At 50.5% G+C, this 486,779-nt stretch overlaps 8 protein-coding genes and 2 long non-coding RNA genes across 23 annotated transcripts; 7 read left to right on the top strand and 3 right to left on the bottom strand.

The window, feature by feature from the left end:
* Window positions 1–25,056: 25,056 nt before the first annotated feature.
* On the top strand, window positions 25,057–27,680 carry XBP1 (X-box binding protein 1). 3 transcript variants are annotated; one of them, XM_090062204.1, is made up of 5 exons: window positions 25,057–25,252; window positions 25,335–25,410; window positions 25,511–25,621; window positions 26,149–26,315; window positions 27,344–27,680. In XM_090062204.1, the coding sequence occupies exons 1-5, from the start codon at window positions 25,125–25,127 to the stop codon at window positions 27,531–27,533; spliced, it is 672 nt and encodes a 223-aa protein (XP_089918330.1). In that variant the 5' UTR covers window positions 25,057–25,124; the 3' UTR covers window positions 27,534–27,680. The 3 variants fall into 3 exon arrangements, with proteins under 3 accessions (XP_089918330.1, XP_089918331.1, XP_089918329.1); XM_090062203.1 differs by having other exon boundaries at window positions 25,059–25,252; window positions 25,335–25,431; XM_090062205.1 differs by lacking the exon at window positions 25,511–25,621 and having other exon boundaries at window positions 25,335–25,431.
* A 695-nt stretch (window positions 27,681–28,375) lies between these two features.
* Window positions 28,376–46,250, bottom strand: CCDC117 (coiled-coil domain containing 117). Its single transcript, XM_090062202.1, has 5 exons — window positions 44,232–46,250; window positions 43,935–43,985; window positions 43,298–43,531; window positions 40,796–40,933; window positions 28,376–40,186 (listed from the first exon to the last, which is right to left on the bottom strand). Exons 1-5 carry the CDS (start codon window positions 44,453–44,455, stop codon window positions 39,931–39,933), a joined length of 903 nt encoding a protein of 300 aa, XP_089918328.1. The 5' UTR covers window positions 44,456–46,250; the 3' UTR covers window positions 28,376–39,930.
* Window positions 46,251–46,568: 318 nt separating this feature from the next.
* LOC149857939 (solute carrier family 2, facilitated glucose transporter member 11-like) lies at window positions 46,569–63,784 on the top strand. The gene is made up of 12 exons (XM_090062075.1): window positions 46,569–46,667; window positions 50,439–50,537; window positions 53,062–53,222; window positions 54,091–54,215; window positions 55,165–55,294; window positions 56,511–56,659; window positions 58,273–58,460; window positions 58,908–59,018; window positions 59,131–59,232; window positions 60,642–60,717; window positions 62,322–62,449; window positions 63,587–63,784. The coding sequence occupies exons 1-12, from the start codon at window positions 46,650–46,652 to the stop codon at window positions 63,782–63,784; spliced, it is 1,485 nt and encodes a 494-aa protein (XP_089918201.1). The 5' UTR covers window positions 46,569–46,649.
* An 85-nt stretch (window positions 63,785–63,869) lies between these two features.
* Window positions 63,870–67,920, bottom strand: HSCB (HscB mitochondrial iron-sulfur cluster cochaperone). Of its 2 annotated transcripts, XM_090062076.1 has the most exons (6): window positions 67,700–67,920; window positions 67,506–67,602; window positions 67,335–67,424; window positions 66,767–66,911; window positions 65,496–65,543; window positions 63,870–65,221 (listed from the first exon to the last, which is right to left on the bottom strand). In XM_090062076.1, the coding sequence occupies exons 1-6, from the start codon at window positions 67,918–67,920 to the stop codon at window positions 65,130–65,132; spliced, it is 693 nt and encodes a 230-aa protein (XP_089918202.1). In that variant the 3' UTR covers window positions 63,870–65,129. The 2 variants fall into 2 exon arrangements, with proteins under 2 accessions (XP_089918202.1, XP_089918204.1); XM_090062078.1 differs by lacking the exon at window positions 67,335–67,424 and having other exon boundaries at window positions 67,700–67,902.
* Window positions 67,892–88,559, top strand: CHEK2 (checkpoint kinase 2). Of its 2 annotated transcripts, none has more exons than XM_090062074.1 (15): window positions 67,892–68,022; window positions 68,266–68,502; window positions 69,763–69,887; window positions 70,175–70,322; window positions 71,154–71,244; window positions 73,592–73,700; window positions 75,129–75,182; window positions 76,374–76,435; window positions 78,165–78,264; window positions 78,939–79,025; window positions 80,229–80,392; window positions 80,610–80,725; window positions 81,640–81,725; window positions 86,090–86,170; window positions 88,324–88,559. In XM_090062074.1, exons 2-15 carry the CDS (start codon window positions 68,271–68,273, stop codon window positions 88,417–88,419), a joined length of 1,551 nt encoding a protein of 516 aa, XP_089918200.1. In that variant the 5' UTR covers window positions 67,892–68,022; window positions 68,266–68,270; the 3' UTR covers window positions 88,420–88,559. The 2 variants fall into 2 exon arrangements, with proteins under 2 accessions (XP_089918200.1, XP_089918199.1); XM_090062073.1 differs by having other exon boundaries at window positions 67,930–68,055.
* Window positions 79,522–90,417, bottom strand: LOC149857936 (uncharacterized). Of its 4 annotated transcripts, XR_016444079.1 has the most exons (5): window positions 89,849–90,417; window positions 88,579–89,011; window positions 82,856–83,066; window positions 81,943–82,019; window positions 79,522–79,940 (listed from the first exon to the last, which is right to left on the bottom strand). It is a non-coding gene; the product is annotated as an uncharacterized LOC149857936 (long non-coding RNA). The 4 variants fall into 4 exon arrangements; XR_016444078.1 differs by lacking the exon at window positions 81,943–82,019 and having other exon boundaries at window positions 89,849–90,414; XR_016444080.1 differs by lacking the exon at window positions 81,943–82,019 and having other exon boundaries at window positions 88,616–89,011; window positions 89,849–90,414.
* Window positions 90,418–90,507: 90 nt separating this feature from the next.
* Window positions 90,508–361,258, top strand: TTC28 (tetratricopeptide repeat domain 28). Of its 4 annotated transcripts, XM_090062067.1 has the most exons (23): window positions 90,508–90,653; window positions 110,043–110,321; window positions 279,963–280,110; window positions 282,463–282,735; window positions 283,888–284,018; window positions 318,302–318,809; window positions 328,099–329,440; window positions 330,115–330,638; window positions 331,763–331,872; window positions 332,013–332,142; window positions 332,365–332,583; window positions 335,929–336,094; window positions 340,326–340,466; window positions 343,026–343,170; window positions 349,104–349,283; window positions 350,458–351,178; window positions 351,638–351,762; window positions 352,285–352,516; window positions 352,680–352,756; window positions 353,690–353,713; window positions 354,409–354,538; window positions 354,837–354,944; window positions 355,717–361,258. In XM_090062067.1, the coding sequence occupies exons 1-23, from the start codon at window positions 90,582–90,584 to the stop codon at window positions 357,342–357,344; spliced, it is 7,413 nt and encodes a 2,470-aa protein (XP_089918193.1). In that variant the 5' UTR covers window positions 90,508–90,581; the 3' UTR covers window positions 357,345–361,258. The 4 variants fall into 4 exon arrangements, with proteins under 4 accessions (XP_089918193.1, XP_089918196.1, XP_089918194.1 ...); XM_090062070.1 differs by lacking the exons at window positions 90,508–90,653; window positions 110,043–110,321 and adding an exon at window positions 110,952–110,993; XM_090062068.1 differs by lacking the exons at window positions 90,508–90,653; window positions 110,043–110,321 and adding an exon at window positions 141,038–141,082.
* Window positions 361,259–363,071: 1,813 nt separating this feature from the next.
* On the top strand, window positions 363,072–413,834 carry PITPNB (phosphatidylinositol transfer protein beta). 2 transcript variants are annotated; one of them, XM_090062065.1, is made up of 12 exons: window positions 363,072–363,164; window positions 366,366–366,396; window positions 367,604–367,749; window positions 372,263–372,354; window positions 373,047–373,054; window positions 375,086–375,160; window positions 375,737–375,820; window positions 393,258–393,335; window positions 403,551–403,661; window positions 406,138–406,260; window positions 410,837–410,922; window positions 411,895–413,834. In XM_090062065.1, the coding sequence occupies exons 1-11, from the start codon at window positions 363,145–363,147 to the stop codon at window positions 410,882–410,884; spliced, it is 816 nt and encodes a 271-aa protein (XP_089918191.1). In that variant the 5' UTR covers window positions 363,072–363,144; the 3' UTR covers window positions 410,885–410,922; window positions 411,895–413,834. The 2 variants fall into 2 exon arrangements, with proteins under 2 accessions (XP_089918191.1, XP_089918190.1); XM_090062064.1 differs by lacking the exon at window positions 410,837–410,922.
* An 11,732-nt stretch (window positions 413,835–425,566) lies between these two features.
* LOC149857933 (uncharacterized) lies at window positions 425,567–430,788 on the top strand. The gene is made up of 3 exons (XR_016444340.1): window positions 425,567–428,147; window positions 429,663–429,826; window positions 430,665–430,788. It is a non-coding gene; the product is annotated as an uncharacterized LOC149857933 (long non-coding RNA).
* A 4,095-nt stretch (window positions 430,789–434,883) lies between these two features.
* On the top strand, window positions 434,884–477,031 carry MN1 (MN1 proto-oncogene, transcriptional regulator). Of its 3 annotated transcripts, none has more exons than XR_016444338.1 (3): window positions 434,884–438,290; window positions 454,293–465,684; window positions 471,198–471,312. XR_016444338.1 is itself a non-coding variant. In XM_090063902.1 (2 exons), exons 1-2 carry the CDS (start codon window positions 435,020–435,022, stop codon window positions 471,380–471,382), a joined length of 3,456 nt encoding a protein of 1,151 aa, XP_089920028.1. In that variant the 5' UTR covers window positions 434,884–435,019; the 3' UTR covers window positions 471,383–477,031. The 3 variants fall into 3 exon arrangements, 1 of the variants encoding a protein (XP_089920028.1); XR_016444339.1 differs by lacking the exon at window positions 471,198–471,312 and adding an exon at window positions 466,213–468,786; XM_090063902.1 differs by lacking the exon at window positions 454,293–465,684 and having other exon boundaries at window positions 471,198–477,031.
* The last annotated feature ends 9,748 nt before the right edge of the window (window positions 477,032–486,779 follow it).

Raw genomic sequence — 486,779 nt, 5'->3', positions numbered from 1 at the left:
GGTCACTTAGTCCAGAGAGGAGACGACTGGGAGCGGGGTGATAACAACCTTCAAATACTGACGGGCAATTCTGATAGAGAGGATGGAGGTGGGCTTTTTTACTGTGGCCACAGGGGAAGCGTAGGCTGGAGACTAGGAGGACGTGTCTGACAGCGAGGGCGATCAGTCATTGGACCGGGCTGCCCAGAACGTCTGTGGAACCTGCATCCTTTCGAGAGCAGGTTAGACAGAGACGTGGCTGGGATGGTCGGGCCCCGGATGATCCTACCTCGGGCTGGACTGATGTGACCTCTTGCGAGGTCCCTTCCTGCCCTACTTCCCCATGCTCCTGTGATCCTACGACGGTTTATGTGGGCTCCTGGCCCAGTCGTTGCACAGGCCGGGCAGCAATTAAGGGAAAGGGTCATCGTTTTAAAATATATTATTAGTGTGGAGCAGGTGGGAGGGGGCACTGCACAGTATGAGTTGTTGCTCACAAAATTAAAATGGCTTGGGCCAGGCCTCGATGCTGCCCTGCTAAGTCATACTATTGATGCCTTTTGGCACATGAGGCTTCCCTTGTTAATCTTTATGTTCAAGTCAATCTTTAAACAACCAGAGAGTACCCAGGTCTGGTGTGGCTCCACAGGAGTTTATTGTTCACTTGTTTTGCTTGTTCCAGTGTGTACGTCAGGAGGAGTAACCGCATTACCCATCCTGCTCCCCGAGGACAACTGTCATTCCCCTAAGCACCCAGCTTTCCCGGCCTTTACTTGACCTGTTTTTGCAGGATGGTTTTGATTTAGCAGCCTAGATCTGGATGTTCTCAGTGTTTGTGCATACTCCTTGCATCTATTTCAACTTTTACCTCATAGTATTGTTAAGAATGACAGTCTTCCACTAATATCACTTCATTTATGTTCTTGTCCGTCTCACAGTGGTCTTCCATTTCACTTACACTGGTAAAGAGTCACTGCCCTGTTTTATACCTCTTTGGCTTTCTAACGTTCTTTTATCATTAAAGAAAAGGAAGTTGCTTACCTGCGTTTCTGCTGCTTCGAAGATCTCACTTGCCCTGCTTCCTCTCCGAGCGCGGGGCTCTGCTACAGGCTGGCCTGTTGTGTCCAAAGCCTTGTCCAGCTCCGACCTAGAAAAGGCTTCAGATGCAGATGGCTACCAATGTCTCTGGAAAAGGCTGTCAGGCTGAGCCATTCTAACTGAGCAAGTACACCCCTACCATGCAAAGGCAAGCCACTGCTTCCTGCCCACTCAGGGGCTCAGTGAGGAGACTGCAGGGAGCAGCGTCTGCTTCTGCCCAAAAGTTAATGCCTCTGAAGACAAGGAGCAAAGAGGCAGAGGAGCTCTGGCCAGCCCCACACCAGGAAGCTGAGGTCCAGCACAGGAGAGGCCAGCCCCTGAGCTCTCACAAATGTTCGTGGCCCGCTAAGGCACAGGCAGACAGGCCAGCCTCAGCACCTAGTACAGAAGCCTCGTGTCGGTCTGCCAGGGCACGCCGTTTCAGCGCCTGCTGCACTCTGCGTTCCAAGCGTACGCGCTGCCCAAGGCGTTCACAGTCTAGAGTAGGACCGTCACAAACAAGAAACAGCGCGTGAGAATGTTCTCGCCTCCTGCCCGACTAAGGAGAAGCAGAAATCCAGACTCCTGGTCCCGGTCATAAATAAAGGTGCATACCACCCAGAGAAACTATACTGACTGAATCTTGGAGCTCTTGGGGACTAAGGAACTAGAAAGGGGTTTCCACAAACTCAGGAAGTCTCCGACCTTACAGAAACAGAGAGTCAGTATGTGGCAGTAACATAGAACCTGGAGAATCATATCAACCTCCCTAATACCCACCCACAGCAAGTGGTTGGAGAAAGACAGAGCAAGCAACTATAGCCAAGAAGTAGGCTGTATGTTCTTCAATGTGAGAAAAATACGAGGTTTATACAGGAAAATGTATTCCTTTTATTAGAAAAAGGGTAAACAGGATGGCATTCAGGGACTCACAGATGTTAAAGCCACAAGGGATCATATAGTTTGACCTCCTATAAAACCCAGGCTAGAAAATGCACGTTTGGAGCCAATATCTTGCCTTTGACCAACACCTTGCAGAAAAGCATCCAGTTTTAATTTTACACTATTTAACTTCCAGTCACTGGTTAACAACTTTTTTTTGTACTTGATGTTTTTTTCCCCTATGAAGGTCCTACCGTATAACCAAGTAATCTTTCAATAATCTTTCTGCTAACCTAAATAAATCAAGCTTTTGAAGTATTGTATGCGTCTCTCCAGAACCTGGGTCCTTGTGGCAGGAGTCACCGATGCTAAAGTAATACAACAGTATTGCTTAGACCCTGCAAGCTCAGGAGGCTTCCATTTGGGGGGGGAAATATTTTGCATGAGTCTGGTCCTCAAAGGGCAGCAGCTTACGAGCATGACTGGTAGCTATTGTGACTTATTTGTTATATTTCAATTGTTTTTATTAGTTTTAGCTTTGTTTGAATACCAAATCCCTAATAGTATTTCTCTGCTTTCTGCTGTAGCACAGAAAGGACACGTGTAATTGTTAAGACCACCAATGTCCGCTTCTCTTCATTTGTGTAAATAATGGTCAGCTTGTTAATAGCTATTTAGGAACCATGAAAGCCATGTGACCAAAACAAATTTCAAGTGCCAGAGACAGACAGAGTCTCTTCTTGTGAATGACACTGAACAGTTCACGTTAGAAAAAAAGGCTGGTTACTCTTTCATAAGAAAGTAAATTTTCCTGCCTGCTCATGCTGATCTTAGAAACAAATAGCTGTGATTAGCAGCAATGGGTATTAGGAAGGAAGAGCCAAAACTTGGCCTGACTAGAATGAGTGCATTCCAAAAAGTGTTTAAAATTGAAACCATGTGTGTGTACTAATGTCCAAAAACTGTCATAAAGAAAATAAAGGAAGTGCCATCCTGACTCACCCTCCAAGGGGTGAAGATCACTCACTGGTGCCGCACCCTTTCCACCATTATACTACTCTAAGGTGGACATAAGAAAATAAACCCCATTGCCTTTCCTAATATTGCTTTACTATAATGTGTCTAGAAATCAGGCAGCATCAAACTTGGAACTGGTCTCTCTTCTTTGCAGCATTTGTGACTTCCTCTATACACCTTGCTTCTCACATATATCCCAGACCTCAGGGCTACAAGTGCACCGTGACCCTACACTAACAGGAAGGCATTTAAAATCAGATGACTGGCAGTTCTCCCAAAGGCTCTCTCTAGAAGCAATGACTCCAGGAGGATGGAGACTGTATGTAGCCCAAGCAGCACATAAGTCAGAAGGGGCAGGGGCAGCCTATGAAGGATCTGATTATGGAGAAGGACAGTGATCCATCCAACCGAGTGCTTTCTGCCCCAAGGGTCTGCTGGGAGCAGATGGGACACCAGCCCTGCAGCGTGGAGCAAGGGTTGTAGTCACACGGAAGCCTAACTATCACTGATCATCCACTGTTGTCTATAATTTAATTTGGAAAAATGACCAGGCAAATGAAGATTGCACAGGCAGTTTTAATTCTGGTATTTCCTGCCTTTTGAAATGTAACTTTGCAACCTCAGTAATGTTCTTCTAACATTTTTTTTTGGTTGTTTGCTTGTCTTGTGTGTCTGTGTATGTGAGTGTTCATATGTGTATGTAATTAGATAGAATTTTCTGACTTGTGTGCCTTCTCTCCCTTCTTCTCTGTGCTCTGTGTTGCCTACATTGACTGCAGTGGATTTGTCTTCTGTCTACGGCACACTTGTGTACTTTAAGGCCATGTAAATAAATAAGGTGAATTTCCATTTGCCTCCTTTAAGAGCCAAGCAGTCGTAACTACCATTGATTCAAAATGCTAAGATCCTACATACCACTTTGAAAAAAATCTCACTAAGCAAAAAAGCAGCAAGCTGTATAATACAGAATGAAATACTGCCCATACCTTGTGTATCCTGGCCGATTGTGCTTCAGTATCCAAGAACTACGACAAGAGCAAAGTCTGAGCCTCAACCTAAAATTAAACCTGATAAAGCAGGAGGATGACAGTATTAGCATCATTTGAACAGTCATAGTGGTTGATAGCTATGTTAATAAGCTCATTCACATAATTTAGGCAGACAAGGTTCTTTGGGTGAATTTTTGTCTGCCTATGTCCTTAGACCAACACGGCTACAACCTACACCCCTTCACATAATTTAGGTGACCTACATTAGACGTATAAAAGACGGCATTTATAAAACCTTATTTTAAGAAACAAGGAGCAAAATAGGTCCATAGTGGTTAGTAAATAGAGCCGATTGGAAAAACTTTGGCAGAACTATACTCTACTAGAAAATGTATTTCTGCCAAAAATGCTTTGCAAAAATCAAGTTAATTTAAACAGAATGGAATTTTAGAACAAATCCAAAAAGAAGTTCTAAAAAGCCAAATGTCCTGGTATTTTGGTAAAAAATGTTTAATTTGTTGAATTATTTTGTGTACTACTATTATGCAAAATATAAAGAAATCAACACTGAAAAATGCATCAATCCTTTTGTAAGAAAACATTTGAGTTTTAACAAAACACACCATATATCCACAGCAATTCTTCATTTTTTTTCCTGAAGAGTTAAACATGTTGGCTATTCTCTAGTATCCGCAGGGTTTCTATAGTACCCACAGGGAAGGAGCTAAACATGTTTACTTTTTCATTCCAGTTTAAGATTGAGCCCAATTCTGAGATGTCAAAATCCTGTGTGAAACCAAACTTCTATGTACCACTCAGCAATATTCCTGCGTCACACCAAGGGCTCATCTTGGGTGCACTTGCAAGGCCAGAGGGCTCTGTAAACAAGTCACACCTCCCTGATCCTTTGACACCCACTCTCAGAGGAAATTAGAACAGCTGGGGCCTGCTGTAATTATCACTCTGGCTGGGACAAGGCCAGATCATTCTCACAGGCATCTAAACAGGATTTTATGCATCCAAGTCGCAAGAAGGGATCCAGATCAACTCCAGGCCAGCAGCTGCAAAACCACAGAGATGCCTAGGCTCATTAGACACCTCCATTTTGCCTGACAGTGTCCCTGGCCATCTCTGGTTTGGCACCCAGACCAACTATCCCAGTGCCTAAGTCCTGCCTAGGCTCCATTGCAATCCAGGTCAGAGTTGGGAGGTGGTTGAACTCCACCAAGCTCAACATTTGCAGAATGAGCTTGACACCCATTTGCTACTCACGGCATTACCTTCAGGACCGAGTACATAACCTCACAGTCACTCTCGCTGGGGGACACAGGTGAGGGAGCCCACGGTTTGCCCAACAGTCTGGTCTAAGCATTCACCAAGAGCTGAGTTCGAGACCCTCCTGAGTCTGAAGGGACTCATACCAGTATCTCTCATTTCCCAGGAGATATTCACCAGGCTATACAGCAGACTGGGTGAGGGAACCCACCACCCCGCTCATGGAAACAAAGCTACCTGTGAAGCCAAGAGGGCAAGATCTATGAGGCCAGAAAGATGGCAAGCAAGACGGAGCTTGATTCTCTGGCCAAATGAATTGGGGGCTGTTGAGAGGGGAGGAAACCTGGATTCCGCTGCCAGGCCACATTGTGCATTTTACATTAGACAGTCCCTGGTGGAAAACAGGAAGTTCCATGTCCTAAAGGGCCACAGTAGCCTGGGAGTAGCTCTGCCCTCCCCTCTCCAGTCCCACCCCAGCTGCACTGGTGTGAGCCAGGGAGAGAGTAGCTCCAGGAGCTAGCTCTACTGCTGCAGCCAGATGGACGCCAGCAGGAATTTCCTTTGCAACCAACACCCCAGTGGCCAGTTATGGCTAAACTCTGCCGCTTGGCAGAGCACTGCAGTGAACCGTGCAGAGCAGAGAATCCACAGCAAACGCATTTTTATGTAGCATCCATTATAACAGGGACTGGCAACCTTTTTCAAGCCCCAGCCTGGAACATACTCAGCCCCAGTCCAGCAAAGGCTGGGGGGCTTGGGCAGCACATCAGCAGCAGGGTCTGGTATTGTTATTGGTGTTTCCCTGCACGCTCACTGGAGCCACGCAGCTGGGAGCTCTGCTCTGGCTGGATGCTGCACCGTCACACCACAGCTTTGGGGAGGAAGAAGGGAGAAGTGGGAAGAAGCAGCAGCCCTGACACAGCTTCAGCTGCCCATTGCTGGCACCGCTCCTGGCTGCTCAGTCCCAGTGCAGGCATGGGCAGTGGCAAAACCCTGCAGCTCCACAGGCCACATACACTGCCAACCCCTTCATTACAACATTTGGCTATCAGCTGTATAGGAAGGACAGATGCAGTGCCATTAATATGGACACCTGCATGTGCTTACATGTGTGCGTGCATGCACGCATCCACCTCTGTGTAATAAGGCTGGTTCATGTGGGCTCCATCACACTGGAATTCCCCAACAAGTACATACTAAACTTAACTTTGCATTAGCAGTGTTCTCATTACATTTTCTTCTAAAAAAAGGGTCAAGAACAAGGCCAGGACAAAATGCATTTAATTTTAACAACAGCACTGGCTCCGAGAAATCAGGAACCCAAAATAGATCAGAGGTGAGGTTATATGATCAGGCATCAAAGAGAAAGACATTGCATGGGCCTGTATTTAAATATACACGTGTCATTAGCATTACTGTTTTATAGCTATTTATTTGCATTTAGAGTGGCATTTCCAGATAAGAACATAGGCAAATATAGAATAAATGTGCAGAACAGGATTGTTATATGTTGGTAGAATTTCTGTTTCTGGCTTGAATAGTTATAGATACTGATACCAGCACCTGGTACATCAGTGTTTCACTTTGCTAGTACACATGAAACCAAGGTATAAGAATTTTCCATATGTACATATAGAGAAACACAGTGCACAGTTGCACGCAGAGAGAACTTTAAGCTTTATTTGTCTAATGTATAAATAAGATGTATCAACCAAGAAATCTCTGCTTTACTATGGATGCTGTAAGAAACAGCACTATTCTGTGCAGAAAGCTATCAAAGCACATGCTGTCCGGAAACTTATTCAACAGTCTGCACTTATTTAGAACAGCGCATCCTTCTTTAATTAATGATACTTATATGGCACAGACTAGGCAAACTATCTTCATACTCTTCTAACTTCTGTTATTTATCTTTTTTCAAAGTTAGCAAACCATTTATCCCATTGAGAACAATGGAAACACCAAAAGTGTATATTTAACATACAAATATGCTGCATTTTTTCCAAAGACAAAATAAAGTATCTGAAATTTCTATGAAGCTTTAAGTATTCTTTCATGCTTAGATACTAGTATAAGTGTAGCTCTAATCACTTCAGTCTTTTGAGGAAAATTGACCTTAGATTGCCAGATGGTATTTATGACCTGATTCTTCTGCAGTAGAGAATAAAGTGAAAACAGCAATACTGCAGGAAGATGACATTTCAAATAGTAGCTGGCGCTGTAGCAAAGAAGAGAATGGAACACACTGTTGCCGCAAGGTTTTCTAATAAAGAGTATAATTTGTTATAAATAAACTATCCCTTCTGAGATCCCTGATAATTCTTAATAGAAATGCTACAGGAGGCAATACTATTTTAAATTCCCAGATTTTTGATACGTAGAGTACTTTCTAGACTCTGCAGAAGAAATTGATCTTTCATCCTATCATGGGGGGGAGTGTTCTAGACACCGCCTTACAATTGAACACGACACAATGGAAAAAATGGTTTCCTGCCCCAAGAAGAAAAGGGAAGATGTTGGCAAACTACCCTCTGCACTTGGATAAAAAACCTTCTAGATTTAAGGGCATCTGAAACTTCCATTTGCTTGTGGTTAACTGCAGTTATGCTGTTAAACCTTGAAGAGTTAGTCCATTTTTTCTTCAGAGGAAGCAGAAAAGTCTGGTACCAGAGGCTGCTCAGATGCAAGAGGTAACAAGGCGGGCAGCTCTTGATTTTTGGTTCTGGTCTACAAGATGGCATGTTCCAAATCATCGGGCACGTCTACACGAGACGCTTTACTGTGCAGCATACTAATTTGCTGCACTGGAAGGCGTCACCATCTGGATGTGCATGGCAATTAGGACATAATATACTAAATGACTCTGTTGCCAGGTAGTCCTGTCAGAAAAAAAGTGGTATCTGTAGCAAATTAGTGTGCTTAAATGTGTATGTGGACAGTGACGCCAGGATTAGTTTACTTTGGCTCAATTAAGCCACAGTATATTCAGTCGCATCAATTGCACGTATGGATGTGCCTATTAGCTAGCCAAGTGTCACTATAGTTCTGCAGAGAAAGCAGTGCCGAGCAGAGGGCTAGAGCGGGGCACTGATTGCACGGTGGCTCCGTGCTCCCTCTGCCGGCCAGCTGCCGGCTTCTCATTCTCTGCTCGTCAGTCCAGGAGTGCTCAGAGGCGACAGCCTCCCTGCTCCAGTGGCATAGAGATTGCTTCTCTTTTTCCTTTTATGATCTAGTGTTTGGCATAAGCTATTTGCACTGCCTCAGGAGTAGGGGGTGGTAAAATGGAAGGAACTCAAGGGCTCCCAACCAAATGTCTGGGTTGGGGGTGGTGAGTGACAAGACGGAGGGAGACGTATGGCTGTCTCTGATCACTTACAGGTAGAGCAACAATCTGCTATCAAGCCTTGAAAAGTTTTCCCACCAGAAGTGAATAGAAAACTTCCCACGACAATTCCCAAGTCTACGGCCATCAGCTTCTGTTGAGCCTAACGTTTTACTATATAAAAAAATGTTACAGCCACAACCCTGACAGTTGTACAGAAAGCCTTCCAAGTAGAAGTCTCTTTCTCCTTATTTACTTAGGCAGACTACACCAGTTTTACATGGATTTTTAGCCCATGATTTACAGTTCCTAAGTAAGTTCTTTATGGAGACAGGGAATGGGCTCCTAACCGTTCTTGGTATTACATCTATTATTACTAGACTGCTCTGTTATAGAAAACTTCTCAACATTACAGCACTCGCTCATTTCATCTATACACATATGAACCAGTACCCTCCCCAGTGAAACACAGCCACTTCTGGGTGCAACTTGGCAGTTCACCTGTGACACACCGATATTGCACGCTAGGAGAGAAAGAGAAGAATGTCATCACATTCAGTGGACTCTGAGAGGGAATTTAGACTTGAGAAAATGTAATTACCCAAGCTGTTGTGCAAGCACCTCACTCGGGCTAAGAACCTGACTTCGCTTAAAAATATGAGGGTCTCAGTTTTAAGATGCATTTAAAAACTCACCATATCAGAAGACACCATTTTCTAAGCCCCAGGAGCCATTTTAGGGTTCTGTCCAGAATGTGAGTACATTCCAGATGTGTGGCAACATACTTTTTAATGCATTTGTGCTGCAGCATCCTTCTTTCCAGCATCAGCAATTTAATAAGCAGAGAGTGGTTCCTCTGTAAAAAGCAAGTTCCCTGAATAAAAAACACAATAATCACCCTGGAAGCCTATATGAAACAGCCCTAAATTAAGTTCATGCAGTGCACCTACAGTCACCTATACCAAATAGCTGGTCCCCTTGTGCATAAAATGACTCTTAAGAAAGAATAAACAACAGCCTGAGTAGACAAGCAGGGAAAGCCTTCTAGCTGGGAGAAAGTCTCAGGAGGTTGTTTCCACATACACTGCAGATGGTTTATAATATTAGAGAGGCCTAAAGGGACATTAGAGCGATTGAAAATCAGAGTCCCGGTTTCAGTTGCTATGTGGGATACAGATTGGGACTCTTCTTGCCTGTTATTCAAGGACAAAATTGCCAGCTGACCTCTTGGGAAAGAAAAATGGACTTTGCTTTATGTCTTGAAGGTGCCACTCTGCCATAACTTCTGTCTAAATAGCAGAGAAGTCAGAGAGGCAACTGGCATGAACTCCATCAGCTCAATATTTAATGTCAATGACCGAAGCAGTCTAGGAAATGTAGCACATGCGACGGAAAGCTGTCCACAACACATGCATGTTTCATTGGCTCAGCAGTCAATATCTGTACCTATATGAACAAAGGAAATTGCAGATGTGAACTTCTCCATATGCAAGAAGTTAGGACTCCTTTTCTCTAGAAATACTTGTTCCTTTCTTCCATCCAGCCACGGAAAGGCCAGTTTTCCTCTTGGCCCTGTTAGCTTTCTTCTATTCCATCCCCCACACAATGTTCTGAAAGGAAAAGGCAGCTAGGGCAGATTTATGCTATCTAGGCAGATTAGTCAGGGCAGCCAGGTTACTCCTCCAATAGTTTTCTGCTAAATCTAGGCCACGCATAATTGCTCCTCATCCTTCTCCCTAGTTATCATTCAAAGTCAGTTCAAAGCACCTGTGTTAAGAGCCAATTTTCCCCTATCCCTCCCTCATCTTTGGTAGCCAGAGAAGCAGAGTCTGGATCTTTTCTACTGGATGACAAGCACACCTGGCCTGGCCGGAAGCAAGATTCTAACACAGCCGTACAGCAGAAATGTTCCCCATCCCAGCGTTTGTAATTTGTGTTTTTTATTAAATGACCCAGCATGAGGTGAATGGAGAGGAAGAACACTGTAGGAGGGGAAGTGTGACACTCAGCAGGGAAGCCAAGCCAGCTAAGTCTTTGAGCTCCCAATCGCACTAAACAAAAGGCTGAGAGAGCAGAGCACCCTGGCAAAAAAAGAAAAAAAAAGCCGTAAGAAGGGGACTTTACTAAGAGGATTAAAAAGGAAAGTTAACCCTCTCGATAAATAAGCCAGTCAAGGATCAAACATGGCACTGGACCACTGTTGTAAATGCTTGGTAAAGTGAACTCAACTTGCAAAGGTAGTTCAATTAACATAATACATGTGGCAAAGTGGGCCTCCCTGCCCAGCCACAGTGCTAGTTGCCCCACTTGCCTTTGGGCATGCCCCCTCCTGACTCGCCTGCCACGGCTTGTTCTTCATTAAGATGTTAATTAAGGCGGGAGGCTGCCCATTCTTGCCCCGATGCCAGGGGGCACTATCTGCGGCTCTGTACCTCCCCTACACTGCAGCCCATGCCTCGCAGATGGCATCCACTGATGTCTCTCTCACCAGCCCCACACTGGGCCCCAGAATCCTCCAATCAGGACCCCTCTGAGATCCCTCCACTCAGGCAGCCTACCCCGCCCCAGCCTCATTCAGGCTGCCTCACTCCCCAAAACCATTTCCCCACTTGGGCATGGATCCCCAGGACCTTCGGCCACACAGGCCCCGGCCTTGCCTCCAAGGCCAGTTGGGACCCCAGGCCCTCAGCTCTGGGCGTCCCTTGCAGTGGGTCCTGGCCCTTCTGACCGGTCTGGTCCTGGCCCCAGCACTCTCTCTGGGGTCTGCCCTCTGGGGGTTAACCCACCCGGCGGTGGGAGCTGGGGTAGCTCACGCCACGACAGGTACTCCAGCGTCTCACAGGGACTCTCACTGCCCCCTGGAGCAGCAGGACATTGTGCTCTCTCTCTCTGTATATATACACACATACACATACTGGGCTCTCAGCCCTCTGGTTCTCCCCCCCTCACTGGGGTTCCTCATCTCTGTCCCTCATTTGGGGCTCCACACCGCTCCCACGCTGAGGGCCATGGGGCTTTCCCCCCCAGTGGGCTCAGCCGTGCCTGGGCCCCTCTCTCCCTTCTTGGGGCCTCGTACCCCACAGGGCTCAGGCAGCTGCAGCCGCACCTGGTCCCAACTACCTCCGGTGTTACCAGACCCACCTGGAGGTGAGGGCTGGGGTTAAGGCGCCCCGACCCGCCTTTCACCAGGGTGATCGGTGGCCTGGCATTTCCGGGGGGGCTCCTGTGCCACTGGGAGCCCCACCAGGCCACCCACTGCTGGCTGGGGGCAGGTTTAGGTCATGCACAAGACCAGGAGCCCCCAAGCCATCCCCTACAGCTCCCCCATTGCCTCCAGGGTGTCACGTGGAGCTGTGCAGCCAGGCGATGTTGCTGCCCGGCCACCAGCAGCAAACTGCTCTGCTTACATAGGCAGCCCGGGATCAACGTGGCCATGGCAATCGGGCACCTGCCGGCTGCTCGGCCGAGGTCTTCAAGAACCTCGTTTACAGCCGGGCTGGCTCCATGCTCTTGAGATGTGCTGTATTCTCAAGAGAGGGTTTATCCTTCACGGCAACACTGTTATGCTACAGATGTTTCTGCCATGAGGAAGTCAAAAGTTCAAACATGAAAAATACGGGGCCAGGCCCAACTTCCCCAAGACAGGGGAGCTGCCTGTGTGTCCAGGTCTCCCCAGGTAAACAGTCAGTGCACCAGTCTGGACATCTGTGCAACATTCAGCTGAGGCCGAGTAAAAGCCACCTGATAGGAATGCCTCAGACCTGCGATGGATTCAGACAATGGCTGAGAGATGAAAGGCTGTGCGTTTTGCTATTATATTCCTTTCATCTTTTTAGGTAAGTGGCCTGTACTGCACATTCACTAGAGTCTATCATTTAATCCCTCGCACCTCAAGAAGCCTTACAGCAGCATGTCCCAGAAGTCTCTTCCACAAGGAAAAATACCAGCAGATTTGGTACGATGCAAGTTCTCCTGTCTCTCTTCCCACATGTGTTCAGCAGTTTTTCTCTCTTTGGCAAACCTCAAAGGATAGTTTCTGTAATTTAAAGCTGTTGCTACTCTGATTATTTGAGAGCCTGTTGTTAGGGTCCTGAACCTCCTCATTACCTGACAGAGTAAGTGCACATAAAAATACACGGCAGTTCCAGTCATAAGAATGATGAAGCCCAGAGTCTCAAGGTTTGAATTTGAAACCCCAATTTCAGATGCTTCTTAATTAACAGGAGTAATTTATTTATTATATTACTAAGGGGAAAGGACACAAAAATGCTCAGGCCACATAACCAGCAGAGGAGGACCTCAATATAGACACAAATGATCCTGCAAACATATCAGAAAACATAAAGATAAAGGAAAGACCCTTTAATTGACTGGGAGATTATTGAGACCAAGAACAGAGAGTTTGTACGGGGTAACATTTCTGTTTTCCTCACCATAAATGAATCACTGAGGGAAATGCAAGGCTGGAGGGGATCTCAATAGATTTGTTAATCTTTGCCTGCCACTCCCCGCAACAGGGTCAAGTACCTACAGCATCCCAGACAGATATGAGGGTTTCCGAACCAGAAAGATACAATGACTTTGTGAGAACTGAGAAAATAACAAAGTGGTAAGGAATGGGCACCATGGATTTGTCCAGGGCAAGTCATATCTACCCAACCTAATTTCCTTCTGTGACAAGGTGATGGGCTTTGTGGATGGGGGAAGAACAATGCATGGGATACTTAACTGTGGCAAAGCTTTTGCCTCAGTTTCCTGCAACCTTCTCAAAAGTAAGGTATGGAAATGCAGTCTGATTAACCTACCGTAAGGAGGAGTATAACTGAGTGGATAATCATGCTTGCACAGTAGTTATTGACAGCTCTGTGTTGAACTGGAAGAGGGGTCTCCAAGCTCTGTTCTTGGTTTGGCACTGTTGCAGTATCTTCACTCATAACTTGGCGGATGGAATTGACTGTAAACTTAGCAAACAACTGAATGACACCAAGCCAGGTGAAGTAACAAACCCTTTGCAGGAGAGAATTAGGATTCAAAATCATCTTGACACATCGGTCTGAAATAAGTGAAATGAAATTCAGGAAGGAGAAATGCAAACTACTATGCTTAGGGAAAAAAAACAAGGTACAATTTCAAAATGGGAAGCAACTGGCTAGGCTGCAGTACCGCAGAAAAAGACTTGGGGATCATAGTGGATTGTAAGCTAAATATGAGCCAACAGTGTAGCGTTGCTGCAAAAAGCTATTAGCATTTATGTTGTATTCAAAGATGCATCACATGCAAATAACACAATGTGGTTCTTCCACTCTTCAGCTCTGGCGAGGCCTCACCTGCAGGACTGTGTCCAGTGTTGAGCTAGAAAGCCATGGACAAATTGGCAAGAATCTAGAAAATATGTTGTGTGAAGAAAGCTTGGAGGAATTGGGATCATTTAATCTGGAGATGAGAAGGTTGAGGGGGGATCTGACAACAGTATTCAGATGCAAAAAGAACTGTTATGATAAGGACGGAGATAAAATGTTGTCTGTGTCCACAGGGGACAGGACAGGAAGTAGTAAGCTAAGATTACAGCAAGGCAGATAGATAGCAGGGAAAGCCTTCTAACCGGGAGAGTGGCTCAGCATTGGACCAGGTTCCCTAGAGAACTGTGGAAGCGCCACTCTTGGAAGTTTTCAAGAGGAAGTTAGACAGGTGACTTAGACAGGGATGGTCCTGTCTTGGGCAGGGGATTGAAGTGGATGACCTTCTAAGGTTCCTTCTGGTCCTATTTATTCTATGATTCTGGGATTCTTCAAAGCCCCCGAGGAGGGAGATTCCACAACAACTTAGGTAACTTCTTCCAATGTTTCACTGCCCTAATAGCACGTTACTGAAACTGGGTAAAAAGTGGTGAATTGTAATGTAATTCATGTCGTAAGCTGTAACATGAAACCAAGTTAATTTGCAACACAGATTTGGGTTGTATATTAGGAAAAGCTTTCTGAGGGATAAGAATCCCACTCTTAGTTCCCTGTAACAATAGATATGATTCAGAGTGCCATTTGGTCTTGGCGTGTAGTGTCCTACAGCTGCACTGTGAAGATTGTCCATGGCAGCCATGTACTTCGTGCTGCAGGATTTCAGTGTGCTTTTGCTCAACGAAAGGGACCAAAGAGTGAGGGGGAGACTGAGTAGACTGTAACTTAGGATGGATCAAGAAGCCAATTCCAAGAACCAATCAAGTGTTTAATGACTTGCAGTTCCTGAGGCAGCAAAAACAAAGTAATCCCTCGGCATCTGAAAATCGGTTTGCTTTGAAGACTCAAATACGGTGGTCTCCTTTTGCATGTTGCACTCTCTGGAAAGAGAAGATGCAGGTAGTTATCTCAGACTGCACCGGGAGAGACCAGCCACTAGATGTCCTTCTAACTTCAAAAAGCTCAGAGTAATTCAGTGCACACTGGTGAAGCTGCCTGCTCAGTTTAAACAGTCCATATGGCACTATGAAAACTAGAGCTGACTAATTAATGAAAAAGATCCACAGTAAATATTCGACAAAAAAGGCTCTACGCACGAGCCTATCATTTTGTCTTTCAGAACTGGAACTTATCTGTACAGGGGCTCACAGAAAACCAAGCATTATGGCCAAATGCTTGCTGAAAGCAAATTTGCAACTGGACAATTTTAAGGCTCTAAAGTTTTAATTCACACTGTATTAATTAAGCATATCACCAGACTTTTAAAAACTAATTAATTCAGATTTACACATAACAAAAAACATTTATCCAAGAATAAGTTTTGGGACTTACCGGCTGTTACTTAAAATCACACAACAGAAATAAACACATTAGTCCTACTTCTGTTTCTGATTCCAGCCAGTGGCTGGCTCCATGCTATATAATACCCTGAACTATACCTGATCCACTTCCCCTGCCCTTTAAGTCAAACACGCTTACAGTGACCAACACTGAATAGTCATATAGTTCTTTTAAAATTCTTTTTCTTATTAAGGATTCTGGTTAAAAGCCGTGCTCCCAAAAAAAAGGTAACAGACACAGAACCATAATATAAATTTAAGCAAAAATAACAAAAGTACAACTATAGCAATAACATAGGGCCAACCACTATAAAAGGATTGTTCCTACTCCTAATATTAATGTAATCAAATACACTGTTCAACATCTTCATCAGTGATTTGGACGAGGGGGTAAAAAGCACCCTGTTCAAATTTGCTGATGACACTAAGATGTGGGGGGACTTGGGTACATTGGAAGGATGCAACAGGCTACAATCAGACCTAGACAGGTTACAAGGGTGGGCGGACGAGAATAGGAAGGGATTCAACACAGACAAGTGCAAGGTGATGCACCTCGGGAGGAACAACCGGCACCATACCTACAGGCTGGGGAACTCCCCTCTTCTCAGCACAGAGGCGGAAAGGGATCTGGGGGTCATCATTGACTCCAAGATGAACATGGGCCGGCAGTGTGGGGAGGCAGTAAGGAAGGCCAACCGCACCTTGTCGTGCATCCACAGATGCATCTCGAGCAGGTCCAAAGAGGTGATCCTCCCCCTCTATGTGGCACTGGTCAGGCTGCAGCTGGAGTATTGCATCCAGTTCTGGGCGCCACACTTCAAGGGGGATGTCGACAGCATGGAGAGGGTCCAGAGGAGGCCACTCGCATGGTCGGGGCAGCAGGACAGGCCCTATGAGGACAGGCTGCGGGACCTGAACCTGTTCAGCCTCCACAAGAGAAGGCTGAGGGGGATCTAGTGGCCTGTTACAAATTAATCAGGGGGGATCAGCAGGCATTGGGGAAGTCACTGTTCCCCCGAGCACCGCCAGGAGTGACCAGGAGTAACGGTCACAAGCTGGCAGAGGGTAGGTTTAGGTTGGATATCAGGAGGCGCGACTTCATGGTCAGGGCGGCTAGGGTCTGGGACCAGCTTCCAAGAGAAGTGGTGCTGGCCCCTACCCTGGGGGTCTTTAAGAGGAGGTTGGATGAACATCTTGCTGGGGTCATTTGACCCCAGTACTCTTTCCTGCCATGGCAGGGGGTCGGACTAGATGATCTGCTCAGGTCCCTTCCGACTCTAGAAACTATGAAACTATGAAACAAATATGGTAATAAATCATATCATAAACCTATAAAAATGTTATGCGTATGTCCACAATTGACACAGTAAAAAAACAAATATAGTGATAACATTCATCAGTCATATCAACAGTTAAGGTTGTTTAGCTCTGATCGCTTCAGTATTCATATAGTTTAACTCTATGATCCTTGAGATCCCTTCCAACCCTGCAGCTCTATGATCTATTATGAATTTCTCACAAACTGTTTCTACAGTAATTTTGGAGGTAAGTATAGCTGTTAGGGCTCCTTTGCTTTAAACCTATGCAAGATGCTAAGGTTCTGAGCTGGGAGCATTTCACACCCACTTTGTATGACAGTATGTCATATTATGTGACATATTATGTGACACTTCCTCAGCTGCCTCAGTCTGATGAAGGGTGTCTGTGCCCAAAAGCTTGCTAAGAAGAATTTTTCCAACTATTTGAATCAGTCTAATAAAAGATATCAGATTTACCCAAAGAACCTTGTCTGCCTATGTCCTTAGACCAACATGGCTACAACTCACCCCCCTGGAACATATTAGATGAGACACTTTGTGTAGCATAAGGGGCACAGCAGAATGCTTGTGTTATGGCATGTCAGAAATATAAACTAAGTTTTAAAAGATACCAATGTGTATCTAACTTGTGTCTGGAGTGTGAGCTCCAAGGTACACAAGCGTGATGCAATTGGTAGGGCCCACACCTATATCACAGGCACAACTGGACCTCTTGCCAAGGAAGGAAGAGAAAACAGGGCAATAAATAAATGTGTGAAACCCTAGTTCTTGCAGGCAGATGCTGTTTCATTAACATGTACAACCTATGAAAGGAGAAACAAGATGTGTGTGTGAACATACAGCTCCACACAAAGGCAAACCAAACACAATGTGCACACATCCATTGTGCAGGCAGCACCCAGTGACTGTGCAGCCATGTACACAGGCACTGGTGCATGCACTCCACATATCTGCCCTTTTACACATTCTGCGGAGAACTTTACCATACCATCCAACTTGTCATTTGCCAGACTTTTCTCCACTCACTCCCACTCGCCAGGCCCCTCTTTACACACATACCTGAATTTAGGACACAGGTCAGCAAATACTAAACTTCTGAGTAACTTGGACTCTAATCGTGCTGCTGAGTTTGTAAGGGAGACCCGGCATCTGAGCTGAAGCCTACTGATTCAAATCTGCGCTGGAAAACAAGCCGTTGGCAGGATCAGTGCTTCTTTTTTTCTGCAAGTAACTTCTTTAAAGGCAATGGGATCATTTGCACAAGCAAATATAGGTGTGGTCCCAAGTTAAAGCCAGTGTGGTCTTTGTAGGGTCAACCCCAAGATACTTGTCCAGTACAAAATTGAAACTGAAGTTAGCACTGTTACTATTTGTGTTCCAGTAGCTCCCATAACGTGCTACTTGCTGAGATCACCTGAAGGAAGACCTTAGACGAAGGCTTCTAAGAGCTCCCTATCTAAAACAGCAAAATATGGAGGGTGGGAAAGGGTCTAAAATGTCCAGTCAAAGGACACACATTGTATGTCAGCTGTTCTAAGAATATTGCCATTATATACAGATCGTAATCATGATGCAGACAACTGTACGTGGTGCTACATTGGATTAAAATACGTGAATAAGGTGCTAGCCTCATGTTAGACAAGTGATACAAGAGTGTTTCCAAGGATCTGATCCCCCAATTGTTCATTACTCTACATTATGAAAATGTTCTGATTTCAGAATTAAAAAAAAAGAGAGACACCTGGGTTTTTTGGCTATAGCTAATAAATATATTTTACCACTTTGATGATAAAAATAAGTTATCTATCAAAATTGAAGTAAAAGAACGAAGAGAAATGGAATAACTTATCACATAAGGAAGGCACAAATAATGATGAGAATTGGCCCTTAAAAAAATCAGTATGTGCAGTATATGAAATTTGCCCATACATTCAATTCAGGTTTCTCTTACTCGTTGTACTTGTCACCCTGTCTTCTACTGTATGTAAGAAAAAACAGTTTGATCAGTTCATTTATATTTAATAAAAAGTTAGTAACGAAACTATTTCACTACTTTCCAAACTATTTCATTTTTACAGTAAAAGAGGTGCTATATTATAACAGAAGAGAAACCCTGACTAGAATAGCAGTGCTCTGCTAGCACTTCCCGAGGGGACGGGAGTGCTCAAGCCCAGAGCTGGCTGTAGCTCGCACATGGCAGTAACACGGACTGACGTACCAGCGGACACAAGGGGAACTGTAGCTTTCAGCTGTGGTTGCAAGTCCAGGAAAAGACTATGGTGGAGTCTAGGGTTTACCTCAGTCTTTTCCCTTGACTTAAAAGAACAAACTACCTTGTTTTCACTAGGATTGTCTCTGATGTTATCACATGGTGACCAGAGCAAAATCAGAACAGACCAAGAGCCGGATTTGATCTTTTTAAAGTCAACAGGCGCTGGGGTCCTCTTCCCAGAATACTGATGCAAATGGGAACCTTGTCGTGGACCTGTCTCTGGCAAGCGTTCCTCACTATCTGAGGCTCCAGTCAGAGAGCTAAACACGACTCCTCCCCCCAGCCCTGGCTCCTGCTTTGTGTAATTAGGGTAGGCGAGCTGCAGCTCTGCCTGCCCGTTTCTACAATGTGTCACCAAGACCCTGTGCAGCTGAAACTTAACAGCGACTGGAATGAAGCCATCACAAGCGATGCATCATAATTTTGTACCTCCTTGAGCGCACCGACTCACTTTCCCTGCGTTCCTCAGAGTGTGCTTTCAGCACAATGACATCCGGCACGAGGCCGAGATTTCCCTGCTGACACTCCCTGAGTTCTTGGCTTTTCTGCACTATTGTTTGCAAGGTGATAATTTGCAGTGAAATCTCCCTTGCTATTTCCTCAGATTCAGTCAGGTTCAGAGAATGCACATATGGAGGAATGTAAGTGGGGTTTTAGAAAAATACATCCTGTCACTCGGGCCTGTCTGGTGCTCTACCTAGAAAGAGAGCTTTCCAAAGTACGGAAAGTGAGTGGAGACATTTAGAAGCACAACCTGGCATTGTCCCAGGAAAACACTGGCTGTTGCCAATGGGAGGTAGGTCACCAAGCCTTCCTAGGCACACATATTTATCTGCCATATCATTTCCCAATAAAAGGTTCCTGCTCTGTACCAGGATATGTAAACAGGGAAATGTACTGGAACAAAGATTTCTGGGCACCTGGGATTGCAAAAATTGGCTGTTCTCCCAAAAGAACTGGTCCAACCTGCTAAGCAGTTGACTGAAAGCCAGGATACAGACTGAAAACTCCCTGGGACTGAGTCGCATTCGACTTAGACTCTCCAATGTCCCCTAAACTGGTCTGGATAAAGACAAAGTCCCTTCAAGTAAGTGATGGCAGCTTGACCTACACTATTTTGCCGAACGCAACACAGTGTGATCTCTTCCAACTGCTGAGAGCAGTTGCCATACGCTGGCTCCAAGAGACATTTTTGCCTATAATTTTCTACCCGTTTGAGTTCAAATGTCATTACTTACATTGGTTACAGAGAGGTGGGAAGACTGTCTCTCAGAAGATCATTCTACTCTCTGCTGAAGTTGCTCTATACCAGTGGGGGCCAACCTCTTCGGCAGGGGTACCACAAATTAGCCTGAAATGCTGCTCTGCTCCCTTTCCTCTGCCCAATCTGCTGCTCTACTTTCTTCTCCCTGCCCTGTCCTTCTGCCTGATCTGCTTGTGCTTTCTGCTTCCTGCCCGTTTTGTTCCTGTGCTTACCATCTCCTTCCTGATCTGCCACAGACCCCACACAGAGACTGTCCATGGCCCTTGAGGCACATGTGCCATAGTATGGCAACCCCTGCCTTGCCCCCATACCACATCTGATTACAATGCAGTTCCACTCTGTCATTTACATGGGAACTTAACCATATTTGTAAATGGTCCTAAGGAACTGGACCATGCAAATAAGCAGTCCTAGCAAGCCCCAAATCCTACATGTGCATGTCTCTTCACAGATCCACCTTTGTTCTCTAGTGGTACAGAATAAACTCTGACAAGGAAATCCAACCATTTAGCACACAGATCTGTTTACATGGCAAATGTTTGCAGTGCGTTCTGGTAAGCTCCCATATCAGACTGAAGTAGCATAAACACTATCTCTGGACCACACCTATTTCATTCATACAAATATATTTTTGAATTGGTGGCATAGGAGTATTGGGAGCTATGTCCCTCTACCTTGTATGTCTGTAGGCAGCTTGACATCCTTGAATGTCCAAGGAATAGCATGTTCTGCTCACTGAATACAGGGGGAGTTCAGTTTGCAACCTTACAGAGTACAAAGCCTCTTTCAGGAAAAGACTAGCAGAGCGAGAGAATATCCGTCAACTTCTTTAACACGTAAGACTGAAATTTCAGTGTTAAATGGGCTGTCCCTGTCTTTATAATCTGCATTCCAGGACCGATGGGATCTACTTTCTGCAGGGCAAAACATCAACACACACTTCCTCCAAAGTTTAATTCTACAACTTGTCTAACATATTTACCAATTATCTGGAAAAAGAGGAGAGGTGGCAAAATCTGCAAGGACATAAAATACTAATTAGTAAAGATCGACAAATTTCAGAGGACCTAGCACAAGTAGGTGAATGGGCCTTACAGCTGCATCCAAATGAGAGTGGCCATGCAGTATGAGGTGCCACAGACCCATCCAAGCATTTCCTGCACTGCTACCTTGCAGCATGGAAGGGGTTTTTTTGACCCCTGGACATTCAGGGATCAAAAATCCCGTGCAGGAAAAAAGCAGGGCAGTGCACATGGCGACAGCACATGCCGCCCAACACCGGAGCCTGGCCGGCCAGAGCTCTGCTCCAGAAGCCGGCCAGGGTCCAAGCTGTAGGAGCGATGTAACTGCAGCTTCCCCAGCCGCCAAGTAAGACTGCTAGGGCCAGCCACTGGGCTGGCCCCAGCCTCCCCTGCCCCACCCGGGGTAACCTGCTGCACACCAGGGGGCATGTGGCACAGGTGTTCCCTGGGAACAACCAGCAATGGCACTAGGCGTCCTGCTGCTAGTTTTCCCTGGGGAACCAAACATCCACACTTGCCTGGACATGGCCTACCATGGCAAATGAAGCAAAATGTTAGGATGCATCGAGAAAGGGGTGGAAAATAATAGTGGCAATGCTATAGATTCATGATGCAGTTCAGTGGGGTGTCCTCAACTTAGGTTGAGCCAGCAAGATGAGCTGTCTCACATGCTTTATATTAAGTACTTGAGCACTCCCCTGGATCGGGGCCAGCACCCAGAAGGGGAGCAAGCTTTCAGGACTGTGTTTACCAGTGCCTCTGGTTTCCTGCATGTTAAACAAGATGTAGCAGAAACAGAAGTTCAGGAAAGCATGATGAAAATAAAAGGGATAAATTCCTCTGGACACCATTTGATATGATTATGAGTTTAGTTTAGTGAAAAGATGAGCAAGGAGGCATTAAAGTATACAGAATAATGAATAGTATCAAAAGGGCAAATGAGGTACTCCTATTGCCCCTTTTTCCTAATATAAAAAGGGGACATTCAAGGAAATTAAAATGCAACCAATTTAGCATGATTTTCCATTACGTTCCACTGAAAGGCCTCCTGAGTTCTCCTCTGAGATATCTGGTTCTTGCCTTCTCTGAAGACAGGATACTGGAATGGATGGACTGCTGGTGTGATCTGGTGACCCATTTGTTTTTGTTTTCCCTTTCAATGTATGCTTGAAGAGAGATGTTCTGTGAATTGTGTCAACTGCCAGTAAATCTTTATTGCCCAATGTGAACAATTTATGTACGGTGATGAGCTGACAGAGCTTTGTAAACTCCTTAAAACTAGACGAACAGGATTCTGCTCGCAGGAGTTCGGTGCACTGGCAGGGTGACAGCCATACCCACAAGTGTTGCAAGACAAAGATGGCCAAAGCTTTCCCAGGGTCTGTCAATACCATTCTTTATTTTTCCCAGTACTATTAATCTCTAATACCAATACAAATCTAATCGCAGTCAAAGTAGTAACTGTATTACCACCCCAGCTCCAGGACACAATGTTTTGGCAGCTGTACAATTTAAAAATGCTGGGAGACCAGAAACCAAACAACTGAACCTCTGAAGAGATTAAAATGAAAACAAAGAAAATGAACCTTAAAGGCCTGAAACAACCTCTCCCCCAGCCAGAATAATGGCAAAGAAACTCCTTCTCTACCCCCTGGACAATTCAAACAGACCTGGTGATGCACATGCCTTTGAGCTAAGAGGCCTGTGCCCCTTTCCATATGATCTCAGACACCAGCGGGACAAACAAGCTCTTTCTGACTGTGCCGTTGAACTTGGTTGGGTTATAAGACTACCAGTCCTCCGTGCTCTTTTTCCCCACAGTCTGTTTCCACACTACCCATTTTTCTCTTCTTTCCCTTCCCCTTTCCTCCTCTCAGGCAGTTCAAATGTCACTTGTCCACTCCCTTCTCTGCCCCTGACATTACACAAACTAACCTTTGTTAAACAAACCACAGTTTCCTTTTGGTAAGCCAGCCACCTGGAACACAGCCAATAAGGCCGGTTTCCAGGGGAGCCAATGCTCTCCACACCACGTTGTATAAACGGCCTCTGAGCACGGCAGTGGCAAGAGTTATCAGCTGCACCTGCGCTCCTGCCACTGCTGGCACACGCACACTTGCCCGGGCACGTGCATTGGAGGCACAGTTATGCCAAAAGCTCTCCTGAATTGACAGATGGAGAGGTGCCGACCAGAAGCCAAGGAAAGGCTCTCTGGCTGCCGTCTCCTCTTCTGCCCGACTTCAGGCCCACGCAGCTAACGACGCGTCTCTGATGATAACCCTACTTACACCACACAGTTTGTATTTCGAAACCAGTTGCTTGAAAAACCACATTTAAGGAAGGAATGTGGAGCTAGAGAGTTTAGGAAAAATGGTGCAAGTCTGAATTAAACCTGAGCTCCCACAATACAACCTGTTTGGAGTGGGCAACTGTCAATTTAGGGCTGAGACCTTGCTGATCTTTCTTCTGATGTTTTCACGGCCTTGCAACATCCTCGTACAGTTATTAGACTTCACACACAGAGGTGGGTGGAAATTTGAGTCCTCAATTCACTCAGTTGCTGAATTCAGTAGCAAAGCTAGAAGCCGTTGACAAGATTAGAATCAAGAACATTGAGCTTGTGCGGTTTGTCTGGGGCAACAGCAAGGGGCTCGAGGAGGGGTGGAACAAAAGGACATTTTTGCACCTTGGTTCACTAACTAGTGTCAAATTCAGCACAAATAGAAGCCCTCACATGTTTTGACTTGGTTTGCTTTTCAGTATTCAGCCTCAAAAGTCTTTTTCTGTTCTTCTCACCCTGATTAGCTACGAATGGAAAAGAACTGAACAGCTCTGACAATTAGATCACCTCAGAAAGACTAAACCAACTCTTGACTCAAAGCCCGAGAGGCTTTGTGTTTACCCACTTCTGACGCTGCCCCGGATTCGGAGCTGCTCCAGCTCGCACTCGGCGCAGCTCAGGAGAGGTGTGCAAAGGCGGCTGGCTGCGCCCCCCCATGTCAGGGCCAAACAAGCGTCAAGACGACATGCAGGCTGAAGGCCTCAGGGGGCCGTGCGGGCAGCTGGGCACTCCCGGAGCGCAAGCGCAGCCTGGCTGGTCTCCTTTCCCCCGGACGCACCCGCACAGCCGCAGGAAGCGCCCTCGTGCCTGGCAGAGGTGAGGCGCCCTTCCCGGAAGGGAGCTCCCAGGCAGGAAGTCCAGCTGGTTTTCCAGCCGGGTCACACCGCACGTGCCCACGCCGCTACCTCACGTGTTCGACCCCGGGACCACTGCCCACAACCGGGGCCGGGCCACGCTCCCGCCCGCAAGGTGGCCCCCGCCTGCCCGGGAAGCGTTCCGCCAGGCGGTCGCACGGCGCAGGGCGCGCGGCCCCGGCTGGGGGGGTCGGCCCGCGTGAGCGAGCCAGGGCTGCGGAGGTCCCGCGCGGCGGCAAGCTTCCCACGCCGTGACATGGAGGGGCTATTGCGGCGGCTTCAGCCCGGCCGCGCGGGGCAGCAGCTGTGCGCGTCTGTCGGCCCAGTCGCCGTCTCGGCCCGACCGCCCCGCGCGGCACAAGCACATAAGCGCGGCCGCTCGGCCGCCGCCAGGGCCACGACGCGCCGCTCGCGCTCCGGTCTCCGCACATCCTGCGCGGCTCGTCCCCGGGAAGCGGCGCGGGGCGCGGCTGAGAGCGCGGAGCTCCACCCTGCGGCAGCAGCGCGCCCAGCCGCGAGCGGTGCCGGCGGCGACCACACCCCGTCTGACGCAACGCCGCCGGCCGGGCCAATCCGGGGCCGGGCCGGGGTGTCGTCACGCAGCCCGGCCAATGCGGCGGGGCCACGATACTAGAAATGGGGCGGCGGGCAGGGCGGGGCGGGGAGAGACGTCGGGCGCGGCCGCGGGGCGCCAGTGCGTTCCCGGCACGGCCCCGCCATGGTGGCGCTGCCCGGCCCAGCGCGCCTCCTACTGCTTCCCGGCCGGCCCGAGCCCCCAGCCTCCACCCCGGCCCGCAAGCGCCAGCGGCTCACGCACCTCTCGCCGGAGGAGAAGGCGCTGCGCAGGTGAGGGGCCGGGGCCGGGGCCGGGGGGAGGGGGCCGGGGCCGGGGCCGGGGCCGGGCTGACGCCACTGTCCGCTCGCGCAGGAAGCTGAAGAACCGTGTGGCGGCGCAGAGCGCCCGCGACAGGAAGAAGGCGCGGATGAGCGAGCTGGAGCAGCAGGTGCTGGAGCTCGAGGAGCAGGTGAGGCCGGGGCGGGGGTGAGGGGAGGCCGGGGCGGGGCGGGGCGGGGCGGGGCTGACCCGCTCCCGCTGTGTTGCAGAACCAGCGGCTGCTGCGGGAGAACCAGCGGCTGCGGGCCGAGACGCGCGGGCTGGCGCTGGAGAACCAGGAGCTGCGCTGCCGCCTGCAGCTGGACGAAGGGGAGGGCCAGGTGAGCCCCGCGCCCCCGGCCGCCGCCTGCCACGTGTCTCCCGGCCCGCCCCCGCCCTCCCCGGGAGTCGGGCCGTCTCACCTGCCCGACAAGGGGTGCTGGCTGCTGGCTTGGAAGAGAGGTGTGGGGCTGGTTCAAAGCCTCTGAGCATGGTGGCTCTCCCCCAAAAGCTGTCCTGGGCACCAATTGGTCTTCCCCATCCCTGCAAAGTAACACACAGTCTGTCTCCAGGAACTTGGACCCTGGGGAGTACACCAGCAGTCGGGGCTGGGGCCACCTTCCAAAAGGAGGTGGACCAGACAGGTGATGTGTCCAAGTGTTACTGAACAGTGGCTTTGCACCTGCTTCCTAAGCCTGGCCACTCAACCCCTGCAGTGCTCCTCTCCTCCCTGGCACTAGTGGGCTGGATTCAGGCAGCAGAAGGGCCTGGTGGGGAACTGCTCTCCCTGCAGTAAGGGTTGCAGCCCCTGCCCCCACCTCACAGGGCTGCACAGGTCTAATCAGGCTGGGTTTCTCTTCCTGTGCAGGTGGTGGTGGCAGAATCACAAGTGGATGAAACCAGGCTGGTGACCGGGTCGGCTGAGTCCGCAGCACTCAGACTACGTGCTCCTCTGCAGCAGGTGCAGGCCCAGCAGTCACCATTCCTGATGACCTCCACGTGGATTCTGATGGCATTGACTCTTCAGACTCTGAGGTGAACAGCTTGTGTCTTCAGCACCAGAGATTACTTGAACAGGAGCACTTGATTTTACAGCTCCATGTTTCTAGTGGCTGAGCCTGCTCTCAACTAGTCGGTACAGCTGTTTTTATTTCAAAGCTTTAGACAAAGGCAGTGGTAGCCCCTGTGAAGCTTGAGCAATGGCTGAAATACAAGCTGCATCTGGTCACTGTGTAGAAGCGACACTGCCTGCTGCACTCTACTTGTTTGTCTTGTGCAGTGCATTAAACCTGCTGTATTATCTATGTGATTTGCTGCAAAAGTACATAGCCAGTTCTGTAAAATCCTACCTGGCAGAATCAAAGCAGCTGCCCAGTGTTTTGACTTCAGATAAATTCAAGGACTTCTGGAAGTTCAAAGCAAAAAAAAACAACCAGCTTCAGAATTGAGGTTGACCATCTTAGTCCTGGCAAATACTTTTCAGTGTAGTTGCCTGAGTTTTGCTTCTGCAGGTGGCCTAATTGGAATGTAGGATTTTCCATTTTAATATGACCTAGCACAGGAGTAGGCAAAATGTGGCCAGGGGCCAGATGCAGCCTGCCCAGCCATTTTGTCCAGCTCATGGGGCCCCTTAAAAAAAACAAAAACAATTTCCCTGGACTGTCTGTTATGTGGCCCTTGATGGCTTGTCAAAACTCAATAAGCTGCCCTCTGCCCAAAATAATTGCATGCCCCTGACCTATCATCATGATAGGCAAACTGATCCTGGGTGGGGGGCAGGCCTGGAGGAGCTACTTTACTACAAGCTAGTAGTGCAGAAGACTGATATATTGGTAAACTCTGCTGAAGGGTTAATGACTAGAAAGCTCTGAATGTATTAAATCCATTGTGTAACAGCAGGTGTGACACATTTTATGCAGCCTGTAATTATTGAAAAGGTAGAAGGCTACTTATTAATGAATGTAAATGTAGTTGGGTAGGGGTACAGCTCGAGTGAGTTTTTTGGCTTGTACAGATATGGCAACTTGCAAGTTCGCTTTAAAGCAGTGGGTCTTGTTTTGCAGTCTGATCTCCTGCTGGGCATCCTGGACAGCCTGGACCCAGACATGTTCTTACAAGACTGTGACTCAGAGTCAGCCTGTATGGAAAAGCTGGAAGAAGATATTTATGGAGAGGAATCGGATCCCTTACCAGCTGCCCCCTCTCCCTCTCTGGGGTCCCCATCAGCAAAGCTGGAAGCCATTAATGAACTGATACGATTTGACCATGTGTACACCAAGGCCCAAGTCTTGGAGATTCCTGCTCAAACGATCAATCAAAGCAATCTGTTAGTGAAAATAGAGGAAGCATCTCTCTCCCCCTCAGATGGCAAGGATCCCCCTGACTTCCCAGCTACAGTGAAGGAGGAACCTGCAGATGACACCTTCCTGCCTGAGCTGGGTATCTTGCACCTGCTCTCACCTGATCATAGTCTTCAGCCCTCTAGTTGTCTACTGGATGCCTGTAGTGACTCTGGATATGAAGGCTCCCCTTCTCCCTTCAGTGACATGTCCTCTTCATTGGACACTGACCACACATGGGGGGACACTTTTGCCAGTGAACTCTTCCCCCAGCTGATCAGTGTGTGATCTCTTACTTAGTGTTATAGTTACTCCAGAGGAAGAAATGTCACCTGTGCAGGGGAGGAAATTTGTCCTTTTCTTAGTTGCAAGTAAATACTACCCTTCCCCCTTGAAAAAGGAAAAAAAAGTATTTTCACCAAACCAAGTATTGTTATGTTTGTGCCTACCTTGGATTCTCCTCCCCCCCGGGTACAACACTACCCTTTGCACCATTACATTTCCCCTGAAAAAGAAGCTCCAGGTCTACATGTAGGAGGGTAAGGGGAACATCAGGCTCACAGCTTTCTGCCTGTTTACCTGTCCTAACCAACTTGCCCTTTTTAGGCAAGCCCTTCCTTACTAAGCTAGCTCTTCACTTCACTGCTGAATAAGGGAAAGAAGCAAAGTCCTTATTTTAGCTGCATCAGTAGCCTACTGACTTGTGGAGGCTACTTCTCCCTGCATGTACAGATGACTGGATCAATACAGTTCTTAAAAAAAAAAAAAAAAAAAAATTGTACAGTTAACAGAAATTTACTGTGTAAATGCTTTAAGTTTTTGTTCTTCCTTTTGCTACTTAGTTTCAGGGAGTTGCTTTCTCCATTTACTTTTTTTTTTTTTTAAATATTATTTGTGCAATTAAAGTGCAATGCAATGTGATTCTGCATCTTTTTTTCTTAATGATTCAAAAGACTGGAAAGGGAAGTAATGACATAGCAGACTCTTGCTACCTCTAGGAAATGGGGAGAACAACATGTCTGTGTCTTTCATGCTGCACTCTTGCAGAATGGCTGCCTTTGCAGGTTATAGCCTGCAACATCTATTCAGTTGAGAGGTAGAGGTCTGAGCTATATATTCAAAGCAAGGCCTGAAAACAAATAGCTGGGAGCTGCCGAAAAGTGAAGCATTGCAATGCTTCAGGCTACTTGTTTACAGGGAGCCTATTGCAGTGGCTTACACTTAACAAACCACAACCATTAAGTTTCTGAAACAGGATAGACTCCAGTATGCCAATCAATGTAGTTACTAGAATTTTTTTTTTTTTTGGGGTACTCTCAATGGATGTTCCCTACAGGTCAGAAGTACTGATCCCATTGCCAGAACTCTGCTGTACCTCTTGTTGGGGAACCTGGCTAATCAGGTCTCTTCCTAAGTGGCTAATTGTGCCAGGGAAGAGTCCAGTTACTGTTATTGTACTGCATTTCACATTCTTCTACAAAAAAGCTATGCTGGAAAAAGCCTTGTAACTCAAACTACTATTCTGAAAGAAAGCATTAGCTGGAGGTTAGCTCAAGCACTGTAAACTCAGTAAACTAGTTTACTAAACTAGTTCTAAACTCAATATTTTCACAAAAAAGTGGTAGTTATGTTTTTTGTTCTAAACAACTACTTGACTGATGGGTATCCAGGTTGTGGGTTAGTATTGATAACCAACTCACAGGAGCACCCTTGATGATGGAGTGAATTGGTATGTATTCAATTTGTTGCTCCTTTCTATGGCTTTAAAAACAAATCATTTTAACACATTTGCACGTACCTCGAAGTTGCTACAACAGAAGATACTGAAATCACTAAATGACTAAGTTTAAGGTGGGCTGTTTCAGAAGTCTGACAGGCACCTCTCATCCCCAGGTTGGTAGTACTACCACTACAAAGAACATTGCGTTTAGTTCTAGTGTGTACACTTCAGCTGGAAAGCTGCCGAAGATGAGAATGATCTGGAATTTTAAACACCTATTTTATGGTAAGGAAATGAAGTTCAGTTTATTCATTTTAATCCAACAAAAGGCTAAGAAGCAACACTGCACAGTTGAAGTACATGCATGGGGAGATTTTTGAAGAGGGTTCTTAAAATATAATAGACACATGCAGAAAAAGAGCAAATGAAATGAAACAAAGATGAAATTAGAAAAACAAGCACATGAAGTTTCATTTTGGGGGAGAAAGGTAATCAGAGCAGTTTATCAAGAGATGTATTGGGTTAATAATCACTTGAAATTTTTATGTTAAATTAGAGGTTGAAGTAGAATCCTGGAAAATTAGGGTTGGAAGGGACCTCAGGAGGTCACATCTAGCCCAACCCTCTTCTCAAAGCAAGACCAGCCCCAACTACATTATCCCAGCCAAGGCTTTGTCAAGCTGGGTCTTAAAAATCTTCAAGGATGAAGAGTCCACCACCTCTCTGGATAAACTAGTCCAATGTTTTTCTACCCTTCTAGTGAGAGAATTTTTCCTAATATACGACCTAAACTTCCCTTGCTGCAACTTGAGACGGTTGCTCCTTGTTCTGTCATCTGCCACCACTGAGAACAGTCCAGCTCCTCTTTCCAACCCCCCTTCAGGTAGTTGAAGGCTGCTATTAAATCCCCTCTGTCTCCTCTCCTCTAGACTAAATAAACCCAGTTCTCAGTCTCTCCTCATGTGCCCCAGCCTCCTCACCATTTTTGTTGCTCTCCTGGTGTCTCTCCAACACGTCCACATTCTTTCTGCAGCAGGGGCCCACACCTGGTCACAGAACTCCAGATGTGGCCTCCCCAGTGCTGAATAGAGGGGAATGATCAATTCCCTTCACCTGCTGGCAATGCTCCTACCAGTGTAGCCCAGGATGCCATTGGCCTTCTTGGCAACACAGGCACACTGCTGGCTCTTATTCAGCTTCTTGTCCACTGTCACTCCCAGGTCCTTTTCTGCAGAGCTGCTGCCCACTCAGTTGGCCCCCAGCCTGCACCAGTACATGGGATTGTTTCATTCTAAGTACAGGACTTTGCACTTGTCCTTGTTGAACCTCATGAGATTTCTTTTGACCCAATCCTCTGTCTTGATCATTCTGAATCCTAGCCTTACCCTCCAGCATTTCTACTACTGCCCCCAGCATGCAAACTTGCTGAGGGTGCATTCATCCCATCTTCCAGGTCATTGATGAAAACACTGAACAAAACCCGCCCCAGAATCAACCCCTGGGGCACTACACTTGTGGCTGCCAACTAGACATTAAGCCACTGATTACTACTCTCTGAACCCAATGCTTCAGCCCATTTTGTATCCAACTTACAGTGCATTCATTCAGCCCGTACTTCCTTAGCTTGCCTATAACAATGCTGTGGGAGACTGTCTCAAAAGCAGTGCTAAAATCAAGCTACACCACATCGACTGGTCTCCCCGCAGCTGCAGATCCAGTCACTTCATCACAGAAGGCAGTCAGGTTGGTCAGGCATGACTTGCCCTTGGTGAATCCAGGTGGACTGCTCCTAAACACCTTTTTCTCCTCCAAGTGTTTCAAAATAGATTCTTTGAGGATCTACTCCAAGTAATGACAACACTCCCACTGAATTTAAATAGACAACCTTTTTCCTTGCATCTTCTACAGTCCCCGGGCTACAGACTAAACACATTTACATGGAGTAGTAGCCACTATCTGAAAGCAGCACCTGCGGAGCCTTCATAATTGCACATATTGTCCAAGAAAAGCTCACTAAGGACTTCCCACTACCCTTGTGGCTATGGTTTCCCTTCCTGCACAGATGTGTGCATGAGACATCTGGCCTCTAGACGGCAGCTTCAACTGAAATGTGAAACCTTGCAACTGATGTCACTGCCTTTCTGTTCAGTCATTCAATTAACCTTAAGGTTATTGTGGTGATGACAATAATTTACTTCTGGAAAAACACTGCACACCTGTGTACAGCTTCATCTCACTGTATCCACAGCATTCTTACAACGCAAGGTACAAAGAACTGGGGTAAAAAAATCTCTCTCTGCACTGTTATAACTTAGGGGCCCCAGCAAGAAGCACAGCACGTCTTAGTTCATTCTATTTGGGAGTTCTCACTGTTTCACTCATTTTCCTGCAGCTCTCCATTTAGGGTACAGATTGACTTGTGAGCACTATTCCCCTTTGCTTAAAATAGTTTAGGTTACTCAAGATGTTAGTTTGTTTAGTTTCACTTGTATAACGAGTTGGTAAATTAAAGATTTCCTATGCACCTGCAACTGACCAGTAAAAATTAGGCCGGTGTAAGCAGGCAGCTATTCAATCCAGCTTCAGATCCTACTTCTTCGGATGCCAGGGATCCGATCCGAAGCTCTGAATCGGTCTCTCGCTTAGATCCGGCTGAAGCGGCTCCGAAGCTTCAGAGCCCCCTCAGAGATCCGGCCATAGAGTATAGTGGGGAATCAATTAAATAGCTATAACATTGTTTTTTGTCCGATTTGGATGAAACTTGCAGGAGTGGTAGCTTCTGCTCAGAGCATAAAGCCTACCAAGTGTCAAGAAGATTGGTGCAGGGGGTTGGAGGGAACTGACAATGATTAGACACAATCAAGGAAGGATACAGTAGACTTCTTTAAACTCCTATAAGGAGTAACAGAATGACGAGGCACACGCCTGACATTTTATCAGGAGGCACCCACCTTACCTCTCTCTTCTCCAGGAACTGGATTTGCATTACTCCAATAAGACAGTATTAGTCAAAATCTCTACAAAGCAGCTAACAGAAGAAAGAAACCTACTTCTTCTCAGTTCTATTCAGTCCATTCAAGAAAGCAGTGCTCCCACTGTGAGAAATTTAAATAATTATCCCATTCTTTGTCAAGCAAATGACCCACTGATCTTATAATTCAAACCACAGTTATCTGCTGCAAACAAAACTAGACAACGTAGTAGTACAAGCACACAAAGCCTAAGCCAGTAGTCCATCAGAAGTAGAAGAACTGCCTTTCCTTCTGGGTAGCCAAGGCCAGAGCACAAGGCAGATAGCACAGGAAGGCAAACCAAACTCAGCAGAATTTGCAACATGAGTTTTGGACTTGACAAAAGCAGGGTTGGAAAAAAACAGGATTTCAACGTATTCCTGCAGATTAAATCCAGCAAGGAAAGATTTGTCTGTCTGCTAGCTGTTTTATATTGATTTTTTTCTTCCAACCAGTGTTCCTTTCAACTCTTTCTTTCTTTCCCATGCAAGGCCACTTCCAGAGCAATTTTCCTGAATCACTAACTGAAGAAGGAAGGAAGGAAGGTACTTTGTACTTTAAAAACAGCTATGAGACTTAGAACTGCCAGAATCACTAAACTAGTTAGTTGTTTGAACATTGTGATGTTTGAGATCTAAGGATGTAAGGCCTTCAATGACAGGACCGTGTCTGTGCCATGCCAACTGCAATAAATACTCAGTCCTGATGGTAACCTCTGCCTGTTCAATATAACATAATGGCAAGAGAAACTGGAAGATATCAAGTGGAATATCCTCAGCTGTAACAGCCCTTTTAAAAACCACACCTTTAACTACAGAAAATGTAAAACTTCAGTTCTTAGGCTATTAAATTTTAAATGCAAAGCTAATCATGTAGGCTGCATATCAAGAATGAGTTCCTTAGAATTATCTATTACATTAGAAAACAAGCAAGTAACTGAATCCATGACAGTTGAGCCATGTAAGCTTGAGTTAGATGCAACATTCATGGACATTCTGTGAAGAACATTCCCTACTGACAAGGAAAATAAAAGACTAAATGATCTAAAGTAACATGCACAAATACTATGCTGAAAGGTCATAAAAGAATCCCACAACTTTGGATAGGTCATGCTTGTACCCCTGCATATTTAGACCAACTTATTGTAGCATCTTATTTGCATGCATCTCTGCGTTACATAGTCCATAAGGTACACATCTACCATTCCTTCTGCCTAACTCTCGAGGAATCAGAACTTGTGGTAGAAGTGATATTTTTATTAGACCAACTAGATATTTGTAAAAAAATCTTTATTTGCAAGCTTGTGGATGCACACACCCTTCTTCAGGTATAGGAGAATTGCAAAGATTGCATGCTTTGCATTCCCTTTGCAATTCTCCTATGCCTGAAGAAGGGCAAGCGTGCTGGAAAACTTGCAAATATCTAGTTGGTCTAATAAAAGTTATCACCTCTACCACTAGTTCTGGTTCCTTTGGCCTGTAGACCAATATGGCTACAACCTGTAACTCCCTGGGACAGTAGTTATCAAGACTGACAAGTGCAGGGTGCTGCACTTAGGCAGTAGAAACCAGCAGCACACTTATATAATGGGAAACTCCCATTTTGAGAACACGGAGGCAGAAAGGGATCTTGGAGTCATTATTGACTCCGGGATGAACATGGGCCGACAACGCGAGGTCACGGTTGGCAGGGGTAACCGGACCTTGTCATGCATCTACAGATGCATCTCAAGTAGAGACGGGGAGGTGATCCTCCCCCTCTATGCGGCACTGGTCAGGCCACAGCTGAAGTACTGCGTCCAGTTCTGTGCATCCCATTTCAGGAGGGATGCGGACAACATTGAGAGGGTCCAGAGGAGGGCCACCCACATGATCCGGGGACAACAGGACAGACCCTACACTGAAAGACTGTGGGACCTAAACCTGTTCAGCCGTCACAAGAGATGGCTGAGGGGGGAGCTGGTGACTGTCTATAAACTCACTAGGGGGGACCAGAAGGGTTTGGGGAAGACACTGTTTCCCCTCGCGCCCCCCGGCATGACAAGGAACAATGGACACAAATTATTGGAGAGTAAGTTTAGATTAGACATCCGCAAGAACAACTTCACAGTCAGGGCGGCTAGGAGCTGGAACCAATTTCCAAGGGAAGTGGTGCTGAATCCTACCCTGGGGATCTTTAAGAAGAGGCTTGATACCTACCTGGCTAGACTCATTTGAGTCCAGTTTTTTTTTCCCGCCCAGGCAGGGGGGTCGGATTTGAAGATCTACAAGGTCCCTTCCGACCCTACTTGTATGATTCTACGATAACCTTTTTTGTACCAGGACCCATTTGTAAACACTGATGGCCAGTCCCGGCTCAGTACCCATCACTCCCAATGCACTGTGCCGGGGGTGGGAAAGGGAGGCCCTAAGCAGCCCCTTTCAGGCTGAAACTCTGGCAGCCTGCAAGGGGAAAATATCCCATGTTTTTCTCTTTTAAAAGGAGAATCCATTTTTAAAGTTTGTTCATGACCTGTTCACATACTCCTTTGACCCTCTTCCAGGTAGTGACACACAGGTTGAGAAACCCTGCTCTGGGAGGCATTATTGACAAACCAATGAAGTGTTGCTAACAGCAGCCCCTAGTGCCCAACTTGCAATACTGCATCATCCCGTGCTTAGAAGGGAGCTAGCTTCTGCCTGCATTTCCCAGAGGCTAAAACTCACAGCCTCCTTGATCTCATAAACAACTATTCAAATGTTAATCTCTCACTGAAAACACCACACATTTAAACCCTGATCTGTGAAATTGAGAAGACCATTCTATATACAATTCTACTGCATTTGGGACTCGGGCAGGAAACTTCTAAAAGAAAGGCTAGATGGAACTGCCCTGCTCCCCTCCTGCAGAGGCAGGTGGAGAAGCAGCTGTGCCTAGTTTGTTTTCTTTCTGCACCTCTTCTTGGTTTGAACCCACATTCTCCTCCCAGCAACAGTGGGTCTGCCCTATGCTCCTGTTTCTGGTAGGAGGATATGGGGTTGGACCAGAAAGGGCTGTGGCAAGAGCACATGCTCTAGTTGAAACCTTTTTACTGCCCATCCGGAGGGGTCAGGCTGGGTAAGAGCAGCCCTTTGCACTGCCCAGGTGAAGGGGTCAAGTGCAGGGACACCCAGAGCAAGCTCATTAGTTATGCCTCTGATCCTGCCTGATTTAGGTTTATCAGTAAACCCCAAGACAGGCAAAGAGAGGTGTGCAACAGGACCTTGGCTGAGAATCAGTGAGATAGCACAACAGTGGTTTTCAACTGCAGGTGCCACTACATTCAAAAATGTTTCAAAGGGCTCCGACTCTAAAAAGGCTGAGAACTGCCCTAGAGGTTGTGAATATATCAAATGTAATCAGTAAGCACTTAGTCAGTTTTTTGTTTAGTTCCATATGTCAAATACCTCAAATACAATGCTTCAAATCCATAACCTGACACCCCAATGACACTTCTACTACCATTTTTGAAATAACAAAAATTAAACACAAACTGGAAGGGACAGAGGGAAAAATATGACCATTTAAAGAAACATTTTAAGATCATTTTAATTATGATCTTATTCCAAATTTAAAAAAAAAACCATGTAATCTGGTGAAAATAAACAAATGTCAACATGCAACAGAATCTTATTTTTGAGGTAGGTAAAGGACAAAGCAATTCAAAAGCACTAGATCAACTTTTGAGTGGCTGGGCAAAAACATTCAGCTTATTTCAGATCTTTTCCTACCCTCATACATCTCCTAACTGAACTACAGGTAAGGGATTGCCTCAGTTGCTGGAAGTCTTGTCAAAAGAGAAGCCACTAACTGAGGGGAGACTAGCCAGTCTTGGACAGAAAGTGGGAAGGAAGGAAAAGGCTAAGGAGTAACAAAGCAACTTGTTAGTATGACAGGTAACCTTGCAGTAGGGTTACACCAGGAAGAGCTACAGAGCAGGTGCAATAGCAAGGACTGTGCCTCCCAAGTAAGTTAGTACCGAAGTAGTTTAAATTATGGCAGGGGAAAGGGTTTAAGCCTTTCCTGGATCTGGTGCAGCAGCAGTGGTACTATTCATGCCTGTAAGACGTAAGAAAAACTTGTGGATGGACAATGTTTTAACACAATCCAGTGGTTTGATCCAGTATAAGAAACACCATTCCTTTAGTCACACCTCAGGTTTTGCCATCTGTATATCAAAAATAGCTCTAACTGAGCTCACCTGCAGCTTGTTTAATCTTTAGAGAAGTGACTGGAGGTCCCTGAATAGACACAGGGTAAAAAACCATAATCAATTACTTTGTCTCATGTCCCGATAAAAGCTGGCTATTACGCAGGTGCACATTTTAAAGCTTTTTTTAGCCTGAGTTTTCTTGAGTTATTAAAAAAACAAAAACAAAACAATCAGAGCTAGGCTGGTTAGCTAACTCTTGGTGTCAGTTGAATTTCCAGCTCTTCTTCACTGTACTTTGAAGACAGTAAAGAAAAGCAATGGACAATGAGTCCGACGCACAGACAATATTTTACACTCATTTTTGTATATGAAAGCTTCTTTCAGGAGTAACTAAGTGCTTTCATCCTAGTTTCCAGTAAAAATGTTAGTCACCTAAAAAAAAAAAAAAGAGCATTAAAAATTTTATTGAAAACTAATATACAAATAGTAATTTGGTCCCAACAAGACATGCTGGAATCAGATTTTCCTATTTCAAAATAAAGCATCATCAAGGGTTTCCTTGATGCTGCACCATTTGTGCCATCTTATAACGTGCAGAATCAGCAGAAGTTCTTTAAGGAAGTGAACAAGAAATGCAACCATCATGAATGCACATCCTTTCAATTGCTCATTTACCCATGCCTTGGGTAATGAATAGTTAAAGCAGATTGTAGTTCAACAGCCCCACTTAATTTAGGCATGGAAGGCAGATCTCACTTTCCCTCATCAATTTAAGAAACAAATGCTTTTCTCTTTTTCAGAAACAAACAAGAACTCTGGAACTCAAACTAGATGCTTGCTACTTAAAGCTGAGCTGCTTTACATACAAGATCTCTCATCTTATGGTTTATGCCACTAAGGAATCCAAGATTTGACGAGCAGAGTAAATTAGTTCAGGGGGCTCTCTACAGCACCAGAGGATTTGAAGTAGACACATACATCTGAACAGCAACCTTTGGTACAAATGGGATATGCAAAGTTGTTAAAACCATAGAAAAAAAATCCCATTCATACTAAGCATATACAATGATTAGTCTGTCTGCAACTTAGATGAATAGCTCTGAATGAAAAAAACATAGCAAGTCTAAACAGGAAAAAAATACTGTTTGGATTTCATTGGCCTCCTAAGGTCCTTCACATTCATCTGCCATGGTTTTGCCATCTCTTCTCCATCAGGTTTGTTTTAGGCCAAACCCATTGTCTTAGCCCGGTCTCAGCCTTGAACCTTTTCCACAGCACTACAAGCTTGAAGAAGATACTTATTTGGGAGCTTCACAGCATCCTCTACCTGCACAGTAAATAATGCTTTCCCTCAAACTCCCTATGTTATATGCACTAGGCTTCTCAAACGCTGAACAATTTTAAGTGATTTCATAGGTTTAAGCAACACACAAGAAATTTTGCATATTACATGACAAAGAGGTTTTCAACCTCAAACATGAAATTAGATACAAGAATGGGAAAAAGGTGCACACATTTGTCCAGTACAGAAATCAGTTATTTCAGTGGCAAAATTTTACACCAGTTTCTAGCTTACTTCAATAATGATTCAAGTACCAGAACAATGTTAGTGTCACAAAAACTTTTGTTGATATAGGAAACAAAGTTCTTTTTCTTGGGCAAATACAGACAGCCAGAAAATGGAGTGGAGAGTTGAACAGACGTGGAGTTCCTCAACCAGCCTCCTTATGCCCAAGTCCAAAGGGTTCTCTTCTCAACAAAAAGCTACCACTACCAGCCAAAACAGTAGAAACATTGGCTTCAAAAGAAAAGCTCAATTTAAAAATGCATATTTTGACAAAAGTTATTGAACAGAAGAATGTCTAATCACAAAGGCTATCGAGTTGGTATGTAAGCAGAAACACATAGCCACTGCAATGAATCCAAAGCTCTGTCATGGAAAGAACTACTGTACCTGTTTCTTTCTAGTGCAAGGGAAGTCAAGGCAAATAGACTGGCATGGTGAGTAGGGTTCCCAACATATCCCACCTCCCCTGCTAGTATAAGGAAAATTTTCCTTCAGATATCTTCAAGGAACCCCAGGAATGGTAACAAACAATAAAAACTTATCTTCACTGACTAATGGAAGAGGGGATTTACTTCAGTATGATAAAAAGCTATTTTCTATTTGTAATGCATTCCAATATTGTATTAATGATTCCTTTCCTACAATACTGTTCAGTGGCATATTCTTCTTATGAAGTTCAGGTAATGCTACATGCGCCATCTGATTCCCCAAATAAACTCAGTATAATGCTGATTAATTATGTGTTCTTCTAGTTTAGATAAACCTTCACTTTTTGTTAAATTTAGAGCCAAATCTTTTTGCCTTGCCAATGTAAAGGAGCCCACACAGTTGAAATTTGGGATATTCTTGTATGGCAAGCAGGATTTGGCCTTTGCTGCAACAGCATTTATCAATAACTCAATTAAAGGTGCTTCTCTATATCCAATTTGCACTTTATTTTCCTCAGATTAAAAACCAAAGGTGCCAAGTCATTTAGCACCAGTCACCTCAGAAACATTATCCGAGGCCATGCCTGCTTTTCCAAATCCACTGCAAAGAGCAGCAGCTCTAGGTCAAAATCCAAACTCGTCTACTGAGAATATCCATCTTCTACACTTCTGTTTGGATAGATCAGAGAAAACCAAACTATTTTCTTCTTTTTAAACAGTTTTTTGGGCCAGTGAGCAAGTAAAATTAAATGGCCAACTTTTCAACTCGGTCACCAATTTTACTTCCTAGTAACAGCAAAAGCACAGGTTAGTAGTGTAGTTCTAACTTCTGTTTCCCTACCATGCTGCAGAACAGTAGTTTTCCAGGCTTGCATTTCAAGGTTGAGCTCAAGCCAGTCACAAATGAAGCAAAAAGTACAGAACTGCTTTTTCACAAAGGTGGCTTGTCTACCTCAGATTCAACTCAAAAGATACCTTCTGCTTTCAAAATATTTGTGCAATCCCAAACAAAGCTAGCACAGCAAGCAAAGCATACACCAAAATCTTAATGGCTCAGCAAGCATAAGGGGTGGGTTGATCCCCTATTACATTCAGTATCTGCTGTGTACTTCTCACCAAAGGCAACTACTAAAAGGACATTTCCCAATAAGCCAGTTGGAGAACTCCTTCCCTGTTCCAAAGTTCATGGGATTTCCTTGTAAAAATGTTATTGTTATTGGACTATAAAAGCTTCTCTTCCATTTCTTAGAGCTGTGACTGCCCAAATCCACATTCTTCTGATTGTTACCATAAAAACAACACAACCCAAATAATAACACTTCAGATCCACATCTCATACCAGAAGCGAAGAGAGAATGAAAACCAGCCACAAAAACCTTCAAAAATGTGCACATTTCAGTCTGCAATCTGGCTTTTACAATTCCATTTCCTCTTCTGCACACCCAGGGGCTCCCAAGCTAACATACAGATCTGGCGACATCACAGTCCGTTGTGCTTCAGAGAATGTTTCAGTCTGTGGGTGGAAGGCAGCTCCACATGCTGACTGCTTAGCCTGGCACCCTTCTGTTTCCTGATGCTTGAAGTTTTTAGCAACAGAAACAGACTTCAGTTTGTCTGTGAGGAATTCAGGGAGAGGTTTCCATAGCACCAGCTCCATTGAGGGACGGCTCCTAGAATGGATGGAGTCTTAGTTTAATCAAAATTCTTTCAGTTACAACTGTAAAATGGAGAGGACCCATTTCATTCTACATCAGCACAAATCTGTTTCTCAGAGCACACATACTAGTATTTCACCTGGTCTATTTGGTGGGGAGGAAGGGAAAAGATCACTCCCTTTCACAGATTCTCTCACAACATGTTTTTCCTGATATTAATCCCAATGTTTCCTCTTTCTTAATTTCATTGTATTGCTTCCACTCCTAATACCACAAAAAAGGAGGGGGAAAAAAAAGCTTTTCTCCCATGGTATCAAATATGACCACTATTGTTTACATCACAAGTTTCCCCTCAAGGCAGATTGTTTACATTAGGATATGGGGTAATGCAAGGAAGTTTATAGTTTAAATGGAAACTTTTTACTATAAATTGAAAATAAGTGTCCTATTTTTAACCAAATAAAAGATCCTGTTGCACAACACCAGCTGCATCACAGAGAAGATCAAAGGGTCTCATCACAAATACTTCTGGATGACAGTGAAACCAAGGCTTAATGACAGATGGGACTCCTTCTCATTTGCATGCCTTACCTACGAAGTACCAACATTTTCCCCACAACTTACATGGACTCTATTATTTTCTTTGTCAGGATTTCACCAAAATCCCTCTTCATCCCTTTTTTAAGGGTATCAGACAGGACAAGAGTGGGCAGATTGCTAGTATGTCCATCAGCATGAACATCATCATCTTCATCAATTATCCTAGAAATGGAGAGGAAAGGGGGAAATAAAGTATTGAGTACATAGCTATCAGTCATATCAGTCTTGAGTAAAGGTATTTCTATGCTGTACAGCATTGCACAACACTGCCATATCATAAAAGAGAAGTACTGAATACTATTCAGTGGTAAATCTAGTTCAATCACAAGATATCAAATGACTCTTAAAGTAGCAATTTCACTTTCTTAGCTCTTTATCATTCATGAAATCCTTCATATTCAGATTTCTTGCTAGAGATTGAAGTGGCACAATGCTTGATCATCTAGGACCCATTACAAAGACTTTTTTTTATGCAGAACATTTATATATATATATTTAGATATGATAATAAATGTGCATATAAGCAGATGTACATCAGCACAGCATGTGAGAATCTGGAAAGGGCAAAAGAACAGAATCTCCTAAAAAGTTCCTGAAAATTCAAAAAAACCTTCTATTAATAAGGCTGACACAAAGATGCCTTAACACCCATGGACAAAAACACTGAGTACCCTTAAACTTAGGCCACTGAGGATCAGAAAATTGTGTCTTTTGCGCACATGTTGCATTTTAACATTGTTAAATACAGTTTTCATAATGTTCAATTTTTCTGCAACATTTTGCAGAGGAACACTATTTGCACTTTGCTCTGACCATTAAAAAAAAACTTCACATGAACACAATTTTTCAAGTATCTGACATTTCCTTCTATCACAGGAGTTACAGTACTTTACAGGCTGAAGCTGACAGATGTGAACTGCTGGTATAGACCACACAAATCATGGAAAAGTCAAGTTTGTTTTCTGTATTTACTTCAAATGGTTTACTGCTTTAACTAACAACTTATTATCAGGTGCGACCTATTATCAGGCCATTCTATTAAGGGAAGTTTCACTATCATACCAGCCAGAGAGGAAGGATAAGCCAGAAGCTGACAGACTCCCCTGGGACTTGGGGAAACAAAGGTTACATTCTCACATCTTCCAGACTTCGTGTGTGACATTGGGCAAGTCATATTTCCCAAATTTCTCAGTTCTTCATCTGTAAAATGGGTTTAACAGCTCTACTGTACCTCACAGAAGCATCAGAAAGATAACTACACTAGAGACAGAGGTACTCACAATACAGCAATGGGGAGTCATACAAGAACTTAAAGAAGATAGTCTCAATGTCTTATTTCCTAAACATAAAGCATGTTTACATAAACACTACTGTTTATCACTGTGTTCGTCTTCCCTTTCTAATTAATATTTCTTAAATAAAGCCTGGGCAGATACACGGTTTTAGAATGCTTTGAAATACTGGCTGTTAAGATCACACACGTCTCAGGCCAAACTTCCACATAGAATCCCCGTAGAATTCAAGCAAAGATCAACGATGTACATAGCACATTCTCAGAGTGCTGCCCAGGCAGAAGTCAAACTCCTAAGCCATAGGTGCTGCTCAGACTCAATAATCACCAACTTATCCAAACAGCAGGCTGCCTGCAAACACTCTTGCTCAAAAAAGCACAAGTAATTTTCTCTCACAGCAATTTTGTTTAAGGCACATTGTAAATTTAGCTTCTATGCTGAATAACTTTGAAATGTAAATACTCCACAAGGACAGGGAGTGACTGACAAGTTTAATTCAATGCAGATAGGACGGCATCAATTCATGAATGATGAGAATTGTAGTTTGAGCCCCAGACATGCCAAAGTTTCAATAACCACAACATTTTGATGTCACATGATTTTGAGAAAGGTGCAGCATAGGTGATGCATGCCTCCCAAGGCTGGGGGCCAGGGCAACTGCCCACAGGAGGTAGCAGCGGTGTCAGGGGTGTGGTGGCGGCAGTGAGTGGGAACCGCACTGACATCAGTGGCAAGAGCGGGGGCTGGCTGCAAGCTGCCGCAGTGGTGTCAAACAGCAGGGAGGTCCCCCCTAGCAGCCAATCACCAACCAGAGGGGTCCCCCCACAGCTGGACATGGAGCCCAGAAGTGCCAGTGGCACTTCTCGGGGGGTGGGGGGGAACCAGCACTCCACCTGACCGCCTTGCCTGTCACCTAAGCTGACAGCACTCATTGGGGGGGGAAGGGGGGGCACCAGTGCTCTCAGGGGGTGTAAACTGATAACCCCCCTATTCTAGTAATCTCAAATTTGGATCACTAACACCACCCCAAAGATCCACGTGGCGTAAGTTTTCAGGATGATCTAAACTTGCATGTGTGTTTCAAAGCACTTGAGAAGTGAGCTACACAGAAAACTAGTCTCAAACTTGTAATGGTGCTGGCACTCCACTACAATAACCTAGCAGGTTGTAGTTTCTTTCAACATCATGAAAGGAAAAGCTAGGCAAACCCAGTCTACTCGATCCCTGCATTTACCTGTCCTCAATTTCCTGAAGCTTCCTGCGGGCAACCTCGTACTGCTGTTCCCCCATTGTCTGATCCATTTCTTCACAGGAAATTTCTAACATGCCAGCTTCAGGAAGGCTACCACCGCACTGACCTGCTAACTCCCCAGCTGCCTGCTGACCTGCACAGAGAATCCACTCTTCGGGGCTGGGAGTCAGAGGGCAATGCTCAGTCGCAGTCAGTCTCCTCTTCCTCACAGGACAGCTGAGATACAAACAAATTTATAGTTGGCAAAAGAATATTAGATATCATGCAGCAAAACAGTAAGATCATAGTCTGTCGCATCTGCACTTCTGCAGAGTTGGTAGACAGTGAAAGCAAAGTCTCTCTCAGACAGCACAAAAACATCGAGTCAAACTTCGAGCCTACACAGGTAGCAGCATCCTTACGTGAAGTTAATCACTGTATGTCCAGGCAGATTTTGATTGTGTACGCTGCAATTAACTCAGGGTGTTCTCTTCAGTTTAGGAAAAGATCCTGAAGAACGCCTCCCACCCAAGGCTTAACAAACCCAGCCCCGGCCCCGGAACACATCTCCTCCAGCCCCCCAAACCAAGACAAAGCAACTGAAAATAAAAACAGGTTTCAGAAAGCCAATTTAATTTACCCATCTGCTTCCTCCTCTAGTTTGTGTTTCTTTCCACAGCGAACAGGAGCTCTGCAAAGGAAAAAATGAACAGCTGGTGACTTCGTATTGCTCTGGATCTCTGCACAGAGACCAGAGTCAGGACAGGCGAGTCAGCTGTCCCGCAGCCACGTTCTCCTCCCGGGCAGGTTGGGTCCGCGACCGGGGAGCAGCTCTCGGGGGCTTCGTCCCACACCCGCGCCAAGCTCCACCCACCGCGAGGGGACGCGGCTCCGCCAGGACCAGCCGGTCGGCAACGCACGCTCCGCGGGCACTCACCGGGCGCGTGCTGCGGGCGCCGCCGCGGCCAGGTCCAGGCCCAGGCCCGCGCCGAAGCTGCCGACAGCCGCGAGGGAGGCGACGTCGAAGGCACCGCGCAAGGCCCCGCCGCCGGGGCTGGGGCAGGGGCCGGGGGGCGCCGCGGGCTGCAGGGCACCGTCCGGCCCCGCGGCGGGGGCCTGCGGGAACGCAGGGGCCGGTGCGGCCCGGCCCAGTGCGGCCATCGCGGCCCGGCCCCAAGCGCCACCGCCTCAGCCCCGCCGCCGCTCTTTCCAGGCCTTTCCCCGCGCTTGGACCGCGCGCCCGCAGGCATCATGGGAGCTGTAGTGCGAGGCTTGGCCTGGCCCGGCCCGGGGCATGACGGGAGTTGCAATTGCGAGGCCTCCTCGGGGCATGATGGGAGCTGCAAGTGCGAGGCCCGTCCCAGGGTATGATGGGAGCTGTAGTGCGAGGCTTGGTCCAGTTCCCCCCCCCCCCGGGGCATGACGGGAGCTGCAACTGCGAGGCCGGCCCGGGGCATGATGGGGGCTCAGTGCAGACAGTGAAAGTGTACGGGGTTGAACGCCTCAGTATTGTGGGTTAGTCTGAGCTGTAGGGATGAAAGTGAGGAACAACTGAGCTCGTGTTTGCCGCGGATTCCGAAAACGCAGCCACGGGTGTGGGGGTCAGGCCTCGGGAGGCGCTCGAACGGGGCACCCTGGCCCATGGCTGGCATGGCGTGTGTTCACTTCCTCTTCCGGCTGCCTCGAGGTCTCTGGGTTTTGTAGTCCACAGTTCCCGCCAGCAGTGAGTTTTTATGAGTTAGCAGGAGGACAGCTCTACACTGGGGGGAAGGTGGGTTTAACCCTGTTCCTGTCCCAGTCCCAGTCCAGGGTTTGGGCGGTGGGGCGGGCAGTCCTTACCATCCTCCCTCCCCCAACCCTTCTCTGGTGGAGCAGACCGCCCAGCCCTGGGCTGCAAAGCATGCTGGGATTTAACTCGACTAGGAAAGGGGTCTAGGGACAGAAGTTTCATAACTGATTTGAGTCAAACCAGCCTCAGTCTGATACTACATTCAACCAGGTTTATCTTAAATCTGTTTCGGCCATTTTGAAACTGGTTTATTTATATGCACTGAGCTCCTCTTCTTTTATAGATTTAAACCAGTTTATGTGCAATTTGTGCCCCTAGCTGCAGGCCTGGGGGTGGAGAACATCAGCAGGAGAATGTCAGCTTCCCCAACTGCTGTCAGCCAGGTTCAGATGGTGTTAGTACATGTAGCAAGCTGGTTTGTAGTTGTTTAGATGATGCCTATAGGTGAGACCACAGTCAAGGTGGACTCCTAAGTATTTGGGGTCAGGTTCATGGTTGACTGGTTTCCACAAAAGCAGATTCTTAGAAGGGCGTTCACCTGGGGTTTAGCGAGATTAAAAAAGCAATAAGCTGTTTTGCCCGGTGCTTGCAGATCCTTTTGTGTTCCTTGGCTGTCTGCTCTGTCTTGTGTCTCGCCTCCTGACCTTTCACATACACAGACTACTTCAAGAGTCTACAAAAAACTGCTTACGTTTCATTTATTACCAATTTTGAGGCACTTACTGACCCCGCCCCCCCCGGGGTCAGGCTTGAGCTGAGAAGACCATTTTGGAGTGCAGGAAAAGAACTAAATGATGAAAGGAAAAATGGATCCAGCAAAGGAATACAATTGACTTCATCAATACATTTTTTTTCATGGACTCCACATCTAATCCTTGTGGCTTTGCTTTACCAAGACGGTGCTAGACAACCTTGAACAGGGTTCATACTGGACCAGATAGATGTAACTACTGCATCAATGGAATTGTATTAAAGACCCCACATGTGATTGTAGCAAAATCCAAACTAAAGCACACATCACAGAGCATGTCCTAGTTATTTTAATGATTATATTGAAGACCTGCACCAGGCTACTGATGATCCCTTGCAATGGATGTCTAACTGTCAGTAGTCTTATCCCTTAGTGCCATTGTTTATAGATTGTTCATAGCTTTTCCTGTCGTTTGGTTGCTGTATTCCGTATGAATAAATACATATTATCCATCAGCATGGCTACGTTTCTTGATGACAACCAAATGAACCAAAGAAAATTACAAAGATTTCTGTTTGTATCTCTTTATCCCATATTTTGTAACCCTCAAGTGTTTACATAAGCTAGTAAGAATTCTCCTGCTTCAGAGCTGGAGTCTTTCGTCCAGATCTGGCACAGTGCTCTTGGGCAGCAAGTTAAATCCTAGTCAGATGAGAAACTTGCTGTTTCCTACTGGTGCCTAAAGGACCAGCAGATTAAAGGGTTTAGTCTGAAGACAAAGTCTTCTGGTTTCACACTGTTGTGAACTCCACTTCCACGTCTAATCAGTGGAATGCAGCAAAGAACCTATTAGGGGCTCCTCGGCAGCTGGAGATATGACACCAAATCACAAGGTAACTGTTCTTTTTCTTTTCTTATCGGCCAGAATCTTGTCTATAACTAACATGCAGCTAATGTGCATGTCTTCCTGAGTGACTGAAATGAAGGACTTGTTCACTGTTTAATATAAAAGCATTATTCAGAAAGCTCTGTGTTGCCTTACTCTTAAGGTACTGTGGCTTTGCAGGAGGTTGGAGGGTTGAACATTTCTATTGCAACAAAACTGCCAGTCAAAGGGACAAAGCCAAGAGTAGCAGAGCTGGGATAAGGAATCCAGGTTTTCCTACAGTGACGATAATAGTCATCAATAACAACTACATCTATTTCTGTGGCACCTCTCATCTTTGTACTATAGCTTATTAAAGTTTGCAAGGGAAATCTAATCCAGCCTAACAGTTACGAATGGAGTACCAGCCTCTGCTGAAAAGTCCTGATGGCCCCAGAAAGGTAAGCAGAACTATCCTTGCAGATAAAGATGCCTTCTGGGCATGGGCATGTTTCATGTACAAATTGAGGTTAAAGTTTCCAACAAAACTCCAAGTTGATTTATGTTTTTCTTGAAATCAGAAATTCAGAAAAAAAATAATTAGGATAAAAAGGAAATTGACTTTAGGCTCTTCACCCTCATAAACTGAGGGTTTTAAATGACATCTTCCTGATATTTTCTTCTTTTTTTTTTTTTCCCTATTCCCACCTTGAATTTCTACTGAGCACTTTTTTTTTTTTAAGTTAGGGACACTTTTATGACCTGATATAAGAATGCTCGTAAAATGGCACAGCTGAGGAGTTCCTAAAATAAGTAAAGTTTCTTGGTTTCTATGCAGAAGAACATAAACCTAGACTTGACTTGTAACAGGCAGAGTGATAAGCAGACAGAGGTGGGTAAGAGAGGACGGGCAATATCACAGTTACTTCACAGGGAACACGCGTACTGTAACGATTCTGTTGTTTAAATACTAGAACCCTTTAAACCACCTGGCGCATAAGTTTTGCTCTGATGTTCGGTTGTTCTTTTAATTTCTGAAAATACTCTCAAAGGAACCCGTCAAGTGGTCCTACTGTAGATTGCAATCATGATTGAATCCAAAATGTAATAGCATTAGTCAGAAAGAAGTAAAGCCATAGAGTTGTTTTTTTAGTTGTAAGTGTAAAATAACAATCCTTAGTTTTTTTCCATTTAGGTCTCAAAGAGCTTCACCAAGCATTATAATCTAATAACCACTACCACCATGACCCAAGATGTGATGACATGCAGTGGCTTCCTCAAGCCACACACAGAATTAGTGGCAGGCTAAGGACTAGAACCCACATATCCGGGCTCCTATTTCTATATCAGGCCCATTGGGCTGCTCTGCTACTCATAATAAGCATTGCTTTCATGAGAGCATAAGACAGCGATGCTGCATTGTTTGCAGGTTTTGGTTGGTGTAAATTATCATTCAGTGTTTGCTTCATACCAACTATGTATCGGCTCTTTGTGGCAGGCCTCGAACAGTGATCATGTGGTGCACGATAACAGAGAACTTGTGCCTTTAGAGTGACTGCAGTGTTTGAATATTCACGTGTTTAAAGACTTTGCATCCTCAGGAAGTGGGGGTAATGAAAGTATAGGAGTCAAAGTCAGTAACGGATTAATTCCACCAAGTGTTCAGGATTATTATTTTTAGCATTAATCATGAGTAAGAAATCATGAGGCTTGATCTGCAATAATGAGGTCTCTTGTCTGCTTTCACTGCAGTGCTGTGGAAGTTCATATGAGCCCATGTAGGTAACCTCCCCCTCTCCAGCACTCTTGGTGGTTGTTAAGGAATTGCATTTCTCCCAGCTGAGGAAACAGGGAGACTACACAAAGTTGTCTAGACGTTTTTTATGTGGAGAAATCATGTGATTGTTCTAAACCACTGGTCCTGAATGGTAAAGGAACGCAGGCACCCTGAAGTGTTGAGTGTGATTATATATGGAACTGCTTCATGTTCAGAGGCAAAGACAAAAACCAGGTGTCTTGTTTCTACCTCTCTTACTTAATGCAAAAAAAAATTCCCTGGGCCATTGCCTGGGTTGATCTTTTATGGCCTTGTGACCTGTTACATGTTTTTTCTTTAATGTGGTTAATAGATCCTATTTTTAAAAGGTGTTCAACATCGTTACATATGAGGAAGCATCTGATGAAGTGGGCTGTTGCCTATGAAAGTTCATGCCTCTCTAAACTAAGGTAGACAAGGTTCTTTGGGTGAATCTGATATCTTTTATTAGACCAACTTAAATAGTTGGGGGAAAACATTTCTTAGCAAGCTTTCGGGTTTAGAAACCCTTTGTCAGGCTGAGGAAGCACCTGAAGTTGCATCTAAACTAAAGTGCCACTCCGCCCTACTCTCTGCCTGAGCTCAGACTAACGCAGCTGGCCCTCTCTGATCATTATACATGTAAGAACTTAGATAAGCACCTGTTTCTGCAGAACCTGCCCTTGTGCTAGGTTCAGCAGTCAACATCACTGAACCAACTGAGCAAAACCAACGTTTTTTGTTTGCTGGTTTGTTTCCCCCACTAGAACCCAGTTTGTTGCTCCAGAGACTCATGACGCGTGCAGTATTTGGCATTATTTGTAACACAAGTGCAGGATTTGAGGCTATCCAAAGGCTGGAGTGTATAGTGGGAAACTGTGCTAGTCTCCCCAGCGTTGTCACTGAAATAGTTATTAATTGTCCTTACCATCACACCTACATGGGCTTTTCCACCTCGGGTAATGTGACACATCCAAGGGAAGCCTCCCTCGTAGTGTGCTGCAGTGAGGAGAGTTCAAACGCTGTCTGCAGCTCTAGCAACATGTTTCGATCCATCTGTCCAGAAAAAAGAAAGTCACCTTTGTTCTTTTTTTCTTTTTCTAAAAAGGTGCTAAATATTTTTCAAAACTCAAATATGGATAATGGCTGAATTGCTCCATGTGTCAGAATGGGGATGAGAAGGAATGATTAAAGGCCTGGAGCACTGTCTTATATTGAGCTCAGTTGAAGGAGCTTATCAAAGAGAAGGTTACAGAGTGACTTGATTGAAATCTATAAGGAGACCTACATGGGGGAAAAAAATTTTAGAGCAGAAGGCTCTTTAATGTAGCCGATAAACATACAATGAGATCTAGTGGCTGGAAGTTGGAGCAAGACAAAACTAAGACTGGAAATGAGGTTCACATTTTAAACAGTGAAGATAACTATTGATTGGATTCGCCACATAACCTACTTTAATAACATTTGGAATGGACGTAGTGCCCTCTACTTTACAGACAGTTAAACAGCAAGTTTCTTTTTGAGGGAGTAAATACTGTTATTCCCATTTTTCAGACGAGATGCTGCAGCTGAGAAATTAAGTAACTTGTTGAAATCAGACACTGAGTCCGCATCAGAGCCAGCCTGGGAATCCAGGAGGTCCTGGTCTCGCCCAAACGACTGCTTCACTTTAGCAGCACGGCTTGACTGCTCCTGGAAGTGGAAGTCATCAGTGCACTTCAGTGCAGTACCTGTGCACTGGTGACGCAGCCTGGGTTACATTTGGGAGCCTGTCCTTTTCCCCACCTCAGAAAGGCACTACTTCCCATACTCAAAAGCCAAAGGAAAATTATTTTCCACGGCAGGCCTTTGTGAAGTGTTTGTAGCTCTCTTAGTACATAACCTCAGAGTCCAGAACATGTGCCGGGTTAGTGTTTTGCTCTGATTTTCATTCGGGGAAATCGCGCTACTGTTCCAGGCCCTTGTGCTTCTCACGCCTCTCTTGTTCTTCCCTTCTTTCCATAGCTCCCCAGCTGGACTCTCTTTCTGACTGTTTGTGCTATAGGAATTGGAGGGACATTTCAGTATGGATACAATGTCTCCATTATCAATGCACCCACTCAGGTAAGTCACCTCTCATTATTCCCAATGTCCTGGTGCATTTTGGGCAACGTCCTGTCTCACTGAAACCAATGGCAATTTCATGTTGCCTTCCGTCAGAGCAGCATGAGGCCTTCAGCTTATCGTGACTCATGATGAGGACAGGGCACAAACTGAGCGAGACCCTGAGGATCGGGTGAGGTCCTAGAAGATTGGGAAATGGGAAACATGGAAAGTGGGAAAAATGGGAAATATAGTGCCCAAAAAAGGGAAAGCAAAAGCCCAAGGAGGTACAGACTGGTCAGTCTGACCTTGATATCTGGAAAGCTACTGATGAATATAATCATGCAATCAGCTTGTAAGCATCTAGAGGACAATGTGTGATAAATAACAAGCACCATGGATTTGTCAAGAGCAAGTAATGACAGACTTCTAGCAGAGAGAAGAGAGCAGGCGATGGGATATACCTTGGCAGAGTGGTATTTTATAGATTAACTGGTTCAAAGAGACATGAGGTCACACAGGCAACAACCGGTTTCATCAGATAGTACAACTTGGGTATTAAGTTAAGGAGCTGCAGTCTACATTGGGGTGCCAAATTGACTCAGCCCCCACAGCCCAGATCCGGACTGCAGAGAGCAGCATCTGGTCTGTGGGGTTGCCCACAGGGATGGAAGCTGTGTGGCAGCAGCACTGATTGCCTTGGCTCCTGCCACTTTTCTGGGGGCTGTGGCAATGAATGCTGCCACTGCTTGTCCAGCTGCCAAATTTCTGGCCCGGGGGAGCCCTGCAGGCACAAACGACTCTTCGAGAAGGATGTGAAGAAATTGAACGATTCCAGAGTTAGACGTCTAGATAACATGGTAGATGAAGAAAGGTTGGAAGAACTGGATGTATTTAGTCTAGAGAAGGGAAGATTGGGATTTGATGTGAGAAGTAAGGGGTTGGGTTTTTTTGTGGGGTTTTTTTGGTGATATCTTTTATTGGAGTGACTGAAATTGGGAGAGAGACTAGCAGTTGTCAGAAACAAAAACACCTTGTTATAAGGAGAAGACAACAAAGTCTTGTGTCTGTCCACAGGGGACAGGGCAAGAAGTGATGGATTGGAACTGCGGTGGGGGAGATGAAGGTTAGATAGTAGGAAGAGCTTTGAGCTCTCTAGCTGAGGGTGGTGAAGAGCTGGGGCAGATTACGTCCCGTGGTGGAAGCTCTGTCGCACTGAAGCTCTAAGTGCACATTCAACACTTTCTCTAGGATGGTCTAGACATACAGGGATGATGCTGCCTTAAGGGGATTGGATCAGCCCTGCATCTGCTTGGGATCCTCTAAGCTTATAGTAGAAAGTCCACAAAAAATCAGGACAGATTGATTCTGTAAAGTTTTGGATGGGAATTCATGCTGTCAGCTGAGTGTTTTCTAACTAATCTGTACAAAATTAATTTGTTGTAGCATTTCATGATTTTGCAGATGGTGAAAATAAGCTAACTGTGAAAGGAGAAGTCACATGCTGGAAACAGACTGGGAGTGAGATTTCAGGAAAGCAGACTGACTCTGCTCTTGGAAGCATTTGTAGGCTGGAACCAAACCCTTGATTCCCAAGGCACATGAATTCAGAAAGCCTGAAGGCAAAACCTGTACTGTCTTTCCATTAGCGTGGTTTTATTAGGGCCAGTGGCAAACACTGCAAGCAGCAGTAAAAGGCAGCTTAGAATTGCATTTTACTTCGACAAACTGATCAAGTGTATGGGATTGCAGTTTATAAACGCATGAAGGCTGTAAACACCAAGAATGGAGTGAGTGTATTTAAGGTGACATAAAAGAGCATTACTGAGAGTCATGGGATCAAATGCGAAAAAGGAAAAGGTACACTGAATATCAGGCTCAGATTCCTGACAGTCAAATTCATTGAGGTTGTGGAGCTGCCTTCAATGGGAAGTGTGGACACATTCAAAGCTGGATGGATAAAGGACTGAGAAGGAACAAGCCTGTATTGGCCCCTGGGCAGTTGAATTGTTTGTGAACTATTAGATATTGTTATCTTGAGAGTCTATTTTCTAGCCCTATGCCCAAAACTATTCCCCAGACTTGAATCGCAAACCTCACATGCAACTTTTAGGACTAATATTGCAAGAACTGGATGAATGCCACATGGTCATTGTCACATTTCCCTGAGCTTTACCTACAAATCAGTGGGATTATATTATGCATACACACCTTTGATTCTGAAGGCTTTCAAAGGTCTTTATGAGCAATATATAGAAGGATCATTTGCCAACCACTTAAATACAATCCCTTCTAAGATCAGGTATAACAGCAGCAATTCACAGCAGTTCCTTGGAAGTAAAGAGAATATATTCTGGCTACACTAGTGAGTCAGGATTCTGCTAACCAGTAAACTTTTTGTGTAAAATAATTCAGTCTGGATATATGGCTGATATTGAGATGTTCCCTCTTGCCATGTCAACTCTGAGAAGAGAACTTCAGAAGTTCTGGTAAGCAATCAGTTGTTTCTAATGATGATGTTTAAATTGCCACTCTGCACTTGCAGTATATACACCACTTCCTAAATGAGACTTGGAGGAGTCGTTACCAGATGGAACTTAATCCAGACTTCCTGACCTTCCTGTGGTCTGTCATTGCTTCCATATTTTCCCTTGGAGGTCTTTGTGGAGCTCACATTGGAGGCAGCATGGCAATTAGGCTGGGCAGGTAAGTTATACGCATCTGTGGAAAGTGGGTAGAAAATGGAAATTTAGCCAACTTCCTTTTCCTCCATTATCATTGCAAAATGAAGTAAAGAAAGAATTCTGAGAAAATGTACTTTATCTGAAGGACTCTTCAGTTACATAGCTAGAAACAGAAGTGAATATCGCTACCAAGGAATGGGGACGTGGTATTTCAGAGATGTGTCCTCCCAGCTAGCGTCCAGCTACATGAGCTTGGAAAAGAGCCTGAACTGAGTCCAGTTCCTCTTATCAAACATCTACTTGCAATTGAAGCTCTGCAGCTTATATAAAGTACAAGTGCACTCTATACACACGTGCAACCAGTAGCATAACCAAGGAAGGGGGACTGGGCAAGTCCTGGTCCTGACTTGAAGGTGAGGGGGAGAAAATAACAGCTGCTGTCACAGATGCAAAACCAGACCAGCAGTCAGAAGCTGCCACTGCCTCTGTGTGTCACAGCTGCCCTGAGCGCCCTGTTGCTTTGTTACATCTCTGCACACAACACAGATGTGACACGCATACTGATGAAAGCAGTACATTATACACATTAACACACACATGCTGCATAGCTTCTATACACTTCGCAGGTGTTCCATGTAGATACTGGATGCGAATAAATATACGTATTTCACATGCAGGGATACATGCATACATTGTTAGGGATTTCTTTAGCATATGAGCATCATATTAGAACTAAGTGGTGTTTTTATGTAAAGCAGGCACGTGTTGGGTATCCCAGTTTCCAGTGAGTAATGTATCTTTGAAATTTAATTTTTTCTTTATTATTATAAAGGTATTTTTAATATTTTAATATTTAATGTTTCTGTGACTCTTGTTATTTTTCCATTTAGAAAAGGAGCTCTTTTGGTGAACAATTTCATAGCAATACTGGCCTCCATTTTAATGGGGATTAGTTTTCCAACAGGATTGTTTGAGTTATTGGTTGTTGGCAGATTTTTGATTGGCATAAGTGCAGGTAAATGAATTTCTGTTCTTCACTTTAGTAATAATGCCACTTATCATAGTTTATTATTCTTATTGCTGATCCTTTAGGTAGTGGTGTAAATGCATATTTGCTTTACAGGCATGGAGACAAGTAAGGTTCCTAAAATCTAAACTGGAATTGAAACACTGCCAGATGAATGGAGAGATTTAGAATTACAAGACTCTTTTTTTTTTTTTTTTGTTTTTGCCCAGCTATAATTTTCTAACCAAGTTCCGTGTGTTAGCAAGCCTCTGTCGCTATTGTATTGGCTGAGTTGTAACAATAACTATCTTGGTAATAAGGGCATAGAGAGTGGCTTCTGCTCGGACACTTGGGCAGTGAGGACTGGTCAGAGTAGCACTGTGATGGAACTCCAGCTCACGAAGTTCAGCAATAGACTGGGCACAGACAAAGTAGCAGAGAGGACTGAGAAGGGGATAGAACAGGATGGGTAGATTTTCCAGTCATTGGGCAGAAAAGTATAAGAGGAAAAACCAAATGAGGCTGGATAGTTTTGAATGGCCGAAGAGTCTAATGTAGAAAAGATGTCAGGGGCAGCCGAACCATTCTTAGTTTTGCAGGGTAAACCGCTTATGTTTGTTCAATGAGTTGCTCTTTATGGCAGCAAAGAGCTTGACACTCTCCCCCCCCCAATTTTAAAGGTAAGAAAGTCTGAAGACCCTTCACATGCCATTTGAGGTTTTAGGACTAGATAGAGAAAGCATTTGGAAAGTGCTAAAAAGCTAATACAAGTTAATGTTCCACTTACAGGGTTTCATGTGCCTTTTGAAGCCACGGTCTAAGTAGAACATAGTCCTGGCAACAGGACAAAATGTCTCTGAGCACAGACCTGGAGTCTGCGCACAATGTCATTTACTGTAGTCAGAAGCTGAAAAGTCTTAATCTACAAACAGGAAAACACTTCCTCTCTTATTTATAGGTATTGGCCTCTGTGTACAGCCACTGTATCTTGGGGAAATTGCTCCAAAACATCTCCGAGGTACTCTGGCCATGGGCTCTTCCATATTTCTGACTGGAGGGATTCTGACAGGACAGATCATTGGCCTAAGGTTAGGAATACCATCTTTCATTGCCATGATATTATTTCTGAAGAGTAACCAAGCAGCGGTTATCTGCAGAGGTGCAAAGATCTCTCTGGAGAGGGAAAGGAGCAGAACACTGTTCTTTTCATCTTTCTATTCTCACAGATTGATCAGCTAAAAAATAAGGGCTTGCATCATGCATGAGTTCAGCTGAGTACCTCCATGTGGAAGCATTTTGTTTACTTGGGCCAGCCATAGCCTGTGCTGTAAATCAGACACTTCTCTTCATTGACCTAGTATTTTTTTACACAGGCCTTAGAGCTGTTGTGCAGAACAAAACAGATGAGGAAACCTGTAGTTTACAAGAGTGGGTCTGAGAACAAAGGAATATTAATTTATCTATTGCAGTACAACCACCGTCACTTGCACATTGTTTCCATGCAGGAAAGGTACCTGTTGATACCAAATATGCCAGAATGAAGCTTCTTTCATTAAGTCTACCAGAGGCTTCCATCTGTTATATCAGTTGCCTCTGGCTTCAGCAACAGTAACAGAACATCTGCTGCTTTTCACTTCTGGTGCCTACAGCCCTTCAGCTTCCTCATTATTTTCCTTTCTTCCCCGCCTCCTAACCTCCTCTTCCTCATTGCCCACTATAGGCATAGAATATCATCAGTGCCTACTTACACCACTATAGCGCAGCTTACTAGTGTCCGAGGGAGATGTGGCCGTGTTAGGTACTTTAGTTTTTTAACGTGTTTAAAGCAGCTACTAGTATTTGAAGCACAATTGCATTTAGCATTAAAAAACCTCATCACTTTGTGTGAAATGCATCCTACTACAGGCCCCAGGTATAACAGTTGGGATGAATTCCTGAAACTTAAGTGCACTCCATTACTCACACATGAATAAAGATGCTGTATTTAATGTTATTGGAAGATATTGGCTTGACTGACCTGCAGGCCGACAGCCCCTGTGTAGTGTCTGAATGGGTAGATCATAGGCAGCAGTAAAGCAGTTCTCCCTTGGTGATGGGGCTCAAATCTGTCTGGATGGGATCTGTTTTATGGGAGAGGAGGGAGTTGATTTTCCCCACCCGGTTCATTTGTGGCCTCTGCTGAAGCTGACAACAAATGGGCCTTATTTGCTACAGGCAGGCCTGTCACCTGGGATCAGTGCCCCCTTTTTAATGAGCTTCTGAAACAATGATCATCCAATAACAACCTTTTCTTTCTACGTCCAGAGAACTACTTGGTGGAGCAAGGTATTGGCCTTTGTTGCTGTCCAGCAGCTGTTTCCCTGCATTTGCCCAACTTCTGTTCCTCCCCTGGTTTCCTGAAAGCCCAAGGTATCTTCTGATTGACCGAGGTGATGAGATAAAGTGCACCACGGGTAAGTTTTATAGCCTTTGCAATTTCCCTATTGCTCTCAATCCACAGGATGAATATATTTGGCTGCTCTTTTTCTTCTCATCTTCATTTCCCTAGCACATCCCATGTCTTCTCGGTGAACCCTTAACCTTCCAGACACGTTCCTCTCCCAGCAGACTCAGAACCTGATGAAGCTACCTTGCTTGACATCACGCAGCTCCCCTGCCCCCTTCCTTCAGGCCGCTGTCTGGCCTCCCCAGGTTCCAGGCCAGTTCCTGGGTACTTCCATCCTGCACTGGATTGAGGCTAGAAATGTCTGCCTTCGAGTTCCAGCCCTGTATGAGGAAAACCACCTCTCCCTGGCTGTGCTCCCAAGCCCTGGGAGAGGGAAGGCTATTGGAACTGCTGCAGAAGGTAGAGCCCTCCATCTTCCTCTCAGAACAAACTTTTCAATAGGGGAAGAAGAGAGGAAGCAGACACTCCTCTCAGAGGAACGGGGGAGGCAAAGAGCTGAAAGACCAGTAGCTCAAGCTGTCTCTGTGCCCTTCTCCCCAACTGTATGCAGTGGCTGAGTCTTTTCTCTGCTTTATCCCACTTTCTTCCCTACAGCACTGTGCCTGGAAGGGGGTAGAAAAGACTGCTGTAGCTGTTTCCCATGGCCTGAGAGAAGGGAGTCAGGAACCCAGCCCTTGCAGAGCTAATGAATTATAAAGTTGTCTTTGGGGAAGCTGGAAACCCACACCATCAGGCAGCCAGCAAGACCTCCCATAGCAGGGAGATTGCTGGACATCATAAGTGCATAATAGGATGGGCACTGGGGAGTAAAAATAGCAAATGCAGATCAGTGATGCAAGAGGAAGATCTGTGAACTGAGGGATTTAACTCATGGAGTGGGGTGGGGGGAGTGAATTTGTGGGTTAGAAATACAGTAGCACCACTCAGATATTTGGTAAGTAGCACTGCCAGACTGGCTAGCAAGCTCCTCTTTACCCAGCAGTTGTTCCCATCCCAGTGCCAAGGATCTTTAGCAAATGGCCATTCCACAAACTGAAATAAAAATACTTGGGGCTTGTCTTGTGCCTTAAGGGTTAGTATGGGGAAAAGTGGTTACTGGTTCTTGTAGACGCCACATGATGCATTCCAGGCTGGTGTGTGGTCTTAATCAGTAGCTTAACCTTGAGGAATCCAGGGAAATTGATTTATGGTCTTTTGGAGATGAGCATGACCTTCAGTACAGAAGTTTCCACCTTGCTACTTTAACTCTTGATGGTGCCTGTATTTGCTTAATGAGCAATCTGTTCTGTTTACTGTAGTACACTCAGCATGTCCCACTGGCATAACAACAGGAACATGCATGTAACAAAAGATCTGACGTACGCAGTATTCGCCTTTCAGATACTTGGGACGGTTTGTTTTCGCTCGCACACGAACCTGGGAAAACCAAGTTTCACGTAGAGAAAACATTTTCAAATAGATTATGTTCACATGAGTTCTTCAGAGTGATATGCTTATTTCCTGAAAATCTCAGTGTTTCTTGCATCCTTACAAAAGTCGGGTCCCAAAGGGATGGGAGAGCAGGTGATTTTACAAAGTCTAGGGTCACTTTCAGATATCATTGTCCTTTTCTCTTTTTAGCTTTGAAGCGCTTTCATGGTCTTTTGCACTACCAAACAGAGATGGAAGATATACAGAGAGAAGAATTTGCCTTAAATGGTGAGAAGCCAAAGAAGCCCTGGCAACTGTTCACTGATCGCAGTGTGAAGTGGCAGCTCATCACGGTGATTGTGATGACTATGGGCCAGCAGCTCAGTGGGATAAATGCTGTAAGTGTGAAATCCCCACTGCTCAGGGTACAAAGTTTTTTCAGTTGTAATTCCTCTGTAACTGTGATCCTCGAGTATTTTTTAATCCTTTCTACCCAAAGTCAGCATAGTAATGTATCAGCTTTTTGGAGCTAAGAGTGCTATTAATGATTTTGGGCATATCTTTCATTAAAAATCTGCAAACTTCTCACACACTGCATAAATAATCCCAGTATTTCTACAAGGCATGCCTCTGATTGCTGAGCCTTTTTTTCCCTTCTCTCCTGCCCCCCTTTGAGCAACCACCTTTGGGTTTGGTTCTGTGCTCTGCATGTACCTTGTCTTTTCATGATTTGCATAAGTCACCATGTACAACTTACTCAAATGCTGGATAGTACAAGAAGTTGGCTTTCTGCTGCTGTCATTGCCCACTCAAATTGTCACAGCCCTGCTGACGTTTTCTTTCAGATTTATTTCTATGCAACTTATGTTTTTAAACAAGCTGGGATTCCTCAGGAAAAAATTCCATATGTGACCTTAGGTACTGGAGCTTGTGAATGCCTCACAGCCCTCACCTGTGTAAGTGATGCATTCTACTTTTGCCACTGGGCAATATTATTTTTAATGGTAGACAGAAACATGGCAAGCAATAAGTATGTTCTTAACAGAGAGGGTGCTATCTTGTCCACAGGGTTTACTGATTGACTACATGGGGAGAAGATTTCTTATCATTGGAGGATATGCTGTGATGACATTTTGGTGCATTGTGTTGACGTTCTCTCTGACATATCAGGTACAAAGGGATCTTGCTATGACACCGCCTCTGTTTGAGAAGTTGTGAGAGTAGGGGAGAGTGGAGATTTTCAATTGGAGATGAATATTTCTTAATAACCAGGGAAGCAGTAAGAGTTGCATACTTTAAACAACAAAGCAGGCAGGCTTTTGAAAATAATAATTTAAGGGGTCTCTGTTTATCTTCCTAAAATGAGTAATTGGATGCGATTGCCAGAGTGCCATGCCATCCAGCAGTTACACGGAAGACTGTTTTAAGGAATCTGAGGGCGTACACAAATGAGCATGGATGTGCAGTATGCAGTGCCACATGCCGCGCACACACGTGTTCCCTGCGCTACTAATTTGCAGGGGTGGGGCGGGGTTGACCCCAGGGTCAAAAAACCCCAAACCTAAAAAAAAAAACAAAAAAAAACCCAAACCAAAACAAAAAAACAGGGCTCTGCACATAGTTGCAGTGTGCGCTGCCCAAATAAATTTTGCCTGGAAATAAATTTCCCCCCAAAATACCCGAGAGTCCATTTTAGTGACTTTAGAACTCTTATGACAATATAGCTATAAAAATGATAAAAATCCCATCCAAATCAATTCATAAGAATCTCACATACTTGAAGGCAAAAATTTCAGTTAGGATAGACTCCATCTGAAGGATGGCCTGTGTTTTAACCCTGTGAAAAAAGGCCACCCCAGAAAAACAGCTTTATATAGTACAGCTCAGTTCTTGCACGTCTCTAATAAATATGGTGTTTCATCATCACACAAAACTTGACTGTTTTTGTAAATAAACACTATACTGTCATGATTAAAAAGCTTGCACATGATGGCTGAATGTCACCTAGAAAGCTAGTGAGTGGCCCATGGGACCATAGGATTCCACTGTAGGATAACCAGTAATAAAAATACAGGTGTTAAGGTAGCAATTAATGTAGAATTTTAACTTGATTTACGACCTCCATGGAAAAAACCCGACTCTAGTAATTATAAATAAATATTGCCAACAATGGGACTGCTACCCTTGTGAAACTGCCTGGTGTTACATTACTGCTTTCAAGATTACAGCGATAATACTAAAAAATTGACTCTTATCTATTAATGGTGATTGGTTGGCCTGTCCTGTTATAATTTACAGCAGAGTAAGGCTAAATGTAGCATTTAAAACTGTCTCTGCAATTTTATATAATTACAGTAAACAGGTAACACAAGCCACAGTGATGAACTTAAAAACACATTATGCATTCTGAGACACTAGTTTAATTGAAAGAAATTATTACTCTGATTCAGTGACCATATTTCTGTTGATTCAGAAGGTCATTTACAGGTTCAGCCCCTAAATACATTTGACTATTAAGCCAAATGTTAAGGTGTGATGATTGAAATCTGAATCACGTACTTTTCATGTTCTCTTTTCAGGAGCTGTACTCCTGGGTACCTTACTTGAGCCTGGCATCCATATTTGCCTTCATCCTGAGCTTTGGGTTGGGACCAGGTATTGCACATTAGAAAATATGTCTTTATAAATAGCCTGCAATACATCTCTTAAAAAAAGAAAAAGACAAGCCAATGCTACCTGTTGTGCAGGCAGATCTCCCCACATAAAAGATCACAGAATCAATGACTCGGAAGGGACTTACACAGATCATTGGGTCTGACCCCCTGCCGTGGGCAGGAAGGAGCACTGGGGGTGGGAGGGGTGATAAGACCCCAGCCAGGTGCCTGTCCAGTCTCCTCTTGAAGATCTCCAGGGAAGGTGAGAGCACCACCTCTCTGGGAAGCCTATTCCAGGCTCTGGCCACCCTTACCGTGAAGTAGTTCTTCCTAATATCCAACCTCAGCCTGTCCTCCCGCAGCTTGTGGCCATTGTTCCTGGTGACTCCAAGGGGGGCCCTGGTGAACAGGCTTTCCCCAAGTCCCTGCTGCTAGCCCCTGATAAGGCTGTAGGCAGCCACAAGATCCCCCCCTTAGTCTCCTCTTGCGGAGACTGAAGAGATTCAGGTCCCTCAGCTTCTCCTCATAGGGCTGGCCACGGAGGCCCCCAACCATACAAGTGGCCTCCTCTGGACCCTCTCCCGGTTCTCCACGTCCCTCTTGAAGTGCGGCGCCCAGAACTGGACACAGGACTCCAGCTGCGGCCTGACCAGTGTCGCATAGAGGGGGAGCAAGACCTCTCTGGACCTCTTAGTGATGGCCCTGTTGATGCAGGACAGGGTGCAGTTGGCTCTGCCTATTGCTTCGTCGCATTGGTGACTCTCATTCATCCTGGAGTCAATCCTGACTCCAAGATCCCTCTCTGCCTCTGTGCTGCCAAGAGGGGCAGCCCCTAACCTATAATTATAATGCTGGTTCCCCCTCCCCAGGTGCAGCACCCTGCACTTGTCCTTGTTGAACCGCATCCTGTTCAGATCCGCCCACTTCTCCAACCTATCCAGGTCTGCCTGGATGCGGTCCCTGCCTGCCGGTGTATTCACTTTACCCACAGCTTGGTGTCATCAGCGAACTTGAACAGGGTGCTCTCCATACCCTCGTCCAGGTTGCTAACGAAGATGTTGAACAGCACCAGCACAAGGACCGAGCCCTAGGGAACTCCGCTGCCCACACCCCCCCAGGTTGACATCAACCCATCCACTACCACCCTGAAGCTCTAGCTAAAATACATGTTCTCCTCTCACTAGAATGGCAGAGAGTACTGTAATAATCATTACAATGCATCCCTATGTTTAATGTACCCAAACCACATAGAAAGCAGAAATTAGGCTGATTGTTATATGGTTAAGGGCATATCACTCATGCTGAGTTGCACCTTTCTCCTTGGGCAGTTTCCATTGAATTCAACAGGACTTCTTTTCTAAAAGGGTACCACTTAACAGAAATAAAAGTATCAGCTGCTGGATCAAAGTATACAAGAGGAATCCCCTCAAAATACTGTTTTGTCTTTTTTAAACAAGAGCCTCTAGATTTTTTTAATGTAATGTTTAGGTCTGTTCATGGCCCACAGGTAAGCACCTCCTATTCTCCGCTGCCCTTTTGAAACATTCCCTGAAGATACAAACTGTGCATAGTAAATTGTTCTGTTTTTTTAATCAATCCCTCCAGGTGGTATAACAAATACCCTGACTGCTGAATTATTTACACAGTCTTCACGGCCCGCTGCTTACATGATAGGAGGATCCATTAGTTGGCTGAGTTTCTTCACAGTTGGAATGCTCTTTCCTTTTATAGTGGTATGTCTTCATTACCTATACTGTCTTCTCTTAGTTGTTGCACCAACACTCACTTGCCCTTTTCTCATGGACCTCACCAGACGCTGAAAATGGTTTTCCTTGTATAGTATTTACCACTTAGAGTTGAGTGCAAGCTCCCTTTTCACAGAGATTAGGCAGTCACTTTTACTAGGGCAAGTCATTTTAGATGTATACAAACATTAAAACCCACAAGGAGAGGTTGTTAAATAGCAATTAGTATGGCTGCATAGAAAGCACTAATTTCCAGGTGGTTTATTTTTTTCGGTGTGTGCGTGTGCCTGTGCCTTTCTCTCTCTATATATATGTATCCTAACAGCAGGTCTTGCTTAGCTTGTTAGGTCAAAAAGAGGCAACATCTGTAAACAAAGAGTTTACTATTTATTGATTTCACACCTTTAACTACCCACATTCAGTTGGGTACTACCACTTAAAATAGAAAGCTTCTTTGATCAAGAAACATTATTTTAGTGGATAAAACAGTATATTCCTAGCATCTGATGGCATAGCTTGTTACCTAAAAAAGCTCATGCCTCTGGTTCAGTTAGAGCAAGGTTGTGCCTTAGAGATTAGCTTTTGCCTATTTTAGTGAAGATAAAACAAGGTGACAATTTCTACTTCTGGTCTAATAATTCCAGTTGTCACTCTTGTTCCTGTGGAGTAAGTCAATGTACACAATGAACAGTTACTGCTGGAAATCTGAGTAAGAATCTCCACCAGAAATCAAGTTGTAGACAGACATTCTCAGAGTAGGGTTTTACATAGAAACCAGGGTAGAACTTATTTTATAATTTCCAAATAGATCAGCCACCTCCATTTGTCAGATGTGAGGAATACTATTGTAGAACAGTGAAGTCACTAAAGGTAAAAAAAACATTTATCACAGGTCAGCTGTATTGTACCTCGGTGATTATTTGCTTCTTCAAGAAGCTTGAACATTACTAATGTAAGAAATTACCAACCATAATACGTGTTGATAATATGGGCAACAAGGGGAGTTGACCTTTTTCTTTAATCTCAAGTTTGGCAACGTTAGATTAAGTGGAAAAGTGATACTGATTTTTTTTTTTTTTAAATTAATCTCAGCTATCCTGTGTGGGTTTTTTTTTTTTTTTCCAGAATGGATTGAAGCATTATTGCTTTATAGTATTCTTACTGGAATGCTCCTTCATCGCCAGTTTCATCTTCTTTGTTATACCCGAGACAAAGAACAAGTCTTTCCTGGAAATCAAGCGGGAATTTCAAAGGCTTAATTTTGGAAGCAAAAGGCAGGAAACCGAGCTGTGTGATAGAATACAGCTCCACAGTGAATTCTAGAGTGCATACTACACTTCCTGGCTGTAAGGCAGCCACTTTAATGAGAATGATATGCATGTGGTTTTATAAATTAGACAGCAAAACATAATGCTGAAATATTGTATTTATAGGCAGCTAGTTGTATCACTGGGTGAAATAGAATTCTAAGGCAGATAAAGCTTGCTGAAGTAGCATAAGAAACTAAAAAATGTATATACAATACTATATACAAAAAAGACAATTCAATAAAAATGTTTAAAGATATGGCTGTTGTCTTCATGAAAATAGGTCCTGGTGACCCGCCTCAGTCAATGTCTGGTTTTATTGGAAATTTTGCGGTACTTCCATTGGATTGTGTGGCCCAGCTTCACATTCTGAATATATTAGCTCCCAATGCAAAGTAATAGGAAGAGCTTGTTTTTGACCAGCACTGAACAAGGATGTGGCTGGAAGAATTAAAACAAAATACAGCCTCTATGCTGTGAGACTAGAACTGTGTGCATTACATAATGGCCACACCAAACATCTATTAATTGAAATACTCAATGAATAACATAATTTTTTTTCCAAATGCAGTGCCTGATAAGTCCTGGCCTATTTGATGTTCTTCCTACACAGCACTACTTTAAAGAGCAGAACATAGACGCATCCAATTTCTCCCACTAGAATGAAAGCAACAAGCAATCTGGGTACCTGAAGAACTAAATCATTTTTTAAAAAATCATTGCTCAAATGTATTAGGGGGATGGCATGTCTAAGGGTATTAGACAAATCCTCTAGATTTCTAGTTGAAATCAATCTAGTGTGTGTCAGCAAAATATAGCAGTTATCATCTTTCTGGTTGCATGGTAACCTTTGCGTAGCTCATCTGAATCTGTCTGGTTTCTGGTTAGTAAGAATCCATGCACATTTCTCTCATCCCCCTACATTTATTTTCTTCCAAGACAGGTGGAAGATAGCACACCTCACTTCTAGTACACCACCTGTTTTCTGAAAGAGCTTTGTGTTTCAGTTCTATGGCTGTCTAGTCAGCATTTTTACCTCAAGTCTAAATTAACCATTAGCACAACTTCTTAATTCCTTACAATCATCATTTATTTTCTCCACTGACTTTTCATTTCCTCACCTGTAAGCATCTACCATAGCTTATGCGCTACTGTTGAGTCTGGACTAGTTTTATGCCTCCTGCCAGTTTCTAACAGATGCTAGGGCAGGCACTGGATCTTTCATGCAGGCCTTCTGCCTGGAGACTTACAAGATGGCAGAAATCAAGAGGTACGCTATTTTGCTGTTTTTAATTACTGAATCAAAAAGTCACTTTTTAAATTAAGAGCTGTATCATCTCTCAGTCCTTAAGAATGTGATATCAAGATGGGATCTTCTTGCTCTTGACCTTGTCCTCCAAGTTTGCAAAATATTTCATTTTGGCTAGCAGCTTCTTGGCTTCTTGAAGATCATCTAAAATGAAATAAAACTAAAGTGTTCAGTGGGATGGGTCTTCAGTTTCAGCTTAGAAATGATTATTTTTCAGTTGCTGGGATGTATTATTAATGGGGCACCAAGACCTCTGTATAGGAGTCTTAGCTTAAAAAACAGGGAATTTCAACTCTGAGACAAGATGTTTCTCCACAGAACAGCGAATATGTTATGTAGCATACAACACATTTGGCAACAGCAAGTATGTTCTAGCATTTACAAAATAGCATAGTTTTAAATAGTAACTGACAGTTACCTCTTTCAAAAGCCTGGTTCACATCTGTGATCAGTTTTTCTTGCTTAGCTGTAAAATAAATGAACAAATAAACCTCATTTGCTGTTATCTTATTAGAAGCATCATTTATGCTTAGTTTGTTCAAAAACTGGTCAACAAGCAACTTCTAATGCTGAATGAAATCCAGTGAATGTCTTGCTGTCACAGACTATGACCACCAAGCCAGGCCAGACCAGACTTCCAAGGTTATCCGGTGCTGGCTCCTGCATCACACAGTACTGGTCTCCCAGTTGCTTTTCCAAAGGACATGCCTACCTGCTTCAAGGCAGCCCCATGCTGAGACATGTTGCTAGCTCCCAGGAGAAATGTGGTGCCAACTACACACCTCTAAGTGGCTGCCAACCTGCTGGGAGGCAGAGTCAGTTGTGCATACCCAAGTCATTACGCTGCTTCCAATTCAGAAATGGCACATGTGAAGCAGGAGCAGCATGTCTCAGGCTGGCACTGCCTGGAGCTATACAGACCTATTGCAACTGTTTTCTTTAAGCTCTTCTTGGCTCTTGGCTAGAGGAGGTTTTGGGGGTATTGTCAATGCAGAAGCCCATCTCTTTATAGGCAACAATACCTTTACATCATTTTTGAAAGGTTACACAACTCCTACTTCTTGTTGCCAAACTCATCAGAAGCCTTCCAACTAAACTTACAGAAAGTCAGAAGACACATTTCTTGTTAGTTATGAATCTATTCATGATAATGCAAGCACAGGATTTTACTGTCGGAAGTAATCTTGGCTCGATAAGTTCTATAGAAAAACATCTGCTTCAAAATGAAAGCGGTTACAACATGCTGTGGGCCCTGCTACATCAGAGCTGAAATAAGGTGCTTTTTAGTTTGCTTAATGTAAACACATTCTGTTCCTTGAGGGCAGATGAGATGTCCTGCATAACTTTCCAATTTGGCTGAAGAAAATGCAGTTGGCTTTGTACTTCAATGTCAGCTGCAGCTGCTCCCAAGCGCTTGTGTACCCTTCTCATGTATATTCATGGGACAGAGGAGAATCTGGAGGTACCTATGACGAATCTATGCCTATTTGTTTGATACTAATGTCCTTGGGCTCAGATGTCTCTTCTCCTGCTTACCCCTCCCCAAGATGTGTTTAGCCCAACTAGCCATGTTCTTTTAGTGCCCTCCATTCCCTTGATCATCCTGGAAGCCTTTCACACCTGTTCCGCTTTAAACTTATCTTTTTCCAGCACAAACTGTGGAAAAGTCTCCCATCATATAAAGTTTACCTGCAATTAAGCTTTCCAGCTCTTGTAAGCTAGCCTCATCTTCAGGATCTGCCAGCTTCTCGTTGATGTCCATGATTTCCGCGAGGAACTCCATGTCGGTGTTATCGTCTGTCCCCTCTGCCAGCTTCACACCATGCAGCTCCAGCTGGTGAAGGAGAGAGCAGCAGGCGCTTGCTCGCCATCAGTGGTTCCCTGCTCCGCTCCAGCGCCGGCCTTGCTCCAAAACACCACGTGTTGTAACGGGGCCGTTTAAGCCACTTGCTACCGACTCGTTTCATAAGCAGATGCTTGCTCGGTGCTGGCTGGGGGCTTCTGCCCCCACCCGGGTCTGATACATGGACGCGCCATGAAGGAGCAGGACCCTAGCCGCCCTGTCTGTTGGCATGGGAGTGCCGGGCCGGATGAAGCAGACCCCCAGCCCCACTGCTCTGTGGTCTCGTGAGTGGACACACATGGCTAACCGCCAGGAGCGCAAGGAGGAGCCCTGCGGGCATGGGGCTAGGACAAGGTAGGGCAGCGGCCCAGGGGGTGTGGCGGAGGGAGGGAGGCGGCCGAGCCTGGGGCTCACCAGGTAAAGGCCGCGGCTGAGGGGCCGCAGCAGGGTCTGGTAGGCCGCGTTCACTAGCGCCGAGTGCTGCTGCGACAGGTCCCGCTCTGCCTGCGGACACGACACGACACGGCCGTGGGTGCGGGCCCAGGGGCGGAGCCCGCCCGCCTCCCCACGCCCCTCGCCCCGCACCTGCGGGCGGCGGCTGAAGTAGTCGGGGTGCAGCGCGCGCTGCAGGCTCCGGAACCGCCGGCGCAGCCGCGACACGTCCAGGCCGAACGCGCGGGCGCTGTCGAGACACCGACACACACGGACGGAGAGAAGCAGCGGCGTGAGACCGACTGACCGACCACCACCACCACCCCTCCCCCGCCCCTCCCCCTCACCAGCCCATGAGGCGGAAGAAGTCGGCGCGCGGCTCGGGCGGCTGCAGCGCGCCGCAGGCCGGGGCCGGGCAGAAGCGGGGCCCGTCGGGTTCTGGGGCGGGGACGGGGCCGCCGCAGCTCCAGCAGGACGGAGCGGAGCCGCCGCAGCCCCGGGGAAGGGGAGCGGGCACGGCCCCCACCCCCATCGCGGCGCGGAGCCGCCCCCTCACCGCGGCCCACATGGCCCGGCTCGCCTTCGCCTCCCCTCCCGGCGGCCCCCGCGCGCCCTCTGTCCGCCCGCGCCGCGCATGCGCACTCGCCCGGCCCGGCCGCGCCGCTCGCAGGTGGGCTTCGTCGACCCCGCCCCGCCCCGCCGGGTAAGGGGAGGGATCGGGATCGGGGGGTGGGGCTCGTCGTCCCCCCCGCGACCCCTCAGCGCGGTGCCGAGCCCCTCCCCCCCCGCCCCGGCGCTGCGCGGGGCGGGGCGGGAGGAAGCAGCGCGTGGGTGCCCGCCGTGGCCCGAGGAGGTGCCGGGCCGAGCCGGGTGGCCTTTGCCCGCGTGTCACTTTCTGCCGCGTGTTTTACAGCCACGATGTCCCGGGAGACGGGCGGCGAGTCGCAGCCGTCGCAGGGCGGGACGGGCTCGTCGTCTGGCAGCTCGCAGGGCACCAGCCAGTCGTCCTCCAGCTCCGGCACGCTCAGCTCCCTGGACACGGTGCCCACGCAGGAGCTGCCCCCCATCCCCGAGGACCAGGAGCCGGAGGAGCCGGCCCCGCAGCCGTGGGGGCGTCTCTTCGCGCTGGGCAGGGGCTTCATCAACTACGGTAGGCCCCGTGCCGCCTGGGGAAGTCGTTACAGCAGAACGTTTTGCTTTGGCTTCAATTAACGCCCTGGTTCCGGGGAGGCCTGCTCCTAGCGTGTCCTTCGAGGTGGCTCCTGGCTGTAGGTGCCGGTCAAGCTGGAGCATGGGTCCCTCCTAGCTGGGACGGAGAAGGAGCGACCCGTCTCGTTTCTCCCCCCACGCCTGGCAGCTGCTGTGCAGCAGGGCACTCCAGCTCCCGAGACGTTCCTCAGTCTCCGGCTGCTGCGGGGTGGGAGATGGGGCGAGTTCGTTCGGCCGTTCCCAGCCTCCCCGCGGGGCCCGTGGATCCGGTGGCAGGACGCGGGTGGCCCCACGGGTGCCCAGAGCGCTTGCAGGCCGTCTCAGGCGGCTCCCGTCCATGGCAACTGGTGATGCTGTTACCGGTAGAGTCCTCCAAGAGGCGCAGAGAGACGGCGACATCTGGCAGGATTCGCACAGCGCTCCCTGCTCCAAGCCCTGGTTTCCTTTATCTTCCGGCTTGGACATGGAGGTTTGGAGACAGTTAAATCAGCTTTTATTAGACCAACTCCAATTTGAGCTGGTTTAATAAAAGTGATCAGATTGACCCAAAGACCCTCATTTGCCCATGTCCTTAGACCAACATGGCTACAACCTACACCCTTGGAGACAGATGCCAGGGATGCATCATGAAGCTAAAACAAATCCAGATCTGTCCCCTGTAGCTGTATGAAACCCCACCCAAGTAGGTAAAGTAGAGCCATCGTGATCGTTGCAGTAGCTGTGACTGTGACTGGGTTGATGGCATTACTCCGATGGATCGAGTTAAGCCTGTGTGCACAGATTGGGGCTTACAGACACCCCTGCTCGATTGCCAGAGCAAGACATTGGGTTTTTTTCTTCTCTTGCAGTTCTGCTTGTTACTGATCTTTAGTGCCATACACCAACTTCCTGGCTTTTTAGATGAGCTTATGGATTACACATGAAACTCTGTGAGTTTTCATGTTGCTTAGAAGTTTGGTTCTCCTTAAAGCAGGGTTCAGTGTAGTCTAAGCCAAGTTGCCCAGAGGAGAACGGGTCCACGCACTGCTGGACTTTGCTGCCCTCTCTCAGGGCTGTTACAATGTCAGGTTAGGCAGCTTCTGAACCATTCCGCTTTGCTATGTATTTCAAGTGCTACCATTCGGTATCATTTTGCTGTTCTAGGACAACTTACTGGTATTTTGTGGTCTCTTCCTTTCTCCTCTTCTTTTTCTGCTTCCAGACTGTGTGAATGATGAGTGTTGGTTTGGCAGAGACAAAAGCTGTGACTACAGCTTTTCTAGGATAGGGCTGTCCGAGACAGGTTTCTACCAGAACTACAGCAAGAAGCATTTCCGAATTTTCAAGGTAAGTGCTAAAAGGACCCATGGCCCCTCTCCTACTGCCTCTAAAGAAGGAATCCAGATTAACTGGTGGGGAGAGGAGGGGGAAACAAGGAAACCAACCCTCCCTAATCTGAGGTTTAAAAGCCTTACAGTGTAGACTCCTTTCATGGGTCACTTAGTCAAACAGGTTGTTCAGATCAGTTTTCCTTAGTTCATGAAATTACATATCATAATATTTTTTTAAATGTTCAGTACAGCTTCACAATAAAAGTCATCTTTTGTTATTGTTGCCTTTCTCCCTCTCTCTAGGAAACGGGACCACGAGACACCTATGTCGCCTACATAGAAGATCACAGTGTGAATGGAACCTTTGTAAATAAAGAGCTTATAGGAAGAGGGAAAAGGCTGCCACTGACTCACAATTCTGAAATTGCACTGTCTGTACAGAGTAACAAAGGTAAAATACAGCACCACACAACCAGAGGCATGACATGTTGATCTGGGAGGTCCTTCTGTTCTTATGTCCAGTGATTTTTAAATAGCTTCTGTATTACACACTGAGCTTCTCCCAAATGCTTTTAAAGTCCTGAATAAGAAGACAAGGGATGCAATGATATTTAATATTTGACCAGTGCTTTTTGTGTAAACAAATCTGCCTGAAATCCAGTACATGTCAAAGAAACAGGTTACAAGTAGCTGCAGATACTACACCTGATCTAGGGTGTTTCTACCAGTTTGTTTTTATAATTAAACTTAAAAAATGCTTTTCTTTCTAAGAAGCTATGTGACAGTCGTATCTAGGGGATATTGACTTGCAACTCAGGGCAGACAATGAAAATTATGTGTGAAATGCTTTCAAATGCACTAAGAAAACAAGCTGAAAAATTAGAGAAGTTGGTTTTTTTTTTTGGTTTTTTTTGTTTTTTTTTTCCCCTGAAAAGGCACCATCTATGTGTGATTCTTGGTCCTGGGATTTAGCTTTGAAACATAAGACTAACACTGCTTGCATTTTTACCTTAAGTGCAGTATTAATGGATTGTAAGGACTGGAATTTGTCATGCTGAATAGTTTGTTGAGGCAGTTTACTGGTTAAAGAAGTTATCTTTCAACAATGTGAACTGGCTGATATCAGTCTTGATGTCAGTTAAGCTGATACATGTTTTTCCTTTAACCCAAAGCACTTTCTTAGTTATATTGTTGAACAGTAACATTAGGAAGAGTAGTTTGTTTATTTTAACAAAGTTTTTGAAGTTAGTAACAGGAAAATGATCTCCACTCATCTTCCTAGTGTTTGTATTTTCTGATCTTATGGTGGATGATCAGTCGGGGTATCCCAGAGAATTCAAAGAGAAATATATCATGTCAAAAACTTTGGGAAGGTAAGCATCATACTTTCTGAAATATTTAGCATTTCTTTTCCTTTGATTCTGACTGGATTCTGCTGGAACTGTCACTAATGTGAATTGCTAGCTGCTCTTGTTTTAGTATTGTTTCAGTAACACAAGTATGAATGGAGTTTTGCGGGTTAATAAAAGACAAAGAGCCCAATTTTCAGCATATCACTGTCTCCTTTTCTCTGCTAGGGGTACACCACAGTTTACTGTCTTATGAACTAAAATGCTTTAATCTATCTGAAGTCATACGGGCTCACAGGTCATAATTTAATGACCTGTGGTATAAAGTTGGTTGTCTTAGGCCCGAAACTATGATGCTACGAGAGATTCTTTTCTGGTGGTTTTGTGGCACATAGAGAAAGTCTTCTTTGACTGTTCAGCTGGAATTCTCTTGCTGGAGGGGAGCTCTCAGCTAGCATAAGTAAGGAAATCCGTATCCTTCTTTTGCAAACTGTCTTCCCCCCCACCCCCAAGCAAAGGGGGCTTGTGAGCCTAGTAGAGACCACAAGTCGTTAGTGTAGCTCCCTAGTTGTCATTTACATCACGGATGAGAACAGGAGCAGGTGGAAAAGGTATTAATTTATATAGCACTTACTGGTAGCTAGCACAGGTTCTTATACGGTGGGGGTCAAACTAAATCACAACAGTTCTTCCTTGCTTTTTAATCTGCTAACGAATAATACATTGTGAGAACGGGGGAAGTGTTCCATAATAAGCTCAGCTCAAAGGAAGGGGTATCTCTCTGTGCAGGAATAGTATCTCCACCTAGGTCTGCTTTGCAGTGCTCGTATTAAGATGAAGATTGGATCGGGGTAATCTGGAAGTGGAGCAAAGCTGTGAAATGAACAGTGGCAGTAAAACAAGGTGGTTACTCAGATGATTGTTCTGGCTTTTTAAAAAGCTCTTTCCTTTGCTTTAATCATTCTTTTACATGCAAATGCTTATACTGAGTTGTCAAAAGGAGGAGCTTAGAATCTCGCAGCCTTGTTGCAGAAGTGTATTTTGAGGGGACTGTTAGAAAATCTTTAGGATTAGTGCTGTATAAAGTAATTGTTTAACTTTAAAGGATTGTTTTACTCCTTAATGCAAAGTCTTATGTTCAGTTACTTGGCTTAAAAGTTATTAGTCTTTAAAATGGAGGGGCGGGGGCAGACAGGGAAGAATTGGGTGGGTAAGGAGGGTGTTTTTTTTTTTTAATACCCAGGGCTGAAGGAGGAGGAATAATTCCTCTTTTAATAGTTGGGTGATAGCACTGGCAATAAATCTGAAATAAAATAGAGTTGTTCAACTATTCATTTCCTAGGCAATATGACTTTTGTCATCTTATTACAACCACAGCCTCTTAGAATAAGGGGTCCTTAGGTTGCTGGGATTGTGGCTGCCCTTTTGCTCCGTTTCAGCTCTGAATGATGAAAACTGTAAAAGTAGGATGCCTGATTTTTCTGGCTTAGGCCTGTTCTTTCCTTACACCATTTATGTCTGGGATTTGGCTCTGTTTGTCTCATTGGCTTGGGTACAGAACATACTTTTAATGGTGAAACCCCAGATTATGGCTTATGATCTCCCGAGGTCCCTTCCAGCCCTAATGTCTATGAAATAAAGAATCTGCTGGCTACTGTGTCACTTTGTATATTAACTGGGGGGAGGTCAAAATATGACCTTGCCCGATTCTCAAGAAAGAAGGATTAGCCTTTTTATATTTAATGTTTTTAAAATGGAAAAAGACATGTCTTCTGTAAAGACTTTGGAAGAAAGCCATACAGTGAAACCACAAATGTGGGTGGCCTACCTGAATTTCCAACTATATGATTGCTGCTATGTAAATATGTATTTATGGCCATATGTATTCCCCAGATTTGAACAGCCCTGTAGCGCAGAACCCAGACGTTGCATTACCTTTCTGCCATTACTCAGTGGACACAATGGGCCACATGTAGTGTGTATCGAATCAAAACTTAGTGGGTGTTAAGTCAAAACTTTTAATGTACATTTTAAATGTGTTTTTGGTTTTGGTTATGTTATCCATTGTAGGGCTGACATACCGCCAGTGCTTGTCCTCGGTATTCTCTTAATAGTTCACGGTTTGGGGTTTTGCTGCTCTTTTGATTCCTGTATTGAAATGTTGGTGACTGCCCTAATAACCATTGTTACAAAGCTTCTGTTGCCAGGATGTCCGACTGTTGAACACGTACCTCAGAGTGCTGTGATAGCCTGGTGTTTTTCAGAGGCTGGGAGACGATAGTTTTCATTCGGTCATTTACCAGTTTGTATTTTTTACGTGCATTTTGAAAAATGTTTGCAAGCATTAACATCATTATGTTTTTATATTTAGTGGTGCCTGTGGCGAAGTCAAACTGGCATTTGAAAAGGCCACGTGTAACAAAGTTGCTGTAAAGATAATCAATAAACGGAGATTTATGACAGCTGCTGTGAGAGAGGCAGTAAGTGCATTGTTTCTGAAGTCTTCTGCAATATTGTGGAAATGATAAATGTTGATTGTTTAAGCTTTGCTGGATTCTCATGCAGTAAAGTGAGTATTTGTGCATCATTTAATATGATAAAGTACAAATCCCTTTCCTTGCTAATTCTCTGGGATAGATGATTCTTTCACTTCCTCTTGGGACAGGCAGTAAGCTGTTTTAGAAACAAGACTGAAAAGTGTTGGGAGAAAAACTATGTCTTACTTAAAAATTATGAGGTACTCCAGTTAAGTTAAACATAAATAGTAACAAAAACCTGCCTATACATAAGCCACAGGAATAAGCATCCAGTCCTATCTGTTAGCCTCACATCTGTTTGGGAAATCGTTATATAAGAAAGAGGCTATGTATAGAAAGTGTAGGTCTGGTGGGGAACTGGCTAATGAGTTGCTACAGGTTATGGTTAAAGCAGAGCTCGGAGGCTGGAGAGAGGCTGCTTATGGAACTTCTGAATGAGACCAATCTCCATGTTCTCATTTAATGGAACTGGCACAGAACGTGGGTGCATGTGATGCAGTTTGTTGAGGACACAAAGCAGGAAGCGTTGCCAATACCGTGGATAGGGGATGGAGCTTCATACAGCAACCTAAGGATGGCGTTGTGGACTGGAGAAATAGAAATGAGATGGAATTGAATGGCATGAAGCATAAGGACGTTCACTTAGGTGCTAATACCAAGCATGATTCTTGTACAGTTGGGGTCTCATCTGTTGGAAATGAGAGGAAGAAGACCTGCATGTCTTAGCTGATGCAGAAAATAGTGTGAGCCATCAATGTGAGGTGGCTGTGAAATGGGCAAATTGAGTTCTAGGATGTACCAGGAGAGTTGTTTTCAGTAAAAATAACGACGTGTTAATACCGTTTTATAAAGCACAGGTCAGACATTGTCTGGAATGCTGTGTAGAATTTGGTAACCCCTGTTCAGAAAGATTAATTCGGAAGATGCAGAGAAAAACGAGTGGGATAATCGAGAGAAGTAGAAACGCGTCTTATGGGAGGGGATTTCTAAGAGCCTGGCGTGTTTGGCCTGGCAAAACAAAGGCTAACACGTGATGCTTGTTTGTTTAAATGTGTCAGGGGAGCACACACAAGGGGAAGATAAATTATTTGAGCTAAAGGACAATACTAGCACAAGAACCAATGGGTGTAAATTGACCCTGATTAAATTTTGGCCAGAAACTTAGGTACATTTTTTCAAGAGGAGTAATTGAAACCTGGAAGCGAACTAGTGTAATGGTGGAATGTGATCATCTTATGAATGGAATTACATGATGCGTTCACCTACAGTAGTAGGGGGTGAGATATGACACATCCAGAAGGTCTTTCCATATCCCACGTTCTGGAAAGAGCACCACTCTTATTCCCGCTGACATTTGAATTTTTTTTACAGGGTCCAGTGTTCAATGTCAATACAGAAATAGAGATTTTGAAGAAAATAAATCATGTGAGTGTACTCCTAAAAGCATATTTTTATGTGCATTCTGTTTTTCTTGATTGCTGGTTGTAACTTATGGCCCAAATAGAACCACTTAATTTGACATTGCCTCTCTTCCTGTGTACGTGCCAAATATTTAACTGACTCTTTTCAAGTCTGTTGTAGTTAAGGTTATCTGAAACAATTTCTGTTGTATAAAACACTTCCTTTCCATGGTCTCTCTGGGAACCACAGCTCGACAATAAGATCTTCCTTGACACACACTCCTCTGAATATTTTGGATGCCCTCACTTGTTGGCTAGCTTTGGCTTTGACACATTCTCCACTATTGATGATTGGACCTATTCAATCAGAACAGCCAGTCTAGGGATTCTCGTTCAGCAGCATTATCTGAAAGTTTATGGTGATTAAGGAAACTGGAACCTTTCGAAGTCTATTAGAGACATCAGGAATTTAAAATCAGACTAATGTAGTTACAGAACAATATACATAGACCTCCCGACCCCCTTTCTTGATTGCCTTTGGCAGAGTTGGGTGATATGAAACATTTTTCTTTTGTTTTCTTTTTTTTTAACTTTTCTTCCCTTTTGCTTCATAACAGCACAAGAGGAGGAGTCATTTACAGTGAATTAGTGTAACTGACTGTGCTTAGAGTATATTGGCTGAACTGCATGAAAGCTCAGAGTTAGTGTAAATTTAACGGGCCTTCTGATTGGGATTGAAATGCACTGAAAAATATGCTTTGGTGCAACTTCCATAGCACCTGTCCGCATTAAGCAGGCAGTCTCTGATGTTACATTCTCTAATACATTAATGCTGAAATCACTTGGAAATATTTTTTTTAAAAGAGGTGCAGTGTCCTTACGAATACATTGCATCACACTCTTCTGAAATGACTTGCTTATGGCATATTAGAGATTTAGAGATCAGGAGGCAATATTTTACAGTTAAGGTGGCCAGAATCTGGAACCAACTTCCTAGGAAAGTGGTCCTCACCCCTACCTTGGGCAAATTCAGAAAGAGGTCAGATGATCACCTGTCTGGGGTCTTGTGAACCCAGCATTCATTCCTGCCTGTAGCAGGGTGTCAGGCTAGATGATCTGATCAGGTCCCTCCTGACCCTAGTTACTATGAAACTATTACTGTATTACTAGTTTGTATGAAATCATTGTTTTGTTGGTTTTCTCTTTTTTTTATTAGCCCTGCTTAATCAAGATTAAAAACTTCTTTGAAGCAGAAGACTATTACATTATTTTGGAATTGTAAGTAGACTATTTGCATTTAGTTTGTGTTCCAGGGAAAATATTATACAGCAGTTTAAAGTTCAAGATCAGTTTCTTGACCTAGATTTGGAACTGGATGAGGAGCCAGAGATCATAGGAAATTAGGCCTGGAAGGGACCTCACAAAGTCATTTAGTCCAGTTGCTTGCTCAAGGCAAGATTATCCCTGACTAAATCATCCAGGCCAAGTCTCTGTCTAGCCTGCTCTTAAATTTCTAGCAATGGAGATTCCACAACTTTTTAGGTAGCCTGAGTCAATGCTTTACCACTTTCATAGTGAGAAAGTTCCTCCTAATCATTAACCTAAACTTCCTCTGCTGCAGCTTGAGTCCATTGCTCGTAGTCCTATGTCCTACAGCCAGAGAGAATAATCTATGTCCATCCTCTTTGTAATCGCCCCTCAGGTAATTGAAGACTGCTATCAAATCCCTTCTCAAGCTTTTCTTTTTCAGACTAAACCCTAGTTCTTTCAGCCTTTCCTCATAAGTCATGCTTCCTAGGCCTCTAATAATTTTTATCGCTCTGCTGGACTCAAAATCTGTACACAGTATTCCAAATGTGGCCTCACCGGTGCTGAGTAGGGTGGAGAATTGCTTCTCTTGATTTGCAAACAACATTCCAGTTGATACAGCCCAGTATACCATTGGCTTTTTTTGCAACAGGAGCACACTGTTGGGCTATATTCAGCTTAATAAACATATAGATTATTCAGCTACTGTGTCCCACAGGTCCTTCTCTGCAGTACTGCAGCCTAGCCGGTTGTTCCCCAGATGGTATTTGTATGTACAATTCTTCTATACCAAGAGCAGGACTTTGCATTTGTTCTTGTTGAATTTGATCTGGTTGATTGCGGGACATTTTTTCTAGTTTCTCCAGGTCATTTAAGATCCTTGGTCTATCCTCCAGACTGTCTTCAACTCCACCCAGCTTGGTGTCATCTGCAGTTTTGCCAAGTGTGCACTCAGTTCCATTATCCAAATCATTAAACAGTACTAGACCCAGGACAGACCTCTAGGTATCCCACTTGATTTCTTCTCACAACTAGACATTGAGTCATTGATGACTACCGTTGAGCATAATGATCCAGCCAGTTATGTATCTACCTAACAGTACTTCTGTCTAGTCTGTATTTCCTTAGCTTGTTAATGAGAGTGTTGTGGGAGACTGTGTCAAAAGCCTTACTAAAAGTTATGAAATGAACTAGTGGCCAGCCAGCTTGCATCTTTGTGACCTTCATTGTCAGTCCCAGGTAGGGCAGTGTGAAGATGATGAGTGTGGATGCTGTGGCTGGAGGGCTGTGAAAATGAGGGAGAGTCTCTTGGCTAGGCAGAAAGGATAGACATTATTTCTGTGGAGAGTGAGCAAGTAGAATGATGCATCTTAAAAGACTCCCAAGGCTCTGTGCCAGCCAGATGCTACTGATAGAAAGTGAGATCACCTCAAATAAGTTGTTTGCCTTCCTGCTAACACACCTTGTGCTTTCTTGGATTTTATTTGAAACCACCCAGGCACAGTTTCTTTTTTTCTAGTTGTATATAATAATTCATATCCATATAACAAAGATGCATTGGATGCATTTTAGAAACCAGGCTTACTATACTATTCATTTGGCTGTTTTTTGAATTAAGTGGCTCAGTCTTAGGTTGCCCAGTGAGGCAAACCAATGCTGAAGCTGGTGTTTAGACGGTTCTAATGTAAATCTGTTCCAGGATGGAAGGAGGAGAATTATATGACAGAGTGTCAAGACCAATCAAGATGAAAGAAGCTACCTGCAAGCTGTATTTTTATCAGATGCTGTTGGCTGTAAAGGTAGATAGTCCTGAATTCCACCAAGGAAAATATGGCTGGCTCAATTCCAACTGTACAATCAGTTAAGCTTCCTTCCTTCAATAAATGCTTGCTCGTACTAGTGTGGCAGTAAGTGAATGCTTCTCTATATCCATAAAATAGATGTAGGCTGCTGTCCCTTGGATGGTGTAGGGGAGAAGACTACTCTTATCCCAGGTTTCTTGAAGCCTGTCTGTGGCTTCTTAACTGCCAGTGTGAGGTGCAGTCAGTTGCTGTACTTCACAGGCTACTTTTGCAGACTCGGTCAGGGCAATGCATGTAAAGGAAGGGGTCTTGCACCTCCTTCCCCCCCAAAATAGTCACTGTTAACATAGGAGGGACAGAGAGAACCACAATTCTTTTGTCTTGTCACAGAGAATTTATTTTGCTAATACAGGAAAATATGTATGATATTTGCATGAACTGCAGGAATGGCATATCATGTTGGTTCCACTCATTCTACCTTTGGCAAGATTTCCAGTTGCTGCATAACAGCTCTTTTAAACACCTATGTGAGCCCTGTAGTTTTAATGCATGCAGTCTTCCAATGCCTCATTATTGTTGTTGAGAAATCTGGAAGTTCACATTTTGATACATGTGGTAGTCTGTTTTTTCTCTTCTTTTTTTGGTGTGTGCATTTATATATGTGTATGCAGTACCTTCATGACAATGGTATTATACACCGGGATCTCAAGCCAGAGAATGTGCTACTTTCATCTTCTGAAGAAATTTGCCTTATAAAGGTAAGGGAGAAATTTGTATTTCTGTTGCTTTTATTTTGTTGTTCTTTCATTAAAAATTGTGGAAAGTTTTCCAGCAGTAGTTCTTTAATATAGTTAAATTCCGACATGCGTGCAATTAATATGGGTTAATATGCAGTTCTGATACTTATTTCTATGTAACGTTGATGCTAAAAATTCAGGAAAGTGAGCGTAAGGCTCTTACACACATTAGAGATTTGTTTCCTCGTATATATTTTAATAAGTTAATTCACATAAGAATGAATAAAACATTTCACATTTTTGTTTGTTTATTTAGACTTGTATACTGTCCTACCCAGAAAGTCTCAGAACAGCTTGCAGTAGCAGACAAAACAATTAACATGATAAAAAACATCAACAGACTCCCCAGTTGACGCACTAAAACTTTAAATGCCACTGCATATGCCTGCCTGTTACCTGGAGCAGCAATTCCCCAGGCCATCCCAACCATGGCTCCCAGCCTCCATTCAAGTCTTGGTATACAAACCCTTTCTCCACCCACTCCCACTCCCCTGCCTCATACCCAGGGGAGACCCCGCTCACCTTCCCATCATCCTTGCCAAGCCCATACCCTGCCCTTCTTCAAGGGTCTGCAGCTATCCCCTAAAATGCATAGATCCCCTCCTGCCCTCACTAAGTACAACATAACGTTCAAAAAACTATAACAAGGTAACAACTGAAAGATGATTTATCGCTGCTGAAAGGCAAATAAGTCATCAATGTTGTCTTAACTGTAGAAATGTTGTCCATGACTATGGTTATCTGGGCTGCTTGATAACGAGCTCTGGTTTGACAGAGAGGCACAACAGTACATTTAGGGAATGGATAGTCTTTACCTAAGTAGCCTTCCCTAGGAAGCATAGGGTGACAATGTTACTGCTTCAGCTATTCCAGAGTCTGCAAATAAAAAAAAAAAAAATCAGTCTGACACTCAGACTAGTGCTAAACACACTTATGGCTCTCTCTGTTACATGCTTCTTCTCTGCCCCCCCCCAATACAAATCTGTTGCCCATCTGAGTCTTTCCACTAACGTATTCTGCTGGGTGGACCTTGGCATAGTCATGTACTAGAACAGTGTCTTGGGAATTAGAGCTGTAAATCCTCTCCTGACGCATGTTAACCTGCCTTGTGTACTCTACTGCAAGTCAGTTGTTTTTTAACACAGTGTTATCTCTGTGGGTAAGATTACAGATTTTGGACAATCCAAGATTCTTGGAGAAACCTCTCTTATGAAAACATTATGTGGCACGCCCACGTACCTTGCCCCTGAGGTTCTTAATTCCCTTGGGACTGAAGGGTACAGCTGTGCTGTGGACTGTTGGAGTTTAGGAGTTATTCTTTTTGTATGGTAAGAAAGTTTGTGGCTGACAGTTCTGTTGAGTGGTTGGTGATGGATGTGGAGGCTGATCTTTGGCCTTCATTTAAGTACATGTGCTATGTGTCAGCATGTCTCTCAAATTGTTGATCTTGGAAAGGATGCTTTGAAATACATGCCATCTAACAGGCAGTCTTAGTGGCTGGGACAAAACCTGTATTATCAACTTAACTTTTTCTTTTTTGTTTAGCTTATGTGGATATCCTCCCTTCAATGAACGTAATACTAAACTGTCTCTGAAAGAGCAGATTACTCAGGGAAAATACACATTTATTCCAAAGGAATGGAAGCATGTGTCTGATACAGGTATGGTTATGTTAAAATAGCTATAAAATTATTCATTCCATGGAAGTTTCTTGTCTCCTTTCTAACTATGGTATTTCACATGAAATGTTAATGTTTTTCTAGCAAGAACCTAAGAATAAAATAATGAACCTTTCTTTATGTTTTTCATGTCTGGTTCAATGCAATTTTGTGGTAAAAGCTCTAGAACAGATGGACATTAGCTAAGAGTACTTTTCTTGATTAACAGTGCTAAACATCACTCTGTCTTATATCACCTCTGTCTCCTCACAGTGTGTGTTGAGCAGTTTTTTTGCTAGGTGAACAAGAAGAAAGTAAGGGTCCTGATTACAATATCTTGAGGGAGGAATTTAATGTAAATACAGTAGGCACCTGTGCAGCCAACTGCAGGGACCATGTATGAGCAGTGACATATTTAATAAGAGGCTTTTCACAGGAAACTGGGTTGAAACTACAGAGTTTCAGGCACTGAATCATAACCAGGTCTCAACCTGACCTCCATGTAGGCAGGCTCACTTGCAGCCAAATAAATGCCCTAACTGCTTGATTTCCCCAGTGCAGTTGAATGAGGCTTTTAAAAGCATTTGCAATATTGTCAGTGGTCACGACAGTTAAGCCTTACTATGTCACTTCTGTCCAATACCATGGATAGTACAAGAGTGTTTCACTACCCGTGGACTATAGTGTGTATACCCAAGAACAGTCATATGAAGCATGCCGTTCATTCACCGTTAAAAGGCAGAAAGCATTTATGTGTTGCTTTAGGGGAATGTTGCTGCTATCTTATATCTGATGTGTTGCATTTAAAACTGTTGCTATGCAGAAGTACAGATCATTGTGATGAGCACTGTATCTCATTTATTTTAAAGTTATAGATTTGTTAGCTATGTGCTGATCAGCTTATTTCATTATTTTAGCTTTGGACCTTGTGAAGAAGCTGTTGGTTGTGGACCCAAATAAACGACTTACAACAGAAGAAGCCTTAGGGCATCCCTGGCTTCAGGTAGTAGTTGAGACATGTAGTTAGTACAGCCCATCAGTAACATTCTGGGATGGGGAAGCCTACTGATAATTGTAATGTGAATGATGAATGGTGTGAATGCTTCAGTTATGAAAAACCCATTCTGCACCAGATCCTTGTTTGAATTGGAGTATAGTGTGGAAGTGGTCCAGTGCTGCATGGCTATGTCACCTCACTGGCAGAAGACCAGCTGTCTTACCAGGGAGAGGCCAATATTTCTGCACCACGTTCTTCAGGTTTCACTTGAAGTCCTGTATATTTGTAGCTATGTCAGTCCTTTGAAAAGGAATAATAGGTTACTGATTCTCATTTTAAATTCCAGTTTTGTGCAGGTTATGTTATGGTAAGTAGTGCTAGCTGGGTTTTAAGGATCGTGATGCTTTTGTCTCATGGGAAAGGAGGCAATAAGAGATGCAAAGGCAAGTGGGTAACATGAAGACGGGGAGGTTTTGAGGTGTTTCAATGTGTAATCAAATAAGCTTGTGAAAATTCTGGTTCTGCTTCCCCTCTGGAGAAGGCTGTCCTTGTCACAATGCAGTTTGAGAGACTGGCTGACACACAGGTCAGAAAGAGTTTCAGAGAATATCAGAGCTGGAAAATCCAGGTGTCAGCCATCAACCTCAATTCAGGGTCAGGATTCAAACCCCATTCAATTCCCCCTCTCCTCCCCCGGGTTACTACCTATGTAATTTGTTTGCTGATGATGTACCACATGTTGCCCTGATGGTCAGTGTCCTAGATGTTCAGTTTTTGATGTCAGAGACTTGAGTATCACCATCAGAGGAGCCATCTGGGGTCCTGTGTCTGTGAGCAGGGAGGAGCTGCATGCCCCTGCACTCTCACTTTATTCTTAAATACTGTCTTTAAAAATGAGAAGATACCGACATGTGCCCTGCAGATAAAGCCTGTGACCCTCCAAAGTAAAGAATATCTTTTTACCTAGGAGGAACTTTCCACTATGAAACATTTCATCCTTCTACCCAAATGATTGTTTCTTGGAACTAAGTATTTTTAACTACTAAGTTTTCTAAATTAGTGTTGAAATCATTTCACCTGATGTTTAATTGAAAATTAAACCTATGACACTTGTAAATCAGATAGCTTGTTCATACCTTAGTCCTAGGAGAGTGCTACTCCGTGGAAGTTTTGCAGGGTCCACTGCTGTGAGTTCCCTGACTCTACTCAAGCAACTCCATTAACAAATGGATCCTTAGCCGAGAGAGTTTCAGTGGAGCACATGGCTGTGGCTACAAACCATTATTTATGCCCCTTAAATCTTCACTGTGCCTCCTTGAGTGAGTCGAGACTTGTCTGTCCGTGCACCTAAGAAAACAGCATAGGGTTTTAGGCACGGAAGAAGAAATGTTTATCTTGACTCGTGAATTCAAAGTCAGCCTTAAGCATGTCATGGAACATTGGAAAAGGAAGATGGGTGCTGGGTTCTGAGCTCTGTGACCAGACTCCATAAAAATAGGCTTAGCTGACTTTCCCCTCGAAACCTGCGCAGCACTTCAAAATCAGGTTAACCATGAACAACGTGTGCCCCCAGCGGCTGAGGGGTATGGCTGCGCAGGGGTCGGCAGCAGGAGCATAGCGGCAGTAAGCACAGAGCTCCCACAGATGCCACTGGTGCTGGCCAGAAGGGACTGACAGCCTGCAGACGCCACCGGTAGTGGGGTGGCAAGTGGTGACCATCCACAGGCACTGCCAACAGTGTTGGCAACACGTTTTTGTAGGGAGTGCACTGCCATGCTCAGGGGGTACACGCGTACCCGTGTGCACCCCCTCTATGTCACCCCTGGGGTTAACCCTGCCAGGATGGCATTGAAATAGCTTTTTCAGCAGTCTTTTGGGGTAAGACAAAGAGCCCCTTCCCGACTGGCAGGTTGATGTAGGAGTAGGCAACAATGTTGGCTGTCAGAAGAACCTGAATCCTCATCATGTCTCTTTCACTGCTTGGCTATGTGACCTTGTCCAGATCCCTACCTCTTTGTTTTCACTTTTTCATCTGTGAAAAGGGGTAACATGCACCCATCTGTCACTCTGGTGTTTCAGAGGGTCAGTTAATTTCTCTCCAGTGCTTCCAATATATAAAGCACTTCTGTAAGTGCTTACTACTATGGAATCCAGATCAAGCTGTGAGGCAGAAGGCTGGGAGCATAAATAGTCACTGCTCAAAGCTAGGCCAAAGGAAATAGCCAACCTTAAAATGGTTGTGGGCACAGTTCTTTTGGTGCTGCCTGGATGCCAGCAGCTGAAGGCCAGATTTCAGGTTTGGAAGACGGATGTTAGGCTGCACAAGAAGCTGAGCCAAAGTAAATCATCTGGGGAGGGCTCCTGCAGGAGGAATTGCTGGAACTGGAGGGCAGATTCTGATGTCTTAGCAGATGGAGTATGCTAAGCCAGCTGAGCTTCCTCGGTGCTTATTGCCTCAGGCCCTCAAGCTGCCCCTGGGCAGGCCTGGGGAAGGAATGGACGCACTAGCCATTAGCGGCTACACCAAAATGCAGCTTCTGCTATGGTCCTTCATGGCAAAATTCCTTTGGCCTTCTAATAAACTTGCTGTTCAACAAATGACCTTTTCTGTGCCTCTCCTTCAGGTGCTCTTGCAGCCAGGCCTGTGGCTACACTTCTAGGACCTACTGCAGCTTCCCAAACACCTCTGCTTGTCTTGCTTTGCTCCAGTTGTTTTCTCTTGCTGGTCTCACAGCACACCTTTGATTTGTGCAGCAGGTGGGAATGAAGTTGCAGAACCCAAGGACTTTGATAATGTTACCTGCTGCTCTGTGACTTGTGTCTGATGGGTAACTGCTTGGGTTGTTAAAGTGAAATTCCACTGCTGTGGCTATTGGTGTCAAATCTGACTCTTCATCTTCAAATCAATGTAATCTCAATCTTGATTCATTTTAGGGTAGCGGTACACATTTCATCACGGCTTTTTAGCACCAGCATTCTGACGCTGACTCACTGTATAATTATGGGCACCTCATTAAACCTATCTCTGTGGGACGGTATTTGTAATTCACCTGATAATTAATAACCAGGTGGAGATACTATGAGGAACAGTAGTATGTAATTTCAAATTATGCGTTTTGGTGGGGAAGGCAGAGAGCTGAAGTAGGCAAACAGAGAGATGGAGCTAGTGGATCTGAAAATGCATGTTTGGGCACGAAACCTTGATGGGGACAGAACATGGGGCTTAAGCAAAACCCTTTCTAATGGGAAACAGATACATTCTGTATGGGTGAAATGAGTCCTCAAGGCAGCTGTTTTGCTTTTTCTTGACTGTAATAACAGTCTTGATGTGAATAAGACCTGTGTGCTCCAGTTTGATCACAGTCAGAGCTGTTGGTTGATGCTGCAAACTTGGTTTTAGCCCTCCTGGTACCAGCCAAGTACTCAGTGAACCATAATCTGTGCAGAACAAAAAGGTGGGAGACTAGCAATAATATATTGTTCTACTTGTACCGTATGCAACCAGTGTCAGCCCAGATGTTTTACGGTTCTGGGGCAGAACCCACTGTCCTTTACAGACAACTGCACGTCCCTGTCTTATGAATGGTTACTTTTTCAGTCCTCACACATCTTGTTGTTGGAAATTTTTGTTTTGTTGTTGTGGCCTTGTGTTTAGGTTGTGTTGTCCTGGAACTTGTGGAATAACCCTTGCCTTGAGGGTAAAGTTTTCCACAAGATCAGCCACATTCTTGACCTACTTTTTGGATCTATACTGTTTCTAGTGTTTGCAAAGCCAGTACTGCATGGTTTCATTGTCACCTTGTATATTTTGGTTCAGGGAATGTTGGCTCCCTTTATCAGGGTCTCTTTGTTCCTCCAGAGCCCTGAAGATTACAGAACTCTGGTCTTTGGCTTCTTGGGTCTGGAACAAGCATGTCAGCCCCTTCCTCCCAATTTCCAGCGACTCAAAATGCACGGTGAACATTTTTGCCTGCCTTCGGCACATTTTCCTTTTGACCTGGCCTCACTTTCATTTGTTCATCACAGTCCTAGCCTACCTCACTCATACAGTCTTCTTTATTGTAGTAGTTCTTAAGCTCTGGGGTTTCTTTTAGTGCCTGTCTGTATTGCTGAAGATTGTATTTCCCTTCCAACCATACGTGAAAGAATATTGAGTAGGATTTCTTTAAGAGTTTCCCTGTGCCTTTTAACCTGTAAAAGCTGTTGCTTAGTGTACATGTCAATGCTGCCTGGACCTCAGGGGTGGGACCAGGAACCTGCTTGGAGGATCTTGTTGCACAGTGCTCTAGCCAGAGGAGCTTTGTGCCTTGATGCATCTTAATGGTATTTCCACATACTTCACTTGCTGAAATGTTTATTATTTTTCACAGGACGAGGCTGTGAAGGATACATTTAAACAGCTACAAAAGCAGATAGGGTTCTCTCTGGATTCTTCCCAGACATCAAAAGTGGTATGTAAAATGGATTGAGTTTGAATGAGACTGTTTATAAAAGGGAGGTAGAGTTTTGAAAATTGTGAGAAAAAGCCACTTCTGATGGCCAGAAAATCAATTACTGTATTTTGAAAATTACTGTGGGGGAACTTAAGTTCAAGCAAGTGTTAGAAAGCACTGCTGATTACCTGTAATAATCACCACACTGTTCATCCTGATGAGGATTTAGGCCTTAGCAAGGCACTTAGGCATGAGTTTAATACTAAGCACCTAAGTAGTTCCACAGACTTCAGTAGGATGGTTTACGTGTCTGGAATTAACCATATGCCTACATACGTTAACAGAGCAAGGCCTGAGCAACCCAGGTGCTTAAAATCCTTAGAATAACTTATGACATTAGTACAAGATTGGAAGTTGCATGCAGCATTGTTACTAGAAGATATCGAGTGGGAAAACTTAGAGCAGGGCTGACTGGGAAACTGCTTTTGAAGGGGAAAGAGGAGACAGAAAAAGGGCTATGGACAGCTGCCTGAGGCTGTCATATGCTACTGATGGACTGAGAGGGAGGCTGCTGCCAGTCATGTGCTTGAGACGGCAGTTTAAAGACCATTGCATCTTTAAGACGAGTAGCTATTTCTGCATTCCTGCTCTGGAACGCAGAAGGTGTTTTAAGCTATGTGTAATGTTGCTTATAGTTTCATAGTTGGTAGGCTCAGAAGGGACCTAAGCAGATCATCAAGTCTGATCCTCTGCCATGGGCAAGAAAGGATGCTGGGGTCAAACGACCCTGGCAAGGTGGCTCTCTAGCCCCCTTTTGAAGACCCCCAGGGTAGGGGCAAGTATCACTTCCCTTGGAAGCTGGTTCCAGCTCCTAGCTGCCCTGACTGTGAAGTAGGGCCTCCTGATGCCTAGTTTGAATCTACTCTCAGTCAACTTATAGCCATTGTTCCTTGTTACTCCCCGTAGCGCTCGGGGGAGCAAGGACTCTCCCATTGCCTGCTGGTCCTCCTTGGCAAGTTTATAGGCGGCCACCAGATCCCCTCTCAGCCTTCTCTTGTGGAGGCTGAACAGGTTCAGGTCCCATAGCCTCTCCTCGTAGGGCCTGCCCTGCTGCCCCCTGATCATGCGAGTGGCCCTCCTCTGGACCCTCTCCATGTTGTGTACATCCCTCCTGAAGTGCGACACCCAGAACTGGACACAGTACTCCAGCTGCGGGCTGCCCAGTGCCGCACAGAGGGGGAGGATCACCTCCTTGGACCTGCCTGAGATGCATCTGTGGATGCAGGACAAAGTGCAGTTGGCCTTCCTGACCATGTCCCCACATTGGTGGCCCATGTTAATCTTGGAATTGATAACAAGATCCTTTTCTGCCTCTGTGCTGACGAGAAGGGAGTACCCCAGCCTGTGGGTATGGTGCTGGTTTTTCCTCCCCAGGTGCAACACCTTGCACTTGTCAGTGTTGAAACGGATCCTGTTCTCATCTGCCCACCCCTGTAACCTGTCCACATCTAGTCCCTCTCTTCTAGCATGCCCACTTCTCCCCACATCATAGTGTCATCTGCAAACTTGAACAAGGTGCTTTTCACTCCCTGGTCCAAATTGCCAGTGAAGATATTGAACAGTGCAGGCCTGAGGACCGAGCCCTCACTGCCCACATCCCTCCAGGTCGAAAATGACCCGTCCACCACCACTCTCTGGGTGCGGCCCTACAACCAATTTGTGACCCATTTGACTGTGTTATCACTCTTTAAGTCAGAGAGACGTGACTTGTTGCAGTTTCTTGATTACATTTCCTTTGCATCATCCCACAACATACTCATCTGATTGGTGTCAATAAGGGAGAAACCGACACTTGGGGGGCTTTGGAACCAGGACAAGTAAGACTTTAAACAAATGTGATTCTTCCAAATGAAAAGCAGATGATTAAAAAAGGGAGAACTAGTTTTGGCCAATATGGGGAACTGCGGGCAGAATGATAAACTCTTCTAAGGATTGTTGAATTGGCAATGAAGAGGTGCAGGCTACGTTACATTTGCAGTAAATACATTCCCCACAAAATCTCAAGTTTTTCCAGCGGGCCTGGTACTTGGCCTCTGCCTTAATTTTGAATGCGTGCAAAAACTAATGGTTAGGTATTTGTAATTGATTTGTATAATCGTTCTTTTTTTCAGCCAACTACAATGAAAAAACGTCTCCATGACAAGGAAGAGGAGCCTGGATCTCCCAAGCGTGCTTTTCCTTCCACGTCATTTAAGAAACCAATGTGAAAAGAAAGGAAAGAAAGAGACTTTCTTTAATTGCTGCTTTCTCCTTTGAATAGTTTAGATTTTTATAAAAAGTATTTTTCTTAATAATGGAATAATGGATTTGAACTAATCATTGGTAAATAAAAATAACTTTGTAAAAATGGCATGATCTTTCCATACCGGGGAAACGCAGGCAAAGTATCACCAGCTCACAAACCTCTCTCGAGCAAAGGTGGTGAGGTCAGTTCCAGCAGTGTTGGCCCTCACCTGTAGACGGGATCTCTTTTGTTCCGGTTTCCTGTCCTTGGCATGGCATGGAGGTGAGAGTTTGCAGCTTCAGGAGGTGATCTCAGTCAAGTCAGTCTCAGTGCTTAGAGGTAAAATGGACATGCTAGTGTTGCTGAACTTTTGACCATTGATACTGTTTTCTAGTTGAGGTGTTGCCCATCCACCTGCAAGAACTTACTGTAAGGCTTTTCTCTTAACTGACACAGTCCTTCAAAGGATCCCAGAGCATTTGGTAGGCAGCTGCTCTTCTTCCCCCGCAAGATGCTGCTTGAAACGAGCTACAGCCATCAATCTGGTCACTTTTTATTCAGACCTCCAGTGGACACTAAGATAAAATACCACAATTAGATGGTAAATTGAGGTGTGGCATGGTCTTTGGTTCTGAAAACCATCCTGTATGCATTCAGATTTTGCAGAAACAAACAGGTTTGTGATTGCCATACCTTTGTAGTTGCTAGCTCCTTAGAAAGAACAGGAGTAAGAGGGGATGTGCTAACATATAAAATAATAAATGACACTGAGAAGGTAGTTATTAAGAAATTCTTAGTCGTGTAACAAAGAATGAAACAAGGCTAGCAAATTCAAGACTAATTAAAGGGAATACTTTTTCATTCCACATGTCAATTAGGATGTGGAGCTTATTACCAGATGTGTCAAGACCCAGAAAGTAGTAACCTTCAGAGAGGCATTGGGTGCTTCAGTAGAAAGTCTAGAGTTACAACAGTTACTGTAAACAGATTTGGAAGGAATGGAAATCTCATGAATTGGAATTTAAACTATAGTGCATTAGGGATTAAGATGAGATGTTCCTGGGGTGGGGCAGGTTGGCCTATGTCTGAGCATTGTGCGTCTGTGGTGCAGCAGTGCCCAGAAATGCTGTTCTCAACTCCGCCTGCCTGCTTGTCTTTCCTTGATATGGGCTTAGTCAGCGATGGATGAATTTGACCCAATAACGGTAACCTGGTGCTTCAGCCAGAGGGCCTGGAAGCTGCCGCCCCGTGGCGGAGCAGAGCAGCAGGCCACACCAGGCTCGGTTCCTAGCTCCTGTTGGCCACGCTGGCTCTGCGTTTGCATCCAGGTTCTAGTGGAGCGCTTGATTTCACACCCCTGGTGGGCGAGTTCCCAGCGATTGCCGGGCCCATCCTCTTTTTCTGCAACTTACTGTGTCACCTGTGTTTGCTGGCCGGTGGCACGTTGAGCTTGTCTCGAGCTGCTTTTATAACGCATGGCAGCACCGCCTGTTCTGGGAGCGTTTCCTCTGAGACCTTCTCCGGAGTCGGCCATTGTGGCCTCCCCCCAGCTGAGGAGAGCGGCCGCTCGCAGGCCGGGTCGAGGACAGAGGCGGTAGAAGTACGTGTATAACGGCCGGCGTCAGCGGGACAGCGCTGCGTCTTCGCGGGCTGTGACACGACGGGCTGCTGTAGCCGGTTTTGTGATGCCGGGCGGGTGGGCCGGGACCCCGTGCAGCGGGTCCTCAACGTTGTGGGCCCGGGGGCGAGCCCGTCCTTCCGTGTGGAGCGCGGGGTGCCTGGGCCGTGTCTACCCGGCACCGAGCTGTGAACGGGCAAGGGCGCCCGGCCCGTCGGGGCGGCTGTTTCTTGCTTGACGCGCTCGCCGCGGTCTCTTGTACCGGTGTCGCCGTCCCCCGGCCCGGCCCGGTCTCCTGTCGGCGTTGCCCGCGCTCCCCGCTCTCACGGACCTGCCTCCGCCGAGCGCGGGGGGGGCGGGCTGGGGCCGGGGGCGGGGCGGGGCGGGCGGGGGTCCCAGCCGGGCTGGAGCCGCCCCGGGGCGGGGCTGGGCCGGGGAGCGCGGAACATGGCGGCGGGGGCCGGGGCGGGCTGGGGCCGGGGGTCGGCGGCGCCGTGAGGAGGAGCGGCGGCGGCGGGGCCGGGCCCATGGAGCAGGCGGCGGCGGCGGCGGGCCGGGCGCGGAGGCGGCGGGCGCAGCGGGACGCGGAGCCCGCCCGGGTGAGTTTCGCGCAAGTTTGTGGCCGGGCGGCGGCGGGCAGAGGAGAGGCGCTGGGCGCGAGGGGTGAGGGGCCGGCACCCCGCACCGCCCCCGCGCGGCTCCCTGCAGGTGTCCGCCCGCCCGCAGAGCCCTGGTCCCGCCGCAGGACCGCAGCGTCCTCCTCCCTGCGCCGGGCCCTGGGCCTGCCGTCTCCCGCCGGGCCCGGCCCCGCTGCCAGCGACCGGCGGGTGCCGCCGTGCGCCGCGCGGCGAGGCGGGCTGCTCGACGGAGCCTCTTCCCTAGCCGGGAGCCTGGGGCCGGCTGGTCTCCCTCTCGGGGGCGGGCAGCGTGGGGGCCTCCTGCGCGCTGTTGCTTATCTGTTTGGTCCCCCAGCCATCGCCGTCTCACTTCGTCCTCGCTGTCTGCCCCTTCCCGCTGCGCCTCAGCCCGCCCCCTACCAGCGCCCACTCCTGAATGCCCAGGCCCAGGCCGCGGGGCAGGGCGGCCCCAAGCAGCCCCTTGCAGGCTGGAGCCCTGACACCTTCTCAGAGCACGTCTCCTCATACTTTTAAAGGGGAGTCTATGTTTAAAGCTTGCCCACGACCCTTTCATGTGCTTGTGCGACCCGGTGTGGGGTTCAGCCCATGGGCTGAGAAGCGCTCCCCTCGCAGCTGCAGGTCCCTCGTGCCAAACAGGAGTGGAGCCTGGAGGGTGCCCGTGGAGGAGGCGCTGTGCTGTGTAGTGGGGCACTGCAGGTGCGCCGGTGCCTGCTCAGGACCGTGGGCGGTCCGAACGGGGCAGTAGCGGTACTGCAGTGTGGGGGTTGTCAGCAGGAAACAAACATGGACTGTGAACCACAACCACAATGGTGCAAATGGCAGGTGCTGCTGGTGGAGCTTCCTCGTGTAATCCAGGCTGTGATCAAATTTTGGTAGCGTGGCCGCCTCCATCCACGACGCATTCTTGGGGGCACCAGCGCATGCAGGGCAGAGAGCCAAGTTGCTTGTTTATCACTTGGGGCATCATGCTCCTACTGGATCCCATTGGATCTCGCCCTGATGTTGGGGAGTGCTTTGGCAGGTACTACTAAAAATGCACAACTCCTACATGCCCACACTTTAGATTGCTGCGCTCCTGTATTTGCTGTCACCCCGTCAGAAAATCTGCTTCCCCCTCCTCTTCTTTGTTTCTCATCCTTCTCCATCTTGCCTTCTCTGTTTCTGTCTCTCTCATCTTCTTGCACCTTTCCTGTTGTTCCTTCTGTTGTAACATCCAGCTCTCCCCATTCAGAGGTTTCGCTCCCAGTTGCCCTTGTCGTTCCCTGCACAGGGGCGATCTGCGGGGGAACAGTTGAGAGATGCACGGAAGTGGCACTTTACAGCTGATCCTGTCGTGAGCTTTTTTAGGGGTGGTGGTACTCATGCTTCAGTCAGGTGCGGTCTGTCCGTGCATCTGGCCAGCACTGTGGGACTGGTTTCTACTTGGGTCACGTTTGAACGAGTGTCTCTACAGCCAGTAAGGATAGAACTTGTCACTAAAAAAAAAAGCTTAGATCTGGGTTGTTTTGGGGGCTTTGTAAATCCCCTGTGCAAGCCAGACATGTGCACTGTAGTTTTGACTTCTGTGCCCTAATGTTCCAGTATGTGCTTGCTGAATTTCAGCTGTTCTTATAGTGGAAGCGTTCTGCGTGCACAGAACTAAGTACAGTCGTGTGCGTTTTCTACCTGCCGACTGACTGCATCTGTTGGCATATCAGGGTTGGTCTGTTTTAAGTACATGTGCTGTGTCCATCCCCGGAGTAGGCAGGCATCTTTGGTACAAACGGTTGTGCCTGCTGAGCTTTTAATTTTAAACAGAAATGTATTCTAGTGCTTTTAAGTAAAAAATAAAGTTCTTAAGTATTGAGGGAATCTTGACATTTGTTTTCATTTAGTGTTAACTTTTAATTAAAAGGACACTGAACAGGACTTTTTGTATTTTATATTCCACTGTTTACGATGCTTTGAGCACTAGGGTAATATTTTCCCTACCGTGTTGTCATATTCTATCTTGCAAACAGATTTTACTTATTCTACTGTTGTTGGTGCTGAAGAGAGTTCTGTGCAAAGCAGAACCCTTCTGTCCCTTGAACTAGCACGCTGAGTGTGAAAAGTTTCGGTTTTTTTAGACTTTTTTTTTTATAGCGTTTAAGACTGGAAGGTACCATTAGATTAATGCTCTGACATGGCATCTCACAGGTCACTACGTTGCACCTGGTCGCATCTGTATGGCATCTGCTTGTCTTGGGTTAGGCAGAAGCCACATGGTCCTCGGGACATCAGATGGGTTAATGGCAAAGGCAGGGAACAGAGGAGACCAAAATGTTACCAGTGCTCGAGTTCCCCACAGTAGAAGGGAACTGCGTAAGTGGGGTTTGGCCTGACAACCCTCGTTCTTTGCTTCAGAGCAAAATGGAGGGGGGGGCGCTGAAATCTGAATATGTTGATTGTTGGACTGGGAGCATGCAAGCGAGACACTAAGATGACACTAAGATGTGAGGAGAAGTGGGCACACTAGAGGAGAGGGGCAGGCTGCAACTAGATGTGGACAGGTTACAGGGGTGGGCAGATGAGAACAGGATGGGATTCAACACTGACAAGTGCAGGGTGCTGCACCTGGGGAGGAAGAACCAGCACCATACCTACAGGCTGGGGAACTCCCTTCTTGTCAATGCAGAGGCAGAAAAGGATCTTGGCGTCATCATTGAATCATTGATGCCAAGATGAACATGGGCCGGCAGTGTGGGGACGTGGTCAGGCAGGCCAACCATACCTTGCCAGTTCTGGGCGCCGCACTTCAGGAGGGAAGTGGACAGCATGGAGAGGGTGCCGAGAAGGCCACTCGTGTGGTCAGGGGCAGCAGGGCAGGCCCTGAAAGGATAGGCGACGGGACCTGAACCTGTTTGGCCTCCGCAAGAGAAGGCTGGGAGGGGATCTGGTGGCTGTCTACAAACTTGCTAAGGGGGACCAGCAGGCAATGGGAGAGTCCCTGTTCCCCCGAGCACGACCGGGAGTAACAAAGAATAATGGCCACAGGTTGACTGAGAGTAGATTCAGGCTAGACATCAGGAGGCGCTACTTCATGGTCAGGGCGGCTAGGATCTGGAACCAGCTTCCAAGGGACGTGGTGCTGGCTTCTACCCTGGGGGTCTACAAAAGGAGGTTAGATGAACACCTTGCTGGGGTCGTCTGACCCCAGCGTTCTTTCCTGCCCATGGAAGGGGATCGGACTTGATGGTCTGCCCAGGTCCCTTCCAGTCCGACCAACTCTGAAACTATGAAGACGCATTAGGCCTGGAACCTGAGAAATAGGATTCTGTGCTATCTCAGAGCACTGGTTTCTTGTCCCCAGATGTTTTTTTGTAGCCAGTTTTGCATCAGGAAAAAAATCCTTCCTGACCCCCCAAAAGGCAGTTGTCTCAAGCTGTAAAGCATGAAATTTGAACTGTACACAGCAAGGCTGTGAGTCCTGTTGATGCTCTGAGAGCTGTGTAGAACTGGCTTTCTGTTCACTTCACGGTGGTTCATGAAGAGTGCAAGTGAGCAGGGGATTTATAGCGTATACATGTTTGTAGGAAACGATCTTTGCCCTAGAACAAGGGGCCCTTTTTAGTGGAACATCCTCATCTTGACGCGGGTTAGTGATAAAACAGAGCCTAACACCTGAGCCCCGCACTGTAGGGAGCTGTGGGAGATGGCAGTGTCCTGCACCTTTTCAGAGCTCGCGCTAGGACTCGAGCCTGTCGAGTACTTTTTTTTTACAGAGCTCAGGTTTGTTCATTTTCAATTGGTTTTCTTTTGGGGACTAAAATATTTTGCTAAAATATGTGCTATTTTACTAAAAGCAAATTCTCTGAATGTTGTGTTACATCACCCAAATCTTTATTGTTAACTCGATTTTAAGCAGCGAAATGGTTGTGTGTAAATTGCTGTTGAATTTGACGTGTCGGATCATTGTACATTGGGAGGTTAATAACCTAATCCTGTCACAGTCCATCCTGATTGGCTGAGGAGCCACATGAGCAGTCAGTTTTAAGAAGTCACAGGAATATAGAAGCCCCGAGCTGTATGTATTGAGTCATGCATTGTGTTAGAAAAGACATATTTATCATATACTATTGAAAAATTAACATTGTATATGAAGAGCCACAAGCAATCTTTGGAAGAGTTTCTTGTGTTTTGGGATTTGCAATCTTAAATATCCCCGTTCCTTTTGCATTTCTAAATGATTTCTATGAAATCTATGTGATATGTAGAAAGCTGGGCAATGAGAAAATTCCCTTTAGGAGCTGAAGTATAGTCTTACACATACCAACCTTGTGCTTGTAATTTATTAGCAGTAAAAAGCGAAATGCAGGATACAGAATAACATGCAGTACACTAATGTGGTGGTTGATGTTTTGCTCACTCTATGAAAACGAAAGCTTAGCCATTTCTACTGTTCAGAATCTCCAGAATTGTGGGCCCCATTGAGTGAGGTACTGTGCGGACTTGTAATAAGATACCCTGCTCTAAGGAGCTTCCAATCCAAAGTAGTGACAAAGGAGGAGCGACATTCTGAAGAATGGGAGAAGAAGAATTAGTTTGAAGAACACTGGGTGATTATGCACAACTTAGTAACTTCCATTTAAAATAACTGTCTTGGTTGTTAAAAGTTGTCTGATTGAAATGTGTTGTGAAGAGCAATTAGAAAAAACATTAAGTGTACAAAGTCAAGTAAAAGGCAATCGGGACTCATAGTAGAGATGTTATCTTTTATTAGACCAACAAGATTTTTACAAAAAAATTATTTAATTGCAAGTTTTCAGGCACAAACACCCTTCATCAGGCATTGGAGAAAAGACTGTAAAAGTTCTGGATAGAAATGAAAGTTCATATTTCATAGGATTTCACAGAGGAGTCAATAGATGGAAAACTCCTCTGGGCAGTCGGTTCATAGCTGGTATGAAGTCTCTCACCTCCTGTGAGGATCTGTGATGATGCAAATTACCTTGAAACAGCAGCAGGAGTGGAGTCTCAGGTTTCAGGTGGTCACAGTCACTTTCTGCTTGGGAAAATATGAAGATTTCATTAAAAAAGATCTGCTAAAATTCAATACTTTCCATGTGTTGGGTATTCTGGTTGTAGCTGTATTGGTCTAGAGGAAAAGACAATCAGGACTCATAGTAGAGATGATATCTACTACAAGTCGAGTAAAGTTTTTTTTTTCTATAATTTGCTGCGTATGTCTCAACCTTAGAACACGGAACTGATCTGTTTGATTTAACTTTTTAAAATCAATTATGGAAAAAGAAAACCTCTTCATTGTTAAATGAGATTTTCAATATAAACTCCCAGTTTCAGAATGCCTTCTTCCAAAGTAACACAGGCCTGTAATTTATGGGTAGGATCTCCAAATTTAGGTATTTTCCCTCTGATTTAGGTTATTTATATTTTTAGGTAAATTATAGTTCACATTTTAGATGTAAAAATAGATTGCCATGAGCATCTAAAAATCCCTCCTGTCTTATATAAGTACTCCTACCTCCAGATCCTGTGCATCAGGGAATAAACTTGCATGGAGCTTGTTGTTTCTTCTAGGTCTGAGGATCTTGTGCCTGCAATTCTCAAGACAGGAAAAATGGTAATTTTCAGATATTTTTGCACTTTTTTTGAAACACTGTCCTGTTCTTTTAGGGAAGCCTCTCTTTTTTGCCCTGGTGTGTTTTTTTTTTTTTTTTCCAGATAAAACTTTATTTTTACAGGAAATATAAATCCTGTGGATGCCCCATAGTCAAACTGAACAAGTAGTAGATTTTCTGTTGCGGGGAGAGAGACGTTTATAATGGCCACAACATAAATGCTCTGGTTGAAGTTCAGTACAGGTCATGCAAGTGCTCAGGACTAACAGAGATGGATAGGTCTTTCTTAATGCTTGTTCTGTTAAACCATGTATTGCTTCAGCAGCTTATCTCTTTGGGGAGGGCATCAAGAATTGTGTGGACCAGTTTAAGTGGCAGGTGCATACTGGGCGTCTTCCAGATGAGAAAAATAAGCTGAATGGTTTCAGACCTGCATGGTCAGTGAGGTCTGCCCTGTAACTGCGTCGTCTTCCTCCCCGGTCCTTGCAGTCACAGGGGAAGGAGTAATTTGGGCTGTTAGCTGGGGCTGCAACTAATGGAATCCTTTTACTTGTGGATAGTTTATGCTGTTGCAGATAACGGAGATGATTCTTTTGGACTGTGCTCATGTGCTCTCTGTATATTTTGTAAGTGTTTGATCAGAAGCAGTTCAGATTAAAGTGACTATTGGTGTGCACTTGAGCAGGTTCTGCAGCAGGTTGGGCAGCAGAACTGGGATCTTGCACTTCCAAAGGCTTTTCAGCTGCTGTTTCTGCAGAAATCCTATTCGGGTAGGGGAAGGGATGCGTGTGGCTTGGCAAGACTTGGCATCTGCTCCAAAATGCAGCACTAGCCATAAATAAAGTGTTGGCCGCAAGGAGCGTGGAGGTTATGGGGAGGGACTCGAGAGTCTTTGTTTATTCTTGGGCTCTCATCCTAGGCACTTTCTTTTAAAACACGTTAACGCTCCAGAATCTGGAACCGGAAAACACGAGGCTTTTATAACAGGAGAACTTTCCAGCCGAGGTGGAAAAATGAAGACATTGTTGGGCAAATCTAGTGCAGTTTGGTGAGAACTGCAAAATTTGAAATGTCGTGGAGTTATTCTTCAGAGAGTGAAACTCAATTATATGTTTGAGTTTTGGTAACCTATATTTAGAGTGAGTAAATGTCACTGTTCTGTTTTTCAATAACCTGGAATGCTACTTTTCCCTGTATGGCTTTTTCCTTTCATTTTTTGTAATATTTCAGTCAATATCCCTGGACTGTTTCACTAGATATGCAAATCCTACATGATATACTTAAGGTATTAAGTTCTCTTTTGTGAACATTATCAGGGGTTTAAAAGGGGGGTTTGACAGTCTTTCAGTTTAATGATGGACTTGTCACAAAGACTCAGTCTTCATAGGGCGTGTGTGTGGGGTGCGTGTGTGAGATGGACTCCAGTACAACTGTGCGTGAGACTGCTGGTGGGCTCTTCAGGCAAGTGATTCAGTTATTAAAGTTATTACCTGGATCCTGTACCATGTTGTTTCCCTTCTCATCTGCTTTTTGACCAATTACATTATATCTTGCCATTCATGCTGCGGATTTTATGAGAATCTGTTTCCTGTTTGAAGCTTTTGAAGACAGTATGCTCCTCTTACAAGCATAAAAGTCTGACTTTCAGCACACTTTGGTTTATTTTAATCGTCGCATGTTCAGTCTGCGTAAAATCCCAACTTTACAGTGCTTGACTTTGGAAGCTAAACATTCTTCTAACGTAATGTGTTTGTAACTTAAAAAAAAATAGAAGGATGAAAGCAGATCACATCACGTGTGATTAGTAGTCACAGTGACTCTTTAATTGGGGTCAGAGCCTGAATCTTCAGGATTTCTGCAGACAGAGACCTGGTTTTCCTGAAGGAAGGCTCAAGTACTTACCAAATTAAACCGGTTGGAAGTTGTGTGAGCTTCTGCCCAGCTGTTGCCTGGGGAAGGGAGAACTGGTGGCTGGCATGCAGTGCACGGTTCAGAGGAGACTGTGGGGAGCCTGAGCCACCCCCCACCATCTGCTCTGGACTTACTGCAGGTTGCTGCTCCCCTATTTTGTGCCCCAGCTTAATTTCGCATTGCCACTCCAGCCATGTTTGTTCTGGCAGCCGCTACTTTGGCTATGGCATGTTTTTTTCACTAATTTCATGTTTGTGGTCATAATTCTCCTAAGGAATACAGGTGAAAAGGGGAAGCGGTGGGTTCCCCTGCCAGATACCAAAGGCTTGTTATAGGCATGAGAGAGACAGAAGTTCTGGCAGCTGCAAGAATCCTCTCTGATGAGAAGTGGTGGGCAGTGTAAATATAGGGGATGCCACCGTCTTCCCCTGTAATCACTGCAAAGACTGCTAGCTGCAAATAGAAGAAACAGAATGGCCATGTAACGAATGCTTGCTCTGCATTGGTGCAGTACCTCTCATGGTTGTAATAATGCCCTCATACTCATGGTTTGGGTGCCAGAATGGCTACGCTTTTTTCTGTGGTTGTTTTGCATGTGAAATGACATTCTGCTGCCGTCAGTGTTTTGTTCTGACTCCCGATGCCTGAAGAAGGATGATTGCCCCTGGAAGCTTGCAAAAAAACTATTTCCCAACTATGCTGTTGGTCTGATCAACGATATCGCATCTACCCAAAGAACCTTGCCTGCCTCTTCTGACACCAGGCATTAAATTATAACAGACACCAGAAATTACCATTGTCAGTTCCTTTAGCACAATTCCAGTTTTTTGCTGCAATTTTATTGTTAGCTTTGTGAGGTTTTTAATGCAGAGCTCATGTTATATGGACTGAGAATTGGGCTGTCTGGATTCCCTTCCTAATTGTGTTAGTGACACTCTCCCCCCTCTTGGGGGAAAGCAGCAACTTTGTGCCTCAATTCTGTGTCTGTAAAATCTGCCTGCTGATACTCGTTTCCCTCACAGTAGGTACTATTGTGGGTATGGTTTATATTTTGATTTCTGAATGTCTTGAACTCCCCGAGGTTTTGCTTGATGAAGTCTGCAGTGTCCATGTTTCCTCAGCTGAGGGTTGGCAGTTTGCAGTGTTGAGCAACTCGATAACAGGTTAATAAGGATGCTCCCAAGCAGATTCTCCCCACAGTACTGAAAGCGTCTGACCTGCTTGTTGTCATTAGATGGAGGTGATGAAGATGAAAGTGCCATATGCTGTAAATTGTGCAAAGCTGAAGATGGCATCCTGAGAGCGTTCCCATTAAGCTTCGACTGAAATCTAGTTTTACAGCTGGGCAGAGCTCCCTGTTGCTGGAGACGGTTTTTACACTAACCAGCAGTCGTTTCCAAATGAAAGTGCCACTCTTTTGGATGTCTCTGGAGGTCTTTTTGATGTTGCTGCAGTTGGTGAGGAATTCCCCAGGTCTGGTGTCTGTGAGCCGTGGTCACTTTTTGGTGGTCCAGGAGGTGATGGAATGGGAGCTGTGTTAACCCCAAGTGTTCCTCTGGTTCCCCTGACATAAACCAGCAGGCTGAGCTGGTAACAAAGTGCAGAACCGTGGTCCTCCGTTCAGAGGATGGATGCTTTCTGATGTGAGAGAAACAGAAGTATTTTATTCGACGTGTATGCCCCTTGCAGTATCTGCATCGTATTAGCAGGTTGACTATTTTTGTTTTATTAACAAAATGGCCAGTGTCAGAGTAAAGGCAGGGTGCACTATGGCCAGGTCCCAGGAATCGGGCATCCCGGTGGTAGCAGTGGTTTTATGTCCTTGGTCCTCTGTGCATAGGCTGCACCATTACTTAAGCGCAGTCATCTCTGGAGAATACGTGCAGGCTTTCTGCTGAGGCTCAAGTCCAGTGGCTTTTATTCTCCTTGTCCTTCCCTGTTCATTCCTGGGCCTACTTGATTAGCTGTTACTGAATTTTATTCCAGACTACAAATTAGGTAGGTTTGCCCTCCTAACCCAGGGTGGAAATTGGCTGCATTTAATGAGCTAGAATGGATTAAGTCCTGAAGAGTGGATCTTATTGCAGTGGGTTAGGTCAGCAACGCTTTCATTTTAATGGATTTCTTAAAGAAAGCTAGTTTTGTGCTCTTTAAAACTTGAAATCCTTCTATATGCATTTGCTGCTTTACACTGTGACAATTTGTCTCATCTTTCTCATCTTGAACAAACAAACAAAAAGCCCTAAAGTGGCTTTTGAGAAGAAAGAATAGGTTTAAAATCATGAATGTTAAGGAGTATTTTCTAAAGGTGTGAGGATCAAACTAGGTCTGGCAAAAAGTTCTCTGTTTACCACCAGAGGACTGTCACTTGATGGTTGTGTGCACACAAGTGATGGAACAAAAGGCATCAGTGACCTGGGCTGGCTGTAAGAAGGAGCTGGACTGTGGGTCTAGAGTAGCAGACTATAAATCACCCAGAATTTGTAGCATTAGGTATGATGTGGTGATGGCTCAAGTGAAATCCAAGGTGTAGGTGTTCAGGTTCTGAAGGCCGGCTCTAAGCTGGTCCTAGAGGCAGAGGACGCTATCTAGATTTTATGAAAGAGGAAATTTATAATTTTCTATCAAGCGCTGCATTCTGTTGCGCTGATCTGATCCCTGAGTTTTGAATTGTTGCTATGAATTTCAGCTCTGACAGACACCTGAACTGGATTGCCAAATCTTCTTACTTGGGTAAGTAAGTTACATGGGCATTGCAAAATTATAATTAAATAACCAAAGTCACCCAGTTTTAGAGGCACTTTTTACAGAGGGCAGTTGAGGCCAAGAATTTAGTAAGATTTTAAAAGGGATCAGGCATTTAAATGGATTTTAAGAATCTTCCAAGTTGTTACAATGGATGATCGTGCTTCTTGGTGGTACAGTGACCCTCCTGTTTCAGATTTTAAGGTGAACCCTCTTTGTCAGAAACCACAGTGAGACCTCCTTTGAGGAGCAGATTATCTCACACTTGTCCGTGGTAGGACTGTTGCATCTTTCTCTGACGTAGCAGGCACTGGCTATTGTTGGAGACAGCGTAGTATGCTCGGTAAACCCCAGGTCTGACCAAGGATAACAATTCTTACATGCTCTTCCAGGTGGCATCCAAACCCCAAATTGTCACTTCCATGCTGAAAATCACTGGTCTAGTCAAATGACTTTTATGTAGGAGGTCAGGTGGTAACGTATCAGCTCACTAGCCTTGCCTCACTGCAGCTCACTTGTCCAGTGGTATGGTGCCACAATGGACTACAGTCCTGTTGAGACTGACACTGTTCAGTTTTCACTGCTTCTCTAGTTTTACACATTGGAAATGCACATAGCTGGTTGCTTTGTTTCCTGTATTGGAGTTGTAAGCACTGACTTTGAGATCATGCCTATGGTTTCTTCCTGTAAGTCAGTGATTTCCAAACTCTGACACATGTGCACCACCAGTTTAAAACGACACAACCTTAAGTACCAACAGCAAACTTTAGTCAGATAAAGTAATTGCAGTAAATCTGTTTAACGCTTACCACTGTCAGGTTGTCTGTGTATCACTGGTGGCACCTGTACCACAGGTTGTGAACTGCTGCTATAAGTCATTTCACTTGGTGTTCATTCTTAAATCCTTACCAGGGAGTTTTAGTTTTTGCAGAAGCTTGTCATGCAGAACTTCACGGCCATACATTTTCTGATGGTCTTAGATCTGTTATTGTTCATGTCCATAGGTGCTCCTGATGGGGGCTGCGGGTGGGGAGAAAACAGCCAATTTATAAGAACATTACAGGCTTCTGGCTGTAAATTGCATAGTACATTTGTATGAAATTCTTGGCTTCATACAGGATATCTTTATTGTATAAAGCACAATATATTTGTACTGAAGTTAGCAGATGAATTATAGGGGGGGTTTTTAGGGCTAGCTCCTCCGTGATTTTTCTTGGTAATTACACATATCCCATTTCTTATTAAAATGTTACATACATTGGTCTGTGCCTTTATAGAATAAGTCTTGCTGAAAAAGTGGTTTGGATTTTGAAACTAAGATGTGGACTCTTAACCACTCCAAGTCTAGTACTCCATTTTTTTTCTGGCAGCTTCCAGAAAACTGCTACATGTTGTACAATCAGGAGAGAGCTGGAATATGAGAAATGCAAGGCTGCCTGCAGGTTGGTTTTGTAGCTGCTAGGGACTAGATGGGACCTTACACATCCTTGAGTCTGTGTCTGCCAGCATCGTATCCAGCCCCCTGCACTTGGTCAGGAAAGACTGCTGGGATCAGACGACCCCAGCAGGATGGGCATCAAGGTGCGTCTTGTTTGGCTCTCAGAATAAGACTAATATAATACAGCAATTGCCATGGCTGCCCAACATCACATGCTTTACATGCTGCTCACGAGTTGGGCAAACCAATAGAGACATTTGCGTTCTAGTGGGGCATAGGGAGTAAGCAGCAGGTGTGGTGCGTGATGCCCAAGGAGCTGCTTCTCCACCAGCTCTTTCTTTACTCGGGGAAGATGACAGCAGGAGGTTGAGAGTCCAGTGCTGGCGTTTGGGTCTTTGCCTCGCCCAGCAGTCAGAGGGCTCCTCCCATAAACCCAGAGGTTTTCATAAATCCCTCGCAAGCAGCTCAAGTTCAAGCCAGCTATTACTTCCCTGGCTCCCAACAGCCCCAGCTTCCTCCCAGAACACATCCACAAATCCAGCTCCTCCTGTCTGTTCTTAGCTTTGTCCAGGCTTGCCAGTCTGTCGTGCTGTTCAGCATCCATCAGTTTGTCGGGACTGATTTGTTTGTGCAGCTCCATGTCCATCTTCTGTTACCTTTTGAGGTGAGGCATGTTGACCATAACCTGAGGTTTCTGGCCACACGCAAATTTACGGGTATTTGGGGGAACTCACTTTGTTGCATAAAATACCATGGGACAACTATGAGTTATTTGGGTTATTGCTGTCTGTGGGAGAAAGCGTGATTTCAGAATAAATTCTCTTTTTATAAACTTGATTGAAGCAGCAAAAGTTCATGCCGATAAATCTAAAGTTGTATTGCACAAGCATGCCATTTTCTGATGGTCAAAAACTGTGCTTGGTCTATGGTGCAGATACTCAAAGTGTTGGGATCTTGTGCTAACTGGCAATTGTGAACCATATTGTGACACCAAGCAACAATTATTGATTAACAGAAAAAAGAAAAGTTTGTTTCTGATAGCATTTTAGCTATCCTAAGTATCCTAAATATTGTCCCATGGAGAGAGATTTTTGATGCTCCAGCCATTTTCCCACGTCTTGGATAGATTTCCAAGAAAGTGAAGTTGTTTTCCCTAATGACAGCCAGGCTCTTGATCCAGGAAAATCTGTGTCAGAGGAACTTGTAATACTATTAATCCATTAAAACATGTTCCGTTTTAAAAAATGTTATTTCTTGCAGCACTGAAGGGTCAAGTTTGAGCTGAAGGAATGCTGTTGCCATCTCCTTTCTTGTCCCCCAACAAAGAAAAGCAGGAAGAAACGTTGATTACGTCATACTTGGAACTTTTACTCTTGAAAGCTTTATATTTAGGGGCAGCTCCAGTTACAGACTAAATCTAGGAAATATCCTGCAGAACATCCGCCCTGAGTGGTCCTGTGTTCACTTGTAACTTCCCTGCATTTCATTGCTTAAAAAACCCTTTTTTTTTTAGCTGAGTACAGTGTTTGTTTATAGGAGTGGTGATGTCCTGTTTTTTGGGATCTTCAAAAACATATGAAGCATTCCAGGGATACACAGCCTGCTAATGCTTGAATGCCATATTGGTTCATCTTGTAGCTCCCAGTTTGGCCTGGCATGCATGCTCATGACTGAACAAATGAGCACAGCACTAGGGCTAAGTTTACTTGCCAGATTTTAAAGGAAAGCTCAGCAGGTTACAAGCCTGGGGAAAGGGAAATGGAGAATTGTAAAGTGAAGGGAGGAGGGTGAGGGAGAGATGTCTGATACACCAGCTGCAGTGGCTGACACATTTTGTATATGCTAGACCTGAGGATCTGTGTACTGGAGCAGGAAAGACAGCAGCTCATGTCTTTATCAGACTTACCCTCCTTGACGAATATTGGACGAACTTCCCTCTCTTCACAGAGAGGAGAGAACCTATTGAGCAAAGGGCAGAGACTGCCAGATGAAGGGCTTGAGAGAAGTCTCTTTGTCTGGGAGACCAGCTGAATGAACTGACATGGGAAGGCGGAGGAGGCAAGTCCTGCTGGACTAAAGGTCTTGTTAAACTGAGACTCTGGCAAACAGAGATTGTAATGGGACATGTTTGACCACCATAAAGGAAGCATCGAGTGGCTTGTTAATATGAGTAAGGCTCTCCTCGCTCTGCAGACCAGGAGGACTTGTGCGTGCTGGGGAGAGTCACTTGTGTCCTTGCAGGATTAATCAGATCTGGGGAATTGAAGTAACATTTGTATTCTTAGTGTATTTTTTCCTTTTGTTTTGCAGAGTTAGGGATTTATGCAGGGCAGAGCAATGGGTAAGACAGGATAGCAGATGAAAGGCATGAGAAGGCTGTGTGCTCCCTTTAGAGTACTGCCATTCTGGGTACAATTTAAGAGTTACTTTATCCCATAGAGCAGGGCTATACAACCAGTGGCCCACAAGCCACTTGCAGCCTCTGAGCTCCCAGTTGAGGTGCTGCTCTCCCCTTTGCTCTCCAGTTGCTGCTGTTCAAGCCCCCAGGCTTTCCATCCCTCCTCTGGCTTCCCCTGCCTGCCCTCACCCCTGGGGCTGGATGGGATGGGTGGTCTGATGAGCAGAGGATACTGTGATGCAGCGGGAGTGGGGCCATGTGGTACTGCATGCGGTTCCATGGCATGCATCCCATGACGCTGCTGCAGGTCCGCAGGATGTGGCTGGGGGGCCGTGGTGCCCAGCCGCTTAGAAGCTGGACAGTCCTTCCATAGAGCACACGGAAAGCACCCTTTTTTCTTTATCGGGTGGCTGCCAGATATAGAGCCGTGATTAACAGCTGGTGAGTGTAATAGTAGTAAGGGGAACAATCTGTTTCAACAGTCATGGCTAGGCTGGTTCTGAGGAGGACCTTAAAAATCCTTTGGCTAAATGCATTTCAACTGTGGTTGGCTAAGCAGTCGCTTCAGGTAGAACTGCAGGGCAGTTGCACTTCTGTCTTTCAGAGCAGCACTTCATTCACTTCCTCACCTGCTGTTTGTCACTATGGCCAGGTGCTATTTCTAAGTCTGGACTCGTATGAAGGATGGGAACTTATTAAGAGCAAAAGGCATGAATGCTGCATGCATCGGGATGGTACTGATGTTAGCCCCAGAAATCGGGAAACATGTCTTAGCTGTATATGCACAGTATTCACACTTCTCTCTTGTAACAGATCCAGGCACAGAGCCCCACTGAAGTCAGTAGGTCTGTCTGTGGGTTTGAGTCCACGACTTGGGACCAGTTGCAGGACCTTGGCTTAAGGTTAAAACAGAGTGCTGCACATACATATCACAAGTTCTTCTTTTGTGGATGCAGATAATGAGGAGGTTTGGGTCTTATGCTTAGTCCCACCAGTACCACATCCAACCCCAACCAAATTCTGCATGACCTGATGAATGACATTTTCCAGCAAACAGTGAGGCATAGGTATTAAGATCTGCATTAGTAACAAACCACATAATGGGGACAACGTGGGATCTTACAGGGCACACAGAATGGTGGAAGACTTGTCCAATACAGCTACAAAGAGGAACATTTGACTTAGACCTGAAGGTAGGTCTAATATGGATATATTGATGGGGTTGTGCTGCCACAGATCTCCAGATTGAAATTTGTATGGTACAGATCTGTGTACGTTAGTAGCTATAATGCTACTAATAGAGGCATTATGTCTTACTGCCCATATGGTGCTTTCTATTAATGTAAAAGGGAGAACAAGTAGAGACTATACAGAACTTGTATTCTGCTTTCTCTGGGATCAAAGATGGTGAAAATTAGAGACCAAGAAGACTTCTTCCAGCGAAGTATTTATTAGAGCATCAGCCCCATTCCTGACTCATGGGGTAACTCTTTTTTCCCCATGGGGAAACTCTTTTTTCTCTACTGTAGCTTTCTTAAAATAGTTCTGGGTTGTGCTGTCTCTTGGTGAGGTGTCACAGCTGGAGATGCTAGTATAGACAGGCTGCCAGCATTTTAGCCACCCTCTTGGATGGACTTACTGGAACTTGGTGGCCTGCCTGTGGTAGCTTTCTTAGTTTTCAAACATCCTGTAACTGCACTGGTGGTAGCGGCATGGTGAGCAATGTGGAGAAAGCTATTGAATGCAGGCCCAGGCACTGAGACCTGTTGAAGATGAGTGACCTGCCCAGTCTTCCAGAGTTAATGATAGATCTAGGAACAGAGCCCATGTCTTGGCTTCTAAACCCACTTTCCCTTCTGTTCTGTCTCAGAAAAAGTCGAGCTCTGTCTGAACAGATATTTATAGGGAGTGCTCTGCTAATGCTTCATAATGATTCCTCATACTAGGCCTATTATACTTTGCTGCTTTCCACTGAGGGATCAAAGCTCTTTCTAAATATTATGCCTTTCAGCACTCTTGCGAGGTATGTAGCTGAGCAGTATACCGCTTTATAGAATATCTCCTTTATTACTTAATTTGTTAGAGTTGGACTTGGGTCTCCTTCCTAGTCATATGCTTCAGCAATAAGATAGCCCTTCTGCCATTCTACAAGGCACATAGATCTTGAGTTTTGGAGCAGTCTTGAAGTTATGTAGTTTTGTATGTCATTGCCATTATTTCAGCATGGGATTTTTGTTTTCTGCTTATCTTCAATACCTGAGAGCAGTTAGGCTTGAAGGCTAATACAACAAGAGTTTTAGATTATTTGGGAGCTATAAGCTGGTGACATCAATTTTTAGGAAAGGCAACAGTGACTCAGTGGTTTTGGAAGAGAAACTACTGTAAAAATTAGACTGATGTTCAGACAAATACAAGAAGTAAAATCTAGATTGGATTTTGGGTCTTCAACCATTTCTCCAGGTCTCTGAGTCTGCTTATTTCGTGTTTTGCTAACAGTACAAAGGTTTTCAGCAGTAATATTGGTCTTACTTCCTTTTTCCAGAGCTGCTGCATGTGGTATTCTCTAATGGCAAGCTGCAGCCCTTCTACTCAGCTGGTAGCAATTATCCCAGTCAAAGTTCTCTTCATTCAGTGTGGGTTGAGTGGGAGGGTTCCCTGCGTCTGGATCTGCAGGGCATGGGAAGTGAGCACTGTTTAAAGAACTTGGAAAGGAACTGCTGGTAGGTATTTCAGACAGAAGCTGCTCTATGGGCTCAAGAAAGCTTCCATGTCAAGGAATACGGTCCGGTGAAGAGGGTGTTTTAAGAGCTGTTTGTGGAATTGGTAGGCTTCTGTCAGGTGTGGGAATAGCAATCCTGACAATTTTCTTAGTTGTGCAAGGGTCCAGTCCCAAGTGATGTTCAGGGCTTTGATGAAATTGAGATCTGCTCACTGGGGTTTACAGTATCCCCATACAGGAATGCTTCCCTGGCTGGGGAAATGAGTGTAGTGCCCTATGGATGGCAGAGGAGGTAACTGCTGCTGTTTTGGGGTTAGTTAACTGTTGAATTGCAGCCTGGGGGAGGAAGGTTCCCGTTTGGGCACACGGCTAAATGTGCAGCCTAGTATGGTACTTGGAGGTTGGAGTGCCGTGCCTGTCCTCAGCCGCCCTCCCGGTTAAGTCCAACCTGTAAAGCAGCTCTTAGTCTCATGTGAGGACTTCTTCGCTCTGCAAGTGATGGGTGGTTGTCTTTCACAATGTGTGTGACTTTGTCATGTTTTTTGTCTTAAAATTCAGTCCAGTGCTGCTTTCCTGTCCTGGGGGGTTGGGTTATTGGCTAACAGGCAATACCTGCTGCGAAAACACAGCCGCTGCCATTCATCTGAATTCTGTTGCTTCAGAGTCTCCCTTGATGAGGCCTTCCAGAAAGAGTTGCTTGCTTTGGGAGTCCTGTCTGTATGCAAACCCTCGTTAGTAGACGTGTTCAGTTTCCCCACGGATTTATTTTGGTGTTAGTGATGATTTGGACCTCAGTAAAAAGCAGATCGGATTCTATCACCTAATTTTGTCCCAGGCAAAACAAGATTTCAGGACAAACTATGAATTATTAAAAAAAAAAAAAAAAAAAATCAAAATAAACCAAAGTCTGCTGAGGGTGAATTAAGGGTGGTGGCAGGAAACCAAGTATTCCCATGGTCTTGTACCTGCTGTTCTGTGACTTTGGATCTGTCTCCATAGTGGCAGCCCCAGGCAGTCAGTATTTCGATTAAATGCAGCTAATGCTACTATACAGAAAATAATCCATCCATGTCCATACCAGAGTTTGTTAATCTGTGTTTTGCTAATACGTACCTGCCAAAGCCTAAAATGCTTCTCTTTACTCTTTTAATGATGGGATTTGAAAATTCCCTCGGGGGCAAATGCTGTGGACTGCGTTGTGGGATGAGAAGTGATTGATATTTTGTTTTGCAGTTTTTGGGACAGTAAAGAGATGAAATTATGCTTTCATTTTATTTTATACTTGTTAATAATTAGCAAGGTTGGTCTGTCAGCTGCTCTGAACTTGTGATTTGAGTGATGACTTTCAGAATGTGTCTTAAAAACAAGGGTGCTTGGGGAGTTATTGCTGTGTCAGTCTGGAGTTGGGAACTCCTGCTTGCTTTGCACTTGAGGTGTTCAGCTCACGGACTCTGAACAGGGCTGTTGCAGGTTTGCTTCTGTTCCCTCCCATGTCATACCTTCATCATGCCAGGGGACTTGCATATTTTTCAAAAAAGCATCCAAGATTACTTGCTTACTGGTGAACATGTGCTCTGCCTCCCCCCATGTGGCCACCCTCAGCTGGATCAGGACTGTCCAGCTTCTGAATGGCTGAGGGCTGCATGTGGCACAAGTCTTTCAGCCTCAGGGGTAGGGGCAGGAAGCAGAAGCTGGAGAACAGGGGAGGAGCCTGGAGACCCCAGCAGCAGCCTCACAGCTGAATCAATGGGGAGGGGAGCGGTTGCCAGGTGTGAGTTGTTGGGCAGCCCTAGTTAAATTTCTCTTAGCACCAGTCCCTGTTTTGCTGGCATGTGCTCATTCATGTTGAGAGGTTGGACACATGATATTGTAAGTTCTTGCACAGATTCAGATAGGCGCATGTAATTGTTCTCTTTGTCACCTCTAGCTACTCAGTGCTTTCCGGAGTCCCACGCATGCCCTTGCTCCTACGCTCACTTCTCCCACCTGTTCATCTCTTGGAGGTGACTAGATTAAATGTGCTTGAAATGGTAGAATCAAAAGATCAAAGCCGCTCCCAGCCCTAGCTCATGGGGCAAAAGCAATAAGACAGACCAGCCTCTGTATCCAACAAGGTGTAAGGGGCTGCTGTTGCCAGCATCAGTCACATGGTGTAGTTGTATTTAAATACAAGTGGGATGAGCTTGTGGAGTGCAGCAAGTTACAAGGAGGGTTTAGCTCTTGCGCTTGGAGGAGGAAGCTAAGTTTTCTGGAAGTCCAGAGAACATTGCTTACCACTCATGCTGCCTGCAGAAAGGCTACTGTGGCCTTTTTCTTGCCACATCTGGTAAAAACAAGTTAAAACCTGATCAATTAAATAAACAATAAACTTTAAAAATTGAGAAAGGGCTTTTTATTGTGTGCTCATTTCAGATTGCTGTAGTAGTGATAGTTTTAATTTGTATTGCACAGTTTATACTGCTGTTAACATTTGAATATATAATTACTAAAAAGTGGGTAATAGTCAGGCCCTGAGGTTAATAACTTTTTCTGTCTACAGATTCCTTTCTTTGGCTCAAAACCTTTTGGAGGACGAAGCCCGGACAGCCCCATGTTGAGCAAGGCTGAATTTGTTGAGAAGGTTCGCCAAAGCAACCAGGCCTGTCATGATGGCGACTTTCACACAGCTATCATGCTGTACAATGAGGCCCTGGGAGTCGATCCGCAGAACTGCATCCTCTACAGTAACCGATCTGCAGCATACATGAAAATCCAGCAGTATGACAAGGCACTCGATGATGCAATCAAAGCACGACTTCTCAATCCTAAATGGCCCAAGGTAGGAAAGCCTTTTTTCTTCTGGGGGAGAGGAGCAGCGCCTGCAGGACTTCAAGGTTTGATTATTGCATTCTATTGAAGATGGTCTCGAATCATTTTCTACTCAGGGTGTATTTTTGCTGGGAATTCTGGAGAAAAGAAATCTTTCTCTGTGCTAAAAGCTGTTTGACTTTATATGAGTTTCCTGTTGAGAGTTAAAGCTATTTTCTATATAAACAGACTTTTGCCCATTTTTCCTGAGCTGCCTGGCACGGATTTTATTCCCTGATGCTTCTGAAGATTTTGGTCTTAGAACGTTAAACAAATGTCATGCATAGAGTGTGAAGATCAGACCTCTCTCCTGATGCTGACAGTAATAAACATTCAGCGGTAGCCAGAAGTATCCTGTTTGGAAAGCCTCGGGACGACACTGTGCTGGATGGAGATTATTCCTGGTAGCTTGTTCAGATATCAGGGATGCAAAAATATAAAGACCTTTGCTTAGATCTCTTTCCTCCTTTTTCATTTTTTTTTTATAGAACAGTTGTATTCTTTGGCATACCTTTTTGACAATTTTTGAAGACCCAGCATTCTTAAGACCTGGTAAAGCATAGAAAAGGCTTATCTTGGAAACAAATGCTCATCTATAAAAGAGGAACACCCAGAAATGGCAGTGTCTGATGGTGTTTTGAGGGTGGGTTTCTACTATGGTTGAGAGAATGATCTTCTGTCTCAGGAGATCTTTCCTCTGTTGACTTTGCTGAATCTCACCTTCAAAATCCCTTCTGTTTTGGCCATGAGCACTGAGATGTTTGCTTGTTTGTTTGTCTTCAGAATTAATTCCTAAGCTATGTGGGCACCGGGGGCAGACATAAAAATGTCTAGTGTCCATATATTTCCTTTCAAAACCTTTTATTTAAAAGTGCTCTTTCTAAAGCTGAACATTTATCCTTCTAAATGACCTTTCTTTATTTAAGCTTGTTCATCTGATGGTGTTGGCTAATTTTTCTGACTCCTTGAAGTACCTAATCTGCACAAAATAGTCTCGGTCTCAGGAAGAGGACATGTATATCTAAGTGAAGGAAGGAGAAGTTTCTTTTACTACCTCTCTAGACGTGCACTGAAGAGAGTTCTGCCTCTTCTGGGGGTGAAAGCTCAGACCTGGCAGAAAGCAGTGTTGTTCCTCGAGGCAAGGGTGGGTCATCACTCAGTAAGTGGTCTAGTGATTGTGACGCTACTCTTTCCGTGGCTCCTGAGATGTCCTGCTTACTAATTGAGGTATTCTGCTCTTTGTCCTAGCTCCCGCAGAAGCATGAGCTGCACCTTCTCAGCAAGTTTGGGGGCAGTGGAAGTAGGCTTCTTACAACTTTGCCCTCAAGTAGGAGGCTCATGTCTCAGACCCGTACTCTTGGGATCCTGGCCTCTAGCCTGCCTCTCACAACACTTGGGAAGAGGTCCTCAGCAGATGTTTAAAACTAGATTCTTGACTCAGGAAGGAGAGCCGGATGGTTATCTGTCTCTACCCCCGCACCCCCTGCTTCTTGGTAGGACAACTGCCCTTTTATTTTGCATGTTAATGTACATCCTCTTTTAGCCCCTGGAGCCATCCCTGGCAGACAACCCAGATTCCCACAGGCAAGTACAAACCTTCCCCAGGGTGAAAAGGTCTGGAGATGGCTTTGGAACAATGTTAGTGGAGACGCTCTCCAGGTCTGTCCAGCCACGATTCGTGGAAGGAGAGAACTGTCACGGCAGCTCTGACAGCAGTAAATGCAAGAGGCTTCCCTGCTGCTTGGAGTAGCCTGCCTGAATCTGTCCACCTTATTGCCTTTTCGTCTCATCCTTAATCTTATTTCAGCCCTCCTTTTCCCCCTTGTCTGTGCCTCCTAGTGGCTCTCTCTCACTGGTTTTATTGCTCAGCTCTTTAGTGTATTCTCCATATTATTTACCTCACTGGCTTGTGTAATTTATACCATGTACTGCATCTTACCTTAGCAAAGAGATTCCTGCTTTGGCAGGGACGTGCAGTAGAAACTTAAGTACCTAGGTATCTTCCCTCAATGCCTTGCATCTCCTTTTACTGAATTCTGTAGCGGATTTTGAAAGCGCGTGTCAAGTGATATGTAAGATACAGTGATATTTTATTCGGGTGCCTCCAAGTTTCCAGGTCTGTCAGTTCTTTGAATGTGGGGAGTCATGGAGTATAAAAGCAAGTACACTTTTGCATAGCTTTGTTTTTTTGCTTCCTAGAAATCTGGTAATGATTTAAAGCAGAGCATGCTTAAATGAATGATTATGAAAGGGCCTTAAGAATATTTATAAATGCCGATCAGAGGTAGTGTACACTGAAATCTTTAAAATAAGTTCCTGGAATAGACCTGTGCAATGAAGGGAATAGGAAGCTCGTTACAACTGTGGCAGCATAAAATGTGAGGTTCCTGCAGCCAAGCGAGGCAGTGTTTCATAGTAGCCGTGGCTTTGGATTGGAACGTGGGAGACTTACCCAAATCCTGGAGATGCCATTGATCTGCTCCCTCACCTTGGGTAGGTCATTTCTATTTCCTGTGCCTTTCTGGGGAAGGGTATTGCTTCCTGAAAAAAAGCTATAGACAAGCTTGGTGGTATTGTGTGGTAGTGCCTGTCCCTGCCTCACTAGACACCTCTGTAAAGTAACACAGCAGATCCAGATACTTTGCAGGGTCGGGTTCTGTACCTGCTTGTGAAGGTGCGGGTTTGTGAACAAACCAGGGGTGTCCATATAACCACATCAAACAGCTGTGCAGGACTGTTGATGACCTCTAGTGGATCAGAGAAACGGCACATCTGGAGTAGAAGTTGCCGCTGAAGAAGAGCTGAGTGGCTTGTATTTGATTTGGCAGCCTTCTGTGAACTAGGTGGATGGGAGCTACCTGGATACAGATGATCCAGGTTGTACTGTTGAGTGCTGTTTACAATGTGACATGCGTACCCGTTTGGAGAGAAGATTACAGCAAGAAATAAAGCAGCTGTGGGAGCTTCTGGAGTCTGCTTCCTGTGCACCGCCTGTCTGGGGTCCTCTTTTATTTCCTTTCTTTCTTCCCAGAGTGATGATGCCAGTTGGTCACTATGACCAGCCCCCACCTCTCAGCGATCCCTTCTGGAACTATATTGCTTGTTTAACTTTTTCTTTGACAAAGCAGTCAATTGAACATTGATTTAAACTTGTTTCTAGGATATAAATATCATTCTCTTTAAACAAACACCAGTGGAAAAGAATCCTCATTCTTTTGTGGCCCACCTTGGCAGCATGTTAGATACTGCCATGTCCCTGTAAACAGTCCTAATCAACTCGAGAAACAAAACCAAAATTGAGCCATTTAAGGACATTCCTAGTGTTCATTCTTAACTGTAGTTTATACTGGTATGTTTATATAGAAAACTACTTCCATTCTCAAGGCAGAAGCCCTAATATGCCAACAAGAGCTGGTATGAAAACAAACTTTAAAAAAACCCCCAAAACTGAAGCCAAGCCAAAAAACAAAAACAAAAAACATTTCCAGTTTTGGAGAATTTTGTTTTAGTGGAAACTTCCTCTTCGCTTTAAAGTTTTACTGATTTTTTCCTGCTTTACTGAAGTAATTGTTTTACATATCTGAACTGGAATTACCGAAGGCTTCCACATAATTCTGGTCTGTATTAATCATGAAGCCAGCTATCTTGGGTAACTGGAAGAATGACTTTTCTGCCTCTTCCCTCCATCCCACACCAGACTTCCCGACAGCTCATCCTTCCCCATGACGGAGCGCCAAAGAATCGCACCCTCTGCTGCTGGCTGATCCTAAAGTTGGTGTATCTGACATGGCAAAGACTCCCCATAGTTCACCACATGGATTTTAGCTTTCCATGGTAGAGTGCCCTGGATTTAACCGGCCCATCTTAGAGCCACAGAATAATGCCTTTCCGACTGGCTGGCAGCATCAACGCCCTGAAATTAGCCAAATTAAAAGAAGGCTTGAAAGTTTATATGGGTAACAAGAACATATACAGTGATAGTAGTTGGTGCTTGTAGACCCCGAAGGGGCAGCCGCCTTATGCCTCAGGCTTCATTTACTCTTGAAATACTAAAGACTAGAGTGAGGTCTAGTGGAGGTGCTGGCACCATCTCCCACTGTCTGATGCAGAGTCCCACAGGTGGGATCCTGTATAGCATTTTCTGTATGTCTTTTTGTTTCTGTACATGGATAATTAAGATTTTTAGTCTTCACTAAATTGAATATGCAGTGGTTGGGTGAACACAAAATAAGCTCCCTTTGAGTGTCCTTTTATTAGGTAAACAGTCAGCTTCATCAACAAAATTAATCTTGAGTGGACATTTCTTTTGGCAAGTAAATCCTTTATACTCACCTATGCATAAGTGTTTCACAGCCTGCCTAATTTGGAAATATCAGGTAAAATGTGCAAGGCAAGTAGTGAAACTTTAAGAAAAAGCCAGCTTTATTATCCATCCAGGTAGTCTTTCACTTTGCAGACAGAAAAGGCTGTTGTGTAATATTTTGCTTTTTAATATGTGGAGGTATTAATTCTGTCGCGTGTGCAGTATCAGTGGAAGGAAGGAAAGTGTCTTCAAGACGGATGTGTTAACCAGGCTCTAGGTGTAAATCTGCCCTGTCTTCAACCAAGCTTTACTCATCGGATTGCTAAAGCTAGCTGCTTTCAGCTGGCCGGTAAGAACAACTATCTTAGCCTCATTAACATAGGTCACTGCATAAGATAAACACTAATTATCTGTAATTACTTTGCTGCTGTGAGCAGGCTATTTACTTATGTGGACAGGATGCAAAGCTTGGGGGCTTTCTGGGCTGACCTGTATTTTGTATTTCCTCCCTGAGAGGAGGGGTGAAGTTTGCAGGCGAGGAGTGGGATTCTGGTGTTTGCAGTCTCTGGGGCTCTCGGGCTTCTCTCCCTCCTTTCTGAGAGAGGCACAGAGGAGCCTTTGTCTCTTTGTTACTTAGTGGAAGGGCACAAACACAAGTGAGTTCTCCCATTGCCCCCATCTGACTGACAGCTATTCTCTGCTCCGGGTGTGAAGTGAGAGCCCGTCTAGCCGTTAGGATTTTATTTTAACTTTTCCTCTTGTTGACTTATAACAAAATGACAGTTATTTTCTGATGGGAATTGCCCCCCCAGTATCAGTTTGCAAAAGGCCCATCTCGGGTGCTCCCATGGGAACAGAAGGTATGTGAGGGCAACGCTGGCGTCCTTTGACAAACGGCTTCTGGTTGCTATGAATGATACTGCAATGCACTCCACTTGCACGTAGCCTGGAAAAGGGCGTACTTTGCTGAACTACATAACACCATGCCTGTCCAGTCTCTTAGCTTATTGCTACACTTTAATAAGCTCTGTTTTGAGTCCCTAACCTCCTTAAGGACATAGCCTCTTCCAGCCCCACTGTCCACTTTGTCACTTAATTATACTTCCTTTTAATTGTGTCCCAAACAGTGACAGGGGAACAGCTGTCAATGAGCTGGTTTCAGAACCCTTGGAAATGACAGGAGTTAGGTTTACAGCTACGTACAACTATCTCCCCTCACTTCCAAAGTTTCTAATGATTTGGGGGCTGCAATTAGAAGCTGTGAAAATGAGGGAGCCAGTCAATGTCGGGTGCTGACACCACAGCAATGGCAGGGCTGTCATTGAGCACTGAGCAATGCATTAGCTACTGTAAATCTGGACAAGCGTATGCCCCAGGTAAGGCCATAGCCTTTGTACACTTAAGAGTCTGCAATCCAAGGGAAACTATTCAGAAAGCACAGCAAGGATGAGCTCGTGTTTGGATGGAAGCTTTCCTCGTCTGGGTCACAGTACTATAAGACATGTATTTGAATTTTTCATAGATAATGTTAACAATATGACTGTTTTGTCAAAGGGCAGCAAGGGAGAGGATAGTTTGGGGGTTAACTCGTTCAGTGTATTATGAAACCACAAGTTTTAGGTGAGATGTAATATAAAAAAGGCACAATAACTCTGACTGACTGTCATTAGGGTTGGCTTAAAAGATTGTCTGGTACCGTAGTCTCTGGTACACTACGGATGATGAGCTCCTGCTTTGTTGTGAGGCTTGCTGGCAAATGAGGTGGTCTGACGATATGGTTGTGTGCGCTATGATAAATACAGATATGGTAATGTTGCACGTGTCCTTATGACATCCTGTGTTGCCCCAAATAACCATTTTTACTCTAAATCTTTCCCCAGTACGTTTTGGTAGCATTTCTTTTTGTCTCTTGTGGGAGACAATTTAAAGAAATGTTCTCAAGCCATGTAATTATTAGAATTAGCCAGAAGGGGATGCTATGCGAGTTGGAGTGAGTATTGTGTTTTCTCAGGAAGTTAGTTTTTACGGCTACAGAGGCTGCTTTTTGTATCTGGAGGATACAAATCCAAGTCATGTCCAAACCTATTTTCTTTCTTATAAGAACATGGTTTGAACTGAAATTGGACTTTATTCCTCCCTTTCCTGTCGCTTCCCTCTTAGTAATGTGACTTGCTAATTCTTAAATCCTTATCTGAAATGGTTGCTGGGAATACAACCCCCCCCCCCCAAAACCTTGGGTATGTTTTTGGTATAATCAGCTCTTAAAGACGAGACTAGGAGTGTGAAATAAAGGTTCATATAAAGTGAAGAGAAGCCAGCTCTTATTTTAAAATGTATTTGTAATGTTAAAGCTTTCATACAGGTTCTTTTTTCAATTTAGGATGTTGAAGAGTTCATTTTAATTCTTATAGTTTTCTTATGAGACTATTGGCATAATCACTTTACCTGAAGCCTACAAATTCTGAGCAGAACTCCTGTATAACAGCATTGCTTTTTCTTTTTTCTTCCTTTATTGCCAAAGGTCACTAGCTTTGACTGCCTTCTCCAAATGAGCTCTTGTTGGGCTGTGTTCATTTCATTTCCATCCAGTCCTTCCTCCTTGTGAGAGTTATTTAAAAAAAAAAAAATCCCCAGGCTCACTAGTAAAAAAAAAAAACCAAAAAAAAAAACCAAAAAAAACAACAAAAAAACCAAACCTCTTTAGTGTTGGAAATCTGTGGCTGATGGCCTTACACTGTGGTCCAACAACATGGATTTTGTTTTTTCAGTTTGATTTTGTTCTAAGTTCTGATTTTAGGAGATTTACTGATGCAGGTTAACCTGCCAGCATATTTGTAGAAATAGTTCTGCTGTATCTGCTGTACTTTTAAACCCGAATTGCACTCACTGGGAAGGAGATTAATGTAAAAATAGTCCAATTAGAGTTACAGATTGGGATAATTCACTGTGAATATTTTATAATGTGTCTGTCCTGTATATCAGGATGGTGCATAACACTTGTAGTTGTAATCCAGGTCCCAGCGGTTAGTCTTAATTCCTACTATTTAAAAAAAAAAAAAAATGTTGTTAAGATCATATTGTTCTCTCAGTTTCCTGCTAAAGAGTTTCCTCTGTTTGTTTGACTCTCTAGAACCCTTTTGTTTCTGAATCCCAAGTCTCCTTTCAGGCTCAGGACCTGGGTGCTTTAAACTTCTTAAGTGTCAAGTAAAGGCATATTCAACAGGGTATTCTGATTGTCACCTGAACAGTCTCCTTTCTCAGTTCCTACTGATGTTTCTGTATTCTCAAATGCCACAGAAAGTATCCTGCAGTTAGGCGTAATGCTTCACTTGTACAGGCTTAGGCTCACATGCAGCTGTTAGTGACTTCCTTTGGACTTGCAAATGCATATATGATGGCAGAACTGGGCCCTCAGACACACGTAAAGAACAAATATCCATGCTGTATTAGGTTAACATAATCATGTACCATTATTAGCACAGCCATAATAGGAGCATTTATAAAAGTTACATTTCGCTAATCCAAAGCAAAACTTGTTTTGTAGCTCTGGGGTTACAGTGAGTGGCATGTGCTAGCTCTCAAGGACCCAGGCTGTTCTGCAGTAGACGTTACAGAAATGGTAGTGGGGAACCTAGAGCAGAGTAGCTGAAGTGGAGAAAATGCGCACTGTGGGCAACCCAAATGTAAACCTCTGGGAACCAGGAAATACAAAATGAAGGTACACGCTTCTTCTGTACAGGAGGAGGAGTTGGTTATGGAGGGATAATGGAGAGAAGGCCTGCATGGAGAGGTAGCTGATGGAGTGGACCAGGAGCATGGCTAAAGCCAGAGTAGGGAGATGCTGGCACATGGGATGGTATAGCAAGGGCATGGGGTGGTTCTTAGCCAAGGAACCTGCACCCCTGCAGTTAGCTCCCTTGGACAGCTTTGTGCAAGCTGATGAGGAAGTGTGATAGGGTGGGAAGGGGGGAGAGATTGAGCTGGGAACGGTGGGCTTAACCCCTTCCTAGACTGACTTAGCCCTTTCTCAATCAGGAGTTCACCTCCTGAGGTGCACGCTATTTTTTGGCTGATTAAAACCCTGAGAGTGCCTGCAGGAGTTGGGCATGTAGGTCAACCCTAACCCTGGTTAGGTCGATTTTAAATGTTACACTTGTACGTACCCTAACTTATCCTGCTCTCTGTACTAAGGCAGAAAAATCCTCCTCCTAGACCAGGTTTCATGAAATAGTGTTTGAAAGATCCACAGGTTTCATCTCAGTGAAACAGGCAGCTTCATGCAGTTTAGTTTGTTGCATAACTCAGCATTTTTAACTGAGATCAGCAGTGGAAAAACTAACTTTTTGGGGAATGATAAGACGCATCAGAAGTTTTATTTTTCCATATTTTAAAATATTTTGTTAAAGACTCTTTAAAAAAAATGTTGTTTTGCCTTCACTGCTGTTTCTAATAACCCCTGGGAGAGGCTGGTTCCAATCTTTTGAATTCTCTGGGATTTTATGGAGTATTTTCTGAGTTCAGAGTTTCTCTGGGGGTGGGGACTGCTTAGAATAAAGGCTTTTGTAGTATCACAGTTATTTTTCCTTTGAAATGAGCACACTTCCTGTTGGTTTTGTAACTAGAGAATGTATACATGTAATTAATTTATATTTAAAGTGGTGGTGGTTCAGAACTACGATCCTGTTAATACTAACACAATAAAATCTTGCATGTCCAGCTGTTATGGAAATATCTGTAATGATCTTGATTTTAACTTGAGGAACATTTACAAGCCCAACTAACTTCCTTTATTTTACTTATTTATTTATTTTTTTTAAATTTATTTTTTAAGCATTCAAAGGTGAGGATCAAGGACTGGAAGACAGTAGCAGGGTTCACAAGTTGAAAACAAGCATGTTGTGGACATAAACAAGATGTTAAAGCTGTGGTTTTCAACCTTTTTTCATCTGTGGACCCTCCAAAATTTTTGAATGGAGGTGCAGACCCCTTTGGAAATTTCATATAGAGGTACCAGAACCCTTTAAATTGTAAGTGTGGGTATTCAAATACTTATGACTGATCCTAGTCATCTTTTGTGGACTCCTTAGACATAGTCTGCAGCCCCCCCGGGGTCCATAGATGGCAGATTGAAAACCACTGTGTTGAATTGGTTTTGGCTTCCATGACCACAGCCCGCTCTTTGGAGAGAGAGGCAGCGAGCTGCTGGGAAGAGATGGCCTCCACCTCTCTCCCCTGGGGAGGAGGCTCTTCTCAGCCAGGCTGGCTGACCTGCTCCACCAGGCTTTAAACTAAGCCCGCTGGGGGATGGGGGGACTACTGCCCCTGCTGGCCCGCTGAACAGCCCTTGCAAAGCCAGCGGACCAAGGCACTTAAGGGGGCACTTAAGGGAGCTCACCCCTGCCCCAGCCCTGGCACAATCTGTGGGCAAGGCAAGAGCCCCCAAGGGCACACTTGCCTGCCTGTACACTAATGCCAGGAGCCTGGGCAACAAGCAGGACGAGCTCGTCCTCCTGCTCAGTGCAAAGAAATATGATGTCATTGGGATAACGGAGACCTGGTGGGACTCCACCCATGGCTGGACCACGGGTATAGAGGGCTATACCCTGTACAGGAGGGATCGTGTTGACAAAAGGGGCAGGGGTGTAGCTCTCTATGTGAAGGAAAGCTACATGTCCCTGCAAGCTGATGTTGGCAACCGGCATGGACAGCTAGAGACCCTCTGGGTAAAAATTCGTGGGGAATTCGGCACAGGGGACACAACGGTGGGAGTCTACTACAGACCTCCCACTCAGTCCCGAGCTTGACCAGGAGTTCGCCCGGGAACTGACTGAGGCCGCTTGCTCCAGGACCTTGGTTGTCACGGGTGACTTCAATTACCCAGACATCTCGTGGGAAGATCACTCAGCTAAATCGGAGCGGTCGCAAAGCTTTCTCTTGTGCGTGGATGACCTCTACCTGACCCAAGAGGTCTATGGGCCAACGGGAGGCAAAGCGCTGCTTGACCTGGTACTGGCTACGGGGGACGACCTAATCGGCGACCTAGTGATCGATGGGAAGTTGGGTGACAGCGACCACGAGCTGATCACCTTCACCATCCGCCGTAAAGCTGGCAAGTCGGTCAGCAACACAGAAGTCCTTGACTTCAGAAAAGCCGACTTTGACAAGCTCAAGAGGCTAGTCGGTCAGGCCCTCAGGGACCATGACCCCAGGGAGATGGGAGTTCAAGAAGAGTGGTTGCTTCTCAAGGAAGCGATCCTCAGTGCACAAGCTAAATCTATTCCAACACGGAGGAAAGGCAGCAAGAAGGCACAGCAGCCCCCCTGGCTCTCCAGAGACCTAGCGGACCTCCTGCGGCTAAAAAGGAAAGCCTACAAAGGATGGAGGACAGGATTCACCTCCAAGGAGGATTACTCCGCGCTGGTCCGGTCCTGCAGGGAGCAAACCAGGAAAGCCAAGGCTGCAACTGAACTCCAACTAGCTTCAAGCATCAAGGACAACAAAAAGTCCTTTTTCAGGTATGTGGGGAGCCAGAGGAAAAGCAAGGGCAACGTTGGACCCCTGCTAAACCAGATGGGGCAACTGACAACTGACGCCCAGGAAAAAGCCAACCTATTAAATAGGTACTTTGCGTCAGTCTTTCATCAGTCACACGGGATGCCCATGCCTGCTATGGGACAGGGAAATCTGGGTGAGGGGGATCCCCTACCCTCCATCAATGCTGACCTCGTGAAGGAACACCTTGAGAAGCTGGATACCTTCAAGTCAGCCGGCCCTGACAACCTGCACCCCAGGGTACTCAAGGAGCTGGCGAGCGTCATAGCCCAGCCCCTGGCACGGGTCTTCGAGAGCTCCTGGCGCTCTGGTGTAGTGCCCGGAGACTGGAAGAAGGCCAATGTGGTGCCGATCTTCAAGAAAGGGAGGAGAGTGGATCCGGCTAACTACAGGCCCATTAGCCTGACTTCTATCCTGGGGAAGATCTTAGAAAAGTTTATTAAGGAGGCCATCCTTGAGGGACTGGCCTAGGCTAACATCCTAAGGGACAGCCAGCACGGGTTTGTTGCGGGTAGGTCTTGTTTGACCAATCTCATTTCCTTCTACGACCAGGTGACCTATCACCTGGACAAGGGAGAAGAGATTGATGTCATATATCTTGACTTCAAAAAAGCTTTTGATCTGGTATCCCACGATCACCTCTTGGCCAAACTGGCCAGTTGTGGCCTTGGCTCCACCACGATCCGCTGGCTGGGAAATTGGCTCCGTGGTCGGACCCAGAGGGTTGTGATTGATGGCAGTCAATCATCATGGTGCCCTGTGACCAGTGGGGTCCCTCAAGCCTCTGTCCTGGGACCCATACTGTTCAACATCTTCATTAATGATGTGGACATTGGAGTTAGGAGTGGACTGGCCAAGTTCGCCGATGACACCAAACTTTGGGGCAAAGCATCCACGCCAGAAGATAGGCGGGTGATCCAGGCTGACCTGGACAAGCTCAGGAAATGGGCAGACGAGAACCTGATGGTGTTTAACACCAAAAAATGCAAGGTTCTCCACCTTGGGAGGAAAAACCTGCAGCACCCTTATAGGCTCTGCAGTGCTACGTTGGTTAGCACTACAGAAGAAAAAGACTTGGGGGTCATCATTGACCACAAGATGAACATGAGCCTGCAATGCGATGCTGCGGCTAGTAAAGCGACCAAAATGCTGGCGTGCATCCATAGATGCTTCTCGAGCAAATCCCGGGACGTCATTCTCCCCTTGTACTCGGCCTTGGTGAGGCCGCAGCTGGAGTACTACGTCCCGTTTTGGGCTCCACAATTCAAAAAGGATGTGGAGAAGCTTGAGAGAGTCCAGAGGAGAGCCACGCACATGATCAGAGGTCAGGAAAACAGATCTTAAGATGACAGGCTGAGAGCCACGGGACTCTTTAGCCTGGAAAAGCGCATGCTCAGGGGTGATCTGATGGCCACCTATAAGTTTATCGGGGGTGACCACCAGGATCTGGGGGAACATCTGTTCACCAGAGCACCCCGAGGGATGACGAGGTTGAACGGTCACAAACTCCTGCAAGACCGCTTCAGGCTGGACATAAGGAAGAATTTCTTTCCTGTCCGAGCCCCCAAGGTCTGGAACAGTCTGCCATTGGAGGTGGTTCAAGCACCTACACTGAACACCTTCAAGAGTAAATTGGATGCTTCTGTTGCTGGGATCCTATGACCCCAGCGGACTTCCTGCCCTTTGGGCAGGGGGCTGGACTCGATGATCTCCCAAGGTCTCTTGCAGCCCTAATGTCTATGAAATCTATGAACTTGTACCTCACAAAATAACCAGTGTGCTTGCTCTAACCAGAACGTAGTATTATGTCTGTATGCACTGCCTCTGAAACCTACTATGGGGCATAGTGGGTAGCACTTAAACAGCTCTTGGTTTCTTGACATGTTTCTGATTCTATGGGCTCTTATCTCCAAGCTGCCATTTCCGTTTGATTCATGTATAATCGTGTGATATTTGCACATTTTTATGTGTTCGAGCATAAGTTATGGGACAATTTCCTTTTGAGAGTTTATAGGGTCTGTTAATGGCAAAAAGATGTAGTTTGAAATGGAAACTATATTGCAAATTTATCCCAATAGTATTTATAATCTTTTATGTAAATCTTTCTTGCCGCCTCCAGAGTTCTTACAGTCTGGTTACGAGTCACCTGCTGTCCAGATTTCCTTTATAACAGCAGTGCCCTCTTGCACCAGATGAAGGAGGGTGGGAAAGATCTTATGGCATTCCCCATCATAAAGCTCTGCAAATGAGTCTCAAGGTCATCTCAGCTGTAAAGGCACACTCTGGAGAAACTTGGTGGAAGAAATCCTAGCCCGACAGCTTATGGACTTCTGTAAGCCTTGTTGCCATTTTTGCTTGCGTGGGAAGTGAGCACTTGTCCTGCATCCTTGGCCTGAATAACTGGTGTTCCACTTTGAGTTTCCTACTGCATGAATGGTTACACAGCACTGGGCACAGACTTTCAAGATCCTGCTGTCGTACACTTTTATACTTTGGTGCTTTTTACAGTCATCACCTGCTGGGTTCACAGTTACTGCCTCTGGGTAGGACTCTGCTGCTTTGTTACATTAGGGCCCAGAGGCCTCACCCAGGATCAGGGTCCCATTGTACTAGATGGGCTACAGACAGGCAAGCTGAGTCTCAAATGATTGTTCTGTATCTTGGGCAATTTGTCTATGCCTCAACAGCTTAGGGTATAGTTATATAGGACAGGCAACATGGGGGCAGGGAGAAAGGAGGCGGGGGGGGGAAGCAACTCACCAGAAGTCGTAGCAAGTCAGCAGCTGAAACAGGAGTAGAATCTAGGCTTCCAAATCCTTAGTCTCGTGCATAATCCAAAAGCTATACCACCTCCAAATGATGCTATCAGTTGAATTGTGCTGGTACCCAGAGACCCTAAACAGATGAGGTTCACTTGGTGCTAGGCACTGATGAACTGGTGGATTATCTGCACCATATGCAGAAAAGGTTTTATAGGCAAAGACTGAAACAGAGTCCTTGCCCTTCTGTCAAGCATTATTTAAGGCACAAACAAGGTTTTGCCACTTTTCTCTCTCCTGTACCACTCTTTACATAGCAAAATTGCGCCCTGGAAAATTCTGGCCTGAAAAGTGAATGCTTCAGAAAGTTATGGAGATATAAAAGTACAACTCAAATGGAAACATCTGTGCAACTAACTTGGTTGCTACCATCTTTGCCACCATACATATGTATGTGTATATAAATTGTAATGCCGCTTACAGTATTTGCCATCACAGGCTTCACGTGTTCAGCCCCTGTGTTTTAAAAAGAGAACGATTAGAAACGTTTAATCTTAGGACAGGTGGAAAATTGCGGGACTGTTTTCCTCAGGGTTGAGATGGATGAAGGGACATGATAGAAAAACAGAACAATGGACTGAACTCCTTCCTTCTCCCCTTTTCATAGTGTGATAAGGAGAGAAGCCATATGATGAATGTGAAAGGCAGTATATTTTAAACTAAGAAAAAGAAATACTCTTTTCAAATGATAATACTTGTGTGACTCAGTGGTATACTGTGGCAATGAGGCCTGGGATTTAGTCAGATTTCATGAGATTTGGAAACTTCAGAACAGTTAGAGGCTAGAGGAACGAATTGGATGGGACAAACTCTTTTCCTGCACCTTCCCCTGAAATATCTGGTGCAGGTACCCTTGGACAGGATCCCGATCTTGATGAGCCCCTGGCTTCATCTGGTATGGCAATTCCTTTGTCCTGTAGTCATGTTTCAATGTACTTCAAGATGAAAGCATAACATATTTGCAGGGCTAGGAGCAGACAAAGTATTTTTGCTACATTCAGAATGTATTTGTTGAAATTTAAAATGTCTGTGTGTGAACTTCACTCATTTTCAGGGTTGTCAGGATCGGTGTTCATAGCTTTGTTTTATTCATTTATGTATTTGAGAGAGGCCTTCCTTTTTCCTTCCTTTACATGGGGAATCTTCATTTGACTGTTTCCAAGAGCTACTGAAGACCGATGGCAGGGTTGTAATGAAACCAACTAAATGTGTGCTAGTAATCTCCAAATGAGTTGTTTTCGATGTAGGTTGTTCATATTCATACGGTAATTTGTCTTGTGCAAAGGATACTTGATTCTCACGCTGCGCAGCATTCTCATGGCATGAGCACTCCCTCTCCTGTTTACGCCGGCGACTGCACTGCAGGCAGTGATTCCTTCTGGCTCTGGGGGCCTGTGGCGTTCTGAAAGCAGACTTCCAGCCCACATCACTGTACAGATTGTCAGGACCTTGCTTGCAGTGACTAGGTGTAGGCAAAAGCATGGCACATGCCTAAATCCTGTAAAACCTTCTGCAGAGATGAAAATAGACACCTCCTGAATACCTACCTGAGTAGTATCTGTTACATTAGACTGGCTCCCATGGGAGCTGTTCAAGTGTATACAGCATCTATAACTGCCCATGGTAACTTCCTTCTGATCTCTTGCTGAAAGCAGTAAGGCCGCTGAACCTGGTGTCTGAGTCCATGTTGTACAAGTCCATGAATGTGTATTTGGAGCACAGCATACTGGGACCAAGAGAACTGCAAGGTATATTAAGGATTAACTCTTCACTTTTATTTACCATTATGCAAGCAAGGTGCTAGCAATACATGCTATTCCAAAAGGTTGCAGAATCTTCCAATGGCACTGGTGCTTTCTTCCTTGGATCTGCATCAGAGCAGAATAGAAAAGCCCTGGGGGGTTATCAGCACTAGAGAAAGTAGCTATTCCTTTGGATAGTGGTCCAGGAGATAGACAGTATCAGGAAAAGAGTTGTTTTTAATAAGTGATGGACATAATCCTAACAATGCCGGTTGTTTAAAATAAAGTGCCCACCTGCTTGCATCGCTTCAGTATTTAGACCAGGGGTTTTCAACCTTTTTTTAATAAGTGCATCTCTGGCAGCTGGATGACGGGGGGAGAGATGCGTGGCTGGGTGTGAGGCAGCAGCAGTGCAGGGTGGTGGTGGTGGTGGTGGCACGGCCCGCCACTTGTGACACCCCCCCCCCCCCCCCCCGGTCTGAGTGGTGCCTGTGTGGCCCGCAGAGGAGACTGCTGCCCTTGCCCCCACTCCCGGTCCTGCTCTGGGGAAGCATATCCATCCTTACCTGCTTGCACATACTCCCTACGGCCTTCCCAGCTGTCCTGGTTTGGACCATCAGGCTGATACAGGGAATGTGTAGCACAGTGAGAATAGGTCCTGCATGGTACCCACCAGGAGCAAGGCTGGGCAGTTGTCAGGCATGCTAGCACAGGTGCCTGGAGCAGAAGGCAGCCTTCCAGTTTCTGCCTCACCATGTGATACTTGGCTGGGTGATAGGTGTGCTGGAGTGTGTGGTCCCATATCTTTTGTAACAGGCCCTTTTCAGTTGTATTAATGAATTGTTAATGCTTTTAGAGTTGTTTGAGCTATGCTACGAGGACCCCCATGACAGGCACCGGGGAGTAATCTGTACAGCCCAGCTTTGTTTACAAGTATAGGAAAAGCAGCAGCACAAAGCAGAGGAAAACAGTCCAAAGTGACCAGCATTCGTATCAGTCAGGCAGTCCTTTGGGGAGAGGCCCCTAGAGCAGGGGAGGGAGTCTCATGCGGAAGCTTCATCCCCACATTGAGCAACTGGGGCATTGCCAGATCTCTTGAAGGGTGCTGTGAGGTGTGACAACTTAAATGAAGTGTTAGGGGATAAGCAGATAAGTGCAGGCAGAGGTTTGTCCCTGCCTGGACCATGCCCTGGCCCCACCTGGCCAGGCCCCTCTGCAGGGAGGTAGGTAAGCACTGTAGTTAGTCCGTGCATTCACTTTTTAAACTGGGTGCTGCTCAACTCAAGATTTCTGAAGGGGGAGCCTCGCGTCCAAAAAAGGTTGAGAACCACTGTCCCAAGGACGCCCTTCTTACACCCTCTCCACCACAGTTTCTGCTCATCTGTAACCCTAGCCCGTTTCCTCACCCCATGCTTCTGAGAGAACATGTATTTGTAAGGCCACTTTATTAACTGATGTTTCCATGGTATTAATGTCAGCTTGGTGCCATGGACAGCATGGTTGAGATGTGGTCACATCTCTAATAGTTAATGCCTTTACTTCTCTCCAATAAAGCCCTAAGTGTGCTGTTGATTGTTATCCTACCCACTTGTTCATTGTGTCTTTTAAGTACTGCCCCTCACTCTGAATTGCTAGATCCAAGCCTGTGGCTTACTTGCATCAAGCTCTTCTCAGATTTTTGGCCCTGTTTGTTCCGTATTTGTGTTACAACTATATTATTTCCTATAGTTGAAGGTGACAAAGGGGATAAAAAATTTTGCTGTTTTCAATAGCTCTTTAAGGCTTTTTACACAGACAGCGTAGTTTTAAGAGACCTGTCTGTATTTTTCTACAGGAAAGTTGATTAGTAATTAGTGTTTGAGTTTATTACAATCACTTATTGCCTGGGAAGTTATAGTACTGTCATTTTAATGTGTGGAGGTACTCAAACTCCAGCAATGCACAGTAGTGACTGCTAAAACCTCATTTAGATGATAATTTTCTTTTGCTGTAATGGGCACAGGACCCCACCCTGGTAAAGCTGTATATGGAATAATAAGCCCCATTATGGTTATTAGGGGCTTCAGGTAGGACCTTGCGTTAGTCATAGCGTGCAAGCAACCGTCTCCAACCCATCGTCTCCCAGCTTTTACATGTTGTTTTCGTGGCACTGGACATACTAGGTAGAAAAAGGCCCTCATGTTCAGTGGCATTGGAGGCATCTGGGCTGATTTACTGATGCACATTTACCATGAGAAGTTACAGAACAGCTTTTCAGGAAAGAATACAGAGGCCCTTGAGGAACGTGCAGTGAAACTATTTGCTGCTTTGGTGAGGTGCCTGCAAAGCAGGGAAATGATAAAAAGCAAAGAGATTTTCAGGAACCAAAATGCCATGAAAAATGCACAGCAGACCAGATCCTCGGCTGGCTTTGTTAGCTTCCCTGGTGCCTGCTCCCTTCTGTCAGCTGAGGGTCAAGTTCCCCCTGTCCCCTTGGCTTCTATCAGCTTTCCCATCCCTGTGTCGGAGCATGGATTCTGCCAGGAGCCTGATAGCAGGGCACTGTTTGTTCAGAGAACGAGGGGGAAGGTGACAGTCTTTTTAAATAACTTGAGGGGAAGCATCACACCGCTTATCCAGCCTGTCTCCTATCTGCTCACTAGACTCGTACTGATTGTGCTAGGCCTGTTTTCCTCAGACGGTGCTTGTTTGGATGAGCCTAGCCTGCAGGAGGCAGTACCGGACCAAGCAGTTCATATGCAGGCACCTGTGAAAGCCACTGCAAAGCCGTTTCGTGTTCACCTATATGATTTAAAACAGAAAAATTTCTTTTCCTACCGATGTCAGGTCTGTGATATTACTGCGGTATTCACCTGTTCTTTCTGCTCTCCTCTTCTCCGAGATTCATTTCGTCTTGCAATAATCCCCCTTTCACATACAGGACGCTACCCCGAATCTGGGGGTTTCCTCTCTCCAGCATAGAGGTTTCTGTCTGCATTGCGGGGCGACGGCCCTTCTTGAGCAGAGCTTCCCTGAAGCAGCACATTAAACAACATGGAAGAAACAGGGAGCAGTATAGATGTGGTGGTGGGCAGCTCGGTTTATGTACTTGTGATCTCGCTGCGCTTCTCACCCAGGGTGTTACAAGCGCTTGAAGACAGGGAGGGTCCGTTCTGAATAAAGGTGAAGCTGAGCCTCCTATATCCATCTGAAACATGCACATGCTTCATTGCTATTCTCTACCTGGCAGCCTCCGACTACCTTCTTTCCTGGGGCAAGCGTGTTTTACCTGGGCAGCAGCATTCAGGTGACCTCAGTGTGTTTCCTGGAAGCACGTTAGTCTCTGAGCAAGTCGTTTAACCTATCTGTGCCTCAGTTCCCGCTGATATAAAATGGTCAGTATGTGATTTTGAGATTCCCTGGGTGGTTCTTTCTTGGTGGTGAGGTGATTAATACTGAAACTGCCAGTGTCTTACCTTCTGGAGGTGATTGTAATAAAGTTGGGTCTGGGAAAGGCTCCTGATGTGGTGTGCTCTGAGGAGCTGTAGGTAGCCTTCACTAACAGAAACAAGTTACTTTCTTTAAAAATATTGTAAATAGTGCAAGAGACCAGAGCTTGGCACGAGGACGCTTCTATTGGCATTCTGCCATTTAATTAAAAGAGGGAGCCATCTTCTCAGCAGAATAAATCTTAACTGCATTATCCAGTGGCGTGAAAAGCTAAAACTAACACTGCTCTTAGAGTTGATTTCACACCCCCAGATGCTGACCTAGAAGAAACAAATTGGAAAGATCCTGTGGGCTCACCTGAACCCTCTGCCCAGGAAACATTAGGAAGTTATTTTCGTTGCCAGCCAGGGAACGCAAAAGCATCACTAAAGGCACTTTTACATGTGCTTTGGTGGGGCGGGGGGTGGAGGCACTTTAATTAGAGTGACTCCGAGAGCTGCTCTAATTAAAGCACCGCCGTGTCTCCTGTGTCAGCATCCCCATACTTAAAGATAGCAGCGGGGGCACTTGAACTAAAGCTCATTCAACAAGCTTTAGTTCAAGCACCCCACTGCCATTTTTTAAGCACGGGGACATTGATGCTCGAGATGCGGAGTATCGGCATCCCCAGCGATTTAATCAAGTCTGCTCAGGCGTGCTGGGAATCCAGTGTGTCGGAGCAGCCTTGGCACCCGTGTATAGGTACCCTAAATTCAGATTTTTATCAGTAGAGTTTCATAGGAACTTTGATTGGAGAAAGGGGCATGTAAAAGGTGAGGTCAGTTGGGATGAAGCCAGAGAAGAAGTGGCTGAAGCAGCTGAGGTGACGTGGAGTTGGAAAGGTGTTAGGAGTTGGGCTGGATAGGAAAGGGCAGTTTTGAGCTTGACAAGAAGTGAGAGCACGTACCTTACATTGTAAGTTAAGAAGGTTCCTTTGAATGCAGAAATCATAACTGCATCTATTGGTACGTGGTCCTGCCCCTGGTTAGCCAGTGAGATTCTCAATGAGATTTTTAATGAGTACAAGATGGACCCGGAACAGTCTGCTCTGGTTTACTTTCACAATAGGCATGTCTCAAATAAATAACTTAGTTATTTAATGTGGTGGGGAGGTGCAAGGACCGCACTGCTCGGGTTCAAGAGCTGTGCTGCCGTGCCAGCTTTGTAGCTTGCGTGGGAGAAGACAAAAGTTCTAATATCTGATGGTGGGCTACAGCATGCTGCTGGACCTGGGCTGGGTGATGCTTTGGAAGAGCATCACATCAAATTTGAACTGACCTTTCATACTAAGAGAAACCTCGGTTTCCTTTCAAAAGGGAGTGGGGAGGAAGGCACCCCTAGATGTGCTGGGGAAGCCGAAGGCTGGAACTTTTCCTGCTGATGCTCCCTTCTCTAGAATCACTGAGGAGCATCTGTTTTAACATTTGGACATTTTTTTTCTGTGAAAGATGCATGAACCTAGGCACTGTAGTATGTGCCATTCTTATGCTGTTGCGTGTTTCAAGCAAGACGTTTATCCTTTATCCTTTTTGCTCTCCGTAATAATGTGTCTGACTTGACTGAATTTTTAAGGACTTGGCACAAGAAGCTCTATGGGGGAATTTTAGTACAAGGAGCTAATGCCAGGCATGACAGAAGATGCTAAGTATGGTGGGTTTTAAAATGCCTAACTGCTGGAGAAATCGTATCCTAATTGCAGAGAGAGTGCGAGTACTCCCAGCCTAACCCAAGTTTAACTTGCGTGAGTCGCACGTTCAGACACAAAAGACATTTATTAGATGTTTGGATTTTGTAAAATGTAGGGCTCTAATTTTGCCATCTTGTGTCCCAGTCTTTCTGAAGGTGGTTTCCTTCTTAGCTTTTTGGCTCAAGTTCTTAAACCTGGATAAAAAATAACATCCAAAGAGTTTTACCAGAGAAGTCTTCTGGAAGAGAACGCTTGATTCTTCTGGCTCGTGTAACAAAAATGAGCAAGCTTTTCACCTCTCATGTTACTTGTTTAAACACGTGTGACATGCCTCTGCTTGCTGCAGAATAGCTGGAGTGCACTGCTGTTGTGTGGCGAGACAATGCACCTGGAGACATATGGTGCACACAACAGTGTGAAAAACACTGCAGGTCCTTTCAGGGATGGTGTCTCCTTTTAAATATAGGATACAATGAATAGTTGATGTGATAGCCCTCGTCCAGCTAGTGGACCCTGGCATGTAGGTGGCAGAGGAATGATTTTGTTCTGCCACGTAGAGTTGTACTCTCCTGCATCATTATATATTGAATTGCCTTGAGAAGATGTTTTGTAGTGAGGGTGGGAATCTCAAAAACCTGAGCTCTGCACTAACCATGATCCAAGTTTCTTGCACCGTCTTCACTCTTTACCTAGTGATGAATTAAAATAGTTGGAGCCAAAACATTTTTGTCAAGTCATTGGTGATGCCAAAGTATGGGTAGAAATGAAGGTGACATCATGGGATCGCTGTTCTGTAACATGATGTCTGTACATTCCCTGGTGAAAAAGGCACTATCTACTAATGGCATCAAAAAGAGAAGCTACCAAAAAGCCTGTTGTCATTACTTGAACACAAGTGCCTGGAGTTTGGTATAGGTATGCGCACCTAAATACTGAGGTGCTTATAAAGGAGAATATAGGATCAGCAGGGACCTTCTGGATGGTGGAGCCCAGTTCTCTGCTGTCACCGGCAACCTCAGTGTGTAATCCACTTCAAAAGTTAATCAAACTGAACCTTAACACTACTTAGAGTTTTTTGCCACCACTACTCCTCAAGGAAGGAGTTATTGGGCAAAAGTTTATAAGTGTACAAAGTTTCTACTACAAATGGGACCTCAGCATTGAGTTTAGCTGACATGTATCTGTGCACCACTGCATGAGCTTGGAGGCCAGGAAATTTCTGCCTTTGGGACATGCACATTGTTGACTGTCCTCCTTTGGGTCAAACCATTTCTGGAATGACTTTTGCATGGGATATTTTTCTTTCCTTGTGATATGTAGAGGGGTGCTGGAGGACATTTCAGATCTGTTTACCCCTTGGGCAGTGCTTAGATGGGAGAGGAATAGTCTTACGCAGTGCACAAAGCTCAGCCTGGTCCTCACATTAGTAGAGAATGAAACTGATGCTATCCTTCAAAATATTTGTGGCTTATTAAACAAGGGTTATGTTTGGCTGGAAGCCACACTGGTGAGTATCTATAAAGCAGGTTGAAGGTTTGTTGATGCTGTGATATCCTAGCAAAACTATTGTTATCTAGGACCTGAATTTGGGGAAATGGGAGTGGGTAGTTTGGGAATTGGAACCATTTATTTATTTATTACTATCATTATTTTGTGTTCTTCATTCTACAGTATCAAATTAGCTATCAGTTAACTGGAAAAAAAATGACTTCTTAAGATTCTAATGTGTTCTGGCCAGTGAGACATTTGAATTGTATACTAACACATCTGTTTGCTTTAAAGAAACAGCTGAATTGAATGGTTGCAGTTATTTGAAATGTCTTGATTTTATTTTTATTTTTTTTTTGCAATGTTTGTTCCCTCTCTCATCTGATCTATGTTTTATTCACTGTGTGCAGAGGGATGCTGACTCCACAGGCTCATTTCTGTACTGGTAATTTAGTAATGCTGTGACTATTTCATGCCCTAGTTATTGGTGCTTGAGTGGCCAAGCTTTGTAACAGAACATGCAAGTTTCCACACTCGGAGGCAGCCAAGTTAGCTATGAAAGACCAAATACCATATTTGCTCAAATATAGGAAAAGGTTTCCCCCTCCCCAATCAGCCTGGGAGAAAAAAGATCCTCATCTTACATTTGCATACAAGGAAACCTTATTAAATACATTGCCTATCATTACACTGCTGCCAAAAGCAGCATATGCTCAGTATTGGAAACCAGTGATGAAGTTGATTATTTGCAGCTGACACTGAGCATGTCTATAAAACACATGGCCCATATGGGGCAAATATGCTGATGGGCATCTACTATGAGGCTAGGTTAGCGCAGCTCATCTGAGTGAGATGGTAATGCCCAGTGTGTGCAGTTCCCCTCAGTGATGACTCTTTTCAAGTCATGGTGAGCCATTACTTGGACTACATATCGAGTTTCTCTTTACTCTCACAGCTGAGCTGTGCCTTTCTTTCCCATATCTAATATTCCTGTTTCTTCACTAGCCTTAAATATTTGGTAAACATCACCAAATGGGACTCTAAACAGTTCACTCAGATTCCCTTTGTTTCCCTTTGTCTCAGCTTGTCTCAAACAATTAGTGTGGCCCCACCCTCCATGAGGTGGAGCCAGGGCAGGCTGCTCTGCACCTTATCTGCCTATAAATTTTTGGAGGATCCCAGGACTCTTGACAAGAACAGCAGTGGGGGGTATCTGCACTACACACAGATACTGAGCAGTGCTTTGTGGGGTCACCATGGTTTGAAACAGTTGGCTCTGCTGAGCCCTCAGACTGATGAGTGTAGGAGGTAGGATACTTGCCAGTGGTAGCATCACACAAACTGGAATGATTCAGCTCTGCTCAGTTGAAATTTGGAGCCTAATTTGGAACTGATTTGGTCCTGGAAACTTAATTTAATTTTATTTTTTTTAAAGTAAAGAAGTGCTGCTTTAAAGTGTGTTTATGGGGTACCTGTGTTTAAAACTTGCAGCAGTTTCAAAAAAGGTAAAGTGCATCAATTCTGGATTAATTAAGCCTAAGGGTACCCATAGTTATTTGTCTATGTGCAGTTTACCACACGCATGTTCATTTCAAAGTTACTGTTTTCAAATTGGCCCCTCACTTCCATGTGCTCAGGGAGCAGGGACTGTGGCAGTAAGGGTGGGGTGGGTAGGGGCAGCGGGGGCAAAATTGGGGGAGGAGGGCAAGGGGGTCACCTGACCTTCAGATTTATTTCCCTTGGAGTAGCAATGGGAGGGGGGAAAATTCAAAGCAGACCTCCAATAATTAGATTCTGTACCTGGAAAACTATAATACATTTATAAATTTTCCATATATAGAATCTAATTATTGGGGGCTGTCTTATATTCCAGGGTCATCTTGCATTCAAGTAAATTTGGTACATCCACTAAAAACACAGAAAAAGGGTAAGGGAGGGATGTCTCAGGGAACTGTGGTTTAGTGCAACTGTTGTTCTGCAGGTCTGTGCACATTTTTATCCCTAAAGTGGTTGTGTTTGCTGGTACTGACCTACCTTTGAGTCAGACGGCTGCTTTCCAAAGCAAGGCAACAGGGTAAGATAATGTAATTGAAGGGACTCACCTGCCTGTTTGTTCCCAGGTATACGGCTAACATATTTCATTCAAATATGTTGGAGTAAAATGGCTGCTGCTGTGATCTCACACACGTCTCCCTGCGATATTCTCCCACCTTCACTTCAGATGTGACTCTGCGTGGCGAAGAATGCTGAGGAGTTGCGCAGAGGCGAGGGGAGGTTCGGAGCCGTGGGGCCTTGGGGTATTTGAAATACAGGAGGGTTTTATGTGTTGTCATGTAACTATGGGGGAATGCAAAAAATAGCTTGCACTGGTATTTTGTTAATCGACTCCAGCTGCTAATCATGTGACCAGTTGTACAGAAAGAAAGGGGGCATTTGCCCTGCCTCCTCTATCTATACTGACTGCTTGCACGTCGCCAGGAACGTAACCCGTGTGCTCTAGGAGCCCACATCAAATTGATAGTTTCTGTGTGAATTGCAAGTCGAATGCTCACCCCAAGTTGCACATAAAACGTTTGAGTAAAGAATGTGGCTTGACCACATAACTCTTTTTTTTTTTTATGAATAGGGCTCTTGTTTTTAATTTGATGAGCAGGGAGCTTTCCAGCTCTGTCCTTCTCTTTGCAATCTGTCTTTAATTTACAGAAAGATGCATTCCAGTTTTTCAGACATAAAACTGCTTAATGAATTTTTTTGGCTTTGCTCAAGCTCCAGTCGTGTTTGGTTATCCTGAGACTTAGCATGTTTGCTCCTATACTTCCATCTCCATCCGCTCCTCTTCTCATTTTTATGTAGACTTACTTCTTGGATATTTTTCAGTCATTATATGCCTTCCCTCACCACAGTAATCCATGTTTATTGTTGGCCGTGGCAAGTGGCACGCTGTAGCACTGGAAGCATCACCAATGTGGTGGTCTTCTAAAAACAGAGTGGAAGAAGTATCTGCATCTTGCTCCATTTAGCCTGTTTATTTTCATTCTGTGAATGTCACTTATTCTCTGGTTCACTTTTAGGGGTCGAGCTCAAGATTAGCAGACCATGTTGTGTGGTTGAGAAACCGTGGTGTCCTCTGCTTCCAGGCTCCTGCCTTTCTCTTACCCTTTTGTCGGAGCAGTGCTCGTGAAGGTAAAACAGGTCAAAGCCCTTGGCTCCGGGAGGCACCCAGATTCTGATCTTCTAATTCAGGGCTCCTGTGACGTGGGCAGCCCTGCTGCCTCCATTTTACAGGTTGTGAACAGAGAGGCTTGGGCTTGCCAGTGCAGCTGCAGTGGTGGGTTCCTGCACTGGAGGGTTCAAGCACGCCTCGTGTGCTCCAAGCCCAGGAGCTTGCCTGTGAGGCTGCCCAGGGTTTGTCCCTCTGTGTCTGCTCTTCAGCCTTTGGTCTTTGGCAGCCCAGGGAGCAGGCTCCGGGTACAAGCCCGGAGCATCCTGGTAGGCAAACTTCTGCCTGCAGACTCCAGCAGGTGGGGGATGGGTGGAGCTTGCTCCAAATCCTTGGTATGGAGACCCCCTGCTGCAGGGGCAGAGACGGACCCTGCCTGACTTCCCCAAGGTCCGCCAGCATGCCTGGCAAAGCATGGACGTGATCCCAGCCTAGCATTCTCACCCTTGGACCATCTCTTCTCTCTCCTTGTCTTTGTAGGTATTTAAATCATGGTTATCTGTGTAGTGTCTCAAGAGCCTTATGGACCTGCATGGTCCTAACATTCAATCTAAGTCTGGGCTGTCTGGAGCCATTTCCCTTCACCAAAGGAAGGGATGGCCGTTATCATTATGAGAAACCTGTAGTGAAGAGATGACTCTGACTTTCCTTTTCTTCATGTACTTCTAAGTAGTGCAGGGTGACAGTTGCCTTAAAGTAGTCAATTAACATTGTTAAAATGCCTCCCACTTCCTGCATAATGGAAAACAAATTTGCAGTAATTCAAAGACTCCTATGAAGGCAAAGCCCTTTTCAGGAATCCAGGGGTCATACCAGGCACAGGAGCAGGATGCTTATCCTCAGAGGGAGCCTTTTGTTTCTGGGAAAGGAAGTCACCCGGCTCAAGTCCAGGAATCCTCATCCATGTCTTCGGTGCTCTGAACACATCACGTCAGCAAGAAACATCCCAACGTTAAGTCCAAGCCTTCATTTGTTCTCTCTGCAGCGTTGGGAGAAGAGATGAGACTCTGCAGATGGCAGGTGAAAGGTTTTATTTAAGAATTGGGCTGTAGTTGATCTAATGTGTCTCTTGTGAAAAGTGGCCCCTTCTTATTCAGACCATCTCCTCCCAGTGTGGAGTCAGAATTGAGATACTGATATTCCAGTAACAGGAAGAGTGTGTTGCTTTTTATTCCGGACATGTTGGTAGAGCTGACAGACCTTGGAGAAAGTAATCTGGATTTTCTTACCACTTGCTCACCAGCAGCAGAACTCTGCACTTGTCTAACCCACTGGAACCAAGTACAATCTCGAGGAAGATAAAGTGGTGGGGGAAGCGTTGTGTTGCCAAGAGCCAGTTTGGTCTGTGGAATTTTTATTGCTTGGGATTGTGCCGAGCTCTGCTTGGCTCTGGGAAACCAGCCTCGGTGCACAGGTTTGGGAGTTGTGAATCGACGTGTGTCAATACGCGTGCTCAGCTCACTTGTGCAGGGCATCACTGAGGATCCAACAGAAACTCGGGTGCAATTTCCACGGCCCGTTTCAGAGAGCTGTCCTGTAGCCTTGTGTTAGTCACGCAGACCTGTGTGCACAACCTAACCAACCCCTCTCCAGAAGGCTGAGCTTAGTTGGGTCCCTCTGGCTTTGTGAGGGGTTACCAGTCAAGCGTTCAGATCCAGATTCAGTTCAGCAGGAGTATCCTTTCTCTTCCTCTCTTTTCCAGTTTATTGACTCTTAAACACGAGACAATAAATCCTTTGCTGTCGCATCACAGAAAGATTGAGTTTCCTCATCTTGGGGATTAACTTCCGTGTTGTCCTCATTACAGTAGACCTGCCCAGTTCAATAAGGTAGCACTCTGCAGAGTTATAATGAGCAAGTGTGCACATCAGAGGGCGCTGTGCCCTCAGACATTTGGGAAGTAGAGATTTGAGGAGTTGCCTCTGGCAGTGCGTAGATTTTGCAGACTTATTTTCAATATTTCTAGCACTTGTTTGCCTTTCAGAGCACCATGGATGCTGTACAGCTAGCACAATCCTTTCCAAGATGAAATTGCTTCTTGTTGAGTGGCACTGACCTGGAGGCCTTGTCTGTTGGGTTGGTGCCAGAAGGTGGAGGAGGCCGTGTTGGGTGCATACTTTCAGATGTTTCTGGGCTAGACCCATTTAGTTCACAAACCTGTTTTACTTTGTATTCCAGTTCAGGCCACTGACATTGCAGTCAGCTGTGGTTATAGGGAAACTTGTAGTTTCTCTGGGTTCCTGATGCCCACTAATTGTTTCTTTGTGCTGCTTTTACATGTTGCTTGCTGGTTTGAGGAACTGAAACGAAAGAATCTTATCCTTGGATTTGTTTTCTAACTTCCATGGCAGATGCACTGTAGTCCTCTCTGTAAGGAGAATACTTCCTTGGAAGATTGCTCTGACAGGCGGGACCCACGAAACATCCATGGGCAAAAGAAAGACTACAAAATGATCAGGATCTGAGCATCAGACAGCTGCCAGCTTGAGGAGGCATTTCAGCAAGACATTGTAGGGTTAGAGGACTGCAGTGGCAGCTGCCATTTGAACACCTGCCTATAGGTGGCTGCAGTGCAGTAAGGAGAGGAAGTTGCACTCCAAAAAAAGAGGGTTGGGAGGGCCTGTGAAATAGGCCAGGGTATGCCTGGGGTCACACTCACAGTTTTGCCCAGTGGTCAATCTAACAACATTTCAAAGCATGGCTGGAAGCTTTGGGATTCTCATCTCCCTACTTAGTTTTAAAATATTAACCACTGCATCAAGCAGTTACCAGGGACAATCCTCCAGGTAGGGTCAAAGGATAAGCAATTTAACCTGCGACTGAGACTAGCAGTGGAGTGGAACTACTGAAAAAGGTAGAAAATGGTCTCAATTAACAAATGAATAGTAAAAGCCAAGTGCTGTATTTATGTAGTCTGGTGTGCTGAGCCAACATTGCAGATTGCTTTTACCATAGCCATGTGGCTTCATTGGGTCTACATCATAGCAGCCTCATAGAAGGCACATGCTTGGTTCAATGATCTCATGTTGCTGGCCTTTCAAAAACCTCCAGTATTTTATTTGGAGAACAATTTCCCACAACCCCCAATCTCACCTTTCCATAACTTAGTGGGGCCCATGGTGAAGATGCTGTTACAAAACTAGGAAATGCAACACTTTTCGTGGATGATTATTACATTAAATATAGACATTGTTCTGAACTAAAAATGTGTTCAAAGTTCAACTTAGTATTAAATGAATAATGAGAATTCTGTGGCAAATCTCTTGCTGTTTAAACCCATGATTTTCTCCAACTGAATGCCCCCCTTCAGTTCCAAGACGGAGCTGGTGTCCAGGTGTTCAGCCTCCAGCCTGCATTGCTTATGCACAGTAGGAGCTAGGGTTCTTCATATGCAGTAGTGTTCTGCAATATTTGATTTTCACAAAAAAGCATCAGGCCAAACCTAAACAAAGTCTCTTGGTTTCTGCATGAAATATTGTGGGGCTGCAGATTTGCAAAAGGATTTGGGGTTCCTAGCACTTAAAATTCCTCCAAGGTCAAGAGTGTGATTTCTCCTGTGTAGATGGTAGAAGTCTGTGAGAACCCAGGGCTTTGTTAGTGACGTTTCTGAGTTTCCTGAAGTTCTGCGTTTGTGGAGGCATGTGGCTGCCTCCATCTTGTTCATGTTGAACAGTCAGTGCCTAACTCATACCAAAGCCCAACTGGCTTCCTCATACTTGGGTCTTTCTCTACCTGTTACACTTGAGGGACCCGACTCGGCCATGCCCCCTGCACGCCGACACGAGTGAGTTCCATGCAGCATGCAGTACCTACAGCCACCTGAATTAAAAAAAAAAAAAAAACACAGAGGAAAGAGGAGGTGATGCTGCTGCATTTTCCAGTGTGCAGTCTGTGGCATAATGTGTGGGGCCCAGGTCTCTCTCTCCCAAGTGAGTGCTCTGATCATGGGCTATAGAGAATCATGCCACCTCCTTTTCGCTTTCTCTTGCTCTGTGAATCTAGATCTTTTTTCTTTGCATAGTAGTAGGAAGCCTGGGCAGGAAGTGAGTACAACCTCTTCCCCCAAAACAGCCTCTCAGCAGGTGGCTGGGGCACTCTTCTGGGAGGTGCGTGTAAACTCCCGATGGAGACTGGTTTCTGTGTCTTCAGCAGCCATGTGCAGGGCGCGGTGTTGGACAGACTGGGGCACCACAGCTCCAGCTGCCCCCTTCTTTGTGTTCTCAAATGAAAGGCATGACGCCCTCCTCTCTTATTCAAGCAGAACATAAGCATCCAACTGAGATGAGTTTCTGGCCTGTGGACCTGAGAGGCACCTTTCAGCAGCCTTGCATTAGGTGTTTAGGTCCCCAACAAGTTCACCCTGTCTTCAGTGTTGCGTGGGCTAGCTTAGATGGCTGCATTTGGAGGCACCCAACTCTCCATGTTGTAAAGGGGGCTAACTAACGTGTTGAACTACACAGTGCTTCCACCTGGGAGCCAGGCATCTCAGCAGTAGGAGCTGCCACGGAGCTTTGCGTTACTTAAGCTCCTTTGTAGGTCTCACCTTAGATGTTGCACTCTTATTAAGGCTGCTTTGTTCTGCAAATACCATTTTTATCAGATCATGTCACAAATCATCACCTCTCCTCCCTGTAGGTCACTTGGAGAGTTTTCTCTGCTTTATGGGACAAATAGAAGGAATGTGCCAAGAGACTCATTGCTGGTTGTGTTCAGTAGGATTAACCCCCAACTGCTTAAACTGCTTGTTGAACTACGTGGTGCTCTCTGTTGAACAAGTGAATGAAAGGAGATTTCGGTTTTGCTTTCCTTCTCCAGATTTAGGCTAGTTCTTTACTTTTTTTTTTTAACCTTCAGGAATGCTTAACATATCCCTGGAAGTTAAATAACTGACCCTCTCTAGAAATTGTTGGAGGTTTGTAGTAAAATCCAAAACATGAAATGCAGGATTTGGAAGCTGTTCAATGCAGTTATTTTTATAATCTCTTATGGCATTCTCAGAAGTTGGCCGTGGCATACAAATTCCTGTATTGCTGCTTTTTATTTGAAAGCTGTTGGCTTGGATCCAACTCATATAAAAGATGGATCATATGAATATTAATATGTATGAAAAGTGTATCAAAACTTGTAATCAAGACATCCTCATTGATAGAGTTGCCGTGTTTGAGAATGCTCTCTCCAGCCACTGCACGTGATGGATTTCCTTAACACTGCTTCGGGGCACCAGGAAGTGTCCTGTTCGATGGGGTTACTATGTCTAGAGATTAAAATTGTTCCCTTCTTTTTTCCTGTGGTAGAACTAGAGGAGCACAGCCATGTGTTAGGCAGACCTCTCCTCACCTCTTCTGCTGAAAAAACTTTTCTTCAGATGAATGTTAAAACTCTGACAACAGTTTTATGCCACATTTTTATGGACTACCTTATGAATGTATCTGGAGCCCCAACTACAGCTGATGGTAAGATGGAGGGAAGAAGATCCCAACTGTGAAACAGTGACGCTTTCTTGTAAAATGAATGAAAAATTCATGCTGTAACTTTCCATTCTTCATTCCAAATGAAAGTGGATATTTCATTTGTGTCACGGGTTATAATCTTTGTGTTGGTTGCTGTGGACGCATACTTACAGTTTTAAGATTGAAATTCAGATTAAGTGCCTGCTGTTCTATTTCTTGTATTACAAATTATTGTGTATCAGTTCAGTGATCTGATTCAGAAGCTGGCTTCCCCTTTTCACTGGTAAGGATGCAATTTTTTTAAGGTGTCGTTTTTTGTTTGTTTGGTTGGGTTTTTTTTGTTTTTGTTTTGCAAGAATGTCTCTTCCAAATGGTATTTTTGAGATGGGCAGTAATTCCATTGTGATACTACAGGCACTTTTGGTTTCAGCCTGGGTTAAAGTGAGCTGTAAATTAGTCTCTTTTTGTTGCTTTTTATACTCTCTCCAGAAAATCTGCTTGACGTTAGATACTAGACACAAAGGCATTTTTCAAGGTTCACAAAAGACACAGGCAAAATTTGCTGAGGATAGAGAAGATCTAGGTGAAGCTAAATAAATGTACAAAGCACTAGAACTCGTGATTTCAAAATGATACCTTTTACTAGATCAATTGGGAAATCCCAACAAAGTTGTCATTTTGGGGTTTTTTTGTAACCTGCACCTGGATTGTAATGGTTACCAAGGGGGGCTTCATGCTGTCCCTTCTTGGGGTCTTGCCAAATGTACCTCAGCAAGATCATGCTGGGGGTTTTTACCTCCCCTTGGGTGGAATCTCAGAATTGACCATTTCTTAGACCAGGATCTGAATTGTGGTCCTCTCGGTACCAGCCCTGACTCCTCAGAGGTTCAAATGGGTTGGTCCTAGCAAAAATTCTCCTTTTGGAGCCTGTGACAGAAGCAGATGAAAATGACTCAAAAACAGTAGCTTCTGAGCAAAGGACTATGTGCTCCCTCCTCCAAGGTACATCCAGCAAGATGAAAATAGACAACAGCTTTGTGTTGTTCCCTGTGTGCAACTTGTCACCATTGTCTTATACCTTTCCACTTCTTCTTAAAGGTGCTGCTCTGACTTTTAAACTTATCAACCAGTTTAGCCTGAGCATGTACATGTATTGCAAACTTCAGTGTAGTATGGAGATCCCCAGGGCAGCTTTAACCTAGCTAGGCTGTGTCCTGGGCAGTTGAGTTGGGGCAGCAGTCTCTGCTTCCTAGCAGGGTACCAGTCCTTGTGCAGCTCTGCTCGGCTCTGCTTCAGCTGCTCCCGGTGACAAGGGAGCTGGGGCATCTCTACACTATGCTGCAGTGCAGACATAATCCTGGAGTCTTTTACTCTGTGTCCTGCCTGCTGCGATTTATATGCATACATACACTGTGTTAATGTCTTGCTTGGGTGCTTTACTTTAGAGCATTTCCCAGGCTTTGTGTATCATGATCTTGTATTAGAAGAACAAGATTAGTTGTTGGATTCTTTGGCTGTTCCTAGAATGCTCATGCAGAAGAAGAGTGTGAATGCAGAAATGAGTAGGGGGTCAGTAAACTGTTATTGTGATAGACAACTTACGGACCCATATGAGCTGAGATCTTTGTTGCCGCTTGTAGAAGTCAGAGTTTGCTGGTGTATTCCTACTTGTTTCCTTTTCAGAAGTTGAGTGGTAGATCCAGAAATTGTACAGCAGAAGGAGCTGGGGGAGAGGGACATGGTACTGGCATGGGAGTTGCTACAGTGGCTTGGCTTGGCCTGGCCTGGCCATCAAGATCCTTAGCTGAGGTTTCATTATACAAATGTGGACTGTGTAGGTTGTACAGGGCTGGGGCAATGCTGTGCATTGGTGTGTTGTATCAGAGTAGACAGTGTGGACTAAGACAGGTTTTTAGCTCAAATCTTGAACCGAGGGGTCACCACTGAAAAAAAAGTCAAGCTGTACTAGAACTGCTTGGAGCATCTTGATTGCCGCTCTCATTTATGGCATGTGAACTCATTATGTTAATTAAACCACATATTTCAAGCCCTCATTAGGAAAGTTTAGTATTTGTGCACACTGCTGTTTTATGAGACTTTGGGGCATCCCTGCGTTTCCGCTTGTGCGGGTGGGGAAGAATCCCTGCCCTCCCCAGCACTTTGAGTTGAGCTTGCAAGTTACTGCTGTCTGACCACAGGAGAAACTGCCCCAACCCAACCCTGTTCTCTTTGGCCAAGAGCACCCCATCGGTAGCTGCAAGGGTTTGGGTGTCCTCTGTGATATTCTTTCTGCAAAGATATTCCTTCTGAGGAGGAGTCGGTGTGATGCTAGAGCTCAGGTGCAGTAATCTGGGTTCACTTCACAATGTCTGGCTACTGATATTGCTGCATCCTTTGTAAAATCACTTCACTCACATCCTACTGAGTTCTTCATTTGGCTTACAGAGGATGGGGTCAAGCTTTTGATCCTCCGTGTTAGCTCCTTCTCCCATATTTGCTGTACAGTCCTGGTGAATGACGTGTACAAATGAGATGCTGAGAAATCCGAATGGTTCTGAACTAACATCCCATCTGGAATCTGAACTGAATACAGCCACGTTTTGTAAATGCAATATAAAATTTGATAGCGTTTGTAATGTTATAGTTACTGCTGATCATTTTTGCAGTGATTCAGTTAAATGAACTGTGCAATATGCTTTTTGTTTGTTTTTACAATGTAAAATCCCAGTAAAAGAACAAAGACAAAGGAATTTTGAATATCTGAGGCCCTCAATATTATTTAGTCCTATGTATTATTTACCTTCATTTATGGCTGTTTCTGGGGATCATACATGGCACTTTGCTTGCCTCATCTTAGGCATTTTGGGTGATCCTTTTTTGTCCAGAGCGGTTCATTCAAAACATCTATATTAGGAATCTAGTGAGTCTTTCAAGTGATGCGACTGTATAAGTTGATGACGGTACAGGAGCTTGGGCTATTCTTCATCCTTTCTTTGTGGTTCTTAGGAGCTCTTTGACATGAAAACTTTCTCCTGTGCCAACATAAAAATGCACAATATCACACAAAAGATGAATCTGTGGCTTTGCCAGTAAAAAAGGAATTGGCTCTCAACTGACAGTAATGTGGGTCAGTGCAACTTACTTTGGGATTGCAGCAAGTTCCTGGCATTTCAGAGCACCATTGCAATGCAGCTCTGATGAATGGTGGGAATGTTGGAGGATGTTTTATATTGGGGAAAAAATCCACAACATGGCTAATCTGCTTCTTCCTACTCTGTCTGTTGCTGCTTTTATGCATCTGACTTGGGATTCACTTACAGGAATGCATTTCATATGCGTATTATATGAAGAAACGTGGGAACAGCTCCTCCCAAGTATCCATAAACTCAGCAACGAATTTGCTGCTAGAAATGTCTAACGTGCAGCAAACCATCTTTTTAGATGACACGTTCAATTTTAATCTTAATTTTTATGAATGGGCCATAATTGCTTCAATATAAAAGGCAAGCAATAGATCTCCAGGCGTGTTTTATACAGGAGCATGAATGTCCTGTGTGCCATGTCAGAACTTTGCTTTCACATTGTGTAAAATCAGTGATTTGAAGATTGAAATCAGAAGGTCTAAAACCAGCCATCCACTTGTCACTAAATACGTGACAGTTTAATTCAGCTGTACTTAAGTATAGATTGTAAAAGCTGTGATTTTTCTCAGCAGCAGCTAGTCACAGAGTTTCATTTTGCTGGTGAATACTTAAGGAAAATAAACTGTTTTGGTAACCCTTCCATTTGGGAAAGCAGCAGTAGGCAACATAAAATACAGAGCTATAACCAGTGTGCGTGCATGCATGCATACGTGCACACTGCCCTCCCCCCCACCAAGACAGACCTTTGTCTTCAGAGAAGCAAATAAGTGTCAGTTAAAGAGGAACCCTACGCTGCTGAGTTCATGTAAAAGGTTCTCTCATTTTGAATTTTTTTGGCTAGAAAACTCAAAGGTTTAGCCTGTTTTTCTCATTCTGGGTGCTAGCTAATATAGAACAGATCTGTGCTTGAGTGTTTTCTGGCTGGGAATCCTGCCTTTGCTGACCACACTGATGCCTGAATTGCTCTGTTCGCTGCCTTCATCAGGACTGGGTGGTGCTGTGCCATGCACAGACTGGTCCATGCAGCGAGCGGGTACCTAGATGCCAAGCAAAGATCCTGTTAGTCGCCATTCTTGTCCCAGTGTTGTCATGTTGACAGTTAATACCTTTTGTTAATCCTGATGGGTGAATAGCAGAATATCTGTCGAGGGAAGATAGATACAGAGTTAATTGGCACTTGCAGCTATCCACAACGCATACATTGTATTACAGTTGGAACTGAGATTAGGAAAGTTGAATAGAGCCACACGGGGAATCAAATTGCATGTACAAGCTGTGTGTGATTGTGTTTTTGAAACAAGTCCCATAAAAATGAGATAAACGTTTAAGCTATGTCTACAAGACCCCATGAAGCAAGTTGTCTTTTCATTAGACAAAGGATTGTACTAAATGACCAGGCTGGACACCTTCAAATCAGCTGGCCCTGATGGTTTACGCCCAAGGGTACTTAAAGAGCTGGCAGGCATCATAGCTCGGCCCCTCACACAGGTCTTTGAGAGCTCCTGGTGCTCTGGTGAGGTGCCCGATGATTGGAAGAAGGCCAGTGTGGTGCCTATCTTCAAGAAAGGGAGGAAAGTGGATCTGGCAAACTACAGGCCCATCAGCCTATCCTGGGGAAGGTCTTGGAAAAGATTATCAAAGAGGCCGTCCTTAGACTAGCTGATGGCAATATCCTGATGGATACCCAGCACGGGTTTGCTGCGGGTAGGTCTTGCTTGACCAATCTCATTTCCTTTTACGACCAGGTGACCTATCACCTGGACAAGGGAGAGGAGATTTGTGTCATATATCTTGACTTTAAAAAAGCCTTCGATCTAGTATCCCATGATCACTTCTTGGCAAAACTGGCTAGCTGTGGCCTCGACCTCGCCACGATTTGCTGGCTGGGGAATTGGCTCCATGGTAGGACCCAGAGGATGGTGGTTGACGGGAGCCAGTGGGGTTCCCTCAAGGCTCTGTCCTAGGGCCTATACTGTTTAACATCTTCATCAATGATGTTGACATTGGTGTCGGAAGCAGACTGGTCAAGTTTGCCGATGACACCAAACTTTGCGGTAAAGAATCCACACCTGAGGACAGGAGGGTGATCGAGGCTGACTTTGACAGACTCAGGAATTGGGTGGATGAGAACCTGATGGTGTTTAACACTGAAAAATGCAAGGTTCTCCACCTTGGGAGGAAAAACCTGCAGCACCCTTATAGGCTCGGCAGTGCTACACTGGCTAGTACTACGGATGAAAGGGACTTGGGGGTCACGATTGACCACAAGATGAACATGAGCCTGAAATATGACGCTGCAGCTACTAAAGCAAGCAAAACACTGGCTTGCATCCATAGCTGCTTCTCAAGAAAATCCTGGGACGTCATTCTCCCCTTGTACTCAGCCTTGGCGAGGCTGTGGCTGGAGTTCAGCGTCCAGTTTTAAGCTTCAGAATTCAAAAAGGATGTGGAGAAGCTTGAGAGGGTGCAGAGAAGAGCCATGCGCATGAGCAGAGGTCAGGAAAACGGACCTTACGACGAGAGGCTGAGAGCCATGGGGCTCTTTAGTCTGGAAAAACGCAGGCTCAAGGGTGATCTGGTGGCCACCTATAAGTTTATTGGGGTGTTCACCAGGATCTGGGGGAACGTCTGTTCACCAGAGCGCCCCAAGGGATGACGAGATCAAATGGTCACTAACTCCACTGTGAGCAATTCAGGCTGGACACAAGGAAGAACTTCTTCACTGTCCAAGCCCCCAAGGTCTGGAACAGACGGCCACCAGAGGTGGTTCAAGCACCCACTTTGAATGCCTTCCAGACACATTTGGATGCTTATCTTGCTTGGATCCTATGATCCCAGCTGACTTCCTGCCCCTGGACAGGGGGCTGGACTCTGATCCTCTGGGGGTCCCTTCCAGCCCTAATGTCTATGAAATCTATGAACCAGTCTCAGGGCATCTTTGTAAATAAGTTGCATGCAATATATGTGGCCAGAATCATAGATGAATCTTGTGAAACTAGTTCAGTTTATTCCACCCATCCCTGGAGCCAAGCTGTGCCATCTTCCCCAAGTATTCCTGCAGCTGGGGGATGGTGATAAGCTTCTGGATGCTGTTGTAGATGAGGCCAGAAATGGTCACTTGGGTTGTCCAGTTTGATGCGCTGTCCTCTTGCAAAATTCCCTCTTCCACTTTTTCCACTGCCATACATTGAGAGCTAATCTTGTCTAGCAGGCTAGTGTTGTTTCCTTTCTGACTCCAGAGGCGGTAGAAGAAAAGTCTGACTTAATACGGCATTTGTTCGGTGCTGGAGGGGTAACAGTGGATTCTTCCCCTGCTTCTTCTCCAGTCCTACCACTGTTGGCCATGATCTCATTAACTAAATGCTTTGGGAGGGGTGGGTAGTTGGAGCGAACTCCAGCTCTCCTCCGTGGTGTGTGATTGGCGTGGAGCTTCGTTATCATCACGGTGCTGTTCAGGTGGTGCTTTGCTGGACAGCTCCCCAGTGAATTGGGCACAGCTGTAACAGAATTGCTCCCATCGCCCCTCTAAAAAATGCTGCTGGAGTGGCTCAGGATGGTGACTTTGAGCAGCTTCCCAAGGGTGGTTTCCCTTGGGTCTGAAGTCATGTTGCATTAACCAAAGTGAAAACCCCTGCTTCATTTTACTAGACGAGAGGAAGGGGCTTGAAAATAAAGCTGATTCTGGGTCACATGCATGCATGCTGTGGGATCTGAAATCCCACAGGCCCTCACAACTTGAAATTATAGTCCTTTTTTCAGCAGATCTCAGAGTGCTTTATGAGGATCAGTATTATCCCATTGCAAGGGTGAGGAAAGAACCACGAAGGTGGAGTGGCTTGCCTCAGGCTATCTAGCGTGCTGGGGCAGAGTAGGGGATAGACTGCAGAGCCCCAGAGTCCAGTCCTGTGCTCTGTCTGTGGGGTCACCTCAGCCCATGCAGTATGCTAATAAGAAGACTTAATGTTGCCAAATGAACTGAACCGTCTTGTGGAGAATTATCTTTCCATATTGAATTTGTGCTGTGGCTGGAAGCAAAGGGAGGTAAGTGTAGTATGTTGGTACTCTTCCAGGAGGGACATTTTTGGGGAGAATCCAGTATGTAGATTTCTACAGAAATTTAGATTTGTTAAACAAAGTATCTGTTGTAAGTGCTGTGCAATTAACCTTTGGCATTCCCTGTTGTAACATATTTTCTTGAATGAATTCATTTTAAAGTGTAGAAGGATTAAACACTGGATTGAGACTTTCCACAAAACTCTGGCACAGGCTTACTCCTGGGAGCAAAGAACTAAAATATAGGGCTGGGCTTCCCCTTCTCTGACAAGGGGTCAGAGATGGTACACCATCCTTCCTGGTATCTAGGGAATCATTAATAGTCCTGCTGCAGAGGAGAGGCCTAATGACTCTTGTGGGGCATGGCCTTCAACCACCCTGGCATGCTGCACAGGTACCTGCTTCCTCAAGTAATGGGTAATTCCATACTCCAGCCTCTCATATGTCTTCTGCGTTTCACTGCTTGTGCTGCTTAGTTTCATCTGTGGCACCATTAGTCACACAGAGGAATAGGGCATTAGTAGTAATTTAGGTTAATAGCGATTTCTTGAAATCCTCTCCTGGGCCTTTAGAGATGCATGTAAAACTCCAAGGTCTCCCACTTCTGCAAGTCTTTGCAGAGAAAGTGGTGTGATAGTTTCGTTCTGTGGAACATGAATGCTCCACATGAGCATGTTTGTTTTATGCTGATATGTTTTGTCAACTTCCCTCCCTACGAGTGTGGGCTCAGGGAAATTACATTTTATCATGAATAGCATGGATATGGAACACAAGCAACCATATTCCAGGGAGTAAATTTTTCATGACTCTAGCACATGGATACTAAATAAAAAATGACAGCTTCCAGGATTTGGTTTTGCTGTAAAAATATGCCTAGAAATAATGGATTCTGTGACTGCTTGGAAAGGGTACAGCTACATCACTGAACCTTGGAGAGCAGAAAATGTGTGCACTTTACTGCAGAGGGACATGTTTGGTTCTGTAATGTGTGATCATTAAGGCTTTAGGAAGCTGTAATAAAATAGGAATGCAACAGAACAGGAATGTGAATGGGGAGTAGGTTGTGTGTGTTTAAATGCAGTTTTCATAAAGAGCCCAAATTAGTGCTCAGAGAATGAGTAAGAAATGAGCTCACCTGGGTTCATGTACTCCCACAGTTTTTCTGCTTGTCTTGCACTCAGATACAGTAAAGAGTATTCCTGTTTCTTAAACCTGTCTGTAGAGGAGTATTGAGCCTTAGGACTGTTAGTTGCTGTTTTGGATCATTAACTGAGTTCTGGCTCAGCAGCATCCATTGTCCCTGCCTCCCTCATTCTCCGTGAAAAAAAAATCAATATGGCCAAGGTAGGTAGAAAATAATAATATCTCTGGCATAGTGACTAACCTGGGGCAAAGCCCCTGCAGTGTTAAACTTCAGCAAAAACAGGGAATGACAAAATGTGTTTATAAATATTTTTTTCTATTACAAATGCCACCTAGATCATCGTTGTCACACACTAAGATGGAGAATGTATTAAAATAATGTTCCAGCTTTAACAAGTTTAAAGGTGAGATTTGAAGGACTCCACATTCTGTAACCATCTTTTCCAAAAAGGTCTGAGAACAGAAATAACTTGTCTCTGGCAGGTCTACAAATTTAAGGACCGTTAAGCTAAGTGTCCTGGCAGAACTCACCTGCCAGAGTTGAGGACAATGCAATAGACAGTCGTCAAGGGCCGTAAGGAGCCCAAATTATGGAGATTTTGTATACATTTATTTACATTTCTTGCAGTTTATAACAATACAAAAAGGCACCAGAACTTACACCAGGGGGCTCTGACTAGACTACAAGTAACTAGGAGAGAGCTGAATTTCAGAAGAAGGACAATAGCAAAGCTCCAATCAAATGCTGTAAATGGGACTTCTCCTGTTGACCTCGTTCTCTCATACAGCTATCTCAGTCAGGTCATACCTCTTCTCAGAGCACCTCCAGACTTCTGAAACAGCATGGTACGTGGTCAACAAGTGACATGTGCTTCTTCTCGGAGCAGCAATGCAAGTGGGTAGCTGCCCTTGTTGAATATCGTGCCATTTGTAGCTCTAGTCTCATAGTTTCATAGTAGCTAGTGTCGGAAGGGACCTAGGTAGATCATCTAGTCTGACCCCCTGCCTTGGCAGGAAAGAGCACCGGGGTCAGATGACCCCGGCAAGGTGCTCATCTAACTTCCTTTTAAAAATCCCCAGGCTAGGAGCCTGCACCACTTCCCCTGGAAGCCGGTTCCAGGCCCTAGCTGCCCTGACTGTGAAGTAGCGCCTCCTAATATCTAATCTAAACTTACCCTCCGCCAGCTTGTGACCGTTATTCCTGGTCACTCCTGGGAGCGCACGGGGGAACAGGGACTCCCCCAATACCTGCTGATCCCCCCTGACCAGTTTGTAGCAGGCCACAAGGTCCCCCCTTAACCTTCTCTTGTGGAGGCTAAACAGGTTCAGGTCCCGTAGCCTCTCCTCATAAGGCCTGCCCTGCTGCCCCCTGATCATACAAGTGGCCCTCCTCTGAACTCTTTCCATATCGTCCACGTCCCTCTTGAAGTGTGGCGCCCAGAACTGGACGCAGTACTCCAGCTGCGGCCTGACCAGTGCCGCATAGAGGGGGAGGATCACCTCCCTGGACCTGCTCGAGATGCATCTGTGGATGCATGACAGGGTGCGGTTGGCCTTCTTGACTGCCTCCCCACACTGCCGGCCCACATTCATCGTGGAGTCAATGACGACTCCAAGATCCTTTTCCGTCTCCGTGCTGGCAAGAGGGGAGTTCCCCAACCTGTAAGTGTGGTGCCGGTTCTTCCTCCCCGTGTGCAACACCTTGCACTTATCAGTGTTAAACCCCATCCTATTCTCATCCGCCCACCGTTGCAACCTGTCAAGGTCAGCTTGTAATGCATGTAGAGTGCATTACAGTAACCCAGTCTTGATTTGAGGCTGTACAACTGTTTGCCGGTTCAGTGGTTGTCTCTTGGACAGTTGTTAAGATTAAAAAAAGATATATAATGACATGCCTACTATATAGTATAAAAAGTCCAGGTGTATCGTTAAGGTAGACCAACCAGATACATTTGTTAGATGAGTATTATTGCACAACAAACAAAGACTCAAAGCATTTGTTGTTCTTGCATTCAAATGCAGGATATGAATGTTCCACCCTTGTAATACAGAGAGAACTAAATTGCAATCAAGAATTTGAAAAGAGATTTAAACTAATGAGCTGTTTAAAACCAAGTTCCCTCCAGAATGAACCAGTTCTTCATTAAATGAGCCACAAATGAAACAATCAGGATGAGGCTGGCTTGGGTTGCAGATTTTTGGCATATGCAAGGAAACAAAAGCAGGGATTACATTATACTTTGAAATAACAACACAAATAGATACAGGCCGGCATAAAAAGTACACAACCCTGGGAGTGATCTACATCCCAACCATGTCTCAATTATGTACCTAACTTCTGAAATCAAGAAAGGAGGCCTGCTCCACATGTTGTAGGCCTGTTCTCAGACAACCAGAATGGCGTTGTCAAATCTATGCTCTTTGCGTCATGCAGCACTCGGTCCCTTAGGACTCCAAAGCACGTGTTCCACAATTGTATCTAACAGCAGAAATATTTGTCTAGATGGTCTCGAGTAAAATGCACAATTATTTGCAAGCAGCAATGGAAAAATCCATATAAGGTGTATGCAAAGTTTTATCATTTGAAAAGTTTCCCCTTCAGTGGTAGGTTGGGAAACTTGCCCAAGACCTGAACATGATTGAATTATTTGCTGAAAATACAGATTTAGGGTAGTTTGTGGGCCATAGATTATGGAAACAGAGAAGCTGGTGTCTTTATACCATAGTTAGAGGCATATTGCAATGCTGGAGAGACGGCCAGTTCAATGGATAATGTCAGCAATTCTTTATGCAACTGAAGGGGAAACTGGCATTTCCCCCCTGCATTTATTCACAAATTTGACAATAAAATACATTTTATATAGTTGTCTGTGAAGCAGAATTTCAGTAAACAAATTCTTACTCACCCGAACTCCATTTTTTTTCCTGTTGTGACTATGAAGTGAGGAAGCCCTTATGGCACCTCAAAGGACTCACTGGAGGAATTTCTGAATAAATAGTATGGCACACTAGGATTAGGTTTAAAACTTTCACTGGAAATGAAGAATCCTGTGAGAATACCAGTTTTTCATAACTAAAATGATAGTTAGCAGTGAAAATGCATTTCCAGTTAAACTGTTGGCACTGTTCCGGGAGAGTGAAAGAATAAATATGCTAAGGAAAACTGACCTTGATTTTGAAATGAGCAAGGCAGATTGCCAACATGGAAGATGATGAATTAAGATCATCCGCTTTTGAGCTGGTACCTACATCATCTGCAGCTGCTGCAGTGACAGAAACATCGTGGATGGTGCAAGCGGATGGAGAAGGAGAATGGCTGTACAGGCAACATGGAGAAAAGTGGGCGGACACAAAGGTATTAAATGATGGCCTCGTTAGTCCCCTCTATTTTGCTGCAACTGATTCAATAGGAAAATTAGTCATTAATGAGACTGTGAAGGCCATGTCTCAATCTGGGGGGTTGGTGCAGTGCATCCTAATTAAGCACATTAATGCTGTGTCATACAGATTGCGTAATAACTTGTGTTCAAACTTTCCAGTAGTGCTCAAAATCCAGAGTAACTCTGTGAAAACAGTGCTGGGATGGAAATTTAAGATGGCTGATATTTCAGGAACTCGTGATTACTTACTCTGGCTCCTGTAGTGACTCTTTTGTGTCCTGCAAAAACAACCTACCTGCAGCGCTTCATTCTCCCCCTTGAAACAAGGCTCTGGGAAGCACATACAAGGATTAAGTGAATCTGTCGCTGGATTTTACCCTAAGAGAAAATAAATGTTATGTTTATTTCAGTCTGGGTGAGAAGTCGGCTCATGCCAGGTATAGACGTAACCAGCCACAAAGAAACTAGACACTGGGCTGCTCTGGACTGCGAGGCTAAGTACATGCGGTCTGATGAGGAGTCTGAGAACGGGGCAAGTACAGGGGAAGGCCAGGCTCTGGGAGGCGGCAGGTCAGCCTGAGTGCAGGTGCTGGTAGAAGCCAGGGGGAAGAAGCTTTGAGAAGACCAGAGTACTGGTAACCACCATTCAAATGAAGTATCAAGTATCTCCCTGCTTTTGTTTAGGAGAGAAAATAGAGGGAATTAGAATACTAAAGAAGGGTGAGGCTGGTACATTATTTCAGCCCTGGCAGCCGTGCAGTTCTCGCTGGGTCAGTGACAGGATGTTGTGTGGGTGCTCTCCACACCAGGGCATTTCTAGCAAGGGAGCTCTGAATTTTAGGGGAATGCAGGATACAATGAAATGCATCCAGTCTGGCAGCAAGGAGTTTGTCCAGTCGAAAAAATTAGAGATGACTTTTCATGCTTAGCATGCAAAGAGAGACTCTGCAGCTGAGCAACTGGAGATCGTGCCCCATCACTGGGGTAAGTAGAATCGGTAAAGCTGAGGGTAGTTGGGGATTTAAAGAGGGGAAAGCAGTTGATTTCCTCAATTCCTTGGGAGTAACACTTTGAACTGATGAACTTGTGTACGCTGAATTTAAGCTGTAGTCTAAACAGCTCTTTTATTCTAGTTCTTAAGTTTGAAGCGGCTGCTGCTTTTGCTGTTAGACCAGTGTGCGGGCGAGCAGAGTGTTTTTGGCAGTGCATGTGTGATCCTGACCGCATGTCTTGAATGCAGACTCCTCTTATGAAGTATTCTCCCTTCCATGTACTGATTTTCTTGTGTCCCTTCACTACCTGCCCAGAGCCCTGGTCTCCCGTCAAGAGGGATAACAAAAGAAATGCACTTGACTGTTGTGGTTCCCATGCTGATAGTCCTGCGGGAAGGACAGACTGAGCAGTGCCTGGTGGTAGGTCGTGGCTGGCAACGCTTTTGGATCAAACCTTTTGATTCATGCTGCTGGACTGAGCACGACTGTTACTTAACAGAATTATCCTGTGGCTGAATGGAGCAGGGGCTGTAATTCTCTCTGTCGTGTGGGCAGCTTGTAAATAATGTGTTCGTGTCAAATGAAAGCCTATTTAAGACTTGCTAAAGGAGTGTGGAAGTCCTGGCCAGCACAGAAAATGGGGACCTTTGTCTTCCCCCTGAAAAGGCTGGCAGAGGTATTTGCTCAGGTTGCACAAATGCCCCCGTTCTTGCATTTGGGAACATTAGACTGATCTCTGGAAACACTTCAGTGGATAGCAAAACAGTTTGCAAACAGCTCACACTTTCCAAATGCAAGTGGAGTCCCTGGAGAAATGGATTTATAGGTTTCCCCCTTGTCTGAGCCAACAGGCTTACTAATCTCTGATGCATTCGGCTCCTCGCCTCTATCATGTTCCTGCTGGTGACCCGGGACTGACCCGGGCTTGCCTGATGAGTGTGTTGGCTCTGCCTTGCTTTTGAAATCTTTTGTGTGAGGTGGAAGCTGGATTCTTCATCTTGAACTTGAATCTGTTGCATTTAGTTGTTACACACGAACTGAATTAAAGTTGATAAAGCAGGGTGCTGGAGTAGCCTGACCTGGAAACCATGCAGTGGTTAGATCCGATTTGGTGCTGGAAAGATTACCACCTTGTTTCCCCCTGCTCGTTGTTCTGTTGCCAGGTTGTTGCTGCCACGTGTCTAGTTCCTCCATACTCCCCACGTCTTTTAGATTCAGTAACATGAGTGTGGAGCAGAGATGATTTCTATGCACTACTGCAAAAGATTCTTCAAACTATTTGGAGTTGGAGCATGGGGGTGTTTGTTAAACCAGGCAAACATGGATGGTTGTTTTATTTTATGAAACTTAATCATGTGAGAGAGACCCCCGGTGAAGTGGTTGGTGTTGCTCTTCAGTGGGACGACTGTTATCCCTGGAAACCCGTGTCACTGTTCCTTCAAGTGAGGTCCCAAAACAGAAGGAAATGCATTGCGCTTCAGGCTTCCTCAGCACTGCTGGAAGGAAATGGGGTAATCTCAGAGTGGCCTCCTTTGCCCACATGTCCAGAGCAGGCCATGTCTGTTGTTCTCGTAATTCTTGGGAGCTAGACTAGTGCTCTTACAGGCAGGTTTCCCAGTCTGATAACACGCAGCCATCAGCATGTACTGTCATGTGCACACGGGAGCTGAGACACAGTGTTAGAGCCTAGCATGTTGCCAGCATGACCCTCTCCATTTCTAGGGATAGTCTTTGCATCTACTTATTCAGGAGGGAGATTGGGAGAGATACAAAAAAAGATGCCTGTATAGTAGGCTATATTAAAAAGTCATCTCGTAATAGTAAGCACAAAAATAATGTGTAGTGTAGTACAGACTAAGTTAACAAGTAGCTATGAGTTACGGGGCTGTAATCCCATCAAGTAGTTCAGGTGCCATAAATCATAAGAGCAAAGTACAAGTTTCCATAGTAATATGTAGCATGTATTCAATTGTACAGTGTATAAATGTAGAGAGTAACTGATGCACCAACTTGCACTGCAAAGAGTAGGATTCATTACTGGTCAATGAGCTCTTTAAGTCGAGGATGATGTAGAAAACAGTAGCCTGGCTGGCACGTCCCTGTACAGAATGCACCACACAGCCACCTCCGTCTAGCAAAGTATGTTAATATTATGATATTTCACAGAGTAGTTGCTAGTTCGGTCTCAGGACTGTCCTCGTTGGAGTGTTAACTGCCCTTGCAGCTGCTTTCTAGCATGTCCTCCAAGTTCCCTAGAAGCAGTAGAGTTCAACCTTTCTGATTCGGTGGCCCTGCTCCAGCCTCCTGCATATAACCCCAAGCTCCCGTCTCTTCCTCACAGCCTCTCCCACAGACTGTTCCCCAACTGATCTCCCTTCACAACCCCCCCTGCCCCGCCACCTGCCTCCCACTGTACTTGCAGCCACCCCCGGCGCAGCCTGCAGGCCTTTTCATGCTCATGTTGCGGAGATGCCCAAACTTGCTCTGCATTCACTAACTTTATCCCCCCGGAGACCTAATCAGGCCACCTGCAGCACTGCACGAGGCGTCCTGCCTGCTTCTCATTTGCTCGGGAGCAGCCTGGGGTCTGGGCAGGATGCTGCTGGTGCTGCAGGAACCTTGGAGGAGAGATGGGCTGACTCTCGACCAACTACCTTGTTCTTCGGCTTTGCAACGCAGCCATAGCTCCTCTGTGACTCACGGCTCAGAAGTGCTGCCTCTTACACTTTTATATCTGAAAGGATAAAGATGGAGGTGAAGAAATTGTAGCTGGTATTAGTATTTGCGCTGTAACTGGAGGAGAGGAAGTGGACGGTTCTCTGCATAATGGTGCTCTTGCTTCCACACCCAGAGAAGAGGTCTGCTGAAAGTTTTTTAGAAGGAGAAATGTGGCATTGATGCCTACACAGCCAGATGGATTGCAGATTGGCTCAAGGGTCATACTCAGAGGGTGGTGGTGGTTGGGTCATATTCCCTGGGGGGAAGTGGGCAGTGGAGTCCCCCAGGGCTCGGTCCTTGGGCCCACGCTGTTCAATCTCTTTATCAGCAATTTGGACAATGGGGTGAAAAGCACCCTGTTTAAATTCGCTGATGATGCCAACATTTGGGGTGAGGTGAGCATGCTAGTAGGGAGGGAAAGCCTGCAGCAAGACCTGGATAGGTTGCAGGGGTGGACTAGCAAAAACAGGATGTGTTTCAATACTGACAAGTGCAGGGTGCTGCACATGGGCAGTAGGAACCAGCAGCGTACTTATAAGATGGGAAACTCCCTTCTGGAGAGCACGGAGGCAGAAAGGGATCTTGGACTCATTATTGACTCCAGGATGAACATGGGCCGACAGTGCGAGGTCACACTTGGCAGGGCTAACCGCACCTTGTCGTGCATCCACAGATGCATCTCAAGCAGGTCCAAGGAGGTGATCCTCCTCCTCCTCTATGCGACACTGGTCAGGCCGCAGCTGGAGTACAGTTCTGGGCACCGCACTTCAAGAGGGATGTGGACAGCATGGAGAGGGTCCAGAGCTGGCTCCTACCCTGGGGGGCTTTAAGAGGAGGCTTGGTGCCTACCTGGCTGGAGTCATCTGAGCCCAGTTTTTCTCCTGCCCAGGCAGGGGGTCGGACTTGAAGATCTACAAGGTGCCTGCGACCCGACTTCTGTGATTTCTATGAAATGTAAGGCTCTGGAGTAGAGTTACTGTGTTGAGGGAGCTTAAATAAAGAAAGGTTTTCTTTATTTTGCTTCACTCTGTGAGGCTGGCAGGGGCTTTGATTTTACTTGAGTCTTGTGAGGATAGCTCCATTGTCCTGGAAGAGGGTAGGCGTCCAAGGGTGATTGGATAGTAGCTTGGGTCCAGCCTACCGAGGGCTGTGTACAGAGGTAGGTGGATCTTCAGGTGGCTCCTGTATGTGACTTTGGCTGTGCAGGATGTGCTCTGCTGCACGAAGAAAGCACTGAAAGAACAGACACAGCAGGAGGGATGGTGATGGGATGAGTTTGTAGCCTAGGATCAGGGGGAAAGAGAGACATGGTTTACAGTCAGGGGATTCACCTGAGGTGTGGGAGACCCAAGTTAACATCCCTGCTCTGAACCGAAGCTTCCCATGTCCCAGGTGTTTGTCCTACTGAGCCATTGACTACTCCACTGTTTGTCCTGGACTCAAGATACTTTCTTGTTGCTGTTCATTGAATTTGAGCTGTTTCCAGGCAAATTTTCAGCTTTGAGTTGGTGTTTCTGGCAAAATATCTTTCACTCAAGAATTAGCTCTATCATCCCTAATGTAGAGAAGCAAAAAGAGCAGGGACTTGAGGCTGGACCACTGGGCTCCATGGAATTGCTGACCACAGGGCTGTTTGGAGTGGGACCACCAACCTAAAAGGCCTAGCTTTTCTTCTCATCTGGAAGGAAAGGTTTGTGAAGCCTTGAAATTCTTTGTAGAATGGGATGTTTGTTTTCCAGCTGCCCTGTAATGGGGGAACAACATGTTTCAGAAAGCAGGTTCAGAGTTTAATTTGGTCAGAGAGTAGATGTGCCCTAGGTCTCTAGCCAACAGGATCCTACAAGAGATGAGCTGCCATGAGTACCTTTCTGACTGGTCAGCAAGGGAAACCTCTCTACCTGCGCACCTCATTATGTGGATACTGTATATTTATCCTCACAGCAGTCCTTTGAGAGGGGAGTATTGCTGCAGATGGGAAAGGGAGGCACAGAGAGGCTGCATCACCTTACGAAGGTCACAGAGGTAGTCTGTGGCAGAGCTGGGGAATGAGCCTAGAGCTTCCTGTCCCAGGCTAGCATTTTCACCACTGAAGCTTGGCACTACTGACTGTCAAATGCCTGATGAGCTATGTCAGTTTAGCATCATAAGGAAAGCTGGTTACCCAAAATGTACCACCGCGAGTGGGGAAAACTTGAGGGAAACTTATTTGGGAAATGAGAAAAAACATCGTGAGCAAAATTCAACAAGATAAGTAAAATGCACTGTTGGAGAAAGGGGTGGAATTGAAGTGCAACTGATAAAGGAGATTGCAAGTTTTATGAGCTTGGTATTATAGTATCATGAAGGACTGCTCCGAGAAGGGTTAAAAAGGGCTTGCCCACATAGAGCAGGGAAAAATATACCCCAAGAAAAACAGGCGTGTACAGTTGCTGGTTTGGTATGCAGGTCTCTCAGTATCCAGGCAAAGGAGGAGTTTAAAGTCTGCTGTGAGTAAAGGGGAAAAGATGTACCCCATGCAGAGTTTCTGTGCCTTTATGCAAAGGGAAAATGTTTATAGGCAGGATAAAGTAACAGTAATTTAGGAAAGGTTTGCAAACTGCTCTGGAGTGGAGCACCGGTGTGAGTGGGAGAGAGCAGAATGCATGGGATGAAGCAAGAAATAAGCCTTTTCTCCAGAAAGCCCTTTCGGGCTGGAGCGTGGCCCTCGTCCCTGGGGCACTCTGAAGCTCTGTTTTGGTGGTCTGTACAGTAGGGGCTGATCTTTGGCAAACAGAGACGAATGATGTCATTGAATGTGTAACATATGCACAGAGGGCTAGTAAATGCTGTTCACACTGAAGTGTGCAGCCAGATGTATGTACTGGAACATGCTTTCAGGACTGGAAAAACCATCTTCATGAAGATAGAAAGGACTGAGGATGTTCTGTACTCAGCTTGGTCAAAGCTACAGCAGCTGCCAAGTGTGAATATTCTTTGCAAGGTTTCTCACTCCCTCAACCTCAAGTTTCCGCTCTTTAGCTGGCACTTGGGAGCCGTCCATTCAGAAGGTCTTATTCAGCATTTTTTCTGTTTCTTAGAGATCAGCTCTGGGAAACTCTCATTTTATCCATAAAAACATAAGTGGGGCTTTTTAATGTGGATGATTTGCAGCAGGTGGGAGGTGAATGAATCCATTCGATCCATTTGCCACATTCTCTTTTCCTCTTCTCATATGAGTAGTCACAAAATTATTGCAGGAGAGGCTTTTAGAGCTAGCCATTATTCCATTTGCTCCAGCACAAAGGTGGATGGTCTGATCCCATTGCAAAACCACCTGATTGCAAAAGGTACCTTACTTTCTCGATCAATAAATACTTCAGGTAGAATAGGGGCAATTGTGGGGTTACGAGTCTCTTCACAGGCAGATGAACATGCAAGTCCTACCTGAACTTTCAAGTTATTCAGGAGTGTTTTGCAGAGTTTATGTTGCCAGTCTGCTGCCCAGTATGCAAAGGGGTGAATTAACTTCACTTCCTTTTCCCTTTGCACAGGCTCTCGGAGAAAGGGTGGGAGGAGGAGAAGACCCGTGGGAAGGCAGGGGTCCTCTGTCCAGCTCTTAAAGACTGGGGGGGGAGCTCCAGGCCAGGAGGCCTGTTAGCTATGTGTGTGTTATGCTTGCTGGAGCTGGGGGGTTTATGTTCACTGCTGGTTTGCTCTTGCTGAAACTTTTTTTGCTGATTAATGCTGTTGTGTTCCTGCTGAATTGCACATGTGCGTGTGCACACACATTCCAGTTTAGTCATAGAGCTGGAGCCCACGCTGGAGTCACTGGGAGCGAGCCACTGCTGTGATCTGGGCCCAGGACATTACTTCACTTTGCCAATCTAAAGAAAACCCCATAATTTTCCAACAGACAGCTTTTTGCTTTTTCTGATTATACCCATTCTCCTCCTCTGCACCCTCCCCCCTGCATTTCTACCTTGTATTTCCTACTCTCGGGTCATCGTGTCGACTTTTGTCTGAGACTTAGTACAGTGTCTGAAACCCCTTGGAGAAGGAATCATGTTGTTCTGCCTGTTTCTGCAGTGTGTAGCGTAGTGGAGCTGGTCCCTGGCTGGGGCCCTTGTGCACGTCTGCAGTTTGACTAAGAATTAGCCAGTGGCGTTTCTTGACATTAGAAGAGATCACAACTGGGATGATGATTTTTGAATCAGGCAGGTAGTTCAGTGTGATGTAAATACAGGAGTAGCAGACACCTAGGATATCATCTGCAGTTGTAATAAAGGTAAAAAGGTCTTAGGCCTTGCATTTCATTGTCACTTTGGCTCAGGAAGAATTTTTCCTTTAGGATTATACGGTTTGCCAGGGGTGTTTAAATGCTTTTCTCATTCCTCTGTAGCATTATGCTAAACTCCTGGAGGCAGGGCCATGAAGTGGGCTCGGGACCATCGGTCTGTTTGGTGGCTACAGGACTACGTGGACTATTAGTTTAATCCATTATACAGCAGAAGGGGAGGGTGGATGAGCAAGGTACACCACTACGCTTAGGGGAGGAGACTGGACTCAGTGAATAAATCTTTTTCTCTGATTTGGTGCCTCCTGTGTTCCTCTGGCCATGCCCCGTGGCTTCGTTCACCATCCAAGATGCATTTGTAATTAAGACTGAAGTAATGTGAGAGCTCATTAAGCGTTAAGAATACTAGTTTCTAGCAGGACTTTGCCATGCCCTCCACCAGTCTCCCTCATTGAGCTTTGTGCTAAATCTCCATGTGAGTTGGGCAGGCTGGTTGGAAGGTATTTATTGGGAAGTTACTGGTGATGGTAAGTTCCTTGTGAGTATGTCTATGAAACTGTCTGCAACGCGTTTATCTAGAGCCTGCTGGCTCTTCCGGTTCAAAGCCAGGCATTACTGCATGAGACCAACAAGTTTTATATATGTGGTTTCTGGAAAACCACCGGATTGTCCTCCAAAACAGAACAGAACAGAACAGAAGGTAGATGCTTTTTCCTGAGCCGGGTGGGACTGAGGGGAGAGAGTGCCACCAAATTCACTTTCCCTGCTGGTTTTCCTTGGGTTTGGCCTGCACCAGAGGTGTGTGTAAGTGGTGTGTTCATGGAAGTGGTGTCCTAGACTGGCTGTGCACTGTGTAATCCAAAACAGGGATGAGCTTTACTTTGTACTAGTAGTTTGTCTGCTTAATTTTAACTCTCCCGAGGTGAAGAGTCTATGGCTTCTCTTGGGAAGCTGTTCCACATAGTGATTGCATAGTCAACACAGGCCTTATAATATCCAGTCCATTTTACACCTTCTTTTTATTCTTGCATATGCCTACTAAATAATTCCTGACCTAATGACCCAAAAGTAGATGCCTGGCCAAACCAGAGATGGTTGTTGCTGTGTCTTTTGCTGAAATAATTCCCTTCTGCCATCAGTCACCTTTTTTTTTGCTTTTCTGAATCTGCCACTTTGTTTTCAGCGCCTGTCTGATAACGACGTGTCCAGAAATGTGCCCAGTAGTGGAGTTGCCCCCAAGCCATACTGCCACATCCATACCATCCGCGCTATAGTTGGAGATAACGGCGGCTGATTAACTGCTGCAGAGTATGAATTTGTATACTTGCTTTGTCGTGTGCTGTTGCTGCTGGATCTCTTCGGCACCGCTGTGCCAGGTTTGGCATCCCATGAAATATCAGTGGAATTGTTTCATTAGCTGCATTTTCCAGTGTGGGCTTTGGGGTATGAACTGATTGACATCTAGTAAGGATGGAAGCATGGCAGAAGTAGCTGGTCATGGATTTTCTCATTTCTTTCTTTTTGGCCTCCTTGGCACTTGCTCCTTGGCTGTGGCTGACACCCCTGAGGGGCTGGAGCCTGCTTTGATGGGGCAGATCCTTTGTTCTCACAACGGGGAAGGCTGCGATCCTGCGAGGCTGTGATCACCAGTGTCTGTGAATGTGACTTGTATTTAATTATCTGATTATGCAAATGGAGGGGAGGGAGTGGTACAAGCAATTTCACAATTAAATGGTTTCTTGGGGCTGACTTGTGGAAGGCAGGAGATGTGGCCTGAGGAAAAATGAATTTTTCCCTTATCATTTACTCAAGGTCACAGTTGTGCAAAGCTCAGATACATAAGCCATGCATTTGCTTACAACTAGATGTATATGAAAGGTCAGTCTATAAACTTAGCAAGTATAACAGATTATTGATCTGTCCAAGCCTATTGACTGAGCTGTAGTTGTGAGGACATGATTTGAGACCATTTTCCACTATTGATCTGTACTGTGACGTGCTCTGGGTTGTCTTGATGCAACCTCCGAGCGGTTTGTTTTTACTTGATGCATCAATGAAGGCATAAACCCAGAGGTGGATGGGGGCAGGGGAGAATTGGTAATGGGCTGTAGTCTCTCTTTCTTTCCAGGTCACAGGTTTGAATCGGCATAGATTTATGGAAATTGAAAGGTAAACGGATCAAATACATTGGTGATTTGTTCTGTCCCCTGTGAGCATTGTGCGCATCATAGAATCACAGAAGTCGGGCCGGGAGGGACCTTGTAGATCTGCAAGTCCGACCCCCTGCCTGGGCAGGAGAAAAACTGGGCTCAGATGACTCCAGCCAGGTAGGCACCAAGCCTCCTCTTAAAGCCCCCCAGGGTAGAAGCCAGCACCACTTCGCTTGGAAGTTGGTTCCAGATCCTAGCCGCCCTGACCGTGAAGTCTTTCTTACGGATGTCTAATCTAGACCTCCTCTCCAACAACTTGTGCCCATTATTCCTTGTTATGCCGGGGTGCTAGGGGAAACAAGGTCCCCCCCAAACCCTTCTGGTCCCCCCCTAGTGAGTTTATAGACTGTCACCAGGTCCCCCCTCAGCCTTCTCTTGTGAAGGCTGAACAGGGTCAGGTCCCACAGTCTCTCACTGTAGGGTCTGCCCTGCTGTTCCCTGATCATGCAACTGGCCCTCCCCTGGACCCACTCCATGCTGTCCGCATCCCTCCTGAAGTGCGGCGCCCAGAGCTGGATGCAGTACTCCAGCTGCGGCCTGACCAGTGTCACGTGGGGGGGGGGATCACCTCCTTGGCCTTGCTCGAGATGCATCTGTGGATGCACGACAAGGTCCAGTTAGCGCTGCCAGCCGTGACCTCGCACTGTCGGCCCATGTTCATCCAAGATCCCTTTCTGCCTCCGTGCTCTCCAGAAGGGAGTTTCCCATCTTATAAGTGTGCTGCTGGTTCCTACTGCCCACGTGCAGCACCCTGCACTTGTCAGTATTGAAACGCATCCTGTTTTTGTTAGCCCACCCCTGTAACCTATCCAGGTCTTGCTGCAGGCTTTCCCTCCCTACTAGCGTTCTCACCTCACCCCAAATGTTGGTATCATCAGTGAATTTAAACAGGTTGGTTTTCACCTTGTCGTCCAAATTGCTGATAAAGAGATTGAACAGCGCGGGCCCAAGGACCGAGCCCTGGGGGACTCCGCTGCCCACTTCCCCCCAGGTTGAATATGACCCGTCCACCACCACCCTCTGAGTGCGACCCTTGAGCCAATCTGCAATCCATCTGACTGTGTAGGCATCAATGCCACAGTCACCTAGTTTTTTAATGAGGATGGGGTGGGAGACGGTGTCAAAGGCCTTGCTGAAGTCCAGAAAGACTACATCCACGGTGACACCTGCATCCAGTGCTTTTGTGACCTGATCATAAAAGGCAATCAGGTTGGTCTGACATGACCTGCCCCTCATGAAACCGTGCTGGTTGCCCTTGAGCATCATCTCCTGAGGCCAGCCCATCGCAGATGTGCTCCTTGAGGATCTTCTCAAAGAGTTTCCCTAGGATTGAGGTAAGACTGACGGCGTTATAGTTGCCCGGGTCCTCCCTCCTCCCTTTTTTAAAGATGGGGACCACGTTGGCTATCTTCCGGTCATCTGGCACTTGGCCCGAGCACCACGAGCGCTCGTAAAGCCGTGCCAAGGGCCCTGCAATAACCCCTGCTAGCTCCCTCAACACCCTGGGGTGGAGAGCATCTGGACCCGCTGACTTGAACACGTCCAGCCCCTGCAGAAGCTCTCTAACCCGGTCCTCTCCAACCTGAGGTCTGGAGGCGTTCCCCTCGAGTCCATCTTGCATCACAGTGGGGAAGTCCCAGTCCCTGCCTAAGAAAACGGAGGTGAAGAATTGGTTAAAGAGGTCTGCTTTCTCCTCTGGCACAACCGCCAGATTGCCCAGCGTATGTTGCGGGGGCCCCACGTTTCCCGGGGCTTTCTTCATCCTCCCTATATATTTGAAAAAGGACTTTTTATTATCTTTGATCTTGGACGCTCGTCCTAGCTCTGTGTCCGCCTTAGCTTTCCTGACAGCCCCCTCCAGGCCCGAGCAGAGGAGGTATACTCCTCGTTGGAGATAGCACCCCCCTTCCACCAGTTGTACGCTGGCTTTTTGGCAATCAGGCATTCCCAGATGCCCTTGGTGAGCCAGGGTGGCTTTCGGGCACTCCTGTCCCCCTTGCTTCTTGTTGGGATGGTCACCCCTTGGGCCCTGAGTATCGTCTCCTTAAGGAAGGACCACTCATCTTGGGCACTGAGCTCCCCTGCTCTCGGGACCCCCAGCACCTCTCCCACTAATCTCAACTCATTGATGTTGGCCCTCTTGAAGTCTGGGGCTACCGCCTTGCTGCAGGTCCTCGACACCCTGAGCTGGATGGTGAACTCCAGCAAGCGACGATCGCTGTCGCCCAGGTGGTTGCCTGTGGCCAGGACCAGGTCCAACAGGGCATTTTCTCTGGTGGGACTGTGCACCTCCTGAATTAAGTGGAGGTCCTGTATCTCGGCCAGGAGCCTCCGGGAGCGGTCCGACCTGGCTGACTCTTCCTCCCAGCAGATGTCTGGGTAATTGAAGTCACCCATGACAACTACATCCCTTGCCTTAAGTGCCTCTGCAAGCTGGCCCAGAAATTCCTGATCCAGCTCCTCCCCTTGGTTGGGGGGTCTGTAGGAGACCCCCATCGTTAGATCCCTCTCCCCACGGCCCCCTTGTAACTTGACCCAGAGCACTTCAGCTTGCCCCTCTGACCCTGTTCTGCTGGCAGAGGATGTGTATTGCTCCTTGACACGGAGCACTACACCCCTGCCTTTTCTTCCTTCTCTATCCCACCTGTAAAGCCCATAGCCCCTAATGCTAACTGCCCACATATACCAATGCTCATAGTATGGGGAACAAACAGGAAGAACTCGCCCTCAGAATAGCCAGTTCAGACCCAGACATAATAGGGCTTACAGAAACGTGGTGGGATTCAACCCACGACTGGGCAGTTAGCATTAGGGGCTATAATTGGCACTAATCTGCCCTTTGGTTGCCATTCACAGCAAAGAGGGCGTATGTGAATAGACCAGGGCAGCATGTAGGTTGAACTCTCTTTTGGCCTCGAGATGTCCCTCTTCCACGAGTGCTGCGCATGTTAGCAGGGGCGTTACAAAGCGGCTTTCAGTGTTACTGCTTCTATTGCACCTGGTCTGAGCATAAATGAAACGCCTCTGTTTCAGGGCTGTCTATTCGGTTGCTTTCGTTTTAGATGGTGAAAGAGGGAAGGGGAGGCGAGTTTGGCTGGAGCGATCCTCGCTGGCAGACTTTTTGATTTTGTGCCTGCCTCTGGGAATCAGCTTCTGAGATGAGCATGGAGTAGCAAAATGTTTGAATCTGATACAGGAAGGATAAAAATCAATGTTTTCCTTTTTTATCATAACATCAGTTTTATTAAATTGAATATTTATTGGATTCAAAACATTTTTTCTTTAAAAATCTTTACAATTAAATTAGTTGTTATGACAAAATATGGCCTAAATTTATTATAATTCGTTCAAATGAAATTAAATGTACTCAAGCAATACAAGATTTAGTTGACCACTGAAGTGGTAGAAGTCACCGGCTAAGCATCTGGAGATGGAATTAGTTGAATTGCAGTGTCTACGCAAATGCAGGCTGACACAGGTCATGGGTAAAGGGGAAAAAAGGGTAATCAGAAGCAAAATAGGAAATGTATAATTAATGATTTTCTAATAATAAAATCAAGACTTTGAATTAACATATGTCAGATTATATGGTGGCTTAAATGCATTTGTCAGGATAGAGAGTTTAGTAAAAACTAGTTAACAAACTGTTAAATGGTATATTTAGGTTATATTTAGATATGTGGGCACCATTTAAAAAACAAAAAAGTACAATCTTTATGAATGAAACCCCAACTGCTTGAGAAATCAGTTGGGTTACAAGACCTGTGGCTTATTGAAGGGAGAGTAAAAGATCCTGGACTTGTTATAGCAAAATAAAAATCTCTCAAAGAAGATTTCTAAGGCAAATCCTTCTGAAGTCTAGCAGGCCAAGAGATGCTGCAATGAAGAATTAGTAATGTGCTGTCCATGTTGCACACTTGGTATTTTTCTTTTCAGCGTGTATCTGGCTCTGGATCCTCTGGAGAAAATTAAATAGAATTTTCTAAATGACCCGGTAAAGCTGTGTCCCATCCTCAGTGTGCTACCTTTTGTGTCTGTGGGCAATGAAGGGATAGTTAAAAATACAGCCAGCATCAAAAAAGCCTTCTTTCCAATTTTCATTCCGTCCCCAGGACATCTGTTTTATACATTTCTCCATCCAGGAGAGTAGGATTTAGCTTTTGTTGTCTTTCATTAGTCCATAGTAGGTGTTTGCAAATGCACTGGTTACTTCCCTTAACATAACCATACAAGCTGCTGCCCAGTCTGTTAAGTAAGGACCTACCTGGATTTGCATCATGGCATATGAACAGATTTATGCCCCTGAAATGGGGTGAATTTTCAAGGACCTTTGTCAAACTGCATCCCACAAATAGAGCCCCTTTCATTCTGGAAAACATAGACCAGGCTTCTCTCGCTAGTGCAGAAAGCACACGGCACAGCACGCCGGCCGGATCTAATTAATAGAACGTTAGAATCGCAGAGGCGTGGAGAACTTCTTGGTACATTTTCATACCTGTCAGTCTCACAGCTTAAAATGGAGGATACTGCCTCTGTGCCTGTGTTGAAGCCAAAACTGAATGGTCATAGATTTAAAACTCTGTGCATTGCTGTCACGTAGGCAAGAGTGTGGTGTTATGAACAAGCAAATATGAAAGCAACTTTTCCTGGCCACTCTGAATGGAAGTGGCTGCATTGTTGGTCCCTTTTTGCTGCTCCATCCATAAAATTGCAAGAGACCCCACAAAATTTCATATTCATTCAGCTTTGGGTGCCTGAATACAGGATGTTGTGCGCTCTGGTATTTCCTCCTGTTTTTGTTTCAGAGTACCTTGTGCTGCTGAGATGCACATCTAGTCTCTCTCAAATTCTTTCACAGTTTTTTGCTTTGAAGCATCATGATAAGCACAAGTTTTGATGTGGTGCTTTGAAATATAATGATACTCTGCTCTGTCTGTTTTAACACAAATTCAGCTGGCACCAACTCTGATTGCTGACCTGGAGACAGATAGCAAGTTTCAAAGCATAACACTCCAACTGTTTGCTACCAACACAGGGCAGCAGTTTACAGGCCTCTTCCCTTGGCCATTCTCCGTTGATGGAAGGGCCTGTGAAGCCAGCACTTCCCTGGTACCGAATAGCAAATTTTTGGTTCAAAATCAAGGCGGTGGAGAAAGTGTGAAACACTAAATTGCTACTGCTTTCGGAAGTACTGGCATGCAGATGTTAGAGTGGCAAGCTCTTTTGTTCAGCCCTGCCTTGGTGCTACTGCAGCGAGCTGGCTACCATCGCTTCTCGGCTTCTTGCAGGCTCCGATCAAGTGTAGTGCCTCTTCTGCCAGGCAAAGTGGAAGAAGGCTCTGAGATTACTGAAGGAGTCCTTTGACTCAGTGTCAAATAACTGCATGTCTGTCATACTTGTTTTCAAACTGAATAACCCTTTTGTAGGGGAAAGGAGGAAATCAGATTTCCAGTTCAGGGCATGCTGCTCTGCTTAGGTTCGTATCAGTGACGTCCGTTTGAGCCTAGTGAAGTTGAGGACGTGCTGTACAACAGTAGTGGGTACTTCTGACACAGCCTGTGTATGCAGTCAGGCGTGGGGCTGGCTTCTGCTGAGAGACAGCACTCGGTACCGCGCAGGATGAGGCCCTCTGGAGCAGGCTGCGCAAGTGGTGAAAGGAAGGCAGGTGGAGACAGCGAGGCACAGAGAGGGAAGCTGCAAGCTCTGTGGGGTCTTGGGTCCTTGTCCTCAGCTGGTCTACATGGTCATAGCCCCATCAAGTTCAGTGACGCCCTGCCCTTAATGCTGCCTGGTTTTCATATGAGGGCCGCGGAGCTGCAGCAGGGATGATCCCTGCGTCCTCTCCAGTGACGATGAAACAGGCAAGGAATTGCTTGTTGCAAGAGGCAACGTCTCTTTCTGGAAAAGATTTATTTGAATATTTTGTCAAAGGACCGGATTGGCTGAGCATCCGTAGGCGCTCAGTCATTGTCCAGGGATTCAATTTATCCTTTGCTCCTATCCCTGCCCATAAAGCTGTAGAGAGTGAGGCTGGTGAATAGCTTCAGCATGCTGTGGTCTGGGGAAGAGATGATGGTGAGTAGGGATGAATTGTGTCACATATCTTATTCATATATTCCTGACTGAATATGCAAACAGACACAAACCACATTCCTCATCCACTTTCTTATAAAAAGTTCAGCAGTGGAACTGCCTATCATTGTAAATCAGTAAGAGAAGACTCCTTTGAGAGTTATAAGTGCTGTTCCTGACTGTTATAGGATCCTTTGTTGAATACCTCAAGGGCTCGGGAGCAGGATAGATGTTGTAACATTCTTATGTTTCCACAATGCGGAAGAAAAATTTTGAATAGACAAAACAGATCTTTTGCAATACAATAGTTTTATTGTGCAGCCTTTTCAGAGTGAAAGAGGGAAAGAGAGGGTGATACATTGCTGACTAAATCTTGCATTTCTTTAAGGTTAGAACATGCATTTTATGGCCTGAGCAGTAGGACAAGGTAACCCTACAGATTGACTGCAAAAACGCTGCAGGTCCCTGCCCCCATGTCCTCTTGCAGGAAATGCTTCCAAGCTCCTGGAAAGCTGTTCTTGAGAGCAGTTTGTACTGCACTTCGGTTGGTTGGTGATTGGCTTCCTAAGTTGCTTTCATATGGACTAACTTTGGGGGAAGCCCCCACTTTTAAGAGGCTGTTGTTTGTGCTGGCTGCGGCTTCCCTAACTAATCTGTGAAGAGAGCTGAAGTTGTGTAGGAACTGACATGGCCTTCGTGGCCACGGAGCAGGGCTGCACATGAGATGAGTGTGAGCTTCTCTGAAGCAATCTTTTTAGCCAGTACCTTGACTTGTTATGAATGGAAATTGAGTCCTTGTTTCCCTTCCCCACTGCATCTGGATGATGGTGTGAAAGAAGGCTGATGTAGGGCAGGGGGAGGCAGCCCCCGACACGTGCCGCAGCACGGCCTGCAAAGGCGGCTTGCTTTGCACACACACATTGGGGTGGATGGCGGAAAGGGGCCAGGGTTGCGATATCATAACAAGGATCAGGCCCCTCGCGGCTTCCTGACTGCCCACCCCTGGCACACCAACGTCTTACAGGCTGAGGTTGCAGGTGTTTTTGGCACTCTGCCCCAAAATGTTGCCGACCCCCGATGTAGAGGAGTCCAGTTGTTATTTTGGTGACTTGCTATTGATGTGTTGCGCTGTTCAGGGAGGGCGGTGGGTGGGAACGTGTCGAGACCCTTATTTAGTACCAGGGAACCAGAGAAGAGAAACGTATCTCTTTGTGTGCTTTAGATGCACTGAGAGTCTGCGTCCACCCACCCTGATCTGTAGTTGGTACAAAAATGAATGAATTGGTAACCACTGCGTAGCAGATTAATATAAATAAATAACGGGCTGGGGGGCGGGGGGCACTATCGTTCAAAGATGATAATTCCACTCAGTACAATTTTCCACTCAATAAAAAATAGCAGAAATCCCCATCAAATGTTTTGCCCCTTAAAGAAGACAAGTTTGTTCAAGGGACCTTCAATCCATATCTTATTTTTCCTGATTGCAGGGGCTAGCACCAGATGTGGGGGATCCATTTCTGGCATTGGTGGTGTGTTTAACATGGCTTCTTTGACAGTTTTCTTCCAGCTGGGTTCATCATACGATACACAATCTAACTAATGATGACAGTGATTATTATTATTATGATGATTGTTAATAATAATAGTAGTACTAGAACAGGAAAGGGCTTTGGTTTGATTAGATGTACCGTGCTTAACTGAAATGCTGCATTTGCTTTGCTTCTATAAGGTGTGGAGGTAACATGTGGAGAGAGAAGAGAAATGTTAGCCTTATCATAATGAAATGGGTTCAGTCAGTGAGAGCTACTTGTGGTGGCAGCCAGTTGCAGCCTAAAGACCTTGCTTTATGCCACCCCACCTTCTGGTGTTAGTAAAGTATTCACGCAGCAGTGACAGAGGAGGACAGTCATGCTGGCAGGTCTGAACACTGTGCCCCAGGTCTCCTCCAGCCAACCCCACCAGGCAGTGCTAGATTTAGTTTCCAGGTTCTGATACCATACGTTTTTGGTTGCTGTCTTTGTTGAACTACTGACTTGATTAAAGGCAAAAGGTGCCCTGAAAAACTTGTTGGAGTCCTGCTATTTAGAGCAGTAGAAATCGGACTGGAAGGATATGGGTACCTTGCCATATAGATCATTGCTCTGCAGCTGGAATATTGTGTCTAGTTGTGGGCAGCGTGTTACCAGAAAGATGCTGATAAATTAGGGGGAGTTTGGAGATCCAGGTGGCTGAGGGGGGATTGGGTTACGAGGAAGGCCTGAAAGAGCTCTCACATATAGCTCAGCTCAGTCACTGATGGAGGATGTGGGAATTTAAGAATCTGTCAGTATTGCGAAAATCCCTTCAAATGTCTTGCCCTGAAGAAGACAACTTCTTTAGCTTTGTCCCTAGAGCTATAATTATGAAAAGTGAGAAGAAATTAAAAGGAGCATTTATGCCAACTCAGCGAGATCATTTGGGCTGGGGAGCAGCCTTCCTCGGGTCATGGCTAAAGCCCGTTTTCTTGGGACATTTAAACTTGACTAGACCAAGCTCTGGCAGACGTGCAGTGGGGAGCAGCCCTGCACTAGTGCCAGGGTGGGGGGGGGATCGTCACGATCTAATAGAGCTCTTTGATTTCTAATTCCTGTGCTTCTGCATGTGTTTGAATGCACTGAAGCTCCCGGATAGACTGAGCGGCATGGATGAATGCAGCACCGTGATCTAGATGTGTGGCTTTGGGCACAGATGGGTTCTGTCTGCTCCTGACTTTCAGTATCCTTCCCTCCCAGCACGCTCTCCAATAGGCTTTCCTCAGAAGGTCACATTGTAAAGCAGGTGGTCTGTGCGTGTATTAAGAGTTGGTCTCCTGTTTTCCTGAGCAACCTGTAAATGGTTAAACTTGATGAAGCACTAATGAAGAATTACAGAGCTATTTGTTTGACTTTGCCACTCGGGGCTCTTGGCAAATGAGACAATTCATCTCACTGTGCAGCTAGGCGCATTTCTTAAAGGAAATTAATTAATGCAGTTTGTCTTCCCCCCATATCTCTGATTATTCTCCTTTTATTATCCCTTCATTCTCCCACTTTGCTTTTCTTCCCTGGTAGGTTCCTTTTTTTCAGCTTCCTGTGTTTCTGAAATACTGATAAGTAAAAGCAATTTTCCTCTGTTTTGTAATTTTGCTTCTTTTTGTACATTTACCTTTGTCTTGTCTAATAACACACAAGCTTCCTCCAGCCAGATGAGGAATTCCACGCGCTTCATTCTCCCTTCCTTCAATGATTTATTCAGTTTTCTTTCTTTCTTTGTCTCTCTCTTTTTTTTTCCTTGAGAGATGTTGGTATCACATGCACCTCCAACAGGATTACATGCTGGTAATGTGGCTCATGCTTTTAACGTACTGTACTATTTGTACCTAAAAGTCTTCCACATTTCCAGATGTGCACCCCCCGCCCCACACCCACCCACCCACCCCATGTGAGCTGGGCTGTTGTTCCGTTTCTTTGAATGTGCTGACTCTTATTTCCAGAATAAGATTGCATCTCTTTAAAGGTACAACAGCTGCCTGCTTACTTCTTGGTCTTGTTTCATATTCAAATACAGAACACGTGCATTTCAACAAAAAAGCCTTCTCTTAAATCACTTCTTCAGGAGGCAATTGCCTCAGCCCTACAGTCCCAGCAAGGTATTGGCTTGAGAGGAACAGGATTGTTTTCAATCCCACTCTGCAGTATCTGTGTAGGGACATTTAACGTCTACTGGACACACCAGGAAGAGCGGACATGAGCATATTCTGAGGTGTATTAATATGAGCAGGTATGGGGAGAGAGGAATGGGAATGGGAGTAAGCAGGATTTCTTTGAAAATAAACTACATTTTAGATCAGTTAAAGATCAACAAGGAAACCGAAGCGCAAATTAACCTGGCTCCGCTATTCTTGGATTTAAACATTTTTCTAACAGTTTTATGATTTCTCCAAACCTGGCCTATACCTTACTGCACTTGTGTGACCCGCTGGTTGCTGAGGATGTCGGTTGAAGCTAATCAGAACTAAGTATCCTTGGGCGTGGACTATGTTGAGTGGAGATCTTCTACACATAAGTGCATTTCACGTGGATAGGACTGCTCTTTTTAGCTGTAGCATGGATGTCGCCAGTTAGCCTGTCTATTGATGAGCCCAAGGCATTGATCCTTTAGCTTGGAGTTTCACTAAGAAGTTGCTCTTCTGAATCTTTGTTATGTTAAGGAGGCAATACTAGTAGGTTTTTCTCCACTAAATCTTCCTCCTCAGGTCACAATGTATTTAATACTTTGTTTGAAAGACTGTGCAGTATGAGGCAGCTTAGTTGTAGCATTGCACTGGTTGATTATAGCACTTCAAACCTAACCCCATCTGGTTGGAATCAGACGGCATTTGCTGCCAGCGTACATGGCTGCTGTGTTTAAATAAAGGGAAGAAAAATGAATCTCCTAATTGTAGTGTGACAGGTGAAGGATGCAGGACAGTAAGTATATTCAGTAAACTTTGTTCAGCGAAGCACAGAATAGTTCAACAGCCCTATCCAGGAACCAGTGATCCAAGAAGGTCTACCGCAGAATGCATCTGGAGCATCTAATGCATACTTTTATGACATATATTTGGAGAGATGGCTTAAGCTGTACATAAACTGTTTGAGAGAGAAATTCTGCATTATAGTTCAGGCATAACTTCACTTCTGGCCGGTGCTGCCTTTTTGCTGGATAAAGACACAATAGTGGCAAGCCCAGTGTCAGGGCCCATAAGGGTGCTTCTCTTCAGAAAGAAAACTTTAGCACATCTGTATGAAATGGGACTGCTTTTAACAACAAGTGTGTGCCGTTGGACAAATTTACATTTATGATCAAAATAACATGTTAAGGTTCTTCTGCCAGTCCCCATTGCAAGACTGGGATTGAGAAGTATAGCCATGCCTCCAGCCCAGTAGCAATGTCTAAATAGTAATGCTCAATGCATTGTTGTCCCCTCAGCTCTCTCATCCTGACTGGCTCACAGCACAAGAGACCCACAGTCAGGCCTGTGCCTTTTGTATGGCTGTGCAAAACAGCAGCCTCTGTCTTCAGAGAATGGAAACCTGTGGGTAGCCCTGATCTGCAAAGTTATCTCTTAAAAGAGCCTGTGGTGGGGTTGATGGCTTGTTAGGAGTTCAGGTGGGGATACTGCCAGATCTGCAGTGTAGGGACATAGGAATTCCCATGTTGCTTTAGGCCGGTGGTCTGTTTGACAGTGGCCAGTGCTGGATGCTTCAGAAGGCACACGATATCCCCTGCGGCACAGGAAGGTAAGTTGCTGGTTGATGATCAGTCTCCAGGTGTGCTGTGTTCTGTCGTTTGATCTGTGTTCTTGGGTTTAAACTGTCAGGAATCGACGCGGCACTGAGCTGTGATGTGCGACTCCCATGACCTCATCTCTCATTAAGTACAGCTCTCCCATTTCACTTGAGTGTCTCCTTTCGTGGCTGGTATTAACACTTCTTCCTTTGAACCGGCAGGAATGCAATGGTATTTTAAGTGTCTTCAAATAAGTCTTACTTTAAAAAACAATTAGTGAAATTCTATCATTTGGGTAATGGCAGCTTGTTTGAGAGTGCTGTAGCCACTGGGGACTTCGGGTCTTGTTCTGGGCAGCCCTGTTGCCTCATTGATAACAGAATTAAGTTCTCCAGCTCCTGGGAGCTACTCAGAGCACTTTTGGGCAATGAGAAATGCTGTGCTTGATGCTGAGAATTGTCTTGAATACTTTGGGTTGATGGAGGATGCTGTTCTGGCCTTGGGCAGAAGTCCCAAAAGTTTAATGGACTTGTTTAATATCCTCCAGGCATAGCCCTGAAGATTCAGCACGCTTCAGAGAGCCACCACCGCGGTTCCACGAGTCGCCGTGCGGGCCAGGTGAGCAGAGCACCGCCGCAGCTCTGCACGGCCCCACCTACTAGGCTGTTGTCAGAGCAGCTGTAGCTGGCAGCAGCTTCGCCGTTATTTGGATCAGTGTTATTTCAGTTGAACTGCACCTCCATTTACCCAGACATAAATCCATGCTCGGAACAGGACATTCCAAGTAATTTTTTGTGCAGACTTGCAGAATAGCAAGCCCGTGCGCCATTGCTACTATCCTGTTAAATTTCATATTGAATCATATATTTAATAGCAAGCCATAAACCCAGTTTCTCTCTCTGGTGATCACAGGATAACCCTCCACTGTGCAATTTCTGTCCTTGCACCAGTGTCCTCTGGCAGTGTTGAATGAAGACAGAGAGATTCTGGAAGGTCCTTTCTTATAGTACTGTAGCATGAGCAGTCAGGGGTGCAGCAGGGCTATAACCAGAATAAGGGTTGAGGAGACTGTTGAGGTTTCTTTTTTTTGAGTGCAGAGCAGCCAGTCTAGGTACTGCATAATCTCACAAGGTTTCAAGGTAACTACGGTGAGTTTTTTCATAGGCATATTCCCACAGCCTGTGTGGACTCCCACCTGGTCATGTGCAGTAAGAGATGAGGGCAATAACCCTGCCTACTTCTAGAGAGTCCATCAGAATAACCCCTCCAGTTTCCCTCAGGGCCTTTGAAAATGTGAGGTAAGGAAGTGGTACCTTGTACCTAAACACTACAGTACTAGAAGTTTTAGGAGGACACACAAATGATCATTTTTAGAGGTTGAAATTCAAATTTAAGGTTCAGTTATTTCCGTTTGTTTTTCTGTTAGTTGATGAACATATAACATACTGCCCCATTACTTTGTTATTTGAACACCTGGGGTGCACTTCTATCCGTCTGCATCCCTTGGGCCATCATCACCTTCTGAGCAACATTTCTAGAAGACAGATCAAGCTCTCTGTCTTGGGGGCATATAAAGCAGATGGACCTGGGCTTCAGAAATGCAGAATGCAGTTGATATTCCCAGGGACACCCTGGAGAAGTGCTGCAGTGCACCGTGCAGCTGATAACGGTTGTTTGCCAGTTTCCTGGACTATTCAGACAACTTTGCTTCCCAAACAGTGAGTTGGACCTGGGTACCAAAATGCAGATGTCTCCGTACATGCATCCCCAGTGCTTTCTACGTGGTAACGAAATGAGCAGCAGCACGTGGTTCTGCATCGCAGACGGTCTCTCACCTAAGCTCACCCTCTCCTCTCTGCCCTTGCTGCTGGGGCTTGCAGGCACTCTCACACAGATGACTCTTGCTCCATGTGCACTCCTGCCTTGTGAACACCGAGTCCTAGAAGTTAGAACCAATTTAGGAATCAGTCCACCCACTACTTGTCTCTCCTGTGCTTGGCTCTGAGTATGGCCAGTAAAGATGGGAAGTAGGGTACAAAGAGCTGTCGGGGAACAGCCTGTGTTTGTGCTCTTCAGCCCAGGCGAGTTGGCAGGGGCACACTGGGGGAAGCTCTCACACAGTTTAAAAGCCAGCACGCCAGAGCCCTGGCCTTCAGCCTTGGGTACTGCTACCTGGGCGGCAGTACAGACAGTACCCTCTGTGCCGTGCAGTGCTGTTTGTTACTACTACATTGCACTGTGAGCAGCAATAGTGCCCCTACATGTAAACTGCCTCACTCTGCACAAAACTTAATTGCCATGTGCATTGAAGCGCTCTAACCCTTTCTGGTTCCAGATAATTCAACCTTCTGCCAGCCTATTGCTTTGGTATGTCAAGTGTCCTAGGGTGGCTAGTCCAGCTCTCTGCAGATGCCAGCTAACGTGCTAACACCCTTAGCTCCAGTAGTAGGGATCTGGGGGTGAGAATTTAAGGTTCAAACCATACCGTGAAAGCGGTTGGTGGAGATACCTGTTCCAGTTGTCCATAAGAGATTGTCCCAAGAGAACAGAATTAAGGTTACGTGAGCATAAATATCCAGTTCCCTAATCCTTGAGTGACTGAGTTTGCAACCTGAATAATTGCATAGTAGCGCAGGTTTATTGCACTGTATGTGATCTTACCTGAGCTATGGATAACTTGATTCTCTCCTTTGGAGTTGTTGTACTTCAAGTCTGCTAACTTGACACATGGGCTAAACTGCTGATTGACTTGAGAACTGTCCAAGTTTCTGTAATTGATAGGAGGGATTTTTGGCTCTAGAGTTGCCAGGAATTTAAAATATACTTGATACTTTCTTTACACTGTCCTGTCACTTACTGACCTATAACTTTGTGCATGAAGAAATCCTCGGCGGTAATACCCTACAGCACTCAGACCTTCCAGCTCAGCCCTTGATGAAGAATGTGTGTGGGGAGGCCGAACAGGAGAAATGAACTATTAAGGAAACCTTGCACTTAATTAAGATACTTCTGGCTTTTCCCAAGGCCAAGTTACCCAATTATTTCAAAAAACAAAAAAAAAAAACCCTTGTCCTTCAAAACAAGCCATTTATTAACCCATCCACTTAACCTAAAACATTTTAAAGCATATGTGTATGTATTATGAAATGGAAAAGAGTATGTGTAATGAATTATATTTGAGTTGTATGAAGTAATGACTAAAGAGGAAACATTTCTAAAGCCATAAGATCAGACTAGACTAATTAGTAGCCTGGTAGAATTAAAGTATCATCCTGACACAATTCCAGCATATTTGGTATCCATTAAGTTTCACTTCATCATTATGAATGAAAATATACTTTTTCCCAACCAATTTAACATTTTTAGGACAAAACACAGCATCAGTCAAACAAAATTCATGTCTCTAACTCTAAATGCTTTCTTCCAAAGTAGTGTCTGTGCCAAATACAGGAGTCTGAGAGCACTTAATGCTAAATATGTTGCTGCTTTTTGTTTTGATGAGTTTTTCACTAAGAAGTGTTTCAAGATTACCTAAGAGCACAAGAATTTCCATATGCTTCCTGATTTGGGGTCTTAATAGTTTGTCCAGGGATTCTGCCATTATAGTACATTTCTAATTGCAGAAAAACATTTTCCACTAGGCAGCCTGAATTGTAACTTGAAAATATGGATAGCTTTCTGACGAAGCTGACTGTTCTGCAATAGGAAGAGATGTTGAAGAACATATTTAGAGTTGTTCTTGAGCATCCTAATTTGTTTTATTGAGCACCAGATTTTCCTTAGCTTTTGCTGGAGAAAATGGACTAGTTTATTAATATTAAGGTTATGTTGTTGTATGTTGATGTTTCAAGCTTAACTTCTTGAAATACAGTGTCTGCAAGGCAATTGTTTTCATCTTGCTCTGCTGTGACTGAGTTGGCCTCTGAGGTTATGCTGGTTTTGCTTTAAAAAACATCACCGGCACTGTACTAATGTTGCTGCTGCATCCTTGGAGATGTAGCAAAGCCATTAAGGGCAAGAGAAGAGGAAGATTCAGAGACAAGAAACATGTTGTTTTGTGAGGCTTCTTTGGTTCCTTTAAAAAACTTTTTCATTAGGAAGAAATACCTTTATAACCAAATGCTTAGCAGGGCTGAGAACTTACAACTCTACCTCTGACTTCTCTCTTGCTCAGCATCTTTTATGATGTAGCCTGTGAAATGCAATAAACCCCCAATTTTTTGCAATAATTACCCAAATCAGGAAAAAAAAAAAAAAGTATTTCCAATTGATGTGTTTCATTTGATGTATTATTCTGCTGCTTGAGAAAAGCCTTACAGCAAATTAAATGTACTTGCATGTGACACTGGTTACCAGAACACATTTGAAGTCTTCAGGGCGACAGAGAGAGAGGAGCCCTTGCGGGGCAGGAGCGGGTGTTTTCCCGGTGCTGTTCGGAAGTTGTGAAGCTCACGTGTTCGCAGCGCAGCCTTAGGGCAGGGACACGCTGAGTGGTGACGTACGTGGATGTGTCGTGACTGACAAGCACCAAGTGACATCCATGCAAGAAGGTCGCAGCCGTTAAGCTGTCCACCTGGCTTTGCCCGGGATTGGTTCTGGTGCATGGCGGGATGTGCAGCCTGGAAGGAGTGACCTGAATGTGAATCTCTTCAGTCCATCTTGACACTCTGGCTTTGCTTAAGCCCTTCTAATACCTTGTCTAACCTGACAGTTTCATCCTTTCTATTGCTCCAGTTTCAGCACTTGCCAGAGAATTTCTCTGGTTGAGTGTGAGAGCTGCAGGGGTTTCTGGGTTGATGTCTTTTCAGGGCCTAAGGGAGTGAGGCATCCAAATCCAAGCGAGAGCTGTGCACCCAAACCCCTTGGGCTCCTTTGCAGATCACAATCATTGTGGCCCTTTGTTATCCAGATGTAGCATTGTGTATGTGCTTGTGCTCCCCTGGGGTGTGGTGGGGAGTGCGCTGTGTACCTCTGTGGCCTTGCATTTCACAGCACCGCGGGAGACGGCTTGCGTGTGTCTGGCTGATCATTTGCCTGCTGAATATCCAGGTATCTCATTGTGAAGCTGCTGTGTGTCAGCACTGGATGGTACATAGGTTCTCAGCACTTTTATTGTTATTTATGATGATGAGCAGAAGTTTTGTCCCTACAGGCAATGACTAGAGGGAACGTTGTTGTGTTTTTGACATCTGTATCCATCTGGAGTTGGGGTGTTGCTTACAGCTGGTCTGTAGCCTTCAGGATTCCCACAACGTGATCCAAGTGCTGAAGGAAAGTATGCTTTTCTGTTTCTGGCCGCGTCTGCTTTCATTCTTAAATATATATTTTAAATAAATGGTAATGGCTCTAGCTCCTGATGGTTAAAACACATGGCCTGTAGTATGGCTGGGGTTGCTTGGCAACCAGAAAGAGGAGGGAGAGCAAGACGCTTCTGAATGAATGAACAAAAGCATCTGCTGTGGCGGCGGAGCCGCGAGCGGTGGATTGGCGGAGAAGTTTCTCGTGGGTCCGCGGCACCCAGGAAGGGCTCCTGGAGCGCTACGTGGATGTGGGAGGAAGTGCCACGACGTGGTTGTCTTTGCATTTAGCTGGAGTAGTCAGAGCTAGTTAATTTAAGGTTTCCCTTGCATGCTGCTTCCTCTGCATCTCTGACCTGACAGTGCTCCCCATTTGTTCTCTGCTTCAAATCCTTGTGGATGGCTCCACAATGCAGCTGCCAGTTCTCTGGAGCCCGGCCGCGAGGCTGTCCAGAAGCCTCGTTTCTGAGTGACACGAGGCGTGCTCCCTCTCCGCGCTGCTCCCAGCCACGGGAGACAGAACGGCTGGGAGCTGAGATGAATTTCTCCCCAGGCTTTCCACCAAATCGCGTACGCAGTAGGACAGGCCAGGCGGAGAGCAGTGCTTGGCAGGGGCATGCTGCCACTGAGTTAACACCGTTCCTCTTGTGCGGGTTGCAAATACCTGTTGCTCGTGTCGGCTCTGGAATCAGCCGCGCCCCAAAGCTGGGTCTGCCGCGTGCAGGATGTGACCTGCAGCCACGTCCCTGCCGAGGCTGGCCTGGATTTGTGAGGTGTGTTGCCCAAATGAAGGATAGTGCCACTGAAGAAACAACTGAGATTCAAGGCATCTGGTTCTTATTACTAGTGCTCTGCTGTTGCGTAACACTCGGGCTTTTATCTGCCCTCCTGGTCCTTCCTGCTTTGCTAACAACACTGCCAGTTCTGGGAGCTCAGGACCAATTGGAGCACAGCTCTAACCATTTTGGTGTCAGGAAAGAGAGATAAAAGCTGAAGTCAGCAAAAGAGAATTTGGGGACGTGCACTCTCGGTTTTAAGGGCAGAAACCTACATTCCTGTTTGGAAAGCAAAAGCTCTGCTGGGTAGCGCTCGTCACCCACATCTTGATCAGATTATACTGGTCTCCATAGCAGCAGAAAGTGTGCACACACTGGAAGTGTGTGGGAAGAGGAGCCACGATTGATTACAAGGGCGACGGCATCCTCACATTGACACGCAGCGCACAACCGGCCCGGGTTGCTTTTACTAGAACGAATGGTGCCGTGAGCTCGCTCGCTCGCTTCTCCCAGGGGGGACCAGGCCCGGTCGAGCTGATTGTGGGTGCTGCACGTCTCGCTTCCCGGACTTGACCCGCTTGGCCCATTCTCAAGGAAACAACTTTGTCGCTGTTTGTCTTCAGGGTGATTGGTCCCGGAGTAGGACTGGAGCAGTGATCTGAACCGTGACTCTGTTTCAGTGAGCGAGTGGTCCAAGCTCCCCCCGCCCCCCACACGATGTCTCTGATGTCACCCCCTTTACAACCGACTCCTTCCCAGTACACATCCCTTCCTGCTCACCTCTGCCGCCTTGGACTGTACGCTCAGTGTCCTGTGCTCTGTGGAGGAGGCACCATCCTCCTTCGATGCTTGGGAAGTGCCTGGCCCACAGTGGGTGTGAACACTAGCAGATAACAGCGGTGACACTGGAAGCCACGCTGGACTTAGCAGCGGTTGCGGGATAAGGCAGGGCCAAAAGGAAATAGCTCATCAGGATGAGGCACCAGCGTCTCTTTGGCATTGGACAGAAGGTTTGCTTAATGCTTGGGAAAGGTGCTGTGCTGGTCGGATCCGCACGGGTCAGCCCTCTGCTGTCCTCTTGGAGCCGTGATGGGGCCAGCTGCTTTTATTGTCATGGCGTGAGCATGTAGGCTTGAGCAGCGGGTCAAGATTTACTTGTCCTCGTTTGGAACACGGTCATCCGGGCACCGGGAGCAGCAGAGAAAGTCCTCGGAGAAGAGTTTGGAAAAGCCCCTTCCCCAAGCAACTATATATAACCAAAGAGGATTCCTGCTTGAAATCTCTAGCCACTGGTATTGCTTTTGACCCACATCTTGATCAGATTAAATGTGTCTCCATAGCAGCAGTAAGTGTGCTTGCTGTGGAAGAGGGAGGGGGCAGTCGCAATTAGAGACAGGTTCCAGAACAATACGTTTTCTGTTCAGACTCATAAAAGGTTCAAAGAAAGAGCTGAAGCTTCTTAAACTGGTATCAGGGTCACAATTAACACGTACAAAAGCAATCACCTTCCATGCTAAGATACAGTTATTAAAGGCCTCAAATGAAAACAAAAGTTAAAATACCTTTCCTGTCCAGTGAACCACAGGAATGAACATGTTGCCATGAGACTATCACATAAATAATTCACAGGCACATTTAAATAATGTAGCGGCTTGGATGCAAACAGTCACCAGCCAGGAAATTCCGATTTACAGCTCAGACCTCCATCCTATGGCTGCTTTATCTGGACCTGCACAGCCCCCGTTTGCAGGCAGCACATCTACCCAGCCGTGTCCCTGCCAGATAAGAAGAGCCGTGTGTGTTCACCAATACCTTTGCTGTTGTATCAGCTGGACCTTAGGCAGCTCGCTTGCAGGGTTGGTCTGCCCTGTCCGCCCGGATTTGTCCCAGTTGCTCCTTGTGCTACTTGTCCCTGCTGGCATTTCAGAGGTTTCATTTTATTCAGGATATTCCTCGCTGTCCCTGGAAACTGCTGCTCCGTGGCCCCAGGGGCAGGACGGGGCACACCTTGGAGCCTGCAAACATACCCCTAGGAGCTCTCTCTCCCTGAACAATAGGCTCCATCTCTGGGGTGAGGTTTTCATGACCTGTGTGTATCCTCTCGAAGAGCTTGAAACAAGACATCCCCTGCATGCGGTACCTCAGCACTGCTCCTTGGCCGAAACAGATGCAAGTTTTCAGAAACCATTTCCCAACCATGGGTGTGTTCTTTAATGTCTCCGTGCCTCTGCTCTCCTTCTGTTGCTGTTTCTAGTGCTCAGGACTGAAGTGCAGCAGGGAGCTAACCCGTTAGGAGAATTCCTAGAGCACTATGGTTCGCTCACACCACAAGCTGGCTTTGCTCAATGTTTTCTGCTCCCTGAAGTTCCTTTAAAGATGGATAACGAATAGGCCTGAGGGGTTGTGGGGACAGGCATTGGTGACCTTCTTGTCTGGGCCGTAGCTCAGCCCCTTTTCTGGTAGTGGGGCCAGTGCTGCAAGTGACATAGCAATAAAGTGTGAGGCTGGCAGAAAGGACCACTGCAGGTGCTTGGAAAGGAAGCTGGGGAAGGAGGGGTGAAGCCCAGGTTTCGGCAGCTAGGACATGTAACAGTAAAATCCCTGATAGCCAGGGGAGGAGGAAGGGATTTTAGATATTTTTCTCTGCATGAAAGCTCTTAAGAGGGATGAACTTGTGAGCTCTTTGTGCCCCACTGTGATAGTGGGAGTGAGATGATGCCCACATCTGGAGGGCAGAGAACCTGCTTGTTGACTGGGCTTCCTGCTGCGTGGACTGGTCCTCTCTAATCTGCACGCTCGCGTCCCGAGGGTGGACTGTTGTCCTTCTGGCTTCTCCGTGCCACTCTCGGAAGTGCAGAATCTGATGCTCACCATGATGTTTCCAGCACACCTGTGATGACAGCAGGGACCCTCTGTGTTGGAAAAGGACAGCACCCTGTTCCTTGAGTGGTTTTGGGTGGAGTGAAGTTCCTGTCAGGTCACCAAATAGTGCAGTAAAAACTGCATGTTACGGGACCGTGTCTTGCCCAGAGGCTGTAAAGTTGATAACGTTTCATCAAGGGCGTTAGTAGCCCTGAATGAAGAGAAGCTTTTAATTTTTGCAGGGGGGAGGCAGGGAGTGGGATAAGCATGGGAGGTGGGGAATAGATCCACAAAACCGAGGGCCGTGCATAGCACCCGCCACAGCGATCCCAACTCTTCCTGCGTTTTGGGAACAGCTCAGTGGCTATGATGAGTCTGTCTCAGCTTTATTTCTGGTAAGGAACATGTGCTGAAATATGGCTTACAGTCAAGGCTTCAGTGTAGTCTTGGCAATGAGCAGATTGTATATCATCTGCGGCCTCTTTCCCCAGGATGGTTCCTCTTCACCTCATCGTGTAGGGCTGCTCTCTCACTTCCAGTTGCTGAACAGTAATTGCTTTAGCAGCACCCTGAATGAGATTTCAGCACGCAGGCCTAGTTTATTTGCTTTGTATAAAAATTCATCCTGTGCTCCCTGTGTTTGGACACTTCATTGCAATGGCATATCTTTCCCGTGTTTGCAAGGACATCCCAGACTATTGGCCTCTGCCACTTGTTAGTCTTGTTCTTTGCACGCCTGGGCAAAGCTGAGTAAGGGCTAGTGGGCTAAAGCGATGGGGGCAGCGCAGATGCGTGGTTCGTGGAGGAAGTGGTGAAGCGCAGCTCTTCTGTCCAGGTGGGGCTCAGCAGGCAAACGGTGACAAACCTCTAAATGCACCCAGTCCCATGGGATGTAGCCACGTTGCCTCTCCTGTGTCATGTTTATCTGCGGTCATTAGGGAGTTTGGGGTAAGGTGGATTGTGGTGCTTATAATGTACCGGCAATGCACCATGCAGTGTATCCTGGCCATCCAGCAAAGACAGTGTTGCGTCACGGGTGTCTCTCCCTCAAAGGCACTGGCACCTGGATATGGAGCTATAGACTTAAGCTGGCCCCAAGGAAGACTTACGTGACACTAGCTAGAAGCTGGAGGTGTGTCAGGATCCTCCTCTTCCCTGTGCTAATCGGTACCGGCTCACCCTTGGAGCACGTTGCTTTCCTCATAGGCTCTGGGTGCTCAGAAAAGCTTCAGCCACTAAAGGAGCCACACCTAGATATCACTGTCAGAGAGACATCACGAGTGGTTTTTTTTGCCAGTTTAAGTCAGATGCAGGTTGGAGGCCTTTACCTCAGCAGGGCTGAGGGCCCTGTGAAGTACTGTGTATTTGTGCGGTGTCACCGGGTACGTGTGATGGAGGATGGCACAGCGGAGTAATGGAGCCAACGGGTAGTTATGTGGTTAACGCACTGGACTGAGATGCAGGAGATCTGGATTTTGTTCCCAGCTGTCACAAACCATCTATGTGCCTCTGAGCAAGCCACTTCTCCTTTCGGTGCCTCGCTTGCCATTCATATGGGGGTGCGATAGTATTCTTTTCTTTCCATCCTTTGCTCACATTATTTTTTTTAGACTGTAACCTTTTTGGGAAAGTGGATAGCACAAGGTGGCCTCAGTCTCATAGAAGTCATTGCTAGCGACTCTGCTAAAAATTTTTGTAACAGAAGCTTATGGGAAGAGACCTTGAATGAACTGAGATGCACAGCACAAAACAACTCCTTCCCCAGCCCCCTTGCGCGCAGTCGCCAGGAGTTGTCTTCAGCATCTCTCGATCAAGTTTCTGGCTTGCTGAGCTGCTCTTAAGTATTTCTACCCAGAAATCCTTCGGTTGTCTCCTGGCTCCACGTGCCTGTGCCCGGGGAGGTGCTCGCCCTTCTGTTCAGAGTACACATGGGGTTTGCAGAACGGTGCTACAGGAGCTCCCCGCCTCCCCGCCACTTCCCTCTGAAGTGAGGCGGGGTTTAAAATAATGCTGTTTATTGACAAAAATAGGTTTTTGGAGAAAGGGACTCAGCCAGGCTTTTCCCCGCTTTTCTTTCCTCTTGCAGAGGCCTGGTTGTGGTTAACGAGGGCTATTTAAAATAAGGTCTTATTTATAAGGATAGTATTTGCATTTCGTTTTCTAAAGCTCATGCTACTGTGGTCCATGTCACATGAGACACTTAGCGCATGTTAAATGCTCTTAAAACTCGAGTGTCTGTGCGTTCAAGCAGGATAACCTGTGCTAAGCGTGCTCGTATCATATCAATTTGTAGCACCGTTGCGCCTTTCCAGTGGGGAGCATCTCCATTTTGTATGCGGTGACATGTGTTGATCTAATGTTGGACTGCTCCACGGAGATAATGCAGTCGCTTGTGGTCTTGGGGCCGTGACCTAGATCTACTGGCTGCTCCCAGGACCGGGCCGGAGTCTGGGCCTGATGTGTCCTGGGGTCGAGACTGAAAAGCAACTGATTGCCGGTGCCAGCGCCAGCACTGCAGGAGGGCTGGTCCAAGACTCCAGCGTGGTGCAGGGGCTGGGACCGATGATCGGCTGACTGTCTGTCCCAGCCCCCGCGCTGCGCCGCACCGGGCTGGACCTTCCGGCCAGCTCCGATCACAGCGTGCACCCCGGCAGGATCCAGCGGCAGGGGGAAGCAGCCTTGCCTCCCTCTGCTTGCTGCCACCCCGCTCGGGAAATCATAGCATTACTGTGTGGCTGCTCGGAGCACATTGGTAGTGCTCACGATCTAAATTCAGCATGTGCTCAGTGTCTCTATTCAGGCACCAAGGCCCTGCGTTGGGCGATACCTGTGGAGGCTCCTGGGAGAAGCACGGAGCTGTGCCAGGGCCAGGCGTACGGAGGTGGCCGCGTACCAAGCCGTTCCCTCCAAGTGCCAGCTCTGGCGCTGGTGGGCGAGAGGGGATTCTCTATCACAACAAGATTAACCCTAATCCTGTATTAACCTATTTGATCATTTCACAGTACAACTGAATAATTTGTAATTAGCGACAGGCACCTGCAGCCCTGAGATAATCCTGCTTGTGTGACTGCTTTCCTCCTTGCCCCTCCAACTCCAGCCATCCATTTGCTAGTGATAAATGCTGCAGGCACTTTCCTTATCTCCAGTTCAGGGCACTCTGCATCTCTTTGAACTAAATGACACTACATCTCCCTAATTAGTGTTAAGCGGGCAGTTTTTCTCCACTTTCTCTCCTGTCAGATGGGGAATTTTCCAGATAAGCGTATCCTCATTTTTCAAAGTCCCGTCCATGGTTTTTCAGGCTGGATTAGACCTCTGAGAAAAGAGCTTTTTCTGCCTGACTAAACAAAGTATTTTCCAAAGTGATTTTCAGTCTTTTGAAGTGAGTCTGCTGCTGAGATACAAACCCCAGGTAACCTAATCATGGAAATGATCCACCCCAATGCGGTAGAGCACAGAACAATCAGCCTTTCTTGGAAAGGGAGCGGTGTCAGAGATCCTGCGCCAGCCTCAAAAGGCAACGGGAGCCAAAGGCCACTGGGCCAATTGAGCAGGAACAAGCATCGTTGGAAGGAACTCTGGAAAGGCTCAGAAATGCCTCCGGGTTCTGCTTCCTTCTGCCTACTCCGTTCTCCCTTCCCGCTCTCATATCCTGATCTACATGCTGAGGTCACCTGAAATGGACCCAGGCATCTTCCTTTCATCTCTCTTCCCCCTGCAGTGAAGGGCCCTGGACTCTCTCCTTTAGGTAAAATACCCCCTGATTTGGTTTTCGATGTTCAGGTGCAGGGAGTCTCTTGCTCGCTGGCACCAGAGTCCTGCTGTCCCTGCTGCCCCGCATGATGGCTGGGCTTCCTGTGCCCATGGGCAGCCTCCCCCACGTGCTGACAGCACCCATGACACACAACACTGCTCTGGTGCTCACTGTACCTGGGAATCCCCAAAGACATCCTTCTTCTCAAGCCTTCCTTAAAAGTATTTTGTTTAAATCACAAACAGACAAAATACAATAGCCGGTAGCGGTGTGTAAAGTGGGCATTTGGCAAGTCTTCCTGAACTGGGTTTTCAGTTTCCTGCCTTTCTCTTCAGTTGTGAAACACCTGTAAGTCCAGCCTCTTTCTCTCAGTTCCCAGAAGTGCATGCTAAGTATTTGCCAGCCAAGTGCATGTGAAATTATAGAATCATAGAAAATGAGGGTTGGAGGGAGCTCAGGAGGTCACATCTAGTCCAAGCCCCTGTCCAAGCAGGACCAGTCCCAACTATGTCATCCAAGCCAGGGTCATTGAACCGGGCCTTCAAAACCTCCAAGGATGGAGACTGCACCACCTCTTTGGGTAACCCATTCCAGTGCTTCACCACCCTCCTCGTGAGAGAGCTTTTCCTAATATCCAACCTCAACTTCCCTGGCTGCAACTGGAGCTCGTTGCTCCTTGTCCTGCCATCTGCCCCCACAGAGGACAGCTCAGCTCCATCCTCTGTGCAGCCCCCCTGCAGGGAGGTGAAGGCTGCTATTCAATCCCCCTCGGTCTTTTCTTCTCCAGACTAAATCAGCCCATTTCCTTCAGCCTCTCCTCACCAGTTCTCTCCCCAGCCCCCCGACCATTTTCTTTACCCTCCACTGGACTCTGTCCAACTTGTCCACATCCTTTCTGTAGTTGGGGGACCCACAGCTGGACACGGGCCTCCAGATGTGGCCTCCCCAGTGCTGAATAGAGGGGAATAATCACTTCCCTCCATCTGCTGGCAACGCTTCTCCCAATGCAGTTCAGTATGCTCTTAGCCTTGGCAACAAGGGCACAGCTGTTGACTCGTATCCAATTTATTGTTTATTGTCCCAGGTCCTTTTCTGCAGAGCTGTTGCCCAGCCATTCAGCCCCCAGGCTGTACTGGTGCATGGGATTGCTCCCTCCTCAGTGCAGGACTTGGCATTTGTCCTTGTTGAACCTCATGAGATTTCTTTTGACCCAATCCTCCGATTTTCATAGATTTCATAGACATCAGGGCTGGAAGGGACCTCGAGAGATCATCGAGTCCAGCCCCCTGCCCAAAGGGCAGGAAGTCAGCTGGGGTCATAGGATCCCAGCAAGAGAAGCATCCAATTTGCTCTTGAAGGTGTTCAATGTAGGTGCTTGAACCACCTCCGATGGCAGGCTGTTCCAGACCTTGGGGGCTCGGACAGTAAAGAAATTCTTCCTTATGTCCAGCCTGAAGCGGTCTTGCAGTAGTTTATGACCGTTCGACCTCGTCATCCCTTGGGGCGCTCTGGTGAACAAACGTTCCCCCAGATCCTGGTGGTCACCCCGATAAACTTATAGGCGGCCATCAGATCACCCCTGAGCCTGCGCTTTTCCAGGCTGAAGAGCCCCAAGGCTCTCAGCTCGTCATCGTAAGATCTGTTTTCCTGACCTCTGATCATGCGCGTGGCTCTCCTCTGGACTCTCTCGAGCTTCTCCGCGTCCTTTTCGAATTGTGGAGCCCAAAACTGGACGTAGTACAGTCTGCGGCCTCACCAAGGCCGAGTACAAGGAGAGAAGAACATCCTGGGATTTGGTTGAAAAGCATCTATGGATGCAAGCCAGCATTTTGGTCGCTTTACTAGCCGCAGCATCGCATTGGAGGCTCATGTTCATCTTGTGGTCAATGATGACCCCCAAGTCTCTTTCTTCTGTAGTGCTAACCAACATAGCACTGCCGAGCCTATAAGGGTGCTGCAGGTTTTTCCTCCCAAGGTGGAGAACCTTGCATTTTTTGGTGTTAAACACCATCAGGTTCTCGTCTGCCCATTTCCTGAGCTTGTCCAGGTCAGCCTGGATCACCCGCCTGTCTTCTGGCATGGATGGTTTGCACCAAAGTTTGGTGTCATCGGTGAACTTGACCAGTTCGCTTCTGACTCCAGTGTCCACATCATTAATGAAGATGTTGAACAATATGGGTCCGAGGACAGAGCCTCGGGGGACCCCACTAGTCACAGGGCACCATGATGAGTGACTGCCATCAATTACTACCCTCTGGGTCTGACCACGGAGCCAATTTTCCAGCCAGTGGATCGTGGTGGACCCAAGGCCACAATTGGCCAGTTTCGCCAAGAGGCGATTATGGGATACGAGGTTGAAGGCTTTTTTGAAGTCAAGATATATGACATCAATCTTTTCTCCCTTGTCCAGGTGATAGGTCACCTGGTCATAGAAGGAAATGAGATTGGTCAAGCAAGACCTACCCGCAACAAACCCGTGCTGCCTATCTCTTAGTATGTTGGCCTTGGCCAGTCCATTAAGGGTGGCCTCTTTAATAAACTTTTCTAAGATCTTCCCCGGGATAGAGGTCACGCTGATGGACCTATAGTTAGCCGGATCCACTTTCCTTCCTTTCTTGAAGATTGGCACCACATTGGCCTTCTTCCAGTCTTTGGGCACTACACCAGAGCGCCAGGAGTTTTCAAAGACCCGTGCCAGGGGCTGGGCTATGATGCTCGCCAGCTCCTTAAGTATCCTGGGGTGAGGATTGTCTGGGCCGGCTGACTTGAAGGTATTCTCAAGATGTTCCTTCACAAGGTCAGCATTAATGGAGGGCAGGGGATCTCCCCCACCTGGACCTCCCTGTCCCGTAGCGACAATTTGTCGAGGTCACTCTAAATCCTAGCCCTACGCTTCAGTGTAACTACTACTCCCCCCAGCTTGGTGTCATCTGCAGACTTGCTGAGGGTGCCTCCATCCTATCTTACAGATTTGTTCAAGATTTTCATTAACAAAACCACTCCCAGGACCAGCCCCTGGGGCACTCCTGGAGCCCAATGATCCAGCCATCTTTCTGTCTACCTTATAGTCAGTCCATTCATCCACCCCGCGCTTCCTTGGCTTGCTTTAAAAAAAACTGTGGGAGACTGTATCAAAAGCCTTGCTAAGATCAAGGAATATCATGTCCACTGCTTTCCCTGCACCCACAGAGCCAGTCATCTCATCATAGAAGGCAGTCAGGTTGGTCCGGCATGGCTTGCCCTTGGTGAATCCATGCCGACTGTTCCTGATCACCTTCTTTTCCTCCAAGTGCTTTGAAACGGACTCCTTGATGACCTGCTCTGTGACTTTTTTTCCAGGGACTGACTGGTCTGTAGTTTCCTGGATCCTCCTTTCCAAATGCCCTGGTTTCACTCCTCCGGTACAGCTAGGAGTGTGCTTTAGCCTTTGTGCGTGCTCGATTCAGTGTTTGTCAGCAGACTTCGTGGAAGGTCAGCTAGACTTTGTCCACGTGAAGGAAGCTGACCCGCGCCGCTCCTCCAGCCTAGCCTCTCCGCATGGTGTGAAGGCTGCTGGATGTGAATGAGTCGCTTGGTGCCTGCTGTCCTGTGTGGGTCTTCCATTCCAAAATGAAAAGGACTGGACCAAAGTCGCTTGTGTTTTGACTGGTGTTCATATTGGGGTTACCCTGGGATAGCTATAGTCAAACTGCTGTTTTGGAGCGAGCCTGTTGATTGGTTTCCCTGTGCAGGAACTCGGTGTCCCTTGTGCTGGTGGTGGTGTGGGGCAGATATCCCATTCTGGGGATGGACTAGCGCTCTCCATACTCCTACCTCGTCTCAGTCCAGTCCAGGAATAATACTGTAGGAGACATTACTGATGCTGATTTGAACTCAGTCTCATAACTGGCGAGGGCAAGACTCTGCCCTGTAGTTTATTTGCAGTCTCCTGGTTTGCCTTAACCGAGTTGCTGTAGGGACGCAGGTGAAAATTGCTCAGTTCAGTTTGTTTCTGTCTACATCAGCATTGTTGTCTGTGGCACCACTACCTGGAGGATTTGGTGCTGTTGTTCTCCCTTCATACCCATTAGCTTTCAGGTTACACCTTCACCAACTCGGTGGGTTCCTTGTTTGGGTTTTCACAGGCTGGTTGCAGAACATTAAGCTCCCACATTTCTGCAGCTGAAACCTGAGTTAAGTTAACCACCCAAACACAGGAGAGACAGCACAAAATACATTTCCACCAACAGCTGTGTCAGTCCTCTGTACTCTGATGCTGAAGGACTGCACCAGACACCTGCGACTCCTCTCAGGGCACGTGTTGTGCTGTGTCTCTTGGAAGGAGGCCTGTACCTCTTGATGCTCAGGACATCCCAAAGACCAGCAACATTTTCTTGAAGCATTTTTGTCTCTGTAGCCCATGCTCCCTCGGCAGCTGCAGCAGCTCAGCTGGAGAGTACTGCGTGTGAGCTATAAATACACACGTGGTGTTGTGTATTAGTGTGGGGCAGACAGATCGATAGACAGACTCATTATAATGAATTGAAAGTCACTTTAATAAATTAAGAAATAAAAGCGTTTGATTTTATTATACTTGGTGAATTTGCCGGGGGACTCCGCTTTGGAGGTGTATGAACTACAGTATTCTTGCTGCGGTGGTGGTAACTGTTAGCCTGCTGGCATGTCTCTGACTGTCAGCGTAATGAATGCATGGAAGGACATGCGTATCTGAATCACGGTAGCTATTGCCATCTATTTCTCATGGATAGGGTGGCGATAATCTGCCTGATCAGTTGTAGAGTTGGGGGATAAATTCAGTCATCATATACCTTGGATAAGCTTGCTGGTACTTTGTTTGCTAAACACTCTCCAACAGGACTTGTTTCAGTATTTCAAACACAGCAACAACTTCAACATAGCTTCCATTTAAAACAGCAAAACGGGCGGACAGTGATGTTTCCTCCCTGCCTTGCAGATCACACCGTTTGGAGGATGGGCAGTATTCAGAGCGAGGGCAGAAGCAGCGGTTTCTGGCAAAATGCAGGAATTCTGTACCACCGAATGGGAAAGATTCCCGACTGTCTGCTGGGGGATACAGCACATGCTACTGGCTCTGGCACGACCCACATTGCCAGGCTCCAATGTAGACATGCTGTTCTACCAAACGTGAACTTTTTGAAATGGAGTTAGCCAGGATTTTTCTATTCTTCCCTGGCTTGTACAGTTAGCTTCCTGGCACATGAAAAACAGTAGCACTAAAGTTTGTAAAATTCTTTCCAGCACTTTACAATATTAGTTTTGTAAAATGTCTGTTGGATAGAACAGAAGTTTGGATTGATATTTCAGTCGAGACTCATTGAGAATATGGAGCCTAAGAGGCAGCTGGTCCTTTCACCGGAAGTTCCCCACGAGGAGCAGAGCAGTCTGGAGTAGTTGGGGTGAGAAGTGCTGTATCTGTAGGGATGCTGAGAAAGAAGCAACAGAAGAAAGAAGGCAAAAGAGCGGTTAAATGCCTCTGGCTGATATGCATTTATATGAAGACATTTGAGATGGAAATGTAGCCCTGCAGGATTAATCGCACACACTGCTACTCCTCTGGGGCACGAGCACTAAATTATATCTGCAGTTTGATTTATGCTCCAAACTATCTTTGTTTTGGCATTATATACACATTGATGTCTTCTCACCTGCATGGCGGGCTCTCCAGAGCCTCTAGGAGCTGAGAGTTGAAGACAAGGACCAACGGTCACAAACTCCTGGAAGACTGTGTTAGGCTGGACATAAGGAAAAACTTTACTGTCCAAGTCCCCAGGGCCTGAAATAGACTTCGCCCAGAGGAGGTGCAAGCACCTACTCTGGATACTTTCAAAAAACACTTGGATGCCTGTCTTGCTGGGATCGTTTGACCCCAGCCGACTTCCTGCCCCTGGGACAGGGGGCAGGACCCGATGATCTTGCGAGCTCCCTTCCAGTCCTAATGTCTATGAAATCCTTGTTACCCTAACATCTCTCTCCAATTGTACAGTTATACCAAAACAAGACAGAAGGATAATACGAAACAAAAGTCATGAGTTCTTATCATCTGCTTCTTAACGCCCGGATTATCCTCTGTCTGCTGGTAGCTACATTCAAATCAGTGGATCTCAAGATATCTATCAGAAACTTATAGTTAAGTTTTATATGAAGAAGCTGCCGGCTACCATTTCAGAAGTGGAAATTAGTAACCGAATGCAGTTCTAGGCCTGCAGTTTTGCATTTTATAGGCATTTCTTTAACGTTTCCCTCCATCTGCAAACATCAATATAGTATTAGTTTCCTATCTAGCCACACACCCCTGCCAGTTGCTTGATGCTAAATGCAAATTCAGATCTCGTGCTGTGGTATTAAAGGAAAGCTGCAATCGGGTATATGTGGACTACTGGAGACTGAAGGATCCTTCGCTCTGCTAGGCCGTTCCGCTTGGTGACTCAGGTGGTTGTAGCATAGGGTTTGGAGGTGGATTAAATGAGCTGCATCCCTGCATACAGCATGGTTGAGAAGCTTCTGTGGCCACATCCACAGCTCATCCCACCCGTCGTTACAATGCATTTTCATCCCCGGGGCTTCTGCGAAGTGTGATGGAGTACAGGGAAGGGATGCCGCTGAGACTGGGGCTCTGCTTGCTCCGATCACTCAGAAGCCCTGAAGAGCTTTCCACCACTGCAGAGCAGGAAGATAAATGGTGTCTTTCCCCTCCCTTGTCTGTTCACAAGCACAAGTGTACTTTCAAATCAGTGTTTCAGTGTTTTATTTCTAAAGGCTCCTCCTCTTCCTGCCTGTTTCTCACGTGATAGAGCTGACCACAGGAGACCAGTTTAAGAAGCACTTGCTTGTGACTGGCAGTGCTTATCCCTCCCTTCCCCTCCCCTCCCCTCCCCTAACAAATAACTGGAAGTTTTCAAGCCCCAAAATTAAATGCACAACCACCGCCCCCCCCAAACAAACAAACCTCAGTAAAGGCTGCACAATTAAAATGAGTCCAGAAAGACAATAGTTAACATTCTATCGATAACATTGCACAATTCAATATTTGTGACTTTCATTTTTCAGTAGTTTCATATTCTACACATTTAAAAGAGGACTAGAACATAGTTTTGTAGTTGGTTGGGTTGGAAAGGACCTGAGCAGATCATCAAGTCTGACCCACCGCCATGGCAGGAAAGAGTACTGGGGTTAAACGACCCCGGCAAGGTGATGTCAGGCCTTGTCTTAAAGCCCCCCAGGGTAGGAGCCAGCACCACTTCTTTTGGAAGTTGGTTCCAGATCCTAGCTGCCTTGATAGTGAAGTTGCGCCTCCTGATGTCTAGTCTGAATCTCCCCTCTGCCAGCTTGTGACTGTTATTCCTGCTCACTCCTGGTTGTGCTCGGGGGAACAGGGACTCCCCCAGTGCCTGCTGATCCCCCCTGATTAGTTTTTAACTGGCCACTAGATCCCCCTCAGCCTTCTCTAGTGGAGGCTGAACAGGTTCAGGTCCCGTAGCCTCTCCTCGTAGGGCCTGCCCTGCTGCCCCCTGACCATGCGGGTGGCCTCCTCTGGACCCTCTCCATGCTGTCCACATCCCTCCTGAAGTGCGGTGCCCAGAACTGGACACAGTGCTCCAGCTGCGGCCTGACCAGTGCCGCATAGAGGGGGAGGATCACCTCCCTGGACCTGCTCGAGATGCATCTGTGGATGCATGCCAAGGTGCGGTTGGCCTTCCTGACCGCGTCCCCACACTGCCGGCCCATGTTCATCTTGGCATCAGTGATGACTCCAAGATCCTTTTCTGCCTCTGTACTGACAAGAAGGGAGTTCCCCAGCCTGTAGGTATGGTGCTGGTTCTTCCTCCCCAGGTGCAGCACCTTGCACTTGTCAGTGTTGAATCCCATCCTGTTCTCTTCTCCCCACCCCTGTAACCTGTCCAGGTCTGATTGCAGCCTATTCCTCCCTTCCAGTGTGCCCACGTCCCCCCACATCTTAGTGTCATCAGCAAATTTGAACAGGTGCTTTTTTGAACAGGTGCTTTTTACCCACTTGTCCAAGTCACTGATGAAGATGTTGAACAGTGTGGGCCCGAGAACCGAGCCCTGGGGGACCCCACTGCCCACGTCCCTCCAGGTCGAAAATGACCCGTTCACCACCACCCTCTGGGTGCGGCCCTCCCGCCCGATGGCGACGCATCTGACTGTGTGGGTGTCGACACCACAGCCCCCAGTTTCTTAATGAGAACAGGGTGAGAGACAGTGCCAAAGGCCTTCTGAGAGTCCAGGAAGATGATGTCCACTGCCACCCCTGCATCCAGGGATTTAGTGACCTGGTTGTAGGAGGCCACCAGGTTGGTCTGACAGGACTTGCCGCTAATGAACCCGTGTTGGTTGCCCCTAAGCATAATCTCCCCCCCGGCCCCTCATGGACGTGTGCCAGGATAACTCTCTCAAAAAGCTTCCCCAGGACCAAGGTAAGACTAACTGGCCTATAGTTTCCCAGGTCTTCCTTCCTCCCCTTTTTGAAGATGGGAACCACGTTGGCCCTCTTCCAGTCCTCCGGCACCACACCAGAGCACCACGTGTGCTCGTACAGCCGTGCCAGGGGTCCTGCAATGACCGCAGCTAATTCCCTCAGCACTTGGGGGTGGAGATCGTTCGGACCAGCTGATTTAAATACGTCCAGTCCCTCCAGATGCTCCCTGACTAGATCCTCCCTGACCCGTGGCCTGGGTGCGCCTCTCCTGGGGCCTGAGGGGGCTGGTGGGGGGCTGATCTGGCCCCTGCTCAGGAAAATGGAGGCAAAGAAATCGTTAAATAGGTTAGCTTTGTTGTCCGGTGTGACGACCAAATTTCCCAGCGTGTCCTGCAGGGGCCCCATGTTACCCAGAACCTTCTTTTTGCCCCCTGTGTATTTAAAAAAGGACTTCTTGCTGTCCTTGATCTGGGTCGCGTGTCCCAGTCCCATCGTCGCCTTGGCCTTCCTGACCTCCCCTCTGCAGCTCCGAGCAACCGCAGTGTAGTCCTCCTGGGTGATGGCCCCTCCCTGCCATCAGGTGTGCGCCTCCCTTTTAGCTAGGAGACGTTCCCGGATGCTTTTGGTGAGCCGTGGGGGCTTTTGTGCCCTTCTGCTCCTTTTGATCCATGCTGGGTTTACCTCCCTTTGGGCTTGGAGGATCGTCTCCTTAAGGAGCAACCACACTCCTTGGACACCTCGCTCCCCTCTCCCCCGGGACCTCAGCGCCTCCCCGACTGTTCTCCTTAGCTTGTTGAAGTTTGCCCTCCTGAAGTCCAGGGCTGCTGCCTTGCTGCCGGCCTTTGCCACCTTGCGCTGGATGGTGAATCCCGGCAGGCGATGATCGCTGTCGCCCAGGTGGTCGAGCACCCGCAGCCCCCGCACCAGGTCATCGCCCGTGGCCAGCACCAGGTCCAACAAGGCCTCTCCCTGGTGGGGCTGTGCACCTCCTGGGTTAGATGGAGGTCCTGCATTTGGGCTGGGGACCTACGTGAGCGGTCAAACCTGGCTGACTGCCTTTCCCAGCAGGTGTCTGGAAAGTTCAGGTCCCCCATGACCACATCCTTTGACCTAATGACCTCTGTGAGCTGACTTAAGCATTCCTGGTCTAGCTCTTCCCCATGGTTGGGTGGTCTGTAGTAGACCCCAGTGTTAAGTCTCTTTCCCCTCGACTGCCTTGCATGCTAACCTAGAGCACTTCAGAGTGCCCTTCCTCTGACTCTCTGCTACCTGGTGAGGATGTGTATTCCTCCTTGACATAGAGTGCCATATGCCCGCCTTTCCTCCCTGTCCTGTCCCTCCTGTACAGCCGATAGCCCTTGACATCCACCGCCTAGTCATGTGTTGGGTCCCACCACGTTTCAGTGAGCCCCACTATGTCTGGGTTGATGTTGGCTAGCAGGAGGGTGAGTTACTCCTGCTTGTTTCCCATGCTACGAGCATTTGTGTAGAGGCATTTGAGGCCTCCTGTGGGTGTGTGCACTGGCCCCCTACTTTCAGCATTGCCCTGGCCCCTGTTGCTTTCCTGCGTATATGTCTGCTCATCGGTCTCGGCTGGGCTGTACTTGTGGGCGCTGCTTGGTTTAGCGGTCCAAGGCTTCCTCCGCCCTCATCTTCCCCTTCCCCCGACGAGCCTAGTTTAAAGCCCGCTGGTGGAGATCCACCAACCTAGAAGGGAACACATGCTTACCTTTGGGGGAAAGGTGTAGCCCATCCCACCCGAGCATGTCTCTCGTCGTGGTCGTTGTCGAGGAAGCCAAAGCTGGCCTCGAGACACCGTTCCTAAAGCCGCCAGTTGGTCTCTGCGATGCACGTCTCATCTCAGAGACCAACTCTTACATACCGTAACACATGTTTTTATGTTTAATAAACAAGCATCAACCTTTACTATAGGAGACGACTATTTTTTCATTGCAGTTTTCCTTGAGTTGTGTTACAAATGAGGCCTAATAGCAGCCATGCCTGACAGAATTGCAGTATCCTCCTAGAGCATAAATGCCATGCTGGGTCAGACCACAGGGCTGTCTAGCTCGCGATCCTGCATCTCTCAGTGACATCGCGGATGTTAAGGGGAAGAGTGTTTACGCAGGGCACATCCAGGTGGATCTGTCCCCATTCTCTCTTCCCTTGCAGTATTCAGAGGTATAGAAGGTAAGTTGCGCTCCTAACAAGCATGTTCAATACCCGCTGACAGACACATCCTGCATGAATTTGTCCCATCCTTTTTTGAACCTTGTTAAATTATTTATCAGCCTCTGAAACATCATTTGGCAATGAATTTCACAATTACATGCTATGTGAAAAAGAACTGTCTTTTGCTTGTTTTTAATCTTCTTCCTAATAATTTCCTCGTACATTCCCTGGTACTGTGCATGAATAAACAGTAAATTCCTATGTACTTTCTCATTTATAACATTGTATACCAGGGGTTAGCAACGTTTCTGGGCAGTGTCAAAAATACAACTTTGACTTCTAAGATGTTGGCATGCCAGGGGTGGACGGTGGGGGACCCGCGAGGGGACCCGATCCATGTTGTGGCAGTGCAACCCCAGCCCTTTCCCCGCCGTCCACCCAGAGGCACGTGTACCAAGCAAAATGCCTTCATGTCCCACACTCTTGTGCCTGTGCCAGGGGTTGCCTACTGATTTAGTCTCTGCAGACCGACCTCTCTATTCCCCTGATCATCCTTGCTGCTTGTCTCCATGCGTTTTCTTCCGCTGTTATATCCTTTAGGTGTGGAGACCAGAACTGCACTTGGCGTTCAAGGTACGCGCGACTACCGAGGGATCTTTGAGGAGGAGGTGCAAGCATTGGACCATGCTAAGTTAAAATGCTTGAACTAGAGTCTCATATTTAAAATGCAAGGGCATTTATAGATGTGCTCTGGGAGTGGGGGGTACTTAATGAGCGAGCTGTGCTAATTAAAAGTGCCCAAACATCACATGCATCAGGGTCCTCATGCTGAAAAATGGCAGCGGGGTGCTTTGAACTGAAGCTCATCAAATGAACTTTAGTTTAAAGCACCCTGCCACCATTTTTCAGTGCAGGGACGCTGATGCACATGACGCTGGAGGCTGCTGGAGCATGGTAATTTCCACTCCGAGGCTCTGGATTTACAGCACATCAGAGCAGGCTTGCTGCACGTCTGTAGGGGCCCCAAGAGAACGCGAGTCCTTTACGTAGAATATTTGTCTCAGCCGTTGTTTTGCTGGATGGTTTTGTGCCAGCTGTACTGACCTTGTTTCCTGATAAATGTTTCAAAAATAAAAACAGGCTTAATCATAAGTTGTGCAAGTGAAGTCTTTGCAAGTGAAAACTCAGTTCCCCAGGAGCTCTTGTCACAGAGCCTGGAGATCTATGCAAACCTATCACAGAGGATGCATGATGCTGGCTCCTATTTGTTGTTGAGAAGACAGATCAGTTACCTAGGCCAAGCTCCATGAATAGGGCATCATCCTTTATAGTAAATGATTGCATGTGGCTGCCAAGACGGAAGAAATGCTTTCAGTCAGGGATGCTTAAAAGAGAAGAATGATGTTGTTCAGTCATTTCACCTTCCGTGACCTGGAGACATTCACCTCTGATTGACCAGCGTCATTTTCTACTTTGTATTCATATTGTTAGACAAACTGAGCCATTGATTCAGATTAAGCTTTGCGGACCTGACTACAATTTGAACTCGTTTGGCTGTGTACATTGCATACGAGAGTGAATAGGCTCAGTCTGCAGTGGATGCGAATGTTTCCTTCCCATGGTAAAGAACTCAGTGGCTGTGTGTCTAAATGAACCGCAGGCAGGGCAGCGAGCAAAACAGTTCCCATGCAGGGAAGAGAAATGGAGGCCTTTAACCAGGGAACAAATTGCATTTTCTTTCATCAGAAAGAATTCAACTGTTGCCATTACCTGCAGATACCCACCATTCACATCACCTTTATTTCAGATGTTGCCTGTAATTGTAAAAACAATGATTGAAATTCTCTTTGTCTGCGGCTGTAAAAAGAATTAAGTTGAAATATAGCAGAAATGCCAATCACTGTGTTAAGAATAGAGATTAGGAGTGAGCCAACTCCCTCTCCCTGTGAAGTGGGAGTGTGTGTACACACACCTCCTCCTTTGCTTCATGTTAATTATCTGTACTCAGAAAGAATTTCAATAACCTTCTGCTGTTCACATCAAAACAGCACATTGTGCAATCTGTCTGTGAATAGAGCTCTGCTCCGATAGCATCATGGTAGATGATATGATCTGATGTCTGGGCATTTACTTCCTCTCAGATATTGGCTCCACTTCTGTAGGACGCGGCTGAGATGGACGTGCTACTTTTTTCAAAGAACAAAACCTTTCCTTTTGAGGTGCCCTGGCATCTGCTCTCAGGATAGGGAGGTATTGGAGCTGTTACGGTTCTCCAGAGAAGCGCCGCGCAAGAACCTCACCGTATTTCACAGCAGAGGCTGTGACGGACCCCAGTTTCTGTTGGGTAGGAGGCCAGCCTCCCTGACGCTCACCCCGGCAGTGGGTGCCGTGGTTCTTGAGCATTTCTGCAAGCCTGGTACAGTACCCAGCTGCTGCCTGCTCTTCTCCCAGGTGCCCAGGAGTTTTGACTTTCCTGGAACTCTTCTGCCTTTTGTAGATACCTGGCTCCGAGCAGCACCAAACATTTTGGCTAATGCTTTCCCAGTCCCAGGGCAACTTAGCGTGCTAAAGGAAACAGGCAGCATGCTGAAGCTGTCCAAGGCCCTCCCTTCTAGCTGTACTGAGCTGTCTAAGCCCTTCCGGCAGGAAGAAAAGCACCGTGGTGCAAATACTTTCTCCGTGCCATAAAACTGGAACCATACAGATGTTCCAGTAATAAACCTCTGTGTTAAATTACTTGAACAAGTAAATGAGAAATAAGATGTGGCTTCTCTCCTGGGTTATTGTCCCCTTGTGCCTTTTATCCTTTGCGGAAGGATATTGAACGTGTTGATGGAGTTCCACCTTTGACCTCCACTGCTGGAACCTCGGGTCAGCTGGAGAAACGGATTAACTGGGGACCTGGGTGGGGGGCAGTGTCCTTTTAAATCAGAGACCAGCTACAGTAGAGCTAGTGGAGCAGATGAACAGAGCAGTGCCACACACCCTTCTGGCTCAGCCCTCCTCTCCCTGGCAGGACTGGCCCCCGGCGTTGCATCTCTCCATCACTGTCATGGGGGAATGAGCCTGCAGAGGTCATAAAAGTGGATTGCAGATTTCAGTAAATGCTTCCATGGGCCATTTATTTGCTGCTCTTTTCTGTGTGAGGTTTATTCTGTCCTACTGGTAGGAGATGGAAAAGGCATAGTAGAATACTCCGCTGTTGGAGAAGAAATTTTATACTGCAAAAAAAATAAATAATGCTATAGCCAGGGGAATGAAGCCAGGCCAGCTCAGGCTGTGATCTAATCAGAACTTATAAGGAGTGGTGGTAAGAGCATGCTTTGCAGGCCACGTTTGGATACTGCATACCTCCCTCTGCCCCGATCTTGGCCGGACTGGTGTAATTCTGACAAATGCTACATGTCCTGTGGAACAGCACTATACAGGAATAGCAACATGCTGCATTTCAAAAGGATGCAGCTTTATCAAGTTGATGGGTATAAAAGATGCATTAACGATCCTGCTTCAAGCCAGGTTCTCGAGGAATTCTTCACAAATGTTGGGATTGGCACATCTCGTTTGGTTGTGATCTCTCATAACAATCTAATCTCCTTCACGTGGAAGGAAACCTGTGATTTCCCACTTTGCATCTGAGACCATCTGGGAGGGTCTGAAGAAAGAGTCTCATAGAATCACAAATTAGATGAGAAGTCCTGCTTCTTCCCATCTAATCCATTCATTCCCTGGACGCACGGGGTAAGGGCAGAACAAGGCTTTTTCTACACTGTTGTTGTTCTCCAGTGTTGTTTGCCTATGTGCAGTGTTCTTCTGCGTAATAACTGGGGTCCTCGAACACCAGAGCTCTGGCTAATCCCTCTTTCAAACCTGTAAGCACTGGGATGTCCAGCCCTTCCCTCGGGGATTGAAAACATTCAGGTGGGACCTAAGAGGTTCAAAACAGCCAAAACATTTTTTAAGCACCTGAGCCCAGACTCTTTGCAGTTTGGAGTATCCTATAACCTGTAATCTGAGCTGTTGGAAACATCAGCACACAGCCCATCATCCAATTATGAATTATTCCAGACACTAGGATCCCACTCCAGGAAAAACAATATGCATTGGGTCTTGAATTTTTAGAGTTAATTCAGAGCTGTACTTTTGGTCTCTTTTGGCAGCCAGGATGAGAGATTTTTTTCTGGACTTCCTGTTGCACTTCTCACTGTAGCATCAGGTACCTCACTATCACTAATGCATTTATCCTCTCGGGAGGTTCCCATTTTGCCTATGGGGAATTGGGACACAGAGATCAGGTGACGCGCTCAGCATCACAGAGGCCTTTCGAAAGAAGCCACGTCTCCAAGGCCCAGTCCAGGGTCTCGACCATGAGACCATGCCTAGAGACAAGGGACAGTTGTACTCGCATTTTGTGTCTGGGGGGAAAAAAGGAGTTCACACTGCAAGCTTAAAGAAACCAGCTATCTGGGACAGTCTGCCTTGCAGGGGAGTGTCCCAGGGCTCCCAGAGAATCTCTGAAACATGCATTTTGTCCTGAACTGATCCCCAAACGGGCAACCTGTCGCATGTCCCCATGGCACCGGGTAGCTCTGTGAGGAGCAGCAGAGACACGCCGCCTCTGGGCACAGGACCATGTGAATCCAGTACAGCTGTACTACTTTTGGCTGGGAAGCTAGTGCTGGGCAGCCTCCTGACCCAGAAGCAGTATAGTTGTGTGCACGTGGCAGTGCCTGCGCTCATTAGCTGTGATGACAGTGCTGCCCTGCCAGAGCCGGGAGTGGCGTAGCGACTTCCAGTCCAGGTCTGCAGTGGGTCCCAGCACTTCGGGATCCCCTGGTCCTGCTGCTGTAATCCTGCCGGGCTAGCGGTGATCCCAGAGACACCCTGTTAGCCAAGCAATAGCATGCCTCTTCCCTTGTGGGCCCTCTAGGTCCAGTCTGCTCCTTCAACTCCTCAGCTGCAGGACAAGACTCGATTTTCTGCAGAAAGGATCCCAGACAGCGACGCTTCACTTTGTCTAGCACGAGGCAGGGTGCGAGATGCATCAGTAATGCACCTGCGTGGCATCCCCACCCCGGGTCCCTCACCACTCGAGCCATCTTTGTGAGTTGGGTTATTGTCATAGAATCACAGAAGTGGGGTCGAAGGGACCTTGTAGATCTTCAAGTCCGACCCCCCGCTTGGGCGGGAGAAAAGACTAGACTCATTTGAGTCCAGCCAGGTAGTCATCGAGCCTCTTCTTAAAGATCCCCAGGGTAGGAGCCAGCACCACTTCCCTAGGAAGTTGGTTCCAGCTTCTAGCCACCCTGACTGTGAAGTTGTTCTTGCGGATGTCTAATCTAAACCTCCTCTCCGATAATTTGTGTCCATTGTTCCTTGTCATGCCGGGGGGCGCTAGGGGAAACAGTGCCTCCCCCAAACCCTTCTGGTCCCCCCTATTGTCCAAGTGTGACATCTTGCCACCTCGCTTCTCTCGAACGTGGCGCGTGTCCTGCCTTCTTCCCTCGTTCTGAAATAGCTCGTTAGGTCATTCCCTTTTGTAACCTCTCATCTGTTCTCTGGGTGATCTCCTGGGCAGCCCTTTCCCTCACCTGGGTGGACTGGTTTCTGTCGTATTTTTCCCTTGTTCTGTGGGTCAGCTTTGTCTTGAGGCGTTTCCATTTGATAGGAAACCGTTGAGGTTTATTTCTCCGCATTGGTACGCTACTTGTAATTCCAGCCTGACATGGAAGTGAAAAAAGATAAAAGGCATTGGGAGTAGAGTTTGCAGTCTGACACAGCTCTCGCTGTCTCTGAATTCATCCCAGTAGTATTTTGACGCATTTCCCAGATTGTAGCAACTGTTTTGTCAGGTCGCTGTGAACAACCCCCACCCCTCATCCCCGCCTGTGCTTGGACCCACTGAGCATATTGCGTGTTTTTCGTATCTCGAGGAGAGGAGTTTATGCACGCCTGCTGGAAACTGAAGACCCTGCTAAGCGTTGTGGGTTCATGATCCATTACATTCACTGTCCCCTTAAAGTGGGCACCGGGCTATCCTTCCTGTTTCAGCTGTTTTCACATAAATTCCAAATTCTTTCGATTTGCAATTTTATATGGCACTTTTATTGAATTCATCACTAGAATTACTGTCAGTCACGATGATCAGATTCCACCAGTGACTGAAAACAGAGGCCATTTATTCCAAGTGCATTTCAGCTCCTTTTATCTCTGCTTCTCACTGTGGCGCTTGCGTCGCCAGATTTTGTATGATTAAACTCCTTGGCTTGTTTCACATGTTAACATGTCTGAGAGCAGAGTTGCTGCCTTTCTGGCATCCTGTTCCATACTTCTTTTGTGCGTAGCAGTCACTAAAATCTGCCTGTCTGTTCTTCCTTGTGGCATCAAAGAAAGATTTAATTATTAGACTTTGGCTGTGGTTATCTTGGCTTAAAGTTTAGGTTTTAAGAAAAAGAACAGGAAGTGAAAGTTGCCAGCAGGAGTGCTGAAATGAAAGGGCCTGGAGGAAGCAGAGGAGTAAAAGAAATTCTGTTTCTTGACATTGTCGGTGTGGGATTGCTGGGGCCTGCAGGACAAGGTGTCCCGGAAGAGCTGAATTGCCCTGGCTGCCTCCTGATGAGGATGCTGACATAATTCGGTATCACTGAGCTGTGTGTGCTTTCTCAGGCCGGGCAAGTGTACCTATCGGATGAAGAACACAGCTAAATGAAGTATCGTCATCTGTTGCTCGAGTTGAATTTCAGACTCTTCTTTGCCGGTCTTTGCAATCAAAATGCCGTCTCTTCATTTTAAGAGCTCTTGCTCAGGAGTAAATCCCCCACCCCGGGGAAATGGAGGTGCTGTGCCACTCAGGTGTCTCGTGTCTGAGGAAACGGCGGCGCTCGGAGGCGTTGGTGCGGCCTCCCTCCCCGCTCGCCACCCGGACCCGACCTGGCTGGAGGACGTGGGTGCCCGAGAATGGTGCCCGAGCCCAGGAGTGATGCGTGGGCCGCGCGCTGTGCAGACCGTCGTGCTTTGCAGTAGAAGAAAAGGTGCCTGGGCGCTAGCGCTGCGTGTCTGCCGCGCGGGCTCTCAAGGCCCGCCGTGGAGGGGCGCGGGCCCTGGGCGGCTGTGGGGGTAGCGGGCACACTGCCATTTTTCCTCCATGCGGGGGGCGCCCTGCCTCCCGCGTATCGGGGCCTGAGCCCCGGAAGGCAAGGCTGTGACTTGGGGTAAAGAGAAGGTGATTCGCGCGTTTCATCACTACTGCGTGTTTCCTACGGCGGGGACATCCCTCCCCCGGCAAGCGTCCGGCGCGGCGCTGGACCAGGCCTCTCGGCGGCGCAGGGACCTGCCCCGCGCCGTGTGCAGCGCCGCCCGCTGCGCCCATTGCTCGGACGGGGCGGGGCGGGGCGGGGCGGGGGCGGTGCTAGGGGCCGGGCCGGGCGGGGCCGAGCGGAGCCGAGCCCAGCCCAGCCCGGCCCGGCGCGGCGCGGCACGGCACTGCACGGCCGGGGCTCGCCCGCAGCTCGCAGCGCGGCCCTCCGGCGGCGATGCGCCCCGGCGCCGGCCCCGGGCGGCGGCGGCGGCGGCTCGGGCTGTGCGCGGCGGGCGGCCGGGCCTGACCGGCGGGGCATGCCCGGCCCCGGCCCCGCGGCGGCAGCAGCATGCCCCGCCGCCCGCCCGCGCCCTGACCGCCGCGCCGCGCCGCTCCAATATGATGAAATGGCAGCCGCGCAAGAAGGTGAGTGCGGCCCGAGGCGCGGGCGGGTGCTGGGCTCAGCCCGGGCCCGCGGCGACGACCCGTCGTGGGGGCGTCTGCGGGGCCGGGGCGGGAGCCCCGTCTCGCCGCCTCCCCCCCTCCCCCGGGGGACCCCCGCGCTCGCTCGCTCGCCGTCTCCTCTCCTGAGGCGCGGAGCAGCGCGGGCGAAGGCGTCACCGCGCGCGGAGCACACGCGTGTGCGTCTCCTCAGCCCTGCGCCTTCGCGACGTTCAAACCGCTTAACGATCCGCCCGGTGAAGTTTCAGGACCGGGCTGGGGGCGGGAGCGCGGTTGGCAACGGGCATCTCCCGTCGGGGCTGATTGCTGAGAGAGAGAAGTCGAGCGGGTCGTGACAGGCTTACGTTATCGCGGATCGGGACGGTTTTCCTATTTCCAGGCGAGAGAACCGGACCGTCAGGCTTTCAAAGGCCCTGCGAGATGCGACCGAGAGGTTTGGGGAGGCAGCGTCTCCTGCGAACCTGATACGTGTGCCGTCCTTGGAGCAAACCGTGTGCTTCCCACAGCTCCTCCTTGCTGGGCTCCCTGTCTGAGAGACTGCCTGTGGCCCCTTGCAGGCAAGCAGGAGGATCTTCCTCCAGAAGTAGTGCCCCTGCATGCCGCCCGTAGAAGAGGGGGTGAGAGCGCTCGGGTCTGACGGCTCTTGGGGCGAGCAGCAGGTCGGGCAGGGAGGTGGGGGGGGTGGTCTGGTCTGCCCCCCCAGGGTTATTCAACCTGCCACGTCGGCTGTGCCGAGGATCCGTTAAATCGTTAATAACCGCGTCCGGCTGAGCAGCAGACCTGCGTTGTTGGTGATGTGCAAGAACCGGGTCTGTTGACTAGAGCTCAAGCAGTGCCACCTCCACCGTGGTAGGGTTTATTCGGACGTACCCACCTCCTGGGTAAGTGCACCGTTCAGCCTGGGCGCAGGGAAGAAGAATCTGCTCCGAGGTGGTGTGGGCAAACCTCACTGAATGACGTCCCGCCTTGCTGTCACGGTGTGCAGCGTGACGCTCACCTGAGCTGTACTGACCGTAGGAAGATGGAGCCGCACTTCTGCGGAGGTTTTCAAGCAGCGGTTTAAAAGCAAACCTCAGCTGTCTTCATGTCTAACATACCTTTCATTCTCCGTTTGTAAACACGGCGCTTGCACTTGGGGCAGGCCCCGCAGTCTGCGCAGAGCCACTTGTTGTGGGGACAAGCATCCGTTCTCGCCTGGCTCGAGGGCACTTGATTTATTTCCTTTGACACACAATGTGTGCGTCGTGCCCGCAGGAAACGGGACCGCGTTCCATAGGAAAGTCCCTATTGATCCTATTAGAAACAATGACATCTTTTTCAGTGACCTTTCTTCTTGTCAGTAATTGTGCTTGTGTGGCACATTACAAAGAGAGACTGCCGGGGAAACATCTTGACTGATATCTGCTCCACTTGTGAAATGTCACACGCTGTAGTGTTCTTCCTCTCTGTGGTGAATTGAACACACTACTTCCCTGGCAAGGGGAAAAGTTGTTTTTAAAAGAGCAGCCTTTGTACACCGTATCACTTACAGAACAGAGAGCTGTTTCCTACCCTGTGAGAGCGCCTTTGAAATGAGCGGGGAGCAAATGCATTTGCAGAATACGAAGCAATCTGTGCTGTAAAGGAATGAACGGGAGGTTTATCTGGCCCTTAGGTTCCTATGGTGGCAACATACTCCTGGGAGATCACAGGATACAATGCAGCTAGTTACCTCCAGATTTACCTACACTCCTGGGCTCTGATTGTTCAGATTACAGCGTCTTTGACAAACCTGAATTCAGAGCAGATGAAAATAATCCAGATTTGACTCAGTAATGAGATGAGGCTTGTAATGAACACTGTGGCCAAGCGTTGGACCTAACCTGGATTCGCACGCAGTATTGGTGCCTGTCAGACACGCAGCAAAAGAACGAACAGTTTCTGAACAGCACATGCAAAGCTGAATCCAGCTCTTGGTGTGCTGTCGCTGTGCTGTTAAATATTGTCTCTATTTTCCATGTATGGGCTTTGTGGCTCTCTCCATGCAGGATGGCATTCCAGAACGATTATAGTGCAGCCTTGGCCATTAACGTGCTTCTGGCCAAAGCGATAGGGCCGGGCTTACTGCTTTCCCTTCTGCGTTGCTTTGACAAAGCGGGGCCGGGAGCTAGGCAGGTGCAGTTGGCTGGCTCTGGGTTTAGCGTATGCCGCGGTGCCAGAAAGGTTAGCCCCTCCCTGAGTTTTAACGGCAGTGCTCGATTCCTTCAAGATGCGTGAAGGTGATGTGCTCTTGGCCAGTTCTGTGGGAATCTTGTAACTGCCCTTCTTTTGGGTTTGGGGCAAAAAGGAAAAACCTGCAGGATTTATGTTAAGGGCTTGCCATCAGCACTGACTTATGCACGGTTCCCAGCGCGGGAAAGGCAGGCAAAGTGCATGAAGCCGGGGTGGCTGTTTAGCGGTGGTACCCTGGGAGGTGTGCGTAGGCTAGGTCAAAACTTCTGTTTCTTGCTCCGCACGGCACCTCTTAGATGGAAGAGTTTTGGGAAACGTTTTCAGGCCTGGGATATCTTGTATCTGAGGGCAGCTGTGCTTCTGCAGGAGTGGATGCGACCGCGTTGGTAGTGCAAGATGGTGGGATAGTATAGGTTGGTGGTGCTCAGCTGCTCTGGCCCCACAGGCTGGGTGAGTGGCATGGGCCCGATCCAGTGCTGAGGTGCCTGGGGCCATGCCGTCTGGTGGCAGGGGAGCAGTGGCAGTGATAATTGCCACAGCTCTGGGGGCAGTTAGCTCTACTCCTGCTCCCTTTCCACCAAGTGTCCGGACCCACGGGAAGCTCCACAGGCCAGATGACGTGGCTGTGTGGGCTGGACTTGGCCCATGGGCCAGAGGTTGAGCCCTGCTGGTTTAGAAAAGGAAGCAACTAGTTTAATGCAAACTGTATTGTAATGTGGCAAGCACAGCGTCACGTTCCTTTCCAGAGAGACAAGGCTTTCTTTTGAACCCGTCTCCTCTATTTAGGGGGGTTCTTTCCAAATAGTTTCCCCCAGCAGTTGTCCAAACCCTAGTTGTTGGTTTCTAGAAAGAAACATATCCCCGATCATGTGTGAATGAGTATATAAAACTGCAATTACTCTTGCCTAGATGGCCAGCGTGACACCCCCTGCTGTTCTTCCAGCACCGTTGTATGTGCGGCCAGTCCTGTGGGCTAATCACATAGAGCTGTGGTCTCCAAACTTTTTTGATCACACACCCTTATCTGTAAAAATTTTTTGAGCACGCACCCCCAATATATGTATATTTATTTATTTATAAATTATATACATGTACTACTTGTGTACCGTACGTGACACGTGACTGTCTGACATACGGACCGAGTGAGGGCGCCAGGGTCAATCCATATATTAAATATTAGTAAAGCTTAATTTCTTTCTTATTTTTTTAGATAAAAAATAAATATAAATAGAAGTTCTAATATTTTCTGCCTGCACCCCAATGGATCATCTTGCACAGCTCCTAGGGTGCACGCACCCCACTTTGGAGACCACTGATGTAGAGTAAAAAGAAGAACCAAGTGTTGCATCTTCTTAGCCTAAGTGGAAGATCTTTTGACATTTTCAGAGATGCCATGTTTCGTTTCTGAGACTTTGTAGTTTGGCTTTGTTGTGGTCTGGGAGTTGATGTGGCCTGGGCTGAGTCCTGAAGGTCCTACAGAAGTGACCACCACTGGCAGTGTCAGGAGATCAAGTTAGAATTTGGCTTGCTTGGAAACTTTGGGATTAGCTGGATTTACTCCTCAATATTTGTTTCCTCCAGATGCTTCCTAAATCTTTAATGATCTCTTTCTTATACCATGTCCACTTCCTGGGCTCCCTGTTCTCTTCCCCGTTCACCTGCTCCACTATGCACGCGCATGCTCTGTGTCCACCATTTTATTTTTCCTTGAACCCGCTTTGCGGTCCCTGTGCTTTGCCCTTCTGCAGCCAGACCATCCGTCTGTCAAGCTGGGTGTCCTCCAGGAGTGGCAGGTGCCTGAGGATTTAAAGCCAAAGCATATTATTATGCACCTGTCCAGTTGTGCAGTTCTGGTTGCAGGTGAACTTCCTTCCTGACTCCTGCAGTGGCTACCCTGCAGGATACGATTTGGTTGTCCTCACTTAGCACGGAGCTAGTTCCTTTGGTGTTCCTCGCTTTACATGTCCATACTCGGTAATGCTTCGGTGTGCAGCGACTTGCCCCCTGTCCTGGGAGGATTGGATGCATTTGGCAGGATCCCAGGAACAGGCTTTTGCCTTTGCTCCAGTGCAGCGTGATACTTTCATGACGCTTTCAGATCCTGCATCCAGAGGGAGAAAGGGGCTGATGGTCCCAGCCTGGGACGGTTAATCCTTACTCACCAGTCACTGAATTCTGGTGATGGATGTATTCTGCTGCATAAATGATGTCAAAAAGCTGGGAAGAGCCTGACCAGAGCATAGGAATTCAACATTAAATTAGAAATTCAGCAGTTGTTTTGCTGTTCCTTTCTCTTATTTCCTCTCAAGGAGTCTGGAATTTCTCATGGAAGAGGTGAGTGGAGAGCATCCCATTGATGGGAATAGGTTGCTAATGAGGGCTGCATAAAATGCAGTGAACCCTGCCTGGCGGTTTCCATTTCCAAAAAGGATTAAAAAAAAAGCTTTTCTGAGTCCCACCTAATTCTGCCCCCTGTCCCACACATCTTGTCTGGGGTGCTGCATCATTTTTCACTACAGCTTATTCCGTAGTGTTTTTCATAAGTGATGGAGCCTCCACTCTTCCTTTAGGAGACTCTTTCACTTAGATTTACCAGGGTTATGTAGCATCTGTTAGTTCTTTTGGTGCAAACTCTACAGACACCATTGTAGCCCGTTCCCTATCGCTGGGCAGGCCCTGGATGGAGTTACTTGGATTTAATTTTCTTTGGTTGTCTTTGTGAATCCATGCTTCTAGAGTTGCCAGTATTTGTGTTTCAGGGTTTTTCTCTCCACAGAGTATTGACCTGATCCTGCCAATGCATATTTAGGGGCTTTCAAAATGGTAAATATTGACCCTTTGCTAATACTATTTAAGGAGTTTCTGTAACAGTGAGTATTGACTTAGTGAGCTCTGGCAGCTCCTGAGTAGCTGGTTCTGGTGGAGTCTTTACAGCCTGTCTTGCAGATGAGTATTGAATAGAGCATGAAATCTTACAAGCTTGATTCAAAAATCTCTATTTTAAAATAAAAGATAATAGGCTCTGAGCAGGCTCAATCCAGCAGCTGGTTCCTAGATATTTTGGAGGTTTCTTTCTTTATTTTATTGAACACTGAAATAGCTTTTGTCTCTGTCCCAGACCTGGAACGTGCAACATTTCACTGAAAAATGGGCCCCTTTTAGTGTCACCGCAATGGGGGATACATGGTAATGTGTAAATGGGGATCCGAAATGAAACAGAGATGTGCAGAAACAGCAAAAGTCCAACAGACTCAAACCCCAGTGCTGGTGATGAGGCATTTAGGGTTTTATATGTTTGCTTATGAAGAAATAATGAGCGACTGGTTTTGCTTACATTTTCCCTCTGCACAAGAAGAAAAACAAATGCAAAGCTCAGAGTTACTTGTAACCTCTGGTATTTTGTTTGGCTTTGCACAATTTTTACAAATACTGCAACAGCTGTTGCCATGTTTTCCCTAATTGTCCTAAGAAAAAGTGCACATCAAAATAGTATCTCCAGGCCTATAGTTTTCCCAGCAGAAAGTAATGTCTGAGGATGATGTTGTATTTTATTTTAATTTTATTTTTTCTGTGCCTTATCTTCTCAACGTGGCTAATTTTTAAAATGTTCCCACCTTTTCTAATCTGTACTTTTGTCATCGGAACCTGATTTTATGGCACTGCAGATAGAGCAGGGTGTTTTCTTGTTGGGATGAGTAAAGGCAGCTCCATATTCCCACATGCAGCAGAACTGTAAGTTAATCAATGTGATGACAACATACAATTCGCAAAGAAGCAATTCCTCCTATATTTCCCAAATAAAGCATTTGAAGGGAATACTCCTTGCAGTAAGTGCTGTACTAGAGAATTTCAGAGTACAAGATAATTGCTTGTAATTATGGAAATTTCTGCAAGGGGAATCGTCTTAATTTGTTCCTGCTAAGAAACAGAAATCTTCTCGTTGCATCATTTGAATCCTTCAGGAGATGAATGCCCTCTGCCTTTGTAATAGTGAAGCGGGATGGTAGCCCTTTGGTAGATCTGAAATCACCCCTGTCAGGGTAAATTTCTGCTAAAAGCAGATTTAAGTTTTAAGAAACTATTCTGAGGCGTACAGACAGCCTTTGGCATAGGGTAACTGGCAAAGAATTGTGCATTTCTGGGCAAGAGGAGAGATGCAAACAGCCTCTTCAGGAGAGTGAGATTGCTCCTGCAACATAGCTGTAGCGTAATGAGCCTGGGGCAAGAGCTTTGCAGCACTGACGTGTCCTGCAGTTTCACGGAGGCATGGTCGGAGTTTCTTGCTTTCAGGCTTTTGGGGAACTGATGTGTGGGATGTTGGGCTGGCTCCTCCCGCTCCGCTGCTCCCTGTGCCATCATCATCTTTGTCAATGCCCCGCAGTCGAGGATGACTGTCTTCCATGACTGCCTTGTCTGTGGGTCTGAAGATGGGCAACAAGGCCAACCTGGGATCGACAGGTTCCCGATGCTGTACCTGCTCTGTGGATAAACAGAACGCTGTGCCCTCCAGCAAGGCTGTGAATTCAGCACCTTTCATCGGAGCCAAGTCTACTTAAAAATCACTTTGAATCTGTGCATATTAACATGGGGAAAATAAACAGATACAGGCAATCTCTGCACGTGCTGTCAGCAAACCATACGTTTCATGGATCGTTAGCCTGTGTTGATAAGAGGAATTAGGGCGTAGTGCTGCCTTACTGGGCTTGGGAATCCCCCCCAATGTGAGCAGCTCATCTTGCTACCCTTTGTCACCCACAGAAGGTGCTGGATGGTAACATGAAGTGATGAACGTGGTGTTTAATCCCACTGACCTATATTTGAGTATCAGTTTGTCCACAGCAGCATTGTTCACAGGAATTCAGCATGATAGCTTGAAGATGCACTGCAATGCTGTTAGAGGAGTGTCATTTTTGATTTAAGTTTATGACCGTCTAGAAACATCCATTTCCTTCTTACTTTGTTATTGGTTTTCGATAATTATGCAGACATACGGGATTCTTGTGCACCTCATGCAGTGAGCAGAGTACAAGACAGCGGCGAACTGCCGCGTGCAGGCTGAACATTTACAGTAGCGTCTGCGTTAGTCAGGCTTGATCCAGTGTCTTTAGCTCAGAAGGATGAGGCATTGTTTCAGCATGCTGCTTAGCTTATCTCTAAGGAAGGACAGGCGCTTAGTCCTAGTGCAAGACAAAGGAGTAGGCAGACTTCCAAATAGAGTTGGCAGTCCATGCAAAGCACACCACACTAATAACGGGAAAGAGACAGTCAGCATAACCAAGCAAGTGCCTGTGTCGAGACTTTGCAGTCACAACGAGCATCCTGCTCAAGACGGTTCTCTCCCCATCTTCGCAGGACTTAGTACCTTGGTCACCCATCAGTGTTGGACGAGGGGAACCTAGAACATAAGTAAAAGCTACGCAAGTCCTGACTGTAGGGTTCACAGTTTGCCTGCGACTTGAAGAGGAAAGATCAAAGCCAGACTGCCAGGCTGGGTATGTACCCAGCTCCTGCAACGGGATCTCTTTCAAATATAGTAGATAAAAACAGAAACACAGCTCTGCTTGTTTTGTTGTTCAGGGTCTGTTCACACCAAAGGTTATGGGGACCTCTTCCTTTACCCTGCTACATCTCGCTTCCAATTTTCAGCATGGGTGAGGCCTTCACTGCATTGCAGTAGGTATGTGGCTGTATCGCAGTTCATCTTTCACCGTGCTGCGGGCTGGAATTGAGTTTTACGTGGAGTCACCAGCTTGTGCATGGTTGAAGTCTAGACGGACCTTAAACGCTGGTTGTGGAAGTCATGATGAGATGTACGTTATTCCATTAGTTCACCGTGTTGTAACGTCCCACCAGAAATGAAGGAAAATATTCATTGCAAGTCTGCATATGTTAGTTCCCCACACCATTAAAATGGAGCACTTAAGTGCTGAGCGCTCAGATGCTGCTATCACAAACACTAAACAAATGTGTGTAAAGAAAAAAATGAACTAAAGTTATGAGGTTTAAAGCCACAGGTTTCCCATCGCTTTTCAGAGCTTCACAGTTTTGAAAAACTCAGGAGCTGAGAGTGTGTGTATTAAGCAGCAGCTGTAGGACTCAACTGATATAATTAGCAATTAACCAAATGATTTCATTTGAAGAAACCTGATGTTAGAGAACAGAACAGTGCAGGAGATAAAGCTGTGTGAGCTTTCTTCCTGGCAAGTGAGATGCACACAATAGGGGCCAAAGAATGATTTCGTGTGAGTACCAGCACGAAATTGCTTTGCAGTAACGTAAGGTGGAAGGTGTATTCGTGTTCACCACAAGTCTCCCAACTGCAACCGCAGAGGGAGGGTGATGGAGTTCCGCCCGGTACCTCGATTGCTTTGCTGACTGTTTCACCAAGGGCAAATAGTTTTCTGTCTGGATGAGTCCTTTATATTGAGATCTGCCTATACTCTGGGGCTGCTGCCTCCACAGGTTCACTGGCAGAGCTATGGCAGCAGGACCTCTGGGGGAGGTCCAGCAGAAGGGTTTGTTGCTGGTGGCATTATACCATGTCCCAAATGACAGAAGCTCTGTCTGTTGGAGCCCTCTTCTTCTGGCCTACTGCAACTGGAATGGGGCGTGGGGAGCAGCGTGAGCTTAGCTAGGAGGGCTCATCTTCATAAACCCTCTGAGCTAGCTGTGTGAGACAGCTGAGCATGTATTCTGCTCCAAACAAAGCAAATGCAAGGCTGCTCAAGAATTTGAACAGGCTGGATGGAGGGATTTGGGTGGGTACAGTTGGGGATGGGTGCATGTGCTGGTGGGCAAGAGGGTGAGATGGCCCAAAAAGGACTGAGAAGAAAGCCTGAACCAGCACAGAGGGTGGGGGGTGCTGGTTGAGAGAGGCCAGTGGCTGCAAACAGGGCAGGTGATTTGGACTCCTCTTCAAGAAAGCAAGACTGCAACTAGACAGCTGTATCCAAGAACCCTGGGTTTCACCAGAAGTCATGTGTGAGACTGAACGCAGGCGATCTGCTCTGGGAAAAGGAGTAACCCGGAGATCAAATGAGATTGTGCAGCTGGTGTTGACTTGGATCCTCTGTGAGCTACAGCAGGGGTGGCCTGTCTGCAGCAGGGGGCCATGAGTGGCACAGGCAGCCTCTGTGTGTGGCACCTGGCAGATTGGGAAGAGGACAGATGGGGCAGGGAGCAGAAAGCAGAGCAGCAGATCAGGCAGGAAGCACAGGCCAGGGGGCAGAAAGCAGAGCACCAGATCTAGAAGATGGAGGGGGTGGGAATGGCACTCGGGGAGGGTGCGCAGCTCAGTTTGCGGCCTGCCTGCCAAAGAGTTTGGCCCCCGCTGAGTCCGAGGTTTTTCCTTCAGGGACACAGACCTAACCAGCCAAAAGCTGGGGACCGTCTCTCTGTTTATACAAGATGAGAATTAGTAAGCAGCAGAGTCGGATGTCAAAAGGCCTTTGGGTCACGGGTTGAATAGTGCTGTGGTTTATTTACCTCCTGGCTACAGAAAGGTTATTCTAATCCAAGAGCGCAGAGTAAATGTTTGTTGAGAATTTCTGCAGTGTCTAAACAATGAGCTGTTTGCGTGTGTTAGTGGTAGCATGACTGAATGGCAAACAGATGCCAGGACCTATTCCGCCACTGAACTAGCTCATGGAGCCGGAGGGAGGAAGCGGGGAGATGTGCCGGAGAAGCTGCGTGGCAGCAACTGCGCGGGAGAAGCTGTGCCATGCGTGCTGCTGGAGGGGGAAAGGAGCTCTGCTTCCGTCCACAAGCGCGGCAGCCTGGGCCTGAAATTCTGCCAGGAAACCTGATTCCTAGAAGGTTTGTGCTTCAGATTTTGCGGGACATCCCTGAACCGCACCTGCCACTGGCATTTAGGAGTTGCCGTCTCACCTCTGGAAAGGATAAGTGTTTCAGCTGCCTCAAGCATGATCGTTTTTTGTTTGGGAATAAGCAGTCCAGCATCTGACCACCCAGGAACATTGGTTCCTGCAATATTTTTTCTTTCTTTTGGTAAAAGTGGACATGATGCTGCTCATCAGGTTAATAGAATAGAATCTTTTTTGGATATAAGCTATTATACATGTTTGGTCAACTTGAGACATTTCTGTAATTTCCTTTCAGCTTGCAAAACTACACAATAGTGATGGAAACCAGTGAGTTAATAAGCCCTGGTATTGTTGCTGTGGCTTGTTTTTTAACAGTGAATACTGAGTCATGTTTTTAAGCAAAAGGCTTTGTTTTCACTAGAAGGAAATGTTGCTCTTTTTATTGGAGCTGCTCAGATTTGTTTCTCTCATTCTCTTTTTATCATTTACCAGCATATTCCATTTCATGGAGTCAAATGAAGATTGTGAAATGCTGCTAAACAAGTCGTTTTGTTCCAAGCTGCACATTTTTTTGCTGGGGGCATGAACAAGGTAGATAGTTACTCAGACCCCTGTAGTAATTTCCAGCAGGTTTTAGAAACAAACTGTTTAGTAAGCACTGTTCAAGGATCTATCTGTAAGTATGTGCAAACTGGAGCTGATGTACAGAGCACATCCTTAGCTGAGCGGAAATGTTTTTGGGACTGGCTGGCCTAAAAGTAACTCGGCACCACGCTTGTGGGTTTTGTTGCAAATGATAGGTGTCACTAGCAAGAGAGACTCTGGAAGACCATTTCTTGCGGCGGAGATGTAAATAAATTGCATCTTCTGTGTCTGTGGAGACAACCTCCGCACAGCAAAGGGGAGGCTCCTGCATCAGACTGGTGGCGGTTACTTAAATGCTTAGACAAGGCCTAATAATAGTTTTCTTTCATTTGTAATGACTTTTGATTCTGTGCATTTGCATACAGACATCTTTACTCTCAGTAAGGGCTAAAAGGCACCTGTCTAGTCTCGTGTTACTGTGGTACTCTCTCGTGTCTCAGTTTTGACTTTGAATGAGTTAAATGGCTTGTTACAAAGACCATTTCTTTGCCCAGTGGTAATTATCATCTCACCTGTGTTGAAATATGAGCTAGAGGTGCCTGGATTGAGAGGCGGGCAACTTCACTGCTGTTCCTACAAATGTCTCTGTATCCTGTGCTGAAGTGCTGGTTTGTAACTCCTCGCGGCAGCAGTGGGCATCCTGCAGCACAGGTGGTACGGGCAGCCCCTGTGTGTGGCACGCGGCAGACTGGGGGGGAACGGGGACCACAGTGACAGAAAGCAGAAGCAGCAGGTTGGGCAGGAAGCAGAAATCGGAGCAGGAAAAAAGAACCAGTGGCACTCAGGGAGGGCTCAGGGCTGATTCGTGGCATGCCCACCAGCGCCTCCCAGTATATGCTGCACGCTGACTCAACGGCACCTCCAGGATGAGTGACCTTTGGGGACTGGGTATTCCTCTTCCTGCAAGTGTGGAATTGTACCTACACAGAAACGCCCAAGTCTGCATTCGAGTCAAAACACTGAAAACTTGCCAAGCTACTGGAGAAGAAAAGGTGGGCAGAAAAATGCCTTGTTCTGAAGGGATGGAGCTGAGAGAATTGTTAACGGGGTCAGAGGACTCCTACAACCTGTCACAGCCCTTCTGAGCTCCTGGGGGTGTAGATGTATCGCACCCAAATCGCTGGGGGTTGTGGCAGCGTGGGTGTTATAGTTAGGTGTTCAAGGGACCATGATGCAGTTCATTAGCGAGCACAAGTACTCCTTAACCGCAAGCATCTGTACTGCTGAGCAGCCTGAGAGTCACAGATCCTAGGAAAAGGACATGTGCGACCACCCCTGCTCCAGTCTCACCACTCCTGTGAGTCCACGTTTGTAGGCCAGCTCGCTTTTGTAGCCACGCAATGGCCCTCTTGTTTGAAAAGCAGCCTCCTTTTAAAATGGTCTGTCACCTTGTCCCGGCGCTGCGCAGGCGCCGGAAGCCACCTCGCCTTGTCCCAAGACTGTGGCCCCACTGGCATCTGCTCTGCGATGGTGCCCCAGGATTGTTCTGCTGCGGCTTCCTAGACCGAGCCGCTGCCAAAGCGTCGCGTCTCCATGCCGAAAGGCACGTTCTCTAAACCGCTGGCTGTGAGTGTCAGTGGGACGACACGGAGCTCCTGATGTGACGTGGTTGTGTGCAGACTGAGGCCGTTCACCGCGCTAGTCCGCAGCCAGGCGGACGGCAGGGTAGAGATGCACCTTATGGACTTGCTGAATACGGGATCTGTAGAGCATAAGCATTTGTGACCTCAAGCTCACTTCCTCCCTTCCCACTTTTTGTATTCAAATGACACGCCACACTGTGCTTATCTTTGTACAGCATCTGCTGAGGTGAGCTCAAGCACACATAAGCTTGTGCTCTCTCCATGTTGTGTTTAGTTAGTCTGTAAGGTGCATCTCTGCCCTTCCTCATACCCCACAGTCACAGGGGCACTGTGTGGAGAAAAGCAAATAGCTGCTAGTGGTGTGAGGGTGTTGGCTAGACGGCTCCCGGCTGTGTACTGCGGTTGGATTCAGTGCACGGCCTGTTTTGGCACTGCTGTGGGCATCCGGGATCCAGAGAGCAACCTGGAGTGGGGGCCGTGCTGCACCCGCACCCTTTTCACCGCTCGGGCTCTGGCCAGGCAGACGGGAAGCCAGGCTGCACTTCGAGGATCGGGCTAGGAGACGAAGGGCGATGCCAATTCTCGCTGGCCCTTCTGCCTGATGAAGAGCTTTTGCGATTTAATCCACGGGGCATTTCCTTTCTGGGGATTGGGACCAGGTTGGTTACAATCCAGTTTTTCATTTGCCGGGAAATCCCTTGCTGTCCTCCAGAGTCAGTGTGCCTCGAGTTCGCTACAGGTGTCCTTAACAAACTGTATTTCTGCATATTTTGTTGGGAAATGCTGCTGTTTCCATAGGGAAGGTTTCAGCTCTGGGTTGCTTGGGGAACCATGAAAACCAAGACAGATTTTTTTAGTAGGTTTGTTTGCAGCTCCTTTTCCTGGGGTACCTCTGTCTTTGGGAAGGGCATGACTTGTCATCGGATCCGGCCAGTAGGACTAGCAGTGCAGGAAGGAAAGCTGTGTGCTGGCAGCGTGGCCCTGTATTGGGTTGGTGGGGAATCCTCTTGGGGTGAGCAAGCAAGGGCTCTGGCAGGGAGCGGATTGCTGGCGAAGAGGCTGGAAGGAGTTTGGGGAGTAGCAGAGGATGCCAGGACCGGGGGCATTGGTTATGTGGAGGGATGGTGTGCGGGACCTCGAAGGCTGATGGACGGGGATAGATGTTGGAAATTTCAAGCTGGCTGTGAGCGTGAGATGATAAACAGCCCCCGGCAAGGCTGGCTCTAGCCAGGTGACAGTCTGGGGTGGAGTCCCCCAGGGCCCTCTGGAAGTCAGGGCGGTTATGATGCCTGCAGGGGGGACAGGGCGGGATTCAGCTCCGTTGCAGCAGAGGAGCCACGACATTTTCTCTTCAGCCGTAGCTGCAGAACAAGGCTGATCAGCTGCAGATTTTTATTGCTGCTGAATTCAAACAAAGAGCAATTCCCATCCACGTGTCAGAGTCAGCACGAGCGCAAACAAGTGTCGCATCGGACGGGATGGTTTTGGGTGGGAACCCGTGCACATTACCTGTGGCCCTTGGGGATGTGGCAGGTTTTCAGTGTGGCCTATGCCCTTGAAAATTTTGGATATAGCCTCATATAGAAAAGGGAAGGCAAAATGCTTAGTACAGGATACTTGCATCAGGGATTCTGGGTTTGATGGTGGTACCTGAGACTGAAGAGGGAGAGAGAAATCTTGCTTTCAGGTTGTACAGCAGCTCCCTCTGTAAGTGGTCTTACCTCAGTCGTGTTGGTTTTTTTAAATCTGTTGCTAATTATTAGCAACACCAGAAGAACAGATTTCTCTGGTTGTGAGAGAGGGATTAAACCGTAGGATATGTTGTGCTTAAGAAACAGGCTTGGTCATCAGCCAAAAACTATCGTCTGTCTTTTCATAAACTTAAAAAAAAATACATTAACACCGTCAATCAGGAGGCGTCGAAGGTTATACAAATACAGGGAGCATCTGCCGGTGGAACCGAAGTTGTAACACATCTCAATATCCAAGTTACGCTGGGAGAAGGAAGTCTGCCCTATGAGACGCATCCCAGTCGTTCCTGAACTCCTGATGAATCCGTAAATGATTATACTGAGACTCTCAGGGTTTCTCTCTCGTTAAGATTGGGTCAGGACCTTTTCAGCTGAGACTGAAAGGAGTCCAGCAATCAGTGCATAGCCATTAATTAGGGGTTATATCCTCTGAGGGAGTAGCAGCGCTGTACAATACGTGGATACTGAGGCTCCAGTCCAAAGAGGAGATGGGGAAGTTTTATTTCTCACTCAGTGTGGTAGGGACTAATCCCACAAACCTTACCCACGTGCCAAGTGTCATCCAAGTCAGCTAAGTGCCGTAGTAAGGTCTTGCAGCCTTGGACCCCACTTGTGGCCATACATCATTATACAGCAGGTCAAATGATGGTGCACTTCATTTTCATGCAAGTACCAGATGTATTTTGGTATTGATTTGCTTCTTTCTCAAGAACGTATCTGTTGTCTGTGTGTCTAATAGAAGTAGGATTACCTGTTTATGGACTTTGTTGCTAACAGGAAAAAGATCTCTCTTTGTGGTTGATGGTGGCATTTCTAGCCATTATTTTATTGCACTGGATCCACAACCCATAGAAGTCGATCACAACACACCCACATCTTTTCTGGGCACGGGGTCAGGGCCTGCATTGCTGCGGTGCTGCTGGTTATAGAAATGGGCATGAAGCTTGCATAGCCCTTCCTTTGCCCTTTGCCTGTCCACTTGCCCTTAATGCCAGCTTCTTATAAAAGTCACTTTGAACGCTTTCATCTGTTGCTTCGTTAACAGCAGGACTCTGGTGCACGTGTTGATCTCAGCAGTGGCGCGTTTGCCACCTTGCGGTCACGTAACTTAGGACAGATTACCGGGCTTCTGAGCTGGATAAGGGAGTGGGTGACCTAACTAAGGTAGGTGCTGACAAACAGCACACAGTGAACAAAGCATTCAGCGAAGGCAGGATTTGTACTGCAAATCTCATTTAAATGTAATATTTTTTCAATTAAAATATCTGATGTTTTAATTTTCAAGTTGCTGTTTAGTGGAGAAAGTGGAAATGCAAGACCAATTACTCCAAGGACTTTACTTCTCTTGCTCTGCTATTTATTTGGAGATTGTACCAAAAAGAGGGAAATTCCCATGGCTTTGTTTTTACATAGACAAGACTGGTTTGGGCCAGCCAGAGTCCCAAACCAGTGAAATATGCTTGCACAGGGGGTCTGTTCATCCTTCTGTGGGGAACCTGCTTGGAGTCTGATTGGGGTTTAGGGCAGATGTGAGTTTTGTCATGGTACTTGCACGGTGCTTGGCTTCCAGGCCTCAAGGCAGGTGTTGCAGCCAGCCTAGCTTGGGAAGGGCAGGAGAGATTTCTTGGGAGCCTTTTGCATTTTCATTCCCTTTGAAGCTGTCAGCTCCTTGGCTTTATCCCTCTATTGGAGCAAATATGTCTGTAGGGGTTTTTTGGAAGAAAATGGAGGTGTGCTGCAGCCTTTTGAGTTCCAAGCAGTTCAGCTGCTCCGGGTGGGGGTGGGCTCGGCTCTGTACTTAATGTGTTATAGCTCCTTAATTCCGCCTACTCAGCAGTCTCTTGGCTGTTAATTGGATCATGGCTTAGGGATGTGTTCCATAAGATGCTGAAGACACGGCTTTGCCGAAGCCTGACACACTTTCCTCCTTGGTTACATAGCTAATAGGTACTCTGGGATAATTAGCAAGAAGGCGCACTAGTGGCCCAATTACTTTCATTTCTGTGGCTTCTTCCTCTGAAGTCCTCTGTCCGCAGAGCTTGAAGTTTTCTCGCTTTGGAGTGAGCCTGTGCACTGCTCAGAGGGCTTCTGCGTGAGTTCAGCCCATTGCAAGTTAGACCTCTATTTTAGTAGCTAAGGAATTGTATAAAGAAATAGCTTGTAATTTTGCACGGGCTCAGGATCCACTACTCAGCAGTGAGAGACAAATTATGTCGCCAAAGCCACGGTTGTTCCTAGACTTTCATTCCAAATAAAACCTCACATCAACTGCTTGTGATCTGCTTATTTAGGTCTCTTGTGGTTTCAGCCTGGAGCCACTGGGGTTTCCCCCGCTTTCTTGTTATAGAGACTGACTCAGGAGCCAAATAGTTCTGAACACAGCTGCCGCAGAGCTCGGACGCTTCTACTCAAAGAGCACGTGCACGTTACTAAGGCTTCCCGTCACCAGTGGACCCTTTGCTGCCAGCCACGTTGCTTACTTAGCCTCTCTTCGTGGGATGGGAAGCCGAGGATGCTCTGGGCTCTGTGCGGGCACCAGAGCTCTCGCTTAGAATACGAATGAGCGCGAGCCTGTGCAGAAGGGTGTTGTTGTAACTAACTCCTGGGATACGTGTGGCTGACTTCACTAAGGGTCTGCCTGCGGGCACCCCTGTGCTCGGCACGTGGGTGCTCCAGGTAGGTCGCTCAAATGCCTTTCGTCCCGTAGGCCGTCCTCCTGAGAGCAGGGAGTGTCTGTGTGCTCTCTTTGCATTCAGATGCTCTCACTCTACGTGGCCAAAAACAAGGCAGAGCAGATGGCTTGCAGAGCAAGGAGGGACCTTGGCCTCCGTCTAGCTAAATTTTGATCCTGGCAGCTGTTCCCTTTGACTAGGGTGTTTCCTTGAAAAAGATCAGATGAAGTGGACCTGGTGCTGCCCTCCAAGCACGTGGGCAAGCCCTGCCTGGAGCCGGGGTGTCTGCTGCTCCTGAGCAGGTTCCCGAGGGGCTCTGACAGCAGCCTGGTCTCTGCCTGCACAGTGGCCTAACATGCCGAGCGATTCTCCCTGGAGCAGAGCTCCTGGGGCTTTTCTGCTCTGGGTGTCTTTCTCAACGGCACAGCTGACACATGATAATTTAGCCCTGCTGCTCACACCTGAAACAAACCCAGGCTAGGATGCAGTGGTGGGTCATTACAGCTCCCAGCGACACGACAAGCACGGTTCCAGATATGGAGACTGGCTTCATCACCTTTAATGTGATACCGAAGGAGCTGCAGGGGCCCAATGATATTCTGACGGTCCCTGCCTATTGGGGAAGGTTCGTGATGGCTTATGACAAGGGTACAGCAGCATCCCAGGGACCAGAAGCTGGAGCTGAGCACGTTCAGTTGAGACACGAAATGCAAACTGAACAGCTGCTGGAACAGCTCACCTGGGGCTGGGGCAACATCCCCCTCGCTCAGAGACTTTACATCAGCTTGGGAGTCTTTCTAGGGAGTGTGCTGTGGCTCAGCCAGGTTTTATAGGGCTGTGATGCAAGGACTGTGTGGTGAAATTCTGCTTCATGTGTTACGCAGAAGATCCGACTCGATGTTATAATGGCCTTTCCGGCCATAAAAAGCTATGAATCTGTGAAATAGGATTCGCGGCAGGATTGTGGAGAGGTTCTTTCTATGCAAACATCCAGCCTTCAAGTCTGACAAACATCCCTGCGAGCGGCACTCTGGGAACACGCACAACTGTGTAGCAGATTGTCGTCCAGTCTCCAGCAAAGTGGAAGAGCTCTCCCTGGGAAGCTAATGATGGCAGCTGCATCAAACGGAGGCAGAGAGAAGAGCCAGCTGGTTGGCTTTGGGGAGGGGAAGTGGTACTGAGGGCAGCAGTGCTCTCCATTAGCCCAGAGACTAATAAACAGCTTTTGTAAGAGGAGAAGCTTGTAAATGATGTTTAAGTACAGAAGGAAGGCGGGATTGTGCTGCCTGCTTGCATTGGTGCGCTCCGCAGCAATCCCCTAGGTTTTCTCCAGTTCCTGTGTGGGAATGAGAGAAAAGGAGGGGGCCTTTTACAAGGCGTGGCGTTAAGCAGCAGGAGTTCTGGCAGGGAAACCAAACGGGCCAGTCCTGCCTGGGGCAGGAACTCCTCCAGGCCTGTGGACTGGTGGCTGACCGGCTCTGGCAGCCTGCACCGATTTCTGGTCGCTCCGCTCGCCCCCGCGCTTCCAGGGATCCGGGCACCCCGAGCACCCGCAGGCATTGCCGCCTTGCTGCCCTGCCTGGCGTGGCGCGGCGCGGGGTGGGAACGGCCTTGTCCGTCAGAATGGCCGTTGTTCCCGTCCTGCTGGCGTAGGAAGCAGAATCTGCTGCAGGGCTTGCGGAGACCCTGTGGGTCCGTGCCCTTTGCCTTCCTCTCTGAATGGCGTGCGCGGGCAGCATCTGAGCACGCCTGCCTGCAGGGCTGGTCAAAGCTCTCCAGTGTTTCGGGAGCACGGTCCGCCAGCCCACGCGCCTGGTCGGGGCCAAGAGGCGGGTGGTCCGAAAGGCTGCTGTGTCCATCACGCGCTGGTCTCCGGCGCCTGCCTGCTCCTCCGCATCCCAGGCATCCCTGGCATTCTCCTTCCTGTCCCCTGGGCTCATTACTGCTGCACGCAAGTCCCGCTCGGAGCTGCAGCTGTCCTGACTGACATTCATCAGCTTCCGCTCAACGTCCTCGTGCAGCACCCGACAGGAGCGCGCAGTGCTCTCGGGAGAGCCGTGCTGAAGAAGTGTGCTTGTTGAGGTGAGATGCGGTAAAGGTTATTTCCTGAGGGGGATTTTAGACTGACAGAGGTGGGGGGAGAGTGTGCCCCTGTCTCCTGCGAGCACACTTGCCTTCTGAGACATAATTAATGTTCTTTCCAATTACTCCTCAGAGCGCGCAGAGAGTGGATGACAGTGTGACAGATGACTGACAGGTGTGCACACAGACAGGAACAGGCAAACGGTGTGAATGTATTCTTCTGAGTTACACTGACACGTGTCTGTGTTTTCCTGTGAAGCAAACCTGGAGCTATTTCTGTCACTCCAGCGGCTGCTGCAGTTTTTTTCCTCCCCTGTGTCGGGGTGCAGGTCTCCTGCCCTCCCCGCCTGGCGCGTGGTTTGGCACGGCTCTTGGGATGGCAGCCCCAGACACTGCTCACCCATTCGTTTTGCGGAGAGCCAGAGGCCTCTGGCGTCTCTCCTGTGTGCTCGGGGGATCCCGACGAACTGCAGGATATAGCATTTACGTTGCTGAGAGGGAGGGTGACAGCCTGCAGCATTTGACCATGTGATCCTCCTCCCGCTCTTGACCAAGCTGCGCCTTTGTTCCTGTTAGCAGCCCAAAGTTTAGGTTCGTCGCCTTTGGCTGTATGTTAGCTCCCCACCAGACCCCGTTTCCTGACGGGTCCCAGCCTCTGTCCCCATACCTAGTAGCTCTCTCCTTCAAGACCAGTGCTAGCAAATCTAGCAGCCTCTCGCTGCTGCTCCTATCCAATTAATGGCAAACCCAGGGCTTCCGTGTTCAAGCCTGGAGCCTGAGGATGCGGAAAGCCTCAAGTGTGGTCCCCCTGCGTGGCGCGGTGGTGTTCCTTGTTGCTTTGTTGGTGGAATATGCCTGGTGTCATCTGCATTTAGTGACATACCTCAAACCATCCCTGGCTGGGCTATTTAGGCGGTCGGGGCCATCAAGACCACAGATCTCACCTGGCTGTGGCTATGTTAGCGGCTCCTTGAGCAGTGCTGGCCATGTCTGCATACGTGCCTCAGACCTGTCCGCACCTGCGGGCCCATTTACGCGGTGACACTTGTTTCAGTGGGATTACAGGGCACTGGCCTGAGCGGCCCTGCGGTCTCCAGTGCTCAGACTGAAAGGGGCTGGGTGCTGGGGCCAGGTGCCCAGCCCCGCCGGTCTCCAAAGAGCAAGTCCGCAGTTTTGGCACGCAGCAGCCCGCTTTGCTGGGGCAGGGTTTCTAACAAAGGGTTTTGCTTGAGCTCATCCTTCAGAAGCGCAACATGGGCGCAGCCAGGCTGCTGCAGCTGGAGCGTTTGTTGTCGGTCTCCCAGTCCTCCCATGCTCAGACCCATAATTTCTAAGGCAGCAGTTTCATTGCAGTCTGTGCTGCCATGGAGACGTATCACCAGTGGCCATTAAATCCTCGCCGAGGCGGCTGTTGCTGCGATCCCCGTCCTTTTGCTTCTATCAGCATTTTCTGCTTCCTGTCCTGCTTTGACGAGCCCCGTGTCTCCGGTGCTTAGTGAGCTCCTCCGAGCAGAGGCTCTTGGCCGAGGGGACCTCTCCCCTCTCTCGCCTTGTGTTTCCAGGGCACCTTTCCTTCCATTTCCAAATGGAGCGGTTTGCACCGTCGGGCTCATGTCAGGCAGGAGGAACTCCAGGAGTGAGACCTGGGCCCGGGGGTGGGAGGTGGCAGCCGTGATGAGGTCTGGGCGATGGGCACGGGGTGCGCTCACGGCATGCGGCGGTGCAAGGCCCCGAGAAGCGGTGGGTTGGACGACACTGCCGAAGGCCCCGGTGTGTTAAGAGGACTTGTCTGCAAGGCAGCTCCTGCAAAGATTTGAGAACTGGGGGAGCGTTCTTGCAAGGGGCTGAGGCACGTCTTTTGTGGGTTTGGGTGGTTTGCAGTGAAAGCGAGCTATTCCTCTAACGTAGACCAAGGCGGGGAGCGCTCCGGCTGTGCCATTTCGGATTGACTTGGTAACTAAGCGCAAGTTAATGTGGATTAGGCTGAAGCGCCACCATGCCAAGCACAAATGCCTGCAAAGTCAGAGCCCTTCCTTGGCCACGTGGTAGCTGTGCTCTGCTCAGGGCTGGCACGCACTGCTTGGCTCCTCCTGACTGGTTTGAAAACTCATTTGCCGTCAGGTGCCTGTCACAACACACAGCGCGGGGCGAGGGATCATCTGTTGCTTTGGTGATTTAAGGAAAGCTGCAGGCATTTCTCTGCACACTGAGCTCCCTCCCCTCTACCTGGGAGCATGCTCCAGCGCTTCTCCATCTGCCGGGCATGTGTGCGGCTGAAGGTTGGCTCTGGCGAAGGCAGCGACCTCGACTTGGGAAGGCCTGGGAGAGACGAGGTCTCAAGCAGGTGAAGCAGGACTTTGTTTTGAGGCGGCTGCCCCCAGGCCTGGGCTGAGGCATTAACCAAAGATGATGCTTTTCCTGAGCGGCGGACCTCATAACTTCTGGCTCTGTGAGGCTGAAAGTCTGTGCAAAGCCGTGGTGTGCCGGGCACGTTTCTCTTCCCTGTGCATTCAGATTCTTCGTCGTGGCAGGCTTTAGGATACAGCACGGTATCCCAGGGCCAAGTATAGGGAGCCTTCTTGGACCCTAAACAAGGGGCACCTGTAGAAGAGGCCACAATGTCCTGGGGCCCTTCTTTCACTTGGGTCCTGCTGTAGTCAGTGCCAGGACTCTCTTTCTGTTGCAGGCAGCTTCCAAGAGTACAAGTGAAGAGAAATCAGACGTGAGATGCAGTAAACACTCGAGTTGCATGAGCTCCCTCCCTCTGAGGGGCAGTTACTTCATACCTCTCTCCTGCTCCCTCCAAAGGGCGTCTGCCATGTTCCCAACCCCACGGTAGTCTCTTGCTCAATACAGGCCCATTTCCTGACCACCCTGAAGACTTGAGTGGGTCAGCTGGAGTTTAGGCAGGCCCAGCCAACTGCTCATTACTTGTTTCAATAGTGGAGTTGGTAAAACTGCCTCCCCAGGCTGCTCGGGGTGTTTATTCTGCTTTTTCTGTTTCATTTTTTTTCAAGGTCAGTGCAGCTGAACAGAAACAAAAGGAGCCATGACTTCATCTGGTTGTGTTTATTTTCATACTTCCATGATTTTCATCTCACCAAATTCAGCTGTAAGGTTTGTTTGAAATTCTTCCTTCTCCTTTGCAGCCTGTTCCTCTGATAAGGCCACCAGGTGCCGGCTGCAGAGGGAGCAGGTGGATGTTGAAGGCTGGGGACGTCCGGTTACTTCCTGTGCCTCTCGCGGAGCAGGGCGGGCAGGCCGCAGTCGGAGCTGGCGGAGCGATGCTGCAGCGAGGGCTGAACGCAAGAGGAGGTTTGGAAGTCACCTGTGCAGTTTGGGCAAGGAACCCGCCTCCAGGCACAGGCAGGGTTGCGTTCCCTGGGTACGCCCGGGACAGGCTGGATCCTCGATGAGGACTGAAGAAGGATGACGATCTTGGGAGCTGGAAGGTCTTTAGAATATAAAGTGTGGCTGGTTGTGGGGCTGGCTAGTCACTAGCTGGCTAAAATCATTTTGTGCCACGTTCAAGAATCAAGTAAAAAATGCAAAGAGAGGTTTTAAGATGCAGAAATTAGAAATAGGCAAAGGGAAAGTGACTTTACCAACTGAAACGTTAGGTGCCCCTCTTCCATCTGGCTTGTCGCACTTGTGCCTCGTGCCCCCGTGTCTGGGCAGGCATGCAAAGGGTGTTTGTTTGAGCACGTTCTCCACCCTGGGGCCACCCTCGTTGCTCTGGCTCCAGCCTTTTGTCTCGTGGAGCAGGCTAGGTAACATCTTAAAAACACCTTTTGGCCAGTGGTCACAACTGACCTTTAGTCTGATTGTAAGCTCTCCAGGGCAGGGGCTGTTGCTCTGTGTGGGAGGCAGGCCAGTGTCGTGTGGCGCTGACACTGCTGGTGGCCCTGGGTGCTGCCACTGGGCAAAACCAGGTAGTGGCATTAATAGCATCTCCGTTTCTGGAGGGGTGGCAGCCCAGTTCTGAGCGCAGGCAGGAGTCGCTTCACTTGCCATGTAAATGCAGACACTGTGGGATGGGAAGTAATAGCCCTGGCCCAGCTCAGAGTGACTGCGCGGGAACGAGAAGCCGAGAAGAGCGCGGTGTCTTGCTGAATTGCCAGGGCAGCCTGGAGCGGCTTCTTGTTACCGGAGCTGCGGTTCTGCTGGGTGCTGGGACTGTTGCCCCACGGTCTGCCAGAAGTCCAGGAGGCCACGGTTGTGCATGCGGAGTGTAGCCTTTGCATGCGAGGTGTGGGATCCTGTTGGCAGTAAGAAGTCCTGATCCTGCATTGTTTCAGTTCGCATTGTGTTTGCTGCTCCGCTCCTGGCGTTTTTAGCGTGCATGAGACAATTCCATCTTTGTTTGAGAGTCGTGCTCGAGCGCTTGGCGGCTGGTGACAGCAATATGCACAGAGCTTGTGAAATCTCTGTGAACTTGCCTGCTTGCATCTGCGGGGAAGAACTAAAGCCAAAAGCCTTCCCTTTTTGAGAATTAGGATCACATCATTATTGGAGAGAGTTCAGAGAAGAGCACAAAGTGATTAAGGGGCTGGAGGGATTGATGTATGAGGAAAGATCAAAGGAGCTAAATTTGTATCGCTTGGAGAAGTGACAGTGAAGGGGGGGCAGCAAAACCCACAATTATGGACTGTATAAACAAGGGTGGGATGATGGCAGAATGGGATCGTTTTAACAAGGGGAAAACGGTGGCTAAATAGCAGGTTTCCTCCTGACAGCGAGATGCTTGAGACTGCAGTGTTGTCTCGTGGTGCACGGCTGGGCACTTGGGACATCAGCTTTTAATCTATTTCTTTTGAAATCAAACAGGCTCAGACTGTTCCAATACGAGTGTCAGGATGAGACTGGAAACCATACAGAACTGACCCTTGTGCTGGCATGTATTCCTTCTCCCTGGCCCCTGGGGAAATTATGCAGTGACTGTATGTACATTGTGAGACCTGGTCTAGGTGGAAGGGGCTGGACCAACCCCCTGGGAGCCATGGGCCTGGGGTACAGCCCTGCTCTGCCTCTCCCATTTGGAGCAGGTGGAGGGGTCCTGTGCAGCTCACCTGTCTGCTTCTTCCACCATTCTGTGATGATCAGGGAGTTTTCTGCAACTGCTGCTTCACCAGGTGGATGTGAATGTCATTGTTTTTCAGAGGTTGGGCCACCCCCTACCAGGTAGTGGATGAGAACCCCAAGCCTGAGGTTTGAGATTTGTAGGTGCTCTGTGCACGTTATTCAGATATGCCTCAGCCGGCGAGGCTCTGCGCCCAGGCAGCTGCACCGTGCATTAAAAGCAAGATGCCGTCTGTCAGGCATGTGCTCGTTTCCATCTCCTCATGGGTGTAGTTGTATCTCCTGTTCATCCTCTGCTGTCGGGAGGTTGCACAGGCCTCCTCATTGATGGCCTTCCAGGTGGCCCTTCACTTTCCTGTGCTGGGCGGATGTGAGGGGAAGTGTTTAGAGCACAAGAAAGCAATCCCCATACGTGGATGCATGAATGCTGCTGTATAGGTTCTTGGCTTGAACTCTAACCTGGAGCCCTGGGTTCGAGTACTACGTACCAGGTGGCTGCGGTACCCCGGTGCTGTGGCTCGGCGCCAGAAGGTGCTCCAGCACAGCTCTGCGCTCCCTCGCTGGTGCCTGGTTTCAAGCAGACTTTTGCTATTATTCTAACGTGTTCTTGTGAGCGTAAACTGTCCATAGTACCCTCATTTTTGTCTCTAAATGAGAATCACAAAGGCTGCAACTCAGAAACAGCTGCCCAGGCTGAGGAGATTACAGCTGCTCTGGACAATTATGTTTTTATGTGCCCTATAAAACAGGATTAGAGCTTTGAGGAGTTTAATCAAACAGTGAGATGATTAAATGTATTATCAGAGTATGCATTCATGTACCAGTGCAGGCTGTGTGCGGCCAGCATGCACCCACAGCATTTTCAAATGCAGGTATCTAAATTATACTTCTTGAGAGCTGGGCCGGGACTAGGCCATTGCTTATGCAAACAGGGCTGTGGTGCTCAGCCACCTCGTCTGTGCGCATGTGCAAGGCTCTTCATGCACTAACTATGCACTTGTGGTTTTTGCTGGCATAAACCCTTAGACAGCCCCTTCTAGTGGGGACCCGTGCCATGCAGAGAGCTTCGCCCATCTAGAATGCTGCCTGGTTAATGATTTTTGAGTGCCTTTTAATTGATTTTTTTCTATTAACTTCTGCGATTCATCATGTTGTCTTACATGGGTATGGGGTTTGGATGGTATGAGCTTCACATCTTTGTGGGGCTGGTGTCACTTGTTTTAAGGATGCTTCTGTGAGCAGTCGGGTGGCATGGGGGGTGCATTTGTGTTGGGTTTCCACCCACACAGGACATGTGGAGGGGCCTGGCACATCTTTGTTCAACACAGCAGTAATAATCCAGGCACGTTCTGTCTGCCAGGGTTTAGCACTGCCAGAGATTGGAAGGAAAGTCATGTGCATGGCTGGATTGGGGATTAGCAGAAGCGGATTGACCATAAGTAGAGTTGTCTTGGTACTCAGTAGGCACTGAGGGCTGTGGGTTTGTTTCCAGGTAATGGAGCGGCGTGGGGATATTTCCTTGTTCACAGCTGCACCGGTCCTGTGGCTGGCTGCTCATGTCCACCTGCCTGTTCTGTTCCTCAGCCCTGCTGCTCCCGGCTCTGTCACAGGAGAGCCTCTGTGAGCTAGCGGGGGGGGAGCGGAAGTGGCGCCTGGGCTGTAGTTGTCACGTGCTGTGGGGTAGGTGTGTGCGAGACTTCAGGGCCTTGATCGTACCCTTTGGAGGCAGGATTTGCTACTGTCGCCCATTCCCGAGGGGTCAGGTGCCTGAGTCACTCGGGCTGGGGCCCAGGGCTGCAGCCCTGCTGCTTCCAACCCCTGAAAACACCGCTGTGCGACTCGCACCTGCGAGCCCTTTTCCTTTGGGCGCTGGGACCAGTGATGGATTATAGCTTTGTATTATGGATTCACCCCAAGTATGTGCACGTGGGGAAAAGAGATAAAACAGTAAAAGGCCAGTAGGCCAGGGCCTTGCCTGTTCTTTGTTCTTTACAAGGTTTGGGTAAGTTTCCCGCAGCCTGGATAGACTTCCCGCAGGCCTGGTGCTGCCTCTCCAGCAGCGCTCTGCCTGTCTCTCTTGGAGACCCTTCCCAGCTGTGGTTGCAAACCCTTCCACTTCTGTGCTCAGCTGGAAACTTTTCTGGGTTAATGCCACCTTGATCATGATTTCAGGCCTGGGGTCAGTACAGCTGCTAGCTGGCCAGAGCCAGGAGGGAGCTCTTCCCGTGTGCTGCAAAGGCTGGAGCTGTGCATCCGCTCAGTGGTTATCTCTGGAGGTTCCTTACGGTTGTCATTGGTCTTCTCCCTCATAGACTCCCATGATGTAACTGTGCAGTCAGGCACAGTGTTGGGCCGAGGACTGTGGGGCATATGATGTGCGCGGACAAAACTCATTCTCCGTGTCTCCTTCCTGGTCAGCTTGCAGCCTGTTCTCTGGTTCCTTGCGAGATGAGAGCTTCAGTGCTTGCTCCCCTGCACCCTCTGGAACTGGGTGTGGGTGTTACCGACCTGGCTTGGCCCATGACTGTAGGACAGCTTGGCAGCTCTGCTTCTTCCTAGGAATTGGTGATACACAGGCACATGAGGTCATCTCCTCTGGCCCTGGGGGCCAGCGCTGGAGGGTGAACACCAGCTTCTCCCGAGGTAGCGCAGAGTCACACTTGCATTTCCAGCCAACGTTTTTGTAATAGCCTAAATTTGCCCAAACTGTTATTGCAGTCCATAAATCTAAACACTTCTTGTGGCTTTTTATGTAGGAACAGAGCGCTCGTTAGGTAATGGAATATGGTCGTCAGAGATTGCTGGGTCCAGAGGGCACCGGGTCACGTCTCTGAGTCCTCCAACACTCGCACGGTCTCATGTAAGGAAACGATTTCAAGATGGTGACGTGCTTCCCAGGGACAGCTCCCCTGTGGCGAGGGCCTGGCCTGGTACCGCAGGGTAGGCACAGAGGTGCTCTGGAACATCTGCTGCAGGCGCAGAGGAAAGCCTGAAACCTGGTGTTTGTTAGAAACGACTGATTCAAACCAGTCTGACTTCTGACAGTTCAGTGCGTGTGGAGATGCCTAATTAAAATAATTCCAGTCTTGCTAATAAGATAAGTATTTGTTTTCCATTGTCTGGGGATTATAGTGATCAGATTTAAAGGACAGGAGGTTTAGTAGAGGATTTGGTAAGTACTTAAGTCTCTCTCTTTAAATTCACGAGGCATAGTAAATTGGACCCCGTTATCCTGGGTATCTCGGTGTCTGCTCCCTGGGTCAGGGCGCTGTCCTCTGCCTGGGGAAGGGGTTTCATCTCCTGGCCTGGCCATGTGGCTGAGATCGGGGCTCTTTCTCCAATGGGTGGAGTATTTAGTTTTCAGATATGAAAAACAACACAGACTGGCTCCAGCAACTGTTAATCTTACAATCATGCACTATTTCAGCAGCAACTTAATACAGCGGAAGAAAAGTAACATGCCAGTTAGCAGCTGGTTCCCATCCAGTGCACCTGGAAGCCCCCCTTCTCATCCACCCCAGAGCTCTCGCTGCTAGTGCTTTGCTCACCCTGGCATGCAGCTGCTGCAGTGTCTTGTGCGGCAAAGGGGGTTTGCATCCAGATGCAGCAGCTGTGTTTTGCTCTGGGTGCTGGTTCAGCCCCTTCACCTGGGTGCTGGTGACATCTTCCTGCTGCTCACGTGCCAGCCCTGGAAGCGCTGTATTTGTCTGTGAGCAGTTTGTTCCTGGCAAAGCGCTGCCGTGTCCCAGGATGGCGGCCGCGTCGCTGTAAGTGGTGGTACCTGGCAGTTATTGGCCATGCATTGCTTGTTCCTGCTTACAGTAGTGCAAAGTTACTTGAGTGTGTGTGGAGGAGAAGGGCTTATGCAAGGGTGCTCAAAGAGCAGAGAGCAAAGCGGCTCGGTCACTTTGTACCCTGCATCAAAAGGAGACGTTACAAGAGCCAGATATGAATAGCTTCTCTGAGAGGTGGTTTTGGGGAGGTAGGGCCAGCCAGCTTGACATGGCCATGAAAAGGGCCTCGTAGCCCTCTTCACGGCCTCATAGCATCATACGGTTGAACCCCATGTGTCGCTCCAGCTTTGGGTCTCACTTGAGTGAGCTGAACTCAGGTGAGTAATGTGAGCGTACCAACACGAGCTAACGCTTGCAGGGAGCATGGGCCCTTCGATCCTGGGGTGAGTGGGTTGCTCGTGTTCCCTGGCAGGGCGGGTTTGGCAGAGGATGCCATTCATGCTGACTGGGTTTCGCGGTGCATCTCTTGCATCTGCAGCTTGCATCCACATTACAGGTGTGCTCAGCTCGGGGTCCTTCAGCTGTTGTCTCGTGCCAGCCTCGGCACTGGGGGCTGAATGCTGAGCCATCCCACTGGCAGAAGTGACTCTGATGTCCGTTCTGCAGGTCGGGGGTCCCTGCTTGCGGAAATCAGATTCACTGTGTTGTGCTCTGTTCCCCCAGCCCCTGTTGCACATCCCCTCGCGTGAGCAGCTGGTGGTTTCCTCGGCTGCATGCTTAGAGCTGTTGCATTGATTGTTTTGTTAGGAAATAAAGCCTGGGGTAGCTGCAAACCTCATGAAGCCACTTACCTTTCCTGGCCCCAGGTGGACTAGACAATGCCTAATGGCCTTGGAGGCTTCAGAGACACCGAGCTCTTTGTGCTAATTTGTGAGGCAGAAAGCACAGGCTTCCTTGTGGGACTGGGTGTGATCTGCAGGCCAGAGCTGCCTTTGAACGGCTGCTTGTTATCTCGGGAGGGTTGGGGGAGGTCTCAATTTAATGCCGCTTCAAAAGCACTTCTGAGAGAGATCTGAAGAAAGGGTAACTGGGGTCCTCAGGGAGACAGCTGGGCTGGAGGATGGCATTGAAATGGAGTGCGACAATAATAGGAGGTGACATGAACAAATGTCAGCAACGCTTTGACTTCGGCACGGAGCATCATGTTCAATAATGGGGCTGTGCAATGGTTGGATTAATGGCCGGGGCTTAGCTGCTCTGTCACCTGGTCACTGCTGTAGCCATTTCAGTCCTAGGACCCTGGCATCACAGATGCGGTTTGTGCGGGGAGAACGCTTCTGCTTGGCATGGCTTTAATAGCCGAGCAGCGCGAGTGTTGTCGCAGCAAGTTCCCCTTGGAGCGCAGAGGAGCACTGTGAGATGTTGATGGAGGGCACAAAATACCCTGTCCTCAGCACTTCTGGCAGGCAGGACATGCACTTCGTGCCCCAGCCAGGCCACAGGAAGGCAGCTTTGCAGTGGGACCAGAGGAAAGAGGGACGTGCTGCAAAGAGCATTTAACAATCTTCCCGAGCCAGACTGAATGCCTTGCTGCCCCTCCCGTCTCCCCTCAGCATGGGGATGGGGGGCTGGTGGGCTCCCTGATGTTTCGGAGCCCCTTGTGATGGACACGTTGGTGCGGGGACTGTATCCGAGCACTGCCCATTGCCGGCCTGTGCTGGTTCTGGGGAGGATGGAGCCCCGGGTGGCCGAGCCGAACCCTGTGGGCAGGCTGCTCTCGCTCCCTGGCCTGCTTGCCTCGGCTCGCCCCTGCGTTGTCTGCCTCACACTGGCTCTGATTCAGGCCTTTAGTGCAGTTAGGAAATAACCTCCTTTTTCCTCCTTTCTCTGTCCACCAAGAAATTTAGCTGGGCCATGTCTGGCCACATGTCTAGACCGGAGAAGCTTGCAGGTGTACAGCCTGCCTGCCTGTGTGAGGTGGTGTCTTTGCTGGGAGAGATTGTGGGTCCTTCCAAACCTGCACATGCTTGCAGTCGAGGTAGGAATTAGGATCCGTGCCTTGTGTCTGGATTTCCTGGAGCACTAGGTTTAGAAATCTATGCAGTGGCCAAGTGTAAGAGGGTAGGGTTGGATTGGTTACTAGAAAGCATCCTGGAAATTTGGCATCACCATCACTGCCATCTGGGATTCTGTACTTGGACTCGGAGTGCAAGTCTGATTAGCCATCTCCAAGTGTTGCACAGTGAGCAAAGCCCATGTGTAGCCAGCCATGGGTAACAGATGGCTTAGCAGCAAATAAGGGCCAGAGCACTTGCTAGCAGACAGTGATACTCCAATATTGTTTTTCAGATACCAAAAATTCTGGGAGTTGCCTTTGAGCTCTTCCAGCGCCTTCCTTTGTCTAGACTTAAGACTGGTATGGTGCATCTGAGGGCTGTGCATTGCTTGCTAGTGTACTTGTAGATGCTCCATGAGCTCATCCGGCCCCTTGTTCCCTGCAGTCAGCTCGCCGTTGGACACGCAGCTCCCTTTCGCCTCCCATCCTCAAGATCTCCTTGCGTGGGTCAGCACCTCAGTCTTCCAGATCCTTCTGCGCTGTTGCAGGCTGAGTGACAGCTATGACCGTCTCTACTTAGTTATTCACACGCACCAATCTACATTAAAGTCACATTACGGTTCCAGCACGCGTTGCCAGAGGTCAAGGGATTCTGAAGGCAACGGGCAAGATTCAGCTGAAGGCAAACCCCTTTGGGGTTGCTCCAGGCCTCGTTCTTGTACCCATGTGCATGTACATGTACAATGGAGGTTTGTAGGACTTGGAGGTACTTGCGTGTGCATGTGCATAGGAAGGGGGTATGTGGGTGTGTGCAGGAAGAGTGCGTGCGTCCTCTAAACCAACATGGAGTGCATTTCCCCTGCTGTGGTGTGTTAGAGCCAGGGCGTATTGATTCAGGTGCCTGGACTAGGGATGCTTTGAAGCGGGGTCTCCTTTGGGAGCTCTGGTGTGAAAGGGCAGAGGGGAAATGATTAGAATTTAAATCTCCAGCGCCTGCTGAATTACCGTTCCCTTTTTAAAGAAGACTTTGTGTTACCAGAGGGGAAAATGCTGGGAGCATCTATAGACTCCATTTAACCATCATGTCCCCGGCTGGGACCTGGAGCAGAGAAGTCACGCTCAGCCGCAGGATGATTATGTGTGTGAAGCAGCGACAGTCTGCCTGATGCTTGGGCATGCTTGCGTGATACCTGTGTAGACCAGATCAGCCGGGCTCTTCCCAGAGGCAATGTGGCCATTGGCTGCTTTTCTTTCATGCGAGTGGAAAACCTCCTGCTTGTTTATGGAACATGCAGTCACAAAATTATACCCCCGCCTCCCTGCTGGATGCGTCACTTCTCCAAACTTTCCGTCTCCCTGCAGCAGGCATTTTCTGTTGTGGGTTTTGCCCTGTGACCTCATTTCTACCAAGCGCCGTCACCGTAGAAAAGGGGTCAGCGTTCAGTTAAACAGCCAGCGGTGCTCTTGCGGCAAACAGCTCTGCTCCGGTGGGGCTGTCTCGGGGTTTCCTTTGGAGTGGTCGTTGCTGCAAGGGAAGGCTTTATAGGCAACGCAACCTGAACACCACGACTTGAGCGGCAGCTTTACCTCAAACTCTAGACCGGAGTCAGACTCGAGGGGCTCTGGGTTCAAAACCGGTTGGAGACGATGGATCTCGGAGCATTGCCCGCTCTGCTGTATGTTCTGACCTTCCCATCCTGGCTTCTCGTGTGCAGGCCAGCATTCGGAGTTAAGCTGGGTGCCGAGGTCTGTGCGGGGGCATTCTTGCCCATGGGAGCCAAGGCCTCGTTTCTGGCATTGGCGTCACCCAGGGGTGGCTCCTGCACATGTCTCCCTAACTCCAGCAAAATCCCAGGTTCCTTTCTTGGAGCTGAACCGTTGAAACCATTGGAGCATTTGTCAGCACAAATTAAAATTGTTTTATACTGTATTTAATCTGAATGGGTCTGTGTTCCCTCCCCACAGAGGCCCCCAGGCATCGTGTGTACAAAGGCTGCGGGTACGGAGGAAGTGCAGTGGAGCATCCCCAGAGGAACCGGTGCACAAGTACGTTGCGCTTGCTAACGCTGCTGCACCCAGGGGACTGCACCGCTCTGCCCAGCCATTAAATACCCCAGCAGCCGAGTCAAGACTGTAGCATGGCCCCTGGTTCTTTCCCTTCCTTCAAAAGATGTTTTACATTGGCTCCTGCCCTGAGCCTGCGGCGCTCTGCTGGGAGGGCAGGGATCAGGTGCCGGGCGGGAGGCGGTGCATCTCTTCCGTGGCACGAGCATGCCGGTAGCGTGGCTGATAGCCAGGTGCACCGGAGTTCAGTACAACGACCTTCTGCTGTCTGGGTCCTTGAATTGAAATCCCAGCTGGGATTCAGTGTTATAACGTGCGCGTGGCGGATTTCAGTTCCCCCAGCACGAGGGGGGCTCTTCATCTTGCTGACAGGGAGGAGGACATTCGAGCTGTTTCTCTGGCCAGAGTCGAGGCGAGTGCTGCAGCCCCAGCCCAGGTCTCTGCCCAGGCAGACATGCGGAAAGTGGAGGAAGAGGGAAAAGGCTGTGGGGCCCGTCGCCAACGCGGCTCCCCCAGATCCAGATCCAGGTGGTGTCAGGCCTGGTGGGAAGTGAAAGGGTCCCCAAGCTGGAGCAGGCACACCACCAGAGGGAGGGTGGGAAAAGGCCACTTCATGTCTCACGGAGCTCTGTTTGCTGTGATGGGGGCACCACTTCCCTGCATGCGACGCAGGGAGCCACCCCAAATGCAGGGACCAGCCTCGCGATGGGAGTGCTGGGTATTCTGTTATCTGTTTGACTCTGCCTGCATTTCAGGTGAAGCAGGGTGCAGACTCTACCCCACAAACCATAGTCCAGAAAAGGGGCACAGGAAGTGGGGGTCCGCTTGGGGAAAGGCAGAAAACCTACCCTGAGATAAATGCAAGGCTGTGGTGTTGAGTGTGCAAAGGTCAGAAAATGCCAGAATTGAGGTTTCCCATCCTGGGAAAAAAGAAATGTGACCGTGCAGTTAAAAACTGTCCCACCCAGGAAGATGGTGAATAAAGGTTTAACAGGACAGCTGAGTTGTTGCTGAAATATCATTGCATGTGTGCACGACTTTCTAGGCTCTTAACAAAGAAGGTTTAAACAAATAATTTCTAAGGAGCTGTAATCGCCCCCTGTCATTTCCCAGCCAGGGGGTTGGAGCCTTTCCCCAGCCCAGGCGCTGGCACTGGGGCTGATGCCGGTGGTGGGTTATCTTCCCCTCCGTGGGCCAGGTGCTAGATGGAGAGGCAGCGCACGTTTTGCCATGGGTTTTCACAGCCAGCCACTCGCTGACAGCAGAGAAAGCTGAGAGTTTCCCTGCTCTCAGGGCAGAGCCGCTCTTGCTTGCTGGAAGTCCTGCTCTCAGCTTGCGATGCAGCGTGCTCCGTAGAAGACGTTTTTAGAGAGTTTGGCTGCCAGACTCTACCAAGTCTGTGCCGGGCATGTGCGGCGTGTGACTCTGGGACACCAGAGGAGGGTGGGTTTTTACCGGGGTGGCAAGAGGCACGTTCCCGGTACTAGGGCTGCCCCATGCTAGCACCCGAGTGCAGGTACCAGAGCTCATCGGCCAGGTGGTTCCACACATGTTGTTACATGGGTAAGAGGTATTTTCCCTTAGCCTGGATCTGTAGAAAGACTTGGCAGTCATAAGCTAAAGCTCTCTGACAACAGCCTTGTGCTGACACCCAGCACTGGAAATGTCAGCCCATGCAACCGAAAACAGGATCTTACACTAGGAAGTGTCAGGCAACCTTACTTCCAGGTCAGGCTCCCTCTTCCATCCATAATGCGCTGGTTAGACATTCGCAGCTCCCAGGTGACAAGGGCAGATGTGTGCTGCTTTAGCAGGTCTCCGATTTCGCTGGCACCAGGGTTTTCATTCCAGTGCCCTCGCATCTGAGCAGAGACCTCTCTTCCCCTCTTCTAGCGGGTAGCTCAGTCTCCTTGGGCTCTTCCTTGTCCCCAGTCGGTTGTCGGCACAACTCTGCAGGGTGGACACTTGGGTCCTGGGAGCAAATTGCTTCGCGTGACCGGCAGGTGGGGGTCCCGACGGGACCTGCCCCACGGGGCTGGGCTGGACGTGCGGGCGGAGGGAGTCTGCATGGCCTGCCCGGGGTTCTTGTAGGTTAAAAGCCCCCTGCCTTGGGTGGCTCTGGGGCCTACGGAGAGGAGGAACGCTGGGTCTCCTTCCAGGTATGAAACAATTGTCTCTGCTTATCCAGGAGGCCGTTAGGCAGGAAAGAACATGGCTAAAATCATAAGGCTCTGACTCGTTCACTGAAGGTTGTAATTTTAAAAGCAAATATCTCTGCAAGTAGATTGAGTTATTGTGATTTCTCATACAATATAAACAGTGTTCTTTAAAATTTACATCAAACGGAGCTGCCATTACTTACCAATTTAATGGAAGTTATGGTAATTGCTTTTGTAGGTTCCATTTATAGATCAGGCTCCTATGACTAAATTTAATTACTTACAGCTGAATCCGGTAAAAGTAATAAGTTCAAAATAACCTCTGTGGTGCTGCAGTGGGAGCAGTGTGTTCACAGAAACAGGCATTTCCCAATTGCTTTATTTTTTCAATTAAAATAAAATCGCTTAGACTTTGCATATTTAATTCTGGTTAAATGTTAAATCTTGCTCTCCAGACCTCTCTGACCTAGTGCCATGAGCCCCGATCACAGGCTCCTTCTGGTCTCTGCTAATGAAGCTCTTTAGACGCAGGGCACAGTCGCAGTAGGTGCCCCTGAAGCGCAGAGAGATGGCGTGACATGGCCAAGGCCACAAACCCAGTAAAAATAGTGCGGCTGAGCCAAGTCTTGTGAGAACCGGCTCCCTCGATGCCAGCAGAGGACTTGCGCGTGATGGGCATGTGCTTAGCGGGCGGTCCCCGATGACTCTGGCTCTGATGCAGCCAAAGGACTTCCCTGGTTCCCGAGGAGAGACCCTCCTCTACCAGTGTTGCGGTGGATCTGGCTGAGAGAAGCTGCCCTTCAGTTCTCCCTCCTGCTGCCCTCCCTTCGACTGGGAGCTTCTGAAGGGCAGGCCGGTGAGTGTTTCTGCCCCTGGATCTGTCTTCCGGGTCCATTGTGCACTAGCTGCTTGCAGAAGCAGTGCAGGACTGCCCGGGCCTGGGCTGGCTGTGCCCGTTGCTGCACTCGCTCTGCAGGCTGTGCGTACATGCGGAGGAAGGACTGAGTCTTCACGATGAGCTCAGACACCCCCGACTCTCCCTGGGCAGCTCTAATGCCACTGCGGTTTGAACCCGGTGTCTGGCTCCTCTCCCGACCCCGGCTGATACCTCAACCCGGTTTGTGTCCCCAATCTCTGGTTGCTCGCATCTGCCGGATGGGTTGGCACTCAGCTGCCTTCATCTGCTCATCACCAAAGCCTCCCTTTGCCTTGCTTTCGAAAGTCTTTGATCTTCGTTGTCAGTGCCTCGAGCATGGTCGGACATACCCAGCTGACCGAGAGCCCAGGCTGGCTGTGGTGGAGCGGGAAACTTTGGAGTAAGTGCAGATAGCACCTGGCATCCGACGGCAGCTTGGAGAGGGCTGCGTAAGCGCATGATGCCGATCCCTTGTAACAGTGACTTTCAGTGGAGATGAATGGCAATGCTGCTGATCTCTAGTTCTCTGAGTAAGCTCCGACAATGGGGTTGTAAGCACCGTTACCGCTTTTCCCAGTGTCACTTATTTAAGACCATCAGGGGATGCATGGTGTATAGCCCACGATGTCCTATGGGGCATACCCAGTGGGGCCGAGGAAGGCTGAGCCAGTAACGGATCGCGGGTGGCTTTGTTGTGCGTTACTGACCCCAGGCCCTGGTTGCTGTCAGCTCTGCTCTTCCACTCGCTGCCCTCAGTTCAAGCAGGAAGGACCTGGCAATGCTTGCAGATCACTTGTCAAGGGTGCAGCACTTCATGGAGCACGTTTCAGTGAAAGAGTTGATACAACCCTCCAAAACCAACCCAGAAGACAATTCTGGATCCGTCTGTAATCGTTAGGGTGTTTCAATTACAGTATGTCATTGGCGTGTATGTCTATATATAGTCAGTATAATTTTGTTGTCTGTTTGAAGCCAGTGGAAGCGTTGTGAGGATGGAAAGTTGTATGAAAGGAAGGGAACGCCTGGCTTGGCGGGATGCCGACTCACTGCTCTTCAGTCAGTAGGACAGACCAAGAAGAGCTCATTTGCAAAGCGAGGCCTTTGTATCCTACAAGCGCAAAGAAACGACTGGATTTCACTGCAGGACATTGTTCAACACCTTGGTAGTGAACTCTGTGCCTCATTCATCACTTCTGCCTCTCGCTGTTTCAGATCCATTAGAATGTTTCTGAACAAGCCTCATTTTAAAGAACATATTATTTGAAAGTAGTATTAATTAATATTTCAAATCTTATATTGCGGTGAATTATTTACGGTGAAGTTATTAAACTCCAAGTTAGTGATTTTGGGGACATGACATGCTGCTGTCAAATTCCTTGGGTTTTATTCTTTCCCCTGAGTTTTCTCCTGTATGCAGGTTAGTGGAGAAGATGAAACGCAACCTAGAAATGTTGCCGTTAGCTCTTCAATTATAGATCTCTTACTTTTTATATTGAGTCGTAATTTAACGTGTTTTATTGGGATCTCTGGGTTTAGTAGATTGTAGTGACAATGTGGGTCCCAGGTTCTCTGCTTAGTCTTCCCATCCCAGGCAATGAGCTCAACGCTGGGTAGATCTGCTGCTCCTTGCAAGAGCGTTTAATGCCCCCCCCCCAGGTGACCCCTGGTCCATAGGATGCGGTGGAGCAACACTCACTCGCGCCGCCCTGCGCCCCCGCGGCAGGATTTCACGCAACGCAAGGAAGGGCTCCTGGGATTCCAGCGTTTTCCCCAGGCATTGTGTTTAACGCGGGGGTTGTGAACCGTTGGCTTTTACGCACCCCATTGCAATCTTACTTGGTTTAAGCTTCCAGAGCCTGTAAGAAGCAGCACTTCCCTTGAAGGAAGGTAGTAGACTGTCATTTCTCAAGCTCGTTTCCTATCCACTTTCCCTTCTTGCAGTTGGTTGGGAGGGACCGTGCAGGGCAATGCAGGCGTTCCTGACCCGGCGCCCGCTGATAAGGCTCTTGAGGGTTAGGGGAGAAGAACGGCAGCTGCGGCATTTGTGCTGCAGATCAGGGGAGAAGCAAACACATGGGTGAGCATCATGCTGGAGTGGAGAGGCACCAGTAATTGCCATGTTGGGATCCTCTGTAATTATGTACTCTGCTTTAAGACAAAACAGCCTGTCGGGTGGTTCCTCTCTAGTTGCTCGACTTCGGGGATGCGTGTGCCCAGATGCAACCTGAGAAAGACGCGTGCATTGCCCCGCTTGGAGAGGAGGCTTCCTCGAGAGCAGCTGCTCTGCATCTCCACTTGTGATGGTATCTTGAGCTCAGCCCACTCTCCTAGTGTTTCACCCACCCTCGTGCTCCTTCTGTGCAGCATGCAGCCTGCACCAGCCCCCCGCTCCTGCTCTTGGCATTCAGCCGTGGAAGGGAGCATCAACTGGAGCTTTTTGGGGTGCTTCTGTTAAATTGGGGATATTGGCAGCTGCTTTTTGGCTTGTTAGCCAGAGAGGGGGCATGGTGGAACGGCCTGGGCAATGTGTAGATAACCTCAGTGAAGGGCATCTAATAAACACCTAGACAAAAGAGCGTCTTTAAAAGCTCTTCATGCATCTGGCTGGCCGAGCAGTGCTGCGTATGGGGAGTGTGCCTGGTTTAACTGCTGAAGCTGGCAAGGTGCTGCCCTGGGGCGTGAAAGGTGGTCCTCCTGCCCCTAGAGTACAGTGAGCCACCTTGTCAGCCAAAACCTTGCTCTGCTTCCCCGGTGCCAGCCACAGGCCCGTGTCGGTGGTCTCCTGTTGGGGCGTTGCACCGGCTGGCTGCATGCGACTTCTCTGGGCTTGGCGGGGGCGGGGGTCCTTGCAATGACCGTGAATTTGGCCAGGCAGAGTGCCCCCTTGTTCTTTTGTGAAAAACCAGGTAAAAAGAGGAAGGTACCCATTTGCTTGAGAATTGTCCTTATATTAAAATCCTCTCCCAATTTTCATGAAGGCTTTCTTCTTTCCTGACTTACCGCTCAGTTTTGCAATTTCCCCCCATTGCTTTATCCCTCCCTGTTGTGCTTTTCTGTACCTTATCTCTGATTCTTTTAAACCCAAATCAGCTGCAGTTGCATCAACTATGGAAGTGTAATGAGTGTTTGGTATCCCATCATTGTAACGGTGCCTGCATCTCCTCTCTCCGTGCTAAAAGCACCCACGACCACAACTGCTCTTTCACTTTTTTTGCCAAGCGGACGGATGTTGTCCTCGAGATGCCCAGGGTGACTTACTCCAAAGTCTTTCTCCTAAGAATCCAAGATGTTTGGTGATGTCACTTCTCTACGCTGAATGTCACCTGCCCTTGTTTCGCACACTGAAACCTGTCCAAAGTGCCTCTGTTCTTCACTGTCAGCAGCAGGCGTCTCCAGCCCTCCGCATCTTGGATGAGGACATTTGGAGAACACTGCGCCCCCAGAAGTCCCAGTCAGCCTTTTCCCCTTCTGAGATCAGCCAAGCTCTGGCACCTTTTCCTTTTACTTCAAGACTTTTAATCCATAGGAGTATATTGTCCTTTTAAGCTGGTTATTTATATATAACATCATTTTATAAGAAACCCTGTCCACTGCTACCTATCTGCTTTATTGATATCTTCAAAGGGAGGGAACAATTTCCTCATGCAGAAGTGGTGTGGATCTCAACCCATCCGGTACTTACCTCTTTGTTACCCCCTCTATTTTTTAGCTAGTGGCACATGTTACAGTAAAAAAAAAAAAAAAAAAAAAAAAAAAAAAAAAAAAAAAAAAGGTGCAGGTACGATATTAGGAAACGGCCTATTGTAGGAGAACTGTGGTAGTGCAAGATTTAAAATGACTCCAGGAGAAAGGGAGTTGTGTGCCCTAAAATACAGAAAGGGAATAAGCTTGGGGTGATCCTCACAGGGGACGAGCCAGGAGCCCCTAACTACATCACGTGGTTACACTGCAGGGAGCTGGGAGCATCTGGACAGAGGGCCGTTCTGGCCTGGGTTTGATGGTCACCTTTCACCTCTTCCCTCATCCTTATTTGAATGATAAAAGACTTTTTTTTTTAGAGGAATTGGATCCAGCAGAAATAGGAATTTCTTTTCTCCAAAGCCAAAGGAAACCCTTGTATGGGTAAACACCCCTTCTCCCCAGACAGTCAGTTGAAACTCATTATACAAAATTAATGTAAGTGTAGGTAAAAGGGATAATCCATTGGCGAGCGCTGTCCCTCCCCACAGAGAATCTGTCGAGTGCGCTGTGCTCCTGATGGGCTGCAATCTTACTTCTGAGGAAGCACTCAGGGGACCAGATCAGCTAAGAGGAATTTTGTAATTTAAAGGATGAACTGGGAGGTAATCACTTATGCCAGCAGGTTAGATGAATTAGTATTGATGAGAGCTGCTTCGGGACTGTTATATCTGGATAAGTCCTTGGTCGCTGCCTTAAACAGTGCAAGATCTGTTGTGCAGAAGAGGGTGATTGAAAACCCAGAAACCTGTAGGAGATTTTCTGGCCTGCCTGGGCTGGGCTGCCTGCCCCCGACACCCTGGGCAGACCCGGTGGCACCTCCGCGGGCACAGCAGGCGCAGGGTGTGGGGTGTGGCGTGGCGGCTGCTCTCTCGTGTGGCTGCTGAACGGTCTCTTCTGTGTCCTGGGGTTCATGTAGGTTTTCACGTGACCGTCTCTGGTTTGTTACTTGAGATCAGATCATCAAAAATAATTTTTTTCAGCTTAGTACTTAAAGATTATTGATCCTCGTTGTTTCCAGCTGCATCCTGGGCCTCATTAGATCTGATTATTTCTGAGAGCTGGTTAGGGCAGTACATTTCTATTAATTGGTTCGTATATATTGAAAGGAAACTAAAAAACAGCAGCTGATTTATAAGCCTGGAGTCAATTTGCTAATCACCTGATTTCGGTCTTGGCAGCTTCCTGGTGTCAGGAATTCTCCTTGCTGGGAGAGCTCGGGAATTTAGGATCATCAAGGCGCTCCTTCTGCAAAGCCAAGCCTAATTCCCTGAGAAGGTGCACCGGATAGTCGAATCAAAGCACAGATGCTCTTAGCCTAGAGGAGTATGTTCAGGCTCAAAGCTTTTCTTTATTACAACCGAAAACCTGTGATGCTAGGAAAAATTGCCCAACGGTTTGATGATTCCAAGGGGGATTATCCATAATAGATGCATTTTTGTTATTTGGTTAGATGCTGACATTTGTTCTAATTATTCCCGCTGTTTCATCTATCATCGTTATCTTTGTGTGACGAAATGTTTCATGTCCTTGGAAACAAAAAGCTACATTCACAGGCTGGCTGGAGGGGGATGGGAGACTGCAAATCTGACATGGTGAAAAGATCCACTTTTGGGCAGGGCCCAGAGCCAAGTGAGCGTCCAAACCGAGCTCCAAAGAGCTGCTGACAAAGACTTCTGAAAGTCACAACGCTGGGCCATGGCATGGGAGGGATGGAGATCAGCAAGGGGCGATGAGCTAACTGGCTATGGAATAAAAACACGAGCAGCTTCGCAGTAAAAGACTAGTCTTAGCTCACCCCGCCCTGGCTCACCTCTCGTCCTTCGGCCCACGGAAGTGTGCAGTGCAGATGCACTGCGTGCAGACGCGGCAGCGCTGGCCCCTTGCTTGATACCCGTTTACTGTTACCCTTTGTTTCTGGCGCATCAGCCCAGTTGATCTATGGAACAAGGGACCGGTGAAATTGATTTTGCAAATAATATTTTGCATCAGGCTGTAAGTGTTTAACAAAGCCAAATCAATTGTATAATTCCATTTATCATGTAGTAATTTTAATCCACGTAATCCCCTAATTCTGTTTAAAAAATCAGTTTGATCTGGTTCATTAACTGGCTGAAGGGAAGCAGATTATTCTGTAAATGCTGGTTGGAGATTATACCCTGCAGATTTTAGCCCAGAATTAAATTATAGTCATTGCTCATGAAAGTCCTCATATGTTGTTCTTGTTGAGGTTTGTACAAAGCCGAGGAGCTGTGGAGGAGCACCGCTCGTGCTACCGGGTTGGATGCATGTGGAGGTGGGAGGTGGCACATAATTTTTCCTGCAACATCCCTAGAAAAAAGCTTCAGATTAACACTGCAGAGGAAAAGCCAAGAAACTGGAGAGCACGGGGTGTCGGTGGGGTACTATCTGTTTTTCCTATTTTCATGTGTTTCACCCTTCCTCCCACTCGCACAAATGGAAAAACCCCCTCTTGTCGGTTCAGGCAGTGGCAGCTGTGCAGGGACTACGGGGCACAGGTAATCTTTGTCATTCCGTGAGACACCGTAATGTGGGGGAAGATATTTATGACAAGGAGAAATATGTAGTATAACAGTATGACTTCTGGGCACTGTGCAATTCCCAGATTCGTGTCACAGACTGAAACTTCTCTGTTCATACTCTACATGCTTTATTGCTATCATTAGGATTGTGGAGATTTTTGCCAGCCAGCTCTTCTAACGATCAGATGCTGTGAAGTCTGCTTGCTTCCCATAATTAATCTGCTTTTCGTAATCACAATGTGTGATGCTCCAAGGGTAATATGAAGTCAAGTGATATATCTAGCTTGATTTTATGTTCTGCAGTGCTCCATTTAAAATCTTTTGACTAGTGAGGAGGTAGGGTGTTAAAATGGAGAGAGAAGATGCCGTTTGAGAGCTGTTAAACGAGTTTCGTAATTCTGAGTAGAAATTAAGTCTTAACCCCCCCCCCCCTCAAGAAACAAATGTAGAGAGTCTGGGTGGGGTTTTCAAAAGCTGCAAAGAGATTTAAGAGCACAAGTTGGGGCTCCTGAGGCAACTCTCAGAGACCATAAAAGCTAAAGAGGCGGTGGTCATGGGGGACCTAAACTACCCGGACATCTGCTGGGAGACACAGACAGCAAAGTCCCACCGCTCACGCAGGTTTCTAACCTGTGTACAGGACCTCCACCTGACGCAGGAGGTACAAGGTCCCACTAGGGGGAATGCCTTACTGGATCTGGTATTGGCAACGGGGGATGACATAGTAGGGGACCTACAGATCGGTAGCCATCTGGGGGACAGTGATCACCTAAAAGTACAGTTCAACATAAGGCGTCGAGTGGGTAAGGTAACCAGTAGGGTGAACGTGCTGGACTTTAGGAAAGCTGATTTCAGCGAACTCAGGCGATTAGTGAAGGATGCACTGCAGAGTAGTAGTTTTGAAATGATGGGAGCCCAAGAAGGGTGGCTGTGCCTTAAGGAAGCTATCCTTCGAGCACAAAGCGAGACGATCCCCGTGCGAGGTAAAAGAGGGAAAGGGGCCAGGAGGCTTCCCTGGCTGACCAGAGAAATCCTGGGCAGACTAAGGGCCAAAAGGGGAGCACATAAAAAGTGGAAACAGGGAGAGATCACCAAAGAGGAATATACCTCTTCTGCTCGTGCTTGGAGGGAGGCAGTTAGACAGGCCAAAGCTACCATGGAGCTGAGGATGGCAACCCAAGTAAAAGACAATAAGAAATTGTTTTTTAGATATATAGGGAGTAAAAGGAAGGCCCAGGGAGGAATAGGACCCCTGCTAAATGGGCAGAAACAATTGGTGACGGACAGAGGGGACAAGGCTGAACTCCTCAACGAGTTCTTCGCCTCAGTGCTCCTAAGCGAGAGGCACGACAAGTCTCTCACTGGGAGTGTAGGGAGGCAGCAGCAAGGCACCAGACTTCCATGCGTGGACCCTGAGGTGGGGCAGGGTCACTTGGAAGAACTGGATGCCTTTAAGTCGGCAGGCCTGGATGAGCTCCATCCGAGGGTACTGAAGGCACTGGCCGACATCATTGCAGAGCCACTGGCGGGAATATTTGAACGCTCGTGGCGAACGGGTCAAGTCCCGGAGGACTGGAAAAGGGCCAATGTGGTTCCCATTTTCAAGAAGGGGAGGAAGGAGGACCCGGGCAACTATAGGCCAGTCAGTCTCACCTCCATCCTTGGCAAAATCTATGAGAAAATCATCAAGGCTCACATTTGTGAGAGCCCGGCAGGACAAATTATGCTGAGGGGAAACCAGCACGGGTTCGTGGCAGGTAGATCGTGCCTGACCAATCTAGTCTCTTTTTATGACCAGGTCACAAAACGCCTCGACGCAGGAGGAGGGGTGGATGTCGTATACTTGGACTTCAGGAAGGCCTTTGATACGGTATCCCACCCCATACTGGTGAACAAGTTAAGGGGCTGTGACTTGGATGACTGCACAGTCCGGTGGGTGGAGAATTGGCTGGAGGGTCGCACCCAGAGAGTCGTGGTGGATGGGTCGGTTTCGACCTGGAGGGGTGTGGGCAGTGGGGTCCCGCAGGGCTCGGTGCTTGGACCGATACTCTTTAATGTCTTCATCAGCGACTTGGATGAGGGAGTGAAATGTACTCTGTCCAAGTTTGCAGATGACACTAAGCTATGGGGCGAAGTGGACACGCCGGAGGGCAGGGAGCAGCTGCAAGCAGACCTGGACAGGTTAGACAAGTGGGCAGAAAACAACAGAATGCAGTTCAACAAGGAGAAATGCAAAGTGCTGCATCTAGGGAGGAAAAATGTCCAGCACACCTACAGCCTAGGAAATGACCTGCTGGGTGGCACGGAAGTGGAAAGGGATCTTGGAGTCCTAGTGGACTCCAAGATGAACATGAGTCGGCAGTGTGACGAAACCATCAGAAAAGCCAATGGCACTTTATCGTGCATCAGCAGATGCATGACAAATAGGTCCAAGGAGGTGATACTTCCCCTCTGTCGGGCGCTGGTCAGACCGCAGCTGGAGTACTGCGTGCAATTCTGGGCGCCGCACTTCACGAAGGATGCGGATAACCTGGAGAGGGTCCAGAGAAGGGCCACTCGTATGGTTAAGGGCCTGCAGGCCAAGCCCTACGAGGAGAGATTAGAGAAACTGGACCTTTTCAGCCTCCGCAAGAGAAGGTTGAGAGGCGACCTGGTGGCTGCCTATAAGTTCGTCAGGGGGGCACAGAAGGGAATAGGTGAGTATTTATTCACCAAGGCGCCCCCGGGGGTTACAAGAAATAATGGCCACAAGCTAGAGGAGAGCAGATTTAGATTGGATATTAGGAGGAACTTCTTCACAGTTCGAGTGGCCAAGGTCTGGAACGGTCTCCCAAGGGGGGTGGTGCTCTCCCCTACCCTGGGGGTATTCAAGAGAAGGTTGGATGTGTATCTAGCTGGGGTAATGTAGGCCCAGCACTCTTTCCTGCTTATGCAGGGGGTCGGACTCGATGATCTATTGAGGTCCCTTCCGACCCTAGCATCTATGACTATGAATCTAAGTTGCATCGATTTACCGTGGGGACGTTCACTTGTCTTAAATCAGTTCAGGTGTGAAGGAAAATCCCATCCAGTGCAAAAGCTGGGCGGCTAGGAGCTGGAACCAACTTCCAAGGGAAGTGGTGCTGGCTCCTACCCTGGGGATCTTTAAGAAGAGGCTTGATGCCTACCTGGCTGGGCTCATTTGAGTCCAGTTTTTCTCCTGCCCAGGCGGGGGGTCGGACTTGAAGATCTGCAAGGTCCCTTCGACCCGACTTCTATGATTCTATGAAAAATGTCCATATAGGTTAAACTGTGCTAACCCTTTTGGATTGGCTCTGCAGTGTCAAGTGTGATCAAGGTGGAACTTTAGAAAGCAGGACTGTAAATTGGATTTGGTGTGTGCCGGCTATCCATCTCATCCAACCCTCTGCCTCCATCACTGCTGCCTGTGCTTAGGGGCTCTCTGGGCATCCTGTTGGGATCCAGTTTGTTGCTTGGCTTTTCAGTCCTGGATCCAGTGGCAGGTCTGAGGTCCCTCTCATACAGGGGTCTGCGGTCTCGTGCACATGTCACTGTGTGTTGTGCAGTTAGAAGCACGACGGCTGGTTTTGCTGAAGCAAGCTGATGGTTTGTGTTGGGTCCGCAGAGTCCCAGTCAGGGTGAGGGGGGTAGCAGCTTGGACTGCAGCGCTTTCTGGGAGATGCTGTCATGGAGAGCTGGATGTCCTGGGCAGTGTCCATACCTGCCTACCCTGGGGAGCTCTTCAGAGCCTAGGCAAGTTCTTATGTGGGTGAAAGGCAAACACTAAAGCTTTGGGCTTCTGCCTAGGTCCTTGTGCTCGTGTGCAGCTCGGAAGAGGGCGCAGCGCCCCGCGCTCTGCTCCTTAACCGTGACTGTTACGGGCGCTGGGCTGGCAGAAGGATGGGGCGTCCTTGGGGAGCAGGGCCTCCCGTCAGGAGTCCAGCGCTGATTTGGCTCAACGGCCACCCACCCGATGTCTTAAGCGAGCTGCAGACAGCGAGAGCGTGCAACTTGAGGCACACCGCTCTGCGGCCCTTGCCTCTCTGGCCGGGATCGTCCTCCTGATGGATGTTTTCTCTGCTCCGAAACAAAATGACGTTTTGGGCCCAGACCTTGTCTGACCTCTTGCTGGGCATCGTGTATACACGAGCCCTGGTTGTTCGCAGGAAGCAAGATGTGAAGGTTTAATGCTGGTCAGGAGTGAAAGAGGGTGAAATGCATCGGGGGCAGAGGACAAGTACGTGTTCCTGTTGACACGGATGGGACCACACGGACGCAGTGTGCCCATTTCCTTGCTGGGAGGAGAGGAGAGGTTTGGAGAAGGATACGGAGGGGCTGCCATATGAAGGAGAAGTGTCCGAGCGACAGCTGAGAGAGGTCTGGCATGTAAGCATCTGCAAACACCAGAAAGCTGTGTCCCCAGCGGGGTCTGTTTGGCTTGGCACTCGAGTCTGTAGCTAGCAGTTAGGGGTGAAATCAAGAAAAGGCCAAGCTAAGCTGACAAATGCGGAGCTACGGCCAGGACTTCATAGTGACAAGCACGTTCCACTTCCACTGTCACCTTTACTTTTAGCTGCAGCATCTGCGATTTTGATTGGGGAATTTTGTTTGTGTGGAAAAGCACCATATTTATTTGAAGTTAAAAGTGATTTTTTTTCTGTAGTTTTGGGGGGAACCACTGTTTTTTGGCTCACAGGTCGATAGGAAATAACTGGGATTCGGACTTTGGGTTGGTGTTTCTTTCGCTGCTTCTTAGAAGTGACGTGTTCCCGTCTCTTCGGGCTGCTGCGTGGCAGCCCCCTGCTTTGAGCGAGCTGCAGGCCGAGGCGAAGTACTTCCACGGGCAGGTGGAGCAGAGGGCCGGGGCGCTGCCCGTTCCGGCACGGGTGCAGGGACCACGGACGGGGCGCGTGAGTTTGCTATTTCACTCCTGCATTAGTCCTTGTATGAGCTGTCAAGGTATTCGAATGTTCATCCCCCTTCTCGCAACTCTGTAAACGTTTTTAAATGTGCAAATAGTGGGCTTTTCTTTCTTTCTTTCCTTTTCACCTTTAAAGTGCATTAGAGTGTCTGTATTGAGGTTTGCTGCTATAGCCTATCGCTGTGCTGTCTGAGAGCGTTTCATCTTTAGTGTTATCTAGAAATGTCCTTTCAAGTTATTAGGCCCTGCAATGGCCTCCTAAAAAGATGATGGAAGTTTCACTGCTTTGGGCGTTTAAATAGAGATGACAAAAGTACTAGAAAATCTTGTGAAAGGATCAGCTCTGCTGTGCCCTGGAGGCCAAGGGAGTGTAAAGGCTAATGTCTTTTCCATCTCTGACATCTATGTATTATTTGTGCTTCTTTCCTGTTTTAAGTCTCTCTATCTTGCCGGTCCCTGAATTATAAGCAGATTGAGATGGCTGTCTTGATACCACAAGAGCGGTTAGCGTTTTTCCAGGAAAGGATATGATCTGAAAGCTGTCAGAGCTCTTCCACCTCGCGCAGCTCCAGAAATGACTCTGACTGGGATACAGGAATATCTTTTGTGAAGCCAAATATGCCAGCAGACACGAGCAGGGAATCCAAGAGGAGAGCTGCCTCCCTGCCCCTTGTGTGAGCTCCTGTTTGACACGCGCCGCCTCTTTATATGGTGCACAGGCGGCAGCCACCGGGTGCGCAGGGCAAGTGCCAAGGCTGCAGCTTCACAGACACTTTAATCCTTTAACTGCTCTCTGATTTCAGTGTGTGCGCGTCGGGGGCTGCACACGGTGCAATTTGCTGGTCTTTTCCTGCTCGGACGATCAGGCCGACACGTCGCTGCGACAGGAGCACGGGTGGTGCATTCAGAAGGCAGCGTGAGGGCAAGCACGTTGTAGTGGCACAGGCACACGGACACATTGCACGCCCGGCTGCTCGACTCCTTGTCCTCTTTTCCTGGCCAGCCGTGCCCAGGAGAAGGGTGCTGGGCTCTTCTCCGGTCCGGATTTCGCTTCCCATTTTCCAGCCTAAGCTTGTCCATGTCCTGGGGCCTGGTGTCGTAGCCCTGCTGCAGAGGGACCTCGCCTCTGCTGCGGCAAATCAGTCTGCGACCAGAACAGCAGCTAGGCGCTCACTCGGCAGCATCCCCCTTCTCCGGTGCCCAAAGACGCCTTTTCCTGTTGCACGGTGCAAGGCTGGGCTCTGATGTAGTCTGAGCTCTGTGATGGGTTTGATCCATGGGAGGTGGCGGTCACTGTCCATAGCTGGAAATGGACATTGCCTCCGTGTCTCCCTCGGGGAAAGAGAGGAGAGGAGCAGCATGGGGACAGGGCGCTCCTCTCCAGCTGGGCGCTTGCAGGGACATCTGTTGGAAGAGCAGTGGCTTCTTTTCCTGTCTCAGGACAGGTTGCCGAATAGCTGCTGAGAAGGGAGCGGCAGGGCTCAGAGGAAATGGAGGACAGGTTCAGACTGCTCCGGTGACACTCAGGAATTGCAAACCCCTAGGTCTCGTGGCGAGGAATGTGGCCTACATAAATCGTGGATGCCTCATGGCGAGAGAGGAGAAGGGGGCTGACTAATGCAGCCTGTGACCAGTCTATTATGGAGACATCCTGCTCTAGTGAGCCGAGAGATTGTGCTGCTGAGGTCTCGCTTCTAGCTGTGCTTTCCTTCTCCTGGATGTTTTCTGGCTGAACCACCCGGGTGAGAGGCCATGGCTGCAAAGCTTCTGAACAAATGCAGATTTGTTCAGCCAGAAGCGTGCTCTTGCTGCTTGTGAAGGAGGGATAGAAAACCAGGATGAAATGGCCACTCGCCTTTTGCCAGGAGCTGGGCTGCAGTTATGCAAGCCCCACTAAACTGCCCTGCCGCAGCCAGCGGGGCTGGTGGTGCGTGCGTGCAGACAGTGCCCCTTCCTGGCATGCTGCCGGGGTGCAGTGCAGCCGGTGCTGGCGTGTTACCCCCTTGGCAGACACCTCTGCAGGCAAGGGATGGGAAGCATGCCTCAAGACGAGGAGGGAGCTGTGCTTTCTCCCCGTGTGCGTCACACAGGGAAATAATAAAATGCATCTGCAGACCAGGCCAGCCGTGCCCCTCTGTCACTCGCTGCTGAGGCACGAGTCTTGCCCAGAGCACCGACCAGGTCCCTTGGCTGCTTCCTGACGTGGCAGCTGGGTGCCCACCCAGTCCTAGAGACCTGCCGGTGCTGGGGTAACGCCTGGACGTGGGCAGTAGCCGAGAGCTGCGGGCTACTTGTGGGGCAGAGGGGTGGTAAAAGCCCCGGTAAACACAGGTGGATGTTTCCTGCGTTGCTGGCACGACTGGACCTGCCCCAGTGCCGGCGCTGCGCTAGCACTGCCGGTGCAAGGAGGCCAAAAGATGGCGCGTGATCCCATGGACCGGCCTCGTGGGGACGGGGTGGTGCAAGTAGGCGAGATCTGGGTCCCCCTGCTCAAGACCCCGTCGCTGGGACTGGCCCCCTGCCCGCGTCCCGCATCGCGCCGGATTAACGCTGGCTACAAACGAACAGCTGCTGACCCAGTATTGACACAGAGATAAATTATTCAGCGTGTCGTAGTGGGGAATTGAAAGGCTTCGTGATGAAATCTACAGAACTATATTATGTCTCTGACATTCTGGGGTTTCATTATTTTGTCTTCAATTATTCACAAAGCCTGCTTGTTTGCCTCCCAAAGCGCCGACGGAGGCGCAGGCGATCCTGAGAGCCCCGGGCTGATGCAAGGCGAAGGGCTGCGTTCAGTTTTCGCTGCCTGCTGCTGCTTTGTGGAGCTTTTCTTTTCAGACCATTAGAAGAAATTGTCCTTTTCTCAGTGCTTCTGGAAGCCTCGCCCCAGACCCTCAAAATCCTTGGGGCTGGGGTGAGGCTGTAGTCGGCCCCACTGCCTCCAGATCCCCGGACGCCTTCCGCAGTCTTTACTTATTAGCACCTCTTCCCTCACCTGAGATGCGTGGGGGAGAGGTTCTTCCTGCTTGTGTGCCATAGCGTTTATGGCGAGCTCAAATTGACTTTTATTAGCAGATGTATTGGATGGGGAATCCAGAAAGAAAAGATGACAAAGCCGAGATGGAAATACAAAGCGCCCGAGCGAGGGACTAACAATTGAGGGAGGGCGGAGAGGGGGGAACGCGACTAGGTTACAAGCCATACAGTGTTAGCCAACTAAGCCCGGGGGTGGGGGGATGGGGAAGGGGAGGGGGGGTCGCGACGCTGAGAGGGAAAGGAGATAGATACACACGTACCCGTTACAGTGGTCCGCGACGTTGGAGGAAGTGGCTCGGAGAGAGCGTCTCAGTCCATAAAGTCCGATCGCGGGGGTCCTGTTCGGGTGGGGCGGGGTCGTCGGTAGCGACGAAATCCTCTCGACGCGAAGCGAAGCGGGTGGGGGCGGTTCAGGCGGCGGTGTCCTCCGGAGGTCTGGTCCGGTGGCCGCTTGTCTGGAGGGGTCGGCGTACTGGCGGTGGCCCGTGATGTGCTCCACGTAGGGGTCGCGGGACCAGCGGATGGTGTCGGACACCATGAGGCAGCGCATCAGCTTGGCGTAGCGGCGGGAGACGCGGCGGGCGCGGAGGACGCTCTCGTTGCCGGGGTCCCAGGCTCCGAGCGTCCCCACGATGAGCGCGTCCACCGTCACGTCGTAGCCCCGGCCCCCCTGGGTGTCGGCCAGCGGGGTGTACTTCTGCTTGCGAGCCCGGGCCTCGGTGAAGGCTTGGTGCCGGTTCTCAAAGGGGATGGTGACGTCCACGATCACAATCTTCTTGGCCTCGTGGTCCGTGACGACGATGTTGGGGCACAGCTGGCTCTCGCAGCCCGGGAAGATGCGGTTCACGGAGATCTCCCCCGCACCAGGCGGTCCTGGACAGCAAGAAAGCAGCCAAATCTTTCCGTGGGAGGGCGAGAGCAGTGCTTGGGGGAAATAAGAAGTGGCTAAATGGGGCACGGGAGGGTTTCAGTCCAGGGGCCCGTGGAGGACACGTCTACAGATCTCAGCCCAGGGCTCTGCTGCGTCCCCTCCTCTAGGACCTGGGGGCGGAGGTGGAGTGTGGCCCGGCTGCGTTGTCCCATGTGAACGCATGGTTGTCAGCTGGAATCACTGTCACGGATGAGGGTTTTCTGGGACAGTTCTCATTCCCAGTAAGCCGGAAAGCATTCATATTTTAGACTCTCCTGCCGTGCAGCGGGTTGGGTGGTCTTTGCTCTGCGTGTGTGCGGCTTGTTTGCATTGCACATGTCGCTTGGACGCAGTGAAGTTGCAGAGAGCATCACCTGAGGCTGATGGGAACTGGCATCTGAATGCCCTGACTGGCTGTTGCTCACGTGCCAATACCTGTTCCCAGTTTGGGGCTGGGTTTCTCTAGCCCTCCAGCAGTCCCTTTGCTTCCACGAAGCCCCTTTTTTCCCCGCTGCTCCCTGCTCCACATGCGCAGCTCCTCTTCAGCCTCCTCTCTGCCTCTGGAAGATTTCTAAGCACCCGCCTGCTCCCCTGCCCTTTGGTCCGCGCTGGCTCTGCGACTCCTTGGTTGTTCCTTGGTGACTCTGGTTGGGACGGAGCTTGGTTGTGTGTTGAGCACAGTTCATCTCTTGGACAGAGCAGCGCCTACTTCTCCTGCAGTTTCTTGGTCTGGAGCTATATCAGGGCCACGGGCCATGCCAAGAGAAATCCATGCTGTGGCACTGCGGACACGGAGGGACTGGGTAAGTACTATAGCATAGCTATGTGGTGGTGGTAGATATGTGCCAGGGAAAGGAGATGCATTTTGAGATCCCAGTGGGTGAGAGGGAGGCAGATCTGAAGGGTCCAGATCAATATGGACCACGTCAGACCAGGGAGGGGAGTTTGTGACGTGAGTCCCATGGGACACTTGCTGTATTCATGGTAGGTTGGGGCAGTGTACAGGTACTGAGGCTTGCTGCCGGCAGCTGGCTGTGGCAGTGAGGCCCTCTAAGCAGGTGAAGCCCAATCCTGCGTGTCGCATGTGGGCGACGTGTCCTGGGAGCACTTGGCGCAAGCAGCAGAGTGGGCTGTGGGGCTGCAGCACGGGACCCGGGTGAGACCATGGTGGAAGGAGTTTCCTCCAGCTTCCACTTGCCACGCCACGCCGTGTCCCAGGTCCTTTCCAAAGCTGACTCCTGGTAACTTCAGCTGCGGGAAGTTACCTTAACTAAAACTGCGGAGAGAGCGTGAGTGCCTTCCCGGCATGAGGCCCTCGCCTTTCTGTAGCTCTGGGAGCGACATGGCACCAGGCCTCTGATCCACCTACGGGCCTGTGCGTGCGGCGCGAGGAAAGGTGGTCTCCTGGGGGTAGATCCACCGGCTGGGACACAGCCACTGAAGCGTGCAGCCACGAGGCAGTCTGAGGCAGAAGGCGTGTTTAAGCAGCTGTTAGATGTCAGACTGAGCCCTTGAGAGTGGAAGCTTTGCACGGAGGCCCCGGCCAAGGTGGGTGCAAGTCGTGAAGCAGGGCTGCGTTAGACCAGCAGATCAGAGCATGACGTCCGGACCCGCAGGGATTTGTCTCGAGGTCGTGCACTTCTGGATTCAGACTCCCGCTCCCTGAGCAGGAAAACCCAATTACAGAGGCAGCCACTGGCCATCACCAGCCCCACATTAGGCGAAGGCAGCATTCATTTGGAAAGGCTTGTTCTGGCTCTCCTTTCCCATGAAGCGAGTCCCAGCAGAGTGGTGTTAATCTGAGTGCTGTATTTTGGTGGGTGGAGAGTTTATGATGTGGTAGAAGATTTTAGGAAGGAGAACCAAATTATTAACACTGACCTGCCCCTTAAACAGAAGGACAAGTCCTTCCTGGGAATATGGTCTAGTCCAGGTCATACTGGGAAATAAAGCTGTCTCCATGTCCCCCTGGAGTCCCTTTGAATGGAAAGTGTGAATAAAGGCTGGACTCCGCATACCTAGACATGTGAAATGCCTCAGACTTGGGGAAATCTTATTTCAAGCTGAGACTTTACAGGACTAATGGAGTTCACAGGATGTGTGAGAAAGACCAGAGCATGTCTGCACGGGGCAGCTCTTGCATTTTTTGTCATCGCTTTGATAAATTAAGGCCATGGGAGGGATGGAGAAAGTGAACTGCAGGGGATAGGAGCCTCCCTGCAGTGACCCTTCCTTCAAACTTGGCAAGGTTGAGCTGAAGTGTGTCCTGCAATCAAACCTCCCGTCTTTCCCACCTATGGATGCATAAATGAATATAATTAAAGCTTCAAGGTGTATATTGCAGGATTAGAATTCCAGATGCTGCTGCCAAGGGGTTTTCTGTCCCTGGAAAGGAAGCAGGACATGGCTTAAAATTGGAAACCTGCTCATATCCTCCATGGAGGAAACCTCCTTTCTTTGCAGACACGCTCCTGTTACTCTTGGCTGGTGCTTCTGAGTTGGCAGCACAGATGGGCGAGCAGTTCCTGAAGAAGGAGTGCGTGCAATCTCAGGGATGCTGCTTTCAAAGATGGGATTCGTGCCAGGATTGCTGGGACAAACCCTGCCCTGGGCCTGGAGCAAACGTAATGAATTTGTTACCGAAGTGGCCATGCAGGGACTAACCTTGCTGGTCTCTGCTTGGAGGAGCAGGTGCTCCTGCCTGGCGTGTTTCATTTAGATGCTAATTTGCAGGTGATTACAACTTGGGGCTGGTCTCCGTCGCCATTGCACTGCTGTTTGGTGGCCTGGGGATGAGAGTGGTTGCGTTGTCCCCTGGCAGCCCAGAGCTGAGCTCTGCAGAGCGGGGTGGAGGGTCCTGGGTTGCGCCTCCAGGGCCAGCTTCTCTCGTCCTTGTGAAGCAGAATTCAGCAAGCGTTAGATGGCTCGCGCTGATGGGGAATGCGAGCTGGGTTAGTGGTGTGGCATGGGTTAGTTTTACCCTACAGATAACGGGATGTTGATGTAGTAATGCTGCTGAGTACGAGAGGATCTGGTGACCTGCGGCCACTCCCTGGGCACAGGCGAGCTTGCCAGAAATGCAGCAGGTTTGTGGGGTGCTTGGCTCTTGGGATGACAGGGAAACCTACCGTAGCAATGCATGGGTGGACCTGGTGCCCCAGATGACAGGTTAACCTGCCATAGAAATTCATTCTCTTCCCAGCTGCCACGCTCCGGGCTGCAGGTAAATCTCCCTTAGAAATGAGTTTGTTTAACACAGAGCTACTTCTGGGACGACAGGTCCACCTGCCAGAGAAATGCAGTGAGCTGATGAGTCCTCGTCTTGGTTCCCTCAACCGTAGGTAACCCGGGCATCAAAGATGCATGGGGTTCACCTAGTCCCTGCTGCTCTTCCCCTACTGCAGGTAATCCTGCCAGAAGATTGCATTGCGTTGTCTGATGGACCATGGGTAGTGGCTGTGGGAGACCTGCCTTAGAAATGCAGTGTGTTATCTAGTGCTCTGTGGTCGAGTTTGCTGCATCCACTGTGGGACCGTGGGGGAAGGGGCGCGGCAGACACAGCTGTTGGGGTCCCTGGTCAGTGTGGGGGCTTGCCAGGGGGCAGAGTGAGCGGGTCCCTTGAAAGGATGCTGTCGGGGCTTCCCATGGGGAATTGTTTTGCAGCTGATGATAGCTGAGGAGCTGGTCATCACAGCGCTGCCTGTTGCTGCATGCTGTGGAGGGACACCAGCCGGCCTGCCCCTGCGTCTCTCGTCATGCGGCAGAGAGGGGCGGTGCAGCTGCGGCGAAGCAGGTGTCTGGGGGAAACTTCATGGAGAATCAGCCTGGCTGATGTCTCCTGACCCTTTCCGGGGTGTTCAGGAAAAACAAGCAGTTCCCATGGCAACTACCAAATTACTTGGTGTCTCTGATGTCTGTGATAAAGCAAGTGCATCATTTTTAGGGAACAGGGAGAAGCTATTTCTCTGCTTTGTGTTGCGGGCTGGGAGTAAGGGTCCGGCAGAACCGACCGGGCGTGATGCTCCTCCGGAAGGGGTTTCCCACGCTCATCTGGGCTGTGTAATCTAGTGCTCTCTGGTCCCCTTCCCCAGCCGTTAATCTTTTCCTCTTGGCAGCTGGTGCTGGACGAGGGTGGCCACGGCAGGAGAGAGCTGTCGGGGCAGGTCGGGCCGTTGTGTCCCGGCACCGGGCTTCCACGTCCAATGCCCCCGGGAAAGCAGCTGGCTTTGCAAGGCCTGTCCTAAGTCCCCTCTGTCCGCACCGCTCCTGTCTGTGCCTCCAGGAGACTGTGCTAGGCCAGCCCTGCCCCGCCAGTCCCACCACATCTTCTCCATCATCTTTTTGTCTTCTAGCCTGACAGCTCCTGGGCCCTGGAACTGTCTTGATTTGCCTTGGATAGAGCTGAGCAGCGGCAGCCTCACATATTAATTATATGTTAGTGGGAGGATAACTGGCGTTCTTTAAAATGGAGTGAGGGAGATGTGTGCTGGGGCAGGAGCACGAGCACGGGGGCTGCAGAAGGGCAGTGTCATTAGCAAATTCCTTCAAATGCATTCCAGCTCCTCGTGCCCTTGCACCCGGGTCGCTGCGGACCCTGCCTCTCGTCTGCGGGGAGATCTGTGGCACAACTCTGAAATGCATGTTTAAAATGCTGAAATGAATCAGGGCTCCTGGCATTTAAAGTGCTTTTTAAATTTGGTTAAGATCTCAAAGTTCATCTGACTTTGCACAATTACAGAATCTCTGAGTCACTTAAATTGAATGCGCTGGCAGGATGAGAGACCTCTGGCTCTGTGACCCTTTCTTTTCAACTTACTGTTGTGGCTGCTTTTAGTAAATCCCTCAGGACCTCTCGGTTCTCGCCGCTCTGCTGTTGCGGTGGCTGCTGCCCCTCGCAGCCCCAGCGCCTGCAGCCGGCCCGGAGGAGGCTCCGGGCAAGCCCGAGGGGGAAGCCATGCGTGTCTGCTGGGCTGGAGGCCCCCAAAATGGTCTTGTGCTCCATGTGCCCGGCAGGTTTGTTTGGAGACCAGGCTGTTGCTGGAAAGAAATGTCAGCAAAGGAGGCTGCCTCTCTCTTGCTGTTTGACATGGGTTTCTCAGGGTCCGTTGAAGTCGGGAGGGTATGCAGTGGAATGCCATGAGCTGAGGGCTGGATCTAGGACTGCAAGACCTTGCTGACGTGGGGCCAAGCTTCCAGTGCTCCTTCACAGCGTCATGCCTTTTGCATTTTGGGGTTGAGGGGGTAAAATGCTTTAAAGAGAAATGTTTCTCAGGTGAAGGCGCTAGACTTGGAGTCACGTTGCTGAAAGGTCACATAGTAGGGCAGTGTTGATACGACCGCTCTTGGTTCAGGGGTAGTGTTGTAGCCGTGAGGGTCCAGGAAATATGAGAGAAGCAGGGTTTTTTGGCCCAGCTGTATCGTTGGTATGTGTGTTGTATGTATAGTTGGTCTGTAAAAGGTATCGCCAAAAAACTCTTGTTCCTCGCGTACTCTTGGTTCATTTTTTGTTCTTTTAAGTTTGCAGAATCTTGCTTGGGGGCCAGAGATTTGCAGGCTGTTGCAGGGTGAATAAACGTGGCAGGTACGTCGTGTGTACTACAGCCCCCTGTGTTCGAATCCTGGCCGGTTTAGGCTCAGCCACTATTCTGCACATCAAAATGCAGGCTGCCTAGCTTGTGCAGATAGTCCGCTATCCCACATAGACCCCCTTCTTTGGCCACAGACACGAGGGAACCGGTGGGGTCTGGAGATTCGAGGTGTTGCTTATACAGCAGACGCTGGGGAAGGAAAGCACTGGAGGTTGGGAAGAGATCTCCTGACGTGACTGGAATACTTAGGACACGACTGTTCTTAGCAAAAGCCAGCAGGGCATTGAGGAGCTCTTTAATCACTGCCTAAAACGAAACAACCTGGAAGAACGATGTTAATTAGCCAAAAATATGTTGCGTCTTCTGCTGCACAGCCAGAACTTATTTTTTAAGCCAGGAGCTTTGTTTTTCTTTCATGGGGAACTTGAGGGATTTGCTCTTAGCAGTCAGCGTGCTGGATGGTAAGGAAGAGAAAACAGAGCGGCTCTTTTCACAGCAAGGAATAACCAGGGTGTCCGGGACTGTCTATCTAGCCAGCTCTCATGTTTTGTAGCCACTTGGCATAACCGTGTACGGAAGCCAGTGGGGTGCAAGCTTGTTTGGCCTCGAGACGGTGGAGAAGTGTTGGTGCCTGGGGAGTCGGAGCTCGGCGATGGAGGGCACGTCCCCGCTTCGTTTCTTCACCTCGGAGCACGGCGCTGCGCATCCCGTGGACTTCGCTTCTGGCCTGCAGCAGTAGTGTGAGATGTCATCACCGTCATGGTTATGCATTTTCAGTTGGTAGTATCTAAATGAGCAGTGACATGAGATCCTAGTGCTAATGAGGTATAACATCCACAGTCTGCTTTTCAGACCCAGATCCGTAGCCTTGCCCCTCTCCTGTTCCTGAGCAGGTGTCGTTGTGTGAGTCACTAATTGCCTTGTCGGCTGAGACATAATTTTATCTGACTGGTGTTAAATGGACTGAATGAAAGGAAATCTTGTTTGGAGCCAGTGCTTTCAGAGCTGGTGTCCGGACGGCAGGCCCTCCCTGCCGGGCTGCTCGTTTGCTTTGAGCGGTCCTGCTGGGTTGCTTCTCAGGGCCAGAAACGGCTGGTTCCTGACTGGCATGAAACGCAGCCTGCCTCCAACTCGGCGCAGCAGTCGGGGTGGCGGGTGGGGGCCGCAGCCAGTGTGCAGGGGCAGGAGAGCGGGGCGCGGGCTCCCGCGCCACCCCTGGAGCGTCGCCTCGGCTCTGCCTTTCCCGACCGTTTCCGAGATGCGTTTCTCTGCCGCTGTACTCACTGGGTGTTTTGGGCCTGGCCTCCACCAAGCAGGCGCGGTTCCCACCCCGCTGCGCTCGGCACGCGCCCGCCAGAGACCAGCAGCGCCTGGGCCTTGTCCTTAATGAGACGAGAGCGGCGCTAGCCTAACCCCTCCCCAGCCTGGCTGTTTCAAGGGTCTGCTCTGCCCGGGCAAGGGAGATTATACTCTCCGCTGTGGGCCTGGACCCGATGGGCCCACCACCACGATTGACCGGTAGGTAGGTGTCCCTGTGCTGGGCTGAAGGACCTGACTACAGGATAACTCGGCACAGGTGACAGGCATCCTCTGCTGCCCACCATGCGGTCACAGCCGAATGCGAGCAGTGCTGTGTGCAGGGACTTGCCAGAGACGCAGAGGGGGCCAGGCAACTGTGCTCCCTGCCGGCGCCTGGGAAGCACCATTGCACGGGAAGAGCAAGCTGTCCTGGCATCAGCTTTGTGGCCGGTGTAACACGCCTGCTGTTGCAGTGCATACGCTCGCATGTCTCCTTTCGAGTGTCTGAATTCTTACCTGCTTGGTAATGCTGATCCTCTCTGCAAGGCCAGATGAGGAGGCATGCTCTCTAAAAAGCTTAATTATCTCGCTGTCATAACGAAATCCCCTAGTAACTGCAGGTCTCATCTCGGCTCCCTTAGCAGTGAAGAACAAGGTCTTTTTCTTTTTATCACCGTTGACGTTTGCCAGAATGCCTCTGTAACCTGTAGACAGGCACAAGTGCTCCTCCTTTATAATTGCCAGGCTCTCACTGTCTGGAGTATCGGTATCCAGCGAAGTGTAAAGGCCTTTGTAAAATGGGCTAAAGTCCTCAAGTATCTGCCGATTGACTGAAGCAGCCAGCACACTTTGTACCCCGCTCCCACCTGGAACAGGTGCTTCTACGAGCTGAGCCCAGCCCCTTAATGAAGAAGCTTCTGAGTAACCCGCCAGCCCAAATGCTAGTGAAGGTCACCAAAGCAGGGCAGAAAAGAAGAGTCAGGTCGTGTTATCAATCGCAGGATGCAGGACACGAGACCAAGCTTTCCAGCCCCAGGCGTGCAGGTCCTTGCATCTGTGCTCCAGCTGTTCTGTGGGACTCCTCTCTCCCTTGTGGACAGGCATCGGTGTCGCTCAGGCAATTGGTCCCGTTCTTGTCGTTGTCCCCTGCAGCGACGGACAGCGTAGGCTAAGCATGCCGAGCTCACCTGTACAGGCGGCCCCTCCAGGCCAGGGCTGGGGTGCACGGGGTGGCGGCGGGGAGATGCTTGCCCTGCTGTGTCCCTGGAGCGGGGACGTCTCTCACGACAGGGCATTCGTGCTGTCTTTCGCTACTGCTAGAGACTCCATAAGAGTGTTTAAAATTGTTTGGCTAAAGACTATAAAAATTAACAGCAGTTTTATCATCAGAAATAGTGTCGGCTTCCTGCCATAAAGCTGATATTTTCCATTAATAAGGTTTTGCTGTCTGGGTGCAGGGCAGCAGCTTCTTGACATCACTCACATTTGTGAGAATGGCAGGTGGGCACTCTGCATTGCCGTGCTAGTGATGGGCACGTTACGGAGAGTGACAGCTGGGAAGCCCCGTTATTGACCCTGCCCTGGGCAAGGCGGGTTACGCAGAGAGGAACGAAACGTGTCCTGCTGCAGGGCTGAGGAAGGCGAGAGGGAGCAGGTTCTTCAGATTAGATACAGGACTGGAGGGCAGGCGGCGTGCACAGGAGGGGACTCTGTGCGCTCTGAGTCCATGAGCACTTCATGGAAATGATTGAGAAAACGATTGAACCCCGTGGAAACGGGTTGCGTGTGTGGAACCGCATGGTTACCACGCTGACTGTGCGCTCCTACGAGCGGGATTGGCAAAGATGCCACTTTGCCAGGCTGCCCAAGCCTCTCCAGCTTGGAGCACAGGTGAGAGGGAAGGAGTCCAGAGCCCCTGCACTTCCCTGGCCTTGGCCCGGTGCAAAGCCATTTGCCCTTGAGCTGCCACTTCCAGCTCGGCTGGTTCAGGGAAACGAGCATGGGTGAAAATAGCCTTTATTTCCCGTTATAACGTGCTATCCGGCATAGCTCCAGGTGTCGTGCCTGCGCTTCTTTGCATTCAGGTCCGTCGCTTGTTGCGGGTTGAGTGAAGCGGGTGTGTGCTGCCGCCCTGAGCCTCGGGCTGTGGGAAGAAGCCCGTCGGCTCCTTCCCGGGAACAACAGCGGGCTCCGTCCCGAACGCGGGCCCAGGTCACTGCTGGCAGCAAAGGCGCGGTGGATGGTTGGTGAAGGGTGACGGGTCTGTGGCTTGTCCTCGCCGTGTTTTCAGCTCAAGCTGTAGCATGAGACTTGCCCCAGGCTGCTGGCTCCATAGCCTGTTGGCGCAGGAGGCTTGTGGCTGGTTTGCGCAGGTTGCGTGGGGCAGGGGACACTGATGCTGGAGCAGCTTGGCCCTCGAGCCCGTGCGTCCGTGGAGCTGGACCGTGGTCACGCTCACTCCAGTTAGATGGACAAAGTCATGTGTGGCTGCTGTCTCGGGGAAGATGAACCCGGTGAGAAGTGACCAAAAGGCTGGAGCGGCTGCTTGAGAAGGCTGCCAGGAAGCATCAGAGGCAGTGACAAAGGTGACTGTCCTGAGACGAAGCTGAGAGACTCGGGGCAAAGTGGTGGCCAAGAGACTTGAAGCTGTGAGCAGAGAAACTGCTGCCTGGTGTTGGCACCTCCGTGTTTGGGGAATCGGGACCGCACGGCCTTTGTGAATGAGCAGGGCTGTCCCAGCGACTGGGCTGCCTCTGGCATTGGTATCTTTGTCTAATGCAAACGGCCTGCGGGGCCTGAGCTTTAGCCGGCGGCTCGGGTCAGTACCAAAACCAGCTGGACCTGAGGCCTTGTGCCAGCAGGTCCCCAGTGTCTGCAGCTGGAGGGCAAGGGCGTGCCTGGTTCCCAGCAGCATGGATGGCAGTAGCATGGCTTGCAGGCAGCCGGTCGGGCCAGGCCCTGCCTTGCCGATCAAATCACTTGGAAGCCCAGAGCAAACCTTTCCTCCACTCTCCATGTTCCCATCCTCCCAGCCCCACGGCTGTTCTTTGCTGAGCGACCTTGGGAAGCTTCAGACTTGTTTGTTGGCCGCTGAAAAAATCATTTGGGGTAACACTCGATAGACGTGCCGAGGTCCATCTGTCTCCAGGGGCAAAGCAGACACCTGAGAGCCTCTCTGGGAGCAGGGGGATTTGGGCTCCTGTGCATCTGAGTGGGTTTGGACAGTGAGTCCCTTAACTCGTCCAGCCCCATGACCTGCGCTGGGATGGGCTTCGCTCGCCAGGTCGCTGGCTGCAGCTGTTTGCAGGTCAGTCTCAGGAGCTGGAAAAATCTGTCTCCCTTGTAGCAGTGTGCAGGAGTAGGTGGCACGGGAGGGGAGGGCGTGTGTGTGTGTGTGTGTGTGTAGTGACTGGAGTGTGCAAATTTGCCTTTTGTAGTCTGGTGTGATCTCTAGCTGTGGCAGGTTACAAATCACAGCAACACGATGGTGTGTGTTGATCCAGCATTAATGCTGTTTACTCTCGTGGCCAGAGTTCAAGATTTCAGCCATTTTCAGTAATTTTGCTCCCAGAGGCAGCCAGGCAAATCTTTGCCTGGCAGGAAAATTCCCTTTGAAAAAAAAATAGTTAGAATCACTTGAATGACCCTTTTAACTAAGGAAAGGCTGGACCTAGCGGTATTTGGGGGCACTCTTAATCAGGTGTCTCTTAACCTGGTCCTGCTCTCTGCAATTAGACTGGAGCCCCGTTCAGTCAGCCCGGGTGCAGCGTCCGAGACGTCGCTCTGGTTGTGCGGTGCGGCGCCCATCCCGCCATCCCCGCCACGGGCGAGTGCCCTGCCTCTCCTCTTGCTTGTGTGTTTGCCACTAGATTGCAGCTAGACGTGCCTAGGCGTCGGGTCAGGACGGCCTGACGCGTGTGGCAAGCAGCAGCTTGCCACGCTCAGCGCGTGCAGCCCACAAAAAGGGGAGAACGATTACCCAGGAGGGTAATTTGGAGTAATGGGATGTGAAGCGACGAGGTGGCCCGTGCAGGCTGGATAGCAGGAGGAGCCGGGGTGGGAGTCTCAGTGCCGGAGGGGAACACTCATACGTGTAGTGGTATTACTAGCCTCCCTGTTCCCTCCTCCCTCCCCTCGCAAAAATGCAGCGTAGAAATGCAGCGCAGTGCATGCAACCGCAAGCCGCAGCTCACTATCTGAGGATGTGGGGACATTGTCGACGTGTGTCCGCACTCAGTGTCTTTGCACTGGCATGCGTGTTCAGCGATGCTGTGTTTCCATGGAAGTATCAGCCATGAGCGTGCTATAAATCCTGGCGTCATCTAGACCCAGAGCAGCCTGAGCCCTGGGTACGTAGCAGAGGGAGCTGCCCTGCCTTCCTGAGGATGGACTAGATAGCACCTTTAGGCCAGATCGTTTCCACAGCCTTTGATCGTGGGAGAGCCTCGGAGCCACTCCAGGCACAGAGGGATCTGCCACTGCTTGCAGCAGGGCTCTGCCGCTTTTCTAACTGATAACGCTTTCCAATGCGTGATGTAGCTAGTAATTACATTACATTTTGGCCTGCTTGGTGTGCGAGTGCAAGGCCAATAAGGCCTTAGATGATGGCGTATATACCCTCACCTCCTGTGGTCCGTAAGACTTGCCACCAGGAGAGCTGAGCTTTCCCTTTAGAGATGAATCGTGCCCCGCGATGTGCTTGACTTCACAATAGCAAGCCAGGGGTGTTTGCTTGGCTTATGCCCCCATAGCAGCATATGGATCCTGCCAGGGATGGAGTAGGGTCCCCTGACTCGGCGAGGCCCAGAGATGAGGGGTCGCGGCTGCCTGGGCAGGGGGAGCGCGAGCGGGCTGCGGAGTCCGGAGGGAGGACTCGCAGAAGCAGTCGAGGGCAGGAGACCGTGGAGCTGAGCAGAAAGCTGTTGATTTCTGCACTAATCAAACAGACCAGAGTCTGTAGGGCCTGACTTGGACTCAGCATGCTGCCATGGCGGTGTTTAAATCAAGCGAGAAAGCTGCCTGCTTGCAGAGATGTGCAGGACTGTGGAGCACATTTGCCTGGAATATTTAAACCTCATCAGGAGAAATCCTGATTTACTGGGGGGACTAAATGGGACTTAGAAGGATATTTCCATCTCTAACGAGCCTGGTTTCCATAGGAAACGGAGACCACATAGTAAAGAAAAGCTGGTGTGGAGCAGGCTGTGGTGGGCGCAGCAGATGCATGAGACCTGCTCGTGTTTCCGTGCGGGGAGAGCGCGTGGGTCCAGTGCAGGCGGGACACCCGGGCTGTCCCGGGGGCCGCCGGGTGCGAACTCCGCCCCAGTGCAAACAGTAGGGCAGCCCACGTGGGCTGCAGGCGATATTTATAGATGTGCGCACGTGTTCTGGATTAGAGCACATTCCTCCTTCTCCCCACGCCCCCCAAATCCCGCAGCACAGATTCATCCTGCGTCCTCTCCAAAAGCCAGCGCTGAGCTAGTGCGGCTGGGACGGATGTGTGCGGCCCCGTGTTGAGGCCCAAAGCCCTTGCGTGCCATCAGTGCTGCTGTCTGTGTCTGTAGTTGCGTGTACCCATCGGTGACTTTGTTGGCGTGGGAAGCCACGGAGGAGGTGGCTGAAGGCCACTGACCTGCGTGTGCTGCAGAACGGGTGCATTAGCTTAACAGTGCTGTGCCAGCCCCAGACAGGGAGAGGAGCCCGGCACAGATCAGTCGCTCGTCATGTCCTCGCCGTGTGCTGCCAGCTGAGAGCGCTTCCTTGTCCTCGTCTCCTCTGCCCAGAGCCAGTGGCCCGGGGGACGACGCTGACGTGACTGAGGGTGTGGGGGGTTCCCTCCCTTGTGTCCTTGTGTAGGACCGAGGCGGGTTTCTTTTTACACCCCCTGTTTCCTATATTTGTCTGACAGTTATTTTCTTCTCTGGGTTTGTTTAATCGTATTCCAGCTCCTTCTTCTTTCTTATCCAGTCACAAATTGGCCAGCAATTCATTATGGAAATGAGTTGCCCTCTGTGTGTGGAGTGTGATGACAAAATTACAGCATGAATCCTAATAAGAGGGCATAGGCATGGAATAGATGTATCATGGCAGTGCTTCAGACAGCCCTGGAGGGACCACCTACTGCAGACGAGATCTCTGCTTTAAAACCAGCGTCAAATGCGGCTTTATCCCGTTTCCAAGTGGATTAACCCTGTAATCAGGTCATCGTCCCAAAATGGATTAAATGGCATCTAAGCAGAGGGAGGGCTCCTGTCCCCCGCTGCTCTTGCAAGCTGAGCAGCGAGTCTTACCTGCAAAGTGCAGGCAGGTGACAATGGTCTTAGAGGGACCCTGCCAGCTGGGGCACTCAAGACACCCGAATCCGACCGCCTGAACACAGCAGGAATCTGGGGAGGAGCGTTCGGGGAAGCCAAGCTTTTTCTAAAGATTCGCCAGCTCTTCTCTGCCATGGTCGGTGCTTCTGTGGCACAGTGCTGTCCAGCCAGGGGCTGCCAGCTGCTGAACGCTGCCAGCAAGGACAGTGGAGCTAGCTGTCCTCCAGAACAGAGAGGGGAACGTGGTCAGGAAGGGATCTGAACTGCTCCATCTGCTCTGTTGTAATGCTCGCAGGCACCACAGCCTGCGCACACCCAGCTCCTTCACCACTTACTGCCAAGAGCGTGCCAGGGGAAAGGAAGGCGTTTGGATTTTCCATAAGGGTCATGCCAAGAGGGCATATTGCAGACACTGATCCAGCATGGGGGGGGGGGTTCCCCCCCCTTAACACCTAGATCATTGGTCCAGAAAGTACTGATTATTAAGATTTTTAAGATGGATGCCTTTCTGGGCACAGGAACACCCAATTATTTCCAACTTTCTTTGTTAGGGGTCTTCAGTTTCCATTTGCGTCAGCCTCAGGAAGTATAATCATGCAGGAGAGAGTCAAAGAAGCACATACGGGTTCAGAAACACTGTTTTCTTGCACTCTGATTGCACTCTAATTGTGCTTTTATTGCATGGATTTGTATAAATTATAAACCAGTTAACACTGTGCAGTCTGAAACCAATCCATGCATACAGGCATTACTAGAGTTAGTGTAAAGTACAATTACAGAGCCTGGCTACATCCAGAATTTTAATACTCGCAGTTGCTTTCTAATTCCATCCTCTGTTGCACGTGAAAGTTTAAAACGCAGCTTCCAGACTGATCCTGGGACGAGATCTTGGGGATGTCCCAATAAAGGGGATTAAAAACCCAGTAAATGCCATTGTTGTTTACGGCGCCTGGATGCTGCACAGCGCAGCCTGATGGCAATAGCTAATAGAATAGGATAGAAATTCTCAGTGTGTCATTAAATGGCTGGTAATAAACACCAACAGTCCATGTTGAAACTACGGTAATCGATAAAGCGAGCAGAACAAAAGAGGCCCCGTGTGCCCCAGACCTGCAGAAGAGACGTTTCACCTGCGAGACCAACCGGACGATTCTGCCCCAGCCCGGCCGCAGGCTCCTGCCGAGACCTGGCATTGAAGATCAGCCCGAGTGGTCGGTCATGTCTGCCGTTCAAGCAGCGCAGGTCAGAGAAGAGCTATGTTCTGGGTCTGTACATAACTGTGAGCGAACCCCTCGGATCAGCACAGAGCAGTAGGCACGGGCTTGATCTGTATCGTCAAACGTCTTTGATTGCATCACAGATGTAAGTCGTGTTTTATGAGTCTCTGCAAAGCTCATTGCGAGCTACGGAGACCTCTCCATCCATCATGCTTGCATATACACGCTGTCATTTCAGGTTACGTTATGCTGGGAAAGATTAGCCCAAAATAACAAACAAAGGGATCCTGATGCAGCTTTAAACCCTTGAAATGGGAGCACGTGTTTCCGCTAGAAATGCCGCTCACTTCAGAGAAGCCCCGCGTTGCAGAACGTGCTTGTTCGGGATTTATATGTGCGCCAGTCAGTTCGGATGTTTTCTGTGGTCCAGTAGTAACAGGACTTGGTGAGAAACAGTGTCGTAATTGCCAATTAACAGAGAGTTGTGACTTTGGATCAGGTTCCCCTTAATTAGCACTTAGTCATTTTGCATGGCTGGGGAGAAGAATGTGCTGGTTTGGAATTGAGGCGACGTTACCATTTGGCAGCAGCTAGTTCGTTAACATGCTAAGGACGCAGGGAGCCTGGCTCCAGCCCTCCGTGTCAGGCAGGCCTGACGGGAGAAGGGAGGCTGTGGATGTGTTGGCCAACAAGTGGTTTCACCCTTAGCGTCTGTCGGGGCTGGGGGGAGTGGTGGGAGCTGCCTTTGCACGGTGAATTGTTCAAGATATTTCCAAAATGCTACAAGTGGCTGGACCTTCTTATGGGACCTGGAGGCAAGGCCAGTGCCCGGGAGGCTGAGGAACGACGTGTGTGAGATTTGGGATGGGCCACGCTGTCCCCTAAGCTGTCGGCTTCTCTGGAGGAGCTCCTGCCCACCTGGGACCAACAGTGGAGCTGGGACCCGAGCTCCATTTGCCTGGCCCTTGTGAGGGGTGTCCAGTGCTGCCCCAGTGCCACAGCCCGGCTGCCCTGGAGCGCGCGGCTGCGGCTTTGGGAGGTGGGTTTTTGGAGTCGGGCTTATCCTGCGCAGCGTGACCTGGCTCTGGCTGTGGGCCGATGTGGTTGTGCTCCAGTGGGGAGAGTTCCCCACAGCCCCTGATGGGCAGAGGGGTGTAAATGCCAGGCACCAGCTTGGAGCAGGGGCTTCTTTCCTGTTCCCTGTCGCAGGGGTGGTTCTCGGGGACACCCCGAGATGCGTGTGCCCCAGGGGGTGCAGAGACGTGGCCGAGAGCTGCACAGGCTTGCTGTCCACTGTCTGTGGGTAATGGAAATTTTGGGATTGGGACGGAGGCTGGGTCAGAGAGGTTAAGCCAGGGATGTGCTCATAACACAGCCTCTCGCCACTGCTGGGGAGAGGGAGAAAGGAACGTGTTAACTGGGAAATGCAAATAGCACCTTCCCTGCTCCCTGTGCCTGCTGTACAAACGCAGGGAGGATCAAGTGTCCTGTGTGCATTGCAGTCTCCTTGCTAGATTGATTTGATGTACATTAATATTTGGATATTAAGATATCTGTTTATATTCAGCTGTAAAGTAAGCACTTAGGAGCGCTGTACCCCCCAGAGATGGCGGCGCGGAGGCGGCTGCGGGGAACGCCATCACCAGGCCTCCTTGCCATTATTGTGAAGGGAACATTTACCGCTGTCGGTTCTGCTGCTTTGTTGTGCGTCCACATTGCCTGCGTCACACAAAACAGAGATGCAGAGGGCTTCCCAATCACAGCCTGGTCCTGCTATGGCACCTCCGTCTTCCTTGCTTGAAGAAACCGCGGCGCCTGCGCGGAGCGTGCGTTCGGGCCTGTTTGTTTGCTCTGTTTTTGGTCTTGTGAGTTGGCTCTTGCCTGCTGTATTTTAAACTGTTTTTCCAGCAAATCTCCTTCCAATTGAGAGGGTCTTTTACAAGGATATCCTGGCAGAGCAGAGCAGTGCAGCATACAGTTAGTTGAAATTCAAGCTCCTAGTTTTTAATGTAAATTGCTGCTTGTTTTGCTCTGTGCATGACTCAGTCTGAAAACCAGAAGACTCTCATAATGTTCAGATTAGAAGCTGTCAGACCTATTGATTTTATCTTCAGTTAGAGACTTGAGCTATTAATTAGGGTTTATTGCTTAGTGACCAATATTTGTTTTTCTAGATTCTTATCCTACCAGTCGCATATGTAGCCCGACAATCCCCATCAAAGTCAACATGTTTTAAAATAAAAGACTGAGAAGTGCAGGAAGCAATCCTTAAAAGTCAAATCAAAATGTTCCTCTTGGTCACTGGGTGGGAGCAGGGAGCAGCCCCCTATGTTCTGTTTGCCTCACATTTTCCATGAGAAAAGTTAGTGATGCTACTACCGCTTTTTTTTTTTTTTAAAGCCCTCTCATCTCCACTGTTTTTGCAGGAGCACTTTGGTTTGTGTCGGGCAGACGTGCTTGAGCTGGAGAAGCGCCTTTTCTTTGTTCCAGGAAAAGCGGTTCAGGTTTAGCTGTGCTCCAGGCTGCCCCGGGTCCCCGCAGTCCTTTGCTGAGCAGTGTCCCTCGGGCAGAGCCTGCCAGAACAGACCCTGAGCAGGGAGGCCAGGCCCTGCCAGGGCGTCCGCACCAGCCAGAGCTCCCGCGCGGGGCCCGCACGCGGCACGCAGCCGGCCCCGGCGTCTCTTCCTCCCTGTGATGTTGGGGCAGGAGGGGCTGCAGAGCCAGGCTGGGCACCTGCTCCCATGGGGTCTTTTCTCTGTGGAAGGTTATTTAGGCCCCGAAGGGCAAGATGAGAAGCAGCCACACAGATTGATAACTGGGTGCGACGCGGTTGCTCTGTCCTCTGCCAGGTCTGTCCTGCAGTTGGGGCGAGCTAACCATGGTAATTCACCACCCGTTTTGTTTGCTGCCATGTAGCTGCTCTCACTGTGGAGCAGATGGGCAGAACCGCTACGGTGGCTCTGCTGACACATGCTCAGGCACTAGGGCCGGCCACGGCCATGGCCCGGCACTTGTAGGGCAGGGGCTGCCAGGCAGACAGTTGTACAGACTACTGCAAAGTCTGGCCGTGCCCAACTTGCAGGTATGTCGGCCGTGCAGCCAAAGGGCCATTCTTCAGCTCACGTTTACGCCATTAAAATGACCTTCTAGCGTCAAAGCAATGCATGTGTTTCTGTTGTGGCTGAGGCTGTGGCTGCCAGCCAGCTGCCTTGAAAGGCAGTTGTTTTTAGGATACGTTGCATTTCCATCCTCTGCTTCAGTAGTTCAGGTCTGAGTGGCATCCAGCAGCGTGCATGTGTGTGTTGTTGGAGACTGTGATCAAAATGTGGTGACAGTAGCACTGGATGTTTCCCAGCCGCTGCACACACCATTACATCTGGGGTCTAAGACACTTTGGAAAACAGTCAGCATGGTGGGTCCTGAATGTTAACGCATTGAACTGGGACCTGGAGAAAATGATTTGGCTCCTAGCAAGAACTGTGACATCAGAGACTGCAAACACACCAGCAGGTCTTCTGTGTTTACTTAAGTGGATTCATAATCAACTGCCCTGGAGTGATAATCCTGTAAAAATGGGGCTGCTCGTATTTCATCTAGTGCCATGATGCTGTCTGGTCCGCATCCTCCCCTCCACGAGCTGTTTGCTCTGGTCTCCATTACCCGTATTGTGAGTCCTGAAAGGAGCAGGGTATGAGCAGGCCGGCCACCTTGGGCTGGTGCTCGTGTATGCTGAATCCATCGTAAATTCACACACGTCTGAGCAGTCGGCCCTGTGGACTGCGGTGGCACAGGGTGGCGAGAAGGAACCTGTCATTTCTCATGCTGGGAGTATCTGACCGCTACTCCTCCGAATTCAACGCGGCAAAGATCTCTCAGTTATTTCCACCCGATGTGCGAGTCCCAAGGGCCAGCGGAGGGGGGTTGTTAGAGATTTACTCATGTGGGGGAAATGTGGTCACCCCCTTTGCAGCGTCCAGGAGGACCTTGCCAAACACAGCGCTTAGCTGGTAAAAAGTCCGAGACATCTGCGGGCCTGCGGAGCAGAGCAGAACAGCATCGTGCCCCGCAGCTCTGGTCTGTAATTTCAGGTAACCCTTGCACTGTACAGTAAATTATTTTTGCTCTGTGTACAGGCATCTTTGTGCCTTGATTTATAGGTCTGAATATGTATTTATTCATAGTAGCTATATTTATTTTGCTAGGATTCAGTCATATCTTGGTGGTCCCAGCATACAGGTAATTTTAACTAGTCTGGGATTTCTGCATATATCTCCTGATTTGAATTGTTTATGGAGGTGAGCAGCTATACATCAGCAGCAGGGCTGTCCTGAACCTGTTCGCAGAGCAGCATTCATTTACCCTCTGTCACGGCTGCTTCTTTATGAGAACTGCAGCCATGATGCTGTAGGACCGTGTTGCCAATAGGGCTATTACACTGATGAATGAAAGCTCCCCTCTCTCCCCAGGGCAGCCGCTGAGGAGGAGGCTTCAAGCGAACTCCAGCATCATCGAGTGTAAGAGAGATATTAGGGAAATGAGCACAAATTGTCAGGAGAAGAGAGATTTGTTCCATCGTGCCATCAATTGACTCCAGGCTAGGAAACATGGGGAGGAGGAGGAGAGACTTACAATTAATCATGAACCCCAGCTGTGGCGATGTTATCCGCAGCCTTGGAATAAGCCTTTTTATTTTAAAAGCAGAGAAAATGGGCAAATGGTTTATGCCCCAATTGGTCCATTTTGTCCGGATGACAGCCGCATAAATAACCTGACAGAACCAAGGCGAATGCACGCGGTCTGGGAGCCGGGCCGCCGGAGCGGCCAGAGCTGGGAAACTGGGAAGCCTGCATGCAAGCACGTACGCTGCCCGCGGCCTCCATCTTGTCCACTGGCCCCGAGCACACGGCAGCTGGCACCCTGCGCCCATGCCCCGGCTCCCTCCCCGGGGACCCCGGCCCAGTCCGGGTGCCCAACGCCGCGGGGGGAGGGCTCGGCGGTGTTCGCGAAGCGCTGTCAGGCCATTATGAAGCGTTGCATTGTGCTGCCTTGAGGAGTGCGTGCGCAGGTCTGGGGCGGACTCTGTCCTTCTCAGAAAGGGCCTGGGGGGGATTCGGAAGAGAGACGAGACCTGAGGCCATAGAAACGTTCTCCTTTGAAAAAACAGGGTGGGGGGGGAGAAGCCGAGTGAGAGGGTCTGGGATGAGAGTGAATGCAGGAGACGAGTGAGCTCAGGTCCTGTTGCTCCCCCTGCCCCGAGCTGCACGGTGAGAGGTGAAAGGTGCAGCAAAGGGAGCGCAGCTCTGCAGCATGCCGGTAGCCGTGGAACTTGCTGCTGCAGGAGCGCGTGCAGGCCATGAGCTTTGCTGGAGTAGCGCAAGCAAGACGTGGCTCTTCAGGTGGGTAGCAGTGTCCAGTACTTGAACAGTGACAATGACAGCGGTTCTCTACCATCCTCTGAGGCACGTGGTCCCTGGCTGCGTGGCCCCGGGACAGCGGTCGCTGAGTCCTGGAGCGCTGGGACAGGAGCAGAGCCGAGCTGCCGCGGGGCGGGAGGGCAGGGTCAGAGTGCACCTGTGGTCTTGCTTGCGGTCTTGGCTCATCCTTCTCCCTTCTGCAGTGCCTCGTTCTGCTGCTGGTTTAAACCGAGTCAAAGGAATCAATGGATTTGGGATCCCAGGTTCACAGATGTGGTTTTCTGCTGTAATGGAGACCGCATGCTCGTGTACCTTGTGGAGCTGGGCAAGGCTGTGTCCTTGACTGAGGAATGGGAAGAGTCTCCAGATCAAGACCTGGAAAACAGCCCCTTGTCTCGTGGCTTCAGCTGCAGCTCCTGGCTCCTCTCCTCTCCCCTCCTCTCCCCAAACGCAATTCGCCCTATTTCCTGTTTGCAGATTTTTCCTTGCTGTGGTATCTTCGTTCCAGCCCTGAAATAACTCACGAATGTGTCTCCCAGGGACAGCGCAGAAGATGTGAAATGCTTTATTGTTTTTGTTTTTTTTGGTTTTGCAAAAAGCTCTGGAGAAAGCTGCATGTGGCCACGGCGCAGCAGGAGCCGGCACCGAGAGAGATGGCTCCTTGCAGTGAGTCATCTGGCCAGGAAACCTTTCTGCAGCGATGATTTATGGGCTTTTGTTCCTGGCCTGCAAGTGCTGTTTGTATTGAAATCAAGTGGGTTCCAAAAGGGCTTGCAGGGAAAGGAGGCTCTCTCCAGCAAGGCCACGGTGAGATGCCTCTGAGAGGGGATGCTTGCAGTCTTTCCCTGGCCTGGCTTCGTCTGCTGTTTGTCTCATCTGGACTGGAGGCTCGTGGATTGAGACCTGTGTGTGCAGACCCGTGAGCACGCCGAGGCGGGTTTGACTTGGAGCCCCGAGTCCCTGCTGTTCTCAGTGAGGCAAGTGCTGGTGGGCAAAGCCCCTTGCAGCTGGGTGCGCACAGCCCACGGCACCCGGTCCTGCTCTTGTGCGGCAGCTCGCATGTGCTGGCAGTCAGGGTTGCAGCTGAGAGGCGCAGAGGTCTGCTGTCCATCTGCCCTGCTGCACTTCTCCAAGGATTTCTCATGTTCCTCAGGGGGACACATGAGCAGTAATTGCCACACCTGCAGCGTAGCAGCAAATTATCCCTTATCCTGGGAGAAATTCTCTGGCTTGCGAGCGTGGGAGGGAGGAAGGGCTGGACTGGATGTCCACGGAGGTCCAGTTGAAGCCTTGGGCCAGGGAGTCTGCGGGCTGCCTGTTCACCTGCTTCCCTTGTGAGCCCGGGGGGGGATGCAGGCCTGTCTGCAATGCCCCCCGCTCCCAAAGTGTAGTTCTGCACTGAGACTGACCATAATCAGATCTCGTGGTGCTGGGCCTCAGCCGGCTGCTGGCGTGGGTCAGGCAGGAATCTGTTCCCCTCTGGCTCACGCAGGCTCTTCATTTTCTTCTTTTCTCTGAAGCATCAAAGCTTAGCCACAGCTGGCAGCAGAAGGCCGGGCGGGGAGGCCAGTGGTTTGAGGAGGTGCTTCGCTCACATGCTGAGGGTCAAACGCATTGCCAGATTTGGAGTAAAGGAGGATTTCCTCCCCCCCCAGGAGCCATGTGGCGGGGTTCACCTCTGTTTGTGTTACGGAGCAGCATCGCTTGCCTGCTGGGACCATCCAGGCGAATCGCCTTGCCTCGCCTCTCCTCCACCGCTGCAGAAACCTCAGTCTGTGCCACGCAACTGCTCAGGCACCTGGGGACCGAATCGCTTGGATCTAACGAGGGCCGTTGGGTGCTGCAGGAGTGACGGGCGAGGTGGGGTGGCCGGCAACGTACAGGATGGCCCAAGAGGGGAGCTCGTGGTCAGTTCTGGCCTCTCGCTCTGAACGTGTGGATGGACAGCTTGCTGAGAGGGGCTGTGCTCGTCTCTGCAGGTATTTCCGTGTGTGTGATCCTGGGTTTCTTGGCCATCCTGGTCCCTTCTGTCTGCAGGAAGAAGAGGGGCAGAAGCGCATTGCACGGGATGGGTCCCCTGCCCCTTGGCGCTGGTTAGGGTGATGTGATGCGACTGAGCCCCGGCGCTGTTCCCTGTGGGCCAGAACATGTTCAGGCCTGTATTGGCCATGGTGTCTGATGGCCATGGCAGTGATGAGGTTCTGGCTTGCAGTTGAGGGTGAGCTCGCAGTGCAGGCCTGAGCTTGGCCTCGATCGTGACCAAGTTCCTACATCTCCCTGCTCTGCTTATCTTGAGGTTCCTTAAACCCTAATCAGTACAAATGCCTCGACACCCCTGTCCTTGGGCCAGCTCTCTCCACTGTGGTATTCTGCAAACCTTCATGGCACAGCTCCCCTGCCTGACCGCCGCAGCGCGTGCACACACAGCCCTTTCCTCGGCCCCCTGCCTCGCGTGTCCTGTGCAGGTGATGCAGCTGCCTTGGCCAGGAAGGTGTCCTTGGCTACTGTGGCTCTTTGGAGCTGGACTTCCCCCCTGCAAGCTCACCCATCCCTGCATGGTGTATCGAGCGGTAGAGGAGGCCATCAGGGAAGCCAAGGACCCCAAGCCACAAACCCAGGGTCACAGGACAGTGCTCTGAGTGTACCTGCTGTGCACCGTGCGCTGCAGGCTCCTGGGCTGTTCTTGGTTTAAAGACTCGTGCCTGTAATCTAATTACCATCGAACTGGGTTTCCAGTACAGTGGCCTGTTTGGTTCAATAAGAACACATTTATACTAAAGGTTAATGAAATGAATTTTGCCTCCATCCAATTCATTAAAAATGGTTCTACAATCAACGTTTGCTAATGGAAAAGAGATTAAATATTCATGTCTATAAATTTCCCGTGTCATTTCTGATTTTCCTTAATCTCTGCCTCCATGGGCTGGGTTCTGAAAGTTCCTGAAAGCGCTAATGAAAAGCCATTTTGGATATTAATTGCAGATCTATCCTGTTTAAGTAAGAAAGACTTCCACGTGTGCCTACTTAATGTACCTTGAATACAGGTTCAGTTTCTGGTCTAGGTGGGAGGCAGGAACAGCAAGGCTGGTGCACTGGTCTGGGGAGAGCTGGCAGCCCCAGCCGTGGAGCCAAGGCGGGCAGTAGGCCTGACTGGGGCACCATCTTCTCCTTGCGCTGCCCGTGGCCCGTGGGAAAGAATCGGTGGCTCTCGCGTGACTGGGTTTGTTGTACGCTCTGGGGTGAATGAACTTGAAGTCCTGGCAGAGGTCAGGCCGGGCAGTGAATGCAGGGAGGCGTTTATGAGGCGGGGTGGTAAAGGGTTACTGGTGAGCAGTGTAGCTTTTGATAACAAAGACGTCGAGGCTTCTGAATTATTAACGTGAGCAGTGTTCAGCCTCGACTGTCACAAGTGCATCTGCGCTGCGTGGGCGGGCGTTTTCATGGTCGCTTCCCCGCAGCTCGCCAGCACCGGACTTCGTGTTGCTTTTGGGGGCACTTTGCTGTTGCTGCTTGGGCCAGCGTGCGTGTCTGCTCTTGCTGCTCTGCGTGCCTGTCGGGGGATGCGCGGGTCGTGAGGCTGCTCGCTGGTCGTGGCATTTGCAAGTCGGTGCTGTTTCTGATTTGGGAGGGGACGGAGCAGCGGTGAGGGACTAGGTCTGCTTTAGAGGCATGATGCTTCCTCTGGACTGTCAGCAAGGCAGGGTTGCGTCTCCTGTGACTGCCCTGATGCAACCTCTGGGGAGACACGGGAAAAGTGTGGGATGGAAAAAGTAGAGCGAAGCACCTGGAAGCACACTTGGCTGCAGAGCGGCTGGGCCCAGTGTGAGCACCTGTAAATCCCTGGCTTGTAGTCCCCATCAGCCCTGCTCCTTGCATCAGTCCTCTTGCCTGGATTGCTGTAACTGGTCTCCTGGCCGCCGCCTCCTTGTGTCCAGTCCACCTGCTGCAGTGTGGCTAGCGCCGTGTCCCTCTGCCCATCCCTTGGCTGGCTCCCTGTGGCGCTCTGGTCCTTCCTGCGCCCGTCGAAGCCTTCCCTCTGAAATTAACCCAACCTACACGTGCAGGAAGAACCACGTGTGCCCGCCTGCCTCTGCCAGCACCTCTCGTTGCGCTTGGCCCTGGTGCTGTGTCGGGGGCTCCAGCATGGCTAGCCTGGCTGGAGGTGGGGAAGCGGGTTTTGGGGCCAGTTGCTCAGTGGGTCTGAATATAGAGTCCCTCTTTGAGTATAAAAGAGCAGCGATTAGGAGGGATTGTTACTAAGGGCTGCTTGCTCATTGTTGGTGATAATGGAGGCAAGGGGAGCGAGCCTGGTAATGCCAGTAGTCCTGGCACTGGGGGACAGGGCAGGTGTCTGTGCATCCTGAAGCAGTTTCTCCCTGGGTGCCTTACACGACGGTTTCCCTGGGACTGGCTCCTCAGCAGGTGCTGGCAGGCAGGGAGGGTTTGCACTCGCGTGGTTGAGCAGGGAGCACAAGGGCTTGGAGAGGGGGGAAGTGGGGAGCCAGATAGCAGATGTTGGGTTTAAATGGCACGGACTGTCGCTGGACTCTGCAGCAGCACATGAGAGCCCCTCCGAGGGCTGGCTGAGCTGTCCCAGAGCAAAGGGACTGAGGGAACCAAATGGCAGCTTCAGGTTTCCTGGTCTTGGCCTGACCTGGAAGGGCCGCTGTGTTGTGCTCGGCAGCCTCCACATCCCCTGGCACGAGGGCAGGGCGAGCAGCAGTGGCTCCGTGCCTGCCGCAGGTCAGTAACCAGGCACGCTCTCTTGTCTTCGCAGGCATACTTCCGACAGGGTGTTGCCCTTCAGTACCTTGGGCGCCATGCAGATGCACTGGCAGCTTTCGCGTCAGGGTTGGCTCAGGACCCGAAGAGCCTGCAGCTTCTGGTTGGGATGGTGGAAGCCGCCATGAAGTCTCCCATGCGAGGTAAGCACCGGGCAGGCGTGACTAGCGTGCCACGCTGGCTCTGCTGTTCTTCCAGCACAGGCCCACGATGCTGCAGGGCATCCGCGTGCCCGGTTTGCTCTGTGGGGGGTGAACAGACCTGTGAGCATTTGAGGCCTCTGTGTGCCTTGCAAGAGGGTTCACGCATTCTTTGTGCCTGCCAACACCCTGCAGCCCAGTGCTGCTGATCGGGGTCTCTCCAGGAAACAGCCTGGAGCTTGGGATGATTTGAGCCCCCTAGCCCATAACGTCCCCTTGCCCAGGGCAGAGGGACCTTTACCTCCCCTGGAGGGGGGAGGCAGCTCCCCCCGCTCTGCACTGCTTCTAATCTGTTTCTTTTGCAAGCTCTCTTTCTGGAGTGGTCTAATGGCCTTTCCCAGTGGGGAGCTCGGTGCTGATCAGCTCTGACTCTCAGCAGATGCTGCTGGGAGCTCTGGGGCTTGGAGGCCAAACAGCTGAAATGAGAAAACCTCCTTGCCAGTGGTTCCCCTTCACAGCATTTTCTCTCCCTCCCTCCGAGGTGAATTAGTCTGGGGCTTTCTCAGCGCAGTGGTTACCTCCCAGACTAATTACCTTCCTCAGTCTGAGCTGCTGCTGCTTAAAAGGTCTGTGCCAATGGGTGCTGAGTTCACTGACGCTTTGCCTCCGGTGCCCACTCTGCACAGTGCCCTGGGTGTAGCTGGGCAGCACCCCTGCCCATGGGGCCCCCTATGAGCCACAGCAGTCCTCCAATCCCTTGGGACAAGTCCAGCATCTTTAGCACAGGGAGGTCAGGATCCCAAAAGCTGCAGGCAGAGAGTGGGAGAGACCAGGCCGTTCCTAGGTGAAATGCATCCAGCAGCCGCGGATGCCCAGCCCTGGCCCAGTGCTGCCCTCCCCAGGCAGCAGCCCACGAAAGCCATGAAGCGCCCTGGCTTCCTTTCTATGACTGCCCCACGTGGCCCGGCCTGCTCCCTCTGACAAGAGGATGGCTGCAAAAGCAAAGGTGTCGTGCATAGAGCAGCCAACGTGACACCGCTTGCTCCTCACTGGTTTTCCGGGGGTGACATTTCACTTCCCTTTGTTCAGCAATATTTTCCCTTCCAGGCCCCTCCCCTGTGCATTTGGCTGCTCATCAAATTAAGACTGTTAACTCCTGGGGGCAGGGACTGAATTCCTGCATGGCTCCCGGTCCCAGGCCTGTCGGGAAAGCTGCGCGAGTAGCAATGAATCTAGCAATGCATCCCGGTGGCTTCATGCCTTCCCTTGCTGCATCTGGCCCCTGTCAGGCAGGACCCTGGAGCAGTCCGTCTCCTGCTGTCCATGTTGAACCTGGGGTATGACCAGGGTATTGCTCGTCATACGCATCCTAGCCAGCCTGCTCGCTGCCGGGCAGGCGTTAAAATGCGCTCTGCTCCTTGTACACCTGCTCAGTAATTGCTGGGGAGCAGGAATAATGGAAGCAGGGCGCAAATGGCTTTTTGAGGTTGCTGTGGTAATGTTGATTCAGGCGAGAGCAGCCTCCTTGAGAAATGCGATTCAGTCATAAATTTTAAAAATTACATTTTAACGCAGCATGGTTGGGTGGAGCGGTGCAGAGTTAAGAGCCCAGCCTTATTGCCGCCCTTTATGGGATGCACAACGGAAGGAGTAACGTGCATGGTAAAACCAATTAGACTAATCATTACTGCAGTCTGGCACCGGCGGGGGCTCCGCAAGGTGCAGTCTGGACATCAACGTGGCGCCCACCACCCACGGGTGTCTGCGGCCCATCCGTGGCCCATGGTTTGAGCAGGTCCGTCCTTGCCGCTTTCCCCTTCCTGTTGTTTCTCCCCTGTCTCAGGCTCTGGGCATCCAGTGCCAGGCTGCAGCACCCCAGTGGGCACTGGGATTTCTAGATGTGCTGTCAAATGCTTCTTATGCAGCAGCAAGAATGCCGTGCCTGTGGCGCGCTGATCCTGGCCCGTTTCTTCTGTGCCCTGCAGAACGTAGCAGCCTCCTTGCTTGTCCCCTGTTGACCGGCTTGGTCTCCGGACCCAAGCGAGGGGCTGCCATGCAGCTCTCTACTCTGAGGGGCTTGTTGCCAGCAGAGCTTTCGGCAGCACCCAGAGCCCCCAGATGCAGAGGGAGAGACCAGGTGGCAGAAGGGCCATCAGATTGCGCTAGTCACCATGCGCCCTTCCCCTTGTCGCTGCCATGGGCTCCCTGCTTGGGGCTCTGAAGAACATGTCTGACAAGGGCTGGATTTGAGCCAGTGTCACTTTGTCCCCTCCTCTTTGGGCAGGCTGATGGGCTCCTGGAGGCATCTGTGCCCGTCGGCTGGTTGCGTAATCTTGCTTTCCCTCCCTCTTCTAGAGTCCCTCGAGCCAACATACCAGCAGCTGCAGAAGATGAAGCTGGACAAGAGCCCCTTTGTGGTGGTGTCCGTCATTGGCCAGGAGCTCCTGACCGCAGGCCATCACGGTGCCTCTGTGGTTGTGTTGGAAGCCGCCCTGAAGATAGGCACCTGCAGCCTGAAGCTGAGGGGATCGGTGTTTTCTGCGCTGAGCAGCGCTTACTGGTCTCTGGGGAATACCGAGAAAAGCACCGGATACATGCAGCAGGACTTGGACGTAGCCAAGACTTTAGGTAGAGTTTTCCCTTCGGTCGCTCCATTCCCCGGTTCGCGGCCAGTTGATACCAAAGGAGCAGATCAGTGGTGCGAAGGAGGGCAGCGTCCCAACCAGCTGCTGGCACGTCCCCGGAGGTCTGCCTCGCGTTTGCTCTGGTCGAGCAGCACGTGCATCTGTGCATGGAGCTGGCAAGGCAACTCCCTGCCGAGGCCTAGAGGGGCGCTCCTGGGGCTCCCTGTGCCGCATGTCAAGGGCTCATCAGTCGGCTTAGCCCCTCTGAGGCCTGGGTGCTCCAGCCCCAGTGAAACCACTGGTGTTTGTCAGGATTGGGGGAGTGCGGTACTTGGGTGCCTTGGCCTCTCAGGCACCTCCTGGGGCACAGCTGGTCAGGAGTGGAGCCTGTGGACTGAACGGGAGGGACAGGGTGACAGTGAGAAGCTTCCTGGGGAAGGTTTGAGAGCCGTGCACTGTTGGTTGGAGATGCTGTAGGTCAGAGATGGGGGCCAAGTCCGGAAGGGCAGGCACCCCGGGGTGGGAGTGTGGTGGGCAGTAGCGGCGTGCATTGGCAGAGCAGCGCGGGGACACGAGGGCAGGAGCAGGGTGCTGCGTGTCAGGTACATGGATGTACTGATCTGCACGTGTGACACTTCAACTTCTCTCTGAGTCAGCTCGTGCCAGCGCACGCGCAGTTTTACTTTGTGCTCGCAGTCTAATCTGTGCCTGCCGGGCTGGAGTCATTTATTTAGGAGTGCTTTGGATGAACATGACACTGCCAGGTGGTGCAGAGGGCTGTCTCGGCAGGGGTCCTTGGCCCACTTTTCACCAGCTGGAGCCCGGCCTAAGCCTGGGAATCCCAGCCCTGCACTTTCACAGGCATGAGTTACCTATGTCTTGAACAGAGAGTGAGCTTGGGAAAAGGAAATTGGTGGCATGTTCTGGGCCAAAGACGGGATGAGAGTGATGCTGAGCCAGAGCCTGGTGGTGACCCAGAGAAGTCCTGCTGCCCTCCGTGAGGTCTGGGGGGACAGAGCTCTGGCTGTGTGTCTGGGCTCTTCCTGGCCCCCGCGCAGCCCTGGAGCATCCTTCGCCCAGCGTGCTGCTCGTGCCGTGCTTTGCTCTTCCTCATCACCTCCGTTGCCTGACGCCTGTTTTGTTTGCTTTGACCCAGGTGACCAGACGGGAGAATGCCGAGCTCACGGGAACCTGGGCTCCGCATTCTTCTCCAAGGGAAACTACCGAGAGGCCCTCACTAACCACAGGCATCAGCTGGTGCTCGCTATGAAACTCAAGGACAGAGAGGTAGGACACTTATCAAACAGACTGTGGGGCGGGGGCCCTTTGCCACTCTGGGAAGCCTGAAGCTGCGTGACTCTGTCCTGCTGACGTTTCACCAGGTGGTTGTTATGGGGGCAGCCTGGCCTGTGGCTGCTGTATTGGCATAGGGTTTTGGGGACCCGGGTGCTGCCTGTCTGCCTCTCGTCTTCCCCATGACCTGGGCAGGTCTCCACCTCCCTGCGGCTTTGCTTTATCTTCTGTCCTCTGGCTGTGCTTTGGGGGTGTGCACAGCACCCTGCAGAGTGAGGCCCTGAGCATGGCTGGGGTGCCTGGGCACAGCTGTGTTGGTACCGGTGTGGGCTGCCGCAGTGCAAGGCCAGGCAGTGCCCTTTCCAAGCATGTAGCAGGATCTCTGCCCCGGGAACTCACGGTCTGCCTGAACCAGTTGCATTTGGGTGGGGAGGGGGAAGCAGTGCCATCAAGCTCTTTTTAAACGTGCAGATGACAGCTCTGAGCACACAGGGTGGCGTGAGTGTGGTGGCGGCATAGCTTGATACATTCCTCCCGTGCTTGATCTGCAGCTTCCAGGGTGCTAACACAGGCCTCCTGCCAGGGCAGAGGAGCAGGCCGTGTCCCGCGGGCTTGCCTGCGTGAAGTCCTTGGAAGGAGAGAGCTGTAACAGTGCAGGTTACAGGAACCAAAGCTTGTGTCTCGAGCTGTTCAGGACATGCCGTGTGTGTGGAGTGGGCACGGGGAGAGGCTTGTGGGTGGGGGGTGGCATCCACATGGGTTTGCTGCTTGAGGCGCTTTCTTGGGGCAAAGGATGCCAGGCCTGACTGCATGACAGCTGTTGCAGATGAGGGGCTGCGAGTCGAGCACGCCTGTGCTGGCTTGGTTTGAGGTTGGGGGGGTTGTCCGTGAGCCAGATGGAGCAGCGGGTGTGAGCTTCCCACCCAGGCTTGGTCGAGACCTTCCAGTTTAGATGGTTGCCAGCTTCCTCAAGTGCCGTTTTCTGCTTAAAATATCATATAAATCTGTAGGAAATGTGCCTTCTACTGGGTTATGGAGAAGCTGGGGGAGGGCAGGGAACTACCAGATCATCTCTTGATTATTTTACCAGCTGGAAGATCTCTCTAGCCACCCCTGGTTTCACAGTTTCCATTCACTCGAGTCTGGGAAGCTGCTACCCATCACCTTATTGCTGTCCCTGTGCATGCTGAGAGCCTTGTCTGCACGACCGTCTCTCCTACTCCTTCTTCCAGCTCCCTGCCTGCGGGCGCCGGGCTGTTTGCTGGCCAGACCCAGTGCCCTGGCTGGGAGCACTGTGCCCAAGGGAAGGGAAGGGAAGGGGCAGGAAGAGTGCCCAGCCCCTGCTTTAGTTGTGTGCACCCGTGTCAAAGCAGCGATGATGGGCATCGCGTCAGAGCCCGGCGAGAGCTGGGTCAAGGAGAAGCCCAAGGGCTTTTGGTATCCAGCCTCGGTGCTCTAGGATCCAGAGACATGGAGCCTAATCACAATAGTTTTCATTTTATAACACATCTGGGTACACAATTAGCAGCTATTGACAACAAACGGCTACTTGGGTTTGTGAGAAAGCCGAGCTTCTTGGATTTCCTGTAGGATGTAACCACAGGAAATTAATTTGGCGCTTTCTGATGACATCATCTTGACCACAGAGCTTCCTCTGAACACAAAGCTGTTTTTCTTGGCTTCTTTTGCAGACGTTTTTATAACATGAATATTATTATAAAGTTGCAATAGTGCTGATGTGAATTCCACCAGAAGGGAGTTTTGTGTGCGACTGTAATGAGGTAATTGTTTTACCTCCAACGGTACAGGGAATTGGCTTAGAAGGTAAAAATGCTCCTTTGTACCAGAGACCTCTGTCCTCCCGGGGAGTATTGGGTTCTCCAGCTGCTGCAGCGATGTATGTGCCACAGGCTTCTGCGGGATCGAATATTCCTTCAGCCCAGGACAGAGTGCCAGTGGACCCTGTATCCATCAGAGCCAGGCCTCGCTGCTCCGTGCAAGCCACAGAACAGGGACGCTTGCATCAGCTGTGTGGAGCACATGGGCTGAAGGACCGGCTTGCTCCTAGGTGATGAGAAATGTGCCACAGCTGCTGTAGGAGGAGAAGACTGGTTCAGCTCCTGTTAACAGTGGTGTTTGGCTGCACCCCTCATCTCTGCCCCTACCAAGAGTATGCTGGCAAACCATTGTCTTCGGGGGTAACAGCATATCGAGAGAGACAGGCGCCCCGTGCATGTGCTCATACATATGTGTGCGTGTATGGTAACGGTGTGACTGCATTAGTCCATCCCAGTGACAGCAGGGTTGGAGCAGGCTGGAAATGACGGCGACAGAAGGTGGTTAATTCACCTCCAGCGTTCCCCCAGGAGAGCCACGAGCCCGGGGTGCAAGGGGCTGTCCAGGTGATGGGGTGTTTGCAGGCCACGGGGATGAAACAAACACCCCATGTTTTCCTGGCCTGGGGGGCCTGGGGAAACGCCTTGCCACCAGTTCCTGAGGGGCAGGCATGGTGAGCCCAGCTCCCCATTGCAGCAGCTGCCGTCTGACTCCACAGCTACCTCGCGGGTCCCTGGGGTGAGCAGGGCAGGTGATCTCTGCTTCAGCAGATGGGTCGCAGAGATGCCAGGACAGCAGCTGCCAGCCATCGGTCCACGGCCTGGGAGCGGCCTGGGACCAGCATCTCTGAGTCTCTCCAGTGCCACAATGAGGCAAGTGCCATGAGCATCCTTGTGCTGCAGGTCCGAACTGGATGCCCGTGTGAGGGTGGGAGTGTTTGCTGCTGTGGAACCCCCCCCGGGTGCGCCGCTGTGCATGCAGCTGCAGCTGGATCCATCACTTGCGCGAGGCTTGACCCCCGTGCTGGGGCGGGCCCTGAATGCTGGGCAGCTGTGCAGCACACTGCGCAGCCTGCAGCTCGGGAAGGGCCAGCTAGCCCAATCCCCACAGCTGCGTGCCAGCCAGCTCTGTTCAGGCACTAGTCAGATCCTGACCTGACTCCTGCTCTGCAGAGACGGGGAGACGGCGTCCTCGGGACGGCAGGGCTCTGGTTCCGGCTGGTCTCATGCCCCGACACAGCTGCAGCCAGATGGAGGCAGTTAGTTAAGCTGCCTCTGTCTTGAGACGATGGCGCACCGCACATTGCTGGGATCGTGAATGGCTTAAAGGAGGAAGGACGGAGCCAGCATCTAAGCCGACCTGGCTACCATGCAGCCAACATGTGTTGCCTTTGTTTTCCTGGTGTTAGAACGTGCGCTGGCAAGTGCTACATGGATCCCAGCCCGCGCAGGCCGCAGCGCCGCTTTCCTGAACCAACCCTTGTTTTGTCTGTCACTGACATGACAGCGTGCACGTGGACTGCCCATTATCTCGCACAGGAAAATAATAAGCATCTGCCAGCCTTTCTTGCTGCTATTCCCATGGTGCCAGCGAGGGCTTCCAGCCTTAATGACAGAAGCGCTTTCTAAACCTGTGTGAACTGGCACCGCACGTAGGAGATGCAGGGCGTGAGGAGCAGGGGAAAGCTGGACACTGGAGAAGCAAGGTCAGTGCAGGTCCGGACACAGCCGTGTTGTTCTTTGTTGCCGTGTGTGTGCCCGAAGTCAGAGCTGGTGCACGGCAAGACAGTGAGTCTCGCATCCTCTTCGGTTTGCCTGGGAGGCGATCGAGAGGTGACTGGATTGCAACCTGGGGCAGGCTCCTGATCACAGGAGAGCCGGCTGGTCCACCAGCCAGCAGGCTGTGGGATCGAAGGCTGGAAGCTGCAGCTAGACAAACCGAGGCTGCAAACGCAGAGTGGGTTTCAGTGGTGCGAGTGGTTGGCTGTTGGACCGAGTCACCCAGGAGTGCTGGGAGCTGTCACTTCAAGGTGCGTGTCTTGCAAGCAGGTATGCTTTGGCAAGCCCTGGCATCAAGGGCCAGAGGCATGAGCTACCTAGGGAGATTTCATGGGCAGGCCTGTGCTAGAGGCCAGACTGGAGGATGAGCCCTGCTGACCTGGAAACCCAGAGCAGAGATCAGTCCCAGTTCATGGCACATGAGGGCTCACCTGTGACAGCCATAGCTGCCAGGAGCTGGCTGCTGGCATCTGCACTCATTCCTGGTGGAGCAGGAGCGGGTCCCCTGGGATGCGGTGCAGCGACTGCAGAGTCCCGGGGAGGCAGAGAGCTGGGGCCGTTCGTTACCCACTGCCCCTCAGCCCTTGGTATGTTACAGGAGATGTGCTACAAGCTGGCTGTCTCTGGGAAAACTCAGGGTGCCAGAGGAGTGGGGAGCAGGGGTTCCCAGCAAACCACAGATCTCCAGGGTGCAGGTCCCTCTCCTGGTCAGGCTCACGGCCCTGTCACACAGCAGGGCCTTTCCTTTTGAGGTGCAATGCCAGCAAGCATTTGGCAAGTGCAGCTGGAGCCATCCTCAGTCCCAGGAAGGTGCATTCTGGCAGCAAGAGCACCATGCACATTAGCGCGCTCCCCGTAGCATCCGCACAGAGACGGGCCGTGCGGCGTGGCGTCCCCAGGTGAACTCAGCTGAAGATAAGGGTAGGGAGGATTCGCCGCATAGGAAAAGCTGCCTGCCCCTTGTCTCCACTGGGATTTGGCTACATACTGGCTGTCGTTCTCTTGACCACGAGTACATAGGAAGCCAGTGGAGGCAGTGCCTGCAGCATCCAACGCAGGCTCAACCAGTGCAGGGAGAGCCCTCGGGGACCTGGCCCAGCGCCTGCTAGCATCACACCTGCCCGCCTGGGGGAAACACGGGGCTTCTCCTGGCTCTGCAGCTCATGCGCCTGGACCTCGGTGCTGTGCAGAGCAGCCAGAGATGAGCAGCCGCTGGCTGCATTGCGCCGTGCGCCCAGCCCCATGGTTCCTAGCCCGCGTGGCAGGAGAAAGACGAGGTGAGCATAGACTGTGCTGCACGTAGCCCTGCATTAGGAAAGCTGTGGCCCCACAAGCCTGCTGCGCCAGGCAGCGGAGGCTGGCAGCTGGAAGCAGGGTAGCTGTGCCTGCTGTCGCAGGCGGGATGGTAAGTCGGGGGCTCGGGAGATCTCTGCAAGTGTGGTTGACACGGGGTGACCCCATAGGTGGATGTGCCGGTGGCCCTGCAGCTTGCAGCACCAGCTGGTGCCACCCTGACTCCCCTTCAGGGTTTGCCTTTCCCCTCCCGTATGGAGAGGGCTGGCAAGGGCAGTGGGGGATGCGAGGGCCCGGGAGGAGGGAGCGCAGGCAGTGAGGGATGTGGAGCCATGTACGCTCCGGTCAGCCGTTGAAGGCTCCCTGCCGCCGCGCTCGGGTTCCCGTCCTGCAGAGGCCGCGGGGACCGCAGGCTCCGCAGCGTAATCGCTTCTCTGTCTCGGGGGCCTTCCGACGCCTTCTATTACAGCCCTGCGTTTAAAAATAGCAGGGAGACCAAGCGAAATCATAAACCAGCTAGAATAAAATTAGTGCTTGCGTGAACATGGGCTGCCAGCATAGATCTGCGGAGAGGCAGGATGTTGCCAGCAAGCCACTGGGAGCTGGCAGCGGTCGAGGCTGCACTGGCCAGCATGTCCCAGGCTAAATTGGACCTTTTATCAAAGGACAGCGTCCCCCTCTCCTGGGCACCAATGGAGTAGAGGAGCAAAGCCAGGAAAATGGGTTGTTGTTACCTCAGCCCTTCCCCTGGGGCGGGAGAAGGCAGAAGCTGAAATGGCTTGAGCTTGGGGAAGAGACCGTTTCCTGGAGCCCTTGTGTGCAGAGAGGAGGGGAAGGAGGCCAGGCCAGGCAGCGAGGCTAGCAATGGGTCAGTGGGCCACCAGCCTGCCTGCCCACCAGACCACCCCATGGTCTGGGGACTGCGCTGGGGATGGCCTCTGCTTGCTGTAAGCTAGCACCTTGTCGTTGAAGGAAAAGTGACCTGAGCCTGCAAGGGGCTCTTTCCAGCGGACAGGGCTCCAGCACCAGCTGGGCTGGTGCTTTACCCATGTGTGACGTGGCCGCTCGCACCCCCCTGTGTTAACGCTGCCGCACCGGGCACCTGGGGCCCCGAGGCCGGGAAGAAGTGACATGGCGCGCCTCCCTGGCGCAGGGCTGTGCTGTCGGCCCCGCTGCGGTCCCTGCGCTGTGACGTGCTGGCAGCAGGCAGGTTGTCTGCTTTGCTCTGCTTGGATCAGGTTTTCTGCAGTGCGAAGGGGAAAGCCAGTTGTGGGGCTGGCCTTTCTCGGAGCCTTCCCCCGTCGGATGGCCCCAGGAGAGGCCTGCTGGTGGATCTCAGGCCTGTTGACATGGAGGCGTGAAGCCTCATAAGAACAGCCTCGCTGTTGGACCTGTTCTTGTTGGTATTGTCACAGATGCGCCCCATGGTCGGGCCCTGGAGACCGAGCTCTCCTGTCGTCCCGCCCCGTGCTTGGGGCCGCGGGGCATGAGCTCCGAGCAGAGGCGGGCTGGCGCTACGTGCAGCAGTGAACGTTTTGGGGAAAAGTCCTGCAGGAAGATGTGGCTGCAAGGGTCCGCGCCACAGGGTCTGCGCCTGCCCCAGGGCTGCTGCCCTGTGTTTCATCAGGGCGACGGGGACTTTGTGCGTGTGGCAGACTAGTAGAGGCACTTTGAAGTGCATGGGGAGAGATCAAAGACACAAATTGGATAATGAACACATTACTCCAGATGATCCATTAATTTAGCCCTGCTGCAGCGTGGAAAATTCTCTTTTTCTAGGTTAGTGGCTCAGAACTATTGTTTGCATAAAATCCCTAATTTACAAAGTCAGTAGCTGGAATAAATAAACACTTGTGTCAGATACAAATGGCTGCAGGGGAGCGCTGGCTCCCACGCTGCTCCCATCGTGGTGAACAGCTGCTCCAGAGCTCCCCTGCCTGAGCCGGTGACCCCTGCTCAGCTCTGAAGCTTTGCAGGAAGCTCCGACCTGCTGCTCTCCCCGTTGTCCTGGTCTGCATCTGCTCCTTGGGACCACAGGAAATCGCTCCAGAGGCTGTCGGGCTCACGAGCACTTTGGCTTTTCCTAGTGGGGTGCTGAGGGCCAGAGCTGGGTCCTTGCTCATCCCTCCGCATGGGGCTGGTCCCGGGTGAGGGGAGCTCAGCGGTGTTGATTTGGGATGCTGAGGGTTCCTGTGCAGTTAATGGAGATTCGGGCACCTCCAAGGACTGGTCCAGAGGCCCTGGTGCCTCTGGCTCCTGCCCTCAAGCCTCTCTGTGACCATTGCACTAGACAGTCGCTGGCTACAGGAACATCCCTGGGAGCAGGACCGGGGTCTTGGGCCACCCCAGGGGAGCACCTCTGGCACTGGGCAGAGGGCAGCCATCCTTCTGGCCCCAGGCATCTTGCATTCAGGCCGCTCGGTAGCTCTGCTTTAAGGCAGAGGCTTCTGGCCTGGCTAGGGGATTAGGGCAGTGTCCTGGAAGGGGGAGATCTGGGCGGTGTCTCTCACGCCAAGGACAGCCCAGAACCTCGGCCAGCTGCTCCCCAGTGACTGCTCCGTCCTGCTCTGTGTCCAGTGCCTGTGTAGCTCGGTGCTGCCGGGGTCGGTCAGACCCCAGATGGGTGCGAGGATTCAGGTGCCATGCTGGCACCTGTCTGTCTAGATGCCAGGGGAGCCTTTAGGGCCAAACTGGAGCTGCCTAATGATTTCATAGATTTCATAGACTTTCGGGCTGCAAGGGACCCCAGAGGATTATCGAGTCCAGCCCCCTGTCCAGGGGCAGGAAGTCAGCAGGGGTCATAGGATCCCAGCAAGATAAGCATCCAAATGTATTTTGAAGGCGTTCAAAGTAGGCGCTTGACCCACCTCCAGCGGCCGTCTGTTCCAGACCTTGGGGGCTCGGACAGTGAAGAAGTTCTTCCTTGTGTCCAGCCTGAACCGGTCACAGTGGAGTTTGTAACCATTTGATCTTGTTATCCCTTGGGGCGCTCTGGTGAACAAACGCTCCCCCAGATCCTGGTGGTCACCCCTGATAAGCTTATAGGTGGCCATCAGATCACCCCTGAGCCTGTGCTTTTCCAGGCAGAAGAGCCCCATGGCTCTCATCCTGTTGTTGTAAGGTCTGTTTTCCTGACCTCTGATCACGTGGCTCTCCTCTGCACCCTCTCAAGCTTCTCCACATCCTTTTTAAATTGTGGAGCCCAAAACTGGGCTCTAGTACTCCAGCCACGGCCTCACCACGGCCGAGTACAAGGGGAGAATGACGTCCTGGGATCTGCTTGAGAAGCATCTACAGATGCGAGGCAGCGTTTTGGTCACTTTACTAGCTGCAGCATCGCATTGCAGGCTCATGTTCATCTTGTGGTTAACCATGACCCCCATGATGGGGCCCGAGAGTGCAGCCGTCGGAGCGGGCCAGTCTGGGTCACCTCTGGACCACCCTGCACAGGCGCTTGCGGGTGGGATCTCCCGTCCCTGCCTGCGCATCAGGGCCCTGGCCAGAGCCAGTATCTTGTGGCTCAGTGATGGGTGCTGTGCCCAGTGCCACCCCTCTGGGCCAGTCCCGGCTCCCAGGGAGAGCGCTGCGGTTGTGGCTGGTGGCACGACCGCCGTTGCATCCCCGGTGAGGCTGAACATGCTCCCGTCATGTAACGTGTGCCTTCGGAGGAGCAGAAGTGCATACTCCGTGGCCAAACGAGCTGCTTGGGTCAGGGGCAGAAGCCTGATTGGACTGGGGAGGTGAGAGGCGCGGAGCAGGGTTGGGCTGGTCCCAGGGCCAAGGAAAATGAGTCGGAGCACAGCGAGCGTCCGCCTGCACTGAGGATGCTTCCCAGGGTTTTCTGCCCTTGTGGACGTGGGTTTGACTCTGCTCCCGAAACCTGAATGTAGACGGGCGCCTGCTGCCCATGTGCCGGGTAGGGACTGGCCAGGGGGTGGTGGCAGCCAGTGCGCTGTTGGGGTGAGGGCTCCCAGGGCGGGCAGCCCAGGAGCTGAGCGACAGCCAGCTACAGTGAGCTGCTCATCTAGCTGGGCTGGCCTGGTGTCATAGCCTCAGGGCCAGCTCGTGGAGCCCTTTCCTCAGGCATTGGGGGAAGCAGGTGGTGTGAATCAGCCCTGATGCGCAGCGCAGGTGAGCAGCATCTCCAGAGCATCAGACCCCAGCAGGCCCTGAGCGCTGCGCCACGTCTCGGAGGGGCCCGAGGACCGGGGACAGTCCAGGGCTGCTGGAACAATGACCAGCCCCAAGCCTGTCCCCTTCCCCAGCAGAGCGCACCAGCCCCAGGGCCCAGCTGCCATCAGAGCGCGGGCGCGATGAAGCCCAGTGGAGGATGACAGTCTGTGGCGTGTGACCAGGGCCACCCTTCCTGGCAGGAGAGCGTGAGAGAAATACGGCTGCTGGGCGACGAGCATAAGCTGCGCGTCTGAATTCAGGCGGAGACTCGTGAACGCTGCCTCTGCATGACTGCTCCGTGTGCCGGGTTTGCCGCGCGCTGGCCTTCCCCAGCCCCCTGTAAAGCCGTGTGTGCGCGCGCACACGCCAGCACCGGAGCTGCGCTTCCCGCTGCCTGCGTTCTGTCAGCTGCAGCTGCGGGAGCTGCTGGTCGGATTTCGCTTTCTGACAGAAGATGCAGCAGGGGAGACGGAGCGAGTCCGAGCTCTGCAGCCTCCCTTGCCCGGAAAGGAGGGGAGATGCTTTCCAGGTGTCCCCCCCGCCGGGCTCCGTTGGTGCAGGCAGCATCTTTAACAGCCAGCAAAGCTCTAGGTGCTTGGCTTTCTGTCCGAGCCCCGCACGTGCCCCTGTTCAGAGGAAGGGAGTGTTTTGTGCCTGTTCCTTGCCAGTTGTGTTAGAAAAGAGAGGGGAGTGCGGCCGGGGGCTCCTCGCCACGGAGAGAGGCCGCTGCAGGCCTGACAGTCCTTCGAGGCAGCCTCGCGCTGCCCCTCCCCAGACCGTGGCACAGGGCCCCGCTGCACCCCGTGCCTCCCGCGGTGCATCCAGCACGTCACCAGTGCTCCAGGCTGAGCCGCAGCCCCACGCGCCCTCGGGCTCAGACTGGTTCACCCAGGCCTTGCATGGGGAGAGGGAGGAGTGCAGGTGCCTGCCCCCGGCGTGCCCCCCATCCCAGCACCCTGCACCCCGGCGTACCTGGTCTGGCTGCTCAGAGGCTCCTCGCCAAGGCGCAGCTGCAGCTTCCTCCTCCGTCTCCCTCGAGGCTTCTGCACATGCTGCTGTCAAAGGGGTCCCTGCACTCTCGTGCTGGCAGAGCTGGCTAGAAGCAGGAGTGTCCTCAGTCTTTCCACTCCGGGCAGCTCAGCATGGGGCACATTAGCACGAGGTGAGCTCATCAGAACATGTGCAGCCGATTAGTCGGGGCCAGACCGCCCGCGGGACGACCGGTGCAAATCCAGCGTCTTCCGTGGCTGCACGGAGCTGCTCCAGGCTCATCTTCCACCAGCCTGGCATGCTGGGCTGATGGCAGCTGGGTGCTTCTCCTGCTGCTGCTTGCCCTATCCTGTCCGGCGGTGCTGTGAGCTCTCGGCGAGCTCCAGAGCCCACTGTCCCCACCGCGCATCCACCCGCCAGCTGTGCGAGGCAGGGCCAGGCTGCGGCTCCCGTCCATTCGGTTCTCCCCGTGGCAGTCGTCTTACCGTGCCCTCCTGGGGGCTTGTGGCAGCTGGCAGGGAGGAGCAGGGGAGTAGCCTTGATGTGGATTCCTGCAGCTGGGCTGCTCTCCCCGCTCCCTGGGCTGGGCAGGTGGCATTGGCATCTGCTGTGACCCCCGTGATCAGCCACGGCCGCACTGAAAGTTGGGGGGGTCTGCCATGAAGAGTGAGCCCCCAGCAACCTCTGTCTGAAGCTCCCTGGACAGGTTCCTCCTGGATAGCAGGAGGCTCGGGCTGCTGTGAGCTGAGCTGATCAGCCTGGCCCCGGACGGAGGCAGGAGCCTGCACTGCCAGGGAACAAGGAGTGGCTGTGGGGTTGGGGCCCGGGGAGACCCCGAGCCTCTGTCCTTCTTGCAGCTGCTAAAGGGGACGGAGCCACCCACTACGCACCATGGCCTTCCTTCCCGAAGGGCTCGCCCAGGACTGTCCTGGCTTGGGCCACATCTGCCTTGTGGGGCACAGACCAGTTTGGCCTGGGTGTGTGTGCTGAGGGTTACTGGGCACCCACCCCACCTGCAGTAAGCATTCGATGTGTCCACTCTAACTGGTGGTAAGTGGAAGCTAAATGGCAGTAACGTAGCAGGGTTTTGCTGCAGGATAAACTGCCCTCGTTTAGGTTTGCCATGCTGCTCTGGCAACAGAAGAGTTCCTGGGGGTGTAAGCCTGGTCGGGTGCAGCGAGAGCAGCAGCAGAGGTGAGCAGCGTTCGTCGGTGTGCCGTGCGCGGGGCCTGCGCAGGCCGACATGGAGAGCTTGCGGTCACCGTTGGGTGCGGGCTCGTGTCATGGCCTCTGCCAGGCTTCATCGGATCATAGAAGTTGGGTCGGAGGGACCTTGTAGATCTTCAAGTCCGACCCCCTGCCTGGGCAGGAGAAAAACTGGGCTCAGATGACTCCAGCCAGGTAGGCATCCAGCCTCCTCTTAAAGCCCCCCAGGGTAGGAGCCAGCACCGCTTCCCTTGGAAGCTGGTTCCAGACCCTAGCCGCCCTGACCGTGAAGTCGTTCTTACGGATGTCTGATCTAAACCTCCTCTCCAACAACTTGTGGCCATTATTCCTTGTTATGCCGGGGGCGCTGGGGAAACAAGGTCTCTCCCAAACCCTTCTTGTCCCCCCTAGTGAGTCTAGAGACGGTCACCAGGTCCCCCCTCAATAAGTCTCCCACACCAGTCAAAAAGGAGAACTTTATTGATTACAGGGTTGAGCAATATCTTAGAAATCCTAAAGAGCAAACAGTGTGGCTGAGGTAGCCTTTTGACTACGCATCTGTGTTACTGCCAGCTAGACATCTATCAGATCTCGAGTAGGTTACTCACAAGCATCTTCCAAAGTTCTCCAGTTTCCCCTCTGGAGTCTGGGGGTAAGAGAGAGAGCTGGGTCCCGATGGCAAGGCTTCTCTGTCTCCCCTGCTTTGCTGCTGCTTCACCTCATGGCTGAAGAGAGAGAGCCTCCCCCCCCCACAACCTATATAGCCCCTGTGACCTCATTCACCTGGGCCAGTGGAGGTCAGCCCCAGTTGGCTGTCAGCCAACCAATTTTTTTGTTTTTTGTTTTCCCCGACTGGCGGGCCCTTGTAAACTACGCGCATGCGCAGTGGGCCTGCCGTCGGGGAACGCTGGCTTCTCAGGCCAGGGGGGCCCTGCCCTACAGGAGGGGGACTGGTGAGTGCCCCGTCCTTCACTCCTCTCTCCCTGGGGGCGGGGCCAAGTAGGGGCCTGGGCGGGGGCTTGACCCGGCCCGGCACCAGGCAGCGGCCTCCTCCCAATTTGAAATACATCACCTGTTACCGGGCGGATTCCAGGTCCCCAGGTAGAACCCCCCCCCCCAGGTCATTGATGCCAGTCCCGTGGGCAGAGGGAGCAGGTCCCCCCCCCTCAGGGTTGCAGCCAGCTCAGGTTACCTAAAGAGACAGGCCGAGGGTGCGGTCCCCTGCGTGCTGGGCCCATCCTAATCGAATGGTTGCAGCTCAGAGATTTTATCACAGTGTCACAGGGCAGAGATTTTGGGGAGAAACAAGGTGGCTTTCTGCCACAAGGATCACTTCCCTGGACCTGCTTGAGGTGCACCTGTGGATGCATGACAAGGTGCAGTTAGCCCTGCCAGCCGTGACCTCACGTTGTCGGCCCATGTTCATCTTGGAGTCAGTATTGACTCCAAGATCCCTTTCTGCCTCCGTGCTCTCCAGAAGGGAGTTTCCCATTCCCAAGTGTGCTGCTGGTTCCTACTGCCCACGTGCAGCACCCTGCACTTGTCAGTATTGAAACACATCCTGTTTTTGTTAGCCCACCCCTGTAATCTATCCAGGTCTCGCTGGAGTCTTTCCCTCCCTACTAGCGTGCTCACCTCACCCCAAATTTTGGTATCATCAGCAAATTTAAACAGGTTGCTTTTCACCCCGTCGTCCAAATCACCGATAAAGAGATTGAACAGCGCGGGCCCAAGGACCGAGCCCTGGGGGACTCCGCTGCCCACTTCCCCCCAGGTCGAATGTGACCCGTCCACCACCACCCTCTGAGTATGACCCTTGAGCCAATCTGGAATCCATCCGACTGTGTAGGCGCCAGTGCCAGAGTCGCCTAGTTTTTTAATGAGGATGGGGTGGGAGACGGTGTCAAAGGCCTTGCTGAAGTCCAGAAAGACTACGTCCATGGCAACACCTGCACCTGCCCCTCATGAAACCGTGCTGGTTGCCCTTGAGCATCATCTCTGAGGCCAGCCCATTGCAGATGTGCTCCTTGATGATCTCAAAGAGTTTCCCTGGGATTGAGGTAAGATTGACGGGCCTATAGTTGCCCGGGTCCTCCCTTCTTTAAAGATGGGGACCATGCTGGCTATCTTCCGGTCATCTGGCACCTGGCCCGAGCACCACGAGCGCTCGTAGAGCTGTGCCAAAGGCCCTGCAATAACCCCTGCTAGCTCCCTTAACACCCTGGCATGGAGAGCATCTTTCTCTGAGTTGGGCAGTTCAGTCCTGTTTCAGACCGCCCTACAAGAAAGGACGCTGCTTGCATGCTGCATGGAGCAGGGCCTGGTTGCTCGGTGTGAGCTGGCTGCGGTTCACTGGCGTGTCCCAGCACACAATGGCGTGTTACTTGTGTCTGTGTCCCTGGCAGGCAGCGCTGCACGGTGTAATCTGCAGCCGGGCACAGCCTGGACTCCTCGCTGGAGCTGCCTGACACCGCAGGCGTCGCTGCCAGCGGGCTGCTGCCAACTCCTTTGTCTCCTTTAAACGCCCGCTGGCTTCTCCTCCCTGATGTTCGCTCATGGACGCGTCCAGCTGTGCAAGCGAGAAGCGCCTGGCCTGCAAACCCGGCAGCCAGGAGTGCCAGCTTGTTTCTCTCCGGCGGGGCGGGGAGCTGCCATCCGCCTTTGGCTGCGGCCGGCTGTTAACGTGCCCCTTGGCAGACGGGAGGAGGCCGTTCCCTGCAGCGTGTGATCCCTGCTGTTACAGCGAGCTTCTGGCTTCACTTCTGTGGCCATGTACACTGTTCCTCCCCCAGAAGCGGTGGTGCGCTTGCCCCCTGCCAGTGGCACGTGTCTGAGAGGGAGATGCGCCTGCTGCTCCGCTGTGGCCCGGGATAGCACCGTGTCCAGGGAGGAGTGGACACTGCCCTGGACCAGCCTCTCTCCTTCCAAGCCCCAGGACGTGCGTCTGTGTGCATCTGGGGCCCAAGCTGTGCTCTGATTCCTTCCCCTTCTTGCTGCCCCCCATCTGGGAGGTCTATGGAGAGTGATGTTTGCAAGCCCAACCGGGTGCTCTTTGGCTGCCAGTCAGTCAAGAGCTGTTTGAGACCCACAGGGCTTGGATACGGCCAGGAGGCAAAGGCTGCACCAGGGATTGGCTCGTTGAAGGCAGAGACGCGAGCGCATGCTGCTTCCATTAGTGTGCTGCAACCCATCCATCTTGCAGTGTCTGGGAGCCCGGGCTGGGGTGGGGCAGGCCGTCACACCGAGCAAAGTGTTGCTAGCCCCTGGTTTTCCCTTGCATTGCTGGGAGCCCCTGGGCAGCCCTGAGGAGTGAATCTGGTGTGTGAGAACCCCCTGCCAGCCAGGACCTGCCTCCCACGGCACTCGCCCTCTGCTCAGGCTGCGCAGGCAGGGAATTCGGTCCCTGGAGCCAGCTGTGAGATTCATAATGCCCCGTGTGGAAGCTGATCGTTAGACATCTCACGGCACACAAGAGCCTGGTCAGTGCAGCTTCCCTGTGTGGCTATGGCTTTAACTTGCAGAAGAGGGGCAGATGTGGGCTAAGACCAAACCCCACATTGGCCGAGGCTGGGTTTGGGGCAGATGGCTTGACTCGGACCTGTCTGAGATCACATAGGGAGAAGAGTCTGGGCCTTGCAGCTGGTGCCCACGTCACGGCCTAGACAAGCAGCTGGGGTGTGAGGCGAGCTGCTTGGGCCGAGCGGCACAGCCTGGCAGGCAGTGCAGGGGGTGGGTGTGAGTGCCCATAATAACTCTGCCCCAAACTAAGGCAGAAGGAGGGCCGCGATAAGACGTAGGTCAGGCCGGCAGCGTAAAACCAGTACGTGGCTGGCTTGCAGTCCCGAGAAGAGAAGAATCACCCAAACGCTTTTAAAAGCAGTGCAGCAACATCCGATCTGAGGAGGCCTCTGAGAGGGAGGGGTGTCCGTCTGACTGTGTGATTTGGGCCAGGTCAAGATAATGTATTATTCTGGAGCGGGTTAAATACCTTATTCCTAGAAACAAGGTGTTACTCATTGCCGGAGCCAGCGCCTCTAAGAAGATCCTCCCTTCCCGCCCCCCAAGATTGCAGTGCGGCTCGAGCAGAGCGCTCCCCGTCGCCGCAAGTTTGACAGGTACAGATGACAGCTCTGAATCTCCCAGGACGTCGAAGCCTAGAGCACAGAACACGCTCTAATGAATGGTTTGATGAGATAATGTTTAGGGCTGTTTAAACCCAAAGGATTTTCTTAAGCTGCCTTCCCTGCATGGGCTTTATGAGTGTTTGCACACTGGCTGCACACTGCCGCATGTCCACACCCTGAACTGAAGGGACGTGGAGGGCCGGGTGCCTCCTTGCTAATGAAGCAAAAGACAGATAAAAGAAAGAAAATGCTTCCGGTAACGGGTTCAGGGCATCTCAGCCTCGCTGTTGTCCGGACACTTGCAGACCCCGAACAAGACCTGCAGAGGAGGAGCTGGGGAGCAGGCTCCCGCCGGGACAGGGCTCCTCGTGGGCAGACCTAGCTGGCGTGCAGGGGAGGCTGGCCTCGCCTGCCTGTGGGTCCCTTGCCTTCCTTGCCCTGTAGTGTCCAGTCCCTGGTCTCTGCTGATGTGAAAGGCAGGAAGTGCAACCTCACGTACTCTGTTTTGCCATGCCAACTTCCAAGGACTTTGGACATGGCAATTGTAGGGACCCCTGGGAGCCTTGTGTCTTGGTCCGGTCACACTTACGTTTGAGCCTGAGCTGGCGGGGGTGGCGAGATGGACACCATTCACGTGCACTGTTTCACGCTGCGTGGAGACCAAGTGTGTGACCAGTGTCAGAAATCCAGGCTCATCGGACCCCTCGGCAATTGGCTGGGTCGTAAGCAAATGTGCCGAGATGTCCCTGGGCTGCTGGTTTACATCAGGTTTGGCATTAAGGCCCATTGCAGTGCGTGCTCGCTGTCGTCCCTCTGCAACAACCGGTCGCTCAGGATTCAGCCCTCCGCAAAATTAACCCCCCGTGAGCAGCTTGGGATCAGGGTTGTCACTCCTGCGCGCGAGGCCATCTGCAAGGCGCTCTGTTTTGGAACCTGCCTGCAGTCAAACGGTTCATCCGCTGGTATTTTCATTGCGATGGGGAAAAGCTACTTTAAAACCCAGTGAGATGGGTGTCCCTCAGACTAGAAGATTTTTAAGGCTTGTTACAGGGTTTTCATTCCTGCATAAGCTGTCTCTCACAGCCTCCCTCGCGCGGACCTGTCTCTTGGGAGTGCGCTTCTCTTTGATGCCTTTGCAGATGTTTTAACACGCAGTCCCTCACGGGGCTGCCTTTGTCTCCCGCAGCTCCTTCTCTGCCCAGTTCCAGCGGAGCCTGAAGTGAACGTGGCTGTTCATTTACTTCCTCATTTATACCTCGGTGTCATCAATCACGGATGCTCGGCTCCGGGAATCGGGTTGTTCATTAACTGCAGCTGTGGAGAGCCTGCAGCAACATCTCTCCTCGCTGGGTTTGCGCAGGACTCGTACACGGGGCAGGTCTGCCCCAGGGCGGCGAAGGTCTCGCCGTGGGATTGCTAGAAACCCAGCCCCTGAGAGCTGAGGTCCTCGGCCTCCTACGCAGGGCTTCTGGAAAGTTCGCCGGCCCCCACCCCGTCCCCTTGTTTTGTTTGCAAACAGCTTGGAAAATGAGGGCGGGATAAAAATACCTCTCAAATGAGACTCGGAAGGGAAGTTCAGACTAAAGTGATTTGTCATGCATGAAGATATCGACTGGGATGTCAGAAGCAGGCCGTACTGTGCAGGCAGGAGCTTGGGGAGCACAAACCTGGGGCGGGGGCTGTAGAAAGCAGCACAAAGCATGGCCTTTTCCTCCAGCCCTGGCTCCTCTGGCCCTTGCCTGCCTCTCCCATTCCCCTGTGGTCCTGTAATAGCTGTTCAGCTAATGTGTTGCAGGCGAGAAGAAAGTAGAGGTCCTAGGTCCTGCTGCTGACCCAAGGAGCTCGCGTAGCATGGCCGGCGTGCAGAGTTCCCCTCGTTGACTAGCACTTCGGGGGTGCTGACTTCACTCCTGACTGTCCACGTCCCTCTCTTGCTCGTGCACATTATAGAGGCTCCAGGACCGTGGTCCCATGCTCTCTGCACGGGGGAGTGCCCCCTGCCCCATGACTTTGTCTCCTAGCACCCTGTTTGCAGTGACTAATTAGCAGTCGCCAGCCAGCTGAAGCATAGGCTGTAGTGTGCCCATTAGCTGTGATCTTCTTTGATTTTGTGATGTAGTAACTAGCACATGGCTTAGAGTGGCTAATGCACTGATGATAGATGGCCTGTGCCTGCCTCCACTCTGCGGACTTGGCCTGTCTTAGCAGTAGTGTAGTGGGCAGATGTTTCCTGAACGAACAATATGTTCATTCAGAGAGGTGAAACGTGTTTCTCCCCATGCCTCCCCTTAAGGGCATGCGGTGCTGTGGGTATGTGACGCGTGTCAGAGGCCTGAGGAGCAGGAAGGACAAAACAAAACATAGGCACGTTGCCATGAGTCAGGCTGCCTGCCACCGTGGTATGAGAGGAGGATGCATCAGTGCGCAAAACACTGGGGGTTGCACTGCGCCCTGACTGAGGGTACCATGCATCTCGGTACCTACCTGCAGAATAGCCTAGGTACCTATCTGGAGATGCCCCACAGTGGGCAGAGCTGCAGCCCTTTCACACTGCCACTTCCACAAGACGGGCCCAGGAACAAGCTGGTGTGCAAGAGCTGGCGAGTGGAGCACACTCTCCACTGAAGCAGGGAGAGGCGAGACCCGGGCTTGTGATTGCAGCCGTGGACACGTGCTGTTTTACTCGTCAGGTTTGAAATAATGATGGTTCATTGCCGCCTGCAGTGACCTGAGCACAGCAGGCAGCAAATGGTGGCTTTAGTCCCTTGTGCTTTGTGAGTGATCAGGCACTGGAGATGCCCAGCGTTGTCCCGTCGCCACACCTGTGCTGTCCCCAACAGCGCAGCTGCGAGGGGTAGTGGGGCCTCTTGCTAGGTGTTCAGCAGACCCCCAAGGAAGGGCCTTGATGGTTATAGGCAAGTCCTGGCTCGTGTCTTTCAGGAGTGTGCTATGTTGGTGTCACTGAAGTGGGAGAGACCCTCATGTGGGTTGATACCTCCTCTGCCCCTGTCCTCTTCCTCTGAGCCGTTCCCACCCTGGGCTCTTGGAGCGAGTGCCTGGGGGAGAGAGGCGTGAGTGGGGCTTGGGTCTGGGTCCACGTTCCTGCCAGCGCAGTTTTAATTCCCAGTATCTTGGGATGGCAAAAGCTGCATGTGGCATCCCGGGGTGACTGGGACATGCTCTCCATGGCTGCTGCTGCCTCTGGGCTGCTGAAGGCTCCGGCAGGCACGCAGTGACAGTCGTGAAGCACATCGGACCCACTCCTCTCCTCTTCTGGCCCGCGCCAAGGGCGCTCACGCTGCTCGCCCCATTCACCATGGGAAGGGAGGCGCAGGGACAGGCCCTGGACTACGGGTTCTGTCGTATCAAGATTTAGTCCAAGAGGAGAAGGTGGTGGGATGCTCTCCATACCTGCCGGCATCCCCGTGAGGGGCAGAGAACGGAGGCAAGCCTTCTCCTGTCATGAGCCTGCTTCCTGCAAGGGGCTTTTAATAAGCTTGTGCCTGGGGCCCTGCACTGAGACTGACTGAATAGCCCGCAAGAAGCTCGGCGGCAGTCTCGTACTTTTGGGGATGCAGCCTGATGTCTGCCCATGGCCCGCACAACCCGGGCCGTTTGCATCGTTGTGTCGTGGGAGCTCTGCCGCTGCATTCGGAGAGGGGCTGGCTCCAGCCCTGCCTCCCTTGCTCTGAGGGCCAGCTCTTCCGCCGCCCTTCCAGGTAGAGCTGCTGGTCCCAGCAAGGCTCTCCCCATCGTTGGGCAGGGCTGGCTGCCATGACGGGGATGGAGCAGGCCTTGCTGTGACTCGTGTCCATGGAGCTGCTGGCGGGGGCCGTGCCCCACAAGGAGCAGAGCGGCTGCTTGAGCGTGGGCAGGCAAGCCCCGTCTTGGGGCGCCGTGGGCTGCCGGCTGTGCGGGAGGCTGCCTCACAGGGCTTGTCGTCGCTTGCCATTCTGTCCCGCTCTTTGCATTCCTCCCTTCGGCCAAGGAGCCAAGAGCTCGCTGTGCCGGTGCCCGGGAGGGTTAGCTTCCAGCCCCTGTAATTGCTGTTGCCCTGGGCCTGTGCCCAGCCCTGCAGGCTACGTTCCCGGCGCGGCACGGCACCAGGCCTCGCTGGGATGCATGCTGCACAGGCTCGGGTCCGCCAGGCAGAGCCTCCCCTTCTTCAGGGCTGCCCCCGAGGGAGCTCCCCCAGGCAGCTGATCACTTGTTGTCCGAAGCCCATCCCAGCTGAAGCCACAGGGAGGCCTCCAGCCCCAGGCACTGACCCCTGACTCCAGCCCTGCGGGGGGAAAGGCCATGGAGCAGCCTGCAGCGTTAGGTCCGTCTTTGCAGCGAGGGGCTGGCACTTGCGTCTGGGTGACGTGTGGGCACAGGTTTGCAGTGGGGACCTAGGCAGCCTGGCCTGGAATGGTCCAGCGTGTGTGATGGGGCCAGAGGAAGCTTGTTGACTAGGAAGCGGGGGCAAAATAGCCCCTCCATCCTTGCGGGCACACACACGTGCCTCCGGGAGCCGAGCCTCTTGGAGTGACACTTCTCAGTGCTTCAGCAGTTCATCTGATCAGCAGCACTAAATCCAAGTGATGGCTTCCAGCTTAGGAAGGTTACCCCGTGCCCTGAAATGGCACAGGGCCGAAGTTTAAGTTGGCAAGACATGGGTGATTATATTGTATCTTAGGTAAACTTTGCTCCTTTTCTTCCTGCCAACAGATCCTTTGTCTCTGAACAGTTTCTGTGACCAGTTCTTAGTCTGCAGCTTGTCCTTGAGCTGTCCGACGCCAGTATTTGATAGTGGAGCGGCTGGAATTGCGTGCACGAGCGGCGCGCTGCAGCGTATTCTGTGTCTGCTCTTTGGTGAACGGTTCTAATAAAACCATCATTGCAAATTTTGCTTTCGCTTAAGACTTCCTGATGCTTACTGAAAGCTGCTGCTTCCTGGCATGTTCCCACTTGCCGCGTGTTCCTAGCATGGTGCAAATGCAGTCAGAGCAAATCTGCCTAAAAGGAGCGCAGATGTGTTCCTGCAACATGTGCACCTCTTGTAAACACCGATGTGCAGAGCCTGGGCTCCTTCCTCGCTCTATCTTTGCCTTCCTGCCCCAGAGCGGCAGTGGGAATGAAAAGCTCACGTCACTGGGATCTTCCAGGTTATTCCAGGCTCTCACATGAGGACATCTGGGTGGAGTGCTCTGTTTGCCTCTGGCAGGCAGTTCTCGGGGTCACGAGGTGGAGTTAGCTCGATTCTGCCTGTGGGCCCAACTTGGCCATGAAAGCGGTCGTGGTATGTTCTCAGCTCGGTGTGTGGGCTCCTGCTGCGGCGCTGCAGGCCCGGAGTGAAGCAGCACAAGAGCCCAGCTGGGTTTCCAGACGTGGGGTAGTCGCCTGGCCAAGTGCTGAACATTTAGAAACGAATCTCCTGCGGTCGCGTCTCCTTTGGATCATCTCCGAAACAGCCACTCAGAGCCCATGGCTCCCTGGAGAGCCGCTCCACTTTCCATGCCCAGCACGCTGCACCTGGGGAGGAACAACTGGCACCATACCTACAGGTTGGGGAACTCCCCTCTTGTCAGTACAGAGGCAGAAAAGGATCTTGGAGTCATCACCGATGCCAAGATGAACATGGGCCGGCAGTGTGGGGACGCGGTCAGGAAGGCCAACTGCACCTTGTCCTGCATCCACAGATGCATTTCGAGCAGGTCCAGGGAGGTGATCCCCCCCCCACATGTGGCACTGGTCAGGCCGCAGCTGGAGTCCTGCGTCCAGTTCTGGGCGCCGCACTTCAGGAGGGATGTGGACAGCATGGAGAGGGTCCAGAGGAGGCCACTTGCATGATCAGGGACAGCAGGGCAGGCCCTACGAGGAGAGGCAACGGGACCTGAACCTGTTCAGCCTCCACAAGAGAAGGCTGAGGGGGATCTAGTGGCCTGTTACAAACTAGTCAGGGGGGACCAGCAGGCATTGGGGGAGTCCCTGTTCCCCCGAGCACTGCCAGGAGTGACCAGGAATAACGGTCACAAGCTGGCAGAGGGGAGATTTAGGCTAGACATCAGGAGGCGCGACTTCACGGTCAGGGCGGCTAGGATCTGGAACCAACTTCCAAGAGAAGTGGTGCTGGCTCCTTCCCTGGGGGGCTTTAAGAGGAGGTTAGACGAACACCTTGCTGGGGTCGTTTGACCCCAGTACTTTTTCCTGCCATGGCAGGGGGTCAGACTCGATGATCTGCTCAGGTCCCTTCCAACCCAACCAGCTACGAAACTCGTGCAGGCTCCTCTCTTCCTGGCGCCTGCTGGTTGTTCCCTGAGAACCTGACCTTGCTCTTGCCACTGCTACATTTCAGCCTGTTCCTATTGCTCCAGTGCTCATGGTTGCTCTCTGCTTCTTGTATGGGATTTCGATCCTCCCTAGTGTTGACAGCATCCCCATATGTTGTCCTCAGCGCAGCCTGGCTGCTTGTACCAGAGTTGCCAATGAAAATATTGGCTGAGCCCAGTCCCTAATCTGATCCTAGAGAAGTCCCAGGAGTGACCTTCCTCTGGCCTGCCCTAGTGCCGGGGGGCTGGACCCCATGATCTGTAAGGTCCCTTCCAGCCCCTAACAGCCATCAGAAACTCCCCTTTCAGCCCAGCCTGCTGCCTGTCTTTCTTGTAGCCAGGTCCTTACCGAGCCCACAGGTTTTGTACTAATCTTCCACTTCTCCAGTTTAATTACTGATTTCCCCCGTGGTGGAGTTTCAAAAGCATTGTTAAAGTCCAGATAAATTAAGACTTCTACGTATATTAGACTTATTGCAAGACTCTTCACTTGCAAAGGAGAAAAATATCCTGGCAGTTCATCCAGTATGCTTTTGTTAAACATCTTACTTCCATGTCTGCTTCTTGTTTTTTTCAAAATCTGCTCTAAGGCCTTGCATACGCTTGCAGTCGGATGGGTTTGCATTTGCCCAGATGTTTGCTTTTCTTCAGTCCTGGTACATTTTTCTGTGTGACAGATTTGCTGAAAATTCTTGCCACGGGACTTACAAGTCCACTTCCGGCACTGGGATTGTTTCAAATTGACCTCTCTGGATTTCTCTTTTGTCTTGGATGTGGCATCTTCCGTTCCTGTGTCATCGTTCCTGTTGTCCAGCTGCTCTTGCCACTGTGGGCAACATCGTTGTCTGTATTGAAAACTGACACAAGCAGATATTTAATTTTTGGGCCTTGCCCAAGTTATCTTCAATCTCACTCTTGGTTTCACGGTGTGACCGCTCGGGGTCTTCTTTTCTTGGTCTCTATATGTTCACGGCTGAAGGTCCTTTGCTCTGCGCTGTGATTTTCTTTGTAAGGTCTGTGCAGCCTGAGCATATTCTCACTGTAGCCCTGGACCCCCCAATCTCCAAAATGACTCTCTTTGCTGATCCGTCCCTCTTGCCATTCCTGGGAGACTGCTGCTCGTTCCAAATATCCTCTTTGGGGTGGTTATTTCTCTCATTAGGTCTGGCTGCCATCCCTCCAACGTTTTCCCCTTGTTTTGGGCTACAAGTGCTGAACAGCTTTTTAAGCTTTGACTTAGAGTTTCCAAGCATTATCCACAATCAAATCCGTGAGCTCGTCAGTCGAGCTGACTTCACAAAGTCATTCCATTAATTTCTCTAACGATGACTCACAAATCCAACCTGTGGTCGCAGCTTCATTTGGGGCTTGGCTTCCGTGTAGTTTAAACTGAATTCACTTGTGACCCCTTCATCCCAGGATATTTTCTACGACTGACTGTTCTGTAGGGTCCATGGCTGCCAATAGTGATGTGAAAGGACAGACGCCTGTGCCAGCCTACCCAGGCGATAGGAGATGTGTTTATAGGCGTTACGCTGCCGAGGTGACGGGTCGGTTAGACGCGGATCGGAACAGGGTGGACGGGCGTGGGGATCTCCCAAGCAGCAGGGACCCGGAAATGTCTCTAGAAAGGAAAAGCAAAGACTTGCTTCTAAATCCAACGTGTCCTTCAAGGGTTGGCAAGGCAACAGCCACTCCTAAGGTCCCGAGGGCTGGCAGGGGATAGGCGACAAAGAGCTGAGGAGAAGTGCTAATGTGTCAACCAGGGTGAAATAGCTTCTAGGAAATCCTCTCCCACAGCCACTATGTGACCAAGCAGCTGTAAAAATCCCCTTGGGCCCGTGGGCCTGCCTTGTCCATCTCCAGGGTCCAGCCAGTCTCTGCCAGGTGTGGCATTTCCAGTAGCTTCATCTCCCTTTAATGCAGACACGGGAGGGCCTCTAGCTACTCAGAGGGAGTGGAGGATCCGTCCAGCCCTGGCCTCGCCCTCATGCCCAGGGCTCTGCCTCTCTGACTTCTCCATGCCAGGGGCAGCCACAGGCAGAAAAGAGTGTTGCTGCTCACTAAGCACATGCCAGGAGCTAGGCAAAGCCTGCCCAGAATAGGCGTGACGATCCCGATGCAGCTGTGCCAGCGGGTCCCATTGAGCAAGCACCGTGCAAAGCTCCCTGTGCAGAGCCACCAACTCATCGGGGCCATCACAGGCAGCACCAAGGGAAGGTAGCGCCGTCCTCGTCCCGTTCACAGCATGGTGGGCAACTGGAGGTGGGGACCCAGGTGCTCTCTGTCCCATTACTCGTCAGCGGGTTGGTTTCTCTGCTTGTTTAAAACCTGCCCTCGCCCCTGCCTGCGGTAAGGGGCCTCTCGGGGCTGGGGCTGTCTCGTGTTTGGGCTGGGGGCTGCATTGGGAACCGGGTTTCCAGACCCTGTGATGCAGCTTTGACCTGGCAGAGGCTGCTGCTGGGGCCGCGGGGGCGTGCGGGCAGGGGCGTCTGCTGAGCAGAGCAAGGATTTAAATCCTCTCCGCCTTGCACGCTGCAGCCATGCCTGCTGGCGGGGAGCTGGGGCAGGACCCACGCAGCTGACAGCTCAGCAGAACGCCGCCCGCAAGCGCCAGGGGCTGGTAATAGGATCCGAGCCCTTCGAGAGGAACGGGCCACCCTTGGTGTGAAAGCTGCTGTCTGAACTCAGCCCGAGCAGGCGGCCTGCCTGCGCTCTGGGAATCGGCTCGCTGTGCTCTGGCTGGGGGCAAGCCTGCCGGCTGGCTTGCAGCCACAGCCCTCCGTGTCCCAGCGCTGCTCTGTCAGGTGGAGCCAGTCCAGGCCCAGGCAGATGGAGGGGTCCCCAGGCGCCCCGATGAGGGAAGGGTCCCTACGGCTTTGCAGCGACCAGCTGAGCAGCAGGAGCAGCTGCGTCAGGCACGCGCTGCGGGGATCTCTGCAGATGTGACCTAGTTCATCCAGTCCTTGAGATGGCCTGTGGCCCAGAGAGGTGTAGCATGGGCACCTTCTTCCGGCATCCCTGCCCGCCCAGCCCCGCGAGCGGGCTGCCACGGCCCTGGCTTGCCCATGTGCTCGGGGGCTGATCTGATTTATGGGGTGCAATGGACAGCGCTGTTGGTGCAGCTGGGAGCAGAGGAGCGGGAGGGAGCAGCCTCCAGCTGTGTGGGATCTCTCCCCCGGGCGGAGCAAGCCGAGACCAGGCTCGGCAAGAGCAGGGCAGGTCTCTCCGCCGCGGGCTCTGCAGGTGTCCGTGGTTGTGGGGGTAATGGACTGCGCCGGCACAAGGGTCAGCTCGGCAGGGGTGGGACGCACACGCCTGCTGGCTGTCGGTCCTAGCCCAGCTGAATCCAGGCTCTGTCTAGCGCAGGTGTTTGGCTGGGCTTGGAGGCGCTCGGGGCCCTGAGCTCTCCCGTTCCCCCATGTCCGCAGGCATCGAGCGGCTGGTGTGGGGAGACTTGCGATTCACTAGTGGGATGAGCACATGGGCCATGGGGAGCAGGTGTTGCAGCTAAACCCTGCATGGAAAAAGCCTCCCTGGGCACATTTCAGCCCCCTTCTGCAGATGCTTGTCTCTGCGTATTGGGATCCAGGGCTGAGCTCCAGTGTAGGCAAGTCTCTTCAACATCCGGAGAAGGATGTTTGTGTGCACGATGCGGGCCAGCACCTCGTCCTCAGCAGTGACCGGAGCGAGTAGCTGGGTGTGTGGGACGCTAGCATTTCATCGCATCTTGCACTGAACAGGAACTTCCCTTCGCGAGAGAGCGAGAGTGCTGGTGCGTGTCCAGTGTCCCTGGGAGCAGTGCCGCGGGGAGGGACGTGGACGTCGTGCTGGATGGCTGCATCCTTCGATTGGTACGATATAGTAATGAACTGCCTGTGGCTTTCTGCCCTTTCAATGGTGTCTGGAGGCAGGACGTGGCTTCTCCCCACGTGCTTGGTCTGCAGGTGGTGGGGAGGGACTGGGGTGAAGCTGTGACTGACTCAGCCATGCGGTGGCTTGGGAAGGATTTAGTGCCGGGACCTGCGACTTGGGATGCAGTGGGAAGAAGCCCTGGACCCGCGGCTCAGCCAGCAAAAGGGCGGCATGCAAATTGTTTCCAGCTCCGTTTCTACAAACACTGCATGTTTTGCTCCAGCTGGTCCCCAAGAGCGGGGCCGGGGCTGCAGTCAGCCCAGGGGTCTGTGTGCAGCCTGCAGAGCCAGGGCCCCTTCCCCGGTGCAGAGGCCCTTGGAGGGGCAGGAACGGTCAGGGCCAATGCGCCGGCAGGGCCTGCGGCCAGGCTGGGAGCGGTGATTTCTTAGCAGGAGTGAGAAGTTTGTGTACACGAAGGCAGCACTGCTGTCAGGATCTGAAAGGACCCAGGCTCCTAACGCGCGTGCCTGTGTTGGGGTCTGCCCGCGCCGGGCCGGCTCCCTGCGTCACGCTGCCCCAGCAGCAATGGGCTTCCAGCCTCACCCTCTCCAAAAACCACACGCACGAATTTCAAAACCAGGGATGGACCCTGCGAGAGGCCACCCGCCGAGCTGTTGCCTCCACAGGTTAGGAAGCTGCTCCCCCTCCTCGAAGCAGTGGTCTAGATGGGACATGGGCCCTCCACCGTCCCCAGAGCAGCTCCCTCCCATGAATGTCCAGGGCCAGGGATGTCACCCACTTTGGGAGCCTGGTTTTGCCTCAGGCTCCTGCTCCACGATGGGGTTATTCAGGTGCTGGTTCCCTGCCCTCGTCAAAGCTGCATTTGGTGCTGTAAGTTTTCCCACGTCCCCTCTCCTTTGCACTGTTAACCTGGGCCAAGCAGCCGCCCCGTCCTGTGCTGAGGCAGGATCAGAGCTGGGTCTTCCATCTCTCCTGGGCACAGCTCGACCCCCAGCTCCAAGCACCCGAACCGGAGAAGGTTGGGAACAAGTTTCCTGCTAGGGCAGCATTATCCCGATCTGCAGCTGAGCCAGCCTTGCCTTGGCAGCCCCGGTGCCAGGAGGATGACGAGCTGTTGCCCTGCCCTCGCGCCTGCACGGCAGCCTGCCATTAGCATCCAGCGCGGGACAAGGACCACGGTCATACTCGGCATAATTAAACAAAGGGAGGGATGGGAGCGGGTTGTCAGTCCTGCTCACGGCAGCCCCTCTGATCAGCGCTGAGCTCTCTCTGCATGCTTGGCTGTGCAATTTAATCTGTTAATCAAGAGGGGATCGGAGCCGTCTCCTCCCGCTGTACTTTTGACATTGTTCTGGTGCGCTGCTGATTCAGGGGAGTGGGCTGTTTGAAGCAGCTGCTCTCCCTTCCAGAAGTTAATTGTGCCTGCTTGAATGGGCGTTTCGGGGCCCCAGGCATCTGCAGGTCGGAGAAGCAGACCAGGGCAGGTCCACCAGCGCCTGCGTGCCTCTGCACTTGCCTGGCACGCGGGGCAGCAGTCCAGGGGTACTGGGAGCCGAAGGGCACTGGAGACGGGCCACAGCGGAGGCAGGCGCTCAGGGCGAGCTGCCTTTGAGCTCCTGGCCGAGAGAGCGCTCGGACATCGCGCCAGGGAGCTCCGGGGTGAAGGCCGTGCTGCGGAGAGCAGCTGCTTGCTCTCCAGTGACTCGCCGTGGCCGTCAGGAGCGCTCACTAGAGGCTGCTCCAGTTTGCTCTGCATGCGCAGGGCTGGGCCTGGGCTCCGTCACCGTGGCCCAGGTCTCCCTGGCCCCTGCCGCTGTGCTGAGCGTCACAGACCCGCCTGCTGCCGTCCCTCGCCCCCGAAGGAGCCGGGGTCCCGTGACCCTGTTCAGAGTCGGAGTTGAGCCTCCCCCTCCCTGGGGCAGCCATGGTGCTGTGAAGGGTAGAGCTTGCCAGGGGCTCTGTGCCCCCCTGGGGAACATGAGGGGCTCGGGCCCCTGCTGCACAGCTGGAGCCTGAGGCAGCTGCAGGAGCGGCTGAGCGATGCCCCGGAGCCAGCATGGGTGGATAGAGGTCTGCCCCCATGCAAGGAGGTGCTGCGGGAGTCCCACGTGGGAGGGTCTCTACCTCTGCTTCCCTGCCCCGCAGGCTCCGGGAAGGTGGGCTCGGCGCTTTCCATCGGCATCGGTGCTTCCCACCACGTGGCTCTGGCCGCAGGCGGTGCACCTGTGACGGACCGCACCTTGTCGTGCTAAGGCTGGCGTCTTCCCCTCCGCCCCGCAGGCTGGGCAGTCTGAGTTCGGTGGCGTGGCTCCTCCTCTGCCACGTGCATTCGCTGCTGTGCTCGGCCCTGCAGAGCCGAAGGGGTGAAATGTATGATCTGAGGGGGGTGGTTGCCGCAGGCCGTGGGGGTTGTGATGTGCCCTGTATTCGTCTGTCTGTACCTGCACCCGCTTCACCCTTCAGGGCTGTCGTGGGACACGGGCAGTTGCAAATACATGATCAAAGGTTTGATAGCACAGCAGAAGAGATGTGTGCGACGGGCCACGCACGGCCCCTGGGAGCCCCCACCTCGGGCAGGGCTGACAGCTGACCCTCTCGCGTTGAGCTCGTTGTCTGAGGCCTCTCATCCCTGCTCCTGAGTCAGCCGGGCCGTGCAGGCCGCGGTCCCAGTCTGGCCCAGGGAAGCCCACAGAAGAGGCATCCGTCATTAGCTAATCCCCGCGGCTCCATCTCCAGCTGCCAGCAGCAAGCCGAGTATCTGCTGAGCATCTTCATCATTTAGCTCTCCGTCCTGGGTGACGGCGCAGGCTTTGAACACGTGCAGCTCGCTGCTCAGGGCGGGACGCGAGCACTAAGCGCCAGTCGCCTTTCATAAGCCTCAGCCTCACTCTGACGGCTGCTCCGAGTCAATCATCTCGCGGTTGAGAGCGGCTGCGTCCTGCAGACCTGGCTCAGCGGGACTTGGCTCGGGGTCTACAGGGCCCCGGCGGGGAGCCCGGGACTCTGCTGAGGGTGCTGCGCGGCCCCTCTGGCAGGACAAACGGGGGGGAAGTTTTCCCTTGTCCTGGTGGCAACAGAACTGCCTGCAGATGGGTGCAGTGAGTGCCACCCTGTCCCCACATGTCCTGGCCAGGCTCGTGGCATTGCCCTCGCTGTGCTCCACGATGGCAGAGAGCTCGTTGTGCAGGACGGGCCGTGCCTGCAGGACCTCGTGCGCGGGACTTGACTTTACCTGGCTCCTCAGAGCCTGCTCGCTAGCAGGAGGGGCCCATTTTCACGCAGCAGCCCAGCAGTTCCGCCACGGGACTCCTCGTTCGACTTCTTGCAAGCTGTCGTGGGCAGTTGTGTGAGGGGGTCTTTTCCACCCGCGTGTGGCGTGGAGGTTTGGGTGGCTTTACCTTGCCCTGGGAGCCTGGGGCACCTTCAACCCTTGAGCAAGCTAGGGGGCTGTTAGCAAGGTGGCCAGGCCCCCCACGGAGAGCAGTTTGGAGACTGGTTCGGCCTCCCCTTGCTGGTGAGGGCTGGGCCCTGTTCTGCGTGGGGCTGTGGCCGGATGCTTGCGTGTACCTGGGGCCGGCTGCCGCAGAGCGCTGCACTGTTAGACCAGACGCCGGGGGCTCCTGCTGCTCCGCCAAGCCCCCCCTGCAAAGCTCATCCCCGCCTCCACGTGTTGTCTTTGGCTCGTGACACCATGCGGGGGCAGAGGGCAGCCTGGGAGCGCCGTCCCGCGCGCAGCGGCTTTGGGGCTCGCCCCTCCCGGGCTCTTGTGCAGAGAGACGGGGCAATTGCTCTGCCAGGTGCCATCCTCAGCAGCGCGGCCACGGAAGAGCCATTTCCGGGCGTGGGTGACGTGGCCCCGGCACGTGCCTCCCGGCTGCCAGGGCCCCGTTCGCTGTGGTCCCCGGATACACATCTGTTTGGCATCAGACGCTTTACCTGACTCAGCGAGAAGGCGAAGCGGGCTGTCGCTCCCAGGAAAAGGAGAGCAATTAGAAGTGTTCTCTACATCTCCCTTCTGCACTGGAGCGCGGCGGCAGGACAGTCTGCTTTCTATTAAAGAGATAAATTGCATAATTATAGGTGTGAGCAACCCCACTGCAAAATTTGTCTCTGTCAGCTTTGGAGAACGTTGATTTTCCTTGCGTCTCTTGGAGCAAACCCCAGCGGTGCCAGCCCGGTCTCCCCTCGCCCCATCGCAAAGCAAAGCAGCTTGCCAACGTGATCCGCGGTGCCAGCCCGGTGCTCCTGATGCCTCGTGGTGCCCCTCCGGTGCAGGTGGAGCTCCCGTCCTGTTTGTTCAGCTGTTTAGAGGCCCCAGCGGATGTTGTTATGGGGAAGGTTTTATTAAGTATACAATGATGAATATATCTTTACCGGTCTTATTACCAGCCCCCTGAAACATGTCCTTGGTGTCCCCCTGAAGATTTAATCACCAGATTGCTCCCAAACACCAAGCGCGAGTTTAATGTCAGGCTCCGCAATCTTCCCACTAATCACCCCCACGAGAACTGTGTGAGCATGAATATTTATCTTGCTGGAGACAGGATGCGGCGGGGAACCAGCCCGTAGGAAGCCAGAAGCGCCGCGAGCTCTCCTCCCGCGGGCTTGGGAACGATCGAGAAGTCTGTCTCCGAGAGCAGGCATGTCGGGCCTCGCTCTGCGCAGCGAGTTGCACCGCCGCGGCAGAGCACGTGGACAAGTTGTGCTGTGAAAGAGCAGCCTTCACCGGCATTAGCTGTAAATCCGTGTGTGGAAACAGCCGGGTCCGGCCCTCCCCTCAGCCCGCTCCCACAGTTGTCCCTGTGCATGCTGCTCCCTCATTTGCATCCCTCTTCTCTTGCCTCGCTTCATCTGGACAGCCCAAGTGGAGCATTTTGCAGAGCAGGCCAAACCTCTTCTCCCAAGCTCAGGTGGTCTTTGGCAAACCCACATTCCCCACGCGAGTGTTTCCCTGTGCCTGGGAGTGATGCTGGAGTCACGAATTACAAGCCCTGGGAACGAGCTGCCCCAGTTGCCCAGATCTCTCCTTTACCCGCCGCGCTGGTCCCCAGGCCCGGGCGCTTCCTGCGGGCTCCCTCTTGGGATCTCTGCAGCGGGGCTCGGGCACGGCGGGGCCAAGATCTGGCACTGCTGGGATGTGCCTCCTCTCCAGCCTTTGAACCCGATGCTGCTGAGGTCGGTAGCAAACAGGCCTGCGGGTTTTGTCCACAACCCTGCAAGGCCGTGGGGCAGGTACGGGTTTGTTCAGCTGGCATCGGAGCCGCTAACCACGCACGGGTGGAGAGAGCGGCCTGGCTCTGCGGCACACCGGAGGCCACTGTCCCAGAGATCGCGGGAGCCCCCGCGCATGTGCTTGTGCTGCGGTTGCAGTGCTCTGGGATCGGCGCGCATTTTCCCATTGGGCTTGGGGTGTGGATGCAATATCGAGCCACTTTCAACGGAAATGAAACGTCCCTAAGCAGAAACTCCCGCCCCTGCCTGCAGGGCCGCAGCAGCCTCAGCCCAGGCTCCATCGCCCCACCTGGACAGAGCTGCAGGCTCCTGCTAGCGCCTGCCAAGGAGCTACTTCACTGCATTGCCTGCGAACCCTGTCCAAAGAGCCAGACCTTTTTCGCGCTGCGGCGAGGCTCACCCGAATGGACGGGGTCTCGGCCCCGCTCCGCGCGGGGAGCAGGCTGGGTCGCCCAGTGATGGTGGCGGGGAGAGCCGGGGCCTCCCTGGCCACCTCCTCTCCCGAGGTAATGAGCGCCTGCACCTCCTCAGCTGGCTGCCCGGGGCCAGGTAACCATGCCCGGAGAAATTACGATTTTGCTGGGACCTTTCAGCTTTCATTTGGCTTGTTGGATGCCAGACTCTTGCTAACGGCCTAAAACATTTCAGCACGGGGAGGAGTTGCGGCAGTCGGGGATGGGCCAGGTTTGGTGTTCGGTGGGGAGGCCGGTACAGACCCATGGACGCCGAGCGTGAAGACGCCCTCCCTCTGTGCCCTGCGGCTGTATCGGGCTGTCTTGCCAGGAGCGGTCTGCTGAGCCGGTGTTGTTGCAAGTGCGAGCCCTTCCTCCGCGAGGGGTTCGCTCGGGTTCCTCCCGGGGGGAAGGCCCCGTGCCGGCTCTGGTGGAGCTGCATGCCCCCAGGCTGGCAGAGCGGTCAGGCCGGCACAACTCGCTGCAGTGCAAGCGAGGACAGGTCGGGGACAGCTGCCAGCTGGGTCCTTTCCAGCCTGGCGCGAGTCACAACGTACTCCTGGCTCCTTCCAGCATGCGTGGAGAGCGCTAACCCTGACCGCCACGGGGGTACCAGAGCCCACTGCCTCCCCACCCCTGGGCCCAAGGCATCTGCACTGCCCCCCAGTCTCCTGGGATGGCAGGGACCCCCTTGGGCTCCAGCTGGGGCCCGTGAGCAAGCCCAAGGCCTCGTCATCCGCCTGCTGATTCGGAGCCTCCCCGGGAAGCCGCAGCGTTTCTCCCGGTAGCTGCAGCTCAGCGGCGTGCGCTGCTTGGGCATTGCCTGTTGTGTTGCACCAAGTTCATGTGCAGCATCAAGTGAAAAAATGAAGTCGTTTTAAATTCTGGCAGTTTTTATGGTATAATTAAGATGCTTAAAAGGATACCTCAGGGAGAGCAAATGCAGCTTTGCTATTTATGGAGCTGGCCGAAGTAGAGCTTCTTGCCAACTTTCATATCTTATGACCTATAAATTGCATTTAATAGCTAATCTGTCGCCTCAGCTTCTTGTATCAAAAAAGCTGGTCTCCTTATTAATCTGCTAATTTGCATCCACACAGCACATGTACAGACCCTTGGTTTGGAAACGGTGCTGCTTTAATGGTGCCGAGCATGGAAATAATTTATCGCCTCCGCTCTCGGCCCTTCACTCGGCCCATAGATCTTCCTGACATTGCATTATTCTTCCAGCTGGGATATAATTTTAATAAAAATAATCATTAGGAAGGCTCCTTCGGGCGCAGCTTCAGAAGCCCTGGACGTCGGGCTGCTGCGGGGAGGCGGACGCTCCCGGTAAGAGCGGTAGGTGACGGTGGTGGAGCCAGCTCTGCCGCGAGAGGACAGTCCATCTCGTGTCCAGTGGCACACGGCGGGATGGATGCCCGGGGAGGGGCAGGGAAGGAAAGGAGCCCTGCCCCACCCATTGCACGTGTCCAGTCCGGGAGCTGGGCACTGCTGGTGGAGGGTAAATCAGGAAGAGCATAGATTACCCAGGCGAGCAGGCTTCCCTGCCCCGGTGCCAGGCTGCCAGCGGGAGAACAGCGTTTGCAAGGCCTGCCCGCAGCTCTGGGGGAGACATGGGCTTGCCTGGGGAGGGAAAGGCAGGCTCTGTCCTGCTCCAGTGGCTCCCGTGGGGGCAGCCCTGGCACATCCCTGACCCAGGGCAAGGCGCTCGCTTGGGGCGGCTGGGAGTAGCTCATGGTTTGGGGCTCGGTGCTGAACCGGGTCATCAGAATAGTCGCGTCAGGGCTGCCCATTTGGGGGTTTTCTCACCAAAAACACCCGAGGGTTGGTTTCATCAAGAACAAAGCCGTTCCTTCCACCCGCCGGGGATGCTTGTTTGGGAGGTACATGTAAAGAAGCTGGAGGAGCTGTGGCCTCACACTGTGGCCCAGCGGTCGGGGTCTTCTGCCAGGGCGTGGGAGCACCTCTCGCCGCCTGAGGGGATCTGCGTCCCCGTCTCCCGCCTCTGAGACAGGCAGTGGGCGTCCGCAGAGCGGTGCTCTCAGCCTCTGCTCTTGCAGCCAGTCCCTGCTGCACGGACAGTCTGCAGGCACCTTCTGCAGCATCAGAGCCACTCTTTTTTCAGTAAATAAATAGTTCATCACATCTAAATCATCTCCCAGCTCCTCCTCGCGGCGCCAGCACGTGGTGCTCCCAAGCTCCTCTGAGCAGCCGCAGGGCTCAGCGCCCCGAGCGCAGGGAGCCTGGGAGCGAGGCAGGCGCCAGGGGAGCCTGGGCACGCCGAGACGCCTTGACAGGCTCCCGCCGGCCAGCCGGGCAGTGCCCTTGCCGGCTCCGCTTCAGAGGTCATCTTGCAGCTGTTTGCAGTGCCCCCGGGCCTGGGAGCACTGCTGTGCTGTGCGGCACGTGGGAAGCCTCGGGGCGTCCAGGCCCTGGTGCGGGGTCGGCATGCCGGCTGCGGCCGTGCTGAGGCATCAGCTCTATCTAGGACACGGCCCCCGCACCTGGCGTGGTGCCTCGCTTCTGGGCCCAGTCGTCCCTGCCAGGTGGACGCGGAGTCCTGCTCCCAGGCACCCTTGGGGCGGTCGGGAGGAGAAGCCGAGTTTCAAGCACTGTCCTGTTAAACGGCAGGTCTGGTCTGGTCTGATCTGTTTGGGTGGGAACAAGCCTGGATCCCCAGTCTTTGCCCTTGAAGGATAAGGGACCCCTCTCCCCTGCCCTGATTGTGCCTGCTGCTGGTGGGACTGGTGCAAGGGTGAGACTGGAGCAGCCAGGATGGGCTCTGGTTGCTGGCTGTGGCTCTGGGTGAGCGAGTGGGGCTGGAGCCCAGGCAGCAAGGACGGCCCTGGCCCAAGCCCAGAGCAGATGACTGGGGTCCAGCGGGCCTCAAAGAAGGTTGGGCGGGGTGGGAACCGTCCCTCCAGCAGTCCCAAACTTACCTTGTCTGAGAAGCCCTCCTGGTCCATGCAGCTGCTCTCACACTTCCCTCCTCTCTCCCCACAGGCAGCATCCTCGGCCCTGAGCAGCCTGGGCCACGTGTACACGGCCATCGGCGACTACCCCAACGCGCTGGCCAGCCACAAGCAATGTGTCCTGCTGGCCAAGCAGTCCAAGGACGAGCTCTCAGAGGCCCGGGAGCTGGGCAACATGGGGGCCGTGTACATTGCCATGGGGGACTTTGAGAACGCCGTGCAGTGCCACGAGCAGCACCTCGGCATCGCCAAGGCCATGGGCAACCAGCGCGAGGAGGCGCGCGCCTACAGCAACCTGGGCAGCGCCTACCACTACCGGCGCAACTTCGACAAGGCCATGTCCTACCACAACCACGTGCTGGAGCTGGCCCAGGAGCTGGCCGAGAAGGCCATCGAGATGCGCGCCTACGCTGGGCTGGGCCACGCCGCCCGCTGCATGCAGGACCTGGAGAGGGCCAAGCAGTACCACGAGGAGCAGCTGCACATTGCTGAGAGCCTGCAGGACCGAGCCGCCGAGGGCAGAGCCTCTTCCAACCTAGGTAAGGCCCCACCTGCCGTGGACATCGGTCCCCGCGTGCTCGAGGTCCCACGGCTGATCTCTGCTTTGCAGCCCAGGGAGCACCTGGGCCAGGTCCAGGCAGAGCCAATCTGCCAAGCCCATGCAAAGAGTAGCAGCATTGGGGCAGCACCCACCCTGTCTGCCTCTCGCTGGTCTGGCCTTCCTCTGGGAGGGAGGGTTTTAATTAGGTTGGAGGGGACCCTGCCCCACGGCAGTTGCTTCCTGCCCTGGGATCCCCTGCCAGGGGCAAAGCTGTATGTATCCCAGCAGCAGACCCCTTCGTGGGACCTTGTCTGCCCGGCAGCCGGGGCAGCGGAAGGCCCCTGGCCTGCTGGCCACCCCGGGAATCCCAGTGCTCGCAGGCTGCCCCACACTGTAAATTAGCTTCTACTTCTGCCTGGCAGTTGGCACTCGGTTCATTTGTAGATGCTAATTGTGCGCTGATGTTATCAGCAGCAGGTAATTGAAATGGGCTTGATGAATTGCTTAATTTCTTTTAATAGCTGAGTCTTCAAGAGCTGAATGAAGAAGATAAGGTGAACAGGAGAAAACACAACAGCCCCGCTTTCCAATTAGCGCCCGGCCTCCTTCCTCCTTTACACACATTATGGCAAACCTGCGAGGCTAAGTGGGTTGATGAGGCAAGGGGCCCACCCTTGAGCCAGCGCCCAGCACTGATAACGTTTCTATTAGCATAGCAGGGGAATGGGGGTGCCGCTGGGAAGCCGACATCCCCATGTGTTTGTCAAGGGATTTAGCAAAATACCCGATTGCAGCAAAGAGCTTATTGTAGCTGCGTCTGCCGCGGGCGCAGGAGGAGGTCCCGGCTGGGGATCAGCACAGGCGGGGGCTGTCTGCCAGGTTGTGCTGCCTGACGGCGAGGAAGGAGAGGCGAGCACCGTGCAGCGAGACCTGGGTGTGCAGCAGGCTCTCCGGGGCAAGGCCCAGAGGAGGGGGGGGTGCTTCCCGGGCTCTGTGGCCAAGCCCTGCCCTTGGCCGGGGGCAAGCTCTCGGCTCTCAGCCATGCCCCTGGGCTCTGCTGCCTGCCGGAGGGAGGCACTCGCTCCCTGCTGGGTTTGTCAGGGCAGTTTGAGGGGTCTGTTAGCTGTGTACCTTGAGCAGCTGAGACCTCGGGCCTCCGCCGGCATGGGTTGTTGGGGGGACATGGCACGGCCTCGCGGAGCTCATGGCGCATCTCCGGGGTGGGAGCAGGTGAGCTGGCAGGGAAGGGGGGATTGGTCCCTGCTGCTCTCAGCCCGGCAGAACTTGTGCCCTCACTTGCCCGTGCCCCTGCCTGCGGGAGCCCCAGGCCTGCGAGCGAGATCCCGCTGCCCGCGCAGAATTGGGGTTGCCAAATAGCCGACCGAGGGGCCTTTCTTGTCCCTCGCCTGGGCCTTTGGCACCTTCTGGTTCGGTCGCTCGGAGCCAGCAGGCAAACTGCTGGCAGGGAAATGCGGCGGAGCGCTGGGCTGAGCTGCTCTCTGCACGCAGGGTTTCACCGCAGCCGCTTTGTCTCGTCCCAGAAGGAGCCCTGCACTGCTGGGAGGCACTCGTGCAGGCTCGCGCTCTCTTCCGAGGACCTCCCGCGTGCTCGCTTTGGTCCTTCGTGCGCTTGCCGCTTTGCCAGCTCTGAGCCCACCGAGGCCACTTGGGATTAGGAAACTCTTCTCGCTGAGATAATCGGTCTCGCAGCCGCTTTGTCCTCAGCGGTGCTTACGTCGTCTGATTCCAGAAATGTTTCTGGAGGATCATGGGCAGGGCGGCGTGCAGTGGAGAATGTTTTTCTTTAATTGGATTGAAGCCGAAATGTAACTTTGAGCCAGTAATGCTGACTCAGCCGCTCCACACTCGACTTCAGAGCGGCTTTCCTAGCTTCTGCGCTCAGGGGCTCACATTTCAGCCGACACTGGAGTTGCGCCTCGCTGTCCTCGGCTCTGCCAGAGTTGAGTTACGCTGAGAAAAGAAAACGTGCGGTTCTTGTTGAGAAAGTCCATTAATGCCATTTAAAATGCATCCAGTCCCAATTAAAAAGTCAAGTCTTAATTGTCTTTCATCTAATCCACATGTAAAACAAAACCTCATCAAAATAACCACACTGGCAGGCAGAAATGTCTCTGACTGTGTGTTTCTGAGCCAGGATGTCAGAGTTGGCCTCTTTGCTGAAACAACACAAATTCTCTGTTTGCATTTCCCTGATTGAGATGGAAGGCTCTCCTCGCTGCATTATCTAATGCCGAGCGAGACAGAGACAGAATATAACATAGCCCAGCTGCTGGAGGGCTCTGCAGGGAGATATAATATGCTCTCTGACTCAGTAAGCAGAAGGTAATGGACTGAGGGCAAGTCGCAAGTTATCAAGCCCTTCACAACAAGGAGAGCTGGAGTTTAACCAGAAGTCTCAGCCTGTCAGCCTCCGCAAAGCAGATGGTGTTTTCCAACTGCACAGCCCCATCTCGAGAGCTGCCTCCTCGGCCCCTGCAGCTCAGAGCTCGGCTTCTGGCCACGTCAACGGGGCACTTCGTCTTATTAGCAAAAGCTGGTTTTCAGTCTTCCGTAGCAGCTAATGGGTGCTCAGCACCGACTGAGGGAACTTCTGCTTCCTCTCATCAGCTTCCCACCAAGCCCGGCGTAGGCTGCTCGTATTGCCGCGCAAAGGGAGGAATGTACATCTCAGCCTAGGCCTGGCGGCTCTGCCGTATTTGCAGGGGAGATTAGGAAAATGAGCTAAATCCCTTATAGATAATCACTGCAAATCCCAAATAGCCTTGGAGAATGAGCTTGGAAGTAGCATGCGCGTGAGCTGTGCGTCACCCGTGGGACCCCCGGCACGTCTGCACGCGCCTCGGGCAGGCGGCAGGTGCAGCAGGCTTTGCCCCTTTGCGTACTGGGCATCTCGGCCCCCGCCCCTGCCAGGATCGTGCGTGTCCGTGGGGTGGGGTGAGAGTCCAGGGTAGACAGTTTGCAGGTTCGTTTTCCTCAGATAAGTGTCAGGATCCCGCACAAAGGAACTAAATACGCTAGCTCTGCTTTTAATCGCCAGGGGATGGGAACCGCAACTGCAGCGAAGTTGCAGGCAGCGCTGGCTCTGTCTGAAGAGGCACAGCGGCGGAAGCTGATGCTTGTCAGACAGACACTTGCTCCTCTTGGAAGAACAGAAACGACGCTTGGAGAGGCAACTTCTCACGCTCATCTTTAGCCCACAGACTTTTTAACCGTTTGGGGAGTCACGAGCATGGAAACAAGTGTCCAATTCGGAAATCGTCTCGGGCACCTTTTGAGCATCTGAATATATAAAGAACAGGGACCTGCTATGCTGTTGGGGTAGAGTTAGACAAGTTTTTGTGTGCAGGTCTGATCACAGCATGGTATCTGTTGGCTATTGTGCCAATTTTCCCTGAAAACCAATTGTTTTAGTGGTTAGTTTTCCCCTCCCCTGGCTTTCCTGGTGGGTGCAGATCTACATTTTGCCCTTCCTGCCCAAAAAATTAATTTGAAAAATCAGTTGTGGTGCAACTGCAATAAGCAGTGGATGAAGATAGTTATATGACGTTAGCCCAAGGGCCCGGGAGCACGGCTGACTGCTGGAAGCAGGGCTGCGTGTCCCGTGCTGGAGGCCGAGCCACCTGCAGTCATTCCCGTGCCAGCTGGATGATGTTTAGGTTTGTGAAATACCTGCTAGGAAGTGGAGTGAGGCTCAGGCTGTGATATTAAATAGGTGACTCACATGGGAGAGATTTGCTGACCAGATGCAGCGTTGGGTGCTGGCAGCAGGGAGGGATTCAAACCCGGTGTGCGCTTGTTGGGGAGAAGCAGGAAGGTGTGATGTTAGCATGCCCCCGCACCCCTTGGGAAGGGGTTATGGGGACAAGGGGCTGCACTGCTTACAGCTGTAGAGAGGCCAGGTAATGAGGAAAAGTACCAGATTGGGAGTTGGAAACTAGGCAGGGCAAGGGCAGCGACCTGTGGGGCCATGAGTGCCCGCAGGAAGGGCAAGGCCGGCATGCCCTTGAAGGCGGCGTGTCGCGCAGTTGGCAAGGAGAGAAGATCCTGAGCGATCGCGTGGCCTCGGCTCTTTGACAGCTTGTCTCCTGCGTCTCCTTGGCTGCGGCTTTGCTGAAGGAAGCTGCTTGCAGAGTCCTGAAGGATCAGTTGCAGGCAAGTGCTGCGCTTTTCCAGGCCGGGCGGCCTGACTTTGTGCCCTTCGGTGTCATCTTTGGAGATGGGCAGGATGTTTTTTGGCAGACGGTCGAGCTACAGTTTCAGGTGTCCTGAAATCCTGTGCGAATTCAGCCGAGGTTACTGGATACTTTCCCCGGGGCAGGGGAGGATCACAGTGAGACCACCGACAGCCTGGCGAGCGCTGCAGAGCGTGGCAGCCCCTGTCCATCCCACAGCTCAGGGCTTGAAGTGCTCTCCCGAGCTGAAGAAGGCCTTGCTGGTCCCAGTCACACAGGGTGAGCAACTCCAGTCCTCCATAGTGGTCCCAGCAGTGTGGGGTGAGCTGCCCCAGTCCTCCTTGTCTTTCCTCCCTCGGGGCGCTCAGCCCGTCCGTCATGTCTCGTGCGGGCGGCTCTGGCTGTGGTCAGGCTGGCCGGCTGCCTGGGACCCCCTTTGAAGTACAAGCTGACAGTGTGCGAGTGACTCAGCCCCTCGGTGTTTCACGGGACAGTGCACTGCTGGCGGCTTCCTCCTGGTGTGACTGGCTCGGAGGGCAGACAGGCTGCCAATGGCCCGTGCGGCGGGATGTGCCGTGGAGCAGGGGCCTGGATGCCGGTCCCCTGCACCGCTCCATTGCTTGCGCGGCTTTGCCTTGGCTGCTGTGGCGCACGGAGCCCAGCTGCAGACTGGGGCAGCCCAGTGCATTGGCTCCCGTTGACCCGCAGGTCTCAGTTTCGGCTGCAAAGGAAAGCAGAGCGAGAGCGGGTATCCCTGGCATGTGGGTCTGCATCTAGCTGTCCCCTCCTGAGCTGAGCCTGCAAATCGCATGGGGCATACGGCTTTCCCCCCGCCTGATGAGTGGGAGGGTGCAGGGCAGGGCACGTTGCTAGTCAGCCGGGAGTAGGTGTGAGGGTGAGTCTCTCCCATGCGGTAGGCACTTCAGGAGCTGCTGCCTGGGCCCAGGAGCTGCCAGGGTTTTCTGCCCTGAGCAACCTCCGTTTCCCAGGCAAGAGCAGCTTGCTTGTGGACAGTTCTGCCACTGGATCAGCTACTTCCCCTCCCCCGAGCCTTTCTCGGAGACGCCTGCCGTTGAGGGAGTCAGGGCAGGGTTAGGGCATCACGCACTTGTTTCTGTAAGTTCCCTGATGCCTTTTACCGCCTGTGTTTTCACGTGTGCCAGAGCTGGGAGGAGTGTGCCATGTGACCAGGCTGTCTCCCAGCCTGGTGCTGTGTGCATTCGTCAGCCTCTGCATCCAGACAGATGCTCTGGGACGTGTCGTTCTGGTCCCGGAGGGGAAGCCCTGGGCCCTGCAGTCTGCAGGGCGCTAACTGATTGCAGAGGAGCTGAGCATAGGGACGGGGGCAACTAGGGAGGAAATGGGGAATGACTGGCTGGCTGCACTTCAGAGGCACCTCCTGCCACTTGCGTGGCAAGAGCAAGTCCTGGTCGCCAGGCGCACAGGGGCCTCTCTCTGAAAACCTTCTCCTCTCCCGTAGCAGGACAAGCCTTGGTCATTTCTGAGACTTATCTCTTCATTGCAAGCGTCACTGTGATGCTTTCCCTGTGCCTCCCGGGAACACCAGCCTATCCCGTGCTTGCTCTGGACCCTGCGGTACTGGAAGGCCGCCCTGAACTTTCTGGATGCTTCAGGGCAGCCGCCCAAGTGCTTTCAAAAACCCCTGGGATTCAGGACAGCCCCAGATGGTCCTTTGCTGTTCCACGGGGCCGTTCTTGCCACTGTTCTTGGCTATGGCTGCAGTGCTGGCACCCACACCAGGCTCCACTGCCCCGGGTGCGGGGCAGATGGAGAGAGGTGCATCCTGCTGCAGACTGAGACTATGGGAGCAGATGTGCAGAGGGCCGTGGGGCTGGCCCTGGCAGAGCCATCCGGGGGCAGCAGCCCGGAGCCAAGTGGCCAGAGCTCGGTGTGCGGGGAGACACGAGGACGCAGCGGGGGAGAGCAGGGGTCCCTGGAGCTCGGGTGGGGGCAGGGTGCGGAGAGGGAGGGGACGCACCTGGAATTGCCAGCTCCTGTGTGGCAGGTTTGGCCCCGTTCGACACGGCTGCACCCTGCCCTTCAGCCGGGTCAGTCTGGGAGCTTTCTGCCCTCAGTTTTGCAAGCCCTGGAGACGTGGCCATGGGCTGCAGCCCCCATCTCCTCCCTGACTGACTGCACTGTGCTCCGTTGGGGCCGGGTTTTATTCCCAGGCCTGATGCCTCTAGGATTAATGAGGCATTTATGCTGTGTGAAGAAGCGATTTACGAATGTGCTTTTACCTCCAATGAGCCTCATTGATGAGTTCATTAACGCCCTGCAGCAGCCACTCCGGTCCAGGATGATTGGTGACTGCTCTCTCCAGGCTGCCACGCTTTGGTGCGGCGCTCCCCGCTGAGCTGAGCTGTCGCGCGGTGAGGCGGGCTGAGCACTGGCCTGAGGCCCGTGTGGGAGGCGGCAGGGCGAGCATGCGGCTGTGGGATGTTAGCGCCCACGTGGGATGCAGGATGCTCCTGCGGGCATGGGGTTTGGAGCATGGGTGCAGGGAGCATCCCTGGGCGATCGGGTGACTGGGAAACAGTGAGCGTGGGCCCGGGTGCGGACCTATGTGCGGACAATGCCAGAAGAGTCGCCTGTCTCCAAAGAAAGAAAGAAAGAGACTTGGGGTCATGACTGACCACAAGATGAACATGAGCCTGCAATGTGATGCTGTGGCTAGGAAAGTGACCAAAACGCTGGCTTGCACCCATAGATGCTTCTCAAGCAAATCCCAGGATGTCCTTCTCCCCCTGTACTGGGCCTTGGTGAGGCCGCAGCTGGAGTACTGCGTCTGGTTTTGGGCTCCACAATTCAAAAAGGATGTGGAGAAGCTTGAGAGAGTCCAGAGGAGAGCCACGCGCATGATCGGAGGTCAGGAAAACAGATCTTACGATGACAGGCTGAGAGCCATGGGACTCTTTAGCCTGCAAAAGCGCAGGCTCAGGAGTGATCTGATGGCCGCCTGTAAGTTTATCAGGGGTGACCACCAGGATCTGGGGGAACGTCTGTTCACCAGAGCGCCCCAAGGGATGACGAGGTCGAACGGTCACAAACTCCTGCAAGACCGTTTCAGGCTGGACATAAGGAAGAATTTCTTTCCTGTCCGAGCCCCCAAGGTCTGGAACAGTCTGCCAGCGGGGGTGGTTCAAGCACCTACATTGAACACCTTCAAGAGTAAATTGGATGCTTATCTTGCTGGGATCCTATGACCCCAGCTGACTTCCTGCCCTTTGGGCAGGGGGCTGGACTCGATGATCTCCCGAGGTCCCTTCCAGCCCTAATGTCTATGAAATCTATGAAATGAAAATCTCTCCCACCCATGCAGGCTGTCCTGCCTCCGGGCCCGTATTCAGTACCCTGCTTACTGAGAACTAAGGCAAAGTGTTCAGCTAATTTTAGGCCGCCCCTACTCTCCCCCATCCGAGGCTCCACTGCTGCTCCCGTGGTCCCCTCCACGTTCAAGTCCCTGAGGTCTTCAGTCACCAGCTGGCTTCACTGATGAGTTTCCCAAGTTTGTCCTTTTGGCTTCAGAAACCTCAGAGGGAGACTGACCCAGGCTATCCATCGCCTCCGGTCGGCTCTGCGGCTGAGGACGCACTTTGCCAGCCTCGCGTTGGGAGTGTCTGGGTCCAGCCGTTTGTGGTATTTTTCCGTTGGTTTCTGTCCCGCAGGAGGGGGAGCTCGCTGCTGCTGCCTTCTAGCGCGGTTGCTTTTTGCAGCTTCAGGACAGATCTGGGAGAGAGGCGATTCCCCGGTGCTCGGTGCCTCTGCTGTGTTAGCAAGGGCAGACGCAGGCGCAGGCGGGGCTCTGCCTGCAGAGGTGAGCGTGGGATCGGACTGACTTCCCCAGGTTTTCCCTCGAGGCTGCCCCGCTCGGAGCAGTTGGCGAGGAAGGGGTCTGTGCGTCATGACGCTTTTCCCACCACGTCCGTAAGCTGCCCTTTCCAGGGAGTTGGCATGTCTAGCCGAGGGCTGTGATGGGGTGAGTACCTCTCCCTCGCCCAGCACCCACCATGTCCAGCCGTGTGGGGCGAGCAGTGCGGGCCCTCCCGTCCCTCCCAGGCAAGCTGCTGCGTGCGGCTCAGCAGTGTCTTGCGTTAGCCCAGACGGGGGGCTGCATTTCCAACCCTTCCCGTGACTGCGTCACAGCGGGCTTGCTCTGGGGAGGTCGCTGGCGTGGCCAAGGCCCCCTGGCCCCAGGTGAGGGACCCTGCGGGAGGGCCGGGCGGGCGTCTGGCGCTCACACCCGCACCTCTCCCGTGAAGGCGGTGGATGCTGCGGTGTCTCCTCTCCTTGCTTTGGCTGTCAGACTGGAGACCGTGAGGCTGGAGGGTGCAGTGGGGGGACCCTGGAGGCTGGGCCCTGGGTCCCAGAGAGGGCAGGGCCGGCCCTGGTTTCCTGTGGGCACCCCGGGGTCCGAGGGCTGGCCCAGCGGGAACGGGGCCCTTGGGAACCGAGTAACGGGGTCGAGGCTGCAGGGTCTCAGTGTCCCAGGGCAGGCAGAGCGGGAGAGGACTGTGGGGTGACTGGGAAAGCAGCAGCAGGATGGAGGGGGGTCTGGCAGAGCCGTGTGGGGTGCTGGCCTGTCCGGAGAGCCCTCGGCTTAGACCCGTCCGCGTGTTCCCATCGCGGCGGAAACGAAGCGGGCCGTCGGTGGAGTGGGCACAGACGAAGCACCTGTCCCTGCTTCCACCATGCCTCCCTGCCCCTTCCCCCAGGGCTGCCTGCTGGCTCTGGTGCTGGGACCTGCTGCATCTGCCGTCCTGGGTCTCTGTGCCCTGGGGTCCTGAAGCCCTGCACTCCAGGCCCCCAGTTGTGCTAGCGGGATCCTCGCTGCCGCCTCAGTGCTGCGGTTCCTCCATGCCAGGGGAGCGGCGGTTCTCCCCCGGGTGTGGAGGGCAGGGGCTAGCCCAGGTGTGGCACTCCAGCGCCTGGCTGGGAAGGGGAGAGGATGCGTCCTGCAGAGCACCAGGGCGTGCGGGTAGCCGTGGGTCATGCTGGGGGGCGGTTTGGGGACTAAGCCTGGGGCTGCAGGGAAGTGTAGCAATGGTTTCAGCTACTCCTGTTGCTTTGCAGGGATAATCCACCAGATGAAAGGCGACTATGACACTGCATTGAAACTGCACAAGACCCACCTGTCCATCGCCCAGGAGCTGAACGACTACGCCGCCCAGGGCAGGGCCTACGGCAACATGGGCAATGCCTACAATGCCTTGGGCATGTACGACCAGGCAGTGAAGTACCACCGGCAGGAGCTGCAGATCTCCATGGAGGTGAACGACCGGGCCTCCCAGGCCTCCACGCACGGGAACCTGGCGGTGGCCTACCAGGCTCTGGGTGCCCACGACCGGGCCCTGCAGCACTACCAGAACCACCTCAACATTGCTCGGGAGCTGCGGGATATCCAGAGCGAGGCCCGGGCCCTCAGCAACCTGGGCAACTTCCACTGCTCACGCGGGGAGTACGTGCAGGCTGCCCCCTACTACGAGCAGTACCTGCGCCTGTCCCCCGAGCTGCAGGACATGGAGGGCGAGGGGAAGGTCTGCCACAACCTGGGCTATGCCCACTACTGCCTGGGCAACTATGAGGAGGCAGTGAAGTACTATGAGCAGGACCTGGCCCTAGCCAAGGACCTGCACGACAAGCTGAGCCAAGCCAAGGCCTACTGCAACCTGGGCCTGGCCTTCAAGGCCCTGACGGACTTCGGCAGGGCCGAGGAGTGCCAGAAGTACCTGCTCTCCCTGGCCCAGTCCTTGAACAATTCCCAGGCCAAATTCCGCGCCCTGGGCAACCTGGGGGACATTTTTGTCTGTAAAAAGGATGTAAATGGTGCAATAAAGTTCTACGAGCAGCAGCTGAGCTTGGCCCATCATGTCAAGGACAGGAGGCTGGAGGCCAGCGCCTACGCAGCCCTGGGCTCTGCCTACCGCATGATACAGAAGTGCGACAAGGCTTTGGGCTACCACACGCAGGAGCTGGAGGTGTACCAGGAGCTGGGGGACATGCCTGGCGAGTGCCGAGCCCATGGCCACCTTGCGGCTGTGTACATGTCCCTGGGGAAGTACACCATGGCGTTCAAGTGTTATGAGGAGCAGCTGGAGCTTGGGCAGAAGCTGAAGGACCCCAGCATTGAGGCCCAGGTCTACGGCAACATGGGCATCACCAAGATGAACATGAACGTCATGGAGGAAGCCATCGGCTACTTCGAGCAGCAGCTGGCCATGCTGCAGCAGCTCAGCGGCAATGAGGCGGTGCTGGACCGAGGCCGGGCCTACGGGAACCTGGGGGACTGCTATGAGGCACTGGGGGACTACGAAGAAGCCATCAAGTATTACGAGCAGTACTTGTCAGTAGCTCAGAGCCTGAATCGCATGCAGGACCAGGCCAAGGCCTACCGGGGCCTGGGAAACGGGCACAGGTAACCACCCGCAGGGCCTGGGCTTGAGAAAAACATGGTGGACGTGCCCGGGGTGGTGCTTCTGTTCTGTGGGGCGTGCCGTGCTTTGCACAAACCCGTCTCACGTGTGGTACATGGGGTACACGCTCCCCACATGGGTTGGTACCAGGGAACTGGCCCGAGATGTGGAAGCGAGTCCATGTGCTGGACGTCCACACATACACAGCACGAGGGGGGGCACTAGCGCTTGGGTGTGAGGAGGGAGGTGTGTGCACACATGCCCCCCTCATGCTGTGTGCGTGTAGGGCTGATTGCACAGGGGACATGTTGCTGGCTGTGGGCACAGGAGGTGTGTACACAGATGCACATCCACATATTTGGGCATGTCCCGGAATGCTTGCAGGTGCCCGGGGTGCACGGGCATGTGTTGGGGGGGGGGGGGGGGGCGGTGTAGAAGGGGCACAGTGGGCACAGCGGTGCTGGCTGGGGGCTGAGGGTAAGGCTGCTCGAGCTCTGCTGTGGCCCCGACGCAGCATGCAGTGGAGCAGCTGTGGCCCTTCTGGGAGTCCTGGAAGCAGAGGGGAGGCCTCCCTCCCAGTGCCGGCTGCAGGACACCCGGGCTGTAGCCCCGGCAGGGCAGGAAGGTGGGTCCATCCTGGCCCAGATGCGGGGTGACGTGGCTGCTCTCCCCGCAGGGCCATGGGCAGCTTGCAACAGGCGCTCGTGTGCTTCGAGAAGCGGCTGGTGGTGGCTCATGAGCTGGGTGAAGCCTTCAACAAGGCGCAGGCCTACGGGGAGCTGGGGAGCCTGCACAGCCAGCTGGGGAACTACGAGCAGGCCATCTCCTGCCTGGAGCGCCAGCTCAACATCGCCCGGGAGATGAAGGACCGGGCCCTGGAGAGCGACGCGGCCTGCGGCCTGGGGGGCGTCTACCAGCAGATGGGCGAGTACGACACGGCGCTGCAGTACCACCAGCTGGACCTGCAGATCGCCGAGGAGACCAACAACCCCACGTGCCAGGGCCGGGCTTACGGGAACCTGGGGCTCACCTACGAGTCGCTGGGCACCTATGAGAGGGCTGTGGTCTACCAGGAGCAGCACCTCAGCATCGCCGCCCAGATGAACGACCTGGTGGCCAAGACGCTGTCCTACAGCAGCCTTGGGCGGACGCACCACGCCCTGCAGAACTACTCGCAGGCCGTCATGTACCTGCAGGAAGGTAGGCAGCCCGGTGCCCACGGAGGGACAGGGCGGGCAAGGGGCGTCGGGGTGGAGGGCGGAGACGGCTGAGGGGGTGGCGAGAGAGCGTGTGCAAGCGTGTGCTTGCATGTCATAGCTGTGATGCCAGGCTCTGCAGCCGCCAGCACGCTCCACCCTGGCACTGCCCTGCCGGCGGCCAAGCCCCACAGGCTTTTGTGCGGTAGCCGGTCGAGGCTGGCAGAGTCTCACAGAAGAACCAGCAGCAGAAGTGGGTCTGCACCTTCCTGGAGGCCTCGGGACTAGCTTGGCCCGAGTCCTGACCCTGGCAGGCTTCAGCTGACCTGTCTCGGAGACTTCCTCCTCGGGTGACTTTCCAACCCACGACAGGGCACAAAGGTTGTACGTACCAGGGTCTGGCTCCCGTGGCCTCGGAGCCAGCTCCTCCTCCTCCAAGGCGTCGAGTAGGAATGAGACCTGTAAACCGGTGCTCTCTCAGCCTGCGTGCGAGCGGGGCGGCGAGGCAGGCGAGGGTGGAGAGCGTGGGCACGTGGAGCGGCCGCAGGGGAGGCAGCCGTCGCCTCAGCCAGCGCGGAGCCTGTGGGGCTGCAGCGCGGCCCAGGCCCGAGCGGCGTCTGCTCCCGGTGGCAGCAGCACGATGGAGAAGGCGAGCAGAGGGAGCGCGGGGAGCTCTGCCGCAGACTGATAGATTAATTACTCCAGTTAGCCTGGATTTCCTGGAATTGACCTTGGCAGCAAGCCGAGGGGATTTCAGTTCAATTGGCGATGGTGGGGAATGAAACGCGGTCCCTCCTGTGGCAGCAGCGGGCACGAGGCCCTGCAGCGCTGCTCCGCGGGGTGCCCCACCTGCTGCTGCCTTGGGGACAACAGCGGCAGTGCTACCAGAGCCATCTCCAGCCCCAGGTGGGAGACGGGCAATGGCTCTGGTGGCACTAGTCCGCCCAGCGCGGCCTGGCTTGTCTGCAGCATCAGGGCTGTGTGATGGAGGCCCGTGTGCCACGGCCTGTGGCAGGGGGGACATGAGACACCTGTCTCTCGTGCTCCACGTGCTGGTGCCTCCCTCCAGCCGCTGCCCCCAGCCCCGCTGCGCTGTTCGGGGTCCCGCTCACTCTGCTTCCCTTCCAGGCCTGAGGCTGGCGGAGCAGCTGGGCCGCAGAGAGGACGAAGCCAAAATCCGCCATGGCCTGGGCCTCTCCCTCTGGGCGAGCGGGAACCTGGAGGAGTCGCAGCACCAGGTAGGCTGTGGCAGGACTGCTCTCATCCCCTGCCGCGTGGCCGGGCTTCGCCACTTTGGGGAGACTGCGGCCCTGCCCAGCTGAGAGCGCATTGGTGCAGCAGGGGCCAAGGGCATCACCCGGTCCCTCTCCCCTCCCAGCTCTACAGGGCGTCTGCGCTGTTTGAGACCATCCGGCACGAAGCGCAGCTGAGCACCGACTACAAGCTGTCGCTCTTCGACCTGCAGACGTCGTCCTACCAGGCCTTGCAACGGGTCCTTGTCAGCCTGGGTAAGGGGCTCGTGGGCGTGGGGCCAAGCTCTCTGCTTGCTCTGGGGTTTGACCTCTGCTCCTGAATCCCATCCCTCCCTGTGCCTGAGTTTCCCTACCTGTAACCTGCGGGTGGTTCTTCACAGGGCCCTGTTTGGATAGGGCAATCGCTGCTCTGCTCCCTTTGGGCTGTATGGGGGCTGGGCCCAGCTGCCATCACTAACCTGCTGCTCTTCTTCTCAGGCCACCACGATGAAGCCTTGGCTGTGGCAGAGAGAGGGAGGACAAGGGCGTTCGCAGATCTGCTGGTGGAGCGTCAGACGGGGCAGCAGGACTCCGACCCGTATTCTCCAGTGACCATCGAGCAGGTCCTGGAGACAGTGAATGGGCAGAGGGGACTTGTTCTCTACTACTCGCTGGCTGCAGGATACCTGTACAGCTGGCTGCTGGCCCCCGGGGCAGGTAAGGACCCTCCATGAGCTGGAGCCGGAGCATGCCGGCTCCAAGGGGAGCTGGCATGCAAAGGTAAAAGCCTCGAAATCAGAGCCAAGACGGGAGTCTGCGGCTTTGTGCCAGCCGAGGCCCTGGGTTACGGGCACCACCATCTGCTCCCACTGGTGCTGATGGAGTCTTGCCTGTATTTTGCCACCAAGTCCTTATTCCTCTGGCTTGGCGATAGCATCACGGTGTCTCTTCCGACTGCTTTTCTCTGCCCTCGTTCCCACAGCTCAGCTCGCTGAGCAGAGACGAGGGCTCGGCTCTCCCTGGGAATTAGACTTAATCCTGGTGGGTTTTGTAGGAGCTCAGTTGCAGGGATAAAGAGTGAATGCAGCTTTTGTCACCTGTGCGCAGGGACTGGCAGCTGTGTGGGGAGCTTCCTTTCATCCTTTATCTAATATTACCACGAGGAGGAAGAGAATAGGATCATCTGTGTGTGTGGGATCAAGAGGCAGCCGGGCTCAGGGGATGGGTAATGGGATATGCATCCCCCCGCCTTGAGGGCAGTCCATTGAACGCCGGCCTCGGGGCCCATCTCGTCCCGCTGTAGCTCCTTCCTTTGTTGTCACTGGGGCTCCTGCAGTGAAGGACTTGGTCTCCAGACAGTAGAGAGTGAAGGGCGTCTCCGCTGAGCACTGTCGAGAGGGATGGGGGGGGTCTCGGCTCAGTTCTTACATGCGTTCTGGGCAGCCTCATCAGAGAGACCAAGGGCGGAGGCAGCACAGCACTGGGTGCCCCCGCAGCCCTAGAGAGGGGGTCTCCCTAGTCAGGGCTGAGCAGCTGGTGAGGCTGTGTCTGGGCAGGCTCACACCACAGCACCCGGCAGTACCCGACTCTGGGTGCCAGGTCCATCAGTCTGGCATCCCTGCTGTGTTGGCTCTATGGCACGTGGGGGCATGAGCTGGGGCTGGAGCTGCTGTGGGGGCAGGAGCCCAGGCTCATTCTCAGTGCTGTTTGCAGAGAGCCCGGACACATCTCTTTGCTGCCCTGGGCTTGTTTGCAAGTATCTGCTCTCCTGCCTCCTCCAGAGCCTCTTGTGCACGATCAGGCTGTGCTTTCCCTTGCCCCTTTTTATTCATACATTTCCTATTCGTGTTCCTGCTGCCAGACCTGCCCTCCCTGCCAGAGCTGTGGGTCATGGCCAGGTTGTCGGCCTTCGAGGAGGGGATGGGACCAGAGGGGCCTGATCTGGTGATGCCTCGGGGCAGGGTGCCCCTGGAGACACCATCTCGGGTCCCTGCAGGCAGCTGGCAGTGGTCTCTGGGCTCCTCTGCTCTCTCTCTCCTCCTGGTGCCCGGTCTGAGCCTACGTTATGCTTCCTGCCTGTCCTGTTCTCAGTCGCCCTGCACTTCACGTGGCCTCTCCCTGATTTGGGCAAGGTCCTCGTGCTTATGGACACATCTGCCCCTATGAAGATTTGTGTCGGGGGTGTGCCTGGCACACGGGACCAGACCAGCTGGGGCCTCTGGCATGCGCAGGATGTGACGGCAAGGAGCCTCGGGACAGAGGGGCACGTCCATGGCTCTGACGTTCGTCTGGGAATAGGAAAGTTTTTAGGTGCTTAGTGTATCTGTTTTTCTACATCCAGCCTGCCTGGATTTCCCACAGACAGTTTGAAGAGCAGTAATGAGATTCCAAGCGTGCCGGCAGCGAGAGAGAAGCTTTTATGCATAAAAGAGTCCCCGCTTTAATTGCATTTCTGTGCTTTATACTTCCAAAAGCTTTTGGTGTGTGTTCATTGAAGTGGATTCCCAAGAACAGACGGGCGTCCCGGCTTCCTGATACGCCATCTCACTGTCTGATCCTCTGAATCCTCTTCACATGAATGTGGAAACATTTATCGCAGAGGAGCAGGGAGGATTAATTTGAAGAGGATCCTTTTTTGCAGGCAGCTGTTGTTCATTATCTAATAAAGCGATGACTATAAATCTTCATAAGTTCTTTCTGGATATAATTTAATAATTGTAACCCTTTGCCATGAAAAGCGAAAGAGACAAAGAGCGCTAATTCAGATGGCACCGCGCACTCTGCAGCACGTGAAGCGAACCCTCCCAGGCAGACTTCTTTGCCCGGGGTGACGTGTTTTTGGCTAGTCATGCCTCTCCGATGACTTGTGCCTGAGGTGACTTGACAGCTCAACGCAAAGGGATGTTTCCATCTGGCAATTGACCTCTCTGGCCGCATACGTTGCAGAACAAGATGCCAGCGGTTTTCCTGCGATAGAGCCCAGCCAGACTGGCAAGCAGGCGTAGATGTTGTCCCTGTGATCCATAAGCAGGTACCCCCACTCCCAGGCAGTGCCTTTGCGGAGAGCAGGCCTGGCCCATCCAGCTCTGCAGGAAGAGGGTCACGTCATCTGCCTCAGTCCCGCTGTCCCCCCGCAAGTCCTATGAGTGCGACGGGGGTCATCTCACCTCCTGGTGACTCTGGAGACCTCTCAGCTGGCGACTTCTGTGCCCCAACTCAGCCTCTGCTTCCTTCCCTAACAGCCACAGATGCAGCTGGGGAGGGCAGCTGGGTGTCTTCATGCCCCTTGCCGCTCCCAGGGACCTGCTGCCCCCTTGCTCGTGTCACCAGAGCAGATGGATCGTGGGAGCAGCCGTCCCATGGATTGCAGGCTGTGGGGCTGCTGCATGAAGCATCAGGAGGGGCAGGTTAATGGGGGAAGGTTTATTGGCAGTAACAGCTGAATTCCTGTGGCATAGCATGTGCCTGGTCCAACCACGTCCTTCGTCGTTTCCTCACGTGGTTGTCAAGTTCTGGCTGCACTGTTTTAATGTGCATTAATGCACTTCTTCTGTTGTCCCCTAGCACGTTCTTGTGCATGCGGGTGCAACGAGGATCCTTCATGGTGCCAGGGGTCTCTGTTGCAGTGACAACGTTGTTGTTCACTGTTTGGGCCTCGTGTGCCCCATTGATGTGATTCTTGACAGGTGTTTCTTGTGAGCTGCTTTTGAAGTGTGAATTGCCCACGTAGAGGCTAGTGAGAAACCTCTGGTTGATCATTTAGACAAGGTTGCTGCAATGGCAGGTGCCTTCAGAATGTCCAGTTAAGTCCTGCTCAGCCTTCTTGCCGTGAGCCATCGCCGGCAAAAGCACAGAACCAGATTTTAGGTGCAAAGTCTGCTGTTGCGTGTTGGATGGGCTTTTGAAAAGTCTTGTGGCGATGCGGCACAGTCTGATGCGCTCCGGTTCTGGGGGAGGCTCCTGGCCCTTGGGACTCATAATAGTGGCCCGGTTCCCTTGGTGGCTGCTGGCAGCCTGCTCCCTCCCCGTGTTGATCATCTGGTGCCTCATGTCTCCTTGCAGGGATCCTGAAATTCCACGAGTGCTACCTGGGGGACAGCGCGGCGGAGAGCACCGGGGACTTCCACGAAGCCAGCAGCGTCAACCTCCAAGCAACCACCAGCTCCGGGCTGGAGGTGTACATCTCCAGTGTGCGAGAGGCACTGGGCGTGGACTCCTACTACACCCGGTGAGTTTGGGGTTGTCATGTTAGTTCTCTCCCTCCGTCCTGGAAGTCCTTTATCCATCCATGCATCCTGGGGTGAGCTGAGACCCGGGAACTCTGAAACCTCTGAGTGTGTGGGCCAGTTCTGCAGGGGGGCCTCCATAAGGTTGCCTCGCTGTGCATCCTCAGCCATATGTGTTGCAGGTAATAGCTCTGTGCGTACGGACGGGCGTTGCGCCCTCACGTTAGGGAGCTGGATGTCTCATCACTGCTGTGTGTGAGCAGATGCCATTCAGAGTTACCAGCTCCATTAGTTTTCCCTCCACAACTTGCTCAGGAGAGACTTGGTGAATCTTGGGAGAGCGTTAGGGATAGAGCAGAGCAAAGACCTGGCAGTAAGCAGCCCGTCTCACGAGTTTCTGCAAACAGGTCACGCCTTCCTCCCATTGCTTTGTTGTTCAGATGCGCCACACAAATGTCTTCGCACATTTTTTGCTCTGTGGATTGGTCATGAATATCCAAAATCCAAGCTGTGCTCTCAGTTGAGATGGGCCTGATGAGCCACACCAGATTGTTTTGGTTCCCGGCTGGCTGCACACACAAGCGCTTCTGGTGTTGGTACTTTTATGTGCGAATGACACGTTGTTTTCTGCAAACACTTCAGTCTGCGGAGCGGCGTCCGGGATGTCTCCGCCCATGCACCTGCTCTGGGCCCAGACTGGTCATGTAGGGGGGCTGCTGGAAAGGAGACGGTGGGTCTTTCGCTTCTCTTTGAAATCCGCTGTGCGGTCATAGCTGCCTGTGCTCTGAGCGGGTGAGTCGCTGCCCGCAGGCAGGAGAGCGTGTTCGAGGCGAAGTGGTGCTGGACACCTCTGGCAGGGAGGTAGCAGCTTGCTCTTTTGCCGTGCCTGGATTGCACGTTCTGTTGTGACCTTGGACAGTCGCAGTGGCACCGAGAGCTGCGGGCAACCTGCCTGGTGCTGAGTGAGGTGCCCCGAAGGCTATACAGTGACCAGAGCCAGGACCGCCCTGGGCCCGGCTCGTGTGTCAGCAGCCTTGTGTGCACGGGATCTGCCCACGGCACAAACTGACTCATTGCAAGCTTGGAAAGCCACGGACTCTGCCCTGGCGGAGCTTCCCTGGGCCTGACCCCTGAGAGCCAGGTGCTGCTGGAGGTGAGGGGGGGTCATCACCCAGAAGACAGGTCCTCCAAGAAGCTGATTGCTTGGCACAGAGAGGAGCTTGCAGCACAGAGCCAAGGAGCAGGTGCTGCTCAGGAGTTTGGGAGCCCCTGGGGGCGAGGTCCCTGCGGGGAACGGGGGGTCCTGGGAGGTGCCGGATGCAGGCCCTGAAGCGTGCCGGGAGGGGCTGAGCGGAGCCAGGCCCTGGCGAGGGCACCTCCCCATGCTGGCTTGGCCTCTGGTTGTCATGGACCCGGAAGAAAACATCACCCAAAATGTGTGTGCGGGGGGTGGGTTACAATGTTGGAACATGCAGCCTCTTCTCCATGCGGAGACGCCAGCACCCTCCTGCCTACACAGGTTTGGGCAACAGCCCTGAGGGCCACAAGCCAACTCCATGGGGCACCCTGGCACCGCAGCCATGTCCGTAATTGCACTTAATGAAGGTGACGTGTTTGAAGCGACACAGCCAGGGCTCCTAGGGCTGCCGCAGACAGCAGAGGCCTGTTATTAGCCTTTGATGAGCTCGCACTAATAACACGATGTGCGATTCGTAGTAGGCAGGGAGAGGTGGGACTGGCGTTTAACAGTCAGTCAGTTCCAATAAACGTGTTGGCGACACAAAGCTGCTCTCGCTGCCGCGCTCGGTAATTGTGCTGCCCTTTGTTCTGGGGCTGCTTTTCCAGTGGTGCTAATCAGCCGCCGGCAGGGATGGGATTCCCAGCGCCTGGTACCAACTCCCTGCCGCCGGCTTGTCCGAAGGGATGCAATGGCTGGGACTGGCGGCTGTAGCACACCCGGCGGCCTCTCACTTGGTGCCTGCGCCGCGTGTGTCCTTCGCTGGCGCCACGGTCTGCGGCGCATCCCCGGCCCCACGCAGGGAGAGAACAGACATGCCCAGAGGTCTCTGCTGCCGAAGCGCCGCCCTTCTGCCTTGCTGCTTCAGCCACTGGAGCCCTTCTTCGAGCCAGGGAGCTGCAGTCCACCTGCCGGCCTCAGCCACCCGAGTCTCCGGGCTGGTGCCCGAGGCCCGGAGGAGCACGTGGGCCCTAGTGAGTGGCAGGGAAAGCCCAGGACGGGGAGCCGTGTCCCAGCAGAGCTCGCAGGGACCAGTCTGCAGAGCCACAGAGGCCCAACCTGCCTGTGACAGTGGTTGGCCCCGTGATGACTTCAGCTCAGGTGCTGTCGCCAGGAAAGCTCATAAATGGAGACAGAAATTATAGCCCAGGACTTTCAGGCTCTGAATATTCATGGGCTGCTTGGAAGAGTCCTGGCAGCTGGCTCACAATTTATGAGCCGTTTATGAATGGAAATCTCTTCCCAATAGCTGCTGAGTTTGCGTAGTCTGCAGGCCTGGCTGGAGCAACTGGCCTCCAGTCCAACCCGACCAGAAATGTCACCCGCGTTCCTGGAAAGAGGCCTGGCCAGGGCGCTGCCAGCCAGGGAAGGAGCTTGAACAGGGAGGCAGAGGTATTGGGACCATAGGAAAACCGGATACGTAGTTTCTGCCTTTCAGTGGAAATCCGCCAAGTAAAACCCTGATCTGCTGCTAGAGAAATTACTTGAGGGTCCTTCCATTTCCTTGAGACTTTCCAGCCAGCTTTGTTAGCATTAAAATTATTAACTTAATCCTGGAAAAGCTAAACAAGTTGGGCAGTCTCTTCAGCGCATCACCGTCTGCAGAGACTGCCCCGATGGCTGTAAATCTTGGCAGCAGTAGGCTGTAACACAAACATGCACCGCTCGACGGGCAGAATGCAAGCACGCCAAGAGCCGCATGTGACCCGTGTGGGTTGCGAGCGGTGGGAGAAGGTGATCCCCAAAAATCAGAGACCAAAGTGTTTGGGCTCCCAGAAGTGTTGACTGATACAAAGGCAGAAGGGAGAACGGGAGGACAGAGACCAGCAGAACGTAGCTCGGTGGCAACAGGCATTGCGTGCCTACAAGACTGCTGATTGTAGCTGTTCTCTGCCGGGCTGCCCAGGTGTCCGTGCAGGGGAGGGATGTTGGCGGAGTCCATGTGGTTCCTGTAGCTTTTGAGCTGGGAAAAGGACACAGGCTTTGAGGCTGAGGCATACTCTCATGCAAAGAATTAAAAAGCTCCACTTGTTCATTGGGAAGAGTTATTAGGACAAGGAAAGAAGGTGCAAACCCTGGTTACAGGAATTCCCAGCTCTGAAATGCTCTTTGTGGCGCTGGAGCAGAAGACTAGAAAACCCCTTCTGAGGGGATACTCGATCCTGAGCTGTGCAACGAGCCTGTGCAAGGCAGGGGCCCGGAGCTCGTGTGCCCGTGGGCTCCCATCGCATTCGCTGTAACCAGATATTGGTTGCCAGCATCATGTGCGCTCCCTGTTTGCACTGAAGCGTTCTCATCCCACACCCTCATCTGGGGAGCCAGTGTGCCAGCCATCCCAGCGATCCCGAAAGCCCAAGCATTACAATGCTGCGCTCTAATACTTGCTCTACTGCTTTTGGAGCCTTTCTGGGTCATGCGTTCCAGCTCTCCGCAGCTGGACAGGCTTCGAATGTGTTTCCTGGTCCCAAGCGAGAGCTGAGACTCATGGGAGGATGCAAGGCTCCAGAGGCTGGAGTTTGTGGGGGGGATACCAGGTGTGGTGCGGGGTGGCAGTGCTGAGAGCGAGCTGCTGTCTCCTGCTGCCCTCTTCCCGGGTGACCGTGCGCATTTTGTACCTCCGCCCTCTCGCCGCCACTCGGAGCAGTGCCCGGTGCAACAGCGTGCCCTGGCTTTGCTGGAAGCTGGTGCTGGAGCTGCCGATTGGGCTGGTAGGGCATGGCAGGCGGCCCAGACTTGTGGGGGCTCCAGTCTCGCTGCATCAGGCTGTGGCTTTGCACCTAGGGCCTGCGGCAGGTGTGAGCGTTGGGATCCAGGATCCATCAGGTGGGCCACAGGCAAATCCCCTGGAGGATGTCAAGGCAGGAGGAGGGAGGGAGTTCTCCTGACACGGGCTCCAGCCAAGGTCCCCCGCACTGCTCCCCCTTCTCCCTGCTCGGCCCTGGCGAACGTTTGCCAGGGAGCTCCGGTGACCCCCTTTCCCTGCTGTCCCCCTGCAGAGCCTGTGCCAGCAGCGAGACGGAGAGCGAGGCCGGGGACATCATGGACCAGCAGTTCGAGGAGATGAACAGCAAGCTGAACTCGGTGACAGACCCCACTGGCTTCCTGAGGATGGTCAGCAGGAACAACCTCGTCAACAGGTGGGCGCATGGGCCTGCTGCCGGCACAGCCAGGGATTTCTGGCAGCGTCACCCAGCCTGGAGGGGAGCGGCGAGCGTGCCTCTCCCATTGCCGTGGCTGGGCCGGGAGCACTGCCTCCGAGGAGGTGCGGGGGCTGGGGCAGTCCTTGGGGTGCTGCCGTCCTCACGGAGCGGGGGCCTGGCTCCCCTCCGTCGGGGATCGCTCTCCCGGCCACGCCAGCCTGCAGCATGGAGGCCCGGGAGGGACCTGGCAGCCTGCTACGAGCGGGGCTTTCTCCTCGGCTTTGACCCACAGTTAGTGGTGTCGGGGGACAGGGTGGCTGCTGGACACTCACGTCCTTGGGGGACTTGGCCCTGGTTTTTGCCAGCAGAGCCATCTGGTTCAGGGCCGGCCACTGACCAGGTGTCGGGGAGGTGGTTGGGACAGTGGAGGGAGCGAGATGGCTGCGGTCAGTCCCCCAGGGCTGTCGTGGGGTGTGTGCAGCTGGCACCCTGATATCTCCAACCCCTCCGGTGTGCGCGGCTCTGAGGCAGCCGGTCCGGCAGTCTGGCCCCTGCAGCAGCGAGGTGCAGCTGGGTGCTGGGCGTGCTGTTTGTTTGCAGGCTGCAAATGTTTGCTTCCCATTAATTTTAACTATCACACTAATGAGCTGGGAATGCTCCATAGCACCGGCTGATCTCAGCCTCTCGCGCCCCGTGCTGATCGCAGCAGGTGTCTGAGCTGGAAGTGCACGGGGTCACTGCACCCCAGTGAAGATGCTGCAGCGTCCGTGTAGCATCTGAGCATGGGGGGCAGCCTGTGCCCTCTGGGGGGGCGTCCCCCTTGCTGCCCCAGGGGCAGCCTGGTGCCCAGAGCACATGCCTGTGCGGGGCCCAGGTGGCTGCAGCAGCCGGCCAGCCAGGAGGCCCCAACATCCCCCGTTGCAGCCACTGGAGCCCGGGTGAGGCGGTCACCCCCGAGGCCGGAAGCTGGGCGAGGCTGTGGTGCTGGGGCTGGGGAGCGCCATGCAGCCAGCCCCTACAAGCAGCTTCAGCCTTGATAAGACAGCGGAAAGGTGTCTGGCTGCCCCGGACTAGGCAGGGGCCCTGGGAAGCAGGTAAAAGCGCTGGCCAAGGGGCCCTTATCTCCTTGGTCCGGTGCCAAGCTAGACACAGCGTGGGGCCGTCTGAGCACGGGCCGAGGCCTGGGTGGTCTGTGGGTCCCGGCAGTCGGGGCAGGTTCTGGAGGCTTGGGGTGTGGCTGTGGGGAGGGGGCTACACTGCTGCCCGGAGTGAGGGGCCGGCTGGGGTGCGCACGGTGCACCCCTGGGTGCACAGGCGCTCTGACCGCCTCAGGGTCATCGTGGGTGCAGCGCAGCCCAGCCGAGCCGAGGGGCTGCTTCCCCGCTCCCACCCCCAGCACAGTGTCCGTGCGGGAGACCAGCCCTGGTTTCTGTGGGGCCTCGTGCTCCCGCCCATGGGTCTGTCCTGTGCACACAGGGCATGCAGCAGGCTTGCACCGGGGATGCATTGGGGCTTATGCAGTCCCCAGACAAGGGCAGATGCAGCAACCCCGAGCCCCGGTCTCCCCCTTCCCCACAGCGGGGAGCGGGTGGGCTCCCCGTATGCAGGGGGGAGGTCCCCAGGGGTAGTATTGGCTTGGCACAGCAGGGCCTGGCAGGGCAGAGCTGGTGTGCGGCAGGAGGTGCCAGTGCTCTTGGGCTTGCACAAAGGGACTGTTGTTCCCCCCATCCTGCTCGGTGTCTCTTGCCCGCACAAGGGGCCGGGACATCAATCTTTGATGTTGCCGCCTCAGATCTGGCCTAATAAAAACCCATTTGAGTGGCGAGCCGGGGCAGCAGGGCTGTGTGGCTTCGCGGCCGTCCTTTCAAGGTGACGGCGTTGCTGCTGATTAGAGCAATCGCGCTCCCCAGGAAACGAGGCCTGATGGTTGCGAGAGGCTCGCGAGTGCCATCTGCAGGCACTGTGCTTCTGCCAGGCCAGGCTCCGTCCGTCCGGGCCGCTGCGGGGCATTGAGGCTCAGGCCGGGTCAGCACCTGCAGTGCGGCCGTCGGCCCCAGGCCTGGCCTGGACTCTGCGCAGCCTGAGCCCCGTGTTGCTTTGTGTCTGTCCACGTCCAGGGGCCCCGGAGGCCCCTGCTCCTCCCCATGCTGCCTGGTGAGCCAGCCCCTGGGAGCCGTTGGCAGGAGAAGGTGCTGGGCAGATGTGTTTGGGTGGTTTGCACCGCGGCAGCGAGGATGCTGGGGGCTGATGGGCTGCTCTCCGTGGCGGCAGGGCATGGGTGTACATGGGGCTGCAACTGACTCCCAGCGCGGGGGACGAGAGCCGCCCCCCTCTGCAGCAGCGAGCGTGAGCACGCCTCCCCTGCCCGTGCCCCAGCCGCCCGGTGCCAGTGCCTGCTCTCGATGCCACCCTGCTCAGCGCCGCGTGGGACTCAGCAGGAGGATCCAGCCGGGCCGAGATCTGGTTCGTGGGACCCAGCCCCGCCTGCATGGGCGGTCAGGGGGATCTGGCTCTCCTGTGCCCGCACATAACCTCTTGCTTGCCTCCTCTCCACAGGAGCTGTCAGAGCATGACCAGCCTGTTCAGCAGCACCATGTCGCCCATGAAGGACGGGGCGTCCTCCCTGCCCCGGCGCCAGGCCCCTTTCAGCAAGCCCCCACTGCGGGCCCTCTACGACCTGCTCATCGGGCCCATGGAGGGGGTGAGTACATGCCTGGGGAGGACAGGGGGAGCCTGCGGGGGCCAGGTCTTGGGCCTGGCATGCAGAGCCGGACCGTGCCTGTCTCCCCAGCCTGGCACACCTCTGCTCCAGGCTTCCTACTGGCCAGTAGCAGGGAGGCCTGGGCAGCGGATCCTGCTCAGAGACCCCAGAATGGTGCTGGGACGGGTCAAGTCCATGCCTGGCTCCTCACGGGCAGCCCTGGGAGCTCAGGCTGGTGAGGGTGAGGCCCTGCGGCTCCGTGCGAGGTGCTGACCGCTGTGACCGGGGCTTCTCTGAGCTTGGGCTGAGGAGTGATTTGCCCAGCGGGTCACTGGGTGGCTCGTGGTCACTGATGGGTCAGCTCCCTGTCCCCAAAAATGTGCACTGGACGTGGGGGCACAGGCTTCCCACCACAGCTCCTGTCTGCAGCTCCCGCGCCCTCGCCAGGTCTCCAAGCCCTTGGCGGCTGTGGCCCCATCCCTTCCCCTCATCCCCCTCGGAGCTCTGCCTACCGCTGCCCGTGGCCGGCGGCACCTTCAGCCTCGGCTGCGTCCTTCCTCCAAGGAGGCGACAGTGCCACAGGAGCATCCTAACCCGGCACTCACAGAGGGCATTAGTAGCCTGGCCTGATTTATACCCTGTGCCGAGGCCAGGGAAACATGAGTTATGCCTCTGGCACGTGAGTCTCCGCTCCTTTCGCCGCTGCTGGCAGCGTGCAGACAGGGGCCGTGGATCACATCTCTGCTCCCCAACACGTGGTCTCTGGGTGTCCGAAGGGCACTGGCTGCAGCCCTGGCCCCAGAGACGGGGATGACCTGGAGGGGTCAGCGGTAGGTCACTGATGTGCAACACAGCACGGGGGCCTCAGCAGCTGAGGACAGTTTTGACATAGGGTCTTGCCGAGAGGCAGGGAGGGCGAGCTGATGCCTGGTCTCCTCTGGCAGGGTGACTCCTGCCAGCTGCGGCCTCAGGAAGGTCTGCGATGCTGGCCCGGGACAAGGGGGCTGTGACGGTGCCGGCGGGCTCACACAGGCCTGCAGGGTGGGTCGGGAGGTGCCCCACACACGCAGCTGACATCTCGGAGGTCAGAGGTTTGACAGCACGCTCAGTCGGGAGACATCTGTGCTAGTGGAAGCAGGAAACCCATGAAGGCCGGAGAAAAGGCTCCCTTTCCTTGCTGGCTTTGCTCAGCTCTGCCCCCTGATGCCAAGCCTGGTGCACAGCTAGGTCCCCGGTTCCTCCGTGCGCCGCTGGAGGGCAGTGCCGCACCGCTGAGGCCAGCCGGCTGCGGGGCTCCTAGATGGAGCAGGGGGCTGGGGGGGTTCAGCCTTTCAGTACAGATAGTGGAAGGAGGAGTCCAGGGCAAAAATCGCAGCCACTTCCAGACTGCAGGGATTAGTCCCGTCACGCTGGGCTTGCAATTATTTGAACAACTGTCTGCTCGGCAGCAGGGCCGCGGCTCCGGGGCCAGGGAAGCGGAGTGGAACGATCCCCCGCCCCGGGCAACGCGTCGCAGCCTGCTGCGATTCGTGCCCCGGGGGCGCGCGCTGCCTCCGAACGTGCTGTCCTCTGCTGTCAGCCTGGCGGCCACCCCGGGACCATCGTCTGCAGGAGCCCGCCCTGCGCATCGCCCGTCGCCGCGCATCACGTCAGCCCTCCTCATCCCCGGCGGAGAGGAGAGGGGGCTGCGCTGCTGAGGCAGCTGCCTCTGAGAGATGTCATGCGGGCCTGGGAAGTGGGCAGCAGGGGCATGCCAGGTCCCCAGGTCACTGTCAGCCATGTGGTCAGGGGTATCGGAGGGAGTCCTGTCTGCTCAGAGATGCCCTGGGAAGTGATTGCAGCAGTGCCAGGCACCACTCGCGTGCCCTGCCACTTTCTAGCCAGCCCGCAGCCCGGGCTGCACCAGGGCATGCCCCTGCTGCCATGCTGGAGGCCTGGGAGAGCTGAGCTAGGTGCGCGTGGGATCAGAGACCCTGGCGCTGCAGCTCTAAGGAAGGTCCCAGCCCTTTGCAGTTCCAGCGCCCTTGTCCTGGGCAGCCCCTTCTCCCGTGGGGCAGCCCCCACTGCGTGTTGGGATCTGCTCCATGGGCACGGCGGGGGAGGAGGCACCGGAGCTGCGGGATCATTGCAGCAGCCGTTGGCTGCTTGCTCTCAGCCGGCAGACACAGGAGTCCTTGCCCTGCTGTCTTGCTCCCTGCCCTCCTCTTGCTGACGAGTCAGGTGCTTGTGCCCTTCTCTAAGGCTGTGCCCAGAAGGGAGGGACAGGCCCGAGGGGCTGCACCAGGGCTCTGGCCCAGCCCCTGGCAGGGGCAGTGTGGCCACGGTGCAGGCTAGGAGGAGGCAGCTGGCCTCCTGGGAGCCACGGGCTGGCCAGGGCTCTGCACACTGGCCAGATCTCAAATAATCTGACTCTGGAGCTTGGCTTCTGCCCTGCTCCCCTGGCCAAGGACAGTCTGGAGCAAGGGCTGGGCAGCTGGATGGCCCAGTCCTCTCAAGGGCGGTCATCGCTGCTGTCTATCATGGCGCTGGCTGTTAGCAAGGTCGGTGGCTCATCAGCACTCCAGCTAACAGCACAGTTGCCTCCCAGCAAATCATGTCATCACCAGTGCAGGCGATAATGTGGCCTTTTCTGCCCCTGCAACCGGCTGAGCACCGGCCCAGGGGCCCGTGTCCTTGGCTTGCTGCAAGAGCGCAGGCACCCAGGGCCCTGCCGTCCAGACCTTGCCCCCCTGCTCTACCAAGCAGAGGCTTGTTGTTTGGGCGCCCCCTGAAACCAGCTCTGAGACGGGCCCAGGGTGTGCAAACGAGCCCAGCAGTTGTGCGGGTCTCCCCCTGACGTGCACGCAGCCGTCACGCAAAGCAGATGAAACTCCAGGGGTCCTCATGCAGCACGCGTGTTCGGCCAGGCACATGTCAGGATGGCTCAGGCGGACGGCTTGGGCTGCGGAGCAGCGAGTCAAACAGAATACATAAAGAAAACATTTCTGGAAGACAACAGCCCCCCCGGCGGGCAGCCTCGGCTTGTCAGCTCGGTCTCTGCAGAGCAGCGAGATGGAGGCGAGGCGGCGCATTGAGCTGCAGAGCACGCAGGCTGGCTTGCCGCGGGCCCCGCGCCGGGGAGACCTCCCTCCAGGAGCCGCTGGTGCTTGTAAACAATATGTCAGGATGGAGCGGACGCTCTTCTCGGGAAGGCCCCCGAGGCAGCCGGGTGTCAGAGCGACTGACCCCACATCTCTGCCTCTCAGCAGCGCAGCGGGGTGATCTCAGAGCTGCCAGGAGGGCAGGAGAAACAGCGAGAGGCCAGTGACTGTTTTTAACGCCGGCTAAAAGAGAATTTCCTTTTTCTTTGGCGGCTCCGTTCCCATTTTGATAGGAAAGGCGGTGCCTTGTTCAGGGTTTCTCTCTGGGAAGCTGCTGCGACTGCCTCTCGTTGGGGTGCGGCGCGGCCTCGGGCAGCTTTTGGGATGCAGTGAGGGTGACTTCAGTTCCTCTCCCAGCGTCGGTCTCTGCAGCTGCCGGTGGGTCGAGACCTGCTTCTCTTGGGGTCACTCCCCTGGGGCAGGGCAGGGAGCTGAGGGCCAGGACGGAGGTGAAGACCTGGCACCACCCAGAAAACTGACCAGATCCTTCTCTGAAGGTGCGTGGCCCCTGGGTCTTGCTTGCAGAGGTGGCTCCGTATGTTTTCCCAGCATGTCCAGGCATCCGTGGCTGGCCACCACCTAACCCTGTGTTTCCAAACCTAGTGCATTCACTGGCAGGTCCATGCCAGCCACATCCTGCTTGGGGTGGGGACGGGCTCTGCAGGGTGCAGCCCACGTGGAAACGCCCTCTGAAGCAAGGCACTTAACAAGGCCAAGGGACAGAGCATACAACATCCGGCCCAGCGCAGCGGAGTGGACAGGCATGTGCCAGCTTTCTGGGGTTACAGCCGGTGAAGCGCAAGCACCGATGCTTCAACCTAGCGGCTCTGGTGGGAAGCAGGCGGGCGGGGGAGACGGGCGTGCAGCACAAAACGCTGCACCGAGAGGACACGGGCAGCGGCATCCTGGCTTGCTGGAGGGGTCGTCTTTGTCCTGTCAGGACCGATGTTGGCTGTGGCTGAAGGCAGCGGCACAGGCGTTGCTCAGGAGAAACTAGAGCCCTGGTCTCCGTCCCGCGCTGGAGGCAGCACCCTGAGCACGTGGATCTGGGTGACACCAGAATGGGTCAGGTTGGTGGCAAGGTCCCAGCAGGGCGGCAGGAAAGCTCCACCGTCAACGGGCAGACAGGCGACCGGCCCGTGGCACCGGCTGCTCCAACACACGGGCAGTGAATGGCTCGCTAATGCGTAGCGACTCTGCGGGTTGGCTGCTCTGGAGTGGCCGGATGGAGGCACCACTTCCATGCTGCCTGTGTCACGTGCCACCGGCAGGCTCCTGTTTTTAGGGGGCGGCGGTGGTGGAGTCCAGTGCGCTTGGAGCAGCCGGTCCGGAGAGATGAAGGCGGAGGTCGCATACCTGTAGCGACGTGGTGCCGGGACTGTGGCACACGCCCAGCGCTGTTGAACCGGCCGGCCAGAGGTGTATCCCCCGTCAGTTCAAAACTGGTCGCGGCAGATGCCGGGGAAGGTCTGACAGGGCGGACGACTCCGGGGACACCCGGGTCAATGCTGTCCCAGTAGAGCGCCTGTGCCCACCACTGTTGGAGGCAGGGCACGGGGTAGGTGGGCTGCTGGTCCGACCCAGTTTGTCTCTGCCAACGTTTCTGCACCGTGCGTGCCCTCCAAGTCCTGCTGTGCTGGGCAGCAGCCTCCCCACCCCGAGGTGCTCTCCATGCAGGGCCCTTTGCAACATGGGGAGATGTTGATGGCAAGCGTGAGCAGGGGGTTATGTGGCCTCCAGCGCTGTAGGTGCCTGCATGAGGCTTTGGTGAGGGGAGGCGATGAAGTGATGGCCGCAGGCCACCCAGCCCCTTCCACCCGCGTCGTGCGCGGAGCCTGGCTGAGGCACGCAGCCAAGGGCCTGCCTGGCATGTCAAGCAGTGCCTCTGTGCCTGATGCTTGCTTTCTGGGAGGCAGCTAATTGTCCGGTCTGATCATAAAGTTCGTGGGGTCTGGAGCGGCCTGAGGTAGCTCACGTGGAAGCAAGGCCCGGAGGATGTCTCTGCCTTTCCTCCAGCCGATGGGGTTCCCTCCTTTCTCTATGGGCCGGCACCAAAAGCAGCGCAGTTTAAAAATGCCGCGACCTCACGTTCTCCAGAATCCAGTGATGTTTTGTCCAAATTTCAGATGTGGTCAGAAAGAGAGATTTTATTCTATTAAACAGCTGGTGTGCAAAACGTTCCCGGTTTCACCCGTCCGTCCCTGTGTGCGCCGGGTCCTTCACTGGCTCCCGCAGCAGGTGCGAAGGCTGCGTCCTCTCTCTGGCAGTCTGCGGAGGCAGGCGCAGACAGCGCACGGGCATCGAGCGGGAGGGGAAGGGTCAGGCTGGAGCAGGCGTTAGGACGGGACCAGGCCGGCAACTCGCCAAGTGGCTGCCAGCCTCTCATGGCTGTAGGGAAGCGAATCCCCCACCTGGCGCTTCTGGCCAGGGCTCCTCTGTGCAGGAGCAAAGCAGCACCTCCTGGTCCTAGCGAGCTGCAAGGCGTCAGCCAGCCCCGAGGTGCCAGGACAGGGCCGCTGTGCTCTGCTGGATTGTGGTTGGGCTGGGACATCGCTGTGGCCACGGTGGTGTGCAGGGAGTAGACGAGAAGCAAAGGCTTTATGGTGCTGTCTTTACTATTTATATTGTGGGGCCAGTCAAAAATAACTTCCCAAACCGTTGCAGGGCCATGGTTTTGCATGGAGGTTTCCAGGCAGCAGGCAGGAGCCTGGAGCACCCAGTGCCCCCGCACGGGGCCTGGGAAGGCGGCGCTGCTGGCGGGGGGCTGAGAGCTGTCGTGTGTTTCCTTCCCAGGGCCTGATGCATTCCAGTGGCCCCGTTGGCCGGCACCGCCACCTGATCCTCGTTCTCGAGGGAGAGCTCTACCTGATCCCCTTCGCCCTCCTGAAGGGCAGCTCGTCCAACGAGTATCTCTACGAGCGCTTCAGCCTCATCGCCGTCCCCTCCATCCGGTCTCTGAACCCCAGCTCCAAGGTACTGCACTGGCCCCCTGCCCAGCAGAGCAGGGCTCTATTTGCATCACACAAAGGAGCCCTGCCCTGCTCTGCCCTGCTTTGTCCCAACTTGTGGCACCGAGGAGACCCCCGGGGATCACTGCCTCCACCCCCGTTACATTGGCTGAAGCACCGAGCCCACAGTCCAGCACCTCCCTGGGGCATGTGCTTAGCCCTGCTGCATGCGCTGAGCAAAAGGGCCTTCAAAGATGTATCCAAGCTAGCCCTCCTCCAAGGAGCTTGTGTGTCCATGCTCTTGGGCTGGCTGCCGGCTTGGACCAGGTCTCCCAGGTCGCTACGTATGGGTCCTGCACCCGCTGTCCCAGCAGCGTGGAGCTGCCAGTGGTGCCTTCTGCCATGCTGGCCATGCTCCGGCAGCCATGTGGTGAGGGCAAGTGAAACCCAGGGGTATCCAAACCCCAAGCCTCCAGGTTTGGGCTTGCACGTAGGATGCCTGCCAAATGATTTGGAGGTGGGGGTGGAGGATGTTTGCCAGTAGTAGGGCCAGCTATGGTTCTTGAATGACTCACGAATTTGGAGTTGATTTGGCGGATTTGGCTTAGGACACACAACATTTTCCTTAAAAAAAAATAAGAGAGGGCGGGCTGCGTGGGTCAGTCCTGACACCAGAAGTGAATCCAGGGCAAACGGCTTTCCTTCCACACGTGGCTGCAGTCCTCTGTTAGTGCAAGCCCAGAAGCCCTGCTCGGATGCCGCCTGCCTCCCCGCTGTGTAGAGCGCAGCTGTCCCCATGGGCGCAGGACCTCCCCGTCCCAGCGTGGCCCCCAGGCGAGTCTGGTGTGCGAGAGGAAGAAAGCCTGGCTTGGGTGTGCGGTGCGGCTCATGTTCCCATGTTCAATGTGACCCTGGATAGGGGATGTCCCTTCTCCCTGGATCTGTGTCCTCACCCCGCTATACGCACTCTGCACAGTGATTCCCCTGCCCCTCCCGGGAGCCGGCAGGCAAAGCCTCCTGCGGGCTTGGATGGGAGGAACATGGGGCTGGCAAAGTGGAGGCAGAAAGAAGGAAGCTGCCCTGCTGTGGAGAGCCGAGACGGCCTCGGGGCCCCTCAAACCCTCACCCCGTGTGCAGACCTGGTGCAGGCCCTGGGCTCGCTGGCGGCTCTGTAAACCCTGCTGTCTCTGTCTCTCCAGTCCCACCTGAGGAAGAACGCCCCTGCCTACTCCAGCTCCACCTCCATGGCAGCCGTCGTCGGCAACCCCAAGCTGCCAGCCACCGTGATGGACAGGTGGCTGTGGGGACCCATGCCGTCCGCGGAGGAGGAGGCCTACATGGTGTCGGAGCTGCTGGGCTGCCAGCCCCTGGTGGGCGCCGCAGCCACCAAGGAGCGGGTCATGAGCGCGCTGTCGCAGGCAGAATGCGTGCACTTCGCCACCCACGTCTCCTGGAAGCTGGCCGCCCTGGTGCTCACCCCCAACGCCGACAGCAACCCGGCCAGCAGCAAGAGCTCCTTCGGCAACCCCTACACCATCCCCGAGTCCCTCCGCGTGCAGGACGACGCCAGCGATGTGGAGAGCATCTCGGACTGCCCGCCCCTGCAGGAGTTCCTGCTCACGGCTGCCGACGTCCTGGACCTGCGGCTGCCCATCAAGCTTGTGGTGCTCGGCTCCTACCAGGAGTCCAACAGCAAGGTCACAGCCGACGGGGTCATCGGTCTGACCAGGGCCTTCCTGGCGGCTGGTGCACAGTGCGTCCTGGTGTCGCTCTGGCCCGTGCCCGTGGCTGCCTCCAAGATGTTTGTGCATGCCTTCTACTCCGCCCTGCTCAACGGCATGAAGGCCAGCGCCGCCCTCGGTGAGGCCATGAAGACCGTGCAGAGCAGCAAGCCCTTCTCCCACCCCTCCAACTGGGCAGGTAGGTGAGGGAGGCGCCCCTGGGCCGCGTGCATGATGTGGGGGCAGCGAGCAGGCAGCTTGTGCAGCATGGGCTCATCTCCGTGGCAGTGTGGGGAGGAGCTGGTGTCAGGGAAGCCCAGCCGGGTCTCCACCCGCAGACACACAGCCCTGTACCGGCGGCATGCTCAGACAGGTACGGGGCTCTGGCCGACGTGCCTGAGGCAGCGCGGCAGAACGGTTTGCTTCCCACAAGCGCACAGGGCGCGTTGAGGCGATTTCAGATGGGGATGTGTGTTTAATGATGTGCTATACTGTGAAAGGGCCCGAATCTTCCCGGGGTGCGGCACACAGGAGTGGGGCCTGTTTGCCCTGCCTTGTCCCTGGGCTAGGCCCTGCCAGAGTCCATCCCCACCCAGAGGGCAGCGGGTATTGTTTCTGTCCTGGGTGCGAGGAGGGATGTGCTTGCTCTGCCCCACAGGCTTTGTGCTCATTGGGAGCGACGTGAAGCTGAACAGCCCATCCTCGCTGATCGGGCAGGCGCTGACGGAGATCCTGCAGCACCCCGAGAGAGCCCGTGACGCGCTGCGTGTCCTGCTGCACTTGGTGAGGCAGAAGCAGCTGCCCCGAAGGCCCCGTAGCCCAGCCCGGGGCAGGGGGGCTGGAGGTGCCACCTAAGGGGATGGGAGCCAGGGGCAAGCAGCAGGACGCAGGGCAGGATACAGTGCCTTCTGCTCTCGCCTTGCTGGCACAGGGGCAGGAGTCCCTTAGCACCAGTGTCCTACAGCTGCCACATTGACAGCTGCTCCCTAGCAGCAAGCCCCAGGCCCAGGAGGCTGCAGACATGGCTCCTCACTGATCTCCTGGGGCAGACGTGGCCGGCAGCTTGCAGGGGATCCTCCCGGAGCAGTGCCCCCCTCCCAGCCCACGTAGACCCCTCTTCCCGGGGGGCTCTGCAGCCCCTGCCCTCGCAGTGTGGCCGTGGGCCAGGCATGAACGGACTCTTGTTCCTGAGGCCTGGCCCCTTCTTCCCTGCTGACATCGCCCCGCCTGCCCCTCGATCCGGGGGGCACGGGAGCAGCTGGAAAGCTCCGGCAGACCCGACTAACACTGCCTTTCCCCCCGGAGGTGGAGAAGTCGCTGCAGCGAATCCAGAACGGGCAGCACAACTCCATGTACACCTCCCAGCAGAGCGTGGAGAACAAAGTGGGGGGCATCCCGGGCTGGCAGGCGCTGCTCACAGCTGTAGGCTTTCGGCTGGACCCCCCTGCCAGTGGCCTCCCCGCCGCCGTGTTCTTCCCCACCGCAGACCCCGGGGAGCGGCTGCAGCAGTGCAGCACCACCATCCAGTCCCTCCTTGGTAAGGAGCTGGCTGGCGGGGCCGGGCGTCGCGGGGCTCAGCCGGCACGTCACCCCTGTGCCCAGCATTGGGGGAGGGGGCAGGAGGGGCAGATCATGCGCCTCGGGAGCTCTTGGGGGCGAGAGGCCAAGCTCAGCAGCCGGCCTGTTCTCCTTCTACCCAGGTTTGCCTAACCCTGCACTTCAGGCACTTTGTAAGCTGATCACTGCATCGGAAACTGGAGAGCAGCTCATCAACCGGGTGAGTTGAGGTCGTCAGCCCGTCACCCCGGCTTCCAGGCGCTTCCCCCCAGCTGCCTCGGGGAACACGCTGCCCCCTTCCCACCCCGACTCAGTCTGCCCAGTGCCCCTCTGCCTTCTCCTCCCGTCCATCTGCTGCCCTTGCCCAGTGGCTCTGCTCTCTGTCCTGATGACCCCCGCCTGGCTGGCTGGTGCCTGCACCCCAGCAGCTGGCTTCTGCTGCCTCCATCCCGTGCTGATCTGCGCCAGCTGGGGCAGGGACGCGTGGCAGCTGGCATGGGGGTCTCTGCCGCTGGAGTGGGGGCATGCAGCGCAGCGCTGTCCTCTGCTCAGCCGGTGCCCTGGGTTTGCCTGTGCAGGGACTGAGATGATCGAGAGCCCGCCACCCAGCACTGCTTCTTTCCCTGCTCTGCCTTCTGCCTCTGAAGCCTCTGGGCGCTGCTGGCGTCCCCCTCGCTTCCGAAGGACACAAGGGCTGGAAGGGGCCCAGGGACGTTGCCTAGTCCAGCCCCTCACAAGGCAGGGAAAGGGCGGGCATTGAAAGGGCTTCTGACTGTCTGAGCCCATCCTCCGTGGAGCAGCACCATGGGCAAGGACAGGTGCTGAGGACTGCTGGACATGTTGAGTGTCGGTGCCACGGGAAGCGTGAGGGGCTGTGTGTATCCAGACCTGAATCCCTGCCTGGGCGGCACTGGTGCGTCCCTGTGGGGGCTTCCAGGTGCCTCCTCCCCGCACACCTGGTGCCTGCTGGCTCAGCCTGACCCGTCGCATCTCCTGCTCTGCGCGCTGTGGCCGGCTGGCGGGTCCGAGGCCTGACACGTTGCTGTCCTGCAGTGCTCCTCGTCCCGGGCCCATGACAGCAAAGACTAACCTGTGTTCTTTCTTTCTTCTTTCTCTCTTCCCCTCTCCCTTTCTTGCTCTCTGCTGCATGAAGGCTGTTAAAAATATGGTGGGAATGGTGAGTACCGCACGTGGCAGGGCAGGGCAGGGCAGGCCGCACCTCTGCAGGCTGCCCCCAAATTCTGGCACATGTCGCCTCTCATGTGCCGCTGGCGCTTCCCCCAGGCTCGCGGGCACAGGGACGTTGGAGCTCCTCGGGTTCAGGGCACAGTGGGACCGGGAGCAGCAGTGGTCCTTGACTCGCTCCTCACCCTGGCTGTCTTCTCTGCCCCTTTTGGTGCTGATGCTGCTCTGCGGAGCACCAGCTGGGAGCGGGCGCTGGGGCCCAGGACAGGTCGGAGGGGCTGGGAATGGTGGGTTGCTCCTCTGGGAGCCCAGAGATGTGCGACACAAACCTCATGCTAGTGCTGAGCTGAGAAACGAGGGCGGCTGGAGCTCCCTCACGCCCTGCGAGACTGCTCGGCCCGGCCACGGCCTTTTACCTGTGTCTCTGAGCAGCTGCTGCACGCCACCTTCCTCTGCTGTGCTCCTGCTGCTTTCCTGCTGTGCTTGCAACCCTGGCCCTCTGGCTCTGGCAACAGCCTCTTCCCCCAGTGCCTCCCTCGCAGGGCCTGCGACAGCAGTGATGGGCAGGTCCCGGGGCCTGTCCTCTTACCGTGCTGGGCAGCGCCTGGCCTCGAGTGGGAACTGGGGCGTCAGTGCCAAGGGGAGCAGGACAGTGCGGAAGAGCTGATGTTTGTTCTCTTCCCTCAGCTGCATCAGGTCCTGGTTCAGCTCCAAGCAGGAGAGAAGGAGCAGGACTTCTCCACGGCGCCCATCCAGGTGTCCATCAGCGTCCAGCTCTGGCGGCTCCCAGGCTGCCACGAGTTCCTGGCGGCTCTAGGTAGGTAGCCCCCCGCTTCTGTTTGCTATTCAGCCATGGCTGTGGCCTGGCATGGGGAAGGGAGCTGGATCCCCGGCCTGGTCTGTGCCACCGTTACACCGTGCTGGTCTCAGAGCCTCTCCCCAGGACCCCTGCCCCAGTCGGCGTGGCAGGGATCCCTCTCCTGCTGCTGGCCTCTTGCAGGGGGTCTTCCGGGGCTGGCATCCCCGTGGCTGGCTGGGTGGGAGCATGCAGCTAACGAAAGGGTGAGGCGGGTGCATTGGGTGAGAAACGGCTCTGGGCTCTGTGTCCTCTGCAGGGTTTGACCTCTGTGAAGTTGGGCAGGAGGAAGTGATACTGAAAACCGGGAAGCAAGCGAATCGCAGGACCATGCACTTTGCTCTCCAGTCCCTGCTGGCACTTTTTGGTAAAGCCACTCATGCTCGTGTGCTTCCATCCCTTGGGCACGGGGTGGGCCACAGCCTGATAGGCGGGTGCTGTTGTTTCTGGTGCCAAGGTGAGGGAAGCTTCGCCACAGCAGCAGATTCTGGTGCTCGCTTACACCGGGGCCCCGTGCGGTATTTCCATACCCAGGAGTTGGCACCAGAGACCTGCCTGGGGAATCGGGCCCATGCTGGGCAGCCCGAGGCAGGCGCAGCACCCCTCTGGCACTGCGCTGCTTGGCGTTTGCCCTCGTTACTGGGGTACCTGGGAGGATGGGGCATGCCCGCCATGCTGGGCCGGGCTGTGCAAGGCGCGGGTATAGCCGTGACTGAGGTGAAGGGGACAATGCCGGGGTGAGCAGTGGGCAGAGAGCAGGAGAGAGGTCCATGCCTATGAATGCGGGGAGGGCAGAGCAGCGGGGCTAAGAGGTCACCCCCGCCACCAGCCTGGGGGCCTCGAGCCCCGACCTGCCCTGGCGTCACTCTCCTGTCGAGGAAGTCTGTCTGTCCCCACGCAACAGCCGCTGTTGGCAGCACAGACCCCAAGGGCAGCCCTCACACAGGCGATCAGCCTCATGCTGCATCTCTCTGGGATGTTCGCACAGCCGAGGGATGGGAGGGTAGGATGGACCCCCGCCAGACCCGAACGTTTCGTGGATGGTCGCCTCAAGGTTTCGGGCTGGCGGGTTGTTCCTTTTCCGCAGCGGGGCCTGGGGCATGAGCTGGGTTTGTTAACCTGGGGGTGTTTCCATTTAGATTCTACTGAGCTTCCCAAACGCCTCAGCCTGGACAGCTCCTCCTCGCTGGAGTCCCTGGCCTCTGCCCAGTCTATTTCCAACCCAGCGCCCCAGTACCAGAACCCTCCGTTCTCGCCAACGTGTCCAGACAGCTTGGCCTCGGACGCCATTTCCGTGTACAGCCTGAGCTCGATTGCTTCCTCCATGAGCTTTGCGTCCAAGTCCGAGAGCGTGTCGGAAGGGGCCGGACACAGAGGGCGCCAGGACTACGAACGGGCCAAGAACGTCTATCCCCACCGGCCCCCGGGGCCACGGAGCCAGCTGTCTCCACAGACCAACCCTGCGGGCAGCAAGGATGATGAGGAGTATGAAGGGTTCTCTATCATCAGCACCGAGCCCCTGGCTGGCTACCCAGACGATGCAAAAGCGGGATTTTCCCCTGATCACAAACAGTCCAAAGCCGGCGAGACGGGAGAGGCAAAGGCCTCTGTCAGCTGCAGGGGGAGTGTCAGCACCCCAAACTCGCCCGTCAAAATGACTCTCATCCCCAGCCCAAACTCGCCGTTCCAGAAAGTGGGGAAGCTGGCCAGCTCGGACACGGGGGAGTCCGACCAGTCCAGCACCGAGACTGACAGCACTGTCAAGTCCCAGGAGGACAGCAACCAGAAGCTCGACCCTCAGGAGCTGGCCCAGAAGATCCTGGAAGAGACGCAGAGCCACCTCCTGGCAGTGGAGCGTCTTCAGAGGAGCGGCAGCCAGGCGAGCAAGAGCAGCAGCCCGGCCGACGGTGCCACGACGCCCACGGGCACCTCCGCCTTCCGATCCTCCGAGACCAGCGCCTTCAGCCGGCCTGTGAGCTCCGGCAACAAGAGCCAGCCCTCTCCCGTGACAATGAAACCAAAGCCTCCAACCAGGAGCTCATCCCTGCAGAAGGTGAGCTCTGGCTACAACAGCCCCACCATGTCAGAGACGTCCAACAAGGACGGCACCGGCCAGTCCAGCGGGCAGCCCTCTCCAAGTGCCGACTCGCACGGCTCCCTGACCGAGCAGCCTCACTTCAAGCTCAAGTACCCCAGCTCTCCATACAGTGGGCACATCTCCAAGTCCCCCAGGAACATCTCCCCAAGCTCAGGCCACCAGTCTCCTGTGGGCAGCACGCCCTCCCCGGCGCTCTCGTACTCCTCCGCTGGCTCCGCTCGCTCCAGCCCCGCCGATGCCCCCGACATAGACAAGCTGAAAATGGCAGCCATCGACGAGAAGGTACAGGCCATCCACAACCTAAAGATGTTCTGGCAGAGCTCGCCCCAGCACTCTCCTGGGCCCATGAAGATTTTTCGAGGGGCTCCGGGAACAATGACTTCTAAGAAAGACGTTCTCAGCTTGCTAAACTTGTCTCCGCGGCACAGCAAGGAGGAGAGTGTGGACAAGCTGGAGCTGAAGGATTTGTCTGTTCCCCGGCACCTTGCGTCCCCACAAAAGAATCCCCCCAACGGACACCGGCGCCCCGAGGCGACCCACGCAGGGGCTTCCTCTCCTCCTCCGCCTCCCAGCAGCACTCCGGGAACGGCACGCCCGCTGAGGCTGCCGTCGGGCAACGGTTACAAATTCTTGTCGCCGGGAAGGTTTTTTCCTTCGTCCAAGTGTTGAGATGTCTTTTCCTACCGGTGGATTCCACTTGCAATGATGTTAAAGGTTCTCAGTAATCGCTTCCGCCCACTTGCCTTGATCAATGCAAAGCCACAGAGTCGTGCCTGAGGCGCCGCGGTCACACCCGTGGTTTGCGGCGCGCAGAGATGAAACCGGCTGGCCCCGTGCTGCGCAGGGCACAAACGTGGCCTTCTGCTCCCGGGTCTCGGTTCCTCTTGTCGGCGCTTTGGCCAGACGCAGCCGATGCCAGGTTTTGTGCAGCGTTCAGTACTAACTCTCTGAAGCGGCAGGTCCAGGAGACCTGTCTGTTCACAACCCGATAGCTTTCAAACCACCTACTGCATTTGTTTCCTAGCCTGCATTGAGGCTGCATGGTTGGATTGTTTGTACAGAGATGGTGTGTGGCTGGGGACCCGGAGGGGTGGCGAGCAGTAGCAAAGCTTTCACTTCTGCCACAAGAAAAGCATGCACAGTTTCAGCCCAGAGAAGGACCGGCCCTTTCTCTGGTTTCGGGGGCTGATGTGGGGGTGGGGGAGGGGTGTGATAATGGGGTACGGCTGGGTCCCAGCACTGCTTTTAGCACTTCGACCCCACGGCTGGGTTCCTTGGGCAGGTCCCTGGCAGTGTTGTGATGCTGTGCTGTGGGGAGGCACGTTCCCTTCCACATCCCGCTTTCCTGGTAACTTTTTTCCTGCTGCTTGGTCTGGTCTCAGAGGCACATTTGGGCACCTAACAAGCAAAGCCCCAGCACGAGTTGTGGGCATGTGATAGAGATGGGTGTTCAGTCCTGGTAAATGCTCTGAACTTGAATGCACCCGATTTCCCTGGGGCCAGGCTTCATCATGGCAGGGAGCTTGTCTGCCTACAGGGGCTGGGAATGGGATGGTGGGGTATGGCGAAGGGGAGAGGGTTATGCCCGGCACCTCCATCCTGCAGGACCCTGACTGTGAGCCCCGTCCTGTTCAGGCACCCCCTCCCCATGCTGGCCAACCCCTTCTATGCCCTTTCCCGTCACCCAGTCCACATCCTCATTTTGCTGCTGTGGAAAGTCTCTCAGTCCTTCCTTTCAAGACCAAGCATCCCAGCAGATGAAGCAGGTACTTGTCGTGCTGTCAGAGGGCACCTGGGAGAGACTGTGCAGCCTGGCTGCATGCTAGAACCTATGCACCCCGTGTCTGCCGAGCTGCAGGCCCTGGGAGCAGCGAGGGGCGGGCGGCTCTGCGGAGAGCAAGGTGGCAGGCCGGGCACCCGGGTGGTTTTGGGGTCAAGGTGGGAGACGTGTTTTATGCAAGCCAAGCTACACAATGCAAGCACCGAAGTGAACACAAAGAAGCCTGAGTGTTTAGGTCATGCACCGTCACGAGACCTGGCCATGCAGCACCCCAGATCAGAGCACAGCACTGCACAGGCCCGGTACGGGGTCATGGGACTCTCAGAGGTTCGTGTCACTGTGTGACCCTGGGCTGACTCACCTCTCTGTGCCTCCGCTTCCCCAGCCACCTCAATGGGGACAGTGATTCCTACCTACCGACCTACCTCACAGGGGTGTTGTGGAAACCGGGTGGCCCTGGGCTTCGTTGTAATCACAGCGCAGGTGCCCATGTCGCACCTACCCACTTGAGTGAGGGCAGCCAGCTCGCTGGGCACAGCTCTAGATGCTGATAGCCCCTCCAGCTGCAGGTTTGGAGGCTGCTTTGAAGTTCTGGGCCCTAGGATGTGTGTTGCTTTTTGAAATCCCTGAGGACAGGTGTGAGAGCAGGACACTGGATTCAGTTCTCACACCTCTATGTCCCTGAGAGAAGCTCAGTGCATCAGTGATGTACATAGCAAGCGCTGGCCCTGCTTTAGCGTGAAGATCCACTGGTCCAAGGAGGAACGTTTCCCTTATTGCAGCTGCAGCAGATGAGGTGCGAGCACTACAGGTGTGGTATGTTCCTACAGACAGCTAACAGGGAAGGGTGAACAGGAAACTTGCAATGCCCAGGACCAAAAGGAGATAAATCAGTGGTTTTCAACGCTGGGGGTCCATAGACTGTGTCTAAAGAGTTGGCAAAAGATGACTGTGATCAATTAGCAGCATGTGCGCACCCAAACTTACAATCCACAGGGGTCCTCACCTCCATTTGAAATTTCCAAAGGAGTCCGCAAATGAAAAAAGGTTGAAAGCCACTGAGCTAACTAGTCCAGGGGGGTGGGAGGCAGGGTCGAAGGACAGACCTCACCCTATAACTTTTAACTTCATTAGCAAATGTTAAAAAGGGTAGTTACAGAGTTCACTGGCACGTGCTACAGAACGCAGCAACACAGTGAGGCCAGTCCCACGCCCTTTCCTCGTACAGATTACGTGGCTGGGCATTGCAGCTTCCCAGGGATGGCTGGGGGCAGGTAGCCGTGGGCCAGGACAGCGACTAGGACTTCTGGGGCAGTGGGGATGCTGTTACTGATTGCAAACTGGTGCGGTCACAAGGCCACCGAGAGGCCCCATGCCACTTACTCCAGTTCCAAGAGACATCCTCATTTCACCCTAGGGCACGGGGAGGAGAGCCGGGCCAGCTTTTTGTTTCCAGCCGCATCGCTCCATGGCATGCTGGAAGTGCCCCCATGTGCTGTGTATTTCAGTAGTCAGAGACCTGCTGTCTGTGGGAAGCTGCTGTGTTGGCGCAGCCCATTTCCACGTGGCTGAAGGCTACCGGGCACCTGAACTGCTCAGGAAGTGTGAATCGGGAAACATGCATTAAGCATGGGAAGCAATGGGGAGGCAGAGACTAGGGGGGGTTCAGTCTGGAGGGGAGCAGTGTCCCATACACAGGGAGGGCCAGCACAGCCAGAACAGCAATGGTGGGAGCTGTTTCAATTGATACAGCCCACAAACACCTGGTTTCAATGCCTACTTGGGCCCACAGACACCTCGCAAACCCTGGTGCCTCGTTCCCCTGCACCCCAGATCGGAAGCAACCCCTTTGTGAGGAAAATGCCCATTGGGCAGGTTTGCCCTTTGCTTGGAGGCTTTCAGGACGTCGAAGATAACCTGTTCTCCTTTTGATAGTAGACTCCCTTTTGTGGAATTTACATGCGTTTGTCGTCGTTGTATTTGTGCATGGTACCAGTGACAACACTGCTAGTACAGTGAGCAATAAGAAGTAGGTGTACTCCACTTTCACAATAAACTTCACATGTGCAGAAGCCCCAAGGCAATAGGAAGTATTTTAGTTTGGTTTAACCCCATCTGTTTGACTGTGCAAGCCACTACTTACAGGTAGTTTGTTGACTGTCTTTAGCTTAAATAAATGGGAACAGCCAAAAAATGCAACTGACCCAAATCCAGTTTTATTCTGGTTTCATTGGCTAGCCTGAGCTGGCCAGGTGCTGGTCTTCCTCCTCATAATCTATGTAAGCACGGAAGCAAAAAGCGTTGAGGGGTGAATGTGGCAAAGGGGAAGCTACAGCCGCACACGCTGCCCCTGGGTTGCAGTAGGGCTTCATGAACACCCCTCGTTCGGGTGGACGGGGGGGTCCCGGTGTAAGCGCAAGCTGGTGCTGAGCAGCGTCAGTAGATAGGGGCTCTTTGCGACACTTCTGCCCGGCGGTGTTGTCCAGACGGGCTGCTCCCGTGCGCTGCAGAGAGCCTCTGGAAGGACTTTGATGAGGGAAACTCCAGGAGGACTGCTCCGCTCTGCCGCCTTCCCCTGCAGCAGCTCCTGCGCACTCACTCTCCTTATATGCAGTGTTTGCCATGTTTGGCCTATACGGACTTTTTTTGTAAATTAAAACTCTGTTTCCAGACAGCATTAAACTTTTTATATTATGAAATTTACCATGTAAAAAGAATTTCATATTTTTATTGAAATTGCTAAGGCATTTGGCCTTCCTTCTTTGTGATTTCTGTGTCTATTAAAGCATGAGTTCTCTCAGTACCTCTGTGTCTTGTCCTGGCATCGCCTTTCTGACGGATTGCCGAGTGCGCTGACCTCCCCTCTGACCTCAGGCCACAGATGACAATTGCCAGCTCCTGCCCTGCTCCAGGGAAGACGCCTGAGTCGCAGCGCGAGCGCCCTCAGGCCTTGGCTCCTGTGGTCGTGGGCACAGCATAACTTGCCAGGCAGCTTGTGTCTACTGGCACCCGTGCAGAGGCCATGAGACATGGTCTTTTAGCAGCCCCTTCGCTGGCTGCGAAGCCCCCGGGAGGCCGTACAGGCTCGCGGACTGTGGGACGAGCTGTGCGTGGCGCTGACACCTCTCACCAGTCTCCACGCTCCTGCTTTCCCACAGCTGCAAGGTTGTCGTCCTCTCCTGCAGAGACTGACTCGCTCCAGCCTCTGTGCGCTGCCTGGGGCCTGCTCTGCCTCGCGCCGGTGCCAGCCCGGCCGGCCTGTTTGTCCCTTTCCCCGCTGGCGCGTTCATGCTGGGAGTGCCCTGCCGAAGCTGGAGGCCCCGGGAGCAGCCGACAGCTGGAGCTCATCTGCAGTTCGTTGGTTCATTCAAGATGCCAAACGCAGCCTGGGGCGTGGCCGGGCCTGCCTCTGTGGCTCATCCACGGCGAGGAATGCCCCCAAAGTGCAGGCGATGCGACTTCCACGGGCAGCGGGCGAGATGTGGGGACCAGCTCGCTCGGGGCCGTGTGCCAGGCTGCCTGTGGGCTCTGGTGCTCCTCTCCGCCCTGGTTACGCTGGCGTCGGGGGTCGGGTTTTCTAGCTTTCCCTGACAGCCAGGAGGGCGAGACGCTTACGGCTTCCTCGATGCCAGCTGCCGCTGCTGCGAGCGAGCCCAGTCCGCGCCCGTGTTTTCCGTGCTTGGATCGGCACGCGCCTGAGCTGTCTCTGCGGTTCATCCAGCACCGAGGCGTCGGTGTTCGCACGGCGCGGGTCCCGGCCGGTGCTGTTTCACGGTGAAGTCAGGGAAGTTTCCGCGCTCCAGGCCGGCGGCCAGTCGCCCTCGCCTGGGGGGCCAGCCCCGGGAGAGGGGCAGGCGGGCCCAGGCCGCCCCGTGCCAGGAGGAGCTGGTCGAGTGTGTGGCCCTGCCCTGCTCCTCCGAGAGCGCTCGGCGCTGCGCACGCTGGCCACTGCTGCACTGTGTCATTTGCACGCTCGCCCCTCGGTAGCGTTGCACACGCGGCACGGGACCAAAGCTTCCCGAGCACACCGAGATGCACGTGATGAACGCGTGCGCAACACGCGTAACCACCGCCTCGTCTCCGCGCCGTGGCCGCGGCCGAGACCTCGGGGGGTGAAGGCCGGGCGGAGGAGGAGGAGGTTGGAGTCAAGCCTTCAGCCCGCATCGGCGGCGTGCCCAGCGAATGCAATTAGTGCTGGGACTTGGGGAAGCAAACGCCGGTTCTTTTTTTTAACGAGGGGGTGCGGGGCAACGAACTCGTCCCCTGCTTTGCTCGTGTGTCATTTGCACGCGGGGGGCGCGGTTAGGGGGCTGGCGCCTGCGCGTGTTTGCGGGGGGCCGGCATTCCTGCGGGACTCGCCCAGGGGGGCCGCGCAGGGTGCGGCGCGGCGCCATGCTGGGTGTGGCCGCCGCAGGGCGCGGCCCGGCCACGCTGGGTGTGGCCGCTCGACTTACGTCAACGCCGCGGGGCGCGGCGATTGGGCGGTCAGGGGAGCGGCGCGCCGCGTGATTGGCCGCGGAGCTGTCTCCCTCATTGGCGAGGGGGCGGAGCCCGGCCGTGGGGCTCGCAGGGCGATTGGGCGCGCGCGGCCCGCGGGGGGCGGGGCGGCGGCATCCCGGAAGCGGCGCGGGGGCGGCTGGGTAAGCGGTGCCGGTCGCGCTTGCGCAGTGCTGGCCTGCGCGAGGGAAGATGGTGCTGATCAAGGAGTTGTGAGTGCGGGGCCGGGGGCTGCGGGGCTGCCGGGCCGGGCCAGGCCAGGGGGGAGGAGGAGGCGCCCGGGAGCTCCCTTCGCCCCGCGGGTCCGGGCTTCCTCCAGCCTCCTCCGCCCGCTGCGGTGCTTGTCCCTGCGCGCGCTGCCGCGGGGGGGCGCTCCCCTTAGAGCCGCCTTAACTAAAACGCTTCCTGCCTTGTGTATTCGGGGCTTGTAAGTCCCCACTGGCCTGGCTGCAGAGGGCCGGCCCTGCCAGGTGCCGGGTTTTATTTCTTATCTGCTTCGTGGTCTGTGAATGGCCCCGGTGAGCTGCCCGTCAAAGGTGGAGAGCCCGCCCTCGCTCTGCCCTGTGTGCTGGGGGCACAGCAGTGTCTGTGGTGAAGGTGGGGATCCAGGCTGGCCTGGACAGGCTTGGGAAGCGGGTGGGTAGAAACCAGATGGCGTCAACATGAAGAAATGCAGGATGCTCCACCTCAAGGAGTAAAAACCGGCGTCACCTGTACAGGCTCAGCAGTACTATGCTTCCTAGCATCACAGCCAAAAGGGACTTGAGGGTTGCAGTTGACCACAAGATGAACGTGAGCCACCAGTGCAATGTCACAGCTTGTAAAGCAAACCAAACCCTGGCTGGTATCTACTGATGCATCTCGAGCAAATCCCAGGATGTCATCCTCCCGCTGTATTCGTCTGTGGTGAGGCCACAGCTGGAGCACTGCGTTCAGTTTTGTGCTCCACAGGTTAGGAAGGATATGGAGAAACTTGGAAGAGTGCAGAGGAGAGCCACGCGTGTGATCAGAGGGCAGGAAAACAGACCTCATGAGAGGCTGAGAGCCATGGGACTCTTCAGCCTGGAGAAGCGCAGTCTCAGGGGGCACCTGGTGGCTGCCTACAAGTCCATCAGGGTGTGTATCAGGATCCGGGGGAATGTTTGTTTGTTCACCAGAGTGCCACGAGGGGTAACAAGGACCAGCAGTCACAAATTCCTCTGTGACCATTTCAGGCTGGACAGAAGGAAAAACTTCTTTGCTGTCTGAGCCCCCAAGGCTTGCAATAAACTCCCCACAGAGGTGGTGCGAGTACCGACTCTGTACTCCAAATGTTTAAGAAACATCTGAATGTTTATCTTGCTGGGATCCTATGATCCCAGTCGACTTCCTGCCCCTGGGGCGGGGGGCCGGACTCGATGATCTTCCAAGGTCCCTTCCAGCCCTAATGTCTATGAAATCTGCGAAGGTCCTTTGGCAATAGGAAGTCGTGCTCAGGCACTAATTGGGTTTTGGAGGCAGTGTCTGAGCTCCTGCTGGATGGTGAGGGGCTGCCCCAGATCGGACATGCGCCTTGGAGAGCACGTGGCTCGTGGCAGGTGCTGCTGTCCCGTGCAGCCAGGTCTGGGGCACTGAGTGCACTTGGCACTAGGCGGTTGTGTTTGCCACGATTCTGTTGGAGAGGCGATTTCATCCTCACAGTGGTGTTGCTGCTGCTTTGGGTTGGTTTTCTTGATGGCTCTGTCCTCGCAGATTGGGCTGCGCTGTGCTGTCTCCCTGTACCAGTGCTGCTGCTACGTGGCTTTCCCTCACCACTGACTGCATGCATCCTGCATTATTTCCCCCAGTGCGTTTTTAGCTGTATTTCCCGGCATGAATCCTCTTTTATGTGCTACCCTCTTATAATCTAAGACCTTGACTCAAGATAGTGGGTTGCTTAAATTACTTTGGGAACTGTTTATGGTCTCTGTTTTGGGCTGCAGGTGCATCTGTTAAGCTTCCCTTGAGTTGTTCTTGTAGGTAGTCAGGTTGGACAATTTAGGGTCGAAATCTGGTTTTGGCTTCTGGCTGAAGGTGAGTGTTTTTTAACCTTCAGATTGCCCTCAGCTGGGATCGGCTAATCTGTTCCCGGCCACGGGAGGGGTCTTGTAACTTTTACTAGAGTATAAAAGGTGAATCTCTGTATAGCCAGTCCTTCTTGGGAATTAAAGCTTTGGGGAGCAGCGGGCTCAGGAGGATAAATAACAGTTTCTGATGCTATTTCTAAGCATGTGTGGTGGGAAGATCATTAGTAAAGTCTCCCTTCGGTCTTGCCACAAGTTATCATGGGGGCAACTTGCATTGGAATCCTGCAAGCATCTGAACAAAAAATGCAGCAAGCTCCTCCCCCTGCTTACTTCAGAAGCAGGAAAGAGCAGAGTGGCCTACTGTGTCTGCCACACTTCCTGAGCTCTGCTGCACAGCCTTTAAAGAAAAAACAGCTGTCCCCAAGGATCACCTAATATACTGAGTGTTAATTAGCCCAGTTTGATAGCATAGCTAAAGTAACAGCAAAAAAGTGGGGAGCATTTATAATGTTCCTCTTATAAACTTAATTTGAATATGTAAATAGATTTTAAACACAGATTGTGCTCTTTAAACCTTTTGTATTTTTTATTTTTTTTATTTAAGATTACTCAGTGCATAGCTGATTTTTGCATGGTTTGGGGTTTTTTTTAATGATTTTTATCATGCACAGTTTTATCAAGCTTGTGATATAAAATGGAATTAGTACAGAGTGTATGTTCAGTGCAGCTTATTGTTGCTCAATATGTAGCAACCTTTCATTTTCTGATATCAATGGTATTATTTTACAATGTTAATACAGCACGTGGCACAGTTATCTGCCTGCTAACACAGAGACTTGATCACCAGTGCTGTGGAGGACAGCATGTATTCGTTCCTTTTTATAATTAGCATTATTTCAGAGACACTTTCAGACTTGGTCATCTCCATTTTTTATCTTGCCTTGTGCTCATTGACACTGCTGTGCATTCAGGGCTGTCTCAGTAACATGGGGAAGCAGTGGGATCAACCCAGTCTTGTAGATGAGGAAAGCAGAGGCCCCTGGAGATGAAGTGATTTGCCCAAGATATTACACTGAACCAGTGGCAGCACCAGGAATAGATCCTTGTTCTTTGTCTGTGGTTTTTTAACACTCAGACTCTTCCCCTGCCCCCCAACCCCATAACAAGTGTTTCAGGTGTGGGGCTGTGCTTGGTACGTAATGTCATACATCTCTGTAACTACTGTTCAGCTACTGTGTTTATAGAAAGATCAGTGCAAATAATTGATTTTTACCCCTTTGTAAAAGCTACAATTGATATTGCTTATGAAAGTGGAGAACTTCTGACTATCCTGGTGATTATTTTATGTCTTCTTGTTTTCTTTTTCAGCCGGGTGGCTTTACCATGCTCAGTGCAAGAGGTATGTCCTCGTTCCACCTTTTTTGTTGGGCTCTGTCTTATTTAAAACCCAATTAGTGTGGATCCAAATGTTTTCTGTGCTGTTCATCCACCAGATGCGAGGTACTGTCCCACCAGTCAAGCAGAAAGAACCTCTTGCAGCTCAGTGAATTTCAAAGCAAGCAAATGCCTACAGGCTAAGAGTCTCTAGCTGTGTTCAAACCATACCGGTACTTGTCATCAAGAAGAGACAATTTGCGAATCTCTTCATTGCAGCAGAATCTTCCTGCTTATCAGGGCATTGTGATTCCAGCCAGTCCTCTTGTCCCCTTCATGGTAAAGATGTAAACCCTCTGAGACCTCTGGTGCCTGAAGATTTAAATGGCACTGAAATATGTTTAATTGAAGTGCATTCTCAACAGTCCAAGTGAAAAGGAAGCCTGACTCTAAGAGCAACTGCCCCTTCCATTCTCTGCCCTCTAGTAGCCAGTGCTCTCTACCTTAAACATGCCCTAGGGCAGAGGTTCCCAACCCGTGGGCCATGAAGGCTTGGCTGCCGGTCTGCAGGAGGATTGGCTGGCGGACTGGAAGTCCAGAAGCAACCAGCATACTGCGGACTAGCAGCCAACCCTGTTTTATAATTGGTAGAAAAAAGGGTTGGCTGCTGGTCCACAGTTTGCCAGTCTGTGGCTACTTCTGGTCCATGGTTTGCCAGTCCTCAGTCTAAAAAGTTGGGAACCACTGCCCTAGGGAACCAGCTGGCTTACGCCCCTTTGCAATGTCCTCTTGGCGAGACGTGTATGTGCTGGATACAAGGCTGGGAACACAAGCAAATTATTTTAAAATCTTAACTGTAAGCTCAAATTGATTAAATAAGTATGCTGACTTCTTTTGGCCAGCTGAACGTAGCGTTTCCTACTTTACCCAGTTGGTGTGAAAATGAATAGCGCTAAGGGTAAAATTCTTCATTTGCCCCTTCCAAGGTGGACTTACTGCATTAGCGTGGTACAAAGTTGTGCGCTCAGCTTGCTCTTGTAAACCAGACATTTTACCAAAGCTCTGGTCCTTTAGAATTCAATTCCCTTCTTGTGTAGTTCACCTGTACATGCCATCTTTAGTCTGACTATGAAATTTTGTAGGAAACTGTTATCTGTATTCTCTGCAGGTTGAATGGTGTCCTCTTGCCTCTCTTTAACGTTGAAATATTGCATTTCTTTTTCAATTTTCAGTATCAAGTTGGGCAACTTTACTCTGTGGCCGAAGCTAGTAAAAATGAAACGGGTGGCGGTGAAGGAATTCAAGTCTTAAAGAATGAGCCTTATGAAAAGGATGGTGAAAAAGGACAGTATACTCACAAAATCTATCATTTAAAGAGGTAAGGAAAGGTTTGTTGGCCAACAGACTGATTTTTTTTTTTTTTTTTCCTGTGTAAAAGCCCCATCTGAGGAGGAAAAATCTGCAACAGACTTGCAGGCTCGGTGGTGCTACACTAGCTAGCACCGTGTCCGAAGGGGACCTGGGGATCATAATTGACCATAAATGAATATGAGCCACCAGTGTGATGCTGGAGTTAGCAAAGCAAACAATATGCTGGCATGCATCAACTGATGCATCTCAAGCAAAACTAAAGAAGTTATTCTCCTGCTCTACTCGGCATTGTTGAGGCCACAGCTGGAGTACCGCATCCAGTTGTGGGCGCCGTACTTCAGGAAGAGTGTGGAGAAGCTCGAGAGAGTCCAGAGAAGGAGTCACTCATATGATTAGAGTCCTGAAGAGCAAGCCATACGAGGAAAGACTGACGGATAGGGAACTGTTCAGCCTAGAACAGAGAAGATTTTGGAGGGATTTGGCATCAACTTACAAATGTATCACGGGACAGTAAGAGGGGCTTGGCAAACAACTGTGGAATAGACTCCCAGCAGGAGTGGTGCGAGGCACCTACCCTGGAGACCTTCAAAAGGAGGCTGGGTGCACACCTTGCTGGGGTTATTTGACACCAGTAGTCTTTCCTGCTTAGAGCAATGGGCCAGACCTGATGATCTGACGAAGTCCCTTGGAGCCCTAAACTTCTGTGAATCTGTGAAACAATGCTAACGTTTCCCACCGTCTAATTTTATCACGTGAAAATCCTGCCTCAGGCAGGAAATGTTTACAGTCATTTCAGAATATTTAGGGACAGAGGAGAGAACTCCTTATTATCTTGTGACTAACATGTCTCATGTCCAGGACCACTTTTTTCGTCAGTGTCTGTCTGTTTTTATCCTGCCATTCTTCAGCCCCTCAAGTTTTGCATCTTAAATGCAGTTGGGTTTTTAAATAGGGACAGGCAATCTTGAGCACAGGATTAAAATTTAAAATGGCGTTGATGAATTTTGAGAAATAGTTCAAAACCAGCAACCAGTTCAGTAAATACAAGTACTAGGTACGAGACTTGGAAATGAGAGAACAAAGGCACAAATACAAAATGGAGAATAGTGATACTACAGAAAAGGATCTTGGGGTTCAAGTGCATCATCAGTGGGTCAATAGTAGGATGCAGCTGTGGAAAGGCAGACGTCATTCTGGCATGTGTTAATAGCAGTGCTGTATAAGACGTGGGAGGTAGCTGTTCTGCTCTACTTGGCCCTAGTAAAGGCTTGGCTGTATACCATGTTCAGCTTTTGGCACCAGACTTTAAAAAAGGTGCAGGCAACTTGGAAGAAGTCCAGAGAAGAGCAGCAAGAAGAGGAGGTTTGGAAAATGACCTCTGAGGAGTGGCTAAAGGACTTGAGTTTGTTTAGTCTAGGAAAGAAGGACCCATAAGTCTTCAGCTTCATAAAGGTTGTTATAAAGCAGTTGCTTATCAGTCATTCTTCATGCCCACTCAGTGTAGGACAAGAGGCAATTGGACTAATTTAAAGCGAAGAATATTTAAGTTTTGTATTACTCTTTGGACATTATGGTTTGGGAAACACTGAGCCAGCCACCTTAGGAGGGAGGAATGTGGAATCTCATTCATTGGAGGAAGTGATACGTGTTTAAATTGTTTGTATGCTAACGATAGCGGAGATGTATGTGATCCTGCTATGTTGTAGAAGGACAGGATAGATGGCTTCTTCACGCCCTTTGCAGGTGTATGTTCTCATATTCCAGATGATTATAATACTTAAGACTGTTCTTTTTTCAATAAAGAAGACAGCCATGCCAGCAGTGTGCTTGCCATAGTTTTACTTGAACCTTTTCCATGTGGAACAAGCATCTCCTTCAGTCTAAGGTGTTCCTGGATAGTTTCTGACATCAAGTGTCCTGTATTGGATTTGCTACCATATTTTAACTCATGTGAGAGTTCCATACCTTAAGACAGTTTCTTGCCTCCTGGCTTGATGTTCATGGACAAGTATGGTGTTTCCAGGGTAAAGAGCTATTTAATATCTTCTGGATCCCCTTAGCTGTTATTTTTACTTATGGGAAGGATAATGCTTATTAGTAGCGGTCTGTCAGAGTTATAGCTGCAATCTCAGTAAAGCTGCTGGTACTTCTGATCTGTTATGACAGCATCACTATTCTGAACGCAGTCCAGTGACTCCAGGAGTACAGTTCAGCATCTCATGCAGTTGTCATGGTCTCAAGTGGCTTGCAACAGAAGGCTGTAGTGGAAGGCCTGTGAGGAGTTAACTAATGAGGAACTGAATCAGAAGTCTCCTGTTGCAGTCATAGATATGGCTGCCCTTGGGTACACCCTTCCTCTCTTACTCATCCTCCTCTGGGAAGTATGAGGAAGAGTTGCTGTCACCATTGCCAAGGCGTAACCAGGTTCAGGCTCTGGGGTGTCTGTGATGCCCCCTGGTGGCCACAACCCTTACTCAGCTTCAGCTCTGGGGTGCCCTTTTCTTATTACTTTCCTGCAATGCCTTGATGTAATTGTTTGGAAGGGGGGCTACCTAATGGGTCCTAGAGCAAGCCCCAGTTCCACTAGATGCCGGCGAGCTCCTCTGGGCTCCTGTTTATCTCTACCCTGCCCTCACCAGATGAGCCTACATGGCCTGTCATTGCCCTTCCCCAGGGCACCTAGTAGCCTTAAGGCCTCCGACCTCTCCTACACAAGGATACTGCCGTATGGTTTCAGTCTCTCCTCTCTTCAGTATATGGCTAACCACTGGGCTGGTGAAGGCTAGAGGCTGTAGGGTTTTTATTCTGTAATGAGCATACTCTTGCTTGAGCTTTGGACAGCACTGCTTGACCTGGGTCGGTGTCTGTGGGAGACTGGGGTACAAAGGAGATCTACTTGATTGTAATACACTCCTGGTAAGTTGGGAGAAGCAGCTGGAAGCTACAGCTGAGGCCGCACATCTGCCTTTCATAGCCTTGATTATAGGGCTGCTCTTGGATTCTGGCTGCTATTAGATCATGTTGTAGTAGATGTTTCTTGCTGTCTGTCTCTTGCTGTCTGTGCTCAAGAGCACACAACCTTTTCTTAATATGAGCCTTGCTACCTTCCTGCAGGCCTGCAACCTCAGGGTTACAGCAAGATGCTTCAAAATGTGGAGGTGAATGTGATTGAAGAGGTTTTGGGGTCTTTGTTGTTGTTGTTGAAAGGAGACTCTTCCACTTCACTCCTGGTACCAAGAAGCTTGTATAAGTCCCTAATGTTCCCGGCTCTGGTTTAAGTCCAGCATCCTGGTCCCTTCCTTTGCTATTGACTCTGAATAGTCTTACTGACCCATCAGTCTGTTCTCTTGACCTTATGCTATGGGGCACTGTAAATATTCGCCATTAAAAAGTGTGTTGAGGAACTGAGCATTAATTGTAGAAGTAATGAAGTGATTAGAAAGAAAAGTAAAGCAGAATGTAGAGATAAATTACTCTGAAAAGATGATACTTGAGCCTTTCACCGTGACAAATCAGGTATAAAATCCTGAATTGAGTTGCAAGAAAAATGAGTTCAGTAGCAAAATCTATCCATATAGTTGGATAACTGTCACAAACACTGTTATCTGGATAGAACTGGTGTAGAAGAGATCATCTGTCACTGAAAGTCATGTTTCAGGTCATTCGCGAAGTATAGCAACAGTGCTCTGTGTGGATGTCTTTGCTGTACCCACCTCAGATCAGTACCTACAGGTTTGGAGGTTAAGCCATGAATTAGCTTGCAGCCTTACAAACAAACTGCTTGTCTGTAGGTGAACTCCAAGCCTTTTTGGACAATTCACAGCTGCATTACTCTCCTGTTTAGCAACATAACCCAACCACTACCTGTCAGCGGTTAGAAAAAAGTTAGTTAATTCTGGAATGTCAGCCTCTTCTGAAACATCTGCCTCTGGTTGCTGTTGGAGGAGGAATTCTGGACTCAGGTTTTCCTCATTTTTCCCCACTTCCTGTTATGTTGGGGAAATTGTTCCTAACAAGAGGCACAGCTGTTATGGTCTAATGGGCTTCCACTCAGGGTTTGGATAATGGCTTAGCTAATCTATGTGCCCTGCTCACCACTGTCATCCAATACTTGGCCTGTGTTTATTATATGCCCTGCTGCCAGGTAGTACTGCTAGAGAACTCAGCAGACCATATCCATCAAGCAGAGTTGTCGTCAAACAATGGTGTTTACTGTACTTGAAGAGAAAGGGGAGCTTGGATGGCAGTTTTATGACTGAGATCCTAGTGCTGCTACAAATACTCTTAATTGCCTGTTAATTGTTTTATGATTGCCATACCTCATTTTCATTTAATTACTTCAGGAATGGTAACATTATTTCAGTTCCTACATATTTCACTGCTGGTTACTAGTGCATCGTAATTTCTTAATAAGCTTGGGTAGAATGTGCCTGTTCGATTGAAGTTTTAGAAATTAGTATGGAATTTAATTCGGGTTACAGAACACTTAAAAGGATTATGTGATACTTTGTTCTTCACAGTAAAGTCCCTGGCTTTGTAAGGATGATTGCTCCAGAAGGCTCCTTGGTGTTTCACGAGAAGGCCTGGAATGCGTATCCGTATTGTAGAACAAGTAAGCTTGTCCTGAGTTGCATCTTACACTTTGCCATTCTGCTGTGAAAGGCTTTCACACAGTTTACGCCCAAAGTTTTGGAAATCAGGTAGAAAAATCCCTCCAGTGTCTTGCAGATTCTGTAGCTCACTCCTTGCTATACCTTCTGCTCCAGCAAAAAATATGCCAGGGTGTGAAGCTCTTAATGTAAAACTGAATTCTTGATTAATATTCCCTTCAAGTTCAGAATAAACCTGTTGGGCAAGAAACATAATTTAGACCCCAAAAGTTGTTACAAATGCACATGACAATAAAAATGAACTTCTGGTTTCTTTCTCTGGTCCTTTGATTTGATACATTATTTGCATTTAGTCTAGAAAACTTTTTTGTGTTAGTGGAAGAAGCAAATGGAACTACTTTACATTAGCAGCAATCCATTTGTGACACTTTTACTCCTGAGAGTTCTAAGAGCATTGGTTATTTTTGGCCTGCTTTCTGTCAAAATGTTTAAAATGCCTTAAAGCAGGCTTTTATGTCAGGGCTAGCAAATTGTGTTTTTCAGATGTATGCTGACAGTTAACACTTCTGCAGTGTTAACTTACTTAATAAGGGGATTTTATATGGGGCACAGATTGTTTTTATATAGAACATATGTATTATATTATTTTGACTCTTTCCTTTTTCTTTTTATTGCACTTGTCTTCAACATTCAGTTGTGACGGTGAGTACTTGGATTATTATTGGTTCTGGACTGGGTTTATGATATGTGTGTTAATGTCTGATTACATGTATTATAACTGACCGTCTAATCCTGCAAATCTGCCAGCGTGCGTCTGAGCTTATCCTGTTCCAAGTTAGCGATTAGGTAGGATTCCCCTAGTCGGGAATTAGGATTTTCAGACCAGTCACTTGTGAACAAGTCCTCTTCGCACTCCTTTTTAATTTCTGTTCTCCTTCTTATGATTACTAATTTTGGAACAATGCCTTATGGCTAAACGCTTTAAATAGTTTTGGATAAACTATTTAAACTACAAAATGTCTGGGAAGGATGCTTAGAAGTCTGCTTCTCCTCAGTCCAACATAGCAGGCTTGCTCTGGTTTATTGCATCTAGGAGTTATAGTAGGGTTTATGCAGGGGACCTGATGGACGTGAGTGGCCTGGCGTGTTGAGGCTTTTGTAGATGCGGGTGCCGAATACAGCTAAAAATTCAGTGCCTCCCTCCATTATGGAAAGTTGCACTGAAGAAGTCACATAGGCTGAACCAGCCCACAGTTTTTCTCAGAAAACTTTACCCTTCACATTTCCCTTCAGAGAAAGGTGAGATAGACAAGAACTATTGGTGTGTTTTGTTCCCCTCCGCCCAGCTTCTTTCCATCATTCTCATGTTGAAACCTAAAGGCTGAAAATACTGAAGACTTCTGGCTACCAGGAGGCAGGATATAAGATAAAGACCACTGGTCTGGTCCAGTGCCTCCTGCTGTTGTTCCCTCGCACGGATATAGGGGTAACTTTCTTCTGGTAACTGCAGTTTCCCTGGTACATCCTCTCTGTACTCTCCCTTGGCATTCTCCAGGATGAGAGGAGCATTACAAGGAAAAAGCTTACTTCCCCCTACTCGAATCAACCGCCCAGAACTCTGAAGTCTCTTCTCTGGACGAAGGAAGTGGCATTAACTTTGCTCAATACAGTATCCAAAGTGATTAGGGTTTAAAGCAATGGGCACAATGCTGCTGTTGTCATTAATGAGGAGTGTTTTAACCAGGTGCTTTGTTTTGTGAACTTTACCCCAAGCATTAAAGCTAGACTAGTCAGAATAAGAATATCACTTAGCTAATACCCGATAAAAGCCCTTCTCATTGTTAAATGCTGTCATAATAGCCTACCAAATGTAAAGCCAGCATAGCTTCAAATGAGGTATTTGGCCTAGGATGCTCTGTAGAGATGCATCTGGCTAATATCAGACACCACTGTGGATCTTACTTGCAGGATTAATGTACTATCAAGTGTTGCTGTCCAATAGTCTCTGCCTTGGGATTGAAAATATTTGTAAGACAGTGAAAGAAGGGCATCCTGTCCTCCCTTGTGCAGTTTTTTGGGTTGTCTGCCTCAACTGAGTTCAGCTTTTTATGAAGGCAAAGGGCTGTAGACTTGAGGGTAAGGCTTGAGGGTACCCTGGGACTTGATATGTTCATTGGGAACCTTGCACTGCCTAAACTCCAGCAGTGCCAAAGCTTCCTTCCTTTTACTACACAAGGCTTGCCAGGGGCTCAGACTTGGAGCTCCTTGTTGTCTTGGATGTCTGCAATTTTAAATGTTCTTCAATCAATGTTTTAATGTTCCTGTAAAGGTCCTGTGATGGAACATTAAGACTTCTGTGGGGGACAGTACTAAAATAAATAACTAGGTTCTGACCTTAGAAACTTGCGGGGTTGGGAAGGCTAATGCCATGTAAAAGAAGGCAGCTGAAGTGCCTGTCCAGATTTGTGCACAGGCACGTGACTGTTTTGAGTTGGTCTGTGATCTCAGTGATATTTCAAGTTAAGGCACGGAGTGTCTGACTTGACTGTTTTCACATGCAGTGAAGGAGCCTCTATCTATGTTTACAGCAGAATTAGAACAGAGTGCAAAAGATATGTTAGCTAAGTTCTGTTCTAACTTTCCAGTAGAGAAATTTAATTTTTTAAATGTAAGATTTAAGTGGGGGAAAGGGAATAGTCACTCTTCTGCTGCCTGATTGGTTGTTTTTTACAGAATGAATATATGAAAGACGACTTCTTCATAAAAATCGAGACCTGGCATAAACCGGACTTGGGAACACTAGAAAACGTAAGTTGGGTGAGCAGGACCACACATTAGCCATTCTGACAACATACAGCTGTATTCCATATCTGGCAGCAGCTGATTCCCAATCCTTAAGGGAGGACTTCTGCTTGATGGGTGGATGGCTATCATGTGGACTAGGTCATTGGGTTCTTCTGTGCCGATGAATTTGTGTCTCTTGATAGTTCATGACAACAATACATTTCAAAACAGCATTCAAAAAGTGATTGGGCATCTGTTGTAAGGAGCTTATTAGAGTTGGAGTAGGTTTCAATAACTGGATTGTTGGCGTTTCAGTTGTGTGAAGGATGTTTACCAAATTAGAAATCCTGCGTGGCCTACATAATGTGTGACAAGTCTAATTAGTGTGTTTGACTTCGGCATGTGTTATAATATGGGGGAAGAATGCATTGTCAAATCACATCCCCGTGAATGCACAAAGCAACAGTTTGCAGAGGCATTACTAGCTTTAGTGAAATCAGTGGTAACTTTTTTGGAGGGGGTTCCTTGGGCTTGTAAGAGTGTTTGTAGTCACTGTGTGAAGGTGGCAAAGGGTCAAGTCCCCGCTTTTCCTCATTGCAGGTGCACAATTTGGATCCGAACACGTGGAAGAGCGTCGAAGTTGTTCATATTGACATTGCAGACAGAAGTCAAGTAGAACCAGGAGTAAGTACACCCTGTGCTTATTGACCTGTACCTTGAGCATCCTGTGAGATCCAGAACTGCTGACATTTCTCATTGATTATGAAGGTACTAAAAAGTCTGGTGGGCTTGAACCCCCTAGACCAATCTAAATGGTTTGAATTGAAGTATTAATCCAGGTGGTCACTGCTTTCTTTCATTTGTGTGGGCATTTGCTAACTCCCTGGATTGTACTTTTAGCAGGAGGGGCACAGTTTTTAGTTTTGTTGTTGATGCAGTAATTGATCTCATCAGGCATTTGTGCCTTGGCCTTGGTGCGTGAGACATTTGCCCAGCTGCTGTGTAGGCAAGGTGCACTGGGCCCCCCACTAGGCTAGCCCTCTTGTTTTGGCATGGTGTCTTGATAAGGTGTTCTTAAATAGCCCCCAGCTGCACTATGGCAGGTTCAAGAGGAAGCACCTGTGTGTGCCATCGAAAGCTAGAGACCACTCGCTGCTTTTTTCTTCGAACTTTGAGATATTCCTGCCCCTCACTGCAGTGGGACTTGGACAGGTTGCTCTTGCATCTCTGGCAGCCTGATGGGCCAACTGCTGCTTGAGGCTGGCATCACATTTTCAGTTTTCCCTCCCTGGTGTTTGATTTATCATTAATATTAATTCTGAAAGGAGCCATGAATATACTAAGCAGCTCCTGCAGTTCCTGCCCTGCTTGGAGAGCTTGCATTCTAGTTTTTAGATAGCGTATAATACAGAAGTAGGAAAACAATGTGAGGATGGTTGGGATTACATTCCTAAGGTTGTGGCTGCTCAGTGAAGAACGTACATGGAAGATGTAGGTGGTTCTTGAACAGCGGCTTTATCAAAAGCGTTAGAGACTTTCCCAGTTGGGCGATTCATGTCACAGAGAAGGGAAGGGTAGACAAAGAAGAAAATTGTTGCAGGAAAAGCAGACTTACTGTAGGAGAAGCTTCTGAAGGGATATGGTTAATCTGATATGTAGCTATATATAGCATATTGCTGTACTGTCCAGAATATATCGCACAGAAAAAAGTAAAGTCTGGAGTCTGATTTATCAGACTGGATTGCAGTGAATATGCACAAGGATTACACATTCAACTCCATGTCCTCACTGAATATTAAGTGTTGTCCTTGCCACGCTCTTTTCTTTTTTTCTTCTTTTATGGAATATATATATTCCCCTGGGCTGTGCAGCCTTTTTCTGAATGTACAATTTTTCATTCTACATCAGCCAGCTTCTAGTAAGGTTAATCTGGATGATACCTTGACTTAAGGGTTAAGTGCTTAACTATGTTAGAACAGTTGTGTTTAAAATAAAAGCTGTCCTTTCTTTCCACCTGGCTATCTTTTGTCCTCTTTCATTCACTTTTTCTTCTTGCACGTAGCCTTTTCTGAAGTTCTGTTCCCTCTCCAAACATGGAGGAAAGTGTTCTCTGCATTGATGCCTGTGGAGAGAAGGAAGATCGTACCTCTGATTAAGTTCACAAACTTAATCAAACTTTTCAGTAACTCTGCTTTATTTTTAGAATGTTACTTGGAGAACCTCCATGTAAATCAGGTTAGATGTCTGCTCTGTGCTTTGCCGTGCAGCTAGGAGTCTGTTGTCTTGTGCATTATGGTTTCCTTCTGTCACTTCCTTTGTAAAAAACTGTAGTGGCAGGTAAATATACGGGTGGGTCCAGGCCTATGTCATGCTGCTCTCTGACCACAGGCTAGGTTTGTGTGTATGAGCACAGAAATTATGCTCATTATTAATCTGCAGAAAGTGAGCAGCACCTGTATTCTCATGCTGCGAGGGAGCCCCTTGGACAGCACCTGCCACCCTAGCATAGCTTTTGCTTTGCTGAGTTAGCGTTACCAATTCACCGAGCAGCCTGTGTACCAAAACAGTGTCTGCATCCAAAGCACCACCCCTAGCACTTCCTTCTGTTTTACTCCATGGCACACAGGGAGGCAGTCGCTGCTTAGGTCCTTTGTGTCATCTGTGAAATGCTTCAAATTGTCATCCTATTTTTTTTAAGTAGTTGCTTTGGTCATTAGGGATTGTTAGCATAAATGTCCCTCCTGTGTTTTTTGGCAGGCTCTTTTTATAATATTGTACTGGGTAAAGGAATTGTCACTGTCCTGTCTGCTCTGTCCTGATTTTCCTCAATTCAGAATTCATAGCGCCTCAGCTAACGGCACTGATGAAAGAAGAGAATGGTATTTCTAATTTCTAGTCGTTTAGGTAAAATACATATTCTTTACGCTAAGTGAAAGAACTTTTGCCAGACAGTGTGGTGCTCTCTTCAGTATCAAAACTATAATCAACACGTATATAAAAATAGTAAATTCCTTAAAGATTATAATGGCATGCATATGCTAACCCACGCTCATTTGAAAATGTATACAAATAATTCAGCCAACATCTGTTGCTTTCTTAAGGTATAAATTTAATCCTGGCCTCTCTTAATCATCTCCAGCACATTGTCTAAGTAGCTTTACGTGATTTGTGTACAAAAGTTACTTCCCAAGAGAAGAAGAATCTTTAAAGTGTAAGCAGAAGTGTACACACAATTAACATCAGAAGAGGCTATGTTTTGGAAGTAATTTGAGAGAAAATGAGCATAGTGAAAACAAAGAAATTGGAATCAGGTTTGTAGCTATTTCTGTGCATTCGGGAGATTACGCCTGCCTTGTTCCAGTATGTATCCGATGCCTATTTTGTGCCTATTAAGTGATGCACAGATTTCTGGATGAAGGGTTTATGTAGAGCAGATGCAACAGTCCTTTACATGCTCCCCAGAAATATAGCTTGAAAACTTAAATCCTCTTTGCTTAGTCTCTAGAAAGTTTTATAATATTCTAGTATGGAAAGAAGGCTGCTGCTCCTGAAAGTAGATGGCCTTCTCCTAGCAGTCATGCTCCTATGTGGTATGATGAGGAGCTAAAAAGAACAATTTTTCTAGCCCAGGAATATGGTGAAGCATATCTATTGTTGGAAGTGGTGTGGTGCCCTCTTACATGGGTCAAAAGTGTTGAGACTGTCAAGAGGAAAGTTGCATCATGCCAGCAAGCTCCACATCCAGACCTTGTCTTCTGGAGCCTGCTACTTCCTGTCAGGCCTTGATAAGTGGAGACACTGTCTCTGCATCTTGGTAGCATATACTCAAATCCAGGGGGCAAGTGCAAAGGCTTTGCATCCTGGTCTGACTGATGCATGGACACTTGTTCTTCGCCAGTCTCCTGAAGCCTGGCCACCCCCTCGCTGTGCTGACACTCCACAGAACGCAGTGCTTGGTTTAGAAGTGTTTCTGGAGAGCATTTAAAAAAAAAAAAATGAACGCTTCAGAACCACCATGCTTGTTTAAAGCCACTGATCTGAGCCCTGACTCCATTGACCCAGGGAAAATTATAGGTGCTTGTATGTCTTTGCCCGTCCTAAGGGATGTCAGTGATCGGGGTGTTGCAGGACCTGCCAGGCTTTTTGCAAGGGTTAATTTGGAATAAAGGTCCAACTTTGACTTAGTCCTCTGCTATTTGGGTGCTCAGCATGTAGTGGTAGTGTTGACTAACGTCCCAAGCTGCTCGTGTTGGCGGGCTGTTGTCTGACATGTGCCCGAGGTCACCTGTCAGTGTTCAGTTGCCCAGATGGGTGTAGCAGAAATGACTGCTGCCAGCCAGACTTTCTGCCCCTGGGTTTTCTCTTGTTTGACATTTGTGCCTCCTGTTCCAGTGACTCGGGGTTTGTTTTTCTTGGAGTAAGGTTGAAAAGGACTCGGGGTGTTTGTGGACTTGCGCTTCAGACACCAAATTTATGTTGTTTAGCATGTACAGTGCAGTCTTCTCCCAAACTTCTGCCTGTTTATAGGAATGATTTTAATTTCCTCATCGGGTCCACCTGCTTCCTTTGTGCTATGTTCGTTTCCTAGTCAAGCAACTTTCTTCATAACAGGGCTTAAAATATGACTTAAGATGCCTGCAGGGCCAGGAATATTTTTTCTTAAGTAACTTTGGTCTTTGTGCACATACTTTCCAGCATGCAGGGCCCAGGAGGCTGACCTGAGCTCTCTGATCAGTCATTGTTCCTAACAGCGCTTGTGGCGCACAGGGTTGTGCCATCTCTTAGTGCTGTTATTTCCCACTCCCCTTGTGTCTCTTGCATCACGACTAGCTCAGTTCTTCAAGTCGGTTCTCTGTGAGGGCTAGGATTGGTTTCTTCTCACTTGAAAAAGCATGGCAAAGGCTGAAGCCTCTTGATTCAGGGCTTGGTGTGTTTATTACTATAATTCACATAGGGTGAAGTTAAAGTCTCTCTTAAACAATTCTCCATCCCCCTAGGAGGCTCTGCTGAAGAGGTGATTACATGTTGCACTATTGCAAACGATGCTGAGATTTCAGGCAAAAAGTGCCTTTGAAATGCTATCCGTGTGCTCCTTTGAAACAGCCATCAAAGCCCCCACATGCTGCTGCCTTGTTGCATTATATATATTTTTCTGCCTGTCTGTAGCTTTCAAGAGGACTTCCATTTTTTTTAGCTGTACTGTTTATTCCAGCAGTTGCCTGTTTCACTTCCTAAGAAGGACTTGCTGCTGTTAGGAATTATGCTCTGGCTGCATAGATATTTCCCTTAAACTCTGAAAAGAGCTTTTGTTTATTTGTATTCTGGCTCGCGTCCAGTCATTCTTTTGGACTGGCAGGGGCTGTGTATGAGCGGAGAGCCTGCAATTGTCTCATGCATCAAGGGGCTTTAATCTAGACCGTGTTTCACTTTTTCCTTTCATCCTTAACGAGACTCGGGTTAAGAGATTTTCAGATTGCCTCGGTTCAGAGGTTTTTTTGTTGGTCTCAATCATAGAAAACCTCTTCCAATAAACCAGAGGAATTATGGTAACTCTTTCCCAGATTTCACCTGTTGGACTTTGTATTTGTAGAGTTTCATCTTATAACTCGGGCCCTTTGCATCTAGCCCAAGGGCAGCGCTGTTGTTTGCCCTGTGCTCCTGCACAGGGTAAAGGAGGGACTGGGTAACACTGCGTGCATTTTGTGTGCTGGGGTTGTTTGGGGATGCTTGGCCAGATGGTTTAAAAAAAAAAGGCTGTAAATTCTGGCTTGGCTGAAGAAGAATCAACACGGCACTTTTAGGTGTGCCTTTGCATGGAGGCTGAACTCTCTTGGCGTGCACTCCAGGACCTGCTTACACCACCTTATCTTGTATTTGAGCACTTCTTTCATGCTGACTTGTAAAGTGTACAGTGGAGGAGGTGTCCCCATGCCCAGCCCTGTTCACAGCAGAGATCTTACAGTGAGTAGAGAAAGCTCTTGACTGTTGACTGAGCTTCTCACGCATCTGTATGGCTTTGCGAGGATACAGTAGAGCAGTGGTTCTGTAGCAAAGAACTTGGGCTGCAGTGGGTCTGAATGCCTTTGACCCTCTGGATTCCTGTTTGAAGTCTCTGAGTTTATTTTGTGAATCATGTTTCCATACCTAATGAAGCTAACATTGTGCGGCACTCTTGAAACCATTTTAAGGCATCTCGGGATGCTGTAGCACCCTGCCGGAGAATCACTGAAGCGGAGGTTGCATGTGTGTAGCTCAAGTTGTACAGAGGACGTTCAGGTTTGCTTGTACATGCACTTATGAGATGGACAAAGGCAGAATGAACGTTGCATATGCAGCCTGGACTTTAGCACTTCCTCACGTGAAGAGAATGGCCTTTGACATTTGCTCAGTGTTTGGGAGGGTTGTAGAGTCCCTGCTCTTCGCAGAATGATCCTGCGCTTTTTTTGGACTGCCAGGTACAGGGTTGCAGACAGCAGAGATGTTTGCTAGTCCTTGTGCGGTGTAGGCACAAATATTTCAGTTTCAGCTCTCCCCCCTGCAAAATAAAGCTATTTTACATTTAAGGACTGATTTGGCATTTAGTGTAGTGAATGCCTTGTATTCTGTGTCTTGGTACCTTTTCAAAGCCTCACTTTTTAGAGGGTTAGACAAAGCTGTTTTAATATCTGTGTGGAGGTCTTGATGCCTGTTAAGGAGCAGAAGCTGTTTACCAGAGCAGCGAAGTCTGCTTAACGTTTAGGCCGGGGGCAGACATGTGACCATTTTGTTGCAAGGCTCTCCTGCGACTTGGCAAGAGTGCCCTCTAGCGCGGTAATCACGGATTTCAGCCCCCACGTGTTTGTCACTAGGCGTCTCTGCAGCTCGCTGCCTGCCCAGCGTTATCCTGGGATCTGCAGGAGAACTTGCTGTTTAGTCTCTTTCTGTTGTTAGCTCATGCCCTGGCAATGCAGGATTGCACTAATAAAGTGACACGTAAGGAACGTTGTCCGAAGTGACGGGCTTCCTGCCCTTCTCCTAGGGGGTAATGTAGTTTAAAGTAGCTCATGATCAGGACACTACTCTAGTTAAATTTTCCCTTTTTTCCCAAACTGAGGTTATTTCTATTTATGTTGTAACCCATGTACAAACATAATTCTCCCCTCTGTTTGAGTTTGAGGTATGTAATCCTCAGTCGTTTAGCCAAGATGTGTTTATCTCTAGATCTTGCATAATCTAATTCACTAGGCCCCAAAGGACTTGTGTTGCTACTCTTAAAATTTTTTGCAAGATTTTCCTTTCCCGTAGGGCTGGACCCGATGATCTTCCAAGGTCCCTTCCAGGCTCACAATCTATGAATCTAGGGATGATCTGGTCATCTTTAAAATCCAGTCCTAAATGCTTGCTGTCTGTCATCACGCAGAACTGTAGCTGCTTCACATGATGTAGTTCTGCAGTGTCCTTACAGAGAGGCATCTACTGGGAGTACTTGCTGTGCCTGAGCTTTGCAATGTTGGTAAGTGCGTGTGAAAGGCTCAGCATGTGCAGTCCTCCCAGTTCTGGGCATTGCCAGATCACCCTACCAGAGTTGTGCCACGTGTTGACCAAGTCTGCCCTTTGCCCAAAGTGCAGATTGCTTGACAGCTACTTTTTTCAGATATACTTTCTCCTAGCTTAATGTTTCTGTTAACCTAATTTTATGTTTTAAACATAAATTATGGGAAGTGTAAAGCAGCAGTTGTGCAGAAGGTGGTGTTGTGGGTTGCTGTGGAGCTCTTACCAACACAAATGCAGCCACTGACTTTAGGCTTCAGAATTTTTTTAATGTATTTTGAAGGATTTATTAGCATACATATGACTACTGAAAGTACAGCTGGGTTCACTGACATCTCTATAGAAATACAGTACATGATTCAATGTTAACTAGAACATCTTAAAAGAACAAACCTTTTCTGTAACCTTAGCATATCACTTGTGCTTCAGGCATTTCATCATTTATTTAACTCTCAGTGCTGTAGAAGGACATGCAGTTACGTGTGCTCATCATTGTAAAAATATTTTGTGAAACGGGTGATTTTTTTTTTCTTTTTTTCTTTTTTTGTGTTGTTTAATGATCAAGATGTTTAATGCTATCATAGTACTAAAACCTGTTCCTTAGAGGCATTTGTGTTCATTAATTACATTTTTGGGGTGAAGTTCATTCAGAGATAGCAACTGGTTAGACTTTAAATCATGTTCCTTTTGAATAGTGCTTCTTCTGACTTGCATTACCCATTTCTTTCCTTCTAATGAGCAGAGGGACTTTGACATAGGGATGCAAACACATTTTTATTTTATCGCATTGTCTCTTACTACTGCCATTTAAATCCTATGCCATGGATTCAAAGCATCCTTTGAAGGTGGTCTGACGTTTCTGTTCTGCCTCCGATCCCAAAAGGTATAGTGTTAGGTGAGAAACCGCAATCCTTAATTGAATGCCAGTTTCTGCTAGGTAACAATTCTATTTCAGACTCATTGTGTTAAAATCAGCTGCTCTTTCTCATTCCTTGCACTGGAATTTTGCTTGTTGAATACCAGCTTTAGTAAGTTAAATTGTCTGGTATGTTTTTGTGTCTGAGGATTGCTGTGAGTATAGGTTTGTATGTGCGCAGTCTGGTTATAAGAACATCTGAATTGAGCCTCCTAGATTCACTGGGATTCTCTGCTGTACTTTTAATAAGGAGCTGAGGAGCTGCAGCCTATCCATCCCTTCGCGAATACTCTGGGCACACTCAAGCCCTGCTCCATTCCTAAACCAGGAGCATGTGGCTCAGCCATATTAGCAGCCTACATGCACTCTTGCAAGGAAGTGTCTTGAGCTATCTTCTAAGACAGAGGGAAAGCACCGCTCCTTGTTGAAAAATGAGTGCCTGTACTGGCCATTGTAGTGCTCCCAAGCGCAGGCCCTATTGCTCTGTATCCTGCTTTGTTCATGACTGTACTCGTGCTCTGAACAGTGAACCGAGGAGGCCTGTAATTATGCCCCAGCCTTGTCATCCGTGGTGAACATGACAGCACTGGAGGGAACTGGCTGCTCCTGCCTGCCTTGGGTTGGGTGGCCTTGGGTTACAAAAGTAGTAGATAAGACTAATGTACAGATGTGCAGGAAGGTAGAAGGATCTCCTCTGCTTGGCCATACTATAGGGGCTCCCTACTTCAGAGTCTTAAAGCTAATGTCCTGTTGCTGATGTAGTACTTGGGCTGTGAAGTATTAAATGAACATGCCACAAAGATCTACTTCCAGACCACTGAGGGGAGCCTGGGTAATGTGTATGAGGAACTGGAAATTTGCAGAAGAAACTTGCTGTGGTTGGCATTACTGAAAGCTGAGGATATAATTTATAGGATTGCAATGGTTAGCCTCCGGGTGTAGACAACTTAGGGAGGATAGAGGGGATGAGAGGTGTGCAAGGGTGTTGCTCTCGGCACTCGACTGTCTTACAGTTTCGATAACTGGGACTCCCAGAAAGTCGAATGCACGCGGACCAGTCTGCTCCATAGTAGACTGGGAGGTGCACTGCTGGCGGGCACGGGGACAGATCAACTAGAACAAGACGGGTTGTTGAAAACGTGTGGGTTGCTGTGCGGCACAGATCCAAGGATGACGTGCTAGAGGTCTTTGGCTGCCCGGAATAAGACCCTGCCAGTTCATAGGTTTCATAACACACGGTGTTGCACTCGGCATGAACTAGCCCAGTTTCGGATCCTCTAGCAGACCCAGAGAAATTGGCTACTGGACTGGCAAATGTTGGTTGTCTGGGGAGCAGTGGTCACAACCTAATTATGTTCAGTGTGGCCAGGCAGGGTGTTATCTCAGTAATGTGCATGCTTAGGAAGCTTCTATGGGCCTGGTTTCTCCAAAATGAGGGAAACGGATTGAAGCTGATTTGGAAGAAAAAACATAGAGAAATGCGAGTGGGAAGTGGAGATTCGGAGCATTTCCAGCCAGCGTTCTGATTTAGTACTCAGGACTTTGGCTAAAAGTCCTAGTTCAACGCAAAATGAAGTCAGCACTTGCGTATCTCCTATTTCTACTGTGGAGAGAGTGGAAAAATGTGGTCCAGAAATTCTGAAGTGTCAAAATTGCTTAAAATAGCTAGGATTTCAGGCAAAAAATCATGGCTAGGATGAAGAGGGAGTGTTAAGCATATGGTAAAGAGAAAAAATCTGAATAAAAGTCTTGGCCCAGTACTTGATGAAGATGGTAAGGTTTGTAGTAGAGAGGGCGAAAGTGTTGGCAAGTGTTTGTATTTGAAAGAAGTAGAGTGATGCAGCTTCTAGTCCACTTTTGAGGTGAGGATACGTGCAAAGTCCTCAAAAGTATTTTTCGGGGGGGGATTTGTTCTGATGATTTTAATTAACTGAATTCAAAATTAATGGAAGAATATGCCAGTTAGCTTAATTTCTGCAAAACTATGCCCTAAGCTACCATCGTTCCTTTGAGGTTGCATGTTTGAAGGTAGCTGTATAGCTATAATAGATTTTTTTAAAGATGTCTGACAAGCCCTTCTCCTGGGCTGAGGGCGAAGGGTGATTATTGCCCTCTAAGCTGCTTTCTTTGTACTGGAGAGGGGAAATTCTTTACATTTTGTACTTCCTTATGTCATCTTTTATTTGTCCACTCCTGCAGACAAATCTTTCTGTCTTTGTAGGAATATTCCTTCTGAGTCTTGCTTGTCGAGCTCTGCACTCCTGTCTGCTCTTCTCTTAGAGGGGGTGATCGGTTGAGTACAGCATTCCTGATGACTGAGCGCCATTTGTCTTGGTGCTTTGCACTGAGCTCTAGCCAACTGGATTTAAATCTGTTTGCCTTTTTGTCCCATGTGCTGCGCATTGTGGCATGCACCAAGACAACCAGTTCTTTGACTTCTGCATTAAGAACATGCACAGGGACAAGAATAGTCCAAACTCTTCCTTCTGAGTGTAGTAGCTTGCACATGCCTGTGCCCTTTGCCTTTGTGTTGCTTGTTCACCTAGCAGATGAGGTTATTTAGGAAAAAGGGGGATGATGCACCTAATGGGGGGAATGGTCCAAACCTCATCAGCACAGAAATTGGGGCTGAAGAACTGGACGAAACATGACGTCTACTTTCAGATGGAACGTATCAGTGTGTGATGGCTGCTATTGATAACAAATTTCTGACTAGGCTATGGCACAAGAGCACACCTGCATGACAGGGGAGACGGAAGAAAGCTGTGCTGTTTTCGTGAGTCTTCCAGTGCAGGCTTACTGCTAATGAGGGGGAAATTGCAGTACAAAGACTGTCCGGAGTGGACATACAGCTGTCCAGGAATTGTATTTATATAATTATATTCTGCTACTCGGTATTACTACAGATCAAAGTGATAGATATAATTTGTTAGACCAGCTGATGCTATCACTGGATGAGGAATGTAAGCCTTTACCTGATAAACACAATTGTACTGTTAGTTGATTGATACCTCATGGCTTTTGTCCTCCACGCATCTCTTCTCCTAGAACTTTTATTCTCAAGGTGAGCAGCTTGGTATTAAATGCAGTAGCATAAATGTCTCTCTTTAAGAGACAGAACTTGATTTCCAAATTTTAGACTAATTTAGCCTGAATGCAGCTTTTGAGAAATATTTTTTTTTCTCTGAATGCAGATGGAAAAGGTGCTCAGTCCTGACTTAAGCTTTCTGGATTTTTAAACAATAAATGTATAATTTATACAACTTTTTTCAACTCAAAATCTTTGCACACAACAGCAATTTTTATTTCACTCATCGGGATTGAACTTTCTCTTTGAAAAAAAAACATTCCTCTGTGACTGCCTGTAACACTCCAATCTTTTTGCTTCTTTAAAATCCTTAATGGCCAAGGTTGCATGATAAAAATCCCATCTAGGAAGGGCCATCGCTGCTGTCTCAGCTTGGTAGAAGAAAGGGCAGCTGTGCCGGGGCAGTGATTTAAAGGTGTGTGGACGAGAGTGTGTAATAGAGGTACTGGTGGAAGCAGACCTGTCGAAGGTGCTGGTTGTGTTGCCAGAAGCCAAGTGCACAAGTTCTACCACTAAGTGGTACCTGCACGTGGCTTTAGTAGTGTAGACAGGACTCGCAGCCCTAACGTTGTTGCATTTGCTGTCTTTCTTTAAATGGTAACTATAAAAAGCTCCATAAGCAAGATCACATGGCCCAGGTAGGGATCTAACTGCTGGATCTGCTCTTAGCAGATATGCAGAAAACCTGTATTTTGCATATTGCTTATACTTCATTTGCACCCTTTCCCAAATATTCCTTCTGCCTGCTCCCTCCTCCCCCAGCTGATCCAGTACCCGTGATTTCCCCCTAACTTTGTCAGGTTGGTTCACCTGGATCTCCTTCTGTCAGCCTGCCTTGGCCAGCTTGCTTCCTCAATGTTCGCCTCCTACCTAGAAAGTGGTCAAGAGGGCTCTAGTGCCTGTCTGCATGGGGCTTTTTCTTAAACCTCACAAGTCTCCCAGTAATTTGGCCCTAATCTAGCACAGTTACGTTGATAGACTGATCTTGAAGTGGTTTTCCTATGTTTAGTGTACCTGGCCTGGACCATTGTGTTAGGCAGGTGGCAATGTAGCCTGATACCATACTTGCATCTGCTAGGTTTGGGCACCTGTTATGTTGTAGACTATAAACTTGCTGGGGCTGGGACTGTTGTTTTTAAGTGTTTGCACACTTAGCTGGCACATTGGACACCAATCCCTGAAAGGAAACCTTTTCAGTGTTACTGCACTGCAACTATCTCCAGGTTTGTGGGAGCTTCAAAAGAGCTCTGGAAGGAGTATGTAGTGAGACCTTCTGGCCCGGACTATCGATATTCAGTGTCATCCATGCTTGGGCTCCTGCCGCCTCTTGGCTCCGTCCTTCTCTGACTTGGAGCAGTCAGCAAACACTAATTCTGTTTCCTACAGGTTTCTTCGGGGCATAGGATTAAGCTCTCTAAAATGCCCTTGACTTGTTTTTAACCTCTCGGTGCTTCCTGGGAAGAGATATCAAGACATTCTGGCTATGAAGTCTACTGATGAAATGGGGCTGTTCTTCCTGCCAGGGTGGTGGATTAGCAACATCCTTGGAGCAGCTGACAGTGCAGCTGGGGAATCTGGTGCTGATATTTGTATGCGCTGGAAGTAAGCGGCCTTTTCCACTGTCCCCTCAAAATGCTAGGCTCCAGCTCCGTGGCAGATTAGGTAGTCATAATCCTAAGAAATTCTAGGTTATTTCTAAATTAAATCAGTGTGTGGGTTGTGGGGTGTTTTTTTTTTTTAAGACCTAGAATTGTTCATCCTCATTTATTGCATGTTTCTAGGGTTTTTTAGAATGGTTTCTATTTACTGAGTAGAAAACAGTGGTTTTAAAGAGCCGTTTTAGTATTTATTATTACTAGAGCTAGTGTCCCCATGTTCTTACATTAATAGAAATTTAGTCTAAAATAAATCTCGGATAAACTGTATTCAGTCCTTAAGCTTTCCCTCTTCTATGCCATGCTTCTTAGTATGCTGCACAAGAAATTAAAATATAGCCATGCTGGATAGAAATTTAAAACTTAATCTACACACCCCAATTTGAAGAATGATTCTTTTCACTGTTAACAGGTCTTAAGCTCACTTCTAAAGAGATTTTTTGTGGGAAAAGAATCTGATTTTTGTTTTTTCCAAGCATTGCAGAAAGTGCAGGCCAAATTCAGCCTTCAGAATACCCAGGAGCTGAGGATTCAAGTAGGTTGCAGCTGTCTTCACCCACAGTATTTGAAAATAACTAATGAGATGAGAAGTCTACAGCTGGTGGCAAGCACAATAAACCACGAGCCAAGGGCTTCTCTGCATTAGATTCCCCCTTTCCCTGTGGGATCCTAAAGGAGACAGAATACTAACAACGCCAGCAGGCTGTCTTATTTCATGCTATTGCTCATTTGCAGCTGTAATTGGGAGCTAAGGTTGTATACAGTATGCTGGAACTGTCATAGGTGGCGGAATATATTTGCTCATTGTGATGTGCCTATAAAAAGAGGGCACATGCAAAAACCTTCAGAGTTCTGTTCTGTTACAGTTGTCAGGTATGTAAATGAATTTTAAAAAGCCAATATTAAACCTTTACCAGATGCAGGGTTAAAATTCAGTCCCTGGGTTAAATACTTGGGCGGGTGTCTAACTGGCTCTGACTGTGGATGCGGACATGCAGCTCTTTATGCTTTTTCCTTAACTTGTCCCAGTTGGCAGGTAAAGTACTAACTGAAGTTATCACCAGTAGGAGCTCTTTTGTGCAGCAGTCTGGCTTTAATTTTTTGGGGTCCTTTATTCTTCAAACTTTTTTTAATGTATTACTTTAGTTCAGGGGAGAAAAAATAGAGTGGAAACTACTCTTCTGGGAAGGTTATAAGGCATCTATTGATCAGAGAGATTGCTTTTGAACTGTCCAGGCCTCTGGAGAAAATAGTACTTCTAAGCAGTTCTTAAAATACATATTGAATGCCTGCATGTAGGCAGGTGTTCAGTTTTCTCAGTCAATGCGTATTCATGCATTAAGTATATTACTAACCCACAACAGTGTTGAAGCAGTTTCTCCTGTTTTGTTCATGCATCCTGTGCAGTGCCATGCCAGGAGTGAGAATTCTTGTTCTTACTGCACTTGAGCAATAGCTGAGTTTCCATGGATAAAAGTTTGTTGGAGATAGTGTGCCAGTGAGCTCTGCTGCAAGAGATACCTGTTAGATCATCCGAAATCCCTGTTGTCAGTTCTAGTCTCACTTAATGACCTCCCCGTGCCTTTCTGAGCCGACTGTTGGACCTTTCTGTCATTTCATCTAAATTTGTCTGAACTGTAGACCTCTTCCTACTGTTTCAGTTAATCTCCATTGAGTTATCTTAAATCTCAGAGTGTTTTTACTGCACTAATAAAAAAACATTCACAAAACCATTTTTATTAGAAGCTTTTAAAAACACATTTTTGCAATGTTAGAGCAATCTGGTAGGATCTCACTAATTATACAATGAGGGAAAACCTCAGGTAGTCTGGAGTCAGTTGTCACATTTCTTGCTTCGGTTCTGAAACTGAAAATCAGGGTTATAAATGGTATCAGCGAGAGCTGTTTACATTTTGGAAGTGTTGGTATACTGTTCTGTAACCAGCATAAACTGAGGATAAATCCTGTCCTAAGCTCTGCCTTCGCTTTGAGGTCTTTTAAAGAGTTCTCTTAATAGTGTTGACCCACTGATAAGCAAAAAGGTCTGTCCTTTGGATAGTTGCTGAAACTGGGTTTTGCTGTAGTTATATACTGACCGTGAGCAAATGCAAAGGTTGACTCAAATAGCAAAGACAAAGGATGCCGACACTGCCTCTGTTTATGCAGCATCTTTGAAAAGTGGGATGTTATTTACTTGCTGGGTTTTCAAGTGAATTAGACTTCCATTTCTCAGGCAGGTAGCAGTTGTGCATGCATATGTTGCTGTAGTGCTAAATTGCACTGAAGGAACTCCTTCCTCTTACCCTTCTGGCTTCTAAAACAGCGGGAGTCATGACTTCAGGTTGTCCTAGTTTCTTTCTCAGGTAAAGTCATTTGAGCCTCGCCTTTCATGGCTGAAGTTTTGGGGAGAAAAGCAGTGGTTGTGTACACCAAGCAAGACCAAGTGTTTGTGGACCAGCAGCTACAGTGTTAAAGTCTGCCACTGAGAGCCATTTAGGTTGGGGATCAGCAACCTTTAAGGCTTGGTGGGCTGAAATAAGGCAGCTGGGTCTGAAGGTGGGCTGCTGCTTGTGACCCAGCCACTGCCACCACTCTGAGCAGTCTGCTGCCCCAGCCCTCCTTACTCCATGCTTGGGGCTGCTGTCAGGCTACTCCCCCTTAACCCTTGCCACCAAATTAGTCACTGGTGATGGTGCGGGGGGGAGCAAGAGCTGCAGTTAGGCTATGTGGCAGAGCAGGAAGGGCTGGGGCAGCAGCAGGCGGCCCTACAGAGTGGCTTCTCGGAGGCAGAGCAATGCTGTGGCGCTGCTCCCAGCTGTGCAGAATTGTCCTTGGTGTCCCAGCTCCACTAGTGGCACGCAATCCCTTGACAGGCTGGATGTGGCCCGGGAGCTTTAGGTTGCCAGCCCCTGTTGTGGGCCAGTCAGCTTGGTGATTGATTAATTTTCTTGGTAGCGCCTATCTGTAATCTTCAGACCTTTGTTTTGGGTACTTGCTGTGGCGGGGGTAAGAGAAGCAACAGCTGCTTAGCTCTGAAGATGTCTTGCTGTAGGAGCAGCGCATCTCTTCTTCCCATTGGAAATACCCTGGGTGGGTGACTTCATGCAAGTGACTCATCTGCTCCAAAGCATTCAAATGCATCTTGCATGGTGTAGACTGTACCGTGCAGCTCTGTCGAAGAGTGCTGAGATGTGACTGTCCTAAGTTGTAACTCTGCTCCCGGGGTATGTGGTACTTGGTGATTAATTCTTGTCCCCTGTGAGGGCTACAGGTAGTGTTGCTAACTTTTTATTTGCGGAATAAGTTAGTAGAGAACCAGACTATGATGAGATGAGGCTTCACTTAGAAGCTTAAATGTGCAGCAAAAATATTGGAGTGGTTTTTCCTCCAATTTCATTTTATAATTGCTATTGAAGGTATTTGTGAATACAAATCAGCTTGTGCCTGCTTTCAGTTTATCCCATTTTTCTGCTTGTTAATACATTGATCTTCACTACAGTGTCATAGTTCCCATGTTCTTAGTTTCAGTGTGTAAAGAAATGGGGTGAAATGAGTGGAAGGTTCCCTTAGTTGCAGTTACATTTTGATAGCCACCATTTTTTTCTTGAATAATAGCAGACAGACTTTTACTAGCTAGCAAGGCAATGGTTTAATTTCACTTCATCTCTGAAACCCTCTGCATGCATTATTCCTCGTGACAACCTTTAATGCAGGAGTAGGGAATTACCACCAACTTCCTGTCCTAGTTCTCTTTTGCCCTGCTCACCGCAGGTCCCGTCCTGGTTAGGTGTCAGTCCTCTCCTCTCCCCATCTTCTGTTATGTGAGAGAAGCAATGTCACTTTAGATTTCCAGAGTTACTTCCTGTGGCTCTGTCTTTGCATTGTCTATGGTGTTTACCACTGTTTACATCAAAATGTTTAATATAAATTAGATCTCCATGACAAGTTGGTAATGGACCTTATGGAGTCTTGTGCTTCTCTGTTACCCTGTCCTAGTTATGTCTAAAGTTTTTTTTCCTTTCTTCGTTCTATCAGCGTCTCTCCAGTCACTTTCATATGCCATCTGAAGTGATGCCCAGCTCCACAGGAATGCTCACATAGCGTGAGGGTCTCTTCACACTGGTGCTCTCCAGACATTTGCTTCAGCTCAGTATTCTTCATTTTCCCTCGCTGCTGCTGCTGGGCGTTCTGCTCATTTCCTTATTCTCCCCACCCATTAGTCCCAACCTCCTAATCGTTTTAATCAGAGCCTACAGTGAAGAGGGCTCTAGAAATGCTTACAGTACACTTTATCATCTTGCAGCAGTCGTGACCTTTAGTTACTTTCTAATTTTATTCTTGAACCTGGATGCCGCTCTGTGTTGAGTGATCTGGTTAGAAATACCACCCCTTCCATTTTGAAAGGGAATGCTTAAAGCACATGGCCTGTCCGGAAATGTCCTCCTCCTTTCCTGTCACAAGTATATCTGCTCTTGCCATGTCTCCTAGAAGATGCCAGTGTCTGATTGCTAGATTGAGGGGTCATTGGGGAAAATCGGTGTTTATGTGCAGCACGGAACAATGTCTGTATACAATGTGCGTTTGTTTGCCGCCTCACATTTTATATTTTTCAGGTCTTCTTAGTTCTTGTAAGCTCTTTGAGCCAGGGAAGGTATCTGCTTGCCCTTGTACAGTGATTTACCAAGAGGAATGTGGTCCAGAAGAGGCCTTTGAGTATAATTGTAATGCGAATCAGGAAGAGCAGCAAGCACCACTTTGTGCGGGCGAGGTTGGAGCAGTCTGTGTGGGGTACCAAAGGCAAGGCAGAACCCGGCTCTGGTGCTGCCTGAGACCCGAGGCTGGTGGTTTGCAAGTGGTGCTTTGCAGTGCTGGGTGATGCAGCTCAGCTCTTTTTCTAACGGTCTCTTCCTTTCTTTTATTTTTGTTTTGCAGGATTACAAAGCTGATGAGGACCCAGCATTATTCCAGTCAGTCAAGACCAAGAGAGGACCTCTGGGGCCCAACTGGAAGGTATTGCGAGCTGACCTTACTGCCTTGCCAAGTCTTTATCAGCAGGAAAAGTAAACATTTGACAGCGCTTGAGGGATTTGAAGGGTTGGTGGTGTTTATCTTAAAACAGACACGGCAGGAATAAACCACTTTTTTTTCCCTTTTCAGAATCAGTTAAATTCAACACCTCTGTGCTAGCAAATATAGTAAAACTGATCTGTAGCTTAGCAAAAATACTCTGTTACTACTAAAATAGATGAGGTATCTTAATCTGGAATCTTTAAGGAATCATCATTGTGGAAAAAGTACAGCCCTCGACTTTAAAAATGTGCAGCTGGAATCGTACGGTAGTGACTTGCATGCAAAACATCTGTTCCACGGACTCCAGACACTGATAGCTGCTGGAAGAAGCTTGGAATGCAAGAAACTGTCATTGGAGTCCTTAAGTGTACAATATTCTGTGATTACAACCGTGTTTTCACTCTTCTCCCCCAAAAGAGAGGATTTTAACCAGGTATTCAGAATGAAGCAAGGGCCATTTGGAGAAATGTGATGCAGAAGTTGCCGTCTCTTATGTAGTAATACAAGCACTTATACAGCTTGATAAAAAGAAAACTGCTGGTTCTTCTCTCCTTGGTTCTGTATCATTTTCAAACAGATGTGTTCAAAACAATACTAGAAGCCTAATACGTACTCTGTTTGCCTAAAAGTCGCTATGTAATCCAGTTTCTTTCCTTTCTGAATCCTGCCTGAACCTAGCATGCTTCCTAGAGGCCTTATTTTGTAGCCTTGCAATATTACTACTTGGGTAGCCTTCTACCGTGGACCTGGACACTTAGGATCCTTTTAATAGGAGGGGAACTGGCGCCATTCACTCTTAGTCATTGATCTAAAAAAAGAGGAATTAGAAGAACTGCTTTAAGTCAGTGAGAGAAATGGCCACCAGAGCATGGTGAGAATAAAGTGCTGGTAGCTTTAAACAGAATTGGCAGCATAAATTAAAGTGAAGACCAACCTTATGGTGCCCTATTGTGTACCTAGGTGCTCTAATTTGTGTGGTGTATGTAACTCACTCTGAGGCCTCTGCAACACTTTGGACATAATGGAGTTGCTTTTGGTGATGCTTAACTTGTATGAGTTAAGGTGAGACCGAGCACTTTGCTCAGCTGTGTGTTTGTGCTTGCATGCACCTATTGTATGCAGTGCGGTATTCTTGAAGTCTTTGTTCTGATGTGTACACAACTCGTGTTCGGGGAATATGTTTTCCTGAATAATTGAGGAGGTGGAATCACCAGTTGAAGTGCCCTCTGTGCATAGCAATGGGAGAGTGGTTTGACAATTTTTGCTTCGAGGCAAAGCCAGCAAGCCTGCATCTTGCATTACTCATGGCTGTGAAAACTGTAGTCATTCATAATACTAGTGGTTCTCCTTTAACTGCATTAACAGGGCTGCTTGTTCAGCTGGACAGTCAAAACAAAAAAAACAAAAAATCACGTGCGTTCTGCTTGAGTGACTTGGCTTTCCTTAATCTTCTGGGGGTGGAGGCTGGTTTTATAGAGAAACCCTAAATTCTTTGAAAACTTGTAATGTTAGCATCCCTTTTCTACATGGACAGGTTTTGAGATTATTTTTGTGTGTAACCCTTGTAATGCATATTTGAGAGACGCAAGTAGGAAGCTGTGTAGCAGAGAGACTGGAGCTCAGAGCACAGTTGCTTTTGCATTGCAAGTTCAGCAAGGTGCTTCGTAGTGTTAGACTTATTTTTCCTTCTGAAGTAGTATCAGGTAGTGACTGCCCTTTTGGGAGGGCGACTCAAGACTTGAAGACCAGGTAGTCTGATCCAGCACAATAGCTTCCCATTCTGACCACACTGCAGAGCAGTGGCTTATTTTGGAGCTCGTCTCCAGTGTTCAGTTTCAGATCCACGGCACCTTATGTTGTCTGTTGGCCTCTGGATTTTTGGGCTGCTCCAAAATAATGTATTAAAATACTTCAGATAAACTGCTCTAGGCAGAGGTCCAGTTCCAGAACAGAACCAGTGTGGAGGTCTGTACTAGGTGTCCAGGTGGTCTGAGACTTGGGTCCTCTGGTCTGAGAGAGGGCACACCAGTGACAGTGGGACAGATGTTGAGAGGTTTGGGCTATAAGACCGGTGACGGTGTGTGTTGTGCTCTGTGTACTATGTGATCAACTGGCTTCAAATAGCTCCTGAGTGACCATTTCGTAACAATATACTGAATATCTAGGCCCATATTTATTTGCTTTAAATGAAAACTTAGGAGTAAGTATTTGATTGCAAAGACCAAAGCCTTCAGAATATTCAGGCAAATATTTCTAGACCTTTCAGGCAGCGTGAAGCACTGGTTCTGCAGTCTGTACCGCCCCATCGCTAAGTCAGCTCTGAAGCCTCCCAGCTTCAAGTTTCACCGTTCCTGCACTGTCCTGGCCTCTCTAGTGGAAACAGGAGTATACGCAACACTAGATGGAAGTGAGGACCTGGCTCGGCTCAGGGGGCTGTTGGTCATAAAACTAAGGGTTATGCATGTTCTCTGTCCCAGCTTGAACCAACACGGCTAGTCCACTGTTTTGACATCTGTGTTTTCCACCTGGAAAATAACTAGCAGCCAATTTCCAATCTTATCCCACAAGCCAACACAGAGGTGCTAAGCCTGAAGTGATTGCTACACACCTATTTGTAGCTTCAGCACAACCAGGATACTGGGGGACTGACTTTCACCTTCTTCATCCCTCTATCCCACCTCAAGGAGCTGAAGGCCCAGGGGGTTGTTGTAGGGCTGTCTTGGCCTTCTGCCCCGTTGTTTACAAAGTGAAAGTCAGTCCCCCGATAGCCTGGCTGTGCTGAAGCTACAAATAGGTGTGTAGTGATCACTTCAGGCTTAGCACCTCTCTGTTGGCTTGTGGGATAAGGGGGGCGATTTGGCTGCTAGTTATTTCCAGATGGAAAACACAGATGTCAAAATAGTCGACTAGCCTGTTGGTTCACCTGGTCACTTGGGAAGGGCGTTCACTACAATGGGTTGGGGATATTGCATCCTACTAATGACCTGCATTTGCACAGGATAATGAGGGGCTTCACGAAAAATTGACTGGCATGGATCTTTTGTTACCTGCTGAAAAGTGTATGGGCACACGGTCATCTTTGTGGATTCAGCAGTGGTGCACAGTGACTTCTCAGTTTTCCGTTTGGGGAAGAAAAATTACTGGAGGCATTTACCACTTATTGAGGAAAGCTCCCTGGAGCCGGCTACCAGAGAGAAGTAAATAGAGCTGAGAGCTGGCAGGATTTCGGAGCAGGATGCAAGGTGTGTGTGAGAGCTCATCCATAATCGTGGAAGTGCCCTAGCCCATTCCTGTGCTAGGAAGTATCAGAGCAGGTTTCTCTGGATTGCTCTTCAGAAATGGGCACACAGGAGTCATCGTCCTGTTTTGTGCTTGGATGTTTTGGTTGTCCGCATAAGCGTGACTATTCCTGAGTGTTGTTTCTTTCCAGGATGTTCAGTATCCTAATGAAACTCAGTGGTGCAGCTCTTACGACAGCGATCCTTCACCCCCCTAGTCCATCTCATGGCATAGGACTATGTAGGCATAGGAGAGTATTCAGTACTGTTGTTGCAAGGAAAAAAAGCCTCCTGCTTTGTTCATAGTGATGTTCTGAAGCAGAGTGGTTCTGTTGCTGTGATGTATTGCACTGTACCCTGTCGCAGCCATTCGTCCAGCAAGCTTTGCTTTGCATTTGGACACTGTTGATAGATCGCACTACTTTGAAAGATGAAATATTAATTGCAGTGAAAAATATATATGGCTTCAGTTTGAAGATAGTGTTTTTATGAACTTAAAATTTTCTTATGAAAAACATAAAATGAAATATTGTGAATTGGGATTTGGCTTCCTGTTGAGTGGTAAAGGATTATTTAATCCTGCCTTTTGAAGTCAGGAGGACCAAGTGAGTGAGGATTATTAAAGGAACCTTTAAATGCATCAAATGTTTGCTGTGGGGATTTTTTTTCTTTTAAAAGTCCTTTATCAATAGCTGATATAGAAAATCAAGTAAAAATGACATTTTCACGGGAAACTACTGGTTTAAATTATTTCTTGATGTTATTTTATTTTTATAAATGTTTAGCATTGTAATCAGCAAGTCAGCACGCCTAGACTACAGAAGCGGGTTAAACGTAACTGCAAGCGTGCCTGCAGCCTAAGTTGTAAAAGCCTTTCTTGTATGGACCAGAGAAGTCGCTTTGAAAAAGAAGGTCCCTTATGGCCGTTGCATTTAGGAGGATAGCAGGGTTACAAGCCTGACCCTCCGTGCAGTTATTGCAGGTCCTTCCTTGTACTACAGGTCACCACCGTCCTGCATCAGAAGTCCTACCCCTGGGGGATGGCTTACTGAGCTCAATAAATATCAAGGAATCTTTTGTATCATCAAAGTATTTATCCAAAATACAAAAGATATTAGAAGCTTGTTAGTTAGGTTGCAAAGTCTTTTGCTGTTTTAGCTACTAACATGGGTTGCCAACAGCAAAAGGTTGTTGGCACAACGCAGTGACTGACTCCTCGTGCCAGGCGCTGCCTAGAGAAGGGGCTGGCCTGGCTGGCCCCTCTCCCTTTCCCGAGGAGGTGGTGGGTCCCTGCCCCATGCAGTGCTGGTGAGGGGTGTCATGCTTGGCTTCATGTGCCAGTTCTAAAAGGGCACAGTTGTGTAGTGGTGGGGAGAGAGGGTCTGCCGGATTACACTGCCTCGGGCGCTGCAGACTGTGCTGCGTTTGCACTCCCATACTATCTATCTGCTTAACAGCAGATTGCTTGCTTGGAGCTGACATGAACCGTGCCCCTTCTTCCGACTTGCTCACGTTTTGTAACATCCTGGCTGCACTGACTGCCTTTGTATATGCCTGAGGTTTAAAGTGCTCAGCGCTACATGCGTTGATCGGGGTAAAGCCTCTGCATTTTTCTTGAAGCCTGGGCTTTTCAAGTCCTGCTGTGCCTCGTGCATCTCTGCTTGCACTCAAAGAACAAAGTCTCACACTTGTGCAGGGAGACGTTTTTGGAAACAAATTCCTAAAGTGTCTAAAATCAGAAGCCAGATAAGAACAACAAACTTGACTTTTAAAGTCATGTTAGCCCATTTAATGATTCTGGGAGCTTGGCTCATGGTTTTTGAATGTTTGAAATGAGGAACGGTCTTGTCCATATCCCGCATCCTCTTCCCCCCAATGCACTTGTGTGTGCCTGGCCTGAAGACTTTTGCAATTTTGGCAACGCAGCGAATATGGTACTTTAAATCTTCTGTTTCACTTCCTTTGAAGACCATTTCAGAATTTCTTGGTGATAATGGAGTCTGGTGGCAAACACAAGTACATACTTCATCTTTGTCCTAGATTTTTAAATGTATAGAAAATATTTCTTGTGCACACAGCAAAAGGCTTTCTGCAGAACAAGAGCGGTGTGTTATGTCTTTAAGAGCATGGCTTTAAAAATTCCTAATTTTCACCTCCCTTGGTTATTCCTTGTTTGTCTTCCTACCAAAGTCTTTGCAAGATGTAAGAAACGGGCACTGGTGGAGTTTTGTACTGATTGCTTGCTATTCCAGCCAAACACACAGCTTTTTTGTTGGGTCATGTAGAACTTACTTCCCTTAGGCCTCTTCTGCATACCTTAATGTAACCTAATATGCATTGTTAAATTAAAAACATCATTTGCCCTCTTGAATTACATTTAAAGCAAGACACGTGAATCTAACCAGTTAAACATGTTAAATACTTGGGAGGCACTTCACAACTATTTAGTAAGGACTATTGCCGTAAAACTGGTGTTTTGTTATTTTCATACTTGGATTCCCCCCTCTCCCTCCCTCCCTGACTTGATAGATCGTCTTAATGAAGTATTTTCAAACATCCTGCGTCAAGTAAGGATGCCTCCACTCGTATCTTATTTCATAGGGTCAATGACACTTTCTTCATTCTAGTAAACAGAATAATTTTTAGAGTAATACATTTACACTGTCTTTCAAAGGATTTTTTAAGAAATGCTTCTGTTTTATGAATCTAAGTGAAGAAAATGTGTAACTTTTGAAATGGGAATGTTTCTAGAAGTTGTAATGAAGAAATGCAGCTAAAAGACATCCTTATAAAACCACTTAAATACTAGTTGATTTTAAAAGTGGCTGAGTGTTACAGTAGTTGCCTGGAGGAAATGCTTGGGGAGTGGGGGGGAGAGCCAAAATGGGGAAGGGGTAGTTTTAGCTTGGAAATAAATTACTGGAATATTTTTATTTGTAATAGATTAATTTCAAATTAAAGCTCATTAGATGTGAATTAATGAATAAGCATGAGGTTAGAGGTATGCTAGTACAGTTGTACTGCAGAGAGCGCATCTGATTAGCAGGAGAAGAGCATGCTCTGGCCATGCTCCAGGTAGCTGCACAGGAGGCGTCTCCCCGTATCTTGACTGTCGTGCGTGAGAAGGACGTTCTTCTCCATAGCTTTTCAATACGGGAGCTGGTCACTGGTGCTGCTAGCACCATTTTGTGATCTGTCCCACCAGGAACTGGACTGGCCTCCCTCATTTAATGTACACAGGTTGGCTAGTTTGTACCGCTCAGCTTTTAAAAGTTCTCTCTTCACCACTGTACAGACTGAGTGGGTAGAAACGGAAGTATTTCACGTGTCTTCATGTTAACATGAATGAATCCCAGACATTGTCATAAAAGTGTTTTATTGTGCTAAAACTTGAAGGAACCCTTTCATTTTTTTCTCCCTGGGCAGTAGTGGTCACCTGTAACTTGAGACTTTTAAAACTACTTAAAATCTCATTTTTTTTCACTAGGGAATTGCTGTCAGAAATATAAATTCATAGAGTTTCATTGCTGAGCAAGTAAAAAAAAGCCCAAACAAACAAACAAAAAAAACCCCCACCCCACAAAAAACCCCAGAACACCAATTCAGATGCATGAAAAGGGAAATGTTAGTGTAATAGCAGTCTCTTCCAATCAGACCTTTGTTGAAAAACTGGGTTATTGTGATGCTGTAAAATACTGTTACTCCTTAGCAGTACAATTGCTCCAAGGTAAAAGTGTCACAGGACTGCTTTGCTTTTGTCTTGGATGATTGTACCTCTGAGACCTCAGAAGGAAACTGATTCTCCCATGTTTTTATTTGTAAAATAAGATGCACATAATTTTCCTTAACATGTTTGCAGGCAGAGGCTGTGAAAGCATGGGTATGTTAGGAAAGTGTTGCCCTCTACTCCTTAAAAGCAGGATTTATCTGTAGCCCTGGTTGCACAATTTGACCAAGCATGGTGTTTTTAAAAATGCAAAAATTCCCACGGTGTATGGAAATGTTGTGACTTGCTCCATTGCATCAGAATTAGTTTGGCTTGTAGCTGACAAAAGTGAGGGAATTGCAACAATAATCAGGCTTGCAGGAGCTTCTATAAGTCTCTTTTGTGCCCATCTATTCCCTATATGGCTTCTGTACCGAATGTGACATGTCCTGACCAAAGGCTCTTCTCACTTGCCGGTGTGGGCTCGTGTGCCCACCCATCTGCCATGGCACTTGGAGCAGGTGCCTAGGTGCTCAGCTGGGCACATGTTCTTGCTCTTGCCTTCACAATGTGGCATTAAGCCTTCAGCCTGTGTTGCCCCAAGTGCTCAGGGAAGAGTGGAGGAGTATTCACTTAGCAGCGCTCTTCAGAGGCAGACGTTGCTCCCCAAGCAGTCACGGTTCCATTTGCACAGTTGCAGGCTCTGCTCCACCTAATCATAGAATCACAGAAGTCGGGTTGAAGGGACCTTGTAGATCTTCAAGTCTAACCCCCTGCCTGGGCAGGAGAAAAACTGGGCTCAGATGAGTCCAGCCAGGTAGGCATCAAGCCTCTCCTTAAAGCCCCCCAGGGTAGGAGCCAGCACCACTTCCCTTGGAAGCTGGTTCCAGATCCTAGCCGCCATGACCGTGAAGTCGTTCTTACGGATGTCTAATTTAAACCCCCTCTCCAACAACTTGTGGCCGTTATTCCTTGTTATACCAGGGGGCGCTGGGGAAACAAGGTCCCCCCCCCCGTCCCCCCCCCCCCCCCCAACCCCTTCTGGTCCCCCTAGTGAGTTTATAGACGGTCACCAGGTCCCCCCTCAGCCGTCTCTTGTGGAGGCTCAACAGGTTCAGGTCCCGTCGCCTCTCCTCATAGGGCCTGCCCTGCTGCCCCCTGACCATGTGAGTGGCCTCCTCTGGACCCTCTCCATGCTGTCCACATCCCTCCTGAAGTGCGGCGCCCAGAACTGGACGTAGTACTCCAGCTGCGGCCTGACCAGTGCCGCATAGAGGGGGAGGATCACCTCCCTGGACCTGCTCGAGATGCTTCTGTGGATGCACGACAAGGTGCGGTTAGCCCTGCCAAGTGTGACCTCGCATTGTCGGCCCATGTTCATCTTGGAGTCAATAATAATCTGAGCGTTTCATTTTGTAAGCGTGGTGGAGAAGGGTAGCCATCACCTGGCTGTGCTTGCTGCTTCCATGTGCAGAGCTCCCGTGATTCCCACAGCCATGTCTTTTGCTGGTGCAATGGCTGTTTGTGGTGGGTAGCTCTTTTACCCCGCTGTATTTCACTGTGTCCTGAGAGGTGGGTGGGTCTGCTCCGGAGGTAGAACAGGGCTTCTCAACCCAACCTACCCTTGTAGTCGGGGCGGGACTGTCCAAACTGGGGCCTGCCATTTGTTCTGCAAATGGAAAAATGCATACGCCAGTTGTGCCTGGCAAGTAAATACTGGCATCAAATCTGGCCGAAAATGCACTGCTGAAGGAGGGGTAGGGCAGAGCCATGGCAAATGTCTGTGTCTTTCCTTCTGTTCTGTACGTAGATGCATGGAGTCAGTCTGAGCTTATGAGCAAATGGTGCCCTCCCCTGCCTTGGGGTCTTCAAGAGGAGACTGGGCAAGGCAAGCCCCTGGCTGGGGTCACATGACCTCGGCACTTTTTCCTGCTGCTGGCAGGGGGTCGGACTCGATAATCCTTTGAGGTCCCTTCCAACTCTTGCATCTACGAATCTGTAAAAACCTAATGCCACAACATTTCATTTCTTAGAGGGTTTTTTGTTTTTGTTTTTTTTTTACTTTGGGAGTTTTAGTAGATCCCGTCGAAACTCGGAGACACTACCATAGTTTTCACTATATAAGATGCACCTGTGCATAAGACTACCTCCTTCCCTTCCTCCAGAAAAGGATAAAATTGTGGGGGCATAAAGATTTGTAACAACTGTGATTTGAATTTTGGCCAGCTTTATTGCAATGGTTTCAGGTAGTTTTCATCATACAGCTTTTTTCATTACACAGCTTTCAATTTTGGGGGAACAACCTGCATCTTATTTGCCAGAAAATACCATAACTGGGGTGTGGACTGTAAATGTACTTGTACATGGTTGAAATGGGATTAATATGTAGTGGGACAGTGTCAGGTTCAGTTTTCTTAATTGTATAGGTCAGGGGTGGCCAAGCTGCTGCACAAGTGCCAAGTGGCATAGGCAGCTCCTGTGTGTGTGGAGAGCAGGGGGGAGCAGAAAGCAAAGCACCAGATTGGGAAGGGCAGCAGATAAGGTAGGGAGCAGAAAGCAGGACAGCAGGTCAGGCAGGTGCAGGGGATCAGAGTGGCTAACTTGTGGCCTGCCTGCCCAAAAAGGCGGGTGCCCACTGATGTAGGGTATTGTGAAAGGTGGTTCTGTAAAGCTAATAGCAGTGTCTACGTGGTTCTGTATTCTGAGTGGGGAGGGGGGATGCTTTATCAAACACTTGCTTGTAGTAAGGTGGCACCCCAAGTGGTGCAGAATTTTTCTCACGTTAAACAGAACACGCGAACAATTTGATATTGACTCTAGTAGTCGATCTTTGCTGTCCAGGGTAAGACCCTAAGAGTAACTTTAACAGCATAAATAATGAAAAGTAAATCAATTTTAAATGATTTGCTGCTCAGTGACAATGTCGGGAGTGGAGCTGAAGTGTTTCTTTAAAAAAAAACAAAAAACAAAACCCTGGCTTTTAACCTGTTCATCCTTGGCACTTAGCATGCTCACAGCGCAGTGCAGCAGTTGTCTAATCATTTAAACAGTCATTTACAATAATCATACTAAATGCCTATGTCTGCAGTCCTTTACAGTCCATGTTCAAGAATTTGAGTATCCCCAGCAGTTGATATTCATTTTGGTTTTCCTTCCAATTTTCACAAACAGAAGGAGCTTGCAGCTGATGAAGACTGTCCTAAAATGTGTGCTTACAAGTTGGTGACCATCAAATTTAAATGGTGGGGACTACAGAACAAAGTGGAAAACTTTATCCAAAAGGTACGGACTGTTGCTTTGGCATTGGGTTCCTCGCTGGTTGTCTGCGCGTTGCTGCTTTTGGGGTTTTTAAGTAGCAGTAAAGTAATGAAAAGGGGATTTTTGTCTGCTCCTTTGTTTTTTCCTTTGTAATGAGGCATTGATTCATTTGTTTCTTGAGCAAGTAGAACTGCTGCCTCCCAAGTCTCCAGTCCTGCACGCACTGATGTTTTATCAAATGCTGTTTTTAAGGCAGAGGTGGAAAAAGCAGGCAAAGAATTTGAAGCACCGTGCACATCTAGACCCTGGCTCTGTAAACAGTCCGCTGATTGGATTTCCCATGGGAGTAAAGTTGATTTTTGAATAGGGCTGCTCAGGGTAGCAAGTTCTGTGCAAGTGTTTGCAGGATCATGGCCTAAACACTTAAACGGTATTAGGAGAAATTGCTACTACTTGCTTCAAGTCTGAAAAAGAAGAGGCATTCTGCTTGAACAAAACATGGGTGCTTGAATGTTTTTCCAGCATTGCATGTTCTAGGCACCTTGTAGAAAGCATCTTACTGTGGTGCCATTCATCTTGTAGGATGTGGGCCCCTGGCCATCCAGGTGCACATAAGCTGTAATTGGGGGGTGGGGTGGGGGACTGGTGTAGGAAGTAAAACTAAACATCTGCCAAAGCAGTCACTGCTCTGCTGCTGGTTTTAGGTTGGTTCATGCTTACTGCCTTTGACCACGTTAAGCTCTTGTGAATGAATCTGGGGAGACAGCAATCAATACTGTGGCTCTTTCGCCTGTAGACAACAGTTACTTAAGTCACTTTAGGTTCCCTGAAATAACATAAACCAGGGCAGTGTGACCAGCACAGGCACTCTTCATCCCTCTGAATGTGTGAACAGCTCAAAGATGAGCAAGAACTAGTGCCTGCATCTTGTGTGTCCCTTCATAAGGTGGCTATTTCCTGTATAAAGAAGCACTATGCTAGGGAATATAGTCTCCTCTTAAAAGGAGTACAGCAAAGCTTGAATGATGCAGGAAAAACTACAGGCAGACGTGCGGAGCACTTGCACCTTTATGTCAGTTCTTTTGCCCCCTAGAGCAACTTGTTGGCCTGGCAAGATAGGCAAGCCAAGATGTTTTGATGGTTCCTGGATATGATGTTAGCTTTTAAAGGGCAGGAGTGAAACAAGTTGCTAGTCTTAATATAAGATGGTGGTTGGCTCTGAGAACAAACCGCAGCTGTTCCTTACCACTGCTCATACTGCAGTATGTGTGGTGGTAAGAGGCTTGGAGATGGCAAGAATAATTTGGGGTGGGGAAGATGGCATTCATGATAGCAGTGACACCTAGTAAGGGCCCAGGGATGTTGGAGTCATGTTTCCCTTGGCATCTGAGAGTTGGGTGCAGCTGTCCTTTTCAGGGAAAGCAAATGTTGTGGATTTCATGCTGGAAAGTACAGGAAGATGAACTGAGGATGTCCTCTGAAAGGTACAAAACCCTGAGCACACGGGAGTGAGGATTCCTGGGCACCCGAAAGAGGTATTAGTCCCCGTGCCACAGATGATTCCTATTTATGCAACCACAGTACATGGTCATCCGAAGTACCTTCTACTGCACTCTTTTTCCTGTGTCATTCAAGTTGCTGTCCTTCACGGGGAACCAGATTGACTTCTGGTGATTTGGCAGTAGCCACACACATATTTTGTATAATTGGCGTCATTTGGAAATGATCAGGGGCTGGGGGAAGGTGTCAGTGAGGTAACAAACACAGGTGGGAGCGTGCAGCCTTGAGGGGTTCTTATTGCTAGCTTATGTGTGTGAATGCAGCACTTAGCAACTCACCCATGCCATAGCAAGGTCAGAAGTAAGGCTTGCAACCTTAAGGTGAGGTGGGATTTGTATTGCTGATGGGAACAGGATTTAGGAGAGGTATGGAGGCAGTACCCACAGGAAGTTGCCAGGTACCTTGTATATCAAAGATGATGCAAATACTCTAATAGGAATTATCTGTGGCATGGAGACTAATACTTTCAGGTGCCCGGGAATCCTCACCTCTGCGTACTCAGGGGGGTTGTATCTTTACAAAGGATGTCCTTTGTAGTAATGAAGTGTGCTCCTTGCATCCTGTTGGGACATTAGTTCAATTCTAGTTACCAGGGCAGGTCGTAATTATGCTACCAACTGAATCACCAGCACTACTTTCTGTAGTCATTTTATAGCTGGAAAGGAATAGGTGCATGTTGGAGTCTCCAGCTTTTTGGAGCAACAAATTGCTGAACTTTTTACTTAGAAAAGGCAGTTTTTATAAGTACTCTTCACTTACTTGTTCAGGTGGAAAAGGATGTGCTAACAAAAACCCAGGGAATTTGGAAGAGGTGGGTTATAGCACTGTGAAGCAGAGTTTACGGCTGGTTTGATCGCTTTTAAATTGCAGTGACCATTGACTATTATCTTGTGAATGCTGGCTGACCATGGGCCTCTAATTCTGCCTTACCTTTTTAAAGCAAGAAAAAAGGATATTTACCAACTTTCACCGCCAGCTGTTCTGTTGGATTGACAAGTGGATTGATCTGACCATGGAAGACATCAGGAGAATGGAGGATGAAACCCAAAGAGAGCTGGAAGCGGTAAGATTGCTTGGAGGGGGGTGTTGCGATTGTTGCATTTGTGGCAGTGGTATTTGGGTTCCTTGAGACCTGAAGTAGGCCATGTGCGTTGTTGTCACTCGTCCACCTGTGACCTGCGGGGGCGTGCTGATAAAGGTGTACTTTTCTTCACTGGATCCTCTCCCAGAACTACATTTGTGGAGCTCCTGCATGCTGTGCTGTACAGGGACAGCAGTTATTGAAATGTGTGTGTTCTGGTAAGTTTTCCATATCCTGAGTGTCTGCACTGAACATTTCTTTCCTTCCATATGTAGATTCCCTAGCACACACGTTTCCCCTCGGCTCTCTTTGGTCACTAGTCAGCCAGGCCTCAGAGCTGTCCCCTCCTCCTCAGAACCATCTTGTTCAGTTCTCTAGTTGTCATTAGAGCCTATTTATTTTTTCCCTTCAAACATGTCTTGAAGTAAATGCATACATGTCAGATGAAGACTGCCTGACTTGTCTTGATGAGCTTGATGAAACTGAGAATCCTGTCCTGCCCCTCCCTCTTCCTACCCACCCCCCATTCCCTAAAAAAAAAAAAAAAAAAGTACTAATGAACAAACAGGCAGGGGGTGGTGAGGACCAAGTGCTTCTAGTCTGACCTGCATGCATCATCCCCTGGGGCATTTGAAAGGAAGGTCAGCGTTCAAGCTACCCTCCTTCTTTTTCCATCGGAGATGCTGAGGAATGCCGTATGCTGGGGTGAGAAGCCCTTGGCTGCACAGTTTGTTTTCCAGGTCCCGATGTTCAGCATGAGCACTTCTCACTTCAACTTTTCTGTCCCACTTGGATTCTCTGGCATTGCCGAAACTGCAGCTCTTGTTGTGCCAGGTCTTACTGACCCTATCACCCAGCATCAGTACAGCTCATCTTAGTGTCCCTGGTGCCTTGGTTCTGGCTAGGCATGTTGTGCCTGGAGCTGTCTCTTCTGTATTTTAGGCAACTTAAAACATTTAGAGCCCAGAGGTATTGAGGCAGCTTAGGTGTCTCATCACATTCATCATTGGTATTGGTAGTTCTTCTCGTCCCTGAGGAATATTATACTATTGATATTGATGCAAGTTCTGACCTCTCCTTCCCAGTGTTACCTTCAGCATTTGAGGGCTTCCGTAGCCTTTTGCATCCTTTCTATGCATGGAAATGATTTCTAGACAAAGAAGAGATGCTCTGCACATCCCTGCATTTGTGAGCCCATAGTTCATGCCTGGGAATGCGTGACAGCCTCTATTCTGGAGATTAGGGAAGGTGCTAGGAATTTCCCATCTTCCGTTAGAGCAACAGTCACTGAATGTCTGGCACTTCTTCATCTTCCCCCACTACAGAGCCAGTGGCGGACACCTAGGGACAGATCCTCTACAGATGTTCCATAGTTACAGGACATCAGTTACAGGCAATCTGTGATCGCCTTATGCCCAGAAGTATTCGGTTACCAAGGACACAGCCATATCATTGCCCAGCTTGATTTGCCAAGCATCCCTTGGCCCTTGCATTTAAGTCGTGACACCGTTTGCTTAGTGTTTGCTCTTTTCCTGAGCACTTGTTGGGCCCTGAACTTCCTTTGGGAGTTGTAGTTAAGCGTAACATAGGATGACTGTAATTTCCTGTCTGTGCTGGTTCTCAGAAGCAGCGTTTTCAAGCCATTTGCCACAGTCTGAACATCCCGAAAGCTTTGTGGCTGGCTTCTGAGCCCAGGCTCAACTGTGTGTTTGCAAAGCTGGATGAAACTGTTTGCCCTCAGCTGGAAGTGTCTACTAGCAATGCTCCCCTCTCTAGATGTTCAGAGAGCAGATAGGAGAGCACAACATGATGTTTTCCCTATCTCCAAGTTCTTACCCTTTTCTCCCCCCCGCCCGCTCTTGAAGGCTCAGATCAAATGTAGTGGCGTCTTAACCCAGCAGGGGAAATGCCACGTATCTGTGTCCATGAAGGCAGCTTTTCCTGAACTGCACCCCAGGAGAACTGCTCTTCTGGCTGGTTCAGGACCTGCCAACGTGTAGTGGCTTTAAGCCCGTTTTATGGAAATGGGAGTCTCCTCCCTTGCTTGCTCCAAGGGCCTTATGGCAAAGGGCAAGCAAAACTTGGGGGTATCCAAACCCCAAGCCTCTGGGCTTAGGCCTGCAAGTAGGATGCCCACTAAAGGGTTTGGAAACATCTGAAGCCCCAGGTGTGGGTGGAGAATGTTTGCTGGTAGTAGGGCCACTTAGGGTTCTGCACTCTTGGATTTGGAATTAGTTTTGGGTAGTTTGGCCTTGGATACAAATTAAAAAAAAAACAAAACCTCTTTTTTCCAAGGAGAAAGAAACAAGGGGATGCATCTGCTGGTTTGCATGCCCTGCCCATCACATCCCGCTTGGCTGGCGCTAAGTCCAGAAATGGGGCAGTTGCACCACCTTGCTGCTCTAGAGGATCTGTCCCTTGTGTCTGCAGGTCAGGGTTGTACTCAGGGCAACCTTACTGGCTCCATTCTGGGTTGGTACAAGCCTCTGCCTACTTGGCAGATCTGAGCATCTCCTCTGAGACTCCTCTTCTACTCCCCTCCCTCTGGCTCCTCAGCTTGGGGAACTTCTCTGGTCTGTGCAGGAGTAGTTCCTCCTCTAACTGGAGTGCCCCCAAAGGCTTCTCTCTTGCACGTCATTGCTTCTGATTTGGTGTGGGCCAGACTCATCCCATTTCCATGGGACAGAGTAGAGCAGCGTGAGTACGGCCCCAGGTACGTATAGGCGAAGAGTAGCAGCACGTGATGCATCAGCGGGAAGGGAAACTCCCCCTCAGTGTGTCTACAGGGACTGTGGCCATCTTGTCTCCTTGTGGAGGTGACCCATGGACCTATCCCAGTGGTGAGTAACTCCTCTTTTGACCTTTTGCAAAAAGTAACATCGGATGTTCGTATATGCAAACATTCCTGTGGTGGAAGCAGAAAGACCTTCCCTGCTGGTTTGGTTCCAGTAGTACATGCTGTCTTTTGAATACTGGCTCTAAAGCGCAGTGAAAAATACATGGAGCAAGAAGAAATTGTCCGTAACTTCTGTTTGTGTTCAGTGCTATGCAACTATGGTCATGTAACGACTGTCTAACAGTCTTTGGGGCCTTAGGTATTTTCTGTATGTTAGTTCTTACCTGCCATGCTGAAGTTAAGCCAGAGCTATTTGCTTTTCAGACAACCCCAAACCTATTTCTATGAGTTGTATCCATCCTGGAAGCTGAAAAATGCTTCTCTGTTCAGCTTTGTAAACTGAATGTTTTTCCAAATGGTGTGGCCTTGTGTAGGAGACTTCCCAGGCTCAGCACTCCCTGGGGCTGCTTGCTAAATACGACTTTATCAGATGTGACTGACTGGCTAAACACTACTGTGGCCTTTCAGCTGAGACGCTTTATGAGACATGTCAAAGGGGTTGGGACCTGCTGTTTGAAATGCTCTCTAGTATTTTTCTCGCTGCTTTTTCTCTACTAACATATTTGGGGGTTGGGAGCACCTGTAAAATGCAGACCAAAGACGTTGGTGCTGGGGTGTGCTTGTGAGATGGTGTAAGCAGGCAGAGGGCACCCCAAGTACAAGTTGAACGCCAGTATTGTCTCATGGTAACTTTGCCTCTCATGCCTATCTGACTAGCTATGGAAGTGTTGTGATTTAAATAGCAGCCCTCTAAATCACGAGTACAAGACCACCAGCAAGAAGGGGCCCAGTGGTGAGAGGCTTGGTATGACGGGAATGTCCCTGCTCGCCCAGTCCTGCAGGGAAGCATTCAGCTTCTCCGTGGAGGCTCCGTGGCATCCCACTGTTCCCTGCTGCTCTGTATTGTCACAGAGAAACAATCACAGGAAACAGCCCGGTGTCTAATGACATTGGCAGGTTTGCATTCTCTTTCCAAGCCTTTCATTTCTTTCATTAAAACCCTTCTCATTTCTGGACCCAGCTAGACTTTTGTTTAAATTTTCCTTTCTTTTTTGTTGCATTTCTTGGCTTTCTCTGTTTCTTGTCTCAATCTTGTTTAATCCTCTGGTGGCCATTGCTTTCCTTGCTGTTCCTGCTGTCCCTTGGCTTATTCTCATCTGAGTTCCTGTGGAGTTTTTCTCTCCATCTCTCCGCTCTTTTCACAGTTTTCCTGTATTTTTCTCTTGTGCCTGTCTCTCTTCCTGGAAATCCAGAGTTGTACCACATTTTAAACACTCATCAGTTGACTGCTGAACAGTTCAGATCCCAGTCAGTGCACAAAATTGCCAAAACCCTGCGATGCCCTTGAGCTGTTTGCCACAGCCACCGTGGAAGCGCAGTGTGCGTGCCTCAGGTGGCTGTGCACCGAGCTCCGTCTGAGGTCTCGGTCGCTCTTCGGGACTGGAGAGGCTCTGCAGCTTTGTACAGCAGCTCTCTTGACTGCACTGATTTTTTCCTGTCCTGAAGAATGTCCCTTTGGGCTAGTCTTCCCGACCCTTCAGCTTGTTCTGGAGCCTGCTGTGGTCCCAGCTGCTGAGACAACTGTATAGGCATTTGGTGCTCTCCTACTAACCCGGCGATAGGTTCTCTGTTTGGTAGCTCACAGTTTTATTTTGCGTTTAGATGCGTAAGAAGGGTTCCGTCCGAGGCACACTGGCGGCTGACGTCTAGAGGAGTTCTCTGTAGGTTCAGAGGCAAAAACAAGCCGTGTAAGTGAATTCCTGGGTGCAAAAGCAGAACAATAACTTCTGGTGCTGGGAGTTACTGCTAGAACAAATCCTTCATGAACAGTGCAGTGTGGTTCCCTCCTGCTCCCTTGCTTGGTTGCAGTCAGTTGTTGGATGTCGCTTTTTTATGGCTAGGATTCATGAGAAACTTTCACCACACAGTGGCATCTCAGTGGGCCCTGGGCACATGCTCAGTGCAGTCGCAGGACACTTAATTAAGGGCCAAGGTTGGTATTGTATAATTCTTCGTGCTCGTCCAGTGCGCAGGCTCCACTGTTTGGTCTCATGATTGGCCCCTGAGCTGCAAGGCCTGCAGGAGGCTTCCTGGACAAAACCAGCCAGAGGGATGTGTTGCTGCGGTTAGACTCAGCTTGGTTAAAAATGCATTGGACTTTGCATCCAAAAAGCACCAGTCGAACCAGGGAAGGGGGTGGGACGGGGCACCGGTCAGGTTCTCTGTTTGGGCAAACAGAGCAGGCGGAGGGATTCTGAGCAGCCTCTGACAATCCATTCCCACCAGTTTAATTTGGACATATCTGGCTGGGATGAAAAAATGCCCTCGGGGCAACTGCCAGGGACTGGCTCCTTCGGAAGTCCCAGGCCTTTGGATCCACGTCAGTCCTCTCCCGTATGAACACTTGCTTGATGCTGCAGGCGGGATCCACAGTTCAAAGCACACGTTAAATCCCAGGGACTGGCTGATGTGTGGTTGGTGTCTGTGACTGACTTCTACTGACCTGCGAGCTGCTCTCCCACTAACAGGCCTTGCACACCAGCTAAAAGATTCCTTAGGAAAGCTTGCACCATTCAGTCTGAGCCAGCTCTGTGCTGGCCATGGCTTGACTACCCCGTACGCACCATTTCCTGGAGACTTAGTGATGAGACTGAGCTTGGTGCAGGCGATATTTGGGTAACTACAACCAGCTAAATGGTGTCTTTTGCTTTTCCCCACAGTTACGTAACCAAGGCCAAGTGAGAGGAACAAGTGCTGCCAATGATGAATGATGATGGATGTGACCTGCACGCAGTGTTGATGATATACAGATGTGTGTGTGGATGCATGATTATTTGTATATAATTATATATACACACATGCATACTGAGGGGTTGTTACAGTGTCTCCAGGGTACTATACCTATCTTCAGCAAAGATGCAAAGGAAACTGCTTTCATTATGTATACCTGAAGCAAATAAAAATTGACTGAATAGTGTCATTTAAAGGATGAATTGACTGCAGAATTATGCTAACTGGTATGTTTCATGAATGTCAATACTGGACCAATTTATTCCATACTTGGTTATTTTCCCCTTCTAGAGTCACTCTGCTACAGTCTGCCAACGTCTCATTGTAAACCAACAGATTTGGTTAGGTTCATTTTAGTTTTGTGTCCGTTCCCCCCCCCCCCCCCCCGTGTGATTTTTGGAATAGGAAAGATGAATGTATTTATAGCTATTTATTTCTGGATTGTCGTAATCTTCCTGTCAAATCGGAATTTTTTCTTTTAAGAGAATTGGAAGATTTTTGCTATTGAACGAAGAGTCCAGAATTTCGGCCCGGCTCTTACCCACCTTGCTAAAAAATCACCCCTTGTATTGGAGTTTTGTATGCTGAAGTTCAGATGGGTTTTTTTTCTTCATTTAAAATTGGCAAATGTGAGGGAGAAAATAGCTTGTGACTTTTATAACCACACTTTCAAGTAATTTTTTTTTCTGGGAGCCGTTCAGACAAACTGCCGATACTGGTACTGAGTCTGTGCAACATTTCTTGGGCCGTGTAGTGAAATTGGAGGGGTAGCACTTCCCTAGAGTAACACTTCCTGTTCCTGAAATCGCTGTTTTCCAAAGTTTCAGTTTGGAAACTATGCAAATGATCTCGATTTCTCACAAATTACACAACGGAATATAATTGTGACTTAGCTCTTTTCATGTTGAAAATACACTTTAAAAGATGTTCACTTTCAGATATGATGAAAGTTTAAATTGTAGCATCTGACATGTGTTTCTCTGATATTTGTTAGAAGTAGACACATAAAAGGAAAGATGGTATAACAAAGACCTTTTGTAGATAGCTCTCAAATAGGGAAGTTGTCTTCAGGCGTTTTTAAGAAAACATTCAAATGGAGCATATCATAGATATATATTATCAAATGCTTGTTAGATCAGGAACAAATTATTTTAGGAACACTAGTTGGGTAAGATTTTTATTAATGTTCTGGCTTCCTCCTACCAGCCCTAGAAGCCTCCGTAGGGCAAGGCTTGCTTAAGCATCTGTTTCGCTTTTGATCCCACACACATGCAGGCGCTCAGAATCACTGCAGATTTGATTTTTGCTGACAGAGGGAGTGATCTTGTTCCCATTAGTCAATGGCAAGACGGTTGGCTTCAGGGGAGCAGGATCAGGCCTGTTGTACACCTGTCTGCACTGTCAGGTGCTCACGTGACTGACTGCGAAGACACGGACCTGGATGTTTTGTATATCTCTACTACGTGATACCGCCCCACTGTCCCCCCTGCTACGAGGTCACTTGTTGGCTTGTCCATTCCGGACCTCTGACGAAAGCGGAGGTCTGTTCTCGATGCCGTCAGATGATTGGTTTTGTAAATACAGAAACATGGTTTGACAAGTATGTGCTACAAAGAGGGCTGCTGAAATCAAGGGCTCAGTTCTCCTTTTAATGCAGGAAAGTAAGTCCCACAGTCACCGATGGGAGCCAGAATACGAATGAGGAGGGAAAGTGACCCCTACGACTTTCATGTTTTTGGATTAGTTGTGAAAAAATCGAGGGAACTTTGTAGTGAATGTAAAATGTTTAGTTTACTTTGGCAGTCTCTGGTGTGAACTACAGTAAAACAGTCAATGAAATTTAATTAATAAATTTGATCATAAAACATCCCGTCTCTTGTCTTGGGTGTTAGTGTTGTGTTGTGTGGCTTCCTACTATTTTGACATTGAATTTTCTCATGCCATGAGTATTTGGTATGAGATGATATATTTTTTTTAAAAAGTTGATTAAAAAGGATATGCTGTTCCATCACAGGCTCAAATTTGCTTTCAGTTGCTAGCAGGAAGTTTTGAAATGCTTGGAGCCCAGGCTGCCCATCCGAGACACTCCAGTGCAGCCTCGGTGGTGGCTGCAGAACGTGCGGTTTTGTTGCTGCGGTGCTGTTTCGTGATTGCTGTTCCTCTTAGGGTGCCGTTCCAAGAGACTCGTAGAGCCAGGCGCCTGCTTCACAGCTGTAGGATGTCTGCATGGTAGTTCTGTCACTACTAGAAATTTCTGTTGGAGTGTGAGTCTGTTTTTGAATTTCTATTTCTGTTTCCCAAGCAGCCCCGCAGCTCTTTCCAGAATGGACATTGGCTCCGAGTGTGAACGAGATCCCGCTCCCACCCTGCCTCAGCAAAACGTGATTAGCCCTTCGGTGCTGAGAGTCCTCAGGGTTGGTCTCAGGATCCTGCTATTGGGCTGCGTTTGTGGGAAAATGGTCTTTGGAAAAGGAGGCTGTGCAATGTCACGTTCAGGCGAGGGGCACAAAGCATGTTGGGCTTCGCAGCCTCTGATGGGCATCTTGGGAGAAAAGTGCCTTCAGGGGGATGGGAAGGAGGGGAGAGTGGTGGCTCCCCAGCGTGCCTGGAGACGGGGGTGCTCCCCACGTGAGCGGTGAGCCTGCACTTGGAGGAAGGAGCTAGCAAGGAAGGTGGCTTTGAATGCTGGGTCTCCGCCGTGGTTCTCGGAGTGCTGAACCTCAGCTGTGTGGCGCTGGGAGCGCTCTTGTAGGACAGATGGCACGAAGAGTCCAGCCAGGGTAGGCTGCTGCTCCGCCAGAGCCCAGCGTTGCACGGGATAAGACTCCAGAGACGTGTGCCGATGCAGCTGCGCGAGCAGGAGGGGTTTACCGTGGACTGGAGGAGAGCTGCTGTGTTGTGGGAAGTCAGCAATGCTCTTCAAAGAGTCTGCGGAGCAAGAGTTAATGCAAGGTCCCTCCTGCTGCTTTCTGGTCCTTAATGCATCCTGACACTGCCTGCTGATCAGGGGGTTGGAAGCAGGGATGCCCGGTGCAGCCAGCCGAAGGGCAGACGCAGGGTGGGACGGGGAGAGGGTCATCATGTGTGCTGATGTATTTGCTGAGCAAAAGCCTTGCCTGCGGGCATCGCACTGCAGCCAGATAACGCCAGCTCGTCTCCCACAGCAATTGCAGGACTGCGTTTCAGGGCATGTTGTGCCAGTCGAGGCTTAATGCGTGTTCTTCTGCTCTGGTAGGTGTGTGACTGATGGCACTCTGCTTATCTAGGAAGCGCACAATGCCAGCTGTGGGCTTTATCTCACCCTATGTTTGTGTCTGATTATTTCAAGTGTTTAGAAATAACCCAAGGATAAAAACCCAGCGCCCATGTGGAGGGCTCCGAGCATCATCCAGGCACAAGGGAAGGGCAACCGGCCCTCACGGGAGGGGGATTTCATTCCCTCCTGGGGAGAAGCCCAGGGAAGATGACTGGGCGAGGTGCTGGTGGAGTCACGAACCAGCCTGGCCCCTACTCTGCTGGCTGCACCCAGGCTTTCTTCAACTTCCCATGCTTACCTTGGGGTGAGGCCACACCGCTCCCCCAGCTTTGCTGCCAGGCATGAGCAGGGGTAGGCTAGTGCCGATGATGGCTGTGGCCGCTGTTCCCAAAGGCTCTGCCGCACCTTGCCATGAGGGGTGGCATGTGCCACTGCCACAGCCAGCCCAATGCTGGGCCCTCACCTTGGCTCGTGCAGTGTGGATGCAGCCGGTCCCTCGGAGCTGAGCGCGGTTGGGCCTCACGAGAGAGCTGAAAACAGCCAGCAGAGCTGCAGCTGAGCAGAGGAGTTCACCTGTAACCTGGCAGGTGAGTGCCAAGGGGAGGGGCCGAGGCTGGGAGCAGAGCCTGGGGTGCCCGTGAGACCCCTGCCAGCCGTAGCAGGGTGGAGTGAGGGCAGCAGATGCTGCTCGGAGGTCTCCTGTTGTTCCCCCCTGTCCTGCCCAGCCCTCGTGCATCTTCTTTGGGGGAGGCGTGATGATGGGCAGCTGCATGGCCCTGCGCATGTGGTTGGGCAGATGCCCCAGCATGGAGGCCTGCGCTGGTCTGTGCCTCCCTGAGATTAAGGCACCACATCTGCCTTGATGGGCACATATGTGACCCCACTGCCCACATGTCTGCTGGTCCAGTCCTATGCAGACTGGACATGGTTTAGCCCTATTAAAGCAAGCAGGATTGTGGAGAGGCAGAAGCCCTTGCAGGACTCAGCCCTGAACTTCCAAGTAGCATCACCACCTGATGTCTGCTCTGAGATTTGCTGCCACATCTGCGCAGCTGAACCAAGTCCTCAGGCAGGAGTCTCGCTCTGCGGACAGATCGGGGCCCGCCAAGATGCTTCAACCGGTAGCTATGAACTTGTACGGCTTGGGCTAAATGCAAAATTGGCATCCTCCCTCCTTCCCCCAACTCCGCAGCTTACTCAGCTTCCAGAGGGCAAGGCCACGCGGAGCCACGGGCATGCAGCACGGCTGTTGCGAGGGACGTGTAAGCATAGTGTTTGTTCACGGCGGCAGACCGCCGAGAGCCACGTTCCAGCTGCAGCCTCGTAAGTATTGCACTCGGACTCGCGCTTGTGTGTGACCTAAGGGCCGGTGCAGGGGGTCTGCATTGGCTTTTGCTGGGGTCTTCCCTTTCTGCTGCTTTGACCCAGTTGCTCAAAGTTTGTTTTCTGAGGGGTGGTGGTTCCCTCAGCTGCAGCCCGACTCCCACCTCCACCTCTGCTTCACCAGCTCTGGGAAGGGCCGAGTCCTTCAAGCTTTGGCTGCAATGTCTCCCAGCTACGCCATAGCATGGGCTGCTGCAGCTGCACCCAGGCCCATGGCCCAGGGGTCTCTGGGTCTGTGCTAGAGAAACTGGAGCTGGCAACAGAGCAGAGGCAGCTGTGATGGAAAAACAGCACTGGGGCCGGCACTCCCGAGTCTGGCGACCCTGTTTCACTCCGTTCCCAGCTGCCCTGGCCTCGGCACGCATTTCCATGCAGATGTGGTCCACGGATGTGGTCCCGACAGCTGCTGGCCTCCAGCCCTGCTGCTGGCATGTCACACCCGACCGGTGACGCCTTGAACATGCAGTTCTTGCAAGGCAGCTGCCGAGCAGAGTGCGATGGGTTAAGGCTCTTGCTTGCTGTAGCTGTAAATCTGAGTTCCCAGCCCCTGGTCTGGGCCAGTCCTTACTATAAACACATGCGCAGGAGGGAGCTGGCTGAGCTCTCATTCTTAGCGTGACCTTGCGGAGCTGTCAGATACCAGCTTCCTCCTGCTTGCCTTTCTCAGCCCTGACATTGGACCCAGGGCCCTTCGGGCAGGGAAACTGGGGAGGGACCTGGTGTGTGGCACAGGTTGCCAAAATCAAAGCAAGCAAGAAAATCACTTAGCACTTAATAAATCACAAGGAGAAAATGCTCCCAACAAGATGATGCTAGCAGGCAACAGTAAGCCTAGCCCCCAGGCTCAGCGCGATGCTGTTGCCATCAGTACTGCACCCGGGTAATTAAGTTGATGCCTAATGGTGGAGACTTCGGGTGCTAACGAGGTCCTTTCTGGCCACTGCAGAAATGATTCCTGCCCCACTGGTACTTGCTGTCCTTTACCATCGAAGCCGTCTCCTCGAACAAGTGGACAGGAGATGTTACCAGCTCAACATCTGCAGCCCACAGGTGATTCCATACCTTATTTATTGATGCGTTTAATTAATGCCTTTGACTCCACCAGCCTGGGCAGGGACCATTCATGCTAGAGCTCAGTTCATGGCATGAGCACGAGTTTGTACCAGGTGCTTTCATAACCTGAGCAGCTCCTTGCACAGGGGCCTGGGGTGAGCTGTTTGTGAGCATTGCTGCTGGGCAGCCTGGGGTCTCTGCAGGGGTAGGGGGGTGGCGGGGTCCCTGGGCTGAAAGGACCAGGTGAGCAGTTGCTTCTGGTGGAGACCTGGGTTTCCCCTTCCTCTCTTGGAGACCGAGGAAACTGAACCCCTTAATCTGGTGCTGGGATCTGGGTGCTGATGAACTAAAAGCATCCCTGCTGCAGCCTGTCTCTTCATGGAGCACAAAACAGGGAGCGTGATGCTGTCGGGGGCACGTTTTGCACGGGCACATGGGCAGGGAGAACAGTTGGCGCTGGGGCTGCAGAGACACGTGGGCCATGGTGCCATGCTAGATGTCGGCCAGGCTGCAGCACGGGAGGGGACCCGAGCCCTGCAAGCCCTTGTGTGGACCCTGCCACACATGTGCCGCGGGGCCCCGAGCTCCCCGTGGACAGGACTACCTGGGCTTGCGGGTCAGAAACGTTGAGCTGGTAGGAGCACCCGTGCAGCCGAGTCTGGCTTGCAGGGGTCCCAGGGGCAGCAGGTCTCAAGGAAGACTCGTGGTGGCTGTTGAAAACCTTCCTGCATGGTCCTTCCCTGCCAGGCACCAGATTCACCCGACCGAGCTGGGACTGACCAGCCCCGCGATGGGCTACGGGAAAAGCCAGGCCCACCCGGAGCCTCCAGCTCTGCGAGACCCCGACGTCTGGGCACTTCCCCGGCCGAAGAGGGCGTGAGCAGCCGGGTCTGTCGCCTTGACCGACGCTGGTTGCAGGTCCGGGAAGCTGCTGCTCTTTGCGAGGCCTGGCTCCAGAGGCTGCGGCCTCCGCAGGCGCGGGCAGGGAGTCGCCTGGGAAGCCGGCAGCTGCAGGCAGCGGGCAGCGGTCCAGCCCGCAGCAAGCCGGGAGCCGCCAAGGCCGGGACGGTTCTGCCGTCTGACCTGGCGGTTCTCTTTGTTTGGGGAAGCCTTTTCCCGGTTGAGGAGCAGCTGGAGAGCAGCGCCCCGGGCCTGTCCGGAGGCAGGAAACGAGGCAGAGGGCAGCTGGGGGGGCCTGGGCTGCTGCTTTCCGCAGCAGCATCTCCTGGCAGGCAGCTCCACAGACAGAGGCCTTGGCTGTAGCGAGGGCTGGGGAGCAGGGGAGCGGCACAGCTGGAATTTAAGGTCGTGTCCTGACCTTCCTCCCTCAGACACCGACATCCCACTTGCATCCATGGGAGTCGAGTGCTTTGCTGGCCCGGGGCCAGGCTACTAGGCTGGCCCGAGCGCAGTGAGGCCTTTTCCCCGTTGCAACGAGCACAAAGGCAGCTTATGCCAGTCCAAAACGCGATGGCCCAGCCCGGCCCAGCTGACCCGAGTCCTCGCTCCTGCCTAGCACCTGCTTCTGTCGCTCGAGCACCCGATGTGGAAGCAGCTTTCCTCTCTCCCCCCTCTGCAGGAGAAGTCGCTTGAATGGAGTCCAGGGGAGGTGGGACAAAGAAACGAGTGTTGTGTTGAGTTCTGGATAAGGCACTGGTTGTGGGTCCTGGGGTCAGAGTCTATCGACCAGCATGGGGTGATGGGGCCAATTTACTGGGGAAATGAAGCCGGGCCTTAGACAACAATCTTCCACCCCGCCTCTTTGCATGTAACTTCTTGGCATGCTCCAGACACCACATTTCTGCAAATATTTTTTTTAAATATTCCCTTAACTCTGTCTTATGTATTGCTACAAGGGAGAAGAGGGGACTAAAAGCAGACCGCCGGTCCAGCGGGAACAGACCTGCAGCCTTCCCCGGTACCCGGCTGCAGCTGGGTAAAAGGTTGGTGTGATGCAATTGGCTGTGCCGCTATCCACAGCCGCTGCACCTAACACTGTAAATAAAAAGAATCACAATGAAAACAAATGAAAGGGCTGAATCGCGTTTAACAGAACACCTAGGGAGGCAGTGCCCTGTCGGACAGGGCGGTAGTTTACACTTGTGGAAATGTGTCAGGAAACACGGCCCTTGGGTTGCGCTCTAACCACAGCATGGCCAGGGAACAGGGCATGTGCAATCCCAAGAGCAGCATGTACATGAGCGCGTCAAGAAAAGACCGAAATGCCAGGGAGGGAGCTGGGAAGGGGCCAAACCGAGGCGAGTCAGGTTAGCTATTTGGCTGCTTGAACTTCTCAGCATGGTGCAGCAGGGTTGCCCATTTGCAAGGTATTTCTGCATGTTGCCTCTTTAAAAGAGAGGTCACTTTTTCCATTACAAATGCACTCGGGATTTTCTGGAACCAATTGCTTACTTTAGGCGAGTGGAAAGAATTCCAATTTGCTGCTAGTTCTGTACCAGGAACGGAGCGAATTTAGGGGAGGCATGAATGGGGTTATTCTCTGTCCACTGAGAAGGCCATTTGTACTCCCCAGCCTGCTGGAGACCCTGTTGCAGCTTGCTGTGTTGGGAGGCATCCCTCCAATAATTTAATGGTGGCTGTTAATTGCCCGTTGAGACACAGTTATGCCTGCAAGAGTCTGGTGATTTGTGCGAAACGCTCATCTCGGCACGAAAGGAGCAGTGAAAGCTTTTCAGTGACGTGCGTCTCCCAGTAGTGGAAACAGAGAGGAATTCAATTGTTGCTGTCTCTAGCAGAGTCCTACCCAGCAAAATATTTGCTCCTGACCCGCAGGTGAGGGGGAAAGTAGTTTTCTTTTTTCACCTCCACAGTAGTGAACCTCGGATGCTAGCCTCTTTCTGCTGCACTCAAACAGCAGAGGTCTGTTTTAATTTTTAATGCTAGTAAATGTTGACTGTGCCGACTTGCATCAGTGCCCCACTTCCGCTCTGACTTCAGCCAGTCAGTTTGCTGGCTGGGAAGAGGCAGAAGGGCTCCAGCTAACTGTTAACAGGAAGCAGAGCTGGGTGCCGTGATTGAACAGGCACCAGATGATCTCCTTTGGAGGTCCGTCCACCCCTTCCAGCTGCGTGGAGGTGTCCCACGGAGAGGGCTCTGGTCGTGGCCACCTGGGTTCTTGCCGACCACCCGAAACAAAGGGTTGGGGACCGTTGCGACTGGCCTGCTGAAGGTGACGTCCCTTTTGCAGACGGAGGTGAAACTCTACCAGCACGTTGATTATTGGGCAGCCTTATTCCTGCCTCCCGGCTGCTCCGGCTAATGTCACTGAAAATGTTATCTTGCCGCCTGCAGCCTCTGTTTTCTAGTAGCGGGTGGATTTGCAGGTTTTGCCATCTCGGAGCACAGCTATTATCTGCTTGCATCCACCAGCACGGAGGAGGATTAATATTGCTTCTGTCACTTGAAACCTTTGTGCTTGTAGCAGCTGAACCCGTGACCCTCAGCAGGCTGGCACGGTGACACGCGCATCTCGGGAAGTACACCGTGTATTGGATGGTCAGATAAAGCTATTTTGGGCCTACCGATGATGTATAAGAGCTTCCTTCTCCTGGCATCGCATCCTTTGAATCCCAGAGCTGTTGAACAGCACTGCCTTGAGGCCTTATTTCAAGCTTTATTTTTAACTGGGCCTGATGTGCATTTTGACATCTCAACCTCTTCTAAAAGAGTTGCAGTAAATAAGTGTTTCACTCTTTAGTATAGGAAAAGTGTGCTGAGGCTTGTGTCGGGGGGAGTAACAGCTTGGTGTGACCATGGGAGTTGCATATACTGCTCACTTCAGACATGGGGTTCGTCTTTCTAGGTGGCTGGGTCACGCTGCCTGCCTGAGCCAGGTAGGGGTTAATGAGCTGCAGTGCCGCAGTTAATGAGGCTGCACCTGTGCTCCAGTCTGGACAGGGGAGATGCAAGGACTGGGAGCAGAGCTCAGCTGGGGCTGATCTGGTGTGGGGAGGAGACGTGGGGCCAGGGGGGAGCTGGAAGCTGGTCTGCTGGCCCTCCCTGCAGGGCAGGCGGCCTGGCCCCCGGTAAACACTGGATCTATTACCAGGAACCCACTGGCTGGCATTGGGCCGTATGGCAGCAGCTTGCAGAGGAAGGGACAGAGCCCAGCAGGCTGTAGGGCTGTGTGTGGAGGTGAGCTGTGACTTGGAGGGGGAGAGTGATAGATGGGCAAGGCCACGGCCAGAACTGAAGTGGGCTGAAAACCTGCTGGGGAAACTGAGGCAGGCCAGCCGCCGGGCTGGGCCATGCTGTGCCGTGGGTGGGTGCTCCTGGGAAACGCTGAGCATTTAACTGCGTCAAGCAGGCACAAGGTGCTCTTCTGCAGGAGCTTGGCACCGCAGGGTTGGGTTTAGTTGCCCTGGGGGAAGCGGAGTGGGTCTCATGAGGGGTCTTGAACCAGGTTGTGAGACCTGGCTCCATCGTCTGCAGGCAGACGGGATGTGGGCCATCGTGGCTGCGGCTCGTAGGACAGTGCCACAAAAGACGCTGAGGAAAGTGAGAGGCGGTAGCCACAGCTGCACGGAGGCATGCGCCCAGTAACAGTGCCGGGCATCTCGGGGGGGGGCGCTTTGCCCCCCTCCTGGGTGGATTTGGAGAGCCTCAGGCCGCAGGACTGGGCTCCGCGTGGTGTGCGAAGGCCTGCATGGTACATGCTGTTCTCTCTACCTCCCATGCGCTCAGCTGGTTCTGGTTTATTTGTGGGATGCTTTGCAAAGTCACCAATTGAGAAGAGGAACTCATGGCTGATTTGCGGTTAGAGCAGTTGACATTTCTATGTATCACTAAATCATAATTGCTAGGTCAGAAGTAATTGAGCATTAAAAATAAAATAGGCACGTTGGTTACTCTGATAAACATCTTTATTTGCATGGCTGATAGCTTCCGCCGAGATGGATGTGATACGAATGCTGGATTCCAGGGCTACGTACAAAGGTCAGGGAACATTAAAATTGTTTTTTGGGCAGTTGCTTATTGGCGTTTGAGGCTTGAGCAGCTCTTATTTTATCTTTGCTTTCAAGTCTCTGGTATGTGACTGTTCCTATCTATGCGTGGACTTACTGAGGTTTGAACTATTTCCCAGATTCTTATGTGCAAAGCTCCTCAAACAGGCACGGGCATTGGTGTTGGAGAAGAGTCTAGGTAAAGCCTTTGTACTAGCAGCTGTAGGGGAAACCCTGGCTGCCTCCTACATACAAGAGTTGGTTCAAATGTCTAGAGTAGCATTAATGGAAAATATGTCAGTCTGGGAAGGATGCAATACCATGGGAAGAACAGTGACAATGCTCCTTGTCACAGCTTAGATGGGCTGTTTGCTGTGTTGCCTACAAGCTGTGTGCAGACTCTCTTCGGAGGGCCCAGGACTCGTTTCTGGAAGCTCGGGTACCTGGGTCAGCCGTGAGTCCAAATTACACTGCTACACAGAAAGGCATGTGCCTGCTTGTGCTTATTGTGCATTGCTATCTGTCTGTGTGGCTTACGCACCACTGCAAACCGGTGCACTGTGCCCCTGGTCCTGAACGCGACTGCTCCCGGCCTACCCGTTTTAATGCACTTTCAGGATTACAGATCCATGTTCCCCCTTTCTCTCTCCTACCTGCAGAGCAAAATCCCTGTGGCATCTGAAAGGGAGAGGTGTTTCCTACACCTTACAGTTCTTGCAAATAGAAACATTTAGACACTGGGAAATAGTCTCTCCTGTAGTGAAATGACTACAAGCCAGTCTTTGGCCCTGAGCTACAGCAGTCTCCTAAAGAAACAAACAAAGGCTTTCCTGCACCAAGCATCAGTGAGCACATTTTATCAAAGCTTCAGTCTTGGGCACATGGCACCCGTAATAAATAAACCAATGTGTTATGCAGTATGGGAAGACTACGGCTGGAAGAGTGCACTGAACAGGAAAAGCTAAATATATGGTCCTGATCACCATAATTACTTCATCATAACTTTTCTCATCATATCATTGGTAACTTGCCAACTTCTGAAGAGAGAGATGTAACTTACTCTAATTAGAATGGGATGTCTGCTAACGAACTGCCTGTGCTTTGAAATAAATAGAAGCATTGCTGCGGAGGCACAGGAAACCTTGGAGTGACTTTTGGGTGAAATGCGCTTTGTTGGTTAAACAAAGGTACTTGTAACGAACACCCACACATCTCCTCCTGTTCCTGTTGGCCACTTGCTAAATGGGTTTATATAAACCTACGTGCTTTTCCTTTCAGTTGTTTTACCAAGACCTCGTGCCAGCGTTTGCAGTGTTCAGTGACTTCTGTACAGTCTGTTTATCCAAATGCTTATATGGCCCTTGTCAGGGCAGAGAGCCACCGCTTGGGCTCTGACACAGTAGCTCCTGTGTGGTTCTTGGCTCTACTGCCCAGCTAAACCTGTTTGCTGAATGTGAGGGGGGTATTGGAGCAGCCCCACCTGGCTCTGCTTGGAAGCAGCATGAGACTGGGCACAACTTTCCCACTGGTGATGATAGGTTAGCTACCGTGAAACCCTCCCGTGTGCAGCAGCCCCAGGGCACGTGCACCCCCACCCAGGTCTCCTGGCTACACCCGCCCCACTGACACATGGCCTGGGTGGCTTGTTTGTATGGCACGTGCAGTCCCCGAGGGTTTTGCTGCTGCTGTTTGTGTGGCAGCGACACTGACGGTCCTCAGATGTGGTCAGGACCCCGCTGTGCTGGGCATGGCATGGTGTGTACCTGCAGCAAGAAGGCGGCTACTCTCCCACGCGGCCCACCATCTAGGACAGCACCAGGAGGGGAGGGAGCCTTCTCCCTGCGAGACCCAGCGAGAGACTATAGTTGCTTGTTGCAGATGCCATAGTGGTTTGAGGTTGTCCCAAGTCGCATGAGACCCCCTGTCCCCCCCGTCCCCCACTTTATGGACCCCTTTCTTGCCCATTACAGGAATGTGAGTTATAGAAATAAAATTACCCTAACAGACTTGCTGCCAGTGCTGGGGTGTCGATACCTGAGTGGTGCGTGCATCTGAAACGCCCGCTGAAGCTGCTACGTAGCAGGCGTGTTAGCAAGCTGCTTCTGGGGGCCGGATAGTGATGTGGGTGCAATGGAGCATACAGGAGGTGGCAGTGACCCTTCGCAGCACCGTTTGTGTCACCATAGCTGTGCACCTGTGCAGGTGACCCTGCTGCAAAGTTCCCACCGGTGGAGGCAGGAAGCAGGAGCCCTTCCCCTGGGCGGCCAGATAAGCTTCCTCCGTGTTGTGTACTGGTTGGCCTCGCCCAGCGCCGAAGATTGCTGATGAGGAGGAGATCCGGGAGTCCCCCAGGTGGACTGCTTTAGGGCCTGGCGTGTGTTGTGTGCGGACGCGTGTGGTGTTTCCATTGTTGAAGGAAAGCAAGTTGTGGACGAAGATGACTGGGCAAGGCTGAAAGTGCCCTGCGCGTCCAGGACTCTGGCGTTTCTCTGCAACGCGCTGGACTTGAAGCAGTGGGACGGGACTCCAACGTGCTGCTTCCATCAAAAATGCTGCCTGGGTCATAGTCGACTGCAGCATCCCTTGCCGAGGTCTTACCCAGTAGAAGAGGTGACGGTCCAAGAGGGGCTGAGACCCCCTCTGCTCAGTCCAGGCGAAGAGATGTTTGCAGGTCAAATACAAAAGGGCAGCAAGAAACTATCGGGTGGTGACATCTGGTATTCTAGTTAGTGAAAGCAGTTCCTGACATCTTCATTTTTTCTTTTCTTTAAAATCAGCTGCACTTCTCTCAGATAACTTATATTCTGCGTGCCGAGGAAATGTGCATCAGCTGCTCCAACTCCGCTGGCCAGCAGGGGTCACTGAACACTGATTGTTTGGAGGAGAATTCTTTTTTGCAGCACGGGCGTGCAATACTTTCTAACCAGGTCGGTGGGATATTTTTAATTAAGCAGAGTGACAAAACCCCATTGTGTTTCTTTGCTTGGCATTTCGGTCTTGTGTGGCTTTCAGAAATTAAAAATAGATTTGCAAGTGGAAGGAGAAAAGAAATGTGGTTGTATGAACCAAATCTTAAGTGGTAAGTGCTACTTGAGCAGGCAAGGGTATTTGGCTAAAAAAAGATCCACAGAAATCTTAAGAGTGTTCGTTCCTCTGAACATCTCTCAGCTTTAGTTTAAATGTGGAAATTAAACTGCCTCTGTTGTCTGTAACTTTACTCCCACTGACACCATCTTGTTTGCAAATCCTGGCAATTAGAAAGTTCTCAACTTGGATCGTGCTGTAAAGGTTTGAGCACCATTTTTTTTCACTAGCACCTTTTGTTGCAAGAGCGAAATCAGATGGTGCATGTACAGAGACCCCCATATGGGCGTGAGCATTAGTCTGCGTGCGCGCGTGTGAATATTTTGAGATTTTGGCTAGTGGCCACTGTGCAATTTTTGTATAAATCCCCAAACACGAGAACGTAGACTTTTCTCTCCCAGCACTCGGGATTTCAGCGAGCTATTCCTTCCTCACCAGCTAAGTGATTTAACGGCCTTGCCTGATCCATAGGCACGCTGCCTGACTGCAAATCGGATATCCCATTGGGACTTCATTTTAGCCGTACAGAATCTTAGCTGAACTTAGAAACAAAACCTGGGGTCATCCCATCTGACCCCTGCATCACAAAGAGCTCCTATTCTCATCATCGCTACTCATTTATTTATTTCAATTTAAAAACAACATCCGCCCCCAGTTCTTGAAGCCCCGGACAGCCTCGTTAAAGCCATACACAGTGCAAAGGCTCTGTACGGTGCCCGTCCCCTGCGTGTCTGGGTGCCTCTTTGGCCTGTTGTGGAGTTGCAGGAGCCACGGGGCTTGTTCCAGTGTTTGCCCTGATTTTTTTACTGTCTGTTTGGTGGAGGTAAAATGAGTCCTTCTTTCCTTGATGCTGTTACCTTGCAGGTCTTCAGACAGTGATCGCTGCTTTCTCTTAACCGCTCTTCCCCTAAATTCTGGATGTACTGGGTGAGGGGAGACGTCTTTGTAGCCAAATAATGGAGGAAGTGCCAAATGGGTCCTTAAAATGGTCTTAAAACCAAAGGAGGAAACAAGTATGCGTTCCCTGGTTTTCTCTTGTGTGCGCCAGCTGCCCTGGTCCATCTCTGACCGGGCTGGTGCTAGGAAGCGAAGAAGGGATACTACCATCGACTGCTTTTTGTATGCAGAGCTGCAAGGAAGTGCAGATGGTTTTGCACATCAGCTGAATAAACAATGCCGGATCACAGCACGCATATCTGTGGCCCTCGGAGCTCCTTTTCACAAGAGACCTCCCAGGTGTATGGACCGTGGTGGAGTTGCACTTCAGATGGCGGCGAGATACAGGCTATTCTTTGGTCCCCTTCTTGCGCTGCCTGGAGCTGGGAAGCATTCGGTGCCCTGAAGCCGGTGACATTTATTGTGCTTGATAGTCACAACCAGAGGAGGATTGGGAACCTTCTCCCCGCAGATGTATGTTAAAGGACTGGGGAGGTCTGGGCCTTCATTTGCTACTAGTGGTAGCAGTGGTAGATGTTGTAGTGTGGGCAGGACAGTCGCTTTTTTACACCAGGTCCAAATTTTCTGAGTGGCAATGCATAATGGCTGCACAAATGTACACGGCACAGGCTGCAGATGTACAAATGATCCCGGCTTTGTTACAGGCTGTGTATGTACGTCTTGCTCTGCAATGCGCTCTTCGCATATAGCATCCGGGATTTGCTTGGAAGTTGTCCTTGTTCCTTTTCCTTCAGCCCTTGCATGCTGTTTCGTTGGTCTTTGCTTTATTTCTTCTAGATATGCTCTGTCACTCCCTCAACAGAAGCCAGAGCACACAGCCACGCAAGGATGATGATGGATTAAGACTGTTGCCCCTCGAGTTACACAACTAACCCCTTTCCACAGAGAAGCAGCAGCTACTTTTCCCCCCGTCACGCCAGGCTCAGCTAACTCATTTGACTTGCTCTCTTCTTTCAGGCCTCTTGGATTTGCTGCTTTCTAGAAAATTGTCCATGCTGTGCAGCACAGCTGATTTTTTTTTTTTTTTTTTTCTTCTCCTTTGCAAGTTGCATGACTTCCTAGTTCAGAATTAAATCCTCCGGCCTTGCACAAGGAGTTTGAAGCATAGACCTAAACCGATCTCCACATTCCTAACTTGGCCCAATTAGAAGTGGGGCACATGGGTTTAATTTGTACTTCAACAAAATTCCCTCGTGTTAAAAGTCCTGTTTCGTTCTGTACCATGTGAGAGAAGGAGATTGTACTGCTACTTTTTGTAATGAGTTCTGTAGCTCACATGGTTATATAATATAGACCAAGGCAAATTAAATGAATGTGATTAAAAGGTTTCTGGAAGATCCAGTAGTCACAGACTAAATTCTGTAATAAAAAGTGCTGAGCTGTGCCAACAAGGGAAGTCCCTGCAAAAGCCTGGAAGGAGAATGGATATAATTAAAACCTGAAAGCAACGACTTCATAAAGGAGTAAACGAAGAGGCGGATTCATGGTAAATGATGATCTAAAAGTGTTATGGGTTGTAAGACCTCATTTCAAATGTATTCATTAAATAATATTTGAATCATTTAACAGTTTGAACTCTGCTGCACTGTTAATATCTTTAGGGAATTTTTTTTCTGCAACAAAGAAGTCTTTGTTCCTCTCCTCTGCTTGGGCTGTGGCTTGGATATTAGTTGGAAACCCGATAGCCTGACATTGCTAGAAGTCCGTGAGTACAATGTGAGTCGTCTGCAACTGGGATTAAATCAGGCCTTTTGTACCACGATGCAATAGGCTCATGTGATCTCGGAGAAGCAATGATTGTGGATGGCAAGAGATTTTTAACCCTTAGCTGTGGCAGAGAGCCAAGCGGGCTTGCTCTGCAACGCAGAAATACAGGTGCCCTTCTCCCGGCATTGATGGGAACTGTGGCTATTCCTCCTGTCGAGGTAGCTGGCGTGGCCTCGTTTACAAAGTCCCGGCAGGACCGGGTAGTCCCTTCAGAGCGAGTACGTAAAGCCTGGCCTAAGGCATAGGAATGGGCTAGGGGAGATGCTGAACGCCTTGTGCAGTGGCTGGCTGCGCGGGCCGTGGGTGCCAACGCAGATGCTTCACCTCGCTCTGCCCTCCTGCCCCTCCTGCCCCGGCTCATTGGTTTCCCCCAAGCCCCGGAGCCGGCGGGGGAACGGCACCGGCAAAGCCCAGGGGCATCCGGGCTGGTTCGGCATCCCAGCCCCTGTGGCGAGGTGCTGCAGGCCGTCTGGCACCTCCGTCCCCCCAGTTGTTGGGGCAGAGAAAATCAATGGCACAAGGGTCTGTGCCAGCTGCTTGTGGTTGTTTTGGGGGCTGGGGAAGTTGCCGGGGGCCTGAGGGGCTGGACATGGCAGGGAGAGACCGAGCAAGAGAGCCCTGGAGGGAAGCGATGGAGCGCTTCCTCCTGCCAGCAGTCCCTGGGCACTTGGGAATCGGACCCGAGCCCTCTTCCTTCTGGGGGAGGACACGCCAAGCAAACAGCCACGTGTGAGAGGGCACAGTACCTTCCTTGGCAGCAGCGCGTGCTCGCAGCCTGACCGCAAGCGCGTCTATGGAGCACTTCCAACCACCAGGATTCACGGGTCCCGGACCAGCCCCCCAAACGCTACTTGATCCCATTCGAGTTTATGGCCAGCTGTGCACTCTTAATGCTGTACTAGCATAGTTGCTTCAAGGTGAACCTCATTAAAAATCTTCAGATTAGGGAAATAGTCTGCATTTTGTATACGTGCTCAGGGCAAGCAAGCATGTTGCTGGGTTGATCTCTGTGAGGAATGTATGTGAGCTTTCATGTGCAAATTGTCCCATGCCCTTTTCTGTTACGATCCTGGACAAACCAAGCAGGGTAGAGGCACCTTTGCAAAAGGAATAGGTTTTTATTCAAAATTTTCAGGTCCCCATCGCAAATGGTCAGTACGCAAACACCTGGCTGGGTAATCCCGGGAGAGTGTGCGGGGACTTGATGAAACTTGTCTTCATAAATGTTTTTCAGTGCAGCTGCTTCAGCAGTGGGGAAGAGGGAAACGCAGAAACTTACTTAAATGGGATTTAGTTTCCAGTTGTGCAAAACTCCAAATGGCTGAAGGATTTCTGCATAAGCTTTCCAGAAGCGCTCGTCACGGACAAGACCAAACATGGACTATTTCAACCTCTAAGGTGATTTTTTTTTTTTTCCTGTTCCTCAGAAACTGTTTCACTTAAACCCATGTTTTCTACTCAGTTTTTTCCAACCTTATTTAAAAAACAGTCATTGGAAATACTTAAATAAGAGAGAGGTAAAAGCTAAAGGGTATGTGGTGGGCTTTTCAGGCGAAATCTAAAGAAAGGTAGGAGTGCTGTCTGTTGAGGGAGACCCTAAATCAAGGTCCTGATCCGTTGCTGCTGATGCCCCAAGATGTACAGACTTGGTCATGGTGCCCTAGCTCATGACTTGCAGATATTAAAAAAAAAAAACCAAAAAAGCAGTTTCAGAGAACTTGTTTTTCCTCTTTGTTGTTGAAATGCTGTTCAGAAATGTCGGTGCCTAGCGTTTGCTAGACCCTGCCTGTTTGCAGAGGACAAGCAAAGCTTTTTTTTTTTTTTTTTTAAATGAACCTTGGGAGGAAAAGGTACATCTACATCCCTATCAGCAGAGGCAGGTTTTTTTCTTAGCTGATGTTGCGTGTTGCCTTAGGTTTAAAAGGCAGTATGGTCCATCTGTCCAGCATGATGCTTTCCTGTGCAGTGGACCGGCTGTTTTGCACTAGGTCCATGCTGGTCATTTTTCAAGCAGAAATTTTAAAAACTTCCCAGCTACCATTGATGCCAGTGTTTGAAACCTCTCCTCACAAGTGTTCAGGTTTCCCTGAAGCATTGCTAGGGAAAAATGTCACCTTTTTTTTTCACTGGGCCCCCTTTGTGAGGCTCTACCCTGAAACGAAGACTCCTCATTTTGGCCAGGTAGCACTAATTAAATGCATTATTATTATTATTATTATTATTATTATTATTCCAGGTGGTTACACAATCACCATTTTATACAGGTTACTCAGCAGCTAAAAATGATATCCTTGAAACCCTGGCGCATCCATGGAGAGGCGTCTTCAGAGAGGTGTAAAAACTACGTGGTCTGTCTCGATGGATTGATATAAAAGACTTTTTGCTGGAGACTGGCCTAGCTAAAGTTTCTCCAGCGTACTGGGCTTGTTTTGTACAGTTTGTGGCAGTTTCTTAGCTAGATTTTCAGTGGTAATGAGCCCACACAGTTGATTGCTGCAGGGAGAAAAAATCATTCTGAATAGGTTTGCTGAATAATTATGAACTGAGCTGAACTCTTGCATTTGCTTACTAATTGTATGGTTCGTGATGTTTTATGTATGATGCATTCATTTTGTTAAAAAGGATGGGTTTTTTTGCTGAACAGCAACTTTTCTCAGTGAAAGTTGAATTGGCCTCTCTTTCTACAGTCCCAGTTTATTGAGCCTGATGATTTGAAATTGTTTGAATTTTTTTTTTTTAAACAGTAACCCCTTCATTGGTTTTTGCCATTAAATTCAGACCTGGTAATGTTAAACTCAACATCATGCTGTTGCCTTCAGAGTAAAAATAAATCAAGCGTCCAGACTTTGAATTCAGCAGCAACTCTATCTATCTAGCTATCTAAAAATTACATACTGGTATAGAAAATGTGCATGTGTATGTATATATGTGTGTATAGATAGGTTGTATTAAGGGGGGTGGTGTGTGTAATATGGGTATAATACTCTATATTGTATTAGGGGTAAGTCAGGAGAAGCTTCACGCTTGCTTGGATAAAAGTGTGTGAGCCTCGGTAGCTGAATTGCTTTTAACTTGTGTGATTGAAAATTGCTGGCTTCCATTATTTGTGAAGTGACAGTGGTCTGTTGATGTTCTGCTGGTGTCTTAATTGGGTGCCGAGAGATGCACGTTACAGGCATCGGACTTTGGATGAGTGTTTTGCCAAAACATCTTGCCTTTTAAGAATCAGTATTGAGCCCGAGGACGGCGCTTGCCAAATCTTTATGGTACTGGCCAGAGGCAGGCAGCCGCATGGTGGTAAGTTATCCTACAGCTCCCGTCAACTCGGTGTTCTTCCCTGTCAAAATATTGGGCTCTTGGCTGCTTCTCCTACATGAGTGTGCAGTACAGTTAATTCTCAAACTTCCCTGGCCTGTGGTCATCTGAAAGGTTTAGTTTTCTTTTTATTTCATGTGGGGTGAGTTACCGATGCTGTGGCTGGAGGTGGGTCCATACATGGCTCTTGCATGTGCAACAGTGAAAAGGAACGTCAGGCTGGATAACCCCGCACGTGCTCTGCAAGAACGTGGGCCCAGCGCCACCAACCGCGCGACACCCCCAAAGGGACTCTCTGCTGCTTCCTAGCATTGGAACAATCTTGTTTCCTAGGGATTTGCTCTGCCATCTTGCCCAAAGGCAACTGCCTCCTGTCTGTGCTGTTGTATGCTTCTAATCAGGAGGCATCTCTCTACGTCGCACGGTCCAATTTTATACTTAACCATTTACCTGGGGACGGCAACTCCTTCCCCTCTGGAAAGGAGAGATTATATTAAATGGAAGCAAGCATCTAATCGAGGTTATTGCACTTTGCTGTGAAAGTGCAAGTGACTGCTAATGTGAAAAGGAAGTTGTGTGCACACATGGAAAGAGAAAAGACAAATATTGATTGTGCAGGGAGAGCATCGGAGACTTACAGCCCAAGAACCAAGGAAATCTCCAGTTGTCTGGCTTCATTCTTGTTTTTTCTTGTTTCTGCTCTTCCAGAAATGTACCTTTTATGTCCACTTGGAGAATGAATGAATTTTGAATCTGCTTAGTAGTTTGCATTTGCTATCTCTGATTGCTATCTACCCCAGCTGATTTGGGATCCTATGACCCCAGCTGACTTCCTGCCCTTTGGGCAGGGGGCTGGACTTGATGATCTCCCGAGGTCCCTTCCAGCCCTAATGTCTACGAAATCTATGAAATCTCAGTCCAGTGGTCTCCCGTTTGGAAACACGTGGCTCGGAAATGCCCTTCCTTGGAAGTTAGTGCGCGTATCTTACTGCCACCCCTAGAAAATACTAAAACACAAGCTGAGGAAAGGGCTGTGATTTCACAGAGATCAGGTTGTCTCGTGTTTGTGGATGTTTTAAATCTGAAATGGTATATGACACTTGGGGCAAAGGGGTGCGTGATTTATAAAATGAATGCTTTCTACAACATGGAAGGAAAAAGAATAGTATGCGCCAGGCACCCAAAATGCAAGACTTCCTCACTTGCTTGTGATAACTAGCCTTCCTTCACCTTGTTCATCAGGTCATCTGAGCACTGCATCCTCTCTGAAGCATTTCGTAGCAGGACACCAGAACCTGGTTAAAAGGAAAAAAAGGGGAGGAGGTGGTGGCAATACAACAGAATAATTACAACATTAATGAATAACCTCCAACAATATTTTTGACAGCTATACCAAGTGCTGGTTGGCTCATTTCTTAATTGGTGATTTGATTTTTTTTTTTTTTTATGCCGACCTAGAATGAACAAATAAAAAGGGGTTCCAGTAAAAAAGAAAGAAAAAGATGCACATATAGATAGATAAATAGCAGTGGCATTACTGTTCACTAGCAGAATAGGGTTCAGCCATCTGAGCCCTCCACGTTCTGGTTGAGCTTAGACGTGGCCAAGTGACCACCCCCAGCCCGCGGAGGCAGCGTGGCAGGCCGGCATCCGCCGTCCTAGCCGGCTGCCACGTGACCTGTCAGGACTGACAGCAAGACTCCAAGCTGAGCTTGGTTTATCTTGTAATGCTCATACATTTTCTTTACTGGACAGACTTCTAAAGTTTAGATGGACTCGTTTTTTAAAGATGTGGCTAACTCACTAACCGGAGGGCCTGTTGTTCAGAAAATAAGCGATTGTGATGCCAACAAAGACGAACTAGCCACGGCCGCAACGTTCGTTGGGATCCAGCGCAACATCAGGTGGGAGCAGTCATAGGCGCGGGCACTGTTTTCAGCGTTCGAGATGAAGGTAACACACTTCCACGTCACTGCAGGCTCAGCCCTCGTCTTCAGCAACAGCTGCCTCGGCACGGCAGGCGCCTTGTTGGTAAAAGCGGAAGGCAAACTACGTTGAGCGGTGACCCGAGTCTTTGTGAGGTCCAAAACAGCGAGTCCCGGAGGTCTGACACATCTGCCTCCCGCCCGGCGAGGCCTGTCCAAGATCTTGCGTCGTCGTCATCGGCTGGGACTGGGAGGACGGGGCTGTGCCTGCAAGGGGTTTTGTGTTCGACCCAGCCCGGGCCGTGCGCTGGTTCCTGAAGCACCAGCCGGGCGCAGGAGGCTTCTAACCCCGTCTCCTTCCAGTGCTTGTGTAGACAGCGCCACGGCGCGGTTCAGACTCCTGGGTTTCCTGAGAAGGGAGTAAGGGGCCGGTGCATCTCCAAGCTCTCGTTTCTCAGCGGGGCCCCGATCCTGCTCCTCCAGCCGCAGTCGTTCGTGTGAGGACAAGAGTAGGTCTGGGAGGGCCGCCGCCTTTCTCTAATCGTTGGTGCTCCTGCAGGCTGGCGTTGGCCTCCTGTGGCTTGCCAGCCAGCGTATTTGGCACATTCATGGCTTATTTTCTGTACTGATCATTTTAATACTGTGAGAGAGGTAGTACACGGGCTCTACGTATAACATGACAAGGTGGGCTGCAGCGCGGGGTTTGGATCCCGCTGTGCTCGGCGCTGCTGCTGGCCCCTGCCCCGAGGGGGGAGCTGGTGCCCCGCTCTGCCCTGCGGCCGCAGCCAGGATGCCCGGCTCTCCAAGCGCGGTGTGCGGGTCTGGTCCTCCGGGCTCCTTTGTGCAGCAGAACAATGGTCCCAGGGCTGTGGTCCTCGGGGGCGGCTTCCCGTCACGCTGCCCGCCCCCCCCCCCCCCTCGAGCGGAGCCGGGCGGTGGGTCGCGGCTGGTGGCGCTGCCTCGAGGACCCCCACCCCGCGGGCGCGGGGGCAGGTGCAGCGCCGGGGGCGGGTCCTGCCCCGGGCTCCTCGCGGAGGGGCAGGGCGCGTCCTGCCCGCGGCGGCGGCGGCGGCGGCGGCGGCGGGGCGGGGCCGGGGCCGCCCCTCGGGCCGGGGGCGGGCGCTGCCTCGGCGCCGGCTCCGCCCCGGGCCGCGGCCGGGCCGCGCTCATTGGCGCAGCGCTGGCGGCTGCGGGCTCGGGCTGAAATGCAAAACTTGTGTCCGCGGCTCCGCGCCGGCCGACAGCAGCGAGCGGGCGCCGGAGCCGGGCGAGGGCAGCGCCGCCGTCCGCGTCCGCCCCGTCCCGCGCCATGTGAGCGGCGCGCGCCGGCCCCGCAGCGCCGCGGCCGCGGATGCCCCGCAGCATGTTCGGGCTGGAGCAGTTCGAGCCGCAGCCGCCCGGCCGCAGCCTGGAGCGGCCCTTCGGCGCGGCGCTGCAGCCGCTGGGCGCGCACTTCAAGGCGGCGCCGGGCTTCCCCGCCGACGCGGCGCTGGACCCGCCGCTGCTCGGCATGAGCATGAGCCTGGCGCCCGACTACGGCTTCCACGCGCCCCGCGCCGGCGGCGGCCTGGAGCACCCGCCGCCGCAGCCGCCGCCGCCGCCGCCGCAGCAGCCCCCGCAGCCGCAGCCGCACGGCTTCTTCGGCGCGCAGCAGCCGCCCGGCGCCGCGCACCCGCACCCGCACCCGCCCTTCGGCGGCGGCGGCGGCGGCTTCGGGCCCGATCCGGGCGCCTCGTGCCTGCACGGCGGGCGCCTGCTGGGCTACGGCGGGCAGGGCCCGGGCCCGGGCCAGGGCCAGCAGCCGCAGGCCGCCTTCGCCGAGGGCTACGAGCAGCACCTGGCCGACCCGCAGGCGGCCGCCGACGGCTTCGCCCCGCAGCCGCGCGCCGACTTCCAGCAGCCGCCGCCGCCGCCGCCGCACCACGGGCCGGTGTCGGGCCACGCCGTGCCCGCCCCCTGCCTGCCCCTGGACCAGTCGCCCAACCGCGCCGCCTCCTTCCACGGCGCCGCCGACTCGCACGGGCTGGAGCGGCGCCTGCCCGCGCCCGCCGACGGCCTGGACTACAGCTACCCCGACGGCGCGGGCGCGCACTTCGACCTGCCCGGCTTCTCGCCCTCCGAGCCCGACGCCCAGGCGCCGCTGCCCGCCTACGGCCGGCCCGGCTTCCCGGTGCCGCGCGGCCCGGCGCTGGGCCTGGCCAAGCCGCCGCCGCCGCCGCCCGCCCCGCACGGCGTCTTCTACGAGCGCTTCGGCGGCCGCAAGCTGCCCGCGGCGCTGGAGCCGGCCGGGCGCCACGGCCTGATGCAGCCGCCGCAGCCGGGGCTGCTGGCCCGCCAGAGCTCGTGCCCGCCCGCGCTGCCGCGCCAGCCGGCCGCCGAGGCCAGCGTGCCCGACGGGGCGGGCGCGGGGCAGCACCAGCACCAGCACCAGCACGCCGCCTTCGAGTACCCCATCCACCGGCTGGAGAACCGCGCCGTGCCCTACGGCGACGCCGTGTTCGGCGTGGGGCAGCCCCCGCCGCCGCCGCCCGCGGCCAGCCAGCGCCTGCAGCACTTCGACGCGCCCTACCTGAGCGCGCCCAAGCGGCCCCGCTTCGACTTCCCCGAGCGCTGCGCGTCGTGGGGCGGCGGCGGCGGCGGCGGCGGGCTGGCGCTGGACGCGCACCTGTCGCCCTCCGCCTACGCGGGGCTGCCGGGGGACTTCACGCCGCCGGGCCCCGACGGCTTCGCGCCCGCGCTGCAGGCGCCCGACCTGCAGCCGCACCCGCACCAGCACCAGCCCCACCAGCAGCAGCAGCAGCAGCAGCCCCACCAGCAGCGGCACAGCGCGGCGGCGGCGGCGGCCGCGGCGGCGCTCATGATCAAGCAGATGGCGTCGCGCAGCCAGCACCAGCCCCCGCAGCGGCTGCGCCCGCCCGGCCTGCAGGCGCTCGGCCACCCGGGCGAGGTGCACGGCGGCGGCGGCGGCGGGTTCGAGCGCGCGGACGGCGGCGGGGCGCGCGCGGCCTTCGAGGCGGCGCACGTGGACGGCGCCTGGTTCGCGGGCGGGGAGCTGCTGGCGCCGCCGCGCCGCCCGGCCGAGGCGCACGACCTGCTGTTCCGGCCGGCGCTGGAGGCGCTGCCCTCGCCCGGCCTGCACCCGCCCTTCGCGCCCATGCCGTCGCCGGGCGCCGAGCGCCGCGCCCCGGCCGACTTCGCGCCGCCGCCGCAGCCGCCCCCGCCGCCGCCCCCGGCGCAGCCGCCGCCGCCGCCGCCGCCGCCCGGCTTCCCCTTCGGGCCGCCCGGCCGGCAGCCCACGCCGCACGGCGCCTCGCCCGACTTCGCCCCCGCGCCGCGGCCGGCCGCCAGCAAGCTGGGCGCGCTGTCGCTCGGCTCCTTCGGCAAGGCGGGCGGCAAGGACAGCGCCGTGTTCGGGCAGAGCTGCCTGGCCGCGCTCTCCACCGCCTGCCAGAACATGATCGCCAGCCTGGGCGCGCCCAACCTCAACGTCACCTTCGGCAAGAAGAGCCCGCCCGACGGCAAGCGCAAGCTGGGCGCGCCCGAGCCCGACGGCGCGGCCCCGGGGCCCGGCCCCGACTACTACCCGGCGGCCAAGCCGGCGGGCGCGGGGCAGGCGCTGCCGGGCGAGAGCAGCCTGTCGCCGGGCTACGCGCTGGAGGCGGCGCCGGGCCCCGACGGCAAGGCGGCGGCGGCGGCGGCGGCGGCGGGCGGGCGGGGGCGGGGGCGGCGGAAGCGGGACAGCGGGCACGTCAGCCCGGGCAGCTTCTTCGACAAGCTGGCGGCCGACGGCGGGGGCGGCGCGGCGGGGGTGAGCCCGGGGCAGCCGCCGCCCCCGCAGCAGCAGCAGCAGCAGCAGCAGGCGCCGTCGGGGGAGCGCGGCGGCGGCGGCGGCGGCCCGGGCCACGACAAGCCGCTGACCTCGCCGTCGTGGGGCAAGGGCGGCGAGCTGCTGCTGGGCGAGCAGCCCGAGCTGCTGGCCTCGCTGGACGGCGCGCCCAAGGCGGACGGCGCCTCGCCGCCCGTGGACTTCGCCGAGGACGTGAGCAGCAGCTACGCGGCCGAGGACGAGGTGTCGTCCAGCTCCGACAAGCCGGCGCGCAGCCCGCTCCTGGGCGGCTCGCCCAAGCTGCCGCCGCCGCCGCGGCCCGAGCACGCCCTGCTCAACGGACAGAAGCCGCTGGCGCTCGGCCTGCTCTCCACCTCTACCTCGACCCCCGACAGCTACGGGCTGAGCAGCACCCACCCCGCCACGCCGGGCCTGGAGCAGGTGCGGACGCCCAGCAGCACGTCGGCCGCGCAGGACGAGATCCACCCGCTGGAGATCCTGCAGGCGCAGATCCAGCTGCAGCGCCAGCAGTTCAGCATCTCCGAGGACCAGCCGCTGGGCCTCAAGAGCAAGAAGGCGGAGTGCGGCGCCGGGCAGAACGGCGACGGCGACCTGGGCGCCTGCTGCCCCGACGGCGGCAAGGGCGCCATGAGCACCATCGACCTGGACTCGCTGATGGCCGAGCACAACTCCACCTGGTACCTGCCCGGCGACAAGGCCCTGCTGGACGGGCCGGACGAGGACAAGCCGGTGGCGCCCTGGGAGAAAGCCAAGCCCCAGAACCCCAGCAAAGAAGGTATCTGCCCCCGCGCCCGCCCCGGCCCGGCCCGGCCCGGCCCGGCCCGGCCCGCGGCTGTTCGTGCCGCCGCCCCCGCCGCCGCCGCCGCCGCTGGCGGGAGGCAGCGGGCCGGGCCCGGGCCGCGGAGCGCCCCCTCCCCTCCCGCCCGGCCCCGGCCCCGGCCCCGGCCCCGGCCCGCAAACCAGCCCCTCCTGCCCGCGGGCGGGGCAGCCTGAGCCCGCAGGGCACCTCGCGCTGACGTGGGGGCGGGATTCGCGGCGCGGGGGTGTCGTGGAAGGTGACAGCCCGCGGCAGGGCACTGCGGGGCGGTGCCGCAGCCCCGGGCCCCCGGCCGAGGGTGTCCAACTGCAGAAAAGCAGCGCTGCGGCCGAGCCTTAGCACAGAGGCAGCGTGACATCAGATTCAGGGCTTTGGCAGGATAAAGCTTGCTGACTTGACAGATGCTTAATTTCAACCTGACTTTTCGTTTGCCATCTCCTTCGGTATCTAGAGGGCATCATAAATCCATAGGCTGAGAAACGTGTATCGATGGAGAGCGGTTCCTTATAAAAGCTACTTAACGTGGAGATGACTTCGGATCAGAGGGGCTCCTCTTTTATTGTATCCGGGCCGTTTTTCCCGAGCTCTCTCCTGGCGTGTGTGCATGTGTTATCTGTAATCCGCACGCACGTATATCAGAGGTGCACACGTGTAGACGGGTCACCCTAGACAGCTCGGGCCGCGTGCATAATTTAAGCAATGGAAATGTGGTATTTGTGTCTTGAGAAGCTGATGTTTCATCTCCTTGAGTGCAAGCTGGAGTCAAATCTGCCTCCTCCAAAAAGTTGCTTTTTTGCCGCTGGTTTTATTAAGCCGGTGTTTTAGGTAAAGGGAGATATTAGGACCCTGAAAAGGCAGCCGGGGAGGAGGGGGGGGTGGGGAGTTTGAAAACTCGGTGCATTCCTGCTCCCAGTTCGGGTTGGCTTTCCAGCTTTGGTTTTCCCGAAGCATGAAAGCTACCCCCGCTGTTTGTCTCTTTGTTCGTGTTTAATGCCCAGCTCAGGAGATTCTCATTTGAAGCCAGTGTGTTTAGCATGCACAGCAGACTCTAGGAAGCCCATCAGCATTCTCCGTGCTTCACCCAGGCAAGGACATAAATTGGTTTGTTTGGGGCCTTTCTTTTCCATTTTTAAATGGAGTTGCACACAGCATCCTTCCTGGCCCCTTCTCTTTTATTGTTTCTTGTACACAACATCTAGATCTGACTGGATCAATAGCTAGTTAGCACAAATCACAGTTCCTGTCAGTTCTACCTTGCCAGACTCTAACGCAGACACAGGCACACACTGCACTCTAATTAAAAGCAGATTTGGGGGTGAAAATGAAACCAAGAATTTAGATTTTAATATCTTGGATTTGGAAAAAAAACCAAAACGATGTTGCATTTTGTCTTAGGTATTTTTTGTGTGCATGTGGCACGAGCTGTTGAATTTGCGCACACGCACAATCCCCCTACATGGATGTTAATTGAAAAAGGTCCGGTTTGCTAATCACTGGTGCTCTTGAGGAAGTCGCTTCTTCATTTCCTTGTCACGCTGATCATAAATGCTGTAGGAAGAACAATTCATCACTCCTGTGATAGCTGTTCTCGCTTTCAGGAAAGCTAACGAGTCTCCCTGTGTAGGGATAAGTTTTGCTGCTGCAGAGGTTGACCTAAGTCTGTAACGCCCGAGAGGTGTATTCCTTGCCCTTTCCCTTTTTCCTGGTGGGGAGGTTTAAACGGGCACCTCTTCCAGGCCGGCAGGAGAAGCAGCAAATTCACTGTAATTAGCGGATGCGGTGATAGGAGACAGTAGGTGGGCTATTTTCCACTGTAAATGAGAACTGATTCACTTTTGAATCCCATCCTTATGTGTTCGCTGCTGTTAAGGAAAGGGGTTTTATGCATCACGTGACTGAAGTTTGCAGCATTTTTAGTTGCCTGGAATTTGCCTAAAATAACATTTGTTACAATTTGCAGTTGCGCGCATGTAAAACGGGCGTAAGTTCTTAAACAGCCGTGGTTTGGATTCAAGCATTAGCAGCACGTAACCCAGTCGAGGGAGAGAGGACCTGCATTTATTATGGCTTTTAATTTTATTAGTATTCTAGTACTCTGATTTCTCAAATGTGCTTGCTGAGTTTCTGTGTATGCAACGTACCCGCTGGGATATGGGGAGGAGAGAGAGCCTCCTGGTTTGTGCGTAATGTAAGACTACTTTGGGCTGCACTGATTCTTCTGGACACTTCTTTAGGGAGTTCAGCGTGGTGTGAACTGGAGGGGTTTGAACTCCTGGACTTTTGAAATCAGTACTCCATATTCTCCAGGTCGTTATCAAAAGTGTGTGCGCGCGCGCGTGTGTGTGTGCAAGAGAAGGGAGGGGATTTGAAGATCCGGTTCTGCTGGGATTCTGGGAATTTTTAAATGAAGCGTTTTCTAACACTCAGTAGACGGGATCGCTTCAAACGTGCTGTTAACACCCAAATTACCGGAGGAAAACTTGTTTGAGTGTTGCCCTGGCTGTAGAGGTCTGCCCTGGTTCTGGTTAGTGATATCAGAATAGAGATTGGTCACATCTGTCAACATTTTGCGTGAGCAGTGACTTAATGGGTAGATGGCAGGACACAATGTCAGGATACTTGCGTGCTGTATGCGCGCTTAAATATGCAGCTGTTCTGAAATGAGTGTATTTGTGAAACTTTGTGTTTTTAGACGTTTCTTCCTATTCTCTTTGCTTTTATAGTTCTTTAAAGTAGGAATATTTCCAATATAAAGTTCTTTGTACTGAGGTGGCCCATGTGCCTCCCTGCACCCCAACCCCTGCCCCCTCCTTCCCGCCAGCCCCCCACCCCCAACCAAAATCAAGCCCCACAGGCTGGATATAATTTAATGCCTTTCACTGCTTTCCAACCAGCACTTAAATGTCCTTCATTATTAACTGAGTCACTGTAAAGAAATATTGTTGACTCTTAACACACAGCTCAGTGTAGGGAGGGACCAGACCCAGTGTGGTTTTAAAGCTCAGCAAGAATTTATAATGGCTAATTTGGCTAAACTAGGAAAACCATGGCTTGAATGAAGTTGATTAATACATTCTGGGAGGCCAGTAGTTAAGTTCTTGGAGGGGTTTTTTTTCCCCCCCTGTTGAAATTTTGAAGGTCCATATTGATGCCTTCACTTGACATTTGCACCGCAGGAATATGTAACCTAAAACCACGCAGGTGTTAATCGGGGAGAATGTAAATAGATGTGGTTACCCTCTGTGGCTCTTGTAAATGAAAATGGGCAAATTCCAAGGCATGTCCAGTCCAGTCGGTTTTACCTTTTGATCTATGGCTCTTTGCTAATTTTTCACAGTAATGATGAACTTATTTTTTGAGCAAGGCCATCAGCATAAAACATTAACCAACCAATGACATTTGCATGTTTCTACTAAGTATTAATGAGCCACTGAGATTGGCTGCTGGTCTTTGTCACACAGACGCTTTCTTTCGCTTCCCCGTATATTCTGTGGTAGTTTTAAAAATGTATAAAACCAAACCTGCTGAATTCTTGGAGAGGCTTTACCAAGGGAATACATTTGCTTATTAAAACAGAGTTTGTCAGAATTCCTGTGGGGTGGTTCAAACACATAAATACCATTGCGTGCAGTATCTGATACGAGATTCATTTGTGCTCTAATAAGGATTATTGGGAATTAGTTCACTCTGGCCAAACGAGCAGTGAATTTTTCTTACTCCTATTGCTGTTGTGTCTGTTTGATAGAGGTATTTAAACTTCCACGAGGAATTTTAACAGTTACCAGAAATGCAGCGACCTTTGCCAAGAAGTTATGCGATATACACTGTAGATATGAAATATCCATCTTTAATAAATGATCTGGGTTAGCGGGCAGGCTTATGGGTAGGGAATACTCCCTCTGCAGATTGTAAGGAAGATTTCAGCGTGCATTTAGATTTGGATTTAACGCTATCTTTCTAAACTGTTCTGATTGTATTAAAAAAAATCTGCAAGATTGTTTGTGGCCGGTTTTGTCTTCATTTGAATGACAATGGCACCATATCGTTTAGGCTGCCCAGTCACTGGTGCTCAGTATCATTTAGTAGAAAAATGCTCTTGTTCAGAAGTGTTTGTTTCTCCATTATATTCCCAGAGACAAAATATTCATAGGTTTATCTGTCAAATCTCGGAGACGGGGCAAGGGAAAATTTTCACTATCAGCTGCTGTGACTATTTTTGACAGGTTTGTTTTTTTTTAGTGCAGAAAGTGTGTGGATTTATTGCCCTTTGAGTAACTTGTGAGCATTTTAGGGTTCCTCCCCTTCTTTTGCGTGTTTTTTCCTTTGCGTGCTTCAGCCCAGAATAGCAGATATAACATCATTTTATTGAAAATTAACACCAGTTCAGACTTGGCTTCCGGTGGGCTATTAAAACAAAACAAATTTATATTATTAGGATGAGGTTTAGTTGGGGGATTACCTGAGTAAGGAGCTTGTGTGCACACCCAGACTGGGGAGCACATGTGTATGTCAGAGAGAGACACTAAAAACATTTGGGCAGGTATTTTTTAAATTCACAATGCTGAATGTTCAGGTCTTGATGGGTAAAGGGAACACGATGAAGCTAGATGCTAAAAGTAAAAGCAGGGCGTCGTTCTCCTGTGTGGTTATATTGCACAGCATCTCTTTTCAGTTGTCTGTGTGTGTAATGTATGGGGTTTTTTCTAACATGTTTTCATTTATGCTTGGACAATTTACTATAAAAACTAAGTCGGGGGGGGGGGTTTTCCAAGAAAAGAGATAGTACTAGATGCTACTCAAAGGTACTCGTGTTCCTTTGTTGCTCCTGAGTAACAAATTCTGATTTTATGTGGCACCAAATGAAAGAGTGACCTAAAAATAAACACCCTTCTGATGAGTGTAACAATTAAATCCTCGCCTCCCCAGTTTCCTGGGCCAGCATGAGGGCTCTGGTACAGCAAAATGCTTTTATATAGGCACATAAAATTTTAGTACTAGACAAATGACTCTTTCATTATTTACTGTGGATATTTATAAGTAACTATGTGTACGCCGGTGTGTGCGCGGCGTGCGTGCACAAGACAAGTATAGGTCTGACAAAAATATACAGTGCTGACTTGTCAGGACTCAGTCGGATTTCCCCCCCATATTCCAGAAGCTGGCTGTATTGTTGTTTAAACAGACTCCTCTTGTGCCGGAGCAAGCATGTATTTATTTATTTATGTATTTTCTTTGCAAAACTTCCTGGCGGTCCCCCAAAACAGTTGCAGCACTGGTTCCTGGGTTGCATTTAAAAATCCCTAATGTAATAGGTGAATTCTTGGGGAAAGCGATTGTTGCCTGTTTTGTAACCACTGCAAAATAGATCCTCTTGACCATATTTTCAGGCCGGAAGGCTTCATATGCATAATGGCATAGATAATCTATGTCAACCTCAGAATACCAATCGGGAGCCGGCCTCTAATGCAGGCACTAGCAATCATCCCATCAAATTACGCTGACTTCTTGTCTTGGAAACCAAAAAGAGTTGTGTGTGTCTTTTCAGGAGGAAAATGTATTCTATTTGGGATCGCTCTTCTTTTTTTTTTTAAAATTTTAAGTAAGATGAGTTGAGCCGTATTGTCTTAAGAAAGGCTTTTTAAAAAAAATGTGCCTTGTTCATTAGGGTAGGACTCGGTGCACTTGGTAGCCCTCTTTTTCGTGGGCATTGTTACATTAAGGCCTTCACTTTGGGGAGAAGTGGTACAGAAATGGGATGTATTATCTGAAATTGCACTGAAGATCCTTTTGCTTCATCTTAGACATGTAAAATCCAGCCTGATTTTTCCGCACCATAGTTATGTTATCCAACATTCAGTCTTTCAAATAGATATTAAACAGATTTTTTTTCCTCTTGCTTGCAAGTGGAAGTACACTCCAATGTATTAATTATTAATGCTGTCGCTACAAAGACATGAATATCTTCTGCATTTGGCTGCTTTTTGCTCTTTGAAATTTCTTTTGCATTATAGTCTTGTTAAAATATTGCTAATTACCAATACCTCCCCCCCACCCTTTTTGCAGAAATATGCCACAGAGAGAAGTTTTTTACAATTTGAAGCATGTTTCAAGTAGGGTAGGCCAGAGCTCCGAAGTCAAACACCTTTTACGTTGAAGACTGTAAATTTAACAGCTGGAGGTCTAATCCATTAATTTTAACAAGCTGACTTTCATATTACTTCAGAGAGAGCCTCTGAGGTGATATGGCATTGCAAAAAACCCCAGTCTTTGTTTTGCTCTTCTGCTTTCAAATGACAAAAGGCCACAGACGTGGGGAAAGCATTTAGGTTTCCCTTGCTTGGCATAGTCTGTTGTGTGCCTTGCTGGTCCGTAAGCGTGCTCCTTTCTAACTGTACTTGACTAGTGTTGCACTTAGCGTCACTTCAGAAGCATTGCCACTTATTTTATTAGTGTTTCTCTGACACTTGTTTTCATTCCTCAGTTATCAGTACCAGCCCAGTGGTTGGTTTAAGAGACCTCGGATTTGTTCAGCATGGTATAAAGGGCTTGTGTCTCTTCAGGAAGCCTTGTGTAAATGTACAGCGTGCTGCTTTTGGGTGGGACTGGGGCTAATCCACTGGTACCCTTTCCAAGGTGAGCTTTTAGTAAAGTTCTTGCCACGATATGGGGTGGTGATGATGGATTCGGAAGTGGTGGCTCTTACTTAAAACTGTTCGCTCCCAACGATGCACGCGCGCATCAGCCATTACCAGTTAGTAAAAACAACCTCTTGTCTGTGTGTTAAACTTTTATTGGAAGCATTATTTAGGATGTCTTGTGCTCTTACCATTGTTATTGCTTCTCTGTAGTATTTTAACTGGAAGAATTGCAGTGCCTGAAGCTGCAGCTTCTGGATTTCTGTGAGGCTTTGAGGGTTGTTGGAAGAAGCCCTCTCTGGTTTGGTTTGCACAAATCTGGTCGTGTTTAAGCGCGACAATGATAGATTTTGCGTTAAAGTAAATAGAGTTCTTCTGAGATTAGACACGCAGACAATGTGTGTACGAGGCCTACACAGCTCTGCTAGCACTTTCCTGCGCAGTGTCTTATTCCAAGGTCTACTTCACATCTTTTGTCTAGACGCTAGGCTGGCTGCTTGCACTTCTGTGCATTTGGCTTGTTTTAACTTCTGCTCGATATTTAGTGCATCTGAAAAGCGAGACGATGTGAAATGATTTGCAATATAATTTTCCCCTTTATTTGGATATGGGTTGATAGGCCTTTTGGGATTTGATGTTCGTGATTACAAGGAAACATTTAATCAGTCAGTCAATATGAGGCAGGATATTTATGTGGTAAATTATATCTTTAAAAATTAAGGCTAATGTTAACAACATTTTATAAAGAATCTGGATTGCTCGTAAAAAGATCCTAATGCTGAAGAAGGGCTGCCCTTTGTAGCAGTGAGGCCAGTAAAAAAAACATTTCAAACCTAATAAAAATCCTTCCTTAGTTTAGAATTAAGACTTTAAATTGCCTTAGGAATAGAAAAACATGTGCAAACAAGTGGGTAGGTGTCATACTATTTACCATTTAAAAGAAATTATTTTGCAAGCTGTTTGGTGGCAAAAGTAATAAATAACTTGGTCAGTAAATACTTGGAGATGAAAACTGTACTAATATAATTAGGAGGCTGGAATTTTAGGATTTTTCTATCTTTTTTTTTTCCCTTCCAGAAAAACTTTTGTTCACATTCTGTGTAACTTCCTATTTCGTGACATTTAAAAACCTTTCAGTCTTGTGTGAGAGAAGTGACAAAACTTGAAGGATGGAAATAGTGGAAGGAGATTCTAAAAAATAAAATGAGACCGCGCCGCAACCACGGAGGTGTCCCAGGGGATGCTGTGCTGCCCGTGCTCTCCGATCCACTGGTCGAGATGGAGCTTTTGATTGTCTGTAAGGCTAATGCAGCCACATAGAAGAGAACAGGGGTGTGCGTGAGTATCCCATCTCTTGGCTAGATGGCACAGTCGGTCAGTTCATTACCGCTGCACTCATGGAGACTTGGGTTTATGTGTGGCTTCGATTGCGCTGGAAGCTGTTCGAAGGGTCCCATTTTTCTTATTATTTAAAATCGTTGTCTTAGTGTCATACATGGGCCTGGTGCGACATGCTGCATTTTACAAATCTGAGGCATTCCCTGGCTTGAAGAATTTCTAGCTGAGTATGATGAGAGAGACGAGCCCAGCACCAGAGGAGAGACCGGTCAGTCCCTGGTGAGCACGCAGCCATGTGCCGAAAGGACGGTGGCATTGAGCACAACTTTTCCGAGTTGGCAGCCTTTGTCCAGGACGTGCCGCGGACTGGAATAGGTTCCCGAAGCTGGAGCAGCGTGGTGAGCGCTGTTTGCAGACCAGGACGGAAGTGGCCTGTATCAGGGGCCTGGAGCTCGAGTAGCCCAAGCTGCTGTAAGTTAGAAGTGAGCCGAGTTTGGTAAGCACGTGCGTTCATGCCGTCCCGGCCTCTGCCTCCTACCGTTACAAAATGCACTTAAGTGTCCTGCAGCGGGAAGAAGTGTGAAAGACCCTCTTGCTCGGTAATTAAGTCCCGTGCGCCAATTGTGTTCGTCTTACTTCGGGTGGGGGGATCTCTGGAGCCCAACTGTCCTCCTTGAAGGTCTCTCTCCGTTCCCGTTGAAGACGGGGAAAGGAAACGCAACTGCCCGTGGGTCTGAAACAGGGCGTCTGTAATAACACGCACCCGTTTGTCAGACCTGAGCGATAGCGAAGGAAGCCCCAGTGATGTACAGTAAAACCCTGGCATGAAGTGGGCTCTTCCTTTGTTTAGGCAGGACCGAGGGTGCAGAGGAGCCCCTGAGTGACTTGTTTGACTTATTCTGGTCCATTGAACTGCCTTTTAAATAACAGCAGTAAGTTAAGCATCTTGTGTCCTTTTATTAATGTAGCATAATAGCACCAAGAAGGCTGCGGGGTTGAATACATCACAGATGCGTGGAGTAGGTGGCTAACTTTATGTATTAATAGATGGCTTTAATTTGCATAATGTGCTTTGTTTAATTTTTCCATTGGCTCCAGAATGACGATTTAAAAGCTCCTTGGTGTACTTGAGGGGTGCAGAGACTTCACCCCAAATAGTTTCAGAAGCAGAACGATTCAAGTTAGCCCACTGTGCAGGATTCTGCTATGTCCTATCTGTCCTCATCACTTAAAATAATGGTGGCAAAATAAGTACTGCAGACGAAGCAATCCCGAAAAGCTTTAAAAGTAGTAAAAGCAATGGGTGCGCTGGTCAGTTAGCTTGTTAACAAAGAGCCAGTGGTGGATACTGGTCCAGGTGTTTTTGACTTGGGTCAGACAGCCAGTCTCAAACTCCACTTAAAAAACAAGACGCAAAATAAAACCAAAGTAATTTTCTAGAGATCAAAATAGCGCCAATCAGTACGAGCATGTGTTGATGCAGTAATCATGCTGTAGCCCTCTTGGCTACCCTTGAGTAGAGGCACATGATGTCTTTCTGTGATCAGAGGAGCAACCCGCGCCCTCGCTGCATGTGTTCTCACGTGTAACTCCTAAGTTTTCGAGGTGTGTGTTGGGCGGGGGGGGGGAAGAGATCTTTCTGAATACAATTAAAGACTAGCATGAGCTGTTTGGAAATAGGAAAGACCACACAGATGTACAGAAGCAAAATCCTCCTTGATTCTTTTGTTCCAGTCAGTAGAAAGTTTCAGAGCATCAATTTTTAATTCATTGTAGCTGTCTGCAAAATAGGTATGGGTTTAGCTGGCATGCTCTCTGTGCTGGGAGATGGAGGCAGTGGTCATGTGAAAAGTTACAAATTGAACCCTAAAGAAACCACCAAATCCTTGGAGTTACTAACAGCTTCAGCTTGTGCGCATACAAAACGGTACCAAATATTCTTGTGTAAAGAAACGTGTCCTGCGGATGCATCGTGCTAACACACTTCATTGCTTTTGCTTGCTTGGACTGACACACATCCAAGAAATGACATACATGGGGCTTCAGAAATGGAGAGGAGCTTGCTGCTCTCCCTGCATCGGGTCGCAAATCTCCTGTATTGCATGAGCAGCTCGTTGTAGTCCTACTTCTGATTTCTCTGACAGTGGCTAATGAGAGTATAGCTTCAACTTGCTGCCTGCCAGTTGAGTGCTGCAAATCTTTGCTTCTATGAGCTGACAAATGTTGCCTTTAAAATGTGTTTGTTTTTGTTTTTTTTTCAGAGAGTGATTATGTTTTAGTCCAAATAATTACCCAAAGCCTTTCACATTTGGGTAATTTCTTTAAAATCCATTTACACAAATGACTCTCAAATATTTTTCAGTCACAGAAAAGAGTAGGTTGAAAATCTCTTTCTTGAATCGGGCAAATATGAACTTCAAGAGCTGGGAAAACATACAATTGGAGAGACTGTGATACAATTACATTTTTATGTCTGCCTTTTAAGCGTTATGAAGGGATGGTTGCTGGCCCTAAATTTGGAAAGATTTTAATGTAAACCTTAAAACAGAAGTAGTTTCCTGTAATTACTGCATTGCAGCGAAGACTTCAGCTAGGTAAAGGGGATAAAACTGTTTACTGTCCAGTTGTATTGGCCATTATTGCTGCCTCTTTCTGCTCCTATTTTCACAGATACATTTTTTTGCTATGCTAATTGTCAAAAAAGCCAGCTGAAGAAATCTGGAGATGAGAATTGTCAAGTGAACAATGCTAAGGAGGTGGTTGGGTTGGTTTTTTGGGTGATAATTATACTTTTATTCGGGTGCACTACATCTGTATTTTGCTCATATGTGGGACATTGCGTTATACAGTCTAGAACTTAAAATGTGGTGTTGATTTTACGTGCATGCCTATTCGGACAAAACCCGTCTCGTAGGCCTGTTTCGTTCTGGGATCCCTTTGACCTTCTCCATGGAGCACATTCCTACTGCTTTTTTTTTTTTTTTAATATATATGAAAAAGGTCATAATACTGAACCCAGAGTTACTTGTTTCAACTTGCATTGCTTATATTCACATTCAGATTGAATAAACTGGTTTTAATGGGAGGGCAGGGACTGGTTTATGATTTAAAACCCGGTTGTTCTTTTTTTTGGGTGTGATGGTAACTCCTGGAGGCTGGAAACTACCTGTATCGTTTCCAACGTGGTAGCGCCACGCCACGGTGGTTTTGGATCCTATTGGGTAGCTACATGGTGTTCAGCAGCAGCTGTTCTTGCTTCGGGTCTCTAAAAGAAACTACCAAAAATGATTTGAAAGCTGATAGAGTCAATGGGAGTGTGCTCTCCTGTTCTCACTCCACCATCATTTAAAATGTGCTCTCCTTTTCCTTCCCAGTTGTGGGGAAAGTCACTCCAAATTGGGGTTGCTTTAATGTTTTTGAAGACTGCTCCTGCTTTCCACCGTGCTCTGGCCCAAATAGTAATGTGAGAAGGGCCCATTACTGAGCTGTAAGAGAATACTGTAAATGGGTTATGCAGAAAAACCATTTAGATAAAAATGCAATTTTCCCTTCCACACACAGTGCTAAGAATTAATAGCACATTTGTTCTAAATGGGTACTTTCATATTATATTTTTATCCTAATGAAATTCTTTCCAAAACAGGAGTGTTTCATTTAAAATTTTTGAGCAAAATGGATCTGCCTTTATCCCGACCAAACTGGTGTCCCAGTTTTCTGCAGTGGTTTTTTTTTTTTTTTTTGCTAGTTAAATCTTGCTGAAGAGGCTGTTACTTCAGAATAATTTGGAACTTTGTGCAAACTCTATGCGTGTTTGAAAACTGCACCTTTGGACCCAGATACGGGTTCGATTCTTCTTTCCGTCTCCTGGATGTAAGTTGCTGGCTATTTCTTATACATGAAATTCCACATTTTGATTTGTTCCTTTCGACTGAATGCTCTGGATGTCAATTGTGTTCTGCCTGCCTCGGTTATGAGCTCTCAGCTCACGGTCGCAAAGCAAGGCAGACACTAATATGTCACTTACTGAGTCATTTTTGCAAGAAATACTACGAGAGAGAGAACTACCAAAGCCAAAGGTTAGATGGCTACTTTGTGGTCTCCGCCGAGTTTCCCCTGTGAGGGTGTTGGGAAATAATCCATCATTTTAATAAACCCACAGCACAGATGGTTCCCTTGAATGCATCATTATATGCGACTGTGAGCGAACGTTTTGTGACAATAGTACCCAGAACCATTTCTTTGAATGTTTTTAAGCATCTCTGAAATGATTTCTTAACAAACAGCTTTTCCCCTGGAAGCAAAGAAATACCCGGTGGAAAAGCACGGCGTGCTGGGCTGGGGGTGCTACAAAGCCCCGTGGGCAGGGAGAACGAAAGCTGCCGCGGAGCCGTCCTGGGGTTCACGGCGCGGCTGCTCTCGTTTCTTGGAGTACCGCACGGCCGGCACTTTCCATGAAGGGTCACGGTAGCGGCTTCGGTGCCAAGTGGGTCAGGGCAGCACGTCCCACCCGTCTTTCTGGTCACTAGGCTGCCCTGTGAGGCACGGCCTGGAGCAGGAAATGAGTGCGGGGTTATCCTCGCTGGCTGGAGACTTTGCACAGTTCAGAGGTACACGCACCCTACTCGTGGATGGCAATAATTCCTCTCCCTCTGCAGTGTTAGCATTATCTTGCTGTTTTCTTTTTAGGGCAATTATATCACAACCAGGCCCCAATGTGCTGCTGTCATTGACTCTAGCTTCATGCAGTCATGGGTCATTAGCCAGTGCATGTGAAAGCCAAGGTATTTTTTCTTCCCTCTGACAGCTTTTCCTTGGATTAAAAGGAACAGTTCCCTGATATGAGTGAGTAATGGTCATTCTTCCATTGATAGAGGTATTCATAAGACAAGCAAGCACATTTGGGTTATAATAGCCTTTCCAGCAAGCATGCTATGGTCATAAACAACCTGTCTCGGGCAACAGAAAATTAAACCTTATATTTGCGCTTTCAACTGTTTCCTCTTTAATAAAAGGGTTTTACTATAACAATTGAGATAAAAGCTATACTATAGGAAAAGGACAAGGTTCAAGCAGATTTTTGCTGCTCAGGCCTGCAAAACCAAACACAACAAAAAGAAAAAACCCAACTCCAAACCCACCTGTTTATTAAAAAAAAATAAAAAATGGTTGGCTGTTTTCTGATCCGAACCATCGACACACGAATGATGTGTAGCGTGCATTCAGGATGCTGAAGGAGACCACATACCTTGAGAGTCTCAGGCTTCTCATAAAATGCACATCTACTTAGACGGTACCTTTTAGAGGCCCCTTGCTGTGTCTTTTGGGAGAAGTCTGTCTTCAGGTGGCTTTCTCTTTACCGCAGATTTTCTCCAAAACACTAAATGGAGCCAAAGGACGTTGTTCTTCTGCAGAACACAGGCTGCCCTTTGCAGCGTTTCGCTGCGATGCAGATCAGCCGCTGAGGCGTTTGTGCCCTTGATGCTATTTAGAAAATACGTCTGTCTGGAAAGGGGCTCTGCAGCGGGAGACGGTTAACTTCCGTGCCCTGTTTTTGTTTCCTCACTTGCATTCAAAAAACCTGCTCCTGCTCCTGTTAAAATTAGGAGTACCATTCCTGTGGACTTCAGCGGGTTAGCCCCAAAGCGTGGTGGGGAAGCAGTGGCCAGATTTATTCAGAGTTGTTCGTTGTTTTAAACTGTAGATTCCCCAAGAATTTAAAGATTTTTAAAATAGTCCTGAGCATCTGTCATCTGGCTGAGCTCAGTGCTGTAGCGGGCAGAGGACGCACAGTCATCCTCTAGGCACGTTTCACAGGCAAACGGAATAAAAAGACGAAGTTCTGGTGATCGCTAAAGACCCCTCTGCAGCTTTCCAAAATGTAACGCCCTTAACTGAGGGGACAAAAGTGCCGTATTCAAAACCTTACGACTATCTTCAAACCCAGCGGGAAGCAAAATTCAGCATGCATTAGAAATATAAATTAAATAAAAATCCTTGCTGCGTATAGCTGTCTATTCAACCGTTTCTTGGTCCTTGTGATTCATCCTTCACCACCTGAAAAAGATGGAAATTGAAATACTTGTGGAGTCATCTAGCTGACTGGTTTGCTATATGCTAGAGCTAATTGCAAAGAAGAAACAGTGAAGTATCCCCCCCTTCAACTCCTGTTTGCAAACTGCTAGCAAACCAATTTAAAAATTATTGAGTACTTTATTTAAAATTTATTTTCAAGCTTGTTTAGCAAATAATAATTTTCCTGCAGACGGTAAATTGCAAGCACTTTTTTGATTTTTTTCAGTTCGTGTGCTCTCTTGGTGAACAGTGTCAGGCCTGTTCCCTCCCTGGAAGACTTCCGTCTCAGCGGCAAGGTGCTCGTTGCACGTTTGGTTGTTGACTCGTGTCTGCACTTCGCAGCGCGGGGTGAAGCCTCCCTACCAGGGAAGAGAAACGTTTCTTACGTAATGAGCTAATACAGCATGGGAGATCAATTGTGTATTCAAAGGCAGAATTCCCAACGTGTCAGTCACTTTGTGTGATTTGCCGAGCTGGTGTAGGGTGGATCACAAATCAGGATTGAATTTTATAATCAAATATGCAATTCAGTGAAGCAGATCATGTGAATTTAAACATTTCAGTTAAACGCTTGCTCTTCGCAGATGTTTGATAATGAGGTACTGATTCTTGGGGTTTTTTTGGACAACAGTCACAAAAATGACAGGACCAAAATGACTCCCATAACTAAATATTTGTGAATGATCGTTCTTGCTGCTTGCTCACTTCTAGCATTGGAGAGTAGGTAAAGTCTGACGCATACCGTAACGTTGCTGCTATTATTTTGAGTTAATATTTGTGTTAGGATAATGCGTCACGGTCCCAGTTGGTGTTGAGCCCCTCCTGTGCTAGCCAGGGTAAAAGTGGGTGCGAATATGCCAATGTTTGAATACAGACCTCAATAAATAGCACCTCATTCAGCCCATAAATTCATGTGTCTAGTCCGTGTGCAGCCATCTTACAATTAGGACATCCTAAAAGATGGAGTAGTGCAAAAAAAAGCCAAAACAACAGTTGCTTCCTGGCCGGTAGCCGGTCAAACGATTGGGCTACTGTCAGCCCTCCTACGTCAGCCCAATCGTTGTGCCAGGGCCAGCGTGATCACCTGATGGGAGACGTTCCCGCAAGGATTTTCAGGCTGAAGGGCAGCTGCCAGGCCTGGCTCGCGCAGCTCGTCCCCGCTCAGCACATGCGTGCTTCCTCCCTTTCGTGTCGTGGCCCCGTCCTTCGTCAGCGGCTCGGCGCTGGTCGTGGGTGGACCTGGTGGGCGCAGGAAGCCGCCTACCTAACGGTCAGCTCTCGCGGGAGAAATCTTTCCAATGACTTGCTCTACCACTGGTTTCTCTTGACGTGGCGCACAGCTGTAACCGTGATGGTGTAGTGGCCTGTCTTTTCTTTCCAATGTGTTATATTCATCCCCCGATTTCTAGTAGACATTGCTGAAGCTTTTCAACTCCTCCTCTCTCCCCCCTCCCCCCCCCCCCAAAAAAATGAGCGCGTGGAAAAATTTTATTCAGAACAATTACATTTTTTATTTTTTATTTTCTTCCTTTTCAGGATTTTTTTTTAAAACAAAACATGATTCACTCTGTTACTTCCCCTCTTATTTTATTGACATTTTGCATTTTTTGTTTGCCATTTCCATTCTCATGGCAGTGCAGAGGATGCAAGGGGTTCCCGCCCACTTTTTTTTTTACATTCTGTTGCTTTTCAAAACTTTTGTCACTTTGGAGACATGATAGCATGTCAAGAGGAAAATGAATCTTTGTAATTCTACCACGAACTTCAACTGCAGAGAAGTTTTTGAAAGCATCAGAGTGCAAGAGCGTGGGGGGAGGGAAGTCTAGATTTCTGCCACTGGTTTGGTTGCAATCAGAGGCACAGAAAGGGGGAGAACAGATTAATTTTTCCCTTTGGTGCGCTGTTGTTTTTCCAGAGTTGGTGAAGGTTTGAAAAAGCAGCCTTGAAAAAAGGAGAAGAGACAATGATTAGGAAACCCTGCACAATTCAATCCTGGAAGCTCTTTGTTGAATTGGATTCGAGCCCAAATAGGGGAAAAAAGAAAAGAAGACAGAGAGAGAGGAGGACAACCCACAGTTACAAAAATCCTGAAAAAGTTTTGTAAAAACTTTGGGGGGAAAAAATCCAAATGGTTACGTCCCCAACTCTGTAAAACTAAAATAGATTTGAAATTTCAAAAATGTTTGTGAAATTTGTTTTTCCCATTTCCTGACCAGGCTCAAACTGTGGCTCAGACCTGTTCGCCTTTTTAGCGTGTCCTGCGTTACCCGGCAGGCCCGTGGGACTGGCGCAGGCGCACCTGCCAAGGTTCAAACTAGAGGTTTGGCTGGGGTGATGTAGTTGGGCTTGGACTAGATGTGACCTCCTGAGGTCTTTCCAACTCTCGTTGTCTTTGGTTGTCTTTCTCCTTTGGATGGTCACTTCAAACCCAGTCCAGGTCAGCGGTGACCAGATTCATTTCTCTCTGGAGCCTGGCTGTTGGTTTACATGGGGGACAGCGGTGGTCAGTCTGGGTCCCGGTAGCTGAGCATGCGCATTACAAGCCACTGCAGGGGCTGGCATTAATTGTAGTCCTCTTCACCATCTCGGCAGAGGGGCTGTGGATTGAGTGGTCCTAGGGGACCCGGCTCTCTTCTCGCCCCTTCACATCAGCGGTGAGAAGCGGTGCCAGGCCTGGGGGCGAGAGACCTGCTGGTTCTGCGGATGTTCTCACTTTGCGCCTTAAATGTGTCCTCCTTCACCAGGGTGAGCTTCATATTGGACCCTGGGAGTGGGGAGGAGGTAGGGGTGGTTGGAAAACCCCTTCAGATGTCGTCAAGATTGCAAATTCAACAAACGCCCCAAGGATTTACCGACACGTGGCGTTCCCGGTTCGTGGGCACGCCGGCGGCCCAGGTCTGCCACTGCTTGAGGTGCCTTCCCTCCTGGACAGGGGTGGACCCTGAGCGCTTTCGGGCGGGATCGGCGGGTGGCCGTCCAGGAACAGCCCTTGCAGCAGCAGTGGCAAGCGAGCCACGCTCCAGCCTGCCTGTCCCGGCGCTGCATCGTTCCTTGTTGTAACCCGGATGCTGCTTCATGGGCATAAATGCAACAACACTGGGAAATGACCTCTGAATGGGGCTTGTCCCTTGCATCTTGCTGAACATGTTTGTCGTGCCGGCGCTGAGACCCGGTGATGTTTTTGAACGGGGTTTTGTACTCCCAGGAGTCGAGCGAAGCGCTCAGAAGGGCTGTCTGTAAACGCGCGCACAGGGGAAGGGGTCCTTTGGAGAATAATTAAACAAAAAGGCCTCGCTGTAGATGCAAGTTTTCCTGATAAGCCACAGCCCCTCACCGAAATGTGCTGCCAGTTGCTCTCGGAGGAAATCTGAGCGATCTCCCCTTACTCCTCCTCCTGTCCCCACCTCTCCGTCCTCCCGCCTGTTTGCTTGTGTATGGTTAAGTTTTCTACGCCAGCGAGAAGCAGAGTGGAAATGTCAGGGGTCAGGCTGCAGGCAGGCAGGGGAGCAGTCGGCCGACCGGCTTCAGCTGCAGTCTCCGACTTTCTGAGAAACCCGAGCTGTGTTCCCGGGAAGGTTAACTCTTTCCAGCACAGCTGCCTCCCTGCCCACGGGGACCTCAAGAATGTGTTTAGCAGCCATAACCTCTTAGGATAGCTTCGGGTCCAGGGTTTTCTGGACAGGTGCAAACGATGAAGTGGTGCTGAGTTCATCCAGCTTCTTGTTGCAGCCTCAGATTGGCCCCCCTGAGAAGATGCGACTGCCTGGGTCCTGTGCTCGGGGAGGGAAGCTGCTGTGCTGCTGTTCCGGGGCGGAAGGGCATGGGATTTCTTTGTGCCTGGCCGTGTGAACAGCCCCACGCACGCCATGAAAAGCAAAGCAGGACTTTTCAGAACGGCTCTTGGAGCGGTGGCACAGCACACCGAACAATAATAAATGAAGCCGATGCACGAACCCCGTTGCAAACGGCGTGCAGGTCCATGGTGGGTCTTCTGCCTTTGTGTCCCACCAGCACGCCGTGCATTGTCCCGGCTCAGATGCAGACAGCCTAGCCGTTCGCGAGGGAGTGAGGTGGCGGGTCCCTGGGGAGTGCTTGGTGCAGGGGCCACAGCACCCCCTTCCCTTTCTGGGGAAATCGTAGCTGTTTTATCACCCAAACGCTTCGGGTAAGCTGAGCAGGCACCGATTTCACGTAGCCCTTGGTGGTCAGTAAATTCCCTTGGGTGACGTCCTGGTGCTGTGGAAGTCTGTGGCCGCTCCAGCCCTGACCGCTCTTGGGATCCTTGCCCCTGTACTGGTGCCGCGCTGACCCATGCCGTCTTGCCTAGGATGGTGCTGGTGGTACTGGGAGCTCTGGAACCACCGGCCTGGCCCCGTGGGAGCTGCTGGGAGAGGTGAGGGGTGTGGACGGGGGGCTGTGTTGCCCCTGTGATTTAGGCACTTTCTCCTTTCGTGCCTGACACCTTTTCGAGTGGTTTGGCAGCGCGGAGGCTGGCAACTCGCCTGTCTTCAGCCAACAGGCATTTTTGAAGGGAAAATGATAAACGAGAGGGTGTGAAGTGACTAGTGTGGGGCAGAGGGCCTGGGGGGAAGGGGATGTCAGGAGACACGCTCGTGTATGAACCCCTTTCCAAAGTCTCGAGCTTGCCATTATGTAGTTAATGACTTCTGTGATGCTAGCTTTAGGCTGTGCCCTCTTGCACACATGGGCTGAGTTAGTGTGTGCACACATGCCTTGTTGGCCAGGCACAGGGCTACAGAGCTCCTCGAATGTGCTGGCTCACATGGTGCAGTCCGTGATAGCGCTTGTGTGCTAAGTGTGTTATTCACACCCACGAAAGCTTGGGCCCCGCTGCTGCAGTTCAGGGTAGCATCTCCCTGCCGTGCGAAGAGAGTGGGCTGCAAGAGCGGTGGCTGAGGCTGTGCCCCATGCCCGGACGTGTGCTGGGAGAGGCGTGTTCCCTATTTCCAGCCTCCCCTGCATTTCTCACCGAAAGGTCTTTCCACATAGCCTTTGCTGCGCAAGTCTTTCCTTGCCCCTTTCCCTTGTGTTGGTGCAGCCAAGAAAAGGTGTCACTTGGCTCTGCCTGGAAGGTAATTCTGCCGCGGGGGTGTGCATCTGCAAGTGCAAGGAGAATGGGTTGGGGTCAGCCCTGAGACGCAGGGGGAGTGCAGCAGACATTCAGCCCTGTAGTTGCGGGGGGTTTGTCTTGACCTTCATAATGAGTGCCATAAAAGCACATGTCTGCAGCCCTTCTCATGCGGGGCTGGAGCAGCTTACGGGCTCTGCTGCTTGAGCGTGGGCCCGTTGCGTCTCCCGGGGCCGTCTGGGATTCCAGATGCGACTTCGGGGCGAGGTGCGGAAGTTGATTTCAGTATTCAAATATGCGAGCTGTGCTCAAACCAAACAGCCCCGGATCTTTGTTTGTTGCTCAATAGGCCGTGCACATGAGTGACAAGCAGACACCAGCCCCCAAACACAGCTTTGTGTGCAGTGGGGTTAGCCAGACCGCAGAGAGCCGAGAAGCTGTCCAAGTGCAAGCCCTGCTTGATATGCACTGCAAAAAGACGAGAGCCTCCGGGACAGAAAGGAAATGTCGTTGCTCCCACCTGGCCCCCTGTGAAAGCTGCCAGCCACTATGCGGCTGCTGGGGTCATGTTTTGGGGGATGCCGTGGCACCGCGGTGCCCAGTGGTCCTCCGCTCTGTGTCTTCTCCTGCCGCGGCTGTGTAGGTCAGTGCTCTGGGGGCGCTGGATTTCCTGAGAGCGGGAGTGCAGAGCTGTCGGTTCCCAGCACCAGAAGAGCTGCTTGTCGTCAGTTAGTTTTATCTTCGAAATTATTTTTGGAGATTTTGTGGAAAAGCAAAGGCCAGCTGGCCTGGAGGAGAGCTGGGAGGAGCAGTGCTCTCGCTTTTGGGTTGACAGGAGAGGAGACCGTCCCAGTACGGTCTACCGGCCAACTGCCTGATGTGCTGGGTTTTGAAACCTTAGAGTTGGTTTTGGTTCAAGGGATGAGCGTTTGAGGAAAAAATGCAGCTCTCCGAGTTCGTCTACGCAGAGATTTCTCTCTATAACAGCTGTCTGCTCCCACCACTTTGCTTATTCTGAGAGCTGAGTGAAGACTGCGGTGACCCGGCTCTTGGAGGGGAAAATATGCTTATATTCATCCTCTCAACAGCAAAACCTTTGGACTTGGTGAACAAATCTAGTTGCATCTTTTTTCCAGTGGATTTTTCTTGTCCCCAGCCCCCTCTCACACAGCTGTGTGTTTCTATCTGATAGTTTCTTTTTCTCTCTCCAGATTTTGTATAAAAATCTGAAGTCCAAGCCTGCTGTAACCTTCATCAGCTGGCAGAGCATTTGCTACCTCACCGCCCCTTCCTGTCCATTTTAGTGGAGGTTGCAAGATGAAGCAGTGTTTGGTGGGGAGGACTTGGGCTTCTTCACAGGGCCTGGTGGGGTGCTGCTTTTGGATGTCTGACTCCTTATGTAGCTAGAAATACGTGAGAGCAAAATGATCAGTAAGTGCATTGTGAAAGCGTTTCTGGTCCAGAGGAATGAGTTGTTCCCCTCCTGCCCCTGTTCCTTGCACATGGGTGGCCAGCACCTGTCTGCCTGCCCTGCTGTCCATTGTGCAGGGGTGCTTGCGTGTGCAATGCCATTTTGTCTGTGCCTTGCTGAGTGGTGAAATCCTAGACAGCGAGGGTTGAAGGGAGTGCCGGAGGTCACATCTAGTCCAGCCCCCTGCTCCAAGCAGGACCAGCCCCAGCTACATCATCCTGGCCAAGGGTTTGTTCAGCCGGCCTTTAAAAACCTCCAAGGACGGAGACTCCACAACCTCTTTGGGTAACCTTGTCCCAGTGCTTCGCCACCCTCCTTGTCCTAATATCCAACCTAAGCCTCCCGTGCTGCAACGCGAGCCCATTGCTCCTTGTCCTGCCATCCGTGGAAATGGATTGACCTCCTTCTGATTTTAGGGGAGACGGCTTGCAAGGGACTCCTTGTCTAGACTGCTCCTTGTGCACCCAACCGCGTGTCCCTGGCAGATGTTTCCAGGTAATCCTGAAGAACAAATGGGACAAAGCAGGCCAAGATGCCAGGTGTGGTTTCCTCTCGGGTACAAGACCCCCGTTGGGAACTGTGGTTGTATTTCCACCATTTCCCTTGCGCTGGTGAGGTATAACCCAGAGTCCTAGCGTGTGCCATAGCCGGAGACGTGCGAGGCCCGTGGGAGCTATTGACTTTGCCTGTGGCAGTTGTGTACTGCAGTCCTTCGTAATTGTGAATTATAGCTACAGCAGAGGCACCTACCAGCCAGGACTGGGGAGGACTCGGAGACGAGGCAGGGCCTGAAGGGAAAGCCCAAAACACGGGAAACGGCTTGTGGTCAGGGGTCATCAGCTACTAAGCAGTGCTTGCTGCCACACTTAGGGCAGACGGTACTTTTAAATCTCTGAAAGCATTTAGGTGCTTCCCTTGCACTGATTTTAGTGGGAATCAAGTACCAAATTCCCCTTTCAAAATTCAGCCCCCCGGACCCATCCCTTCTGAGCACGAGGCGCACGGTCCCACGGGAGGGGGAGGTGGGGTAGGGATGTGAATCGTTTTTGTACTAAGTTTAACGTGAGCTCGTTTTCATTTTGTACCCTAAAACTAGGCAACCTCAAACAAAGGCCCGTGAAGGGAGTCTTTTTCCTTTCACTGTGTTTTCAGTTCATTTAAGGAAAATAGATGTTTTAAAATGTAATATGTAGGGTTTAAATCGCCTCCTTAGTGTTGTCATTTCGGTGCGTTTCCAGCAATTATGTAGAAGCTGTTTCAGGGATGTGGAGAGAGGGAGCTGGGATTTACACGTTTCTCTCTCTGTGCCTAATCACCATCTATTTGTTGCTTTTACAAACTCCATTTATACACCCACTTCCCTTGCCAGTGCGAGTGGGCATTTTAATGCTATTTTTGGAAGCTGGTTCTGCGCACTGAACCCACATTAGACTGAAAGTAATATTAGTACTTCTGACCTGGGCGTCCTCGAGATGAAATGAGCTGCAGCAAAGCTCGCTGAAATGATACGACTGGTTATGGAGTGAACTGACTGCTAAAGTAAATATTGCTCTTTCGGTTACCGTATTGTGGTTGATGCGAATGGTTATGTCCACATTTTGCCTGCAGACCCATGTTCACGAGCCAGTATTGGACCTGTTTTTCATTATTTAATATACATTTAAAGGCGACTTTATAACCGGAAAACAGCAGGCGAATCAATACGGTCTGTTTTCAGGCCAGTGCTCCTTTCCCAAGACCTCTTCTTTAAGGCTGCTTAAAGCTTCTCGGCAACTAAGAACAGGCTTTTGAGGCTGTTGCATTATTGGGGACCGGTCGGTAGGTGGCTCTTGGGGGAGGAAAGGGGCTGTGAAGTAGAGTCAAGTGTATAGAAATTGCAGGCATTAGTCATCATTAATAGGCTCGGGTTCTTGCTAAATGTCAGGGTGGCAATTTAAAGCCGTGCACGTAAGCACGGTTTCTTGCAATTTTGCCCTGTCCTGAAATCTTACTGAGCGGTGCCCAGGAGCAGGTTTCAGTGACGTGAACCAAGATTTAACCATTCCTTGGGGCTTTTGTGGGGTCAAAATCCTGCCCTGATTTCTTTTTCTTTCTTATTTCTTTTATTTTTTTTGCAAAGGGGGATCTTTGTGGGATGGCACCGGCATGGGGCATCACTTGCTGGGAGCCACCCACATGTGTGAGGCCAAATTAAAAACATTGGGTGCAAGAGCCAGCAATTCTCAGCTCCTCCCGGGGTATGTGAGTGGCTGCTTGCAATAAAAAAATAAATAAAAGGAGATTAAAGTACTTAAAAGGCAACTGAGTGAAGTCAGCTAGCAACCTGGAGAATACCTGACCCACGAGCCAGCATGCCCTTCTGCAACGGGGCTCTCCTCTGCATACCGAATGCAGAGCCCCCCGTAACGCCCTGGCTCTAATCTGCTTTCCCGGAGAGCTTATAACGCTTCCTCTCCCCGCCACCGGTTTAGGATGCAGCTGCGAGAAGGTGGGAGGGTGGGCCACAGCCACGGGCTCGCTGCCAAGCAGCTATGCGGCCTGGCCTGGGTTTCCTTCTCTGCGTTCCCCAAGCAAGAACGGTTTGGGGGGAGACCCTCTGCGGGCCTCTCCTGACAGACGTCAGCTCCTCGCGCAGACCGGCGGGGATGGGGGAGCGCGCTGCCGAGCGTGCAGAGCTGCCGCTCCGAGCGGGAGGTCGGTGGGAACGCGGCGCGCTTCCCAGGGCGGCCGCGCAGCTCCGAGAGCTCGTCACCTCCGTGCGAGGGGCAGCATCGCAGTGGGCCGGCAGGGGTTTTGTGGGCATGACTCTTCCTCCGTGGACCGTGTCTGCACAGTGTTTGTGCACGCCGCCCACCCACCATGAGTCATGAGAGAGATCTTTCTTTATTGCCTGGTTTTGGCACGCTCAGGCATTGGACAAGCACTTGGTGCTCCCAGTGGGTTTCGTGGCTTCCCAAGTGGCAGGATACAGCGGCATCGGCTGCACTGAATTCCTAAACCACCACGGGCTTTCTGTTGGATCTTGCAAAAGTGGCTTGGGGTTTGCAGCTTGGTGTTTGCAGGTGGGCTTTGGGAAGAGGGGGTCATGACCTGGTAATAGCCCCACATGAGACCTCTCTGTCCGTGAAACCAATATAGACCAGTTCCACGGGGATGGGCTGCTGGTTGCGCATGCGAGAGCGGGTCTGGTTAGATAACGCGCAGAGCCTGTTGTTTGCGAGTCGCTGGTGGACATGACCGTGACTCGCCTGCCCGGGAGCGCGGCGGGACCGGAGCCGCGACGCAGCGTGAGCTGTCCCGGCAGCATCCGGTGGGAGCTGTGGAGCGGGGTCCTCGGTCCTGTCCGGCCCGGCGGTGCCGTTTCCGGTTCACGAACTTGCAAGCAGGCGGGCAGGCACAAGCGTGTGAAGTGACCGGCGTGCTCCAAGCCAGCCCCTGGGCTGAGGGGTGATGTGTTCAGCTGAAGGGATGAAGTGGAGGAGCCCAGAAAAGTGGAGCCCATTTCAAAGCTGCCTGTTGTCCTTTCCTGTAGGGGCCGTGTACCTGGGGAGTGGGGCGCAGGCCTGTCCTCCCCACCCCTGCAGTCCTCTAAAGGGCACCAGTCCTTTCTCCCCTGCTTCCAACTCAAGGTCACGCTGCACTCTGAGCTCAGTGCTGCCTCTGCCAGTCCCCCAGTCGGTCATTTCTCTGCTCGGGGAGGTGACCGCCAGCACCGGATTGGGGCCACGTTAGCAAGTCGAGCGCATGCAAGAGCCCCACATGCCTCCCTGCCTGCTCACGGCTGCAGCGTGCTCACGATGCTGGTGAGGAAGGTGGTGTCCGGCCATTAACCCTGCCACACCCCCAGGGCCTCTTTGCTCCTCCCGCGGCTGTCCCTGGTGGACACAAGTGGAAGGAGCAAAGAATAAAATGGAGACACCCTTTTGCAGCAAGCCTTTGCTCGCCTTTATCTAACCTGTGTGCAAGCGGCGGGCGTCGGCGGAGCCCCTTGCCAGCTCGGAGACCACTGAAAGCAAAGCAAACATCTTTGCAACATGCTCTGACACACGCTCCCTTTAGAGCGGCAGGCACCTCCAATTAATCATCCTGTCCGGGGAGGAAGAAGCTTTGAAGATTAGGGGACACTTGCCAAAGCTGACGGCTGAGGAAGAAGGGTGGGCATTGGCTCAACATTAAGGGTATATGGGCTGGGTTCCCAGCTGGGCGAGCAGTGGCAGCCCTGGCTTCTCACTTTCCCCTTCTACGCGAGTGACGTCTCTTCTGCGCGAGGCAAAGTCGGATGCTTTCACGAGCAAAGCTCGTGGTCTGGCGTTGCAGGTAGATGAGCAGGACGGGGCAGTTTTGCTGCGCGCTGAACTTTTACCGAGCAGCCCGACGGCCGTTGTGAGAAAAAACTTTTACTGTGTCAGTCGCCTGGTTATAAAAATTCTTAGGCTTGATGCCTGTAATAAATCCAGGGGCTGGCTGAGCCAAATGACTTCTTGAAAAGTTAATGGCCGAGATGCGGGCGATGCCCTGGAGTTCAGGAGGTCTGTGCGTGCAGCAAAGGGGCGACTCCCTGCTGAAACCGTGCACGTCATCGCGAGCCGCGGACAGGCCGTGTCCGCCCCGCGGAGCCGCCAGACCGGCTCGGTCTTTTCCTTCGGCTGCATCCGCTCGGCGGCGGGCGAGCGCGGGAACGTGCCACGCGCCCCTTTCTCGTGGGCTTTAAAGAAGAGGCCAGTGTTGCGCAGAAACAAGGGGTGAAAACCACAACGGGAAGTGAGGGCCGGCGGCGGGTGTGCGCTGCCTACGAGGTGCCCGGAGAGCGCTCGGCGCTGCACGGGGACTTCGCCGTCGGGACAGATGGACAGTCCGACGTGTGCCGGCGCTGGGGGGCCGGGAGCGAGACTGCCCGCAGAGCGGGGCGGGTTGGCTAAAAGAAACGGCGCGTGACACCTTTCTTTGTGTGTACGGACGCAAGTGAAAAATAAATGTTTGCATATCCTCCTGGCGCGCCAGACAAGCTCCCAGCGCTTCATCAGTGCTGCCTTAGCGAGCAGCTAAGTAGCTTGTTTGTTTCTCAACACAAGTGCTCCCATTTGAAGAGCAAATTGACCTGCAGAGACTAGATCCAGGGCGGGGAGGAACATGAAATGTTTTCAGACCTTATTTCTCTCAAAAACTGGAAGGGATGATGCCGGAGTGTGCACAAATGCAGAGCAATGTGCCTGAACCAATATGTCAAACTGTCACGCGGGAGATTTGGTGAAAAACATCTTGTCCTGAGGGAATCATTTTAAACGCTATATGTAGGTTTGTAGCCTCGTAAGAGATCGTTACTCAAATCTATTCCCTCTTATGGTGGCTCGGCCCTACTTAATGTGCTCAAAACGAACAGCAGCCTATTAACGTGGCCTGGAAGAGTAGTTTCGGGATGGTCGGGGGAAACGGATCTCTGATCGGGGAATACGGGACGTGGAGCCAAATCAACTGATTTAGCCTTGACGAGATCAGTAGCCGTCCAAGAGCTTCACGCTCAGCTGGTCATTGAGGGCGGGCTGCGGCAGGCCGGGCCCACGCTGCGCGGGGCGATGGGCAGCCAGGGAGCAGGAGCCGGGGCTGTGTCAGAGCCGGTGAGGGAGTGAGAGGGACGAGCCCCGAGGCGGGCACCGGCCCGGGGATCTCCCCTCCTGTTTGTCGCTTCAATCTGGCAGTGGCGCTGACATGGCGAGTGGACCGCCGGCCAGGGCTGCCCTCGTCTCCTCCCCGCCTCCTGTCTCCGTTGTGTTCTTTGACTGGGCCGGAAACCTCCCGCGTCCCCGGGCTGCTGGTCCCTGCCCTCCGCCGGCTCGCCCGACCCCTGCCTGGGGACGGGACGTGCGCGGTGCGTCCGCGCTGATCAGGCGAGGACGTTTTAATGGGGGCTGAGTTGACGTGGTGCCTGCTGGGGTCAACCAAGTGCCTGGAAGGTGCTTGGGTCATAAGCCTCTCGTTAGTGAGAGGGCACGCGCGGGTGCAAGGCGTGAAAGGGCGGGCGTGACGCCATGCCTGGAAGGGATGGCGAGTTCGCTGGCGTGAACCAGGCAGTCGCAGCTTGGCCTCGCGCTGCGTGAGCAGGTGCACGTGGCTTGTGGCTTGTCCTGCTAAGGGGCACGAAGCCTCGTCCGTGCTGGTTTGCCTTCCCGTTACCTCGTGTACTCGCAGGGTGCAAAAGCCTCCGCCGGGGACGACCCTCGGGAAGGGGAGCAGCCGCGATGAGCAGCCTCCTGGGCGCCTGTTTTGGGCTTCTAGGGGGGAGGCTGGGGGAAGTCTCTCCTGTGAGCCCCCGGGTGCCTTGGTTTTGGTTTGAAGGGCTTGTCATCGGGTTGCGGAGAGCTGCCCAGGGCCGATGCTTGCTAGGTCGCCTTGCCCTGGATCTCCCTTGAGCAAAAATGAACTCCCTCCTAAGTCTCCTGCTCGAACCCAGAGCATGTTTAAAGCAACGATGCAGCCATCGGCTTGCGCTGGGTCGGTGATCCTGAAAACACAGCTCTTAGTTGCAGGGAAACACCACAGGGAAGGGTTGGCCTCGTGCCTGCGTCACCGCCGTGGTGTGTGAAATGTAAGAAGCCGCTCTCTCGCTCTCCATTTCAGCGGCTGTTTAGAAACGTTTGCCTAGAAGTTGCAGCCGGGATGACTCCTGGTCACTAGCGTTCGCTGGAAGCCGGCACACGGGTGTGAGCAGTCGGACCTCAGCGTCTCCAGCATTTGAGCAAGTATCTGCAGGTAGCTCTTCCGTCGCCGTCGCCTGCTCGTCCAGGCATTTGTAGACAGGCCCACCTGCACGCTGAGCTTCTCGTGGCAGCAAAGTCTTGCATGACTTCCCCAGGCAGCCAGCGATCAGTGCGCCGGGCTGCTTTATTTCCTTATCACCCCGGAGCACCAGGCACGGGGGCTGGCGATATCGGGACGATGGGTCTCAGGATGTGTGATGAGCGACAGCAGGCAGCTCCCCGTGTTAGACTCTCGAACTCAGCATTAGACCTGGCAGGAGGTGCCCCCAGGGAGGGTGCTTGGATGGCCAGCAGACAGGACACACTCGGATAGCTCCTGGGGACAGCAGCGGGGCACCCCTGTGCGCTGGGCGGAAAGAGCTGGGCATCCAGAACGGGGGGACGGGGACTTGAACTAACCGTGCTTTATTTTTGGTGCATGAGGATGCCATATGTCTCCAGGCCCCTTCTGGGCCAGCTGCTCGGGCCTTGCCCCAAATGCACCCTATTTCATGTTCCCATCCTGTCTGGCTGCACGTAGCCCAGCAGAAGATACAAGTGGCACATCCTGCAAACCAAGTGTTTCTGTGCAGCAGGAGAGGACGTCTCCGCAGAGAGCATGGTCAGGACTGGCAGGTAACATGGGGAGAGATGCCGTGGCTTTCCTGCCCTGCTTATTCACGTGTCGGAGCTTAGGTTTTGGACAGGGCGCCAGTCTGGGAAGTGTCTTCAACCTCTTTGCTGGTCGGAGGGTCAGCACGTTGTAGCTGACAGTCGTTTATCCAGAAATCGGCAACCGGGGCAGTGAAAGGCCGATTCCCCCCTGCTTTACCTGCTAGTCCCATCCGTCTCTGCTAACAAAGCGCCTGTGGATGGAGCGTGTGCTGCAGAGGGCAGGAGCACAGGGATTGTTAGCGTGAGCGCAGCAGGGAAATGCTGGGGCAGGCTGAGTGCAACCGACCCGCCAAGGCCGCGCGGTGGTTTCTGGGCCGGCGCCGCAGCAGTGTTCGGACGTTCGGGACCGTGGCTTTCGGCAAGAGGAGCGGAACGAGCCTGCGTTCGGCAGAGCGGGAAAGGCAGCTTTGTCAAGGCCAGATAATAACAAGAAGAATTAATGACAAACTCGTGTAAACCTTTCCCCTCCCCAGGCCTGGAGCTGTAATACTTGACAGCCTGGCTCCTCCTGGGCCTTTGCCCCTGGCACTACCTCTCTAGTCACTTGTGCCCAACCAAAGCCACCCAGTGCCCATCCCCACGGTACCTGTTCATGGGCTTTCCCAAAACTAGGGCCAAATCCTGCTTGCCTGTTTATGTGAGTAGCCAGTGGGTTATTCTTGCCTCTGGTGGAAACGTCGTGGTGGGCAATAAGATGGCTTAGTGGAGGAAGGGAAGCAGGAGGGTTGCTTTGCTCTTGTCACATGTGGATTTTAAGATGCTTTTTTGAAAAAGTCCTTTTCTGTATGAGAAAAGCAGCCAAATGGTGCATTTGTGGACACGTGTAAGCAGAGAATTTTTCTGTACAGGGTAGCAAAAGCCTGTATTTCTTACGTGCATTATAGTGGCAGACATAGAGACCAAACGGCTGCTGATGCAGGTAGCCAAGCCCAGTCGCAGCCCTGAGAGGCTCTTGGCTTGCGGGTCTGCGGGGTTGGCTGCCGGGACCGGGCCAGGACAGAGAGACCTGGGACTTTCACGGCTGCGTTGGTAGGTGCTCTGGCTCTTCAGCTCAAGGGCGGCTGCGTGCGGTTTTACGGCAGCTGTGCCTGACTGAATTGCCGCTGATAGTCCTTGGACAGTGGTGCACAAGGGGCTCCTTTCCCACCCTCACCTCCTTTTCTCCAGCGCAGAACAACCGCTGCTGTCACACGGGATAATCACGGGGGCCCATCTGGAAAGGAGCTGAAAACAAAATAAATGCATGACGCTAGGTCCCGTGTGGGGTCCCGGGCATGGAAGAGAACGGGTTTCCCGTAACAGCCTTATTTGTTCCTCCGAGCTGGCGTGCTCTTTGAGCCAACGTTGCACGGAGGCATGTTACACTTGGGACCTGTCGTCTTAGATGAAATAGTTGCTTTCTCCCCTTTCAGAGGTGAGGAGCAGAAACGAGTCCTTGCTCGTCAGCAGTTCTCCGCTGCGTCGTCCCCTTCTTGAAGTACCAGCGTGAAGACTGGGGAGGACCGACTCCCAAGCGTGCGGTTTGCTGCTCTTGTCCTGTCCAGAGCACAGCTGTGACGTGGCCAGAAACCACGGGGCGGGCACCCTGATCTGGCTTGGTGTTGACAACGGCTCGGCCTCCTTGACCTGCTGACCTTTGGGTCGTTATTGCAGCAGCGAGGGGTGCCCTATTCCTGCCGCTAATTTAGACAGAAATGCAGGATAGGCGGTGTGGTTTTGCATTGCCTCTGGCAGCGAGCGTGCTAACGTAGCACGTTTGCTATGTAGGCGTCCGGGTCAGTAATCCAGGCCAGTGCCCCTGCTCTCCGCTCGTGCCCGGGGCACGGCCTCACCTGTGCTCCCGCAGCTCGAGCCCGTGTCTCCGTGCTCAAGGGCGATGCCGTAAGAGCCAGAACGCTGCTCTCCCCTGAAGTCACCCAGCGTTTAACGCCTTTCCCATTTCGAGCCACGACTATCAGATTGTTTCAGGATTTTTTACGGTTAATGTAAATCTGATGTCACCGTGATTCTGTCACCGTGCCAGTAGGATGTAGACCTAGTCAGGTCCTCTTTGGTATCTGATTTTAGCAGCAGGTTAAATGAGCCAAACATAACTTGCTCCATGGTGCGTGATAAGCTAACACCACTTAGGTTTATGGATATTAGTAAGACGTTGCAGAGAAAAAGCCTTAGTGGGCTTAAGCGTTTTCACCTGGTTTCTGGCGCAGTCCGCCCTCCGTCCGGATGCGTGGGGGAATTTGGAGTGCACATGGAGACGTCTTCCGGGGATATGGGAAGGAGCATGTGAGACGGCATCGTGAGGGAAGAGGCTCTTGCCTCTGCTGCGGCTTTGTTTGGGAGCACGGGTGTGTGGTTCGCATTTGAGTTGGGCTGGGTTCTGGGTATGTCGCATGGCCCGAAATAGCTCCTGCTGGACCTGAGGTCAGAGGCCAGCAGAGCAGGAGACCTGTTGGTGGTGAGGGGTCAGCAGCCCTGGCTGAGTCTTCAGCCATGGTGGTGGTTCGGCTGCATGCAAGGGGAAAGCAAACCAGGGGAGCCTGCCTGGGGTTTGCCTTTATAGCATTGAGTGTCGACTCTCGAGCGCTCGCCCCCTGCGTCAACGAGGCACGTGACCTGGCGTGCGGGAGGGCCGTCGACTGGTGCATCCTTCCTGCCTCTGCGTGTGAGGCAGGGCGGTGCTGGAGCGTGGCCAGGGCTGCGCCCCAGAGATGGGACTGCATGGAAGAGCGGTGGCGGTGGTGTTTGAACCCTGGAGCGAGGGCATGCCGACTTCCTCTGCCACCATCCGTGGCTGGACCCGAGGCCGTCCGTTACCGCACGGTCCACAGAGCTCTTGTGGTCGAAACCTCGGGCCTGGTGCTTTGTTGCTGTGGTGGAAAGCTCGGCAGACAGGCATGCGGCGGGCGCTGTGGTCTGGCTGCTGCAGAGGGGCTTCTTGTAAGAGCCTGGGATGTCCTTTGTGGGTCTGCTGCTTTGGTGGCTTCAGGGATTGCAAAGTGTGTGTGTGTGTGTGTGTGTGTGTGTGTGTGTGTAATCATGCAACTAATGTCATGTGCTGTTTGGGCTATTGCAACCCAGCAAGCTTTGCTTCACTACCAGGCAAATGGATTTAAATGGTAATTAAGTTTTAAGACACCTAGAGGGGCACAGCATGATGTGGGCAAGGCAGCGTGGGTTTTGCGGAGAAGAAAGCCATGCCTCTCTAGCCTGTTTTAAGAATCTCCAAACAGGTGAGCAGCACTAGGGCTGAAGGCGCACGGCCGGGGGCAGGAAGGCCTAGCGGTCACTGTGCTGGATGGGTTTTCAGCATCCGTCCAGCCATAACGGTGCAACTGCCCATTGATTCTGCAACTCTGGGAATGTGCTGAGCTTGGGTAGGACGATCCCTGCTGCTTTTGGTGGCCAGAAAGAATTGATTTCTGCTAAAACTGGGGGTTTTGCATCCTGACAGCAAAAACCTGCTGAGGAGTCTCTGGGGACTGAAGGGAGGAGGAATAGGGGTCCTGCGGGGCCTTGGCTTGGGGGCAGGAGAGGGCCCACACAATTAGACCAAGGGGGAGGGTGGGATATGGGGCAATGGTTAGGGAGAGAGCGGGTTTCTGTGCTGGAAGCGGTGGGTTCTGCAACGTCGGCGCGTTGCTGGGAGCGCGGGGGTCAACTCTTGTTGGGCTCCAGGTCGGCTGGAGGGCTCCGCCAGGCAGCTGACCGCCCCGGGCACGTGTGATGGGCCTGGTGTGCCGAAGCGGCAGCTGGGGCTCGGAGGGGCTCCCTGGGGGCTCTTCAAGCAGTGCGGGGGGTTGCGAGGTGAGAAGCGGTCTTCGCTGGTGAGCCGTCCGAGAAGGGAAGAGTGCGGAGCAGAGGGCTGAGCTCCCGCACGGAGGGGCAGCTAGCAGGGTAGCGATCGGTGCTCTGCAGGGGCGCGAGGCGAGGGGGCCTGGGACGACTTGGGTCAGCCAGGACAAAAGGAAGTCCGGGAGCAGATCTGGGCAGTATGGAAGCTCAGGTCGCAAAGGCAATGTGCATTGGAGGGGTGATTTGTACAACCGTGCATCCGTCCGGAGGGAAGGGACTGGCAGGGCCTCAGCTGGTTCCAGGGAGATCTGCCTGCATCACTGGGATTGAGCACAGTATTTGGGCGAACGAAGCACAGACTGGGCCTATGCTTATCCCATGGTGCTAGAAACCAGTGGGATGTCTTGGCCTCCAGTCCAGAGGATCAGCTTGGGCCCCTTTTTCTCATAAACAGGGCCCAGAGATGGGGAGGGAAGTGATGGAAGAGGAGAAGTTTTGAGAGGACTAGGTCTGTGCAGAGAGCAGGGGCAGGGAGGGCACATCCAGATCCACATGATCCTTTCCTAGAGCAAGGACAAAACGCTGGCCAATGCCTCTTGTACAGCAGGTCGATAGCTGGTGAAACGTCTTCATGTGAGATTTACCAAAATTGTTGAGCATGGATGTGGCATGGTGGGAACCGACCCCTGCCATCGCACTAGATGGGGCAAAAGGTACGGGACGCGTGTAGGGCGTCTGCCTAGCACGGGGCAAGGCTGGGGAGAAACGTCCACCGTGACATTTGCGGCACCTCCCTTGGACGCAGCCGCCGCCGTTGGGGTGCCGAAGGGGCTCACGAGTCACCATCTCGTGGCTCCTTGCATTGCGGGCCTGCCGCCAGCCCCCGTGTGCGGGTGCTCCTCGGCGGTGGGAGCTCTGCCGGGGCTCGCTGGATCGCAGCTGCGTTCAGGGCCGCCGCGCGTTCCTTGCTTCATTCAGCCCCGCGTGAATTGCTGCTGCGTTAAGTGTAAAACCGGTGTTGCATTGGCCTTGTAATAACCTCTCTCTCCACCTTTCCAGCCCACGACCTTCCCCAGAACAAGACCTCAGCCACGGCGCAGACGGGCAGCCACTTGCAATGCCTCTCCGTCCACTGCACGGATGACATGGGCGACGCGAAGGGGCGGACTGCGGTGCCGACGTGGAGATCCCTGCACTCGGACATCTCCAACAGATTCGGGACATTTGTGGCTGCCCTGACTTGAACAAAAGAGATTATTTTTTCCCTCTTTTTAATTTTAAAGGGCCACTACTGCTAGGTGGACTATTTTTCTAGGTTGGTACCTGCTTAGTGGCATATGGACTGGAAAGGGTTAATTTAAAGTAAACCTCAAATTTTTTTTTAATCTTCTGCCACAGTATGTTACCAGTGTTAACCCTTCTGCAGTTAGCACACTTTTGCTTAAGATTTTCCTGCTAGATCATTTCCCCCCATTATTCTGTAATCTTGGCATACCTTTATAGATGAGGCCTTTTCCTTTTTCATCTCAACGTATGTCCAAGTCATGTATGTCATAATAAGACAAAGATACTACTTCTCCTTCTTCTTTTTTTCTTCTTTTCCTCTTTTCTTTCTCTCTTTTTGCTTTGTTCAGTGCTTATTAAAATGGAAATCCTGAAGAATAGCAGTTCAGGAATAAATGCCGGTTGAAGTGAAATTGTCATCATAATATTATATATTGACACCAAGTTTTCGTCAGTCACATGCAAACCAAACAATTAATGCTCAATTAAGTATTCAGCCTGTGATTTTTGTCTTTCCTGAGAGAATTATTTTTGTTATCAGGAGTACATTCAGCCTTCATCTCTCTCTCTTAGGTGGAAACAGCTACTCAGTGCATTTGCCCAGATCTAGCGTTGTGTTTGGAGCGAGGGGACCGCGCTCAGGCAGAGCCCTGTCGTTCGGAAGATGGCTTGACAAAGCCAGTCTAACAGGCAGTTTTCAGTTGGTTTTATTTTCCTTTTAAAAAAAAAAGAAAAAGAAAGTTCAGTTTCCCTTTTCTGCCCACGACTCCGGTCCCAGTGGAATCGGTTACTGCCGGCCCTCTGTCTGGGGAGGATGAGGGGGCACCAATCTCCGGCTGAAGTCTCCCAGTCTTCTGCCGCTGCTGCTGGCAGAAGAAGGCGAGCTGCAATGTCCCCTGATCTTCCCCCCTGTAAAGCAGGGGTTCGAGGAAAGTGTTGCCAGGCTGCCTTCGGCACGGCCTTTCCCCTCCGGAGCAACTTGGTGGTGACGTGGTTGCGAGAGAGCTGCGACGTCCTGCGCTAGGTCATCCGCCTGGTCCTGCCGGCTGCCGGCGTGGGCGGGAGCCAGCACCGAAGCACCGGCCCCGATTCTGCACGTGCTTCCCGAGAGGCTGTCGGGCTGCCGCCGTCCTGAGCGCGGCGGTGGCTTTGGTGCCGTTCCTGGACGTGCCACTTCTGGATGCAGCATGCGCGCTGGCCGTAACCGTGCCGGTGCAAGGTTGGACGTTGGCAGGAAGGGCACCAAAGCGGGAGTTTGGGGGGTTTCATCTGTCGGTGGCAGCCCCTCTATTGCAATCCCTCTCCAGATTGGGTGCTCCTGTGTGCCCGAGGGTAGTGCCCTCTAGTCTGTCCGGGGAGGGTGGAGCCACGTAGACCCCTTGATCCTTCTCGTCACCTTTATCATGTGTTGGAAGCACGGTATTATTAGCTGCATACAATAAAAGGAAAACCATTCTTTCCTGCCCTGCACAGATAATGCGCATCTGGGCAGAAAGCTGGAAGCAAACCAGCTCTGAACAAAAATGCCTCGGTGATCTGACGCTTCTGTGGTTTTATGTAATGCTGCCTATTATTTGTGTAGCCTCGGTTTACAATGAGAAAGGCCGGCCCCACCCTCCCCAGACCAGCTCCGTTTCCTCTGCTCCCTCGAGGTTAACAGCAGCCCGGAGGTGCAGAGTCTCGCCGTGAAACAAAGGGCTCCAAATAAAGAACTGCAGAGTCTTGCGCTGTTTCCCCCGGACTCTCGCTGCGTACCCCCGAGAGCTGGACTTGGAAAGCAGCTTGGATTTATCAGTTGGCTTTTAAGCAGACTTCTTTATTGACACCAGTGGCGAGGGGGTTCTGCTCAGCAAACTTGCCATGAAACATGGACCCAAAAGTCTTGCTTGCAACCAGATGCTCTTTCAAAACTCTCCCAAGCCCTGAAGGTGGGATGGGATTGTTGTCACGTTCCCTTCCTCCTCCGCTCTTTTGTGTTTAACAAGCTCTCCTTGGCTTTACCTAGGATTATTTTGCCTGTTGTAGCAGTGATTTGACTTTGGGTAAATTTTGCGACGGTTTTAACGGGGCTTGTTTATATCTTTTCCTGGAGCTGGGTTGTTCTTGGACTGTGGGGTTTTTGCCCCTTTGATAATTCCTGAACTTGGAGTGGAAGAGAGAGAGAGAGAGAGAGAGACAGTCACTTGCATCTTTCCATAGGCGTGGATCTTGATGGGAGGCGCAGAGCCTCCTCTCTACCTCTGCTATCGGTACGTGTCTGTCGCAGAATATCCTCAGACAGAGCGATAGCTGAGCAGCCCCTCGCTTTGGCCAGTATCCCCCATCCCCGGGCAGCCCGGCTCAGTTCCTCATGTCTCAGTTCAGCAGAGGTCTTAAGGATGGTTGTAATCCCATCTCTGTTCAGCAGATTGCTGCAGCGTGTGCTTCACTCCCATTAAACTGCGACGAAATTTATGCCTCGGCTTCGATGGGGCAGTAAGTACCCAGCTGAATTGGGACCCTGGTGAGCTGAGCTGGATCCCGGGTGCGTGCGGTTACGGTACAGCTTCTAACCCCATCCTGGAGCAAGCCCTGCTAACCACGTGCACAGCCCTCCGGTATTGCATCGTGGCTCTCAGGAGTGAAAACCGGGCCGCAGTTGGCGTCCTCCTGGCATTCCCGGACCTGCCTGCGGCGTGCCTGCCCCATCCTCGGTGTGCCAGCCCAGGGAGCAAGGTTTCCCAGCTCCCTCGTATTGGAGACGTGCCCTGTGCCAGGGTTATCGGTCAGTGCTGCAAATAGCCTGCAGAGAAATTCCTGCCCTGGCCAGGAGCACGTGGACTGACTGAGGGACACAGTTGCTCTCCTCCTCCTCCCTTTCCTGGCTTAGTTGGTGCAAGCCAGTGCTTCCACCCCAGGGTGATGCTTTCCATGCATATGGGGCCCATTTCTTCCCTTTCTTGCACTGGCTTCGCTCAGGAAGAAGCTCCCTAAAGTGGATTTTCGTGGGAAGCGAGATGCTGTAGGCCCTGGGTATTTGGAGGGCGAGGCGTAGGTCTCAGCTGGTGCAGACGGTGGAGCCAAGGGAGCTCTGACCACCTTCCCCTGCTGGACATCCATCCTGGAGCTGGTGGTGCTGTTGGGTCCTGTACACGAGGAGAGAGCACTTCGGGGAGGAGCAGGGTGGAAATGAGATGCTGCCACCAAACCATGTCTTGCCCCTACCAGTTTGCAAAGTGATAGGACTCTGCCTAAACCCATGGCTAGTTTTATTCTGGTCTCACCAGCTGGAGTGGTTCATTCGCACCCGAGCAGAAGGGCGGCTGTCAGACCTAGCACGGGTTCCCTTCTGTCTTGCCGAAACCCTGATGCGACGCGGTACGTCCAGTGGCCGACCGGATCGCCATAGCTTTGCAGCTGGCCCTGGTGTGTTTGGCACCGAGGACGCATGCAAAGGCTATGTGTTCGCTGTCGAGCATTTGTCACCCGCAGTACGTTTTTCTTGCCCATGTTCTCTGTTGATTTGATACTAAATGCACTGATTTTTTTTCTCTTCTTTTCTTTTTTAAACATATAGAAAATATCAGCCAAGCACTGTTTGGTTAGAAATCAAATGATTTCCTTTCTGGAAAGAAAAGTGGCTTTTTGTGTAGGATTGGCTTGTAGGCTGCCGTGTTGGACCTACGTATCGCTGCTCCTGCTTACCCGAGGGAAGTGATACTGGAGATGGGCGTAAAGCAGACACATGGTAGAGTTGAGACAGCCAGGCCCCTTCCAGGTGTTACATTTGTCGCGGGCTAGATCTAAGCTTCCTGCAGCAAATGGGAACGTGCCAGGTGTTAAAAGAACTTGTCCGGAGGCAAAAAGGGCCAATCTGCCACAACAACAGGGGATCAAACAGTAATGTGCGTGTCATGCCAGGGCAAATGTAACATCCGGGCAGGTCTCCACAGGGATCTCCTGGCTCCTAGCTCAGTGCCCAAACCTTGGGTCATCTCTTCAGGGCATTTTCCAACATTCAGGATACGTATGAAAATGATGTGAGCTAGAAATGCTGCAAAAGTCACTGTACAAAGCCCCCAAAACTTTGAAGCTCAGCTGCCTGTTTACAAGAATTCAGTAACAACGTTTGCTAAACAAGCCAGAAGTTTTACAGTGGAAGTGCACTTACCAGGCGCTGGGCTTTGCTGTACGTAGCGAGTAATGGCTTCAAATAAATCTGTGTAATATTTGTGCTGCCGAATCCCTGTTGCCTTGCCTAGCATTTTCACGTTTTACACGGGCATAGTCTAGACAGCGCATCTCTTAGCTCCTGCCGTGCGAGGGTCAGTTCTTCCTGACAGTGCTTGCTGATGTTTTTAGTATGTGGTAAAAGAAACTTCATGCTTATTAAGTTTAAATGTAGTAGCCAATGAAGTAAAATATCTATTGTGTTTAAGTTATGAGGAGTGATGAGTAATCTCTTTGCCAAAAACGAATGAATAGGCCTTATTTATTAAATGCTCTTTGGGACTTGAACCCAATGAGAACATAACCTGGGGACAGGTTTTTCTGCTAGTACATGTAGTTGTCAGAGCATCAGCGACACAAGGCTTCGACTCATTTTTATATAATGATACTGAATTTCGGCCAATGTGTAAGGCCTTCAAGATTCACGTGGTGCGTTGGGTGAAGAAGAAATACGTGAAAAGTATGCCATCTACTTCACTGAGGGGACTTGCTCTGATGCCATATGTCGAGGTGGTCATTCGAAGGGTAGCTGACCTTTCCACAGCAGGAAATTGGTTCCAAAGCTTTCGGGCACAACACGATAGCTACATGTTCACAAACGCCTCAAAGAAGTAAAACGTAATATGACCACAGGTCTCCTAAATGCTCTGGAGGAAGTCACGTTTGCTCTAATATTTTAAAAAAAAAGAAAAAAGAAAAAAAAAGCGAAAGAAAAAAATGCAAAAACAAAAAAACAGGATTCGTATTTTTTTTTTAAAGCTGCAGTGTACCGTTTTCTTGAATTCTAGATTCACAGCTGTTCAATGGATGGTGTATGAGAGCATAATCCATTTTTATAGAATTGTTTCTCCTTTATTGCTTAAGGCTAATGGAAGAAATAGTCTAATTTTGTCTTAGAATTTCTCTATTAAAATTGTTGGTTTGAGTCCATCCGTTCATAGATCCTGACTGATGAAACTGCAGGCTGTGAATTCCGGCAGTTATAACTTTATCACTATTCACTACCCAAGAATATTACAGCTTTAAAACAGCCTTAAGCAAAAGGATGTTATTTCTTTGTACTAAATTTGGTTCATGGAAAAGAAAAAATCAAAACACTGGTAATCCGTACTGCATAGCAAACTCTTCTGAAAAATGTTATTGCACATGTAAAATATGAAAACTTGACTCTGCTGTGTGTTAGGCAATCCTGTAATCTTTTATTTTTTTTGACTCTTGTTAAATTCATTTCTTAAATGCTTGGTTGGAAGACTGTGACAATAGCTCATGAAATTGAGTGTTATTTTTCTTTCTTTTTTTTTAAATATGTAAAGTGCAGTCTTCTGTATTCATGCATATTGTATATATCTGTATATGTTTTACTGAGCAACTAAATAACAATAAATATGATGTTAATGGTGGCTATTGTATACTTCATGCCATGCTTTTACATTATTTTTAACGGGTTATGTTCCATGGTTTGTGGGAGTGGGGAGATGATGTTGCGGGTGAAATCCTGGCCATACCGGGGTCGGTGGGAATTTGGGCACAGATTTTGATGGAGCCGGGATTCAGCTGGTCGGTGCAATCCCCCGTCTGCTGCCTCGAGGTGAAACTGGCCCGCTGCAGAGTTGGGATCGGGGGTACCAAGGCCTTGTGCTCCTCCTGGCCTGGAGGTGAAGTCCGCCCTAGCAAGCCCGGCTGCTCTGCAGAAGGTGCGCTGTGACTTTCCTTCTATCTCAGATCGAAGTGACTCAGTCTTATTCTTCAGCCAGAAAGCCGTGCCATGCCTGCTCTCAAAACAGCCCTCTAGCCAAAACTTTTGTGCCCAGTGTCCTACTAAGCTTCTTAAAAGCCTTTGATTTGTAACCTAAATCATACCAGGACATAAACTTGTAGCAAAGGTTGGGCTCAGTTTAAGATTTGTGCTTAGAAAAACATTCTTTCTCCTGATAGCATTTTTGAGGCTGCAAAATCCATGGGAAAGCTGCTTGGTTACGGTATTTTCTTGCGTACAATACGCACTTCCCCCGTCCCCAAAAATTGCAATGCACGTTGTATAAGAGAAATACAGTGAGTTTCTGTTGGTTGAAAGCAAAAGTAAAATCTGCACAGGATTTGTGAGGAGCAGGCTCTGCTCCCTACTTACTGCGAGGAAATCTTCCTTCTGCCTTTCAAAAGCAGGGTGCGTATTATATTCCCTAGCACGTTGTACACAAGACAGTGCAGCATTACTGATCAGTCCTGTCAGCCTCACGTCCCCTGGTTTTGCAAGGGGTCCCCCGCAAGGTCCGAGAGCAGGAGCAGGAGCTTTGCCAGTCCTGGGCGGAAGGAAGGGGCAGGGCTGCTGCATCCTTTCTAGAGAGCTGCTTTTTGGGGGGCACGGGCCCTCTACCCCCTCCAACAGTGCTGCTTCCCCTTGCTAAAAAGTGTAGCTAGGTTGGTGTGAGCAAAAATGATAAACAGATGAGCTCCAGCTGGTGTGTTTAAAAATCCTTTCCTGTCTCGTTTGCTCAAGATTCAAGCTCTGTTACACTCTAGTTAGTCTTCCAACGAGCCCTCCAGCAAAACAGCGAACTGAATATGTGGGATTTCCTCATGCAGAAAAACCGAGCAAAACCCAAACAAACCTCAGCTTTTTGGAGGTGGGAACAACCTGCTCCTGGAAAGAGGAGAGTGCCCGAGCTGCCGCTCTCTCTTTGGAAGTCGCCTGGCTCGGGCTCGAGAGCAAGAACCGCTGCAGGTCCAGATCTGAGACCGGGCGTGAGCTCCATCTGCGTCCTACCCCGTGCTTCGTTAGGTAACTCATAACTCACACGAGACAGCCACATATAACGAACCTACCAGTGTGTGTGCATCCCTTGGAAACCCCGCTTTATTTGTCATCGCTACCTCTCTGGTAACCTTTAAATCTGCTTCCAGTTGGAAGCTCAAGTAGTATAGGGAGAAGGAAAAAGAAAATCCCTCCAAAAAGTATGATTTACGACCGATTCCAGGCTAGTGGAGGGATGAGATTTTTTCTTCATTTTAAGGTCTTGAGAACAGTATGTGGCTTATAACCGTACTTCACTTCCAAAGATGTGACATCCTCTCCACCCCCGTGAATAAGCTGGCTTGCTACAGAGATCAGCAGAGAGGGGACTTTGTTAATCTTAGCTATAAAGGCCTCACTATCCGTCCAATACGGCCTCCTGCTAAACTTGGCGGTTATACTTTTAACTCCGTCCTTTGAAAAAAACAAATTGTCACTTCTTATTTTTGCAACTTTGTGAGCTGTGAATATTAATATTCACCACAACTGCTCGCTCACTCCTTGCCAGGCAGGGGAAGTGCAAGACTGAAAGTCCAGGGAAAATGTGCAGCTGGTGACACAAAGTACGCACTTAACTTGAATATTTACGGGTTTTTTTAATCCGTTATTGCTATTTTACATGTCAGGTTTGTTGTGACTAAAAGAAATTTGGGGAAAATTGCTAGGTGCGATGAATTCTTTCCCCGTGGGGGAAGTAACAAGGTGAAGCACATCTTTCCAGACAACCTACTTTTTCTCTGCAGAGCCAGATTTGAGGGGTGGTTTCGTCCCACTTGTACGGTCGGCGAGCCCTCCAAGGACCCGGATCCCATCCCTGGGGGCTGCCGCGGGGTCTCCAGCATTTCCCCTTCATACAGGAGGGATCACACTGGGGCAATGGGCTGCTCACTGGGGGGAGAGCCCAGTTTTCAGACTGCATCTAAAGGCCCGTAATGCCAGATGACAAGCACGGGGGTCCGAAGGGCTCCTAAGGTTGTGCTTGGAGGATCCTACCGAGACCCACTTGACGTGCGTTTCCGGCTCTCCGTCTGAGGAAAAACAGCAGCTTCCTAAAATCAGATGCTGCTAAACATACTTTTCCTGACTCCGTTGCAGCAAACGTCTGGGCCGTCCACTGGCTGTTCCGCTTCATGCCTCGCCCTACCCGTAGTCCTCCCTGGACGCGGTGCGCGCAGCCTGGCGCGTCGTGTGCGGCCGCGCTGGGCCCGGCGGCGTGGTGCTCCGCGGCCCGTTTCTCTTGCCGCTGCCTCGCTCCAGCTGCTTGCTCTGCGGCCACGATCCTGTGGCAATGCCGGGATCAGAGCAAGCTCTTTGGAGCAGGCCATTTCTGGCTTCCCTCGCCCCGTCTTGGCAGCTAAGTCCGTTCCTACCTTGCCAGCCCTGTGGATCTTGGAGAGGCTTTGCTCTTGTGCTCAACCTGGGCTCCCTTGGCCTTTGTCCTTCCAGCTGTCATGTGCATTTTCTCTTGATTTCCTCCCCCAACATGACTTCTGTCCGCAGGGGCCGTGGACCTCATCGGGAGACCGCTGACATTTATACAGCTCCATCTCCTGCGTCTCCACGCCGCCCTTGGAGAGCATGTCCGGCTAGGCAACAAATGCAATCTCCTTTTTGCCAGGAGAGGTGCTTTAGGGTGCCAGGGGCTCTGTGCGGTTTCCCAGCCTGTTAAATTTATCATCTTCCTCTTCCCCCCCAGCAAATGTGCGTATGTATAAGCTCTGTTTGTTTTGCGGTAAGCAATACCGGGATTCGTGCGCCGCCTCCAGCACGCCCGTCTGATGGCTGCTTCGTGACAGCGAGCGCGGCTTGTGTGCAAAGACTTCCCCTCCTTGGTACCAACCAGAACTGGCAGCAGCTGCTCCTCTGCCTTTTAATTGTCAACGGTGATCATCTTCCTCCTGCTCCAGGAGCCGGGGGTCGGCGTTCATCCCGTGGCACGGGAGCGGTTGGGGCAGAAGCCGGCCGGCTCGCTGGTTCGTAGCCATTGTGCTGGGTTTACATAAGGCTTTTGATGGCTTCCACGTTCCCCCCGGTGCTGGGGGTGTTTAGCTGCCTCTCGATGTTTGCCTTGCTGTCCTGCTTTGTGCTTTGTGGTCATTGGGTCCCGGCCCCCAGTTTGTACTGGAGTTTAGTGAATAGCCCATAATCCGTATTTAAGAAAAGGCAAAAGCTTGCCTGGAGCTTTTGTCGGTCCCGTCCTCCTGGACGTGGCGCTCTGTATTTTGAGCCTCTGCCGAGGCTGGAAATCTGGCTGTAGCCAGACCTGTTCTCCCAAGCCGTTTAACTGATTTAATTATGTCCTTTGAATTACTTTCTGCACAAGGCTTTGGCATGCTCATCACGGGAGAGACTCTCTAAATATGTATTGTGCTCTCGGCACCCCGGGGTCCAGCCGCACCGCTGGGGGGTTCAATGCCAGAGAGTCTGCCAGCCCCTTCTGCAGTCACCGAAGGACATACGGAGCTTGCAGAACAAGTGGCTGCCTGGCCGCCCTGCTCACGGGCCTCGGGGCCACGTGTTTCTTTTTTGGAGGGTGCTATTGTGGCCAAAAGACTTAGCATCCTGTTGGAAAGTGGCTGTTCGAGGAGTATCACTGCTAGCTCCCTGGGAGCTTTGAAACGTGCACGCATGGCCAAAGCAGACCAGAAAACCTTGATCCTTTGGTCACAGAGCACCCGTGTTGTGCTTCCCAGTCGTGTGCAGCCCTGGGTGGGCTCGTTTCCCCCGGTTTCTGGGTGCTGCTGTGCATCTCTGCGCAAGGAGATTAGCAGGAGCGAGACACGGGATCCCATGTCACCAGCAAGCCAAAGAGCAGAGCGAGGAAGGGCACTTCGGATCGCTGCTCTGCCAGAGACTCATTACAGGCTGGCATAACGATCGCGCTCTTGCCTTTTGATCGCAATCCAGTGTCCCAAATTCTGCAAGCTCCACGCTCGAAGGCAGGCAGTCGCCCACCTGCCGGGAGGACGTAGTGCGTGGGCCCAGACGACAGCAGCAGCGGTTTGATGGCTAATGTACATTTTGTTTGCAACGTGTGTGGAGGCAGTTGGCGCAGGTGAGTCACGCAGCGCTGCACTGGCCTGGCCCGGGGGCCGGGCAGCTTGGGGGGGGTCTATCTGGAGCCACCTGTGCCTGGAGGACGGGGCACCCGGGCATGCTGCTGAGATGAAGAAGGTCCAGGTGGGATTGCTAGTGCTGCCCCTGGTCCCTGCGGCCTTGTTCGTCGGTGCTCTGCCTGGCATGGCTAACACCAACGGTGAGCTTTTTCGCACTTCGAGAGACCTCACCGCCACGTTCACGTTTCCCGTGGGCACGGGTCGAATGAGGCACCCTTCTCCTGTGTGGTCGGTGGCACGTTCATATTTAGGCCGGCGCTGGGCTGGCGTGCCGCAGCGGACCAGTCTGGGAACTTGCAGGAGACGTCCTTTTCCAACGAGCAGGAGGGGCCTGTCCACCGGACTAGTCACGGGAGCCCCAGCGTCCACGATACTCCCACACCTCGTGGCCTGTGGTCCCTCGCTTAGCCCACGAGTGCCCTCTTCCCCAGCTATAGCGCTGGGATCCGAAGGATGTTGTGAGGCTTAGACAGTGTTTGCAAATACTTTCCCAAGAAGAACACGTTGTTGGTATCCGGTAGACAGGCATTTGTTTAAACGTGACCCCACGTTTAGCAATAAAACAAACTCAGCGCGTATGTCTTTTCCTGAGCAAGCCCCCGTCCAGTTCCCTGGAGGGGAGCTCTGTTGACAGAGGGACCCATGTTCTGGTGAAAAGTCCTTGGCGTTTTCAGTACCTTGGGGTTAACTGGCAGGGAATATGCTGTTCAGGAGGTGGGAACTTTTCTCAATTTCCTTTTATCCCCTGTAAAATGCCCCCTTCCCACCCCCCTTTTCTCTTTATAAAGCTGGAATTCTTCCAGACTCTGCTCTGGGCTTGCAAGAAAACTTTACTGTGTAAATTTGCTCTTTGTGTTGGGAGCCCTTTGTTTAAACAGCATTGTGAGTTTGCTGGGGAGGGCTGGGAAGAGGGGGAGCCGGCGGGGGAAGAATTTGAAAAGCCCTGACCCCTGATGAATAAAATCCAGCACATTAACACATTCTTCAATAAATTCATGATTGCAGATAAGGTGGGGAGTCCCCAGGGTTGGGCTTTTCATTAACCCCCTGCTGGCTAACCCAAACACACTGCCCTGTTTTGTTAGTTCACTAGGACAAGCAGAGCCCTTTTGTGGCCGAGGGGGCTGAGTGCGCTTGGAGAGATCTCATCGAGGAAGCCGGGTTACAAAATGGGACTCTCTATTTCAGAACAAACTCCTTTTGGTTAGTCTGATGAGATTACAAAAGGGAAAAGGCTCGAACAAGGGGCTTATTGAAGCTAAGTAACTGTTTCTGAATACAGTAAGGGCCAGGGCAGAAAACATACGACTGTCAAGTAAACAGAAGTCTCTAAGTATGGCCGGACATGCTCGGGGCGGCTCGCTGGGAAGGTCTGCGCCGGAGCGAGCGCTGCGCCGGGGCCCAGAGGCGGCCCTGGCTTTGGGTCACCGCCTCCCTCCTGAGCGCTGGCATCTTGCTTTCATGCCACCTCCCTCCCAGGTGGGCGGCAGGTGTGCGCGACCGTGCATGGGCGTTACGTGTGCACCCGGGACCGGGAGGGGCCCCTGGAGTCGCCCGCTCCAGTGCCCCGCTGTCCCGGCGAGCACGGGGCCTCGCGTCCCCAAGCTCCTCCACGTCCATCTGAAAGCTAGCTCAGCTTGCCTGCGCGGCCGCGGCTGGAAGCCGTTCCCGAGCCTCGCTCCTGGAGGCCTGCTTCCCATTTCTGGCCTAAATTGATTCGTGGCCAGTCTCCGGCCCTTCGTTCCGGTGCCAGCGGTATCCTTCAGCTCCCCTTGCTCCCCTCACCGTAGCCATCCGGGTGCATTTCTAGTGCCCTCGCCCTCGCCAAGCCCGTTGTCTTGTCCTGCGAGATGGGCACTGCGTTCCCCCGATCGTCCTCACCGCCTTTGTCCCAGCCTGGACTCGTCTGTCCGGGTGCAGGTGGCCGGGGTCACAGGCAACGTCTCGTGCACTCCTAGGAAAATGGCGCTCCCGCTCCTGGGAGAGGGGCTCTGCCGATCTGGACGTCGTGTCCGTCCGCGATGAAAGGCTGCCGCTACTCCTGCCCTTCCCTCGACGCTGAGCCCACCTCGTGGCACGCACGCAGCTCCTGCTCGGCTTTGCTCTGAGAGTTGCAAAGTCTTTAGTGGCGCCTTTTCGTTCACGCTAATTAAATGGCCTAATGGGCACGTGAACTAGAAGTGGAACTGGGATCTTGGTAGCGCACGCCGCTGGAGCCGAAGCCCGGTGTCGTGGAGCAGGCCTGCGTCCTACCCGCGTGGTCCTGCGACCGAAGCTGCACGCTCCATGTGCTGGGCCGTGCTGCACGTGCCTTTATAACCCCCTGTTTTGCGTCCTCTGGAGCTGGTTCGGAGAGGGCTGGGGCCACCCACCGCTGGCCGTGGAGGTGGCCGTGTCGGGACCGCTCCGCGCGGCAGGCGGGGCGGTCTGGCGGGTACCGACACCCCCGTTCTGATGAGCTACGACGACGCTCTCCGCGCTAGGACCCTCCCGCGCTCAGTGCGGTGCCCAAGGTGGATTTGGGCCCTCCGTACCCGGTGCTCACGCTCCTTTGTGCGAACAACCTCCCGGCTGCATTTGCCCTGGAAACTTGATCTGCTCCTTGCAGGTCGCATCACGAGGCCCCCCTCCAGCCCCATTTGTAACGGGTAAATCGCAGCGTGCCGGAGCCGTCCTCCCAGGCCGCGGCGCTTTCCCCTTCCGGGGCCGGCCTGCTCCCCCGACAGAAGGTGGAGTGGCGTCAGGTTTACTGTTTTGCAAGCGTGGCTCGGAGGAGCGGACACATTTGACCGAAAGGAGCAGTCGCAGCAACTTCCCACGGCAAGCCCGTCTGTTCTGCGAGGGGAGGGCACGGCCGGGGCCGCGGCGACGGCTCTGCGCACGAGGCTCGGCCAGGCCGGAGCCTCTCTCCCCGCCCCGCTCCCGGCTTTGTGAGAGCCCCGGGCTGCGGCGTTTCCTCGGCTAGCCCCGTCTATCCCCGCGGCCGCCTTCGTGCTCGCCGCACGGCCCCTCACTGCGGGCACCGGCCCGCCGGGCCCCAGGCGCAGAGACCGGGCCGGCAGCGGGGGGCCGAGAGAAAGGCCCTTTCAGAGGTGGAGGGTGTGGGATTAAGCTGACGGGGAAAGGCTCTTTTTTCCCCAGAAAAAGCAATTGACATTCAGCTCGCCGAGACGCTCGCCAGCAGCGCTGTGACGGCCCGATCAATGGGCGGAGGGCCCGACCAGCCGGGCCTCGGGGAGCGAGCCGAGCGGCGCGGAGGGCGGCCGCGGTCGGAGCCGGGGCAGGCGTCGTGGCCCGGGCCGCCCCACGCTTCGTCCTGGCAGGACGGGGCCCTGCGAAAGCCCGGTGGCCTGGCCCAGATTTCTCCGCCTGTTGTTTTTCACTCTCCTGAATGGGCTGTTCTTGAAAAGTCATCAACGGGGGCTAATTGGCCTCCTCCTCGCTGGGGCAGCAGCTGCAGGCAGCCGGGTGACCTCACCGGGCCGCGCGCGCTGCTCAGCCCCAGCCGGGCTCACCTCGGGGATGCTCCTGCCGCGGAGCAATAGCCAGGTCCGGTCCCCTAGAGATGGGGACGGCACCATGAAGGCGTTTTGTCGTCATCTGAGCTGTTAAGAAGAGTCTCTGGTGCAGTGCTGGTGGCTGGGAGGCCAGGCCCAGAGCCCGGTGCAGCGCCTTGCACAGCTTAGGTGCACGGTTCCCGGTTGCACCATCTGTGGCAGGGGCTGGCCGGGCGTGCAGCGCTTTGAAGGTTGTTTGTCTTTGGCTGGCTGCTGCGTGTCAAATGCCGTCCAGCTTCCCACTGTCTGCTCCTCCGGCCCCCCCCGCCCGCATTTCGGATTTCACACTGATGCACAAACATTCTTGGGCAATTTGAGCCCATTGTATTAAAGCTCGTTACATTCCTGACACATGGGCCTCTCCCTGCATACAGAGGTGGTATTTATGGCAGGAGGACCGGGGCGGCCCCCACGCCAGATATTTGGTGGTCTCGGGAGGCGTCTCAGCAGGAACGGGTCCACTGGGATAAGGAGGAGCAGATACGATCCTTTGATTTGCAGACGTGCGCACCCTGCGGGGACGGGATTGTTGCAACGTCGACACTGCCCCGCCGTGCCCGGCAGAGCTGGACCGCGTCAGGGTGACGTTGTGGTTGTCTTCTGGGTGCTTGGATGCAGCACAAGGAGGGGGTGCTCTGCTGTGTAAGGCGACAGTTTCGGGGGGGGGGGGGGGTCTGAGAATAGAAGCACGCCCTGATTGCAGAGCGGCTGGCGTGGAGCGGGGTCTCTGGAGAACGCCTGGTGCGTGGGGGTGGAGGCAGTGCGTGGCACACACGAGTGCATGCAAGCCAGACTCATCGTTTCATAGTTGGTTGGGTCAGGAAGGACCTGAGCAGATCATCTAATCCAACCCCCTGCCATGGCAGGAAAGAGTACTGGGGTCAAATGACCCCAGCAAGGTGATGTCAAGCCTTGTCTTAAAGCCCCCCAGGGTAGGAGCCAGCACCACTTAGCTTGGAAGTTGGTTCCAGATCCTAGCCACCTTGACCGTGAAGTTGCGCCTCCTGATGTCTAGTCTGAATCTCCCCTCTGCCCGCTTGTGACCGTTATTCCTGGTCACTCCTGGCGGTGCTCGGGGGAACAGGGACTCCCCCAGTGCCTGCTGGTCCCCCCTGACTAGTTTGTAACAGGCCACAAGATCTCCCCTCGGCCTTCTCTTGTGGAGGCTGAACAGGTTCAGGTCCCGTCACCTCTCCTCGTAGGGCCTGCTGCCCCTGATCCAGACCTGGATGCAGGACTTCAGCTGCGGCCTGACCAGCGCCGCATAGAGGGGGAGGATCACCTCCCTGGACCTGCTCGAGATGCATCTGTGGATGCACGACAAGGTGCGGTTGGCCTTCCTGACCGCGTCCCCACACTGCCGGCCCATGTTCATCTTGGCATCAACGATGACTCCAAGATCCTTTTCTGCCTCTGTAATGACGAGAAGGGAGTTCCCAGCCTGTAGGTATGGTGCTGGTTCCTCCTCCCCGGGTGCAGCACCTTGCACTTGTCAGTGTTGAATCCCATCCTATTCTCGTCCGCCCACCCCTGTAACCTGTCTAGGTCCGATTGCAGCCTATTCCTCCCTTCTAGCGTGCCCACATCCCCCCACATCTTAGTGTCATCAGCAAATTTGAACAGGTGCTTTTTACCCCCTCGTCCAAATCACTGATGAAGATGTTGAACAGTGCGGGCCCGAGGA

Source organism: Crocodylus siamensis, chromosome 9 (genome assembly GCF_052110815.1).
Source record: "Crocodylus siamensis isolate JL-2025a chromosome 9, ASM5211081v1, whole genome shotgun sequence".
In the NCBI taxonomy this organism is placed as follows: Eukaryota; Metazoa; Chordata; order Crocodylia; family Crocodylidae; genus Crocodylus; species Crocodylus siamensis.
The sequence above is the reverse complement of the archived record's forward strand: the minus strand, read 5'-3'. Positions and strand labels throughout refer to the sequence as shown.

Bases quoted from the DNA above. Each gene is read 5' to 3' on its own strand.
- XBP1 (XM_090062203.1), top strand. From the start codon at position 25,125: ATGGTGGCGCTGCCCGGCCCAGCGCGCCTCCTACTGCTTCCCGGCCGG. The intron at 25,253-25,334 runs GTGAGGGGCCGG...CCGCTCGCGCAG, and splicing joins GAGGAGAAGGCGCTGCGCAG to GAAGCTGAAGAACCGTGTGG. The intron at 26,316-27,343 runs GTGAACAGCTTG...CTTGTTTTGCAG, and splicing joins TTGACTCTTCAGACTCTGAG to TCTGATCTCCTGCTGGGCAT.
- CCDC117 (XM_090062202.1), bottom strand. From the start codon at position 44,455: ATGGCCGCACTGGGCCGGGCCGCACCGGCCCCTGCGTTCCCGCAGGCC. The intron at 40,934-43,297 runs GTAAATGCAGGG...CTCCATTTCTAG, and splicing joins CTTCAGGAAATTGAGGACAG to GATAATTGATGAAGATGATG. The intron at 40,187-40,795 runs GTAAGTTGTGGG...CATCCATTCTAG, and splicing joins AAGAAAATAATAGAGTCCAT to GAGCCGTCCCTCAATGGAGC.
- LOC149857939 (XM_090062075.1), top strand. The intron at 50,538-53,061 runs GTAAGTCACCTC...CTGCACTTGCAG, and splicing joins TTATCAATGCACCCACTCAG to TATATACACCACTTCCTAAA. The intron at 54,216-55,164 runs GTAAATGAATTT...TCTTATTTATAG, and splicing joins TTTGATTGGCATAAGTGCAG to GTATTGGCCTCTGTGTACAG.
- HSCB (XM_090062076.1), bottom strand. From the start codon at position 67,920: ATGTGGGCCGCGGTGAGGGGGCGGCTCCGCGCCGCGATGGGGGTGGGG. The intron at 66,912-67,334 runs GTGAGCCCCAGG...CTCCTTCACCAG, and splicing joins TCAGCCGCGGCCTTTACCTG to CTGGAGCTGCATGGTGTGAA. The intron at 65,222-65,495 runs GTAACTGTCAGT...ATTTCATTTTAG, and splicing joins GAACCAGGCTTTTGAAAGAG to ATGATCTTCAAGAAGCCAAG.
- CHEK2 (XM_090062074.1), top strand. From the start codon at position 68,271: ATGTCCCGGGAGACGGGCGGCGAGTCGCAGCCGTCGCAGGGCGGGACG. The intron at 70,323-71,153 runs GTAAAATACAGC...TCATCTTCCTAG, and splicing joins GTCTGTACAGAGTAACAAAG to TGTTTGTATTTTCTGATCTT. The intron at 78,265-78,938 runs GTAGATAGTCCT...ATGTGTATGCAG, and splicing joins AGATGCTGTTGGCTGTAAAG to TACCTTCATGACAATGGTAT.
- TTC28 (XM_090062067.1), top strand. From the start codon at position 90,582: ATGGAGCAGGCGGCGGCGGCGGCGGGCCGGGCGCGGAGGCGGCGGGCG. The intron at 110,322-279,962 runs GTAGGAAAGCCT...TTGTCTTCGCAG, and splicing joins TCAATCCTAAATGGCCCAAG to GCATACTTCCGACAGGGTGT. The intron at 354,945-355,716 runs GTAAAGCCACTC...GTTTCCATTTAG, and splicing joins GTCCCTGCTGGCACTTTTTG to ATTCTACTGAGCTTCCCAAA.
- PITPNB (XM_090062064.1), top strand. From the start codon at position 363,145: ATGGTGCTGATCAAGGAGTT. The intron at 366,397-367,603 runs GTATGTCCTCGT...TTCAATTTTCAG, and splicing joins TACCATGCTCAGTGCAAGAG to TATCAAGTTGGGCAACTTTA. The intron at 393,336-403,550 runs GTATTGCGAGCT...TTTCACAAACAG, and splicing joins CTCTGGGGCCCAACTGGAAG to AAGGAGCTTGCAGCTGATGA.
- MN1 (XM_090063902.1), top strand. From the start codon at position 435,020: ATGCCCCGCAGCATGTTCGGGCTGGAGCAGTTCGAGCCGCAGCCGCCC. The intron at 438,291-471,197 runs GTATCTGCCCCC...CCACCTTTCCAG, and splicing joins CCAGAACCCCAGCAAAGAAG to CCCACGACCTTCCCCAGAAC.